At 35.0% G+C, this 576,716-nt stretch overlaps 3 protein-coding genes, 1 long non-coding RNA gene and 3 other non-coding genes across 23 annotated transcripts; 2 read left to right on the top strand and 5 right to left on the bottom strand.

Moving 5' to 3' along the window:
* Window positions 1–19,315: 19,315 nt before the first annotated feature.
* Window positions 19,316–21,626, bottom strand: LOC106673762. The gene is made up of 2 exons (XM_014405991.2): window positions 21,486–21,626; window positions 19,316–20,941 (listed from the first exon to the last, which is right to left on the bottom strand). The coding sequence occupies exon 2, from the start codon at window positions 20,888–20,890 to the stop codon at window positions 19,937–19,939; it is 954 nt and encodes a 317-aa protein (XP_014261477.1). The 5' UTR covers window positions 20,891–20,941; window positions 21,486–21,626; the 3' UTR covers window positions 19,316–19,936.
* Window positions 21,627–91,934: 70,308 nt separating this feature from the next.
* On the bottom strand, window positions 91,935–98,974 carry LOC106673763. The gene is made up of 3 exons (XM_014405992.2): window positions 98,657–98,974; window positions 96,638–96,788; window positions 91,935–93,470 (listed from the first exon to the last, which is right to left on the bottom strand). Exons 1-3 carry the CDS (start codon window positions 98,943–98,945, stop codon window positions 93,011–93,013), a joined length of 900 nt encoding a protein of 299 aa, XP_014261478.1. The 5' UTR covers window positions 98,946–98,974; the 3' UTR covers window positions 91,935–93,010.
* Window positions 98,975–114,343: 15,369 nt separating this feature from the next.
* LOC106673761 (potassium channel subfamily T member 2) lies at window positions 114,344–569,304 on the top strand. Of its 17 annotated transcripts, none has more exons than XM_024225474.1 (32): window positions 114,344–114,491; window positions 142,489–142,841; window positions 474,598–474,677; window positions 475,861–475,960; window positions 489,423–489,621; window positions 508,872–508,946; window positions 521,776–521,859; window positions 525,352–525,446; window positions 528,711–528,894; window positions 544,273–544,437; window positions 544,495–544,695; window positions 549,178–549,395; window positions 549,458–549,607; window positions 549,660–549,871; window positions 552,669–552,999; window positions 553,141–553,158; window positions 558,033–558,107; window positions 558,939–559,044; window positions 559,107–559,351; window positions 559,415–559,549; window positions 559,608–559,719; window positions 559,878–559,916; window positions 560,090–560,125; window positions 560,834–561,019; window positions 561,364–561,495; window positions 561,918–562,001; window positions 563,077–563,106; window positions 564,322–564,527; window positions 564,584–564,820; window positions 564,893–565,007; window positions 565,212–565,482; window positions 569,120–569,304. In XM_024225474.1, exons 2-31 carry the CDS (start codon window positions 142,594–142,596, stop codon window positions 565,383–565,385), a joined length of 4,272 nt encoding a protein of 1,423 aa, XP_024081242.1. In that variant the 5' UTR covers window positions 114,344–114,491; window positions 142,489–142,593; the 3' UTR covers window positions 565,386–565,482; window positions 569,120–569,304. The 17 variants fall into 17 exon arrangements, with proteins under 17 accessions (XP_024081242.1, XP_024081243.1, XP_024081244.1 ...); XM_014405985.2 differs by lacking the exons at window positions 114,344–114,491; window positions 142,489–142,841 and adding exons at window positions 276,023–276,340; window positions 381,902–382,129; XM_024225475.1 differs by lacking the exon at window positions 114,344–114,491 and having other exon boundaries at window positions 508,887–508,946.
* Window positions 151,779–151,852, bottom strand: Trnan-auu. Its single transcript has one exon. It is a non-coding gene; the product is annotated as a tRNA-Asn (tRNA).
* Window positions 334,096–338,892, bottom strand: LOC106673764. Its single transcript, XR_001341429.2, has 3 exons — window positions 338,161–338,892; window positions 334,397–334,470; window positions 334,096–334,317 (listed from the first exon to the last, which is right to left on the bottom strand). It is a non-coding gene; the product is annotated as an uncharacterized LOC106673764 (long non-coding RNA).
* Trnak-uuu lies at window positions 480,327–480,399 on the bottom strand. The gene has a single exon. It is a non-coding gene; the product is annotated as a tRNA-Lys (tRNA).
* Trnai-aau lies at window positions 540,772–540,843 on the top strand. Its single transcript has one exon. It is a non-coding gene; the product is annotated as a tRNA-Ile (tRNA).
* Window positions 569,305–576,716: the final 7,412 nt, after the last annotated feature.

Genomic DNA, 576,716 nt, shown 5'->3' with positions numbered 1-576,716 from the left:
ACGTGATAAAGACAATTTTCTAGTCAAACGCCTGTGATATTTATATACCTAAAGAATACTAATTGTTGAGTAATTGTTACTGTTTTAAAAAAATGCATATATATGTAAGAGGCTATTAAGAAGAGGTTTGTATTTATTTATTATATATGTATATAGTTTGTGTATATACTTATCGTGAAATGTGTAATGTGTTTAAGTTCTGACTTTGTATCTGTAAGTACAATTATTGTAATTTACAGTAATTTATAATTATTTAAATGATTATGTACCTATATCTCTGTAGATCCCCTGAAGAAGGCAATAAAACTTGTCGAAAGCTTGGGCGTTGATATAAAAACATTGTATGTTTGAAGACCACAACCCGAATCCCAATCAACATCGTATTAAAGTCTGGTTGATCGCATAACAAGTATTAAATTTAATACTTTTTTATCAACCAAATATTCATTGATAAATACGTTCACTAATTTTCTTGTTAAATTGTTATTATATAATTATATATTTTTCACTTTTTTAAAATCTGAACTTGTTGATTGTAAACAAGGACAGTATGACCTAAACCTGCGACTATTATAAATAAAGCGTTTCAGTTAAATTCAATTCTCTCCAACTCTCTTTTTCTCACTTTCTCCTCTCTCTCTCTCTCTCTCTCTCTCTCTCTCTCTCTCTCTCTCTCTCTCTCTCTCTCTCTTTCTTTCTCTCTTTCTCTCTTTCGTATTTTCAAATATTATTATTTTGGTTCAGTACTATAAACACATGGCTCTAATTTAATAACAACCCTCTGAATTTAATTTAAAGTTCGTGTGTTGTCCTGTGGCAGTCGTGTGAATGCCCCTAACGAATTGCGCACTCTTCCAGCCGACATTTCCTTCTATGTGGTCTGAATTTAATCGGTCCTGTCTGAACAAATCGAACTAGGGCGGATAATTGTGCGGGTGGAAGACTGGGAACTGATTGCCTCACTCTGCTGATTTCTGCTAAACAAAGGGGTTTTACAAGCGTAGTTACTTTAAATTGCTAAGGGAATCTTGGTTCAAGAGTTTTAAGGTGATTTAAGCACATATCGTGTACAATATTTCAGAATTTAATTATGTGTGTGTGCTTATTTCTTAGTGACCGGTTCTTTCATAAACTGTTGAAGTCGGGAGGAGCGGTCATTGATGAGGTAGTTTAGAAAAACACTTTTTTCATTTTTTTGCCAACGTTTCGACCTTTATTCCCTCAGGGCCTGGTTAAATTACAAAACATTTGCTGATTGGAAAAAACACAATACAGATGCAAATATAAATTTTGAACCAAAAATGGATTATTTTGCTTCACAATGTACAAAAGAAAATGATATTTTCGGGCATTCTTACTATCTAATTGACAGCATTAAACCTCATTTCATGCGTAATAAACGTGATACAATTTTACTTGTTTTACTAGACAACCGGCGGAATCAGAAAATCATAATTTATGCCTCTAGAAATTTCTCCTTCTAACGGCATGAATTCCCTACAGAAGCATATTATCTAATGTGTCGTTTATTATATTATAGTATAATCAATACAATGTATTCCTACATCCCAGAATACGTAAATGATATCTGTATCATAAGAAACTTATATTACAGACAGTAAGGTGCGGAAGTGCGGACGGACAAATGTCTGAGGAAGTTGGGAACAAGCCAGAGATAATATTTTCCCATTTCGGCAACTAAAGCATTCATTTCCTAAAAACCAACCTATTTACTCTCTGATCACTCTTAGTACGTTCTTTTTTCTCTACATACTTTTCACTCAGTTAGGGTGGTGGAGTACTCGATATTCCTCCATCACCCTTTCACATATCATATATAACTAACCTAATTGAGGGTCGATGGGTAGTCAATATTCCGCCATAGGCCATCTAACAGTACATATTTACGCCAAATAATAAATTCACTCTTAACACGGACATAATACAAGAAGAAGAAGAAGATAAATAACTTTATTCTGGGACTGGTATTCCTTAAGAATAATATACATGAAATAAATAAAGGATGTTCCTTCTATGAAATTAAAAATAGAAAGAAATAGAAATCTTGGCACATTGTGTACCAGTAAGGTAGGCCAGAAGAAAAAAATAACAAGAATATTAAACAAAAATAGCAAATATTAACGTAAAGTCTCTGCTTGAAGGGAGAGGAGGTGATTGATTATACAGGTGGGATTTAAAGGAGGAAAAGGAGGCAGCGTGACGAATAGAAAAGGGAAGGGAATTCTAGTGTTTAGGGGCTCGGGTCAGAAAGGATCTTTTGAAGGTATGGGCTGTATGTTGTATGTTGCGGAAGGATAAGGTCAATTGAGGATAGCGTGTGTGACGTGAGGAGATGAATTGGAGGGTAACGAAAGAAAGGACGACGAGTAGGAGGGACTGGAAAAGAAAGCAACCAAGGAAATACTGTGCACGGAAGGAGGGGTAGAGCCTAGGAAAGTTGGGAATACAACCCCGACACCTGGAACCTCCGTGTGCCGAACACGAATTTTACGCAACAATTCATAATCCGCTTCAATGGCGCGTTCCCCACTCCGACAAACCACCGTATGCCACCCAGCTATAATCGAAGAAGTATAAGGGAAGATTCAAGGAGTTTGCGGGTGGAGAGAGATAAGAGAAGCCAGGACCGACGAAATAGGCTGAGGGATGGCGGGAAATTTGGGAAATGTGAGGATGCCAGGAAAGGTTTTGGTCAAAGACCACTACTAGGTTTTTAACCGAGGAGCAGAAGGGAATGGGCTGGTTTTTTAGCATGAGAGGTGGGATGCTGGGGAGGGAATTGAGGAGTTGCCTGGACCCGATAATTATGGCGGTGGATTTGGACGGATTGAAGACTAGGGAATTTTTATGGACCCATTCGTTGATGGAGTTTAGGTCTTTTCGGATCTTGAGAATGGCCGAGTGAAGATCGGAAGGGTGGAAAGGTATGTTGGGAGTCATCAGCATATAGGTGACAGGATTGGATGGAGTCGGGCAGGTCATTGATATATTGATATAAATGGAAAAAAGGATAGGAGAGATTCTAGAGCTTTGGGGCACCCCAGATTTTAATGGGAGGAAGGAGGAGGTAAGGCCATTGGGAAAGGAGACAGCTTGGTGGTGATTGGTAAGGGAGGAGTGGAACCCTTCCGTTATTATATATCATATATATCGTTAGTATATACAATAGAAAAACTTATTTCCTCCGAAGATCGGAATACAGGCTCCAGATATTAGTTGTCGTGCTCAAGCACGATTCTCATATCAGGTGACATTCCTACATGCTCGCTATATGGAGACAAAAAATTGTCTTCTTCATCTAGGAGCATCGAGCCCAATTTTTCTACATGCCGGACATATACGCGGGTTTTGGGCCAAAAGTAAGGGTTCGTGTGTCAATTCGCATGGCTTATTCTTAACCGGGTTTTGATGATCCCTCTTACCGAGTTAAATCCTCCGAGTGCCACTCACCGTCAGTGTTCTTGATACGTGAGAGCTTCTCTGCCAATCCGGCCTACCGACACCGCCACCCTCTTTCAATCATGTTGTATAATGCATTTTTGTTTAGTGTCCCGGCCTTTGCCGCCTTGTCTGCTTTTGACAACGACCACCGTTTTTCCCAGTTGTTCCAGTTCTTGGTATCTCTCCAACAAGAGCACAACGCGAGGGTCGACGAAGAACCTGTCACGGACGAAGAACACTATACAATACAGCCATTCTTAAGTTCAGAAGTTGCATCTAAGTAACAAGTCTTGATCAATTTGAGGAAAGATATTTCATTCATTATTTAGTTATTTATGATGGCATTTCAATACTTTGATAATATAAGAAATTAAGAATATCTTTAAAAAATATGTTAGCATGAATATATAAAGTTTGAGTTAAACGATAATGTTGGAATGATAATTATGTCTAATAATCAATTATGAATCGTGTTCTATATTTAAATGGCATGGGGAGGGTAATAAGAATATTTTTAAACACAAACTTCCAACCTGATATGTATTTTCTCCTGATACAAAGTCGTCGCTTTGTGCCAACGTTTCTTCATAAGTGTCGAGAGCGAAATTCAATAAATTACTGGCAAGAAATAAACGGATTAGTTTTTCCAGTGTGACATTTGTGTGAATGGTGTTGTAAATTATCGAAAAAATACGAACAGATCGACACTGAACGCGTTTAGCTGCATGCCATCTTCAGCGAAACGTAACCCGTAATACAGACTCAGTTGAGCGATCAAGTGTCGATATGTTTTAAAACCACATGTATATTAGTTTGATAAACCTTCAAGCTAGCCTCTTTAAACTAAGTTAGTAATCCGACGCTTTCTTATATTGAACTGGAAGTCAAGCAAGTACTGTATTATTTTCATCCTTTTACAAAGCGTATTAATAAATATTTTTATAAAATATTCTTTTTACAGTAAAAATAAAAAAGTTTCAATCGTAGTGGGAATTACATTATGTTACTCTTACTTTATTCCCTTAGGTTTTCAACAAGGTTAGATATTTGCATCTCTTAGTTTAGAATAAATGTACTAGGCGTGTTTTTAGATGGCCGGACTGAAATATCCATTTTTGTTGCTAAAAACGTACAGCAGGGTAACTATAAAAGTAATTTTTTTTCTACGCAACATAAAATTAAACTAACCACAAAAGTTTACATGATAAGTTTTATAAATAATGACAAACCATATGATGTCAAGATTGCTTCTATCGAAAGGCTGTAATTTCTTGCGGGATGTGTTTTGAAATGGAATCCTTTACCTAGCCCTAGACTCGTGTTTCAGGAACCTGCATCGATTGACCCCTTCTTAAACCAAACTGGCTGTGAGGTAGGCATTCCAAAGCACATACAAATTTAATTTTATCCCCCATTTCTTAACAAATTTCTTTAACATTTTCTTCCGGATTGATTAAAAAAATAGCTATAGGTCGGTTTTTTTATATAGATATATAAATTTTCCCGGTTTAAGGCAACTAAATTGCAAATAATAAATTAATGAAAGTCTACATATCTCATTGCTGCATTTTGCACGAAGGTTTTTAAATTTGAGTCTAATTAATTTTGAAAAGAAGGGTGAGATTGCAGATGAAAAAATAAAATGGGCTAATCCAATTTAGATGCTTTGAGAAATAAATCTGTATATTTTTTTACGCTTGAATAATTGTTTCTTTGAGTGAAAGAGGCGATAAAACCCTTTTAACTCGAAGCAAAGAGCACCAAATCCAAGATTCCTCCATCAAGACGTTTTATGAAGGATAGGATTATTTTCCGTTCATTTGATTTGTCATTGCCTGGAGGTGACAGCTTTCAATTTCGGCGTAAATTCCTAATCGTCTTTTCATTTTTCTACTAGATATTTGCATCTCTTAGTTTAGAATAAATATACAGGGCGTTTTTTAGTTAGCTGGACTGAAATTTTTGTTTTTGAAAATGTACAGAGGGTACAAGAACTATTACAGCAGGGCAAATAGAACCAAAACACTACTAACATTACAAATAAATATGACTATTCGGAGAACGTGAAATGCGGTCCGGTGTGACGCAGGTTTTAGAAAAACATTTTCTTTATCGTGCCAACGTTTCGATCTTTACTGAGATCATCTTCAGGGCTCAAAGTGTTTGTTTTCCGTGTAGATGTGCCATTCTTGTGTGTCGTGTTGAGAGTCACTAAACACCACCCATTCCAAATAAACCTACACGCAAATACATTATTTGATTAGCATTTTAATTCAATGATGAAACGAGTGTTTAATAGAGAAAATAAGAAAGACATAATAAATTGATTTCAAAATTAATTTTTTTTATTATGGAAAATTAAACAAATAGAAGTGTCCGGTTTTTGTTTTTGATATATAATTATCATCGAGAAAATGGAAAAGTCTAAAAAGCAACGGTCTTAATAATAAATGTGTAACAGTGTAATTCTAATTCCCGTAGGTTGGATAAAATCGTTTAATGTAAAAATTACAAGTTTTTACAATTTGACAAGCATATTCCTTGGCCGCGGGAGAACATAACGGCCGATATTAGATTATGAGTAAACAACCTAACTTGGCACCATCTGTGATTTATTTTACCGAACAAGAGCTTTCCCGGGTCGTAAATTTTAGGTTGTGTACATCCGTTCAAGATGTTGCCTACAAATGAGAATATGGTTTGTTGCGGCTACTTTATAAAACACTTGTTGTGAAAAATATTCGATCGATGGGTTAACATATTCCATCTGAAAGTCTGATACACACTTGAACATATGTTAAAATAAGCTTATATGACAATTAATCACATCTGACAAAGTTGGGATGTATTGTACGTTAAATGTTTGTAAACTACGTAGTCTGTGATACATCAGGTAGATATTTTACTCTTTGCTTGTCAGAATTTATTTATCAATCTAGTTTAAGGAAATCAAACAGCAGAATCTTTCAAAATTTCGTTCACATTAGTTGCAAACCTATATTTGACTCTAACGTAGTTTCTACATGATGTCAGAATATGCCTGACGATGATTACTTCACCGCATGTTGTGCATTCATTCTGGGGGGGGGGAGACGGCTGTCTGGCCATGAAGTCAATCTTGTGTGATCTATCCTAAGCCTGGCCAGTACCCTTCCGTGATCCTTGCATTGCCGTACCCCATTGTTTGACAACTCCCTTAATTTCTCTGTGTTTGTGTTCGTCGCTGTTCCAAATGCCAGAGGTCCCAAGTTTTTCCTCTCAGAAAAAGTGCAAAATCTTTGTTTGGTACCTCCAGCTAGGAAATACCATTCGGTGCGGCACATTTTGGCAAAATTATACAGTATTAAATTGTATAGTAAATTACTGAACCCATTTAATCAAAGCGTAAAATGTAGAAATCGTTCATACAAACGTAGTTATTTTGAAAAGTGGTTATTTCAAAAAATAAAATATTGGACTGAAAAAAGCCTTCTTAAACAATTGATTTAGAACGCAAAATTACAATGTTCCTCTACTACTTTAACGGCTTTTCTTATCTACAGTTGAGTCACATGTGCAAATTGGATGCCAGGTGAATTCTTAATTTTTGATTCTTCCCAAAACTAGGAAAAAGAAAAATCAGGAAAAAGGAGAACAAGATTTTAATTGTTCGACAATGCACATATCGCCTTTTTATTAAAGAAAATAATCAATACTAATGCTGCAAGCAAAATACTTTAAAAAATCTTCATTTTTCATACCGACCAAAGTTGTTCGTGGTATAAAATGTAACCAAGTAAACCTAACAAACAGATTTTGTCCAATTCATTTTAAAATATTCCACGACAATAATTGTTGATGTGATATACTTTCTATTAGCAGAAAATATTGTTTGTCTCACATTTAAGTTATGACAATTAAATTATAGCTACTAAATAATACCATTACGACATGGAAAATTCCCTCTGCCGGAGGTGAATGAAAACAAACAGGATAACAAAAGTGCAGAATAGCACGAAATGTGAATTAACAAAAAGACTTTCAAAAAACTTAAATTACAAAAAATAAGAAAAACTATAAACTACAAATGTGAATAAGTAAAATAACAACATTACTAAAGAAAGCAAATTGAAATGAAATTATGCATACACTAAATATTCATTTCATTGACATAAAAATATCTCTATTACCATGCATGTATACAAAATCCTACAAGCGACGTTGGCTCATAGATAAACTTGTTAATTAATGGGCCTCGGGAAAGCCTCCATCTAGGAGGAGCATGCAGATTTTATTTAAGATTGTACATTGTGTAATGCAGGCTTCTCTACCCAGGGGGTGTAATTCAGCCAAAGCATTCACATCTCATTGCAAACACCCACCGTAGAGATTTGCGTAATGATTACATTCAGACAGGAGGTCGCCGTGAGAAAAGAATGTTCAAGATCCGTGTATAACAAAAATTTACTCGATGACGAGTGCACATTATTGTAAGGAGGGACTCAAAACTATTAGTATTCCATTTGGGTGTGTTATTAACAATTAAGTTATGAGAAATAGAATATTTGGAAAATAGTGACCTAGAAAGTGTAATGTGTTATTACCTCTAGAACAGTGATTTTATGAAGTCGAGAGTCAGGTAGTTGAACTATTTTCAGGATACAATGTAAGTGAAGCTTCAACGTAGTTAAGATTAGTAGGCCATGGATTTTTCTAAGTACAACATATAGTTAGGGTTTGAAGAGGGTAGGCCAAAACATTTTTGATAAAAAAACCTCAGCAACTAGGCCGTACTTGTGTTATCCCTAATATGGGCAAGCTTATAACAACACACATCTAGATACATAATTAAATATGTTGAGTTTATTATTATCACTTCTGAGGAAAAAAAAATTTAGAGATAGAGGGCTGATTCTCTTTACGATAACGCCAGGCCATGTACCAATGCCAACCCTGCGGGAATTTAAGAACTTAGGATCTGAAACGTTCCATATTCACCCCAACTCTCGCTTACAGTCTTCCACTTTTTTAGGTATTTATACCATTTCTTGAGGGATCAAATTTTTAGAGAACGCGGTGAAGCTAAAAACGCCTTTCGAGACTTTATTGTGAGTTGAAATAAAAATTTATAAGTAAGCGGAATAATAGCGATTATTAACCGTTGGCAAAGATGTACAGCTTGTGATGAAAAATATTTCGAATAAATTGTCATTATATTATAACTTCGAGGGTCCCCTTCCCGAAAAAAGACGCCCTCTCTTTGAATTCGATTATTAGAAGCCGAACCCGCGCTTATTGTTTTCAGTTGGTAAGACTGCATGGCCGCCCCGGCTAGTCAAACAGTTTTCGTGCCTCGCCGCGTTTGTACTCACTTTTCCTTGTTTTCCTTACCCTTGTCTTTTCGCCTCTTTCTCTTTGATTTTATTTTATCTCACCTGCTTCACCCTCCGTTCTGCCGACAACCACGCGAGTGCCAGACCTGGAACCCGCATCAGAGAGGAGGAATCTCTGTGCGAATCTCCGAACGGTGAGTAACCTCATTTCCGTTGATTCTTTAAACCCTTTTTTTCACCGCTTATAATTCTCCCCTTTCTTTTTAATTTAATATTTACACAATCCGCTTTATGTATTTAATGGTTCTTCTGTCACCAATTTCGTTTCATTTATTGTCGGCATAATTAATATTTGAACCTCTTCGGTATTGTTAGGGCTTCGCAATGTCCGAAAGCCCGAGAGCCGCGACTTGCCATATCGTGTCGTCTCGTTATATATTTTTGCTTTGCTCAATTTCAAGTTAGATTAGTTGATAAAATTTTCAAGTCTCATTCAGTTTGGGAACTTCCTATCTTAAAGGTTATTCGAATTTGTTTGCGTTGTACGTCCCTTAAGTAATAATCAAAATAACATCAATTTAATTTAATATTTACACAGTCCGCTACACTCTCTCAAGTAGTTCACTTAAGACGAAGAGTTAAGGGACTCTGCTTAAGAACAGAAGCGAACAAAAACAAAAAAACCTTAACTCATGGTATATAAATAATTACTTTAATATTGTTGACCGCAACAAACATTTTTATTGTAATTTGTATCGTGTGAAAATGTCCGCAAGTGCTGAATCGGTGTGAAAGTATTCGTTATTTTAATTATACAAAATTACCCGTGATTTATTAGTACTACGCAGAGCATAAGCCAACTATGGATTTATAACCTTTGTACATGGTAGGGACATTTTTATATCTAATGAATGAGCTTCATAACTAATGATGATTTTGAAATTGTGAGATGGCGTCTTGTGTGATGTAGATTTACAAAATTTATTTTATTGTGCCAACGTTTCGATCTTTATTTAGATCATCTTCAGGGCCTGAGATTTACAAGCATTGTTCGGATTAGCCATGTAAGATGTGAAAATGAATTTATACAATGATGTACGCAATATAGAAATTTGAGGTTTATTCAAAGTATTGTACTCACTCAAAGTGTGTTTTCTGTGTAGATGTGTCACGGTTGTGTGTCGTGTTGCAAGTGATAGTAAGATATAAATGTTTTTTTTAAATGTGTGGTGATTAGTGACCGTTAGTTTTTTTAAATATATGTACGATTTTGAAGCATGGGGAAGGAAGTAAAGAGAGAAATTCATTTTTCTTCAGAAGATCCTTTTAAGATAAAAGAGACCGACAATAGATAAAAGGGTAATAGTTCATCGTTCGGGCTTAGTTAACTTTTCAGGATTATTATAGACGGGATTATTAGAGAAAGGAGAGTTAAATTATTGGGGATTTAGACTGGAAATTGTTTGATGTGTGAAGTATAATGATTGTTTTATATGTTGTATTATATATTTTGGGTGTTATTGATATCGAATTTGATTTATGATGCGGCTTTTACATGTGTCTGTTCTGTAATTGATGATGCGTTTATGTCTGTTGATGTAAACCATTTCTAAAAAGTTACGTTGTTTGTTTTATTCTGAGTTTAATATTTTTGGGTTGTTGAAGTCGAAATTGTGTTGGTGTTCAAAATGGTGGGTAGGTACAGTGCCGTACGATATTGTTTAGGTTATTGCAATCATTCCTCAACTTTACAATCACACCATCCAATAATAAACACGGCCAAAGGACTACTTCACAGAATTATTGCCCTGAGCCATGAATCTTTTCACCACAAGAACAAAAAAATATACAAACATCCTACATAACAATCATTACCCTAAACACATTCACACCCTTTTTCCAAAATTAAAGATCCCAAACCAATAACAAATAAGTCTGATGTAATTTATAAACTCAATTGCATAAATTGTCTGCACTAAATTGCAACATACATCCCAATATGTGGATAAGAAGGTAAAACAACATAACTTTGCACATACACAGGAAACACATTGAGTGAGTACAAATACAACTTTGAACAAACCTAAAATTTCTATATTGCGTACATCATTGTATAAATTCATTTCACATCTTACATGTTTTACTACAGACCAAACAATGTTTCTAAACCCCAGGCCCTGAATATGATCTAAATAAAGACCGTAACGTTGGCACAATAAAGAAAATGTTTTTCTAAACCTACATCACACAAGACCGCAATCAAATCTAAATAATCATTAATTAACAGTCATTAAATACTACATACACACACCTTCATAACTAAATTTGAGATGACATGGTAGTTGTAGTAATCAACTTGTCACTACTCAACCATATTGTTATATGGTTTGCTGTAAATCTGGATCACGCTGGTGATTTGTCCCTATTGAATAAAGGGATCTTCCTCTGTCACTACCTTAGATATACCATTAAAGCAAGCATGCTATAATTTATGTCCAGGCGTGTAAAATAACTGATTGTAAATGCATTTTCTATACCTCTATATAATACAGCGCACAAAACAAATCCAACTTTCCCTCCAGTGAAGAAATAATATGAAATAAAAAAGTGGGTATTATCTTGCCAGTTGTAAAATAGAATAGATTTTATTTGAACACAATTTACATACGTGTGCATATAATTACATATGCTACTTACAGAGCAAGTGGCGGGACACTACTACATCCCATTTCATATTTATTTCTATTTACACACCATAAACAATTTCGTTGAAATTTAATTTAGACACGTGGAAAAATTAAGTAAACCTCAACAAAAAGAATGAAGATAATATAAATGAGGTAAAATAGAAGTTCCAGTCATATTGGAGTGTAACAGGAATTGTAAAAACATATATACCAATATGACAATAATTAACAACTTAAATAATCAAGCCAGATTTAGTTAATCAAAGTTTAAAAATCAATATACATATAACCAATAAACAGATCAAATAAATAGCCTAAGTAAAAAAATTAAATAATTTAAACAAATAAATAAATAATTTAAATAAATAAGACATCTATGTACAAATCGATCTAAATATAGTGATATAAATAGGCCTGATTTTGGAGATTAAAGATTTAGTGTAATATATGCTTTACTCTCCTGTGTTTCCAAATAGTATTTGTAGGGTACCTTCCAATTTGTTGGTATGTGGGATTTCTGTATTCGGTCATTTTATTAAAAAAGTTTAGCAATAAGACTGCCGTGTTGTGAATTTTTATGAATTCATGGGTAAAATTGTTGTTTTCGCATTCTGTAATATCATTAAAATTACCTCGATTTAAACATTTTCCTGGGGTGAGTTTAATAGATCCGTGAGCTGATTTTAGGTTAAAAATAAATCAATCAAACATACTAAATAAACGGCAGGGAAAAGATCCTTATAGATCCACAGGGCTGTAGAATATTAAACAGGTCTGAAAGGTAGAGCGTCAATAAACTACAAGATTCTGTGAGTTTTGAATGGGTAACAAATTGTTGAGAGGCCAATAGTTAAGGATGAAACGGATCAATTTGTTTTGCATTGCAAATTATATCGGATTCTCTCAAATGTTGTTTAGCATTTGTGGAAATGCAGTCAATACACTAGAATTAGGCAACATTTCGGATGATTCTTTACCATGTTTTAGATTTTTTTAAAATTTATTCTCTTAGATATTGATCCAACAAAATGTGTATGTGAAGTGTATGTGAGGGGGAAATCACTTCCGTTTGTGTATTTTTAGGAGTTATGTGGGTTTTTAGATGAAAGATATGAATTAAGCTGTAATCGGTACACATAAACAACAAAAACAAAGGAAAGTCCAAACCATCACTTATCTCAGATCATGCTGTGTGCGGCAGGTAATCAACAAATGCGTTTACCCAGATAAAACTATAAACGTTTTCACATAAAATTACCATACAGAAACAGTATACAAGATAAACCAACATGCAACTTGTAATTATTTCATTGGATTTGTATAATTTAATTGTCTATTTATTCACTCATCTGTCTGTAAGGCTGGGCTCACAATAAAGCGATAAGATAATTATCTTTAGTCGCAAACAGTGCACAACAATTGTTTTGAAGATTCGCATTACTCGGGCTTATTAAAAATGTTGGCCTAAAATCTATTTTAAGAAGTGTGTTTCAAGAAACCTGGACAGCTGGCATCTTCCATCTGAGCAGTAAGACATTAAGAAGGCTGTAAATGGCAAATCCAAAGGGTGACGACATTGGCTTTTAATAAATGTTAAAATTACAAAACGTTTTCATGTTTCGTTGTACAATCCTGCAAATATTTTCCATATTCAGGTTTTACCCCTTGCGGTTACAAAAAGTAATTCTGTAGTCAGTCTCGCATATAACTTGTGATATGGAAGTGTTCTTAGATTCATGATCGAAGTCATACTGATACATGTCTCACTCTTAGGCTCTCTCCTTCTTGAATTTGCATGGAGTAGGACGTAAGCAGCATCGTGATTGTAATTTGGACAACACACACACAAGCGCGCGCGAGATTTAAATGTGTTGATGACAATTTCCACATTTTCCTCCCTCTAATAAGACATAGGGAGAACTATGGTTTTTAAAGTTCCCAACATCAATTAGACAGATGCTGAGATAGGTCTCTTTTACCTATGGCTAAACTAAGTTTAACATTCATTAAATTATATAAATTTACCCTCTGCCATCTCCTCTTTCGATTTCTCCAATACCACAATAACTACATACTTACGAAACGAAGAAGTCATAATTGCGCGACACTCCTCCTGCTATGACTTATAGCTCCAGTATGTACTTAACTTGTCTTAAGATAAAAATCTCGTATCTTATTGCTTCTGCGATAAATGACTTACTCTCTGGTGTGTAAACTACTTGACAGTTATATTCCAATTGCCAAACATTAGAGCTACTGTTTTTCGAAATTTAGAACTGTTGCGATTGTCTAACATGAACTACATCAAAATGCCTTTTAAAATAATTATGGCAGTAATAAGCAATGCTGGAAAACAAGTTTCCAAAACTAATTAAAAAGAAAATGAACTGTGTTATAGCTTAGAAAGGAAATGAGCTCACAAGTCTTTCAAAGAAAAAACATCAAAATAATCGGATTTAATTTTAAGTATTTAGAATTATTTATTTATTACCAAAGATGAAAAACATTACAACTGTATTTTTCATATTAATTTGTTCACGTTTTGATATTTGATACTTTTACTGATAGGTTACATGTAATTGACCAATAGATTTTTCTATGAAAATATGTGACATTTTTAAAATTAAATCCGGGTCAAGAACGATAATAATCATTACAAATTCCTGCAGGTTAAGACGGGGAGGGTTTTATTCAACATTTTTGAATGTTGAACATTTCCGGAGTATACCCCAGTCTCGTCAGTGCAAAGGGGTTTCGATCGAAAGGATCGAATTTTATTGATTGACGGAAAACAATTTATATGAGACGCGAATCAAAAGCCGTCAATTTCCGTAGTAGTACAGTGATACGCCACCCACCCACTCTTTGAAATTTATCGTTTACGTCTCTCGATCTACAACTTCGGAAATACCCTATCATTTGTTCTGTGAGGAGGCTCGATGGGATTTTAGCTAATTCCCCAGGCCACCCGACAAGCGTTAATCCCTGTGGTGTTTAAATCAATAAATACACGTAAATGGTTAATATATTATATTAGTGCATAATCTTGAAAAAGAAACTGTGGCTTTTCAATGTTTTCAAAGTAAATATTACAATAATATGGTATACATATTAGATAGATATCTATCAGAAATCAGATTTGTTAGAAAATTAAAGTTGATAGAAATCGTGAAGAATTGATTCATGGCATAATTATTAACATTAAAGTATAATAAAAATATTAAGTAACTTCAGTTAACAATTTTTCTGTAATAATAAATAAAATTATTATTCAAAAGATCGCTGATTTTGATCCTCTCTCATCGGCCATCTTTCAGCAAATTACCTGATCCCACGCTGCAGACACGTTTAAGATGATGCCCTGAAATCTCGTTTCTCTTTGAATTATAGAAAAGTTTTTCCCTTTAATAAGACCTCTTTCCCATAGTGGCCCAGACATCGAAATAAGTTAACTAAATCAAATCGAACTAACAATTTTTGTTTAGAGGCACAAATATTTTCCATTTTCCATAAAAACGTCATATTACTAATTAGTTCAAATACATACATATATACAGTAGATTCAAAATTTTGAGAACTTGTTAACTTTTTACTTACTCTAATGATGAAACTAGGAAAACATTTCAAAAAGCCATCTTGTTTAGCGTAAAACTTTCTAAACATGAGACCTAGCGCAGGTCAGTAACTTAAAAGGCCGAGAAAATATACATTTCGAAAGTTTGGCCAAAAGCAGGTCGTCGCTTTTTTTGATGTGCAGTGTATAATAATAATAAACTACTAATTTATATTATAATTCATAAATGATGCGCATCTCAGAGCTCCAGTTTAAGAAGCAAGTTTTTGCATTTTTTTTAAAGTTCCTGCTTGCTTTTAAATTCAGTTTGTTCGCATATTTAATTGTAACTTTTTTCCTTTGAATATTGGCTTGAATGCTTAAAGAATCGAGTGTAGTATTTGAGTAGAGCGAATTTATCGTTGGTCCTGTAGTCATGACATGGGATAAGAATTTTAAAATCGTTTGGGTGGTCGCAGACAGTATTGATATTTTATGGGTTTTATCATCCAGGAACTGCAATTATATTGAGATATTTAAATTTAATAGAGACAGCTGACTCTATATCTCAGTCGAAGAAAAATCCCAAAGCACTTTTTTGAAGTAGGAAACCCGTATGACGTAGGTCCATGTCACTGCCCAAGAAAGCCATGTTACATGTGACATAAGAAGAGTTGTAGGCTGTTAGCAGTTGAGGCTGGTGTACAACTGGTTTCGTTCTCTTGATTCCATCCACCGTAATTTTATGATGTAAAGATAGTAAAGTTCAATTTGTACAGAAAAACCTCGTGATTTCCACAATTTCCAATTGCCCACCCTTAAACATTAAGGGAGTTTCAAAGCTATGGGTTTTGTCCTGCTGAATTACACATGATGATTTATAAAGATTCAAGTCCAGCTTGTTAATAGCAAACCCACTGGTTTGCCCTAACTAATATTTCAGCAGTTTGACAGCATAAAGAGAATGACCTTGTACCACAAGGTTGGAATCACCAGCGTAATTAGTTATGAAACAGTCAGGGACACTAAGTTAGCTGGGCTGGTGGTTAACGTGACGTACTCCCATTTGATAATTTTTTATGCGAGCCGACCACACGGATTCATTGCTACTTTTAATATTCATTGTCGACACCCTGAAGACCTGGAGATAACCTCATGTCACAAAAGTAGACCCGTGGGAGTGATGTCACAGGAATTCGATGACCACTTTTCGTGGTTAAGCTTGGAGGTGTGCTCGAGGTGCTTTCTCGATGGAAAAGACTTTCTTGAAGTCTGTTAACCAAAACTGTGACAATCAGGAGATTCATTTTAATGTTAACTTCAAACTCTTTCGTAGTTCGCACCGGTTTTATTCACTACAATTCAGTTTGACCGGACTTTAGACGTATCTTAGGGATTCAGAGTAAACCACCAACGACCAATGAACCCACTATTTATCACTCATCATTCATTTCATAAAACATCACGTGTGTATTTCAAACGTTTTTGTAGGTTTTTCCTCTCTCAGCGTATTGCTGAAGCGTAAGTTGATGCGGGGCCAGATGGTGATGAGGATAATACGAAGTGGGGTTTGCGCTCCCCAGGCTCTGCACCCTTCTGGCTTATTGTACCTTCCTAGTTCCCTAGTTCAGTGCAATAGACTCAAACCTTCTTCTCATGTGTGTAGGTCATTGACTGTCTCTGCTACAATTTCATTCCCTAGTTTTTTTGTGTGTGTTAGGTTAAATCTCCATTGAGCCGTTTCGTCGCTTTCGAAGTTGATATGGGTGGCTGTTTTTTCCTCCTCATTGCATAATTTGCAGATCGGACATCGTTATGTATGACCATGCTATGTAGATGTTGCCTTAGATGCCAGTGACCGGTTAATAGTCCTATCACTCCTCTGAGTCTGGCTCTCTCCAACTGCAGCAGACAATTTGGCAATCATAGCTTATTGTGTCTAGCGCCGACAGAGTTTATCCACTTCTCCTTTTGTTTTATTTTAATCCATTCTGCGATGGAGGATTCTGTATTTATTTTTATCCTACGAACAGGTCGGGATTTATGGATGGTCTTATCATACTTCTTTTTCACTTTCCCCATGTCGTATAGATGATAATTAGCAATGTATTTCGAATGATGCTCGACTCACACTCATAAGTACGAGACATGAGTCTGGATTTTGTTCTAAACCTCGTCAATATATTCATAGTTAGTCGCCCTGAGCCCTTCTTCCTTTCTGAGGACGTATCACCACTGTTGCATTTTTCATACCGACGACAGGCGGTGTGCTGGGAAAAGATTTTCTCCCTTTCAATTTAAAAAATCTAGCGGTATTAACGACTGTAATTATCCATCCAGTTGTGTTCTAAAATTAATGATTTGTTATGAGACACTTTTTATCTGTATGAGGTTTTAATATTTTGTGCAATAATTATTCTAGTAAGAGTTCTGAATTTACTGGAAGTAGCGATATTGGTCATGGGGAATAGATGATACGGAATCGTAAGCCCCCCCCCCACCAAAAAACTCTCATTACCTTATTGCCTCATCAAATAAATCGTAGGTTGACGTTTCCTTTTTTGTGTAATTTTTTGTTCGAAATTTCATCTGTTATGCGCTCAAATCTGGCTGTTCTTGTGTTTATAGATTATTCTCTTCATGAGCCAGTTTTTTGGAATAACAAACTTAAATACTTACTTCAGCATTATGAGTGAGGTTTAATTTGGCATAAATATTTGTTCTATGTAATTTGAAATACATCAACTTTGTCGAACAAATTTTAACAATATAAACATGTGAGCCTGCAATTTCACTATAATTACACTAATTATCATTACCGTTTCCATAGTTTTTTAATCTTTATATTTGGTAAGAATAAATTTTCATTGTATTTAACGTTTTAAAATGTGTGTTAGTGTTACATTACTGTTGCAAAGTGTTTAAAAGCCTGGACAATGTTAGCACGATTAAGCTGAGTAAGTAGATGGCTTTTCTCGTAGTTAAAAAGTGTTACTCTGGATCTCGGTATGGTCTGCATAAAAAAAAACATATTTAGTTGTTATCCCAAGATTTCGACCTATTTTATGGCATCGAAGCAGAACAATCTTATAGGTGTCTAAAAATTGACATAATTTAATTTTTAATAAATGGTTTTTAATAACGTTACAGTTCTTGTCAATGTTTGGACTGAGTCTGTCTTCAAAGAAATTTGAAACCATTTATTAAAAACCTAATTATGTCAATTACAGACATCTTTAAGATTGTTTTGTCCTGTTAATGACATAAAATAAGCCGAAAGCTTGGCAGTTACCAATTGAATTTTTTAAAATTTTTTCCAGAGTATTCCAGAATAAAAAAGTGGTAACAACTTTGACAGATTAAAAGTTATATATGACCAATTTTCGTTTATTTTTTTAAACGCAAAAATGAGGAAAAACGAAATTTATTTAAAAAAATTAAAGAATCAAATTGAATTAAAATTAAAGAAATTTTTCTGAAGTAGAGAGCCTAAGCAATATACATANTATATATAAGCATAAAAAACTTGTTGGTTTTTATGATGACATCGCGATTACTGCGTACACTTTTCATGGTGTTCAATTTAAATTAAAAATGCTTATGGAGTACTGTAAAATCAATGACCTCTAGGGAAATACACTGAAAACTACAATAAATTGTGCCATTTCAAAAAACCGGAAAGAAGCAGAATACCAAACTCTTTACATAGAATAATGTCGACTCCCATCCAATTCAATGATTTATTTAGGCGTGCCCTTTTTCTCCTCTGGGAAATTTTTTCAGGCTTCTTATTTTGTTACGAAAGTATGCGCTTCAATTCCCAGAGTTTTGAACAAGTTGGAATACCTCAGATACGATTGTTGAAAACATAAAAAGACTTATATTTTCTTATTTCGTCCGTACTATTATATTGGTCAGAGATTTGGGCACTCGTCCATAGTACTGAATTGGAAAGAGTACATATAAAATTCTTAAAGTTCATTATATTGGACGGGGAGTCGAAATGGGAAGATTGTGGCATGGGCGATCGAAGTCACCACGATAGCCAAAGTGGTAGAGCAGCGGCGTATTTAACCGAAATTCGTGGGTTCGAATCCCGCCTGTGACACAAATTTTTCATTTCGAAAAAATTGTGTATACTTAATTGAGTAAAAGAATATTACTTTAGAAAATCTATTGTATTTAAAAGAGTTTATCTTTCCAGTTAGAAAATTTTATCCTATTGATTTTTAGAAATATCATAGACATTACTGATGTTCAAATAGTTTATTGCTTTCTCGAGTTACAGCAAAAGTTAATTCCAACTTTAAACATGGGTCCACTTAGAAATATTAAAAATGTATGAGATTATAAACAAGGAAAGGAACGACTTTATGCTGAGATTCAACCTTAAAGATCTCGGGTTATCCATCGCCCAAGAACCTTCGTTAAAGCTTTGTTCATATTCCGCTTTACAAATTTTACAAATTTCCGACGGAAATTCCCTACATTGCCAGGTAAATAAATTTCCACTTTCGTGGAGAAACAAAATCGAGTTGTAATAGTTATTTTAATTTTCCATTCAAGAGGCCTCTTAAATCATTAATCCAGAGCGGATGCCAATGGTTAGCTTCCTCTATATTAATGTCACATATCAAAATTAAATCCATTCTGCTGGTTGTGTATAATTCATATAAAGTTATAGAGATAAATAAATGATGCAATTTTTTCCATTCTATTTATTTCCATCTGGGCGTAAAGGGAAAAAGTAGTACTCGATGACCCTCCTGCGCAGTTATTTGGTCTACCCCGTCGCTGACCTCTTATCTTCTCTATTGATGATATGGCTACCGCTCTAGGCCAGAACAAAAAAACAAAAAAGAAAACAAACCCTAAATTTTAAAGTTCAACATTTAACGTCAGAGTTCAAAATAATTTACAATTTAAAAAAACTGATATACTATATTTATTAAAGAAACAGCATGACAGGTGTTAATACAATACGAGTAATAATGTAATACGAGTATTGTCGAAAAAATTGCGTTCAATATTTTTGTGACGCCTAAAATCCTTTTGTCACAAGTCCCACTTGTTATACCTAATCCATGCGAAAGAATGAAATGAAAATGGTTATCAAAAGAAGAATATCCCAATATTTCGTCCATGCACAAATTTCCCATTCCTAAGTTGGTGAAATTTAGAGTTACGTAAAACGTGAATTGAGAACACGCACCTTTGAGAAGTTTAAGACATCGATATCTGTCTACACTTATTTCGCTAATAGTTTTCAACGTAGTACACATTTCGCTCTTACTTGATTTGTCACATATTTCTTTCATACATTCATTAAATGGCAATAAATTTCCTTCTAAAGAAAAAGGTACGGGTTTGACTTGTTTCGTAGGCAGATTAACAACAGTAACTAATTGACGTTTTTCTTCCATGTCATCGAGCACCTCTTCCAAGTCTGAATCGATAATCTGAATGGGCCAGTCCTTTCGCCGATCCATTAAAAAGTAAGAAGCCAAGTACTCCATCGGTTTGAAAATCCTATTTACTTTAATAATGCAGTAATTTGCAGTGGGGACGAAACTGAGTACAAAAACACCTTTTTTATAGTGTTTATTGAATTCTGGGTGTGGGATCAGTTCTTGAATTTCGTACTCTACATTAGGATCTATTCCAAGCCAAACTCTGGTCTTTGTGTTGACAAAGTGAAAACTTAATCCAAAAAAATAAGTGTATCTTGTAACCAACCTGTCACTAGACAGCCATATTCCAATGTAATGATTCCCGTTAAAGTTGATCACTGCTGAGTTTTGTCCCCACTGAATAAAGAGGTCTTCTTCTGTCCGTACTACTGTATAAATCAAAGTGCACAACATTATAGCAATCATGTTTTATGTCATGTGATTTTAAACGCATTTTCAAAACCGAGAAATTCGAACCTACAAACAAGTAAAACAGATAATTAAGGTGGCATGTAAGGTAGATGTATTTATAATAGAATTAAATGTTTACTAATTAATACTGCTAAGTAATACTGATCATACAGCTGAACAAACGTGTGCAACCTTCCTGACCGACAACCTTGGTGTATTATGAGTTACAGAACCCGACAATTATAATCGTGATCTTTTGATTGCAAAGAGAAAAAGAATGCTATTAAATTTTAGAACTAGAGAAGGTACCGTTGTGACGATTTGTTTAAACGCTACAGTGAATATTTAATACAAAGATTGATCGCATTATCCAAATCGACATTATAGCCTACTTAAAAAAATGGAAACACAGTCTGTGTTTATCAGTGGAAGTGTTAAAATCTTCTGTTATCTCCAGCACATCGGATTTTTCTAGTTACCTTGCAGGGAGTACTGTTTTTTCTCTCTCTCTCTCTTCTTTTTAAAAAAAGTATTATTATTGTTTTTGTTTTTTAATTTAAATTACGTTTATAGTTTTATTTTATTTCACTATAAGGATAATGTCTTTTACTTTGTTATTTTCCTTTCCCCGCAGAATCTGATGGAAGTCCCGCGGTCAAATGGTGTAAGAAATATGTCTTGATGTCTCTCATCCCTGCCTTAGGAAAACCTTCAATGATTATAGTCCTTTTCGGGTCTGTAAATTTATAAAAGGTTACTGTCCGCAAATTTCTCAAAAATGGTTCAATCCTATTAGACGTAAAACACGAAAAAGATTTCCAAAATCTGAAGTATGCTTCCACTTTCGAAAACATGTATATTAAATATGAATTGCATAAGTCACTAAACTACTCAAAGGGGGTAATAATTGGAGAACTTTTACGGTGTGGCAAAAGCGAAATTGAAGATGAATTTAAGTCGCAGGGAATATCTGGAGTGAAACGTATTTTAAAAATGGTAAACGGTCTCAAAACTCCAACTCCCACCTTAATACTCACATTTGAAACATCCGAATGCCTGAAAAGGTATCGTTTGATTTTTTTGAACGTAAGAGTCCGACCCTTTGATCCTAATCCGATACTATGTTTTGCGTGCTATTGTTATTGGCACACACAAATCTCATCCCAAAACAGGATCCGCGGCGAATGTGGAGCACACAATTACGGAATGTACTAACGAGCCGAGGTGATGCACACCCATCTTTAAGTCGACAGTGCCCGGTATTCATCAAGGAGAAAGAAATTGAAAAAATAAGAAGCAGAGAAAAATTTCCCTTATTACACTTAATCTAATGAAAAAACTACAGTGGAATTTAAACGGTCTGAACCGTCACCGAGACGAAATTAACTATTTAATTTCAACCTTACAATTAGATATTCATTTAACACCAAACGTATAATTAAAATGTATAAATTTATCCGCAATTCGAAGACTTTTTGCATTTGGTGGTGTTTGCATTTTAGTGAAGGATGATGTTCCTTATCAGTTATCAATGTGTAACTTGCAATTAGTTGCAATAAATATATTAACCCCTCCACGGTTTACGATTGTCTCCTTGTATCTGACACCTGGTGCACCTTTCTCCCAAAATGATCTTACCTCTATATAAGATCAATCACACACCTCATTATTATTCTAGGTGATTTCAACGCTCATAATCCAATATGGGGTGGGGGTAGATGGGATAACTCAGGGAAAATAGTTGAATTTGTTATGGATCTTTGCAATCTTAACATCTTAAACGATGGCTCTGCCACCTATGTTTGCCCTCGATACGGAAAACTCTCTACTATAGATCTAACACTAATTAGCCCCTCGCTACAACCTGAGTTCCTCTGGCACACTCTAGATGATTTACACGGAAGTGGTCATTTTCTATATTGATTACCTGCATTTCTCACAACTACCTAGTCAACAAACCTTCAAGGTGGCAAATCCAGGAGGCTGACTGGTTGATGTTCCAGGAAGAAGTGAACCTCGGGCTGCTAAATCTCACCGATAATGACTTAGGTTGCTTTCACCTCTTAATGAACTTCTTTTAGAAGCAGCTTCTAATGCAATTCTACGGTCTTATTCTACACATGTAAAACGTAAGAAGTTCTTTGGTGGAATAAAGAATGCGAACAGGCAATTAAAAGTAGGAAAAAGTGTCTACGACAATTTATGCGTCGCCCTTCAACACAAATCCTTGACAAATACAATGCGGCCAAAAAGCCTGCCAGATATATTATCAAAAAAGTAAGAAAAATTCCTAGTGACAATTTCTTAAGAATACCACTTACAGCACTTCCATAGCTGTATTCTGGGATACAGTCAGAAAAATAAGAAACAAGGGATACACACCGTCCATAGCATACCTCAAAACAGAAAATAGGGAAATTGCTACAACCACTGCTACCCTTGCCAACATTCTTGCCATGCATTATCACGATGTATGCGCTACAGCAAACTATATCAATTCCTTCATATCCATTAAACAAACCCGGGAAAAAACTCCTGTAGTTCTAACAGATTCATCTGTTCCGCTAAACTTTCCATTTACCGAAACTGAATTTATGGTTGCCCAAAGACATTTCTCCTGGCCCTGATGACATGTGTATTTCATTAATCAAAAATTTAAAAACTTCGTATAAAGCAATCGTACTTAAAATTATTAACAGAATGTAAGGATATGGGGAGTTTGCAAACATCTGAAAAAACCGCGTTCACAATAATGATCCTTAAAAAATAAGCATCCGTAGGAGGCAAAAACTATCGACCCATATCCCTAACCTGTTCCATGTGCAATCTAGCTGAAAAGATGATTACACTGTTATCTAGAAACCCGAGGGTTGCTTCCTGAATGGCAAAGCGGCTTTAGGAGAAACAGGAGTGCAAGGGATAATCTTCTAAATCTAGAACAAGCTATATGTGACCACTCCAAAACAAAAATAAATTATTTGCGGTAATTTTAGACATACAAAACGTGTATGACCGAACAGGGATACGTCTGATTATAGACACGCTACAGAGTTTAGGGATTTCAGGAAGTATGCTACTATTTATTATGAACTTTCTAGACAGAAGAGGTTTTCGTGTGAGATGTGGCTCCGCTTACTCAGGGAGCTTTGCTCAAGAAAAATGGAGCCCACAGGACAGTGTGCTTAGTGCTACACTTTTATGTTTAACCTTTAATAAGGTACTTAAGCATATTCAATCGCCGTGTAGAGCAATGGTGTATGCAGATGATCTTTCATTGTACTGTCAGGGGAAAAAACGCCACAAGAAGACCTGCAAACTAGTCTAAATGAAGTTCATGAGTGGCTATGTAATAATGGCTTTACTGTCTCCATTGAAAAGTCAGCAGGAATTCTGTTCTCTAAAAGACGACCTAGTAGCAGTCTTGTTTTGTATATTTCAAATAACTCAATCAAACTCGTAGATCGAGTTCCCTGTTTTGGAGCTATCTTGATAAGAATCTAAATTGGACTGCTTACTTCAAAACTTTGAAATCCAAGTGTTCCCAAGCACTGAATGTCATGAAGACCGGAAGCTCATGTTCATGGGGTGCTTATCGCAAGGGGCTTGCGTGTCTATACAGAACTCTTGTGCGATCGCGTCTTGACAATGGGGCTATGGGGCAGATGCTTATGGCTCAGCCTCAGCGAGTAAATTTGTATGCTTGACCCTTTACAAAACACCGGACTTAGAATAATTACGGAAGTCTTCCGGTCCAGTCCCATTGAAAGCCTCCATGGCGAGCTTTCTTTAAAATTCCGACAAAACTTGTTAGATCTAAAATATTTTTCCAAAATTATTTCCTGTGCTGCACACCCACTTAATTATTTTTTCCTGGTGGTATCCATCCACATAATAGTCAATATTCTATCAAGCTGACACCTTTCTCTGCTAGGATGTCGCTAATGTTACTGGATATACCGTTCACGCTACCACCATTGCAGAAAGAAACTTATTCAGTCATACTCCCTGGCTATTACCACAACCAAAAGTAATATTGTCACTGTATATACAGAATAAAAATGACACTCGTAGCTATATATATATAAGAGTAAGCTACCCTCAGCAACGTATGTATATTCGGATGGCTCTAAAAGCCCTTATGTGGTGGGAGCAGCTTATGTTGTTGGAGACAGAAAATATTTATTCTCCTTAAATTCAATACAGCCGAAATGACGGCAATAATTAAATCATTGAATATTGATTGCTCGAACACTGGTCGTATTCACTGACTCGATTTCCGCCCTACAGGCCTTGAACCACCGTTCTCAAATAACCCCATGGTTCAGGATGCCCTTTATTCATTGAGGTGTCTTTCACATGGGGGGGAGTGTCATTTTTGTTTGGATCCCTGGGCATGAGAATATTTTGGGCAACGAACTGGTGGACAGAGCTGCCAAAGAGGATGCAGTAAATGACACCAAAATCAGGGAGACCACAAGGAATGATTTAAGTTCCGCTTTAGAATTTAAAGTATGGACACAGTGGCAAAAGGTTTGGTCAGATGTCACAGACAATAAACTCCGGGAAATAAAATCTACTGTTCGAGTGTGGCCTTCTTCATTTAGAGTTAAAAGAAAAGAAGTGATCCCAACTAGGCTGAGAATAGGGCACTGCAGAGCCACCAAGGGTTACTTGATGGCTCGTCAGCCACCACCGATCTGTCATTTATGCAACGAGACTGTATATACAAAACATATGCTTACATCATGTCGCCTTTATGACAGTATCAGAAATAAGTACGTTTTACCAAACACACTATAAGAACCTTTAGGGGATGATTAGGACACACATACAAAGCTGTTTCACTTTTCAAATGAAGCTGATCTACTTAGCACAATTTAAATTAGCAATGTATAACATGGGACTACGTGTGGCCGGGGACGGGTCTTGGGGCTGGGCATGCTGGGGGTTGTGGATTTGGTCGGTGGTCGAGCGGGGTACAAGAGGTTTTGCGTTTTTAAACCCCAGGTGCGCGAGACTTGGGTGGCGGCACATACACTCACGTCCCCTTAAACCTGTGTCAGAAAAATAGTGGCCGCGACAACGGCCGCCTCCCGCACGACTCTGGCCTGGTTCGGTGCGGCTGCGCCCTTCATGTGTGTACTGGTTCCTCAATCCTACTTCCGCAGGGGGATTCTTAACCTTGGTGGTTTGCGTCCCTAAAACAAACAAAAATCGTGACTTTCTGGATAAATTCCATAAAGTCAAAAGTTCTCTCATTATAACAGAATAAGACAGGACTCATTAAGCCGCTCTTGTCCAGCCTCTCTTAAAAAACCTCTTTATCGTCGGGAAACTCAGTTAACTTTTCTTAAGATAACTTTTTTCGGATTTAAGTTTTAAATAACAGAAAACAACACATTTTTGCAACTTCCATTTTTTCTATTATTGATACGCTAGTTGCCAGTTGATACAATGCAAATTTGTTGAATAATGAAAATAAATGTTTTTCCATTCCGAAAGGTTTTTTCAGATGTTTTTCAAGATTTTTCTCACGGAAACATTTAAACTGTTACTAAATTATTTAATATATTAAAAATTTTATTAAGTGCGAATTTTTCTAAAGACACTTTTTATATTTATAAACGTATATATAGATAGATAGATAGAAATATTTTATTTTACAATTTTGAGCACATCAGGAAACATATAAATAAAAGTATATAATGGTGGGACGCTAGCTGATTTTTGATATTGATCAGTTGATGTTGTCTTTCAAATTTACTTCACTAAGGTGAACAGAGAGTTCAATGTGCTGCCTGTTGGTGGAAGTGCAAAAGAATCGAGAAATGTTGGGTGGCTACAAAACGTTGTTTCATTCTGCAAAATCTTTTACTAATCCCGAATTGTTGACGAAATTGATCTTCACATTAAGTCACATAGGAAACGAGGTTGCAAAACTGTCAACATAGCTCTCTGTTCTATTGACTTTAGAGTTGATTTTTGGAAGTGATTTTATTTCTTTTGTTCACTAAACTATGAAATTAAACAAACCCGGAACTACGAATTTTAGTGGTATAAAATATTTATTTTTTTCTAAAAGAGGCTCACAACTGGGTGATTTCTCCTCACATATATTTTTCGTTTCGATTTTATTCTTATACCATTTTTATGGTTGAAATTGTTTTACAGATGTAAAAAAATAAACATTAAGTGTAAATTATTTTTTCTGTATAAAGTCTTGGTTGAGATAAAAAAGTCAATGTCCGAGAGGATCGAATTCACGATAGCTCAAGTGGTAGAGTAGCGGCGTATTTAGCCGAAGGTCTTGGGTTCGAATCCCGCTCGTGAAACTGATTTTTTTATCTCAACCAAGACCTTACACAAAAAGAATAATCAAGTGAAGGAAGTAACTTGGTCAATTGACCACTATGTAAATGGATTAGGTATAAAGCGTTCTTGTTCAGCTGTTATTAGCTGTGCCTATCTAGATCTGTGGAAAACAAGCTTTTGTTTTTAAATCATATTTTTCCTTCTATTTTAACTCTAAATAAGAGTTTTAATACAATTTTATTGTCATTATTTAATTATGAAATGATGTTAAACAATCATTAAAAAAATTATAATTCTTTTAATTGTTTTAAAACAATAGAACAAGATTACAACCTGATACAGTAATTTTTATAGGAATAATAAAAAAAGCTGGTATAGGCAAATTATTATAGATGTACAATTTCAGGTGCTAGAAAATAGTTTAATACGATTAAAATCGGAAAAAAAGCATTTAATGTTTTTGTGGCAAAGGAAACTCTTTTTTCAATACTTCCATTTGATTCAGTTGTTTGTAAGCCGTGTTTTAGAATGAAATGAAAATGGAAATCAAACGAACTGTATAACAATATGTTGTTATGGCATACAGCTCCCATTCCCAATGTTAGGAAATTCAGGGTTACGTAAAACGTGAAAGCACCGCATCCATCATGAAGAAGTTTGACGCATCGAAATCTGTCTAAATTTATAGTATTATTCAGTTTCAACGAAACGCATATATCATTCCTTGTTGTTGTGGAGCAGGATAGACCGTAACATTGCCAATAAGTCAACATTCTTCCGGAAAAGTTACCAACTTGGGAATTTGTCAAATTTACATGGACAATTTTTACTTCTGAACCTTTCGTTTCCAACTCGTTAAACACCTGTTCCATGTCCCTGTCAATAATATCAATAGGCCAGTCTTTTCTATTATTAAATAAAAAGTAAGATCCCAAATATTCCATCGGTTTGAAGATCGTCTTTATCTTAACTATGCAGTAATTTGCCATCCATAAAGGTTTATTTACGAAATCATCTTCATAATAATTTACGAGGTATTGCGGGTGTGGAATTAGTGATTGTACATTGTAGATCACGTCGGGCTCTATGCCGAGCCAGATTTTAACTTTTGCCAAGTCGTGAAGTCGATTACCAAATATTACAAAATTGTTATAATTTGTAAGCAGCTTGTCTTTACACAACCATATTCCTATGAAATAGTTTTCCTCAATCTGTACCACTGTTGAATATTGTCCCCACTGAATAAAGGTAGTATTCTCTGTCACTACTTCACATATCAAAATGTAAACTATTATTGCAAGCATGTTCATTCTTTATAATCAGAACAACTAGGAAATAATGTCTGTTTTAAACGTACTATGTTTGCATCACAAATTTCAATGATAAAAAGTAATATCTAAAATTAAAGTTTTAATATTTTACATGTGGTTTTATGTTTTTTTCACCTGTAAATTAATTCGAATAGCAAAACTGCTAAGTGGTAAGAACAAACATAAATGACAAAAAAAATAAATAAGACAAAGTACATGTGGTCATCAGTCTTTCAAGAATGTTAGGATCCTAACCACCCCTGGATGGTTGAGATGTGAGCTGACGTCCCAGGGCAACGGGAGAAAGTGATTGATGGAATTGTTTCTAATTGGCTTTCACTACTTCTGAACAAAAAGGAATTTAAGGTCTCGGTGTAGGGTGAGTTATTCTATATAGAAAGGAGGGTTAACAACTTGTTTTATGACTCTGATAAGACCTTAGGATGCGTTGGTAATAATAATTTATGGTTGATAGCAAAATAAGTTACCACAGGTTTTTTTCAAAATCATCAATCATATACACCTAAGTTTTTTGGTATAGAGGAAGTTCAGTTCATCTGTCGAGTAGTGATGATAATTGTTCTTAAAGTCTTTTTAGTTCATTCCGTTTAATGTTGTGTCAGATTCCAAGTAAGTAACGATCTCTGAACTTATTTTTATTTTTAACAGAATTCCACGATACCACAACTCTTTTCATTCAACTTGTCTAACATATCCTTGAACCAATCCTTAAAAAAGAAGAAAAAAGTTAAGCAAAATCGGACCCCTCACCTTTTACAGCTTTCAAGACATGATTATCATTACTAAAATAATATCGGAAAACATGCTTAAAAATTTTTTGTTTAAAGTTTTAAGGTCGGAAAAACTACCATGGTACATTGGTCATCGCAAGCCCTATCTTTCTTTGCTTTTCTTTTCTTGTCTTTTTCGTGTATTAATCATTCTAATTTTTTTCCTGTTTCTCTAACCCTGTTATGATGAGACCAATTATGACAACCGACTCTCAATGTCCAGTTTATGGCGATAAATAATCTGATAAATGTTTTGTAAAGAAAATATATAAGAAAACATCCTTTTTATAAATATTTTCCGAAAAGGCTACCGGACGTTATCTGTCCGTTTTAAATTTATCAAAAAATAAATTATTGTAGAATATGTTTTTAAAATTTTGAAGATTAACTAAAAATTTAAAATTTAAACTTCATTGGTATAAATAAATGTTTATTTAGCAGTGGTCATATTAAATAATTGCCGATATATTTTTGTTAGCTAAAGTATACAAAAAGAATAAATGTCCACACCAATAGGTTGTCTCATAAAGGCTAATAATGATAATGAAAATAATTGTAATAATGATAATAATTTTTATAATTATCAGGAATCCCGCCTGATAAACCTAATTTTAGAGTCCGACTAAAACTTCATAATATTTTGGCATGTAAATTTTGTTTCGAAAACGACAAATGATGATAAGACAAAAATTTCCAAAATTACATGAGATAAAATGCTTCGAATAGAGACTATATTTTCTGTAAAAAGCAATAATTAAAACACATTGAAGAATTGTCAAATATATTTTAATTGTAAAAATGCGATCAAACATATGTAGAATATTTTCGGTATGATTAAAGTGCTCGACATACTTTCATCGTTCAGTGCAAACTGCAGTACGAAATGAAAATATACATCAAATGAGTTATATATCACTACACGATTGTGGCAATGTTTACCCATTCCCAAAATGGTGTAATTGATAGATATGTAAAAAGTGAACTCCTTGCAATGACCGGAATCAAGTTTAGCACAACGCGTTTTGTCGTCTCGTTCGTTTTGCGAAATTCTGAGAAATTGGCATGCCTCTGTTTCGCTTGGACACACTGTTTTCAAACATTCTTCTTGCGACAATAATCTTGCGGTAAAGTTGTAAATATTCTTGTTTTCGTTATCAACACCAACAACTATTGCTTCATCGTCGTTTTGTTCTATGACGTCGAACACCTCTTCCAAATCCGAATCGAGTATGCTAAGGGGCCAATCCTGTCTATTATGGAATAAAAAGTAAGAAGCCAAGTACTCCATCGGTTCAAAAACATTTTGTATTTTAATTATACAGTAATTGGCAGTTATGTGTTTTATTAATTTGTTGCCCATCTTTGTATCTTTCTGCTGATAATCCGGATGTCTGATCAACTCTTCCACTTGGTATACAACAGATGGGTCTATACCGAGCCAGATAGACACTTCTGTCAGTGGGTAAGTCTCGCCCAACGGTGTCAAAAAAAAAGTAAACCTTGTGATCAACTTGTTACGAGTTAGCCATATTCCAATTTGATACGCTTCAGGCAAGTAAACGACGGTCGAATGTTGTCCCCACAACAGAAATGGACACACCTGTGACGCCAAATCAGATATAAAAATGAAGACAACAAAAGTTAGCATAGTTGACTGTTTACATTAATACGAAACACATATGTTTGCAAGAGTTTATTTTACTGTTGACGTCAAAATCCTAATTAAGTTAACTGGTAAAGAAAAAGTATGGGATTGTTTTTGTGTCGCTCTTTTAAATTTTAGATCATTTTCTTTTCGTCATCTATATACTTAATAATGTGTAGAGATTAGTGACCGTTAATCGATAGTTATTCAGATATCGTGAGATGCGGTCGTGTGTGATGTAGGTTTCAGAAAAACATATTCCTTATCGTGCCAACGTTTCGATCTTTTATTGAGATCATCTTCAGGGCCTGGGATTTACNGAGATTTAAAGTTGAGGTAGCGATCTGTGTTTCTTGGTTTTGGTACCAATCTGTGATTAATGTATCAACTGGTTGTTTTATTACAAGTGTATCTAAAAATGGTATTGTTTTGTTGTTTTCAATTTCATGTGTAAATTGTAGGCGTGGGTGAAAGCTATTGAATGTATCTAATGTAGTTTGAATTTGATCTGTGGGAACTGCTGTCAATATATCATCTACGTATTTAGTGAGGAAGGGTAATGTGAAAGGAAGTTGTGATATGATTGTATTTAGTAGATGTGTCATGATTATGTCTGCCAGTATCGGGCGTAGGTATTACATACAGAACAAAACAAATATAAACGTAATTTCTTAGAAATGGTTTATATCAACAGAGATAAGCACAGCATCAATTACAGAACAGATACATGTAAACTCAGTCGCAGCTACGCCAATATAATCAATCAAATACAATATAGATAACATATATATATTACGCAGGGCGGGCGACCAGGACCCGAGAGGTTAAAAGCCTGGGTAGGCCCGTACCCCATCCCTAAAAGGTCCGGGACCTGGTCTGCTCACGAGTCCTGCATAGACCTTTTGGACCTATTCACAAACCCCAGGATTGTGGACCATTTTATCCTGGGGAGTGGTTTGGTTATGTCCTCTCCTTCGAAAGTATCAAATCTTTCCCTAGCATACCTATCGCATTCTGCAAGGTAGTGTCGAGCCGTTTCTTCTTTTGTTTCGCAGAAGCGGCAGAATTATGAAGAGGTGTCTTCTCAAGGGGGAATGGTCCGTTAGGATACCTATCAGCCTTCTTATTCCCCTCCTAGAGTTAGAGAGTAACCATTTCGCTTCTTTAGGTTTGATTTCCTTCAGAAACTCCTTCGATTGCCTGCATCCGGGGGACATATTCCATTCCTTAAGGAATTGTTTCATGCCCAAATAGCTTTCAAAAATTATAAAACAATCCAAACACTTTTTTCCAAAGTTAAAGATCCTACACCAATAACAAATAAATCTGACGTAATCTACAAGATCAACTGTCTAAACTGTCCGGCAACTTACATCGGTCTTTTTTTAAATATATTTATTTATTTGTAGCCTATACATACTTGTACGTAATACAAATGTGATCACAATGTATATTGTTCACCGCTCGGTCACAGCACTAACACTGATGCCAGCGCTGCACCCGGAGGACGCATGCCATGAGAAGCCAGCCAGTGCTGTCACTCATTTTAATAGATTAAGGGGCAAGGAGGTCTCGGGGCCATCGTCGTTTTAGGCGACGTGGTGGATTCTNTAGTAGGGGTCGGGGTATTTGCTTTTTTGGCGATTAGTGCCTGTGCCTGTCTTCTGATAGGAAGTCCTGGGAAGTCGTTCGGTGTCATCGCTGGTTTCGGTTGTGCAGTTGTTACGTTGGATGCTCCTTGAAGGTGTCTTTGCTTCCGTACTTCCTGTAGTTCCTTGTGGGTAGCACATCCCTTGTAGTTCGCAGGATGAGACCCTCCGCAGAGAGCACAGGTCGCCGGCATGCTTATTGGCCTTGGGCACTGGGCGGATTGATGTGGACCCCCGCACCTCACGCATCTGGGCGGATGATTGCAGTATGTCCGTGTGTGACCGTAGTCTTGACATCTAGTGCACTGTACAATATTGGTGCGTCTTCGAGGTTTCTCGACGTTTATCTTCGTGTACAGCAAATATTGTTCCTTGAATATGTTTTCGAAATTTTTATTTTTCTCAAGATCAACAAAAAATAAGGGAAGTGGTGTTTTCGTCACGGGATGAAGAACTTGGTGCACTCTTACGACTTGATAGTGTCTATTCTGTAATTCTTTTTTTATCTCGTCGTTTGACGTGGTTTGATGAAGACTTCTTATCACCACGCGAAAACATTTATCCTCTTTGAGCTGGTAGCAGTGGTAGTCATAATCGTTTGCCGCCAGGTATTTGACCGCTTTCCGGTACGTAACTTGTTTCTTCTTTCGTTTTTTTCTTCTTCTTTCTTTCGTTCGTATTCAATAAAAGGTTATTTACACGTGAGCGACAATAAAAGGTTTCGCTGCCTAATAGGCTTTGCAAATGTTTACAGAATGTTGAAAAATTCGTAATGTTTTTCACCATTATTGGTGGAGGTTTAGGTTGGCTAGTCTTATCTATAGGTTTGACTAGCGTTGATGTTGAACCGGTGCAAACGTATTGTTATTGTTTCCTCCCTCGGGCAGTTTACTTTTTGGGGAAGATGGGGCACTCGTGCTTTTTTTATGCTGCCTTTTCCTCCTGCCTCTCGTGATGCTGATTGAGGATGAATCGGATTCCAGCACGGTGAATTGCGCCTTGTCCATTACGGGCGGAAGATCTTGCGAGTGAATGGTATCGCTTTTTCATTCATGTTATCGGCCTCAGCCAACAACACGACGAAGTATTTCTCTTCCTGCTGAATGAATTAGTATTACCTGTGTTTACTTACATGCAGATAATCCGATGTCCCCACCTCTGTTGTCGCAGGCGACTCGGCTCGTTCTTGCACCTTCCCGTCCGGAAATTATGAGAATTATTTCTCGTATTTGCCGTTACGAAAATGTTCTAAACGAAACACAAAGCACGTCAAAATTGAGCAGGTAGCTCCTAGTTTGCACTTTACGCAAAGCAGCGCAAAACTGGCAGCGGTACTCGAAAGAAAATTCGATTTTATAAAGAGCACAATTCTATGATCTTTCCACTACAGCGACATCCATAGAACTCACATCGGTCTTACATCCCAATATCTGGACAAGAGAGTAAAGCAACATATCTATGATTGCAAAAAACTCAAGCAAAATCCTACAGCACTCGCTACCCACCTTGAACTCGCTTTGAACACCAACACAATTTTGACTTCAAAAATCCAAAAATATTACATACAGAACAAAACAAATACAAACCTAATTTCTTAGAAATGGTTTATATCAACAGAGATAAACGCAGCATCGATTACAGAAAAGATACATGTAAACTCAGTCGCAGCTACGCCAATATCATTAACCAAATACAATATAGATAACATACATATATCATTACATTACATTCCACACATCAAATACTTTTCACATAGTCTAATTTTCCAACAATTTTGCTTTCCTTTTCCTATTTATCCCCTTTCTATATAATCCTGAAAGGATAATCTGGCCGAACTATTACCAACACATTGTTCCCCTTTGACGGCTTTTTTCACTTCAAAGAAGCCGACGCCTTACACAAAATTGTCTTTTATATACCGACTTCCTTCCCCACCCCTTCAAAACCAAACATATATAAACATAAAACAGCAAAATCTCACTGGCATCCTCAACACGACACGCAAGGATGGCACAATTACACAGAAGACAAACACTTTGAGTGAGTAGAAATACTTTGTTTGAATATAAAATATATTTTGCAATGTATAAATTCACTTATCCACATCCTAAATGTATGTGTTAAATGTAAACGTTGTTTGTAAATCCCAGGCCCTGAAGACGATCTCAATAAAAGATCGAAACGTTGGCACGATAAAGAATATGTTTTTCTGAAACCTACATCACACACGACCGCATCTCACGATATCTGAATAACTATACTTAAAAATTTTCCTTTTTACTGTTTGATACTTTATAAATTACATATATTTGTCAAAATTATCATTCAAAGCGGAAAGAGTTTGTGAGTTAAAGAAATTCAGAGTTACGTAAAACGAGAAATCACTGCATCCAACATCAAAATGTCTGACGCATCGAAATTTGTATAAATTTACAGTAGCATTCATTCTCAAGATAGTATTCAATTTTGACTCGGTGCATACTAATTCGTAACAGTAATATCAATAGGTCAGTCTTTTCTATTATTAAATGAAACGTGACTTGTCAAGAATTCCAGCGGTTTGAACGTCGCGTTTATTTTAACTAAGCAATAATTGGCTATCGAAATAGGTTTATTTACCAAATCATCTTCATAATAATTTACGAGGAATTGCGGGCATAGAATTAGTAACAGTACATCGTAGATCACGTCGGGCTCTATGCCGAGCCAGATTTCAACTTTGGCCAAATCGTGAAGATTTTGACCAATTATCAAAATTTACTGTATCTTGTAACCAATTGTCAGCTAACCATATTCAAATGTAATACCTGTCATTGAAATGGACCACTGTTGCAAATTGTCCCCACAGAATTCAGTAATATTCTCAGTCACTACCTCATATCAAAATGTATACTATTGTTGCTAACATATTGATTATTTACAATCATTTTAAATAAAAATAACATGTGTTTTTGAACGTATGATGTGATTTTTGTATCACGGTTTTGATAGAGTACTATCTAAAATTAAACATTTTTTATTGTACATGTGGTCTTTTTATTGTTTTACATGCAGTAGTATTACAATACAAATTAATTACAATACAATAATACACTTACTAAATGGTAAGAAGAAAAATAAAAACAAAGTCAAATCACCTTCGGACGTCGGGTAGGATAAGATGTGTTGTTATTAAATATTTACAAAAAATGAGAGAAAAAATAAAATTACTTCACAAAAAAATTAATTTATTGTTAACATTAAAATTTGATTGCAATCTTACAGGGAATAATTAATAATCATATAAAATAAAAATAAACGACTTACAATTTGATGTCGTAAGGTACAATCTCAAAGAAACCCTGCGAGGCCTTTTAATTTAATAGTCAAAATAAAATTTATATTAATGGTTAATCAAAACACCTTTCAAAAACCTTTTGTCTCGAAATTTACATATTTTCTACTCTTTATAATCAATACATTTAAACAAACGATCCACACAAAGGGCGAGCAAAATGTCGACTGACTATATTTTCGTTAATCTTTCCCCTCCTTTTGAAATTGTCCATCCACGACGTATCAGTTTTGTGGGTTTTCTTATTCATTTCAAAATTTGAAACTTTTAATTGTGGCGGGCCACCATCACAAAGAGATGTTTCAATAACCGACCGGTCGCCCCAGCGCATCGGGATACGCAGAAAGACTTAGATGGAATTTTTTGATACAATTGTGTGCAGACATGTTTTTAGGTTTTAGGACCGGGAAAATACATTTGTCATCTCCAGCCCTCTTTCTTTGCTTTTCTTATCTCTCGCATTTTAAACTTACTCATCTATTTTCCTGTTTCTCCAGCCTAGTTTTGATCTGAACAACCAGAAAGGTAATCACTATATTCTCTTCATCCTATTGCTAGTCTCTAATTCAGTAGATCAATTTGTGTCAATTTTGGATAAAATAAAACAATTAACAAACAGAAATGCTAATATGAACAGAATAAAAGATAAAACATGATAGACTGGTTATTTATTAAGTTTGTTTCGAAAACGAATTATTTAGATAGAAATTTCAAAAATTATATTCATACGAGACAATGCCTAGAATAGAGACTGTATTTTCTATAAAAAGCAATAATTAAAACACATGAAAGAAATGTCAAATATATTTCCATTGTAAAAATGCGAACAAACATATTTTTCGGTATGATTAAAGTGCTCGAAATACTTTCATTGATCAGTGCAAACTTCAGTACTGTCACGGCCTTTGGTCGCTGCAACCAAAAAACGGTGCCCTGAGAGGTGAGGAAGGCGTGGGCTCTCATTGGCTCACCCCCCCTCCCTTCCGGCTTCCGGTTCCGAAGATTTAATTAGGTGTTGTGCGACGCGCAGATAGAGAATAACTTAATAGAGAATTTGAATTAGAGGTGATTAATATATTTTATTTATGGAGAGTCTTTATGATACTTGGCTAATTTGATTATAATAACAATTTCATTTTATTTTGTTTTGGGTTCAATAAAGGTTTAGTTACATTTTTATTGTATACATTTTTTGAGTTTGCATGCTCGTAGACGGTTTTGGGTATTTTAAGGTTATTATTTTGTTTAAGAAGTTTGTTTTATGTTTATTTCTTGAGTTTTAATAGTGTTTGTACGACTTCGTTATTCGGTTGTTGGTACGTCACAGTACGAAATGAAAATGTACATGAGTTATATATCAGTACACGCTTGTCGCAATGTTTACCTATTCCCAAAATGGTGTGATTGATAAATACGTAAAACGTGAACTACTCGCAATCACCGGAATCAAATTTAGGAACGCGTTTTGTCATATTGTTCGTTTTGCGAAATTCTGAGAAATTGGCATGCCTCTGTTTCGCTTGGGCACTCTGTTTTAATCATTATACTCATTTTGCACGGGTCCATTTATTTTCATATGGTCGCTTGTGGTAACTATTAAATGGGTTAAATAAAAAAATAAATAAATAAAATTAATAAAAAATATATATATATCTCCTATCTTTTGACTGTCTCCCCCCGGGCGACTCCCTGAATCTTCACGCTCAACAATTAAGCCCCATACACACCCATCAATTGCAACTTATCAGGTTCAGCGTCGAATTAGTAGCATAGAAGAACCCCACAAATGGAACCACGACAATGACCTTTCTACAAGTGTAGGAATACCCCGCAAACTCCAAGGGGCGTTTCCGGCTTTTGGGAGGGAGGTAGTGTCACCCTCACATTTTGGGGATGACACTTTCAGTCACTTTTGGAAAGCGAATGGGGCACATTAGAATGGTGAGTGGGGGAAGGTCGAAGGAGGGGAGATGTTGGAGTTGAACTGGAAAAAAGAGATCAGGTGTGTTCCAGACTCGATAACGGTTGCTCGAACCTAAAATATCATAATTTAGTTACCACCAGGGTGAGTTGAGCGATTGTGCTGTAACGTTGTGTGGTTGCAGGTTGGAATTGGGGAGAAGAGTTAAACGTCTTAGTGACTCTATGTTATAATTTTGGTTTAGCTTGTATATATATGTCTTGTAAATATATTTTGCTTTCAGTCAGTTTATTTTCAGCAAGTGTGCTTTCATTTGTTTTATTTAACTTTTCCTCTACCCTTTACTATCCCAAGTTTTAGAAGTGTTGGACCCTTATTTGTCGTGCCGTCGAATGATCGACGTCACACAACTATTCTTCTTGCGACAATAATGTTGCGGTAAAGTTTTGTTTTCGTTATCAACAACTATTGCTTCATTGTCGTTTTGTTCTACGACGTCGAACGCCTTTTTCAAATCCGAATCGATTATCCTAATAGGCCAATCCTGTCTTTTATGGAATAAAAAGTAAGAAGCCACGTACTCCATCGGTTCAAAAGCATTTTTTATTCTAATTATACAGTAATCGGCCTTTAAGTGTTTTACTAATTGGTCGTCTATCATTTCATCACGCTGTTCATAGCACGGATGCTTGATCAACTCTTCCGCTTCATATACAACAGATGGATATGCCAAGCCAGATAGACACTTCTATCAGTGGGTAGGTCTCGCCCAACGGTATCAAAAAAAAAAAAAAGTAAACGTTGTTATCTACTTGTTACGAGTTAGCCATATTCCGATTTGATATGCGTCGTGCAAGTAAACGATGGTGGAATGTTATCCCGACAACAGAAATGGATACACCCTTGACACTACATCAGATATGAAAATGAACACAACAAAAGATAGCATAACTGAAAATTAACATTCATATGAAATACATGTGATTGCAAGTAGTTTTTTGAGATATAAATCCGAATTAATTAAAAAGTCTTCATTTAACATCACATTAAAAAAAAAATTAGTCACTATTCAAGTCTAAATACACCAGCAAAGAAAAATTATGGGGTTTGTTTGTTTCAATCTTATAGGCGCGTTCATGTGTTTTTCGTTTTTAAATGAAGTTAAATATTTATATATGATAATTAAAAAACATCCATGGGAACCGCGAATGCCAAGTGGTTAGGGCGTCCTATTCTTATTTCTTACGCTAGAGGTTAGGTACGCTATGTATTGGGTTGTCCGGAAAATAATGCAGGATTTTGGTATTAAACAAAAAAAAAGAAACTAGTTACTTTAAAGCAATGTTCTTTAATCAAAATAATTTCCCNTTGACATTCATACAAATGAGTAATCCTGTAAACGTAAACAGAATATTTTATATAGATTTTTTTTAATGAAAACTTAAAATCCTGCATTATTTTCCGGACAACCCGATAATAGGTATTATAAGGTGGTTTAACTTCACCGTGACACCCAACGTTTATCATTTGATCACCTTACGAAAGGAATTATTTTCCTTCATATAATGACTAAACATTAACTCTTAACCGTCAATTCTTTGGAATCATTTAAGAAAAAATATACGGAAAAAAATTTCCGCCCGTGCGTGCAGATTCTGGACTAGAGTTTACAGCGATCTTAAACTTACCACACTCTTGTATCGCCAATGGAAAAGCAAAACTATCAAGATGCACGAGTTCATTCCATCTAGTATTAAATACAATTACCCAAGTGTGATTTGTTTGGATATGCGATTGCTGGGTAAAAAAGTAATTTTATAATTATGCGGAGGTCGTCTTTTTCTTTAACGTGCCAAAGTTTCGATCTTTATTGAGATCATCTTCAGGGCCTGGGGTTGATAAACATTGTTTGAATTTTACAAATACATGTAGGATGTAGAATAAAATGAATTTATACAATGCTAGAAATTTTAGATAGAACAATGTTTATAAATCCCAGGCCCTGAAGATGATCTCAATAAAGAAAGAAACATTGGCACGATAAAGAAAATGTTTTTCTAAAACCTACGCCATACCAGACCACATTTTACGATCTCCGAATAATCATTGACTAACGGTCACTAAACACCACACATTTACACACAGTTATTTTATAGCTGCTTTAAACATAATATTTCTGTTAATTTACATTGTGTTGTTTCTTGCAACAATGTCGAGTTCTACGATGTTTTTCCCCGATTCATTTTTGTTCTTTGAGAACATTCAGCGATTTAGAGGAGTTTGAAAAGAATATTTTCCTCGGTGATATGGATCAACTCAACAAGAATATGCTATCCGAAAACTGTGTCATGCAACACTATCTATTTCTATGCTTGCTATTGCCCTTTGGTTATGATTTATTTTTTCTTCAAAAACGTAGACTTCTCCACTTTTTATGGACTGAAAAAGGAATTTGTTTAAGCGAGAAAAACATACCACAGGCATATTGGGTGATTTTAATTATTAACTTTATATAATATATAAGTAATTCGTAAAAAGCCTTACAATTCTATAAATAATCGTTTAGTGTTGAATAAAATATATTTTGCAGAATTACCATTAAAAGCTAAAAGATTATAGATTACTAATTTATATAAGCTCAATTCCTTTCATGCACGTTTACACATACGCACAGTTACAGATTGGAGTCTATTACTTATCGCAATTCCAGCTTTTATGATTTACGACAATTTATCGGCATGCTTCGAAAATCACATAAGACATCTTATGACAAACATCTTATGCAGTAACTGGGTTGGGCTCTAGGGGCTTACAATAGCGAGGTCAGTTCAGCACCCAACATAACCAATCTACCATTCTCCCCTCACTAACTCTTGAATGCATTCGTTGCTATTTACTTGCCATTTAATCAACTAGGGGTATTTGATATTCCTCCATCAACTACATGGTTAACTTATATGGTAACTTATCCTCGCGTGCCGAGTCTGTGAAATTAAATGACATCGACATTCGGTAACTTATATACATAATTTGTTCCACCTGGAGTGAATGTCAGAAAGAGTCTACCCTCATCAATTATCTATCGACAAGCTCATACGTGCATCATATATCGCTTCGATATTGATTTTTCATAGTTCACTTCTCCGCCTAACAAGGTGAAGTTCATGCTTTGCCAAAGAATAGTTGATAGCGATTTTAATTGAAATATCCAGGACATCACAACTTCGAAGCTTGCCCGAACGTGTACACAATTAAATATGCATTTACTGCTTTGTAATTTTATTTTTATTAACTGGAGTTTTAATAATTTTCAACACTTGGTGTTATGAGGAAATAGGTTAGTTTTTTTAAAGTTTAGACGAACTTCAATTATAAAATAGCCAAAACACCATGCTAAAAAAGATGGAAATACGGTGGAAGGTTAACAGACCCGTTTATGAAACGAAACTGGTGTTCCTGTAAAAACCAACATTCATTTTTTTAAATATGCTAACGGAAGAGTGTTTGATTAATTTAGTAAAGTGTTGGAATTTTTTTCACACGAAGGGAAAACTCTTTTCTTTAGATTTATAGTTAATTGAAAAATACCGCAAAATAAACAAAGACATAAAATAATAAAATATTTTTATTACCTGAAGTTTTAATAACTTTCATGTCTTGAAAGTTTTTGTACACAAGAGAAAGTTCATTTATTTAGATTTTTAGTTCATTAAACAATACCGTAAAAAACAAAGGTCTGACAAAAAATAATACAAATAAAATAATAATAAAACGGTATGTATTGTATATTGAGATTTTTGACACAGCACTGCATGAAATATTACAAAGAAATATTTCTTTCTAGATATTATGCAGGGTGGTTCACCATAAACCCGAAACAAAAAAATTGGGTTATAGTACATATTAATTAGAGTAAGTCAACCAACCGAACTGTGTTCTATCTCAATCCGGTCAGAAGTTATGAATTTTAACGTGTTTTTTTTTGTCGAAAAATTCCGACCTTAAGCCATAAGTTGGCATTTTTTCAAGATCTAGAGAATCTGTTCCAATTTTTAAATCTTATCAAACGCCGATATATATTTATTAATTCAACCCAAAATAAAGATTAAAAATAAAAAACTTTTGATAAATTTCCAAAAATAACTGTTTTTGAACAATCATATTTTAGGGATGCCTAATATCATAAAAAGTTCTACATTTAATTATCTTTTTCTGGTGTATTCGATGTTCCAAAAACGACAACCTTTCAATGGTAAAATCAACCTTTCCATAATAAAGAGGTTGACTTAATAATCTTACAAAATCCATTCTTTTTTAAAATCCTGCCTCATCAGGAATGGTGTTTAAAATTTTGGAAATCGCGTAGTTAAATCCTATTCTGTATCCGTTAAATTTACACATTTGAACCACGTTTTTTTTAACATTCCAGGTTGATTTTACTTTTTGTATGATGTTTAGCATCCTTATAAATATGTTCGCTGAAAAACATATATTTTTTCGAATTTATCAAAAGTTTTCTTTTTTTTAAATTTTTCATTTTGAGTTGAATTAATAAACATAGATCGGCGTTTCATAAGATTAAAAATAAATACTTCTTATAGGAAATATAAGGCATAATTCAAAAATTTGGTTAAAAATTGGAACAGATGCTCTAGATGTTCTGTAGTTTTCGAAAAACACGTAAAACATTCGACCGGGTTGAGGTGGAATAATTCGGTTGTTTTCATTTTCATCTACTTAAGATGTACTATGGCCCAGTTTTTTTTTATCGGGTTTATACTGCACCACCCTGTATTTTATTTATACAAAATTTGGATATGTTTTCTCTGGAAAGTGTTAGAAGTATCGACCACTCTTCTACTCACGAATACTTTGGAACACTGTATAATCTTGAAAATCAAGACCGAATCCAGCGTATTCGTGGGTTACTCAGCAAAGGTTGAAAAATAAAATAAAAAAACATTGAGCTAAATCACATTATCAGAGCAATATTCGGCGACGTAATTATCTACATTATCATTAGCATAAATGGATTTGAAATAGTTTTTGTCATGTTCTTTCTGCCCATTAAATACTGTTGTCGTCATCGATTACATTTACACTGACAGGCAAAAAATCCACCCTATTGATTGTTTCACTTTCTAGATAAAAGAAAATTCTGCCCTTAATTAATTGTTTTTACCAATAAACCTTTGTTTATACTATGTTTTAAATTGGGAATATCGATGAGAGGTAAACACACTTAATCCTTCATCAAAATCAGGGATAAAAGATTGTTCAATGTTCATTTTTTACTTTAATTTAAAATGTTTATTCAGTCTCATTTGTATTTTGAAGCAATAACTTTTTACGGTTTATCTTTGGTTTCTTAATTACAATTTTTAAATTTAAAAATGCCACTTAGTGCTGAGGATGTTGCGCATGGTGTGGAACATATTTATGATGGACGTTCCATGACGTATACGGCTATGGCCATCGCAGTTCCCTACAAAACTGATAAGTCTATGTTTTTGAAGAAAAGATTAATCATAACCAAACGGTAATAGCAAATATAGAAATAGAAGATGAAGTGTTGCATGACACTTTAGACGGATAGCATGTTCTTGTACTCCTCTAAATCGCTGAATCTTTTCAAAGAACAAAAATGAATTGGGGAAAAACATCGTCGAATTCGAAATTGTTGCAAGAAACACCATATGTAAATTAACAGAAATATTATGTTTAAAGAAGCTATAAAATAACTGTGTGTAATTGTGTCATCTTTTTATACAATGATCCTTGCATATCCCTATCCAGAAATGTTAGTTATTATCTTTCAATGTTCAAATTTTACACACACGGACACACTTTTGGGCCAAAGGCCACGATTGTGCCTAGCTTGCAGAGAAAGTTTGCTTGATGTGTCCCACCTAATAGAAGGGTGCAACCCTTGGCTCTATTTAGAGAGGGAGCGTAGGATTGCCACTCATACGAGAACTGTGTTATAACGCGGCAGAGGAAACAGGGTTGTTTTACTGCTATAGTATCGTTAGTTTTGTGTCCATAGTGTGTGGAAAATGGTGGCATTTCTGCACGCTCTCTGTGTGGAGAATTCTACCTTCAATTAGGTGCGACACATCGAGCTTTTTCTACCTGCCGGACACATAAGCGAGATTTGGCCAAAAATTGAGTGTCCATGTATTAATCTCGCATGGCCTATACTTAATCAGGTAAGAATGACCTTTCCTCTACGAGTCAAATCCTCCGAAGGACACTTATTCTCAGTTTATATATTAAAGAAGTGTTATTTATAAGTTTTAACTTGTGTTCCTATTTACACTAGTATATATAAGTTATAATTTGACTTAGAGATACTTCCTTTAAAAAAAAATTATTATTATTTTTTATTTTTTTAACTAAGAATTTGTTAGAAAGATAATTTCGTTTTCAGGGAATTAAGATAGTACAGCAGGGGTACTCGGGTCGTAACTAAGACTTTTCTTTTTCCGAAGATTACAGATGTTCTGCTGACTTCTTTGCGAGAAAATGGTTTGGGAAGAAAAGGAAGGGAAGGATGTGGAAGTTTGTTAAGTTCATGCCCAGCTGGTGCAAAACCATCTTAATCCCCAGAGACAACTTAATTATTCTCAATTAATATTAATAAAACGTCAGTTGTCCAGTATGTTTTCAGTCGCAAGTCGAAATGTATTCAGTGGCTACGTGGAATATTGATCGTTCAAATACTTATTAATTTTTTTTAGTCAGTTTTCTAGTCTAATTTTCATGTTGTCAGTTGTCTTAAATATAGAGGTTGTTGTCAGGTAATGTTGGTCTCTGAGCCTTGAGTGTTGTTGAATGCCTGATGCTTTGTGGATGGAGTTAGTTGTTGTGCAGTGACTGAGATGTCTTTAGGGCACGTTCAATTTTTGTTGAAATGTGTTACGATATAGAGCCCTGTTAACTGGTCCGTTTAATAAAGCGGCTCGAGATGGGTATATTTTTGACTGGATATCAAGAGATAGAATAACTGGGCTATGGTTGAACAAAACATCATCTGAAGTATAGTATATCCGCATTGACGGATGTTATAGTGGAGCAAATAAAGAAATCAAGGTCAGGTTATATTCTTAACGCTACCTTTACGTCAACACACACACACACACACACACACACACACACACACACACACACACACACNACACACACACACACACACACACACACACACACACACACACACACACACACACACACACACACACACACACACACACACACACACACACACACACACACACACACACACACACACACACACACACACACACACACACACACACACACACACACACACACACACACACACACACACACACACACACACACACACACACACACACACACACACACACACACACACACACACACACACACACACACACACACACACACACACACACACACACACACACACACACACACACACACACACACACACACACACACACACACACACACACACACACACACACACACACACACACACACACACACACACACACACACACACACACACACACACACACACACACACACACACACACACACACACACACACACACACACACACACACACACACACACACACACACACACACACACACACACACACACACACACACACACACACACACACACACACACACACACACACACACACACACACACACACACACACACACACACACACACACACACACACACACACACACACACACACACACACACACACACACACACACACACACACACACACACACACACACACACACACACACACACACACACACACACACACACACACACACACACACACACACACACACACACACACACACACACACACACACACACACACACACACACACACACACACACACACACACACACACACACACACACACACACACACACACACACACACACACACACACACACACACACACACACACACACACACACACACACACACACACACACACACACACACACACACACACACACACACACACACACACACACACACACACACACACACACACACACACACACACACACACACACACACACACACACACACACACACACACACACACACACACACACACACACACACACACACACACACACACACACACACACACACACACACACACACACACACACACACACACACACACACACACACAAATGATTCATATAGATCTTAAAACTCCATTCGTGGAGGATTTTTCAGATTTGTAAATAATTATCATACCATTTGCTCAGTGTATATTTATTTTGTACAAATACAAATAAATTTAAAGAAATAAAAATTTAGAATCTTATAATTTGGATATCTGATGACTATGGTTGCAAGTGTTAGCATATCTAGGCTCTAGTTATAATCTCCCACTACTATTTGCCACAGAGAACTTTGTCTTCGAAGGACCTGTTAATTTCTAATCCATGAGTCTATAAAGGAGCAATTATTGTTACTTCTATTTGAGGTTGGATTCAATCGCGTCTGTTTATACATTCTATCCGGCTTTTGGTTATTTCGAGTCCATGTACAATCTTAAATAGCACATGTGCTTTTTAGCTATTGCTGCGGTAGTCTGGTAGAAGGATTTTTCTGTTTAAAGCCTTCTCAGATTTTTTTTTCATTAACCTTGATTCTCTTTGTACATTTTTTTGTAGATTCATATGTGTATAAACACATTCCCCTTGGAATAATTGGAATATGTGAGATACCAAGCATGCTGACGATTTATTGAATTGCAGGGTTTCGTTGGAGGTAATTACGGCATTGAATAGAGGGGAAGTTTAATAAACGGAGGGGTTTGAAGACAATTTAATTTGAGCTTTCCGAGTTGCGGGTTAATAAATCAGATTTGTTTTAGCTTTGCAAAGAGCCAGAACCACCTTCATACTGATCCACCTTTCTTTGTGATCAATATGATTACGTTTTATACGTTATTTTTTCGTGCAATATGTGAACGCAAAATAATGGATGAAACTTGATAGCAACCTGGCTTAAAAATGACGTTAAAGGCTTTTGAAAAGTAGTATTACGTAACTTTGAACATAAAACGTGCCAGTTCTAATCAACTTCTCACTTTGTTCTCTGCTTAATTTGAATATATAATTTACGACTTGGTAATATATGCCCGCATGTAGCCAAACTGTCTAACGGTGAAAAACGTTTAAGTTAAATTCACTAGCTTCGTGGTCTGCTTAACCAATTAATATCTTACAATTAATTAAGGTTTTCAGTTGAGATAAAAAAGTCAATGGCACGAGCGGGATTCGAACCCACGATCTTCGGCTTGATACGCCGCTGCTCTACCACTTGAGCTATCGTGACCTCGATCCACTCGGACACGAACTTCCCATCTCGACCCCACCTTTTGAATTTTCCCTCCTTTTAGCCATTTTTCAAATGTCGTGTAATCAATTTGATTCTCGGCGACAAATGAAATGGCCACGGAGAGCTTTAGTGAAGCATACTTCATTTTAAACTTATTAAATTCACTAGTTTCGTTGGTGTCCGAGTCGATCGAGGCCACGATAGCTCAAGTGGTAGAGCAGTGGCTTATCAAACCGAAGATCGTGTGTTCGAATCCCGCTCGTGCCATTGACTTTTTTATTTCAACTGAAAACCTTAAGTAGTTTAAGTTAAAGTTGATTGGAAATTCAACTGATACACTAGAGTTCATACATTACGCCATCAGGAATTTTCAACAAATTTATATTAAACGAAATACTTAAAAAATTATATTACATACACTGTCAGCCAAAAAATTCCACCCAAATTACCTTAATTTGCATACATTTTTATATATTAATCAAAGTTTCACGTCTTTTAATGTTTAATACTTGAGTCTTTGTCTAAAAAAGTTGAAAAATGTAAATTATGTAAATTGCTAAGGAAATGAAAAAAAATAAAAATATTTAAAAAAAGATGGACAGATAAAATTTGTTTTATATTCTTAATTAGCATTTCAATATCGCGTATTTCCTTCTCTTGCCTTAATTATATCTCGAAGTCCCCTCGGCATACTTTCGACCAGACAGGAAATGTCTTTTGCTCTTTTCTCTCATGAAGTGATAGACGTGCTCTTATTCGTCTTTTGAGGTTATCCCATAAATGTTTGATGGGATTCAAGTCTGAAGAATGGGCTGGCCAGGGTAAGACTCTGATGTTATTCTGTTGAACGTGTTTCTACTATGCGAGCGAAATGTGGACGGGCATCATCGTGCATTAGAATCCGATTGTCGCTGATCTCATCGACGAAAGGCAACACAAGATATTCCAAAATTTCATCCACATCTTTTTCTTCCTTTTTATCCCAAACCATTTTCTCGCAAAGAAGTCAAACAGAACGTATGTAATCTTCGGAAAAAGAAAAGTCTTAGTTACGGCCCAAGTACCCCTGCTATATTAACTCAATTCCCTGAAAACGCAATTATCTTTCTAACAAATTCTTAGTTAAAGAAATATAAACAAATTAATAAATTATTTTTTTAAAGGAAGTATCTTTGAGTCAAATTATAACTTATAAATAGTAGTGTAAATAGAAACACAAGTTAAAACTTACAAATGAAACTTCTTTAATATATAAACTCTTTCGATTTTTAATAACATGAGTTAGGCTGGATTAGCGGAGAAGCTTTTATTTATGAAGCACTGTCATTAAGTGGCCTTCGGAGGATTTGACTCGTAGAGGAAAGGTCATCCTTACCTGATTAATTATAGGCTATGCGAGGTTAATACACGGGCACTCAATTTTTGGCCAAATCTCGCATATGTGTCCGGCAGGTAGAAAAAGCTCGATGTGTCGCACCTAATTGAAGGTAGAATTCTCCACACAGAGAGCGCGCAGAAATGCCACCATTTTCCACACGCTATGGAGACAAAACTAACGATACTATAGCAGTAAACAACCCTGTTTCCTCTGCCGCGTTATAACACAGTTCTCGTATGAGTGGCAATCCTACGCTCTCTCTATATAGAGCCAAGGATTGCACCCTTCTATTAGGTGGGACACATCAAGCAAACTTTCTCCGCAAGCTGGACACATACGTATCCTTTGGCCAAAAAGTGTGTCCGGGTGTGTAAAATTTGAACATTGAAAGATGATAACTAACATTTCTGGATAGGGATATGTAAGGACCATTGAAAGATCACAACCATTTTTTTAATTAATATACATGACGTAATATCGATTGTTTAAGCGGAGCATCAATGTGTACAATTGTCTGGTGAAATCCGAGTATTTCATAAGAAGTTGGTCATTGTGGAACATAAGATCTATGCTGAGGAAGATTTTAGTATTATGCATGAACATTATTACCAATTGAAAAATAAATTTTTAATAAAATTGCAGCTAATCAATCTTATCCGAATAATATCGACTGAATAATGGAAATTTACATTAACCCATTGTATAAAGCTATACTTGTCAATGCCTTCATTATCAAAATGTGTACCTGTAAAGCAAATGGCAAAAGCAATTAATGATGACATTGTTACAGTCAAGTTCAGTGTTGTACGTAATGGCAAAACATTAATTCATATTAAATTCACTAGTTTCGTGGTCCGCTTGACCAATTTATATCTTACAATTAATTAAGGTTTTCAGTTGAGATTAATTCATTTATCCACAAAAACAGCACTGTTGGCCATAGGATGATTAATAGGCCAATAAAGATCGTAATTTATTTTTTTGTGTCATGTTGTGAGCATGGTGGTGGAATGTTGTATAGATGTCAGTTTATGTTTATAGGCTTTCTCTTTCACAGCATCACAACGATGAATAAACATTATGCCCTTTAATAAATTTAGTACTTGAGATAAAATGAATAGAATAACTGCCGGTCGGATTTTCTCGTTGCATCCGTAATTCTTCCTGCAAGGAATAGGCAGATTTTTCCAGAACTCCTGGATAAATGATAAAAAAGAAATTCAATTCACTGATTTCGTGGTCCGCTTGACCAATTAATATATTACAATTAATTAAGGTTTTTAGTTGAGATAAAAAAAGTCAATGGCACGAGCGGGATTCGAACCCACGATCTCCGGCTAGATACGCCTCTGTTCTACCACTTGAGCTATCGTGACCTCGATCCACTCGGACACAAACTTCCCATCTCAACCACACCTTTTGAATTTTCCCTCCTTTTTGCCATTTTTTAAATGTCGTGTAATCGTATTGGATTCTCGACGACAAATGAAATAGCCACGGAGAGCTTTAGTGAAGTATACTTCATTTTAAATCATTAAATTCACTAATTTCGTGGTCCGCTTGACCAATAATATATTACAATTAATTAAGGTCTTTAGTTGAGATATAAAAAAGTCAATGGCACAAGATAGAGGTAGAGCAGCGGCATATCTAGCCGAAGATCGTGGGTTCGAATACCGCTCGTGCCAATGTCTTTTTTATCTCAACTAAAAACCTTAAGTAATTGTAATATAAAAAAGAAAATTGTTGCTGTACCAATCTGCATTTAATTAAATGCAATTTAGCCATTTAATTTAGGTACTGAAACCGTGAAAATGATTCTGCAGTGATTGAAAGCCAACATTTATCATTGGTTGTGTTGGATTTGTTTCAATGCTTATTGATTTTGGTATAATTTACCAAACTGAAACATAAAATTAGTAGAATAAATACAATATTTTTGTTTAAACTTAAATGTTATTTTTTAATTGGTAAATTTTCTTATTAAGATCATCATCGGACTTCGGTGTTATCCGTTACCACTCCCGAAGCGGTTCTAGACTTCTAGGGGCTATCTACAACGTTATTTCAGGCTTCAGCCAGTAGTTGTAGTTTTACCTAAATATATCACGCTCACTCACTCATTTTTCAATGAAAACTTGGAAGAATGTATTTATTCTTTAACATTTACATACCCTTCACTCAAGTGCTCGATATTATTCCACCACTCCATCACCCTTTGCACATAGACCATTAGTGCAACTAGTGTAATTGAGGGCCGATGGGTACTTGATATTCCGCCATAGACGTTTTTTTTCTATTTAGGTGAAATATGATAATAATAATATTTATTAAGTAAAAAATAAAAGTATACAAAACAAAATAAAACAAACTTTGGCATTTTTTGCCTAAATCTCTAAAAGGCTGTGAGCGACCAGTTGATTTTAGACAAAGGTTCCTCTTTTTTATCATATTGAAAATTTTTACTTGTCGGAAATTTTGATTTGTTCGTATAAAAAAGGAAACTAATTTGAACTAAATTTGTTTGATAATAAAATAATTTTTTTATTTATTACAATTCTATTTTTGTGTTTTATTGTTTGTTGGAAACTTTTATAGTGTTTTATTGCTGGTTGGTGACCTAAATTTTATTTTTCCGTCTCAATAAGAAAGAGTTTTTCTTTCAGGAATTTTGGAAACTGTGTTCAGTTCTCCTTCGGGGAAATTACCGTGGGAGCCGTACCACATGGGCAAATAAAGGCTTTTACGATTAAAGCGTTTAGTACGTTTTAAGTATTGTTCTCTTTGAGACGGTGACTCATTAAGAAACCTGGGAGGGTAAGGACTTACATGTTAGGGAACAAAAACCTTATGCGTGTAAATGTATGCTTAGATTGTCCTATCTTCCAAAAATGAGGTCACCTGGGGTCGATGGCCCGTGCCTTGAGGGCGGTTGTTTGGCACATTTGCATTCACCTTAAACCCTTAATCCTAATTTGTCCCCGTGAGCTAGAGCTTGAATCGGACCGGCCGGGAAAAATAAAATGGATTAAGGTTAGGAATGTATAGCACTGGGCATGCTACTCAAGTTAATTAGAAAATAATTACTTTAGAAAATAAGAAACCATCCAATAAAGGTAGCAGATCAGCGTTACGCCGAAAAACCCTAAATCGCTATTTATAAATAATTAAGTTATGAGTACGCAGAACACTTGTTGTTGTATATTTCAAACTATACGTATTTTTAACGTTATATTAATTACAACATACTTATTTTAATATAAACCCAATTAATAAGGATCAGAAATTCATGACTTATGATAAAAAAATTATTTAATTATAATGGCTTGAAAGAAAATTCACCAAAACACCGGAAAATCTTGAAAATCTTTGAGTGGTAGATTAAAATTTAACTAAAAATTTACTAACTAGTTTTGCCCTTAATTACGCGTATTACCTGCCTCCTTTGGTCTCGAGGAGGGCCTTTATTCTCAATTCCTTAAATATGGCACCGGATTTCGTCTTGCGAAACCGAATATTTCTCTTCTGGAGTGTCTTTTTTGCATTAGATTGTTAACCATAGCCACTAAAGTTTTCTATTCTTGAAAATTATTTTAAACTTCCTTTTTCATTTCTTTTAACAATTTTTGGAGCGCCTTGTACACATTTGTTTTTTGATGCTAGAATTGTTTTACAATTAAAATGATATCTATCATTTTTTCTATCTCATTGACAAGAGATTTTGTGCTATATATTTTTTTAGATTCCATTATTGCGTGTTCCACAGTTTCCGCGACGCCGCAAAATTGGCAGAATGGTGAGGCCATAGCGATTATTTTATTTAATGGTGGTTACAGTTGGTTGGATCGGAGTTGATGTAAAGTTTAGTCAATGCTTTGCTTGTTTGTTCTATTTCAAACCACTCTACTACCTGCACATGCTGTTGCAGATTCTTATAAAATCATCCTTCTTCATCTTTCTTATAGAGATGATTCCATACTTTACAACCTTTTGCCCTCAGACTGCTTATAAATTCAGCATAAGGAGACATAAACAGCGCGTTGGACCCCAAAGTTATTGCTTTTTTCGCCAATATCGATTTTTTATTTTCTTTTATTCCGAGGTGTGCCTGCGCCCATACTACTTTCACTTTTTGTTGTTACATTTAACTAATGTATTTTGGATCTAATATCATATATTTAATATCGGGTTGTCCGGAAAATAATGCAGGATTTTAAGTTTTCATTAAAAAAAATCTATATAAAATATTCTGTTTACGTTTACAGGATTACTCATTTGTATGAATGTCAACACTTATTATTCCTCTTCCAAATGATATTGTTTGTTTACCTCTGTAGCATTCCGCTACTTGGAAATAATTCAGTCATCCTTATAATGTCAAAGCGAGAATTTCGTACGATTTTCTTTTACGAGTTTAAACTCGGCCGAAGCGGAGCCCAAACGGCTAGAAACATTAACCAAGTCTGGGGCGAGGGTTGTGTTAATGAGTGCACAGTGCAAAGGTGGTTTAAAAAATTTCGGGAGGGAGATTTCAGCCTTGAAGATGAAGAAGGTCGTGGAAGGCCTTCCTCTCTTAATGATGATGTTCTGCGATCAGTGGTGGAAGAAAACCCCAAAACAACTGTTCGAGAACTTGCAGAGCAACTCAAAGTCAGTAAAACGACCGTCGCTGACCACCTCAAGGCGATTGGAAAAGTGAAAAAACTCGAAAATTGGGTTCCACACTCATTAAACGATCGCCAAAAAATCAGCGCTTTGATGTTTGTGCATCACTTCTTTGTCGAAACAAAAATGACCCATTTCTGGCCAGAATTGTTACATGTGACGAAAAGTGGATTCTCTACGATAACACTAGACGTTCTGGACAGTGGCTCGACAAAGGAGAAGCTCCAATACATTTTCCAAAGCCCCCAACTCATCAAAAAAAGGTAATGGTTACGGTATGGTGGGCTTCATTTGGTTTAATACACTACAGCTTCTTAAATCCTGGCGAAACCATCAATGCTGAATCATACTGTAACCAAATTAATACCATGCATCAGAAATTGGCAGTAATGAAGCCCTCTTTGGTCAATCGGAAAGGGCCCATTTTGTTGCATGACAACGCTCGACCACATGTGTCACGTGTAACGTCACAAAAATTATTGGAGCTTGGCTATGAAACTTTGCCTCACCCACCCTACTCTCCGGACCTCTCGCCTACTGACTACCATTTTTTTAGACACCTGGACCACTACTTACAACACATAATATTCAAAAATCAAACGGAACTGGAAAATGCATTTATTGACTTTATCAATTCTAAAAATTCTGAATTCTACTCAGACGGAATTAATAAGTTACCAACACGTTGGGAGAAATGTATTGAGAGTATGGGAAATTATTTTGATTAAAGAACATTGCTTTAAAGTAACTAGTTTCTTTTTTTTTGTTTAAAACCAAAATCCTGCATTATTTTCCGGACAACCCAATAGTTATCCAAAGCGTATTTGCTGTGTTTCAACTTTGTCAGCGAGCTTAGTGAGTCCGATATAATCAAAATTTGTTTTTATTTTAAGGATTCTGGATAGCTAAGTGCATTTGAGATCGAGAACAGTTCTGCTTTCTTTTGGCAATTTTATGAGATATTCGTTTTATATTTGGCATCGTAGAAAGCGCAACTTACTCCATCCTTCATTTTAGAGCCGTCTGTATATATCGTGTGATTCCCAAGCCATTATTGGCATTAACTGAATTCATATGATGGTAATCTGGTAGGAATTGAACCTCGATTTCAATACATAGTGCCTGGAACTCAGTTGTTGCAACGTTTCATATCGTTTAATCTTATTTGATAAATGTTTATCTTTCAGGAAGCTTTCGGTAATTAACGTAGGATTCTTTTTATCTTTTTTTCTTTTTATATGAGCGCATAAATGACATATTTTCGTTTACAGCTCCTAGCTAGATGTAGCTTTTAGGGTAAACTTGTCGCAGAAAAGTTGTCCCCTAAGTTCTAAAGGAAGTTCGCATGTTTCGGTTAAGAGAACACCTAACTAGGGTGGAGTTGCCATGCATCTCCTCAGGCACTTATTTTGAATTACATCTAGAGTTTTTAGGTTTTATGTTGCGGCATTTCAGTAAACGAATCCTCCGCAATCAAATATAGCTCTTTATTTTATTCAGAAATCGTGAGATGCGGTCTGGTGTGATGTAGGTTTCAGAAAAACATTTTTTATCGTGCCAACGTTTCGATCTTTATTGAGATTATCTTCAGAGCTCAAAGTGTTTGTTTTCTGTGTAATTGTGCCATTCTGTGTTGAGAGTGCCCCATACGTCACCCAAGAATGGCACAATTACTCAGAAAACAAACACTGAGCTCTGAAGATGATCTCAATAAAGATCGAAACGTTGGCACGATAAAGAAAATTTTTTTCTGAAACCTACATCACACCAGACAGCATCTCACGATTTTTGAATATTCTTCGACTAACGGTCACTAATCACCACAAAAAAAGAAGAAAAAACACTCTTATTGTTGCTCTGAAGAACAATATGGTCACCTTAGGATTCACACCTCATGTATTGTTGGACTGCATTTTCAGGGCGTTAAATTATTTTTCTATTATTCTATTATATGCCTAAATACTTGAATTCGTTTTCAACCTTTCCCCTTGTTTTATTTTCTCGGCAATTGGAAGTCTTCTTTTTCTCGAAAAAGGGCAGATTTGGATTTTTCAAGAGATAGAATAATCCCCTTTTCTCTCAGCCATATCTTGGTCGAGAGCTTTCTTCGAGTTTCTGTTGAGCTGTTAACTTGTTTATGACTAGTATACAAACATATATCATCGGCGTACAGTAATCTTTTGATTTCTCCTTTGATTGTTTTCATTACACGTGTAGTTAAAATTATTTCCCTAAATGATGAGGCCACGTTTCTGGGCTTTGAAGGCTGGAAGGCACCTGTCGATGTCAAGAACAAAAATCGCAAAAAGGATAGGGTTTATTATCCCTCCTTCAGGCAAACCCACATGTGCCCAACGTGGACTGATTTTATCTTTCCCTACTTTCAGGAACAATATTTCATATTAATTCAATTATATTTCTTGTAAACATTAAAGGACGGCCGATTGCATTCACCCCCCCCCGTAATAGTATGATTCTCTCCTCATATGCCCCAACTAAATATAGAAAAACTGCTAAAAACTTTCATTACCTGTTAGGTTCAGTTGAAGGTGTGTTGCTAGGTTTGTAGTATTCTGTACAGTAGATTTGTGAAAACCATATTGATACTTTGAAATTATTTGCTGAGCATCTAGGTACCATTCAGTTCGCTTTTTAATCATCCTCTTAAATTTTTTCATTACACATGAGATTAAGTTATTTCTCTAAATGATGAAGCCATGTTTCTGAGTTTTGTAGGCTTTGAAATAGATATGACAAAGCATTCTTTCAACGATGACAACTCGAGCTACTTGCAGTCGAGCATTAACACGAATTTGTCCCCAATAAATGGAGGGAATGGGACATCTTCCATAAGAACTTCCTCAATATACCTTAGTGCAGTCATAGATCCATGCTGATAATTAATTCGCACAGACATGTACGTTGATTCCACCCATAATTGACGGTCTTTGCAAAGGCTGTGACGCACGTGTGGCACATGAGCAAAGCGTCTCTGCTTTACGGTCGACCAATACCTTCTCTTCGATCTAGAGTAGTGGCCCATAACCGATCTTGAACATCGTGGTGGCGGAACACCTAGGACTTGAGCTGTGTAGCAAATTGTTATTTTCGTTTTTGTTTTCTTTTCCTTTCCTTCCAAATATAAGTGAAAAAATTAATTTAAAACCATGATTTAAAGAAAAAATTAATAATTAATTGTTTACTCAAATTTATTGTGCCATCGAACCAGTTAAATGAACTAATTTTCTATATTTTTATTCTAAAGAGTGTACAAGGAATAGTAACACTCTACAAAAGTAAACAACAAGTTATTAATGTTCTGTTTTCTTTGAACTATTATTCTTTATACGTAGTATAAACACAAAGGGCCGGTTTTTATGTCTGTGTATTTTGTGTGTATTTATTAAAAATTTTTTTATTGTTTTAAACGAAAAGTCACCGTGATTTGATAGTTCTCTTTTTTAAGCTTAGCGGTAATTAAAAATTATTATTTTAATGTTGTTAAATTAACATAGATAATTTTGTTTTTCTTTGGCATATTTCACTCATTTTTTGTAATGTGATTTCGCCGAATTCTCCATTGGGCCAAGAGATGTATTGCGACCTGACCTTTCTTGAATTTACAAAATCATTCGGCTGAATGAACGGGCTTTCCGTGAGTTTCGATTATTTGTTCCCCGGAACCACATAACCTGTGGTAACATGAGTGAGTCGAGACGGTTCCCTTTAGGTATTCAAATCACCACAAACGCCCCAAAGGAAACCGAATAATAGCTATTGCTTCACTTACTGCTTTTGTGATAAAAACCACTAAAGGCGCATTACCTTCACAATCTTTTGAAGTAATTTCCAATTAAAATTTTCTTTTAAATAATTAACCGAGTTACTTAATGACACCTCAATATATACAAAAAAAAGATCCAACATCAGCATATGGAAGAATGAATAATAATAATATCGTTGAGAATCTCTTAAAAGAAAATTGTATTAGGAAAAAAGAATCGATATCTCTTAAGACTCATAACTCAGTGTCACCAAAGTTGTATGGGATTCTTAAAATACACAAAGAAGGTACACCACTGAGATCTATCATTTCAAGCATTCAAGCCCCCGTTTATAAGCTGTCAAAATGGATTCAACCGAAACTAGAATTATTTCTGAACAATACTCAGTTTGATGTAAAAAAACTCGCTCGATTTTGAAAAGAAAATTGCATACCTAACATTAGAACAAGATGAAATCTTAGTGTCTTTCGACGTAAAATCACTATTTACGTCTATACCTATCAACGTAATAATGTGTATAATTTGTAGCTGGTGGAATGAAGTATCTAATAGCATTAATATTTGTTCATTGATGTGTTGTAATTTGCGGGTCTGAAGGGATATTTCAGAGCAAACGATTCCTTTTTTAAACAAGTCGATGGAGTGGCAATGGGTGGAGTGTTGTCACCCCTATTGGCCAAACTAATCATGAACGATCTCATTGAATGGGTCATAAACCAACTCCCATTCCCTATAAAGTTCATAGCCAAGTATGTAGATGATTTATTTCTTATAATTCCAGCTTCAAAAATGTTAGAAATTCATCTATTCAGTTCATACATGAAGTGGAAGTAGGGGGAGAAATTCCCTTCCTAGATGTATTGATTATAAGAAATAGTGATGGCACAATTTTGACAGACTGCTATAAGAAAAGCATAAATACCGACAGATATTTTAATTTCAACTCTTCACATAAAATTAACTGTGCTAAAAACCTAATTTATAGAGTGTTAAGCAGCACTCAGTTTAAAATTGAAAACCAAAAGCATATTCGAACCATTCTAACATGAAACAACTTTCCTAAGGAATTAGTTAACAAATTCATAGTTATTCAGATATCGTGAGATGCGGTCGGGTGTGATGTAGGTTTCAGAAAAACATTTTCTTTATTGTGCCAACGTTTCGACTTTTATTGAAATCCTCTTCAGGGCCTGGGATTTACAAACGTTGTTTAGATTTAACAAAAACATGTAGGATGTGGAAAAAAGTGAATTTATACAATGCAAACAAATATTTTTTTATATTCATTCAAAGTATTTCTACTCACTCAAAGTGATTGTGAACCCTGAAGATGATCTTAATAAAGATCGAAACGTTGGCACGATAAAGAAAATGTTTTTCTGAAACCTACATCACACCCGACGACATCTCACGATATCTGAATAACTATCGATTAACGGTCACTAATCTCTAATAAATTAATGTCACAAATGTTAATTACACTTTCAACTAATAACCCCAGCAACAAAACGGAAAAATTAACAGTTATAACGTCTATCAGATCTGTTACATATGTGTCTCACATATCTAATAAATTAAATTTGTGTTTAAAAATTCTTACCAAACCATCTAGTTACATATAAATATAAAAATAAGACTTCAGGTGTTACAAACAAAACTAAAAATCAAAGAAAAAGAGGAAATAAATCAAATAAAAAAGAACAAATTTAAAAAGTATCACAAGATTGGTTTGAATTGTGTAATTTACCCCATTAAGGGTGAAGATAAATGCTTTATAAATATTTTGTGATATAGCGTGTCTCTTCTTCTTTTTTTTGTTGGGCCAAACCCTGATTTCGGAAAACCGAAATCAAGGTCCCAGAGGTTTTTTACGATCGGACCTGACTACGATTATTTCATTTATCGATCAGGCACCTTTTATATTTCATTTAAACCAAAGTAAATACGACACCAAATGTTTCTTAAATTTGAATCTTTAATTACAATTTATTTTCACATAAAATGACAATATATTTTATTAATTATTATTTTTAATTTAAAGAATCCTTTTATACAATAACAAACCAATCTCAAATCTACAAACCTTAATTTTAAAATGGAATTTGATTCTCGGTTGAAAGATTATTATTATTATTATTATTATTATTAAAATTTTGACCTCCAAATTAGAAAATACAATTAAAATATTAACAACTTTTAAAATGAAATATTATTTCATTTACTCTTCTTTATAAAAATATATACCCTTTTAAAATTAAATTACAATTATTGTTTTTTATTTTGACGTCAAAGTAATAAAATTAACTTACTTGAATAGTGTGCACACCAAATTTTTATTTTATGTCTTTTTATTCTAATGGTTTTCGATTGGTTGTGTATACAACCATTGTGCAAATATACTTTGTGTTTTCTATGTATTCAATCTACTTATTGATTTATATAAGCTCGGGTCACACACGCATGTACAGAGGTACATACAGAGGTGTACCCAGCCGAACCTATTATTTCTTCCAGTCTGCCGACAATAACTCACCAGCAGATCGCTCGAGTCCCCGGGATTTGGCAGTACTCAGTAGTACAGTCAAACCTCGGTATCATCAGTCCCGCACCGAAGTTGACCTCCAAGGGCTTGTCCATTTCAGTTCCCAACAAAATAAAATCTAAATTCGCTAGTACTCAGTCATCGTGGTGGAGTACTCGATATTCCTCCATCACCCTTTCACATTTTATACACCTAATTTAATTGAGGGTCGATGGGGTAGTCAATATTCTCTTAATAATAGTAATAAAGACCGCATCTCACGATCTACAAATAATCATTTGCCTTAAATATTTAATAAATCTTTATTTGGAAGAATATACATTACACATAAATTTACAAAAAAATATTTTGGTACATTCCTCCTTCCTGTCCAAAAAGAAAGGTTGTATTAGACAATAGAAGATTTTGGAGATCCTCAGAGAAATAAACAGAATATATCTTTACAAAAGCTTAATGAAAAACAAATAAATAAACAAACATAATACACAATAAACGTGTAGTATGAAAAAATCGACCCAATTAAATCTTGGATTTAAAATATTTTAACTACAATTTCAAATTTTTAAAATTATACATTTTTTTGCCTTCTTTGTATGTTTTGAAATTGTGAATAATGTCCTCTCGTTTTAAAAAATGAAGTGCCATATTTAATGAAAAATTGTAATATTGCGTTGTCTTTACATTGTAAAAATGTGAGCCAATGAATTGTGTATTTTACTAATGTAACTAGTTACAAGGTTATTGTTATATATATGAAAACATGAACATTGAATACAGTTTTGGTTTAGATTCATTACTTTAAATTCACTTTCTAATATTTTCGTACGTGAAATAATTTTAAGAAGTGCGTTTATAGTTACATTCAGGGTCTTAGTGTAGCATTTATTAGTAGCTCCCCAGTAAACAATACCGTAGGCTCTTACGGATTGTGCAAGAGAAAAATATATTACCCTTAAGAGTTCAATTTTCATAAAGTTGCGTAAAATTCTAAATTTATAAAAGGGCTTTCTCAGACGAGAAACCAAAGAATCAATATGTAAATTAAAGATTATTTTGAGATCGTGAGATGCGGTCTAGTGTGACGTAGATTTTAGAAAAACATTTTCTTTATCTTACCAACGTTTCGATCTTTGTTCAGATCATCTTCAGGGCTCAAAGTGATTGTTTTCCGTGTAGATGTGTCATTCTCCCCGGCACACTAGAATGACACAATTACGTAGAAAGCAAACACTTTGAGCTCTGAAGATGATCTCAAGAAAGATTGAAACGTTGGCACGATAGAAAATATTTTTCTAAAACCTACCTAACACCAGACTGCATCTCACGATCTCCAAGTAATCATTAACTAACGGTCACTAAACACCACACATTTAAATTAAATCTCAAATTTGAATCGAATGTCACACCAAGATATCTTACATCGTAAGCAAAGGGATGGGCAAGCAGGAACACACATCAATATCATCACAAGTATGAAAAGCAAATTTTAAATTTAGTAGTTATTTTCTTTTTCAATGAAAAGTGTAATACATTAAACAGTTGTGTGTTTAAAAGTAGAAAGTTCGAGTTTAACTAAAAATTAATAATTTTCATAACTAAATATTTTTCTAGAGAATTTAATTTTTTTTAAATCATTAATATAAAAAGAAACAAAATTGGGCCTACAACTGTACCTTGAGGTACCCTCGACTCAACGCGTAAAGAAGAACTATAAGCTGTTCCAACCTTTGTGTCTAGAACTCTTACACTATGCATTCACGCCAATAAATACTCAACACGCTCAATACACACTAGGAGACACATTGCAATACATGTATTAGTAACTGTAGTAACTGTAGTAAAATACTTCCTGCCCTGCTGAAGCACAATTCCTTATCGGGCGGCATTCCTACGCGTTCCTTATATGGATCCAATCCTCCTGCAATTAAGTAGGGCACATCGAACTACGTTTCTCTTTAAGTCGGACACACACGGCCTTTGGCCTGAAAATAGGTTCTGAGATTTCTCTTGTGGTCAGCGGGGTGATAAAACTAAACTAAGGTAATCTCAAAGTGTCCGTGTGTAAATGTAGTATGGCTTATTCTTAATCGGTGAAGTTGATCCCTCTACGACGGCTCAGATCGTCCGTGGTCCGCCAGTCGGTAGTGCTCTTGATATGTGAGATCTTCTTTGCCAATCCAGCCCATCGACGTTGTCACTTTATTTTTTTAATCATGTTCTTTCTTGCATTCTAGCGTCAGAGGTCCGGATCGCGGTGGTCATGTAGTCCGCCTTTTTGTTACTCCGTACGTATAGTTATAGTAACGTATATATGTTAGTCAGGGGACCTATACAATAACCATCGTTTTGCCGTGACTTATTTAGTCTCTCATAGGTTGTTCGAAGCGTTGATGTATCGAACACTTTTTCTCTAACAAATAATCTGAATCTCTGGTCTGGATGAAAAAAAATCTATTGTTGCTGCTCAGCTTTCGACCTATTTTCAGGTCATCATCAGGCCTCAGTGTTACAATCCTTGGCAACGTTGGGAATGAATCGGTCTTTAATGAAATTTAAAACCATCTATTAAAAACTTAATTTTGTCAATTTTAAGACATCTTTAAGATTGTTTTGTAAATTTTTTGGTGAAGTTCCTCTTAATTGTGTTTGGGGGTGTTAGAAGATTCTACCCCCTATCTGTTGGAACAATGTTGGACGTTAGAGAACAGCATGTAACATAGTAAAACAAAAAAATGGCTTAATTGGAGTGAAATTTCAAAGCAAAAAACACGGAAATTATAGTTAAACAAGAGAGCAAAAGATAAGATAAGTGAAAAAAATTGCTCAGCGCTATTGAAATGTGACCTCCTGGGCATGTTGTGCCCTAACAAGCAACCGGAACGAGTTTCGAGCCCTTGCATCAGTTTTCTGAAGTGAATTAAAGATAATTTTATATTTTTTATCAGTTTATTTTGTTTCTACAGCTTGTTTTCTAGTTTGATGGATAAAGACTTTAAACGTTTAGGCATAACGAAAACGAGCAATACTCTGGTTTTAGTCTCTTTGTTCAAATGAGTAGTTTCATCACAGAAAAACTTCTGTGTTCGCGTGAGATTTTATTGTACAGAATTATGCGGCCTTCCGACATTGAAAGAATGTACAAACTATCGATTTGTCGACGTACTAAAATAAAGTCAAGCGGGGCTCTCGTGCGGCTAATTTCGTTTATCAGTTTGGATCTCGGTTAAAATTAGCATAGCTCAAGATCTACTAAACCGGTTGTAAAATGGTGGTAGTAATTCAGTTGTAAAGCGATTCATCTTTGATGTTCCAATCTCTGCTAAGAAACAGCCCCATAACATAAAATTATTTACACACGATTCAAGATAAATATTCAAAGAAGAAATGAAACTCTGAAAGATTTCCTGTAATTTTGGTTTTACACTCATAGATGTTAGGATGAATGAACAGCGTTTTACATACGTACGTACGAGAGAGAGAGAGAGAGAGAGAGAGAGAGAGAGAGAGAGAGAGAGNGTGAGTGAGAGAGTGAGAGAGAGAGAGTGAGCGAGTGAATGAGAGAGAGAGAGAGAGAGAAGGAGTGAGAGGGAGAGAGAGAGAGGAAGAGAGAGAGAAAGAGAGTGAGAGAGAGGGAGTGAAAGGGAGAAGGGAGGGAGTGAGAGAGAGGAGGGAGGGGTTCATATAGCGGAGGGAGGGAGGGAGTGAGAGAGAGGAGGGAGGGAGGGAGGGAGGGAGGGGGAGAGAGACTGAGAGAGTGAGAGAGAGAGAGTGAGAGGGAGAGAGAGTGGGAGTGGGAGGGAGAGAGAGAGGGTGAGAAAGAGAGAGAGTGAGTGGGAGGGAGAGAGAGAGAGAGGGAGAGAGAGAGAGGGAGAGAAAGAGAGAGAGAGGGAAGGGAGGGAGCGAGAGAGAGAATGGTGGGAATGAGAGAGAGGAGGGAGGGGGTCATATAGCGGAGGGAGTGAGTGAGTGAGAGGAGAGGGGAGTGAGCGAGAGGAGGGGAGAGAGAGAGAGACGTTTCTTCCACTTAACTTGAGTAGTAACAATTTACATTATACAAACCTGTTATACATACATTTTTACATTACATTTTCATTATATATACATTCTTTTGTTTAGAGAATGCAAAAATACATAATATAAAACATAATAATTATTAATTTATGATCCCATGATGTTATAATGGTTTTAGTTATTATTTACGAAGTTATATACTTACTTTTGAGTAAGTAGGAAAACTGCTCTCAGAGGAAATACTATTTGGAACATTATTAAACAGCTTTATGCTGGTGGTTAAAAAAGAGTTGGAGTATGTTTTAGTTCGATGAATTGGAATTTGGAATATATTATTTTCTCTTAAGTTTAATGTTTTAATTTTTCTCTTATATTTAACAAATATACAGTTCGGTTGCTTAGAGTGGATAATTTTAAACATAGTTGATATCATGGTCATTTTTGTAAATTAACACATGTAGTACTATCGTATTTTAGTTTTAATTATAAACATGGGGGCGTCGGTGGCCGCAACGGTTTTGGCTTGACACGGCGCTCAATCCAGCGGCCCTGCTTTCGAACCCGACATACAAATGGGATTTTTTTTCAAAAACACCGACAGCCTGAGGGTTGATATGACCTCTGATGTGGCGAACCCTCGTAAAAAAAATACGCATGCATTTTGTGCTGTTTGTATATCACGTTTGTTTGTACCAGACAAATAAGATGTTATAGGTGGAGAGGTTATGGAGGGAATTAACTATTTTCTTTCTAACAGACACATGACTAGTTGATATGATTTTATTAAAACAGTACAAAAGTGAACAGATTTTGCTAACAAAAAGTCTAGTTTGTTTTGCCCTAGAGTTTATGGTCTATTGTGACTGCTAGTATCTTTAATGCATTTTCATATATAATTAGGTCATTATCTAGTATTATTGGAGCAATAGTGATATATTCCAATTTACAGATAAGTTGCGGGTGCCCAACCATCATTCTCTACCTAGGATTAATCATTAAACCATGATTTTGTGCCCATTCATTTAGTGGTAGGAGATCCTGGTTAACTTTAATAATTGCTTCATTTATATCTTCCAACTTTGAGTTTATGTGAATGTTAAGATCTTCGGCGAACATTCCATGGTAACATTTAGATATGGCATGAGAGAGAGGGTGAGAGAAAGAGAGAGAGAGAGAGTTAGGGGGTGAGAGAGAGAGGGGGAGAGGGAGAGAGAGATAGGGAGAGAGAGAGAGTGAGAGAGAGAAAGAGCGAGAGAGAGAGAAAGAGCGAGAGTGAGTGTCGCCAACCTGGCTGAGACCAATACGTGTATCTGTTAAAAAGTTGTGTTAACATTTGAATGAATAAGTGAATATACAATATTTATAAACTAACTTACATTTCTGCAAGACATCTGGAAAAAGGTATGTTGGAATTCATGACAGGTCTCTTTGAACTCAATTGCCACGTCGAAAAGACAAGAGATCAAAGTAGCAGGTACATTATTCTTACTCGGCAAATAAGTTAAAAGGAAACCTCTAAACTTGCAAACGGACTGCAGAGGAACACTTCAACGAAAGTGAAAGTATTTTATGACTTTTCAAACGCCTGTGTAGTAAATAATGCCTAAAAATTAGGGGATCCGGGAAAAACGCTGGTACTGTACTGTAAACTGGAAATTCAGATCAAAAAAGCAGGTGTGGCTAAACTTTTCCCAACTGTGCCGTGACCGCTGTGCGTGCAGCTCGTCCAATTTATATAGCCTCAACTGGAGGTGAAAAATAAAGGGAAACTTCGCTAGCATTATTCGCATTAATTAAATTTTGGACTTGACACTGACATCATTTAAATTTTAAAAAAGCATATTGAAGAGTGATTTACACTCAAAAGGGGACGACCAGGTTGGGTGCCACGGATTTGAACCAAACTTTTTTTTCGGTGATTCTTCATTTACGCCATTTCTTGTGAATAGGGCCTGGTTTCGCCCAATTTTTTTTAAATTTTAATGTGTGGTGTTTAGTGACCGTTACTTAATAATCATTCGGAGATCGTGAGATGCGGTCTGGTGTGACGTAGGTTTTAGAAAAACGTTTTCTTTATCGTGCCAACGTTTCGATCTTTATTGAGATCATCATTAGAGCTCAATAAAGATCGAAATGTTTGCACGATAAAGAAAAAAAAATTTTTTAAATTTATTTTTTAAGTTGGAATTTTTCGTTTTTTAATATTTTTATTTTGCCGTTCTACTTGCCCAAATCAACTATGTGAATATATCATTTTACAGCATTTCTTATGTAATAACAGTTACAATAATTCCGATTTTTCAAAAAATTATTTAATAGAGTATACATGCTCACCAGTGTATATTAATAGCAAATAATACCACGATCGTACCAAATCCGCTACCTTGGGCTTTTTTTTACGAGGGAATTTCAGTTACAAGGTTATATGAAACCTCGGGATGCCGGGGTTTTGAAATAAGCCCATATGTAAGCATGTCTGGTTTCGAACCCTGGCCCTTTACCTAATGATGAGCGCTGTGTCAACACCTGCGGCCACCGAAGCCCCAAACAATCTTTTCTGCCTATTCCGCTGATTTTTTCTGTCAGAATTTATGCGTTTCACCATCTTCAGTGTGTAGCCTGTTTGCTATTCCATCAAAGAAATCGTTTTGTAAAATGTGAATTGGTGAATCGGGTGTTTGGCCAGTAGGGTTTATTTTAAGTCTTATTGTATGCGTTCGATTTCTTTTGATCTTATATAACAAGGAGTAAATGATTAATGTGCATTGCTATTGATTTGTGTGTTTATAATTTTACCCATATCGAATGGATAAGAACGTTTTCGAATATACAAAAAACACTTCTGAATATTCTGATAAAGATCTTATACAACGTAAAAACTGATAAGCAAGTGCTGCGTATTGAAACTTGCCAATTTCATAGTTTTTCATTATATTTTAAAATTTTGGCAAAATATTTTGCTATGTTAAGCGTGATTAGCAATCATACGGACATTTTAAAATTAAATGGTAAATATTTAGAGAATAAGTGTATTAAAACTTTGCTGTTTTGTCTTGTGTTGTTTTGTTTGCCTCATTTGTATATTTAGACAAAACCTATTTTATATTTATATATATATTTATATTATCAGAAAAAGAACTTAAGTCCAGTGTTGTATAAAATTTTTAATTTCTCATTAGTTAGTCAATCGCCTTCAGTGTTTGCACTCAAAAATGAATCTTCTCATTGTATTGTTGTCATTTTTCTTTGCCTATTCGATTTTGGCTCTATTCAATGACACACCTGACGGAAGTCAATAGAAGTTTAGTACATACATGTCCTGCCGTCTGTTTTTCCAATTTCTGCCTTTCTATCGGACGCAACAGGTCGCAGCACTTTTGAAAAGTTCATAGCAATCAATACCTGCTTGTTTCGTTGTGTGTTCCGCCGATCGCGCTGCCTGCATTATTTTGTCGTCTACTGAATCCGGTTGGAGAAATTATTAATTGAATATTTTTAATATTCCCTTGATATTTTATGATATGGAAGTATTTCCATAATATATTCAGCAAAACATGAATAAAATATGAACGAACATGTTTCATCTTCCGTTCTCAGTACAACACCATCAATGCATCGCCTTAGGATGTCATCTCTTCCATCCTTAAAATATATCAGGCGCAATCTTTCGATCAAGTACGGCATCTTTTCAAGAATAGACTTTCACCTCCCGTCCTAATACCTAATCCTTAACACTTCCTGACTTGTATGTATTAAAGCTGTCAGACAAGGAGCAAATCTCAGAAGATTCTCATCTTGCTTGCCTAGGCTGGAGTTCCAATTTCTTTGACTCGATCCTATAACCTATCAAAGACAGGTATATTACATGTTCACTTCGTTTTTTCATAGTTCGCCCTGGAGATCTTTTTATCCTCGCGATCTACGTTTATTTAAAAGAAATCTTTCAAATGGCAAGGATTGTCGTTGAAAAAATATACGGCTTAAAAATAAACATGAGTTAATGCTTGCCCTATGCCAATTGACATATCAATCGCTTTACTTTTATATAATAATATATAATCCATTTACGTTTTATTGGTCAATTGACCAAGTTACTTCTTTCGATTAATTATTCTTTCTATGTAAGGTCTTGGTTGTGATAAAATAGTCAGTGTCACGAGGGGGATTCGAACCCACTACGTTCGACTAAATATGCCGCTACTCTCCCTCTCGGACACCAACTCTCAGTGAGTCTGTGCCCACTTTATAAGTCGCTGAGAACCCAATCCTGACATTTGAATATGGCAAAAAGAGGGAAAATCCGAACGGTTGCACGTTGAGATGGAGAGTTGGTGTCCGAGAGGATCGAAGTCACGATAGCCTAAGTGGTAGAGAAGCGTGTTTAGCCGAAGGTCGTGGGTTCGAATCCCGCTGGTGACACTGACTTTTTTATCTCAACCAAGATCTTACATAGAAAGAATAATTAATTGAAATAATATATAATAATATGTATAATATAAATAGAAATATAAATATTTCTACACCTACCGAAAACTTTAACAAGACATGTTCATAGTTAAAGGACTAACCTGGACAATAAAATGAAATATTAAAAGAACATTACGTACAATTACTAGGACCTGTTTAGATATGTGAAAGAATAGTGGCTCAATTGAATATCGATTTCATTCCGAAATCAGTCCTAGTAGAAAACTTTTACTTAAAGAGCCATGGTTTCCTTATGTACCTCATTGTTCAAACTTATCCGAAATATTTTTGCTAAAAGAACTGTTTGTTTTTTAATGCAATGAATTCCGTTATACGATAAGCACCGAATTCATTCTATTTGTATAATCTTTGAACTAATCAATCTTTTGGCCGGAAAAACCTAACATTAAAAATGCCTGTGGGGTATGTAGTTAGTTGATAAGCTGCCAAGTTAGTTAGGACGAAGTTGGACGCACTAATTCACAAGGAAAATTGAAGGTACAATCCCCAAATACTGATGTTTTCAACGAAGTAAAGAAATGGAAGGAGAAAAACAAACAAATTGTCGTTAACCGAAACTTTATTCTTTATGTCTATTAAACCACAATAACAAAAAATCCGCAATAAATACTGCTTACTGATTTATTGAACTCAACTCGGTTCATTATTAATTCACTACTTTCGTGGTCCGCTTGACCAATTAATACATGACAATTAATTAAGATTTTTAGTTGAGATGAAAAAAAGTTAATGGCACTAGAGGGATTCGAACCCACGACCTTCGGCTAGATACGCCGCTGCTCTACCACCTGAGCTATCGTGACCTCGATCCACTCGGACATTCCTTTTGCCATTTTTCAAATGTCGTGTAATCGGTTTGAATGGGTTGAGATGGGGAGTTGATGTCCGAGTGGATCGAGTACAGAGTTCAAAAATATACATAAGAAAATAAATATATGACAAAAAATGTCTGTACACAAAAATTACGGTGAATGAAAACGATATAATACTAAAACTGAGGGGAGTTGGCGTACAAGAGGCCAAAACTCAGAAAAGCAGTAGGGTAGACAGTAGGGAACGGTGGATGGTTGGTAAGGGCAGTGGCGAGAGGTGGACGAAAGTAGGATACTCCCAATAAAGGCAGTTAGTGTACGTATTGATAGACGCATTCAATAGGAATAATATGTAGGAAATCAGTACCATGTGAACTGTTCTGTAGAATTTGTATCATCCCTTTGTCGTCCCATCTACTCATCAGCCTGTACCAATTGTTTCGCACGTCTTCCTATTGCTAAATACGATTGCTGTTCATAACGGTTATCGGATATTCGTGTACAATTTGTTGAAAATATAAGGGTAAATGTTTTACCCTAAATTAATATGTAGGTCTATGTAAATATATGCTGAAAACAAATAATTTTGAACATACCTCGATTAAAAATGTAAACATAATGATTAATGCCAACATATTTTGCAGTACGTATAAAAACAACGGAGGCATAAGTATTTCACTATAGACAGTTGGACCCAAGAAAAATTATCAGCCTTCTTTCAGATTTATATTTATAATAAATTTGATATAATATTGTTAAATTTTAGGTAGAGGTTTCACCTTTTCAATTGCAAAAGTGAAGTCTGAAAAAATTGTTATTGGGTTTCTACTGTTGTCAATAGGCATAAAATGTATGATCTTTCTTGGAGTGACTTTAATGGTGATTTGAAAAATTTATGTGAAAATGATAATGTAATTTTTATTTATGCACAGGGAATTATTAAGATTAGTGTAGTGTTTAGTGACCGTTAGTTTATAATCAGACCAGATATGGAGAAGTAATTCTGTTGTAAGTTACCGGACAGTTTAAACAATTGATTTTGTAAATTATGTCAGACTTATTTGTTACTGACGTAGAATTTTTAATTTTGGAAAAAAGTGTGTGAATCGTTTTATAGATTGAATAGAATGCTATTTTAAAGTTATCAGAAGAGAGAAATGTTTTATTTGTGTGATAGGCCGTGAATGATTGGCAAGGATATGTACATTGGGTTGTCTGTATTTGATAGGTTTGATGTAGTATTATTTGTAATAGCAGATGGTGTTAGGGTTGAGTTGTAGTTGTTGATTACTCTGTTGGTTATGGGTTTAGGGTAGTGATTGTTATGTAGGATATGTTTGTATATCTTTATGTTCTTGTGGTGAAAAGATAAGCGTTTTTATAAATTCATTTTTTCACATCCTGCATGTATTTGTATAATTTCAACAATGTTTATAAATCCAAGGCCCTGAAGATGATCTCAATAAAGATCGAAACGTTGGCACGATAAAGAAAATGTTTTTCTAAACCTACGTCACACCACACGGCATCTCACAATCTCCAAATAATCATTATTAAGATTGTTATTCAGATATCGTGAGATGCGGTCGGGTGTGATATAGGTTTCAAAAAAACATTTTCTTTATCGTGCCAACGTTTCGATCTTTTATTGAGATCATCTTCAGGGCTCAAAGTGTTTGTCTTCTGTATAATTGTGCCATCCTTGCGTGTCGTGTTGAGAGTGCCAATTACACGACACGCAAGGATGGCACAATTACACAGAAGACAAACACTTTGAGCCCTGAAGATGATCTCAATAAAAGATCGAAACGTTGGAACGATAAAGAAAATGTTTTTCTGAAACCTACATCACACCCGACCGCATCTCACGATATCTGAATAACTATCGATTAACGGTCACTGATCTCTACACATTATTAAGATTGTGCGGTGATTAGTGACCATTAGTCGATCTTTATTGAGATCATCTTCATGACCTGGGATTTACAAACATTCTTTAAATTTATGCAATGTAAAAAAAAATGTTTTTTATATTCAATCAAACAAACACTTTGAGTGAGTAGAAATACTTTGATTGAATATAAAAAACATTTTTTTGCATTGTATAAATTCACTTTTTTCCACATCCTACATGTATTTGTTAAATTTAAAGAATGCTTGTAAATCCCAGGCCCTGAAGATGATCTCAATAAAGATCGAAACGTTGGCACACCAAAGAAAATGTTTTTCTCAAACCTTCATCACACCAGACCGCATCTCACGATTTCCGAATAATTATTAACATTGCTGACTCCATTAAATCACTATTAATAAATAATATGAATTTGGATAACCAATTTTATTAATAATAGAGGCTAATAATAGTTTAAAAGTGTTTAAAAGTTGAAAGAGAGAAAATCTAAAAAATTTAGTCTCTGTGGATTATGACTATACTTTACCGAAAGGAGAGATCGTTTGAAGTTTGTGGATTGGCTTTTGGTGGCGGTGTTTTGAATGATGTTAAGATACTCATCTTTCATAATCTCTGCCTATCCCTCCCCCGTAAATTCTTTGTGTTGTTTATAGTTTCTCTTGGGCCATGTTATGAGTTTTACAAGAACTTTATTTTGGTAATTTTGATCACTTGATTATTCAAAATAATAATTATTATTATATTTTTGCAGCCAATACATATTGTAAACGCGAACAGTACGATTTTTTCATACGGTCTCTGCACTAGCAAAGCTGGCTCCTTAGTGTGAGAGATAAAGGATCAAGAGGGTCGATTGAAGCGAAGTGGCGGTTTCTCGGGATGGGAATATGTTGAGAGGGCTCAGGCGCTAGTATGGATCGAGAGGCTAGTGCGAAACTTTGGGAATAGGGAAGCGATTAATTTGTTAACAGGAATGTTGAGGTTGAGGATAGTGAGGAGCTTTGACAATTTGTCTGAGGACTTTTGATTGGAAGGATTGGATGTGCTGGATGTTAGATGACTTGGATTCTACATCCGTCTGCTATCCAGGTCTAGTTCTAAGTATTTGACTTGAATGAAGTATGTCTTTGTGTTTTGTACAGAAGAGGGAAAGTTTTTTCAACGTGAACATACACCGAGTACATTTTTCTTCAATCACCTCCACTTTCTACACCCGTCATCGAAAACTCAAGGTGGTATTGAATGTCGGACCTGGATAGGATTCGAATTAGAGTACAAAACTGCGGTATCGTCCGCGTAGGTGATGATTATGCTATTAGGGTGTATAGGTAGGTGAGAAGTATGAATAAAGGATGAAGTTGTTTGACTTTCGAGACGTCGTTGCCGCACTACAGTCTGAAGCAGCGGTAGCAGATAGGATTTCAGAATAAATCTAAAGCAAGCCATTTCGATGTATCGAAATAATCCTGTTAAATTTTGTTCTTTAGCGCCTCTTACTTCCCCTTGGCACGACACGGAGATTAATCTAATCTCTAATGAAGTGAATTACGAGAGCGTTCAGTACTGAAACTATATTCTGATTACGTACATAATACATGTACACTTAGGTTGTGTTGACAGCATAAAATAATTTTGACCGTACTAACAGGTAATTCCAAATAATTTCTTGCTGTTATTCACCGTAATTATGCATTATCCTTGAAGTACTAAACAGTTGTTCGCCAGCAGGTTCAAGGAAATTGTTCTGGTTCTTATACTATCCATTATTCTTTGCTGTATGGACATTGGCAGTAGTTATTTTAATGCTTTTGAAGGTTAAATAACAGCCTTGAAATGTGATGATGCCTGATAGCATTTCGGAAATGTTTCTTAAGGATTGTTGTCATTCCCTGAGATTGATCTTTGCTCATTTATTTAACTAATCAACGGGCAGTGGGTTATTTTTTGATAAAAGCGGTCTTTTGTAACTTCTGCTAAAAACAAGGGAAAAAGAACATATTAAATAACATAAACAGGCTGTAAATAAATGTCCCATAAACACATGATGAGAATGATGGCGTGGGCCTCGTTGACAAACGAATTTGTAGAAATCTGATAGAAATACATTCAGTAGCCCTACGCCATCAAATTTTGACAAATTCGAATGTTCTTCGATAATTATTCACAAATCGTGAGATCCGGTCTGGAGTGATGTAGGTTTCAGAAAAACATTTTCTTCGATATGGGTTCCATATTATTTGATTTATTTTCCACACCTTTTAAAAATATTAAAAACCTATTAGTTGGCAGCTTTTTTAAATTACTATTTACAACAACAAATGATTGTTCACGGATTTCATTTTTGCGTGAAAAGTGATCTTTATATATTTTAAATGCAGATTACAAAGATACCTCCACAGCTTTCAATAGGACCGGTAGGTTGAGTGTTCATAATAAGCTACACTCCTCGGTGTGTGTTTTCGTTTGGCAGGTTTGCGACCGGTTACCAGAATAGGTACTTGTATCTCAAAGATCACCTGTTGGCCCAATACTTGTACTTAAAATTACATTAATGTCAATTGAGTAATAAAAATTAAACAAGTGTCTCTTCTAGCAGATAATGTGAAGCTTTTAGGAGGGTTGATTGTAATGTTGAATGGAACGTGTGGTGATTAGTGACCGTTAAACGATAATTATTCAGAAATCGTGAGATCCGGTCTGGTGTGATGTAGGTTTCAGAAAAACATTTTCTTTATCGTGCCAACGTTTCGATCTTTATTGAGATCATCTTCAGGGCTCAAAGTGTATGTCTTCTCAACACGACACATAAGAATGGCACAATTACACAGAAGATGATCTCAATAAAGATCGAAACGTTGGCACGACAAAGAAAATGTTTTGCTGAACCCTACATCACACCAGACCGCATCTCACGGTTTCTGAATAATCGTTGAATGTAACGTTATCATCTTCTCCAAAAAGACACTCCATTGAAAATTGGTGCCCTTGAAGGACTTAGCTATTAATAGGAAGAAATGCAATGTATATAATTTGTTTTATTGGACCACCATTTGGATTAATTGTCACAGTTTACTTATTTGGTCTTAAAAACATTAAATAAATAAACTGTTTTTTTTTAAGTTCATTTTTTCGACATGACTTTTTTTTGTTTGTTGGTATCTGTTATTCAAAACTCCTATGCTAGTATTAGTGACTAAAATTTAGTAAATAATTATTTTAACATCAAATAATTCTGTTAGGTCGTGTAAGATCGAGAAAAACGATAACTTGTAAGAATCGGCTAGTTAACGTTTCTCGATCTAACAGGGTAGTTATAGCATTTTGAACGAAAGAGTTGATTAGTTTTCCTTTGTTATTAACTTCTGACATCTTACAGTTTAACACGAAAGAAAACCAAATCAAACAACAACAAGCCTTCAAGGACTGTTATAGCTTTATTTTTTGTTCTACCCGTCTCCACGCGTAGCATTGTGGAAAAATTAACAATACCATGGTAAGAAAAAAAAAGGGGCCTTCAAGATCATACTGTATATTTCTCGATTCGAGTTAATACGAGTAACATCTAAAAATTAATCGTGAATACCCCTTATTTCTTTTCAGTTTAATAACTAAAATTCCAAGTTGTTGAAATGGGATTTATTGGAATTTCTCCGAAGAAGTTTCTATGAACATTGGAGTTTGTGGAGCTTTCTAGGTGGTGATGGGATTTGGCTATTGTGCCTGATAAGCTGTTGAACGACTTGAGACCATAAACGCTGATGCAAAATTCTGGATCAAGCCAATCTTTTATATACAAATTTTTTTTATTAATGTGTTAGTAAATTTGTTTAATTTTTTGATGAATGATGTAGTGTCAACTAAATATTTCCCAATAATTGTTCAATTTTAATAAATCGTTAATATAAATAAGGAAAAAGAAAAGATGTAAAATTGTACCGTAATAGTGTACTACATCAAGATCCAATTCTAGTTGGTGGTTGTGCACAACCAAAATGAGTAAAATGATGTTTATGGGCGAGTGGCAATAAACATAATTTTATTCAAACATTCCATTTATCTTCAACTGCATTAAACGTTTAACTTTATAATAATCTCACCCGATTGAGGATTGGCCATACGCGGTAGACACACGGCCCGCAACACGTGCCCTTTATGCAGAGAAAGGTTGATCGATTTATCCCGCATAAAAGAGAGGTGTCATGCCTCATACAGAGAGCGTGTAGGTATGACGCCGGATTTAACAATGGTTCGCGGACACGGTAGCGAGTTTCAGGGTCCCCTGTTCCGCTTTTTAGGGGAATTGGGATTTTTTTATTGCATATAGCCGTCAAAGTGAAGGGGAGGGGCTATTGGTGAAATAGCTCTCTAGCTGTGTACGTGACTTTGGGCGATGGCGAAGTATTTATAAAAGTAGTTTGTTATTGTATGCAGGTTGATGGAAGAATATTGCTAGAATGAATGGATTTTATATAGCTGTGAATATATTTATTTGTGTGAATGCGTATTGAACGAGTGTTATTGTATTTATATTATTTGTATAGGTCAATCTTATTCTGATCGCGTTGGTCTGACTATAAGTGCTCTCCCGTTAAAAATTAAGAACAAACCCCGATTTTTTTTCCCAATCACATTTTTGCCAGAAAAAACAAAAAGGGAAATAAGAGAATTAGGGAGAAAATGGAAACTGCGATTAATTGTTCAACGCAGAGATCAATGAAAACGTTTACAATCCTCCAATAGCTAACAAACTTGTGTCAACTTTGATTAAAAAAAGGATAAAAGTAAACATCCATCGAAGGTGGGACACAGGGAAAGATTTATTTCCTCATTTGTTTGATTGAACAAGTAGTATATATATATATATATACATCCCTAACCATATTCAGCTGGCCAAAGCAAATACCAATCAATTCTATTTCGTGATCCGATTGACCAAATAACTTCTTTCTATTAATTAATCTTTTTATGTAAGGTATTGGTTGAAATGAAAAATTTAGTGTCACGATCTGGATTCGAACCCTTGACCTTCGAATCCCGCTCGTGAATTTTTCATTTCAACCATGTCACGCCTCTAATCGCCAGTACCGATGGGCAGGGGCGGGGGCGGATTATCTTTTCCGTCTCTTATGATCAGAGCGGGGGAACTCACTCCTGCCCTGTCTTTGGTGCTGTCCAGACGATTTTAATTAGAAATTTTCTTTCAAGGTGAGTCAAGGCTCCCCCCTTAGTTATTCAAGGTTTTTTTATTTGTCCCAGAAAACGTATTTTGTTTCTTTAAAATTTGAAGTTGAATTTTTATTTGTAAATACATTTTGAGTTGAGATTTTGTTTTGTTATTTTTTTTTAAATTTAAAACTGGCGAAAGAGCCGGACCATAAATTTTTGGTACACCTTTTGAGGTCAAGCAAATACCCAAGGGGTTACAACCAATACCTTACATAAAAAGATTAATTAATTGAAAGCAGTTATTTGGTCAATCGGACCATGAAATATAATGTATGTCACAATTAAAACGAAGTAGCCACTTCATATATCGCCGAGAATCGAATAGATTAGGTTGGTGTCCAAGTGGATCGAAGGATAGGTTAGAGCAGCGGCGTATTCAGCCGAAGGTCATGGGTTCGAATCCCGCTCTTGTCACTAACTTTTTCATTTCAACCAATACATAACATAAAAGGATTAAGCAAATACCAACCTTAATTACATATTTACTTAAAATCATAATTCATATTAACGCAATAAGATATTTATTCTATGTTTATTTTGTTTCAGGTAATGGCTGTTTTTACATTCTTAACAGGTATGTAAGTTATTTTAGAGCGTTAAAATGATTTATACGTTTTTTGCACCCACTACAACCCTTAATCAATAGGAAAATGATTTAATTACAACGGTCCAAATCGTCCAGGAAATTAATTAGACAATGGCATCCTTGTCAAATGACCCAAACGCCAATAAATCGAAACTTCCATTATACTTTTTTAAATTTCTTATTGCTAATATAATTCTCTTGGTAGCATTCTCTATTAACATTATTATTTTAAATCCAGATCCCGAAAACAAAAAACAAAAAACGTAAAACATATACAAAAATATATATAGATCTCAACTTTGTTTTAGTGAATTTTCTTTCAAACCATCACAATTAAATAATTTTGATTAAAAGTATGAATTTCTTTTTTCCTTTAATTTGGTGTATATTAAAATAAGTATGAATGTTGTAATTAATATAACGATAAAAGTTCATATAGTTTGAAATAAACCAAAAAATACGAGTGTCCGTTTTTATGAATTTGAGTGTAGATAGCCGAATTTTCTGGTGTTAATAATTGGAACTGTCCAACGGTTTGAGTTCTGCAAAACCCAATATTTTCCTCAGCTTGCTCACTTTACGCGTTTTCAGCTTCTTATAAATATGTTTTTAATAATGATGTATTTTGAATCGTTAAAGCTCATGTTACCTCGTTAAAAGTTATGGATTGTAATATGAAACAATATTGTATTCTTTTAACTAAAAAATATCAAAGGATTCAGTGAATAAATTATTATTCCCCTGTTAGTGCCCTCCTCTTAACATCGACCGGCGAATTTAGACCGATCTGCAGATAAAACCGGTTTTTTTCCCACCGATCATCTGTAATCTCACTCTTAACATGTTTGAAAAGTTATTTATTATATAAATTGCTTCTTTTTAATAAGTGTGATATAAAGATGAAATTATTCATATAGTGCAGAATGGAAATTTATTCATTTGGTACCGGATGAAATTATGCGTTGTCGCCCGATCACATTTGTAAGGGTAAGCGATCCTTGGTGACCTTTTAGGTCGGTAGGACTGTTTCCCTACTTCATTGTAACTTTTTAAAACTACTATATTTTAATATAAATATATAAGACAAGTTATTATAAAAAATTAAGGTTTTTAGTTGAGATAAAAAAGTCAGTGTCACGAGCGGGATTCGAACCCACGATCATCGGCTAGATACGCCGCTGCTCTACCACATGAGCTATCGAGACTTCGATCCCCTCGGTCACTAACTTCCCATCTCAACCGCACCTTTTTTGAATTTTCCCTCCTTTTCAATACTCGAGGGGATCGAAGTCATGATAGCTCAAGTGGTAGAGTAGCGGCGTATCAAGCCGAACGTCGTGGGTTCGAATCCCGCTCGTGACATTGACTATTTTATCTCAACTTAAAACCTTAATTAATTAAGCTAATCATTGTGTTGGCAAAAAATAGGAACAATTTTTTCTTTCAAATCTTTTTGTTAAGAAAGCTCGAAAAGGATTCCATCCAATACAATGTTTGGTGAGTTTGATGCGGGAAGTTCCCAATTTAGCCAAGTTAATTTCTGTTTGCCATTGAATGCCATGTGACGCCTGACATCTTGGAAAAAGCTTAATGTCTTTTAATCTCTTGCTCAAGAAAGATGCTTTGCCAAATTACTAGACCAAGGATTATTGTTGTGCCCAGTGTTCAACCAAAGATCAAAATAAAGCAAACTTTAGATTAGAAACCTTTTATTTAAAATAACCCTATCAATTATAATATAAAATTGACAAACATCGATTAGAATAATTAATTATATGTGGCATATTTTGAAACCAATCCAAATGGCTTTGTACAATTTGTAATAGAAGTGTATTGAAACATTAAACATTTTTCCTTATTCCTAGATGCAGGAAAGTCTAGGCTATGAGTAGGAAAATAGAAAATATCCAGCTTGGAGAGTTAAAAAATTTGTATCCCTGATAATTTTCATTACTAAAAAACTATTTCAATTGCGCATAGCTATTATTTTATTTGAACATTTATATTCACAAGTTTATTTTTTAGTTTATCACTTAATGCAGATTTAGTTAATATTTTTCTCGATCTATATTTTTTCATTCACCTGGTAACAAAAATGAAATTTTTATCTTATGATGAGTTTTGTAATAATATGGTTATCTTAAAACAGTATAGAAACTTTTATCCGTAATCGTATTTTGTAGTTTCTCAAAAAAAGTTCCTTTGGCTTCTTCTTCGACACTTGGGGACATTGTTAGTCCTAGTTACTTGTAGTACTCTAGTCCAGATATATTCTTGAGTTTTCAAAATGGAATATCCTTTCAAATTATTCGTTAAATAATTATTTTCCAAGTGTTCGTCGCAGCCCTGAAATGTAATTTTCCTTGAAAATGTTCTCTCCTACCGTTGATTCTATCTATATTCGTGCAATTCGTACTCGATGTCATACATTTTTTTATTTCTTTGGAGAAAGATTATAATAATTGTTGGATTCTTGCGGTAAGAATGAGGTAGTGTAGAAAAACCCGTTTTCTTTTGTCGCCGACGTTCCGACCTTTATTCGGGTCCTCTTCAGGGCCTGGGCGAATTACAAAACACGTTGCCTGGAAAAATACAATATAGATGTAAATATAAACTTTGAAACCAGGATTTCACACTCACTTAAAGTGTTCCTGTGAGTATGAAATACTTGGTTTCAAACTCTTTTCTTGCAAGGGACATCGGTGCCCACAACGGTTTGGGCGTTGACACGGCGCTCATCACCGTAAGGTAAAGGTCCCGGGACCTTGGATTCGAACCCAACTACAAATGGGCTTTTTTTCCAAAAAAACCCAGCCATTTGAGCGTCTCGATTTGTTACTGACTGTCTTTTATATGAAAACTAAGTCGATATCCTAAAATGGTAGCTTATCATTTGTACCTCAGGTTGTCAACTACAGAATAAAACATAAAGTACTCAGTACTCGGTTGATAGTATTCGATATTCCTCGAGGGTTTTATTTTTGTTGTGGTTTTATGATATATTACCCATGCACTAATTTGGTCTTCGAAAAAACCAACTAGCGAGGTAGGAAACAAGCGACTCGATCCGAGGAACAGGCGATCCTACAGCTCTATTAAACTAACGATGGTAATATACATGTACCTTTCAATCACACTGTTATGCCACAAACCTTTATGAGACAATACATTAGATTAGCACATGTAATTTCTACCAACTGTAATAAACGTTTCTAAAGAAAAAAGACTGACCACTCCTACCAAAGGTTATACCACTAAAAAGATTTTGCCTCATTCCCCGTTCGCTAAAAACTTAGTTTTTGCAGACTTCTCACACTCACCCCCAGAGCCGACAATATTCCTCGGTATATTGTATACACATGTATAAATATCTACTTAAACTTTATTATTTTCTTTTGTTGAACCCAATGTCGATTTTCAAATTGAATTATTATATTATAATTACATTAATTTATACATTACAATTAATTAAGGTTTTTAGTTGAGATAAAAAAGTCAATGGCCCGAGCGGGTTTCGAACCCACGATCTTCGGCTAGATACCCCGCTGCTCTACCACTTGAGCTATCGTGACCTGGATCCACTCGGACATCAACTCCCCATCTCAACCCCACCTTTTGAATTTTCCTTCCTTTTTGCCATTTTTCAAGTGTCCGAGTGGATCGAAGTCACGATAGCTCAAGTGGTAGAGCAGCGGCGTATCAAGCCGAAGATCGTGGGTTCGAATCCCGCTCGTGTCAATGATTTTTTATCTCAACTAAAAACCTTAATTAATTGTAATATATTAATTGGTCAAGCGGACCACGAAATTAGTGAAATTAATTTATACTTTTCATTATTAAGGGTGAATTTTCAACTTATTCGTAATTTAAATGTTGTAAACGTTGTAACTTGATTTTATAGCTTATAGTTAAACATGAATTTATAACCTTTTTAAATTCTTAATTTTACTAATTTTTCTCTCTAGAAATTGACTTAATGAAGCTATATTTGCTTTTTTGGTCAATGATATAAAAATTATTGCAGTTTAATAAGATGATATAGACCATTGGTATGGTATGGTGAATAAGGATACTAGGAGGCGAGGTTTGCACACTGCAGCCTTCTAGCTTATTGTACCTTCCTAGTTCCTAAGTTAAGTGCAGTAGACTCAATCCTTCTCCTTAGAAGTATCACGTTATTGCCTGTCGCTGCTGCTATTTGATTCCCTAAGTTTTTTTCCGTACGTTAGGTTAAATCTCCATTGAGCTGTTGCTTCGCATTCGAAGATGATATGAGTGGCTATTTCTTCCTCCTCATTACATAATCTGCAAATGATGTTTTCTCAGATGCCAGTGATCGGTTAGTAGTCCATACACTCCTCTGAGTTTGACCTTCTCCAATTGCAGCAGTGCTTTTGCCATTCTTGGTAAGGGTTGTTTCTTCATAAGTTTACTATGTCTAGTTCCGCTAGAGTTTATCCACTTCTCCTTTTGTTTTGTTTGGATCCATTCTGCGATGGAGAATTCTATATTTGTTTTTGATATCCCAAGAATAGGTTCGGGGCCTATGTATGGTCTTGCAGATCATCCTCTGGCCAGTCAGTCTGCTTTCTCGTTACCCAAAATTCCCCTGTGCCCTGGCACCCAAGATATCATCAGGTTGTTGTGTTTTCCCCAGGTTTTGGAGATTTTGGATGCATTCTTTGAATAATTTTGATGTGATCCTTTTACATGCTAGTTTTTGGGTTTTTCTCATTGCCCCTGTGATACATAGGTTTGCTAGTCTTTGTATGCTGCCTAGTGTTTGGGTAGCTACAGTTTATTGAGCTTTGATTAGTGATCCATAGGTTATTCTGGGTCTTATTACTGCCGTGTATAGCCAATAGGCCATTTTCGGTTTTAATCCCCAAGATTTGCCTAAGGTCCTTCTTGTGTTCATTAGCGAGTCATTAGTGATATGGACCATTGCAATAAGCTAATTTTTGTTTAATAAGAAGGTGATAAATCTTACTTTTCGTTTCTCTTTAAAAGTTTCAAATCATATTATTTGTTACGACATGAGTATAAATTTGTTGGACACTAATTGTTTAGCGATGGAATATCAAAATGAAGTTACAAAACATCTTTTTTTTCACTAATCACTAAGCCAACTATAATCAGAGTAAATTAAATAAACTATCGTAATGTTATTCTACAATCCAATTTAAAAAAATCCTGCACAATATAACAATATTACAGACAAACATAAAAATGAAAATGTAAAATATAATAAAAAATTATTGAGTTCATAATTGATAAAATTGATACTTTTGATAGATGAATGAATATATGGTTTCTCATTGTTAGGAAGTCCATTGGTATGTCCAGTTAATTTTACTAATAAAATATATTTTAATACTAGAAAACAATGTTCAAAAAAACATTTTAAATGAACACTGAAGAGGACTCATTTCTGCGTTTTGTTAATTAATAAAATTCCATGCTGTATTGTTGTTGTTGCTGTTCAACAACCTACAGTCCAAGTGATAAAATACACATTCATATTATTAAGACATTAACCTAATGTAAGTTTGTCGGCACACAATATTTCTTGAAATAGTGCCGAGATCCCACCCTTAAAACTAAAATTAAACTTAAATCAAACTTAAAGCTAAAATTTTGTACACTTGAACCTAGGGAGACCGGTAAGTTTTTTGTCACCTTGACGCTCTCCTTTTATTCACGCTAATAAATATTTTCACAACGCGTAAAACTCGTATTCACTATGCTAAGTTAACCTAATTGGTTTGACACTTTTTTGAGTACTAGTTATTTTTTGAGTAGAGTTATTACACCAGTGGCTACATATGATTTTTTTATTCGTTTATTTTATACATATATTTGATACATATATCAACTTTCCGTGGAAAATTAAGTGTTCTTATTCGTGCTGTGGCCCTACAAGTAAAATATTACTTACCCCAGACGTTTTATAGAAACAATTTTATACTTATTCGTATAGTATGTTTTAAAATGAAAATATTGATTGATATAATTGTTATAAAGCCTCGAAATAATAATATATGATAGAAATAAGAATTAATAGTATTTTTAATTAATTATTTATTTGTTATGGAAAAAATCAAAATAATTTAATTTTGATAATTTTTTTATTTAAATGTTTTTATTTCAACGCAATTATTGGAACTTAAAAACAATTTCACTTATATAAAAATCAAAATATAATTCACAAGAAAATAAAATGGTTTAATTAATCGCCAACCATAAACGGAAAATGTAAAATAAAAGGAAAACAGATCTAAAACCAGAGAGTCCGTGTTATCTAGCTTTCTAAACCTCTGTCCAATCACGTTCAATCTAGGTTGTTTTTGTTTTAATTTTTCATTAAATTTCTCTATCGGTTACTTAAATTTAATTACATTTGTTATAATTTTATTTTTACAGCTTTTTACTTATTTATTATTTAATTAATCAATATTACATTATTACTAATTTATTATTATTTTAATGTATTCTATTTTTTTGGAGCATCTCTTCTTAAGTGATGTTACAAAATTTGTACGACTTAAGGGGACGACAACATTTTAGGTGAAAATGGGTGAACTAGGTGTTCATAGGTGCTTAGGTTAGTGATTTATATTGTATTACATTATATGTTAATTATTGGATTGCATTAGATGTTAATTATTTGATGGAATAAACTTTTGAATAGAAGAAAGAGATGCTATTGATTATTTAATCTTGAAGACTTGATTAGATTTATTGAGTTGATTTTCCATTGTTTCCATTGTTGTTGATGTTCCATTAGGATTGCGGTATGAAGTATTGAAATCCACGTTTCCTCTGGGTTGTAGAAGATCCAGTTTAGGATGTTAATCATGTATCTTTTCATCTGTCATCTCTTTCTAAGGGATGTTTCACGAACATACATTAAATATAATTTCGTTGATGCTGCATGGGTAAAAAACAACTTTCTCTGAATTATTTAATCTCTAGTATAGTCTTAATCGACTATAGTGGAGTAATTATCAATTACTGTTAAATTATAAATAAATTGAGATTATCACAGTAAAATATAACACAAAAATACGCAACAGGATATGCCTATATTGATAAACAATGCAGACTTGTGACATTTCATGCCACATGGGTGCAATCGTGTTTATGAATGGTTAAAATATTAGCTTCAATTACAACAAGGACAATAAACAAAATTTCCCTATAAACTTTAGATTGATTTGCAGAGTGGTCCGTAACGATCATTCTGCCTTGCATATCTTCTTCGTTTAAGGAGAAACTTCAAGAGAAGTTTAAAAAGCGCAAGTAGACTTTTGGGGGGAAAAGTCGAATGCTGGATGTGAAGTCGCTTTTGGGCACCGTTCCTGTTCGTAGTGAGGGGCGGGATTGGCTGAAGGGGCTGCACCCGAGGGATCAATATCTCTCGTAGTGTGGGGTGCCCCAGAATCCGTGGCCACAATGCTCACGGCTAGACCCGGTCTTTGTTATTGTTGGCTTCTCGGACAAAACAAGTCTGTTGTCATGTTTGTACTCGTCCTGAAAAATCTTTCTTATAAATCCCTGCTTCTCACCTTTCATAAACGAACTGTATTACGTTTAGTCGTTTAAAGCTAAAGCCGTGTTTTATTTTCACAACAATATAAGTAAATTAAAATGTAACAAATAATCAACACACAGTTTTTGATAATTTAAGAATTTAAAATGTCTAAGTTGTAGAAAAGCTGTCATCGATCAGAAAGAAAAGCACCATGTGTAAAAGTGTACAAGTAAATATTGTAGCCATGAAATACCTCCTATTTTTATTATTCATATAATTATGTCAGCCAAATTGAACATTTAACATTGTATATACAACATGGAATTAGGCTGCATTCGAGGGTTATATAAATTTGCCATAAATTTTGTTCAACTTCCTATCTCAACCCCACCTTATGAGTTTTCCCTCCTTTTTGCCATTTTTCAAATGTCGTGTAATCAAAGTTGATGTCCGAGTGGATCTAGGTCACGATAGCTCAAGTGGTAGAGCAGCAGCGTATCTAGCCGAAGATCGTGGGTTCGAATCCCGCTCGTGCCATTAACTTTTTTTCATCTCAACTAAAAACCTTAATTAATTGTAATGTTTTTCTAATAGTTCGTTTAGTCATAGCATTTCATAATTCATCGAAGGCCATGAAATTTTAATTTACAATGCTATTCTTTGTCCCATTCACTCTTCTCTTTTTTTGAAAGTATTTCTAAGTCAATCTCATTCCTAACTTCCTAACTACGTACACAAACCTCAATCGCAAATCCCCCACAAAATCATCAGTTTTCTTCCAGTTCATCATCAGAAAGAAAAGAAGCTAGGAAGTTGTTTCAAGTCGAATTGAAAAAATACTATGATATTATTTGCCCATTTACTTCTCACCTTCTCAAAACGTCCCCCCTTTCTGACAAGTACTACAAGTCCCTATTGTCCTGATCTAATTACTTCCAATGTACTTAGTAACATTTCTCAGAAGGCCATAATATTTAATAATAATAATAATGATGATACGTGCATTTTACTAATATTCACAGTATAAAACATCTTTTTCTGTTTAAAATATTACAAACACGAACATGAACCTATTTCTATCTGTAGGCGTGTAGACTCAGATGTGTTGAAAATTTCTAATTTTTTTTAATTTTTAAAAATTTTAAATTAACAATAGAAATAAAAGTTCCTAATTAGAAGTTGAATTCTTCGATTAAATTTGTTCTGTAACTATATGATTGCAGATGATAACTAAATTTTCCTTTCCAAATAATTAATAAATTCTTCACACTCCAGTTGAAAAAACTTTTTACGGTAGTATTTAAAGTTTTGGCATATCGGTATGAAGGGGTACATATTTTCAATAGCTCCCACATTCCACAGGGCCAACTTCTGCCGATCCCTGAGGTCTACGCACAGAGTAATTAAGTCGCAATGAATTCCCCTTAATCTTAAATAATGTAGCCCTAAAATATCTCGTATTTTTATACTTCCTACAATTATTTCTGCCAAGTTGTACATTAAACATTTTATATACAAAATGGAATTTGTCTGCACTTCTAGAAATATATAAATTTGCTATAAATCTTTGTTTAACTTTTTCTAGCAGTTCATTTACATAATTACTATGGAAGGTCATAACATTTCAATTTACAATGCCATCCTATGTTCCGTTCACCCTAATTTTTTATGAAAGTATTTCAATGTCCCAATGGCACATTCCCCACAGAATCAACAGTGTTTTTCCTGTGCGAAATCAATCGTCTTGGAGACATTTTAGCAGGGTTGGAAATGATTCCTAATACCGTACTAATTCTTTACTAAGCTAATAATTTTGAATGTCCTTTCCATTCTTTTAGAAAAAAATCCAAAAATGCTTAAATTCAATTGATCGTTTAGACGTAAAGTTTTAAAGTAGCTTTTGCAAGGTAAGTATTATGAATAAAATAATTATCAAAATATATTTAAAAACAAGATAATAAAAAATTACATAATTACAACAAAGTTTTGCGCAAATAAAATAAATGCCTTGAAAATGGCAGAGGAGATACTTTTTTATTTAAATAATTTAAAAAATGTTTTTGTGATATTAAGGTAAATATTATGATTTAAATAATCATCAAAATGTATTAAATATTTGGAAAAGACTAATTTAAATTATAACTTTTTACAGGCATAAAATTTATGACTTGAAAATGATACAGGACACCCTTGTTAAAAATAATTTTTAAAAAGTATTTTTGCAATTGATTTATTTTGGAGATATTAAATTATTTTTTATAGCATTAATTTGTTATTTATCAAATTATATTACGCATTTTCTATTCATGCCGATTGTGTAGTTTTAGTCTATTTTAGAAGATTATTCAGAAATCGTGAGGTGCGGTCTGGTGTGATGTAGGTTTGATAAAAACATTTTCTTTATCGTGCCAACGTTTCGAGTTTTATTGAGATCATCTTCAGTACTGAAAGTGCTTGTTTTTTGCGTAAGTGTGCCATTTTGCGTGTCGTGTTGAGAGTGCCCTCACGTGATACGTGTCGAACTAGTAGGTTATTGTGGATCCTTAGTGATGTGACAAACGGAATGTGAAAGTTGCTATGAAAAATGATTTGAAACATAAAATGAAGCATTTATAATTTGACCGAGAATTTTCTACTGAACTGATTGAAGACGTTGAAATTGGAATTCTTGGTTGACTCCCATACTTTAAAAACATAGGCCCAGAAAGGCCTTACTATTGTATTATAATTATTCAGAAATCGAGAGATCCAGACCGCATCTTTCTTCATTTTTGGTTATCATATTTTTGACAGTTCTTGTTGTTTGTAACAATAAAGCATCTGGTTTTTTCTTTGAACTTTTTATTTATTTCATTTTTTAATTAGTATTACTGATTATTTTAATTCGTAGACTAAAGGAGGAAGACTGAAAAGCCTCCCTTCAAAAAAAAAATCTGTTATCTAATAGGAATTTTAAAAAATAAGGAAAAATGGGTTGTCTTATTGTTCTAACCACCAAAAAACTGTAATAAAAAGTGTGTGGTGATTAGTCACCGTTAGTCGATGGTTATTCGAAGATCGTGAGATGCGGTCTGGGGTGATGTAGGTTTCAGAAAAACATTTTCTTTATCGTGTCAACGTTTCGATCTTTATTGAGATCATCTTCAGGGCCTGGGATTAACAAACATTGTTTACATTTAACAAATACATTTAGCATGTGGAAAAGTGAATTTATACAATGCAAAATATATTTTTTATATTCAATCAAAGTATTTCTACTCACGCAAAGTGTTTGTCTTCTGTGTAATTGTGCCATTCTTTGCGTGTTAAAACAGCAAAATCTTCCTGTGTACGACACGCAAGAATGGCACAATTACACTGAAGACAAACAATTTGAGTGGGTAGAAATACTTTGATTGAATATAAAAAATATATTTTGCATTGTATAAATTCACTTTTCCACATGCTAAATGTATTTGTTAAATGTAAACAATGTTTGTTAATCCCAGGCCCTGAAGACGATCTCAATAAAGATCGAAACGTTGACACGATAAAGAAAATGTTTTTCTGAAACCTACATCACGCCAGACCGCATCTCACGATTTCTGAATAATTATCGATTAACGGTCACTAATCACCACACATTGCATTTTAAAATAAGCCTTCAGAGTTGAGATATGATTATTAGTTGATCGTAAGTCAAGTAGTCTTTTTAGAAATTTATAACGTCGGTTTGTTTTTTGTATTTTCAATCTTGTGTTGAGATTCCACGTCAATCGTTTATCCATGAAAAGTACATGATAACGCACAAGGTCAGTGGTAGGAAATGGGTTTCCTTTAATGCTTACTGAAAGACAGATACTTTTACGCAAGGTGAAATTTATCTGTTCGTGTTTAATAATGTTTATTTTCATTTTACATTTTGTTGCCCCCATGCTTACCATTTATATAGGTGTTATAATAGTTCAGTTTTTATGAAGGACTCCAAAGTACGTAAAAAGTGTTTCCTTGTAAGATTTAAAAAAAAAAAAAAAAAAAATTCTATCATCTGTTATACAATTTATTCAGGCCTTGAAGATGACCCGAATAAAGGTCAAAACGTTGGCAATAAAATGAAAATGTTTTTCTCAAACACATCTAACCTGACCACGCCTTACTACTTCAACTGCTCACAAGAACAATTGATTGATTCTTCGTTTTTCTCAATCATTCAGTACGTTCTTTGCCGTTGGATCTATTTAAGATTCAATTTAGCGGTATTTCGAACATCTAATAATTAATATCTTAAGTGTAGTTAAAAGAGAAACTAGGTCGACACAGCGTTTGAATTAATTCAACGAGTTTCCATGGAAACTGGGTTTGAAGTCGAGATAAACTAAATAAACTTAAACCTCAACTTAGCGCTAACGGTAAACTATAACGCTAATTATTTTAAAATAATCAAAAATTCTAAACAAAATAAATAGTAATATTGAATCATAATGGATTTAGTTATAATTGATTATTATTATTCAGAAATCGTGAGATGGGGTCTGGTGTGATGTAGGTTTCAGAAAAACATTTTCTTTATCGTGCCAACGTTTCGATCTTTATTAAGATCATCTTCAGGGTTCACAATCACTTTGAGTGAGTAGAAATACTTTGATTGAATATAAAAAAATATTTGTTTGCATTGTATAAATTCACTTTTTTACACATCCTACATGTTTTTGTTAAATTTAAACAATGTTTGTAAATCCCAGGCCCTGAAGAGGATCTCAATAAAAGTCGAAACGTTGGCACAATAAAGAAAATGTTTTTCTGAAACCTACATCACCCCAGACCGCATCTCACGCTTTCTGAATAATCATCGACTAACGGTCACAAATCACCACACTTTATTATCATTTGTTTAAGACAAACAGTTTTGATAAAAGCAACAGTATGGCAACAAATTTATGAATTATTTTATCCAAGTGACATTATTATTCATTTGTTTTTAAGTTTTTTATATAGGAACATGTTGGTGTTGAGAAATTCTTTTTGCAACGCTTTCAATTTACTACAGAATGTAGTTTAAGCGTACATTTAAAATGTTTTATCGAGACAGGTATATCAATTAGACGTCTTGGTAATCGATGATGTCAACATGTTTTTAGTTACATCAATAAATTTTAAAAATACAATTAGCTCAACATCTTAAATGGCCTCAAATTCGGAGTTTGTTTTTTCCGCCCATTCAAAAAATATTTTCGGATACGGTACCGAAATTGATAACAAGTAATCTCAAAGAAGAATTTTAATTCTAAATAAAATATAATTTGATCTTTCAATTCCATTATTACCTGCTTTCCACCTCAAATATAAAAATTAAATTATGAATTTTTAATAATTGCAGTATAAAAAATAGCTATTTATTGTAATTTAATCGTTTTTCCAACTATAACGCTCACTAAAGAAATAATTCTGAAATGAGGATATATTTTTGATATTAAGAAACTCTTGCATGGTCTAAAGTAAAAATAAACATGAATTAGTTTAATCAAATTACAAATATGTAAATATATTGTAAAATTAGAACACTATAACGAAAAATGGACAATACCATTTATTGTTTTTACAAAAATGTGCAAATATTTCACGGCGCAAAGTTTGCTAGAATTGCACGAGCTGCCAGTCATGAGGGTTTAGCATAACGGCGACGCCGTGAAACCAATGAATTTTATATATTCAAGAATAAAAGTGTTATGAGGTGTTTAGCATTATGGATGGCGATAGCTTGTGGTATAAATGCCAATTAAGTTCATAAGCCGATTTTTTATACCGAATTGATCTCTTTCTAAAAACTACTCTCTTTCTCTTACATTGAAAATTTTCATTTGTAAAAATGATCACAAAGCCCCGTAATGAATGATGTTAGCTCATCAAATGTCTGTAATACAATTTTATTTTGATATATGTTTTTCATTTCATATTATATAAATGTAATGTTTTCTTCTTTTCTTTGTATTTAGTTGTTTGTCCTTTTTATTTTCTGGAAGGGGTCGGGTAATGAACTCAACACTTTTACATCAGGAGGATGGAACCTCAGAAAAGTTCATTATTAAATATTATCAGTATGTCCAAAGTACGATATTTGTAATAATTATTAGATGTCATATTTAATAATAGAGATATTGTTTTTTATTGCACTAGACAACAGTGTATTTTATGTATAATAACTTGTCTCATTCTACAGTTTATTTGTGCCGTGCCACGATTCCTCATCAGGTTTAAACTATTTTATGAAAGATTTTATTTTGCCAATAATCTATTAAATCTACATTGTTGTTTGTTTCATCTCCATGTTGAGATAACACAAACACTGTCAGTGGATTATGATTTATATATCTCACCAGTTTGCCTTTCATAAACACCACAATCCATTATCTATTCCTCTTTTGTGCTGAAACAATACTGCTCGGTGTTTTCCATGATAAGGCTGAAACCTAGGGTGCCCTGAAGGGTTTAACATCCGGGTAAGCTGTGCTCAAGAGCAATCTTACTTTTACCTATTTCTTCTTCATATCATGCCTGACTGACCGCTTAAGGGAACGACCATCTCTGACTACAGTCCTGTTAACACTGGAGTCCCACAGGGTAGTATCCTGGTTCCATCCTTATTCAATAACCTGCTGACTTCCTACTCGTAGAAAAATGTAAACTTACATGTGCACTTACTTATAAACTTATATGCAGGAACTTGTAAAAAAAAATAATTAAAAACTGCTATATAAGAACATGTATGGTTATGTGATTTATTTAATTTTACAATTAAAAATTAAAAACATGGTCAAATACAGTTTAATTCTAGACCTAATTTATCCCAAGGTTAGGAGCGCAAACCATGAGGGAAACATTGAACTTGTTTATTGCAAAAAATAAAAACGCAATATTTTAACAAGTTATATTTTAACAATTAAAATATAAACAGATATTTTATGGTCCAAGATATACGAAGAAAAGTAATTAAAGCATAAACAACTATATTATCATACATTGATAATATTGTTTAGTTGTTTTATTCTGTAGGTTGTTGTTAAAATTTGTTTTATCTTAATCCACTCTGTTCCACAGACGTAGAACACAAATACACACTTTCATAAAAAGTCGTCTTTGTTTTTATATACAAGTATCGTATTTTTGTTTATTTTATAATTAATTATTTTAACACTGAATTTTATATTTTTATTTGTCATATATGTATACAGCGTGTCTTTTTTAGATATCCCGGGTGAATTTTTCTTGACCCAATGAAGTTATCAAAACAACAGAAAATCAGTGTTTAATATTTTTTTAATCTTGTTTCAAAAGTGTACCTCTTTTTGGAGAAAAATTATCAGGGTACCTCAGGACCAGTTCAACTTCAAAATTTCAAATACGATCCCATACATCCTCACATCATTTTAAAGGATTTTTTACTTTGCAAACAAGGGTGCATTCGGATTTTAAATTGGTCAAGAAATAACAGAGTTACGGCCAAAAGAACCCGGCAGCGTAATTTCGACGAAAAGTTGAATTGGTGACCGAGTGGATCGAAGTCACGATAGCTCAAGTGGTTAGAGGAGCGGCGTATTGAGCCGAAGGTCGTGGGTTCGAATCCCGCTTGTGAAACTGGCTTTTTTAATCTCAACCAATACCTTACTTAAAAAGAATAATTAATTGAGACAAGTAATTCGGTTAATCAGACCACTAAACATATTGGATTTTATTGTATGTTCTCGAAAATCCGAATTCCTCTCTCTGAAATGTTGGAAGGGTTTCAAGTTTAAAAAAAAATAAAATAAAATTAGAGATGTACTCTGGTCTTACAATTTTAAGCCGTATCGCTCTCATCTCGTCCAGGGATTTCAGGACGAGGAGCTGATATTTTACTGTACGTTCGCGAAACTCCAAATTCCTCTCTCCCAAATGTTGGAAAGGTTTTAGATTTTTTAAAAATAAAGTTAGAGGTGTACTCCGGACTTACAATTTTAAGCCGTATCGATTTCATATGGTCCAAGACATTGGGACTCTGATTACGACAGGCGTCTGACGTTCTTTGCACAAGTTTTGATTTGAGAGGCTGAAGAAAACGTTCTTCCATACATCCTATGAACTGATGAATCCGAGTTCGCTTTTAATGGCATTCTAAACCGTTAGAATTTTTGAACGTGGGCAGAGGAAAATCCGAGAATTTTGTATTCTTACTATCATCAGGTGGTTCTCAGTACCAAAGTTTTGTGTGGACTTCTCGAAAATAAATCAATTGTCCTTATTTCTAGGAAAATAATTTAAATGGTACAGTCCCTCAATTTTTGTGAGGGAGGTTTTACCAACACTGATGATGTCTTTCTGCATCCACGACAAAGAATGATTCTCCAGCTTAATGGATAAATAAACGATTAAAAATGAACATAATGTATTAGTTAACTTGTTGATGACGCGTAACGCCAGAAGAAAGATCATTTAAAACAATGGCCTATTGTGTAAATTATAACCTTAAGAGTTTCATTTTTGCTAGTCACGTAAGTTACTTTTATTAATTGGGAACATGTTGTTTTTGAATATTTGATGGTTTTGTTTTGTATTCTGTAAGTAAAAACGGCAGATGAAGGGGAGCGGGAAGCATCCGAAATAGATACTTGTTGAAAAAAATAAAAAGTACTTTTTATGAGTGTGTTTTTGGATGTCTACATTTATAGAAGAGATTGGAACAAGATAAAATGTAATTAGAGAAAATACTCACAGATTGAACCTTATAATTCCAGATAATCATCATGGACCATTAATAGTTTCCATGTTTAAAAATTGCCTCATCAAATAACATTGAAAAAAGACAGCTGAAATGAAATCAGTGATGAGCAAGTCTAAGAATCGTCCAGACGCGTGGGACTGTGTCCTTCTTTGCTCGAAGCCTCCGATGGCGCGTATCGATCGTTTTTTACGTGGGCCCGGTATTCGAGGCTGGTTATGATGCGACAAACGCGCTCCTTTGCCTCCGCAGCAAGGGTGGGCGGAAATGTCATCACCGTCTGTGCCATGCTGGCGAAAAACAGAGAAATCGGGTCCCGGTCGATGTACGGCGGCTCGTAGTAGTCGTAACTAGGCGAGGATCGTAGCTGCCCGTTAATCCTCCTCCTCTTCGGCTTGACAATCTTAATTTCAGGTTCAATCGGGTTGTGTCTGAATTCGTCTCCTTCTCCAGACAACATGTCCGGGCACTCCTCCAGGCAAATATCTTCCTCGAAATCCCTCTCTGCTTCTTCTTTCGCGTCTTCCTGGTAGCTATCTCCTTCTTGTGATTCTCCTTCAAATTTGGAAATGGATCTAAAACATGAAAACAGAACTCGGTTTCATTCTCTAATTCTTTTAGAAAAGCAATCGTATTTTTTTTACAACTATTTCAAATAATGACATCCGTTAATGTAATGACTATTTAGAGATCGTGAGATGCGGTCTGGTGTGATGTAGATTTAAAAAAAATTTCTTTATCGTGCCAACGTTTCGATCCTTATTGAGATCATCTTCAGGGCATTTTTTTGCCGGCATTTCAACAAAAAGGTTCTCTGATTGATTGTATATGCCAGTTTTTGCATTGATAGCGATGTCCTTCAAAATCCTCTTTGCTTGTTGTCCATGTGTAATCCAGTTTTCTTCTTCGTTCTTCTCGTGTAGAAATGTGTAGTACTTACTGACCTTTAATTAATGACTGTTTGGAGATCGTAAGGTGCGGTGTGGTGTGATGAAGGTTTAGTGTCATTTCTACATGAAAATAACGAGGAACAACATGGGATTCTATGAACAGATATCAATTACACATTATTACGACACTAAGTATGTTATTGATATAAACAAACAAAATTAAAACTTAATTGTTGAGAATCTTTCCCCGTCCAAAGAACAGTGGCAAAAGAACGAAAAATTAAGGCTTTTGATTACAATTATAAAAAAAGCACTAATTAAAAAAAAAAAAAAACTACAACAAAAGGAACCGAGGCTCTGCCATGCTTTAGCACATTTTTTAACAATAAATTAAATAACCGAACACATCCATTAATAAAACAACAAAAATCCTCATTGACGTTAAAAAAAATGATGAGAAGTCGACAAAACTGAAGATTAAGAAAGTGATGAATCCAAGTTGTTAGCTTAAGTCCTCATATCTCTTTCGACCAAAAAAACTTTCGATTTCAGAAAAAATCCCCTAGAGACAGAGTGTAGTTGTACCAATCCCCGACGTGTTCGACGCTTCAACCAATCAGCAAAATATATCCATTGTTGATGCCCTGGCATTATTCCTTGGACAATAAGCAAAGAGTATTCTGAGGGACATCGCTATCAATGGAATGGATCTAGCATCTGCAATCAATCAGAGAACCTTTTTATTGAAATGCAGGCAAAACATGGCCCTGAAGATGATCTTAATAAGGATCGAAACGTTGGCACGATAAAGAAAATATTTTTCTAAACCTACGTCACATCAGACCCCATCTCATGATCTTTAAATAGTCATTAATTAGCGGTTACTAAACATTACGCATGTAAATATAATTACTGAATACTGATTGATTACAGATTAATAGATAAACCTGTATTAAGCAATAAATAAATTTCATTAGATGTTTGCGATTCCGGCTGTGCCTGGTCGGTCGGCACGATCAAAACAGAGTAAAACACTTAAAATGCAAATTAGTTCACGCAATAAAACGTGGTCGGTGTAGATTTATTACTTCGTTTTTGCCGTTTTTTGGTAATTTATCTATCTCGTAAACCTGCAATGGATTTATTTTTTCAACAAAGTGGTTGATGCCAAATGTTCTAACTTCGTTTCAACTGTGTATAAAAGATTTGATATCACGATTTGATGTATATATATGTCCATACAAATATGGACAAATACATATTGAAGACATGCATACCGACCACTCAAAGATTGGTTTTATCTATTAATTATCAGTAGTAGGGTCAGAACATAAAAACAAAATTCCAAATTTGCCAAGTTTTCGACCCGGCCTTCTAGGTCATCACTAGGTCTTATATTTTTCAAAAAAATTATCCACATTTAACAGTTGTTAAGTTATTATAAATATAAATATTATATAAGACAAGTTATTGTAAATAAATTAAGGTTTTTAGTTGAGATAAAAAAGTCAGTGTCACGAGCGAGATTCGAACCCACGATCATCGGCTAGATACGCCGTTGCTCTACCACCTGAGCTATCGTGACCTCGATCCACTCGGACACCACCTTCCCATCTCAACCCCACCTTTTGAATTTTCCTTCCTTTTTGCCATTTTTCAAGTGTCCGAGTGGATCGAAGTCACCTTAATGAATTGAAAGATATTAATTGATCAAGCGGACACGAAACCTAGTGACTTAAATTGTAAACTTGTTTTTTGGGTTCAGGCCCATTGAGATCCGAACCCGAGATCCCTTCATTGAAGTATCTTAAGCCTTAACTGATGTGCCACCCCATTTAATAAACCGTGTCGTTGAACGAGGGTCCGCTTTATATCGCTTTGTTTTTATCAGACACTTTGGTTAGCGATTTTTTTCTCGCACGTATGATTTGTTTGTGGATTGTTTGGAAATTGTGTCGGAAGAAAGTTGTTAGTAATCAATGCCATAAAAGAAAGTGCAAACAAGTGCTTAACAACTTATTAAACGTATTATTGTTTTCTTGTTTATAAGGAACAACCCAAATTACATAATTTAGTAGAATTGTTAAAGGATTTTCAGTATCCATAAAATAATATTGCCTATATTCTTTATTTAATGTAATATTTTATATTGCGTTTTATTATTTTTATTTTACGTTTTGCTACTAGTGTTTGTTTATCAATGCCAGCTATCATTAGCAAGACGTTTTCTATCTAGATTCAATTTAACAATCGCACCCTTATCAAACTCCCTTACGACTTAAAAAATAAATAATATGTTAATGATATTGTCGCTAGTTAAGATTTTATTGCCACTTAATACAAAGAAGGATGGAGTAGCTTTTAAATAAAAACACTTTTTTTTATTAGGCATAACTCGCAAATCACAAGACTTCGTAAATGGGCAACTAAATAAAGCGTGCTTCGGTTGGGTTTATTTCTTGTCCCACAGCAATAAAAATGTCAAGCCAAACAAAAACCTTGTTCAAAGATCCTTTCCTCGATTGGAGTTTACGCACTTTTATCTGAACGTCTATTCCAATTGTACAAACAACAGTGTTACATGCTTTAAGTTAAATATAACTTTTAAGTATAGCTTTTCGCCTTCAGCATAAATAAAACTTGATAATATATTCACTAATTTTCGTGGTCCGTTTGACCAATTGATAATGTATTTTAAAAATGAATGTGTTTTCATGACTAAATTGACCTCTGGTTGTAAGGTCCAACTAACAGGACAGACAAAATTGGAAGTCCGGCATTGTTGACAGCGCTGGCAGACTTTGTTACGGTCTGAACAAAGGAATAGTTCTTAGAATCGATTTGTCACTTACTGTTTTATATGGCCCGCCCTGTCGAGAAAGCTAAGCTGGTCCATGTACTCCCATTTTATCGCTCTAGCAGATCCGGGGTTTTTCAGTACTTCCTTTTTCTTCCTGTTGTAAAGATCTCTGATTGACCGCCATCTCACTTTGCATTCCTCAACTGAAATACAATTAGGAACGTTAAACAAAATTGGACGGAGCCTGCGACGAGATCTACCATATACCAATGAATACTGCTTAAAAATAAAATTTCGCAAAGATCACGTCAAGTTAAAAAATCTGGTATTTAAGACCCTTAGAAAAAAAAAACTCTTAGATAACACAGTTTTGAAAAAGAAAGTTATTTTCTGAAGCATTATTTTCATCTTTTTGAAAACTTTGGTTAAAAAAACTTCCAACGAAGCGACTAAAACGACACCTGAAGGTGTGAAACACCCGTCACAGAGAGCATGTAGTCATGTCAAAAGGCTTTTACAATGACAGTGTGATTCTGCACGAATAATCAGAATCTCGATATGATCTGGATGAAAACGCTATTTCAGTTGTTACTGCTATACTTTCGACCTTTGTTAAAATCATTATTAAAGTCCAAAAATGCTAAAGCTATGTACAAATTGACTTAATTCGGTGTCAATAGATAGATTTAAAATTTCTTCGAAGACCGATGCAATCCAACTCCGTCAAGGACGGTAAGGCTATAATGACATATTGCTTGGTTTTCATCCAGACACGAGATCCAGATTGTTCGTGAATAAAAAAGTGGTCATCACACTTTAAAGTCATAAGTCACCACTCAACAAGTGATCCAGATCGGTCCGTTTGTGATTACATCTGATGACGCAATGGGCAGAAGGATAGATTCGTAGTGACGTTCTCTACCAGGACATGTTTTTCTTAAGAACATTCATTATATCATTCACCGACTAGTGCAATCTGTGGCGGATCAGGTTAAACGAACAAAAAGGCCAACAAGTTACGTTTATGCACAAACGTCAAACCTGCCCACCAGTGCACAGTAACAACTAGATAGTACACCATCGAACCAAGTCCGCAACCTTGAGCTTTACTTAGTAGGCCTTCATGGAACCCACATCCACAAGTAGAACGGCAAGAACTTAACAATAGATATAGACTACTCAGAACATATTGGAACCAAAATCAACCCTATGTATACATAACAAACTAACCGCAAATAAAAGACTCATAGACCTATTTGGACCCACGTTGTCGAACTGTGGGCCAAATCATCCGCAACAAATTCAATATTTTCAATCTAAAGTTCTCCGCCGTATCCTCAATGCTTCTTTCTATGCCATCAATCAACGATCCATCTTAAAAGATCTTAAAATCTCTTTCGTGAACGATCTTATGGGAACACCTTCTTCAATTTCCACTTTAAACTATACCTTCACCCTAACCCACTAGCCCAAACCGTTTCCTCAAAGTGCCTTACTATCTTCCACGCCGTTTTAAAATGGCGATGGCTTCATGGCTTATTTTAACCCACACAATTAAATGAAAAAGAGTTCCAACATTGGTTCAGCACACCAAGTCACTAACAGGTCGCCGTGGCCATTTTCATAAGTCGCTGAGGATGGGACACGACATATGAAAAATGGCAAAAAGAGTTAAAATGCGAAAGGTTGTAGGTTGAGATGGGGAGTTGGAGTCTGAGTAAATACAAGTCACGTTAGTTCAATTTGTTAGAGCACCGAATTCAGCCAAAGGTCGTGGGTTCGAAACACACTCGTGACAATGACTTTTTCATCTCAAAAAAGAACTTAGGTAAAAAAGAATAATAATTAAAAAAAGTACATTCATAAGATAAGAATGTTCAATGTTGATTTCCAGCACGTGTCATGTACCATAAATGATCGTAATTATCAGTTTATTTTGCATTGCATAATATGTGTAGATTGTTTCTTATAAACAGAATCAAAATATGTGCGTATTCCATGTCTAAATAACTCAACTCACGATAAGAACGTTTATAAAATGTAATAAGGTAAATAAAACTAAGACAAGTACCGGTTTTCATAATGGATAGAGATATCTCCTTCCAGACATTATCTTTGACCGAAAGGTCTTTGTAGTACTGGTGGCTGGGGTCGTAGATGAGCGGCTGTGCAGACACGAGCTGGATGAGGTAGTCGTCCTGAAGCCGGGTGAAGCGGCAGAAGTTCTTTTTCGCCGACATCCGGGCTTGGACTGAGAAAAGGGCGGAGGCAGGTGCGGAGCCCGAGCGCGGCCCGTGCGCATCCGGAGGACGCCTCGCCTCCGACGATTGACCGCCCAGCCGGCTCCGCAATGCGCACATTCGCCAGCCCGCTCCTCGCTCCCCCCTAAATCTCGCGTCAATTACAATCCTTTAAATCTGTTCTTTTTTTTAACGACAGGACAGGGTAAAAGAAATACTTTGTAGTGTAACGAAGGCGGAAAAAAGGGTCACGGGGTATAATAGTTAACGATCAATATTCATTCAACACACAACAGTTGAGTATATCAAATTTGCAATTATTTCTGATCTGAATTTTATTTGAACATTTATTTCCCATATTTTGTTATATATTCTAATTGCATTTTTTCAAATTTCAATTCACAGTCTTAATCAATAATGTTTGTTCAGTATTCATTCCATACAACAGTTGCATATATTAAATTTTTAATTATTTCTGACATGAATCAAGTACGTCAGTTTTATTTGATCATTTATTTCCCATATTTTGTTATACATTCTAGTTACATTTTTTTTCAATTTTCAACTCATAATAGTAGTTACTAATGTTTATTGAATATTCATTCAACACACTACAGTTGAATATATCAAATTTTCAATTATTTCTGATTTGAATTTTATTTGATCATTTATTTCTGATATTTTGTTTTATATTCTAATTATATATTTTTTTTTTCAATTTTCAACTCAGGGTCCTAGTCAGTAATGTTTATTCAATATTAATTCAACACACAACAGTTCAATATATCAAATTTTCAATTGTTTCTGAAATGAATCAAATACGTCAGTTTTATTAGATCATTTATTTCCTATATTTTGTTATATATTTTAATTACATTTTTTCCAATTTTCAACTCATGCCACTAATGTTTATTCAATATTTTTCATTATTTTTTTCTTGTATTGTTTTCAATTCAATTAAGTGTTATTATTACATATTACTAATTCAATAAAGTATAATTGATCATATCAAAATATGAATCATTATTGACTAAAATGTCAATATGACCCTTTTAACTGCAAATCGTGACCGAATATTTATTGGAATATTTTTATTTTATTTTTATTTTTATTTTTTGCCAGGAAAGACTTATTACGAAAGTCATATTTTATTACATTAGGTGTTAATTATTATTGTTATTATTATTTTACAATTAATTAAGGTTTTCAGTTGAGATAAAACAGTCAGTGGCACGAGCGGGATTTGAACCCACGATCTTCGGCTTGATACACCGCTGCTCTACCACTTGAGCTATCGTGACTTCGATCCACTCGGACACCAACTTCCCACCTCAACCGCACCTTTTGAATTTTCCGAAGTTTGGAAGTTGGTGTCCGAGTGGATCGAGGTCTCGATAGCTAAGTGGTAGAGCAGCGGCGTATCAAGCCGAAGATCGTGGGTTCGAGTCTCGCTCGTGCCATTGAGTTTTTTAACTCAACTGAAAACCTTAATTAATTGTAAGATATTAACTGGTCAAGCGGACCACGAAATTAGTGAATTGAATTATTATTATTATTATTATTAATTTTTATGGCGTTTTAACGGTTCAGTGAAAGTCATATCACGCCCTGACATGTAAACTTTTATCTTAGATTATGTGGAGAGAGTGATATGTGGTCTTGTGTGATGTAGGTTTTGAAAATAAAAATTCTTTAAAGTAGTGTGTGTGTATGTGAGAGAGTTTGTGAGTGAGAGGGGAGAGGGAGAGATGAGAGAGGGTGAGAGAGAATGAGCGAGAGAGAGACAGTGAGAGAGAGAGCGTGAGAGAGAGTGAGTGAGAGAGAAAGAGAGAGAGAGTGAGAGAGAGAGGGTGTGAGAGAGTGAGTGAGAGAGAGAGTGACACAGAGAGTGAGAGGGAGTGAGAGAGAGGGGGAGAGGGAGAGAGTGAGAGAGAGAATGAGAAATATGTGTTAGGTGTCCAGTCATGATGAAAATTTATGCTACATTATAATTAACTGAATAATACTTGTCCAGCCCAATGTAATAGTTTTGTAAAAACGTAAACAGCTATAGCAGCTAATTTTTCACATTTATTAATTTTTATTATTCATGTACTAACTTTAGCATGTTAACCCTGGGTTAACTTTCTTAACAACGTTGTCTCGTAATAAATTAAATGATATAATAAAAAACGCAAATAATGTGAAAGATAATTTAACTTGAGCGTAAACAATTTTTGAATAAATTTTTATAAAGTACAAGTTTAATCATTATTTAGGAGCTAGGGTATAAGGTCTCTTGTCTTTGGAACTGACGAGGAGCTCAGTAGAGTTTGAATAGGCCTTTGGTGCAAAAAAAATTTCATTAGCACCTGAAAAACTATGATCAGATGTAAATGTAGATGTATTAGTATTCGGTTGTGTAATATGCTGCACCATTTAAGAGCTATTGTATTACCCGTTCTATACCTGTAGCACAATAGTGAGTCGCAGTTCATCAAGAAATGTAATTATTTGGGCCAGTTTCGAAGGTACGTCCCAAAGCAATTCCTCCTGCGGACAAGCGTAGCGCACAGTTTGGCGATGTATTGGCATCTCTTCTGCTTTCTAAGATGCGCAGTTTTTTATGCTTTATTTGATGCATTTTTTTGATTATTTCCTATTGACACTCGCTAGAATGTTCTTGGATTTTATGTTTTCAATAAGCGAACGCCATGATCAAAATAAAACCCTAATAAAAACTAAATATAAATTACAATATTCAATTACAATCTCAATCAATTTTATTATTTTTACCGACAAAATACAGAATATAGGCTATTTTTTACTACTGTACAATAACAGTTAAACATAACAAGTTTCGATCATTTTTAGCTAAAACGTTGTTGCTTCCATGTCAATAATTAAAATTTATTTTTCATGTTTTGTGCAAAGAGTTTACCATATTTGCTAATAATTATTATTAACTACCGTTGGGTTTTCTTATTTTCAAAACAATGTGTATTCAATATTCATTTAAAAGACATTAGAGGAACAGATTAAGTGTTCTGTTATTTAATGCTAGATTGACTCTTTATTCAATTCTTACTTCATACTATTGTTAGAACATATATATTGTATGTGTATATATGTATATAACAATGTTACTGACATTGTTGGGGAGTCAACCAGATAAATTGTAACTACATTGAATAAGGGCTGATGCGAAGGGGGTCAAAAACATTGGGAAACACATTGTTGCGGTGTCTACCCGATATATTTTAACTACACTGAAGAGGACTCCTGTCCAGAGGTTAAACATTATGCGTAAAATAGAATTTTCTCAAACACCATGCTGTACACTGTTGAAGAGCCTACATTTCAAATTATATAATTTAAAAAAGAAACAGTAGAAAATAGTTATTAGAAAAAATATGGTTTTTTTTATTACTGGCAAAAGAAATATTGAAAACCATTCGTAATAGTTTGTAAACCAACCTTTTATGAAAAAGAGCAGCCATTGTTTAGGTTTCACATCAATTTCCTAATTATTCAGAAATCGTGAGATGCGGTCTGGTGTGATATAGGTTTCAGAAAAACATTTTCTTTATCGTGCCAACGTTTCGATCTTTAGTGAGATCATCTTCAGAGCCTGGGATTTACAAACATTGTTTACATTTAACAGTTACATTTTGGATGTGGAAAAGTGAATTTATAGAATGCAAAATATATTTTTTATATTCAATCAATATAAAACGGATTTTATATAACAAACTTGATAACTAACAAGCAGCAGTATTCAGTAAAAAGCATCAGGCGTGCATGTTAGTTTAAGTATCAAGTAAACTGTTTTTAACAACAAAAACATTGTTCCTAATATAACAGTTTTGAATAAAAGAAAGGATAGTTTAGTTTTCACATCAACGACTAACTTTCAAACTAAATTTTACTATGATTAGTATAAAAAAGAGAATAAACTATTAATATACTATATATCTCAACTTTTTTTGTATTTAATTAATTTTATATCAGTTTTCTTTAAAAAAAACAAACTTTTATTTTTATTACGTTTTTACCCTATAGAAAAATTATTTATCAAAAAATTATTATTCTATTATTATTTAGTTATGGTAAGTGCATTAATTATTATAATTATTCTATTATCTTATTAATGTAATTGTATGGTAAGTGCAAATAGTAATAAGCGCACTACTCTTGCGAACTTTTTCACATTACAGATTACAACAAAATCGTAATTTAGATGCAGAAGAGATTCGCCCTTGTTGTGGCTTACAAAACTTTCTCTTCCACACTCACACCTCCTCATCTTCTCTCTTGATTTCTATCACGTTCTACCTTTCCGTATTCTAGTAGATGATGGGGTTTGATCTGCGAGTTGGCGAACTCATGTGGAACCGTCACACGGGCACTACTGGGTCTGTCTTCACTCGCGGGTTTTTTTGTTTGAGTTATTCAAACGCGTTTCGGCATTACTCCATCTTCAGTGAAAAACTATCTGTCATTTAGTCTGAGTGGGGTTTATACAGTATTGCGACCGTCGCTTGTCGCTGGGGTTGTTGCGTTAGGGGGCGTGGTCGGTCTTGGTGGCGGTTATTTCTATTGTCGGTTATTATTTGTGCGTTGTTGGTTTTTTGTTTTTTCCTGGTGTTGGTTGCGATGTTTTATTCTTCTGAACGTTTTTGTGTTTTGTTATGGAGTGTTTTTAGTGGTGTGAAGGTGGTGTGTGATTGTGAGTTTGTTTGTGCGTTTATAAGTTTTCCGACTTTAAGTGTTATTTGTATATCTCGAGGCTCTCCAGTATGTTTAGTTTTCGTCCTTTCTGTGCGTTGTGTATTAATGTCATACTTGTTTCTATTGTGTTTGGTTCGTGGTTGTAGTGTATTAAGTGTGTGGCGTAATTTATTTTCCGTCATTGTCTCTGAAGGATCTAAGATGTTCTTTGAATCGATCTCTTAGTTTCCTTCCAGTCTGTCCGATGTAAGTGTATCCGCATTGACATGTGATGCTATAAACACCGTTGTTGTCAAGCGGGTTAGTTGTGTCTATGTTTCTTTGTAGTAGTTTACCTGTGTTATTGTTGGCCCTTAGTGCTGTTTTCAGTCCGAGTTTGTTGAACAGATTTGTTAGTTTGTAGGTTTGTTTTCCTGTGTATGTGAATGTTTTCCATTTGTTGTTGATTTGGGTTTCGTTGTTTTGTTTTGTTTTTTAGAAGTTTCTGTATGGTGTTTGTTTTGTAACCGTTTTTTATTGCAATGTTTGTTATTGTTTGCAGTTCTTTGTTGTACTTTTCGGTGTTGAGTGTGATTGTTTTTAGTCTGTGTATCATGTGTCGTTTGTGTTGGTGTGGGTGGTTGGATTGTGCATTTATTATATTGTCTGTAGCAGTGGGTTTTCTGTGTATTTTGAAGTCGATTTTGTTATTGGTTCTGGTGAGTGTTAAGTCCAAGAAGTTGATGCTGTTGTTGTTTTCGGTTTCTATAGTGAACGTAATGTTTTTGTGTATTGTGTTGAGGTCTCTGAGTCTGTTTTCTAGGGAAGAGTTGTTTGTGATGGCTAGTATGTCGTCGACGTATCTAAATAGATGGAGTATTCCGTTTTTCGTCATTATTTCTGGGAAGTGATTTTCTTCGAGGTTTTGGAGAAATACTTCTGAGAGAATGGCTGATGTTGTGTTCCCCATCCCTAGACCGTCTTTTGGGTGTATATGTCATTGTTGAATTTGAAGTAGTTTTGTTCCGTGGTTAGTCTAGTGAGTTGTGTAAGTTGTGTCGCGTATTCTTTGCCGCAGTTTTTGTGTAGAGTGCTTGTTATTTTCTTATTCTGTTTATTTCACTTTTTCTTGTACGTTTTATCCTTTAGTCATAATCATCATCATACGAAAAACTAAACCTAATATAACTTCGTCATTCATAATTCAATTGTAATTTTTTGGTCTATAAATTATTGTAATCGTTTTCATGAAAATCATCCTTCAACTGCCGTAAAAGAAAATAGCGATTTAATAACAAAAAAATTAAATTCACTAATTTCGTGGGCCGCTTGACCAAATAATATATTACAATTAATTAAGGTTTTTAGTTGAGATAAAAAAGTCAATGGCACGAGCGGGATTCGAACCCACGATCTTCAGCTAGATACGCCGCTGCTTTACCACTTGAGCTATCGTGACCTCGATCCACTCGGACACTAACTTCCCATCTCAACCCCACCTTTTGAATTTTCCCTCCTGTTTACAAGACATTTGAAAAATGGCAAAAAAATATCTATTTGATAAGTTCTTTATCGTATAATGAGGGCAGAAATTCTAGATATCGCTTGTAAATTATGTATTATAAAGAAATAATTGGAAATATTCATTATCTTCAAGTGACCACAAAAGACAGTAATCAAATTTCTCGAAATGTCACAAATTGGTCTCACTTTCCACTATGAAACGAAGAACCTGTAGAGCTCTTCTCAGCGATATGTTATCTGTTTTATTATATATGCTTAATATATGCTTATATGTTTAAAAGAGTAAATGCCGTCAGTTCCTTAATTATATAATTCTAGCCGTTTAACGTAAAGCTGGATATTGTTTATAGAGATATTCCTGAACCTAAACTTAATCTATCCAACGGCGAGATGAAGTGCTTTGTCATGTTTATTGATGACAGTATAATATATTGTGTATTATACTTTTTGAAAAGGAAATATACAATTAATTCGTAGAATAAAAGAAAATGGTTGAAAAGCAAACTAACAGAAAAACTAAGTCTCTCCTATGAGACAATGGGTCTGAAAAATTGTAACAAGAATTACGATAAATGCCTTTTTGAAGGATCACAGATAATAAAGCAATAACCAGGGAATTCCAAAAAGAAGAACATTAAAATATACATGTGTACAGAGTTGAGACTATGTGACTATCGCAGTCCAACGACAAGTCGTGCTGGAGACTCACCTACAACGGCTCTTGTCAGACCTCGGTCTTATGCAGCCACTGGGGTTGGGCTCGAGGGGCTATCACAGCTAGGTCAATTCAGCCTTCAAAGCAATCAGTTCCTAAATACAAACCCAATCACAGACTCACTCTGAAATAGATACTTTCTTATTTACATATCACTCAGTGAGGTGGAGTACTTGATATTCCTTATGTCATATTCTAATTATCACAACACATATGACATTAATCATATCTTTCATCATTCTTTACCTTGATAAATACATCCTCCATTACTCTTGACCCCTATTTAAGAAAATTCAGTATATTTTACTTACAACGACTTGTCACACTTGTGTCTATTGAATCTATTGTTTGTTTGATTGCCAAGTTGAGATAACAACATGGATTCTGATTTATATATCTCACCAGTTTGAACTTCCGAAAAACCCCAAAATCCAGCAATACACCGTGTTGGAGATATCTATTCCTCTTTTGAACTGAAACAATACTGCTCGGTGGTTTCCATGACATGGCTCAGTCCGTCTTTGACTACAGTCCTGGTAACATTGGAGTCTGACGAGGCAACATCCTGGTTCCATACTTTATTCAATATGTACTACTGACATCTTTGCCGTAGGAAATTGTAAACTTAGATGAATTTGTATGAAGTAACTTGAAAAAAAATTTCAAAAATTAATTAAAAACTGCTTAAAAACTGCGGTTACGTGATATATCTAATTTTACCATTAAAAATTAAAAACATAGTCAAATATAGTTTAATTTAAGACCTAATTTAGCCCAAGATTAGGAGCGCAAACCATGGGGGAAATATTGAACTTGTTCATTGCAAAAAATAAAAAGGTTGTTGAGTTCATTATACAAACATTATCAGTATAATTAATTAAGGTTTTTAGTTGAGATGAAAAAAGTTAATGGCACGAGAGTGATTCGAACCCACGACCTTCGGCTAGATACGCCGCTGCTCTACCACCTGAGCTATCGTGACCTCGATCCACTCGGACATCAACTCCCCATCTCAACCTCACCTTTTGAGTTTTCCCTCCTTTTGCCATTTTTCAACTCATAAGGTGGGGTTGAGAAAGGGAGTTGATGTCCGAGTGGATCGAGGTCACGATAGCTCAGGTGGTCGAGCAGCGGCGTATCAAGCCGAAGGTCGTGGGTTCGAATCCCTCTCATGCCATTAACTTTTTTTCATCTCAACTAAAAACCTTAATTAATTGTCTTGTATTAATTGGTCAAGCGGACCAGGAAAATAGTGAATTATTATCAGTATGTACAAATATAAACTATATTTGTAATAATGATTAGTTGTCATATTTAATAATAGAGATATTGTTAATTATTGCATTAGACAACAGTATACTTTATTTATAATTCAATAGTTTTCGTAGTCCGCTTGACCAATTAATATCTTTCAATTAATTAAGGTTTTTAGTTGAGATAAAAAAGTTAGTGTCAAGAGCGGGATTCGAACCCACGATCTTCGGCGAAATAATAAACCGATTCAGTTTTAATACAATAATTCACAAAGAAAAGGGCAAAGTGCTTTTTTTTCTTTTAGAACTCTCCGGTTTGGAGTTGCTACAGTGTTTACCCTTTGGCAAATCCATTAAAAGCAGCCCGAATAAAGTTTGTTACTTAATTAATCTCTTCCAGAGGTGCAAATAAGTGTATTGTAATTTCAATCCATCCATTAAATTTAGAGTTGTAACCAATAGAAGTATCTGTAACAATATAATAACCAGATTTTATTCATTACGTTCGAGTCCACATAGCGTAATATTTTACCATACCTTTCAGAATATTCAACTTATGCAATTATAAGTTTACGTTAGCTATGAATATATCTACCTACATCAATTTAAACCTTTGAGTCCTATTTGAGTGCAAACGTAAATGTATTTTGAACTTTTGTTTTACATATTCACAATATATTTTTTTTATTTTAGAACATCATGGTAATTAAACATTTATCGTAAATTTTAATTGAATTAAAATATTTTAGACGGCGCAAAGGATATGTAAAGAGAAAAAATCAGAAACTTTGTATACTTTCGTTAATTATTTATTTCATTCGAAAACAATTTCAGGAACTTTGCAAACTGTCGTTTATTATTTATTTCTCAGTTCCTAACATTATTGCAAATAGATGTCCGTTTCTCTCTCAAGTTTATTTTTTCCTTCGTCTAAAGAATTTTACACGTATGTCATCACTTTTTGATGGACATAGAAAATCAGAAATTCTTGTTCGACTGTACATTTCTTAAAGTATAGTTTTCAATTTCTTTTATTTTATTGTTTTAAATGAAAATAAATCACAAATTGTTGCTCGTCTGTTAATGTCCTGAAGATCAGTTGTAAATTTATTTTAATAAAAAAAATAAAAAATTCTTGGTCGTCTGTTAATTTCTTGAAGGCGTTTTTAATTTTTTAATTTTTATTTTTTAAATTAAACAAATTAATTTTTTTGCTCGTCTGTTAATTTCATGAATACTAGTTTTCAATTTCTTCTTTTATTTTTTTAAATTAAAATAAATCAAAAATTCTTGCTCTGTTAATTTCTTGAAAACTAGTTATCAAATTGTATTGTTTTTTTTAAATTAAAATTATTTTATTTTATTTTTTGTAGCATAAAAATCAAAAATCTATGCTCGTCTGTTATTTTCTTGAAGGCTTGTTACAAATTCTTTTCTTTTAGTTTTTGTAATTAATAAATCACAAATTTATGCACGTCTGTTAATTTCTTGAAGGCTAGTTTTCGAATTCTTTTATTTTTGTAAATACAAAATCAAAAATTCTTACTCGTTTGTTAACTTCTTGCAGGCTAGTTTTCAAATTTTTTTATTTTGTTTTATTTTTTGTAATTAAAAAATCAAAAATTTATGCACGTCTGTTAATTTCTTGAAGGCTAGTTTTCAATTTCTTTTATTTTTGTAATTACAAAATCAAAAATTCTTAATTCTTGGTCGTTTGTTAACTTGTTTCAGGCGTTTTCAAATTATTTTATTTTATTTTTGTAATTAAAAAATCAAAAATTTATGCACGTCTGTTAATTTCTTGAAGGCTAGTTTTCAAATTCTTTTATTTTTGTAATTACAAAATCAAAAATTCTTAATTCTTGGTCGTTTGTTAACTTGTTTCAGGCTAGTTTTCAAATTATTTTATTTTATTTTTTGTAATTAAAAAATCAAAAATTCTTGCTCGTCTATTAATTTCTTGAAGGCTAGTTTTCAAATTCTTTTCTTTTGATTTTTTCCTATATTTTTCGGCAAAAAAGTTTAATAACCTTAATAGTTTAATAGTCCATTGGAGTGTTTTTTGTCAACTTTCGCATACTGTCCGGTCTACGTGCTCTGGCAGGTTTCATGTCCTTCTCTTAATTGCTTTTTCGGAGTCTTTCAACATCCAGTTTTCTGGCGAGTCCCGTAGCTTTTACTGCAATCTGCAGAGTGTACAATCATTTATTGTTATTTACTATTTTCAGAATGGAACGTAATAATAAAGATTTCAATGTAGGAATTGAATATGTAAATTCTGTTAAATTTTTTTAAGTTCAAATTTACATATTTTTCAAACATCTGTCAATCGATGAAATGGCTGGTAAATGACCTGACAGTGCGTACAGAGAATGTAATTACATTTAACATTCATATTTAGTTACAGTAATCTGAAATAACTTGGCAAAATATAGCAAGCAATATAATGAACTTCTATTTTCCAATGACCTACTAGATTTTAATTTGTAAAGATGTATCAAAAGTGCGATTTGTTACAGGTTTTTATCTAAACTTATACAAATGTTTATTTAAAAATAAGTACTCGTCTTAACTTATGACATTAATTTATTCAGATGATATGATTAAACGAGACGATCTTTATACAATTAAGGTTAAGTTTTTCGGTTTTAAAAGATAAAAAAAAGAACAAGAAATAGGTGAAAAGTCAAAAGAGCGAGATAATGACTGTTTTGGATAATACATAACTTTTCATTCCGGTTTATTGATTTTGTAGGCAATCTGACATGAAATACGTAACTTAACTTTTTTTTGCAGAATATTATTTCAGAAGCAGATGGTTTTATGTATAATTAATATTTTATATATAATTAAGTTTTAAATAAATAACTGCAATAATCAGTTCTTTATTCCAAAAAACTATAACCGTTGCTTTTAAAATTTCAACTGTTTGACCTGCGGGGGAAGCGCCCAGAAATACTTCCCACTGCGGAGATTCCTGTCTCTGAATGAATGTGTGAGTGTAATTTAGTAGCGTGAAAGGTAGTTTACTCAATTACCCCGAGGAATATCGAGTACTTTGGGGTATTGAGAATGTAGTCTGGTGTGTAAATGTAATTTATAAGCGTGAATGGAGAGACTCATCCTCAATTATGGAATATCGAGTACTCTAGTGTTGAGTGAATGAATGTGCGAATGTAATTTATTAGCGTGAATGAAGGGGTTTATCCCCAATTACACCGAGCAATATCGAATAATCTGAGGTAGTGTGCATGTAGTCTTGAGTGGAAGTGTGATTTATAAGCGTGAATGGAGAGACTCATCTTCAATTACCGAGTAAATCGAGTACTCTGGAGTTGAGTGAATGAATGTGAGAATGTAATTTATTAGCGTGAATGAAGAGGTTTGTTCCCAGTTATCCCGAGGAATGTCGAGTTCTCTGGGGTAGTGTGAATGTAGTCTGGTGTGTGAATGTAATTTATTAGCTTGAATGGAAGGATTTATTCCAAATTAGGAAAATCGAGTACTGTTGGGAATTCTAACCAGACTATCATGTTTCTGTGTTTGTATATATTTGTGTTTGTTATTTATCCTATTTTATCCACAATCGACGAGGTCCTGAAGTATAAAGAGGCTTGTAATAGGACAAAGAAACGAGAAAGTTGGCTATCGTTTAATCTCAAAATATCCAACTCAGCTGGAGAAGCAAAAAAATGAAATTAGTATGATTAATACACGAGAAAGATAAGAAAAGAAATGTAAAGCTATGTAATCTAGGGCTGGCGATGTCAAATGTTTGCCGGCCCTAAAACTTAAACTGTTGTAGTCGTTGTGGAGACGGGTTTAATGTCAAAATAATGGCGGTAAAGATTTCTTTCTTTTTTCCTGTCCCGTTTTAAGAGAATTCCTTATGAAACGATTTCTGCCGGCCAGACTGAAGGATTTTCATTTACGTTAAACAACAAACCGGATAAATTTTGAATATTTTATTATTAGACTTTCACTGTAATAAAACAGTAATTACTTTCTAAAAAAATAATTTTCTGCTTTCATTTAATATTGCTTTAACCATTCATGTCAGTTCATTCATGTGGGCAAATTGTTTGGCAAGTTGAACTCCTTCAAAGTAAGATAGGACTTTTAATAAATTATAACAAAAATATTATGGGTTTTTATTCCTTATTGTTCGTAGATCATAGTTTTTATACGCCGGCTTAATTTTTTAAATTAAAGTTGAAAAAAAAGTTTAGCTTGCTCATTTCAATTTCATGCCTATTGAATGTTTTATGTTATGTATGTACGTTTTAGGTATTCATTATTAAAGGATTAAACAAATAAATGCATAACTTACTATGAATTTCTAATAACTTAATTTGAATTTCTTCGCTTAATTTGATATTTTTATTACATTTGAACAAAATTAAGCCTAAACGTCCGTTTTTAAGTGCAGCATTTGGATTTCAGTGTCAGAAGTATTGACTATTTTTTTCACTCAAGAGCACTCTGGATCTGTATGATCTTGAAGAAAAAAGCAATTCAGTTGTTACTGACAAGCTCTCGCCTTTTCTAAAGTCATCATCAGGCCAAAACAATCGTAAACATATTGAAATATCTAGATTTTATACAGGCGATCTCAAATTTTTCTTAAGACCGACTCAGTCCTAATATTGGCAAGGAACATGCTTTTAGTATTTAAGTCAATTATTAACCTTTCTTCCTAGTTATTATGGAAAATAAACAACCAATCCAAGTGTCCGGTTTGTGTCTTTGCGGGCATTTTCGTAGTAGATCAGTTAATAGTCGAGCAGGAAAAACTATACAAAATACGAAATTTATGGGATTTGGCTGGAAATTTAGTAAGCTTTCCGACTTTTCTCTCTATTTTGGCTGATTTTCCATTCCTCTTCAAAATTTTTGAAGTATAAGACAAAATAAAGTGGTTGCGACCTAATGCATTAGAACAGCATTCCGGCTATTTTCAAAAAATCATATCTCCGGTTTTGTAGGACCGAATTTTAATAACTCAGTGGTCATTTTTCTCGTCTAAAAATCCAGCTTAAAAAATAAGTGAAAATGGAGGGGGTCTTATTTAAAATTAAGGATTTCAATTCGATTTATGACGAATCGAGGTCGGCAAAAATAAATCGACCTTACATGAACAAACTACATGAAAAAAGTAGGGGAGTCTCAATTCATACTCTTTTCCTATCTAGAACCACAAAGAAAAAAATGGGGTGGGCGCATTAGCTTGGACACCCTGTATAAAATCAAAATCATTTTATTGAAATATTTACCTTCATTTTCTACACATTTTTTTCAACGCGTGACCAACTTTTTTACGACTAAACTGAAGAATTCTGCGCTTTGAAATGAAACAAAATCTGAAAACGCTTTTTGGACTTGAACATTTTCAAAAAAAATTTTTTTTGACGAAGTTGTCTAAATTTCTTAACAGGTGAACATCGTATTCAAGCTCTTACAGTTTGTTTACTGTATGTTTTTTCGTGGAGGAGTACAGGATCATTCCGATTTACCAGTGCAGGTTGTTTTTTGAGTAATTTTTTTATGCATTTCGTCAATTTCCTTACAGTACGATGTAGAGGTATGGTATCATTTCTAGGCAAAACGGAGTTGTGAATATTTCCGGCCATGTACCACCGTACGGTCACTATCAATTTTTTTTGGGTGTAACTTTGGTTTTGGCATTTCAAAGTTTAACTACTGCCCTGACCGACGCCGATTGTCATATGCAATCCATTTTTCATCGCAAGTGATTATTCTCTCAAGAAAAGACTCGGTTTTTTTGCCTGGCGGGCAAACTCATGTCTGAAGGCGCTTTAACTGCTGTCGCTCAGTGAGCTCATGAGTGACCCATAGATCAAACTTTTCGACTTTTCCTATGTTCTTTAATGGTCTTGACATGGTAGTTTTCTTCCACATGAAGCTTAAAGTCATCGTTGTCGATTCAAGTCGGAGGTCTTCCGCGGGGCTCGTTTTCCAATCGGTATTCTCTTCCGAAAAGTTAGCAAACCAACGGCGAATGGTCCAAACGCCTTACTGATGTTTCTTGATACCACAGCTTCCGAATGAACCGAGTTTAAACTCATAAAGAAATATTACAAAAATCGCCTGTTTCCATGTTCAGATTTGGAAGTATACTAAAAAGATTACAATAGATTGGGGAGTTTATCATTATAAACAGCCGATTAATAACTGCTTAATTATAATATAAAAATGATTGGAAGTAATCAATAGAAATCCGCTATATCCTTTCTGAATTTATAACACTATAAAATCGGACATTTTATGTGATACAACCCAATAGATGACGTTCTGAACCAACCGAACGTCAAAAGCAACTTTGATTTGTCTGTCTATTGAAAATTTTCATATAATATAAGCCTAGTAAAAAATTATTCTTTCTAAGGTCTTGTTTGAGATAAAAAGTCAGTGTCACCAGCGGGAATCGAACCCACGACCTTCTGCTAAATACACCGCTGCTCTATAACTTGAGCTATCGTGACTTCGATCCTCTCGGACAACAAATCTCCATCTCAACCTACAACCGTCCCCTCTTTTTCAACCAAGACCTTAGAAAGAATAATTGATTGAAAGAAGTAACTTGGTCAATTTACTACGAAAACGTAAATGGACTAGTAAAAAATGTCGAATCCAAAGAATTTTTGATAATTATATTTGCTTAAGTGTTCAACTATCATCATTTTTTTCAACCTGAAACACGTTTTATCCTTATTTTGCATTTTTATTGACGCGTTTCTATTCTATTTTATTTAGGAATGGATTTATTAAATAAAAATAATATTTAAACAAAATTAGAATTTTTTGTGATTATTAAAAAAAGTGATTGTTTGGAGATCACAGTGTGATACACAAGGTTTAGAAAGACATTTTCTTTATTGTGCCAACGTTTCGATCTTTATTTAGATCATCATCAGGCCCTGGGATTTACAAACATTGATTACAGTATACAAATACATGTGAGATGTGAAAATGAATTTATACATTGATTTATACAACAAAATTTTAGGTTTAATCAAAGTATTTGTCATCCAAATAATCATTAATTACCGGTCGCTAAATAGTACACATTAGAAAAGTGAAAAATGGTTATTGTTTTTCCACCCAGTGCGATAATTTCATACTTCATCGTTATTAGTATTAATCATTTTATTGTACATTGCAGTATACTTAAATTTTTCTCAACACCTTTTCATCCGGGGTACTTTTTATTCAGGGAAAATCGTACGAAGTATTCTTGCTTCTTTCATGCATGTACAATGAGGATGGCTTAAGTTGTGAAAGGGGGCGCTAGGTGGGGTTGGACCAGGGTAGAGAGAGCCCTGCTTCTCGTGCCAACCCCCAGCAGACAGCAGTATTCGCCGGCTGCTCAAACTGTCCAGTGTTCCTCCCGCCCATGTGTTGTGTTTACTACCTGTGCTTGCCTCTGCTCTACACTATCACAGTACTTACTCGTCTACTTCTCACGTATTTTCTTCTTTCCTTTATTTCCAACCTTTTTCGCTCTCTAGGATCCTGCATGGCTTGCCCCTAGACTTTTCCTGGATCAGGATACAGTTTTGCATCCTTTTGACTTCTCTTTTTCAACAACAGAATCTTATTTCTTAAAAAAGAATCGCACAATTTTGTTTCAATTTATCGCACTCTAAAATCTCTGCAAAAAAATGTATCCTGGACTATGGATTTTTATTTTTTCCCGTTTTACTTACATTAATAAAAAACAATCTTTTGCAAAGGGCAAAAATCTGCTGTGATTTTGAAATTTTGTCAACATCCTACTTTGCACACAGAAAATCTTCAGAAAAAACAATAGAAAAGTTCAAAATGTATGCGAATGTTTAAAAACAGCTTCGCCTGCCAATACACCCTATGGGGGTGGAGCATCGAATAAGCTTCGTTTTATACAGATGCTCACTAGCCAACAGTTTCAAAAATTGAAGATGAACAGAAAAAGCTAAGACATAACGCTCCGAAGAATGATCACAATATCGTGCAGCAATAATAAAAAAACCGCAATCTAGCAAATCCTTGAATTAACAATTGGTCTCCCTTTTCTAATCAATCAAGAGTTGCACAATTTTAAAAAATTGTCTTTCGTACTTGTTTTAATAAGGGAATTTTCAAGATATTCGGTTTTGTTCGAATGTCATTAAACCAGGCTTATAAAGGAAAAACGCTTTCGTACAGCTTTCCCTGTAAATTTTCTCTTGTATGTTCTATTTACAAACTCTGTTTATGTTTAAAAAAATTATAGTGTTGTTTGCAATTCTGAACGTAGAAGATAATATTCTAAACCTTTTCGATTACATGCAAAACTACATTGCTTAAAATAAACACTTAAATTGGTTTTACCTTGATAGGGGCTGTCAATAAAGCTTTGGAAAGGGGTGATTAATGGAGTTATTTCTCATTAACTAACAAGAACTTAGCTGATGCTATAATAGCTCGGGCTGCTTGGAGGGGTGGAACACCTGGATATTCAAAATATTACCATTTCTATCGATCGTCCATTATTGTCGAAATGAAAAATTGTGTTTTTACAATCAATATTTGGTTTTTGTTCTGATCCTTTGGGGGGAAAAAAGTTAAAAAGAGTGAGACATTTTATATTATTTAAACTAAAGTTCAGGGGTCAAGCCACCAGGGGAACTCTTGGAATCGAAACCGATGAGTGGGCAATACGAGTATTGAGACAACATTGTCCTATTCGTTCATATCTGCTATATTGGTAACATTTATTGCGGTAGCTTACAGAAAAACAAAAAAGAGAAAAATTGACCAACATTTCGATTCAGAATAAAACAAATCTTTAGAACTTCATACGCCATGAGAACGAAATAGGCATAGAAACACATTGACTTTTGAAAAATTAAATTTCGAATTAGATCTAACTAAACCTAGTCATAATCAGGTATAGTTATTATTTTTAATAAATTATAAAAAGTAAATCCTTAAAAATACTTTCAATGTCCCAAAGGAATTATTTTTCTTTCTTCCAAATTCGCATTATCACTGATTTTTACATATAATTATATTTCAGCTGCTATTGATATTTTCGTTCTTTCGCAACATTCATCTTTTTGTAATAAAACTACAAATATAGACATTCACATCATTCTACATTGTATTATAGAAAAAATATTTATATAAATCAACATCGTAATAAGTTGTTTGTTTATACGAGACATTTCTTTATATCATATCATTCGTTACGTTCAAATTTGAAAAAAAAATTACGGTTCATAAAAAAAAGCATATTATAATGCAGATTGACCAAGTGGTAGATTTCGCCCACTCTAATTTGTTAATAGTGTAAATTATTAAATATTGGGTTGTCCGGAAAATAATGCAGGATTTTGGTATTAAACAAAAAAAAGAAACTAGTTACTTTAAAGCAATGTTCTTTAATCAAAATAATTTCCCATACTCTCAATACATTTCTCCCAACGTGTTGGTAACTTATTAATNATGAGTAATCCTGTAAACGTAAACAGAATATTTTATATAGATTTTTTTTAATGAAAACTTAAAATCCTGCATTATTTTCCGGACAACCCAATAGTTACACACTCTTTACGAAGAAACTGAGTGTATTTATATGCTTATTAATCGCCTTATCCCTGACTTTTCAATATTCAAATATATTGTATCGATATGGTGTTAGTAATTAGATCTTGTTTTCCCTCATTGTAAACCTAAAAAGTTAAAGCCTGAATGTTCAAGGACGAAATTCTATGAAAAACATTAGTTTATATAAGACAGAAATTGACAAAAGAATCGAGTCAGGCAAAAATAATCAGACCATTTTTATTGAATTATGTTAAGATGATAATTAAACTTAACTAGCTAGTCTTAATTGCAATGGATTCAAGAAGTATTACTTTACATTTTTTATTTGTGAAAGCAAGAAGGCGTTACAAAAAAAATTTCTGTTCAAAGCGGAGAGGTGTCCGATGACCACTTGAAGTTTATCGACTCATAAAATTACATAGTTCTGTAGCAACAATTAAAAATTTTTGGACTAATAGTTTTATAATAAAACAGGTTTCCACACAATTTACAGAAACTGCGAGAAGATCGTGTTGAAGAGAGTGTTTAAAAAATGTTTAATTTTTGTTCATTTATTATTACTAACGTGAAATAAGCACAATGCGTAGTTACCCATGTACGATCGATAGATAAAATTGAACCAGGTCAAAACATTTTTTTTAATGTTTTAAAATAAACTGAATTGTAATTTAACAACGTTAACGTTGAAATTTAGCTCTCTGGACGCTTTATGTGTTTAATTATTAACATGACAATGTTGGCTAGTTTAATAATTAAACGTAGTATGGTAGCGGAGTGGTTGGCTCTTAACATTAAAAATAATTAAATCTCCTCACCTCAGAGCACTACCGATGGAGAGGATCTAAGCCTAAAAGAAGGATTATCCTCACCTGATTAAGAAGGCCATGCAAGATTAACACATGGACACTTCGTTTAAGCCTAAGCCCGCGTTTGTAGAAAAAGGTTGCACCGATGTGTCTCACCTAAATGAACGGTTCAATTCTTTGGCTCCATACACAGGGCGTCTTGGAATGCCAGGCGAAATAAGAATCTTGCTTGAATCTGGGTCCCGTGTTGATTTTTGGAGGAAAAGGTTTTTTTTTTTTTTTTTTNTTGACGTTATGAACTATGCATATTAGCCATGTGACAATTCGTATTTGTGTGTTCAAATTTGGGGGGGGGGTTATTGTGAAAAAAGGGCCAGAGGCGACGGTGGGAATCGAACCCACGACCGCGGCGTGAGAGTCTCTCATGCTAACCACTCGGCTACCGCGGTCTGAAAAGGGGTTGTTCTAACGCAAACATTACTTCAGTTTTGTGTCCCTAGTGTGTGTTGAGCGTGAATGTGTAGTGTGAGATATGGTGTTAGTAATTAGATCTTGTTTTCCCTCATTCAGGGTAAAATATTATGCCATCGACCTTAGATCTATAATAGTTGTAGAGAGTGATGAAGGAATATCGAGTTCGCTACCATCCTACCTGAATGAGTGGAAGAGTGTGTGTCTGAAAGGGTTTGGATTTAGTAACTGATTGCGTATGGGGCTGAAAAGATTGAGTTGTTGATAGCCCCCGGTGAAATTGTACGAGCCGAGACCAGCAGAAAATTAAATAAAAAAAGAGGAAAATCAGTTCAGAATTTCAGTTCCCATAAATAGAAACATCTTCTGCAAGTGTACGATGTTATTAAATTATACAAACTATTGAGATCTACTAACATAAAATAAATAATGTTTAGTAAACCTGACCAAATATTTGTCTTTCAATAGAAACATTTCCATAACAAATCACACTGTATCGATATGAGCCAGTTTACGGTTATCATGAACCAATTGCACAGAACAAAAAAGAAATGTTATAAATTTTGTTCGGATTTTGTTTTATGGAATAGCAGGTTTCATAATATTTGATGGAAAAAATATGATGTTTTTCTAATACTATCTTGTAATTTTCTGCATAACTCTTGACTTGTATTTGCTTTAAAACCATAAACGAAGAAAAATTTACTAAGCCTGAATGTCACTATGTTTGACAGATATGATATCAAATTTACAACACACAAAAAAACGGATATACAATATAAAAAACGTACTCAGTCATACTTTTTTCCAAAGTACATAAAACTAAGCTCAAACGGGGGAAAAGGAAGAGAATGAGAAAAAGAGAGAAAGAAAGAGAGAGAAAGAGAGAGAGAGAGAGAGAGATTTCGAATGGTTGATCTAGTTTCTAATAAAAGAAAGTATAAGTAAAAAATACGGCGCTTGAGGCCACAGTTCAGTAAGGCCGCGACGCCATGATGGTTAGTATGACATGAATGCACTTTTGTTCGCAGTACTTTCAGAAGATGAAAAATAAATTATTATTAACAGATGTTTTTGTTAATTACAATTTATTTGTGAAAATAAATAGAAAGAGAGAAAGTTTCTATTGTACGTCAAACTTTACACGTATGAGGGCTTGAAGTGATTTGAGACGGTGGTGGCTTTGCCACCTAGTTTACACTGACTCCCTCAGCGTGACACTTCAATCGTGCTAGGTTTTGCGTTACTTTCACGTTGCGCTCTCATTGGAGCGATACCATCAACTGGAGCGTATCGGCAAAACGGTGGTTGTTGTGGCGTACCTGAACACACAGGTCTGGACGGTGACGAAAAGGTGGACGAAGCAGATGAGGCTGGGACGTCCGAACAATTGAAATTTACCATCGCGATCCGGACATTTGTCGGAACTGCGTCGTTTCTCACTGACACTTAGTTTTAGACCCCCGCTTACCCGGCTGTAGAGAAAGGTCGCCTTATATTTCTTTGTGCGGTACAATTCCTTGGTTCCATTCAGAGAATGTGCAGAAATGCCACTCGACATGAGTCGTGGTCCAGCACGGTAGCAAAAACCTGGGTGCCGTCGAACTTTGGGAGAAAACAGTGTAGTTTTATTGTAGATAGTACTGATAGTATTTCAAGCGTGTGTTGAGAGGGAATGTATTTATTAGCGTAAATGTGTAGTGTGACAATGTCGATGGCCGAATACTGAATACCCGTTCGACCATCAGTTATGTTATTAATCTAATACATGCAAGAATATCGAGTAATCCACTACCCAAATGAGTGAATGGTATGGAGATAAGTAATAATGTAGTATTTAAGAGCGAGTGACATTGTGAATAGGGATGGTTTTGGAAACTAAATACGTAGGGGTCTTAAAAGACTTAGCTGTTGGTTGTCCACGGTGCCCAACCTCCTCGGATGGATGGTTAAGACAGGGGTCTGACCCCAGACTGCCAACACCCGAGGTAGGTGATTCTTGAGGCCTGCCGGTAATTTATTGTAAAACAAAAGCTGGAATTGCCGATGGAATGCGAGAAGTGATAAGTTCCACTCTGTACACGAATACGAAATTTTGAGCTTGTATAAATCATTAATCAGTAACGTTTTCACCTTAATGTTTTCATTAAATCCTTGGTATTTCTCTCCTATCGCTATTATAGAAAAATACGTGATTATAAAGAAGGAAGGGCAGAGCTCCTGCGACGTTTTGGTACAAGTTTGGGAACGTGGAAAGCTTTCTGTGTTATGTGGCATGCTTCTTGGATTATTGTTAATAATTTAACAACTGGACATTCTGAGGTAATAAAAAAAGGTTAGCTCGTTAAAAACAAAAGAAAGTGACAATAAGGAAAAACGATGCGTGAAAGGAAACAAAACATTCATTGAAACATACAAAATAGTAAATAGAATTGTTTGAATGATAGAAGAAGGAATACATGGTAGAATAAGAACTAAAATTTGTCAAAAGTAATGAAAATGAAACATTAAAAACTAAAAGTTTTATCTTCATATGTTGGCATGACTCCGGAAAAAGATGTACCACAACTCCAAGATGAAACAACAATAAGGTTTATTTAATATGCATTCAATTATTATTGCAGTTTTGACATTTTTTCTTCTTTAATTTGACCAGTCTTCTTGTCACTAGCCGATAGTATAGAGATATTTGTCCAATAATCACTTATGTCAGCTGGAAAACGACGTCCTCCAAGTTTTGATGAAGGGTTTTGTGAACGTTTATCAACACCTGCCAGTTCGCTTATCAGTTCGTTTGTCGCGGGATTGAAAAGCGGTCGTTTGAACATCGGCACAACCCAACCCCGGTTAATGAGCGAGAAATGACAAAAGTTAGACGTCATAAAATTATAACAACCATTCAAGTGTTATACGTAACAAGCTGGCGGTTGCACGTCTGTAATACGTAACGTCAATGAAAGGCGGTTTAAGGCCACGCCTATCCCCATACACGCTCCCTCTGCACCCTCATTCAGTTCGTCTAACTTCTATTTCTCCTATCTAACCCCAACCAAAGTCCTCGAGGCCATAACCAAATCCCACTCCAAGGCCATTGGAGTTGATGGCATCCCTATCCATTTTCTTAAACTCTGCCTCCCAATATTACTACCTGTTATACTTCACAATTCACATCTATAACTACTCACTCCAAAACTCTGTTTTTTCGACAGCCTGGCAAAAAGCCCTTGTCCACCTGTCAATAAACCCCCCAACCCATCCTCCCTTGCAGACTACCGTCCGATTTCCATCCTCTCAAACCTGTCCAAGCGCCTAGAAAGATTAGTCCAAGCAAATGTCTCCAGGCACCTTGAACAGTCCCATCTTCTCAACCTCCTCCAATCTGGCTTCCGCCAAGGTTATTCCACCCAATCAAAGCTAACCAAACTTACCAGTGACCTCCACTTAGCAATGGACCAACGGAGAGTTATTATACTTGCTCTTCTTGATTTTTCAAAAGCCTTCGATTCTGTCCCTCACTCTTCTCTCGTCTCTAAAGTCGAATCTTCTTCCTTCTCCGCCAGCACCATCCGTTGGTTCCACTCCTACCTTACCAATCGCCACTAAGCTGATTCCCTTCCCAATGGCCTTACCTCCTCACTTTTTCCCTCTAAAATGTGGGGTGACCCAAGGCTCTAGCATCTCTCCTATCCTTTTTTCCATTTATATCAATGACCTGCCCGACTCCATCATCCAGTCGATGACTTCCAAATATACATATCCGTCCACCCTTCCGATCTTCACTCGGCCATTCTCAAGACCCAAAAAGACCTGAACTCCATCAACGAATGGGCACATAAAAATTCCCTAGGCCTCAATCCGTCCAAATCCACCGCCATGATTATCGGGTTCTGGCAACTCCTCAATTCGCTCCCCAGCTTTCCACCGCTCATGCTAAATAACCATCCCATTCCATTCTGCTCCTCGGTTAATAACCTAGGAGTAGTCTTTCACCAAAACCTTTCCTGGCGTTCTCACATTTCCCAAATGTCCCGCCATTGCATTGCCTCCCTCAGCCTGTTTCGTCTGACCTGGCTTTTCTTACCTTTCTCCACCAGCAAACTCCTTGTATCTCCCCTTATACTTCCCTTCTTCGATTATAGCTGTGTGGCATACGGTGGTCTCTCGGAGGGGGGGGGACGCGCGATTGAAGCGTATAACGAATTGTTGTGTAAGATTTGTGTACGGCACCCCACGGGGATCCCTGGTGTCGGGGTTGTATTCCCAACTTTCCTGGCTTTTCCCTTCCTTCCGTGCACAGTATTTCCTGGGTTGCTTTCTTTTCCAGTCCATCCACACTCGTTACACACGCTCATCCCCAATCGACTTTATCCTTCCGCAACATACAACCCATACCTTCGAAAGATCCTTTCTGATCCGAGCCCCTAAACTCTGGAACTCCCTTCCCCTTTCTATTCGTCACGCTGCCTCCTTTTCTTCCTTTAAATCCGACCTATATAATCACTTCCTCTCCATCCAAGCAGAGACCTCACGTTAACATTTGATATTTTTGTTTAATATTCTTGTAATTTTCTCTTCTGGCCTGCTTTACTGGTATACATTGTGGCAAGATTTCTATCACTTTTTACTTTTAATTTCATAGAAGGAACTCCCTTTATTTATTTCATGTAAATTATTCTTAGGGGACACCAGTAATTATTTTTCTTCTTCTTCTTAAAACTCATTAAAGCATGTCTACCTTTTATCCTTTCAGTCCTTCTACATATCTACGATTTACCTTTACAAAACTCATTTTTCCAATATCAGGGAAACAGGCGGTTTGCAACCTGTAAAAAAATTACTAATCCCACCTCGCCTAATGATTTCAGTCCAATATCTGTCCGCTCTAACCTAGCTAAACCGCTTGAGAAATTAGTCCATTTACAAATTCTTCTTATTTATAAAACTCAAATTTCCTTATCCCCTCCAATCTGGTTTACGTCCTAGCTGACACAACCCGCTGACGTAAAAATGTCGACTGAAATATAGAAGGCGATTGACCAACGTAACAATACAATTCTGGTTCTCCTGGACTTTTTTAAAGCCTTTGATACATTGAGATCGTAAGAGCCCATCACTTCTGGAGTGCCTCATGGGTCAAGTGCTGCTTCTCTTTTCTGTCGTTACACTAACGACTTTCCCAATTCCCGACAATATTGCTTCCACTTTCTGTATGCAGACGACGCCCAAATTTACTTTTCTTTTCCACTTGCTGACTTACATTCTGCAAGTGTAAAAATTCTGGATGACAAATTCAATTAGCTTCTTGACCACTAGAAATGGTCTTAAACTTAGATAGTTGACTTACACGTAGAAAGTGTAAGGCCTTCGTGTTTGGGTCTCGTTCTCTCGTCCAATCCTTACCTTTTACCTTCCGTTTATCATTAACGATCACCCTATTTCTTTTAGAACTTATAAATCTTGGAATAATTGAGCAGACTTTATCGTGGAAATCTTATATTTCCCAGATCTCCCGCCGTTGCTTTTCCAATCTCCGTAAGTTTCCTCGTGCCAGTCACGTTCTTCCCGTTTGTACCCAAAAACTCCTGGATGTCAGACTTAAGCGCATAATGAATTGTTTTGTACGCTTTATTTTCGGCCCTCGAAGGAGGTCCGAGGTGATTGGTATGTACTTTAGCTTGAAGTACCCTTCTCTCCGCAGGCTATACTTTCTTGGCTCCTTTCTTTACCAAACAATATCTTCCCATTTCACTTCTTATATGTATGTATATGCTATACATAACTTATATATATGTTCGTATATGTATATGATATTTTTACGTTTAGGTCTAGCTTTTCTGATCTCTACCCTCCTAACCACAGAACTACTGCTTTCATACGTACCTCCCTCATCCGTTCATCTGAAATTCCCTTCTTCACTCTAGAAGTTTCGTAAAATTAAATTTTATCTAGTATTAAAAATGTATTAAAAAAATATATTTTTTTTCAAATGATATTTTACTACAATCCATGATTTTGGTTGCTTTGAACAAAGAACATCGTATTTATATATGATAATCTCGTGTGAATCAAGATTTTTTGTTTTTCTTATACTTAGTAAACAACCCATGACCGAAAAACATCATATATGACACAAGATTGATCAGTGCGGATAAAGAATTTTGCTTTAAAATTCCGTGTATCAAGCGGTTGAGTACAATCCCTTCCATCTGGAACCCGTTATTATACTTTCAGCAATCGTATATCATGCCTACAGCTGCACGTAATGTTTACAAGGAACAATGGGAGGATTTTTCCAAAATCTTTCTGTCGCTTGTAATGATTTATTGTAAAAATCGGCCAATGGGCAAATGTACTCTGAAACTTATTTGTGAATAAGTCGACTTGCTTTAGCGATGAACCTTTGACAGATTCTGAAAACCGAATGTTACCCGGATATGCCAGACACTAAGCCTTTAGAGATTTTTCGACGGATAATCTGAAAGTAGGGACATACAAATCCTCTTGCTATTACGGGCAAGTACATAATCGAAGCTTATCTCACATCGTTTATTCCAAGCTTAAATATAAACTCCCGAACCAAAATCCACGTTTCGATCCAATTCTTCATTAACTTTTAGCAACACGTGTTTTTTGCTTTTTTTCCAATTTATAATAGCAAACAGAGTTTTAGAAGTTTTTTGGGGTTCGAAGTAAGAATAACGATGAAATTGTATAGAGTAAAATAACACATAAAATTTATTATTAATTATTGTTTTCAAAATAACATAATCTCAACCAAAAGCTCTTGTGAAGTAGATATAGAAATTTGTAACAAGTAATTTCGTAAACACTCATATGCAATAATCTGCAAAAGGTCTCTTAGATCACAGAGAGATAGCCAGACAATAAATCGAGTTCTATTCAGTGATTGCACTCATAAATCATCGATTATTTATAATCACTCTAACAGTCCGCATTCTCTGAAATGACGTCAAGGAGCCACTGTCTCTGACCGTCGAGTAGGGAAGGAAAGTTTTTGTACTAGCGGATTAGAGTGGGATTGGAGGTTAGTGTAGGACTGTTGATGCCGGATTTTGTAATAACGATTTGAAGAGAACATTTTGGTCGTCACTATCGTTCTTGATAGTGTGGCTGGATACATAGAGCCGGTGTCGACAGTGGATCCAAGGATTAATGGTTAAACATAAAGTGATTTGAAGGGTAGGTTGAATCCATATAGGTATATCCTATATTGGTTTCACTATTGCGTTGTTTATGACTGTATAAAAACAGAGGTTAGATCTGTTGACTTGTCTTTTTAAGTAATTGGTTTTGCACGGGTCAGTACTGTCATTAGAAGTCAGGTATAGGGATTCCAGGTCAGTCGCTTGTCTAAATACAGGACAAAAATGGATAACGTTTTCAGTAAGAATGGGGTGAGGTTATATTAGGAAGAAGACACACTAAACTGTGGTACAAACCGTATAAGTTTGGAATTACCCGAAAATACTGCATTAGGGTTTTGTATGATAATGCTGTTATGTTCGTAGACGGAGATTCCCATCATTCCTAAAGAGGTGTTACAGGGAGAAGTTTTAACTCCTTTATTACTTTCTCTATTTTTGTCCGATTTGCTCAACCTTTCACTAAACCTATTGGATTACCATAATATTCTTAAATTCTGCTTATTTGACAATCAAACTAAATTACACTTTTATGTTCTGAATAGACTACTATATTTTTTCTTTTGCTACTTTATTATATAGATGTACACATTTAATATAATTAGAATGTAATGTTACTCTTATTTGTGCGTCTTATTTTGTATTTGCTTTATTTACGTATTATGTTGTAATAAACCATCTTCCTCTGTATACCTTAATTGGCTATGTCAGAGAATTTATAAATAAGTGAAATAAATATTAGGAAGGAGAGTGGTGGAATGGAGGGTGAATGTTATATTTTAGTATATAACGACAACCAATGTTGAGATAAAAAAATCAGTGTCACGAGCGGGATTCGAACCCACGACCCTCTCGATTTTTATCTCAACCAATACCTTATATAAAGATTAATTAATTGAAAAACGTTATTCGGTCAATTGGACCACGATCACTGATGAATTTAATAAGTAAAATGAAGTATATCTTCGCGAAAGCTCTCCGAGGCCATTTCATTTCTCGCCGAGAATCGAATAGATAACACGACATTTTAAAAATGGCAAAAAGGAGGGAAAATTTGCAAGGTGAGGTTGAGATGGGAAGTTAGTGCCCGTGTGGATCGAATTCACTTGGGTTCGAATCCCGTTTTTCACACTGATTTTTTTATCTCAGCCAATACCTTACATAAAGATTAATTAATTGAAAAACGTTATTCGGTCAATCGGACCACGAACTCTGATGAAGTTGTATTTTAGGATTGCCATTTTTGAACCATTGTTTAAGAAAATATCGGTTTGACTGGTTTAGCTATAACTGGGTCCGTAGATCTTTACAGAAATCCTTTAAACATTAAAACAAAGTTAAATTTTACTTGAAGTTTTATTGTCCAATTAAATAAGATATTTAAAAAACAGTTAAGACTAAATAAACGCAAAATAGAAGAACGTGCGAAGTTTTATTTTTTGACAAATCAATATTCAGAAGTTTCAACTTAGCCAGCAGTAAATGCATGACAAATTATTCGATAACGCCCTGCCAACTTTCAGGTAATTAATCCATTCCTGGGAAAACGCCTGCAATGCAGTAATCAATTTTTAAATGTGTTGATATAAAATTGAACACGTACAAAAAGAGTTTTTTATAATTTAAGCACAGAATTAAAAAATTGATGTGTAACCATATAAAACATAATAAAAGGTTAATTCCACTTTTATTTAAAAAAAGGCGTCGGTGATCGCAACTGTTAAAAAGAAGCTTTATTTAAAACGGAACGTTTTGTCAGTTATTTATTATTATAGATTTTTTTAATAACATGCAATATCAGCATTTTCCAATTCGTTGGTTTCCCGTTGTTAAGTTTTTAATTCCCTTAATGGTTTCACAGATTTTTTATCCGTTTACCCTTAATGGAATTTTGGTCGGATTTACCAGCAGTATTTTTGAAAGACCAAAAAACTGGAAATAGGACCATCCAGGGGTTTGAATTCGTACGTTGGTGACAATTGTATTAGGCCCGGATAGAGGGTCTCCAAATAGATTCAGAGGGAATATATTCATCCCTTTATTTCCTTTGTACCGACGCCAAAATTTATCTTTGAAGTATTACAAGAAACAGCACAAAACTTCGTTTTCTTTTAAATAAATTACAATTTGATATGTATTGCCTCTGTAATTTTTTTATGTTAAATACATTTTATTTAATTTTTTAAAATAATATTAATTTAATGTGGAGGTAAAAATATTTTAAATCTTCAATGTTGGTTATTCTTTTTAACTAATACCCCAATTTATTTTTATGCAATGTATTTCAGTTCGTAATGCAATTCGTGCCCTCATTGACTTATGTCGGAAAAACAATGCAATTTCTTAAAAACCTAGTAAAACAACAGGACAAAAACAGCCATAAGTCAGCAACAAACCACAGGATGTTTTTGAGACAGAAAATATGAAATTCAAAATGCTAAAATTCTTAGAAAAGAAAAAATGAAAACCTATTAAATTTATTAGAAATGTACACATCACCTTAACTGAAAAAGATTTTAATATAAAAACTGACCCACAGAAAATGCATTACCAATATAAAAATATTTGAATATTATTTATAAAACTAACTTAGAAAGTAGGTGGAATACATAATAATTGTTATATTAATTTAACTTTTTTTTTACTTATTTGTACAAAGACTTTTTATTATTATGTTTCCAATAATTGATTTTATTTTTGTTATTTATTCAATGTTTTTGCATTTTATAATATTGTTGAGTATTTATTGTTTTTATTTACAGTAACTCGGGGGTGTCCTTTCTAGATGGCCCGGTTGAATTTCTCTTGAACCAATGACGCTTTCAAAAGAACAAAAAATACGTGTTCAATATTTTTTATTCTAGTTTCAAATTTTTACCACACAGCAATAGAGTCTGGGGAGATAGGTTAACAAAAATTTTCTATCTTTTGCCGCAGATTTTCAACTCAGGTTGCTGGGTTATGATTATGATGCACATTGTTTTTTAAAAGGCCCCCAATGATAGTCAAGTTGTGTTAAATTGGGTCACAACAAAGGTTGATACTGTGAACCACCTGCTGACGACAAGAGTACGAAATTCTCGGCTTTTCCTCTGCCCACGTACGAGAATTCCAACGGTTTAGTATGCCATTAGAGGTAAACGTGGATTCATCAGTCCATACGATGTGTGGAAGAACGTTTTCTTCAACCTCCCAAATCGACATTTCTGCAAGGAACGTTACACGCCCGACATAATCAGAGTCACAAAGACCCTGGACAAGATGAGAGCGAGACGGCTTAGAATTTTAAGTCCGGAGTACATTTCTAACTTTATTTTTGGAAAATCTAAAATCTTTCAACTTAGAATTTTAAGTCCGGAGTATATTTCTAACTTTATTTTTGAAAAATCTAAAATCTTTCAAAATTTCGGAAAGAGGAATTTGGATTTTAGCGAACTTACAGTAAAATATTCCGCTCCTCGTCGAAATTACGCTGCTGGGTTCTTTTTGCCATAATATTGTCAATATTTTGGCCAATTTAAAAGCAGATTATTCCATTGTTTTCTGCTTAAAAAATCTTTAAAATGCTGTGACAGGATGTATAGGGTTAGATTTGAAATTTTAAAGTTGAACTGGGCCTGAGGCACCCTTTATAATTTTTCTCCAAAAGAAGGTAAAAAATTTGAAACGAGAATAAGAAATGTTTAAGTCTTATTTTTTGTTTTTTTCATAGCGTCGTTCAACATAAATTTAGCCGGGCAATATAAAAAGGACACAATATTGATAGAATTTACTTTATATATATAACTGTGGTAAAAAGTATTCATGGCAGTTAATGCTTAACATGTTAAAATTTATTTTTCACCAAAGATTTGTATAGTTCATTGATATCTAATGATAAGTAATTCAGACTTCTTGTTTTTGTTACTATTTCATTTTTGCTAATCGGTGGCTTCAATTTAGCTAAATAGCGAGGTATCTACATAAAAAAGATTTCTTACCGTTTTTGATAAAAAGAGGTGATTATTTATGATAATATTGTAACTCTGAAGAAGAACCACAGACATGGTCTGAAATGGATTATGATCTGAAATATATTGCATAAAATAATTTGGTGTGTTTAGTTAAAAAAATAAACATTCTAGATTTAATCAATTTTATTTACAATTGTTTACGCGGAAGCGACAGGCGAAAAGCAATTTATAAAATTGAAATATAAATGCTTTGGTATAAAATATATAAAAAGCTATATTATCATATCTTGAAAATATTTGTGTTCTTATTGTTGTAGGTTGTTGTTAAAGATCATGATAAAAAATATATAAATATTACAATTATTATCAATTTTACTGACGATCTAGATTTTTTAAATGTTCCATGTTTGTTAATAAGGTGTCCCAACGCCGGGTCAGGTCAAACGCAGGAAATTGTCAGCCCCTTTCCGATCACCTTTCCACAGATTTTCCTCCCTATCCTCACTTCACCCACAGATCATATCGCTGAATTCCTTGAATTTCCTCTCCTTCTACCTCCTAAGCCCATCCACCCCACGGACGATTTTCTACCTTTCCGAAAGGAAATCTCCGGACACGTTCTTATACCCTAAAATCCTCCAAAATCTATCCAAAAAAGCAATTGTGTGCTTTACAACTATTTTCATTGTAATATTTCGCACAACCTATTTTCCCATACACTGAAAATATCATTAATAACACCAATATCAATATCACACAAATCACCCTGCGCACTACCCCCTCATAAACCAATAAGCATCCCTCCGATTTTATCCAATTTTTGAACGTCTCACCAATTTCTATATTTGGCTCTGAAAACATAATCTCTATCCATCGATTTGGATTCATATTTCTTTATTCTGCGCTGAGCCGTGCTTTTGGACGTTCAGGAAGCATTCGCCCGAATGTGGCACTCCTGGCTTCCTTTGCAAGTTAAAACGTATAACCTCACACATAGTATCTCATTCTGCAGTCCTTCCTCTCGGATCCTAGGTTAAATGAAGATTCGGCACCGATACCCACCACGCCAATCAAGATGAAGTTCCACGTGAAAGTATCCTAAGTCCAATCATCACTTCTACACCGCTGTACTTACACATCCAAGCACACAACTCTTACCCTACACCCGTATAACCTAACACATATTATCTCATTCTGCAGTCCTTCCTCTCGAATCGTAGGTTAAATGAAGATTCGGCACCGATACCCACCACGCCAATCAAGATGAAGTTCCACGTGAAAGTATCCTAAGCCCAATCATCACTTCTACACCGCTGTACTTACACATCCAAGCACACAACTTTTACCCTACACCCGTATAACCTCACACATATTATCTCATTCTGCAGTCCTTCCTCTCGAATCATAGGTTAAATGAAGATTCGGCACCGTATACCCACCACGCCAATGAAGATGAAGTTCCACGTGAAAGTATCCTAAGTCCAATCATCACTTCTACACCGCTGGTCTTACACATCCAAGCACACAACTCTTACCCTACTTGTGTAAGCCTTTACGCTCAAACGTCAAACCTGCCCACTAGTGCAAATAAAGAACAATGAAATACGACCGCCCTACCTTGCGCTTTACTTAGATAGAATACTTACATGGAACACTCATTAGATTAAAACGACAGGAAACATAACAAAAAATATAGACTGCTCAGACACCTAATGGGATGGGCCCAGAAACCTTATTCAACGTCAAGCGTACATAACAAACTAACCTCTTACAAACTCATATAACATATTTGGATTTACGGAGTTGAACGGTGGTGTTGAGCCAAATCCTCTAACATCCAATGAATTCAATTTCAAAGCACAGTTATTCTCATTGTTCCCTTCTACGTCACTCATTCCTGAAAGATCTAATCGGAACACGCTTCCTCAATTTCCACTCTCAACTATCCCTTCACCCTACCCAACTACCCCAAACTCTTTCTTTAACTTCCCTTATTGCCCTCCACGCCGATAGCCATGTTACCTCCCCCCATTGGCTGGATCTTTTCCCGATTGCCTCCTGTCCTGACAGATCTGTCAGATTGGTGTATAACTAAAGTATTTGCTCAATATATATTTGTTTTAAACAAAAGGTTCAAAATATTTTTATATAGGGTGTTCAATTTTTTGTGAGCTTTTTTTTATGTTGCCCTTTGTTAAGTTTACGTACGTTATATAAGTCCTAAAAAATTTAACTTTTGCCAAACCTGTCAATTTTTACGGATTTTTTCTCTCTTTTATAATGTGGTTTCAATGTGTTTTTCATAAATTGTAATGTTTTTCTAACAAATCGTATCATATGTACACTTTAATTTACTTCACTTTGTTTCATTTTATATATTTTATCTTTTAATGTTGGGAATATTTATTTTATTTTTTAATTAGTCATAAAAACATAAATCTTTTCGTTTTATATTTTTAATACGGTAAATACTTTTCACGCTACATTGATATCAAAAGGTAAATAACGACCCCCCATATTTATAACCTTTGAAACCAGGGGATTCTATTTAGCTCAAATAACAGGTTTGAACGTAAATAACGATTTTTAACTGTTTTAATAAAAAGAAGTACTTATGAATTTATAAAAAATTGTAGCTTTGACGAGGGGCCTGGCTCGAAATGCATAGCGACTGGCATAAAAAATCAAACATTATTATGTTTCAGATTAATTAAGTAAAATTAATCGAATTATATTAAAATACAAATCCTTAAATTTTGTTGAAAAATTAATACAATTTATATTCCTGTCATACCATTTTTTTTGTTCTGTGCTTTTTATTCCTTTCTCGCCGTTTGTTGTTCGTCTTAACCCTATGTTTTTTCATAAAATTACATTAATGATTATATATATATATAAAGTGGAAGGTTTATGGGCCGACAAACAGCTGAGGTCATCGCCGGCCCTTCGCGTGTATTCCTTCTCTTTCTTGTCTTTCTCGCGTATTTTGTAATGAACTGCAGCCATTTGGGCATCTCGATCTGGTTACTGACTCTCTGCTTTCGCTTGTATATAACGTCGTTATTTTAAAAAGCTAGCCTCTTGTTAGTACCTCAGGTTGTCAATATAAGAATAGATAAACAATATTCAATACATAACATATATATCGCCACAAACATAGAAGTCTGGTCACATTCACTCCCCCGGAGTACTCGATATTCCTTGGGGCGGGGTTGAACCCACTCCATTCTTGCTAATAACTTACTTTTGCTCCCGACACATCACACACTCACCCCAGAGTACTCGATATTCCTCAGGGCGGAGTAATTAACCCCTTCCTTTCACGCTAATAAATTACATTCATCCTAATATATTAACATAAACACCACACAAACACGACACACATAAACTATATACATTTGAAAATCCCTATAGCCCTGAGGTACTGGTACAGCGATTTGTGCCCGCTGCGTGCCCCAAGACTACGCACAGGTCCGATGATATTCCAAAATATTGCCTATAAACGTCGAGCCTTCTACAATTGAAAAGGTGCTCGACTGTTACTCTATCTTTGCATAATGGGCACTTTTGCGGTCGCTTTCCTGCTAGAAGGTGCCCGTGTGTAATTCTTGTGTGACCTATGCGTAGTCTTGTCAGTATGACCTTTTCCCTTTTTGACCCATTTTATCTTTCTTAACCTGCCACAGTTTGTCAGGGTTATTTCTATTTTTCCGAGCCCAGCGGTTTTTCCGTTCTTCTTTTATCGTATTTGAAATTAATAACTTGAGGTCCGCTGGGTGTATTGGTTGGGAAGCCTCGTGAGGTCCTCTGGCTGCTTCTTTGGCCGCCCTGTCTGCTGCTTCGTTCCCGGCTATCCCTATGTGGTCGGGAACCCATATTAATACGACCTTCTTCCCAACTGTGTCGATCCCTTTTAATTGTTGTTTTATTTTGTTTACTAATGGGTCCACGGAGCTTCTTCTCCTGAGCTTCTGGACCGCACTGAGCGAGTCGGTATATACTGCAAATGATTCGTGACGCTGACTTTTTATTATGCTCAGTGCGAGGGATATGGCATTTAGTTCCACCGTGTACACGCTCGCGGTGGGAGGAAGTGACAATTTTTTTGTTTCTCCCTCCGTGTACGCGGCACACCCCACGCCCTCTGCCATTTTTGACCCATCTGTGAAGACGGATCTGGCATCTCTATATTCGTTTTTCAGGGCTTCAAAAATTCCTTTATATACATAGTGGGGTGTCTCGTTCTTTTTTAATTTTGCCAAATCCCACCGTACGATGAAGGCAGGGAGTAACCAGGGGGGTGTTTGAGGTAGTTTTACTGCCTCCACTTGGTTCAAGTCTACTCCCCGCGCCTGTAATGTTTCCTTGGCTCTTAATGCCAGCGGCCTCGTACGGGTCCTCCAGAGAGAGTATCTTTCGCTGGAGTTAGGGTCAAAAAGGGTCTTATGTAAGAAATGGTTCGACTTTGCCCATTTGCTCGCATAATATTTCAACGTTAATTCTTCTCTTTCTTGGGAAGAAGGGGGGAGAACCCCTGCCTCTACACATATGCTATCGAGCGGGCTTGTCCTGAACGCGCCTTTCACTAGTCTTAGGCCTTGCATATATCCTGTCTTATTTTTTGAGGCGCGTTCTTCTTGCCGAACCGTAGGCCATACAACCGTAAAATAATTTCTGGCACAGCAGGTTTTAAAAAGGGTCATCAATACCTCTCTTTCTGCTTCCCACTTAAAGTTCGAGAGGTATCTCAGGAGGTTGATGACCCGCTTGGACTGGACTTCGATGTTCACGATATGTGGTTGCCATCTTTGCTTCTCGTCGAAGATCTTACCGAGAAACCTTGAGCGGTCCGCATACCCGAGCGCTTCGTTCCCCATCCGGAGCTGAGGGGGATTATGTTCCCTCCTCAGTCTACAGAAGTGGACCGCCCTCGTCTTTTCTGCCGAAAAGGAGAAACCTATATTCACGGCATTGGCAACCATTAATGATTATAAATATGAATTATTATTTAATATTTTCGAATTTCGTCTAATTCTTTTATCAATTTTCTTGGATAGTTATTGATATATTGTACCTCATTAACATATATTAATTATGTGAATTTTTTATTTAACACTTAGAAGTTTGTCAATTTCTATCCCTTTAACCATTCCACCAGAAAATAATATATTTAACGATTCTTAGAGGCCTGTTATTTCATAATTTGTTGAAAAATAATTATTACGCATTTAAAAATTGAAGCTGTGCCAAACATTTCATTTCAAATCAGCTTAGTTGTTATGTTCGTATATCGTTTTATTATTATTTGTTTTATATTATTATTTATCATTCGTGTCTGTATGAATTTATCTTTTTTCCCTTTTGTTCTACGGTCCCAGGTCATTCGTATTTGGTACACGTCAGTCCCCATTTAATGTAAATGCGACCAATTTGTCTTATTCTTTCTAAAATAGGCTATTCTTACGTCTCCTAATCCAACCTTGTTCTCGGCTCAGGTTTATCATATTTTTGCCCAATTTAAGCATGTTTCCTTCAAATGCTGATTTTTTGTAAAGCGTCACACTGTCAAGACGTACGCTTGTATCGATTTGTTACTTAATAAAAGCACCCCAACGGTGACGTACTCTCTGGCAGATGTCTTCTTTCGGCCCCTTTTTTTGCATAAATGATGGCATAGACAGAATTGTTTTCACATTTTTTCCTGCGTAAAAGTAAAGTGCTACAATATTTACCTAATATATAGCCCAAGCAATTTTTCAACATTTTTTTCTAGATAAATATAAATTTTGAAAATTTAGCATCAAAACGTCTTTTATGGTTGAAAAGATATACAGTAGTGAAAAAAATCATGAAAATATTGCACTATATGTTAAATGTATTTTTTTAATATAAACCCATGTACCTTTTCTAAGACGTTCGTTTGTAAAATAAGAATTTATTTAAAAAAAAGAGTTTGTTTAAAAACTAGAAAATTTGCCTCTGATATCTCGTCCTGATGTGTGTCATTCTTAAAAAATTCTACCATCTCAGTCAAAAAAATTCCAAACTAATTGATTTTCAAAATTTGTTGCAAATGTTTGTTTTAATTTTTTAATAGATTTATTTCCAAGATCAATATACTAAAAGTTTATTCTTGTAAAAATAATTTTTTTCTTCAAATCTATTTAGGCTATAGAATTTTCTTTACAAATGTCTTTGAAACGTTTTAATCTCATTTTAGTTCAGTTAGTCTTTACTACTTGATAGTCAGTAGTTTTTCTATAGTCTCAAAACAAATATACTTTCCTAGAATGACCCTTTCTTGCCCAACGTTGCCTCAGAGCAACACCAAGGGTAGCAAATTGGCTAATGGTTAATCCCATGAATTTAGAGCGGGTAGAATATTTTTCTTTCGATGTTTCATCCTGTATTTTTTGGCGCCAATATAAAATCATCATCATGGAATGTTCTACTTCAACATGTTTTTTCACCCCACCATTGTAACTTGTACCGATAGTTATATTTGCGAAAAATAAAATTCTTAACATTCACATAAATGCTTTCAGATCAATGCAAATTTTAGTAATTTTCTCTTGGTTTTTATCAGTGATGTGGTCAAAGAAAAGTATTTTTTTAATTCACTAGTTTTCGTGGTCCGCTTGACCAATTAATATCTTTCAATTAGTTAAGGTTTTTAGTTGAGATAAAAAAGCCAGTGTCACGGGCAGGATTCGAACCCAGGATCTTCGGCCAAATACGCCGCTGCTCTACCACTTGAGCTATCGTGACCTCGATCCACTCGGACACTATCTTCCCATCTCAAAACCCACTTTTTTTTTTAAATTTTCATTTAACAAATGAAATGGACGCGGAGAGCTTTAGTGAAGGTATACTTCATTTTTACTCATTAAATTCACTAGTTTTCGTGGTCCGCTTGACCAATTAATATCTTTTAATTAATTAAGGTTTATAGTTGAGATAATCGGTGAGAATCAAATAGATTACATGACATTTGAAAAATGGCAAAAAGGAGGGAAAATTAAAAAACAAAGGATCGAGGTCACGATAGCTCAAGTGGTAGAGCAGCGGCGTATTTGGCCGAAGATCCTGGGTTCGAATCCCGCTCGTGACACTGATTTTTTTATCTCAACTAAAAACCTTAATTAATTGAAAGTATTTCTAATTTTAAATCTTCGCCTAGCTTTCCGAACTTTATTGTACTTTCTTCAGAGCTCCACAAAAGGATACATTACACATTTTAATTTTGGCCAATTTAACATCAAATATATATGCAATATTTATACAATACACATTTTTGTACGTACTGATTTTTACTCAGAAGTATATAAACTTAAATTCTTTTATTTTCATGTTAACACTGAAAACCATTTCACTTTTTTCTTCACCTTTTCAACTATGAAATGTCTAGACTGGGTTTATATAATATCGCAGATAATAAAAATAAAAACAACCATAACTAGTGTGAGGTTTTTCTCAGGTACTGTTTATAATATTATCTTGTACATGGAGAGAGTTTTTTTACAAATTTTTCCTCTCCTTTGCATTCATAGATCATTCTAAATTATTAGTTCTCTCTTTTTAACGTACTAATTTAACTATCTTTTTAGATAACATAAATTACAATCCAAATAAATAGTTAATAAATAAATTGTACTAAAAACAATTAAGTCGTCATGTAAATTTAATAAATTAAATAATCATATGTATTTATATACATTTTACTAAAACAATTATGTCATCATGTAAATAAAATAAAGTAAAAAACATATATTTATATACATTTTAATAAAAAATATTAAGTCATCATGTATGGCCATCGTTTAAAACCGTAACTTAGTTCATGGTAAGCAGCCAGCTCTCTATCTTTAAACTCACAGGATTTCTTACAAACCTTTGAGCAGAATTGCTAAATTTGTCTTGCATACAACATTAGGTCTTAAAGGGTTAACGGTCAACTCCATCTATACTATCGTAAAAAAAATTAAACCCAAAACTAAAGTTTCTTTCACAATTGTGTAAAAAAAAATACAGAAAAAATAATAGAGCCAATGAGGAATTTCGACAAGATTTCACAAATATGGCTTATCAATTTTAATTTCATAATTAAAAAAATAATAATAAAATTTAAACATCGGAAAATTTGCACAATACCCGAATCTCACTGTATTATATAAATCACTTCAGGTTGCAAGTAAAACACTGTTCCGACAAATGTATGCCTTTTCCATATGTTGATAGGCACAACATGCACCAAAATATGAATACTCTTTTTTGTAGACATTTTCACCACACTCTGATATGTACCAATGTTGCTAATGTGTGGTGATTAGTGACCGTTAATTGATATTTATTTAAAACTCGTGAGATGAAGATGATCTCAATAAAGATCGAAACGTTGGCACGATAAAGAAAATGTTTTTCTGAAAACTACATCACACCAGACCGCATCATCTCACGATTTCTAAATTAAAAAACAAAAACCAAAAAAACGTTGCTAATGTTTAAGAGCATAACTGCCGTTTTTAATGTGATGTATATTATCAATTCATTCTTCTAGAAATTCTACCAGGTTGGACCTCCTACCAATCTTTTTCGGAGAATTTTGTTAACAACACAATTTATTTTCAAGCGCGGTTCGATTTCTGATAACAAAACCCATACTCTTTCGCTTAGCATCGTTCAGTCATTTTTTTCTCGTTAATATTTGATCCAATCCATTTCGACCAAATCCGCTTCTCTGGGCTACTCAAAAGCCACCACTCAATAGGTTATTCAAACCCATCAATTCCGAAGTTCTAATCCAAACACAGTATCCTCACAGTGCTTGTTAAATAAATATTATATTACTTTTTCAAAGTTCTTTATTGCTAAACTGATTCCCAATTCCCATCAACAGAATTCAACAGTTTGGCAACAGCTTTGGCCCACATCACAGAGTTAATATATACTTTTAAAAAAATCTATAAAATCAATAAGTATGTTTATTCTACACAATATACTTGTTCAAACTATGTTAAAGATTTCTTTTTATTTTAAAGTACACAAGATATTAAGGGGAAAATATTTCTATCCTTAATTTGTAAGGCTATTGAGACTTATAGATCATACTACTAATGTGTAGAGATTAGTGACCGTTAATCAATAGTTATTCAGATATCGTGAGATGCGGTCGGGTGTGATGTAGGTTTCAGAAAAACATTTTCTTTATCTTGCCAACGTTTCGATCTTTTATTGAGATCATCTTCAGGGCTCAAAGTGTTTGTCTTCTGTGTAATTGTGCCATCCTTGCGTGTCGTGGGCACTCTCGATCGAAACGTTGGCAAGATGAAGAAAATGTTTTTCTGAAACTACATCACACCCGACCGCATCTCACGATATCTGAATAACCATACTACTAACGTTGCACTACACCTTAATATTGTTGTATGCTTGTTTAAATTAAATATTACCAACAGAAGGACAACATTGTTGTTTTATCGTTGTGTTTCATTCACAATAAACTACTTGAAAACTCCATTGTAAACAAATAAACGTCATCCTAGAACCATCTAATATAATTCCCGACAATCACATGCGTTGGAGGCGCCACCATTCCACTGTTCAACAGTGACATCGCGTTATCGACATAATTCCGTCCTCCCTTAGAAGAAAGAATGCTGCTCTGGAGTCTTTCTCCATGTCAGACAAGCTTTCGATCGAGTCTGGCACCTGGGCCTGCTTTGCAAACTCGAGGTCATCCTTCCCTCTAAACACTATTTCATCCTTAATCATACCTGGCCGGCGTACGTTCCCAAATTATCGGTCGTCCTTAAAAGGACAATGATGACCTTTAGCATCCGTACCTGGCACGTGGCCTTACCGGACGTTTTGATTCTCAAGATGCGAGATGACGCACCTCTGGTCGCGACTGGATGGGTGTTGTGTTCCCGAGTACTCATCGTCAACAAGACAAGAGGATCTTTAGCGTCCGCACCTGGCCTTTTGGCCTTATCGGACGTTTTGATTCTGAAGATGAGAGCTGACTCATCTCCGCATTCGACGGAATAATGTTACCGCCGAAGCATTGGTGTAGAGGCGCCCCAGCGCCTTAGGGCCGAGACAACCTCGCTCTCCGCTTGTCCACTCCGAATGGTCGGGCCCGCATTGTACATCGGGCCGTATGCCGCACGCGAAGGGCTAACTGGCCGAAATACATCACCCTGTCCCCCCCTCGCGTACTCTCTAGATAGAGAAGACCACTCTATCTCACTGGGTGTTACCGCCGAAAGCGTTGGTGTAGAAACCCTCACTCCTCGCTTGCCCATTCCGAGTGGTAGTTCGTATCCCGCGAGGCCAGGGATGATAACGAAGGTCATACGCACAGGCTTAGGTGGATGGCCATTACCTGGCCGACAGGTACTTTGGAATATGGGTCGGACCATCACACTCTCTTTAGTACAGAATGGTCGTCAATCAGGATAGTGCCCACGGCCAGCCGTACAAAAAGCTGTCCCATCTCGACACACTATCCTAATATACGCTGATACTGCCATTGTATCGTCTAACTCTAACCCCCCCATAGCTCACCGAACCCTCAAAAAACCCCTATATTCCATCGAACAACGTTCAAAACAAAGCGAATCAAATTGAACACCGCAAAGTACCAAACATAATCTCACCCCATTCCCGCCGCAAACATCATCTGCTATCTAAGGCAGTATCTAGACAAACAACTCAACTGGAATCCCCAAATACGTCTCAAAAGGACTGAACCAAGAGACCGATTACTTAAAACACTTCTAGACAAAAACTCTCCCTTGACAACAAAATACTGATGTACACTATGTCACTGAATCTCAAATCATTAGATCCATCGTCAACGCCCACGTTCTACTTTTCTAACCACACCATCCATAACCTCAATGTTTCTTTTTTAAATGAATTTGTAAAATTCAGCTACAAAAAATTCTCCCGATCTCTTCCCAGCATTATCCTCGACGTCAAAAACGGCAGTGAAACCTTGACCTGCTCTCAGAGAGTGCATTAAGTGGTGATATCTAATTTTGTAGTGCTATGACTTGATAGCTTCTCCTCTCGATGTCTTTTGCTAAATATCGGTTAAATTTATTGAGCTTCGCTAACTAAAGAAAATGTTGTTTAGTAAAATCATGTTCTAAAATAATTAATTTAAATTAGGCTAATTTATATACCAGTTTGTGCTACGTTTCAATATAAATTGTAAATTGCTCGATTGTTCCAAATAGAGATTCCGTTCCATCGTAAAACGCGAACATTAATTAAATTTTACTGCTGTTCGGCGCGACAATTACGGAAAAAGTCGAACATAATACTGACAAACTATGAATTATCCTTAGTCAATATGGAAAACAACGGTCCCACGTTATAGGTCAATTGGTTCGGATTAGATCGCCTTGTGGAAAAAACGCATCCAGCCAGGTGGCTTTTGCCTTTGGAGTTCAATCGAGGGAAGATTGATCAGATCGTAGGGAAAAAAAAACAATTATAAAGTTTGAAATAAAAGCAATGTGATAATATCAGCATATAAAAAACATCGGATAAAGATTTATTAAACGTATGAAAGTTTTTTAAAATTGTCAAATTCGGTAAAAAATAGAAATGATTTATTATTTCAATTTTCCAATGACAGAAGATATCGTAAACAACCGTCATGTATAAAATATAATCGGGGGAAGAATATAAATCAAAAATGTTTTCATAACATGAAGATGTCGATATCCGATCCTTATGATTTGATATGATCTTCTAACGCGCGTGGACTTGATTCAATATAAAGAAAATACAGTATAAAGAAAATGTCAAGGAAACATTAGATGGAAATAATGACTTGGCAAATTCACTGGAACATCATTATTCCATGCATTATTAAATTTATGCCGGTTAAATGTGAATTGCATAGCGGTATAAAGGGATAAATTATTCTAACTTTCGCCAGATATTAATTTTAGCCATGAATGGCTAACTGAATTTCTACTCACCACATAAGCACAAATTAATATGTTGTGAATATTTCAAATATGTATCCATGTAAGTATGTTTAAACCAAATGTGTGCGATAACTGTGACTTTAGAGGAGTAACCACTTCCTTTCCTCACAACGCCATTCTAATTAATTATTTCGAAGTTTTAAAACATTTAATTGCTTTTGTACCCTCATAACTTTTGAAATCACTCTCAATTATAATGAGATTTTGCCTTTTCTGCTAGAAGTAGATTTGATTATTGCTGAAGAAGTAATTTTGCCTTCGCACACATTGACATCAAGATTTTCATTAAATCTGTCACTTTCATTATTACATTCCGCCAAAGAGGTCAGGACATAACATAAAGAAGGTAGTAACGAAATATGGGAGAAAGTGAAAGCAGCGCCATGTTGTGTAGCAAACAATAGCCATGCTGTGATATTAAAAGACAGATCAATGATCGTTTTAAGTTTGAGAATAATTCTTAATTAGGGTACCGAACGTGCGGACGAGGCGGCGAAAGCCGGGAAGTCCCACCCACCGGATCGGACCATTGCGATCAGGCCCCCTGACACTAAACGCAGTAAAAAATATGATAAAAGAAAGATGGCAGCGTCAGTGGGCGGGGTCGTCGAGAGGCTCTTGCAAATCAAGAGCACGACCGGTAGATGGCCCTCAGAGAACCTCAGCAGGAGACGAGGGATCGTCCTCACCCGACTGAGGATTAGCCAAATGCGGTTGACACACGGGAACCTGCTTTTGGGCCAAAGCCCGCGCAGGTGCCCCTTATGCAGAGAAAGGTTGCTCGATGTGTACCGCATAATAGAGGCGTGTCATGCCTTGGCTCCATACAGAGAGCGTGTAGGCATGCCGCCGGATCTAAGAAGAGTCCTGGAACAAGGTAGCGAGATTCAGGGACCCCTGTTCCGCTTATTAGGGCAATTTTTTTATTGTATATAGCCTTCAAAATATATGTTTTGTGTTTCTTTGTTTTGTATGAGTGAATGTATTTATTAGAGTGAATGGGGAGTGGCTGATAGTGGACTAGCGTCCCCATCGCTCCTCTGCCTACGTGACTTGGGTCAATATTTATAAAAGTACCCCATCGACCACAATTACATAATTTTCTTATTGTATGCAGGTCGATGGAGGAATATTCATTATATAAATAGAATGAATGAAATGTATATAGGTGGGAATGAGTATTGAATGTGTGTTGCAATATTCCGCATGCGCTCGGGGCTGAAATGACCAAGCTAAGCTGTCGGATGCTCATATTTTAAAAAAATCTTGTAATTAAGCTATACTTCTAACATTTTCTTTTTGAATATTTAGTTTTTTCAAACTAGTTTTATTATTCATCTTTCTATCTCGCTCAAGTATATTCGGAACGACGATATGTTCTGTTATGTTGAGTAAAACGTACGATAAATCACAGCAGATTTTTGAGCCTTTTCGCAAAAAGAAAACCCCATTTTTTGTTACAAGCACTAACTCAGTCTTTGTTTATATGTGGATAGTGGAATGAGGAAGATTGGCCCGGGCTCGGATGAGACGCGACTCGCCTGGTTTGTGCCGTTTGGTGATATTGTTGCTATTGTGTCAAGTGAGATACAGTGCCGGAAATGAGCGACCTGCGGGATTATAAACATCCCTGGTGCGTCATGTACGACCTGGTGGAAAGCGAGGCCGCTTCCGGAGAACTGCTCCTGGCCAGCCCGGACTCACAGCCAACTCCGAAATGCCCCAGGGTCAACTTTCCACCGGGGATGGAATCCAGAAGGCCTTCGAGGGTCTTCACCCTATCCAGAAGATGCCGCTCTCTCAGCGCATGGTCAGATATCAGCCGTTCTTCCTGCAGACTAGATGACAGGTAAGGGATTTTATTATCGTAATTCATAAAACATTATTAGTTGAAGTCGTGAGGAGCGGTCAAGAAGGAGGTAGTTTAGAAAATCACCTTTTTTATTTTTTTGCCGACTTTTCGATCTTTATTCGGGTCATCTTCACGGCCTGGGTAAATTACGAAACATATGTTGATTGAAAAATATACAATTTTAGATGTGTACCAGGAATTTCATACTCCCATAAAGTGTGGTGCTATTCTAGTGGTGTCATATTGGATTTGTGTGAAAGTGTTGTGAAATGTGAGTTTGTATTCTGATGTTTTAAATCTGGGAAATTTTCTTTGATCATAGGCGGTGTTATTTAGCTCAAAGGAAGTCGAGAATGGCAATTTTCTGTCCTTTTGACCAATTAATTAAGGTTTTTAGTTGAGATAAAAAGTCAGTGTCACGAGCGAGATTCGAACCCACGACCTTCGGCAAGATACGCCGCTGTTCTACCACTTGAGATAGTGTGACTTCGATCCACTCGGATACGAACTTCCCATCTCAACCGCACCTTTTTTGAATTTTTCCCTCCTTTTTGCTATTTTTCAATAGCTCGTGACACTGACTTTTTTATCTCAACTTAAAACCTTAATTAATTAAGCTAATCATTGTTTTGGCAAAAAAATAGGAAAAAAAATTTCCTTCAAATCTTTTCGTTAAGAAAGCTCGAAAAGGATTCCATCCAATGCAATGTGTGGTGAGTTTGATTCGGGAAGTTCCCAATTTAGCAAGTTAATTTCTTCTAATGTCGTGTAATCTATTTGATTCTCGGCGGCAAATGAAATGGCCATGGAGAGCTTTAGAGAAGATATACTTCATTTAACTTATTAAATTCTCTAGTTTTCGTGGTCCGCTTGACCAATTAATAGCTTTCAATTAATTAAGGGTTTGAGTTGAGATAACAAATTGATTACACGACATTTCAAAAATGGCAAAAAGGAGGAAAAATTCAAAAGGTGGGGTTGAGATGGGAAGTTAGTGTCCGAGAGGATCGAAGTCACGATAGCCTAAGTGGTAGAGCAGCGGCGTATCTAGCCGAAGATCGTGGGTTCGAATCCCGCTCGTGACATTGACTTTTTTTATCTCAACTAAAACCCCTAATCAATTGTTGTTAAATGTGTTTCATGTTTTGGTATTTGATCTGAGGGTACTGCTGTTAGAACATAATCAATGTATTTGGCGAGAAGGTAGTTAAATGATAACAGTAATTGTGTCATCACTAGTATAGAGCTGCTACTATAGGTCCTAGATTGCTGCCCATAGCTATGCCGAATAGAAATGGTTGTAGTATGTGAAATATCTGTTTGTGCAGCAGTGTCGTAACATTGCTATGAAGAATGTATGTGAGAAATTTGTGCGCGGTGTTATGTCGTGCCATTGGTCTTTGATAATGTCAAATCAAAGACAAATTGCACAACTTGTGTTTTTAATTTACCCAGGCCCTGATGATGACCCGAATAAAAGTCGACATGTCGGCAAAAAATAAAAAAGGTAGTTTTCTAAACTACCTCATTCTTGACCGCTCATCACAACTTCAACCAATTATGAAACTGCAGGTCATTAAGAAACACACATAAAAATTATGTCCGGAAAATAACGTTTAATACCCTTTGCATGTTGTTTTTCTATAAAGTGACGTTGACTAAAAACTGTATAACTTATAAAATGTAATTAGCTCTTATATAATTGTTATTTTTCAATTATAAGGTAATAAATTTTTCTGTTTTATATTGTTAATAAAACAATAAGGTATTGGAAAAATTTCGGAGAAAGCTTAAAAAACCTGAAGTATTATCTAATGCGTGAAAAGTGTTAAATTACTCGTGTCATTGAAAATCGAGAATAATTTAATATATGACTCAAACCAAAAAGGAAAACCTGAAAATAGTGAATATGAATTTCTGTTTTTCGACTGAGGCAGCCAGGGGTGAAGGATCAGCCCTCTCCCAGTTCCATCGGTATGGAGGTACCAAAGATCGAAGCGTCAGACGTCGCTAGGAAATTGATGCGGCGCTTTGGCGTCATCTGAAGCAGCGCAGCTTACTCCGACAAATACTTAGGGCAAAAAGCGACACAGGATTGACTTCGACGGTGAAAGAAATATAGACAGCATTAGGGCACAACCAGTATACAAGCCTCGATGCGACGGTATTCTATGTTTTGAAAAGTTGTTAAAATTCTGCAACAACAAAAGGGATATGTGTTCTTATCCTCCTAGTAGGCGTGAGGGGAATGTTACTTTCGTCCTTAACCCTTGGATCCGAATCTGTCCACAAGGTTGTCAAGGTTCAAATAGGACCTAGAGTAACCGTCGGTTATCTAGGATATAGATGGTAAAACTGAAGAATAAGTACCGCATTAAATTAAACTCATTTAATTTATTTTATGTCTGGTATTGTTATTGATTTATTATTTTGATTTTATTTTTATACTTAGTCTTTATTAATTTATAATATTTACTATACATAAAACAGCAATATCTCACTGGCCTCTCAATACTACATGCAAGAACGGCACAATTACAGAGAAGAAAAACACTTTGAGTGAGTAGAAATACTTTGATTAAATATAAAAAATATATTTTGCATTGTATAAATTCAATTTTTCATATCCTACATGTATTTGTTAAATGTAAACAATGTTTGTAAATCCCAGGCCCTGAAGATGATCTCAATAAAGATCGAAACGTTGGCACGATAAAGAAAATGTTTATTAATATAATATTAATATAATAATAATAATACATAAATATGTTTTTAAAATGAAAGAAATGCTCTTTGGTTATCTTAACTGTCTAGAGGAGTCCACCAATTAATTAAAATTGAAATGTACGATTATTCAGAAATCATGAGATGCGGTCTGGTGTGATTTAGGTTTCAGAAAAACATTTTCTTTATCGTGCCAACGTTTCGATCTTTATTGAGATCATCTTCAGGGCTCAAAGTGATTGTCTTCTGTGTAATTGTGCCATTCTTGCATGTCGTGTTGAGAGTGCCCAATCGACACACATTGAAGTGTACATTTATTTCATTTCAATTATCACACATGCACTAAATAATATTCATTTTACTAATAACTTTAAAAAATTATGACGATGTTAACTGCATGTACTCATATATTATACAACGGAACCTAATCCTAAACTAGAAACGAAACAACTTATAACTAAAAATTATAAAATAAAATTGGTGTGTAACATTTAGTGACCGTTAATTTATGATTTTTTGGGAGATCGTGGGATGCGGTCTGGTGTGATGTAAGTTCAAACGTTTTCTTTATCGTGCGAACGGTTCGATCTTTATTGAGTTCATCTTCAGGGCCTAGGATTTATAAACATAGTTTAAATTATTATTTAGTGATCGTGATATTCGGTCTGGTGTGATTAGGTTTAAAAAAAGTTTTCTTTATCGTGCGAACGTTCCGTTCTTTATTCAGATCATCTTCAGTGCCTGGGATTTATAAACACCTTTTAAATTATACCAATATAAGATATGAATATGAGTTTATACAATGATGTACACAATATATAATTTTTAGGTTTAATCTAGATACTTGGACTCACTTTTTTATTTATTTTTTATTTTTTACGAGGATTCGCAATTCGCAACAGCAGAAGACAACCTCAGGGTGCCGGTGGTTTTGAAAAAAAAGCTTATTTGTATTAAGTATGTCGAGTTCGAATGCAGATCCGCTGGATTCGAACCCGGGACCTTTACCTTACGGTGATGAGCCCTGTCAACGCCTAAAAGGTTATGGCCACTGATGCCTCTTCTACTCACTGTTGTGTATCGTGTCGAGACTTACTTGTTACTAGTGTGAATAAGTCTGATGTAATTTAAAAAATCAATTATAATAATTTTCCGGCAACCTACGTCAAATTACATCCCAATATCTGGATAAGAGGATTAAACAACATATCTATGATTGCAAAACAACCAAACAAAATCCGACAGCACTGGAGACCCAACGTTTTCAACACGAACCCAATTTCGATTTCAACAATCCAAAAATATTAAACACAAAACAAAACAAACATAAACGTAATTTGTTAAAAAGTTTTACATCAACAGAGATAAACGCAGCATCATTTGCAGAAAAAACACATGTAAACTCAGCCGCATCTACTACTATCATGAATCAAATTCAATATCATACATGTAACGTACAAAACATATAAAAAACACATAAAACGATCATTATACTTCATATATCAAACAATTAGGCTAAATCTTCAAAAATTTATCTCTCCTTTTCCTAATAATCCTGAAAAGCTAACTAGGCCCGAACGACAAACCATTACCTTTTTTCCATTGTCGGTCCCTTTCACCTCAAAGAAGCCGATTCCTCGTAGAAAAATGAATTTCTATCCCTACTTACTTTCTCACTCCTTCAAAATTATATAGGAACCAAAAAAAAACAGTAATATCTCAATAACCTCGACATGACACACAACTATAACAATCTACATAGAAAACCTTTGAGTGAGAAAAATGTGTATTTTGATTAAACCTAAAGTTTCTATATTGTGTTCATCATTGTATCAATTCATTTTCATATCTTATATGTATTTGTATAATTTAAACAATGTTTATAAATCCAGGCCCTGAAGATGATCTCAATAAAGGTCGAAACGTTGGCACGATTAATAAAACGTTTTTCTAAACCTACGTCACACCAGACCGCATCTCACGATCTCTAAATAATCATCGAAATTAGGTCTATATTTATGCTACCCTTTGCAATAGTTTAACAATTACCTCCAGCTCCCTGACATTTAAATACAATATCATTTCCTCCTAAGCTAACACCTCTGCATCCATCCTCTTCAATCTGGCAAAATGGTGCTTGTCTCCGTTTACACGGTTATAACAATGAGGACATGTTTCTGGGGACTCGCCGTATGGAATTATGCTCAATTTGAGCATTTCTCCTTTAATTTTCATTATCAGTCGCTTACTGTCTAGTCTTATTATCCTCTAAATCAATTCTTATCTCTGTACACACTATGTACCGATCACTAATTCGACTTTTTTTCAGAAAACAATTTTTGTTATATGACTTTAAATAATCTAGAATTTAGTTTGAAGAGGCAAAATTTACCTGGTCTATACATTTTTTGACCAGTACAAGTTTTTGTTCATAATTTGTTTAACCAGTATTTTGCGGTATCTTTTTTCCGCCATGTCCATTACTTTTAGTATGTAGTTATTTTATTTTTAAACGATCTAAACAGTTTATTTGTTATTGAATAAGATTTGTTTGTTTAATATAAATCCGGGTAGTGATATTTACTTTATTTTCTTCATCGTTTATTCTTACGCCTGATAATTTAGTTACTTGTGTCTAGTGTTAGAATGGACTCAGTGTAAAAACCAATTTCCCTGAAAACCTGCCTGAGCAGACTCCGGGAGACCATGTGGAACGACCGTTTTACCTTGTGTCTCTAATGTTATGGGTGTATACTATCAAATAATTAATTTCTGAAATAGAGAATTCAGCATTTTCTTTCTATTTTGTGGATAAAGTAACTTCATCTGTTGATGACCTATCAAGACTTGTTATTTACTTACTACGTTTGGTTTTGCAACTGCAGAGATTACATTAACCTCCTGGGTTCAGGTAGTTTCTGAAAAAAGCCCGTTTGGAATTATTTGGGAAAGATTTGAACCCGGGTTTTTTCTAGGGGCCGCCTTTTAATCGCTCTAAACATCTATTAGGTATACGACATTTTTGGGCTGGATTAGCGAGGGGAAATTTTTTATCCGATTCGAAAACAAGTTCCCTGGTTAATTGGATTAGAATGGATTTATAAAGCTCAAATTTGCTCATGTGGAGCCCATCACTTCTCGCGGTCCACTGGCAATTCCAGCTTTTGTAATTTGCAATAAATTACCGGCAGGCCTAGAGAATCACCCAATCCGGGGTGTTAGCAGTCCTGGGCTTTAACCGTCTCGCCATAGAGGTTGGGGTGCTGTCAGCAGCTAGGTCAATTCAACTCCTAACAGCAGCTCCTAAATCGATATTCATTAATAATCATTTTTAAATATATTCTTTCATGTTTACATACGATTCGCCAATTTGGGTGGTGAAGTTTTCGATATTCCTCCATCATCTTCCATTCCTCCATGTGTGCATATTATATCAATAACCATACTGATGGTCGATGGGTACTCATATTCCCCATCGACATTCTATTTAGCCGTATGCCATGAAGTGAATTAATAAAGAATCAATGTCACAAAGTTAAAACGTACAGGTTAAGTGTTCAAAAACAACGGTACGTTGAGACGTAGACTGATTAATGTTCTATGTATTTCAACAATTTTGATGGCGTAGTACTTGCACGCGCTTGGCACTCATTTCGGAACTACTTTAATTCGTCGGCTTAAAGGGCTTAGAACTGTTGAAAAGGTAGGCAGGAGGTGGTTTTCACCGGCATCGGATTGTAGTTTCATTAAGGGAGGACAGGAAAACCCTACGCCAAACCTACCATTTGTCACTGGCCATGTTACAAGTGATTAATAGTTAGGTTTTTCATGAGATCCCTCCCACATCGTACCGGTTGAAGATCTTGCATCAAAGTCGATTCCTTAAAATATTTCGTTGACGTCAGTTTATAAAACTAGAGTAATAATGTGAAAAAATAATAAAGATAAAAAATTGTTTTCAATTAACAGACGAAATATAAATAAATAATATAACATTTCATTGTAATCTACTATCGTGACGATAAGTGTATATTTAAAATTAGAGTGTGATCACTATTTGCACGCATTTTTTACGAAAATTTTATCAGCACAATATTTATATTTTATTTAACTTTTAGATATCAGATAAACTGATTACTGATTTTTATGAGCTCAAATCCACCATGTACATTACCGACGTGCACACTACCGATCACCCACTCCGCGTGTTGGAAGTTCATGGTCAGACTTTGGTCTTAGCTGTCCAGCAGCCGACTTGGGCTCCAGAGGGTACCAACAGATACCCAGTATTATATACCCCCCAACACAGTCAGAACCTAAAACCTAACTCTCACTCACTCTCAAATATATTATTTCTTATTCACATACCATTCACTCAGGTTTAGTAGTAGGAGGGCACCAAGGTTCTAGCTGCCACGATTGGTAATCAAGCACGATTCTCATGTGGAGTGGCGGTCTTGAACGTTCTCTATATGGAGCCAAAGAATTGGACCATAAAAATAGGCGGGAGGCATCTAATAGCCTTTTTCAACAAGACGGATATGCGGAATTTGGTCCGAAAGAAAGTGTCCGTAAGTCATTCTCGCCTATGCTTAATCTGGTTAGGAAGACAGCTGTTTTACGACTCAGATAGGACGGATCGCAAATCTTGTCTTGAATCACCTCAAGCGTGTATACCTGTAAAATGTGACGTACAGTATAAATGTGTCATATTTAGTGACCGTTAGTTAATGATTATTTGGAGATAGTGAGATGCGGTCTGGTGTGATGTAGGTTTCAGAAAATAATTTTCTTTATCGTGCCAATGTTTCGATCTTTATTGGGATCAATTTCGGGCCTGGGATTTATAAACATTGTTTAAATTTTACAAATACATGTAGGATGTGAGGAAAGTGAATTTCCAGCACTGTATAAATTCACTTTTCTAAAGAATTAATCTAAAAAACAACATTAATCTTATAAAAGAAATTGTTTTTCTAAAACCTACGATCTCCAAATAATGAAGTACAGTATAAACATTCTCTCTTTGTATTTATTTATTTCATTTCATAAATAAATTTTGATTAACAAAAAATCTGGTCATAGCTTGTTTATTTTTCATCTTCTGATGATAGCGAACAAAAGCGAATTCGTGCGATACTTACTGTCAAGGCGTTGCGGCCTTGCAGAACTGTCGTCTTAAGCGCCGTATTTTTTATTTGTACGTTCACTTATTAGAAATTGCTTTTCTGCCAACCTTCCTCCCTCTCTCTCGCTCTCTCTCTCTCTCTCTCTCTCTCTCTCTCTCTCTCTCTCTCTCCTTCTTATTTTTTTATTTTTTGTAAAAAATTATGATTGAGTTGTATATTCGTTTTTACGTTTCGTAAATTTTACAAAATTACAAGATAGAATTTGAAAAAACAATATTTTTGCCCTCAAATATTATAAAACCGGCTATTCTATTACACAAAATCCGAGCAAAATTTATAACATTTCCTTTTTATTCTGGGCCAGTAACCGTAAACTGGTTCTTATCCATATGGTTTTCGGTATCTGTTGTGATAAAAAGATTTGTTCGGGATGTCTAAAACAGTTTATTTTCCGTTTATAGATCTCACTTGTAAGTATAATTTAATAACATCATATACTTGCATAAAATCCTTATGTTTCTATTTATTCTAAATGAAATTCCGCCACAAAAAGAAAATTGACTGCTTTTTCTCTTTTTTTTAAATAATTATCCGCTTGTCTCGGCTCGTACAATTGAGCAGTTCATTTCGCAGCAAAATCCTCGGTGTCGTCTGTAACATGGGCGCGGACCAAAAAATCCTCGAAGAGGGAAAAACGGCAAACCGGCATAACTCGACGAGAAATGGCATGGCTAGATATTTGCTAGATGTATTGAACTGAATCTATCAGAATTTCATTACGCTGTCACCCAGCTTGAAAACCGATGTAAAGGAATTAAATTACTTGCCCATCTGGGATGAATGATTTACGACTGTAGGTGTCGATGAATCGAACACGGTTCTCAAAGTGTGCCCGTTAACATCATGAACCGCATAAAAGTCAATAAAAACATATTCGAAAAAATAAAGTCTCTTTTGTATCACTGTTAAAAGATTATTATTAAGTATTATCTATTTATGTTTCTTGGTTCAATTGACCAAATTTCTTATTTCAATTAATTATTCTTTTCATGTAAAGTCTGGGTTGAGAAGAAAAAGTTTGTGTCACGAGCGGGATTCGAACCCACGACCTTCGGCTCAATACGCCGCTGCTCTAACCACTTGAGCTATCGTGACGTCGATCAACTCGGACACCAACTCAACATCTCAAACTACACAAACTACAACCTTTCGTATTTTAACGAGAGAGAGAGAGAGAGAGAGAGAGAGAGAGAGAGAGAGAGAGAGAGAGAGACGAGACTGAGAGATCGAAGTCGAAGGGAAAATTCGAAAGGTTGTAGGTTGAGATGAGGAGCTGGTTTTTTGAGTGGATCGAAGTGACGATAGCTCAGGTGGTTAGACCAGCAGCGTATTGAGCCGAAGATACTGGGTTCGAATCCCGCTCGTGACACTAACTTTTTCATCTCAAGTAAGACCTTGCATAAAACGAATAATTAATTGAAATTACTATTAAATTAGAAAGATTAAATTTCGCTAAAAAAATGACGTGAAATGTTTGCTTGTATCAGAAAACTTCTGCTATTCAATGAACGTAATATCAGTTTTGGTTTTTATTTAAGCCTCTTACACTGGGTATTTACGAAAAACATCAGACAATAAACAACGAGGCTGTCAGGAACTATCGGCATCTGACATGAGCGTGCCCCAGTTTACGATTGTGTATTCAATTTTCCACGAGTCACATGTGGTTTATCGATAATATAACTCTCACACCTTCAAAGTGTTCGAAATTTTAACTGTTTTACGTTCATTTGTGGATCATAATAAAATCAAATAAACTTCTTACTTGGCGTGAAGGAGCGATTGTCCGTAGAGTCAATTCATTCTACGAAGTTCGAGTGAGAGCGACTTTAGAAAGCTCGGCTTCGAACTTTTTCAAAAGTTCATCTTTTTTGAAAGAATGCCCAGAGAAAGTAAAGCGTTCTTTAGGAGCTTTCTCATTCCGTTCTCTTACATTCTTGTCTTTTGCGTCAGGCCGAACCTCTCGTTAACGGCTTACATAATTTATTTGATTCCGCGTCTGATTCACTTAGGAATTCCACCTGAAATTGAGAGGATTTTCCGCCTGCGCTAAGCTAATTGTTACATCTCAAACTTAATAATAAACGAATAGTTTAAGCAGCTTTAAATGAAAGGTGGTTTCTTCTGGTTACATTAAAATTTCTCTATCTGACACACAATGTTTATATTACTGCTCATTTTTGTTTTCGTGAAGAAGTATTTTAAAATCCTTTTATTAGGAAAGATGAAGGACGTGTTTTTATTTCAAAAGAGTTATTCACCGGTTCGTTGCGTCGGGCTGTGATTAGGACAAAAAGACTGTTTCCATTTTATTTCTTTTATCCCGAATGTTTTTATTCGGCTGACTTTCGTATTGAGGGGAAAGAGGAAATCGTAAAAGAGTAATTTTTTGCGTCAGTCATAATAACAGGAAGAAAGACAAAGTTAATCAAATTACTTTTCGCAGTCTCCAAAGTATGTAAACAATTTAAAATGGAAAACAAACAACTGTTAAATTGATATCTGAAAACAATAAACGCAGTAAGATTAATGATTCTCCGAGCCTGCCGGACATTTATTGTAAATTACAAAAGCTGAAGTTGCCGGTGGACTGTTTAAAGCCCTAGGCTTAATTCTGTACATGCGTTTGCAGATTTGAGCATATATAAAACATATATAAACCAGAAACATTAATAAGGTGAACAAACAATTTTTTCACAACAACGATAAAATTAACATATCAAAAGTTTTTAATTGAAATTGAACAGTTCGATTTTTGAGCTAAACTTGTTACATAAAAGCGTTAATGTAGGCTCTATAAATAACTAATTCTGACTATTTATTAAAGTGAATAGAAAAATACCCTTCAAAGTATTGTTTTATGAAAATACATGGATTTTTTATTAATTCATATTATACGTTGTCAATTAAACTTTCATTAGCTACAAATTGATTCTTATATATATATAAAGTGGAAGGTTTATGGGCCGACAAACAGCTGAGGTCATCGCCGGCCCTCCGCATGTATTCCTTCTCTTTCCTGTCTTTCTCGCGTATTTTGTATTGAACTGCAGCCATTTGAGCATCTCGATCTGGTTACTGACTCTCTGCTTTTACTTGTACATAACGTCGTTATTGTAAAAAGCTAGCGTCTTGTTAGTACCTCAGGTTGTCAATATAAGAATAGATAAACAACATACAATACATAACATATATATCGCCTCAAACATGAAGTCTGGTCACATTCACTCCCCCGGAGTACTCGATATTCCTTGGGGCGGGGTTGAACCCACTCCATTCTTGCTAATAACTTACTTTTACTCTCCAGACGTCACACACTCACCCCAGAGTACTCGATATTCCTCGGGGTGGGGTAAATAACCCCTTCCTTTCATGATTAAATTACATTCATTCCAACAGAGTAAAATATAAACAACATACAATACTAACATAAAAGTCTGGTCACATTCACTCCCCCAGAGTACTCGATATTCCTCGGGGTAGGGTTGAACCCACTCCATTCGTGCTAACAACTTACTTTTACTCTCCAGACGTCACACACTCACCCCAGAGTACTCGATATTCCTCGGGGCGGGGCAAATAACCCCTTCTTTTCACGCAAATAAATTACGTTCATCCCAATGTATTAACTTAAACACCACACAAACACGACACAAACACGACACAAACACTTCAGACACAACAGAAGCACAGCACAAACACACATAAACTATATACATTTGAAGATCCCTATAGCCCTGAGGTACCGGTACTGCGATTTGTGCCCGCTGCCTTTCCCTAAGACTACGCACAGGTCCGATGATATTCCAAAATATTGCCTATAAACGTCGAGCCTTCTACAATTGAAAGGGTGCTCGACTGTTACTCTATCTTTGCATAATGGGCACCTTTGCGGTCGCTTTCCTGCTAGAAGGTGCCCGTGCGTAATTCTTGTATGACCTATGCGTAGTTTTGTCAGTATGACCTTTTCCCTTTTTGACCCATTTTCAGCGAACCAGGGACCGACGTCTTTCTTAACCTGTCACAGTTTGGCAGGGTTATTCCTATTTTGCCGAGCCCAGCGGTTTTTCCATTCTTCTTTTAATGTATTTGAAATTAATAACTTGAGATCCGCGGGGCGTATTTGTTGGGAAGCGTCGTGGGGTCCTCTGGTTGCTTCTTTGGCCGCCCTGTCTGCTGCTTCGTTCCCGGCTATCCCTATGTGGACGCGAACCCATACCAATACGACCTTCTTCCCAACTGTGTCGATCCCTTTTAATTGTTGTTTTATTTTGTTCACTAATGGGTCCACGGAGCTTCTTCTCCTGAGCTTCTGGACCGCACTGAGCGAGTCGGTATATACTGCAAATGATTCGTGAGGCTGACTTTTTATTATGCTCAGTGCGAGGGATATGGCATTTAGTTCCACCGTGTACACGCTCGCGGCGGGAGGGAGTGACAATTTTTTTGGTTCTCCCTCCGTATACACGGCACACCCCATGCCCTCTGCCGTTTTTGACCCGTATGTGAAGACGGGTCTGGCATCTCTATATTCGTTTTTCAGCGCTTTAAAAATTCCTTTATATACATAGTAGGGTGACTCGTTCTTTTTTAATTTTGCCAAATCCCACCGTACGATGAAGGCAGGGAGTAACAAAGGGGGTGTTTCTTAAATAATCTTATATCTTATATGCTTATATGATAAATAATCAATAATATTTAAAGTAATTTTTTTCGAGTTGAAAGGTTAGATAAGAGAAGTCTTAATGTGCTTACAACTTAGAGATTAGGCAAAAGGGACGATAAGCTTCTTTAAAATATCATTCCCAAATGTTCAATACAGGTTAAAAGTGTTAAGATCCATTTGGTGGTAATCCCAATTTAAAAACAGAATTCTTATTAAAAGTTGAGCTTTTATACTATTGTGTTATCAAAAAACAATTAGTTACTAATAAATTGCACAGTTAAACATAAATTAATGCAATTCTGTTTTAGGTTAATTTTTTCTTGCATTTTAAACTTTATTGACGTTTTATGGACTTCGAAAAAGTTTACAATCGGAACGGATATGCATAGTTTGTACACTAAAATAAATAAATGAGCGTTAATAAAAAATAAAAATAAATAATGAAAATAAGTGAATGTAAATTTCATTAGATTTCGTGGTTCGATTGACCAAATAACATCTTTCAATTAATTAATCTTCATGTGAGAGGTTGAGATAAAAATGTCAGTGTCACGAGCGGGATTCGAACCCATGGCCTTCGGCTAAAAACGCCTACCACTTGAGCTATCGTGACTTCAATCCACTCGGACACTAACTTCCCATCTCAACCCATCCTTTCGAAATTTCCCTCCTTTTTGCCATTTTTCAAATGTCGTGTAATCTATTTGATTCTCGGCGACAAATGAAATGACCACGGAGAGCTGTAGTGAAGATATACTTCATTTTACTTCCTAAATTCATTAGAGTTCGTATTCCGATTGATCAAATAACATCTTTCAATTAATTAATCTTTATGTAAGGTATTGGTTGAGAAAAAGTTAAGTTAGCCGGTGGCCGCAACTGAAAGCGTTGACTCTGCGCTCATCAATGTAAGGTAAAGGTCCCGGGTTCGAATCCAGCGGCCCTGCATTCGAGCCCGACATAATTATAAATGGGTTTTTTTCAAAAACACCGTCACCCTGAGGGTTGATATGACCTCTGATGTTGCGAACCGTCTTAGCCTATAGTGTTTAGATTTAGGAACATCACCTTCTCCAACCTTTACCTTCTATTCCTTCGCTTTGCATCAATAACAAACCGATCTTCTTTTATTGATACGTCAGAAACCAAGGGAACTTAAACAAATCTATTCTGAAAACTCCACATTTTCCAAATTCCCAACGCCTTCCGCGCCAACTCTATCCAATCAGCAACCGCCATCTGGTTTTCATTGTGCATCTCCCAATTTCGAATATGACTTTGATAGACGGTAGACTCACAAAAGAATTTGTCAACAGACTGAAGAGAATCAAGAACTGCTTGTTTCTGTTTATATTTATCTCCCCAAAGAGATCTCATGATTCTAATATGTATCGTGGTTTGAAATGGCTGAACATTTCCTATGTCTATTCCTCTTAATGAACCCGAATTTACGCACAAACAATATGACCTCCTTGTTTTTATCGTTTAGAAGAGGAAAAAAATAAATTTTAATCTAGAGCATTAGTACCCCTTTATTAACAAAAAGGTAAAAAAAATTACGATTCGTCTCAATAGAGTAAATAAATAAAAATGAAATATGATTGAAATGGATAAAAAATAAATGAAACGTATTCAATTAAATAAGAAAGGAAAAAAATTAACAGAAAATTAACCATCCTCGGTGTAAAATTGTAGGATAGGAGTTAGTCAAAAAGACGGGACATGGTAGAGAAAAGAAGGGCGGAAATGATTGTGTATAGAAGACTTAAATGTCAAAAAATTGTAAATATAGGATGGGGAATTGGAAGAAATTGATTGATTGACCAAGTTTCTTGATAAATTTTTACTGAAAACTGTGCACAGAAATATCAAAAGTTGAACACGAAAACACGACTTTAATATACAGGTTATATTGTTATGAAATGGACATCCGATCTCCGTTTAAACAACGCACGGTGGTCGTTCAAATTTGATCCTGGATCATCGTTTGAACCTGGTCGAACCAAATTTTGAGCTGAACTCGGTCCAGTACTGAGTAGAATTTAAGCCAATTTGGTGCAAACTGACCCTGAGAAGTCCGAAAATATACATTAGCAATATTTGCCACTCATTTATGTAACGGTGAACCTACTATATATATATATTTTTTTTTTAAATTTCAAGATTTAGTACGTGATTGATTGAAATTTACATTAATGTCAGAAATACGACGTAGGTATGAAATATTGCAGTACTCGTTTAACATAAGTTGCTGATTATGCAATATAGACCTCCAGCATACAAAATACCAATTTAATATATGACGTTACGCAGTAGGATCATTACGTTAATATAATTTATTGATCCCTTGTTGGGAGCTCCCTTGTAAGCTACCCACATAACGTAATAATAATCATAAGTACTATGGTCCGATGCAAATCAAAACGTTAGCCAAGTTGAAATTTAAGGTGTACGGGGACTATGATGGTTTTTTTTCCATCGGGTCAAGGGGTTGCATGACATGCCTTGGTTTTCTACAAAAACTAATAAATCACCGCTCAGGGTTCTCTTGACAGGAAGTCTGCAATTTTTTCGCTACATCGGTTTATCGGTTTATAACAAAAAGAAAGTTACTCTATAACATCGTTCATTAGGATTTAAACCGTTGTTCATTCTTGGTTCTTGGTTGACATCGTGCTAATCGTTTTAGTTTTGTGGTTCCATTCGGGAATAGTAAGCCCGCCAATTTATATTTCTTTTGCGATAGAACGCATTTTAACTCGCATAAGCATTTACACTCATCAAATCGCATTATCATTAGGCCGAGAAGTTTATATAATGATAAATGTGTGGTATTATGTGTGGTATATGGTCACTCACAGTAGTGACACATGTACACAGAACACAAACACTTTGAGCCCTGAAGATGATCTCAATAAAGATCGAAACGTTGGCACGATAAAGAAAATGTTTTTCTAAACTTTCAATTAATTAAGGTTTTTAGTTGAGATAAAAAAAGTCAGTGTCACGAGCGGGATTCGAACCCACGATCTTCGGCCAAATACGCCACTTATGTATTTGATTCTCGGCGACAAATGAAATGGCCACGGAGAGCTTTATTGAAGCTAAATTATAACATTATAAATTAGAAAATATTAAATTCACTAGTTTTAGTGGTCCGCTTGACCAATTAATATATTCCAATTAGTTAAGGTTTTTAGTTGAGATAAAAAAAAGTTAATGGCACGAGCGGGATTCGAACCCACGACCTTCGGCAAGATACACAGCTGCTCTACAACTTGAGCTATCGTGACCTCGATCCACTCGGACATCAACTTCCTATCTCAACCCCACCTTATGAGTTTTCCCTCCTTTTTGTCATTTTTCAAATGTCGTTGTTTTTCTAAACCTTGACGTAGACCCCATCTCACGATCTCCAACTAATCATAATCATAATTTTTGTGCCGATACCTTAATTTTGCAATAGTGGATCGAGTAATTTTCATTTTTTTTTTGACAGTTGAAATAAACCATTTTCCTTCATATGTCTATTTGTATTTATATATTGTATGTATAAATACAAATACAATATCTGTATTTTGTATGTATTACATAAGTCGTTGATTCTAAAAACGTAATGCTTTTGATAATATGCTATAAGCTTTACCTAACTTTTTCATCACTGTTATCATAAATGTGGATGGACGTAGCCTGGTAATCCGAGACAAAAGGCAAACGTCTTGATATTGCAATAATAAATCCGGCAATTTTTTGTGAGCATTTTATAAAAATTTTAACACCACACTTTCAGTCAACTAGAGGGCCATTTTTGTTGCATAACTATTTTACAAAGTTGAACTTGATATGAAGAAATCAGGAGCAAAGTAGTTTAATTTGGAGATAAAATAATTTTGTCGCTTCATTTTACAACTTCATTTAAAAAGGGAACATATAGTTCGTTACGTATGGACTGTTTGGAAAAATGTAATGGACCGTTGACGATAGATCTAAAGATTCGTGATTGTAAGGTCGGGATTCTGCGAAAATTGGAAGGTTCGGTCGAACCTCATAATTGTATGCCGTTTGTCCATATTGGTTTCAGCATTGAGTTTTACATGATTATTTTATTACACGCAGAGTTTAGATCTGTTGCCTATAAGTCTTTCAAGTAATTGTTATCGTCGTTTCAGTTCTATCATTCTGTATCGTGTTTTGGGATTCCAGGTCATGCATTTGTATAGATAGTACCCTAGAAAGCGGATGTTGTTTTCGGTGATAAAGGGGTGAGGTTATATAGATTAGAGGTAGAGTGGTATAGGTTATGTTTTGGGACTTTGTTTTTAAAGGAGGGAGGGGTTTGATTGAATACAATTCTTCCTCCACTGTGACCTAAACAGGTCTATTGTGGAACCACTCTGGCCTATCTCTTCGTGGATTTCTTTGGTATGGGAAATGACCTACCAAAGTGGCCCATGGCAGACGGGCTTACGCTTTGCGTTCGCAAAGTATATGTGCCGGCATGTTTCCGTCTAAGCCTGCCCATCTTCTTATAGTTAAGAAGGCAGTGGCCAGTTAAGAGGCCCATAACTTTTTTAAAATTCTGCTTGCTGAGAGAGAGGGATTCTTTCGCCTTCCGTTTTGAGATGCTTGTAAGCTCTTAGCATGCCACATTCCTGGAGTATTTGTCCTGTGTTTGCGTTTTTTTTTCTCACTCCATTTTTCCAGTTGGAGCTTAAGCACACACTCGGAAATACACTTAGTTGTGGTTCAGGTCCGATGGATGAGAGGGTTGCCACTTTTTTGGGTAGTGATCAGGCAGTACATTTCCTTATATGCCTTCATGTCCGGGCACCACAGAGTTTGAGGTGTTTATTTGATTCGCTGTTTTTTAAACCATTGTTCAATGGAATCAATACTTCTGGAGGGTTCAGTGAGCTAAGACAGTGCCGAATTAGACGTTAGCACATTAGCGGGCCGAGGACGGTACCCTGAGGAACTTTTGCGTCCATCCTGTACAAAGGAGAATGTGAGGATCCGACCCATTCTCTAACCCCCCCGTACGCCGTACTCCTATAGGGGGTGGTTAGCAATTCCACTTTAAACAAAACCGCGGCCGGAGCGGATCCGATAGTTTCTACGCTAAAGAATTCCAATACTCTGGGAGATAAGAGTGGTCTTCTCTATCTAGGGAGTGCGCGGGAGACCGGGCTGATGTATTTCGGCTTAGGTAGCCCATTGCGCGCGGCATACGGTTGCTTAATGCAGACCCGACCACTCGGAATGGGCAAGCGGGGAGCGAGGTTGTCTTGGCCCTTCGGGGCTGAGCTGCTTCTACACCAATGCTGCGGCAGTAACACCATTCTGTCGTATGTGGAGGTGCGTCAGCTCTCATCTTGAGAATCAAAACGTCCGCTAAGACCGAATAGGCTAGGTGCGGACGTTAAAGATCCTCATTGTCCTTTTTAGGACGACCGAGTATACAGGAAAGACTGTCCAGCTAGGATTTAAGGTTCAGTGTGTAGAGGGTAGGATTCTCTTGAGTTTCCATATCTAACCCAGGTGGCCGACTTGATCGAAAGAGTCCCGAGCAGCATGCTTTCTTATCAAGGTGGAAGACAGTAATTATGATCAGATTGGTGGTATAAGCCTTCTAGGCAAACGAATTTGAGGAAATCTGATGGTGACCACCAGATTTCTGCAAATTCGTTTTTCAAAGGAGGATGATGATATGCACAACGGGATGACACTAAAAATATTAAACCCTAAAAGTCTATGGAAAGTGGTACATCAATCAATGTCAACAATGAATTAATACGACCACTAGCCGTATAAAGAGTTAAAATCAATTATACCATCTTGTGGTTGAACTAGGATCAGTTGAACCATTAGAGTGCTAACTTCTCTCAACTTAGTCCAAATTATGAACGACTTTACCAGTGTAATGGGCAGTTATGATTTTTCATGCCGTTCGTTCAATTCAACATTCAGTCTGCGCCTAGTGCACTTAATGTTATTAACGACAAAGAGCATACATACCACTATATAAGTCGAAAAGCGATGCGTTGGACTGAATGGTGTTTAATTTCAATGCTCAATTATACAAACCAATGCTCCTAAAAAGTGAACCTGAAGGTTTCTGAAGGTTTTATTGAAGTATGTAAATCGGAATGTAATGCTAATAAGGCGGAATTATATTGATTAGCATAAAACCATATAAAAGTATAATGTTAGTACTTCAGGTAGAGAAATTTTCTTAATTTATTTTTCAAGAAGATTTGTCCAATCGTGCAGAAGGGTTAGAATTAGATTTCTCAAGAGATTCATCATAAGTGACAATCGTCACCCAATTTAATATATAGGCTAAGGACGGATGGGCCACTCATCCCTCGAATACCAATGAATATTGGGGTAGTCTCTAGATTGAATTGTGTACCCTACTGTTCGTCTTGAATTTGTTATATTTTATATAACACATCTCATATTACGTGCATGTCTTATGTCGGTATACAATTAAACAGTGGATTGAATGCACTTGATTTAGTTTTAATTGACTCATTATATAAGTTATGATTATTACATGGATAATACGTTGCGTTACATTGCAATCCTTTTATGTTTAAAACAGACAATCCAGGGCAGCTCGTTTTATCTAATCTTTCTCAGCTCATATTTTTAGCTGTAAAAACCAATTTGTTACATTACAAATAGACAAAATAAAACCCTACATTCTTTTCATTGACATAGGTTTCTGATGCTTAAGTGTATTTTTATTTTTTAAATCTTCAGCGATAAAAAATAAATTCGTTGAGAATCCTCTGGAATGTAAGAAATCTATCCAAATGACCGCAATGTACAATAGACATCGGTCCTTGACGTGAAAAGGCTGGGTTTAAGAGGGAAAAGATTATATCGTATTTCCAAGGTTACGCATAGATCATACCAAGATTACACAAGGGCACCTTCTAATGAGGATGAGACCAAGTAGGAGCCCGTTGTGTAGAGAACTTATCCCAGTAGAGCACCTCGGACTGTACATCGACAAACGCCTGACGATCCTCGCACACGACTGAAACGTCAGGAGGATATGACACCATGTAAAACTCTTGCACGACTTCTTGACAAACGTTCTAATTTAATTATCAAAAATAAAAGGCTGCTTTACATCACTTAAGACGGTATGGACTGAAGGACTGGAAGAGTTTTGGAGTTCAGAACATTCCAACATACGCCGCATTCAAACTGCCTACTCCTTAGCTCTAAGAAAAATACTAGATGCTCCATTTTATGTCGAACCTAACTACACGTGCATACTTACATATCTCTTTCGTACAAGATGAAATCCATTTCCTTTACCGCAAATTTCTCAACACCCTCTCAACTACCGTAAATCAGCACTTCAGAAATCTTGCATCTCGACGAATCCTCTCAACACCTTCCAACTGACTGGAGAGACAATGATCGTGAGATCTCCTAGGAAGTGATGGTGATATAGTGATAATGACACAAGTATCAATTAAACAGAAAATATTTTTGTAACATTGAAGTAATGCCAATGAGTATTTTCTCCACTCTTGTTTGTCATTTTGTACATATTACCTTGCCCATTGTTACTTGTTACCTACTTGAAGATAGTTTTAATGTACTACAAGTTAAATTTAAAAAAAGACATCTCAAATAATCTATGCTTGGCGGCAAGCACAGATAGCTAATCAAATGGCTCAGCTTGCATTTTTAATTGTATATATCTATGTACCTTCATGTATGTGAAAAGTTATTTTTTGTAACGAATGTATTTATTTTCGTGAATGGAGCGACGTCCCCAATTACCCCGAGGAATATCGAGTACTCTGGAGTAATGTAAATGAATTGTGGTGTGTGCATGTTATTTATTAGCGTGAATGGCAGGGCTTATCACCAATTATTCCAAGAAATAGGGAGTGTTCTGGAGTAGCCCTCTAGTTTTTCATCTCAGCCGAGAGCTTAGATAAAAAGATCATTAATTTCAAATTAAAATCATTGATATATTTTGTAAGTTTAATTTGTTCGGTTAAAAAACGTCAGTAGGGATTGTATCAGATAATAAAAATAAACATTTGCAAATATAATCATGTGAATAAAATATATTTATTGGACTGTTTTCTTTCTTATGTAGATTTGATAGTTTAGATGTCTTTAAAATCTTGAAATCTTGTAAATTTGTCGTGTCCCGCTCGGCTAGAAATGGGCGATAATACAAATGTGCCCTTGAAATGTAGCGGGATACAGATTATGCCGACGCCGAGAGACGTGAGTGCCGTGAACCCGTACTGCTGTAGAATGATCCGGGACCACAAGGTGAAGGTGTGCACGACCGAAAGGGACTTCTTCATGCCGCCGATGGACCCTTGGAGGATGAAGTACTTTCCCTGCTACCGGTCGCACCCTTTGGAAATTAATCTTTACATCATCCCGCAGCAGTTTCCAGCATCAGTGACGACATATGTTGAGCAGCCGCACAGCTACAGACCTTTATCGATGCAGACAATAAATCTCGCGCTCTGTAACAAAGAGGATAAGGATGAAAGAGGTGCAATGTCTGCTAAAGAAAGATACTATATCGGAAACTTGAGCAAAGGACAATCCTCAGGGGATTTTAAACAAAATCAAAGTAAAAGGAAACCATTTGAAGAAACAGGAGCTGAAAATGGTGTACGAAAAGTGGATATTGTAAATGATAATGGAGAAAGTCCTGTATCAAAAAAACGAAATATGTCTGACAGTCATATAAATTACATTACTCAAAGAAAACGTAGCCAATTGTCAAACAAATTTTCCAACGAAACGTTTGCTGAAACCGAGGGCCAAACGGGAGGAAAAAGGTCGAGTGTCAAAAGTACGGAGAAGGAGCTGAAATATCCACGGAGCGATGGCAGTGTTATTTTTGCAAACGACACACTCGCCAGGACAAAGCGAAAATCTAAAACAAGTAATATTGACAAAACTGAAGACAAAGGGTATGGTAAGTGGAAGAAGATGTCCGACAACGAATCCTACACTATTGCATTTCAAAATGTCGTGAAGCCCGTGCCCAGTGTCACTTATTCGGAAAAAGCTAACCGTTCGTTTATCCAAGAGACCGAAGCCAACTCGCGAATTTTTTCAGAGTCGTCCTACAGAGACGAAGACTGGGAAACTCCATACAAGACCTGCTACGACATGTCCGAATGGGACGCCCTCCAGAAGGGTAAGCCGATCTCCAGCGACTACAAACCATCTCAGAGATCGCTAAAATATCACGACTATCACGTTAAAATAAATTATAATTCAACCGAGAGAATTTCAAAAGGCAAAGGTGTTTACCAAGGAAAATCCACGAATAAATTAGGCCAATAAGAGGATAATTTTGAAATAAATTTTTCTTAAAACCTAAATTTTCTCACATTAAATCATCTGTTATTTATCATAAAGCTTATTGCTCATTAATAACATTCCAAATGAATGGTAAATGTTGACTCTGTAGAATAAAAATATCTGGCAAATTATAAAAGCGGAATGTGTTTATCATGCTCTGGGGTTTTTAATGTCATATTTCATTGAAAAACTACCTCTGTAAAAAAATTAATGATTGAATCTTTCAATTATTTTTATTTTATATTCGTAACTAGTCTGTGGATTAATCACTTATTGTTTCCACTACCCTTCAGTTGCTTGAAGTCGTGAGGAGCGGTCAAGAATGTGGTAGTTTAAAAAACACCTTTATCATTTTTTGTCGCTGTTTCGACCTTTATTAGGGGTCATCTTCAGGACCTGGGTACTACGAAACACATTTTGATGGAAAAATACAATTTAAGATGTAATTATAAATCTTGAACCAAGTATTTCGTACGAAGTGTGGTGCTATTTTTGTGGTGTCATGTTGGTTTTTGTGAAAGTTTTTTGAAACGTGAATTTGTATATTGCCCACAAAGACCCAACAGCCTACAAATCCGATGGAATTTATAAAATTAATTGTATGAACTGTACCGCTACATACATTGGAATTAATCGCAGTATCTAGAAAAACGGAAAAACCAACCCTTCTATAATTAATTCACTATTTTCGTGGTCCGCTTGACCAATTAATGCAAGACAATTAATTAAGGTTTTTAGTTGAGATGAAAAAAATGGCAAAAGGAGGGAAAACTCATATGGTGGGGTTGAGATGGGGAGTTGATGTCCGAGTGGATCGAGGTCACGATAGCTCACGTGGTAGAGCAGCGGCGTATCTAGCCGAAGGTCGTGGGTTCGAATCCCTCTCGTGTCATTAGCTTTTTTTCATCTCAACTAAAAACCTTAATTAACCTTCTATGATTGTAAAACACCAAAAACCAATTTCACCATTGGCCCCACACCTCTTAGAAAAACAACATAACTTTGATTTCGAAAAAATACAAATACTAAACACGGGAAAAATACAAACATAACTTTCTAGAAATTATCTACAATAACAGAGATAGACGCAGCATTAATTACAGAACAGATACATACAAACTCAGCCGTAACTACGCCAACATCATAAAGCCAATAAACTATTAATCCTTAATTTTATTTTTCCGTTTTCTTCGTTATCATCCTAAACTTCCTTTCCAATATTCAATGCCGAATGATCACATTGGATTTTGGATACAATCCAATCCAGAAAATCCCCATTCTGGACTTCCTTTCAGTTAAAACAAACCCGCATATGATCAAATAAATTTTCCCAGATTTACCGCATCCTCCACCCTGTCAAAATCAGCATACAAATTCACGTTTCACAACACTTTCACACAAAACCAATATGACACCACAAGAATAGCACCACACTTTATGTGAGTATGAAATACTCGGTTCAAAATTTATATTTACATCTTGAATTGTATTTTTTCAAACCAACATATTTTTCGTATTTTATCCAGGCCCTGAAGATGACCCGAATAAAGGTCGAAACGTCTGCAAAAAAATGAAAAAGGTGTTTTTCTAAACTACCTCATTCTTGACCACTCCTTACGACATCACAAATTATGAAACAACAGGTCACTAAGAAACACACTATCATATTTACACACTTAATTTACACCCTTAATTATCACATTTTACCACAGTATATAGGATTTCGATTAGGTTTTCCAGGCCTATAAGGTCCTTATAAAGGTTTTTTTCTCTTGTCAGAGAAACCTTTTACTTTTGATGAAGTCAGACGACTGTCATCTCAAAACGGTTCTGTATTAACACTAAACCGAGACGAAATGGCAAGAGAGTGATGAAAAAGAAGTCGGAATAATATTTGTAAAATCGTAATAGACAAATGGATGTTTTGCGTTGGTTTTCTTGGGTTTCCTTGCTTTCTGTGAATTATTAGCTAATCCCCTTCCTTCATCTTCTTGTTCGTCAACTTTAATCCCCGCAACTCATTTAATGCCGATCGAAATATTAAAAAATGTCCTAGTGCACTTTTCTTGATAATCTGTAATGCTTTTTTATTCTTCTCTCATGGGCTTTATAAGTGAAATTGAGTCCGCTCGAAAGCATAATCCCGTATTTCAAGTCATGGGGATAATGGCGCTCGTCTTCATAACAACATGTCGTGTATAATAGGGTCTATCATTTATCGTGTAGGGGCGATCCGTGGCCAATTTGTGAACAAAAAAAACAGTCTTGGATTTCAACAAATTCTACATAATTCAGTGAATATTACAATGTAATATTAATAAAGCAGAAAATGGTTGGAATGCTCTGTTACTATAATTCATTCTGGCAAGCGATCCTCCTTACCATTCGAGTTTCATTCTACGACTAGATTACATTTTACATTTCTACATTTAAAAACAAAAAGACCGAAAAATCGTATTTTATTGTTTATTTAAAACTATGTATTTTTTGCTACATTAAGGTATAGCATTATAATTTGTTGTAATTATAATATACCTGATATATTAGCAATGAAATTTTCCGTTTTATTTAATTCTGGACAAAATTTATTTATATAATTAATATTATAAAAACTTTGTGGCTGTCGGAGCGGAAAAATGAATATAATACAAATAGCGGGGTAATAAACTGCAATGCCCAAAATCGCAATTTAAATAAGAATGATAGCTCCATACAAAAAAAGATGATAAAGAAAAAGAAGTGTTGCGTATTTGTTTCTTATTATTGTCAAGTAGCATTAGTTTATTTATCTTATTTGAATGGAATAATAAAAGAATAACGATGAGACTATACTCATGCTGAGACTGTTTGCCTAATGACTAATGCCTCATTGAAGCTCTCGATGCCATTATCCCTCCTAGCAGACCCACTGACAATCCTCTTAGGCTTCCACTGCAGGAAGGTATACAGGAGGTATTGGAACAGTCCCTGTTGCCAGAGTGGAAACCGGTGTTTTGAAACCTGGTATGGTTGGCACCAGTGAATCTAACCACTGAAGTTAAGTCTATGGAGATGTACCACAAGGCTTTTCAAGAAGCCCTTCCCGGTGATAATGTAGGCTTCAACGTTAAAAACGTCTCAATTAAGGAATTGCGTAGAGGTTATGTTGCTGGAGGATCCAACTAAAGCCGCTGCTGACTTCACTGCACAGGTTATTGTTCTTAACAATCCAGGTCAAATACCTAATGGTTATACTCCAGTTTTGGATTGCCACACAGCTCATATTCCTTGCAAATTCGCAGAAATCAAGGAAAAATGTGACCGTCGTACTGGAAAAACTACTGACCAGGCCCCTAAGTCTATTAAAAATCTGGTGATGCTGCTATCATCAATTTAGTTCCAACTAAGCCAATGTGAGTAGAATCTTTCCAGGAGTTCCCTCCGTTACGACGTTTTGCAGTCTGACTCCATTTTTATTATTATTGGCCATACAAGCCTATGGGAAATGTTTAAATTATTGAACAAAAATTCGAAATTATAATTAATTTTATAATATAAAATGCGATTTTTGCATACATTTGGCCTTCCAAATTAAGAATTTTAAAAGGATAAATTTATAATTGCTTAGGATGAATATTTGCTATGCGATCAACCAGCCTACAATACGGTGTTGATTAAGGATTCGGCTGTCTCTGTAGGTCTCCTGAAGAAGGCAATAAAACTTGCCGAAAGCTTGGGCGTTGATATTATAACATTGTATGTTTGAATAATCCTAATCAACATAGCTTTGGATGGCAATAGGATAGATTAGTTTATGGTCAGAGCTTTATAGCACTCAGAAGGGATATAACTAACATAAGATAGAAGTTCATTAGTTTTCGTGGTCCGCTTGACCAATTGATATCTTTCAATTAATTAAGGATTTTAGTTGAGATAAAAAAGTCAGTGTCATGAATGGTATTCGAACCCACGACCTTCGGCTAGATACGCCGCTACTCTACCGCTTGAGCTATCGTGACTTCGATCCACTCGGACACTAACTTCCTATCTCAAGCCCACCTTTTGAATTTTCCCTCCTTTTGCCATTTTTAAAATGTCGTGTAATCCATTTGATTCTCGGCGACAATGAAATGGCCACGGAGTGCTTTAGTGAAGATATACTTCATTTGACCAATTAATATCTTTCAATTAATTAAGGTTTTTAGTTGAGATCGAAGTCACGATAGCTCAAGTGGTAGAGTAGCGGTTTATCTAGCCGAAGGTCTTGAGTTCGAATTCCGCTCGTGACACTGACTTTTTTATCTCAACTAAAAACCTTAATTAATTCTAGATAGAAGGTTTAAATGTTAGGGCGTAAAAACCATGCTTCACGTGCGAACTTCAAGAGCACAAATTAATTAATTCCGCAAGTAGAGCTGCGCTTTATTCTACAAACATTTCCTTTAAGATTGTGAACACATTTTCAACTTTTGTCTCATTTATTTCCAACAGTTTTTTTTTACTTTATGGCAGTGCGTTTATGTTTTTTGCCCATTTGCTACAATGAGTTTGCCCAAGCCTGCTATCACTATTTATAGCGTTCATTATCTCTCGTGGATCCTCAATGTAGAAATAGGTCTCAAAATTTAATTAAAATTAAAATTAAAGGGGATTTTAAAAGAAAAAAAAGAACTGGTGGTGAAATGATATTAACGGCCTTTTAGAAAAAGTTATCAATTTATTAAAGTAGAAAATGAAAACCTTGCCCACAACCCAAATTGGAAAAACTTAACAAAAATAAAAATGACCTTTTAAAAATGAAATTGAGCTAACTCAGCGTCTATTCTGATTTACAACAAAAATCACGAAATAATCTGTCTCTAGTACAATATATACACACACATAAACAAACTACAAAAACCTTTTTTACGGGAGGCAAATATTGATGGCTCTTCTTTTTTGCCTTTTCCGATTCTTATTTTTTTCATTTTTTATCTTCGGTTTGAGTCCAATTTTTCTCTTCGAAAGGTCGATCCGATCTGTCGGTTCTCCAGTTTTTCATCTGCCTTCCCTCTTTTGTTACGCCTCCTACCGGCTGGCGGGCATTTTCCAATTTTATCGACATAAATGAAAACATACTTATTTTAATATAAACCGGCTTAAACGAGTACAAAAATTCACGTGTTTTAATCAAAATTATGTAATTATGGTGGTTGGAAAAAATCCACGAAAACATCGGAAATAATTTAGTTAGTGATAAATTAAACTTTAATTAACAATTTATTACCTGGATTTGCTCTTAATAACGCGTGTTCTGCCTCGTGGAAGGCCTAAGTCTCCTTGGCGTCGAGTAAACAAGCGACCGGATTTCATCTTCTGAAACATAATCCCATTCTTCATCAAAAGCGATTTGAAGCTGTTTAACGTTTGTTGGATACGGTGAGCGTTGTCTAACCAGTCTCGTTATCACGTCCTGTAAATGTTTCACGGAATTCATGTCAGGAGAATACTGTAGAATCACTGTAGTAATCTCTACATCCCCGAAGTCATGGTTAACAACTCGAGCTACATGCAGTCGAGCAGTACCATGACAAAGTTGTCCCTAATAAATGGAACGAATGAGACGATGCTTCTAGACGAACTTCCGCAATGTATCTTAGTACAGTCAAAGATCCGATAATCGGTTGGGTACGGGCATGTACGTTGATTCCACCCCATATCATAACTGTCCTTTAAAACGCTATTAGTAATGCATGGCACATGAAGCAGTTCTCCACACATATTCCCGGTTGCACACAAACCAAACCGGCACTCACCTGAGGAGAGAACAACCTCCCAGTGTTCAACTGTCCAAGCAAAATGCTGATTTGCGAATAGTTACTTTTCTACTTGATGCCTCACAACCTGATGCGGCCCGTGTACCTGGAGGTTCCCGCGAAGCCTTAGTGTTAGATAATGGTGCTTAGATAATTACGTTTTAGAGCTCAACCCTTGCATTAAGGATCTTTTGGAGTTGACAACCTATCAAGGATGATGTTAATAGACGGTTCCGTAGTGCGTACAGAGCTTATACGATTGTCTCTAGCCGTCGTAAATCGCGGTCTATCCCTAAATCGCTGTAGATCATCGTGGATGGTAGTGTGGCACACCCAAGACTTGGTATACGAAGCGGACGATGTTTTCTTCGTTGATTATCATGCTTTTTTGAATAAAATTAATAATCAATTTTTTCTCAAAAATATTGTTTCAAAGAAGAAAACAATTTAAAAAACCAATTAACTCAACCGACTGGCTCTGGAAAGGATGAAATAGAACTGATTTTCTTTATTTTTAATCTAAAGGAATTAAAACGATTAGTCACACTCTATGAAGATAAACAACAAGTTATTAAGGTTGTCAACTATTAATCTTTATCCTTAGATATCACGATAAATATATAAATATAAGTATCCAGTTTTTTGTCTTTGAATGTATATAGAGAGACTAAACAACATGAACTAATTAAAAAAGTTAATACGATATTTGTTAGTCGCATGAGGAAGCAATTATTATGTTATGTACAAATTATATTAAAATAAAAATATTTTGTTAGCAATGATTGCTGGCAAAATATCGGATTTTTTAAAACTTGGAACCAGACTTACAAAATGATAAAAGTCATACTTCTAAGCAATTACCTGTCTATGTTAAGATTGCATTTTCAAAAACTGCAGGATTATGATAAATGGAACTGGATTAGAGCGAGAGAGGGTGAGAGAGATTGAGGAAGAGAGAGAGAAAGATTGAGAGAGAGTGAGAGGGAGGGAGAGAGGGAGGGAGAGAGAGAAAGAGAGAGAGTGAGAGAGAGAGAGACAGAGTGAGAGATAGAGTGAGGGGGAGTGAGAAAGAGAGAGAGAGAGAGAGGGGGGAGAGAGAGAACGAGATAGAGAGAGAGGATGTGAGAGAGGGTGGGAGAGAGAGAAAGAAAGACAGGGGAGAGAGATAGAGAGAGAAAGAGTGAGAGGGAGGGGGAGGGAGAGAGAGAAAGAAAGAGAGGGGAGAGAGATAGAGAGAGAAAGAGTGAGAGAGAGATAGAGTGAGGGGGGGAGAGAGAAAGAGAGAGAGAGAGAAAAAGAAGAGAGAGAAAGAGTGAGAGGGAGGGGGAGGGAGAGAGAGAAAGAAAGAGAGTGGAGAGAGATAGAGAGAGAAAGAATGAGAGAGAGATAGAGTGAGGGGGGGAGAGAGAAAGAGAGAGAGAGAGAAAAAGAGAGAGAGAGAGAGAAAGAGAGAGAGAGGGAGGGAAAGAGAAAGAGTGAGAGAGAGGGGGGATGGAGAGAGAGGGGGAGGGAGAGAGAGAAAGAGAGAGAGAGAGGGATAAAGTGAGGGGAGAGAGATAGAGAGAGAAAGAAAGAGAGAGACTGAGTGAGAGATAGAGTGAGGGGGTAGAGAGAAAGAGAGAGAGAGTGAATGAGAGTGAGAGGGAGAGGGAGAGAGCGAGAGAACATGAAAACAAAAATATGTACATATACAAGCTGACAGTGAAATTAAAAATTCGTCATAATGAAGGTGTACTTAGATGGAGAGAAAGCCAAAGAAAGAGGATGAGAGGAAAGAATGCCATTTAACGCTTTGATAGTACTGGTCTGTAATAGGGTATAAGATATTATACATATAATATATAGAACGATAGATAAAGAGATAGAGGGAAAGAGAGTGAGAAGAAAGCAGCAAAGAAACTTATAATCTTTTCGGTGAGGAAAATGTGTTATATCGTTTTTCCCTCCATGCGAATTTTGAGCAACACTGATATTGACTGTGATTTCTTTTGCATTTGAGGTTGATTAAGTTTTGAATTTGAGAGTTGAAGCTTGTGCGTTGAAGCAGAATGTAAAACGAGTAAAACTAACACGTGAATAATTCATATATTGATAAAGAAAACAATAAAAGGAGAGAGAGTGTGTAAGAGATTTGTTTGTGTTTTATTTATATTTTAGCATCAATGAATTTTTTTTTTTAATCGATAACGTTTCGGCATATATATATATATATATATATATATATATATATATATATATGTTACGTTATGTTACGTTCCATGTAATGGATAGCGGAAAACTTATTCTAGAGTACTAATCAGTAATAGTGGTCCCAGAGACATCTGTTTTAGCTTATGTTAAATACTGAATCGTCATTAACCTTAAATTCAATAGGGTCCTCCCAATAACTTAGTAACCAAACTTTCCTCAGCCACACTTCCTGATAGTCTACAACGCCGACTGTAACGCCGATGACCTCATGAACCCATCATGTGTGATAGCAAGTGACATGAGGCTTAGGTTTACACATGCTGAGCCACTTCTCTGCTCAAGTCAATACAAGTCAATTACATTTTCCACCATTGAATTTGCTTCCTGTAGTTAATTTTACAGTTGTTAATTTCAAATAAAACGAAAAAGAAAAATTATTTTTTTCAAAGTGAAAATTACCCTTACCTGTAAAAAATACGAGTTTTCACTATTTTTCAAGTACTACAGAAGATTTATTTGCCATTAAAGTTTTTCGGGTTCTCGTGGTAATTCGTTTTAGAAAGAAAGAACTTTTTTCTAAACTTGACAAATAAGCTTGTAGCATTTCACAACATGCAAAATATTATCCATTTTCTCCAGTTCTCGGTCAGTTCCTTATTTTTGATAAAATCAATTTTATTTTGTCGATAATAATGCATTTAAACTAACCTACACCAGTCAATTTATTTAAAAGCGATCATAATGAATTATGATTTGACGTACTATGGAGATTTATTTAGAAATCGTGAGATGAGGTCTGGTGTGATGTCGGTTTCAGAAAAACATTTTCTTTATCGTGCCAACGTTTCGATCTTTATTGAGATCATCTTCATGGCCTGGGATTTACAAACATTGTTTACATATAACAATTACATTTTGGATGTGGAAAAGTAAATGTATACAATGCAAAATATATTTTTTTATATATTCAATCAAAGTGTTTCTATTCAAAGCATTCTGAAGATGATCTCCATAAAGATCGAAAGTTGGCACGATAAAGAAAATGTTTTTCTGAAACCTACATCACACCAGACCGCATCTCACGATTTCTAATTAAATATCGATTAACGGCCACTAATCACCACACAGTATCATGGAGACTTGAGAAATTTATTTTGTCCAGAATAGAAAACTTATTGTTTTTAAATAATATCATATAAGTAAAAAATGTATTTATCTTTTGCTTTTAATTAACACAAAATATGATAATTGTTGTCTTACAAACCATTTATGTAATATATCCATTGTCTTTGCCCAAATGGGTTTGAATTTTTTTCTAACATGCATTTTTTATTTTTATATATTTTTTTAAATTGTATTTATTTACTGTCCAAATAGATCAGGTTCCCAAGTGCAGTACAGTCAAGCAACACAGCAAATCAATCATTACAGTATAAACTATTAATAAAAGATATACAAATAAAAATAAAAACTAAGAAGGGCCAACACTGTTGACGAACAAATCAACAAATTGAGATGCACAAAGTTCATCATCATAAGGTTAATCATAGAATGTTCAGTATTTAATATTGTCTAAATCTAATGACTTCGTAACCACTAATATTAATTAGTACCCTAGAATAGGTTTTCCGCTATCCATTACAGTTTACATTAGATTATGCTTCACGTAGTATTGTGGCAGAAACAGATCTGACCTATATAACTTTGTTCTACCAAAAGGGAACTTAATACTTCAATCACAGCCTTTATAGAACAAAGCTCTGATTGCTCTTTTCTGTATCGTTAAACACTCTTTCCATTTTGTTTTAATGGGTTATTTCTTAAAATAAACGTCCTGAACAAAAGTCCCAAGGATATAAAGGTAATGAAAGCATTGAAATTTGTTACAATAACAATATCTTGTTGTATTTCAAAGCACGTAACTTATTTGCAACAAAATTGTGAAACGTTTTGCCAAAATGCGCTTTAGATAATTGTACGTATAAATCAAATTACTATTTAATGGGAAGTTTGTAATAATTCAAATATTAAAACGATACGTACACAATACAACAATTCAAAATTTGTATTGGTATTAACGTTCGCTTTATTCTAATGCATAAAATTATTTATATGAATTTGATTGGTCGAAGACTTTCAGGTTAAACTATTATAACTTTTTAATCTTTTAAACTCTTGTTTACCATCGTAATTAAAAGTACAAGAGAGGGGTTAAATAAATACCTTGGTGCTCTCCTCGCCCCAGATTGCAGTGGGCGTTTAAATTAAAGCAACAAGTATCATTAACATTGTTTGCAATCAACAAGAAGAAGTCCTTTTTAATCACTCAAGAGGTCATCCTATTAAAATTAAATTATCAAGTATTCAACTCAGTGTGCTTTCAATCCTATGTTATGGTTGCCAGGCTATGAATTAGATGCGATAGAAAAAAATAAAATAAAATGAAAAACCTGTTGACATGATGACAAGTAACTAAACTTTTTTGCATTGGAAATCTGAATGTTCACTGCTACTTTACTTACTAACATTGTTTGTTTTTATAATTTTGAAATCGATTTAAGTTTATGCATGGCCCTTAATTAAAACTGCATTTTTTATTTATTTTTTGAGTACATCGTTTTTCGAACCCGATTGTGTGGAAGGTCAGGTTAAGCAAACCAGTTATAACTATTGTTTACTCACTCAATATTTACGTAGACTGCGCGTATATTATTTAAAAAATTATTTAAAAAAATTGTCTTATAGTGGATTTCTACTTTCTTACTCATAATAAATTTTAAAAAATATTATGAGGAGGTAGTATAAGAATGGGGAAAAATGGTATTTACGTTATATTTACTTGAAATTTATTACTTACGAATCTGAAGTCTTATTAGAAATGATAAATGATGGAGTGAGTGTGGTGTTCAATACTTTTTAAAAGGATAGTTCCTACTCACAGTAAGTTGTTTTGCAACGATCCGGATTTCGAGCCTTTTAGCTCATCATCAGGTTGAAGGACTTCTACAACCACGTCTCTCGACATGAATAAGGTAGAAGTCCTTCAACCTGATGATGAGCTAAAAGGCTCGAAATCCGGATCGTTGCAAAACAACTTACTGTGAGTAGGAACTATCTGAAGTCTTATTGTTAAATCTGTTGCGTCGTCTTATATTTAATTCACGAGGGGCTGATGACACTATTTTAAGCTAGCATGTCTCCAGACCGTAACCATATAGACATGTTAGATTTGCTTTGAATAATTCCTCCCCATAGAAAGGACATGTAGAAACATCAAGAACCCTAACTGAGGTTACTCCTTACAAGGGCTAAACCGCGATTTAAAGATAGAGAGAGCCTAGAAATATGTGCAGGTGACCAGTGTCATAATGAACTCCTAACACCGAAACTACGAAAAAACAGAAGGAAAAAAGAGAGGGGGTGCAAAACACCCTGTTTCGTGTAATGACTCTGTTGAACCGTGCTAGCGCCCACTCAAATATATATATATATATATATGTACACACACACACACACACACACACACACACACACACACACACACACACACACACACACACACACACACACACGCAGGATGTTTGGTACTCGTGTTACCAACTTTGCCATTAGAGTCTACATTCAAAATAGAACCAAAAAATACTTATTAACTAGCGTCCCAATTTCAACAGTTTCGGCGTTATTCGGCTACAGAGTTATTTTGGTAAATGAATCTTGGGTAGGATCAGATATTGTCGAGGAGAAAAACGCTAAAAGAAAAACAAAATTTATGGGATTTGGCGGGAAATTTAGTAAGTTTTCAGATTTTTCTGTCTTCTTTGGCTGATTTTCAACTCTTCAAAATATTTGCAGTAGAAGGCAAAATAAAGCGGTAGCGACCTAACGCACTAGAACAGCATTCCGGCTATTTTCAAAAAATCATATCTCCGGTTCTATTGGACCGATTTTAATAACTCAGTGCTCAGTTTTCTCACCAAGAAACCTAGTTTCAAGGAAAAATATGAAAATGGGGTTCTTATATAAAATTAAGAATTTCAATTTGACTTATGACGAATCTAAAAAAATAAATCGACCTTACATGAACAAACTACATAAAAAATGGAGGGGAATCTCAATTCATACTCTTTTCCTATCTAGAACCGCAAAAAATTGGGGTTGGGTACAATAGTTTGGGCACCCTGTGTATTCTTGTACATAAAAATGTAACCAGTTATTATTATTTTGTTTTTAACTCTTAGTTTTTACGTTTGGTTTTCTTGAAGGTGAAAACTAAAAAAACGTGCGAAGGAAGAATGGAAGGAGATGGCAAACCCAGTAGAACCAAAAGTGATGGTTAGTGATGGTGGCTACTTGAAAATTAAGGTCCGTATACGGAGCCATGAGCGGACGGAACGTCCCCACTGCCACTACCTAAAAGTCAAGAAATATTGCTTGATGTGCGATCAACCAGCCTTCATACGACGTTGATTGGGATTCGGGTTGTGGTCTTCAAACATACAATGTTATTATAACAACGCCCAAGCTTTCGACAAGTTTTATTGCCTTCTTCAGGGGATCTACAGAGACATAGGAACATAATCATTTAGATAGTTATAAATTGTATAAATAGTTATAAAATATCAGTTTTTTGTTACTTATCACGGTTATCAACCAGTTACATATGTAGCTGGAACATCAAGTAAGTTACAAAAACTGTTGAAAGAAAAAATAGATAATGTAAACATTGTTTACAAATTTAGCAATAAAGTGGGTAAGAATTTTTACACAAAACTTAAAAGTAAAGAACCTCTACTACAGAAATCTAATGTAGTGTATGGCATCAAATGTGCACAATGTCCCTCTGTGTATTACGGCCAAACGAAACAATATTTATCCGAACGTGTGCGGCAACATAAGTATGATTGCAGTGATGAAGAAAGGCTGGGAACAGCACTATCCAAACATACACACGCTACGAAACATAATTTTGACTTCCATGGAGTCAAAATTGTGGTTTCAGAACAAAATAAAGGTCGTAGACTTTTGAGAGAAATGATATCTATTCATCAGGATAACATGGCTTGTAATTTAAAAACAGATTTGAATAATTTGAGTGTGATATACAGTGGGATTCTAGAAAAAGATAAGGTCTCTCTCAAAAGATCGTAACAATACTTGCGTACATATTTATATATTATAACAGGCTGTGATAACATAGAATTACAAATGTGTTAGAAATTAAGATCTTGTTTTTAAAAATTGTGGGAAATGATTGTTATCAGTAGGTGATAGTGTGGGGAACCTCCCACCTGATAACGTGATAAACACAATTTTCTGGTCAAACGCCTGTGATATTTATGTACCAAAAGAATATTAATTGTTAAGTAATTGTTACTGTTTTAAAAAATGCCTATATATGTAAGAGGCTGTTAAGAAGAAGTTTTTATTTATTTATTATATATGTATATAGTTTGTATATATGCATATCGTGTAATGTGCAATGTGTTTAAGTTTTGACTTTGTATCTGTAAGTAACAGAAAACTATAACTATAACTATTTATACAATTTATAACTATCTAAATGATTATGTCCCTATGTCTCTGTAGATCCCCTGAAGAAGGCAATAAAACTTGTCGAAAGCTTGGGCGTTGATATAATAACATTGTATGTTTGAAGACCACAACCCATTCAACATCAAGAAATCTTCATCAACGTAGTGAGATTATTAAGAGCATGCTTAGCGTCGATCCCTAAGTATTGGTGAAAGATACGAACGGTGTATATACCAAAAGTAGGACTCCCGTCGACAACAAGCCTAACTCGTACAAACCTATCAACCTTACATAATGTTAAACCATTTTCAAAGACTGGTGGTGAACACATCAGACAGGAATTGAAGAACCCCTGATTCGCATATCAACCAGGCCTGGACGACCTGTTTAACACATAACTAATCCATGAATGATAAACAGATAGCAGTGACACTTTTCCTGGATATAGAAAGAGCATTAAACAACCCAACTGCTGCCTCCCTTTGTTAAATAATTGAAAACAAGGGAGTTTTGGAAAACGTCTGCCTATTGGTGGGATAGTGTCTAACGAAAATATAATTACAACCCTTTGGGCTGCACAACCACCCATTATATCCATTTATTACTACTTTGAAATCCCAACAGATTATATTTATTAATTAGATGCAAGTTTTAAAGTAATAATTGGAAAACACGTTTCAGTATCAATATTATATTTGATTTTTTTTTTAAATTGGCCTTATGATCTTTGCATATTAGCCATGACGAATCTCTTATATATGTTGTTCAAATTGGGGGTTATCGGGAAAAAGGGCCAGAGGCGACGGTGGGGAATCGAACCCACGTCCGCGGCGTGAGAGTCTCTCATGCTAACCACTCGGCTACCGCGGTCTAAATATTAGATGGCATGGAATGTAGTTAAATAGGCTTTTTTGTTTTTCCACGATTTTGATATAAAATAAAGAAAACAAAAAAGGACTATCAATATTAAACCTTTATGCGAAAAATTTATAAAAAACATATTGAGACAATAATCACGTGTATAAAATTTAAAATCATTTATTTTTTTGGCGTTTCTTGTGAAAATAAGTAGTTTTTAGTAGCTTTTAAAATCTTTATGTATTGAACTTCGTATAGTCCCGCCTGACCGGAAATGGGCGATTATTTGTATCTGCCATTCAAAGAAGACGGTATACCGATCTTGCCGACTCCGCGGGACATGAGTGCCGTGAACCCGTACTGCTGCAAACTGAAACGGGACCACAAGGTGAAGGTGTGCACGACCGAAAGGGACTTCTTCATGCCGCCGATGGACCCTTGGAGGATGAAGTACTTTCCCTGTTATCAGTCGCACCCAGTGGACATGAATCTGAACTTCGTCCCGCAGCAGCTCCCGACGTCAAAGACTCCATTTTTCGACCCGCCGCTCACTTACAGACCAGTATCGGTGAGACGAGTTAGGACGATCTGTCCTGAATTGTTCACTAAGAATCCAACGCTCTGGAAAAAAAAGGAGACAGGTGTAAAAAGTTCAACGCCTCCTGTGAAAAAAGCGGACAAAGAAGTAAATATCGTAACGCCTGTGAACAAAGGGGATAAGGACACAAAGAGTGCAACGCCTGTGAGAAAAAAAGATAAAGATACAAAGGTTGCCACGCCTGTGAAAGAAAAGAGTGCCACGCCTGTGAAAGAAAAAAGTGACCAGTCCGTAAAAAGAAAATCGGCCTCCATGGGAGATTTAAGCCGAAGCCAAAGCAAATTCAAATCTGAAGACAAAAGTGATGCAAGAGTACCTTATCAACAAAGTATCGTGCACCCGATGATAATAGGTGATGTGGAAATGGGCAAATTCGAAAAATCGAGTCAAATGTCTGTTGGCAAAAGAACTGAAAAGGACGACTCGAGGAAAAGTAAAAACTTGCGTTCACTACCGAAAGAGAAACCAACCGAATTATCTGGCAAGCAAACTCAACCAATAGGTCCGATTATCGGACCAGATATCAGAAGGAAGCCTCGGGAAAATGTAAAGAATGTCGCCTTTGAAGTTGAAAAAATCCAGAAAAGCCCTTCCGTTATTCACCGCGGTAAAGACAGTTTTTCAAGTCATGGGAGTGAGGGATTCTCAAAAAAAGAATTAAAACAAAAAGAAAAAGAAAAAACAAAGTCAATTTCTATTAATGTTGCCAGCACAAAATCAAGCTATGGTCCAATGGTTGAAAAAAAGGCGCAATATGATATTGCTGGAGCGCAGCCCGGTTACGAAGCAGAATCCAAAAATATGAAAAAGAAAAAGGATAAAGACCTTAAAGATAATAATACTGTCAGTACTGAAGAGGACAAATCAAAGAAAAAACGCAAAAAGGGCGATAAAAAACAAAGTTTAACCGTTGACGACAAATCATTTTCAGCGATGGATGATAACGGACTTAAAGGAATCAAGCCTGGATTTTATTCCGAAGAAGAATCAAAGGCTGTAAAGAAGAAAAAGGATAAAGACCTTAAAGATAATAGTACTATGAGTACTGAAGACGATAAATCAAAGAAAAAACGCAAAAAGGGCGATAAAAAACAGAGTTTAACCGTTGACGACAAATCAGTTGCAACGATTGATGATACGGGACTTAAAACAATCCAGCCTGGATTTTATTCTGAAGAAGAATCAAAGCCTATAAAAAAGAAAAATGATAAAGACCTTAAAGATAACAGTACTCTTAGTACTGAAGAAGAGAAATCAAAGAAAAAAACAAAAAAAGGCGATAAAAAACAGAGTTTAACTGTCGATGACAAATCTACTGGCGAAGTAGATGGTATGGAAGTTGATAAAAGCCAACCAGGATTATATTCTGAGGGGAAACCAACGTCTACGAAAACAAAGAATAAAACGGATAAAGACGTTGCTGTTGATAGTGAAACTATTGACGGGGACAAACCAAAGAAAAAATCTAAAAAGAGTTTACCACCGGATGATAAATCGATTGCAACTGGTGATTTTGGTGTTGATGGAAGCCACCCAGCACCAGGTTCCAAAGACAAAGTCAAGTCCAACGAGAAGAAGAAAAAGGATAAAACTCTCAAAGAACCTAATGCAGAGGATAGTAAAAATCAACATGAAAAAGACAAAAAACTTGAAAAAAGTCGTAAGAAGAACAAAAATGCTGTACCTGATGGAAAAGGAGGTTTCAATTGCGGAGATCCAAACTGTCCTATGGTGAAAAAAGGAAAAAACAAAAAAGAAAGTTTATTAAAAGATCAATCAGTAGAACCTTATAACGAAGATGTCGATGGAAATGAATTTGCGGCCGGACCAAAGGAAGTTTATCCTACACAAACTTATTCTACAACATCCAAATCTGCAGTTTCGTCAGCTACAGCCGATTGGGACTCGGCTCCGCTCTCCACGACGAACGAGCAAGATAGTATTGCCATTCCAGATGATATTACTCAATTGTCACCATCTGAACAACCGACTGAGGAAACGAAATATAAAACAAAGAACATAACCGATACAAATGTAAATTATTTAGTCGAAACACAAACGAACAAAGACACTCCTGATGAAAATAAAGGAAAGAAATCCAAAAGTGATAAAACTAATAAAAGTAAAGATTCGAAGGATGGCAAAAGGAAGTCCGTCACAATTAACAAGTCCAAATCTAAGAAAGAGTCCGGGGAGACAAGTATTCCGGATGATAACGAATGGAACGCCGAAAGTAATCCTGTTGACACATCGGCTATAACTGAAAGTCCAAATGATACGCAAACAAACACGAAACCAACAGAAGAGAACATCGGTCAAAGTAAAAAATCTAAAAAAGACAAGAGAAAGTCAATGGACAATACTGACAGTGCCAAAAAATCGAAGAACAAAAAAGATTCAAAATCTAAGAAAGACAAACGAGCGTCTGTTGCTTCAAGCACACATGATATAGATGCTTCGTCAATCGAACCTGTATCTGTACCTGGAAGCGCTGGTGGCATAGAAACGAATACGGACCTTGAAGAAAAGAAAACACCTAGAAGTAAAAAGTCTAAAAACGAAAGGAGAAAGTCTACTGGAAGTATTGGTAGTTTTAACAAATCGAAGAAAAGAAAAAAATCGATATCTAAAACAGGAAAAAGGCGTTCAGTTGTGTCTGGGGTTTTTGAGGTGGATGCCGAAAATAATCTTGTACCCGTTGAACTTGAACCTGATGGTACTCAAACAAAAACGGACCTTGACGAAAAGATTACAGCTAAAAGTAGAAAGTCTAAAAAAGACAGGAAAGCATCTTCTGTAAGCTTTGATAGTACAAAAAAATCGCAGAACAGAAGAAGATCGAAATCTAAAATAGGAAAAAGGCGTTCAGTTGTGTCTGGGGTTTTTGAGGTGGATGCCGAAAATAATCTTGTACCCGTTGAACTTGAACCTGATGGTACTCAAACAAAAACAGACCTTAACGAAAAGAATACAGCTAAAAGTAGAAAGTCTAAAAAAGACAGGAAAGCATCTGTTGTAAGCATTGATAGTACAAAAAAATCGCAGAACAGAAGAAGATCGAAATCTAAAATAGGAAAAAGGCGTTCAGTTGTGTCTGGGGTTTTTGAGCCGGATGCCGAAAATAATCTTGTACCCGTTGAACTTGAACCTGATGGTACTCAAACAAAAACAGACTTTGACGAAAAGAATACATCTAAAAGTAGAAAGTCTAAAAAAGACAGGAAAGCATCTGTTGTAAGCATTGATAGTACAAAAAAATCGCAGAACAGAAGAAGATCGAAATCTAAAATAGGAAAAAGGCGTTCTGTTGTGTCTGGGGTTTTTGAAGTGGATGCCGAAAATAATCTTGTACCCGTTAAACTTGAACCTGAAAAAGATAAATCTGGCAAAGATAAAATCTCTAAAAAAGACAAAAGAAAGTCGATAGAAAATATTGATAGCACAAAAACATCGATGAAAAAACAGGAAAAAGCGTCAAAATCTAAGAAAGGAAAAAAAGAATCAGTGGTGAGTGAAAATAATGCACCAACCGAACTTACAACAATCCCAGACGGCTTGGCACCAAATAAAAAATTCATGTCAAAACTTAAAGCAGCTAGGAAGAAGAGTAAAAAATCTGATTCATTTATACAAACAGATGTGCAAAGCAAGGATGCAGACACGTCGGCTGATGGTCTTCGGACTTCCATTCAAGTCGGACCACCAGATGATATCCAAACTCTTGAACAAGAAGGCACATTACCTTCATGTACCTCTGCACTTAAAGTACATTTCTCAAATGTATCACTTCAATCTAACCGTCCCAGTATAAACCAAAACGACGGAGCTTCCGAACTTAGGCTCGCTTTAAAAAAATCCAGTTCGGGAGGCGGGAGGTACAATGAAGAATTAATGACACAATTTGACATAGAGACCGATGATCGGGTTGCTTTTCGTTTAGAGAAGAGAATATGCAGCAATTATAAAATCCTCCACCGATCTTTGAGATATCAAGACTACCATGTCGAAATTACCGGTACTAATGAAGTCGAAGAATTTCGGCTCGGGAGGCTTTTAAAACATGAAAAAACGAGCAGATCCTTCGGAGACTTCGGCTCTAAAAGACAAAACGGCAAAGGAGAGGGATAATTTTGCTTAAATAAATGATCCAATAATTAAAAAAAATATGTACATATTAACGCTGAAACTAAAAATCCGACATAATGACGAAGGTGTACATGGATGGAGAGAAAGCGAAAGAGAGTGATAGAATGCCATTTAAGGCTCTGATAGTACAGGTGGGTATAAGATATACATACAAGACAAAAGATTATATTACATAGATAGTAAGAACGATAGAGAGATACAGATAGATAGAGATACAGATATTTAGAGATAGAAAGAGAGAGAGAGAGAGAGAGAGAGAGAGAGAGAGAGAGAGAGAGAGAGAGAGAGAGAGAGTGAAGGAATGCCATTTAAGGTTTTGATAGTACAGGTGGGTATAAGATAGATAAATACAAGATATAAGATATAAAGCTAGAAAGAACGAAAAATAAATAGATAGATAGGTAGATAAATAAATAGAGATAGAGATTAAGCAAGATTGGCGGAATGCCATTTAAGGCTTTGTTAAATAGGTGAATACATATATACAGAGAGATAGGTAGATATATAAAAAGAGATAGAGATAGAGAAATAGATAGATAGATAGAGAGAGAGAGTGAGAGAGGGGGAGGGAGGGAATGAGAGGGAAAGAGAGAGAAGGAGTGAGAGGGAAAGAGAGAGAAGGAGTGAGAGAGAGAGAGACAGAGAGATAGAGACTGACAGACAGAGACAGAAAGAAAGAAAAAACAGGTACCCTTAAGGACAACAAAACACAAAATACAAATATATAAAATAGTTCTCTGAGCGAGAGAACAATAATTCAAAATGGGATGGTAAAACAATGTAATAATAAGAATGTAATAATATAATATACATATAATTGTAATAACAGGGGCGTCGGTGGCCGCAAGGGTTAGGCGTTGTCACGACGCTCATCACTGTACGGTAAAGGTCCCGGGTTCGATTCCAGTGGACCCGCATTCGTACCCGACATACTTACAAATGTTTTTTTTTTTTAAAGTAATAATAATATATATATATATATAACACATACTTATTCACACATACAAATATATATATCCCATTTACGACATAAAATATATACCTAGTACAAATAATAATATATAATGTAATATAATAATAACAATCTAATGCCAGATAAAGCAAGATTTAAAAATTTTTGTTTGTTTGTTTATTTATTTGTTTATATATTTTTTAATTCATTAATTTTTACTCTATTTTAAATTTATTTATTTATTTCATTTTATTTATTTATTTTAAACTTTTTATTTGTTTTTGTTTTTTTACAACTGTATTCTTCGACGCAACAAGTAAAACATAATATTTACATATAAACATATTAACGGTAGCATGAAAGCTTGAACAGCTACCATCCAGTGGTAGCCGTTAGTAAATCAATACGATGAGCTAGATGTACTCCATCCTTCAAATGTTAAGGTTGTCGCGGGGCCACGACGCTTCAGTCTTCTGTTTGGATTATAGAAAATGAAGTGGATGACAGGTTTTTGACGAAATAGTTCGGTTGATGGGGCAGTTTGGAATGGAACGTTTTGTAGCGGGATTGGGCTAGCTTGGTAACAAGAGGGACATTTAGGTCGGTATGGATGGTGTGAATGGATACATACAAAGGGGCGTTGACTATTGTTCTGAGGTTTTTAGATTGAAGGGATTGGATTCGATTGAGGTTGGAACGCTTTGTAGTCCCGTAAAGTTCAAGTCCGTATCCCAACTGCGGGCCAGGAGGGCAATGTAAAGTTTTCTTTTGTTTGTTAGTGAGAGTTTTGATCGTCTGACGAGAAGTCGTTTAAGCATGAAAAATCGTATGTTACAGTCTGTACGCTTAAGTCATGTATGGGGGTTCGACGTCAGTCGTTTGTCCAGGTAGAGTCCGAGGTATCGTCCACGGTTCGCAATTGGGATGGGAACGTTGTTGAGGTATACCGGTGGGAGCATTTTCTTTTTTAGCGTAAATATTATGTTTTTTCATTTATTATTTATTTTTAATTTTAACTTTAAATTTTTTTATACAAATGCCAATGTTTTACTCAACAGATAATTTTGTAAGAGGTAACTGTACATTCCGTTTTTAATGGAAAACTGAGTCGTGAGCTTTTTTAAATAACACTGGGAAGGGAAGGTGTGTGAGAGGAGGAAGAGGAGGGATTCCGTTATTGCTATTTTGTTAGATTTGGTTTTATTGTAGTGAAAAGATTTTGGTTTGTTGATTAAATAAATATGTATTTTCACTGACGGTCTAGAGAAATTCCTTTCATTGCTACGAATATTCAACCTTGATTATTGCGGTCGGACTATATCGAATTCGTAATTTTTAAATATCAAAGCTAAATAAAATTTGAAAGTTTAAATATTTCTTTGAAAATCCTCCCTTCGAGTCCTTCGAAGGCCTGTTTCGTTAAAAAAGGTCCACGTTACCCCTTGTTTTGAACGAAACAGGTGTGGACCGTGGAAGTAGAGGCGGGGTTGTCCACGGGGGTGGTTTTGACGAGGGGGTGCAGCGTACTATGAATGAATCCATTGAGCAACAGGAGAATGCGGGACGGCGCAGGGCTTTCTCGCCATGGAGTTCTGCATGGGATCGATTTCACGACCCTATCTCTATCGGCATGTTTTCCCGCTTTTTTCACTAAATAATGCTATCACTTTGAAGTGATCATACGTCGGTTAAAAGTTAACAAAAGAAAAGCAATGTAAAAAAACACATAAAAACATTAGATCAAAAATTAGCTTTATTGCTCAAGAAAATGAAATAAATAAAATGAGCATTAAATATTAATATATGTTGTTATTTAAAAATAAAATAACAAAAACATATCTTTAATCTAACCTTTCGAAAATTTTGAGAGGGAGACTTTAGCCTTGATTAGAAAGAAGGAAGGATATCGTTCCTAGATGATGAGAGATTTGGTCGAAGAAAATCCCAGAACAACTGCTCGAGATCTTGCAGAGAATCTTTCAGTTAGCGAATCGACGTGCACTGACCACCTTAAAGCAATTGGAAAGGTGAAAAAGCTCGACAGTTCCTCGTGCATTAAACAACCGCCAAAATAGTAATCGTTATGATGTTTGCGCAACACTTATTTGTCGAAACAAAACCAACCTTTTCTGGATAGAATTGTTACTTGTGGTGAAAAATACCCAACGATAACAGCAGATATTCTAAACAGTGGCTCGTCAAAGGAAAAACAACAACATCTTTTTCAAAGTCTTCAACTTATCAAAAAATGTGTGGTGTTTAGTGACCGTTATCCAATGACTTTTTGGAGATCGTGAGATGCGTTCTGGTGTGATATTGGTTTTAGAAAAACATTTTCTTTATCATGCCAACGTTTCGATCTTTATTGAGATAATCTTCAAGGCTCAGAGTGTTTGTTTTCCGTGTAGATGTGTCATTCTTGTGTGTCGTGTTGAGAGTGCCAAACAACACAAACATAACGGCCCAAAGAATGACACATCTACACGGAAAACATACACTTTGTGCCCTGAAGATGATCTCAATAATGATCGAAACGTTGGCATGATAAAAAAAATGTTTTTCTAAAATCTACGTCTCACCAGACCGCACCTCACGATCTGCACATAATTACAAAAAAAAGGTGATGGTGACTTTTTGGTGGGCTTCATTGGGCTGATTTGCCACAACTTCTTGAACCCTGATCAAACAATCAAGGCCAAAATGTATTGCCATCAAATTGAACCAATGCACCAGAAATTGGCATTAGTGAAGCCATCAATCGGAAAGGATACTAGTTATGCTGATTTACAATTATACATAATAAAAAAATTTCAATATATTAAATTCAAATTAGGAATGTAAGTGTCATAAAAAAGTAATGCTTCAATGGCTTAAAAGCTTGTTAGGTATCATAGTGCTCAATTTAATTTACATAACTCAATATTCCCAACCGATTTGAATAAATCTACATGATTCGATTTCGTCGTTTTTTTCCAGTCTGGTTAATTTTTCTTGTGGCACCTGAAAATAGGAACGGCTGAATTCTATTTCATTTGTATATTTTGTTCTGTGCATTTAGTTCCACCAGCTTCAACATCGATAGGTTGAAAAACGATTTTCTTTTAAATAAGGATAACCCGTAACAAGAATAATTACGAATTTTTTGTCGACCTTTGAAGGCAATGGAATTAAATAGATTGTTTGTTTGGTATGGTATGGTGGAAGGGATGCCGGGAAGCGGGGCTTGTTCCCCAGGCACTGCAGCCTTCTGGCTTATTGTACCTTCCCAGTTCCCTAGTTTAGTCAATAGACTCAATCCTTCTTCTCAGAAGTATCAGGTCATTGACTGTTATTGCTGCAATTTGGTTCCCTGAGTCTTTTTCGTACGTTAGGTTAAACCTCCATTGAGCTGTTGCTTCGCATTCGAAGATGATATGAGTGGCTGTTTCCTCCACCTCATTACATAATCTGCAAATGGGATCATTATTGTATATACCCATGTTGTGTAGATGTTTTCTCAGATACCAGTGACCGGTTAGTAGTCCCACCACTCCTCTGAGTTTTGCCCTCTCCAATTGCAGCAGTGTTTTTGCCAATTTTGGTGAGGGTTGTTTCAGCATAAGTTTACTATGTCTAGCACCGCTAGAGTTTATCCACTTCTCTCTTTGTTTTGTTTGGATCCATTCCGCGATGGAGGATTCTATGTTTGTTTTTGTTATCCCAAGGATAGGTTCGGGGCCTATGTATGGTCTTGCAGATCCTCTTCTGGCCAGTTTGTCCGCCTCTTCGTTACCCAGAATTCCCCTGTGCCCTGGCACCCAAGATATCATCAGGTTGTTGTGTTTTCCCAGGTTTTGGAGATTTTGGATACATTCACTGACTAGTTTTGATGTAATTCTTTTACATGCCAATGCTTTAATAGCTGCTTGACTGTCTGATCTTATGAGGATTATTTTGTCAGTGTAACCTCTTTTAAGATTTTCCAGGACACAAGCGTTGATGGCATGTATTTCTGCTTGAAAGACCGAAGTATACTTCCCTAATGAGTTTGATTCCAGGTTAGTTTCTTGTCAAAGATTATTCTTAGATATTTGACCTCATTTTTTAAAAGCAGCATTTCATTATAGAAGCGTAATCCTCGTATTTCTATATTTCTTTTCTTGGTGAAAGCAATTAAGGTGGTTTTTGAAGGGTTTACTTTAAGTCCCCGCTTTAAGCACCATTGTTCCACCAGGTTTAGTGCTCTTTGGGTGAGCTCTTTTAATGTTGAGTTGAATTTTCCCCTGACTAGTATGACAATGTCATCTGCATAGCCTTGGGTGTAAATTCCACTTTCATTTAATTCGCATATGTGGCTGTCCACTACCACATTCCACAGCAGAGGCGAGAGTATTCCTCCCTGTGGACACCCCCTCGCCACCACTGCTTCTACTTTTTCGTGGAACATGGAGACCTGCACTTTCCTGCTTTTTAGCATTGATTCTATCCATCTACAGCAGGTTTCGTCTGTTCCTCGCTGTTTGAGTGATGTAACCATTGCTTCGAAAGGAGTGTTGTCAAATGCTCCTTCGATGTCCAAGAAGGTTCCTAATGCTGTTTCTTGGTTGTGCAGTGAATCCTCTATCTGTTAGTTGATGTAGGATTGTTTGTTTACTGATTAGTTATTTATTTTTGGGTATCTTTGCTTCATTTTCAACGTTTTTCTTTCTGTCGTTTTCTTTAAGTTTTTCAATTTTCCTTTTATTGAAAAAGAAATCTGATATTACAGTTAAGATAGTTGAGTAAGATAATTCCGTGGCGGAATGTTGTTCGCGAAAGGAAGTCAAACGTAGTGAACTTTTAATGAAAAATACCACATGTTAGTGTGCTAGATAGAGCATAGTAGATTGCTTTGGGAAGTGTCTCTCGTTTGTTGAAACTTGTAAATGTTCCTTCGGCACTTGTGCGCCACGGCACGCGTATTACAATTGAACAGATGTATATTAAGTTTGTGACTTCCTTTCAAACCGCCAAAGTAAGGAACAATACACATTGTTCAGATGTAGAACCACATTTCGCGATGTAAAAGTAAATAGAAACGGAAAATGTTGTCTTTACCGTTTATTTAAAACGTATTTGTATTACTAGTTTATATATTTGACATCTTTAGTAAAATTATGGGTTATTTGTTCCTAATATACACAGTAAGAAACATCTAAGAAAAAAAAAAGATATTAGATTATGAAACACTTTTGTGAGTGAGGTCTCGGCAATCATGGAGAGTCCATTAAATCTAGCAACTATTACTGTTCGCCTGTTGCGGCCAAGTTGAGCTGTAATTTATGTAAATAGCTTTTCCGTGCTCTATTACACCAAGACCTCGTTTGCAGGTAAAATGGCTTCCTTAGCCTTACTAGAACAATGACTTAAACATTACTGTTAATGGGGCTTCGGACAATGGGGTCATACGAGCTCCCAATGCACTGTGATGGCCGATGGTGGACCTTCAAGTACACGTAGACAACATAGACATTCTCACAGACACACAAATATGTAATACTTATTCACGTTAATAAAAAACAATATTTATTCAAATTTCCTTCACCTCTGTTGGTTGTTACAACTCTATAGAAAGGATTTGTTAAAAACAGGATAACGGACAAGTCATATACCAACTCTTGACCGTGGGAAAATAAACCACCATATTTCTCGCAAAGTTCAAACTGCCACACCCTTATTGATAAAAAAGGGGAAAACCGCTCTGTTAAGTTGCGAGAATCGGGAAGTGACAATAACATGATAAAACGAAACAAACGTCAACAAGTTTAAAGTTATAACTTACTTCTTTCCTACTTTGGTAACAATTGAATGTGTTCTGTCTACGATAGCTTTCTTATCACTTTTATTTCTGGACGGATTTTGTACAGTTCATTAACTAGTACCAACGTGCTTACTAAATTAAATTTTTTTAAATTAATTTAATTTTTCAATTGTACAGTAAATTCCTATTTCTTTAACCTGTAATTTATTTTCAGCATATTTACGCTGGTCTTGTTTTTCTATAATTGCTTTTTTTATTTAAATAACTTTTCCGTGTTCTATTACCTCGAGACCTCATTTATATGTAAAATGGCCCCCTTAGCCTTACGAGACCAATGTATTATGATGCAGCCATAAATGGTTGGTCTGTTTAGTGCACCATTAATAAAACAGTTTTATGTCATTACGATAAATGCATTGGCTTGTTCTGACTATAATTTTAATCACACTAATCACATCATGCTCCTGAGAGAGTTTTTTTTAAATGGTAGTACATTACAACTACCCTCAAGTAACAATGAGCAAGGTAGAATATACACAATGAAAACAAGTTTGGAGAAAATACCCATTGGAATAATCTGATGGGACTAAAATATTGTCTGTTTAATTGATACTTGTGTCATTATAAATTTCACTATCATCATCATCACTTCCTAGGGTATCTCGCGCCCATTGTCTCTTCTTCGAGGAGGGTTCGAATAAATTCCTCGGGATGTGAGGTTTCTGATGTGCTGATAGTTGCTGGTAGTTGGTTAGGGATGGTTAGGGAGAGGGTAGTTGAGAGGGTTTTGAGAAATTTGCAGATTTAATCTCGAATGGAATATTTAAGTCGGTATATGCAGAGTTAGGTTCCATACATAAAATGGAGCATGTAGTATTTTTGTAGGATTAAGGATGGGCAGTTTGAATACGGCTTCCAGTCCGGAGGTCCATATCGGCTTAACTATGTCCCGCAGTCGTGCGTTCTATAGCCTGTCATAATATCCTGACGTTTCAGTCGCGCGTGAGGATTCCACGTCAGGCGTTTGTCGACGTGCAAACATAGCAGACCATCGACAGACATATCATAAAATGTATTACCTCTAAGTCCTCAAAACAGCTACACTTCAAATTTTAACTTATACTCTACCCTACAATAGTGAATTTTTAACCAACATTTATCATCTATGCATATTCACGTTCGTACAACATCTCAAAGAATCTACAAATAGAAACTTTATATCGTAAATTTATATAGTTTACGGATTTAAACATTTTCCGTTGTTTGAAGAATTTAGATAGGGATTTGTTGGAGTTTCGTTGTGAACGAACCAGCATTGGACTATTCAAAATGTATTGGTTTTTTGATAACTTTGGTAAACATATGTTGCAATGTCCGACATGCTTTTATTACAACACGAGTTTGAAAATTATTACTACTCACTCCATGCATAATTATAAAAAAGGTTATTACAGTATTACATCGAGTGTAGTCGTTTTCGCATTATAAATCATCACCATGCTACATGAGTAAAGAAAGGGATTTATATCCGGACAAGTAAACATATTACATCGTTTAACAAAACTGAACAAAACCAAACATGAGTTAGGTTCAAAATCAATGGGTTTATTATTTTGGTACAACGACCGAACTATTTTCCAAAATGCCTTAAATAATTTCGGACCCGGGGTAGGATTGGTATATATTTAATTTATTTAAATAAGAACAAAAATAAATCGGATTCAACATTAGTTGTTTCTTTATAAAGAATAGTAATATATGCCGACAGTCCTTATACTACATTCTTTGTAACTAAATATTATTTACTTGTGAACTTATAATTATTAGAAGAAGTTAAGTCCCAAAATATTTAAGTTGACTTGAATGCTATGTACAGGAAATATAATACGTTGCAAGTATATTGGTCGGAATCAGCACGAGATTTTTATAAACAGGAATTGGAAGAAATGTGACGACCTCTTGTTTATCCCTTGTCCATATTTTGATATATCGTGTTGATGCAAAATTAATGCACATGTTAAAAATTTGTTTTATTTTCTGTCCTAAACTCTCAAATCTAATTTATAGATTATAAATAAATACTTTTTACTGTTATCATTTATACAAAATATTTTAGTTTATATTTAATTTTAAGTTCGTACTCAAAGTTAGTTGTTTTCAACGATTCGGATTTTAAACTTATGAAATTTTTCAACCATGTCGAGAGCCTCGGTTGTAAACTCCTTCAAATCCGGATCATTGAAAACAACTAACTATGAGTAGGAACTATCTTTTTAAAAAGATTGATCAACACACTCACTCCACCGCTTATAATATAAATAATATAGCGAAATAAAAGCGCTTGTTACACGTTGACAAACTATAGATTGTGATGGAAAATATTTATAGTAAATTTTCTTTATTTTATAAACAATAAAAATGGTTTGGACTGCTTTTTCAAAACCTGCAATACTTTTGCACAACCCGATAATTTCGAGGGGCCCCTTCCGGCAAAAACGCCCTCTGTTTGAATTCGATTAATAGAAACCGACCACTCGCTTATTTTTTTTCAGTTGGTAAGACTGCATGGCCGCCCGGGCAGTCCCAACGGTTTTCGTGCCGCGCCGCGTTTGTGCTTTTCTCACTTTTCCTTCTATTTTCCTCGCCCTTCTCTTTTCGACTCTTCCTCTTTTATTTTACTTTATCACCCCCGCTTCACCCTCCGTTCTTCCGACAACCACGCGAGTGCCAGACCTGGAACCCGAATCATAGAGGAATCTCTACGAATCTCTGAACGGTGAGTAACCTCATTCCCCTTGATACTTTACCCACTTTTTTCCTCTACTTATAATTCTACCCGTTCTGTTTGATTAAATATTTACACTTTAATAATTTACACAGTCAAGTTACTATAAACTAAAATGATTTGATTGTGTTATATCAATTAATATGTAACAATTAGGAATTGTGGCAGCTATGAAGTTTACTTACTGACCCAATGTATATTTCTGAATCAATTTACCAAAAAGTTCTCATAACATTACGTCGTATAAAATACTCAATAAGCGTTAAAATAATAATAATATGTTTTGTAATAAAGCTATTAAAAGGCTATTAATATATGGAGCAATTTTAACATTGTCAGTCCTGGCTTGAATTAGAACAATTTCCACCAGGTTCACCACCAACCGGAGGAAAATTGACTTCCTTCGGCCGCCGCTAGAAAGCAGCGGCACCAGCTTTACTTTTCCAAAGGAGTCGGTAGAAAGTGCCTCTAGCTAATAAATAAGAATGAAAATTCGTAGGGATAGTTATTCAACAGGGATTTTTTGTTTCAGCTATATAATTTCATTCAAACGATGTTATCACTGCTCATGTAGAAATGTGTGGTTTACTAACAACCAGATGGAACATTAATCACAGATTGGTATCAAAAACCAAAAAACACAGAACGTTACCTCAACTTTACATCACACCATACACTTTTCACAATAATAAACACGTGGCTACTTCACAGAATTATTACCAGCCATGAATCTTTTCTTCACAAATACGTAAAAAAAAATACACACATATCCCATATATACAACAATCACTACCCTAAACACATAATCAACAGAATAATCTGCAACTACAACTCAACACTAACACCATGTACTATTCCTAAATAGCCTTCAAAAACTATAAAACTATTCACACTCTTTTTTCGAAAATTAAAAATCCCACACAAGTACCAAATAAGTCTGATGTAATTTACAAAAGAAATTGTATAAATTGTCCGGCAATTTACATTGGAATTATATCCCAGTATCTGAATAAGAGGGTAAAACAACATATCTATGATTGCAAGAAACCCAAACTAAATTCTACAGCACTGGCGACTGACCATTTTGAACGCCAACACAACTTCGATTTTAATAATCCAAAAATATTACACAGCACAAAACAAATATAAACATATCTTTTTATAAATGGTTTACATCAAACGAGATAAACACAGCATCAATTACAGAACAGACACATGTAAACTCAGTCGCAGCTACGCTAATATCATTAATCAAATTCAATATCTATAACATACATATATCATCATTAAATCAAACAAAACATATAATATAACATATAAAACAATCATCACATTCCACATGTCAAACATTTCTACATAATCTAATTCTTCAATAATTTGTCTCCTTTCCCTAATTATCCCCGTCTATAATAATTTTGGAAATCTAACCAGGCTCGTACGACAAACCATTACTCATTTTTTCACATTATACGTCCTTTTCACCTAAATGAAGCCGACCCCTCATAAAAAAATTGATTTCTATCCCTACTTCCTTCCCCACTCCTTCAAAATCCAACATATATAAACAAAAAATATTAATACCTCACTGTCAATCTCAACACGGCACAGAAGAATGACACATTTACACAGAAAACATTCACTTTGAGTGAGTGAAAATACTTCGATTGAATGTAATATTTCTATCATTGTCAAACCATTATCCCTTTTTGCCATTTTCGATCGATTTCACTTCAAAAAAGCCAATTCCTCATAGAAAAATAATATTCTATCCCTACCACCTTCCCTTCTCCAGAAAAACGAAACATGTATAAACAGAAAACAATAATATCTCACTAACCCTCTCGATATGACACACAAAAGTTACACATACACAAAAAACACAGCTTGAGTGAGTACAAATACTTTGATTAAATCTAAACTTTCTAAATTGAATAAATTTATTTTCCCAGTTTACATGTATTTCTATATATTGTGGCCACCTGCAGTCACCACGTTTAAGAAAATGTTTTTCTAAACCTGTCACTCCAGACCGCATCTCACGATTTCCAAATAATACTTAATAATTATCAGTGCTTATCTAATTTATGTAAAAATAATATTTAATTTTTTATTTTCAGGTAATTATACAACTTCAATACTGGCAAACATATGCTTTAATTTCAGGCAAGTTTAGTTTTTAATTTAGAGATTAACAACACAAATAAGTGAAAAAATGTTTATAATTATAATTACAAGGTAAATTATATAAAAAGCATTATAGGGCTATAAATATATCAAAAAAATTGAAGCTCTTATTCTCGGACTGTAAAAAATTCTTATCTCGAAACGGACCGGGAAAACAAAGTTATACCTGCTGGAGATTTTCACATCAAAAATGCATTTCAAGTGGTGCCTCAAAGTTCTAAATCTATCATTTCGACTTCCGAGAAGTTCAGTTTATATATTGTTTAATTCTACAATACCTTAAATCTTAGAATTTTTTTAAATAACAAAAAAAATTGTTTTTTGAAAATTAATTTACGCAGTTTAACGTATATTTGTGCCAACAACAGTTTAAAAAATTATGGTTCTTTCTCGGTGAATTCTGTTACTCCAACTTTTCCCATTTTGCAGTACGAAAAATTTGTTTTAATGGGAACAATTTGGCTAAAAATAAAATACGTAATAATTGAGTCGTAAAAAGTTACTACATATGCTGTGCAAAAGGTTTTAACCCAGATGATGGTTTAAAATCCCAATTTATTTTAATTGGAAAAGGTTCAGATTAACTGGAAATGCTCTATTAAATACTAATTGCTATATTAAATAAATAAAAAACTTTCCAGTAATAAAATATACCAGGTAGCCAGAAAAGTTCATATAGTGTTTTCTTAGTTTTGTTTTAATACCGTTATACAACATTTCTATTTAGATAAGAGGATTAGGTGTTTATATCATTTATTGCGAAGAGAATCTGACGCATTATCTTCTTAGTATTAAGTGATATAAATAATGCATCAGTTCATAAAGAAAAAGTGCCTCGAACATTCACTATAGAATATTTTCTTTCTCATGGCTTCAAAACCCATGAGTAGACAGCTCCTAAAAATTTGCGCAATGCCCAAAAGTGGTTGAAAAATTTTAAAAACCTACTCTGTCCAACAAGGAAAGGATCACCATTTGTTTGGAATATTCGGTTTTGCATCAATATAAGGTGGTAGCTTGTCGACCTAGGTGATACCTGTGCAAGATCCATTTTTCGTCATATGTGACAATCCGGTCAAAAAACGTCTTTACTTTTTGCCGTAATGAAAGGCAAATATTTAGGCGCTGCGGCTTGTCGGTCTGTTTATGAAGAATCCATTTTCCAAGCGACTTACATCGACTTTGGAAGACGGGGAAGCTAGAGTCAATGGTTTCATCCCTCGTTGAACATTCCGTCCACCTCCTAACAAGTCTGACTCGAATTAAGTTCGATAGTTTTACTCAACTTGTAACCATTCAAGAAAGAAGGTGTACCAATTGATCTTCAATCACCCCATTCCCAGAAACAAATTTTTTGAACCACTTTCAGGAAGTTGTTTCATCACCGAACGCAGTGCACATTTTACAGGCTGTCTAAGCCACCTTAGTATAGAGTTAAAATACTTGCAATAAGCACGTACGATTTATAGGATTTGAATCCTGAGAATGAAAACATTTTTTGATGCAGAGACCTATAAAATGTTCAAGACACTTCTTAATGAACTATTATTATTCTCTTGGTACTAAGTGATGTAACCACGTATGTAAATAGAAATGTTCATTAACAGAATTACCCCACTACCAAATAAAAAACCGCACAAACTTATCAAACCTGGTGATTCTTGAAAATGATACAAGAAAGAAAATTTTCATAAAAATTATATATAATTTTTAATTAAAACGCACACACACACATATATATATATATGAAAATGCATGATAATTAGCTGTTATAAAATCAACCTATAAATCTTGTTTCAATAATTTACATACAGTTACAAATAAAAACAATATTTTTTTTCAAATTACCTAAATTAAAAAATTCGGTTTTATCTGCAATTACCTAATCTAAAATTATTTTATTTCAATATATCTCTTTCATAAATTATTGTTAAAATTTACAAATTATCACTGACGAATAGTAAGACGCCTTTTAAGTCTTTAATTGTACGGTTTGACAATTGAGCATAAAATATGTATTTAAACAGTAAGTTTATTTAGCAAAACAAGGGAAATGTCAAAAATGTTTTTGAAATTCTCAAGCAATACGAATCCTTTTTGGATGTTTTATGTGTTGAAATAATTTATATGATTGTTTACGCTTATCGCTCATTTATCTATTTACGTCAACCGTCATTGAAATAGATTTTACAAACAGCAACAAACAAACTCAAAGAAAGTTAATCTGAGATTGCTATAAAAAAGAATTAAATGCGAAGGTAGCAGTTGATTTTTGCAGCGATAAAAAAATGTCACTGCATAATACTGCTGCAGTTTTTTGGTGCAGACATTGTCGAGGTCGGTAAGAATAGTTTTGATCTAACAAGTAATTTGATTCTTCGATCTCCATTTCGATACTCACTTTAAATTGGAGGTTTATCAGCCATGAAAGACAACTTTGTGTCAGAAACTGTAACTGTGCCTACTCAATTGGCTTCGAAATCATGTTTAACAGAAAGTTTATGAAAAGTTGTTTTGAAGAAGTACTATGAGCTATGATCAGCGATTACCCATAAATCATGTTTTACAAAAATTTGTCAAGAAATATCTTGTATTGAATTAGTTCCAGAGGACATGGATAATGATTATAATAATTAAAGTACAGCATTGAACATGTTTTAAAGGCAAAATATCACTTGTTTTTTTAGTGTATAATACAAGTCAAAATTCATTCAAGTAAAAACATGAATTTTGCGTCGCCCTTCTTATAACCCTTACATACGTCATTTGTGTACTTTTTTGGCAAGTTATTGCAAATTCAATACGTTCAGTCGACAAAGAAATGGAATTCAGATACGTTCAGTTTTTTTTTTAAACCAAAACATCTCTTCACATTGAAATAAAATTTGTAAGACGAAAGGTGGAAAATTGTTTTTTATTTATTCTACAATTTTGAATCAATAAACTAATTTTTATTGCGCATATTTTTCCTTTTCGAAGGTGGGATAATAGGTTATCTTAAAAAAAAAAAAAAAAAAAAATTTAGATAATGTAAACACTTCATGTCCTTTGAAATCCAATTGAAAGTAATAGTGTAATTTAAACAATCCAAGTGTCAAGAACTAATGGCGATCAATGTTAGTCGGTTCGTATTTAAATCGATATTCAACGTATCTTATTTTCAAACTAATTCGGGTTCATTTGCGAAAATGATATCCCTGGTTAAAAATATAACGAAAAAAGTTTACAAAATATAAACGAATATAATTATATTAAACGAAGTACATGTCCTCTAAAGCTCGGTTGTACAGAAATGCTAATTTTAATGTCGTTTTATCTAGCCTCGGGGATCATGAACGTTTATATTTTTTTTTAAATTTTAAAAGCTAGAGGAGATTTTAAAGCGCGAAGAAAATCTGAAGAAAAAGCTAATCCACAAGAATTCTTAATCCTTTAGATAAGTTTTAATTTGTTAACATTTAAGTAAATCCATTTTATTTATTTGTCTATTGATCAAATTAATTCTTTCAATTAATTAATCTTTTTATGTAACGTTTTGGTTTAAGTGAAAAAGACTAATTTATTTTAGTAAATATTTATAACTTAAAAAGCCAAAGTCATATCATTCCAAGAGTTCCGGTGTTTTTCCATTGACAAAGATTACTTTAGATTCGAATTCAACGTTGGATCAAACTGTAACAGCCGTAAGAAAACTAGACTCAATTAAAAAGTAATTTGAATTATTGTAATCACTAGAAACATGATGAATATGATTTCCAACGGTGGAATGTGGAATAATTCAATCTCACTTTGTCCGAGGGATGAAGAAGATGGGGCCAACAGGCAGCCGGTGGCCTAGTAAGCTCATTTAAAGGTTCCATTGAAATAAGACGTCATAATTAAAACAATGAAATATGTTCACCCTTTTTTCAATAGAAAAATCGTGTTATTCAATTGTATAAAATCTCGAATTTTCCCAAATTTTCTCGGAACATTCCAACTTTTCGACAAAATTAAAACAATATACCTGCCCCAAATATAAAAGACCTGCACGATAAATTGACCTACTTTGGAATATTTTCTCAACCTTGTAAGTCACAGACCTGCGCTAGATCTCATTTTTTAGAAAATTTTACGCTGTACGAGATGGCTTTTTAAATGTTTTCCTACCTTCAGTCGTTCATCAGTAAATTCAAAAATTCGGGAACATGTTAATTTTTGCACTTTCGAGCGGTAATAAGCGGTAATAATAAGTAATAAGCGATTATAATAAGCTTTTATTTATGGCAACATCGGGAGAGAGAGTGATCGGTTTTTTTCCATGTGCACGTAAAAAACCACGTTTCTTGCCCAAAAATTGCGAATAACTCGAAAATGGTTGAGAAATCGGGTAAAGTGGAAGATGATCAATTGAAAGCTTATTAAAATTTCTCATCGATTGAAAGTTTCGTAAAAAGTAGAAATATTAACATGTTACCGAATTTTTGAATTTCCTGATGAATGACTGAAGCCAGGAAAACATTTCTAAAGCCATCTTATTCAGCGTAAAATTTTCTAAAAAATGACAGTAAAGGAGGTCTGTGACGTAAAAGCGTTAGAAAATATGCATTTTCAAAGTCGGTCATTTTTCGTTCAAAAAACCGGGTGATCGATTTTTTATTCTTTTTTCGTTTTTTAAGGGGCAGTGTATCTGCAATAACTTACATTTGTAATGAATACACTTTGATTTTAAATCTCATTTTTTTATCTCAACCAATGCCTTACGTAAAGATTAATTAATTGAAAGAAGTTATTTGGTCAAACGGACCACGAACTCTAATGGATTTGATTTTAAAGAGGGTATTTTTAAATTTGAAAAAAAAAATTCTCAAAATTATAAAGATAACCCATTTTTCTTTATTATCTATCTTTATCGGCATTATTGTCTTTGGATTTAGATTGATACTTTTCAACAAGGACGTTCTTCCGTCCCAAATGAGAAATGATGATAATATCTTCGATTTTAGTACTCCATCATACTTCGTTTCCATCTAGTTTCAAACTTGTGACCTTATTGAAATAAGTAAAAATTTGTTTGAACATTGACAGAATTGGGTTTGCGTAGTAAATTTGATCTGTATTCTATAAGAATTAAGGTTGCTTACAAAATATTCAGCAGCTTCACAAGCTTATTCACACACTAAAGTTGGTTCACAGGTTTTCATGTTATGGTATATAATTTCAATTATCACAAATTAATATTTCACATTATAATAATTGCTATTGCACATGAAAAGTAGTAAAGTATGCCACACATAAATATTATTAAGCGCCTTTACATAAATATTATTAACCGTACGAGCAGTACATAATTTATAACAATAATGATTACGTTATGTGAAAGCTGACTATCCAATCACCCGCTAATTATTAGAACTACCCAGGGATTATATCCGCCCGCCTCAACCGTTAAACCGTTTATCGCCGTTGCCGCATTAAGATAATATGTCGTCACCGCCAATACCACTATTTTTGATCCTGGTCCTTTGATGCCTCTTACGCGAACGATACAGAAATTTTGTCCTTTAACTCAAATCCTATCCAAGCTACTTCCAACATTCACGAATACCCTGTGCTTATCGAAGGTCAAAACTGAATGAAGAAAATGTTCTCACTGACGTTGAAATTGCAAGTACTGTCTTGCCCCCTTTTGTACATCAACAACAAGAGATAACGACTTCTATTCAAGTCAAACACTTACGAATATTACTAGACAGCAGACTTAATGACTTCAACCACAAGATTTAAGAGAGAACAACTTAACAGAAGAGTTAGACTACTAAGAAGACTATTAGGGCCGCAATCCACACTAAACTAACCTTATACAAGACTTTATTAATGGGTTCTGCCAAGCAATACAATAGCCAGTTCATCCAATCCTACTCAGACAAATCGTCAAAGCTCCTTACTCTATCTCATTAATCTCACTATCCAAAAGGACATCAACGTTCCTTTTTTCAACGAATTGATGTGTTCTCGATTCTTAAATTCCACAATAACCTCTCCATCCTAAGTCTACTGCTCGAGCCTCTCTAGTCGTCTTCCCATCCCGAGAACCCTCCACGTCGTGTTAATTTACGATGGCCTCTAGACCTCCTTGGCCTTTAATACCTCACACTGGGTGACAGCTGAAACCATTAGTTTCTCATGTTATGTGTCCTCCGAGTGCAGCGATGGTATAAGTGTTAGTGATGTGACCGCGTGAAAAAATGTTTTGTTATCACATTTGTAATATGTTCTAATTTGTATACGGTACAAATAAAATAATATAAAAAAAAGATATTGTACATAGTTCAGTGGCTAAGTTATATTTACGGTTTTATATCGCGATCAATAAAGTTGAATGGATAATCTAGAATCATTTTTAAGATTATGACAAAAAAACCAAAGCTAATCTTAAATAATTTTCAATGCTTACCTAAAACGTCTTTTTCTTAAAACGACTTTTTGACGTACAGTTCTACTTATTTTATTATTTGTGAGACAATGTTCAATTGCTTATTTATAAATATATATATATTTATAAATAAGCAATTGAACATTGTCTCACAAATAATGAAATAAGTAGAACTGTACGTCAAAAAGTCGTTTTAAGAAAAAGACTTTTTAGGTAAGCATTAAAATGAATTTCTTACGTATGATTGTTTGAGGGAATTTTTGTGAGATCATTTGATCTTTCATCACTTAAATACCACGTAATAAATGTATTTTTATTTCGAACAGTAAACTAAATTAGTATTGTATTAATGTCTATTACTCATAAAAGTAATTAAACTAAAAAAAAGTTGATTATGTTCTTTGGAATTGTTGAAGACACCTTATTCTATCAATAATCATGGATTTGAACATTAAATGTATTACATAATTTGTTTAGGTTTGTCAATTATCATTCATCAATAATGAAATAATTTATCATTTTGATTGAGAATTTTTTTTAACTCTTGCGTTTATCTTTTTAACTGATTTTTTGTATTAGTAATTAAACTATAAGCAAGTAAAGTTCGACATAACTGAAAGAATCCAATGAATAATCAATTCACAGGCAAAAATGTTTGTGCAAAATTAATACAACTGAGAAATACCAAGTGCGTATAAATGAAAAAGTTCAAAGATTTCTGTTTTGTTTCTAATGTTTCGTAGTTTCAATTGTTTCTGGTGTGTTGAAGGTAATATATCGATGATGATGAGACAGCTTCGGAATTAATAAGGAGTTAATTAATATCGCAGTTAATATTATTGACAAACGGTTTTGTTATTGTATAGGTATTGAATTTTAACTAACTGAAAGGAAAATACTCACACTTTCATGAATTTGTATTTCCTGGCAAGTCTATACTCCCTGGTAGGCCGTATTTCCTAATAACCTGATATTTTTAACAATTACATCCTTTTATAAATAAAATTTTAATTTTATTGGTTTTCTTCTTCCTTTTTTACCGGTATACCAACTGACACTATCTTCGCACGATTGAAAGATCAAAAGAACAACCATGCTTTGATAGATAATTTGTGGTCTGTGGAGATCAACGTGTAATTTTATAACAATGATGTTGCAAACCAATATAGTAGTATTAATCTAAAGTCAATAATCATCGTCATTCCATAGATCCGATATGACAATTTTGTCTGTATGATACATTTGGCTCATTTTCTAACGACGTACCCTTGATTTAAAAAAACAAACAAAATGAATATTTCAATTACAGTTCACATTTTTAACCGTCATGAAAGTCGCGCTAAATTTAAACTAAAATTCAACGACTACTTTTTAAAAATTTATGTCGTCGAATAATGAGTTATACATTTACGAAAAAAAGACCTTTAATATTTTTCCCTGGACTCAAACCTTGTACACTTGCATTAAATTGCCCAACTTGTCGAACTAGGTCAGCAAAATACTTTTATCTTCTCACATCTCATATACTTTGTTAATGTTGATTATACATTAAAGTAATTGTACAGTGGTAAACATTCACGTGCATAGCATGTCACTGCTAGCATGTTTACATTTGTTTGCCGTTACTTTTATTGGTACTGAGGAATTTTTCCTGGTAACATTATTTAACATTTATGGTCAAACCAGAATGAAATGATCGAATAAAAGTATTGGGTTGTCCGGAAAATAATGCAGGATTTTGGTATTAAACAAAAAAAAAGAAACTAGTTACTTTAAAGCAATGTTCTTTAATCAAAATTCCCATACTCTCAATACATTTCTCCCAACGTGTTGGTAACTTATTAATTCCGTCTGAGTAGAATTCAGAATTTTTAGAATTCATAAAGTCAATAAATGCATTTTCCAGTTCCGTTTGATTTTTGAATATTATGTGTTGTAAGTAGTGGTCCAGGTGTCTAAAAAAATGGTAGTCAGTAGGCGAGAGGTCCGGAGAGTAGGGTGGGTGAGGCAAAGTTTCATAGCCAAGCTCCAATAATTTTTGTGACGTTACACGTGACACATGTGGTCGAGCGTTGTCATGCAACAAAATGGGCCCTTTCCGATTGACCAAAGAGGGCTTCATTACTGCCAATTTCTGATGCATGGTATTAATTTGGTTACAGTATGATTCAGCATTGATGGTTTCGCCAGGATTTAAGAAGCTGTAGTGTATTAAACCAAATGAAGCCCACCATACCGTAACCATTACCTTTTTTTGATGAGTTGGGGGCTTTGGAAAATGTATTGGAGCTTCTCCTTTGTCGAGCCACTGTCCAGAACGTCTAGTGTTATCGTAGAGAATCCACTTTTCGTCACATGTAACAATTCTGGCCAGAAATGGGTCATTTTTGTTTCGACAAAGAAGTGATGCACAAACATCAAAGCGCTGATTTTTTTGGCGATCGTTTAATGAGTGTGGAACCCAATTTTCGAGTTTTTTCACTTTTCCAATCGCCTTGAGGTGGTCAGCGACGGTCGTTTTACTGACTTTGAGTTGCTCTGCAAGTTCTCGAACAGTTGTTTTGGGGTTTTCTTCCACCACTGATCGCAGAACATCATCATTAAGAGAGGAAGGCCTTCCACGACCTTCTTCATCTTCAAGGCTGAAATCTCCCTCCCGAAATTTTTTAAACCACCTTTGCACAGTGCACTCATTAACACAACCCTCGCCCCAGTCTTGGTTAATGTTTCTAGCCGTTTGGGCTCCGCTTCGGCCGAGTTTAAACTCGTAAAAGAAAATCGTACGAAATTCTCGCTTTGACATTATAAGGATGACTGAATTATTTCCAAGTAGCGGAATGCTACAGAGGTAAACAAACAATATCATTTGGAAGAGGATTAATAAGTGTTGACATTCATACAAATGAGTAATCCTGTAAACGTAAACAGAATATTTTATATAGATTTTTTTTAATGAAAACTTAAAATCCTGCATTATTTTCCGGACAACCCAATATTAACAACTGAAAATAATTATAAATTTTTATCTTGCATATTTGCACCAATATTTTTCTTTAAATAAATCGAATTATTTTTATATAGAAAATATTGTTGTACATGCTACAATTTAGTGGAATGAGTTGAATATTTTACGTTTTAATGAATTATAGTAAAACGTTAAATGCTGTGACAATATTATTTAATTATATAAAATTTAATTGAAGAGACACAAAACATATGACAATGTAAAGGCGAAAATTTATAGATTTATTTATTTTAAAAATACACTTGCTCATATACAACTGGTATTGAGCGACACCGAATTTCAAATAAACAACTTTAATAATGTACATCGTTTGGCGATAAAGAATATTTTCTCTAGGCATTTTTATAATAAAAGTAATATTGATTATGTTAACAACGATATTCAATTTTTAAGCATTTATAATTTAAAATTTAAATATACCGCCGGTATTACAATTGATTAAATTTGCTTTAACGTTAATTTTAAAGTGGGGTCCTTTTGATGTTTTTTATCGACAGAGGAGCTCGTAGAAGAAGGGTCATCCTTACCCGGTTAAGAATAGGCCATGTGAAGTTGACACATGGACACCTACTTTTAGGCCAAAGCCCAAGTTTGCTTGATGTTTTCCATCTAATTGCAATCCATTGGCTCCATAGAAATTCCATGAGCACGGAAGCGAGTATTTAGGTCCCCTGTTCCGATTTTTTGAGAAAACAGTGTTGGTTTTTAATAAATACTGGTGTATATCTAGCTTCCGTTGAGAGTTTCATTAGCGTGACTGTTTGATGTGAGAGGGTTGTTGGCGGAATATCGAGCATCATAGCATCAACCCTCAATTAGGTTAGTTCTAAAACATGTGTAAGATTATTGAGAGTGAATGTATATATTAGTGAGAATGTGTGATGTGAGAAGTCGATGGCGCAAAATGAGTACCCCATCAGCTTAATTGAATTAATCGCTTGTAAATAGAGGTGAATGTATTGCTGAATTGACTTAACTGTTAGAAGCACCTGGAGCCCTACCGCGGTGGCTGAAGACTAATGTCTGCCTCGGACTGCCAGTAACCGGGGTGGGTGCTTCCCAAGTCTGCCGGCAGTATACTTAAATAGTAAAAGCTGGAATTCGTGGTGGACTACAAGTAGCGAATAGGCTTCACTCGGCACATGCTTGTATGTACGTACTTGTACGGATTTGAGCCTATATAATCCAAATCCTTTTGATATTTTTGTGTGCTACCCTGTTTTTTATCCAGTTTTTCCTAAGTTAATGAATTTCATTTTATTCGAAATAGTTCGCTTTGTGTTCCTTTTTTAAAACTAAACTTGGGTTCCTAGGAATGATAATCTTTCTGATTACAATATTTATTTTTACTTCTCGACTTGGAATTAGACGGTTTCAGCGATTATGCTTTTTCTTAATACTTTTGTAATATTGTTCCTAACGCCAGAAAGCTTAATATCTCTACATGGTCTTAAGCATTGTAATATTTCAACACGAAGAAAAATGTTTATTTTTAAATAGAACGAAAAACCCTGTCTTTTAATGTTGATACGTTGTGTAAAACAAGACGTGTTCGCTATTATGATCAAAAATAGTTAGAGTTGTGACAATGTTGTGTTTTATTGTAGAAGTCGGAAGTTGTGTGTATATTCATCTTTAATAACAGCAATGCTATTGTGTGCTGACTTAAATAATACACGAAAGCGTAGGGGCTTTAATATATAATTTCTTCACCTCCACAGAGGTCCGTGAATTATTCAACGACATTGATCTCCCTAAAACTCTAAGGTATAAATTATAAACAAGCATTTGACGGCCTGATGTGGATTGACATTGATAAACAAAGAAAATGTAGGTCCGACTTAAAATATAAATATTCAACTAAACTTATGAAAACTATAAAGTGAAAGTAATTTTTTACGGTAGATCTAAGTGAATAACTAAACTGATGTATTGGATCTTCTTGAGGTCATTTTACAGGTGAATAAAGAACATCATTATTGGGTTTCACCAAGCTTTCCGCGAATGTTCCGCCATCTTCAGGGCCTAATTTATTGAAAACAAAATTTACATTAACAGAGTTACATAAACCATCATAACCATACATTATGTAAACCATACATTATAAGAATAAAATTACGTACTTTACCCAGTTTTTTAAGACAATTAAATTTATTGCACATGTTTGTTGTTTTTTTAAACATGAAGGTGGAAATGAATCTACATACTGAAATAAAAATAAAAAATAAAATAGTCTTGCTTAAAATCTAGTGACACTCATCGGTCCATCCTTTGGTCTCACCTCTTTCATAATGATAAAGAAATACAGTACCTGAGATTGAGTATTAACTTATGAAAGAGGTGAGACCAAAGGATGGACCGATGAGTGTCACTAGATTTTAAGCAAGACTATTTTATTTTTTATTTTTATTTCAGTATATAGATTCATTTCCACCTTCATTTTTAAAAAAAACAATAAACATGTGCAATAAATTTAATTGTCTTAAAAAACTGGGCAAAGTACGTAATTTTATTCTTATAATGTATGTGTATATGATGGTTTATGTAACTCTGTTAATGTAAATTTTGTTTTCAATAAATTAGGCCCTGAAGATGGCAGACCATTCGCCGAAAGCTTGGTGAAACCCAATAGTGATATTCTTTATTCACCTGTAAAATGACCTCAAGAAGATCCAACACATCAGTTTAAACTACGGAGGTCGATCAATGTCAACTAGGATCTAAGTGAATATTAAGAAAATTACAGACCTAGTTAACCCTCTATATTTTTATTTGTAAGATGTAGTTACATAGAATAGAATAGAAAAATAGCTGTTTTTGTTTACAATATACAGGTCTGGTTCGCAATTACGTTAGGGGTATTAAGGACCGTCATGTTAACCTTGTTAATTCTGTCAAATCATGGTAGATCGTGAAAAATGATGACGTAGACCTATTTGAATCGGCTACTTAACATTGCTCGATCTAACAGTGTTGGATCTGTATTAGCTGTTAATTAGAATCGCATATCAGTTTAGTCAGACTTCGCCGTTACGGGACTTAGGTAACAATATTAGGTCGGCATGAATTTGGTTATTTGTTGCTATGTATTTGTATTTTTAAATACACTTTAATAGAATTCGATCAATATATATTTTTTTAAATTTCTAATCTATCTTAATACCCTCATTCATAGGGGAAATAGGGACTAGTTGTTTACTAACTTCTACCGATGACTAAGATCTCCTGGACTCGGCAATGTGTTCTCTTAGACAAGACCGATCCAGGCCGGCGTCCCACAAGAGTCCTATCCAAGCCACCTTTAATATCCAGGGGTATGTTTATTCAAAGCTTGAGGAGGACAAATGCATCGAAATTGCATTCACGTTAAACAAACAGAGTTACCCCGTCCATACGTTACCAGTAAAGAAATACAGACAACAACAGACGTAATACTTAGAGCTATACTTAGACAGTAGACTGACGTGGAATTCTCATAGAAGACCCAAGAAGTAAATAGACAATTTGGACAACTAAGAAGATTTATCCGACCAAAGTCAGAAATGCCGGTAAAAAACGAACTGACCCTGTACAAAACATTACATCGAACTATTTGGACATATGCAGCGGAACTTTCGGGTACCACCAAGCGATCTAATATCCAACGAATTCAAAAATTCCAATCAAAATTTCTTAGAAGAATTCGCCAAACTCCTTACTATCTCCAACCTCACTATTCACAATGACCATAACATATTCGTTGTCAAAGAATTGATCCATTCCGCTTTCTGAAGTTTCACTCTAATTTTTCAACCCATCCTAGCACTACTGCTCAAGCCCTCTCCATTTCTTCACTACCCAAGAACCCTCCAATTCGCCTTAATCCGATAACAAACTGGGTGCCGCTGGATATAACGAGTCCTCAGGGTGCAGTACCGTCCAGACCAATTTGTAATGAGTGTAATACCTTTACAGTACACAAACAAATATTCTTAAAAAAATCGAAATAACAGTAAGTCATTCATTCAATAGAGTGAATAAAACATTATAACAAATAAAAATAAAAATATAAATGAAATGCAATATCTGTGTTAGAGTTAGAATTAAACTCCAAGATGATTGGATCAAGTATACTGAGTAATACATATTAAAGAAAACGTTACTGCAGTTTATACAATAAAACCCCTATAGAAACACCCAAAAGTAGATAAATAAATATACAAGAGACATTTTTCACTCATTTATAAGGAAAAATTTTTACTTGAGTTCCAATAAGCATTAATACTAAATGATTTTTTTGGAGATCTTGAGGTGCGGTCTGGTGCGACGTAGGCTTTAGAAAAACATTTTCTTTATCGTGCCAACGTTTTGATCTTTATTGAGATCGTCTTCAGGGCTCAAGGTGTTTATTTTCTGTGTAGATATGTCATTCTTGTGTGTCGTGTTGAGAGTGCCCAGCCACATGACACACAGGAATGACACATCTACACAGAAAACAAATATTTTGAGCTCTGAAGACGACCTCAATAAAGACCGAAACGTTGGCACGATAAAGAAAATGTTTTTCTAAAACCTACATCATACCAGACCCCATCTGACGATCTCCAAATAATCATTAACTAACGGTCACTAAACACCACACATTAATAATAAATATATACATTTTTATCTCAACCAATTCCTTACATAAACATTAACTAATTGAAAGAAGTTATTTGGTCAATCGGACCACGAACTCTAATGGATTAATAATAAATATTATTCAAACCCTACGGTTTTGGATTTCGTGTCTTTCTAAAGAGAAAACAAAATTAAATTCAGTAACTGGTGAACAGCCAGAAAGATATACCTTTAAACATTGGACATCTGAAAGTAAAGAGTATTAGACCTCATTCCTGGTAATTGCATATCATGCAATTAGCATCAGTGTTAGTGATATACTTTCTGTCACCCTTATCTTAATTACACGTTTATTTGATAGTCTCGCCTTCATTAACAGTCTCTGTTTGACTATGGGATTACTTTCATGAAGATAGAATTCACTAAGGCCTAGATTGCTCCAAATTCTGATCGTAGGTGGTTCTCCGACCTCTCCATAATAGCTACATTGTTTACATTTAAGTTATGATAATTTTAAGAATTTAAACCATTAAACCCCATTATCAAGAGAACGTTATTCTGGGGAAAATTATTAGCCTCAAGGAAATACGAAAATCTAATCACCGAACTAAAAGATGTATAAAGGCTGCTATCAGGTGGAGGATCCAAGCACTCTAAGCTTACCAGTAAAGATCATTTTGCAATATCATTCTGTAATATCTCTGCAAGTCGGTTAATTTCGAACGAAGTGGTCAGGGGTATTTATTTACAGGTAATAAGAATAGCTTTTTAAAAAAGTCAAGTTTGAACTTTATCCATAGCTTTCATATTGAATATGGCCTAGATTTGTCAAACATAGAGCACCGATTCGAAAAGCATGAGCTTTGATTCCCAGGAATCTGTACGCCCTCTTTCCAGAATGTCTCGAATGTTTTTTTTTCTGCGTGTTACAAAGTTTTCTTCGCCAGGTTTTTCTTTCCTGTCATCCACAAAGAGCTGAAATATTTCTATGGTCAAGTTTAAAATATATTTTTTTATGGCCATGCATCTTCGGAGTATGCTATTGATATTTTTTCGTGAATTTTATTATGCAAACGTCGGTACCTTTTGATCAAATTAAAGTCAATCAAATCTCTTGCTCCAGTACTAAAATAAATTCAAATCAGCACATTTTTTTCACCCTCTTATTACTGATAATAATTATTGAAATAAATATTTGTAAAAAAATCATGAAAAAAAACCACATTGCACTAAATATCATTATGTTAGGGCCTTAAAACATTAATACCATAAATAACTTTTAATTTTGTAAGTAGATGTTTATATTTTGATAACAGAAATTATTAGAAATAGTACAACGTCGAGAAAAAATGATGTATTTCTCTATAGCTTGATGAAGGCTTTTCTATCTTTCAAATTAGTCATATCGCTGATTTTTTATATACAAAAATGTCAAGGATGATACGATCACATCAAGATAAATTACTACAGATAGTTTTTAGGACTTTTCATGCCTACAACATCATTCTTTGTACATAAAAGAAAGAAATTTATTTTAAATTATCTTCTTTTTTCCTATATATTTTACTACATTGCGAAAGGTCTTGGGCAATTTTAAGCAAATCCCCATCCTCAAGAAATTAACTTGTGAATGGTATCCAAAATCCTAGTTCTTTGAGTTAAGCAGTACCGATGTTGAAAGATTCCTTCATGCTCAAAAGACCTGAAGATGGCTGAAATATATTTTCCTTAATTGCCGAAACCCTATTGCGATTTCCTCTTGGCGGTATTCTTGAAGGACCACCTTTATATTGCATTATGTAACTACTGAGGTAACGTTGTTTTATTTTAATTTTATAAGGTTCGATTAGAAAACAAAGTTACATTACAAGGATTTGTCATGTTTAATTGCAAAATATGAACTTTAAATATCGTCATTGAATCACTATAAGAAAATATCTTCATATTAAAGTTTTGTTACATTTCAATTTACAACAATTGTTTAAAGAATGAAAACACTAAATTAGATGTGTTACTCTCAGAGTCTTTATATTAGAACTAGATAGAAATAAAGTAATGAGAATAAATAATGATATATCCGTGGATTGAATAGATTTAGTAATGATAAATAAATAAATTGGTGATTTGGTGAAGAAGTGGGAGAAAATTTCGTTTATCCAATAAAAAATGTTCGGGAAAAGATTTTTTGCAAATAACTTGAGAATGGTTGCTAGAAATTGAAACCGTTGAATTAAGCGTCAAAACCCTTTCAAAAAGGTTCATTGATGAATATATTGCCTTTTGAAATAATTAAGTTCCGACCCGTATCTCGTTATTTTGGGGAGTTAGATCAAAACTTTTTGGTTACTAAGAAACTAGGCAAATAATAAAAAAATTTGTATCTCGGTTTTTTCTACAATGGCCCATATAAAAAAAAATAGAGAGAAGAGGGGAATAATAGTAATTAAATTTACCCTGTGAACAAGGAGAAGTTAAGAAGTACGTAGACTGAGCATTTCGGGCGTACAACGATAGCAAATAAAAAATCTTGAAATTGGAACTTTTTATGTGATCGTAACATGACATCCCTAATAGTAGGAGAAAGCAATGAAAATCTCTAAATCGTGGGGAAACATAACAACCTGCCAATAGGCGTGTTTATGAAAATTCTGAGTAACGAACAAGCAGAAAAGCTGGCCAGAGGAGGATTTGCATGGCCTACAAGCTATAATTGGGTTAAAAAACCAAACAAAAATTACTTCATCTGAATTGGTTAAAATTAGTAGAATGGAATAGAACAGGAAGAACGAACGAATTCTAAACGTGCCAGGCACATTAAGCCCATGATTAAAGAAATCTCACCAAACACTGGCAAACACAGTGCTACATTTAATGTAAATTTCAGGCAATTTATACGATTATATACTGGTTACTAGGATCTGAGAAAACCCACGATTTAACGATGGCCCCATTTGTAGGTAATGCAATGGGGTGAATAAATGCCACCAATATCATGTTAGAATGTAAATCAACCGCTCAATATAGACGTCATTTAAAACACCAAGATAGCATGGGAAAAAGAACTGCAGTGACAATCAGAAATCTGACTACCTTTTAAGGAGTAAAGGGCCTTGTGAATTGAGAAACTAGGAAACGTACAGTTACTGTCTTGTTTTGAGAATACAAATGCCCGCATCCTAGAATCCTGTTTGTACTTCTCTCACACCAATAAAAATTCGACCCTACTAATCAGTAAATTCTATAGAGTTACTAATTTTGGGTCAATCGATTTACTATAATTTAAAAAAATCATGAGTATAAAAAAGCGAATGCTCCAACTTCCAAGCGAAATTATGCCATGGCTCTCATTTGGATTCGAAACTCGTCCAGGCCTTTTTGAAGCTGCCAGCGTTCTAATGGCCCACGGGCTCCTCCTGGCATGCCGTATTTTTTAACGTGCTCTTTCACAAAAATAACTCAATTAATTAAGTCTGTAATAAATTTATTCCGGGAAAAGGTGAAGTGCGAAAGGTGAAAACAAAAGTGGATCTTGTTTCAAATTGGAATTGACCATTTGGTTCATTATGACATTGGTATTTTCGACGGCCAATTTCTTTATGTGAGCGTTCCTGGCCCAGGTTTTTCAGATGAGAGATTGAACGTATTTCTACATACTTTTGTCATGTGAATATCGTGTTGCTGAGTTAATTCAATTTTTTAAAATTATTACTGAGACATCGAGAGATGTGGTATGGTGTGTTGTAGGTTTAGAAAACGTTTCGATCTTTATTGAGATCATCTTCAGGGCCTAAGATTTATAAAAGTTTTTTAAATTAATTATTAATTAATTTACACAATATAAAATGTTTAGGTTTAATCAAAGTATTTGTACTCACTCAAAATGTTTTTTTTTGTGTATATGTGTCACTTTTCTGTGGTCGTATTGAGAGTGTTAGTGAGATATTAATGCTTTTCGTTTATATATGTTTAATTTTGATGGAGGGGGAAGGAGGTAAGGATAGAAATTGATTTGTCTATGAGGAGTTGGTTTCTTTGATGTAACAGGCACCGAAATGGCAAAAAGGGATGATCGTTTGTCCTTCGAGCCTAGTTAGCTAGGATTATTACCGACGGAATTATTGGGGAAAGAAGAGATAAATTGTTGGATATTTAGACTATGTGTAATTGTTTGATTACACATATGATGTGTGGAGTGTAATGATTGTTTCATATGTTGTATTATATGTTTTATGTGTTATATTTTATTGACATTGAATTTGATTTATGACATTAGCGTAGCTGTGGCTGGGTTTACCTGTGCCTGTTCTGTAATTTATGCTGCGTTCTCTGCTGATGTAAATCATTGCTAAAATGTTACATTTATGTTTGTTTTGTTCTGTGTTTATTTTTTTTGGATTGTTGAAATCGAAATTGCGGTGTTAAAAATGGTGGGCAGCCAGTGCTAAAGGATTTTATTTTCGCCATCGTAGATATGTTGTTTTACCCTCTTATCCATATATTGGGATGTAATTCAGATGTAAGTTGCCGGACAATTTATAAAATTGATTTTGTGCATTACATCCGTCTTAATTGTTTCTGGTGTGGGATCTTCAATTTAGGGAAAAAAGGTGTGAATAGTTTTATAGTTTTTGAAGGCATGGATTTTTTGCCTTGGATAGACAAAGAAATAGCAGTAAAACAGGACTTAGTACTAGTATTCATAAGTTTCAAAACTCCCAGAAATAAACAAAACTTCACAATTACTTGCATACATACATATATCATTAAAACCATAAATATTGTCTTGATTGAACGTTTGCATGTTTTTACGTTATCTTTTCACCTCACAAGGCCAAATTGTTTATAAAAATATAGGTAATTTTAATCTTTTGTTATTCATCAATATATAATTAAATGTTCTTTGCGGATTTTTTTAAAGTCACGTAAAATTGATGTTACTTCATAGCTCTTAAAGCACTTTAAAAAGAATCAAAACAATAATTATGTTCACAATTTTTGAACTTTTCATTAAGATTTAAACCATCGAAATTCCGAAGCCGAGAAGCCTCTGCAAGTACTCTGCGCTGGAGCGTAGGGTGAATTAGAGGGGTGTCGGAAGTGTAAAAGCTTGTCGTCGAAAATGGACAACTGACGTATCAATCAATGACGACGGTGGGGTGTCTCGTCGGAATAACACAGGCCCAAGCAGCCGATTTTGAAACAGGTACTACTGTTAAATGAAGACTTTCTTCTATAAAAACCTTTGCAACTTTCAAGAAAAAAACATCGTTTTAACAATTAAGAACTTATCCCTTGGTGGGCTTCTGTTAATAATGCTATCCTGAAGGGTTTCCAGTGGGTGAGAGGCACGTTGATTGAATGTTATTAAAAGAAAAAGGAATCATTTTGTTTTGAAAGTCCTTGCTACAATCCATAAGTAAAGAAGTAATTAAAATATTATTTATAAAGTTTAACATATTTAAAGTTTAAAAAGTTACGGAATTCAATTTTATGTCCTTTTTGTTTACCATATAGTTTTGTTACATTAATATTTTTTGGCTACTTTTTGAAGACATAAATATATTGTACTCTTATACCTCCTCCACATCATCTAGAGTTTCGCTGAACAGGTTTGTGGAGTAAATGTTAAATAGTAATGTCCACGGGATACACCCCTGTCTAAGACCTCTCTTGATTTCGATGTCATCCGACGAGCAGCCTTATTTCCTAAGAATTGCTTTTTTGGTTCCCGTAAAAGTTTGCAATAATAATAAATATACTCATGACTCTTTAAAGGCAAATTTTACAAATTTTACTTACATTATAATTTATGTAACACATGGTCGGTACAACAATCAAAGAATGACTGTCGCAACAAAAACTTCATTATTTATTAAGCTCTTAAATAAAATGATCGTAACATTTTAACTGTTAGTTTTTAAATGGTTTGCGTGGTGTTGTACTTGTTTTTTGTCACATTTACATTAGTGACACCCACCAAACTATGAGTATTGACAGAAGAAAAATGATCGGTAATGAATTACCTATATGTTGTTTGTTTTATTAATTAGTTTATTCATATAAAAAATACACGATTCACCTTTAATTATTTTCTGCACCGACTCCATCATCGCGGTTACTTTCATGCGTGACAGGTTCTCCGTCGGCCCACTCGTTGTGCTCTTGTTGCATTGGGATCAAACACACGATTAAAAGAAGGTGGCCCGGTAGGCAAAGTGGTTCTCATGTATCAAGAGCGATGGAACTGCATGTGTTGGGTGTTGAATTGACTTAACTGTTCTAAGCACTTCGAGCCCTACTTCGGTGGCAGGACGGATAAGACCGACGTCTGCCAACATCCGAGTGGGTGATTCTTGAGGCATGCCGGTAATTTATTGTACATTATAATTTTTGTAATTGTATATTGCAAATAGGTTCCACTTTGAATATGTTTGTATGTATATACGTACATGGGCGGACTTGATCATAACAAATCCAAATCGAAATACAAAATATAATTCTGAACTCTATGTGATGTGGTTCAAATAAATATAGTTATTAGAAATTCGACGTTCTTGGTAAGGAAAACATGATCTTTTTACACCTTTTTTTTAAATGGAAATATTATGGGAAAAATGAGATATTTGTCAATAGTATAAGCGTTTTAGTGTTCGTTTACGGAACGGGGCCTGTTTTTTCCAGCGGGCAAACAATTGATCCGCCAGGCTTGATGTAGAGCTTGTTGTTCCAAGCAATTCATCTTTCGATGAGTAAATATTTGTTCTCCCCCTTCGTCTGCCTCCTTCCAGAACCCTTCCTCTTTGCGTAGCATCTCCCATCGGGAATAGACCGAGTCGTATTTAGCCAGACGGGATCTCGATTTATCCCGGCCGAGGTCGGACAACGGAGCTCTGTCTGGAAACGTTTCGCAATCCGCTCTTTTGTTTTACGAGGTGCCAATATTTAATTGTCGGACGATACCGTTCTGCAAAATAGAAAGTAGGAACGTGCAGAATGTTCTAACGTCCTTCACGAGACGGCTATCTGACAGACGCGATCGGAGAAAGTAGTGGCCCTGAATGTTCTAATTGCCCGATTGTCAAGTTTGCCGTATTACATTTAAATGCTGAAGTGACAGTTTATGCATCATAACATCTTTGTTGCAAATTTATCAAAAGTTGCATTAAACTATAAGAGCAACTTTTCTTCCATCCAAGATAAAAATATTCTTGTTTAACTTTATAAGTTTTTACTTTATTTACTTGTCATTACCATAAATCAGTGAAATGTACAATACTTCGAATCAGTAGGAGTGGATGAATAAAATCTAAGAGAAATGCTGGGGCTTTAGCCCATTACGACGTTTTGACAAACCAAAAACCAACTTCTAAACAAAAAATCAAGTCTTAAAAAAACGATATAAAAAGTGAAATCCTTATTGAAAATAAAACACCTACATGTATTGTTATAAATCTGGGGAGTATAAATTCTCAAATGTAAAGTTTACACATAACTGTTGGAAATTGTGTATTAATGTTGATGAAAGAAACTTCCATTTTAACGACAGAGGAGACGAAGTTGGATACTCTCTTGTTAGTTGACAAAGTAAATGCGTAACGTTCAGTAGATCTCAATTCAAGAAACGAGTTAACGAAAATGGGTCGTCTTAATTATAAATGCGTGCGATTTATCTAGGATAATTTTTTTAAACACCATCAGCAGCCAAGCCGCAAACATTTAGCTGCTGTCGAATCATGTAGGAATCATTTTCGTAGCACGTCTTTAAACTCGAGACACTGCTTCAATATTGTCATTACCAAAATGTAATTCAACGTTTAGAATCTATTTGCATTAATTTTACTAGTATTATTGTTATATGTCCAACGGTGATTCCAGCATTCGTAATGTATAATACATTACTGGGAAGCGTCGAGAATCACCCATCTCAGTCTAGGGTCAGGCCTCGATCTTTTCCATCTCGCCCGAGGTTGGGCTCCGTTGCTGTCAGCAGCTAAAAAAATTCAGCCCCAACACATTCAGTTCCTGCATCCAAACCCATTCACACTCATTTCCTATTTAAATACCATTCACTCAATAAGGGTGGTGGAGTAATCGAAATTCCTCCATCACCCTTTCGTATTGGATAACTGACCTAATTGGAGGTCGATGGGAGTTACTCAATATTCCACCAACAGCTCATTCACGCCAATAAATACAGCTTCAACACACCCTACGGACACAAAACAATCTATGCTGTATACAATAAAACAGCTGTTTCCTCCAAAAATCGGAACAGAGGACATACTAGATAAACGCTGCCGCGCTCAAGCTCGATTCTGATATCAGTTGGCATTCCTACATGCTCTCTATATAGAGCCAAGTAGTCGCACCCTTCAATTGGGACACATCGAGCAACCTTTCTTTACTTATCAGACATATACGCGGGCTTTGGCCCAAAAGCAAGTCTGCATGAGTCCACCTCGTAGGCTATATCCATATCGAGTGAAAATTCCATTTCTTCTACAAGTCAGATCCTCCTGTCCTATCGACAGTGCTCTTGATAAGCGAGAGCTTCTCTACATCCAGTACACCGACGCTGCCACCTCCTATTAATCATGTTTTTATTACATTTTTATCGTCAGAGGGTGGTTGTTTAGTCCAGAAGTTGGAAGTTTACCGACTCATCCGCCTTTGCGGTACTCTCCAGGCTGATGTGTCAGAGTTCCCAGACAACAACCATTGCTTTATAAACACGTCACAGTTCATGATATTCCTCCAACAAGAACAAAACGAGAGGGTCGACGGAGAACCTGGACAGAAGTAACCGCTCTTAGGGAGTCAGTGTAGACGAAGTACGCCATCATCATGGTGTTATATTTTGATGAACTCGGTGACAAAAATCTCGGCAATGAGGAGTGAAAGATAAGGGAAGTTTTATAGTAATTCCCAAATTTTTCTATCTGCTCAGAACACAACGAAAACCAAACTTCCCGATTAGGCATTCTTTGACCTCACCAATTTTATTGTCAAGGTGCTGGATCAGGGAGATGAGGTGGTTGGTACTTTAGACAATAATATTCTTCTGATTAATCTTGAAAAATGTGGTATTCGTGTCTCTGTCCCGGCTTGGTTCTCTTCATATCTCTATGGACGGCAGTCAATAACATTAATAACATTGTCACTGTCAAATCCTCTCCAGATAGAGCAGCGGCGTATCTAGCCGAAGGTCGTGGGTTCGAATCCCTCTCGTGCCATTGACTTTTTTTCATCTCAACTAAAAACCTTAATTAATTGTAAATATTACCAATCATGCTGATGACTCCAACTTTGTTGTGCGTGCGGGCTCTCGAGAATGCTCTTGCTCGTACAGTAGAGCTGTCATTAAATCAGTTGGAGTTCAATTGCTCTAAATCAAATTTCAAAATATTCAGCAAGACAATTTTACCAAAAAACTCAGTCAACTGTCACTACTACAAAGTATTTTCCACTTGCAAAATCCGTATTAACCATCCTCAGCGAATGAGAACCTTTCATATGAAAAGAAATAACAAACTAAATTTCAAACTGACAAAATAATTAAGGTAGAATAAGTATGTTAAGTATGCAAGTATCCCGAGAAATATCGACAGCTGCGCTCGCGGGCGAAATTTTGTCATAGTGAAAGCTCATCAATTCAAGAAACGTTGGAGAAGACAATGGATTCGAGTGGTGCGATGCATACACGATCCTGGCGTTGTCTACGTCCCACGGAAACAACAATGCGCCCTGGTTGAATCAGGATGATCTGATATTAAATCGCCGTGAATTAAACATCTCCGGCCATGTCGAGATAATCATCCGTCCGCATTGTGACGTACCCACCCGGGGACAACGACCTGTCGATACTGCGAAGAGTGTTTGTGACTGTCGACGACTTCACTGCGAGAATCCCGAATTTATTTGTGTTTCCACGATTTGGGTGCATTCCACATCATCTAATACTTCAAAGATCGAAGATAATAATATATTCATGATAAAAGTCATGAATATTAGGAACAGATATTGTCAGCAATATAAATTAAAACGAATCAAATACATATTTGAACATTTCCGTTCAAAGTTGCTAAATCGAATGGTGTTTAGGGCCTTAGGTTTTCTGTATCATTTCTTAAAATGTTTCTCATATCAAAGGAGGTCAAAAGGTTCGCAAAAATTGCAAATATGTTGGGTTGTCGATAACTTTACCTTTGTAGTTTCGTATTCCAATGGGCCTGATGATCAGTCAGAATTTTCTTGCAGAATAACAGTTTGTTTTTTAGGCTTGTTTTTCATCCATGTTTCATGCATTTTCTCACTCGCTTGTATGCGTATGCATCGAATTTATCCCTACCTAATGCAATAAAGAGAGAACGATAAAAAATAACTTTTTAATTTAATATATATTAATTTAATTCTTTATATAATTTTTCTTATATTCATTAGCCATATTAGAGTATTTTTTAGAAATGTATGAATAAATCAACCATAATAGAAAAACAATGTGGCAATAATCATGTGCAAAACATCTTACATTATGATGATAGTAGTTTATATTGGTCATTAATAGTCTTTCAAATCCTTGATAACTTATAGAAATTATATATTAAAAAAGGATTGATAACTTATTGTTATACAATATGTTTATTACTCATAGAAGCAGTAAAACAGGGGACATTCATAATATTTATAGTAGTTTGATGATTCTATCTACTTTCAACCGACATAAATTTAACTCGATTATACTCGGCGAAGGGAAATTGCTTTAACTCTAAGGATTAATCTTCAGGGTAACAAAGTGTTGAAGTACTTGCAACACAAAATGAGAGAGACAGAGAGAGAGAGCGAGAGNAGAGAGAGAGAGAGAGAGAGAGAGAGAGAGAGAGAGAGAGAGAGAGAGAGAGAGAGAGAGAGATAACGTGAGGGAAAAGTTTTTAGTGTTTATCCTTATGTATTATTCGAAGATCGTGAGATGCGGTGGGTGCCAACACGACACACAAGAATGATACAATTACGCAGAAAACAAACACTGAGCTCTGAAGATGATCTCAATAAAGATCAAAACGTTGGCACGATAAAGAAAATGTTTTTCTAAAACCTACGTCACACCAGACCGCATCTCACGATATCCGAATAATCATTAACTAACGGACACTAAACACAACACATTCTTATGTATGATCAATTCATCAGCAATCATATTTTTTTGTTTAATATACTTAGTACGTAGATGTCTAATGAACCTTTGCTGTCTGTTCACGGCTTACATTACATAAAAATTATAATTATAAAGAAGAGACGTCATCACATGTTTAGGTTTTTTTTCAATTTTTTGCAGTAGGAGTAAATGATGACGATTTATTATTTGGGGGAAAAACACCCTTTGTGGTAGTCCGACCCTCCCTGGAACAAAGGGAGCTTTTAAAAAGCGGTTTCATACTCGTTTGTGATTTGTTGTTGTCGTTTTTTGGAGACGAAGCCGGACTTGATTGATGGCGTAAATTCAACGTTGTTTAGCGGAAGCTTGAAGCAAATAACACCCCCGCCCCCACTTGTCTCTTTACTTGCGGAGGAAAATGAGCTTTTACAAAGGTCAGACCGCAACTCTTTGGATAAACCGTTTAACCCTAAGGTCGGGTTAACGCATAACCATATTTTACACGCTGACGGATTGTTTCGTTTGGATATAATTATTACAAAATAATAATATTTTAAACAATAATCATTATCTCTTGCACATTAGGCTGATGTATTTATTTTTGTATAGTTTAGAAGTTTCAAATCAGATAATTTAATTTGATTTAAATTTGATCTTAAAAAAATTACAGAAAATCTGTTGGGCTTGAAAGTACAAAGTGATATCAGTCAAATTATTTACTTCAAATTTCTCGTAGTGTGATAGTGAAGTGATAATGAATAAAGAGTTATAAAGTGAAAAAAAACTGACGTGAAAGTAAAGAACCCTTAGGAATTTCGAGTACTTTGGGACAGTTGAATGAAATTTGTTGTTTTATTGTAATTTATTAACGTGAATGGCAATGCTTCTTCTCCAATAACTGAGTACTCTGGGCCAGTATGAATGCTAGCCAAACTAACTTTTTTTAAAGTATGTACTTTATTATCTGTATCTGAAAAGCTTGGGGTTTTTTATGTGTATATCCTTGACTGGCACGACCCTGAGGTAGTCAGAGGCCTGCTACTGGATAGAGAAACGAGAGATTCGGTTACCCAAACCCTCAAAGCCTAATTGACAGGAATTTTGTTTTGATGTACCGTCATTAAAATGAATCAGAAGGAATAAAATATGAAAAGAAGAGGAGTAGCGATGACCAATGTAGTTGCCCGTTCTCAAATTATCCGAAATTTATCTACTGCGAAATATAATTCTCACCAGAACATAGTTACAATACATAACGAGTTAATTGTCGCATCTCAAGAATTACATACATGTACGAATTTCTATTGGCAAAAAAACATTACATTTTATATAATAACAATACAATAACACATTTGGTAAAACATCCATATAAGTAGAGTAAAAATATGTTAAGCACTGTATTTTTTAGCCACCATAAAATAATAGTGTTTATATTTATTTATTTAATAATTCTAACGAATATTTTTATTTTCATGAGTTTTGAGTACTCTGAGAGAACGATGTCATGTGTGTGAATGTAATTTATTAGCGCGAATGTTGAAGCTTATCTGCAAATAGGGATATCGACAACTCTGGGGTAATGTGAATGAATTTTGGTGTAAGTATGTAACTTACACGTATGAATGGAGGGACTCACCCCCAATTACCTCGAGAAATATCGAGTTCTCTGAGGTAGTGTGAACGTAGTCTGATGGGTGGATGTAGTTCACTGGATCCCGCTCGTGTCACTGACTTTTATATCTCAACCAAGACCTTGTATAGAAAGAATAATTAATTGAAAGAAGTAATTTACGAGGGCGAATGTGGGAGCTTGTCCCAATTAAGCCGAGGAATATCGAGTACTCTGAGGTTGTGTAAACGAAGTATGGTATGTGAATGTAATTTAGTAGCGCGAATGTGGGGCTTGTCCCCAGTTATCCCAAGGAATATCGACTACTCTAGGATAGCGCGAATGCTAACCAAACTATTATGTTTTATTTATTGTTTTTGTGTATATGTTCGTTATTTGTGTTATTTTCCCTCAAATGAGTAGGCGCTGAGGTACAGAGAGGCTAGCGATAAGATATTGCACCATGAGTCGATTACCATTACATAAAGCATTTGAATTAGAGAAAGACAGGAAAACAGAACATCATGGCACGTGATGTCCAATATAGTTTTTCGGCCTTAAAAAATGCGTACTTTACTTCATTTCTATAATTATTTACCATTTGAGGGGAATTATTGGTATATATCAATAATAATTATTTTATTATTTGTATAAACCTGATATCATTTGAGTCAAAATATATGTAAGTTTAGAAAATAATGATTGTCAAGAAACGATGTTCGACAAGTTTGTAGGAAAGTATCTGTAAAAGTTCGTTATCTCAACAATTCAATGATTGTTCGGGTAATTAGTAGCGTCATGAAATATAGCCCTTTTCAGTCGGGTTCGTAGAATTAAAAGTGAAAGTTCAATCAGAAGTTCGGCAGCGGATGTCTCATGTTTTAAAAGATTTTTCCAACCTGAAGTGACTATTCTTTTGATAAAATTACAAGCGTACTGAAACCAACTGAATGACGAATTTTTTAGGGCTAACATTAAAGGCCTACGTTTTTTAAAACTTTTTTCTTGAGAATGCAATTTTATCATTAATGAAAGTTGCAACATCAGCGTTATTGTTTTTCAAACACTCTCGCTTGTACTGTTAAGTGTCTGCTTCAGCATCGTCAGCCAATTAGTGTGAGGGTAGTATATAAAAAAATACTAATGAATTTTAATTTGTTTGATATACAACAATTCTACTCCTAGTTAAGCTAGAAATTCAATCTTAAAGTAAAAAATATATATTTAAAGGTTTTGAAAACAATCATTGCAAAAATAATTTATACGTTTATTAGACTAATTAGATGGAATGACCAAATATTAATTAATAGATTTAGCGGAAAACCTATTTTTAAAAGATATGAAGGTATTAAAAAAATGATCATATAAAGCTGGGGGCTTTAGGTCAATCAATGCAGGAATGATATTGAAGATTGAATTTTTTTCTTTTTCAACAGTAATAAATCCAATCACACTGCTTATATCCTAAACCGATTTAGCAAATTGAAAAATGAACTATTCAATTTACTTGTAAATGGCGAGCTGTAAAATAAGTCTAACTGGTAAAAAATAAAATCTTACAGTGGGATCCAGGTTTGTGGGTCACGAATTCTAAACTCAAAAATATCGGAGGTCCCACTTCTTGTGAATTGCACCTTGTCTCCCAAAAAAAATTTAAGTTGAAATATTTCATTGTTTAATTTCGGCGTTCCCCATGCTCAAATCAATTAGGTGAATATATCATTTCACATCATTTTTTATGTAGATTAAAATGAAATTATAACAAAAGCTATCAAAATTTATAACCAAATATTTTTCAAGTAAACTAGCTTATAATTTATTTTCTCTTGAACCTAATATTAAATTTCGTTTTTCCACCTCTAGAGACCCCATAAATATAAATTTTTGTTTGAATTTAAATTTTTCGATTTTTTGATTCCTAAAATTTTGACGATTTTAAAAAAAGTTTTATCGGAATGTCTAATTAAAACGTCTATAATTCAAAAACGTCTAAAAGGATTTTCATGTCAAACTTAACATTTGAAAGAAGAGGAACTTAGCATAGCTTTTTAACGACCTATCTACCATTAGAATACATCAAATATTTCTATAAGAAAATGCACAAAATAAAAAAATTATTTGTTAGAAAGTAACTTGTTTTTTAAATGGAAATAATAGTCCGATTTTAATGTTTGATAATGTTATAAATTGCACTTCACAATTTCGTTAAAATTAGTTAATAAAAAGCCCCTTTTGAGCCCTGAAGATGATTTCAAAAAAAGATCGAAACGTTGGCTCGATAAAGAAAATGTTTTTCTGAAACCTACATCACACCCGACCGCATCTCACGATATCTGAATAACTATTGATTAACGGTCACTAATCTCTACACATAACGATTTAAGTTCATTTGGTTAAATCAACAATTTTTTAAAATAAATTTGAGGTTAGGTAAATACCTGAAATAAGTAACTCCTGCTTATGATTTATTACTTAGATTGAGTTAATTGCAATCAATATTTTTGTATTTGAGGTTAGGTAAATACTTTAAATAAGTATCTTCTGGTTATGATTTATTAATTTCGTAATGTTAATTGTAATCAACAAATTTCTTTTCTTTTTCTAAAATTTGAGGTTATGAAAATGCGTTAAATAAGTTTCTTCCGTTTATGATTTATTACTTTGATTGAGTTAATTGCAATCAATTTTTTTTTCTTTTCTAAAATTTAAAGTGAAGTAAATTTCTTATTATTATGATTTATTACTTTGGTTAGTTAGTTGCAATTAATTTTTTTTTTTATTTGAAGTTAGGTAAATACTTTAAGTAAGTTTCTTCTACTATGTCAGAACTTCTTTATGTCAGAAAAATTGAGCTCAAAGTGGACCAATTTATTATTTGAACACCAAATGGTTATTAATGCGTCGGGTGAGTTTATCATAAATTTTGTCACGCTTCAAACTTGATATAGGGTCAGGCGTTGTCGTGTAAGGAAACGTGACCATTTCTATTCATTTATGCAGACATCCTTTCTTATAGAGTTGATAAGTTGTTCGTCCTCGCCTGCGCGACCTTTGTCTTTCACAGTTGCAAATTTTTTAACTTGGTAAGTTACTTTTTGGTGGTTACCAGAATTAACATCATATTTCTAGTGAAAAACGCATCAATTATTAATTCGAACTGAACGGTTCTGGCATCGAAGCAAAACTCGCCTCCTGCTAATCCACCTTAAAAATAAATATTTTTCTAAGGCTTTATCGAAGGGGCGTCGCCTCGGTGGTGGGAACGGTGAAGGCGTTGACTCGGTGACATATCACATAAAGGTCCCGAGTTCGAATCTCAGCGGCCCTGAATTCGAGTCCCACGAAAAATGAATATATAAAAACTTCATTTTATTCATTACATTCCATAAAGAATCATTCTTATGTTGCTGAGATTTGGTAACCAATAACAATTAACAAAAATTTAACAAATACCTCATTATTAAATGGGATTTTTATGTTTAAGCCAAAATGTTAATAAATTGTACATATACACCAACTTGTAACTATTTGGTAGTTGAATTGCAAACAAGCATAACTTTTTTTGCACGAAGTAATACGCTTGCAAAGCAGGTTTTTTAACAAACATATACTGCTCGGCATCTTGTTTACACATCATCGATTTCAGCAGTGTTTGGAATAATTTGACCGAATTCGTATATCTCTCTCTCTGAGCTGCTCTTTTCAAAAAGGTTTCCCATGCCGCACCGTAAATAGCAATTTCCTTTTAACTCGAATTTTTGTTGGAGCGGAACGGTTGTGCCTTTTTTTACTGTTCAGCACCGTAAAATTCAGGCATAACCAAACTGTAACATATTCGTACCTTCCATTGTTTAGCACATTTTTTGGTTATAGGCTAGCCATTGACTTTTTTCTATTATTTTTTTTTAATAGCAAAAGATTATATACAAGACACTAATAGCGTACTATAATACTAATGAAGTAAGTGCAAAATAATTTTTACAAAACATTTAAGCTATATAAAGTATTTTCATCATTATTTGATACTGGTCAATTTTGATCTGATTCTAGAACTTTCGGTTTTCTAATCCAAATTATTATGCTTTTTGGAATCTATTATAGACCTTGAAAATCTTAGTTGTTGTGAAATAAAAACAGCGTTTAACATTAAAGTAACGTAAGTACATTTAAGTAAATTTTTTTGTTTATGTCGTGAGGAGCGGTCAAGAATGCAGTAGTTAGAAAAACATCTTTTTCATTTTTTTGTGCTTCGTTTCGACCTTTATTCGGGTCATCTTCAGGGTATAAAATATGGTGCTATTCTTGTGGTGTCATATTGGTGTTGCATAACACTTTCCTACAACACCCGTATGACACCACAAGAATAGCATCACATTTTATGCCCTGAAGATGACCCGAATAAAGGTCGATACGTCGGCAAAAAAATGAAAAAAGTGTTTTTCTAAACTACCTCATTCTTGACCGTTTCTCACTACTTCAACAAATTATGAAACAACAGATCACTAAGAAAAACACATTGTAAATTTTGTTTTTGTAGGAACTTACTGTTCGCTTACCAACCTTCAAATATCTATTTATTTTACTTCACTTACTTTTTACATTTAAATCCTGTCGCTCACACTGGGGCATAGGGCGACCACAAAATTCTTCCATCCTTCTCTGTGTGCTGTATAACTCTTGGCCTTTCTCCACGACATCCTTAAGTCCTTTTCTCAGTGATCTCTACGTTTGTCTCGCTCGATCTATCTTGCGTTGTCCTTGCGGGTTGCATTCCAGGGCACTTTACTCAAAGCCGCCGTCTTTTTTCTCATTGTATGTTCTATCTAGTTCCATTTTCTTTTGCATATTTCATCATGTATGGGAAGCAGGCCGGTTCTTTCCTAGAGCTCTACATTGCTTATTCATTCAGACCGCCATATTCCGAAAATCTTCCGCAGGCAGCGGTTCACAAAAACCTCGAGGGCAATCGACACGATTTTGGTGCCTTTCCAAGCCTTAGAGCCATGTAATAATAGGACATAATTAACATTCGTGTTAAAGCGCCTAAGTTTGGTTTCCCGGGAGATGGTTTTGCCACTCCACATCGGGCGTAATCGTATAAATACACCATTGGTTTTCCTAATACTACTTTTTGCATCGTCCTCATTATCTTCAAATTTTGACCCTTCTATTTTACAAGTGCTTTCAATTTTAACCCTCAGGAAAATCCTTCAAGACGATGAAAGCAAAAGTGGGTCCTAGACCTCCTCATTGAGAATTATTTACAAGTTTACAGTGTGAAGGAGTGTTGTTAAACGGGGTCATTATAAGAAAATATTTACTTAATACAATCTTTGCAATTGCAAATAACAGATAAATTTAAAAAAAAGGAATCATGGCAAATTCCGTTGTATGAATAAATTTCTCAATATTTAAATGAGAGAAAGTTCAATGTAGACTATTCTCATTTAGGAAATTTCTTGGTCGTTGAAGTTAAATCAGCCGAGTCGGTGAAGTTTCAAGCATAAAGCGGTTCTTTTTAAAGCACAATTTTGGAAAACCTCCATCACGTATGTGATTTAACGAGAACTTACATAGATTCCGAATTGTCTTATTGCTCCCTCTGTCCCTCCCAAAAAGGGGTTTTTTACTCTAAAAGTTTCGTCAAGATGCGCTCCGCATCCAAAGTAGCCATTTTGAATATATTTACTGATCGAAATCAATGATTGATCGTTAGGACCCGTTACATTTTGGCCTGGTTTGCAACGTTATTTTATATTCCCTTTAAAACCTCAAACGATGCAGGTGACCCGTTTTTTTAATGTTTTTATTTATAATTTATATAAAATATCTATTTAAATTTTAATATCATTTTAAAGTTTAAATCTATAACAAAATGGTCAACAATTTGAATAGTTGAAGCCCTCATGCTGGATAAAATAACTGTAATTCTGTTTCTAACTTATTTAAATTTGTCTTTTTTCGATTATATTAATAATTCACTTTTATTCAAAACTTTTTCCGGCTAAAAATAGATCATGAAAATAGTTTATTGTTTATATTGAAGGGGTATTTTAATATTATAGAATAATAAAAATATATTGCGTATGTGTTGTTACACGCATTATAAATTCCTATATGAATACTCGTGCGAACACATTGCCACGTGGTTTTTTAAATAAAATAATTTATTTACGTACAAGACCTGGGATTTACAAATATTGTTTACAGTTTACAAATACATTTAGGATGTGGAAAAATGAATTTATACAATGTAAATCCCAGGCCCTGAAGATGATCTCAATAAAGATCGAAACGTTGGCACGATAAAGAAAATGTTTTTCTGAAACCTACATCACACCAGACCGCATCTCACGATTTCTGAATAATTATCGATTAACGGTCACTAATCACCGCACAGTTAAAAAACTTACAGTAGTAATCATTAATTCACTACCAATAACGGAGCTAATTAGATCCCGTTACATGTTCTGATGATGGAAAAAATCCCTTTTACCAAAGGAAATAATTTCCTTATTGAAGTCAATTCAGCTTTAAAATAAGAAAAAAACTATATGTTTGAAGATGATTTGTTTGATACGTCTTCGAGCTGAGAGTTTTACCCACGAACCACTGGTTTCCATCCAATAGAATCTTTTTAAAATATGTATTTACTTACGTTTATTGCTATGTGAGCAGAAAAAAGCCGGGAACACACTTACCCGATGCTGAGCCATGCGACGCTTCCCGATGCAAATCCAAACTCCGATTTTCCATAAAGTTGCATTATCCCCGTGCACATCTACCCGATGCTATGCCATGCTAACCTACCCTGTACCCGACGCTCTACGATCCCCACTGTCCAGATTTTCGTCGGGTCGCATCGAGTACAGTCGAAGAAAAAAGAACAGGACACTCATATTTTTATTCAAACTACATGTATTATTGTCGTTGTATTAATTACAACGTACTTATTTTAATATAAACCAAATTAACTGTGATTAAAAATTAATTAGTTTTTATTTTAAAAATTAATTTTAACAGTTTGGTAGAAAATTAATCAAAACACCGGAATACGATTTTTTGATATAATGAATTTACCTAACAATTTATGCTTCGGCGGTACATCACTAAAATTGGAACAATTTATTACACGGTTTTGCTCATAACATTTAATTAACAATTTATTTCATAGTTTTGCTCGTAAAATTACACCATTTTCGTCGTGTAGCATCAGAACAGGACACTCATATATTTTGTAGTTTATTTCAAAATAAGTACATGTAATTTTGTCGTTATATTAATTATGACATGTTATTTTAATGTAAACCAAATTAAACGAGATCAAAAATTCATAAGTTTTTATAAACATTGTTTAATTATGATGGTTAGGAGTAACTTTATAAATCAATTAAGTTTAACAAACAATTCATTAGGTGGTTGTGCTCATAAAATTTAACTAACAATTTATTACAAGGTTTTGCTCAAAATAGTGCATTAAGAACAAAAGATGAGTTACGATTGTGATAGTGATTATTGTGACAAACGCTGTGGACTGTACGCGATGTGTGCTTCCGTCGGATAGATGTGCACACACCACCAAAACGTGGCAAGGCGTGGGGTAGCAACGGGTAGCGTCGCATTGGGTAAGTGTGTACCCGGCTTTATGTTTGGCAAAAGCTTTTTTACGTTTTCCTGGAGCACTTATGTTGTCCGTTTTGATTGCTCTTTCCAACTCTTCCATAATAGATTTTCAATTTTTTTTTTTCATTTCAATATCAAATTGGATATGTTCCGGCGTAATGTAAGAAGTTCTCTGGCACAGTTAGTTCCTGCCAAATTTTGTAACTCATAGCTGTTTAAGCGGCCCAACAATCACTTTATATTAATTGCTTTTCTTTAAGTGATAAAAGAGTAGTCGGCGTAAGTTCTTCGCTACTTATTTTTGTGTAGGGGAAGGAAAGGTTCGAAATTTAATAAACCAGAGATTATATTATTCAACGTTTATTTTAACTGTTCCGCCTGTTAAAAATACACAAAACAACAAAATCTTAATTAATGTAATAAGTCAGCCACAACTCTAAAGCTGGGATGAGTCCATTAACAGAGGGATTTACCCCCAAACGAGCAGCATCCCCAGCGCCTTTCCGGTATCTTGCTTTCTCGACTGTCAACTTAATCAGATGGATCGCTGGCTCTGGCTGGTTGAGTAGCCTTGTGGTGTGTCTTCGGTCTTGACTAAGGACAGTCTTCTGAGGTTTCCTCCGTCTTGACTGACCGGTGTGAGCCTTTGGTCTTGATTTTTTTTCTGTCCATAGTAACCCTACGAGATAGGGAGTTTATTTACACCTGCTCCCATTACTGATTGCAGGTGACAAACATTTTGCATTGATTTCATTTTTCCCCCTTATTCTAGTAGTAAATAGATTGAAGTCCATTTTATTAATAAAGTTTTCAAATAGTTACACTGTTGATGGTTTCATGATATCGCCTATGTGCACTGGCCAACTGGTGCCCACTTAAAGATTGATATCTTCTATGTTGTCGAAAACAGGACAATTATATATTAGGATGTTCCAGTCTTGTATGGTTGCGCCGCGGAAACGATGGAGCTATTGTGTGCTTCCCATCCCCACTGAGCACCTCTGTCAGTTTAGCTGTTATTTTGAAGTCGGAGTCGACCCTTGATTGGATATTAGAGAAAAATGCCTTCGTGCATCTATCGTTTTCCGTCTCGTCCCAGAGGGCTTCCCATGATTGAAACATGACTGATTCGTGTGAGCCCTTGGTCTTGACTGACTTTTGATTTCCAAATCATCTCTTTTTATACCAGTTTATCTAACGGAGTAGCGTGGAAACGATTGTGTTCTTCGTAAATTGGGTCTATTATTATTTAGAAAATAAATGCAATCAAAGGCTATGCCAAAGTCTTAGGTCTTAGAACTTTCATAAAGCCACCCGCTTAATCAAATACATTTGACAATACGCATTTCTAAAAATTTTTAATTTCTTTTTAATGAAACACAAGTAGAATAAGTTGTCAAATTCCCAATTGAAGGTTGGTCTCACCCTTACCACTGGACGTTGTGAAGTTGACAGAAAGGGGTCGCTGAGTTTATTATAGACTTTGGTCTGAAGTTTGAACATTAATGATTCTCGCTGTTTGCCCAAAGCCAGTTTCCGACATAATCAATATATATGATGAATTACATTTAAATTTGTGAAACGGAAAGATTTTATGTTGTTAAGTTTGTTTTTACTATTTCCAGAAAATACTAACAAGTAAAAACATTATTACTTTATGGTTACTAAAATTACTAAAATAATGAAAGGTCAAAAGGTCAAATGACGTAAAAATTACTCACAGGCAAACAAAGATACTCGTATTTTGTAGTTTATTTAAAATATGTTTTTTTTTATCGTTATAATTACTATAACATACTTTTTTTAATGTAAACCAAATTAAACGACATTAGAAATTCATGAGTTTTGACAAAAAATAATTAATTATTTCAATTAATTAATCTTTATGTAAGGTATTGGTTGAAATGAAAAAGTTAGTGTCACGAGCGGGATTCGAACCCACGACCGAAACCACTTGAGCTATCGGGACCTCGATCCACTCTGACACCAACTTCCCATCTCAGCTTACCTTTCGAATTTTCCCTCCTTTTTACATTTTTCAAATGCAGTGGGAAGTGGTTTTCCAAGTGGATCGAAATCACTATAGCTCAAACGGTAAAGCAGCGTTGTATTGGGTTGTCCGGAAAATAATGCAGGATTTTAAGTTTTCATTAAAAAAAATCTATATAAAATATTCTGTTTACGTTTACAGGATTACTCATTTGTATGAATGTCAACACTTATTAATCCTCTTCCAAATGATATTGTTTGTTTACCTCTGTAGCATTCCGCTACTTGGAAATAATTCAGTCATCCTTATAATGTCAAAGCGAGAATTTCGTACGATTTTCTTTTACGAGTTTAAACTCGGCCGAAGCGGAGCCCAAACGGCTAGAAACATTAACCAAGTCTGGGGCGAGGGTTGTGTTAATGAGTGCACTGTGCAAAGGTGGTTTAAAAAATTTCGGGAGGGAGATTTCAGCCTTGAAGATGAAGAAGGTCGTGGAAGGCCTTCCTCTCTTAATGATGATGTTCTGCGATCAGTGGTGGAAGAAAACCCCAAAACAACTGTTCGAGAACTTGCAGAGCAACTCAAAGTCAGTAAAACGACCGTCGCTGACCACCTCAAGGCGATTGGAAAAGTGAAAAAACTCGAAAATTGGGTTCCACACTCATTAAACGATCGCCAAAAAATCAGCGCTTTGAAGTTTGTGCATCACTTCTTTGTCGAAACAAAAATGACCCATTTCTGGCCAGAATTGTTACATGTGACGAAAAGTGGATTCTCTACGATAACACTAGACGTTCTGGACAGTGGCTCGACAAAGGAGAAGCTCCAAAGCCCCCAACTCATCAAAAAAAGGTAATGGTTACGGTATGGTGGGCTTCATTTGGTTTAATACACTACAGCTTCTTAAATCCTGGCGAAACCATCAATGCTGAATCATACTGTAACCAAATTAATACCATGCATCAGAAATTGGCAGTAATGAAGCCCTCTTTGGTCAATCGGAAAGGGCCCATTTTGTTGCATGACAACGCTCGACCACATGTGTCACGTGTAACGTCACAAAAATTATTGGAGCTTGGCTATGAAACTTTGCCTCACCCACCCTACTCTCCGGACCTCTCGCCTACTGACTACCATTTTTTTAGACACCTGGTCCACTACTTACAACACATAATATTCAAAAATCAAACGGAACTGGAAAATGCATTTATTGACTTTATCAATTCTAAAAATTCTGAATTCTACTCAGACGGAATTAATAAGTTACCAACACGTTGGGAGAAATGTATTGAGAGTATGGGAAATTATTTTGATTAAAGAACATTGCTTTAAAGTAACTAGTTTCTTTTTTTTTGTTTAATACCAAAATCCTGCATTATTTTCCGGACAACCCAATATTTAGCCGAAGGTTTGGGTTCGAATCCCGCTCGAGACACTAACGTTTTCATTTCAACCAATACCTTACAAGAAGATTACTTAATTGAAAGAAATTATTTGGTCAATCGGACCACGAAATGTAATAATTAATTAATGATGGTTTGAAAGAAAATGCACCAAACCATGGGAAAATCATTTAATGATAGATAACAATTAACGATTTATTACCTACTTTTACTCTTAATAACGTATTAAAATCCCCTAGGCAGTATTAAATTATTATTATAATTAATTTATTAAATTATTTTGTAAATAAGCGACTAGACTTTTCTCCTACTAATCTTTCCACCTCTCATAAATGGGTTCATGGAGGTGTTGCCCAATCCATTGGGATATCCCTAGATCCTACATGGGATAATCACTGAAAAAAGATCAAATTACCCAGATATTATTCCGTTTTAGAAAGAATTTATCAGAATTTGTACGAAATAAAATGACAATACTACTTTACGCCTTCACTAGTCGACTATTGGCCAAAAGTAAATGTTTATTTCCAGTGAAAACTTTCATTCAACGTTATTTGCAGAACAATTACAGAAATCGATATATAACGACTTCAAGAATGACCATCTATTAAAACAAAATCTATCAGGCGTTGCACCTTACAATTGTTCTAAACAGAAACAATTCTGAGGATCTAAATTACACATTTGTTTTAAAATAATGATGGAAATTCGCAAAATTGGGAAGTCGAAAGTTCTGTCGGTTGCTGAAATATGCAAGGAAGGAAAAGGTTCTGCACTTAGTGATCCTAAAATAAAAGCTATCATTTTTGAACGGTGTCTGCCAACGTCTAAAGAAAAACAGATAGTGAAAAGTATATTTATTCGTTATGTTTCGATTTCTCGGTTCGAATATACTGTGGGACGGGTTAGTTATTTCCTCACCTTCGATTTTCAATCATTAACGATTTTCATGCTCGAAAGGGTGCTGTTGGGAGGGAAACCGTAGGCAAACGTTTGAATGAAGAGATTATTGTTCTGGTTAAGAAAAAGTATGGTAATTACGGCACGTGTGAAGATTTAATCAAATAGCAATAAAGAATCATTTTCCCCAGCTTATATCCTCGATATCCTAAATCTACTCAAGGATAGTAAATACTTCTCTCTGTTAAATTTAACAAATGGTTTTTGTCATGTTGAAGTTGTGAAAGTTAAGATAATATACTTCTTTTTAAACTCCTTTTACAGTTCGGACATAAAAAGTTGAACATTTCACTTATTTTGAGGTCATCACTATATTAATTACAAATTATGTATACGTATTAGTACAGTCAATTGAACTATCGTGTAATTATGTATATAGAACTTACAAAACAATCTGAAACGTGTGTGATTGGATTTTGTTGTTATTTAAAAATCATTATAATTAATAATTTTTTATTATTATTAAGGTCTTGGTTAAGATAAAAGAGTCAGTGTCACGAGCGGGATTCGAACCCACGACCTTCGACTAAAGACGCCGCTGCTCTACCACTGGAGCTATAGGTAGAGCAGCGGCGTGTTTAGCCGAAGGCCGTGGGTTCGAATCTCGCTCGTGACACTGACTTTTTCATCTCAACCAACACCTTTATATAAAAAATAATTGAAAGAAGTAGGTTGGTCAATTGACCACTAAAACGTAAATGGAATAATAATTTATAAACTTGTGATTTTAGTCTTTAATAATTTGTAAGCTTATGGGTCTTAAGATCTTTACACGTAATTGCAATTATTAATAGTTAAATATTTTTCACATAACTCACTTATAGACTTCATTGAATCTGCATGGTAATTCAAAAAAGTAGATAAGAGTTTCTAAGCTCTGAGGAAGGGGCAAATATATCCCCAGAAGCTCGGCAAAAGTGAATATTGTCTCATATAATTGGCCAGCACCTGATTTTCCCCCAACCTTTGCTCTTTGGTCGGTCCTACACTCAAGATGTCTACTTAATTGTCATTATTAAGTATATAACTGGTTTCAAATTTCTTCCAAAATAGACTCAGTCCCAACATTGCCAACGACTGTAACACTATTGCTGCATTATCCCGGAGGTCCTACTCTCATCATCAAAGACCTCTTTTTAAAATTAATAAGACCTTCATAAATTGAACTTAAGCACATAATATCTGTCTGGATGTTACAATTATTATTTTCCATTTTATTCTGTAGTACCTCTTTTATTCTTCTTCTGAGTAATCGCGACTCTTACCGCACTCACTCCATTCATCATTTCTATCGAGACTCTTTGTCAATTCTTTCAGCATTAGAAATTTCAAACTAATGGCCAATTATGGGATTGGATGTTTCCAAGATTGTTGTTCCATTGTTGTTGGATGCTTCCAGAATCAAATACGATTTCTAAAATTTGTTACTAGAATCAAAATCATGACCATAAATTCTGTATTTTATTCTCTGATTTCTTTGACTAATGTATTTGATTGGACATTCACTTCACGAAATTCTACATACAACGTTCCAAAAATTCAATTTTTTTTATTATCCTTGATTTTAGTTTGTTAAGAACTCATTTTATTCTTATATCTGCCACAACAAATGATGTCGGGTATTTAGTTCTTTATCAAATATTTTACCTTGTGCAAAATCAATGATGATGCCCATAAAATAGGTCGAAAGCTATTCAGATAACGATTGAATTTGTTATTTCAACAAGCCTATTCTTGAGTAAAAAAAAGGTCGACAAATCTAACACTTTAATCGTATAAAACGTGTTATTATATAATTACTTTATAAACTCTTACATTGATAATAGAAATACGTCTACTCGGAGAACAAGGTTTAGTTTTTGTTAAAATAACACTACTTAGATTAATATTTAGTTCACATGTGACACATAAATGCATTAACCATCAATGATTTCATGTTATCATTTATGCTAATAGCATTGCCACTCAGTAAAATTAATTTTGGTCTTTTGACTACCGTCCGAGCCACATTTTACCGAACCTGATCGTCGATTGTTTTATGAGATCTAATCTTATATTTTTAGTCCTATTTCAGCTGAAGTATAAGAAATGGAGTTTAACTTTAAACAACCTAAAGTAAATTTAAAGGCCAACTAGGCCACGCCCTTATCGACATGACATGCATTCAATTATTCCGTAACTGGCATTTGGGAAAAAAGCCTCTTAGTATATTTCCCTGGTGAAAAAAAGGTTCAGTCATGATAAACAGTCGAATGTATAAAGTCTACATAAAGCCAAAAAAACGTAAAAGAATACATGGAAATAAATATTCCTTTGTTTTTCATAAACATATTTTTTCATGCATATATTGAGTAAGCCATAAATCATTTCAATTATTTAACTGAATTACTTCAAAAGTTTGAAATGGCTTGCTTTAGCATATATCCTGAAATCCCATCTAATCTACCGCCCCTTCAGAATGAGGTGCAGCAATGGGTTCTCGGAAGTCAGACGGATACCAGCCGGCGTCGCACAAGGAAGAGTTCTTGGTCTCATGCTTTATTTAATTGATATTATGTTGATTGGGATTCGGATTGTTGTCTTCAAACATACAATGTTTTTATATCAACGCCCAAGCTTTCGACAAGTTTTATTGCCTTCTTCAGGGGATCTACAGAGACATAGGGACTTAACCATTTAAATAGGTATAAATTATTTTTTTAGTTCGTTGTTACTTACAGATACAAAGTCATAGCTTAAACACATTACACATTTCACAATATGTACATATACAAACTATATACATATATAATAAAAAACAAATAAAAACTTCTTCTTAATAGTCTCTTACATGTATATGCATTTTTTTAAATAAAAGAAAATTTAAATAAAAAAATAAATAAAAACCTCTTCTTAATAGCCTCTTACATATATATGCATTAAAAAAAATTAAATAAAAAAATGCATATATATGTAAGAGGCTATTAAGAAGAGGTTGTTATTTATTTATTTATTATATAGGTTGTATTATATAGTTTGTACATATACATATCGTGAAATGTGTAATGTGTTTCAGTTATGACTTTGTATCTGTAAGTAACAACAAACTGACAAAATAATTTATAACTATTTAAATGATTAAGTCCCTATATCTCTGAAGATCCCCTGAAGAAGGCAATAAAACTTGTCGAAAGCTTGGGCGTTGATATAACAACATTGTATGTTTGAAGACCACAACTCGAATCCCAATCAACATCGTATTAAAGGCTGGTTGATCGCATAATAAGTATAATTGATATTGCTGGCATAGCTATACACCCTAATACCATCATCATCAACATATTGCAATTTTGTTCTCTAACTTGAGTCCGATCCAAGTTACGTCCAACGTCCAAAAACAGCTTAAGCTCGAAGACTGGGAAAGTGGAGAACAAGATTGAAGTGTATGTTCACATTAAAAAAAAAGTCTTGCCCTTCACTGTACTTCAACGACAAAGAGATACTATTTCCCATTTTCCATTCAAGGATAATACTTAGGTCTATATCTAAATAGCAGACTGACATGGAATCCCCACATAAGGTTAACAACGTGACAGAAAACTTGGACAACTACGAAGATTTCTAGAACCAATTAAATTACGTTATATAGGAACCGGCCTTTTTACGACCTGCGCACCACGACTAGTGTCTACTGTGCTTCTCCATATTTTTAAGCTAGAAATCCTCGCTAAGGTTGAGGCTTTTACCAAACCTCAAACCTGTTTCAAGGGCTCCCGTTTGTATCATCCAGGCACTGGCTTTTCCTCTCCCAGGATTTGGAATTTGAATCTATATAGGCCTTCGCACCAACAGAGGACATGTTCCGCTGTTTCTGTTCTCCTCTATTATCTGCATAGACTTGGTTCTACCACTCCGAGTCTATAGACTACATGCCTCCTTAGTCTGCAGCGTCCAGTCAGTAGTCCAACTATTATTCTAGTCCTAGCATGGTTTAGTAGTTCTGCCGTTAGTTTCTGCGATGGTCCTTTGATATATTTTCGCATTACTCTGACCAGGCTACATTCCCATTGAACGGAGGACTTATTTTTAATCCATTGTCTAATCATTGATTTTGGGCAGTATGGTAGGCCTCAAAAGGTTCAGGGTCAATAGGTGTCCTCATCGAACATTTCTTGCGTAATTTATGGGCCTCTTCGTTGCCCCTCTCCGCTGTGTGCTCTCGTTTCCAGACAAGGGTGATTTCTAGTACAGAAAACTGACTTGATCATAAGTAAACTAACCATATACAAGACTTTTCTGCGACCACTTTGGACATACGGAGTTGGACCAAAATACGTATTTCTTAATGGACATTTTATTAAACTTCAACCAGAAGCAACCTTCGATTAATGCTTCTGCCCAGCCATCCAGCATCCAGCGCATCCAATCCTTCTAATCAAAAGTCCTTAAACAAATCGTCAAAGCTCCTTACTTCCTCACTAATCTCACTGTCCACAACGACCTCAACATCCCTTTTGTCAAAGAAATGATTCGTCCAGGATTCATTCCACAACAACGTCTCAATCCATCCTAATCCTACTACTCGAGTCCTCTCTACTCGTCCCACATTCCCATACCGAAATTCGCCTTAATCGACCTTGGAGACTTCCTTGCCCCTTGATCACACTGAGTGCCAGCATTGGCTGGTCTCTCATGACATGCCTTCTCTGCAGTGCTGGCCTTAGTGTTAGTGCTGTGACCGTGTGAAAAATTTTTTAGTAATCACATTTGTAATGTGTACAAATATGAATAGGGTTCAAATAAAATTATTAATAATTAAGCATTTCTTGTTTTAAATTTAATTTGATTTGATTAATTAGGAATAACGTTGTTTTTAAAAATCGTAAGTGGTTTGTTTTTCAAACTGTCAATTCGAATAATGAATTATTTGCATTTACTTTATTTTTAATAAGTTTAATAATGTTAACGCTAAGATTTGCGACTGAAGCTGTTCAATGAGCTCAAAAGTTTGAATATATTGGGTTGTCCGGAAAATAATGCAGGATTTTGGTATTAAACAAAAAAAAAGAAACTAGTTACTTTAAAGCAATGTTCTTTAATCAAAATAATTTCCCTCCCAACGTGTTGGTAACTTATTAATTCCGTCTGAGTAGAATTCAGAATTTTTAGAATTGATAAAGTCAATAAATGCATTTTCCAGTTCCGTTTGATTTTTGAATATTATGTGTTCTAAGTAGTGGTCCAGGTGTCTAAAAAAATGGTAGTCAGTAGGCGAGAGGTCCGGAGAGTAGGGTGGGTGAGGCAAAGTTTCATAGCCAAGCTCCAATAATTTTTGTGACGTTACACGTGACACATGTGGTCGAGCGTTGTCATGCAACAAAATGGGCCCTTTCCGATTGACCAAAGAGGGCTTCATTACTGCCAATTTCTGATGCATGGTATTAATTTGGTTACAGTATGATTCAGCATTGATGGTTTCGCCAGGATTTAAGAAGCTGTAGTGTATTAAACCAAATGAAGCCCACCATACCGTAACCATTACCTTTTTTTGATGAGTTGGGGGCTTTGGAAAATGTATTGGAGCTTCTCCTTTGTCGAGCCACTGTCCAGAACGTCTAGTGTTATCGTAGAGAATCCACTTTTCGTCACATGTAACAATTCTGGCCAGAAATGGGTCATTTTTGTTTCGACAAAGAAGTGATGCACAAACATCAAAGCGCTGATTTTTTTGGCGATCGTTTAATGAGTGTGGAACCCAATTTTCGAGTTTTTTCACTTTTCCAATCGCCTTGAGGTGGTCAGCGACGGTCGTTTTACTGACTTTGAGTTGCTCTGCACCCACCACTGATCGCAGAACATCATCATTAAGAGAGGAAGGCCTTCCACGACCTTCTTCATCTTCAAGGCTGAAATCTCCCTCCCGAAATTTTTTAAACCACCTTTGCACAGTGCACTCATTAACACAACCCTCGCCCCAGACTTGGTTAATGTTTCTAGCCGTTTGGGCTCCGCTTCGGCCGAGTTTAAACTCGTAAAAGAAAATCGTACGAAATTCTCGCTTTGACATTATAAGGATGACTGAATTATTTCCAAGTAGCGGAATGCTACAGAGGTAAACAAACAATATCATTTGGAAGAGGATTAATAAGTGTTGACATTCATACAAATGAGTAATCCTGTAAACGTAAACAGAATATTTTATATAGATTTTTTTTAATGAAAACTTAAAATCCTGCATTATTTTCCGGACAACCCAATAATTTCGATGCGACAAATCAATTTGATTACCATATTAATTTCTCTAATTTATAACCGTCAATTAATTTTTCTCTTATTACTTTCTCAATTTACCGAATTAATCGTTTGATTTGTGACGACACAGGTAGCGGATTGAATGTTTATTGTAATTAGTCGCTGTATTTATCATTTGTTTTAATGGCATTCAAACTGGGGTAAATTAGAATTTGCTTGAGATCGAACTGTGAACCTCCATAATGGCCTTCATTAATATTTTTAATAAAGACCTGTTTTGGACGAAACCGGGGGCTTCCGGTTTGTAATAAGAGGTGTAATTATAAAGGATAAAAGATTGATTGGCCTGTCCCAGATTTTTAAGTTCCACTCCAAAAACAAACCAATATTTCGCGAAAGATGTTCCTGAAGGGAAAGTTTAGCGAAATTTACCAACTTTCCCAAAGGAAGACTTGTGGTTAACTAATTACACGCGCTTACTTCAATCTCTCTTTACGGCTGTAAGATGTTATAGTTCAGACAGTTTTGTAAAGTTGAAAGTGGTTTAAATTGAGATTTTAATCAAATTATAAAAAGTTGGACAAATCATATAACCCAACATTTAGAACTATGCAGTGGCGAATTGTTTTTACTACTCTCAAGACAGTAAATAATAAGACATGCTGGTAAGAGCCCTTTAATCAGAAAGGATAGATTAATCAGTACCGGTCGATCAGGGGATTGCTTGGGCAGGAAAGGGCCATCTGAGAAAATAAATATTGCCAACTGGCAAATCAGTCCTGGAATCGATTTGGACCCTTCGTTATCCTTTTGTAGGTATAAGGATCGGATTGATTGCCTTCTAGAACTCGTGTTATTGTCGACAATGGACGAGGCTAATGAGCTCGACCAGTTGTTCCCCCACAGCCCGACATAAACTCAAAAAAGAATGGTATATGATGTTTCATCCCCAGTCCTTTCAAGAAATAAACGTAACATCTTTTTTTTATGATACATCGCGTAATTTTATTGTATATTATGCTAAACAAATTAAGGTGTTGTGAACCCCTATAACTTCATGTTTTAGCATGCATTGTTTTTCTTTTTTTACATACTACTTTTTTGCTAAATTACTTAAAACATGATCGAAGATAAGCAGGACAAGAACATTACTAAATTTAGAACTTCTGGAAAATATTCCACTAAGCAGTTGAAAGGAATGTATATCGAAATTTATCGTTATTTTTAAAATCGTACGCGATCAACCCTGTCAATCTATTTTCGCTGTTTTGGTCTGTCGGACGGATTTCGGCATTTTGCCATCTTCATTGATGAGTATATGCAGAGTCTCTTTTATACGTTTCTGCAGGTGAAAGGAATAAATCACTATAATCTTGTTCCTTCAGTGTGTCTGTAAGATTTTTTTTAATGGCTTTATTTTTCAATATTAGAGAATCGAGAATTCGATTAATTAATTTGTAATAATTGTATGCTCGGGAGAAAGGTAGTATGAAAAAGGTCAAAGGCGACGGTGAAAATTGAACCCCGATCCTTTGACTACTCACTCCAGATTTTTTTCGTGCTATCTGCTCAGTTATCATGAGTGTATGATAGTTTTCTTTGCACATTGTGTTTTATTTTGAATTGCATAAATGATTATTTAAATAGTCGGTAAGTGTAAGGTGTAAGTTACTCCTGTTGAACTTTTTGTATTACTATACGTAAAATTACTATTTCTAAAAAACTATCAAAGTACATTAATTAATTCTAATAGATTATTTTAGCAATTAAGGTATAGGGTGATACGCAAGAATCACTTTCTCTAGAGTATATATTTGTGTGCTTCGAGAAATGATGTTTGCTATTCTTGTAAATAATTAAATTAATTCGTTCATATGTCATGGAAAGTAGGTGATATTATCCATTAATTTGTAGATGTGAATGTCTAGATGTGTAAAAAGAAAGCTGTCTGTCTTTAGTAAATGTTATCTGAGTAGGCTGGAGATTGTTTAGACTGATTTATACTCCCTTTAAGATTTATAGTATTGTATTTTTGGTGAGGGATTTTCTTACTCCGAACGCAAAGAACCTAAGTTTAGCTATGTTCGCCAATTGTTAAAAAGTGGATTCATGTGGGATTAGGGACAAGTCCGTTTTAATAAATACCTTACAAAAAATCAATCGTCTCTGAGTCATTTATTCTATTTGGTGCATTCTCAAGGTTTATGAGTGAGATTTCCCTTTTAAAGCTATTGGGTAGTAGATTGTGATTACACTACACCAGGTTATGGCGCTTAGCTCGGTAAAGAAGAACGGATTGAATAAAATTCGAAATAATTAATTACCATTATTAAAAAAGAAATTAATTTGTTTAAAGTAGAATTCATGAAAGTCTTTCGGGCTAGTTTGTAAAAGTGACGAATGACAGCAAAAACCTACGAAGATACAGGCATAAACATTGTTGATCTTTTTCCTTATTGCACAATTTCCATGTGATTTTGGAGTTTAATATATTAAATGTTTCATAAATAAAAGAGTCACTTGTACACCATCTCGGCGTTGGCAGATAGGATTCTGAGAGGAGGAGGAAAGTCAGTCGAGTTTTGCTCCTGGAGAAGGAAGTTGTGTTTGAAGTTCACATCCATTTGACAGATAATTTGTTTTATTTTAATTTTTTCCTTCCTTTCAAATTGTTTTGCTTATTAGCGGAGATGAGTTTTGTTTATTGATCTAAAAAAATTAAATGATGTTAGTAAAGTTTACATAATTTATTACTTATGTTGTTATTTTGAAGTATCCCTCCGCTGTGGAAGATTAGCTGTGTTGTTTTAAATTTCTTTCATAGATATTTCATTTAAAATTTTGACGTTTTTACTATATGTGTGGTGTTTAATGACCGTTAGCCAGTAATTATTTGGAAATCGTGAAATGCGGTCTGGTGTGACGTGCGTTTTAGAAAAACATTTTCTTTATCGTGCCAACGTTTCGATCTTTATTGAGATCATCTTCAGGGCACAAAGTGTTTGTTTTCCGTATAGATGTGCCATTCTTGTGTGTCGTGTTTTTACTATACTTACTTAACTATAAATCCACTATAACAAACAATATTCAATGACTTTATACTTTTTCTCTGTAGAAATCTCTTCGCTAAAGCCAAGTTAACCATTTCATTTCTGAAAATCATTGAACAGGAAAACTGTTGAACCGGTCGATTAAGACGAGGATCAATTTCGATGTGAAACGATGATAAAAGGTGCCCAATAAGCTTATTGAAGTTAGAAAGAAGGTTATACCAAGATCCTTCCTGGCGGTGCAATATAATAAAAGACGGAAGGAAAGGGATTTTCAGAAGGATTTTAAATTGAATTATTCGTTCAATTTGACTAGGGTAATTGAATTGTACATGTTAAATATTTTTTCGATTAATTCCATTGCAAAGCCGGTTTAAGCTTTTTTTCATTTCAGAATTGATGTTCCATCTAGGAAAATTGTCCATGTATGTTCGAGATGTCGCGAGATAGGTGAAAATTAGTTTTCTCTATTCAGACTTAAGGGACGAGTAAATTTACAAAATTAACAATGATTTCGTTTTATGCTGCAATTTTTTTTTGGGGGGGGGGCATCCGACAGCTTGGTCATTTTAGCCCCGAGCGCATGCGAAATATTGCAACACACATTCAATACGCATTCACACAAATAAATACATTCCCACCTATATACATTGCATTCATTCTATTTGGTGGATGGAATACTGAATAGTCCTCCATCAACCTGCACGCAATAATAAACCAATCCAATTGGAGGTCGATGGGGTCCTTTTATAATATTCCACCATCAGCCCCTCCACATTCACTCTACTAAATACACTCACTCATACAAAACACAGAAACACAAAAAACATATTTTGGAGGCTATATCCAATAAAAAATTTCCCAATTCCCTTAAAAAGCGGAACAGGGGACTCTGAACCTCGCTCCGTGTCCGAGAACTCTTCTTAAATCCGGAGGCATGCCTTCAAGCTCTCTGTATGGAGCCAAGGCATGACATGCCTCTATTATGTGGGACACAACGAGCAACCTTTCTCTGCATAACGGGCACCTTCGCGCGCTTCGGCCCAAAACCTGCAAAAATATTATCAGCTGATATTATGGCCGAATCGCGAACGAAAGTATAAATTATTTGAAACATTAATTGCGGTGACGAGATATTACGAACAAACTATTAGCAATGAAATTTCACGATAAGCTCCATCGACTTTTTTATCTCAACTAAAAACCTTAATTAATTATAATATATTAATTGGTCAAGCGGACCACGAAATTAGTGAATTTAATGATTTAAATGAAGTATACGTCACNGGCGAATTTAGCCGAAGATCGTAGGTTCGAATCCCGCTGGTGCCATTGACTTTTTATCTCAACTAAAACCCTTAATTAATTGTAATATATTAATTGGTCAAGCGGACCACGAAATTAGTGAATTAAATTTTTTTTGTTAAATGCGTGGTTTTAAGTGGAAAAGATCTCGCCCTGGCAGATACTTTGGCAAATGACGGATCTTGTTTAATTTGTTTTACATTAAAATAAGAATGTTGTAATTGGTAACGATAAAAATACATATAGTTTGAGATAAAACAACAAAATACGAGTAATCGTTTTCTGTGTCTCTGAGTGTATAAGTCAATATTATAAAAAAGATTTATAGTTAAACAACACAAGTTCAAATGGTTTCTTTTGATCTATACATGTTTATTAAAGTACACATTCAAAAAAATTATAGATAGAATGAAACTTGCTTGTCTAAAAATTTATTTATTGTTGTTAGAAGTAGTAGTCTGAACTTTAAAGTATTGTGATAAAATCAAATTCTCAGAACCCATGGGTATGTTGAAGGCTGGATTTAGTGTCTGATTACGGTAATCTCCTTCACCGCATCCAGTCCTTGTGATAATAAAGCATAATTCCTCTCGCAAGCGGGATAATGGAATGTCTTAATTCGAAAGGCATTTCAACGGATTTCGAGGATGCTAATCACATTACGATAACAATAGGAATAGCAACAGAATCTGTATAATTGTTTTCTGATTTGTTTTTTCTTTTACATTGAAATATCATGTGAAATACCCCCTGACACCAGTTTGATCCGCTTCGTATATAACACGACGATTTAAAGAGTGTTCAATTTTATGCCCCATTTCTTTTAGAAATTATATTCCCGTTTTATTGAAATGTTACTTTAGCCTAAAATAACATAAAATTCTATGATATAAAGAAATACTAAGGAAAATGGACGGAATCGCTTTCAAAGTAATTTATGAAATATCACGTTTAAATCTAATCCACATTTGCTTTTTCTTTATAAGTTATTTGTTATGTCTTCCAGTATATCCTCAAACCATCAGTCACATTAACAGATGATACAGCAATTCTCTCTATTAACATCCGATCCTGGCTTTTCTACTCCGAATCACCATCAACATCTTTCACGTCTTCGTTAGAAAAGAAAATGTAACACAGAAAAATCTACCCAAATTATCTTCATTCTGAAACAAGTTTCTCTCGAGCCTTGCCTAAATAATATTCCCAACAGCCTGTATGGTGCGGTGTACTCCGGACTTTACACCGTCAAACGCTTGGCGTGGAATCCTCACACTGTTTGCGCCTCGTACTTTGAACTATCGGCTTCTCAGTTCAGCCGTATCTTGTGTTAGTCCCAGTTGTTGTCGAACCGTCCTAATGAACGTTTCTAATATTTTAAATTGATTATCCGGTGACTAAAAATTCGTTGATATTCCCGTACATAGTGGCGTTCACGTTATTGAAAGTGGTTTGTCGTCTCACCCGTACTTTCGTCGATCAAACTGTTCTGCGGCGTGATCGTTGTCTCCACCATGAGGTAAGAGTTTGGAGAATAAAAATTAAACTATCGAAAAGCCTTCAGATAAATTTTTGCTCTATAATGCCACTGGAGTCTGTCCTCAAGTGAGTATAAATGAAACCACATTGCCTACTTCTTGTGCCTTATCTTCCTCGGCACTTTCATACATAAACGACTGAGATCGCATCCCCTCACAAGACTGACAATAACAAGAAACAAACTGACGTTATAAACTATTTTATTTTCATTTTATTTGAAATTTACAACTGTAGACAGCAAGAAAATGTAATGTTGATAAAAAATAATTAACTTATATTGTCCTGAATGGAGTTACTCAGTAGTGATACTCCTCTGTAGATAAACCAAAGGTAAGCCCTTGTCACTCGCTAGCAGACGAGATAGGATCACGAGGCCACGGCGTTTCAGTCAGCGGTTTTCAGTATCGGGAAGTTCGTTAGAGGAAAGTACGTTTACTAAGAGATTGGGATGACCTGTTGGTGGAGTGGAATTTGATGTATCTTGATTTGGTGGGTAAGAAACAGAAGGGATGTTAAGATTATGTGACGAGTATTATTGGACACAGAAGAATTTGTAATAAAACGTAGGTTTTTGGATTGGAAGGATTAGATTCGATTGGATGTTTTGACTGAGCCCCCTATTTCTATACAGTAAGTTCATGTCGGTTTGAGTATTGAGAATTCTCTTTTTATGATAAATGATAGTTTGGATTGTCTGTCTATCAATTGTTACAAATACTAGTTGATTTCACGATCAAAATTAGACATTGAAAACGAACTTTTAATTTACAAGAAAGACAAGACCTCTCTGGGCGTACAGTTGTTAAGCGTGGGAGGCACCAAAGATTCTATATAGCCAAAGTCTCCCATCATTTCAGTCTACAATTCTCCATCGAAATATATGCTTCTTTTTATGTTACAAATTACACTTTTCATAACGACTTACATATCCTGTTTGTAAATGAGCACATCACAACCTAATATAAAAAAAAATTCTCACTGAACCTCATCAATAAGGACTCGTCCGAAAATGGCAACGAGTCTTTCTCCGTGAGTGACTAATGACAAGGTTCCAGTGTGAGTGTTGCCACTGGGCAACTTGTCCTACAGGAAACAGAAATGACAACGCATTACGTGCGTTATTGAGAAAACTACCCATTGGCAGCCGCTCTGGATTAATAAAATCACATTAATCATTTATGCGGTCTCTTATCAGTATTCTTTTCAAACGTTTACGTGGAAAATGTGGAAAATGGAGAAATCATAGTATTTGTGTGTTAGTGTGATTTTGTAATTTACTATGAAAACGTCTGAAATAAGTTTTGATGGATGAAAAAACTGTTGGCATGTGAAGGTCTCTGTGAAGTGTGTGATGTTTATGCACAATTAGACTTAAAAATTTTTCATTTAAAACTTTATAATCTTTTAATTTTGAAATATTTAGCCGATTTATAAATTTTGCACCTCTACATCCGAATAGGTTTGAGTGGGTATGTGTATGTTTGAAGTTTTCATTTTAAATGGTCATTTTGATTGTCGGTTAACTAGGTAATCAAGGATTTTAAATCGTTTGTCGGTTGTCTCTATTTTTAATCTTGTCTGTGGGTTCCAAGTTCTTCTATCAAATGCAAGTCCAAAAAGTTCACTTTGTCGGATTTAAAAACAGGTTAATTGAATGAGTTTATGCTAGGATAAGTCTCAGTGATATGATGTAACTTTGAGGAGTTAAATTTTATTTTCCAAAGATTGCTCCATTTTTCAATTTTACATTCAATGGTATGTAGTTTTATAAGTGATGTTTGTGTAAAAGAGGGATAACTTGTTAATAAAGCGGTGTCATCTGCATATGTGACGGTAAGTGCCTTCTTATTTGTGGGAATATCGTAAGTCAAAATTGTTTACAACAGCGGAGCGAGTATTCACCCTTGTGGCACACCTGCAACTACTTCTTCCATCTCAGATGTCTCCAATCCCTGGTTCTCTGCGAAAAATCTCCCCTTAAGGTATGATTGTATAATCAGATAATTGGCCTGGGTTAAAAATAATTTTAATTTGTATAATAATCCCTCATACCATACTTTGTTGAATGCCTGATAAACATCTACAAACACTCCAGTCGCGTAAAGTTTCTGCTCGAGACATGAAGTAATGAAATCTGTAACTGTTAAGTTGGTATTTGAACATAATAAAATAAAAAAAATAAAAATGTTGTTAAAAAAGTTATGTATATGGATTATAAAATACAAATCAATTCAATGTCAGATGGCCTCTGAAGGAACAATATGATAAGAAAATGTCTTTAAAAATCTCTTTTCGTTATTTCGAGGCGTTTCGACTTTACATTTCCGGGCCGACCTACTAACGGAAATAAGCTTCGTATAGATTCGCGGCATTGCGCTAAATGCGGCAAAACTTCCCTCCACGCAGTCCGTGTGCCCTTTAAACGAAAGCAGGTGCTAAGCCGGCCAGAAAGCACTCGCTGGATCTCTCGGCCGGAACCGTGAGACAAGAGAGACGCATCTTGTTTAAAAAGAGAGAAGTTCCAGATCTTCCTTTCACAACTTGCCCACCTGGGAATGCAATTTGTCCGAGTTGGACGAAGAGTTACTCACAGTTATTACCCTGTCACTCCTCATACCCGAATTGCTCAAGTCAAGCATGTTACAGGCTCACAACTTTTTATTTATAGACGACCGACGGCCCGTTTTCAAAGTGATACATCGACGAGTTTAAGTCATGACAAAATTCAATTTCAATTTGATATAAAATATGTTCTCTTGGGAGTAAATTCTAACATGACTCATAATTTGTAAACTAATAAAAAAGTACAGTAAATGTTCTATAAGATATAACATGAACGAATATTTAACATATTAAAAAACATATTTGCATATTAACAATGTACTTTTCAAAGCTTAAGTCCCTATTTGCCTTTTATATGTTCATTGAGCTGGACAACAATTTAGGCAATATTAAATTGTATTGAAGGAATAAACAAAATAAGATCAATTTTACATCATGTATTTATAAAAATATTAACACTAATCTAAAATATTTTTCAAAATAATTGATGTAATAAAATATATATGACATTTTTAAGGCTCAGTTGGTCTCCGAAATTGTTTAATTGTATAAACTTCCTTGATTAATAAAATACTATTGTTTTAGAAATCGGCCAACGTCATTTTACTACAGAGTTGGAAATGGAATAACAGTCAATATTTCAGAGTTAGTTCAGTGTTTTCTGTCTTCTTACATTCTCTGATCCATCATATGTTGCAAACTTCAATTCATTAATTTAGGATGCCTTATAAATTACATATATATTGCTTACTACTGCTATAATAAATTCAAATATACAAACGCAAGTACTACACTCAAGAGTTGAGCCTACCACTTCTTGCAATCCACCGGCAATTCCAACTTTTGTAATTTACAATAAATTGCCGACAGGTCTCGAAAATCACCCACTCTAGTGTTTCACGAGTCATTTCATCACCCATCGCGATCATTTGCTAAATCTAAAACTAATCACACACTCACTTACCTTTTAATACATTTTTTCTTATTTACATTAATGTTATTCGATGTTCCTCCAACACCCTTAGCACGTATACATTGACAGGCAAAAATTTCCACCCAACGGATTTTTTTTTCATTTTCTTGATTAAAAAAAAAATCTGCCCTTAATTTGTCTCGTTGTTTTTATCAATAAATATTTATTTATGCTATGTTTTAAATTGGGAATATCAATCAGAAGTAAAGACACTTAATATTTAATCCAAAACTAGGATAAAGGATATTTCAATGTTTAATTTTGATTGGATTTAAATCGTTTATTCAGTCTGATTTGAATTCTGAAGCAATAAACTGTTTAGTTTTCATCTTTGTTTTCTCAATTTCAATTTTCAAACTTAAAAATGCCACTTAGTGCTGCGGATGTTACGCTTGGTGTGGCACTTATTGATGATGGACGTTCCATCAGGTATGCGGCTATTGGCATCGAAACTCTGCAAGACGTCGTTAGACGTTTTCGAGAAACTGAGTCCTACCATCGAAGGCCCGGTTCTGGACTCTCTAGGGTAACATAACCGCAGGATAACCGTTTTTGACTTTGAGAATTTTGCGAAACCGGCATCTTACTGTTGTTCAAGCAATTCATCGGCTCCTGGAAGTTCGAGGTGTCCAAATTTCTGAACGCACTGCTCGAAGAAGATTAAATCGGTATGGACCGATGGCTTTTCGCCCCGTATGGGCACCTGAATTGACCAGAACACAGAGTTGCACGGATCGCATTTGCTCCAGAACACAGCCATTGGTCTTTGGACGATTGGTCTGCTGTACTGTTTACAGATGAGTTGATTTGCTCTACGACCTCCAGATGGGCGTGAAAGAGTGTGGAGAGGCAGAGGTACAAAGCCTGTAATTTTCCCCAGAGCCGATCATTTTCAACGTAGCTCTGTGATTGTGTGGGCGGGAATTTCAATGGAAAGTCGCACAGAGTTGGTCGTTGTTCGTGGAGGACCTTAATGGCAACTGGCTATGGGGATGAAATTTTGGAACATCATGTGTTACCTATCCTCGATGAAATGAGCGACAATCCTATTGTAATTCACGATAATGCCCGTCCATTGTCGCTCGCATAGTACCTTCGTTATGTGTCATAACATCAGGGTCTTATCTTGGCCAGCCCGTTCTCCAGACTTAAACCCCATTGAATATTTATGGGGTAATCTCAAAATACGAATAAGAGCACGGCCATCACTACCTGATACACTCCACGATCTTGAAAGGACTTTTCGTGAAGAATGGGCTAACCTCCATCAAACAGACATTTCCAGACTGGTTGAAAGTATGCCGAGGCGTCTTGGAGATGCAATTAAGGGAAGAGACTTAAATGCTAATTAAAATCTAATCTAAATCTAAAACAAATTTAATCAGTCCGTCTTTTTTTAATTTTTTTAATTTTTAATTATCCATTTTCCTTAGTAACTTATTTTTTTAACCATTTTAGACAAAGACTCAACAAGATGAAAGAAAACATGATTTATACAAACTATCGTCATTTCTATTCCTACAGAACTGATTAAAGACACATGCAGCATATTATAGTTTGGCAAAGACTCAATTATTAAACGTTAACAAACCTCAAACTTTGATTAATATATAAAAATATATACAAATCAAATTATATTACCAATGGGCGGAAATTTTTGCCAGTCAGTGTATATCTTCCTTAATTAAGGGAAACTTCCAATGTTCCAACATCCTTAGGAATCACTACATATACTTATTGCTCCGATTATTTATTGAAGAATATATTTAATAATGATATTTAATTTCTAATTCCGGATAATGTTAACAATAAGGTGAGATTAATCTATCTATAGATTATGGATTTAACTTAGACCTGTGAAACTCGGAATTATAGTACTTTGTCTACTAACAGACTTTTCGAACTTAACCTCTACAATTCTGAATCATAAATCTTGTACAGAACGTTCGAACTTTGGGACTTAGGCCAACTTTAAATGCTTAGGTCACGATTGTGCGGATAAAAGAGTCTCCATTTGTCCAGTTTCGAAATATACAGAAAAAGTCTAAACACATATGCTATATGCGGTACACGACATGGACTTCAGCCAATTTGCATAATGGGGTAGTGTTTTTAAAAATATTTATTTGTGCAAGTACGTGATACCGCCGATAAATTTCTTTTACTTTTAGTGTTGTTTGAAATTTTTTGGTCTTTAGAATCAATGATTTTGTTAAGTAATTGATATCTAGGTTTAATATTTGATTTGTTTAAATAATATATATTATGGCAAAAAACAGTCGTTCAGGTGCTTTCCAGCTATAACAGCTTTTGAGATAAAATAAAGATCTTTAGTTTACATTGGAAAATATTTTATCCAACTTCGAATTGCAAACATATTCGGTCTATTTGAAATGAAAAATTGGCCGTTTTTTATTTATTATTTTAAAAAAACAGTCTGCATAGGGAGCATCACAAAAAAGTTACTGTTGTTTAAAATGAAATAATTCATACCGGCACTTCGTCGTCGCTCGCGTGTGAACTGCTCAATTGCGTTTCGGCATTGCCCATCATCAGAGAAACTCCTTCTTTGAAGTGTGAAGACGGACCCTATTAGTGACTCAATGGCTCTCAGCCTATATCCAGCATCAACTCTAATTAATTTTTTTAAATCTACAAATGAGAACTAAACGTCCTCCCTGATTTCTCGAGTAGCAAACTACTACATATATATTTTTGGAGCAAACCATTAAACAATTTGCATTACAAATTGACGCGAATATTTTATCATCCTTCAAAGGCAAATAGTGTAGTGTTTATAGTCCTGAAAAATTATTTTCTTCAGTTACTTTTATATTACGTTTTGTACAATGCGCTTCAAAGGTTGGGATTCAATACATTTTTCTGAAATATTAAAATGTTGCAGTTTTAATGGGTGGCCGAGGATAGGCTTGTGAAATATTAATCTGGCTTGTCTACGATCTGGAGAAAACAAGAATGGAAGCTGGATTTTAATTAATGAATATTATTGTTCCAAGGATCCTTGACGACCCAGTTTACATTAGCATAGCAGGAAATACTAACTATTTAAGACATTGCAAGAGCCCAATTTTTTTTTATGCGTTTTAAACCTCTTTAATATTGTTGTATTTAATATTGTTTCGGTATAATAATCACTCTCTCAACTTGATTTATTTGAGAAAATAATTACAAATAATAACGATTTTTTTAAGATTCGGAGTACATTTTTAGTTGAACTCCATCATCACAGGCTCATTACTACTCAAACTTTATACAAATAATTATTCAGAAATCGTGAGATGCGGTCTGGTGTGATGTAGGTTTCAGAAAAACATTTTCTTTATCGTGCCAACGTTTCGATCTTTATTAAGATCATCTTCAGGGCCTGGGATTTACAAACATTGTTTACATTTAACAAATACATTTATGATGTGGAAAAGTGAATTTATACAATGCAAAATATATGTTTTATATTCAGTCAAAGTATTTCTATTCACTCAAAGTGTTTGTCTTCTGTGTAATTGTGCCATTCTTACTTGTCGTGTTGAGAGTGCCAGTGAGATTTTGCTGTTTTATGTTTATATGTGTTAGATTTTGAACGGGTGGGGAAGGAAGTCGCTATAGAAAAGAGATCAATTTTTCCACATCCAAAATATAATTGTTATATGTAAACAATGTTTGTAAATCCCTGGCCCTGAAGATGAGCTCAATAAAGATCGAAACGTTGGCACGAAAAAAGATGTTTTTCTGAAACCTACATCACACCAGACCACATCTCACGATTTCTGAATAATTATCGTTTAACGGTCACTAATCACCACACACACCTTTATACAAATAATAAGTAAACATACAAAATAATTCCTTCATACAGAATGGCTTAACTTCCAACTGCTCGAAGGGTATCGCGAATGAAGGATCTTACAACTTACAAGGGAACTTTACAATACATTTTTCAACAAATTGTTCACAATTAAAAAGCCATGTGCTATGCGCGATTTGAACTCACAACCGTTAACGTGCCAAACGCGAATTAGTCGCCCTAGCAATTCGACCACTGCTCAAATAATTTGTCATAATCAGTTTGAACAGAATTATGTTTCCTAGCAATGTTTTTCAAATTTATATGTTATAAATTTAACCCACCCACAATGTCCACGAAGGGATGAACGCCCGTCGTCTTTCACCGGATGAAAAGTCTGTGAAAAATATAAAACGGTTTGGACGCTGAAATAGCTTAAACCTAGAGCAAAAACGTTCGAAATTGAGCGTAGTTTTTGAAATTCTTATAAAATTAAACAAAAGTTTAGCAAAAAAAAGTAAGTGGAAAAAAGACATTCCTTCTCGTAACAAGTTGCGATATGAGCATTTCATCTTTTCGCTCCGACATAATTAAATGTTACTTAAAACTCTGTTCACGCACGTTACTCTGAAAACTAAGTACGACGGACTTTGAGTAACTCTGGGATGTGGAAACTTTGCCCGACTAGTTGGAAAAAAAGACGTTGACGACGAAACGATGTTCTCCTTTGATTAACATCAACAGCGGAATCATTTTGGCACTGTTGTGTTTTTTAATCGTCTTTTGATATATCAAGAGCCCTACGTCAACTTTCTAAATAAGTTAAGGTTTATTTTCTATCGGTTTCAGTCCCATTCATTATATTACATATAAGTTAATTTTTAAACAAGAAAATTTAGAATAAAAAGTCAATGTCACGGATGGGATTCGAACACATACTTGAAGAAAGTAGGTTCCAGTCACATCCGTGACATTGGCTTTTTTATCACAAATTTCGTTACCCGTTTAGGGAGTAATTTGCATTTCTGGGGCCAAATTTTCTGGCTGGAGGGGATTAAATCGCTAAACTTATCCAGTGGGCATCCCATCGTTGCGAGTAGAGGTCGAGCTTTTCGACGCGAAATGATAAACTTACGTTTACTAAACATCACACCAAACACTCCCACATATCTACCAACATCAACCAAAATATCTCCGGATCTACTGGATTTTTTGTTTGTAAGGGAATAAATAATATTCCTTTTCAAACCAACAGTTCCACCGACTTTTCATCTGTCCATCTACCTGTCTTTTCATCACTTCAATTAAAACAGTCGTCCTACTCTAACTCTTGGACCAATGAATTGGAAAACATTTCGCTTCTTGCTCGATGAAAAACTTTCCATCCCAATTAGCTTAATACCACCAGTAAACCTAAAAAACGCTGTTGATCTATTTACGGAAATAGTACAGCATACATACATAGGCTTGGAAATTATCCTTTTTACACAAGGCAATTAATATCCGAAAAAAGATGGGCTAGAAACCTCTGGCAACGTACTAGATCAGTCATTGGCAAACAAAATTACAATAAATTTTTGAATACATTAAAAAAAGAAATAATACTATTTAAACAACAATCATACGAAACACATTTAAAAAGCTTGTCATCAGAGGATAGGAATCTCTGGTATAGTACTAAACGAATCCTGCGTCATAGCGTTGTCTCAGCTCTTCTCAGGTATGATGATGGTACCTGGATCGTTTCCGATAAAAAAAAGTCCAAAACATTTGTGAAACATCTCTCCAAGTTATTCAAATCTCATAACTTAATCGATATTGAACACGATAAATTATTCTAGTTATTCAACCTAAACCAATAACTCCAAAACCAGTATCAAAGAAATACTTCAGGTTCTAGAAAAACATCACTTGGATATGATTTGATAACAGCTGAAGTTGTTCAAGAACTTACCAAAAAAACCGTCGTCTTTCTGACTTCTTTATTTAACGCAATTTTGAGAAGTAAATACTTTCCCATACTATGGAAAATTTCTTACGTTAAAGTGATCCCAAAGCCCCATAAAAATGCTTCTCATCGTCTTATCGTTTTATTAGTTTGTTACCCGTTCCTTCTAACTTGTTCTAAATTGCTACTTCTAACATCTTACCAGACCATCAATTTGACTTTCGAACCCATTGTTTCACTACTCACCAACTTCACAGGGTTACAGATTTCATGTCTAGAGCAGAAACTTTAGGCGACTAGAGTGGTTATAGGTGTTTCTCAGGCCTTCGACAATGTATGGCATGAGGGATTATTATACAAATTAAAATTATTTTTAACCCAGGCCTATTATCTGATTATACAATCATACCTTAAGGAAAGATTTTTTGCAGTGAACAATTTGAGACGGAAGAAGTGCTTGCAGGTGTGCAACAAGGGTGGGCACTCACTCCGCCGTTGTACACAATGACAATTAATTAAGGTTGAAGATGAAAAAAAGTTAATGGCACGAGAGGGATTCGAACCCACGACCTTCGGCTAGATACGCCGCTGCTCTTACCTCTTGAGCTATCGTGACCTCGATCCACTCGGACATCAACACCCCATCTCAACCCCACCTTATAAGTTTTCCCTCCTTTTGCCATTTTTCAAATGTCGTGTAATCGGTTTGGATTCTCGACGACAATTGAAATGGCGACGGAGAGCTTTAGTGAAGTGTACTTCATTTTTAAATCATTAATTCATTACTTTCGTGGTCCGCTTGACCAATTAATTGTCATGTATTAATTGGTCAAGCGGACCACGAAAGTAGAGAATTAGTTGTACACAATTTTTACTTCTGATATGTCCACAAATGAGAATGCACATACCGCCATATTAACAAGTCATCCGTATTCTACGCAAGCTTTTATTTTACAAAACCACATATCAACAGTTGAAAAATAGAGCAATCTTTGGAAAATAAAGTTTAATCGCTCAAAGTTAGAACATATCACCTTTATATTTCGTCGTGAGGTTTAGCCTATCATGAATATTACGTAAATACATACATTGAACCTGTTCCTCAACCCAACAAAGTTAACTATTTAGGACTTACATTTGATAAAATACTAACTTGGAATCGACACCCACGATTTAAAAAAATAGACAATCAACGAACGATTTAAAATGCTTTATTACCTAGTTAACCGACAATCAAACAACATTTAAAATGAAAACTTCAGACATACGCATACCTTCTCAAACGTATTTAGATGTACGGGTGCCAAGTTTATGGATCGGCCAAATATTCCAATATTCAAAGTTTACAAAGTTTTCAATTCAAAGTTTTAAGACTAATTGTTTCTGCTCCTTTTTACGTAAAAAATAACACACTTCACAGAGATCTTCACATGCCTACTGTTTTTTCCCCAAATAAATTACAAAATCACACTACGCATCCAACTCCTATCGAATCTAATCCTTCCAATCCTAAAACCTCCGTTATATTACAGATGCTTCTCTAAGTCCAATCGGTCCCGTCACCATGATCTCAACACCCCTTATGTTTCTTACACCATCATATTCTATTCCAGAGCAATTGCCAATGGATAGCTTTCTATATAACGCTCATAATTCCAAACACATAATTTGAAATCCAATCTACTGTTTGTATATAATACATGTACAGTTGGAGATAAAAATGAATGAAATAAAAAAAAATCGTATTTAAAAATTAATTTCTAAATCAGGTCAACAAGGCTCAGTTTGGGTTGAAAGTAACTAACATCGCAAAACGTCGAAATTAATTTTGTGTGCTTTTGCGTCTGTCTTCATTTAATTTTGCGTGTTTTTCAAAAATTAAGACAAATTTTTACACTGGGTTAAATTAAGACTTTTCATGGAAATTTCTCCTCTTTAATTATTCAACAATAACAAGGCGAATTTAGACTAAGTAAACTAATTAAGTGCTTAATTAAATTAAATCTTTTTAAAACAATAATAATATATGTAAATTATGCTTTGTACGGAATATGCATTTTTTTAATAATTTATTTGAATTTACAACTATAAATATTCACACTTCACAACCGTACGCCCATAGAAGTCTAATCATTGTTTTGTTTAAGAAAAAAAAACGCACAAGATCAGTCAACAGGACTCCATTTTACTCACTGCAGGACAGATATTGTTACGTAAAAAAATTATCTGTACACTTTTCTGTAGGTTTATTTTCATTCTCCACTTTGCGAACCATACTGTTAATTCATTATAAGTATTGAGTGTTAATTGAGGGGTCCGAATGACGTGTAAGAATCGTTTTATCATCAGTGAATGCATGTGTTGAAATGTTAACATGCTTAGGAAAGCTGCAGTGTATATTGAAAATAGAAGTGAGGCAATTATGCTTCCCTGAGGAACACTCCTCCTAATGCGCAATTTAAAATTATGTAAAACTTTCGCACCGTGAATGAATTAAAAATTTTTTTGCAGTGATTTTAACGATTACAACTTAAGTCAAATGACGAATATTTGAGGAAAACGTGTACGACTGTTGCGTTGTTCTGTTAGTTGTTATAATATTGTTACACATTGTTTAGATGATAACTTCTCTGCAAAGCTTATTTATCGTCTGTAGAAATGTAAAGCTCACTTTCTGACATATTTTGTGTTTTTTAATTTTGTATAAAATACAAACATTGCTAAAATTCTTTAATTAATTAGTAACAATTTAATAGCTTAGGGTAAAGACATTTGCTACTCTTATGTTAAAAGATTTCTTTATTTTGGTCTTAAATAAATTTTGACTTATAACACATTTCTCTTTTGAAATTTTATAATTAACGACAACTTAAATTTATTTTTAAAAACATGTAAATAGTGAACAGTTGAGATTGATAAATATTGTGTACCTGTAAAATGAAAGTATTTTAAAACGTTTCCTGTTTTCTATTTTGCATCGTGCCCGAGGGCTGAAATTAAAATATAAGGGAATGGTAAAAACCAAACGTTTCACATAACACCTTTATTGGTTCCCACGCAGAAAATTTACATTTATTGTTAATGCTGAATGCTGGTTTCTGTAGCTGCATAACTGTCAATGACTGAATCGTCAATATGATGAATTTTTTCTTATGCCAATTTTATTTTAAAAGTTTATCGTCGTTTGCCAGTCGTTGAATACATGTTGAATCCGCACAATCAGTGTAGCCGGAACAAGTGTACACGAAACGAGTATGTGACCCAGAGCCGGTTCATCATTATATTACCATTCTGATGAATTTTTAATACTACGTTTTTGCCTTTCCGCCTAGGCAGTTATTTATTTATTTATTTCTACAAAAATATGTATTTATGTAATCATTTATTTATTACTCGGTCTTTGTTTCATTCCTTCTCTCTCTCTCTCTCTCTCTCTCTCTCTCTCTCACTCTCTCTCTCTTTCTCTTTCTCTTTCTCTTTCTCTTTCTCTCCCATTCTCCTCACTCTCTCTCCTTTCTCGTTTGGATCAAATACGTTGATGCTCAAAAGATATAGTAAAATTTGTTGTTAGATAAATGATATGAAAAGAATGTGTTATGTTTTCGGAAGCAAATAACAACATTTCTAGGTGAACCACTCCCTTTTTAATGAGGCACTTTATTTGAGAGTTTTCCGCCGAGTCTGCACAATTAAAAACTCGGCCGGTGGGAAGCTTCTTTAATCCAACGTTTCCAATGTAAATCGTTCCCAGCTAAAGAAGGTTAATTTTCAGGTTTAATCCAAGGTAAACTTTCGTCTTATGGTAATTGTAATGCTTCCCGACTGGATTATCAAATAGAAATAATTGAGGTGGGGTGAGTATGGTTTCCATGAAATTTGATGATTTTAAAAGTGACTTATTTGACGAATTTAGATTTATTGATAAAATGATAACAAGCAACAACAACGTTTCACTAAAAGGCAACAAAAGACATAGCACAGTTATCATTGAACAAAAATATATTTCTAAAGTTGAAGAATTCCTAAACAATAGCGACTGTAAAGAAATAAAAAAGGCCCAACCTCAAAACTAAAAGCAAGAGTTAAAAAGTGCTAGTTTTTTATTTTCAAATGATAAATATACAGTTAAAAAACTAGTAGCAATGAACTCGAAACAACAATGTTATACCGACCGTCAAAATCCAGTAAGAAAATAAACCTATAAGACAAATTCTGCCTTTTTAAAACTCTCCATACTACAAATTCGCGATAGAGAATAATAATAGATAAAATAATTAAAACCACACTAACTTGAACCCTGAATTCGATATTAACAATTCTTTGGAACTGAATGTAAATAATAAACAAAAATATATCTAATTATTGTGTTTTGGTGTCATTTGACCTTACTAATTTATTTACAAATATAAGTGTTAAAGAATTTACAATAGAACAAAAACTTATAGATAATTCTATTAATGAATTTGTGGAAAACGTTATAGTAATCCTCTTAAACATACGCCTGGAATCTAAATATTTTAAATTTAATAATACATTTTTTGAAATTGAAGAGTTACCAATGGAGTTTCCATTATCCCCAATCTGTGCCGAAATATTCATGGCTCACTGAAAAAATTCTGTTCAAATTATTCCAAATAATTAAATCTGTGCTCTTCTGGAAACGCATTTTATGTATACGAGGGGAATCCTAGGACATATAAAAGAATTCTTCCATCTAATTAATTCTTCACATCCTAATGTAAATTGTACATTATAAATAAATAATACGGTGTTTCAAAGTTGATAGACCTAAAACTGTTTATATAAATAACCTAATTGGAATAAACTTATACCCGCAACAGACACCATGATGTCACACACCATAGACCCATCTAAATGTAACAAAACACAATTTCAATGCAACAACAAAATTGTTACAAAGTTTCAACAAAGGGAGGGAACTAGTTTGGTTTGAGAAATTTTTATATATATTAAACAGCGAGATAAATGCATAAATAATATAACAGATTTTGTATTTTCTTTGGTGTTTGATCAGCCTTCTCAGTTTAAATATACTTTCCTAAAGGTATGGCCTCATGGCCTCATCCCCAATCTACCTTTAGGAAAGTATTTAACAGATTTTGATTTACATCAAATTTTAAACATGTACTTAGAAAATAATTCGACATAGAAATGATAACCACAAGCTGCAGCAATTTTGAGCGTCTCGATCTGGTTACTGACTCTCTGCTTTGATGTGTACTCTACGTCAATATTTTAAAATATATAGGGCCTCTTGTTTGTAAATCATGTTGTCAACTACTCAATAGACACAAACCATACCGTACATATGTATACATCACCACCCGATGTAAACATGAACTCTGGTCACATTGACTCAGTATTCTTCGGAGAGGGGTTGGACCCTCTCCATTCTTGCTAATAAATTACTTTTATTCTCCAGACTTCACAGTACACGATATTCCTCGGGGTCGGATTGAACAACCCCTTTACGCTACTAAATTACATTCATTCAAGTTGTGATGTAATTCGCACGTTCAAAATAGAGAGGCGTGAAAAACCAGCTTTTCTCAACACCACTCCTTCAATTCACGACATGAGACGTGTTTGTTGTTCATCAACCTGATCATGAACGTTTAATGCTTGAAATCCGGGTAGGTTCTAATAAAAATTTTGTGAGTAGAACCATCCCTTACAAAATGTAGGTTCTCAAATGTTTGATTAAAGCATCTATTATAATTTAATTTTTTAATACATATTTACTATGTTAATCTGACAATCGTTAAAAAATGTAAGTGTTATAGTACGTAGTGTGTACTATAAGTGTTATAGTATGTTAAACAATTGCGTATTGGCACCATAGAAATGTAAAAATGTATTAACACCACAACGAAAAAATTATTAATGTTATCATCACTTGCATTACTTGTTTTAACAAAGATGGTATTAAACAGTAGATGAATGAAATATATTGAAAATAGTTACCACGTTAAATTTTAAAGTCTAGTGCTGTAATACTGAGCCCCAAAACTATTTTTTTACAAAACGATACAATTACCAATGGGATGATATATAATAGAAGTCCAAAAGTCCAAAGAAAATTGTTTGGAAATAAAACCAACTTACGCTCAATAAAAAATGTTTCATATGGAGTTGGGCTTTCGGAAACTCAAGTCAATCAGAATAGAATTATCCTTTTTGCCAGGAACGCCCAACTCTATATAAATGTTGATGTAGCACTTATTGAGGGTTGTTCAATACCCACCCTAACGATACGTCCATTCTTATCAAGAGTGTCAGAAATACACCAAGAAAAAATATCGGACACCGGACGTATTTTGTTGTTTATTTCAAACTACATGCATTTTTATCATCATATTAATTGCAAAATACTTATTATAATGTAAACCAATTTGAACGAGATCAGAATTCCATGGGTTTTAATAAAAAAATATTAAATTAAGATAGTTTGAAAGAAAATCCACCAAAATACCAGAACATCATTTAGTGATATATTAAAACTTAACTAACATTTTACCTAGTTTTGCTCCTAATGAGTTACGTGCAACACCGAGCAATAAAGTGTTTAATTAAATTCATTCTATTCCAGTGATTTTTTTTTCATACCAACATAATCAAATAATTTTTAATAAAACTCATTAATTTTTTTATCTTGTTTAATTAATATTAAAATCAGTACGTTTTAATTAACATAACGATAACATAAAACTTACAGGTAGAAATAAACAACAAAATATGAGAGCCCGATTCTTTTTTTATCCTCGAGTATATTTATTAGACAGCTTTTAAACATCTGCATAAATCTGTGTTCATCGTTAGGAATTATGTTATCGAAAATATTTGTTCGATAATTTGTAATTGTCATTTTACATCCCTGTGGTTTGAAAAATGCCACAGATCTTTGAAAAAATTGTGACACTTCAAAAAAGAGACTGTATTGACGTGGGGGTGAAAGTAGGGAGAGACGAGATGCTGAATAATTCTGCTAACGACGCATTGCTTTCTGGTTTAGCTCCGAGTCATTTTGCCTTTAAAACTCCACATATTCTATCGTCCTAATTTTCTAAACCTCTGAGTTAATTGTTCTGTCGTCTAGTCAATTGCCAAAGTGCGAAACGATATAAAGTTGAGTTATAATTAATGCATAAAGAAATCTTGTTGTTAAATATTGTAAAATTTTGATCAACATTCGTTCAGGGGCTTACTATTTGGGTAGGTAACTGATTCTGGTTGCCAGAGGAAAGAAGATAAAATAAGTTTTACGTAGACATATCATCAGCGGAGTGTTGGTTGGTTATAAACTTATAATTTACATAAAACTTAAATAATTGAATTTTCTTATTTGACATAGTAATTTATCGAGAGATCAATCAAATCATCAGTCATTTTTCTTCTATAAATAAATATATTTTTCGATTATTACCCTTTTTCACTTCCTGTAGAAAAAGATTCACATACATACATAATTCAAAATAATACAAGGAGCGTTGAGAAGGAAAAAAATGTTAAGAAATGATAATAGTAACAATAATAAGAATTACATGATTATGTAATACAATAAAGCAAATTACAATGTAAGATTAAACAGATGAATATCAACTACAGCCAAGAGAGGGTTGTATATAACTATTAATGCCAAAAAGGAGGGAAGATTCGTAATGTAGGTTCAGATGCAGAGTTGGTGTCCGAGTGGATCGAAGTCAGGATAGCTCAAGTGTTTAGAGCAACGGCGTATTGATCCAAAAGTCGTGGGTTCGAATCCCGCTCCTGACATTTGCTTTTTCATTTTAACCAATACCTTATACAAAAAGATTATTTAATTGAAAGAAGTCAATCGGACCGCGAAATATAATGGATAACTATTAAAACTGAGACAAAGATTAGAGTAGAAAATAAATCATACGGTCTTACAATAATTAATTAAAGTAACCGCTTTCCTATGCCATTAATGTATGTTATAAGTTACTCTCGGGGCAGAGTACTCCTATGAAAAAAAATCTTACCTTGAAGTCCTTAAGGCAGGGACGATCTCTATAAAATTATATATATTTTCAATTTCTGACATATTGCAAAGGGAACATAAACGCCTTGACGTATCATAAAATATACTACATTTTATGATCAGGGACAGCAACTCACGTCTCGCTTTGATTTTATATAATTGAATCGGATATTGTCATTCACCTAACTTATATCGTTTAAGTTAAAATTCAATCCTTTATAAATCATGCCAGAGGAAAAATTGAAGAAATACAGTTTGTCTAAAGGATTTTCTTATTTTACATTGTATTACTACTGTACTTAAACCCATGTTATAATCTAGATCTAATTTCTTTTGTTTACGCCAGAGTAACTAATTTAGTTTATCTATATTCGGGTATCAAAAAACATTTAAGTTAAGACTCGTTTCCAAATATGTTAAATCTGCAAGATAATTAAATGACAAATTAAATAGTTTTTTAGTAATAAATACTGGGGTGTGCTTAATTCCTCTTTATTGTTTGTATCCCAAATCAAAGTATAGATCGAAACGCACATTTTTGATATGTATGGAATTTTAAATGTTAATAAAATTATCCCTGACAAAGCACGATCCGGCTTTAGCTTTCGATATTTTTTCCGGCAATGTATCATTGGTGAGAGGTTTGGCTTAATTAATACATCCAGATATTTATATTTATTAACAGTGTGTGGTGTTTAGTGACCGTTAGTTAACGATTATTTAGAAAAACATTTTCTTTGCCGTACCTACGTTTCGACCTTCATTGAGATCATCATCAGGGCCTGGGAATTAGAAACATTGTTTTAATTATACAAATACATGTAGGATGTGAAAAAAAAGAAATTTTGCAATGCTAGAAATTTAGACTCGATCAAAGTTGAGTGAGCACAAATATTTTGATTGTTTATAAATCCCAGTCCCTCAAGATGATCTTAATTAAGATCGAAACGTTGGCACGATAAAGAAAATGTTTTTCTAAACCTACGTCACACCAGATCTCCAAATAATCATTTATGAACAGTTTCAATCCTCTGACCGTCAAGATTTTTCGGCCTCCGCTTCTGAATACTATTATGTTTGATTTATTAAAATTTATCTTGAAATTCCAATCCAGAAAATATTGAGAAACATAAATCTATAATTTTTTGCATATCAAAAGGATCAAAAAGAACCAAATCATCCGTGTGTGCAAGAAGCATTATCTTTTCATTGTTACTCCGATTCCACCGTTTTCCATATTCTCTTACAGATCTTTGATGAACAAAGTGAACAATAGCGGACTTAACAAGCTTCTTTGTTTCACTCCCATTTTAATTTCAAATGAATCGGATAAACCCTGCTTACACCATAGTGTACTATGAATACTGTCTAGTAATCTTTAATCAGTTTTACATATTTCGTTGACAATCCTAATCGATGCAGTTTAAAAATAAGAGATCTACTCAGTTCAAAGTCTTAATATTAATATGATTTTCACAAGCATTATTGGAATAATTTTGGCCATAAAATGAACTGTTTTAGTGAAGAAAACTCCGTCATTGTTTAAAACCATATTAATTCAACTGGCTTTTTGTACAAATAACAGGCAGAAGGGGGCGTCGGTGGCCGCAACGGTTTAGGCGTTGAAACGGCGCTCATCACTGTATGGTAAAGGTCCAGGGTTCGAATCCAGGGGCCCCGCATTCGACCCGACATACTTACAGATGGGCTCAAAAACACCGGCATCCCGAGGGTTGATATAACCTCTGCTGTTTCGAACCCTCGTTTAAAAAAAATCCATATTTTTCCATCCCAAGGATCCATAATCGACTGAGGATGATCCTTCTTCTACGAGTCCGATCCTTGGAAGGCAACATATACAGAGTGTCCTTTTTAGATGGCCCGGCTGAATTTCTCTTGAACCAATGACTCCCAAAAAAAAGTGTTTCATATTTTTTAGTTTAGTTTCAAATTTTTTCTCTTTTTTCGAGAAAAATTAGACAGGGTAACTCAGGCCCAGTTCAATTTTAAAATTTCATATGACCCTACAAATCCTGATATGCAGTTTTAAAGGATTTTTTACGCTGAAAACAATGGTGCAATCCGATTTTAAATTGGTCAAAAACTGCCAAAATTATGGCAATAAGTTTGAAAAAAAAAAAACAGGCAGAAGGTTTTTTTTCCAATTGATCGTCATATATTGACGTGAGAGGGCGGGCTGACATTCAATACGGGTTTCTGGTAGTATTAAAAATATTACTCACGTCTCGAAATATCCCAGGGGGTGATAAAGCGCGTATTGGAAAAAAATGAGAAAGAATGGGCTGAGAGAGTGAAGTAAGATGTATAAAATATATCCTTATACCAATTTGATCATAGGTGTTATCAAATTTAAATATTTTTTATTTCATGTAAGATCTGATAACAGTGAACTCATTGAAAAGAATCAGCTCTTTTTAGTGCGTCACTGGCGCTAAACAAATTTATCTGTTCCATAATTCCATGGGTAAACCTTTGTGGGTTTTTCGAATTTCGGTGTGCCAGCGTCAGAGCCAGTCATAAAAGTTCAGGCCCAAATTACAAGTTTTAAATAGAAACAAATCTCAAACTGTTAAACGTTTCACGTTTTATATTATTCCAAATAATAAATCAATTTAAAAAATGAAGATCTGGATACTGATCCAGAGGCCGTGGGTTCGTGTCTCACTCGTGACACTAATTTTGCAACTACCGAACTTAATAACGTAATTATAGAAATTACTTAGATTAATAGGGACAACTAAAAGCAAGTAATATACTAGCAGTGCGTCTTGGCTTCTCTAGGGTAGTATAAAAATTTGAAAAATTAATTTGAAATTCGTAATTTTTACAATGTTTCTGAATATAACCACATGTTTATTTATCTCTGATTGATATCAAAATAAGTGGATTATCCTTACTTCCGGATCTTGATAAACCGACGTATAATTGTCCGTGTGGGAAATATATATTTTTTAAGAGGGTTCGCAACAGCAGAGGCCATATAAACCCTCAGGGTGCCGGTGTTTTTGGAAAAAAAAAACAGTTGTAAGTATGTCGGGTACGAATACAGGGCTGGATTCGAACCCGCGACTTTTACCTTACAGTATGACGCTTTACACTTTGTCTTTTTGATTTATTTATCGTTTGGCGAAAGATAATTTAGTTGGGAATTGTAATCTCATATGTAAACGGCAAAAGCATTACTTGGTATAGCACTGTCAAGGTGCAGGTCCCGCTGGTATAATGTATAATGGTTACGCCTTCAACCGAATGTAAAACCAATTGATTGGCAACTCGCCCTTGGGTTTTAAAAGTTGGTATTAAATTACCATCAAATATTTCTTTTGCACCAAACGTTCTAACTTGAAAAACAGTGATTATTCAGAGATCGTGAGATGCGGTCTGGTGGGACGTAGGTTTTAGAAAAACATTTTCTTTAAGGTGCCAACGTTTCGATCTTTATTGAGATCATCTTCAGGGCCTTGTGTTGTTTGCATTTCATCAAAAAAGTTGTGTGGATGATAGCCGATGCAAGTTTCTTCTCATTGTTGGCGATGTCCTTCAGAATACTCTTTGCTTGCTTGGTGTCCTTACGTAGTTGAAATCTGTTCGTAGAATCCCATGTTCTTCTTTAAAAAACAGTGTTGTGCAGTCTAATATTTGATATAACAAAAAACGTGCAGACAATGGACGTATATCTATAAACAATTGTTGATTGGCCCTGGAGGAACAGGAATCAATGAAAGGGTAACTTTACACCTTGTGCAACATAATTATTCGGTTCATCAGCCCACTTTTTTCCATTGCACCTATTGCACATTTTGTCCATTTTACCTATTGGATCCAATCAGGAGAGAGAAGAGCGCCTGGAGCGGAGAAAACCAGGAGAGGCAAACGGGGTAGTCATTTCTCAAATTACTGGGTGATGGTAAATAAAATTTTCAAAATTGCTCGGCAAGCACTGAAGAGTTCTTTGTGTGAGAGTGGACTCTTGTCCAGAGGGGTTCATCGTTCGCTCAGTTAAGTGAGTTAACTCTTTTGAGCTCGTAAGCGGGGGCTCCATCTCTATTCCACTCTTTCCATACCTCTTTTACCATGACCGCAGTGTTTCGTAGTTCTTTGATATTAAATATTTTCTGCGGTAATTATATATATTTAAAAAATAGGGCAAACTATCGCTTAAACTCCGTAATAAAGCATAGCTCAAATAAACTTGTGAGTTTTAAGAAGTTTTTTTTTAAATTTATATATTATTTTGTGACGCTAAACAAATTTCTGACTGTTTACTAACCTCTCACCTTAAATTAATACGCAATTAACCTTACTGCATTATTAAGAGAAAAGCAATTAGACCACATTACACGCTCAACATAAACTTGAAGATGTATTTGTAAGATGTTATGCGTTGCGAAGCTACGCAGAGTTTAATTGATACCACGGCAGCCACATTTAGGTTAGGAAGGTGATAAATAACAAATAACTCTCACTTGCTATTTCATTACAATACACTTCAAGAAAATTACAGAAACTTTCCTATTTTGTCGAGAGTAGAAGGAAACAATCGGTATGTTATGTGTGACAAAGAATTATCCCAGTAGTGTTACATTGCACTCAAAACCTGTTATGTGCAATAAAATACCTCATGAAATATATAAGCATAAATTAGCCTAGTACTATGAAAGAAAGAAATGTATTCTAATTTTAAAAATTTGAGGGCATTTTCGTTGGTTTGGACCTAAGAATAAGTTCGATTTAATGATAGTTCTGATAAGCAACAACAACAAACGAAATCATAGCGCTAATGTTTAGCTTTCAAACTGCGATTAGTGTCATTAGCAGTCCTGAATTCCAACCTAATATAATTCCTAACTTGTTTTAATAAATTGTCAAATATGCTATAAATATAAATAAATCGCCAAACTAGTTAAAAACTCAATTACAGAGCCTAATCATAATCATAGAATTTTAATAAATTCACTTTCGCTCAACCCTGACTCTTGTGGCGGCAGGGTTCTTTGAAAGTCAAATTTTCCTCAGTCTTTCAAGATGAGACCTCGTAGGAGCGGGGGATTACAATTTAATCACTTAGCTGGGATAAGGGATTGAATTTGCTTTGCAGATTTCAAAGTGGGATTTTCGGTTCATCTGTGTTGGTTCTGAACGTCTCAATTGGTAAATGGCGACCATTATATACCGCATCCCAGTACAAACTAACATGTCATTTTCAAGAAGGGAAAGTTTAAGTTTTTTAATTAATATTCTTGTGTTTATTTTCAGGTAAGAATTTTGCTGAATACTACGCAGCTGCAGGAAATACAGCCATTGATTTGTTTATAGACTACATTGATCCGGTAAGTGAATTTGAGTTATCAAGCAAACAAATAGAAATAGGTTTTAAATAGGTAAACCGTCTCTGACAGTCGTTTTGTGAACGTGATGCCCAAAGATACTACTTCAAAAACTACCCTCAGCGACCCCATCCTTATACCGACCTATAAACCATCGTCGTATCAGCCCAGAAAATTTCATTAGTCGCGAAAGCTGGAATCTCATTTTAATCTCTAAAATAAAATGAAAAGCGTTTTTATTACAGTACACACCTTAGTCCAATGAGTATTTATGCTTAGAGAGTTGTTTTATTGTTTCCTAAGGAATCAACCATCTAAAAATATGTATCAAAGAGAGAGGGATTTTTTTTTATTAACACAATAATTTGTTATCAAACCTTTATACCCAAAAACGTTAACTTTTTGTAATTTTTGCTTACGGCAAATGTACTTTTTTTTTTTAAAGATATTTATTTTATTTATTGCTATCTGTACATATACATTGAGCAAATAGTTATGAACTAATCTGACAGACCTGTCAGACCAGGAGGCAGTGGGGAGGGAAACCAACTTTTATTTAATTGGGGGGGGGGGAGTAAAAGTTAATTTGGTGGGTTAGATAGAAGGTCACGAGGCCATCGTCGTTTTAAACGGCGTGGAGGATTGTAAGGGTGAGATGTTGAGGAAAGAGTTAGGGCTAGTGAGTTAGGATGGAGGGAGAGTTTAGAGTGAAAAGTGAAGAAGCGTGTATGGATAAGATCTTTCACGAAAGGGATTTTAAGATCTTTATGAATCGTTTGATTTGTGTCGTAGAAGGGAGCATTGAGGATACGGTGGAGAACTTTAGATTGAAAAGACTGAATTCGTTGGATATTGGATGATTTGGCCGAGCCCCACAGCTCGACTCCGCAGGTCCAAATAGGTCTGATGAGTGTTTTGTAAGCGGTTAGTTTGTTATGTATGCTTAGTTTTAATTTTGGTCCAAGAAGGTGTCTGAGTAGTCCATATCTTTTGTTAAGTTCTTGCCGTTTTAATCGTGTATGTGGGTTCCAAGTAAGTCTACTATCTAAGTAAAGCCCAACGTAGCGGACTTGGTTCGATGGTGGTATTATTTTGTTGTAAATGTGCACTGGTGGACAGGTTTGTCGTTTGAGCGTAAATGTGACGTGTTGGCTTTTTTGATCGTTTAACAGGATCCGCCACAGATTGCACCAGTTGGTAATAAGGTTCAGGTGTTGTTGGAGTGCTTCTGTTGCTAGGATAGGATTGGAGTGTGTTGATAAGATTGCGGTGTTGTCCGCGTAGGCTGTGATTTGTGTGTTTGGATGTGTGGGTATGTCAGCAGTGTAGATGGTGTAGAGGATTGGGCGTAGGACACTTCCTTGTGGAACGCCAGCTTTGATTGGTGTGATAGGTGAAAACTCGGTGCCGATTCTTACTTTAAACCATCGATCTGAGAGGAAGGATTTCACGATAAGGTAGTAGGCCTGAGGGAGGATACATTTTAACTTATAGAGGAGGCCGGGGTGCCATACTCGATCAAATGCTTCCGTGACGTCCAGAAATACAGCTGAGCAGTATTGTTTGTTTTCTAGAGCTGAAGATATCGTGTCGACTACTCTGAAGCACTGCTGAACAGTAGAATGGAGAGGTCGATGAGAGCCTTGGTTTGAAGGATGTATTCCTCTATAATTTCTTGGACATAACGGACTGTGGGGTTGCTTTCAACAATATGGAGTCCAGTTCATACTCCAGTGTAAATCCCAGCCCTGACCATTACACCGCCTTCTCCAAACTGCATTGAAGGGAGCACGAACTGGGGCATTGTATGCAGTATTCCCTGTTCTTGCCACTCGGTAGGCTCTTCAGCGCCTCCTATACAGACAGAAACACGACTCATCAGTAAGCATAACAGAATTCCAATTGGTGTTCTCTTCTAGGCACTCGCTGAACCATACTCCTCCTGAGTTTCTGGTGGCTGGCTTTCCTCCAGGTTGTCTCACAGAGGCATACGATATGAGGCCAACTTCCCACAATATGTTGATACAAGCCTTGGCAAAACATCTTTTACTTCATTTAGGATCATGCGTGCATTACGAAAACGGTTCCGTCTTACAGCAATGACAATATCTCTGTCCATCCTTAGCATCGTAATGCGTTATGATCCACTTCCAGTCTCCTATTGGCACTTTCTAAAGCCCGGAAGGCCACGCTCTGAGAAACACCAACTGCATGTGCGATATCCATTTGCCGGTGATCTCGATGACACATTCTCACAATAATATTGCGAACTTCTGGTTCAAGATTATGTCTTTCCATGATTAAAGAGAATACAGCTGGAATAAAACAGAGAAAACACAAGAAAAGGTGTTATAAAATGAATAATCTTCATGTTTGCCATCCTTAAGAAATCGTTTATTAAAAATGAGGAGTAACATTTGATTGTTTTTGGTTTCTATTTTCAGTTTTGTTTTATCCAACTAACAAGAATATATCAGTCAATTTAATTAAAATTATTAGAGTTAGAACATATTACAAATATCCCTATTTATTATTGAGCAGTTTATAATTTACATTGTTTTATCAAAATTTTTCTTAATTTTAAGTAAAACCCAATTAAACATATTCTATAAATTACAATTATTTAATTTTTTTAATGTAACTCCAGGAAGATCGGAAAACTTTTTTTCTGTGTTGATTTGTACAAATACATGTAATATATTTTTTTCTTTACGTTGAAATATGATATTTGACGAGTTATTGTCTTTTAAGATTTCCGTATAATAACGACCGATCAATTGACCATTTTTTACTTTATCCATTTTCTAGTTTTAGAAAGTCAATGTTGAAAAACTGATATATTTTGATTGTTCGCCAACGTCAACCTGAATAGATTTAAACAAAAGCAGCATCCATTCCTATCCGGTTCCCTTCCTCAGGGTTCGGTGTAAAGGATCACCTCGAATTTCTCTGCCAATTAACGTGAAGAACTTTGAAATCTCCCTGCACAGGTCGGACAGCACTTTTAAAGAGGGAGGGCATTCGCAGTTAAGTCCGTAGGCGTTGATAAAACGAAATTGGGTTTAAACTTGTAGCCAGGTCTTGCAAGTCTAATCCGAGCGATCTGGCTCCTCATGATTTATGATTCTCGCCTTTTGTGATTGCAGAGCTGTAAGGGTGCAAATTGGAATAAGCCCTTAGAAACTCCCACGTCCAGCTTTTTAATTGACATAAATACTTCCACAAGTAAAACTCCTTGAACAAAATCAGCCTTGACAGTGCCAATTTTTATTCAAATTCATTTATTTCTCTTGTCAGATAAATTATATATAAACAATATATAATTTATATATACATACGCATATATAACGTTTGTAATATAATTTGACTTGTGAATTTTGCCTAGTTTTACAGAAAAAAGGTTGGTAAAACATTGAAATGTTGAAAGTATTAACGCATCTAGTATTAATAGATATTAAAATTATTAACCCATCAAAGCATTAATTTCTGTGATCTGGTAGGCATGTTTTGATTGAGCGTGGTACTCAGCGTTACCAATGTTGGTTCTATTCTAATCTTTTGTGTAGAATTGGAAATCGGTTCATCCTGTATCACTTCCACACGCTCTAAATCACTAAATTTAATTTAATTTACCTCGTTTCCATCAAACGAGTTCATCGCTCGAATTCGTGCATAGAAACGGGCTAAATATAAGCACCGGTGTACAATTTATTCAAAAGCAAGGCTAACTGTACCGGTTCATATTGGATGCCATATGCTATCAACGATCATCTCCGTTTGCACCAACAAAAAATATTTACGGTCCGCCGTTAAGCATCTCTATAATAATTTTATGCTTGTTCGTATTAATTATATTGTGTTTCGCTCCTACAGTCCGTTCTATAGCTCAGCCTTGCCAATATTCAAACAGCATTCCTTTGCTATTTAAAAATCATCGGGTGAGAACTTGAGTGACCCCACACTACAATTGCATAACCAATGTTACTTTGAAAGCTGGCACGTACGCAGCAATCATCATTATCAAAGAAACATATTTTGCCAAGCTGCGGAACTATTATAATCTATAGCTTATCAGTCATCTTGAGTATGCTTGTATGGTCTCAGATCGATTTCTTAAAATTGAGATTATTCTGGTTGAATCTGCTCAGCGTAAGGCTACTAGATACTTGCTTTTCTACCTAGTCTAAGTTCATAGGCTTCTTTTTACTGGGCTTCACACTTTGTCAGACAGACGGCGTGTCGCCTGTTACCCACATATGGAAAGTGATCAATTCTCACATTTTTTCCAGAAATTCTTGCTACGCTTTCCAGTTCCTCGTCGTCTTTTAGGAGAGGTTCAAACTTTTTTATGATCGCCATCGCACCGAGTACGCTTAGCTGACTCGCCTCCCTGGTAAACTTAATCCCTGTGGAAAGTGATTTTTTCTCAGTCTCTCTATAGTCTTAAAAAGAAGACCTCTAATACTTAACATTTTATTTGTTGTTTCTGTAGATCTCTTAACGTTCTAGAATTTTGTTTTATCATTTTGTTTTCATTATACAGGGTATCATTTTTAGATGCCCCGGCGGAAATTCTCTTGAACCAATGATGCTATCAAAAAAACAAAAAATAATCGTATAATATTTATCAGTCTAGTTTCAAATTTTTACCTTTTTTCGGATAAAAATTATACTGGGTACCTCACACCTAGTTCAACTTTAGAATTTCATACACTACCCTATACTTCCTGGCACATGATTTTAAAGAATTTTTTGCGCTGAAAACAATGGTTCAATCGGATTTTAAATTGGTCAAATATAGGGTCGTATCTGAAATTTTGAAGTAGAAGTGGGCCTAAGTTACCCTGTATAATTTTTCTCCAAAAAAAGATAAAAATTTGAAACTAGACTAACAAATATTAAACACGTCCTTTTTTTTGGTAGCATCATTGGCTCAACAGATATTCAGCCTGGCAATCTAAATAGGACACGCGGTCACGTGTTAATAATTTGCATCCAAAACCCTTTTTTGCTGAATGACAAAATCATGTTTGTTTTTATTTCCTTATTTAAATTTAATGCTCGCTTGATTGAGTGTAAATGAAAAAGAGTCAAAATTTATTAAAATATGATATAAAAAGGTAATTTTTATTAGAAAAACGTTCAATTTGTATGCGTTTCTTTTCGGAATTGTTTCGAAAAACATTACTAAATCCAAGAACGCTTTTTCACTAAAACTTTTTGCCATATCTTTGACATTTTTTGATCAATCTAAAACGCGATTGCACCATCGTTTTCAGCGCGAAAAATTCTTTGAAATGATGTGTCAGGAATTTGAAATTTGAAGTAGAACTGGGCCTAAGTTACCCTGTATAATTTTTCTCAAAAAAAGGTTAAAATTTGATAATAGACAAAAAAAATCTTAAAGACTTTTTTTGGTAGCGTCATTGGTTCAAGAGAAATTCAGCCTGACCATCTAAAGGAGACGCGGTCATAGCTTTTTTTGATTGACAGTTGGCTTAATAATTTGCATCCAAAACCCTTTTTGCTAAATGAAAAAACCATGTTTGTTTCTATTTTCTTATTTCAATTTAATACTCGTTCACTTGAGTATAAATGAAAAAGAGCCAAAATTGTGTAAATATGATATAAAACTACTAATAATTTTTTTTGCTGATAGTTTCTTTTCGAAATTGTTTGGAAAAACATTAACGAAGCAAGAACGCTTTTCCCCCAAAACCTTTTGCCATAACTTTGTCATTTTTTGACCAATTTAAAATCCTATTGCACCATTGTTTTCTTTTACACACACCTTTAAAACCACGTGTCAGGATTTATAGGGCCATATTTGAAATTTTAATGTTGAACTGGGCCTGATGTACCCTGTATAATTTTTCTCCAACAAAAAGGTAAAAATTTGATACTAGACTAAAAAATAGTAGAGATGTATTTTTTGTTTGTTTAATACATTGGTTCAAAGAGAAATTCAGCCGAGCCATCTAAAAAAGACACCCTGTAGACGGTGTTCTCTAACTTTTTGCGATAACTTTGTCATTAGTTGATCAATTTTAAAATAAAATTGCACCATGGTTTAGGATGTGTAGAGTCATTGAAATTTTGATGTTGAATTGGGCCTGAGGTACCCGGTATAATTTTTCTCCAAAAAACGTAAAAATTTGAAACTAGACTAAAATATATTAAACACGGATTTTTTCTTTTTTTGATTGCGCCATTGGATCAAGAGAAATTCAGCTGGATCATAAAAAAAAGACACTGTATTGTTTATTTATTTAAGCATCTATCGCTTAAAAAAAATATTTAAGAAAAACATATCAAATTACCGTTATTCATCTAAATAGTCCCCTGTTGTACATTCGGGTACATTCTGGTTAAGAAAACTTTCGTTTAATATGGAAAATGGTACTCATTTTCTAGAATGTTTTACTGATACATCTGAATAAGGGGCATAGATATGGAAAATTTATTGGAATTGAATAAAGCGTCTAAATCTATATTTTGTTTCTGTTTGCCCTTTTTTTTTTGTAATATTTGAATATCAATTATTTCTTTTCTTCTTCCATTTGCCAACTCTATATGTTCATAATAGTTGTTCAGTTTTTTGTATGTTCGTTTCTTCTTCTACATCGCTGTCATCCCCTTACTTTAACACTATCTCGTGTACTTTCAGTTTGATGCAATTCAAGAAAAAAATTTACATTCAATTGATATCCTGATAGAATTTCTGAAAGCTTTTATCCCCGTACGCATTTAGTAACGAGATGGGTTGCAAAAGGATAAAGTGTAACAAGAAGAAGTGTAAGTGATTAACAACAAGATTTATAGATGTCGCTCGGGGAAAATGTCGTTTTTCTTCATGAAAATCGATCAAATTTGTTTTTTTGTTTCCAATGATAGGATAGGAAATAGAATTGAAAAGGGTTTTCACTGGGTGGGGGCGAAATTCTCCCCTCTGGTGGGGGTTGCCGCGAAGTGGGGCTGCCTTGGACGCCGCGCCGTGAGGCGGCACCTACTCTCAGTCTTAACCGGCCTCCGGTGCGGGTAGAAAGCGATTGCCGAATTTTTAAGTTAAAAAGCCGCTTTCTCACATTTAAACACGGTTCGTACTCGAATGGACGGAGTCCCAATTCATTTCTAATTTTAGATTTTCCCCCCATAAATATTCCCATATAAAACAATCTCGCTCTCGGCCGAAGGTAAATCTGACCAAAAGAGAATTTTGCCCGCAAGGAACGTGTGTGGAATTATTTTTTATTGGAATATCTTCAGAGAAAACGAGCCTGTCTGTGTTGTAAAATTTTATTTTATTATTTTATTCTATAATTTCCTACATTGTTACTTGACTTCTTTTTCTCTATTACCCTTATATTATACTCTTCAGTTTACTTTTGTTTTTCAAAATACCCACAGAGAAATTACCGTATAATTGAAAAAAATATAATTTTTCCAAGGCATGGTTAGTATCCCCTCAGTATTATTTCTATTTTTTTTCTTTGATTTATTTCCAAACTATTGCCACTTAGTGTAGCCAGAGCATTGCATTCTGTGTTTGTGTGTTCATGCCTGTTATTTACGACATTCGAAAATAAGTTTAGCGGATACAAAAAGGCTGGTAATTATTTTAATTTTTCACTTTAAAAACGCAACATCTGGTCGCCATGGTTAAAATGGTCGCCATAACTATTGAAGAAGGTTATTGGTTAGGTAGAAAACAAAATGACAAAGTTGTTAATTAATACTAAACTAATATCCAATCACGTTGATTCTGCATCGACAATCCAATTGATATTAACCCCTATTTGATAATTGGAATCCTACTGGAAAATTTTTCAATCCTGTGTGCACTATTATTTATAATATCCTCGTATGGTACGTGGTGATTTTTTAGGCCTTACGAAAGAAATTAGAGAGAAATGTCCTTATATTTACCCTGTAATTTATTTCAGTCTGTCGAATGAGCAAATCTAATGAAAACGACAAACATACATGAGATGATTATAAAGTATCAGCTCAGACGAAAATAACAAACGAGGATTTGGTCTTTTAATCTTAAGCTTTTTCCCAAACTTTTTGGTTTAAGAATCTTTCCTGATTTTTTTTTTTTTTTTTTTTTAAATCGAGAATAATTGTTTGTAAACACTATTTAAATGAAAAATATCTCATACGATTGAAACTAGGATTCGTTCTGTTCACTGTATTCTTGCCCTTCGTTAAATGCGTATTAATCACAATAAATAAACCTTTAAAATATATCTAGAATATTGTATTAGTAGAGTTTGTCTTAATACAAACCTGGTCATACAAAATAATTTAAAATAGGATAAAATATACTTAGAACAATCGAATTTACGAAAGACAACAACTAAACACAAACACTTTTTAAAAAATAACTTTTTTTAAAATATTTAAATTAATGTTTTGGGCCTTAAATAAATATAATATTGCTTACTTGTATAAATCTAAAGTATATGTTCAAAACAACATAAATTACTTCGAAAACTTTTTTCTCGTTAATTTGTGTGCACATTTTTGTTGCTCTCTACTAATAGTAAATAATAATTAAAATTTCATGAGTATGTGCATTATGTAATTAATTACTTATTACACGATATTATATTACTTATAGCGATAAATTTACTTTTACAAACAAATTTGAAAAATTAGCATTGTTGGCGTAGTACAACATTCCATAGTTTAAGGTTCTGTGAGATTTTATCGTGTTGTCAGATTCGTGATAGACGCACTGAAGATGGCGAAATGCCGAGACGCGTCTGACAGATCAACAAAACGAGGATAACCAGACCAAAGTGATCGGTGACGCCCAATCAAAAGTTCACCTCAAAACTAACCAAAAGAAATATTTACGAGAAAATCAATTTTAGAATTGTTGGCATGGGTAAAAATAATCTGAAGCTTGAAATTCCATCCGACATTGATAATACTGATCAACGAAGTGATCATTATCGCGTGATCAAAAGATAATCATTTAAATTTTTAATAAATTTCTTTGGACCAAACAATGCTCAGTGTTTATTTTTGTCGATACAATTCGTACAACGTAATATTTGTCATTTAAACATTCAACAATAATTAACGGAAAATCTTAAGAAAAATTTAACACTTACACACCTACCGTACATGATAGACTGCATGTTTTTCATTTTTGAACGCCAAAGTTTCTAGTTTTAGCATAAATAATTAATAGCAATATAAATTTTCTCGTTCAGTTTTACTTACACAATCCTTGTGCATCGTACCTATTATTATTTTTTTAAAGATAGGCATCAGCATATTTTGTTCGGTTAAACAATAATATATTATTTTTTCTATTTTTATTACAACCATTTTATGACTTCATTTTAATATTTAAAAGGTTGCAAATCAAATACCAGTCCATAGATATTACAATCGGACAAAAATTCCTTAAAAAGGGTACTAAATAAAAATAGTAATTTTTATGTTTTATGAGTAGTAAACATTATTACTGTTCGTAATAAAACTAACGTCACGGGCTATATAGTTTGACTTTTTAAAGAAGCACACGTTAGTAAATAAATTTAATGATAAGTAATAATATATTAATCATTTTCTTCTTTCTTTTTATTTGGTTATTTTTTTCTTTTTATTTTCTGCAAGTGGTGAGAATGATGAACTTCTACTACTGTCTTTCTTTTCCTTTAGTTTATGTAAATTTCCTTTACAGTTATGCATTTTTCCGGCTCCACTTTTCATGGCTACTTTCAGGGAGTTTATATAAGGCTCGCACCACGAGAAAAACAAGTTGTAGAAGTTCATAATTCACACCACTTCCGGAAAATAATACTTTAATATTTATATCGACCACAAAGTCCAAATTTTGTGTAACGTTGGGACATACCCAAATAGAAGAATAATCCGGGATCAGTTGCGTTTTGCCCAAGGGGGAGGAATAAAAAAAGTATCGAAAATAAACAAACACGAGCGAATTCAAGATTTATTCCCGATACCAATAGCTTGAATGAGATGGCAAACTTTTCAGGGCACAAATGTACGCCAAGAAACGTAAATATCGTAAATTGATCATACGTTAGAAAAGGTCTTCTTGTAGAGTACTTTAAAATACGAGCTCATAAATGGATTGGATAATTTCAGGGCCTGTTGCACCAAGCTGGTTTGAACTGAGTCCAGCGCAGAACCCAGTTCAAGTCAAAATATGTGGTTTTTCAATTTGTCTTGAACATAGTTCAAACGATGATCCTGGTTCACCTTTGAACGGCCGTCGAGCGTGGGTTAATCGAAGTTCAGAGTGAATTTCATAAAGCTGAGTTTCCACTGCGCGAAACTGACTCGCACAACCGTTTCGTAAAACTCGCGTTTTGTAGACCTAGCCGGAACTGCGAAGCTTTTGACGCGAGGATGTTTTAGGATGAACCGACCGGCTGTCAGTTTTTTAGTGCGCATTGTTTCGCGTTATTTCTCCTCTCTCCGTGTAAAAACACTTGTATCAAATATTCGAATATGAGAATGAACCAGGAGGAATGCTTTCGACCTATCCTACTGTATCACAGACACCGATTTTTGTGGGATCTTAAAGATAAAACTCATGATATAAAATAATTATTCTTTTTGTGTAAGGTTTAGGTTGAAATGAAAAAGTAAGATAACGAGCGGGATTCGAACCCATGACCTTCCGATCAATGCGCCGCTTCTCTAACCACTTGAGCTATCGTGACTTCCATCCACTCTGGAACCACTCTCCATCTCAACCTACAACTTTTCGAATTCCCCTCTTGGCCACTTTTGAAATGTAGTGTAATCAGGATTCGATTCTCGGCGATATATGAAATGGCCACGGAGAGCTGTTAGTGAATATACACTTTGTTTTTCTCATTAAATCCATTATTTTTAGTGGTCTTTTGGTCAACTAAACTTTTTAAAATTTTTCAGTAAGGTTTTGGTTGAATTGGAAAAGTTAGTGTCACGAGCGGGATTCGAACCCACGACCTTCGGCTAAATACGCTGATGCTCTAACCACTTGAGCTATCGTGACTTCGATCCACTCGGACACTAACTCGATCCCCACCGAATCCCGCACTAACTTTTTCATTTCAACCAAAACCTTATATAATAATATTAATCAATAGAAAGTATTAATTTGGTCAATAGACCATTTAATATAATGGATTTAATAAAAAATTATACATAAATTAAAATAATAACTCAACTTAGTTCTTTTTATCTGAAAATATCGCCATGATAGCAAACACTGATGTAGCAGTTCGTGTAGTTTATAAACGGCTTGCTTGGCCTCGCTCGACTGATGGCTCGCCTTGTTTCGCCTCGTGGAAATGGATAACCCGAGACAGCGTTTCGCGAGTAATTCTCGTGTTTAGTTGCGCCAGTGATTTTTTCGCGCAATGGCAGCCCAGCTTAATTATATAACTTGTATGAGGCTCTGACAGATATAGTGGTTTTGACCGAAGCGTTTACCGAGAGTAAAGAGGGTCGTTTCTTTGTTGAGAGTGAGTGATGACAGAGGTTGGGTACCACCTGGCGGTTTTTACACCGAGACGGTGGATCGACGAGACGATCCCCGAGTCGATTTGAAAGAGTTTTTTGTGAAATTGTTGTATAGTCCATGAACCTGTTTTCTAAACGTCCAACATCGCGTTCATCGTCTTAGTTTTCGAGTTTTTTTTTGTTATTGTTTTTTCTTCACAAAATGAAAAAAATTGACTTCGAGTAATTAATTAATGAAATAGACAAATGCCCAGCTAAATGGAACATGAAGATGCACACCGCAGCGATCGCGTACTCAGGAACCGTAGCTGGGATTTGCATCCTGTTTCGAAAGGAAGGAATGACAACAGAGAAGAATTGGGTAAGTTTATATTGCGCAGTACATTTATTCCTTTTGTTTTAATTATATATATCACGTTAAACAGTGTGTATTTACTTATTAATTACACACATAGAAGTGTTTATCGCAGCGGATTTGTTTGCAGCTGACAGACGCTGCGGTGTCGTGTCGGTATCTTCAAAGGGGCATACCACTCTCGTTCGTGTAGTTTTCTTATATTGTCAATTGTTATAGTATTATTGTTGAAAGAACAAAAAACAATTACTTCTGTGTCCCTGCTGTATTCCTGATGGAAAAGAAGAACTAAAAACAGGAGAATATCGGTTCACCCGATTATGGGAAAAAAGGCTTTGTACTTGAAATTGAGGAGTCATCAAGATCAATTTTTCAATTTCACTCGAATATCTACAAACACTATGATGAATTACATGGCATAATCAGACCACATAACTGTTGCCTGAAAACTTGCTTAAGAATTATGGAGCCCAAATTTATCTCCAATTTAACACAACTTTAACAAATGATTACACACAGCCAGAAGATAGGGGTATTCACGATCTTAAACCTGTTAACTATGAAATTCACTAATTTCGTGTTCCGCTTGACCATTTAATATATTATAATTAATTAAGGGTTTTTTTTAGTTGAGATAAAAAAGTCAATGGCACGAGCGGGATTCGAACCCACGATCTTCGGCTTGATACGCCGCTGCTCTAACACTTGAGCTATCGTGACCTCGATCCACTCGGACACCAAATTCCCATCTCAACCGCACCTTTTTAATTTTCCCTCCTTTTTGCCATTTTTCAAATGTCGTGTAATCGGATTGGATTTTGTCGTCGAGAAAACCTTAATTAATTGTAACCTGTTAACTATATTAGGTCGCGTTAGATCGAGAAAAAAGATAACGTTGGCTTGCAAGAATCGGCTAGTTAACAGGCCAGAGCCAATGTTAGCTGTTAGGTCGAAAATGTAGTCACATTGCTATCCGTTAGGGCATAGCTAACCAACATGGCAGCCTTGAATTTAACAGCTGTTTTTTACACGTATTTTTATACTTAAATACGCATTAATTAAATCAGACCAATACATTTATTTTGTTAATTTCTGAACAGTTCTTACACTTTCATTCATAATAGATACATCCTCTATCCTATAAAGTTGTAAGCTGTTAGACGTTAGTATACAAGTCAGGTATGTCTGCATGAATTGAAGCGTGTCATTTTGAGTGCATAGTGCATTTTGAATGAAAGAGTTGATTAATTTTCCTTTTGTATTAACGTCTGGTATCTTAGAAATTAACGCAAAAGAAAACCAAAACAAACAACAACAAGCCATCAAGGACTGTTATAACTTTATTTTTAGTTCTACCAATCGGCACGCGCAGCATTGCCGAAAATTAACGTTTAACATGCTAAGAAAAGAAGAGGGCGTTCACGATCTTACTGGGCATTTCTCTATTCGAGTTAACACGAATTTACATCTTACAAACATCGTGAATACATTGAAAGTACATTTGGGATTCTAGAAAACAAGTGGCGCATCTTTCATCGGCACGTCGATGTTTATAGATTTGGCTGAAAATAATGTATATGAATAATTTTGTTAGAACAAGATATGGAATCTAATTGCATCGAATACGACTACCAATCGCAACCAATTTCCCTCGACAGCACCATCGAGGAATCCCTCGAGCACTATCTGCTAAAGATACATTCGCCAATTTTTTTGTAATAGAATGCTTAATTTTTTCTAACTTTTGTAAGGCCTCCTAGTGTGTAAGTAATAAGTAAATAGTAAGTAAATACACTCTGCTTAACATGATAGATATTATTAATTTAAACAAAAATAATAAACTGTACTGCCTAATTCATTTTTCTGTGTTGTCATTCCTTCCTTTCCAAACAGGATGCAAATTTCTTCTCAGCTCTGCATCCTGAGTACGCGATCGCTGTATTGTATTCTTCATGTCTCACGTAGCTGGACGTCTCGTCGTCCTGCCGACTCGGTTTCAAAACCGCCAGGTGGTACCGGTGTGTCATTCATTCTCAACAAAGAAACGACCAACTTTATTCTCGGTAAACGCTTCGTTCAAACCGCTACGTGTGTAAAGGCGCGATTCTAGTGTTGAGGTTTTTGTTCACAAATTTAAATAAAAATTTATTATTAAAAGGTTGAAAAAACTAAAAAAAGTTCTTCGTGGTTGAAATATTTGATTTAATTTTGTCTATGAAATGGGCGTTTCGGGCTTACGGCCCATCATCAGCATCTAAACATGGAAAACCTCATGGTACAATTGCCATCCGAAGATACCCGCATAAGTAATTTACGTTTTTTTACTCATTGTACCATGATGTTTTCCATGTTTAGGTGCTGATGATGGGCCGTAAGCCCGAATCTTCGCTGTAATGGACAAAATTAAATAAAATATTACAACCACGGAGAACTAGGGATTTTTCAACCTTTTGATAATAATTGCTACGAACCGTGGATTTGAAGAAAAAGATAAAAAATTATTACTTTTGATTTGAAAACTATTTTTCTTCCCCATATTACACTGCATGGTTCTAATTGTGTTAATTTTGTTTTTCTAATAAGTAATAGTAAGTCCGGCAATTTGTATTTTGTGATAGATCTCGGCGCATTTTATCTCGCATATGCATTTGTACTCGTCAAGTTAATACTTTATGCCAAGAGGATCATAAAACATAACTTTTGTGTGAACGGCCTTAATTTTGCAACAGTGGATCCTTTAATTTCCTTTCCCTTTGATAATAGAACTGAAGTATTTTCTTTCTAATCTGTATAATTATGGTCATGTAGCTATCACCGTACAAACACCCTGCAGTCTGTTCTGCCAATTCGTTAGTGAACTAGGATCAGCTGAACGGTGATCCCTCGCAGAAGTTTCAATACTTTGTCGATTTAGTTCAAATTATGAAGTACGTTTCAGTGGCAGTACAACGTTACCTAGTACCAACATTTGATACATGGCAAAAAGGAGGGAAAATTCGAAAGGTTGGGTTGGGATGGGAAGTTGGTGTCCGAATGGATCAAAGTCAAGTTACATAGCTCAAGTAGTAGAGCAGCGGCGAATTTACCCGAAGGTCGTCGTTCGAATCCTTCTCGTGGCACTAGCTTTTTCATATCAACCAAAAACCCTACATAAAAATTAATTATAATTAATTTTTAAACGGTCATGGCCGTTTTGATCTTTCATACGACGTGATCATCCCATAAGTGAAGATTGCGAAATGCGTCTGACAAACCAAAACAGTGGGAATACGTCATGGTGATTGTGAACAATCCAAGTACAACTTAATCGCCCCTTTACCATAACAATAAATCTTAATTGATAGCTTTAGTGCTAAGATTTTACAACACATTATTCACCAAATATATCAATTAAAAAACCAGGCATTTTTTTCATATATTGCCTTTATTTTTAACGTATTTTTAATTAACTCGACATAACATCTTAATTAGTTTGTAATTTGCTTTAAAATAAATCAGTGCTGGCCTCTTGTTGATTTGCCACGGTGTAAACATTTATTATGCAATTTGAATAATTTAGTAATAAATTTGTGATTATCATATTCATAAATTTAAATCTTATTTTTCAAGTATAATTAATTTTGGTCAGCGAATAACAATAATAAATTACCGTTTTTAACACCTTTTCAATTTTCCGTTTTGAGATGTAAAAATCATGTAGCTTAAAAGGCAAAAGATTTCACTTTAGTTGGATCTCACACACTAAATGTGTGTTTCAAGGTGGAATTGGCACGTGTTCGAGTGTGTATTGTTTTCTCACGTCTTCTATTTCGTTATGACGGAAAGCAAATATTTTATGACCGTTGAAACGGACGTGACAGCTGGGACGCGACGGTCACGCCCTGGATTTATAAAGGGACGCCGTGTTTGAACAAGTTATCGCCCGGTTTATTTGCCATAAACCATATTGGCCGGAGGGGAAAACGTGGCGAATTTTGACCGGGCATTCCTAGAAAACATTGATGAATGCCGTTTGATGGTGATACGGGATCGGAAAAGTGAAGTAGAAATTTATTCATTCTATGATGATTATCGCATTATTCTGTCCATTTATTGAAGGTTTTTACTCGTCCCTAATCTGGCATACAGATGTCCAAAACAATCAACAGAGTAGAAATATATTAAGACTTTCAAAACCTCTTTGAAAAAGCTGTGGTGAATATGTCTAACATAAAACGATCTTCTAACAATGTCCTGTTTTGTAACAGATAGTTAGCCCTAAAGTCTTTACTTTAAACTATTAACTTCATAGAACTGCCTAACCTAAACTCTCCCAACCGGTGGAAAACACAATGAAGTTACTTTAATATGGTTTCTTGGAAATTATGGCTTTGAAGGAAATAGGGAACTCGATCGTCTAGATAAAGAAAAGTGGATTTATCTCTAATACGAACGAAACCATTTGCGGAAAAGGTATTAGGAAAGCGTTATCTGCGAATAAAAAACATAATTTCCAATTCAATAATTAAGGTTTCAAGTTGAGATAAAAATGTCAATGTCACGAGCGGAATTCGAACCCATGACCTTCGGCTAGATATAGGGGGTTCGAATCCCGCTCGTGACATTGACTTTTTATTTCAACTAAAAACCTTAATTAATTGAAAGATATTAATTGGTCAACGAAAACTAGTGCATTTAATAAGTTAAAATAAAGCATACTTCACTTTGACATTTGAAAAATGGCAAAAAGGAGGGAAAATTCAAAAGGTGGGGTTGAGATGGGAAATTAGTTTCTGAATGGATCGACGTCACGATAGCTCAAGTGGGAGAGCAACGGCGTATTTAGCCGAAGGTCGTGGGTTCGAATCTCGCTCGTGACATTGACTTTTTTATCTCAACTAAAAACCTTAATTAATTGAAAGATATAATTTGGTCAAGCTGACCACGAAAACTAGTGAATTTAATAATTTCCAATGTTGAAAAATACCCATTACATCTTCCAAGGTAAAATCAAACCGAACGCTTTTGTATTGTTAAGCAGGATTTACGTTCATGTGCTAACAGGTCTCGCCGCAGGACATTGCCCACTAAATTACCATTTGAAAAACATAGCCAAAGTTAATGAAGATAAAATACTGATTCTGTAATGGAGTAAGGTAGTAAACTAACGACGGAATCTTGTGTGCACGTGGTTCTTTGGCGTACTAACAACAGAAAAGCGCGAAAAATATACCTTGCACAAATAAACACAAGATGTGGTAGATTTTTTTAACTAATTAATCACCAAATTGCTCTATAACACCTAAATTAAACAGAAAAAAACATATTGTTTTCTTCCCTCCGGGAACCCTGGAGGATGGGCGTTTATTTGTTGTCCGTCCCTTAATAAGCCGTTAATTAGACGTATACATATTTAGTACAATGATATTTGGCTGTTGTTAATCAATTTGCATTATATTGTGTTTTTAAGAGCGCCCGTCTTTTACTTACTTTTTCACAATGAAAACTGGCTAAATTCCCATTTTTTAATTAGTAAGTTACATGCAGCACAGATTTTAACTATGCAAGTAAATAAACGAATAATTTAATTATCATTGAAAGTCCAATATTACAGTAACCTTCCAATAAAACAAAAGCACTCCTATCAATCATTATTTAATGTTGTCAACATTCATTCGGACACGGATTCCACAAATGTCAGAAAATTTTGCGGGAACCTGTGGATCAGTATTATGTATTTCCAAGTATGCTGTTCACCAGAGTTGCAAATATGGTTTTTAATTATTCTGAATCTTTTGTGATATGCTTTATGTTCTCGGTACTCAGTTAGAGCCATTGTTAATCGGAATCTTTGCCTAATGCTTATCTGCATTTTGGAGGATATTGTTGGAAAAAACCATTTTCATGGTGTGCCTTTTTCTGTATTCGTCCATTCATGTTCCCATTGGGCGATTGTCCTCTTCCTTACCTCTTTTTTACGTTTTAAATTGGCAATTGGGTGAATGAAGCTAGCAATTTTTCATGAAGGGCTGATTTTTTTTATAGCTATCTACTAGCTCGTTCCCGTGGATACTATTATGTGTTTTACCAACCCATCTTGATCTTTGTGTTTAAGTTCTTTTCAAAATTCCATAATATTTTTCTAATTATTTATTGGCTATTGACTTGAGACCTACGGTCGTTTCTGAGTTGGATCTTTCCGTTGGCTTCCGAGTCGCTCTTTTTTGCTTCAATTTTCTAGAGAAAAGATCTTGTCACACAATAATTTGGATTTATGTAAGCTGAAATCTGTACATATATGCATAAACTATAATAAATTCATTTATTATATTTTGAGGTTAAAGTTTAATTTTAGTTAAATATGTCCGGAAAAATGTGTTTATTTATATACTTTTATTTTTGTTGTGCACGTGAAAACAAAACCTCCAAGTAGTGGAATGTAATATAGGCGGGGTGATGATCGTGTAGTTTAACCAAACGAACCGACAATAACAAAAACGGGAACAATAAAATAAATGGTCTTCAACAACGTTCCCCATTTCGCGAACACGTAAAAGGTAACCGACTAAACAAGAACATCACTGAAGATGGGTAGAAGCCGAAATACATCTCTTCAAAATGGCGAGGATCAGATGCAGACCAAAGCGATCGGAAACGACCGAATTGCACCCTATTTGAGATTTGATATACTTTATTTGCAATATACGTTGTTTTTCATGGTAGCAAGAACACATTCTAAAAGTGATAATCTGAGCCATTTTCTCTTGAGTGCCTTTATACCTAAGTCAAGGTGTTTCCTGAAGGAAGTATTAATTTCATAAACAACATTAATAATAAGTAGACTCTGGTTGAAGTGATATCATTCCATACCGTAATTTCTCTACCGCATTTCACCTGTTGAGAATATTGTTTTTGCTCACTGCAAACTAAATCACTGTTAATAGACAATATTCTACCGGTAACGACAACCCTTACCAGATATTATTTTTTGAATGTAGATTTTCATATAATTGCGTATACTTATGGTTTAAAAGTGACGTATACGATTCTTTTATTTTTAAATTTAATAATATTCAGAAATCGTGAGATGCGGTCTGGTGTGATGTAGGTTTCAGAAAAAACATTTTCTTTATCGTGGTAACGTTTCGATCTTTATTGAGAGCATCTTCAGGGCCTGGGGTCTACAAACGTTGTTTACATTTAACAAATACATGTAGGATGTGGAAAAAAAGTGAATTTATACAAAGCAAAATATAGTTTTTATATTCAATCAAAGTATTTTTACTCACTCAAAGTGTTCGTCTTCTGTGTAATTGTGCCATTCTTGCGTGTCGTGTTGAGAGTGCCAGTGAGATATTGCTGTTTTATGTTTAAATATGTTGGATTTTAAATAGGTGGGGAAGGAAGTCGGTATAGAAAAGACATTTTTGTATAAGGCGTCGGCTTCATTGAGGTGAAAAGATCCGACGAGGGGAAAAAAGATGATCTCAATAAAGATCGAAACGTTGGCACTATAAAGAAAATGTTTTTCTGAAACCTACATCACACCAGACCGCACCTCACGATTTCCGAATAATTATCGATTAACGGTCAGTAATCACCACACATTTAAATTTAATATAAACTATATCGAGTTTTTCTAGGTTTTTTGTTTTGTAGATTTATCAACTTATGCAGATAATGTTCTCTTGGTTGTTATCAGGGATGTGTTGAAACAAAATTTGGCTTTTGCAAAGCCCTGAAGAAAGAATAATAAAGTTCCCAAAGCTGGGCGAAGATTTAAAATTTAAAATATTTTCTATGAACACATCCCTGTGTTCCCCACACAATCTTTTTAATTGCATGTACTGCAAACGTTACGGAAAATCTATTTTCGTTGGTAGAAACGATTTTCTTTATAAAATGTTCTTTATACAATTTTCCCACTTATTTTCTTGACTATTGTTTTTAATTTTTTAATACATCATCATAGCTAAAATCTAACTGTTCATCACTTTTAAGTAATATATTTACTGTTACTGATTTACATATACTCAAAATACATACACGCGTGTACAGAGTTGAGCCTATCACTTATCGTACTACACCGGAAATTCCTCTGTTCCTGTTCGGGTGTTGGCAGTCCGGGGTGGGACCTCTACCCCAATCCGGCCACCGAGGTCATTTCAGCCCCTAACCCAATCAATTCTTAAATCCAAACCCATTCACACTCTCGTTCGATCTTAAAAGATTGCTTTTTTATTTACATATCATTCACTCAAATGGGTTAGTGGAGTACTCAATATTTTCCATCCCAAGGATCCATATTCGGCTGAGGATGAGCTTTCTTCTACGAGTCCGATCCTCTGAGGGCAAACTATATAGGGTGTCCTTTTTAGGTGGCCGGCTGAATTTCTCTTGTAACATTGACGCTAAAAAAACAAATGTGTTTAATATTTGTTAGTCTAGTTTCAAATTTATCCCTTTTTTGGAGAAAAATTCACAGGGTACCCACTAATTCCCAGACCATTTTGAAAATTACAATTACGACCCTGTACATCCTCACAAATCATTTCAAAGGATTCTTTACGCTTAAAACAATGGTGCACTCGGATTTTAAATTGGTCAAAAGATGGCCAAGTTATGGCAATAAGTTTGAACAAAAAACTGTCATGCGGTTTGCTATTTAATAATCACATTTCATGCCCAAACTGCCTGCCTTGCGTAAAGACGCAAAGACTTACTTTTTTAACCACTCTTCACCGATGCTCATATCGATAGAGCTAGGGTAGATGAATTGACAATTATTTCCTATCTTTTGCAGCCGTTCTTCAACTGAGGTTGCTGGGTTATGATTGGCGCAGTCAATGTTTTTTAAATGGCCCCACAGAAAATAGTTAAATGGAGTTAAATCACCGAAGAGACCAACAGATCGGGGTCTATCCACCTATCCCGGAAGTGACGATTCAAATAACGTCTCACCTGCTAAAAATTGTGTGCGGGGCACCCATCAAGCTGGAGAATCATTCTCTGTTTAGAAGAACATCATCTAATAGTGTTGATAAAACTTCTTTCAAAAAAATTGAGGAACTTAGCACCATTTAAATTATTTTCGCAAAAATAAAGCCCAGTTAATTTATTTCCGAGAAGTCCACACCAAACGGTGATACTGTGAACCAGCTGATGATGACAAGAGTGCGAAATTGTCGGAATTTCCTGTGCCTTCGTTGGAGAAATCGGGTTTAGTAGCCATGAGATGTGAACTTGGATTCATTAGTCCATAGGATGTATGGAGGAACCTTTTCTTCAGCCTCCCAAGACAAAATGAGAGATACGGCTTAAACTTGCATGTCCGGAGTACAACTATAATTTTATTTTTTGAAAAACCTGAATCCCTTCCAAAATTTCGGAGAGAGGAATTCGGAATTTTGCGAACATTAAGTAAAATTAATCTTTATGTTAGGTATTGGCTGAAATGAAAAAGTTAGTGTCACGAACAGGATTGGAACCCACGACCTTCGGCTCAATACGCCGCTGCTTTAACCACTTAAGCTATCGTGACTCAAGTTATGTCGGATCGAAGTCCACCTTACAGAAGAAGTTTGAATTGTACTTGCGTAAAGATTAATTAATTGAAAGATGTTATTTGGTCAATCGGACTACGAAATATAACGGATTTATTAAGTAATAATTACGAAATTACGCTGACGATTTCTTTTCGCCATAACTTTGTCATTTTTACAATTTAAAATCCAATTGCACCATTTTTTTTTTCAAAGTAAAAAATTCTTTAAAACCACATTCCAGGATTTATAGAGTCATATTTGAAATTTTAAAGTTGAAAATTTTTCTCGAGAAAAGATAAAAATTTGAAACTAGTCTAAAAATAGTTCTTATTTGTTTTTTGTTTGTTTGAAAGCGACATTGGTTCAAGAGAAATTAAGCCGGTCCATCTAAAAAGGACACCCTGCAGACAATGTTCTTGATTTGTGTCAGCTTGTCTCCGACGTCACCAGCTTCTTCAATCATGTTTTTAATGCATTTTTAACGTCAGATGGGTTAAGTCCGGAGGTTGGGAAGTCCTGGCCGAAGCTGCCTCGTCTAGATTTCGTTACCCTCCAGACCCATGTATCCGGGAGCCGGACAAAAATTGTCGTATTTTATATATTTAATTGTATTTTTAAATTTAAAAAATAAAACAAGTCAATGAAAAAACTAATGAAACCAACTAAAACAATATCGAGAATTGAATTCAATATTGTAGTTCTGTACTTCACCTCTTCTATAATTAGAAATATTTTTATTGTAAATTAAACTTGTCAATTTATAATTAATTAAGGTTTTTTTAGTTGAGATGAAAAAAAGTTAATGGTACGAGAGGGATTCGAACTCACGACCTTCGGCTAGATACGCCGCTGCTCTACCACCTGAGCTATCGTGACCTCGATCCACTCGGACATCAACTCCCCATCTCAACCCCACCTTATGAGTTTTCCCGCCTTTTTGCCATTTTTCAAATGTCGAGTAATCGATTTGGATTCTCGACGACAATTGAAATGGCGACGGAGAACTTTAGTGAAGAGTACTTCAGTTAATTCATTAAATTCACTAATTTCGTGGTCCGCTTGACCAATTAATTGTAATGTTTAATTGGTCAAGCGGACCACGAAATTAGTGAATTTTCAATTTATGCTGAACACTTTCATTTTTCGTGACATTGTTAAGTGAGTGACATTTGGAAACTTTTCTTACGGTTGCATGAATCAATGTATGATATGAATATAACAACTTTTGTTTAATTAGCAAGCAATTTCAATTGAAAGAACAAATTTTAGCGCATTGGGCAACATCATTTTCTCCATTAGTCCTAAAATAATTTTTATTATATATATGGATTCCCTTCATTCAAACAATAAAAAACTCGATAAAATCTTGTGCCATGCATGTTATTTCCAGTATACGTCCTGGGCCATGTTTTTCCAAATGTAAATTGAACGTGCTCATCAAAAAATCAAAATAATCAGGGTTTCGAAGAGACCGTTGTAAATCTCATAAAATGTTGAAGTTTTTACTTTGTTTGATATTTTCTAAATGCAGTTTAAGGAAGCTACGGTACAAAGAAGTTGATCCAAAATTACCATTTCGCAAATTTTATGATGTTTGTGCAGTTATTTTGGAAGTAGAATGGCAATTTTTAGAACAAAAGTGTACTAATCCGAAAGGAAATTCGGTGCCAAATCTCAAAATGGGGTCAAAAGTCGGGAAAAGCTATTTTAGGTTGGAGGAAATTCAGGTTTTAAGTAAAGAAACGTGTTTTTCTTAAATAAACGCTAAAAAAAATAGTAACATTTGAACGGATCGAGATAAAACCAAGAGGTTTACGGCATTCTACTCCGCTTTAAATGTACTGGCACAGGAATTTGTCTTAACACTACGAACTGACCACCCTGTATAACACATTCCCTAAAAGGTAGTAGAAAGAAACTGGCGAATACCAAATATTAATTTTTGAAACAAAAATGATGTAAATGAATAAATTTAACTATCCAATATTATCGAACAACCGGATACAAAACAGTCAGAGTATATAAATATACAGGGTGTGTTTAACTTGTGTTTCCCTTCCCACGGTTTTTTTTTTTTGGGGGGGGTGTTTTTAGAAAAACCCCGAGACACGTAAACATTTATTTTTACTACACTTTCTCATGAACCAAAAAGGTTTTTCACCCTCCAAGAGAGCTGGATAATATTAGAAGATAACTATTTTAAAAAGCATTCAACAAGATACATTTTTGGTAGGTATTTTATTTTTAGCAACCGATCTAATAGTTATTTGCGAAAAACTATTTCAGACAATTTTTACAGAATAATGAAATCTTGTCCAACTTCATTAACCAATGACCAATTTACTTATCGCTTCCATTGATAGTAAATTAATTGTTCATGGTACCAAAGGAAAAACTTCGTTTCCCCAAATAACATCGATTAACAGGACTCTCAGCATGCTTGAAAAGTACGATTAAGCTTGGTGCATATTTCAGTCCCATTTTCCCAACAGCAGAATCATCTTTACACTTTTCTTGTAATATACGCGACAGTTTTATGATATGGACAAAAGTCGAACGACGTAAAAACAAAATTTTATCTCAACCAAAACCTTAATTAAAGATTAATTAATTGTAAAGTATTTATTTGGTCAATGGGACCACGAAACCCAATAGATGTAATAAGCAAAATGAAGTATACTTCACTAAAGCTCCCCGCGGCCATTTCGTTTGTAGCCGAGAATCAAACAGATTACACGACATTTGAAAACTGGCAAAAAGGAGGGACAAATTCGAAAGGTTGGGTTGAAATGGGAAGTTGGTGCCCGAGTGGATCGAAGTCACGATAGCTCAAGTGGTAGAGCAGCGGCGAAGATCGTGGGTTCGAATCCCGCTCGTTACGCTGACTTTTTTATCTCAACCAAAACGTAATTGAAGATTAATGAATGTAAAAACTAAACTTGTAGCCACACCGACCCGGTTACACATCAACAAAATTTAATACTATTTAACGTTTAAGTAATTCCGGCCTCTGTATTAATTCTTGCAAAACGGAACTTCGTAGTGCATCGCATTGATTTCCTTGGCTATGAAATCAGTCTATTTGGCTCTAAAAAATACGCAGGACCTCGCTCAGCAATCAGTTCACGCAGTTTCGTGGGAATGGTGAAAGGTGAACAATTACAACAACCTCTAATAAAAATCATGTCATAAAAAGCAGCGCTGAGCCATGGCAATGGACTCAAGAGATAAGAGACTCATTTCGTAAAAGACGTAGTGCAGACATAAGCATTAGGCTCTTGGTTTTTAAGATAAGGGTTAACTATATATTCCAATATTTTCCAAAAGTCTCAAAGGTAATCAAAACTTTTTTTTGTGATGTTGCCAATTATTAATTCCTTTTAATTTTACTTTATGGACTGAAATTTGCACCAGGCTGAATCGCGCTTTAATGAGCTATACGCAGAGTGCCATCTCAGTCGAAGTTAATTGAGATATTTTTTGCAAAATATAAAAACTCGTAAAACAATTCACTAACAATTAAAATATTGAATAAATTGTTTTTTGGTTGGAAAACTTGGAGAAGTACGTTAGTTTTGCCGAAAAAACGTTAAGGAAGCGTATTGGTTAATAACTTGAGAACGGTTAATACAAATTGAAAACTGTTTGCGCCAGTAAATTCAACGTCAAATTCAAACAATTTCAAAGATTATGTATCCTAAGATAGGCGGGTTTCAAAAGTTGTTTTTTTTTACTGCAAAGCTCCCATCACTACAACGACGCCAAGATTAAGTACAAAGTTTGCACCATTGAATCCAGGGTAATAATCCAGAAAAAATGTCCATTGATAAGTATTTTACATTTGAAATATGTTGGGTATTCAGCGACCTCGTTCGATTGTGGGAGGTAATCTTTTTCCCAAATGTGTTGCCAGATCTATTTTACGAACTATGCCACTCAAATCACTCAACTGATTAGATCTAGAGCGTCTGTATATTAAAAATCCTTAAGATAGTGTTAATAGGCAATAACATGCAAAATAAAATGTTATCTAATAGAAATAACAAATATATTATAAGAAAAAGTTACAGCAAAGGTAAACAAAGTTAGTTCCTTATTGTAATAATAATAATACTATCAAATAAAATTATAGTATTATTTTTAAATTAAAAAATTAATTAAACAGAGAAATAACGGAAGAGCTCTTCAATGAATTTAGAAAAGAAAGAAACAACTAAGAATGAAGATACAAAAAAGCTATATATATTTAAATTAAACTAAAAGTTCACTTGAGAGTACTCTTGATGTATAGATGTGATGTGGCGTTGCGGTTGTGCGGGAAAGACTGAAGTCGGGCCCACTTATGCGGCGGTGCGGGAAGATGTCAGGCGTGCGGTCGTTGTGAATCAAGACATAGAACACAGCTGATTGTAGTGCGGCGGACGAATAATAATAACGCCCGTATTGTTGAACAGAACAGAACGTTGAACTATCGATTCACAATACAAAATAACTTATACAAAATTATTGCCTGAAATATCTAAATTTAAGAAACAGAGCGTATGCTGTCTTCTTGGCGGTTGAGGCGCGACTCGTCCAGTTGACTGGACTTGACAAAAAAGGCAGGGGCGTTTCCATGGTAATGAGAAATACAAAACAAATCACGGTAGCAACGGCGACGTGTAAACACTGGTGGTTATGGCAACCGAAAGCGTAACATTTGATTCCCATAGAAACGAGAGGCGTAAACATTCGTTCCCCGTGGCAACGAAACCAAACAAACTTAAATTAAAACAAAAATACAATTTAAATTTAGGCGTAAACAAAATAATTCAATTTATTCATATCCTAGATCAAACTATTTGCTTCATGATATATTACATAAATGTTACATGTATAGGGGATTGTTCCAAAAATTAACATAAGTTCAATTCACCCAGTATATGTTCAACATAACATTTATTTCAATTAATTAATTCTTATGTAAGGTATTGGTTGATATAAAAAAGTCAGTGTCACGAGCGGGATTCGAACCCACGACCTTCGGCTTGATACGCCGCTGCTCTACCACTTGAGCTATCGTGACTTCGATCCACTCGGACACCAACTTCCCATCTCATCGAAGAAACACACATTGATAAATAATTTAAATTCAGAACTTTCATTTTTTTAATGGTTTTATCATCATTTATGATCATGTGTTATTAAGATATATCAGTTGTTTACTATTAATTAATATTTGCAAACAATTGTTAAAGTTCATTTCAAAGTTAGTTTATTATTGGCATGCTGGTGATATGTGTTCTGTGGGAAATTTCAACTTTCAAATTCTGCGAAAACATACGGTACATATTTTATGACAACGAAGACCAATAACGTGATTAAAATTAAGTGGACAAAAGCCACGGATCTAATAGCAGCCGTGCCACATATGGGGATTATATGGGTGGGATTTCTGCCGAAAACGAAGTGAAATTTAATAAGCAATAGAAAATGAAAAAATACTATGAGAATTGTTCGAAAGGAAGGAGGACACTGGTATAAGAGAAATCTTTCCAAATAAAAGATCTCAACGGTCGTTCCTATTGCGAAGAGAAAAAGTGACGGTAATATCCATTCCGCTCTAAGTATCCTCGGACCCATGAGAGTGAAAATCCTGACGCTTTCTTTCCCAAAGTGACTAAAGAAAAAAATCATGTACGTACAGTCCGTAGCGAAATGCCAAGATTCATACATCAGCTGGAGTGATCCATTTTTCTTCATTGATATGCTATATATGCCGTCCGGAAAAGTGATAGGAACCAGTGTTATATTCGTTGTATTAACTGCGATCACGGTTTTATGGGATTTCAGCACGGTTTCAATGGTACTTATCAGCGATAAAAAGTAAACAATCGGCCGTTTCCCTCTCGTCCGTTCACTCTTGTTCACCGGCAGGTTTTCAACACCGATTAATCTGATACCTCTTCGATCGACGAGATAACTCACAGACTGTTTGCTGAACCCGACAATACTGGCTTTTTCGTGAATATTATATTCTTCGTTATTAACCGCCAAAGATGAATCCACTTGGGTGTATGTTAACCTGGAATACGTCGAGAAAGAGTAAGGCTGAATTGATGTTTCCCCGTATTCTGTTTCCATGGACAATTCAGTCCCGAGCATGTTAAATATTCGGATCTGTGCGTAACCTTTAGTCGGAATCTGCGTGGTTGCACTCGTTATAAAGGCGTGTACAACAAGACAGACCAATATGGAAATGAACGCCATTAGTTCTCCGGCGATAACGTGTTGTAAATCAGTCGATAAACACCTCGAATTCTTTAATCGTGGTGCTATCAAGAAATAATAAATGGGAAAAATAATGGCTGATATATAAACAAAATAAACGGATGAACTTCTCACTATGTACAACGAATCCGTGGTCATGTCGTTGACAGTACAATTTATTGTGGCTATCATTAACAAATGGGTGAGGCCAAGAGGTACAAAGAAAATGAATAAAATCATTACTTTCCAAAATCTAGTGACGTTTAATTTTACCTCTATTGAAAAGGTGCGTTTAGCAATATGATGTCTTACTACTCTTTTTAACATCATCATAAAATTATTCGTTGTGTAATCACAAGCAGAAAAAGCTAAGTTGTACTTAAGATCCGGTGTGAAGATTCTTTTTGAAGAAACTGACAATATTATCACGCATCTAATAACGCATAAAATTAACGTCGATGTCGAAATGGTGAAATTGACTGCGCGGATACCTTTGTACGTTTGTACCAGTAATAAAATCGTAGTCTGTATGGCCAATGCGAAACCAGAGAGACACATTTCTGTAAATAAGTATTTCCCTCGATCCGTGTCCTCCATTTGAAATTGAATATGATCCATGAAAAGAGAAACAGTTATAATTCGTAAAGGGAAATTTGTGATCAAAGTACATTTCCCCACAATGTCGACCCACGAGGATTCGACGGGTTCCAGCCACATAAAAACGTTAAATGCGCAACAAGTTAGAAGGAGAAGGCCGCTGCCTGTTCGCACAAATAACAACTTGTTGTTAAACGAATCAACGTACCAGGCAAGAGGGAAAGAGAATACAGCTGAACCGAGGACATGCAATATACCAATAATGATCTTGTCCTTTAAGTTGAAGTACATAGCGATCGCCATGGAAAGCAAATCGCCTAGGACTATGAACAAAATCAAAGAAGCTATTAGTACTTCACTACTTTTCACGATTGGGCGAGGAACGGTAGTGGGCGTCCTTTGGAAATTGAAACGCTTCGACTTCATGATCTTGTTCCTTTTCTTCTATCACCAATATGAAAATTAGGATTTTCGACAATAACCACACATGCCTATTTTTATACTTTTTGGTTTCAATAATTGAAAATTGTGACATCTGGTCAAAAATAAACACATGCATATTAAAAAAACTAACATGTTTTCGTTTATGTTAACATTAAGAAGAAAAATCTAAGAATCACCTGCACAAATTAATTCGAATCATTTTGATTTTACGGGCGAGTAATTCGTAGAAAGTCTAATTTTTTCATTTGCCATTTACCTTGTGTTTAAGCTTTTTGCAGTAAATCGATTTTTAAAAAAATCAAGCTTAGAAATTTGTTTATTTTAGAATTATTTTGGCAATAATTTGATTTCCTGTTTATTCTGTTGACCGCCAATGCCCCAGGAACAGAAATGGGAAATCTTGGCAAGTGGTTTGTAACAGAATTTGTGATAGTGCGAGCAAATATAACAGTTTACAGCCCATAAAATATTTTTGAGGTAGACCTAAACTAAGACCAAATAAAATTGACCACATTCGTTTTTCTATATATACAATTTTTATTATTTATTAACTGCAATCGTTATAGTTTTTATTTTTCTGCTGTTTACTGGATATTTTAAAGGAAAAATATTTTATTATAAATTAATATAAAATTAAACTGAGTAAAACTATTTTACCAAAATGGTTGCTATCGAAACAACGAAGAAAATATTCAATTCAATATTTCCTTTTGCGTTGATCACGCGCGCATTCGACGTGGCATCGATTTTGTGCGTTTTGAATGAAGTGCTGTGGAATATTTTCATACTTCCCTATTATTAATTCCTGCAATTTTTTGGCATCACTGGGCGACTTTTTAGCCTCTTTGATAACTCATCCTAATGGTGTTGGGGTTTAAGACGGAACCACTCCAAAACATTAACTTGAATTAACTTGAAGCCCGTTTCAAGTAGACACACAGTCTCCGTGTAATTTTACCAATTTTTAAGATTTCTTTAAATTCATCGTAATTTATTGTAACGTTACTTTTTCGGCAACATTTTGCCCGGGCAGATGTTCCCCTTTACTCATGGATGTTGAGACACATGAGGATCTTTAACGTACGGACTTGTCCCCGAGAGGATTCTCAGACGCTCACTGTTCTCGAAGAGAACACCAGGAAGATTTTATATGCATGGACTTGTCACACCCCTTGGCTAGCGAAGTGGTGCAATGCTAACCAAGTACAGAAGTACCCTAAAAGCGGCATCCATACATGTGCCTTGAAAAAGGCGTTTTGTAGTTTCTGGCACAGCCTTTCAGCCATGCCTTTCACCACCCCCGGAGAGATAGAGAAGGCACTCCATCTCCGGCTCCGGTTGGCCGGTACCCTCCAGCTAAGGTACAATTTGTTTACAAACCACGACCACCACAGTCCAACCTCAATTAGTAGAGTCGCTTGGATACTCTACTCCCGTGGTTGTTTTATTTCTTGGGTGACTGATCGCCCAATCGGGAGTTCATATGCACCCCCTACTATGCACCCATTGCCTGAGGGGTGTGGGTTCCGTAACCCAGGAAGCCTCTGTTAAAGCAGGGTGGGAAAGGAAGGCAAAGGAAAATAAGGAGAGGATAGGATATAGAAAGGTAAGGGGGGGAATAGCCCCCATCATTGGTTACCCCCGGGCACCAAAGTTGATGGTCAGACTTTGCCTGGCTCACAAGGAAGGTGTCCCCGTGGGTAAATTTTGCCCGAGCAAAGACCACGAATTTCATAGGATCATCTTTGAGGGGGGGGGGGTTTGTGGTAATAACATCGTTGAGGTGGTTAAAGTTACCCGAGTCACGCCATGCACCATCGGGTCACGGCACTTAATGTGTCCAGTCTATTAATTAAATCTACCCGCCGCTAGGCCTGTATCACCTGTTTATTTCTAACTGGACAAAAAGACTGAAAATGTGATTTGAGTATACAGTTAGAGTTAGTTTTCTTATTAAAACTACTAGTCTTGTTATTGCAACTTTCTATTTTAAAAACGTTTTTAAACTCGCAAGTTAAATTTAGAGTGACACTTCAAATTTATAAACATGATAATAGCAACTGTGTAATTTCTAGTAAATTTAGCAAGATGACATAAATATTTTATATAATCAATACAAATAAATCTTATATTAATGGTTTTCCTTTAAATGAATATCATTGTATTTTTTTTTCTTTTCAAAATGAACACGTCCTCTGTTGTAATGTCATATTGAAAAGCCCACTGAATCTGCAGCAGTGACTAGCTGATGTATATGTTGAATTATTATTTAGAGATCGTGAGATGCGGTCTGGTGTGACGTAGGTTCTAGAAAACATTTTCTCTATCGTGCCAACGTTTCGATCTTTATTGAGATCATCTTCAGGGCCTGGGATTTATAAGCATTGTTTAAATTATACAAATACATATAAGATATGAAAGTAATTTATACAACGATTACACAATATAGAAATTTTAGGATTAATCAAAGTATTTGTATTCACTCAAAGTGCGTCTTTTCTTTGTAGATGTGTCAGTGTTGTGTGACGTGTTGAAGGTACCAGTGTTTTTTTGTTTATATATGTGTTATGACAGACCCAATAAGTGACCCTATGCCGGTTCAGCATGGGTTCACTGACTTCCAGACCAACACCCCTGAACAACTGTCATTTAGTTTTTATTTTTATTTTTAACATTTAAGAGTAATGATTGTTGACACCGACAACCTATACTAAGGGCCAATGTATCGAGCAGCAAAACTTTTTTTTATGAATTGAAATTTCAGGTGCTTGTAATCTATGTAACGTTTTTCGAAGAATTTCTTACCAGGACCTGTTAACACATTCCACGCGTCTGCAGGCTGGAAAATCATCCTATGCTAGTCGTTTTCAGGCAAGTTGATGTAAATCGTTCCGAATGTGTATAGCACTAGAATTAAAAGTTTGATTGGGCGGAAAAAGCTTATTAGAAATCAGCCTTTAAAATTCCACCAAATACCCAACATTATCTTCCTGGGTTGTAATCCAGATTTGTGAAGTTGACTGTGAGACACTGCATTTTCTCAAGGATTATCTTGTGTGAACATTTTTCAAAACGACCCACTTTTTCTCCATAGTTATCAGTCTTTTTATGATGGGACGCTTACTGTGCATTTTTGGTGGGAATCGCAGATGGTGATTCCATAAAATCATTTTCAGTCAACCGATCGTTCCGACAAACCCATTGCTGCTCTAAGAGGCTCGAAATGCTTTTACATGCGATGTCTGATATCGTTGAGTGCGGGGTGTGTGGGAAAAGTTTGATTTGGTCAATTTCCACTTTTGAACCGAGTAAATCTCTTACGAACCACACTTTCTTTTAAAGTTTCATCCAAAACACATCAGAAACTTTCCTAGCATTCTATACTTCGATGTTTCCTTTGTGGTAATGAAAAACCATTAAATTACGAAAAATACTCTATTTTTACTACATGTTAAATTAACACAACATTAAAGTACAAGATATCGAACAAAACTGACGAATAAAAAATAGTACAATATAATTTTGCTTGGCGATTACGTATCTAAAAAACGTTTCCATTGGTCAGTTAAAACTAAAAGTTTAAAAATTCCTGTATACTATAGAACTCTCATGACATCAAAATTATTTTAAACTTTATTTATTAAATTCTTTAAAATTTTATTTTTTGTAATATATTATAAAATAATATTCAGAAGAATTTACAAAATGATACTAAATCTAACTTTTTCTATTCTCCTTTAAGGAACACCTAATTTGTCACAGTTGCTTATCTCATATCATTGACCTACTTCAATGTATTCAATTTATTTCGCAGTGACAGATTTGTGATTTTCACTTCATGATTACTCCTACAGTGCTTAAGAAAATAGGATTCTATAATCAACAGGATAGATAGAGAAGAGCTATTGGGTTCTCTAATGACTGAGCAAAAATTCCTAGTTCCCAGTGGATTTCAATGAGTACCTGTCCACTCTTGTTTTCCTTATGGTCTGACAAATAGTCTTACATAATTTTTTTCAATTAATTAATCTTTATGTGAAGTGAAAAAGTTAGTGTCAGGAGGGGGATTCGAACCCACGACCTTCGGCTCAATGCGCCGTTGCTCTAACCACTTGAGCTATCGAGACTTCGATCCGCTCGGACACCAACTCTCCATCTCAACCTCACCTCTCGAATTGTCCCACCTTTTTGCCATTTTTCAAATGTTATGTAATCTATTTGATTCTCGGCGACAAATGAAATGGCCACGGAGAGCTTTTGTGAATATATACTTCATTTTACGTTATTAAATCCTCTAGATTTTGTGGTCCGATTGGCCAAATAACTTCTTTCAATTAATTAATCTTTATGTAAGGTATTGGTTGAAATAAAAAAGCCATTGTCACGAGCGAGATTCGAACTCACGACTTTCGGCTCAATACGCCGCTGCTCTAACAACTTGTGCTATCTTGAGTTTCAATCCGCTCGGATACCAACTCTCCATCTCAACCTCACCTCTCGAATTTTCCCTCCTTTTTGCCATTTTTCAAATGTCGTGTAATCTATTTGATTCTCGGCGACAATGAAATGGCCACGGAGAGCTTTAGTGAAGATATACTTCGGTTTAATTATTAAATCCATTACAGTTCGTGGTCCGATTGACCAATTAACTTTTTTCAATTAATTAATATTTATGAAAGGTATTGGTTGAGATAAAAAAGTCAGCGTCACGAGCGGGATTCGGAAAATTTTGAAAAATGGCAAAAAAGAGGGAAAATTGGGTGAGGTTGAGATGGGAAGTTAGAGTCCGAGTGGATCGAAATGACGATCGCTCAAGTGACAGCGGCTTATTTAGCCGAAGGTCGTGGGTTCGAATCCCGCTCGTGACACTGACTTTTTTATTTCAACCCAATAAGTTCATAAATTAATACATAATTTTTAAAACGATAAAAGTCCTATTTTCTTTAAGAAAAAAAATTGTCATTCTTTGTATTCAGGTCCGAACAAAACCTCTGGGGCTCTGTTTTCTGTTAATTAGGATTCAGGGCTGGCCCCGTCTTGGTCGGGTCGAGAAACATGCATACCATAATGATAACTCTTTGAATTTAGTAAAATTACATTCTAATATATAAATCGGAATTGTCAAAATACCAAGTTCTGTAAATTTGTAATTACAATCCTGTTCGTAACTGACAGATTACTCCATACCTCATTTATTTGTAAACTTGTCTTGTTCGCGTATGATAAGTCACCCCCACACCTAAATAGCGGCGTTATTTTACTCTCATAAATTGTATAGACAGCCACAATATTTTTGTGTTATATTATTGCTGAAAACGCAAGCACGGCGGCATGGTTGGATGAACATGTATTGACGCTAATCGAAAGTTATCGGTCATATTCTGTCTTATGGGACCCGTAAAATGAGTACTACTGAAAAAAATCTAAACGAGGATGCTTGACACGATGTTGATACCGCAATCGGGCGGCCCCCTGATGAATATAAAAAAATGAGTGCTTTGTTGGCCACGAAAATATGTCTCCTGTTTTGAAATTTTGGGAGCTACTGTTGTCAGTAAATTTTCAAAATCAGTCGTGACATTCTTGTAAATTATTATACTGTCGGCTAATACTTTGGATGTCCAACATTAATTCTGATCTGTTCCGTTTTTATATATCTCACTATGCCAAAACCGACGACGTTTCTTTTTTTTAATATAAATTGGCAATTAACATATCACCAACTAAAATCATTGCAGTAAACGAACTTTTTTAAGCTAAGCATAAAAGCAACCCCCCTCACGTGTCTTCCGTCGGGCATAACTCAATAATGGTCGATCCTAACCAAATATTCTTTTCAGTAAAAGTGGATAACATTAGCTCTAGAATCGAACTGTACAATAAAAATATGGGCTTCTCATTTCAACTAACAAAGTTAGTGTCATTTCCCAGCTAGATGAGAAAGTTATGTTAAATCTGAGTACCACCACGCGGTTCCTTTCCAAGATTAACTTGGAATTTGTATAAGACGATTTTTTGCTAAATTTTATTGTTTCCGAATTAAATGGGTGGAGTATAGATGTTGATATACCCTGTATATATAATGTTATAATGTGTAAAACAAAACTACAAACTACGGCCACTCGTGTTACAAACTTTGATTTTACATTCAAAATGAACCAAAAAGTCCTTATTAACTATGGTCCGAATGTCTACAGTTTACAAAAAACCCATTTGAAAGTATGTCGGGTTTCTAATGCAGAGACGCTGGATTCGAACCTGGGACCTTTACCTTACAGTGATGAGCGCCGTGTCAACGCCTAAACCAATGCGGCCACCGGCGCCCCCTGTTTTTTCAAAGTCGAAAAACTAGGGTGATTTTAGACCACTATTTCCAAACTTAGGGACCAGCAAATTTCAGAAAACTTTGTCCATTTAATATCCTTTTTAGTGGTGCAATTGCTTTTTATTTACTTTTTCCAAAGATGAAGGAAAGGAAAATTGTGGTTGAAGGATTGGTAAGGTGGAAAGATTAATAATAATAAAAATAAAAAACTTAAGAAAATTTTGAATAAATTTATTAAATGTTTTTTAATTTTGATTCGAAATGCTCACCACCCACCGCAATGTATTTTCGTTGCACTGTCGCCACATTTAACTCGAAAAACCCGTACATAAGATGTATATCACCGTTTTCTTCATTAGAAAAAGTAGCTATAGAGTTAACAAGATATCAGATATATATACCTAAGAACTTTCAATTAATTAAGGTTTTAAGTTGAGATAAAAAGTCAGTGTCACGAGCGCGATTCGAACCCACGACCTTCGGCTTGATACGCCGCTACTCTACCACTTGAGCTATCGTGACTTCGGTCCTCTCAGGCACTAACTTCCCATCTCAACCCTACCTTTTGAATTTTCCCTCCTTTTTGCCATTTTTCAATTCAACTCCTTTTTTTATCTCAACTTAAAACCTTAATTAATTGAATGTTATTAATTGGTCAAGCGGACCACGAAAAACAGTGAATAACTAAGAACGTTTTGAATTTTACAACTTTTTTATTCCGGAGAATAATTATGCAGTAATCCTTTAATCAAAGTTGCAGTCGGGTTGGTAAATAAACAAACCCTTGCACTATTTCGGTTTCGAACCCAAATTTAAAAAGTTTTGTTTTTGTTTAATTTTCCACCTTACTAATCCGTCAGCCATGGTTTTTTCCTTTCCTCCATCAATTTCTTCATCTTTGAAAAAAGTAATTAAAAAAGAAATTACACCACCAAAAAGGATATTAAATGGAGTACGTTTTCAGAATTTTGCTGGTCTCTAGGTTTGGAAATGATAGTTTAGAATCACCATAGTAAGTTTTTTAACTTAGAATTTTTTTTTCAAAGTTCTCACTACTAAAACACTTATGTTATGAACGTTTAGTATTGATCACGTCTTATTGGAAATTTAACGTCGTTTTCAATGGTATTGACGGATTTTTCCAAAACCTTTTAGTTTTGTAGTTATCATTGTTTATTTGTACCAAGGTCGTGAAATCTTAAAAAATCAGAAAAAATGGAATAACTCCGAATCTTTAGACATTCGGACTGTAGTTAATTAGACTTTTTGGTTCCATTTTGAATGTAGGATCTACTGGTAAAGTTTGTAACAATAGTAGCCGAACACCATGCATTATTACCTCCATCCTACGCCGCGCAATACGATTAGTATTACAATAAACTCACCCAATGGCATTCGTACTTTATCTAACCAAAAATAACTAGAAAACACAGGTGATTTATTGTCTTCGATTATCCGTACATTAAATAAGATAAAATAAGCAAAAGCAATTCCAGTACTGTACTCGGAAATTAGATTCCCTTTGATATTTGTATTACGGATTGCAACTTTACCAAGGTAAAAACGGACATTTTCAATAATCGATCGATATTTGATGACGTAATATTAAGCCATTGCCCGATAAAAATCCTGATTTTAACAAATTATTGCTTAGCAGGAATAAAACCATAGAAAGAAAACATTATATACTTCAAAGTTATATACTGGATAATAATGATTTTTTACTGTTGTTTTTTTATTATTTGCTATCTAGTGTATTAGCTGTTTTAAATTACCATAGAAAGAAAGATACTAAGTTAATATTGCGGTTGGTTTAAGGGCAAGGACCCTTCCGAATCTTTTCTTCTCAAAGATTGTCCGGGCTCATAAATCTGTGTCAGCCTGTTTGCTTCTTGATGGTCGGCCGACAATAACGTGCCCAACATTGGGGTGTTGGAGAAAAAGTCTAATACCAAGCTTCCTTTTTTTTGTCTTATGTAAAATCGAATCGTTTAACAAAGTTTCGTATTTATTTTTAAATGAATTTAAAATGTAATCTACCTACTATAAACTATATATTATTATATATTACTGTTGAATTGCAGCTATTCACTTAAAAACTATCTTTTGCATGACTGGAATGAAAATGAGCCGGATATAAATTATCGCACGTTATTTGTTTGACTCACACAAGCTGTTGTCACACAAGCCACAGTAAACGACATCAAATATCGCAGAAAAACTGGTATTCAAACGAAATGGTTTATATATTGATAAATTGTTTGAAATTTTCATAGAATTTACCATGAAAAAACGATACCTTGACCCGCGGTGCAAGTAGTCGCTGTCAACTATCATCACTCTTAAATATTACAAATCAAAAACAGGGCGTCGGTGGCCGCAACGGTTTAGGCGTTGACATGGCGCTCATCATTGTAAGTTAAAGGTCCGGGGTTCGAATCCAGCGGTCCTGCATTCGAGCCCAACATACTTACAAATGGGCTTTTTGTTGTACCAGCACACCTAGGGTTGATATAACCTCTGCTATTGCGAACCTTCGTAAAAAGACTAAAGTGGAATTTTACCAATGAATAGCTAAAGAAGGATGCATACAAGTCTATTATTTTTATTTTTTAAATTGCCAATCAGTTCTTTTCTGTAACCTCTGCTATGGTTTATTTATTTTTTATTTTGTGTTTGCAGTGAGGCTGAGTTGTTTCATAACAATATAGTTACCAAAAGGGTTCATAAGAATAAGTATGGAAGTTCAGGGTCGATGGGTTGGATATTACAGAGGTTTACAGAAGGCTATGACAAGCCAAAAGGCCTTACTTTATTTCTTAGGTGCGTATCGCACTTATGCGACGCAACTCAACGCCCGACGGTTCTCGCCGCTTTGTCCCGTTTCAGTAAGGCGTGCCCATCCGTTCCCAGACGTCAAGTGTACGCCACGTGCAGTCACACAGCGTGTATCACAAATCTGTATCGCAATCGCAACGTCTCTTTTGCACTTAATGCATTGTTATGAGCAAAACTGTGTAATAAATTTTTATTTAAATTTTATGAGCACAACTACGTAATAAATTGTTATGTTGTGATGAACTTATGAATATGAATTCACCAACTCGCAGACCAAACCCCATCATCTACAATAAATGGTTAGTTAAATTTAATTGTTTTAAATAAAGGTCGTTTCATTTATCGCCAAGAATCGAATATATTACACGACATTTGAAAAATGCCAAAAAGGTGGGAAAATTCGGAAGGTTGGGTTGAGATGAAAATTTGATGTCCGAGTGGATCGAAGTCACGATAGCTCAAGCAGTAGGGCAGCGGCGGCCGAAGGTCTTTGGTTCGAATCCCGCTCGTTAAACTGACTTTTTTTATCTCAATCAATACCTTATGTAAAGATTAATTAATTGAAAGGTGTTATTTTGTCAATCGGACCACGAAATCTAATGGTTTTAAATAAATTCACCAGTTTCGTGGGTCCGCTTGACCAATTAATATCATAAAATTAATTAAGGTTTTTAGTTGAGATAAAAAAGCCAATGGCACGAGCGGGATTCGAACTCATGATCTTCGGCTTGATACGCCGCTGCTCTACGACTTAAGTTATCGTGACCTCGATCCACTCGGACACCAACCTCCCATCTCAACCACACCTTTTGAATATTCCCTCCTTTTTACCATTTTGAATCCCGCTCGTGCCATTGACTTTTTTTTTCTCAACTAAAAGCCTTAATTAATTGTATGATATTAATTGGTCAAGCGGACCACGAAACTGGTGAATTTTATAAGTTTTAAAGGTTTAAAATGAAGTATCCTTCACTAAGCTCTCCATCGCCGAGAATCAAATTGATTACACGACATTTGAAAAATGGCAAAAAGGAGGGAAAATTCAAAAGGTAGAGTTGAGATGGGAAGTTCGTGTCCGAGTAGATCGAAGTCACACCAGCTCAAGTGGTAGAGCAGCGGCGTATGAAGCCGAAGATCGTAGGTACGAATCCCGCTCGTGCCATTGACTTTTTTATCTCAACTAAAAACCTTAATTAATTGTATGGTTTTAAATAAAGTTATTCCGGGGTTTGATAAAATTTCTGCCGAGCCATCATAATTAAATAATTTTTATAAAACCTTATGAATTTGTATATCATTTAATTTAATTTAGATTAATATAATAAATAAATACTTAAATATCTCTAAAAGATTCCCTCCATACTAGTTTTTAATTTGATTGTCGGTTTATATTATTTTATTGGTAATTTTCATCTGTTAGCAAATTAAATATTATGGATTTAGATACATATATATCTCAATACCTTATAGATATCTCAATATGTTTTGACACAATATAATCTATCAAACAAGGAAATTTTTAAACATTTAGATAAACAAACGTGAACGAAAATAATTTACAAAATGGAACGACACAATTATATTCTGTGATTTAGAAAGAGAGTTTATAAACTCGGCCCAATAGGCCGAATCTCACTGAACACGGGCACAATATTTCATTTACGTTGTTGTATGATAAAACGTTCATCAGGTATGGTGCATCGCAGGGTTATTTAGAAAACAAATTGTTCAGCATCCCGTTGGGTATTATGTTTCAGGACGTACGACTCGATCAAACTCACTTTTGCGGATGAAATGCGTCGCTTGCCGCATCGACCACATAAAGCGCTGAGTTATGCGGTTATGCCTGATATTCAACCCCTGTTAACACATACATTAAGCCTGTAACTAATCACCGGCAATAAAAATATTACGAGAACAGAATAGCTTCTGTTTATGCAACAAAATTATGATAATCTTTTTATTTATAGGCGCAAACCAGTTTCTAAAAGGTGAAACCGTTTCCAACGAATCAATTCAATCGAAAAGATTACGTCCAACCTCAGAATAATTGTTTCTTAAGCGGTTTTTCATTCCTTACTAAGGAATAATTTTTTTATTGCGTTTCCATAAGAAATATTGCTTTATAAATTGAATATCAATCGAGAGAAACTTTCTTCTTTCGCTTGCGTATAAGCTCACTAGTTTTCCAGTGATTCAAAATAACTCGTTATTTATTTATATATTTTTACAACGATAATGGCCAAATTACAGGCTAATGCAAACCACCGATGAAATGTCATAGTTGATTGGTTGTAAAATAAGTCCGTAGCTTTTGTCAATATTTCGATTTTATCTCTCTTTTGCTTCGAAGCGATGCTTATTTACTCATTAATGTTTTCACACTTTCAAATAGGATTAGTGCACGTGTTTTGTCGCAAGCAGTAAAATGCAAATATCAATTGTCAATTTTAGTAATGAAAATATTAGGGTGCCAGAAGAATCCATTGTTAGACCGAGTTTTCCGGTGGTATATTTCAATCCTTTTTCGGATGATACCAACACGATAAAAGGTAAAGATTATTAGGCCAAGTAGGCAATAACAAACTATTAAGTAGGACTAAAATCTTAGTCGGCTCGTGAGGCGCTCACAATAGGCTCACAAAAAAATGGAGCCAAAATTAACTTGGTGTTTGTATAAGACGACTTTTTGCTAAAATTGATCTTTTTCGAAATAAAGGGGAGGGCCATCTTGTTCAAAAAGTATATCCCCTCACGCGTTTATCGTTTGGCATAACCCAGAAATGGTCGATCCTGACAAAATTTTCCTTTCAGTAAATGTGGCATAAAATAAGCTCTAGAATCGAATTTTATAATCAAAATATGGAATTTCATTTAAAATAACAACGTTAGTGTACTTTCCCAGCTAGATGAGAAAGTTGTGTTAAGTCTGTTACCACCACGGCGATTCCTAGCCAAAATTAACTTGGGGTTGTATATGACCATTTTCTGCTAAAGTTAGTAGTTTCCGAATTAAATGGGTGGACTGTAAAAGTTGATAACCCCTGTATATTGTGATTAATGTGGTATTAAACTTTAAGTTCATTTTTGTGTGGTGATTAGTGACCGTTAATCGATAATTATTCAGAAATCGTGAGATGTGGTATGGTGTGATGTAGGTTTCAGAAAAACATCTTTTTTCGTGCCAACGTTTCGATCTTTATAGAGATCATCTTCAGGGCCTGAGATTTATAAGCATTGTTTAAATTTTACAAATACATGTTGATGTGCAAAAAATGAATTTATACAATGCTAGACAATTTTTTGATTAAAAAAATGAATTTATACAACGATAAAAAATTTTAGATTAAAAAAAGATAATGAATTTATACAATGTTGGAAAAAAAATTATATTAAAAAAAGGTGAATTTATACAATGATAGAAAATTTTAGAATTAAAAGAATGAATTTATAAAATGCTAGAAAATTTTAGATTCAATCAAAATATTTATGTACTCACTCAAAGTGTTTGTTTTCTGCACGTATTTAAATTCATTGCGCTGCTCTTCGAAACACAATGCTTTCGGTGATTCCAATCCAGGAGAAAAACATGGATTTTTCAAATTCAGTCCATACGATTGCAATGCATGACATCCTGATTTGTTTATCATTATTGCAAAAGTCAGTTTAATTGAAAAATTGGAATCGTTCAAATTCAATTGAAATGTCTGTTGGTATCATCGATTACGTTTTATCATCTCATCTCTCCATTGAATTTGCCAATCAAAATTGTTTTTTAATTGACATAATTTAATAATCGGTGGGTCAATGTTGCTAAGAAAAATTATAGGAACCTTGAGATTATTTATGTGGTGGCAGTTCAGATAAATAATGTTAATTTGAGAATTGAGTATAGATTGATCATTAATAGTACTTACTGATTTGTAAGTAGCTTTTTCTCCTGTTAACATATGTTGAATGCTGATATTAACCAAATTTACAACCACATTTTTTGCGCCTAATATTGCACGTTCACTTCACAATTGAAGAATGGTTGGTTTCTTCAATTATAATGTTCCCATTTCCAATATCACCTAATAATTGTATTGCAAAATGTACTGCGGAAGGAAAAACAAAACTGTCGAAAATCACTTTCTAATAATATTAGCGCACCATCGATTTTTCGATTTTTCAAGAGCCATTGTACATGAAACCCATATAAATTATCTTGCATTGTTGGAGTTATTTACTCAATTTTTGATGTTTTTAAAAGTTGGAGTTTCACTGTGGTATTCAATGGTAATTTAAGTACTGAACGTGCTATTCGTTAATCGTAAAATAGAGTCGCCGCAATAGATGATGCGATTACCATATTTTTATCCACGTGGTTGCCACTACCAATGAAATAAGTTTTCCCTGTACCTATATACCTTGCTCTTCCACGAAATACATTCCATTAATTTCATGATTTGTTACTAGCGTTATCTCATCATAAACGTGTTTTTTTCTTTGAATATTTGCTTCTACAAATATATTCAATTCATTGATGCTGAAGTTTTTTTCGCGTTGTACTTCAGTGCAAAAATGTCAGTAATAATTAGCTAGTCGATTAGGTGATGTCATTCCCTGTTGTGACAAAGCTATATTAACTAATGTAATAATCCATTAGATTTCGTTGTCCGATTGACCAAATAACATATTTCGATTAATTAATCTTTATGTAAGGTAACGATTGAGATAAAAAAAAGTCAGTGTCATGAGCAGGATTCGAACCCACATATGCCGCTGTTCTAACCACTTGAGCTATCCGATCCCCTCGGTCACCAATTCAACTTCTCCTCGAAATTAGGCTGCCAGGTTCTTTTTGCCGCAACTCTGTCATTTCTTGACCAATTTAAAATCCGAATGAACCATTGTTTGCAAAAAATCCTTTAAAATGATGTGATTATTTATGGGATCTTATTTGAAATTTTGAAGTTCAACTGGTCCTGAGGTACCCTGTATAATTTTTCTCCAAAAAGACGTAAACTTTTGAAACAAGACTAAAAAATCCTAAATACGGATTTTCTGTTGTTTTAATAGCTTCATTGGATATCTAAAAAGGACACGCTGTACAAATATACAAATAAAAATAAAAATTCAGAAATTATAAATGATGGGGTGAGTGTGGAGTTCAATCCTTTTTAAAAAAGATGGTTCCTACTCACATTAAGTTGTTTCGCAACAGTTTGACAACAAGTTGCGAAACAACTTAATGTGAGTAGGAACCATCTTTTTTAAAAAGCATAAAAAATCAGAGTTAAAAAAATTAATTGTAGAGTAAACAAAAATTAATTGTTAGTATTACGAGCGGGATTCGAACCCACGACCTTCGGCTAAATACGCCGCTTATTGAGCACTACATCTATCGTGACTTCGATCCATTCGGACAACAATTTATTAACAGTTACTAAACATTTCAAAACTAACGCTCCAGTATACTTTTTCTAGTGTGAATTACATGTCATGTTTAAAACCGCTTATACCACAGTCGATATTCAATCATATTCATATTTTTCCCATAATGCATTCGGATATGAGGTAAATATGTTAATAATATGATTGCAAATAAAGTGATTTGATTTGGATGAGAATTGTCGCATCAGATAGTGAACTATCTCATTCAAAGAGCTAACCTTTCATGTAAATTATATTTCTGACATGATTCTCTATATGTTCCACACAAACTACTAAATGACACGATTAAAATTGAGAATGTTGTTAGTCCAGGAACCTTAACGAATTAAGACTCGGGACGGTCAGACGGTCGGTTATCCGTTTTCCCACTTTCACCACTACCGGCTCAACCGATTCAGTAGTTTTTGTGATTATAGATTTTAAGCGTATGTTTTGCTTATATTGAGTGTTAATGCTACCGATTCGGAATTAGAAGACGTGGAATTATACTGGGAGCCGAAGAGGTCGCTGCTGGTCTGAAATGTAAATAGTTGGAAAATGGATGCCGAGACTTCCTGGCATATATTTGTTGAAATCCTGAGGTCTTTTATTTTGATTGAATATGCCTTTTCTATCGTCTCTAAACACTCCTGGTACTGATATGATCAAACTGTGAAGTTTTCAGGGAAACTGGTTCAGTAGTTTTTACTTCTGTAGCGTTCACACATAAGCTTTTGGTTTTTAGATTACATAACATAAATATACTCGAATTTCAGTTTTCTTTACAAGTAAGCTAATATTGAATTATTGTTTATAAACAACATGAAAAAAATATGATTTTCCTGCAGGGGTCGGTTCTACAGAATCTTGAGAAATCGGCAGAGTGGCCACATTTCCCTTGTGGTCTTGGATAAAAACAACGACTTTGAAGCTCTTTGAACGCTTTATATTTTATTTAGCCACTTAACACAAGAGTCTTGCATAATTTAACTGTATTGTTCGCTGAAATTTTTCATCTTTCAAAGAAATTCTCTTGGGGATAAATGATGGGTTGTTTATGGAGGGTAATGCGTTATATATCCGTAAACAGAATTTAATTTTGATTATATCTTTAGTTGTTTGCGTTCTTGGCTTGTTAATATTTATCGATTATTCGAAACAGTTCCGAAAAGAAGCGGATAAAAATAGAACGTTTTTCTAATAAAAATTATCAACTGTTTTATATATTTTAATAAATTTTTACTCTTTTTCATTTATACTCAAGGGAACCAGCATTAAATTAAAATTGGAAAATAAAAACAAACATGATTTTTTCATTTAGCAAAAAGGGTTTTGGATGCAAATTACTGTGCCACCTGTCTAACTAAAAAGGACGTGACAGGGTGTCCTTTTTAGGTGGCCTAATTTCTCTTGAACTAACGACGCTATTAAAAGAAAAGAGTTTAACATTTTTTAGTCTACTTTCAAATTTTTACATTTTTTGAAGAAAAATTATACAGGGTATCTCAGGCCCAGTTGAACTACAAATTTTTTAAATACGACACTATACATCCTGATGTCGATAAAGGATTTTTTACGCTGAAAACAATGGTGCAATTGGATTTTAAATTGGTCAATAAATGGCAAAGACACGGCAAAAAGAAACCGGTATAAAGGCAAAAAATTCTGAGGTACTTCGTATAATTTTTTTTTACAAAAAAGGTAAAAATTTGAAAGTAGTTTATAAAAAATAAAAATATTAAACTCATATTTTTTATAGCGTCATTGGTTCCAAAGAGGCAATCTAAAAAGTTAACCCTTTATAGTGAATATGGGGTAGAACGATGTTCGGAGCTAGTTTAAAATTCTAAAACAGATTTATGTGGATTAAAAAAATCACGATTTTTACTGAATTTGACATGTTTTAAAATTTTGCGAAGCGTTGTTTTGAATTTTAATCTGGTTTCGTAATAATAATAGCATTATTTAATCAAGTTTTTTTGAATAATTTTTATGTTTATTTTGAACAACAATGTCTACGCAAAAGGTTGTTTCATACGAAAAGTAATATTAATGGTTTTACTATAAAGACGAAAAAATAGCACAATTATCAGCAAAATATTGAAATAATAAAAAACTAAATACATTATAATTTTCGACAGGTACGTCCTATGTTAAGCCATTTGCCCGAAAGTAAAACGAAAGAGATTTTTTTGTTATTGAAAGCCGTATTTTTCCTGGCGAGTATATTTAACTTTTGTGGAAAAGAGAACTTTTCTAAAAAATTTCACCTATATTTTTTTAAAGCAAATTTGTCTTGTTTTCTTGTCCTTGACCGGCTCAAAAGACAATCGATTTATTACAAAATTTATTTCCCAATCGTTCATCTCTAATAGAAATTGATCGCTTTTCGAAACATGTCTCATTATCATTTTTTTTTTGTTATAAGTTACATTTAGTACGAGTTTCGCAAAATGTTTTTTGTGTTTTCTCTATACTTCTTCTTAATAACAAATCAAGTAATTATAAGATGATTATTTGGAGGTCGTGTGTTGCAGTCTGGTGTGACGTAGATTTAAAAAAAAATTTTATCATGCCAACGTTTCGATCTTTATTGAGATCATCTTCAGGGCTAAAAGTGTTTGTTTTCTGCGTAGTTGTGTCATTCTTGTCTGTCGTGTTGAGAGTGCCCACCCTTCACTTGAGCCCTGAAGATGATCTCAATAAAGATCGAAACGTTGGCACGATAAAGAAAATGTTTTACTAAAACCTACGTCACACCAGACCGCATCTCACGACCTCCAAATAATCATTAACTAACGGTCACTAAACGCCACACAGCATTATAAAATTTCATTGCAGGATCAAAGTGAGTTTGATGTAAATAATATTAATTATATTATAATAGATATAGAGCATATAGTTAAATAATTAAAACTCAATGAGGTGAGCCGTAATTCGAACCCAAACCGCTAGCTGACCAATATGATTCGCACGTCCTAACTACTCCGCGGTCTCTTTTTCTCTATAACCATCCGTGAAAGATTTATTTGAAGTTACTTCTTTCATTTCGGCCAATCCAGCTTTATACATAAAACATTACCGGCAGGTCTCGAGACTCACCAACACCGGATTTTGGCCTTTGTCACTCCGGGGTTAAACCTAGGTCTTATCAGTCCAGTCGACGAGGTTGACTAGTCTAACAACCACCAGATTATTTCAGCCCGCAAACGTAATCAGTTCCTAAAACCTAATCCATTCATTCTCCCACTCAATCTCAAATATATACTTTCTTATTTACATACCATTTACTTACAATTAGATAGCGTGGTGGAGTCCGTATTCGATTTTCCTTCACCACCCTTTACATCTAATTTATAACTAACCTAATTGAGTGTCGGTGAGGAACTCAGTATTCCGCCATCGGCCTTCACATTCCCTCTAATAAATACAATCACTCAACACACGTGATAGAACACTCTAGTAACACATTACTATAAACAATGAAATAATCTGCTTCTTAGTACTGGCAAAGGGGTCTAAAAACGCGTTTCCCTAGTCAAGCAAAATTGTCATGTTAGCTTACGAATTATGTGTGACACACCGAACACTCTTTCTGTTCATGCCGGACACATACCAAAAAGAAAGTTTCCGTGTGTCAAACTAGGCTGTCCTATTCTCAATCGAGTGAGGATGGCCCTTCTTCTACGACTCAAATCTTCCGAGGGCAACCTGCCGGGTACAAATTGATAGTGCACTTGATACGCAAATTTAGTTTAAATAAAATCTGACTTTGAAAAATGTCTTTCTTTTACTCTTACAATATTACTTATCAGAAAATTAATATTGTTTATCCGGAAAAGTGCTGACTTACAAAAAAAAAAAAAAAAAAATGTTCCTCATAAACTTTTACGGGAAATATGTTAACAACAAAACACATATAATTTTTTTTAATAAACCTGTCTGGCTTTATATCTTACCAATATTATATTGCTAATTAATATTTTCCTCAATGATTGGCATGAGTTGTTACTTGAATTTTAGAAATACGTATTTTTTCGAATGTGTAAAATGATATGTGACATACATCGCATTAACAATTAATTGTTTATTATTTTTAACATGACTTGCCTGTGATTATACGATAAGAATTAAATATCAATGAATTTTGAATTCAAGATAAAAACAAAAACAAACATGTACAAAATTATACTTAAAAATACATAAATAAACCCGTGACATTTTGACATGATGTTAGATTACGCAATTTAGCAATTTTTCCTGCGAAGATAAATTTTTATCGTATTTTAACAACAAAAATTCATTTTTTGCTATAACAAAGAAAAAGAAAAAAAGGAATTAATTTTACGATTTTTTTTCATGCCACTACATCCAAACAACAAAAACTCATTTTTTGTTGTTTAGATGTAGTGGCACGATAGGTCTTCGTAAAATTAATTCCTGTTTTTTTATATACACAATATCTATAGCAAATCAAGAAACAGACTGTAACACACTATAAATATAATATTAACATAGTAAAAGAAGTTCCTTTTTTTTATTTAATCATGTATAAGTTGGAGACTTTTCTTTATACGAAAAGTATGCTTAACGTAAAAATAGAAATTTGATTTTTTTAAACATTTATGATAATAAGTTAACTCCGGTCGTCTGTTAGTCCTTGACCGTTTCAGTTAGCACAAATCGATCTAATGCATTATTGACGAATGACCCTTTTATCCAAATGGTGACGCGTGTTGTTAAACGTTGAAGTATGATTACTTGTAAATAAACGCATGACGTGTCACAGACGAATGAAACATCAAGAAATTATTAGACGATAGTTTGGTCGACTTCCCGACAAAAATTCTGATATTTTCAAAAATAAACGCTACCTTACAACACCAGTTAACCCAATATGAATGTACTGGAACTGTGGAATTAAGCGTTCCAAGAAACTGACCAATACTTAATCTTAGAAAAAAAATCCTTGATGATCCACTTTATATACAGAACGTAATCACATTTACAGACTTAAATAATCCTTTCAGTCAAATTCCCCCTATGGGAAATTTCACAATACCCTCGCAACCACCGTAAATCAGCACATCCAAAATCTCGACCAATTTCCTCGAGATGAAATTAAAATGGCCGCCAGATCTCCTACGAGGTGGTAGTGAAAGAGATATTTTCACAACCATTAATAAACGTACAACATTCTGGCATCATTGGAGCGTTATGTCCCCCACACTATACCAGGTGTTCACATCTGACATACCATCATATCCCAAAACAATCACATTCACATTTGCAGCCGATGCAGAAATTCTCTCCAGCAACTCCGACCTTGTCATTTCCACTCTAAACCTCCTTGGTGAAAAGAAAAGGATAAAATTTACCACAGACAAATCCACCCACATTACCTTTACTCTCCGTAAAAAGATCTCCACCCGGCTTTCTTAAATAATATTCTCCTCCCAACTGCGGACAAGGTACGTGCCTCGGACTGTACTGATGTGAAATCCTAACAAACGACTGTAACGTCAGGAGGTTATGACACGATATAGAACTGTTGCACGACTTCTTGACAAACGTGCTAATTTACCTTAAAAAAATAAAAGGCTGTTTTACAACACCTTAATTAAGCCGGGATGGACTTACGGATTGGAGGTGTGGATTCAGCCAAACATTCCAACATCCGCCAAATTCAAACCACCAGACCTTAATCCTAGGATTTTATGTACCGAACCTAACTTCACATACAGACTTATGTATCCCTTTCGTACAAGATGAAAACCGTTCCCGTACCGCAAATTTCACAAAACCCTCCCAACTACCATAAATCAGCTCATCAGAAACTACGCACAAGACGAATCCCCGCGGACCCTCCTCGCCGTCTAAAGAAACAATGGCCGGTTCCTAGATCCGCCGCAACCAAACTGACCAATACTTACTCTTAGAATAAAAATCCTTGATGATCCATTTTATATATCGAACCTAATCACACTTACAGACTTAAATAGTCCTTTCGTTCTAGTTCCCGTTTTGGCAAATTTGACAAAACCCTCGCAACCACCTCAGCTCATCCAAAATCTCGACCAATTCCCGCAAATTGAAGAGACCATGGCTGCCAGATCTCTTACGAAGTGATAGTGAAAATGACACAACTATTAATCAAACATACAATATTTTGGTCTAGTTGGGTATTTTCTTCATCCTTGTCTTTAATTTTGTATATATTTCGTATCTAATTGTTACCGACGTTAGTAATGCACTGGAAGTTTAAAAAAAAATTCTATTAGAAGAGACTGTAAGAACATGAACGGTATTAATACAAACAAACGTACGTTATAGCGTCTGCTGGAGTAAAATATACATCACATTCATCATTTTTGTTTGATTCAAAACGACCAATGGATGCTATAGGGTAGTTAGTATAATTGTTCGTCCTGGAGTACAGGAACGTCACGAAGGTTTAGCATATTCATGGCGCCCTATTCACGCCTGTTAAAGATTCATTAATTCCAAAATAGTTTTTAGCCATTCTCCCATGCCGTTTAAAGTCTATTTATCTGTATAAGGAACATTACCCATTGTTTATTTGATTGGTTTGTTTAATAGTTCAACGTATGCTTGGAAAAAAAATCATTGCGCTCAAGTTGTTTACTGTTATGGATCCCGTTATTTCTGATTCATGAACTCTGAATATTTATCGGCTTCAATTTGCACATAAACAATGCAGCATTATACCTTTCTCCGCTATACATACACACCACCATTTACAAAAATTAATTAATCAAAGCATATTTACAATAATAATAAACCAATATGTCCAGCTCGTCACACTAACTTTTTCATCTCAGCCAAGACCTTAGATAAAACGAATAATTAATTGAAATAATAATAAAATTAGCCAAACGAATTTTGCGATAAGAAGGGTAACTCGCCTTCGTGTTTCATAAAGTATGTACAATTTACAAATTAAAGTATTGTAATTAGACCAAAATTGTCATATTGCACGTGTCAAAAAAAGTCACTTCATTAGCCAGATTTTTTCTTCTTACGTTGCTATTTCTTGCGTGATTTTAATTTTATCGACTTGATACGTTTTAATTATATTATAAACTTACTCGAAATTGTCAAGCATTTCATTTTAGGTGACCCAGAAAAAGTGTTGGTGGAAAATACCTAAAAGGGACTTTTTCTCAGTAACTACCATTTTTGATTAAATTTGGTACACGTTTCGCTATTATTACTCTCACGTTTAGCACGTGCTTTTTTGAAACTTTTTGCCTGAAAAAAAATTATAGGAAGAAAACTTTGGAACACTGATTTCTAATATTTAAGAATTTTTTTCTCTAAATGTAATTGTTATTTTCCGAAAAGCTCTCACAGAAGTGTTTCAAGACCTTTTATGTTACCGCATAAAAAAATTGAAACGTACATTTTAAACGGGTTTGCAGATTTTGTCCCTCACTTTTCAGTGCCGCTGTTTAGTTTTTCTGACGTAGTTCACCAAAAGTGACGTTTTTTTCGTTATTTCGCATTTCCTATCGATTCTACTACGGTGAACCTTTTGGAAAGACAACTCTGCCTAATTGTCAACCTGTTTGCATTGTTTGAGTCATGTCTTGGTATTTTCCCCAGTCTGGTATTGTGAATGGTGGAAAGAGGTAGTGGCCGGCATTTATAGGACATGGCACTCACTCCTGGAATAGAAATTCTTAATTCAGTATTTTTTTTTAAATAACTTCTAATGATCCAATTTTAAACATTCTTGGACCATATTAGCCAGGAAAGATAATAGTTTTCTTTAATAAACAAAAAATATTTGTTTAGATTGACACTTTGTAACTATAATTTTAGTTAATATTCATTTCAATAGGGGTCAATATTTGTTTTTAAAACCTAGCATTGCTTCATGCTATTTATGATGGAAACGTTCGTTTAAATGTAATTCCTTTGTATTGGTTGTAAAATACAGTGTAAGGAAGGCTGTATTTTTTTATGGCTGTCTTGCGGTTGACGGTCAGAATTTAAATTTTTTCGCGTTCTTTATTTGGTGACACATAAACATTTTGAACCGTCACTGGGTCGCTTATTGGGTTTTTAACTTCACTCGTGGGTTTGTCGACCTACTAAAACGCTTTTCGAGATTTGAGCCATGAGTTCCACACTTAAGAGATCGCAAATTACGCGTTTAAGTAGTTCAAGAAAATCGCGAGTGAAGACGGACCCAATAAGTGACCCCACTGACGTTTCAGCGACTCGCAGGCCAACGCAAACTTGTATTGATGTAAATCGAATCGACGGGGTTTTTGGCGATCTAGTTTTCAAAATCGATAAACAAAATCATTTGTAAAGAACACAAGTGAATTTTTTTATTTCGAGTTAGCTTTAAAATAGCAAAATGAAAGTAGAAGAGAGATCACTTTTGACCTAACACAGTTAGAGTTGATAGAGTTTGAAGGAGGCGCAACCCCAGGACAGGCTGGAGAACATCTATAAATATATTATCGCTGAACAAGGGCAAAACTCCGATGGGGGAACAAAACAAAAACACGGTTTTTAAATCTAGAAGATTTAGAAAAATAATTTTCTTTTGGTATTAATAAAGAAAATTGTGTATTCCGGAAAATGATGGAGGTTTATGGTTATAAAATAAAACACTTAAATGAATTATTGTAAACATTTTAAATTAAGATACCCTGTATCACTCTCAATACACTTCTCGCAACGAGATAGCAACATATGTATACACTCTAAATATAATTTTGAGCATTTTTTATTAGCAAATTCTGTAAACGCATTTTCTAAAGGCTTTTGAACAATACATTTTTTATGCATTAAAATGTGTCTGCAAAATGGTCGTCGAAAGGCGAGAGGCCTGGAGAATAGGATGGGGTGTGAAGCACTACCTCATAACAAAGATCCGACTGTTTTCGTGTAGTCGCATGTGAAAATGGTCCCGAGCGTTGTCGTGTAACAGAATCGGCCTATTCCGATTAACCAAAGATGAGATCAAAAATGACAATTTTGGGTGCATTGCTTCAATTTGAGAGCAATTCATTTCTGCATTGATTTTTCTGCCAGGATGCTAGAAGCTACAGTAATGAAAATTAAGCCTACCGAAAGGTCGCCATCTGTGGTCTTTGAAAAATCTGGTCGTGCTTCTCCTTGTCTAGTCACTGTCTAGAATGTCTGCTGTTATCGTTGATACTCCACTTTTCATCACCAAAGGTTCGTTTTTTTTCCTTGGTTGGACGTGGTCAGCGACGGTCGATTTGCTGAAATTTTTTTTGAAAATTCTCGAACAGTTGTTCTGAGATTTCTTTCGTCTAAAGTTCGCATAACATCATCTAGGGAAGAAATCCTTCCACGATATTTTCTTTCTTTATTTTTTAATTGTAATAATTGCTTATTATATGTATACCATGATACCATTAATATTTTTCCTTAGTGAATAGTTCATTCTTTTTTAATTGTAAATTCTGTTAGACGGAATTAGCCGGCCATTATAATTTGTGTAGCGTTCAGAAGTATTTTCTTTGATTTAAATAAAAAAGTATATCAATCAATCCTTCTACGACCTTCTTTGTCTTGAAGACTTAAGTCGCCCTCTTCAAATGTTTTAAACTCCCTCTGAACGGTTTTCTGTTCACGCTGCCATCGCCCCAGACTTCATATTTCTGGCTGTTTGGGCACCGTGCTGACTGATTTTAAACTCGTAAACGAAATTACACGAAAATTACGCGTTGACGTCTTAGTAAAGAATGAATTATTCTCAAGTAACGAAATGATCCTGATGAAAACAAAGATTTTTGTTTGGAATAAGATTAAAAAGTGCTGATATTCGTACAATTGAACAAACGTAAATAGTAGTAAATAGAAGGGTAATCGAAAGAACGCGTGAAAACCTTGCAATATTTTCGGGACAACTCACGTAATTAATAGTAAGTGTAGATACAATAATAACGTTCACGAATCAAATGGATGGGTGAATTTTTGATAACGATAAAAAATATGTTTCCCAAATAAGCGTAATCGTTACACTGATTACATTTTAAACTTGTAGTTATTATTGTGTAGCATAAAGTGACAATTATTGATTATTTGAAGATCACGAGATGTGGACTTGGGTTATGTAGGTGAAAAAAAGCATTTTCTCTATTGTGCTAACGTTTCGATATTTATTTGGATCATCTTCAGGGCTCAAAATGTATCTTTTCGGTGTAGATGTGTCACGGTTGTGTGTTGTTACCTGTTAGAAGTACTTCTGTTAGATACTGTAATAATAATGTTAGTACTAACCTTTATATAAGGTGATAGTTGAGATAAATGAAAGTCAGTGTCACGAGCGGGGTTCGAACCCACGACCCTCGGCTAAATACGCCGCTGCTCTAACCACGTCAGCTATCGTGCCTTCGATCTATTCGGACACAGACTTCCCACCTTTTCGAATGTTCCTTCCTTTTTGCCATTTTTCAATTTCAACTTTTTTATCTCAACAAATACCTTACATAAAGATTAATTAATTGAAAAACGGTATTTTTATCGTTATCAGTCAATCGGACCCCGAACTCTAATGGAATTAGTACTAACGTGTGATGATTAGTGACCGTTAATCGATATTTATTTAGAAATCGTGAAATCATGACACCAGACCGCATCTCACGATTTCTAAATAAATCTTAGTACTAACGTTTAGTTTAAATTAAATTTCAATTCTTTATAAATCCTGCCGGAGGAAAAATTGAAAAATACATTTTCTCTAAAGCATTCTCTTATTTTACATCGTATAATTTTTAAATAAGTTTGTCAGCTATACAGGTTACTTAAACCCATATTACAATCTAGACCTAATTTGTTTTGTTTACACCAGAGTAACTAATTTAGTTTATCTAAGTTCGCGTATCAAAAAACATTGCTTTAAATATGTAATTCAAATGTAGCTGAAGAGTGGAAACAATGGTAAGTTAAGGCTCGTTTCCAAATAAGTTAAATCTGCAGGAGTATTAAATGACAAATTAAATCGTTTTTACATAATAAATACTGGGGTGTGTTTAATTCCTTTTATTGTTTGTATCCCCAAATCTGAGCATCTTAGTAAGGTGTAGATCGAAATACCGAAAAGTAAACGCACATTTGTGATTTAAATGGAATTTTTTTAATGTTAATAAAATTATCCCAGACAATCCGGCTTTAGCTTTCGTTATTTGTTCCGGCAATGTTTTATTGAGGGTCGGCTTAAGTAATACATCCAGATATTTATATTTATTAACAGTGTGTGGTGTTTAGTGACCGTTAATTAATGATTATTTGGAGATCGTGAGATGCGGTCTGGTATGACGTAGGTTTTAGAAAAACATTTTCATTATCGTGCCAACGTTTCGACCTTCATTGAGATCATCTTCAGGGCCTCGGATTTATAAACATTGTTTAAGGATGGTTAGGGATGGTTAGGGATTGTTAGGGTTTTAGGTTATGGTTTTAAATTTTATAAATACATATAAGAAATGACTATGAACTTAAAATCAAAATATTTGTACTCACTCAACTTTGATTGAGTCTAAAATTTCTAGCATTGTATAAATGCATTTTTTCCACATCCTACATGTATTTGTATAATTTAAACAATGTTTATAAATCCCAGGCCCTGAAGATGATCTAAATAAAGGTCGAATCGTTGAAACAATAAAGAAAATGTTTTTCTAAACTTACATAATACAAGACCGCATCTCACAATATCCAAATAATCATGTATTTAACGAGTTTATTATTCCGCCATATTTATTTATAATTATAAATAATTTTTGTATAAATAATTGTTATGATGTTGAGATGAGGAGCCAGTTAGTGGTAGCTGATTCCGAAGGCCCCCTACAGGAAACCCATTAAGACCCTAGCCACATCTCCAGAATTTTCATCTGGCTTAGCTGGTAAATGGTAGGAGAGAGCTTTATAACACGTTTTTTTTCCGTATTAAAATCTGCCCGATTGTACTGAAGTTACTTGAACCTTTGCGGCCGAGTCAACGAAGGCCGGGCTGAAAACGCATGCGGTTTAATTAAACCCGTGGTGACAGTAAATCCTTTGAAACATTTTGTTATGCCTATGGGGCCCGTCAAACGTAAAAGAATGCAGATCAGGGATGATTAAACTCTGTGTTTATAATCTTAGGCGGCGAGTAACTGCGCCATAAACATCTGGGAGTTTGTAACGGGAAATCATGTTTAATAACCCTGTTTAGCAGAGAACGTAAACGTTTTGATGTGATTTAGAACGCCGGCTCTTGATATCATTATGGACTATCAACCGCCGGTTGGCACAGGCTTTATTTTGTTTCAAGGCGGAAATTACCCATCCGAGCCCTTGGGGACAATCTCGGCACAAGCGGTTTCCATCCTATTTTGTCTAGAGTGACTTTCAAGATACTTTGAACGAACACTAATCGAGTAGAAAAAACATCGATAAATGTCTTGTGAAATTAAATAACTTTTTAACGTTCAAGAAAGCTGACGGTTTATTAATGGAATGAACGAATAATCGAAGCATGCTAAGTAGAAAAAGGCCATTTTTTGATGTCTCGAATTTCACACGGCCTCATATCGAATGAAAAGACCTATCAATAACGAATGAATGAACCCGCCTGACTCATATCGGATTAGCTTCTTACTCTCTTTCTATTTGGCGTCTTCTCGGAAAGAGCTTTGAAAGAGTAAAGCAAAAATGTTATTGTTCAAACTGATGCCTCTTGGCATGGGATTTTGTTTAAAAATTCTTATAATTTTAATTATAGTAGAAATTTTAAAAGGACTCGGACATTTATGATCGCCGTATGTAGAAATTTATGCCAGAAAGCAGTTAGGCAAGACTAAGATCACATTTTCTGAATTTATGATCAGAGAAGTTGTGTTTATTTTATAAAATTAAATGGGCTCAACGCCTAGATATCCTGAAACGTGGGAGTAGTATATATATATATATATATATACATATATATATATATATACACATTTCACTGCTGTTTGAAATACTATGTAATCTCAGAGTACAGTTTTGCCGCGTCGTATAAAGCTGTATACATAATACCCAAGCAGCGTTTTATTTTTGTAATAATATTTTCCATAAACTATTTTATTATTGATATGATATTTATATATACATATAATTATTCATATAAACAATAAATAAAAACGTATGTACATTTTTAAACGTCTTCACACAATTATAGATAATATTAACATTAATATTTTTTTATTGGTACATCTAAAAGATATGTAAAAGAAAATACCACCTTTTCAAAAATATCCCTGTACAAATAACAAAAGAATGATTAAATATCAATTACATTAAATCTTTTATATTTCGTGGTCCGAGTGACCAAATAACTTATTTCAATTAATTAATCTTTTTGTGAGGGATTGTTTGAAATGAAAAAGTTAGTGTCACGAAGGGGATTCGAACCCACGACCTTCGGCTCAATGCGCCGCTTCTCTAACCACTTGAGCTATCGTCTTCCATCCACTCTGGAACCACTCCCCATCTCAACCTACCTTTCGAATTTTCCCTCCTTTTGGCCACTTTTGAAATGTAATGTAATCAGGATTCGATTCTCGGCGATATATGAAGTGGCCACCGAGAGCTGTTAGTGAATATACACTTCGTTTTTCTTATTAAATCCATTATATGTACTTGTCTTTTGGCCAACTAAACTTTTTAAACTTTTTCAGTAAGGTTTTGGTTGAATTGGAAAAGTTAGTGTCATGAGCGGGATTCGAACCCACGACCTTCGGCTCAATACGCCGTTGCTTTAACCACTTGAGCTATCGAGACTTCAATCCGCTCGGATGCCAACCTTTCCTTCTCAACCTTGCCTCTCGAATTTTCCCTCTTTTTAGCCAGTTTTCAAATGTCGTGTAATCAGGATTCGATTCTCGGCGACAAATGAAATAGCGACGGAGACTTTAGTGAAATACTTCGTTTACTTATTTAATCGATTATATTTCGTGGTCCGATTGACCAAATAACTTCTTTCAATTAATTAATGTTTATGTGAGTTATTGGTTGAAATGAAAAAGTTAGTGTCACGAGCGGGATTCGAACTCACAACGTTCGGCTAAATACTCCGCTGCGGGGAGTTGATATGAAATATATAGTTTCAAGTACATTGGATTTAAATATTGTCATCGACGATGACCAGTGCATTTTACGAATGCATGATATTTTTTACGTGGCTTTTATAGTACGGATAGTAAAACGGAAAAAACGCGTGCATAAAAAAAATATTGAGCTTTTCCTTCTTTACAACGCACGGTTGCATAATTTGTTTGTGAAGCGGCAAAAATTGTCTCTCTTGAACAGGGACGTGCTCTGTCAGCAACGCATCTGCCTGTATTCAAAACAAACATCTTAACCACTATTTCCTGACGTAATTTATTATTTCTATTCAAACTAATAATCAGTGTTGCATATTCAAGTTAAAAATATGTATAAAGTAGAAGCAGTTTATAATAAATAATTAGGCTCGGATATCAACAGAAATTATAAATGTGATGAAGATACATTATTAATTGAAATTACAGGGAGATTAATTTGGAAAATCCACATCTCCCAGGTCGCAGGGGCTAACCTGCAGATTCCCCCTGTGCCACCCGAACCAACCCCCAACAGAGTACAGGCCCTAGGCACCCACAGCGACAGTAGCGTTCTTCATTACTCCTTTTTTGAATTTTAGTTAATTTTCGTTTTCATTAATTATTGTAATTATTAAACCGTAACATTGCTCATGCTATTTATGTTGGAAATATTCGTTTAAAAGTTGCTGCTAGGTCTTGGTTTTTAAAATAAAGTGGAAGAAGTGCTATAATTTTTATGGCTGTTTTGTGGTAGATGGGCGTAATTTAAGATTTTTCCTCTTTTTGTGATAAATAAATATTTTGAACTTTCATTGGGTCATTTATTGGGACCGAAGCAGAATTTCTTAATATATTTTATTATAATCACTTTAAAGTAATACAATTTACAAGAATGTTTAGAACTTAAAACAACGACGTTCAGGTTATTATTATATAATTATAATATATGAATATTTGCTATAATTGTGTTTTGCTTAGCGACTGGAGGTTCAATAAATGGTTGAAGTAGTGAGGAACGGTCAGGTTTGCCCGGTTAAAGTATAGCAAATAGAAGAATATTTTTTAAACAAAATCGGTTAAAATTTAAACCAAATAAAATTTTGCAACTAAAATTATGATGGATTTTAAAATTATTCTGATACGTTACTTTTTGATATTTTTCGAGTCGGGATTTTGAGAAAGAAGGGAAATTGGATTGGATACTTTTACTCGTTCCAACCACAATCGATAATTGCGAATCGAATTCAGTAAAATATCGCTGCATTAGAATATATGTGCAGGGTAAGGGAAAAGTCATACTTACCAAGTTGCAAATAGGGCATACCAAGATTACACACAGACATCTTCTAATAGGGGCGAGGCCACGTTGTGTGAGGAACTTATCACAGTGGAGCATGTAACAACAGACTGCAAAGAACTAATTGTAAGTCTGCAAAGAAAGGCACACCCCGAATGACCTATGCGCGGCCTTGAGGCACGGCAGCAGCTACAGATTACTGATCCAATATCTCAGCACTATTGGATCTTTCTACCTTCATGTGATATAATTAATAGCAACGTATTTATTTGCGAGAATAGCTGGGTTTTTCTCCAATTAACCCGAGGAATGTGGAGTACTCTGGGGTAGTGTGAACCAAGTCTGGTGTGTGAATGTAATTTATTAGCGTGAATGGAGGTCATTGTCCCCATTTACCCCAAATAGTGAACTCTGAAGAGGGACTTGGAACTTGGCCCGAAATGCATTAACAATTAAAAAATATAGGCATAAAAATAAATTGTGTTTTTTGTTAACCAAACTTTTTAAATAAAAATAAAAATAAAATGTAAGTGTACATGTAGAATTCAAAATTTGTATGGATGAGACAGTCAGACCATTACTTTAAAGAGAACTGGGATTTAATTATTGTTAAGGTATACTATCCTCAGACAAGTATTGTAATTTTGTATTTACACCGTTGATGACCCCTATTTTTGTGCCACATTGAAAAGTAAATTTTCTAAACGAAGTTTGTAAAGGGTAACGCGAAATGGGTTATTAATTAATTCACTGCCCAAACACAAATAGCCTCGGAATCTGGCTAATGAAAAGCCGGAATGAAGAGGCCTGACAGCATCCAACCGGGTCGATATCGGGATTCAAGTTCACCGTTTCACACGGTAGTGAAAGAGACGAGAAAGCCATTCGGGGCGAATTACATAACGAATAAACCCGACGTGAAAGTCTTTTTACCAGATTGGGAGAGATATGAGATGAGCGCGAAATTCCGAAAGGGTTGTCCCCGGGGAGAGACGATCTGAATGACTACGACATGCGGCTGTATTGGTTCCGTGTCATTTGACTTGCCGATGAGATCTAAGAACGTCTGTCACCCCGAAGAGCATGTTCGACCTCACATCGGTTAAACACTTCCAATTTCCTATTACCTACCTTCACAATCTCCGGTTCCGAGAACTACTCTCATATTTGATCATGAAGATTACAAGGACTTCTTGGCAAAGTGCTCTATCAACATTTATTTAATGATGAGGACCGAAGAGACAAAGATAACTAAAGGAGGATCATGAAATTGTAATAAAAGAATATTATTCGTAGTATAATCCAAAGTGAATAAAAAACAACTTTTTCAAATTTTAATATTGATACTTGAGGCTTCCCGAGTGACAAAAGCTGCATACGGACATAGATCGATCACTGATTATGGCGAGAAGGCGAAACGCCTCGACGAAACAATGAGAGTAAGCAGACCGAAAATGACCAAAAACGACCAACCTATAATTTTTTATTTAATTATGTTAATTGTTTATTATTATTATTAAACCTATTATATTTGGTGGTCTGATTGACCGAATAATTTCTTTCAATTAATTAATCTTTTTATGAGTTATCTTATGAGTTTTCCCTCCTTTTTGCCATTTTTCAAATGTCGAGTAATCGATTTGGATTCTCGATGACAATTGAAATGGCGACGGAGAGCTTTAGTGAAGTGTACTTCAGTTAATTCATTAAATTCACTAATTTCGTGGTCCGCTTGACCAATTAATATTTTTTTTTTCATTTATTTGTTACCTATACATGATAGTATACTATACAAATATGTACTCATGATTAATATATCACACATCACAACACTAGCACTAATGCCAGCACTGCACCCGTAAAACACATGCTTTGAGGAGCCATTGCTGGCACTCAGTGTGCATGATTACGGGTCAAGGAGGTCCCGAGGCTATCGTCGGGTGAGGCGATGTGGTGGGTTGTCAGGCTGGGAATGAGTGGAGAGGACTGGAACAGTATGGTTAGGATGATTCGAAAAGTTAGTGTGGAAGGTTTGCAATCTAGACCGGATTAGTTCGTTGACAAAAGGAATGTTGAGGTCTTTGTGGATAGTGAGGTCAATGATATAATAAGATGCTTTGACAATTTGTCTAAGGACTTTCCATTGGAAGGACTGGATGCGCTGGGTATGGGAAGACTTGGAAGTAGCCCACAGTTCACTCCGTATGTCCGTATAGGTCTTAGTAAAATCTTGTACGGTGTTAGCTTTGTCTTAATTGTCGAAGTCGATTTCGGTCTTAGAAGTCTTCCTAGTAGTCCACGCCTTGTATTAAGTTGTTGTTCCTTAAGTCTTGTAGTGGGGATTCACCTCAGTCTGCTGTCGAGATAGTCCCAGGTATTTTCCAATAGAGTGGAAACTGGTATCTCTTTTTTTATTGATGTACAATGGAGGGCAAGACTGTTTTTTTTTTTTTTTTTTTTTTTTTTTTTTTTTTTTTTTTTTTTTTTTAACGTTAAAGTACACTGAGTGCATTTTTCTTCGTTCAGTCTTGTCCTCCATTGCATCAGTCTTCGATAAACTAAAGGTGTTCCTGGATGTTGGAGGTAGATAGAGGATTCGAGTTGGACAATAGGATTGCGTTGTGAACGGTAAAAGTAAATTATTGGCGAGAATGGACGGGGTTCAACCCAGCCACAAAATGTCTCGAGTACTTTTTTTAAAGATAGTACCTACTCATAGTTAAAGTGTTTTTTTTTTCTATCGAGTACTGTGTGTGAATGCGAATGTGTATATATACGTTGAATGTCTATTCTGTATTTGACAAATTGACGTATTTAGAATCGGGCCATTCAAATGACTGAAAAATTGAAAATTACGCTTGAAAGACCAGATAACAAATTCAAAATACGCAGCGGGCCGGCGATGTCCTCCTCTATTCTCTGAACCTCCCCCATTATGATATACTATCTCTAAGAGCTTAATCCGTTTTGGTGTTAAGAACGATTTTTTAAATCGTAGTTGTTTGCGCTAAAATAGCAGAATTATTTTCAAAGTGTTGACTCCTTTACGTCATACCAAGATAGCCCGTTTCATTTTATATAAGCACTATATTTGAAGAAATAAGAGGTACATTATCGGTAATTATTTCTTTCAGGTCGATATGTTTCTTCCGAATTGATACATGGCGTAATGAAAGTTATATTTCTATAGCGAACTAAGTATCATGCCTTACTTGACTAAGTTCTACTGGTTAAATTGGTGGATTAAATTGCTAAGTGGTCGAGTGTTACTTTTACAAGGCGAACCCCTTAGGGAAACAGGTAAATTGGTTACTGACGAGAAAGGTAAAATTGATTGGGAACGCTGGATCTCCACTGCTTCGATTTACTAACCAAGCCTTGGAAGTGGCTCTGATCTAATTACAGAAACTTCAAAAGACCCGGGCATAGCTGGTGAAAACACCCCAGTTCCTCTTTCAAAGTGCCGGCACTGACAAATTATTCATCCCTCATTTGGCACTCGTATACCCTCAAAGATTCAACTGTCAATTAAGTTACTTTTTAATACTTCCGAGTTTATACTTACTCTGCTTATACCGGCGAGTTGTTTCTCAAGATGTTCTTTCGATTAGACGACGGCGAAGTTGTTTTAAAGTTCGGTCCAGAAATTATAAGACTTTACAAATTTAAGGGGAATCAGGAAATTTCAACTTGGTAAAAGTACTTCAGTGTAAAATCCATATTAATTCTGCTTTATTATAATTATATTATTATATAACAATCTTTGTTGACTTTGTTAATTTAAAGTAGACTGTATTTATGCGGGTGTTAAACAGTTAAATGTCAATACTGCCATGGTGGATTCACTAAATAAAACTTAGTTTAGTGCCACCAAGATGTGGTTTCTATCTTGACTCTTTCCTGAGATATTAACGTTTTTGTGACTATAGTTTAAAATCATTTAACATAAAATCGTAATTTCTCGACTTTAGCATCATTAAAATAAAAATCTGATACTTTATTTGATAAACTATATTAAATTTTTTACAAGATAACGGTTCCGTTGAAAGATTTGCGCTTCCTAATACACCGTAGTCGTCCAAAGAATAACAAATGGCAAAAGCCGATTTTTTTTTTTTTTTTTTTTTAAATACTCAATTGTGGCTTGTGCAAATGACTTTTCCATCAAAATTTTCGGGGATCTGTCTAATATTGCCTTATTTTATACGTATTCTAAGAATATACTCATTTTTACATGTTTTATTACTTTTCTTAGAGAAATCTTTTTTTGGAAGGTTGAAAAACGTGATATCGAACCCAAATAGAGCAGTAAAACAAGAAAATAGCACATGCCATTTTTTTATTTAAAACATTTATTAGTTGGTAACAAAAACCAGATATATTCTTCTCATAAAGTGTACATAATTAAAGAAAAATTACAATAAAAATGAAACTTCATTAAATTATGCATTTCTTGCAAATTAACTGACATATTGCTTGAAATGCTTTTCTTTGTATTGGATCGCGAATGTAGAACAACCGACGTGACTGCATGGAGGACTTCTTCCCTTCTTTTCCTCATGTCATTGCACGTGATTTCAATTATCTCTATGAGCTGTCCCCTCGTTTCCATGGGTGTGCTGTACAATGCACTTTTCAGAATTCCCCTTATTTAAAATCTAGTGGGGATATCATGGCTCCTCTGTGGCCATAATACCATGCAATGAGAAGAATTTTAATTTTAAAATCAGATTTTTTACATAAAATCGTAATTTCTCGACTTTAGCGTCATTAAAATACAAAGTCATTTATTTGATAAACTATATTAATTTTTTTACAAGATAACGGTTCCGTTGAAAGATTTGCGCTTCCTAATACACCGTTGTCGTCCAAAGAATAACAAATGGCAAAACCCACGTTTATTTGGAAATAATCAGTTGTGGCTCGTGTAATGACGTTCCATCAAAATTTTCTGGAATTTCACCAAAGTTGCCTTCCTTTATAAGTATTCAAAGAACATACTAACTTTTACATTTTTTCGAACTTTTCTTACCGAAGTCATCCTGTGCAACCCAAGAACATCGTATATGTCATATTTATTAGTTGGTTACAGATACATTTTTAACCAAATTTATACTAAACTCGATGAAATAAAACGTTACTAAAAACATTCCATTCGGTGATTTTGTAAGTACCGATTTAAATAGTGCCTATTTAGTTACTAATTTCTTGGAAAATAATTTAATATTTTTTTACATTTCGCTAAATCAACCCGGCCAGATCATAGTTGAAATAAAGAATTTGTGGATCAATCTTTTTAGTAACTACTGTTTAATATGTTGATTAAAAGTAGCATGAGTTAAAAATTATAGCACAGAAAATCATTGTTGATCAAATATTATCAACTTATTATTATTATATTATTTTAAGTAATTTTTATGTAAGGTATTAGTTGAGATAAAAAAGTCAGTGTTACGAGTGAGATTCGAACCCACGACCTTCGGCTATATACCCAACTGCTCTACCACTTGAGCTATCGTGACTTCGATCCACTCGGACAGCAATTTCCCATACCAACCCAACCTTTCGAATTTTGCCTCCTTTTTGCCATTTTCCAAATGTCGTTTAATCAGGATTCGATTCTCGGGGAAATATGAAGTGGCCACCGAGAGCTTTAGTGAAGATATACTTCAGTTTAATTATTAAATCCATTATTTTTCATAGTCCGATTGACCAAATAACCTCTTTCAATTACTTAATTTTTATGTAAGGTATTGGTTGAGATAAAAAAGTTTAAAAAAGTAAAAAAGAGATAAAAAAACCCGCTCGCGTCACTCACTTTTTATGTCAGCCAATACCGTACATAAAAATTAATTAATTGAAAAAGGTTATTTGGTCAATCGGACCACAAAATATAATGGTTTATTTTAAGGTTATAATTGATGTACCGTATCAGTCGTGATATTTTCTACATAAGGGCGCATGGGGATACCGAATTTATCTTTTACGTAAACTTGAATTTCAAAAGTAAAAGCAATAGTCTAAAAGTATTGCGTTTAGATGACTTTTAAATAGAGAAGAGCGGATGAAGAAAAGGTGTCAGTTAAACGCGTTTCGACCTTCCACATTTTCATTGTAGATCTTCCCGCTGTTTTCTTTAAGAAATTCTTCACATAAGATGGCACAAAGCAGAAACGAAGTTGATGAAATGGGGTTACTAAATTTACGTAAAATTGAATAACCAAGTAAAAATAATTTACATTGAAATACAAAGATGTACATATTTAAACAAAATGATAAAATAATATAAAAGAGGAAGGAATTGTTTGATTTAATATGGAAACTAAAAAGGAGGCGTCTATCAAAAAACTTAATTATCCTTTTCCTCTGTATGCTAGTATTAAATTTTCATGTTACTCTTTCCGCAATTGATAGTTGGAAAACCCAGGAGGCGAGTTTTTTCCTACCTCTTTCAAAAATTTTTTTCTCTGGCTTAGATCATGTTCCTTGGTTTTTATCTGAGAGGTGTTAACTCTGAAAAAATGATTATGAATAATCCATATTGGAAATAAAATTACTGACCGTTTGATAGAAAGAGCAGGGAATTTACTACCTGTTGAGATCAACATAATGCTTGTTGATATTGGAAGACACCGCCGCGCCGACAGGACATTCATCATAGTCCATCTAAAAATAAGATAAAACAAGTGAATTAGGCACAAAAATCGATCCTCCACCTAGCCTAAGAATACTTCAAGAACTCTCGCAAATTACGGTATACCGTCAAGCCGAACCAATTCTGTTCGTTAAAATATTATATTTTCGACAGCTCCTAAGGGGCTTTTTGGGTTGTATTGGCATCGAAATATACAAACCTATGCCATTTTTACAAACGCTAAAAACAGATCGGATCTGCACATGCATGTAGATTTATATTCACTTATATAAAGAATTCAGCCTGTCACTTCTCGCAGACCACCAGTGATTCCAGCTTTTGTAATTACCGGCGTCCTCGAGAAGCACCTACCCCGGTGATAGGAGTCCGGAATCGGGCCTCGGTCTTATAAGTAATTTTAGCAATGATAGTCAATGACCTAGTAATTTTTAGAAGAAAGCTAGAGTCATTGGCACTACACGAAGATACTAGGAAAGAACAATAAGCCAGAAGGACGCAGTACATCATCATCTATTTCTACCAAAACCATGAAGGAAATACATTTTTTTAGCCTTGTAGTTAGAAGAAAAACGTAAAAACTCAATTAGTTTAGCACTATCATCACAAGCTATTACAACGAAACTCTGTAACATAGTATTAAATAATTTTATCAAAATATTGATTAAAAAATGGTATTTGTTGGTAAATTAGGGAGAAAATTGGGATCAAATATAATTTGTACGAAGTTTTGATAAAATGATTATTTAGAGATCGTGAGATGCGGTCTGGTGTGACGTAGGTTTAGAAAAACATTTTCTTTATCATGCCAACGTTTCGATCTTTATCGGGATCATCTTCAGTGCCGGGGATTTGTAAACATTTTGAAATTATATAAATACATACGAGATATGACTACGAATTTATAAAATGATATACACAATATAGAAATTTTAGTTTTAACCAAACTATTTGAACTTGCTCAAAGTATGTTTTTTTGTGTAGATGTATCGTTACTGGTGTGAATAAGACTGATGTAATTTACAAAATCAATTGTATAAATTGTCCGGCAACATACATGTAATACATCCAAATATCTGAATAAGAGGGTTAAACAACATGTCTATGATTGCAAAACAACCAAACAGAATCCTACAGCAGTGGCTATCCATCATTTTTAATACTAACGCAATTTCGATTTCAAAATCCAAAAATGGTAAACATAGAGCAAAAGAAACATAAACGTAACTTTTTAGAAAGGATTTACATCAACAGAGATGAACACCGCATCAATTACCGAATATACACATTTAAACTCAGTCGTAGTTATGCCGATATCATAAATCAAATTCAATATCAATAACATATAACCCATACAAAACAGTCATTACGCTCCAAACATCGAACAATTCAACATAGTCTAAATCTTAAATAATTTATCTCTCCTTTCCCTAATAATCCCTTATAATAATCCTAATAGGATCCGGACGACAAACCATTACTCCTTTTTTCCATTGTAGGTCCCTTTCACCTCAAACAAGCCGACTCTTCAGAGAAAAATGCATTTGTATCCCTACTACCTTCCCTATTCCTTCAAAATCAAACGTATGTAAACAAAAACATTGACACACTCTCATCACGGCAGAAAACATTGACACATCTGCACAGAAAACACACACTTTGAGTGAGTACAAATTCATTGATTAAATGTAAAAATTTTATGTTGTTTACATCGTTGTATAAATTCATAGTTATATCGTATATGTATTTGTATAATTTAAACAATTTTTATAAATCCCAGGCCCTGAAGATGATTTCAATAAAAATCGAAACTTTGGCAACATTAAAGGTAATGTTTTTCTAAACCTACATCACACCAGACCACATCTCACGATCTATAAATAACCATTCGTTAACGGTCACTAAATACTACACACTTTCATAAAAATTAATAAAATGAATACCTATTAAAAAATTAATATGTTTAAAGCCATAAACCAAGAAAAATTTACTATATCAAAAAGTATGTTAAAAAAATCAAATGATTATTTATGTCAATTGTGATATCAAATTTACAAACAAAACCGGATATTCTTAAGAAACGAGCTCAATTATCATTTTTGACAAAACATATAAAACTCAATCGAGAGGTGAGATAGATAGATAGATTGATAGATGGAGAGGGAGAAAGAGAGAGAGAGAGAGAGAGAGAGAGAGAGAGAGAGTGAGATGGAGAGAATGGCAGTTTCTAATAAGTGAAAAATAATTTAGTACGAGTAAAAATAGGGCGCTTGAGACGACAGTTTTGCAAGAGCGCCACGTCGTGATGGTTAGTATCACAAGAATCCGCTCTTGTTCCCAGTATTATCAGAAGATGAAGCATAAACAAGTTAACATATGTTTTTGCTAATTACAATTTATTTATGCAAAGAAAAACAAATAAATAGATAGATAGATAGAAATTTTACATTTTACGGCACAATTTACATGTATACGCGCTTGAGGTGATTACTTAAAAAGGCAGCTTTTATTATCTACTCTACAGTGTCTCCCTCAGCGCGGGTACTGCGGTCCGTGACAAGTTTTCCCTCGACCCTCTCGTAGTGCTTTTTTTTTTGAGATATACAAAGAATTGGTGAAATAATAAGGGTGCTTGTTGTCTGAATACGGGGCACATGTCTGGAGGGTAATGAAAAGGCGTATGGACGACACAGGACATCCCCACCACCCGACTTGACAACCGCGATCCATCACTCTGAGGCTAAGAATGCAACAAAAAACACGATTAAAAGAAGGAGGAAGCGTCGATGGATTGGGTCGACAGAAAAACTCTTACGTATCAACAACACTGTTGATGGGTGGCCCTTGTAGAAGGGTCATCCTCACCCGGTTAAGAATAGGCCATGCGGGTTTGACACACGGACACTTACTACACCGTGTATGTGTCCGTCTTGCAGAGAAATGTTGCTTGGTGTGTTACACATAATTGATGGTTGCAATTCCTCAGCTCCATACAGGAATGCCACCCGGTTTGCGAATTATGCTTGATCACGGCAGTGAGTATTTGGATCCCCTGTTCCGAATCTTAGAGGAAACGAAATTGTTCTATTGTATATTGTAATAATAGTTGTGTATAGTTTGTGTGCGAATGTATTTATTAGCGTGAATGCGTGATGTGAAAGTGTCGATGGTGGAATATCGAGTACCCCGTCGACCCTCATTTAACGAGTGGTAGATAAAATAGGAGAGAATGTGTGAATCAATGTGTTTGGAACTGTATGCGTTTGGTGGTGAGTTGACCGAGCTGTTCACAGCATCACCCCGTAGCCCAACTTGAGTCTGTCCCCGGAATGCCAAACCCGGAGTGGGTGCTACTCCAGTCTGCCGGCAATTTACTGTAAATAGCAAAAGCTGGAATTGGTCTAGGGAAAGCGAATAGACTCAACACGGCGTTTTTTTGATTGTATGTACATGTGCGGATTTTAGCCTATATAAAGAAACAAATGTTTTGCATTTACAGTATGATACAAAAAACAAAAATTTTCTATAAAATCCTATTCTCCCATCCATAATGTAAAAGTAAAAATATTTGTCTGTTATATCAATATGATATTTGTGGTTTAATCCCAGTTTTCAATGAAACGCTTCTATTTTCCCTGTATAATGCTCAGTGAATGGGGATTAACGCTATGTGCCCTTTCGAGACGTTCATTATCTTAGCTTACCTGCCTGATTTCAAAGCGGACTGAACCTACTCCTGAGCGATTAAGCCTGTTGTGATCTACATAATCCTACTAAGCGAGGGGGTTCGCACTATCTTATCATCTTTAGTCTTCCGAACAGGTTCTGTTATCACATTCTCGAACATACAAGTGTCTGACAACAATATTAGTACCTTTTCTCTTTAAGTATTCTGTATGTTCCTAAAATTGCAATTCCTAAAATACGTCGTGTATTGTTATATATGATGTTTGTAATATACGTCCGCTATGAGTTTCATGTCGTATTTTGTTCGCAATTTGTGTAAGGGCTTTAGAAAATAAATTGATATAACCATTGAGAAAATATGAAAGAATATTAGAAACTAAACAATATTTTCATAGTATGGCTTGATTTAGATTTTATTACATGAAATCTAAAGCAGGACACACTGATATTATTTTCTCTCCGCCCCATCAAAACGAGATAAATATTACCGTTCGTTTGTTCTCGTTTATTAATGTGCAAAATAGAAAGGGAGAGGGTGGGCTGATATCAAAGTAAATTCCTTACAATTTCATAAATCAGAAATGTGTACAATTCGTTTTGTACCCCCTTAATAATACCGTATCCTTTGCCCCCTGGTACGAACAATTCCCTTATAAGAAAGGAACAATTTAAGAAGCCAGACAAAATCTTATATCGCTTGGGTTACAAGTCCTTTTTCGTTAGAAATTTTAGATGATCGAATAATTCAACCTGACCTGGAAACATAATATAGATGAATCCAGAACGATCAGAATGTTGATGTATCAGAAACTCGTCTATAAGAGATTAACCGGGCAGTAACTAACTAAACGAAACGCGAACAACTAAACACAATTTATTATGTTTTCATGCTACTTTCTCATAAGGGGTTGTTGGACCTCTAGCTTAGATGTTATGTTTTTAAGAAAAAGAATAATTCAGGAGGAAATCAGATACAATTTATGATGTACAGATGGCTACAAAACAAATAAAGAAACCAGATGCGTTTCTGTTCGAGCTCTGCAAGAGCGACCAAACTCATTATGGAAGTATAGCTCGGTCTTTCAAGCTAAAATAATGCCATCATAGTCTGTGCCTTCGAAATTAGGCTTTGTGGTCCGATTGTCAAAACAAATTCTTTTCAATTAATTAATCATTAAGTAAGGTATTGGTTGAGATGAAAAAGTCAGTGTCACGAGCGGGATTCGAACCCACGACCTTCCACAAAATACGCCCTCTACCACTTGAGCTATCGTGACTTCGATCCACTTGGACACCAACTTCCCATCTTTCGAATTTTCCCTCTTTTTTGAGATTTTTAAAATGTCGTGTAATCTATTCGATTCTCGGCGACAAATGAAATGGTCACGGAGAGCTTTAGTGAAGTATACTTCATTTGAATAATGACATTTGAAAAATGGCAAAAAAGAGGAAAAATTCAAAAGGTGGGTTGAGGTGGGATGTTGCTGACCGAGTAGATCCAAGTCACGATAGCTCAAGTGGAAGAGCAGCGGCGTATTTTTTCGAAGGTCGTGGGATCGAATCCCGCTCATGACACTGACTTTTTTATCTCAACCAATAACTTACTTTGTTGGTAATTGAAAAAATCTTAAATAAGGTTACACTAAAAAAAATCATAATTTTGGATAGCCAAGTAGCTAGCTATTAAACCATTATCATGTAAAACATCCAAAAAAAATTAGTCAGTGATTGCTTCATGTCGCTTCCAAAATCATAAAAACTTGGTAATAACAACCAGACGAGTACCAGAACACATGGGAATTTTGAGGAGCGAAAAGGCAGACATACCTGGTCAATGGAGGGTCTGCAAGATCGCAATGCCGTATGTGAGTCCTGAACTATTGGCCTTATGATAACAAAATCAAACATAGAATAAAAAATGCAAAATCATAAATGATTATACTCTGCTAGACACAGTACGACAATGCTAAAACAAACCACACCAATACTGACAAACTGACAAGCCGTCATAATGCGGAAGTTTAATATTGTTTTAATTCCTGTCTTAACTACGTTTTACGCAGTCGAAACAATCAAAAATAACAAATCTAAAAATCAAAAGACAATATTTCAGTTTTTACTGGATTCGGAGAACGTTTTTATTTTGCCTGATTGCATAATCATTAAATATTATTTGCCAAAATGTACAGGGTGTTACAGGGAAAAATGTCAATACTGCTATGGTGAATTCACTAAATAAAACTTAGTTCAGTGCCACCAGGACGAGGTTACTATCTTTGACTCATTCCTGAGATTTTTGTGCTTTTTGTCTAAAATCAGATTTTTTAACATAAAATTGTAATTTCTCATAATTAAAATACAAATTTGACCTTTATTTCGCAAAGTACAATTAATTTTCCCCAAGATAATAACATTTCCGATGAAAAGTTCCCGCTACCTAATACACCGGTTTTTTTTTATCCAACAAAATTTTTGAGGATTATTCCAAGAACATACTCAGTTTTACATTCTTGGTGAAATCGTTTTTGCAAGGTTGAGTAACGTGAATCGAACTCAAATAGAGCAGCAACACAAAAAATAGTACATGTCATTCTTTTAAATTAAACATTTATTAGTTGGTACCAAAAACCTGATATATTCTTCTTCTTTCTTTTTATTGGAAATAAATGTGGCTGGTGCAATGACTTTGTATCAAAATCTTCGGGGGATTGAACCAAATTTGCATTATTTTATACGTATTCCGAGATTTCACGTCATTTTTTTAACTGAAACATTTATTAGTTGGTAACAAAAACCAGATATATCCTTCTCATAGTGTACATAATTTAAAAAAATTACAATAAAAATGAAATTATGTCTTTCTTGCAAATTAACTGACGTATTGTTTAAAATGCGAGAGAACAACAACCCAAAAACATCGTGTAAGATTTATTTTTAATGAATAAAAACATTTATTAGTTGGTAACAAATACATATTTATACTAAACTGTATGGGAAAGAAAACATTTCTGAAGGTCACGTTGCGTTCAGTGATTTTGTAAGTACCGGTCTAAATTTTGACTATTTAGTTCATAATTTCTTCGAAAATATTTTAATATATTTTTTTAAATTTACGCTAAATAAACGAGATCAGTTCATAGTTAAAAATAAGAAATTGGTATATATATCGTTTTATTTCTTTTATCTATTGATCTTGACTCTTTCCTAAGATGTTAACGTTTTTGTGATTTTAGTCTGAAATCAGATTTTTTTTTACATAAGATCGTGTACATAAAACATAAATGTGGTTCTTTATTTCGCAAACTACGTTAACGTTAACCTAACGCAGTTGCCGCTCAAAGAATAACAAATGGCTAAACTCATGTTTTTTTGGAATACTAAATGCCTCATGGAATGGCGTTTCCATCAAAATTTTCCAGGATTTAACCTACATTGCCTTCCTTTATAACTATTCCAAGGACATACTTATTTTACATTTTTTAGAACTTGTCTTAGTGGAATCTCTTTTGCAAGGTTGAAAAACGTGATATGTACCTTAATTTTGAAAATGGCAAAAGGAGGGAAAACTCATAAGGTGGGGTTGGGTTGGGGAGTTGATGTCCGAGTGGATCGAGGTCACGATAGCTCAGGTGGTAGAGCAGCATCGTATCAAGCCGAAGGTCGTGGGTTCGAATCCCTCTCGTGCCATTAACTTTTTTTCATCTCAACTAAAAACCTTAACTAATTGAAATGATTTAATTGGCCAAGCGGACCACGATATTAGTGTATGTAAAAATAAGTATGTCCTTGGAATACTTATAAAGAAAGGCAACTTTGGTGCAACACTAGAAAATGTTGATGGAAAACGTCATCATGTGGAAAATTTAATATAATTTACGAAATAAAGGTCAGATTTGTATTTTAAAACCGCTAAAGTTGAGTAATTAGCTTGTATGTCAATTTCTCAGACTGAACATCTCACTGGACATATTACGTATGCAGGTCTACAGGGAAATAACACAGGTGCTTAAGTTCGTCGTATCATGCATCTTCCCCCTCGGGCTTACAAACCTGCCCAACTAACGTCGGTGCTATCAAACGTTTCTCTTAATAGTTTACATCGAATAAATAATTTATTTGCATTAGTTTAAAATTGAAATAAATTCGGCTGTAATTAAGCAGTTTTTTGTACATTAACTGGTAACAGCCAGAGCAAAATTGAAAATTTAATCCATGGTCATGATATTCAGACAATATAACGTTCAAATATAAAACTGCCACATTCATGAGATTTTAGTGTAGTATTAAAAATACTGGATGTTAGTTAATTTTATACGTCAGGTATTCAAAATATTTATTATTAAGAAACATAAAATAGAAATACCAGAATGAATACTAGAAAAGGGATCAAGGAAGCTGATCGTTCCAGGCTGGAGGCTGAACTAAAACTCGACTTGACGGGACCAGAAATGTCGGCTTCTCTACTTTTTAAAAGGATAGTTCCTACTCACAGTAAGTTGTTTTGCAACGATCCGGATTTCGAGCCTTTTAGCTCATCATCAGGTTGAAGGACTTCCACAACCACGTCTCTCGACATGAATTGCCAAAGTGAACCGCTGATACCTCCGTCAACGCGACGTTCCAATTAGCAGCTGATTTTTTTAATGACGCTCAATTTGAATCATTGGCGGAGGTATCAGCGGTTCACTTTGGCAATTCATGTCGAGAGACGTGGTTGTGGAAGTCCTTCAACCTGATGATGAGCTAAAAGGCTCGAAATCCGGATCGTTGCAAAACAACTTACTGTCAATAGGAACTATCCTTTTAAAAAGTATTGAACACCACACTCACTCCATCATTTATCATTTCTATATGTCGGCTTCTCTGTTCTAACCGCATTATTTTAGTTCACATGGTTTGCTTTCGTTTCATCTGTCATCTGTTCAGAAAAGCAGTTAGCCATGGTTGTAACAATTGCAAGCAAATAATTACTGCATCGCAGCAATAAGTTTAATTAGCAACCAAAGCTTGCTGATCGCATCAGGAGTATAACTTACAGAGTTACAAAATTGTACTGAATCTGAAGAAAATACTTCCATTTATTAAGCATATTCTACAAATACCTTGGGCTTTTCGAACCTTCCATTATAATACAGGCACAGCCGGATGACAGAATCTTTCCACTGGACAAGTGTGAATGGGCCGTTTTTCGGACCGTAAAGGCTCCAGATAAACCGGTAAAAAGTGAAATTCAAAGTTAAATGGGCTGGAAGAGATTTGCCAATAGAAGAAGAAAAAGGTGTCCGGGCACTCCCACTTTCATTCAATAAAAAAAAATCAGGTTACAGGAACGAACGATGTATTTGATTTTGCCACGTGAACGAACACACTCCATAGAACGGAAACTCCTTTTATCACGGAATGAATTAATTTACGTTAAAAAAAATCTCTAATGGCTGACAATGGAGGTTCCGTCAAGACTTATCGAAAACGCGCTTGGCTGCCCTCTTCGTTTTAAAGAAATGACATTGATTTCATTCAGAACGAATATCCTTTCTTCTAAATATTGTATAAATTCAACTTCGTAAATGTTATTTATGTCTCTTTTATTTTACTAAATTTAGTTATTTTCTTCTTGTTAAGATTGCCGAGCATCTTTCATTAGTCGTTATCATTATTTACGCAGTGAATTTTTTCATCCAAATTTTTCTTCTTTTTTAAATTCAAATCAACCGTTTTCTCTACAAATAAGAAATAAGTTTTACTCGAGAATATATCAAGTTGCCGAGATAGATGATATCCCCAATAGAAAAAGAACAGCTGGATCGGGCTCTATACAGACTTCCTAACAGGATTCGTTCTAGTCGACCGGATACAGCAAATCTCGAATTTTAGACGGAAATTGCGAAATGATTGAAAGTTTGTGGGACGAACAGATCGTAACTCGGCCCAAGACAGCATGTTACTGTCGGGATCATCTCAGTTCAAGAAATAGTAAGTCATCCGAAAATGATCAATAATTTCAATAAGGAAAAGAAGAAATATGAAATAAAAATTATTAAAAGGAGCGTGTTACGTGTAGGATAGACTTTACTATTAAAATCCTTAATGATCATGATCGATCCTTTTCGAGTCTTTGTTCTTATGGAATACCATTAAAATAAATCGACGATTCTGATTATTTACGAGTTTTCTTATATCGCTTATAAATCAAACAGTAAGGAAAACCGATCAAAAGACAGTATTAATTAAATAAATATCCACGATATTCATTGATCTTAATGGCGTTGCGTAATGATGTCAGACTTTTTCCTGTACGGCTCCCGGTTGCCCGTTTTCCACTTTGGAACCTCTCCAAAGGTCAAGACGTGTGTAAACTAGAACAAATGTAAATTCCGCAAAAACAAACAGTTGTAATGCCGCCCTGCAGTACTTCAAACTCTTTTAAACATTCATCAGGCAACAACCGTCAGGGAAAAATATCGGAAATTTTTGTACTTTTGAATATTAGTTAACTTTACTAAAACATTTATGTGTAGGTGTAGGTGTGTGTGTGTGTGTGTGTGTGTGTGTGTGTGTGTGTGTGTGTGTGTGTGTTTATATGATCCGTAGTGGACGGACGTTAACAAATGTGGTTTTACACCCCGAAGAGTTGTCAACATCCGATGTGCTTCTAGACCCTGGGGTGTATATCGTTATGCGACTGGGTCGCTAGTATCAACTTTGAATCACATGCTTAGGAGATCGTCGCTTCTTAACGGACGGGTTCGGCTAGGGGCTTCCAACAACTAGGTCATTTTAGCCCCCTCTCCATAATCTTGCTTAAAACTGACATTATAGTACAATCGCGCAAATAAGTGCATTCACTTCTATGAACATTGCGCGCATTCTGGTTAATTAGTAGATTACCACTACAGACAATAGTAATAAACTAGTGTAAATTAATGGAGTTCTTTCAAAATATTACGCTCAAACACACACTTCCGGAGGGGCGATCGTGGCGCTATATGTCACCATCAGTCCCTCATCACCCACACTATTAAATACACGCACACCAACTAAACACTGAACCACAAAACATATAAAACAGTTCTTTATACAATAAAAGAAAATCTTGTCCTCTAAAAAGCAAAACAGAAGACCCAGAAATTTGTAACTCTGCTCGAAAACCATTCTTAAATCCTGCGGCAGGCATTACACGCTTTCTGAAATGACCCAAATCATGCTAGCTTCTCTTATATGGGACTCTCTGCATAAGGGGCACATGCGCGGGCTTGGGCTCAGGAGCATGTGCTTGCGTATTAGCCGTGTATGACCTATTCTTAGTCGCGTAAGGTGTTTCCTTATCAGTTTTCCGGAGAGCCATTTACGCCATCGGCGGTACAAATATTAAAATTAATGCTTATGATTGGCTTTTGTATCTTTTTGTCGTTTTTCTTTCGGTGTCGTTCAGTTTTTCTTCAGTTTACGATTGTAATTCGTGAATTTATACGATATATAAACTTTTTTTGTGCTTTCGAAGCTGTTATCAGCTTTCTATTCAGTATCCTGTTAGTATGCAATTATTGTTAGTTTAAAATAATTAACATTAAGATTTAGTGTTTATGAACTACGTATATATAATTACACATCATCAAAACCGACACCTGGTCTTTGCAGGAAAAAATGGCCAACTTTGAAAATACATATTTTCTCAGCGTTTTAAATCAGAGAGCTGCGGTAGATCTCATTTTTCGAAAATCGTATGCTGTACAAGATGGCTTTTTTTAAATGGTCTGCCAGCTTCAGTCAATCATCAGGAAATTCAGAAATTCGGGAACATGTTAATTTTGGCAGTTTTTACTAAAAACTTCAAATTGAACTGTGGAGCCAGCACTTTGCCTCCTCCCCCATCGGGCTTTTGTAATTAATTTTTTCAAAGAGCCAGAAATATGCCTTACAATCTGCCAGCCACGGTTTGTTCTTGTCATCCATCAATTTATTCACCATTGAAAAAGTAATTAAAATAAATTGATAGAAATTGCAGCCTAAAAAGGGTATTAAATGGAATACGTTTTCTGAAATTTGCTGGTCTCAAAGTTGTGGGAAATAGTAGTTTAAAATCATCCTAGTAAGTTTTTCAACTTTGAAAAAACAGGGGGCGCCGGTTGCTGCAATGGTTTAGGCGTTGACAAGGTGCTCATACTGTAAGGTAAAGGTCCCGGGTTCGAATGCAGAGCTGCTAGACATACTTACAAATGGGCTTTTTTTTTCAAAAACACCGGCAGGTTTATATGACCTCTACTGTTGCGAACCCTCGTAACAATAAATAAATAAAAACTTTGATTTTTTTAAAATCTCGCTATTAAAACGCTTATTTCATGATCGTTTAAAAGTCTAGTATTGATAACATCTTACTGGAAATTTAACATAGTTCTCAATGGCATCAACGGATTTGTCCAAAACCTTTTACTTTTCAAGTTATCGTTGTTTATTTGAAGCAAGGTGGTGAAATCTTAAAAATCAGGAAAAGTGTTATAACTCCTAAACTGTAGATATTCGGAAATAGTAGTTCAGAATCACCATAGTAAGTTTTTCACCTTTGAACAAAAATTTGTTTTTAATGTTCTCGCTACTAAAACACTTATTTCACGAACGTTTCAAGTTTAATATTGATCACATCTTATTGTAAATTTAACTTAGTTTTCAATGGTTTCAACAGAATTAAATTCACTAATTTCGTGGTCCGCTTGACCAATTAATAAAAGGAGGGAAAATTCAAAAGGTGGGGTTGAGATGGGAAGTTACTGTCCGAGTGGATCGAGGTTACGATAGCTAAAGTGGTAGAGCAGCGGCGTATCAAGCCGAAGATCGTGGGTTCGAATCCCGCTCGTGCCATTGACTTTTTTTCTCTTAACTGAAAACCTTAATTAATTGTAACGAATCAACAGATTTGTCCAAAACCTTTTAGTTTTAGAGTTATCGTATTCGGAATTTTCATTGTTATTTTAACACGGCCGACCTTTGGCAGATAAATTTTTCGAGCCATTAATTACCGTGGAAATTCAGAGTTTTTTTCTTTTGGTGATAAAATGAAAAGCTTAAAAAAAAATTTATGACAATTGTCTCCGTATATTTTCATTTCTTCCAGTGTCTTGAAGCGTAAAGTAAATAGCTAACTTCTTAAATCTTATTACAAGCACAGTTTCTAGATGACCACGTGATTTAATTTTCCTTAGTGTCAGAAACGGCTACTATCAATTACTCACTCCTTTATCGTCCTTGGCTTTTCGTTATCGCGAGGATCCCGGCCCAATTTCATAAAGACCCCCCTCCGAGGATAGCCGACGGGGAAATAAGTCTCCTTTAATTGTCTTTTAATCAACGGGGGGATGATAAAAGTCGTCAATTGCCGTCGCCGCCCAGGCCCCGAATTAAGATGAGATAACAACCCATTAGTAACATAATCAGAAGCGATTTATCTCCGAGAAATTAAGCATGGACAAATCGTCGTTTCTATTAAGAAGGGTACTTAACAGTAATTATAAGAAGGATGGAAAGGATGTAACTCTATTAAGGAAATAAATGTTGTATTAAATTTTTTTAAGTATATATTTTTTATTGTTTTAAAGCAAAAAAAAAATATATATATAAAATTATATATAATATAACGTAAAATATAAATAAATATAAGAGTATAAATAAATAGTATAAATAGTATAAATATAACATTTATTTCCTTAACAGAGTTACATCCTGTCCNTATATATATACCGTTCAAAAGAAGCTTTCACATAATTAAATGATTATGATGAACCTATTGAGGTACTATTTATGTTAACTTGAATTGTTTACTCTCCATTGGAGTTATAACTAATCCTTCGAAATTATAAGGACCTTTTTTATCAGATGGAAATGAGTAATCGTAACAAATGTAAAGTAAAAGATGTAACTTTTTATCGGCTAATAAAAACGTTCTTAAATTTAACATTTGAATTTCCAGGAATTTATGATCCTGTGATTCTATTTTAATTTTATCCTGTTACTAATATCACGAAAAGAAAAGACAAAAAAGAAATTATATATTTTGTTTAAAATAATTATATAGTATCATTATGATAATAACGTACCCCCTTACCAATCCTAATTTGAAAAGGCAATTACTAAGCAATTGAACTATTTAATATAGTAGGATATTTACTATGTTCATATATTTCTCTACTTTTTGAGGTAGATATATATAAGAAGAAATGCAGGCTTCATAAGCATGAAAACAAAATGATTTTTTTTTACATAGTTAGGCATGGAGAAATTTACATACACCTACATGTCCATCAGGTTCTGCTAATGAGGAATAATAAGAAAAAAATTAAATTACATAAGCACATAATTGCAAGTATAATTTTGTATTAATAGAAATTAATTATTATAGTTTCAAATCATTAACTATTTTTTAAAGGAGAGTCAATTATTGCTGTTTAAATAATTCAAACCGCAGATTTATAGAACACATCGTACGTAACAATCCATTATATTTCGTGGTCCGATTTACCAGATCCTCTCCTTTCTCCTTTCAATTAATTAATTTTTATGTAAGGTATTGGTTGAGATAAAAAAGTCAGTGTCATGAGCAGTATTCGAACCCAGGACCTATTCAGCTAAATACGCCGCTGCTCTACCACTTGAGTTATCGCGACTTCGATCCTCTCGGACACCAACTATCTATCTCGACCTACCTTTCGAATTTTTCCGCCTTTTTGCCATTTTTCATACATAATAATATTTTTTAAATTTTGCCGTTACCGTGTATAGACACAGTGAACAAACCCCCTTAAAATAAATAAACAGTAAAATAAAAAATAATTAAAGACAATCATCAGTTGCCTTAGGAACAATATTAAACCTTCTTCTATACCAAACATTGTACAGAAGAAAATGTAGGAAAAGCTCAGACAACTCCTGAAACAAAATATAAAATTTGATGGATATAAGCAGATAAATTGCTAAAAATTTAGACTGATTATAAGATCCAGGAAACAAACCATAAAGTTTTAACATATAACAAAGAAACATAATAGGGAATAACTACGGAGACAATTAAACACAATTACATATATAATAATACATACAAAAAAACATTGACAACCAAAGCAGACATAGATAGAATCAATGCTTCTGTCATAATGGCAAAAAATCCTTATCAGATCAGGGTAGGAAAGCTGCCATAAAAATATTAGCGTGTAAAGTGATTACATATATTATAGACTGTGACATCATCTGTTTTGCCAAATAAAAAATTCGTGTACTGCAACAAGGAGACAAACTGATTATCCAAAGGCTTAGAACCTATAATTGGGGTAACAAGACCAACCTCCTCAATCTCGGAACAGACCGGAAAAAGAGAAATGGACCTACTCCCAAAATTTCATAGCACGGCAAAATCATTGCAGATTAATGAATCCTCCCCAAAAGTTGTAATTGCCACGAATTACTAGAAAGGGGAAAACAAAGATGAATGATAGAGCTATAAAGGCAGAGTGACTGGCGATAAGTGTCGAAAATTTCAGGTAGTGTTTCTACTCACCATATGCAACCAAAACCTTCCTATCAACCCCTGTCCAAATCTCAACGGTAAAGAAGTAATTTAAGGTTGTTTTTTGTAACTTCGATCCACTAAATTGCTTATAAACTTCAAAATTACTGACTGTAGAGAAATCTGGTTTGTGCCACCTGAAAGAACGATACATTTGCGGTAAGAAAACCTATTTACATTGCAAAATTGATGGAAAAGTTCTGCATGAAAAATTTAAAAAACAAAAACGTTGAAATTTGGAATTTTTTTTCAAAATGTTGGATTGGTTAATGTTAACTACAAACTCCTGGAGCTTCGCAAATTCCTTTAAACGTTCCCCATTCCATTAGCTTGCAGCGGTATACCCAACATTTCCGATTGCGATTCGGGAATGCCCAAAAATTTTGCATTTTGTTTGAAAAACTTGCATCGATGAAGGGGAGCACGTTCAATTTTCCAGGAAATTGACAGGAAAAAGAACGGATTTTGGGGAAAAATTGAACGTGGCCCCCTTCAACGACACCAGTTTTTTCAACAAAATACAAAATTTTTGGGCCTGTCAGAAGCGCAATCCAAAAAGTCAGTATACCGTTGGAAGTTAATTGAATAGAGAAATTTTGCAGTTATTAGCAGTAACCAATCCTACATTTTAAAAAAATTCCAAATTTTAACATTTCTGTTTTTTTTCCGAATTTTTCGTGCAGATTTTTTCATAAATTCTGCTATGTAAATAGATTGCTTTAAAGTAAATTTAACATTCTTTCAAGGGGCACAAGCCAGATTTTTCTACGGTCAGGATTTCTGAAGTTTATAAGCAATTTACTGGACCTAAGTCGAAAAATTTAAAAAACTCAAAACCTGAAATTAATTCTTTACCATTTGGACAAGGGTTTATAGGAAGTTTTTTGTTGCATATAGTGAGTAGAAAGACATCCTGAAATTTTCTACACTTTTTTTTTGTATTGGTCACTGATAAAATAACTAACACAACGTGGGTATGCCATAAACCCTATTTATACGTTATGTAATGAGCAGCATGAAACAGCCATAATATGTTTGAATGCGAAGCAAGCGCTCAGTGGAGCATACAAATCTAAGAAAACCAAAGAATTGCAGCAATTGACCTATTACTTGTAACAAAAGACTCGAGCCAATTGAACTTAACTAATTAACTAGGAAATGTACAATAACCCAAAAAGATGTTTGGCAATATCAAACCCCTCTTCGTAGTATCCTCTATCATGAACGTCATCATCAGAATAAGACGACAGTATTTCATATTTAAAGTCGTTATCAATATGTTCACATAGCCTGATGGATAAATTCTTCCCGTTTTGTTCTCTTTCTAACTCACAATTATAATAAGCACATATTTTCCAAAATATTAATTTCTTTATAATTTTAATCGCTGAAATTTGTATAGTACGTTCTTCGGATTATTTCATGCTTCTGGTTTAGACATTTTAATGGGCAACAATTTTAAAAATTACATTCTGAAATCTAGAACAACTATTATCAACTTATTTCAAAAGTTCTTGCATCTTTTCTTATTTCTTCTAACTCAAACTTTTAATTATTCCAATTAAATACTACTATGTAATAAAGCAATCTTAATTTCATTATAACACAATTCTTTCTGTGTATACTTTTCGAATACCATCCGCTCTCTGACTGTAGTGAGAATTGAATCACTTTGACAATATACGCCGAAAATAGCTTGTTCATCTCGTTAGTTTTTGTGTAAAAGCTTTCGCGTTAAAGCGAGTGAGTGACAAAGATATCACTTAGCTTCGGAATGACGCTATTAGATGGGCGTATGTTTCAGGGTGACGCTTTAATCTGGCCCGATATCGAACTACAAATATTTTCCTTTACATCGATTGTAAACTGTTACTCCCCCAACTTCGTGATTGCTTTATCTACCATGGCCGGACTGTGAGTATATCAGAGGACAATAATAACATATATGACACTTTTTTATATTATACTTTACATTACAGTCATTAAAACCAAATTAATTATAATTATTCTACAAAAATGTTTTCTTGGCTGTAAATTTTACAATCAACAAAGCTTTTTTTGCGTGTGTTTATGTTAATTTATTGGAAGTAATGTAGTTCATTATCGTGAAAGAAAGGGATTGTTTAATCCCATCCTTAGATGAATGTGACCAGAATTCCATGTCTATATAGGATAGTAATGTACACTGGGTACACCAACTTCTATAGTCCACCCATTTAATTCAGAAACGATTAACATTAGCACAAAATATTCATATTCAAACCCCAAATTAATTTTGCCTAAGAATCGCGAGGTGGTAACAGATTTAACAAAACCTTCTCATCTAGCTGGGAAATGAACTTTTTTTTTTAAATGAGAATACCATATTTTTATTATACAACTCGATTCTAAACCTGATTTTATTCCACTTTTACTGAAATGAAAATTTTGTTAGGAGGGGGCATAATTTTTGTAACAACAAGATATCCCCCCGCTTATAAAGATTAGATTTAAAATGCATGAAATTAATTTTTTTCTACTCTGTCGTTTTGCGCAGGGAGCGTATTTGAGCATTTATGATAAGCATAAACGATGTTTTCTTATATTTTGACCTCAACAGTTAATCTTATGATTCTTCCTTCTTGAAGGTGGGATAATAGGTCATCTCAAAAAACCACAACCAGTTTTTATACACAACGTTTCGGATTTATTTGACTCCTTCCTCAGGTGAGTTAACGCACGGTGAGTTTGTGGTTTTTTTTCCGAATTTTTCGTGCAGATTTTTTCATAAATTCTGCTATGTAAATAGGTTGCTTTAAAGTAAATTTAACGTTCTTTCAAGGGGCACAAGCCAGATTTTTCTACGGTCAGGATTTCTGAAGTTTATAAGCAATTTACTGGACCTAAGTCGAAAAATTTAAAAAACTCAAAACCTGAAATTAATTCTTTACCATTAAAAAAGTGGTCGTCAGTCATTAATATTTTATCTATTATAAAAATTCTAGCCTGAATAAGTACCACAATGGCTCTTTTTTAAAATAAATTGTTATAAAATATTAATGACTGACGATCACTTTTTTAACCATTGCGTTAACTCACCTGAGGAAGGATTCAAATAAATCCGAAACGTGTGGATAAAAACTGGTTGTGGTTTTTTGAGATGACCTATTATCCCACCTTCAAGAACGAAGAATCATAAGATAAGCATAAATATTAATAAACGGACTAATCTGCAACAATACATACTAACAGCTAAAAGTCATTTTTAAAATAAAATGGACTCGCTGATGATAAAAAATCTTTTTTGAAAAAAGAGTTGTTTTTTTTTAAATTAATATAAGCTACGCGTAAAGCGACTCCATGATCCCTACCTTATTCTAACACGATTCCTATCCTAAATTAACTTGCTAATGCTAATCTTTTCGAAATAAACGGGGACGGCCATCTTGTTACAAGCATACCACCCACACGCCTTCCAACAGGCATAACTCAGAAACTCTCAATCCTATCAAAATTTCCCTCTCTGTAAAAGTGGCATAAAATAATCTCTAGAATCGAATTATATTATAAAAATATAGGATTCTCATTTAAAATAAGAAATTTAGCGTCGTTTCCCAGCGAGATGAGAAAGTTATTTTAAATCTGTTACCACCACGCGATTCCTAGCCACAATTAAATTTGGGTTTGATATAAGACCATTTTTTTGCTAATGTTGATCGTTTTTAAAATAAAGTGGGTGGTTCGTATTGTTAAAAAAGCATACCACCCCCACGCGTCGTCCGCCGGGCGTAACTCAGAAATGGTCGATCCTATCAGTAGTTTCCTATCAGTAAAAGTGGCATAAAATAAGCTTATGAATCTTATTGCACGATTAAAAAAAAGCTTCTTATTAGAACTAACAAAGTTAGTGACGTCATTTCACAGCTAGATGAGAAAGTTATGTTAAATCTGTTATCACCACGCGATTCCTAGCCAAAATTAACATGGGATTAGATGTAACACCATTTTTTGTTCAAGTTGATCGTAATCGAATTCTACAATCAAAATATGGGATTCTCATTTGAAATTACAAATTTAGTGTCATTTCCCAGCTAGATAAGAACGTTATGTTAAATCATTTCTGTATTATTTTTTTTTTTTTTTGCTGGGGCTTCCGACATCTAGGTCATTTCAGCCCCCCACTAAGTCTATATTAAATATTCCATACCTGTTCAAACAACATTCATACAAATAAATACATCTATACACTTAAATACATCCATACAGTTCACTCATTCCGTTCGGTCGGTGGAGTACTTGATATTCGTCCACCGACCTACACTTAAACTAAACTAGATTGGGGTCGATAGGGTACTTTTATAAATATTCCGCCATCGACCCCGAACACACACTCACTCGCTTTCATCGTTGGAGGGGCGATGATGACGTTTTATTCACCCTCACCCCTCGCCATTCACGCTAATAAATACATGCACACAGACAAAACATATAGACACATAACACATAAGACATACTATATACAATAAAAAAAACCCAATTTCCCCTAAAAAGCGGAACAGGGGACTCTGAAACTCGCTACCGTGCTCAAGGACTCAACTTAAATCCGGCGGCATGCCTACGCGCTCTCTGTATGGAGCCAAGGCATGACACGCCTCTATTATGTGGGACACATCGAGCAACCTTTCTCTGCATAAGGGGCACCTGCGCGGGCTTTGGTGGTGTAAAAGCAGGTGCCCATGTGTCAACCGAGTATGGCCAATCCTCAGTCGGGTGAGGACGATCCCTCGTCTCCTGCTCAGATTCTCTGAGGGCCATCTACCGGTCGTGCTCTTGACTCGACGACCCCGCCCACTGACGCTGCCATCTTTCTTTTATCATATTTTTAACTGCGTGTTTAGCGTCGGGGGCCTGATCGCGATGGTCCGATCTGGAGGGTGGGACGTACCGGCTTTCGCCGCTTCGTCCGCGCGTTCGTTACCCTCCAGGCCGACGTGTCCGGGAATCCAGACAACAACCACCGTTTTTCCGAGAGGCTCCAGTTCCGCGTATTTCTCTAAGAAGAGCACTGTATTAAATGGACTATAGAAGTTGATACAACCTGTATGTATATATTTTATGTTTTGTGTCTATTCTATAGTTGAAAACTTGAGGTACAAAAAAGCGGCTTTTAGAATATCGACTTAGTTTTCATATAAAAGCAGAGAGCTAGTTACCAGATGAAGATGCTAAAATGGCTGCAGTTTAAAACAAAATAAGCGCGAAAGACCGCTCAGCTGTTTGTCGGCCTATAAGCCTACATGAGAGATACAATCTTTTTTGTGATTATTTTTACTTGTTATTGAAAATTACAATAATTGTATCAAGTAAGTAAGTATTTTACAATGATGGTTCTGTTGTTTGAGCCACTTGTAGAAATGGCTTAGGGAGAACACTTCTTCACACTGAAACCTCGTTGTTCTTCACTCACTGTGAAGGGGAAGATTTTTTATTAGGGTTGCAATTGTTAAATTTTGTAATAGAAGAGTATTGCGAATGCTCAGTGGTTGGTGAAATTTGTATAGCGTTTTTTGGTGAGCTCATGTACAAACGAGGTTTGTAGGCCATTATGAATAGTATAATTTAATACATAAAAAGGAATAACGACGAAGAATTATCTGAAAAGATTGAAAAGACGTTGGAAATTGAAATTCTTGATTGAGCCCCCTACTTCACAAACTCACGCCCCTATAATTTGTTTAGTTTTTAATATTTAATTTTGATTTTTAAAACATTATAAAATCGTGAAATTAAAATTAAACATTTCGCACGCAAAATGCTTGTATATAACTGAATTTTATTCCTGAAAACGGTCCAACTTAAGTATATTAAAAAAATTAATTAATTAATACGCTTAGCAACCGTATCACACGTCAAGAGATGTAATTCTACCATGTTACAGCCTTGCTTGACGTGAGCCGTTATAGGAAACATTCCATCGTAACTCGTAGTTAAATATTAACGCCAACGGTTGAAGACAATAGATATAATATCTAGTATGCCAGACATGTAACACAATTATTGGTGCACAGGTACAGAATTCGAAACAGAAAATGAATACTTAATTTTACAGCCATTAAAGTTTACTTAGACTTTGTCGACTACAGCACATTGATCGAAGTAAAAGGACCCTACTTGGTTTTAAATTACTTTAAAGTCATAGCTGAAACTTTTGGAAATTAAGAGAAAACCGGGTATTTCCCTTACAACCCAACCTCTTCTTAAGAATTTACCAGAAATATAATGCTTTCTACATTAATCTAGTACTCAATGCTTCGCTTTTTTAATTTTCCACCCACCTGTAAACATGCTGTTATTTTCCTAATGAAACACGTACTAAACTTGCCTATGATTTTAAAAGCTTCTGTCCCTGTCTATTACCTTTGTTTTACAAAATTTGCAATATACTTATGCTTCCAAAATTTCCATATTATTTATCAGGCGAAATATTTATTCTTTATGAAAGGAGACGAGATTTATTTTTTTATGATCAGTTTTCCCCCGTAACTGCAGTAACAGGCAAAACAAGACAAATTGATTACATTGTTAAGGTTGCAGAAGGTTATAAAGCCCAGTGTCTTCTAACATAAATTTAAAAAAGTCAGGTTGCTATCTGTATATATGAAAATATTAAGTAAAATATACTAGTATTCTAGTTTTCCAGTTAATGATTATCTGACAAATTGGTCAAATCTGATTTCCAAACTGGTTTCCGTCCGCACATTTATGCCAAAACAGCTGAATAGTAGTTGACAGAATTTAAAAAATTACGAAAGAGTTCTGTCAAACTTAACCATTGGGCCTCGTGACACTAAAAGGAAATAAACGTGATTAAAAGAAACCGTCAGCGTCCGTGAGCCGGATCGGGTCAGCAAACTCTGACGTATCAAAAGCACTGTCGGTAGATGGACCACGGAGGAATCTGACTCGTAGCAGCAGGATCACACTCACTCCCTCAATCGATTCTGGAAAGGTCATGCTAGGTAAAAGCCCAAAGACCTCGAGAAGGAATCACAAAATCATAAATGAGTTATTAACCTATGCCTTACAAGAGTTATGCAATGAAAGGAAGATCAAAAGAAAATGTCAGTCGTGGGCTTGTTCAGCAGAGAAGCTCTAACGACCGAAGAGCCATGTCGATAGGTGGAGCTTGGAGGATCTGACTCGTACAAAAAGAGCCATCCTACCGGACACGCGGACAATTACTTTAGTGCCAAACCCAGTTTATAATGTCCGGTATGCACAGAAAGGTAACTCAATGTGTCCCACATAGCAGAAAGGTGCAATACCTTGGTTCCATTTGTAGAACGCGTAGGAAAGCCACCCGATATGAGAATTGTGCTCGAGCTCTGCAGCGAGTCACTTGTTTCGAGTCTTAGCGGAAACTTTTGTTTTATATAGTAATGATAGTTCTCTATCTGTAGCGTGTGTGGAGAGTGAATGTATTTATTAGCGTGAATTTGTAATGTGTTGCAATTCTGTTGCATAGCTGTTGCAACTCTGCACTCAGATCTGATCTAACCGTATCCCAATTGTGCTCAATTGGATCGAGGTCGATCGAATGGCTACAATGAGGGCAAGGGCGAGGCGAAATTTTCTGGTTTTCTAACTCATTGATGAACAGTTCCGCGCTTATCAGGTCTGGCATTGTCATCCAGAAATCGAAAATATTTCTTAATGAGATCCCTGGTTTCATGTAGGTATCCCTCGATAATTTTTTGAACTGGTGAGATTGCCTTCAACGGTATGGAGTCCAGTTTGTCTTCCTGTGTAAATCCCAGCCCAGACCATTACACCGCCTCATCGAAACTACAATGCAGGGAGGACGAACTGGGGCATTGTACGTATCCCCTGTTTTCGGTAGCCTCATCAGCACCTGCTATCGCGACTCTTCAGTAAACAATCTTCTAGGCGCTCGCTGCACCATATTCTCCTGAGGTGCTGGTGGCAGGCTGTAGTTGTAGGGCGTCTCAAAGGGATGATGCCACCTTCCCACAAACGATGCCCAAACATCTTGTACTTTCGGTGGGGGCCGTCTGAGCTGCTTTACCGTAGGCCTGGTCTCGTCTAGGGGTTGGTTAGAGATTCCACTAAAATCAAAACCGCGGCCGGAGCGTATCCGGAGCGTATCCGGAGGTTTGGATGCCCTACACCCAGGGAGATAAAGCTGTCGTCTCTATCTAGGGAGTGCGTGCGACACTTGGCCGATGCATTTCGACCACTTTTGTGGTATCCCTTTATGCGCGGCACTGGTTAAGTGCTCAATGTTAACCCACCTCCTCGGAAGGGGCAACTGGGAGAAGTCAGCATGTATATCGATTAGTTTGAGGATTTGTGGGCTTCTATACCGAGCCTCAAAGAAGCAGCAGATTTTGCGTGCGAGGAGGTGAGTCGCTTCTAACTTGAGAATCTAAAACGTGTGATAACGCCTGACGGCTAGGTGCGCACGCTAAAGAATCTCAATGTTACATGACATTGCGACTCCAGTGGGAAGCGAATGTACTACATTTAGCCTATGGCGGGCATATGGAAAGAGTTCCATCTTGCACCAAAGACAATATTTCTGTCCTCACTTAGGGAGGTAAAGTGGCCTTCTCTGGCTAGGAACTGCGCGGGAGACCAGGCTAATGTATTTCGGCTTAGGTTGCCCTATGCGCGCGGCATACGGTCTGATGCTTAATGCAGACCCGACCACTCGGAATGGGCAAGCGAGGAACGAGGTTGTCTTGGGCCTTCGGGGCTGAGGTGCCTCTACACCAATGCTGCGGCAGTAACACCATTCTGTCGTATGGTACGTCAGCTCTCATCTTGAGAATCAAAACGTCCGATAAGGCCGAATAGGAATAGGAAGGTTAAAGATCCTAATTGTCCTTTTAAGGACGACCGAGTGTACGGGAAAGCATGTTCTCACCTTCAAGTTTACCATTCTTAAGTCAACCCGTTAATAAAACTGAGGTTTAACATTTGCTTATTTTTAGCTTGTTTCTCCAACTAACATGAACATATCGGTTAATTAAATTCAAATTAATAGAATAAGAATAAATTACAAATATCCATATTCATTTTTGAGCAGTTGACATGCGTGTGCAGATTTGGGCTTATATAAATCAGTAATTTTGAAGAAGTTTTGATACACATACAAAACATCCAACATCAAAGCTTAAAGTTAAAGGAAAAAAGACATAATTTCTTTTTATATACATTAGTTACTATTACAGTATTAAATCCGATTGACATGTACTATATCTTCAAGATAAATGAACATGTTACATAATAGAAGTAGAGGATGGAATTTAAATTTTTGTCACGTCTGCACGTTTCCATTTTTCCTTTTGAAGAGGTGTTGATTGCTTCCAATCAGCCGTACATTTAATATTCCCAGTGATTCAACATGGCCCGATTCCATCAGGTGTTGAAATTAAACTTTAATTTTCCTTGACCGAAATTAATTACATCGCGGACGGCGTTATTAGCAGTAAACCCTCCAGGCCGAAATTACATCTGACTCTGCTCTTTGATGATCCTATAACCGTGTTATTTCCCCACCTTTAGTACCGTTAATATTTATAGACTTCCTCATCCGATGCTTGAAACATTTTACCAAGAATTATTTGGAAAGTAACGAAGGAAATATCTTTTGGGAGGTAAAAGTTTCTCAAGGGCTACTTTCCGTCAAAGCCGGGATTATATGAGCCATTTGGGCATATACTCCAAGGAATAAAGTCCAATACATTTATTAATAATAATTTTTATGTACAAAATATTCTTGCCATTACAACTCTTATTGATATGTAAAAACTACTTTTATTATCTAAATAAAAGTTTCAAAGCCTTATAAAGCTTATATCTCTGTATAATTGCCGTAATTATCATGATTCAATTGAATTATTAATGCTTTTAAGTTTTTTTGTATTCTGTGAAGGTTTATACTTTTCATAGCAAAAATGAAGTCGTCCTCGGCTAAGCTAATTGTTAAAATCGATTTATTGACCAAGTGGTCTTGCATTTGCTAAATATGCATTTATTGCATTAAAAAACACCAGGTTTTTCTCACCCTCATATTTCCTCTTCCTCTTAAGTTGGGTTTTTGAAATTTGAAACATAAATTAAGCTTGCGACACTGTAAAAGTTTGAGCACTTAATATTCAGCCTTTTCGAAATGGGAGAATTTCAAAATTGGCATTTTTGTTACTGATTGACTCACTGGTTATCAAAATTATAAGGTACTTCCCGAATAGTTAGAAACGTGAAATTTTTTATAGCAATATAGCAATTCAATATAGCAGGTAAAAGAAAAAATCTAAAAATCCCAATTTATTTCTAAATTATTGCCACTTTAGAGGAGGAGAGTGTAATCTCACCGTCAAAATTATAAGGCACTTTCCGAAAAGCTAGAAACGTAAAATTCGGTAAAATGGTAGGGTTTATATAACAGGTAAAAGAAAAAATCTGAAAATTCCGATATTCTAAATTTATTGCCACTTTAGTGGGGGAGAGTGTAGTCTCACCATCAAATTTATAAGGACTTTCCGAAAAACTAGAAACGTAAAATTCGGTAAAATGGTAGGGTTTATACAACAAGAATATGTAAAAATTTAAAAATTACAATTTACTAAAAATTAGTGCCACTGTAGTGAGGGAGAGTGTAGTCTCACCGTCAAAATTATAAAGCACTTTCCGAAAAGCTAGAAACGTAAAATTCGGTAAAATGGTAGGGTTTATACAGCAAGAATATGTAAAAATTTAAAAATTACAATTTACTAAAAATTAGTGCCACTGTAGTGAGGGAGAGTGTAGTCTCACCGTCGAAATTATAAAGCACTTTCCGAAAAGCTAGAAATGTAAAATTCGGTAAAATGGTAGGGTTTATATAGCACGTAAAAGAAAAAATCTGCAAATTCCGATATTCTAAATTTATTGCCACTTTAGTGTGGGAGAGTGTAGTCTCACCATCAAATTTATAAGGACTTTCCGAAAAACTAGAAACGTAAAATTCGGTAAAATGGTAGGGTTTATACAGCAAGAATATGTAAAAATTTAAAAATTACAATTTTCTAAAAATTAGTGCCACTTTAGTGAGGGAGAGTGTAGTCTCACCATCAAAATTTTAAGGCACTTCCCGTATAAGTGGAAACATGAAAATTAGTACAAAGGTAGGTCTTATATGGTAAAAAGGTAAGAAGGAGAAAATTGCACTTTCCCAAAAGTAGTGTTGCTTTAGGAGAAGAGGCAGTAGTCTCGCCATCAAAATAATAAGACATTTCCCGTACAAGTAAAAATGTGATATTTGGTACAAATTTAGGTTTTATAAGTAAAGGTGAGAATCTGAAAATTGCAATTTCCCAAAATTAGTGCAACCATCGAAAGGAGACTTTAGTCCTACCATTAAAATTGTCGTATAAGGCACTACCGGTACCGAGACTACACTCTCCCTCACTAAAATGGCACTAATTTTTGTAACATTGAAACGGTTTAACATTGAAATTGGGTAGAAAAGTAGGACAGGGGTATGGCATTGAACTAAAGGGAAAAGTCTGAAAATTGCTAGTTGCTTAAAACCTGCGATTTAGGCAGGGGAGAGTAGTTCTAAATGCGTGAAGTCATGGCATCTGTGATCGCATTTAAAAAAAAATTAACTTTCGTTACTTGTTTTACGTTCAAATTATTAGGCGTTTAATTGCTTAATTAGAACGGGTGATTAGTGGCCCAAACGGTCCCGGGAGTGAGTTTTTTCCATAAACCGTTTAATGAAAATGAAAAATATAAAATAATAAATTTTAGACACGTCTATAATCTCTGCCAGCTGATTAATTCAAAATACTTACTAATTAAGAAAATACATAAATTACATGTGACCCAAGGCCCAATCTCTTAGCTCTTCAACAGAGGCCCAAAGATCTTATAAGAGAAAATCTACGACATGCATAATCTCTTCTGTGTCTTGAAAAAATCAAGACGACGTCCATATGCTGTGGCAAACAAAAAGTATGATATCCCAACATCGTGAAAAAAGGACCAAGTTCCAGACCTCCTCCAAAAAATTAGCTTATCAATGTAATATCTACACTGTAGGCAAGTCTATTCTTTCTTTAGTCCATTACCTGAGAGAACTGAAAAAAAATATATAACAGTTGAAGACTCCCTCCTAAAAAGTAAAAAAAGACAGCCTAAAGAAACAGCACAGTATTTTTATTTTTATGGTTAACATTTAGCCAGTTTCTGAAGCCTGGATTTTTTTCTTTTCTGATGAGTTCTCTACCTTCCCTTCACCTACCCCTCCTGTGAGTGCAAATATGGTCTTGACGTTTTAATCCTCATTCAAAACTGACCAAGAGTTAACCAATAAAAATAAAAGAACTGTGTTGCCCATAAAAGTAGGAGTGAAGTGAGGTTGGCCACAATGTAGATATCACTACTACTTTGATAGGCTTTTTTACTTTTTGAAAGGGAGTCTGCAACTTTTTTCTTTTCTTTTGAGTTCTCTCAGGTCATGGACTAAAAAAATAACGGACTTGGCTACAGTGAAGATGTAATTACATTGATAGGTTATTTTTTTAGGGGGTCTGAACTTGGCCCTTTTTTCACGGATTTTGTTGGGTTTTAATTTATAATAATGTAACAATAAAATTGCTCAATCTGTGTTATTCCTTTATATTAGTACGGTGTTGCAACAATTTTTTAACCGTTCTTCTATTAACATTGTGAAAATGGGTAAAACTAAAAATAAATCAAAAAATAAGTACCAAAAAAGTGTTTTTTTTCCCTATCATTTACTATTTTACCCGGTTTAATTCATAGATTAATACATTCTTTATCTAAGTGCGTATATCATACTTTTTCTTTCGAGATATCATGGAAATATAAGCTCATAAGAAACCGGTAATCTCCGTCGTGATTTCTAACCATTTTCCTTGGAAATATTTTCCATTAAAAAATATAGATATAATTAAAAACAAAAACTTTGAAAAATTATTTTTTAAACAGTAAATTCACTAATTTCGTGGTCCGCTTGACCAATTACTTACAATTAATTAAGGTTTTAGTGGAGATAAAAAAAGTCAATGGCACGATCGGGATTCGAACCCACGATCTTCGGCTAGGTACGCCGCTGCTCTTCCACTTGAGCTATCGTGACCTCGATCCACTCGGACACTAACTTCCCATCACAACCCCACCTTTTGAATTTTCCCTCCTTTTTGCCATTTTTCAACAGTGTTCAAGACAGTACCTAATGTTTTTATGCCTAAATGTAAATATTAATCTATTGGGAACGTAAGAATTTTTCTCTTTGGTCTCATAAATATAACTTCACGTGAGCAAGAGGAAAACAATTTTTCCCTGTCCTCCATGGTGGGTCAGTAAGATTGTCCGCAGGAAAGATCCAAACTGATTTGGATCCATTGGATGATTTCAACTTTACGCAACGTCGAACAAGTCGTGCCCAATGGACGAGGGTCGACTCATTGGCATAAGTTCGCTCGTTTTCATGACTATTCGGACGATCCAGCGGACGCGAGGCTAAATTTGTGAGGCTTCTTAAAATCTAGTCTAACACTACCTGAAATTATTTTAAGTAAATCTGCCTCTGAATAATGGAAGACAATCCAATAATTTATTATCTATAAATGTTTACAAAAGATGTTATTTACTTTTCTTTAACCTGGTAAAGTATTGAGATTCATCGGAATCCATTGTCAAGCTATATGTTATTTCAAATTCTTCCATTCTAAATGAAATAATGAAATAACAAGTTTTAATCGAATGTCATCAACCTTGCTTTTTTGTTCAATGCATAATTTTGTACATCTATATCTATAAATATAATTTTATATATATATANTATATATATATATTAACGATTGCCATTGGGTCGTCGGTGGCTTCAACGGTTTAGGAGTTGAAACATGTACAATTTTTTTTTAAACACATATGACCTCTGATGTTCCAAACTCTCGTTACAAAAATTGTGTGAATCTTGTAAAATTAGCGATGACCGCTACAAGGTAATCAATAGTCATCACATATCAGCCTAGCAATGATCCATATACACGCAATCCTTTTTTTCTGTCAGATTCTCCTCTAAAGGAAGTTTAAAATACTTGAAGGTTGTAAAAGTAAATCCGATCTTACTTAGAAGAGACAAAAGTCAATAGGTAAAAAGTCAAGAATAGCCACGCCATCTTGAGCCTAACGGCCGATCCCAAGAGATCGTATAAGTTACGCGGTTCTCAATACTTCTTCTCACATTGTGGGAAAGTTTACCGACATAAATGGATTTTGGGTTCGAATCCGCTGAGTTACAAGACTGACATTTACCCTCTAATGGCTTACGTCTGGATAATAATTTAGGCCGAGAACCGCTGTCAACGTTAATTTACCGTAAACGAGAATTGAAAAGGCCATTACACATCACTTTCAGCTGATAATATTACGTCGTCAAAACACATGTTTGCGTTGTAATACTAGCACCCTCTAGACATTTACATAAGAAATCAATGTACACATACTACTGCAGGTTGTAAACAAAACTCAAAAGTCTAATCGCAATGATTAAATATAAATAATATAACAACTAATTACTTAGTCAATGATTATTTTGGGATAGTGAGATGCGGTCTGGGGTTACGTATGTTTTAGAAAAACATTTTCTCTATCGTGCCAATGTATGTATCGATAACATACATATATCATTATCACATCACACAATACATATAATATAACATATAAAACAATCATCATAAACATTTTTACATGGTCTAATTCTTCAACAATTCGGCTTTCCCTAATTATCCCCGTCTAATCCTGAAAGGCTAATCAGGCCTGACCATTTCTCATTTTTTCCCATGGTCGGCTCCTTTCACATCAAAGAATCCGACTCTTCTTATAAAAATGTCTTTCTAACCCTACTTCCTTCCCCACCCCTTCAAAATCCAAAGTGTATAAACATAAAACATCAATATCTCACTGGCATTCTCAACACGATAGAGAAGAATGATACATCTACACGGAAAGCAAAAACTTTGAGTGAATCTAAAATTTCTGGCGTTGTATAAATTCATATTTTTTCACATCCTACATATATTTGTAAAATTTAAGCAATGTTTATAAATCCCAGGCCCTGAAGATGATATCAATAAAGATTGAAACGTTGGCACGATAAAGAAAATGTTTTTCTAAAACCTACGTCACACCAGACCTCATGTCAGCATCTCCAAATAAGCATTTATTATATTTATTGGGTTGTCCGGAAAATAATGCAGGATTTTGGTATTAAACAAAAAAAAAGAAACTAGTTACTTTAAAGCAATGTTCTTTAATCAAAATNAATGAGTAATCCTGTAAACGTAAACAGAATATTTTATATAGATTTTTTTTAATGAAAACTTAAAATCCTGCATTATTTTCCGGACAACCCGATATTAATTATTTGATAATAGTCAGTATTTTTAAAATATTAATTGATACCTAAACTGCAATGTTTATATATAAATATATATATATATATATATTATATTGCTACCCGCTTTATTTCAATTTTAACCGCTTTGATTTCAATTATTACGCTCGAAAAAAATCAAACAATTAACATACAGTGGAATGGGTGAAGTTGGAACAGTAGAATTCGCCCGAAGAAATTATCGCACCATTTTGTTGGTGAATATTTTCATGGGTAAAAATTAAAATATAAACGGTTTCGTTGAAATAAAACGGGTAATAATATAATTGAGTTGTAAAGTATGTATGTTTTGGAAAGGATTTCACATCATATAGAAAGGGTTACATTTGGCTTGGAAAGAGTTGCTTGCGACTTGGAAAGGTCTAAATTTGATTTGTAAAATGTTTCTATACTTGACTTGAGAAAGGTTCAAATAAATTTGGAAATGCTGTATATGATTTTCGTTGTACATTGACGAACATTATAGATTCTATGACTATACGGCTGCACCCCTACGATTCGTGCAACGTCGTAATTTTCTTTCGGTTTAAAAATAAATAAATAAATCTAATTTTTCGTTTATTAAACTTAAACAGAATATTTGACATTATTGATGCCTCCTCTAACGCTGTAAAAACCGCGAGACCAAGCGGATCGCAAAAATTTGGTATTGCTCAATTGTCGATTTTCATCCATCGACAAACAGGACTCAAAATTGAAATAGGCCATTTTCTTTTCCAAAATGCAGATGATGGAATATATCATAAGGTGGATTAAATGAAAAATTACCAGTCTTTTTGTATAAATATTTATTGGAAATAGACTGCACCTTCTTAAAGTGCATGCGCATGAAATGTTGTGTTTTTCATAGTTGTATGTTATTATTATATAAGCTACAGTTCCAAATTTAAATCATTTATTAATAAAACAGTCAACAATTCCACTTTTTCACAACGTCTATAAATAAATGGCAATTTGTTTTTAAGAAACGAGTTAATAACTATTTTCTCGGATAACATTAAAACAGAAAATGCCCAGGTAAAAATTGGGAATAAAAAAAAAGTTTTAATGAAAATTTACTTTGTCTTTCCGGAAAACCACTTGTTTGACATGCTGGGATTACATTATAATTATTCAAGTTAAATATCAAAGGGAGAAAAAGGGGATTTTCACTTATTCCGATTTGTACTTCACATCTTTCTATAAACGAGGTAAAATGTAATGGGAGAAGGTACATTTAATTACTTTTTAAAGGTATCTAATTAAGTTCAGCGAAGTATCGAATACGGCTCAATCCTTCTTCTAATCCGCAATGAATGAACCCCCTTAGATATTTTTCCACTCGGTTGTATTTTTTTTATAATTTTATTATCATTGAATGTAATTCATTTTTTTTTAAATTATATTTTCATCATTAATTTTTCCCATTATCTTTGTAAAAACAGGTTTTTCTCTCACTTCATTTAATTTCTTTCTGTGGTTGCTTTATTATTTTTTTTTTTAATGCTCGACTACTTTTTTTTTTTTTTTTTTTTTTAACGAGGGTTCGCAACAGTAGAGGTCATATAAACCTGCCGGTGTTTTTGAAAAAAAGCCCATTTGTACGTATGTCGGGTTCGAATGCAGGGCCGCTGGATTCGAACCAGGGACCTTTACCTTACAGTGATGAGCGCCGTGTCAACGCCTAAACCGTTGCGGCCACCGACGCCCCCCTCGTCTACTATTATATAATAATATAGTGACTTCCCAATGTTTTTATTTAAAAAGGGGCAATGTGATTCGTTTTTTTAAAAGTATGCCTGTGTTGTGTGCGTTGTATGCTTTGTATGCTGAGCACGTTACTTGTATATGTTTGTAGTTATATATGTAATCTTTCGAAATATACTTAGACTTTTTACGAAAAAGGATATAAATCGAAAACGACTTTTTCATTTATATTTATTAAAAAAAGCATTTGTGTTTAGTAAAAATATTGTTTAGTCGTAAAATATAATTGCAAATTGTCTCATTATTATATTTTTTAAATTAAATCCTCAATTTAAATAGCATTTATCACATTAGTGATAAATGTTATTTCTCGTTAAAAAGAAGTTTAATTTATGCTTAATAAAACCATTGAATATAAAAACACAGTTCCAACAACATATTTAGTGTTTACTTTTCGTGAATGATGGTCCTGCTCACAAATTCGTGGTTGACAATAATCCGCATTTCGGTAGTGTCTGTAGTTGTGGATTTTCTGTGTATGTCTATTTGAATTAGGTTTTTTGGTTCTGGATAGTTTTAAGTATAGAAAGTTTAAACTTTTCTTTTTATCTTTTCAATGTAAAATTTATACCGTGGTGTAAAGAATTAATTAGTTGGAGGGATTCTTTTGGATCTACAAGTGCTCCCGACCAAACCAATAAAATATCATCCACATAGGATTTCCAAAAATAGACAGATTTAATTAATTTTTTATTTGATTTGAAAATATTTTTGTCAAAGTTATCTATGAAAGTTTTAGCACAAAATGGGGATAATGGATTGGTAACCCTTTCATTTCATAAATTTTATTATTGTGTTTATTATTGAGGTTGCGATGGCGGCGTATCGCCGGGTTCACACAATTCATAAGGGGAGACGTGTTTGTATCTCATTCAAACTGATGATGAGCGTTTAATGCTTGAATCTAACGTATTAATCAATTAAATTAGAGTTTTTGATTGATGATTGATTATCAAGCGATTAGCGTTATTAAACAAACGACGATTAATGACCATCTGAACGTTCCCTGATAATTTAACACTAAATTGCCTTGCATTTATGTTACAATATGTATTGTTGCAGTTAGATGTTATCTTTTAAAGCAGTGAGGTAAAGGATTTCATTCCAGTCATATTGTTGTATTTTTGAAGTCTGAAATGGAGCGGTTGTCCATACGGCATTGGCTGATTTGCCGTCTAAATATTCACATTTTACCTTAGAGAAAATAAATAAATTAATTAATTCAATTAAATTAAAAAGAGATCAAATAAAACCGTACTGAAATACTTTTTTCTGTCGATCAAAGAACCTTATACCTCAAAACGAAGCAGCTAAAGAGCTCAAGGTTCAATAATTTGCCACGATTTCTTTTCTTCCTCGTTAGAAAGAGTATTTGCTTTCCTCTGATCGCTTTCTATACAATTTTTTGTTTTATCGTAGACGTCATTTTTCATTTATATAAAAAAAATCCTCACTCATAATATTATATCACAGTAATATTAAAAACAATAATGTGCTCTTTCTGTTCTCAGAATTCTTTTAGTTCCATTTCCATGTCATGCTTTCATTTATCCCTGCTGTTATGCTGTTTACACTTTAACTGAGTTTTCAATGATTGCTAGTATATTTGTACAGTATTTTGTTGCAATATTTCAACAATTTATTTTAAAAAATTATTTAGCTATTTTGAAACAAAATGTACTTTTGATTTTTATGTAGTAATGATGGCAATCAACCAATTACGAACAGATGATGTTTTAATGGAGAACAGGAATGTGTTGTCTTTAACAATGAATTACTATTATAACATTGTCGAGCTTTCGATCATTTATTTGATATTTATACAATGACAGGCAAAAATTCCACCCAACCGATTTTTTTTTCATTTTATCGATAAAAGAAAATTCTGCCCTTAATTTGTCTCATTATTTTTATCAATAAATATTTGTTTATGCTAGGTTTTAAATTGGGAATATCAATTTTCGTAAACATACTTAAGCCTTAATCCAAAACAAGGATAAAGGATTTTTCAATGTTTAATTTTTACGGAATTTAAGATGTTTATTCAGTCTCATTTGAATTCTGCAGCAATAAACTGTTTAGTTTTCATCTTTCTTTTCTTAATTTCAATTTTTAAACTTAAAAATGACAGTGCTGAGGATGTTGTGCTTGTGACACTTATTGATGGTGGAAGTTCCATTAAAAGCGGCCATTCCATCGGAGTTGCCTACGAAACTCCGCGTGATGCCATTAGAGGTTTTCGAGAAATAGGATCCTACCATAGAAAACCTGGTTCGGGCTGTCCTGCGGTAACAGAACCACAGGATGGCCGTTTTTTGACTTCGACAATTTTGCGAAACACTTTCTTCAGCGATTCATCAGCCCCAGGAAATTCAAGGTGTCCAAAATTCTGAAGATGAAATCAGTATTGAGTTCTGACTTTTCGCCCACACAGAGCTCGCATTTGTTAGAGAACACAGCCATCGGTCTTTGGACGATTGGTCTGCTGTACTTTTACACATGAGTAAAGATTTGCTCTACGATCTTCAGATGGGCGTGAGAGAGTGAGGAGAAGGCGAAATGAAAGGTACGAAGCTTGTCATTTTTCCCAGAACCGACCTTTTCCACGTAGCTGAGTGATGGTGTACGTAGAGTCTTGGATTGTGTAGTGGAGGGTCTTTGACGGCCACTCGCTATGGGGGTGAAATTTTGGAGCATCATGCGTTTCCTATCCTCGATGAAATCAGGGACAATCCTATTCAAATACTCGATAATGCCCGTCCACATGTTGTTCCCATAGTACAAACATACCTTCAACAGCATTACAACAGTGTCTTAACTTGGCCAGCCCATTCTTCTGACTTCAACCCCATCGACCATTTACGGATAACCTCAAAAGACGATTAAGAGCATTTCAGCAGTTTATTAACTTGAAACAAAATTATTATCCTTTGTCGCTTAACTTGCGCATTTCCCACTTGATTTTATTTTGAATTTATTTTTAATCGATTTAGATATGATAATAGCTGTGTGCGAATCTTTCCGATTAGTAGTTAATAATTCACAATTTTCTTTTATTGTTAAAACGTAATTAAATTATTATAGCAATAATACTTTAATACGGCATGCTTTTATACATAATCTGATTTTCTTTTCCTTGTTTTCTTTTTTGGTTTATCTCGATTTTTTCCAAACTTGGTTATAAAGTTTGATAAAGAGTCATCACTTTCTGATACAATCAACGATCTTGAAAGAATTGGCTAACCTCCAGCAAAGACTGGGAGAAAGTATACCGAGGTGTCTTCAGGGTGTAATTAAGGCATGAGGAGGAAATACGCAATATTGAAATGTTAATTAAAACTATAAAACAAATTTAAAATAAATTTTATCTCTCCGTCTTTTTAATTTTTTTTATCAATATATTTATTTTATTTATTGCTATCTGTACATAATATACATTGAGCAAATAGTTAGTTATAAACTAATCTGACAGACTTGTCAGACCAGGAGGCAGTGGGGAGAGAAACCAACTTTTATTTAATTGGGGGGGGGAGTAAAAGTTAATTTGGTGGGTTAGATAGAAGGTCACGAGACCATCGTCGTTTTAAACGGCGTGGAGGATTGTAAGGGTGAGATGTTGAGGAAAGAGTTAGGGCTAGTGAGTTAGGATGGACGGAGAGTTTAGAGTGAAAAGTGAAGAAGCGTGTATGGATAAGATCTTACACGAAAGGGATTTTAAGATCTTTATGGATCGTTTGATTTGTGACGTAGAAGGGAGCATTGAGGATACGGCGGAGAACTTTAGATTGAAAAGACTGAATTCGTTGGATATTGGATGATTTGGCCGAGCCCCACAGCTCGACTCCGCAGGTCCAAATAGGTCTGATGAGTGTTTTGTAAGCGGTTAGTTTGTTATGTATGCTTAGTTTTGATTTTGGTCCAAGAAGGTGTCTGAGTAGTCCATATCTTTTGTTAAGTTCTTGCCGTTTTAATCGTGTATGTGGGTTCCAAGTAAGTCTACTATCTAAGTAAAGCCCAAGGTAGCGGACTTGGTTCGATGGTGGTATTATTTTGTTGTAAATGTGCACTGGTGGACAGGTTTGTCGTTTGAGCGTAAATGTAACGTGTTGGCTTTTTTGTTCGTTTAACCTGATCCGCCACAGATTGCACCAGTTGGTAATAAGGTTCAGGTGTTGTTGGAGTGCTTCTGTTGCTAGGATAGGATTGGAGTGTGTTGATAAGATTGCGGTGTCGTCCGCGTAGGCTGTGATTTGTGTGTTTGGATGTGTGGGTATGTCAGCAGTGTAGATGGTGTAGAGGATTGGGCCTAGGATACTTCCTTGTGGAACGCCAGCTTTGATTGGTGTGATAGGTGAAAACTCGGTGCCGATTCTTACTTTAAACCATCGATCTGAGAGGAAGGATTTCACGATAAGGTAGTAGGCCTGAGGGAGGATACATTTTAACTTATAGAGGAGGCCGGGGTGCCATACTCGGTCTAACGCTTCCGTGACGTCCAGAAATACGGTTGAGCAGTATTGTTTGTTTTCTAGAGCCGAAGATATCGTGTCGACTACTCTGAAGCACTGCTGAACAGTAGAATGGTGAGGTCGAAACCCAAATTGATGGTTAGGAATTACGTTTTCAGAGTCAAATATAGGAATTAATCTTTTAAGGAGGATACGTTCAAAGATTTTGGTTAAAATAGGAAGGAGTCTTATTGGTCTATAAGAGGATGGGGCACTGGGGGATTTGTGTGGTTTTGGTATTGGAGTTATTAAAGATAGTTTCCACTGGATAGGGAAATAGGTTGTGCGAAATATTGCATTGTAAATAGAGGTAATGTACACTATTGCTTTTATGGGTAGATTTCGGAGGATTTTAGGGGTAATTAGATCATGGCCTGGGGATTTTCTTTCGGAAAGGCGGAGAATCTAGTACATTACATCTGCGGTGTGGATGGAATAAAAAAAAATTATTTTTTATTTTTCATTTTCCTTAGCAATCTACATTTTTTTAAACCTTTTTAGACTAAGACTCAATTATTAAACGTTAAACTTTGATTAATATATAAAAGTATATACAGATCAAGTTATATTACAAGTGGGCGGAAATTTTTGCCTGTCAGTGTATATTGTTCTTTGATAATATAACAAAATGGCAGAAATTACTTATTGCTAGAGATTTTTGCTCTCCATTAAAACCTCATTTCAGGGTAGCACTGCGGTTTGTGGGAAGATTTCCCACAAAGAAGGTTCATTCTGGTCTTTATATTTTGCAATTATTCTACTCACTATATTTTACCCTAATGTGAATACTTTTCCTATGATAATATATTGTTTAGCTTTTCTTTACGGTTTATTCAATTTTGACCTGATCTAGTATGTATTAGTTTTACTGTCATAAAAGGCTCATTGTCAATTGGAATTTTTCTTCGCCAAAATTTCATTCTTCAAAGTCGTCAGGAATCTACTTTTTGTTAGAAAACCGTGGATCTTTATCAACTGCTTTGAAACAAAATTATTATGTTTTGTCGCTTAACTTGCGCATTTCTCAATTAGTTTACTTTTCAATTTATTTTTAATCGATTTGGATATGATAATATCTGTGTGTGAATCTTTCCGATTAGTAGTTAATTTTTCACAATTTTCTTTTATCTTTAAAACCTAATTAAATTATTATAGTAATAATACTTTAATACGTCATGCTTTTATACATAATCTGATTTTCTTTTCCTTATTGTCCTTTTTGGTTTACCTCGATTTTTGCCAAACTTGGTTATAAAGTTTGATAAAGTTTTCAATGCTCATTTCTGAGAAAGTTATGCGTGACAAAATATTGATACGCCTGGGAGGTTCTGTAAATGGAAAGCCACACTAGTGTCACATGGTATGGATGTTCTTTGTTTTTCGTCATCGAAGTTTTGATCGGCTTCTTAAAACTTCTCTGTTTTCCAAAGAAAATCATCTTTCCTTAAACTTGGCAAACTATCTGAGTAAAAACCGTGCGCAGACTACACTTAGGGAACAGAATTCTTTCTATCTTTACTTTCACAAAATGAAAAAGGTTAAACTGGAACTTATTTGATCACGGCAAATAGATTTAAATGGACATAAGAACAAAAAATTAAAATTTATTTTACATAAACCAAATCACGTTTTTACTAAGTTGATATCCTTAAATCTAAAAAATATAATATTTTCATCATTTTTTCTTAAAAACAAAATGCGTGGGAAAATTCATTGATGCTGACAAAATATACGTTTTTGATAGACGATTAATAATTCAAAATAATTTGTAAATTAAAGAAACTAACTAATGCTCTCATTTTTTCAATTTTCAATTCATTCAATTTTCATTAGACAATTTGCAATTGTATGACACATTTTTATATTTTAACTTTGTGACGGATATGGTATGTTATTTTTTCATGTAAATGACTAATTTATTTATTTTTAAATAACACACTTAGGCAAGGCTTTTGTTGCGGTTCAGATTGTAGTCCCCTTTAACCAAAATGTCAAATTTAAACCGGCTCCAGTTAGTTTTCTATATTTTGAAAGCAACGAACAAAGCTCGAAATAAACCAGGAATTTATTCTTTGAAAACGTTAAAATTTATCAATAGATCTGTTGAAACGCGTAGATAAAAATTGATTCATCCGATGCATTACAAACTTTTTATTATTTATTCAAGGCGGATTTTATCCTTATTTATTTTTGTCTTCAATTTGATTACTCGAGTAAAATCTTTACCCAAATTACTTCAATGGCTATTATAATTTTACATTAGTGTTTATAGCTATAGATTTATTTCAAATATTGCTAGTAAAACATTTACTGGAATGTAGATGGATGATTTTTCGTGGTAGATAGCCTAGAATGAATGTAGGAATTAATAGTTTCCTAAGGAATTTGCATTAGATTTAATAATAATAACGATCCCCTTGGTGAGTTGAATTTTCGGCAGTGGTCAGAGCTAAAATCCAACATTGTTTGATTTCCAGACCATCGGATTGCTAATTCGATTAATGCCCATACCACTGGAAATAACCGAGACCTTCGTTTTCTTTACTTACTATACTTTTTATTTGTACATTTTTAATTAAATTGTACGACCGGATATATTGAAAATTGTTCTTCTTTTTAATATTTGTATCCATTATTTGTTCAATTAACAAAAAGTCTCTAGACCAAATGGATTTCTAACCAATAAACTTTTATTTTATTCTATGTAAGAATCGCATTTTTAACATAACTCTTTTTTTATGATTTGTTAATATATGAAATGAATACATTTTGAAAAAAAATATTCTCATATATTTAATTGATTGAAATTAATGACTCATGAAATCTAATAATTTTTAAAGATAAATTTCTAAATAAATAAAAAATAGAGTTTGTATCATTTTATAATTGATTTCAAAAGATCGTTTGCGTATTGATAATAGAAGACAATAAGTAATAGAATTATCTTTGATATTGTTATATATAATAGCTTACAGCTATAATATAATAAGTTAGTATGTATATAAGCTATAGCTATATAATAGTATTATATAGCTTAAATAAAAGATATAAGCGGGGAACACACTTACCAAATGCAACGCTATGCGACGCTACCCGATACTATCCGACGCAAATCCAAAGTCCATTTTTCCATAAGATTACCCCAAGCACATCTGCCCAATGCCACGCAACGCTACCCTCCTCTACGCCATTCGATCCCCACTTTCCAGATTTTCGTCGGGTAGCATCATGTACAGTCGAAGACAGAAGAACCGGACACATATTTTTATTTCAAACTACATGTATTATTGTCGTTATATCCATTACCATAGTTATTTTAATATAAACCAAATTAACCGAGATTAAAAATTAATTAGTTTTTGTTTAAAAAAAAATAGTTATTGCACTCTCAACACGACATGCAAGGATGACACAATTACACAGAAGACAAACACTTTGAGTCCTGAAGATGATCTCAATTAAGATCGAAACGTTGGCACGATAAAGAAAATGTTTTTCTGAAACCTACATCACACCCGACCGCATCTGAATAACTATCGATTAACGGTCACTAATCTCTACACATTTAAAAAAAATAGTGTAATAATTTTTATGGTTTCGTAGAAAACACCGAAATACCACTTTTTAATATAATGAATTTAACTATCAATTTATTACCCGATTTTGCTCATAAAATTGAACTAACAATTTATTTCATGGTTTTGCTCATAAAATTACGCAGTTTTCGCGAGTAGCGTCAGAACAGGACTGTCATATAATTGTTAGTTTATTTCAAACTATTTATATGTAATTTCGTCGTTATATCAATTACACCATTCTTATTTTAATGTAAACCAAATTAAACAAGAACAAAAATTCTTGAGTTTTTATGCAAATTATTTAATTACGATAGTTACGAAGAAAATTTATGAAAACACCGGAACAACATTATTTAAAACAAGTTTAACAAACAATTTATTACTTGGTTGTGGTCATAAAATTTACCTAACAATTTATTTCAAGGTTTTGTCCAAAATATTGCCATAAGAACAAAAGAGGCGTTGCGACTGTGATACTGATTATTGTGATACACGCTGTGTGACTGTAGGACTGGCGTGCGCTTGACGTCGCAGAGACGTGCAGACCCTACCAAAACGAGGCAAGTTATCGGGTAGCGACGCATAGCATTGCATCGGGTTGTTCCCTGCTATATGCAGTCGAGTGCGAAATAACCGTAACCAAATACGAAATAACCAAGGGCACCAAAATGTCCTAAGAGAAAAATTGTACCAAGAACAGTCAATAGTCTTCTATTTCTTAAAATAGGTATCAACTAAAATATAAAGTACAATTAGCCCAAAAGGCTGGAGTGCTTGTGTAATACTTAACTCTTGCTTCCTAGTATCCTCATCATCATCCTTCAACGATATATCATTATCAAAGCAGTTATAGCAATAATAGATTTCAATTAGTGTAATTTTATTAGATACAATTTTTTAAAGTTGTGTTGTATTGACTAAATGAAATTATCGTGAGGCATCAGGTTATTGGTCCAAAATTTAGCACCGTATTGAATTGTGCCAAGTTCCTCAGGACACTAACAATGATGATGGATTTTTGGTTGGTCATCGAAACACACAATATATACATAATATAATAATTCACACTTATAAATGATCAAAGAACGAACATAAAAATGAAGAGTTACAATTTGCCTTTTTTAAATAAAATATTTCCTGGCTTGTTCAATGCAATAAAACTCAGTTTGTTTATCTAATAATAACCTCTCATTGAAGTAGGCATGTAGCCGCAAAAATTTCCTTATTCTTGGGGTGAATCAGTAACCCTCTCAGCATTAACTATAACAGTATTCACTAGAATGGATTTTTCTTTTATACATATTTTCGATTAATTAATTACAACAATTACAATAACGTATGTATTTATATATAAAATGAAGTTGTACAACATTGGGAAGTGGCCTTCAACAATTTACAAGCGTAAAGATTTACACCTTTTCTTTAATTACATGCTATGTCACATTTGAAAATGTGCATCACCTTGTTTAATGACATTTCTGTTAAATCCAAAATAAGCTACGACCCAAAATAGTGTAATGGGATAGTTATGATAGTGAAGTATAGGGTCTATTTTCTTCATTGCATTCGCATTGGTGCAGACTGGTTCTCTTGGGCAGATATTGTTTAGTTTGTCTTTGGTATACTGTGGGACACTTATTACATTTAATGCAATAAATTAAGTTTGACCTATTGGAGGCATGCTCAAACTCTTTAAATTTGAAAGAACACATTTCCGTTTTTATATTTAAATTATAATTAATTAAGGTTTTTAGTTGAGATAAAAAAGTCAATGTCACGAGCGGGATTCGAACCCACGATCTTCGGCTTAATACGCCGCTGCTCTACCTCTTGAGCTATCGTGACCTCGATCCACTGGACACCAACTTCCCATCTCAACCGCACCTTTTTGAATTTTCCCTCCTTTTTGCCATTTTTCAAATGTCGTGTAATCGGATTGGATTCTCGACGACAAATGAAATGGCCACGGAGAGCTTTAGTGAAGTATACTTCATTTTAAATCATTAAATTCACTAATTTCGTGGTCCGCTTGACCAATTAATATATTATAATTAATTAAGGTTTTTAGTTGAGATAAAAAAGTCAATGTCACGAGCTGACGGGAAGTTGGTGTCCAAATGGATCGAGGTCACGATAGCTCAAGTGGTAGAGCAGCGGCGTATCAAGCCGAAGATCGTGGGTTCGAATCCCGCTCGTGACATTGACTTTTTTATCTCAACTAAAAACCTTAATTAATTATAATATATTAATTGGTCACGCGGACCACGAAATTAGTGAATTTATTTTTAAAATTATATAAATGAATGCCATTGTTGATTTATATTTGAGGAAAATATCGCAGATCCTTCCTGTTATTTGTACCTATTAAATCGAATATTCTCAGTCGACGTTGTGTGGATGTCCAGAGTAAAACTAACCTCCCAAGCTATTTGATCTTCGAAATCCTACATAACGCAGCTTTTCGACATTATTTTAAATAGGACGAAGTGTTTTATCAAGCGGAGGGTGGAGCCATAGGCACAACATTATCGCCGATTGTCGCAGACATTGTTATTTATGGTTATGTTAATTTACAGATATAAATGTGTAAATATTTTACGCATATAAATTGTTGAAGGCCCTCTCCCAAATATTGTATAACTTTATACTGTTCTTCACTCGGACCAGTACCCTCATCCCTCATCTACGACACGTTTTAACTTCATAAATATGACATTTATGAAAAATTCCATCAATAGACACCAGTAAATTTTATCAAAATGCGTCATATATTTTCGGGATTATGTGCATATTTCTTTTCGGCTACCTCCAACGTACTCTGGAACTCATAGGATACTCGATATTAAGCCACCGGACCCCGCACATACTTCATTCACACAAACCCACGGCTAATACACAAATAAACAGCCTTATACACGAACAAACAAATACGTACATACACATTGTACGGCTACTTATGTATGAGGATGCCAAGAACTATCATAATGTAGGGTGTTATGCCTACTCGCTCCCTGTAAGGGGGCAAGGCGCGGCCCTCCTCGACCAATTGTAACACACTGAGCGACCTTTCTCTACAAGCTGGACACCTGCGCAGGTTTTCCCCCAAAAGCAGGTGTCCGTGTCAATCGAGTATGGCCTATCCTCAAACTGGCAAGCACGATCCCTTCGTTACGTCAGATCCCCGGCGGGCCATTTCTCAGTCGTGCTCTTCACAAGCAAGAGCTTCTGGGACAATCCGGCCCATCGACGCTGCGAAGAACCGACTAAAAGAGCTTCTTCCTCTCATTTGCATAAACTAATTAAATAATATTATCCGAAGCGTTAAGCCATGTTGTATGACAGGAATTACTTTGTTATATATATTTCATTATTTATGTACACTCTATAAAAGCAGTGAATACTCTTGCAAAATAACGTCGGGTCGGGGTTGTCAAGCAGTCACAACGTTAAGGTTTCAAGACGTTGTCTTTATTATTTCGATAAACAACACATTTTATAACTTTCTGTTATCACGATATTCCTGTTACAAAGTTAATTTTGTCTTGAATTTCTAATAAAACATTATTAGTGCTTCACGTGAAGTTGGGTCTAGAAACGAGGAAAAATCGTTGTAAATTTGGTCTTTCCAATAACACAGGAGACGCGAACAACGCTATGAATTAAGCTTACATTGCAAAAACTACAAATTAGACATTACTATGTAATAAACAAAATATAACCTTTACATTATCGCTTTCATTACCAAACTTGTCCTAGAAATATTATTATTTTCTATTTTATGCTTAAAAAAATTGAATCCAGTCCAAATAACGTTGATTATATAATTAATTTTTTAAATATTGCGAAAAAACAATTGTGATAGATTTTTAGTTGATTATATGAATATTACCCTTTGCACTACATGAGAGATAACACTTATTGTTGTTTCTTACTTAAAAACTTTTTTTTAAATTAATTTGTTACTTATACATGACTAAGCATGCACCAGTGGAACTCATTCTTTGAAAGGCCAGCCACTTTAAAAACAAAAGAGTCTCTCACTTATAAGGCCAAAAAATTGCACGAGCACAAAGTTTTCTTTACTTTTATTCTGGAATCAGTTGTAAAGTTCTTAATGTTGGCACACTTAAGAAAAAAAATTTCTAATATTAGACCCTTAATTTCATCAAATATTATTACCAATTTTACCAAAAAATGAAAATAAAAAGAAAGAATTGAAAAGGAAATCTCGCTTCCTTATTCCATTTGGGAACATTAGATTATTATTATTGGTATTAAAAAACAAAGCCATTCGTCTTAATTAGTATGATTTAGATGGGTCAGACAGCGTAAATGGCCTGTTGTGTGACAAGATAAAATCACAAAAAATGACAATCGTGCTTTAATCGAGTTCCTGTAAACATACACACAAAAAAATGTAATTTTATGCATTATTATATTCCTAACTAAATTACAAATTTTTAAATAATGTGTAGAATAATTTCAATTAAAAATCAATTAACACGTTAATTATATTATTGCTTCATTATATATAGTATCGCGATTCTCTGGTTTTAATAAAACAGAGCAGCAACCTTGAATTATGAGTCAATTTTAATTTTGAATATTATCAAAACTCAAAAAAAAAAAAGATAAGCCCACTATTACAAACTTAGAAGTTGTTGGTTTTGGGGTAAATATTAAAAATCACAGTTTTTTCATTTGAATCTTTAATTACTTAACTAATGACAATGTCTAAATAATAGAGAAATTTCATACAAATTACTCTTTACTATAAGCCAGTTAAATATATTTTCTTAATAATGAAAGTACTGACTGGGGTTTCATTTTAATTAAAAATTGTCGTCGAGAATCCAATCCGATTACACGACATTTGAAAAATGGCAAAAAGGAGGGAAAATTCAAAACGTGGGGTTGAGATAGGAAGTTAGTGTCCGAGTGGATCCAGGTCGCGATAGCTCAAGTGGTAGAGCAGCGGCGTATCAAGCCGAAGATCGTGGGTTCGAATACCATTCATGACACTGACTTTTTTATCTCAACTAAAAACCTTAATTAATTGTAATATATTAATTGGTCAAGCGGACCACGAAATTATGAATTTTAATTAAAATTAAAGTAAAGTAATTCCTAGCATACAGGAGGGTTTAACCTTCATCAACCTAACCTATTCTGGTATCGTTCACGTGGAGGCAGTGCACTTTACAACATATTTATTGTTTTCCCCAACAACTTTCATACAAAATTTGTGAGATTACTTCCAGGAATCTGGAAACCAGATCTAAGTAAAAATTTCTTATTATTGCGATATTATCATATCCATGTGTACAGGAAAATTCAAAAGCGCGAGGAGAGAGAAAAGAACAGCCTTCCTACTTTCCAAGGGGATCAGGTGCAGCGGGAGTAGCCGTGCCTGGATAGTCTCCTGATTTTTTGAGACCCTTGGTGTCCTCCATTTCTTCTCTGTAGCATTGCTTTCTTGGGAGCTATGTGCAGCAGGAGTGGCTGTGCTGAGTTGACCTCCTGATTTTTCGAGGCCCTCGGTGTCCTCCTTTTCTTCCCAGTAGTATTCCTGTCTGAGGCGATAGGAGCAGCGGGATTGGCTGTGCTGGGTTGGTCTCCTGATTTTTCGAGGCCCTCAGTGTCTTCCGTTTCTTTCCAGTAGTATTCCTGTCTGAGGCGATATGAGCAGCGAGATGGGCCGTGTTGGGTTTGTCTCCTGATTTCTCGAGTCCTAGATGTTCCTCCAATCACAAAAGCTAAATAGAATTTCGTTCGGTTCAGCGTTTCAACGATCAAAATCAAGAGGCCTCCCACCCTTGATTTTCGGCCTGTCCCTTTCTCCCATTACCGAGGTCTTGGCTAGCGATTCGCCAAACCGACCAGAAAGGGCCATGGAAAAGGGATCGCCGGAGACAAGGTCGATAGTGTGACCCTTCGCTGGGTCATCACAAGTACAAAAGGAACTGCGACTGGAAACCAAAACCACTAGTATAGATTTTATTTTACAATATTAAACAATTTTTTCCTAATTATTCTACGAGTTCTAAACATAAAACCACGTAATTTTACGTAATTTGTTATTTAGTTTAGTTCACGTTCCTTTCCATCATGTTATACTCGTCACATACCTCCCTTTTCTTCATTTCTAGTTAATTACATTTTCTGAGGGAAACCCTGGAAATATAATTCACGAACATGCCTTTGAAAAAATTGTTCCGCCTTCGAAAAAAGAAATTATAAGACACACTCTCAAATAATATTAATAAAATTATTATATTATATAATAATTATAAAATTATTATTAAAATTATTGAAATATTATTGGAATGTTGGTGACTGAGTTGTTACAAGGACCGATTCTCTATTATTAACGTTAGGGGATTGTCTTTGCTCTGGGAAATCGCTGGAAAATAATGGATTTTAAATTAGCCTAATTCTCTTTAATTAGACAAAGTTTTATTTACAATTGTACAATTATAACACAACACGGGAGTGAATCTGAAATTTCACGGCTAACATTGCGGTTCTAGCTTCGGTATTTTGCCATCTTCAATCGTACAAACAAACCACAAATGGAACCATGCGAAATGTTTAAACGCATCTAACAAATCAAAGCAGTCAGGATGAAAGTAAACCACCAACACAAAACAACATTGCTGTAAACAGTATAAATTGACAACATCGGATAAATGATAAAAGCACTAAAACAGATTGAAACTAAAAACCCAATATCGTACAGTATTTCGTATATAATTTTTACTTGCCAGCCATTGGAGAAAATAGGAACTACCGGTCTCGACAGATCTATTCTTAAATCAAAAAATAAACTAAAATAAAAAATTCGTCCGGCGGAGTGAGGTCGATTGGAAATTGTTCTTTTTTTTCTTTTTTTTCGGGGATTAGCATGTCGCTGTTTTTCTTCCGTCTGCATACGGTGCGCGCCTGGAGGCGGGAAGCGAGGGTTGGTCAGCGTAAGAAGCGCAACACAGGTGGCTCCGGGCTGGTGGTCGGTTGCGCTGGGACCCTGCCCATGCGGCGGCCCAACCTGAATCTCCACTCGTCCTCGATGTTCGAAAGGCCGCCGGTAACCCCCAGCGACAGCCTCGACGAAGTCGCCTTCAAAATACCGAGGTGAGTAAGTAAATTTTCAGGACTGAAATAAAATTAAATAAAATACAAATGGATTTATATGTACTGTTTGCAGCATTAGCCAGGAAACATTGAAAACAAACCTAATCATCCTATAATATCTACATATATAAAACAGTTCAGTGACAACCCACAAACCAAACCGCTGGATCGAAAGTGCTGACATTTCGATAGTGCGTTCCTATAATTACATAGATAGCGCTAAGAAAGTTAATATTTAAATTCCATCCCTACCTTTATACAGGGTGTAACAGTGTTAAATGTCAATACAGCCATGTTGAATTCGCTGAACCAAACGTAATTCAGTGCCACCATGATTAGGTTTCTATCTTGACTCTTCCCTGAGATATTAACCAAGACTGGCAAACAGACAAGACGTTGTAATGTGGAATTTTAATAGTGTTATAATTAAGAAACTAAAAAGCAAAAACGGAAAAAAGTGAAAAATGCGAAAGGTGGTAATTTTCAAACGGAATTGTTGTTACGTTAGGAAAATTTAATGTAGTTTGCAAAATTACGGTCAGATTTGTATTTTAATGAAGCTAGGATCTAAAAATTACGATTTTATGTAAAAAAATCTGATTTTACACTAAAATCACAAAAACGTTAATATCTCAGGAAAGAGTCATGATAGAAACCTCGTTCTGGAGGCACTAAACTAAATTTTATTTACTTAATCCACCTTGGCAGTATTGACATTTAACCCTGTAACGCCGTGAATATAAATCAGTTCCTTGATTGACATACAACGCACAGATCAAACCGCTGGATCTGAAGGGCTGAAATTTCGACAGTGCATTCCTATAATTACATGGATAATCGCTAGGAGAAAATTTTTTGAAATTCCACCCCTAAGGGATCATCGACAATTTTTTTACGATGTATGAAGAATTTGATAAACGAGATATTATATTAGAAAGCCAACCTACCAGACTGCATCGAATTAAAAAGGTAAATTAAAAAAGTCCGGCGTGAACGATGTTGCGAGTAAAACTAGTCTGACATAACTAACTGAATAATAATTGTTTAATGAATAGCTACCTACAAATATAAAATACAGTTTCATTATAAACAAATAATTTATTTCTTTATAGCAGTAGTTTTTAGAGAACGTACAGTATTTTTTAAAATATATTATATTAAAAAGGCTTACGTTGGGTCATTGAGTTAGCGAGTAAAGCTGAGACAAAAACTAAATTTTCTGAAAAATTTCTTATCATTTTATTCTGGTCAGAGAAGTTTTTTAACAGACTTATGTATGAGATAAAGTTACTTAATCGATGGTAACATCGTTAAAATAAATCAGCTATTTATTAATTACAAAGTATATAATGAAAACATTTCAAAAGTATTTTGCATATTGTGTACATATTTTGTAATTCTTCATTTTCGCATTTTACTTCAATGAATTTTCTTGCGTCGCATTACCCCACTGTAGTACAAGAGGCCTTTTTTCCTGCTTGATTTTTCTCTCTTCCGACAACCCTCCTTTGATCAACGGGAATAAAGTAAAGTTGGCACAGTACAACCCTCATGCACATTATTTGCATTTGACAAACGAGTCATTCTCAGAAATTAATATAGGAAGCTTCTTTCCTCAACCTTTTTCTATCTGGCACAGTCAATAACAGAATCTTTTTAAAGGAAAGAGTTAACGCCAACAAGAATGTAAAATTCGGATGTTATTTTTTATTATTATTTTTTGGTTCTGAGCATGATTGAAAATGTGTGGTGTTTAGTAACCGTTAATTAATGATTATTTGGAGATAGTGAGATGGGGTCTGGTGTGACGTAGGTTTAGAAAAACTAAATTCATTAATTTCGTGGTCCGCTTGACCAATTAATATATTACAATTAATTAAGGTTTTTAGTTGGGATAAAAAAGTCAATGGGACGAGCGGGATTCGAACCCACGATCTTCGGCTTGATACGCCGCTGCTCTACCACTTGAGCTATCTTGACCTCGATCCACGCGGACACCAACTTCCCATCATCTGACAACATTTTCTGTTCATGTTTTTCGTAAAATCCACGGTTCCTAGTAATTCTTATCTATTCTTATTTACAATTTTTTTTTAAATCAAAAAATTGTAAATTACTTATGTTTGAATCTTTGGATGACAACTGTGCCATGAGGATTTCCATGTTTAGGTGCTGAGGCCCGAAACGTTCATGTAATAGGCAAAATTGAATAAAATATTTCAACCACGGAGAACTTGGGATTTTTCAACCTTTGTATAAGAATTTTCTTTATCGTGCGAACGTTTCGCTCTTTATTGAGATCATGATCAGGACTCAATGTGTTTGTTGTACTTTGAGCCTGAAGATGATCTGAATAAAGATCGAAACGTTTGCACGATAAAGAAAACGTTTTTCTAAACCTACGTCACACCAGACCGCATCGATCTCTAAATAATCAACAATTCGCAATTTTGAAGTAAGAATATTTGTCATCTCAGATCATCCTGATTTTCTCATTCTCGGTTGTTTTTTCAGTAAGAAGCGTTCCTGCATTTCGCCAACTTCAGTTGGTCTAAGTGTTGTTTGGTCAGTACTGTCTATTTTAAACGAATGCAATGATCACTTCTAACCAATGTTTTCTTGTTGTGTCTTCTTAATATCATGTTTTATATTAAAAATACTACTTTAAATTAATACGGACCATGGTTAATTCTTCAAAGGTTTTAAGTTGGAGCAAAAGAAGTACCTGTCTTACCGTTTCTTCAGAAGCAAACTTGGCGATGTAAATCTATCTATCCTATCCAAGCTGGCTTCCCACAAGGGTGCATTCTTGGTCCTCTCACGCTATTTACTACTTACATGTATATTAGTTTAGAAACAATTCTTGCCGTTTTTGCTGACGGTACAGCCACTCTTTCACGTCATAAAGATCCAATCTCTGAATGCAGGACCCTTCAAAACAACGTACATTGCCTTAACTATCGGTGCAACAAGTGGAGAATCAAAATAAATGCAGAGAAGCACTAAAATATTATCTTTAATCTCATACATATTAGACTGCCACTAGTTTACCTTAACGGGACTTCACCTGAACAAATGACTTACTTGGAATTCGCACACAAAACTAAAAGAAACGAACTGAACTGACATTACAAGCAATCCATTAGATTTCGTGGTCCAATTGACCAAATAACTTTTTTCCATTAATTAATCTTTATGTAAGGTATTGGTTGAAAAAACAAAAACAAAAAAAACTGTCTGACGAACGGGATTCGAACGCCCGGTAGAGCAGCGGCGTATTTAGCCGAAGATCATGGGTTCGAATCCCGCTCGTGTCACTGGCTTTTCTATTTCAACCCATACCTTACATAATGATTAATTAATTCAAAGAAGTTATTTGCTCAATCGGACTACGAAATCTAATGGATTTAATAAGTAAAATAAAGTATATTTCACGAAAGCGCTCTCCGCGGCCATTTCATTTGTCGCCGAGAATCAAATAGATTACACGACATTTGAAAAATGGCAAAAAGGAGGGAAAATTCGAAAGGTGAGGTTAAGGTGGGAAGTTGGTGTCCGAGTGGATCGAAGTCACGATACTCAAGTGGTAGAGCAGCGGCGTATCGAGCCGAAGATCGTGGGTTCGAATCCCGCTCGTGACATTGACTTTTTTATTTGAACCAATACCTTACATAAAGATTATTAACTATTATCATGATATCAGAAGATCACTTACATACAAAATATTGATATATACCATAATTCTCAAACAAATGTGGACTTACGATATCGTACTCTGGAGATGAACTACGCATTCTATCTCCCAACATGTTGGGTCGTATTCAACTCATTTTTTATGTATCAATCCTCACCCTAAACCGAGACCTTAAGTCCTCCCTTTCTTCCAGAAGTAGAGAAAGCTAATGCAAAAAATTTCCTTCAATTCTTTTCAAACATCCCAATGCTTCGTGCTTCAGCTCAGTTCGACTACCATCTCTGATAATCTTCACCGTTGACTGAAACCCCGCGAGCTACGTCATGTCCTTTTTAGCGTCGAAAAAAATTGAAAACGTGAAGTTTTAATAGTCATTATTTATATCATCTACTTGGTGAATTCACCTCTTATGTATTTCATGTCAGTCATTTCCGTCTTACAGCATTTTTCTTGTTGTGATTGTTTTCCAGATATGAAAATCTATAAAAAGAAAAAAAAGTGCAAATGATATTGATAGGTTTCTGCTTTTGGCAGTGGTTCTCAAATGTCCATTGACATGAACGCGTTTCATTTTTTCGGTGTAAAATTTTCCGGGGCGGGTTTTGAAATTAAAGTGTCACGACTGTTTGCCAACGTTGGAAAACGTTTTTCTCAATTTGGGAAGCGGGTGAATCTGTTTAAAAGGGTCGAAGCTAGTTAGCAGCGCGAGTCAAAGCGGCTTATTTGCATGTCAATTGATTTCCGACGGCTTGCTAATTCGGCAAACTAAACTGCGTTAGGCCTTTCTAGATGATATTCAGGAATTGTTATTAAACAAAATTTGCCGGCGGATGAGTAACTTTCCATCAAAAATTGCTCTTTTAAATACATTTTTTTTATTAAACAGTTTAAATACAAAAACTTTTAGCAATTGTTTCACTTACACGTGTTTTGTTTTAAATGACATGAATAATTGAGGTAGTGTAATGGTTTATTTGACATTAGTTAAAGTAAATATAAAAAGCTTTGTTGAATTAAATTGAACCGCAGCAAAAGAGCTATCTTTTATATATTCTAGGTTATAAATTAATTTTTGACATAGTTCGTGACATTATTGTAGCCTGGGTTATATGCTTTTTCTTTGCTAATTTTTTCTTCATTTTGTGAATATTTGTTCCAACCTTTTACTGATTTATCATTCGCATAATCTAAATTCGTTACTGTGTACACGAATGTTCCAATTTTTTAAACCACATTCGACCTACAGTGGGGGCCAAAAAGGCGAAAAGCGGATATAATGTAATTTTTGGCGATTTTTCTATAATTGAACGACCTGTATCCACCATTAGTTACGAATCCTAGGCCTCTGATACCTATTTTCAGGTATCTAAGAAAATTTGTTGGGCCCCGACTTTGCCATTTTTTAGAGAATTGATATCTAAGGCGATTTAATGGTGAAATATTTTTTTTTATCTCTTGCAAAATAGCGGAATTTCAAAGGAAGTTGGCACTTGATGAACTGCAATCTTTCGGATCAATTCGAGTCTGAATAAATCGGTCAGGAACGTTCAAGTGTGATGTTTCTACATCAGTATAAACAGTAGCTCCCTCCAACTTCCTATATACAGATAGCAATAAAAAAAAAAAAAAAACTTTTTCATTATTTTTACTGCAGCATAATAACAATCCGAAAACTTTATAAATACTTTTTGATTTTATTTAAAATTTTAAAACTTGTTTTTACGATTTTTACTCGTTCTATGTCTTCTGCTAACCGTAAAATTATTTTTGGCCTTTGGACGCACTTAAATCACTCAAAACAATTAGAAATAAAATAAAATATTATTTATAACGGGTTGTGGTAGTTAATCCATCTACTTGTGTTGACGTAACGATTTTTTTATCGCTCGTGGGCGCATGCATCATGTGTTAGGAGATTTTTCATTGTTGATTTATTTCTCGGAGTTCGAAAAATCGTGCGCTCATACCCTCAGGCCTGGTACACACCTTATGACAAAGGACGTCGTTGGGTAGAGACGTTGTTATAAATTTTCCCTAATCTCGCTGTTCAATGACGCCTAGGAGGCACTTGATTACCTAAGTCAGAACTCGATATGCCAAAGGGGTGCTCTAAGACCCCGATGTCCCAAAGGATTGATCGATGTGCGTTTAAAGGAAAACCCGTAAACCAGAACTGTACATAAGTAGATCTTATAAGAAAGAAAGAAAGAAAGAGAGAGAGAGAGAGAGAGAAAGAGAGAAAGATAAAAGAAATGATTGGATAGATAGAAGAGAGTGAGAGAGAGTGTGAGAAAGAAAAAGAGAGTGAGAAAAATAGAGAAAGATAGAAGAAAGAGAGTAATTAGGTAAAAGAGAGAGAGAGAGAGAGAGAGAGAGAGAGAGAGAGTGCGAGATAGATAAAGAGAGAGAAAGAGATTAGAAAGATAGAAAAAAGAGAGTGGAAAGATAGAAGAGAGAAAGAGTGTGAGATAGATAGATAGAGAGAGAGAAAAAAAAACACTGACAAATATAGAAGAAAGAGAGTGGATATAGCGAAGAGAGAGAGAGTAAGAGAGAGATAGAGTGCGAGATCGATAAAGAGAGAGATAAACAGAGAAATATAGAAGAAAGAGAGTTGATAGATAGAAAAGACAGAGAGAGTGGCAGAGAGAGTACGAGATCAATAAAGAGAGAGATAAGCAGAGAAAAATAGAAGAAAGAGAATTGATAGATAGAAAAGAGAGAGAGAGAGAGAGAAAAACTGATAAATATAGACGAAAGAGAGTGGATATAGAGAAGAGAGAGCGAGTGAGAGAGAGAGATAGAGTGCGAGATTGATAAAGAGAGAGAGTAACAGAGAAAGATAGAAGAAAGATAGTCGATAGATATGAGAGAGAGAGAGAGAGAGAGAGAGAGAGAGAGAGAGAGAGAGAGAGAGAGAATAAGAGAGAAATGATTGACTGGATAAAATCACACAACCATTCTCTTTTGAAAATGGAGAAAAAGTTATAATATTTCAATACTTTAACATGAATAAATAAAAACTTCGAATGTAATGAGTTCTAAAGTAAAATTTACGCAAAAGATTTCTGTAGCCTTTGAACATCCGACGGAATTTGACCGATTCCACCGCTCTCCAGATACCACCGGATTTTGACTGATCAGGATTAAAATCTAATGAACAATCCATAACTGAATTTTTTACTATTTTGCAATCGCTGCCAAAGTGGATTTGCTTGGATTTTTTTGAGTATTCTGTGCTCCAATAAATAAACAATTTTTTGACTAAGTGATATAGGGTGTTAAAGGTATATAAATAGGTTCTAAGCGTTTTTGAGTGGGAAAATTCAGTGAACATTTTAGGTAAATATTGTATAAAACAATTTCATGCAAAATATATAAACCATTCTGTTCCAGTGACTGTTGCCACCTTTGATGTAATTTTGTAATTTCACCCTCGCATAAATTTATTTTTTTATTTTTTATTTATGTAGTCCGAAATAACTAAAAATCTTAAGGAGGATCAATGTCAGGGCAATACTCTGGGTGGCTTAACACAACCGAACCAAGCTCCAATATTTTTTGGCCTGTCTGCAAAGACACGTGGGAACTTTATCCTGGGGACTTGGCAATTCCGGTCGTCTTTGGTCAATTGCTTGCTATTTGATTCGGTCCAATTGTGGACAGTCTATATTAGAATGAAAGTTTTGGTCGGGCAGAAGAAGTTTTTTTACATATGTCAATCTCTACCACGAATTTTTTAAAGGATTTTGCACATTTAAACTTTTTTGTACCAATTATAAATTTACCAATTTTGTTTGATTTAGTGTTTTTTTTATAACAAAATATAAATTGAAAGTTGTGGAAAGGTTCCTTCTTAAAATAAATTTAGCGCGCTTTTCAATGCTTTCCTTGGATTTACCCAAAAATGAGTAGTTAAATATCTACGATAAGATTTATGACGAAAATCCGTGTATAGTTGAAAAATACATAACATGTGGAAAATCTACGAATGGGTTGAGAATGGAACCGTGGTTCATACGAACTTTTTCGTTCCATTTGAGGTGCAGAAGCACCTGACGAACTTTCGTACGAGTAGCGAATCACCCGCATATAAAATTTTGATGGTGGATTTTATATATATATATATATATATATATATATATACATGACTGCTCTATTTTAGTACATATCCTTTTTGGGTTATAATGTTAAAAAAGTGTCATACAAAATCCCATACTTCTGCCACTCTCATGCCTCAAGACTTTGAGTCAAGAAAAAAAAAGCCACATTCGCTTGTTCTGTTAAAATGTCTGTTCTTCTTGTGCCTGTCATGTTCATAACCCATTTGGCCTTATTCGGTCAGCCGCCTCTCATAATTTCTCATCAGTTTGTTTATGGTTCTTCTTGGTGCCTTTAGTACGTTCTACGTTTCGACAGATAGCAGGCCGGGAACGGTTTTGGGAGTTGGTGACATGGCGCCCCAAGCGCTCCTGACGTGAATCATTTACCGGAAGTCGCGAACCACCCCCAACACCTTCCCCCACGACATCTTTGTTCTCTTTCCACCCCTAATAATTTCCGACGCCAACCAGACGATTTCCACGTTTTTCCTTTTGTTAAAACAGTTACTTTTATTCGACATCCCCTCATTTAATGACCGAAAATTTATCGCCACTTGATACACGATTCCATTGATTTTCTTTATCTGGCTGTTCTATTTTCGTTACTTCCCTTCTAGAATACTGATAGTCCGAACCAATAGAATTAATGTTGAATACACCTCTTAGACTACTGCGTTCCATTAATAAATTATTAAAATAACCCACTATCTTATTTCTTTCGTTTTGTTCAAATGGGCGTATTAAATTAAAATAAAACACGTACAAGAATAACAATTCGTTAAAAACGTGCTAACTTACATAAATAATAACCTCGTTTGTATGTTTGTCAATTGTAATTACCAGCATTTTACATAACTGTGTTATTATTTACACGTGCACAGATTTATTAACCATCTATCTACACTGCTTATAAAAAAACCCGACCAATTTGTTTTTGCACGAAAATATGTCTAAATTTGGAAATACATATCACAGACCTGCGCTAGGTCTCATTTTTTATAAAATTTTACTCTGAACAAGATGGTTTTTTAAAATGTTTTCCTAGCTTCAGTCATTCTTCAGTTAATTCAAAAATTAACATGTTAATTTTTCCACTTTTTTTTGGAAAAATACTAATTAAGCTGTGGAGCTAGAAAATCGACCTGGAGCGGCGCCCTATAGCAGTCGATAGGAAATTTTAATAAGCTTTCAATAGGTTCCACTTTGCCCGATTTTTCAACCGTTTTTGAATTATTCACGATTATTAAATACGTGATATTTTATGTACTCATGGAAAAACCCGATCACTCACTCACTCACTCTCTCTCTCTCTCTCTCTCTCTCTCTCTCTCTCTCTCTCTCTCCCTCTCTCTCTAAAAAAATAAACTCTATGTAAAAATATCATAGATTTCCAGAATCGTCTTAAAAATCATCTGTTATCTAGTTATGATTTGTAGATTTATGTTGGTCATTTACAATTCATTGTTTGTACTGCATTGTACTGAAAATTATGTTTGTTCACTTATTTTATTTTATTAGTAATTTGCCTTTTGATTCCTCAATTATTATGTAAATTGGTATATCTATTTCAATGAGCAAATCTAAGTTAAGTACAATGTAAAACAAATTGCTGGAACATAATATTGACCACTAAAATAAAGTTATTCGATGTAATTAATGTTTAATAAATTAGAAGTAAGTTAAACTTAGAAACTATTGTATTTCATCATCATCATCATCATCTCTCTCTCTCTCTCTCTCTCTCTCTCTCTCTCTCTATCTATCTATCTATCTATCTATCTATCTATCTATCTATCTACCATATATATATATATATATATATATATATATATATATATATATATATATATATAGATGATAAATAAAATGATAAAATAAAATTAAAAAGCTATTTTTTTAATATGTTATTGTAGCCAAACTGTTGCACAACATCTGTGAAATGAGAAAGAAAAGTTGAATTTCCGTGATGAGATAAACAAGTGGTTATCGACAGCAGAAGAATTTCGCATCCCAAAAGGTCAAAGTAAGAATTGTCGCTTCCATGTTCACTTTCTGAAAAAGTCCTCTGAATAAATATTGTAGAGCTTAAAATTCCCGAAAAGAATTTTATTTCTTGTTTAGCGTAAAAATTTCTAAAAAATGAGTTCTAGTGAAGATCTGTACCTTCAAAGGCAGAGCAAATGTGCATTTTCAAAGTTGACCATTTCACCGAGATTGATCAGTTTTGTCCATGAGCACGTAAACAACCACTTTTGGCCAAAAATAACGAATAATTAGAAAATGGTTGAGAAATCGGGCTAATGGCCATTGGAAAGCTTATTAAATTTTCATATTGATTGCTTTAGTGGCCGCTCCAAAGAAGATTTCTGGCTTCAGAACTCAATTTGAAGTGTCCGTAAAAAATTCAAAAATTAAAGTTTCCGAATTTTTAAATTAACTAACGAACGACTGAAACCAAAAAAACATTTTAATAAAACCATCTTGCTTAGCGTAAACATTTCTAAAAAATGAGCTCTAGTGAAGATCTGTAACTTAAAAGGCAGAGAAAATATGCATTTTCAAAGTTGACCATTTTCCCGTGCAAAAACCACGTGGTCAGTATATATATNTACTTATTTATTTATATATATATTCTGTGTTCTTGTAATAAAACTAATTAGTAATTTCATTGATATGAACCATTTTGAATACAAATGTAGCCCGAAACTATAATTATATGAGTTTGCATTAAAAAATCCTTTTATGTTTTACGTTTTAAATGTTCTAACAGACTTTAATGGAGCGGAATTTGTGCAAAGACGAAAAGCCACATGCAACATGAGAAACAAGTTCAATTCCAGCTCATTAATTTTTGATTTGGTCTTAGACTAAGTCTGTCCTCGCATTGTTACACCACTTAAAAAATAAAACATTTTTGTTGGTTACCAAAGCTGGGCTTTTTCATAGCGTGTCATTCCTCAAGTTCTGAATAGAGATTTCCGTCTATCGGTCGACTATTAAGAATCGATTTGAACTCCAATCGGCCAAATATCCTTGAATAATTTGCTCATTTGCCATGTTCGTTAAACCGTCGATCGACTACTCCTGATTTCTTATTAAAAACTGAAATCATTAAAAAGACAAGTACAACCGAATAATATATCAGTATGTTTTATTGTTCTATAATATAAACCGTCATAGTTTCAGATTTTATACCTACGATATTATCTATTTTTCTAGTAAATCTTAAACAATATGATAATTGCTCATTGCTGATTTAAACGATCTGCATATAAACGTATGAATACACTTGTACAGAGTTGAGCCTATCACTTCCCGCAGTACACGGGCAATTCCAGCGTTTACACATTACAATAACTTACCGGTCGGCCACAATTTTTTACTGCATTGTTAGTGCCAGAGGGTCCATTGCGGTGGTTAAGTCCGGAGGTTGTGATTCCCGGGCTTAGCCACTCGTTCGCATTTTCATAACACTCCATTCTTATTTGTCCAGTGCCCACACAACCATCGTTATGCCGAGACGCTCCTGTTCTTGGGATCTATCCAACAAAAGCACGACGAGAAGGTCAACAGACCTTTAAAACCACGCTGAGGGAGTCAGTGTAGACTAGATTAGCTAAGCCAACACTTCTTACCTCAAACCCGTATACACGTAAAGAGTGGCAAACAATATAAACTTTCTCACCTTCTATTTATTTATTTGCTTCTCGTGAGATAAATAAATTCTAATTAGCAAAAACATATTTATAACTTCTTTATTTTTCATCTTCTGATAATACTGCGAACACGAGCGTCTTGTGATACTAACCATCACGACGTAGCGCTCTTGCAGAACTGTCGCCTCAAGCGCCGTTTCTTCAGTTGTACTAAATTACCTTTCACTTATTAGAGACTTCTTCTGTGTTAAACTCTCCCTCCCTCACCCTCTCATTCTCTCTCTCTCCCTCTCCCCTCTCCCGTCTCTCACCCCTCCCACTCTCAATCCCTCACCGTCTTTCTCCCTCATCCTCTCACTCTCCTTCTCCTTCTCTCTCTCTCTCTCTCTCTCTCCCTCATCCTCTCTCTCTCCTTCACCTTCTCTCTCACTCTCTCTCTCCCTCCCTCTCCCTCTCCCTCTCCGCTCTCTCACCCCTCCCCCTCTCAATCCCTCACCGTCTTTCTCCCTCATCCTCTCTCTCTCCTTCACCTTCTCTCTCACTCTCTCTCCCTCACTCCATCCCCTCTCTCACTCTCTCTCCATCCCTCTCCCTTTCCCTCTCCCTTTCTCTCTTCTTCTCTCTCTCTCTCTCTCTCTCTCTCTCTCTCTCTCTCTCTCTCTCTCTTACTCTCTTCCTCTCTTCCTCCCTCACCCCTCTCCCCATCTTTTCTCTCTCACCCTCTCTTTCTCCCTCTCCATCTCTCTCTCTCTCCCTTTCCCTCTCCCTTTCTCTCTAGTGCATGGCTGTACCTTAAAAGGCAGAGAAAATATGCATTTTTGCACACTCTCTCTCCCTCGCTCACTCTCCTCTCTCACACTACCTCTCCCTCTCTTTCTCTCTCTACCTCTCCCATCTCTTCCTAGAGAGGGGGGGTCTTCTCTTTTCTTCCTTTCTCGTCCCGTTTCTTTTCTCTCGTTTGAGCTCAGTTGAGTAAGAGATGTAAAAAATGACGATTGAGTTCTAACTTTTAAGTATATCTTTTTTGATGAATTTGACATCTTAACTGTGATATATAATAATTTAAATTTCTTAACTTAGGACCACATTAAGTACTCTTTCTTTGCATGCTGGACAAAGAAGGGCTTAGGGTTAAAATGAAGTACGAGTCAGATTCTCGGAAGGTCATCATTCGGCAGTGCCCTCCATACCCGAGAACTTTTCTCCTGACCGTCCTACCGACGATCCCACATCCTTTTCAGCTCAGTAACGAAGCAATTTCAAACTTTTCATTTAATTATTTTAATTTCATTTCGGTATTTGAACAGCTTATTATATTAGACAAAAGATATTGCCTATTTATTAAAATTAAAAATTCATGTTCTATGGAATTAAATACTGGTTTGGTAGAAACAAACTCTGTCTATTTTTAAAACAGAATAAATTTTTGAACACATGTGAAAACATCTAATTGTCCATTCTTTCGTGACATCCTGCATGTAAAAGCATTTATCCTTCAGTATTCATCTCAATTTTTTTTAAGTTTAGTTCAGCAAACTCTTTTACTATTAAATGAGAAAATTATGTATAAAAATCTTATCTAAATTCAATCGTTTTGTAAAAACTATAATTGTAGGCTACGCATAATGCCTAGTCATTTTCAAAAGTGACAATGGATAGCCTGAAGAAGTTGTGATCAACAGATTTAGGACATTGGAGCTGTTTGAACGGCTTTCCAGATAATTCAAATAATACGATGAGATCGCTAGTTCTTTGCCGGATGCCATACACCGTAATATTGCGGAGATTGTGTTTTTTCTTCCCGAAGAAAAAATTATTATCGAGAAATTTCTTCCCATATTCCCGAAGCGTTTAAATAACGGATATGTGGCAGTAAAACGCTATCAAATCCTACCTTTACCTTTAGATATATTCCGAAACGACTTCCAGGGATGTTTTCATTTTACCGAGCGTATTAAAGCTAAAAGAAGGAGCTTGAACTTAATATAAGAATTATGCAGCTCGGGAAAACAGGGTTTTTTTAACGTCTAATTTTTCAAAATGTTTCAACAAATCATGATTATGCGTGTACAAATCGCTACTGACTTCATGGGACGAAACGTTTGGATGCTGACGATTCTAAATTTTTTTAAGATTCTTAGATTATTCGAGCGATTTCTTAGTTTTGACACATATCCAACCGAACTTTTTTAATAGGTCTTGTGTTTAAATATATAATCTTCACTGATCTTTATTTTTAATTAAATTTTGAAAAAAAAACTTTTAAATAAATAAATTTTTACATAATTTTTTGAAGTCGTGAGGAGCGGTCAAGAATGAATTAGATTAGAAAAACTCCTTTTTTAATTTTTTGCTGACGTTTCGAACTTTATTCGCGTCATCTTCAGGGTATAAACTGTGGTGCTATTGTAATGGTGTCATATTGGTTTTGTGTGAGAGTGTTGTATCGGCAAATGAAAAAGTTTTTTTTTAAACTACCTCAATTGGGACCGCTTCTCACAACAACCAAAAATTATGAAACAACAGGTCTCTAAGAAACACGCGTATTTTTACATGTGAACTACGAAAGAACTTTATGTAAACTTAACGAAGATACAACTTCGAAATGGTTAAACTTATTTATTGTTCTATCATTTTCTTTAATTTCCTGTTTTTCTCAGCGCGTTAAAAATAAAAAAAACAGCCACTGCGTATTGTAAATATTAAGCTAATTTAGTTTGGTGCCGATTTTAAAATATTCCCCAGTTGAGGTGCAAGAATTGTAAAATCATAATAAGATGGCTGTTGCATTAATAATTCAACCTTTTTTTCTGGTTTGCTTGAAAAATACCACCTGAAAAATGGCAGCTTGTTTTACTTATTCCTTAAAATTGTATATATTATAACATCACATGAACATTTAACAAATGAATATTTTTAACAACAGCAAGTATGAAAATAAAGATGGACAATTTAAATTAATACAAAAGTAAAAGCAGATGAGGTCATTAATTTAAAACCAAATTTGGTTTTTCTAGCCAACCATTTGGTTCATATTATTCCATCACCATCGCCTAATTTCCTGATGATGGAAATATTTATTTCGAAAGCTCGGGGATAAAAAACCGACTTTGCCGTGAATTGATGGGTCTTCATCTCCGTTTACTTTCATCGTAAAGCTGGGTTCATTTGTTGTTAATATTATATAATTTAAATTTTACGTTTTAGAAAATATAGTTCTATTTCAGTAAGCTGCTTGAAACAATCTGTGGGTAGAACATTCTTTTCCGGAAATTAAAAAAAATGCTCACCACACCACAAATATTTCTATTAATTTAAATTTCTGTGTGTACATGTTTTCGTAAGTGTAATTTATAATTTTTTGTGACGGTTTACAGTTTTTGTTTCATATAGAATGAGTACAGAAGCAAATATTTCGTCTGTATGTATAAAATTTTATCGAAGTTTCTCGAAAACGTGAAAATATATGTACAGGGTGGTTCACTGTGAAAATTTAAAAAATGGTTAGATGATAGCAGTAAGTGTAAGAAAGTTTTGTAACTCATTCCATCGAAAAGATTTGATTTTTTAAACTTTTTTCGGTAAAAACAAACTTTTCTTTTTTAATTTTTTTTTTCATTACATTGTCTAAATATGAGTAATGTTATTAATAAGAACAAAATATTTCCTCTAGCTTGAAACGTCAATTTTCTCTTGATACACTTTTTCTCTTGAGTTTGTCCTGCCAAACTTTTCGAAGAAATTAAGCACTTATAATTTTTAAATGTACCATTCTTTAGGAAGCATCGTCACAGAGTAGTAATTATTTGGAATTCTTCAAGTGTAAATTTTTCAATTTTTTGCCGGCGCAATGTAACGGAGAAAATTTCTCACGAAGGACACGCAAGATCCAGACCATTTTAGCATATACGATTAAAATTAAAATTTAAATTGAAGAAACCCCTCCCTTGGGGTGGGTGCGCCTGCGCCGCGGTCATCACCCCTAAGCGTGATACTTCGCCGCCCCCAAACAAACTCGCCCCCAGTCTGTGAAGTCCCTCCAGCCTTGGAAGATGCATCTCTCATGGCAGCCTCATCGAGCCGTTACTCATCATACAACTGTCTCACGTCATGGGACTCTTACGACAAAATTCCGAGGTACTGAAAATAGTGGACACAAGTTTTAATACAAGTTTTGTAAAGAGATTTTTTTAAACTTTTTTAACTGTTGATTTGATATGTTATAAGTATATATCTGTTAGTTTTATTCTCGGTTCTTTATGTGTGAAGGAAAAAGTTAAATTATGTCATTATTTCTCACCCTGATGAATAGAATATATGAATATTACAACGTGTTATATTAAAATTTAACATTTACAACTCAATTAATATTGATTATGCGTTAAAGTGGCAAAAAGTGTCCAAGTATATTAAACGAGTTTGAACAAGTTTTATCATAGCCTATATCAAGTCCCAACCAGTTTCGTTCCAAAATTAATTAATTAAGTTATGTCACAAGGGAAGCCAAATGAACACCGGTGGTTTTGTGACTAATGATGTACGCTTAAATTATTCCAATCTTGCACCCTTGACCTGTCAAAAACAATTCCTGAAGTCGACAGATGAGATGATTTCATTCCGCTATCCTCCCATACAGGGGCTTTTAAAGTTTCTGTGGGGGAGTGGATAAGTGAAAGCACATTTTTATTTATAAGAGAAACGAGGTAAAATATTATTATATATAGAGGAAAAAGTAGAAGGGGGTAAAAAAAGAAAATATTTACGATGTAACATATGATGGATGTAAATCCGGTTTGCTCAGATACACAAATCACTATCGATTTCTGTGTTAGAAGGTAGTGTAAAAACAATACAAAGAAATGTATTCAAATGCAATAAATTTACTGATTTAAATTTTTTTCTTAACTTAACTACACTGTAATTTAAGCGATTTTCCTTTTTAAATATCCCTGAAAACGGAAACGAAGTCTTTTCACGTTGAATTTTGCCATTCATTTCCGGCTTAGTTTCTAATTAATCGAAATCCTAAAACAGTTAATCCTACTGTGACTTAATTGTTTGACATTAAAAGTAATTAAAGCGGACATTTTATTTGGATTGATATTTCATTTAGCCCTATTGCACCAAACCAGGAAAAACGTAATTTTCTCTTTCTAACTTACATTCTATTCATCTTTAATTTATAAATGGGCCTCAACATTTTATGATCTTCAAATGATCATTAATTAAAGATCACTAAACCAACATCAATATACTACTGGGTGAAGTAATTTTTTTTTCTTTTGGTTCTGGGAGAAAAATTCTCAAATGTCATTGTGCAATTTATATTTAATATAAAGTCAAGATCAGATAATCATGCTGAAATAACAATGGGTTAAGACATATCTCATACGTCATCGACGTAAACATGACGTAAATGCTCATAAAAGTAATTTATAGAGGTTTTGAAAAATGAACAACATTAGTAACAGATTTTTTATGAAAAAAAAAACCCATGCAGGTTTGAGTACTGGTGCAGTCGGTCAGTGTATAAGTAAGTCGTGTTTGGAATAGACTAGACTGCTTGAAATTGACATACACTTAATTTGATGTTGTACAAAACGAAATCCGATAGGGCGCGTATTTTTTATATTTTTTTATAGAGTTTACTTTGAGGTATAAATCAATGCACGTCCAATTTCGAGAGGGGGCTGCGGAAATACAACACTTCCGATTAAATCGTTCAAATAGTCTTCTATTCAGGTCAACTACTGTTAGTCTCTGTTATTTCGTTTCTAAACGCTTCCTTTAATAAACGTAGGTTTATTTTTAAAACAGGTTTGTCATGAAAGTCGAAAGAAAATAAACAACAAAAATAGATTTGAACAAAATGAGAGAATTCGAGCTCACCCGAGAATCAGTTATCCGTTTTCATTGCAATAAAATACGAAAATAGTGATTTTTTTGACGTTGGAAAATATTTCAATGTGGTCAACATAACCATACTCACAACAAACAGTCTCTTGCCTACAAAAATATTCCTGGGATTAATATGGGTTAATTACCAAAAATATATTATTCCCCATAATTCGTTTTTTATATTTTATGTTTTATAATTGTACAAATAAAATCACCACTTCTTTTTGTGTGTATTGTAATATTTTTATGTGATTGGATCATTTAATGATTATTCAGAAAACGTGAGATGCGGTCTGGTGTGATGCAGGTTTCAGAAAAAACATTTCCTTTATCGTGGCAACGTTTCGATCTTTATTGAGATCATCTTCAGGGCCTGGGATTTACAAACATTGTTGATTTAACAAATACATGTAGGATGTGGAAATTTGTGTCTTTTTTCCACATCGTACATGTATTTGTTAAATTTAAAAAATGTTTGTAAATTCCAGGCCCTGAAGATCAATAAAGATCGAAACGTTGACACGATAAAGAAAATATTTTTCTGAAACCTACATCACACCAGATCGCATCTCACGTTTTCTGAATAACCATCGACTAACGGTCACTAATCACCACACATTACCATTTAATTCATAAATTGTTTTAACGGTTTATATTCAAATTTTCTGAAATAATAACTGGTTAAATGAGCGTTTTTTTAAAAGCATGAAATCTTCTAGCATTTAAAGAATGACAGAAAAGAAAATATTCGTTGATTCCTAATGTTGATCTGAGGGAATTCAAACTTAAAAGTTTTTAGTGGTTACGGACAGATAAAATTTGTCTTAAATTTTGTTAATTCACATTTCAATATCGCGAATTTTGTCCTCTTGCCTTAATTACACCTCGAAGACGCCTCAGCATACATTCTACCAGTCTGGAAATGTCTATTTGTTGGAGGTTAGCCCATTCTTCACAAAAAGTCCTTTCAAGATCGTGGAATGTAGGCTTTTGAGGTTATTGGTAAACCTTCGATGGGGTACAAATCTGGAGAACGGGCTGGCGAGGCTAAGACCCTGAAGTTATGCTGTGGAATGTACGTTTATCGTTCGTTACAATAGAATTATCGCTGATTTCATCGAGGATAGGCAACGGATGATGTTCCAAAATTTCATTCATATACCGAGTGGCCGTCAAAGACACTCCACGTATATTGGATTCCATTGAAATTTCCGTCAACACCATCACTGAGCTAGGTTGAAATGGTTGTTTCTGGGAAAAATTACGAACTTAGTACCTTTCATTTCACATTCTTTCACTCCCATCTATATCGTAGAGGAAATCTACACTCATCTGTAAAAAGGACAACAGGCCAATCGTCCAGAGACCAATGTCTGTGTTTCAGTGCAACTCTGTGTTTTCTGGTCAATTCTGGTCCTCTTTTGGGGCCAAAAGCCATCACTCCTTATGATTTAATCTTCTTCGAGCAGTGCGTTCGGAAATTTAGAACCTTGAACTTCCTGGAGCAGATGAATTGCTTGAACAACAGTAAAGTGCCGGTATTGGAAAATTCTCAAAGTCAAAAAACGGTTATCCAAGGGCATCCAGAATTGTGCCTTCTATGGTAGGACCCAGTGGCTAAAAAACGCCTAACGGCGTCTTGCAGTGTTTCATAGGGAACTCCTATGGCAATAGCTGCATAGCTGATAGAACTTCCATCATCAATAATTGCCAAGGTTTATGATGTTCATTAATAAATACTGTTAAGGACATTTAAACAAATAATAACCAAAAGAAAGTGTAACTGTCGTGTTTCTACCTGGAGGCCTGGTCCGATTAATTATAAAATGAAAAACGTCTGTTTTGTGTAAATATTTCATATAGATATACATATTATATATAAGACCCCAACCCATAATGAAGCCAGTAAAAAAATGGTCTTCATTTATAATTAGGGTCTCCTAGGTGTCAAATAAAAAGGACAAAAATAAAAGAAACTGATGAAAAAATGACAAAGGGTGAAAAAGAACAAAGTGAAAGAGTGAGAGAGAAAGGAGGGAGGAGAGGGATAAGAGACAAAAAGAACGATAAAAAAGCAACGTTGGCGATAACGAATTATAATGAGGGTTATAGTTATATTGTTCATAGCTCCAAGTGTTTGTTAACTTCGCATATTTTTATTTTCAGAATTACAAACAAAACTAGGGCACCGCATTGGCGTAGTATTTAGGGGACTCCGATAATACATATCTCGTGGAATTTTAATTGAATATAAAAAAAGTATTGTGAACCAATGGGTAGATTTGGACGTTTGGCTCTCCTGTGCCACATAAATTACTAATATTACCACTACTTTTCATCTTCTTGATTTATTCTTAATGTGATATAAGAAAATGTACAGATTTGTAAAAAAATAAATAAAAAGTGGTCAACAAATAGTACATTTGAATATTATGTAAGTTGAAATATATTATATGTTTGGATGTTTATTTCAAACTATATTTTCTATTTATGTTAATTACGCTTATATTAATGTAAACCAAATTGAATTAGTTCAGAGATCGAAGAGTTTTCAATAAAGCTTATTTCATTATATTGGTTCGAAAGAAAATTCACTAAAACATTGGAAAATCATTTAATGACAGAAAGAAATGTTACTTAATTTTATCACTAAATGATTTTCTCTGGTGTTTAGGTAATTTTTTTCATACCATCATAATTTTTTTTTAAAACACATTAACCTCATTTAATTTGGTTTAGATTAAAATAAGTATTTTTGAATTAATACATCGGTAAAAATACATATATGTAGTTTGTAATAAACAAGAAATTATCAGTGTGTGTTTTTCGCCTTTGAATTAATGTATAATAACAAGTTTTTTGTTTTATTATCAAAATTTTGAAGTTAAATGAGACAAATGAGCGCGTAATCGTTTTAGTATTTCGCCGTCAATTAATATTTAGGTTTTGTAACGTGTTAATTAAAAACAAGGAATTTTTGTCCTTAACGAGCAAATTGCATCAGCTTCGTGTCGATAGTATCTGTTATCGACCAATAACTGTCAACCTTTCGGTAATTCGTGGCTAAATTAGGATATAATTACGTGGATTGATTGTTTTCGGTGTTGTTTGTCCAATTTTCGCATCTTGAATTTTTAACTCACTGGGCTCAAGTTGGCTCCGGAAAGGAGGAAATTGAAATGATTTTGTTTAGTTTTTATCTAAAGAGTGTAAAAAGTTATCAATGGTAACTATTAACCTTTTAACCTTTCTACCCGGTTATTAAAGAAAAAAACTTATACTTATACTTCATCTTATAGCACTTAATAGCTCAATCCATCTAAAAATAGACTTCTTAGCTCTTTTCGACTTGTTAGCTCCGGGGAAAAAAAATCGTAATTTATATATANTATATATATATATACACCTTGAATGAAAAATTAATCCATTAAAAAAAGGTCAACTTTTTTTTTTTTTCGTTATGAACTATGCATATTAGCCATGTGACAATTCATATATGTGTGTTCAAATTTGGGGGGGGGTTATTGTGAAAAAATGGCCAGAGGCGACGGTGGGAATCGAACCCACGACCGCGGTGTGAGAAAGGTCAACTTTAGAATTGCATATTTTCTCATCCTTTTAAGTCACAGGGCTGCCCTAGGTCTTATTTTTCACTAAAGACACTGAACTCCAATATGTCCTATATTCACTAAACTGCATATAGAAATTTTTTAGTAATTCTATATCCTCTCGCATATTTTCCCAGCCTTTTCATTCAGAGACCTGTCCGAGATCTCATTTTTCACAAAATTATCTCCTTAATAAAACAGCTTTTATACATATTTTCCTAGATTCAGTTATTGATCAGTAAATTCAAAAATTCGGGAACATGTTAATTTTTGCCGTTTTGCGAAAACTTTAAATTGCTTTATGGAGCCAAAAAATCGTCCTGCAGCGACGCTGTTTAGCTATCGATAGAAAATTTTAATCAGCTTTTAATTTGTCACTTTTCACTTTATCCGATTTATCAACAGTTTTAGAGCTAATCGCGATTTTTGGAAAGAAAACGTGGTTTTTCTAAATGGTCATGGACAAAATCTCTCTCTCTCTCTCTCTCTCTCTCTCTCTCTCTTCCGATTTTTGAGAATGCATAAATTTTAAATTGTCATGTTTTTGCAAATTTTGAGTTCTACAACTTTTGCTACCAGGGCAATTTCAAAAAATTGAACAGGGAAGCGATAATTCTTACTTTTTCTTACTTTGACCTGTTGGGATGCGGAATGCTTCTGCTGTCGATATCCACTTGTTTACCTCATAACGGAAATTCAAATTTTCCTTCCCATTTCACAGGTGTTGTGAAGGTTTGGCTTCGAATAACGTATTAAAACAATCACTTTCTGTACGCTAAAATAGATAGTGAGAGTGATCGGTTTTTTTCCCTTCACGTAAAAAACCTCGTTTTTGCCCAAAATTCGGGAACACGGTTGAGAAATCGGGTAAAGTGAATGTTGACAAATTGAAAGCTTATTAGCTTGCTAAAGGGCGTCTCTCCAGGACGATTTCCTGGCTTAACAGCTTAATTAGTAGTTTTCCTAAAAAGTGCAAAAATTAACATGTTCCCGAATTGTTCAATTTACTGATGAATGACATAAGAAAGAAAACATTTCACCAAAGACACCTTGTCCATTGTAAAATTTTCTAAAAAATGAGACTTAGAATGAAGTCTGTGATTTAAAAGGCTGATAAAATATGCATTTTCATATTTTCTGCAAAAAAAATATGCAGTTGGCCATTTTTTCGTGCATAAACCAGGTGGTCCGTTTTTTATTCTTTCTTCGCATCTTTTTAAGTTATCTGTTACATATTGCAACACTGCTCTCCTTTCACAATTTTTTTTAAACTTGTGAAATAGTGTGTGAAGTCTGTTGGGGTGTTGGTTGTACTGAAAAAAAAAACGCTTAAATTAAATCTGCACGAGACATACAATATTAAAAAATCTAAGCAAACATGTCCTAATTGTTGTTGAAACTGCAATTTCTTTGATTATTTCTTACTTTTTATAATTACAAACGGACCAAGCACAAAAATGCACAATTTTTTTGCAGTCAAACTTTGTTCGACCAGAAAAAAATCCTCGTCGATAAATTAACGAAATCTACCACAATAATTTCTTTGTATAATACATCTAGTAATACGAGTAATATAAACGAAAATACAAAATGCAAATTTGCTTTACCACAAAGCACAGTTCCGCCTTTTGTTCGCGAAGCGGAAAAATTTGTGCACTTGGGCTGGAACGTTTCCGGTCAATGCAAAATTATCTAAATATAGAAACCTTTGGAACAATTAAGTACTACATTGCATGAACGTCAATGAAAAATTACGATATTTATACCATAAATCTAATCTCATATATTCTATAAATAACTAAACAATTTTATAAAAACCGATATCGTTGTCTGGCAAACTTTATTCTTTGTTCTGCAGATAAAAATCGTCGTGTAAAAAAGTTATATAATTTTTGCCATTGTTAATATTTCAAAACAGATTTCAACGGACGGGGGGATAATCAATAAAACGATTTTTTTCACCAATGTTTCATTTTAATGCAAATTATGAAATGCATTTATTTCTTCAAAAGAAAGCATTTTTCACGTAATTTGTTTAAATTTTTGTAAATTTTTAAAATTTGCTATTATTTTGGGCTGTTTTTGCAGGCACTTGAAAATCTAAAAGAAATTTTGGATTTTTATTTGAATAATCGATGATTATCGATGGTCATTTGTTAGATAAATTAAAAGGAAATTCATTTTGTAAAATGATTCAATAATTCAATGGCGATTCTTCAACAGCCGAACGTCACAGGATCTGAACCACAATCATGATTCGAGCCGGATATTAGCCTTGTCATCTCTTATGATCGAACGGAAGGGAGGAGAAACTCCTCTGACACTACTTACTTGTTACGATCAAAACAATTCGGTTATTTATTCAGTGAGATTACCTTTTACTTGGTTATTTATAAAAGCCCGTTACCGTTTTGTTTAACGTTACATTTTTAACAAGTTGGTGTAAAAAATTCATTGAAAAATGTAACAGACAGTTCACGTTGTTTTTGTTTTTGTTACAGGTGAGCACTTCCTACGAAAATGTACATTTTTCCAGAATGGTATGTATGTAATTTCTAATATGTTTTCTTACGATTTATTTTTTATGGAAAATCATTTTTGAATTGGTTGATTGAAATATTTGCCAAATTAAATTTGGCACATCGGCTACGGTTTTACTCATTTTATTTTTAAGTAGTACATAGATAGTACAATATCCTCTGCTCTAGAAGACAAAGATTACTGCTTGATGCATTCCTAGATGTACCAAAGGTATTTGATACAGTCTGGTTAGGTAAACTTAAACACTTCTTACCCACTACTTTAGAGGGGAGCCAACATTAACTCTCTTGGCCCAGAACCCTACTGCGGCCTAGCAGCCTGCCAGAAAAGAAATCTTATAATGGATCCTTATTGAGTCCAAAACCTGGTGGAACAATACTTCGAGGGGCACGGGAAGAGATTCATAGAAGGACTTTCCGCAAAATTTACAAAAGCATTACTGGAAGGCAAGCGCAATCGAACCACGATTCTGGTTGGTCTCCTGGCAGGGCCATTAAGAAAGCACTGGGTAGGAGTACAGACAGAAGAAACACTGTGCAGATACTGTCAGGAAGAGGAGGAGACTGCAGGACACACATTTTATGTTTTTGTAAAGGTCCATGTAGGTGCAGGTTCTTGCAACTAGGACAAGTAAAACCACAAGATCCTATAGTAAGGAGCCGATGGTAAAGTTATGGAGGCTGACTAATAACCTGAAACTGGCCAGTGAATTATAAATAACAGGGAAGCACAATAGATCTCAGGTCGAGGTGCAGTACGCCTTGTGGCCGCCTCTTTTATCCCTATCCCTAGATATTGGGCGCGACTCGGGACTACATATTAATAATAGACTAATGTGGTATCCCCATACATATGTACGTGCAGGTTCTTGCAACTAGGACAAGAAAAACCGCAAGCAAGGTCCTCCAGCCGCTGGCAAAGTTATGGAGGCTGACTAATAACCTGAAACTGGCCAGTGAGTTATAAATAACAGGGGAGCACAATAGATCTCAGGTCGAGGTGCAGTACGCCTTGTGGCCGCGTCTTTTATCCCTATCCCTAGATATTGGGCGCGACTCGGGACTACATATTAATAATAGACTAATGTGGTATCCCCATACATATGTAGGTGCAGGTTCTTGCAACTAGGACAAGAAAAACCGCAAGCAAGATCCTACACTAAGGAGCCGCTGGCAAAGTTATGGAAGCTGACTAATAACCTGAAACTGGCCAGTGAGTTATAAATAACAGGGGAGCACAATAGGTCAATTCAGGTCGAGGTGCCGTAGGCCTTGTGGCCGCCTCTTTTATCTCTATCCCCATCCCTATCTCTTATCCCTACCAACTCCATATTATCTCGTCCTGAAATCCTATTTAACCGACCGCTACTTCAGAGTGTGGTGCGGCAACGAGTTCTCGGAAATCAGACCGAACAAGCCGGCGTCTCACAAGAAACATTCTTGCCCATCCTTTTTTTAGTAGTGCTTCGTTATTTCAAAAATATCGTTGTTACCATACAAGTAGAAAAAATACAAACAAACTTTTTATTTTTCATGGCTTGGTGTTTTAATTACAATTGCCTATATATTATTTTTTGAATAAACTTGTGGCAAAACGTTGTACTATATATATAAGAAATTTGATTTGTTTTAATTGATAGAAAGAATAATTTTGCAGATATGCGTGATTTTCAGTATCGTCATTTAACACCCGAATGCTAGATGGTTTACGATTCGCCCCCAATTACTTTGATCAAAGTAGCGAATTGGTTGCTTATCGTTTAGAACATATGAATTAATTAGCCAGTTCGCATGACTGTTTTTAATTTTGGTTTTATATCCTTTTTGATATTAGCGGTTGAAGTGAATACAAATAGATCTGACAGATTATTCCATCCTGGATTAGCCAACTTGGTTAAATTACATCTCAAATTTCGCTGGACCGTTCGGTCTTACTTATATTAAAATTCACCGCGCGTTTTTTTGACAATTTGAACGGTGAATAACGTTCGTGCTTGACCCCAATTTTCCGATGAGTCTGAAAGATAAAATAATTCTATCGATGAGAATCTACTGTCCGACGGTAAAATGTCGAACAAATCGAAACCGATAAACAATGTTTTCCCAGCCTAACTCTGAGCAAATAGAGCGAGGCCCTTTTAGCAACGTGGAAAGTAGTTACGTACATTCTTCTCCCATTTCCAATATTTAACTTACTACTGTAATTCTTACCATTTTCTAAATTTACGGGGATCTCCAACTACAGTTTTCCACACTAAATTATTTGTGTTATTATTTTTATTGGTGCAAATTACTTACAAAAATAGTGAATTGAATTGTCTTCTTACTTTATAAAACCTTTTAAAGCTATTAATATCCATTCTAAATACTCATAAAATAATTCCCTCTCCAATTCGGCTTTCGACCATATCGTGCAAACATTCAACAATGTTTCAGAGCTCTTGACACCACCTCCTCTTCTCTAGAAGACAAAGATTATTGCTTGGATGCATTCCTAGTTGAAGCATAGGCATTTGATAGGGTCTGGCTTCATAAACAACAACACTTCCTACCCACTCCTTATTATTTTATCCTGAAATCTTACGCAACCTATTAGATACTTCATACTGAAGTGCAACAATGAGTTCTCGGAAATGAAACTGAAAAATTGTCGACTCACAAGGGGCATTCTTGGGCCCATCCTTTTTTTCAACATCTGTACTACAACAATTCCGCACCCCAGTAGGATCATCATCATGAGCTTATTCTAAGACTTGTACAAAATCTGTAGGCCGAGTGATGAAAAACGTACTCAGTGAAGGTTTACATTGAAAAAACAATCTTGCGCTCCAATGTATATCAACGACAAAGAGATACGACTTCCATTCAAGTCAAATATTTATAACTACAACGAGACAGTAGACCGACGTTGAATCAAAAGTTTCACGAGACAACACTTAACAGAACGCTTTGATAACTGCGAAGACTTCCAGGACCGAAATCCGGGTTGACCGTCTTTCTAGAAGACTTGGATCTATGGTGTTGGACCGTAGGGTTCTGCCGATCCATCTACCANTTTTTGGCGTTATGAACTATGCATATTAGCCATGTGACAAATTCGTATATGTGTGTTCAAATTTGGGGGGTTATTGGGAAAAAAGGGCCAGGGGCAACGGTGGGAATCGAACCCACGACCGCGGCGTGAGAGTCTCTCATGCTAACCACTCGGCTACCGCGGTCCTTCTACAAGACTTGGATCTATGGTGTCGGACTGTAGGGTTCTGCCGATCCATCTAACATCCTGCGCATCCAATCCGTCCGAATCAGACATCACTCCTTACTGACTCACTAAAAGCACTATACAAACCGACCAGAACTTTCCTTTTGTCAAGGATTCGCGTTTCAGATTCCAAAATTGTCCTACTAATCTCTCTGTAGTGGCCGCTTGTAGCTACCACACGATACCGCTAGATGCCACTACGACTTATGGAATGTTTTCGCCCTCCACTCTGCAGCCAATCAGAGTAGGGCTCTTTCCTATATAAGCAAGGGCTCTGCCCCTCTGGACCAGACTCGTCAACCCGACGAGATCTTGGACCTCAGCCAACGGTAGACTCATGGACACAGACCACCAACTAACGGCGCCACGCACACGGCCTCGATTCATCGGCACGCCGACTCTACACAACACCGGCCCTTTTCAGGGCCACAAAACTCCCAGTCACTAAACTCTCGATATATTTAACCCTACAACTCGAGTCTTCTCAAATTTTTTCATATTCCGTCTCGAGAAACCACCACGATGGCTTGGAGACCTCCTTGCCTCTTAATCCCTCACTCAGTGCCAGCATCTCCTGGCATGTGTCCATGGGTGCAGCACTGGCATTAACGTTACTGCTGTTTCCTCGCGAAAAAACTGAAATGACATTTGTTATACGTACTTATATGTTTATGCTACAAATAAAATAAAAGAATAAATAAATAAACTTTATAAAACAATTAGATTTAGGATGTAACCAAACGATCTCATTGAACTGAAGTTGAGTAAATTAACTTGCAAAATTTAGGCGCAATGCGGTATAAGTGAAATTAAAAACAAACGCATTTTCAAGGCCAATTAATGTAAAATAAAAAACGTCATGATTTGAATAGAAAACAAAGGGATTAAACAAGCTCAGATTACAAAGTGTTCAAATATATTTTTTTCTAAAAGGTGGAACAAAGGATTTTGTAAATATACTAAAATGAATGAAAGACCTTCAATGTTCTTGTAACGATTGGTACAAAATGTTGAAACTGTTAAGTTTGTTTAACGAATTCATTCATAATATTTTGAAAAGGAAAAGACACGACGGAATTAACTAATAAATCTTTATTGTAACATTAGACATACACGGCAAAGAATGCTCAAGGGGTAAATAAAGGTTCGTGGTTCTCGCTGGCTAGCGAAACTCGATCTAATATGTTACATTTATTTCTACTATACATCCCGGAATAATAAAGTTCTCTCTAGGGAGAATAAACGTTATTATGTTGTTAACTGTTCAAAAAAATTATTCGTAATAATAATAAGAATCTTGATTATTTGACTCTAGATTTCATTCAGTGTTTTCTAACAAGAACTAGTTGCACATTGTGATTAGCAAACCTGTTCGAGCCCTTGATCGACTCTAATGCCCTGCTATTATTGTAAGATAACTAAGCGCATTTCTATCGTTTTATTGGAATGACGTATTACGGCCAAGAGGGCGAGGCCAGCAGACTTTTACTTTTTTCCATTTGACAATACAATCTATTCCGATCGATTCTGTCCTGCTAACTGTGTCGTCTGTTTTAAACCTTTTCAAACTCTGAATTTAAAAATGAGATTTTAACGCTAATCTGTAATAAAACGGGAACTTTCAAATAAAGTTTGAACGGAAACATGTTTAAGAAAAATCAAAACCCACTCCACTTTTTAAATGCCGAGATAAAAGTGAAAATAATGAATTATAGACCAAATTTTACTGATCTTAACTTAAACAAAATGTTTGTATAAATTAATTCACCATCGCCTAACCATGTTTGTTTTAAAAAATATCATATCATCAGGTTTAGGTCAAAACGTTGTTTAACGTAACCGAACTGATATCAGAAAAATTAGACATTGACAGCAATGTAATTTGTTTATTTTTAGATATTTCTAAAACTTTGATTTGTGTGGTGTTTAATGACCGTTAGTGAATGATTATTTTATATCGTGAGATGCTATCTTTAGTGATATAGGTTTAGAAAAACATATTCTTTATCTTGTCAACGTTTCGAACATTGTTAAGATCATCTTCAGGGACTAGGATTTATAAACATTGTTTAAATTATACACATACCTGTAGGATGTGAAAAAATGAATGTATACATTGCTAGAAATTTTTGACTCAAAGTGTTTTGAGTAAGTACAAATATTTTGATTCAGTTTAAAGTTTCTAGCATTGTATAAATTCATTTTTTCATATCCTACATGTATTTGTATGATATGAACAATGTTTATAAATCCCAAGCCCTGAAGATGATCTCAATAAAGATAGAAACGTTGGTAAGATAAAGAAAATGTTTTTCTAAACCTACGGCACACCAGACCGCATCTGACGATCTCCAAATAATTATTTTATTTGTGTAGATCTTACCATTTCCTAAAAAATAAGGCAATTTGGGAATAGGTATAAAGCTCTTGAATCGTATTTAACTAACCGAAATCAGTTCTTGATTAAATAGTTCTTTATTAATTATTAAAATAGAAATTTCTCAAGGTGCACTTTTGGGACCTATTCTTTTATTACTATATATAAATGGCTTATTTAAAATCCCTTTTAGTTCAAAAGCTTTTTGTTATGCAGTTATCACTTGAATTCTTATAGGATAATTTTTAACATGATTATAATTTAATAAAAAATTGGTTCTTATTATTTAATTAATATAACCAAAAATTTTTTAATTCATGTTTCTATCAAAACTCTTCTCAAATATTAAATAACCTATTAAATCACTTTGCCTATCATTCAGAATTTTGTAACAAAAATCTTCAAACTATAAATGAGATGGTTACAGAAATAAATTTTGTGAAACGTTGTGAATAACTTGGCATTACTTTGGATAAAAATTTAAACTTTCAAAACACATCAACCAACTTAACAGTAAATTTATAACAATTTGTTTCAGATTTCACTTTCTTAGAAATAATTTTTCATACCATAAGAATGGCATATTTTGCACTTTGCCAGTCTCTTCTAACATGCAATATCGGTACATAGGGTGCTACTAAGAAAACTCAGATTTCTCCGTTACCCCCAGACACAGACAATCGAAGGAGTTTGTTAAGGTGATCAAACCAGCAGCATCGAAATGGTTATTCTCTATCTCAAGGAAGGAAATTAGGCGTCTGATAGGTATTCTGACGGGACACTGCCCACTGAGAAGAAACCTCTCCGTAATGGGTATCCTACCAGGTCCCTTTTGCCGTTTTTGCGAAATACAAGAAGAAACGGCAAGGCACTACCTCGCAGAGTGTGATAGGTATGCAANTATATATATATTTCTCCGGTCCAAGTCACAAGACCTATAACAAAAACTTTTTAAAAATCTTTTCACATTTATCATAAAACACATTTTTATTCACTTCTGTAATGTCCGTTTATTTGAAACTACTACTCCTTACGTAAATATATACTGTATTGTACTAGATTTGATAAAATTGAAAATTTGCCGGGGCGACGGTGGCCGCAACGGTTTAGGCGTTGACACGGCGCTCATCACTGTAAGGTAAAGGTCCCGGGTTCGAAACCCGCGGCCCTGCATTCGAACCCGGTTTTTTCAAAAACAACTGCACCATGAGGGCTTATATCTCTGCTGTTACGAACCCTCGTAAAAAAAATGTTAATTTGATATTACAAATATTTAGGACTGATTTTTATTACAATCATTCATGGAGCCTAACAACACGATTCGCTCAAAAAAATTAAGTTCTCTGATTTTAAGTCCAGTAACAAAATTTAAAAAAATTATCTTAAAATTATAAAAAATGAAGTCATTAGCTAATTTTTAAAGTTTCATAATGTTTTCTTTTTTTGTTTACTAAACACAAGAAAATGGTGATTATTTTTAAATTATTACTTATATTGCAAAATGTATAGCTAATAATTTTATTATATTTATTAAATTATTAGATGACAATAGCATATAATTTTATACTTAAAAAAAATTTTCTCCTTATATAAATTGTTTATGAATTTCAATGAAATTACACCTATGGGTCTGTATACAATTCCAGCCTTCTAAACAAGGGATATCCTTTTAGAGGACTTCTGCGAAAATTAAATTAATAACAGGAAGAAAATATCGAAATATGAATTGCAAGGGGGGTAAACAAACGGCGCTGAATGCCAACATTAAGGCACGACTTGTAAGCATTGCGGGTTTAACGAGCCCACAAACTGAAATCCGTTCATTATTGTTAACGGGATGCTTTGGAACACATCTCCCTTTGATTTTCCTTTATTTGTAGAACGTTTCGACATTGTCTTTCCATTTAGAAAGATCTTCAAACAGATTAAAGATTCAAATAGATAAAATTAGTGAGGTGTTTAGTGACCGTTAGTTAATGATTATTTGGAGATCGTGAGATGCGGTCTGGTGTGACGTAGGTTTTACAAAATCATTTTCTTTATCGTGGCAACGTTTCAATCATTATTGAGATCATCTTCAGAGCGTGGGTTTATAAACGTTGTTTAAATTTTACAAATACATGTAGGATGTGATAAAAGAAAAATGAATTTATACAATGATAGACATTTTAGTTTAAATCAAAGTAGTTGTACTATATTTCTCTCGTCTGATATCTTTCAAATAGCTTTCAAAAACTATAAAACAATCCACAGACTTTTGTCCAAAATTAAAGACCCCACACCAGTTACAAATAAATCTGACGAAATTTATAAAATTAACTGTTTAAATTGTCCGGCAACATATATCGGTATTACATCCCGATATCTGGATAAGAGAGTAAGCAACATATCTATGATTGCAAAAAACCCAAGCAAAATCCTTCAGCACTGGCTAACCACCATTTTGAACACCAAACAATTTCGACTTCAAAAATCCAAAAGTATTACATACAGAACAAAACAAATATAAACCTAACTTCTTAGAAACGGTTTACATCAACAGGGATAAACACAGCATCAATTACAGAACAGACACATGTAAACTCTGTCGGAGCTACGCTAATATCATTAATCAAATTCGATATCGATAACATACATATATCATCACATCACACAAAACATAAAATATAACATCATCTCATTACACACATTCTAATTCTTCAAAAATTTTGCTTTCCTTTCCCTAATTATCCTCGTCTAATCCTGAATGGTTAAACGTGCCGAACCATTACCCATTTTTTCCCATTGTCGTCTCCTTTCACCTCAAAGAAGCCGACTCCTCATATAAAAACGTCTTTCTATCCCGACTTCCTTCACCACCCCGTCAAAATCCAACGTATATAAGCATAAAACATCAATATCTCACTGGCACTCTCAACAGGACACACAATAATGACATCTACACGGAAAACAAACACTTTGAATGAGTACAAATACTTCGATTGAATCTAAAATTTCTAGCTTTGTATAAATTCATCTTTTTCACACCCTACATTTATTTGTAAAATTTAAACAATGTTTATAAATCCCAGGCCCTGAAGATGATCTTAATAAAGATCGAAACATAATTATTCAGAAATCGTGAAATGCGGTCTGGTGTGATGTAGGTTTCAGAAAAATATTTTCTTTATCGTGCCAACGTTTCGATCTTTATTGCGATCATCTTCAGGGCCTGGGATTTACGAACATTGTTTAAATTTAACAAATACTTGTAGGATATGGAAGAAAGTGAATTTATACAATGCAAAAAAAATCTTTTTTATATTCAATCAAAGTATTTCTACTCACTCAAAGTGTTTGTCTTCTGTGTAATTGTGCCATTCTTGCGTCGTGTTGAGAGTGCCAGTGAGATTTTGCTATTTTAACACGCAATAATGGCACAATTACACAGAAGACAAACACTTTGAGTGAGTAGAAATACTTTGTTTGAATATAAAATATATTTTGCATTGTATAAATTCACTTTTCCACATCCTAAATGTATTGTTAAATGTAAAAATTGTTTGTAAATCCCTGGCCCTGAAGATGATCTCAATAAAAGATCGAAACGTTGGCACGATAAAGAATGTTTTTCTGAAACCTACGTCACACTAGACCGCATTTCAAGGTCTCCAAATAATCATTAAAAGAATTTTTTTAATTAATTAAGGTTTTTAGATGAGATAAAATCGCGGGATTCGAACCCAAGACATTCGGCTCAATGAAGTCACGATAGCTCAAGTGGTAGAGCAGAGGCGTATTGCGCCGAAGGTCGTGGGTTCGAATCCCGCTCGTGACACTAACTTTTTTATTTCAACCATAAACCTTAATTAATTAAAAGATATTAATTGGTCAACCGGACCACTAAAACTAGTAAATTAAAAGGAATGTTACACGTTTGAAAGCAGCTGGTGTCTGAAGAGCACACTTGCTGCCAATGTCGAAACGTTGATAAATAAAATAATGCAGACTGACGTATATTTCAAAATAATTTAAACATTCCACTAACATTGACAAGACTCAGCAATAAAAAAAAGAAAAATTCATTCCTTAATATATTGTCATGAGTAATGTTTTTCTTTAAATATTCAAATCTCAAATAATTAAAACAGTTATTATGAATTTCGTTTATAATACATACATTAAATAAATACATACGGTTCAAACTGAAATACCTGTCATAAATGCTTCTCTATTAGAAAATCTTTGTCGGACGTTACACTGGTAAAAAAGATCTTCATACTATCGGATAGCTAAGCAACGAATAAAGCGTTAGAATGTCAAAAATTACATTAAAAGTCAGTGATTGCATCCAAATTCTCCAAAACCTTAGGGAAAAAATAACCTGATAATATCGTGGGCACCAGGATACAAAAAGATTTCGGCTAACGAAAAAGCAGAACAGACTGGCCAGAGGAGGATCTGCAAGACCATATGTAACAGCCCGGAACATATTCTTCTCATAACAAAACCAAACACAGAATTCACCATCACAGAATGGCTTCAAAAGAAAAATTGAAAAACTGTAGGGTTGCTAGACTAATTAATTTAATGCTGAAACCACCCTCACCTTGATTGGCAAATTCACTGCTACACTTAGAAAGGACTAAACTCAGAGGTGTTGTAGGACGATTATACCGATAACTAGCAACTGAGAAAACATCTGCCCAGCATGGGTATTAATGATGATCCCATTTGTAACTTATGCAATGAGGAGGAAGATCCAGTCACATATGCAAAGCAACCGTTCAATGGAAATATAATCTGGGATGCAAAGAAAACCCAGAGAATGGAATTGTACCAACGAAAATCAGTGACTTGAACTTCTTGGGAGAAGGATCGAGCCAATTGAACAGAACAAAGTAGAAAGTACCTAGAAAAGTACAATAAGCCAGAATGCTGCAGTGCATGGAGAAAAAACCCCATTACCTAGTATAATCATCATCATCAAATACACATTCATTACTCCTTGTAATGCAAATGGCAATAAAGGGGAGTCGCTCATCATTGTAAGGTAAAGGTACAGGGTTCGAACCAGTCATACTTACAAATGGGCTTGTTTTCAAAAACACCGGCACCCTGAGGGTTGATAAGACCTCTGCTTTTGCGAACCTTCGTCCTTCGTAAAAAAATATTTAAAAAAGAGAGAGAGAGAGAGAGAGAGAGAGAGAGTGAATTAAGTGATGATGATTTACATTTATTTCTTTTAAATTTATTTCTAATGGATCAGATTAACTTAGCTAATCACAAATATTTACACACAATTGTAAAATGATTATTTAATAATTTAATTTAAACGTGTTTTTAAAACATATTATTAAATCCATTACAGTTCATATCTCATCCAATACCTTTCATAAATATTAATTAATTGAAAAAACTTATTAAAATAAATATATACTGAATTTGTCGTAAAAAATTAAAATTATTTATAAATTCAGAAATTATTTCCATATTTTCTACTTGATAATAATTATTTACAAAATATATACGTATTTACTAACCATGTACGATTAATAAAAAATATACGAAACACAAAATTGCAAGGGGTTAAAACACGAAAAAGATTAACAAAACCTTCCTTTGACGGGCTGTCCTCGATTATCAAAGTGAAAATATTTTTTGAGAAAGAAAAATACTCACAACCAAGAGGAATGTATTCCACAACGATTTGATAAAAACTTACATTTACTTCACGTCAATAAATATCAAAAAGATCATATTGAAAGTCCTGTAAGACCGACTCGACTCGAAAGAACGAAGTACCCCACAACTAGCTTAAAAAGCCGGGGTTTCCCACAAGAAGTGCTGGAAAAAAGCCCACCTTCTGGACTCTTTTATCGTATTACTTTCCATGAAAACTGTACTTATGGTCAAACCTGCTTGACAATATAACTAACGCAGGTATATGTACATCATTTGGAATCAAGCAGATGCTAATAATATCCAAAGTCCACCGAACCGTGTAAATGGGTGTAACCTAATCATGCAAGACGATATAGTGCAACATTATATTGTAATCAAGCTCAAACACATCATGGAACTTTGATTGCATAAGTTTGGCGTAAAATGTTACATCTCCGATATGAAAATAATACATTTAAACAATTTTCTTAAAATAAGTTAAAATCAAAAAATTGTTACAACATTGTTACTGAAATGTGTGGTGATTAGTGACCGTTAATCGATAATTATTCAGAAATCGTGAGATGCCGTCCGGTGTGATGTAGGTGCCGGTTGGGGTCATGAATAATCGGGTAAGAAGATAAGATTGTTAATATTTAGTTTATACACCAAGCTATCCTTATGCTGTTAAAGTCCAATTTTTCATTAAAAATCTTTAAGGTGCATTTTTTACACGAATCAGTTTTTTTTTCTAATTTATACACTTCACCTATCAATTATTTTCTAATTGCTGTTCGTTGCTTAACATATTCTCTCATATATCAATGAGGATATTTAAAAGATTGTGATAATTATTATTGTGGTCGTTTTGACGAAGAAATTTAACCAATTTTTAAATGATTACCCATTAGCTGGGATTCCTTTCACATTGCATTTTATAATAAATCTTGTACAGAATAATTAGCACGATTTATGTTCACGCTGATGAACTTTACAATTATTTTATTTCGTTGAAAACTCTTTCCGTGATGAAAATGTAATTGTAATATGTAAACAATGTTTGTAAATCCCAGGCCCTGAAGATGATCTCAATAAAGATCGAAACGTTGACACGATAAAGAAAATGTTTTTCTGGAACCTACATCACACCAGACCGCATCTCACGATTTCTAAATAATAATTGTTACTGAAATTCTTGCTTTTACGTGTTGTTCAACAACGTTACATTTTAAAAATAGTCAAAGCTTGTAAGAAAAGGCACTATCTCTGACAAAACTTAGTGGACAGAAGCATAATGACCTGATTGCATTTTTTCACCGTGTTTGGTTTTAAAGCCTTGTTTTGTCAATAATCGCGGTATTCATCATTACCCTGAAACTTCTGAAATACCAAATACTTTGAAGAAGTATGTGTTTTTACTAATTTTTAGATTTTCACCTTCCGTTTGAGGGGGTTGCGAGTTGTGGAATGGACGCATTCGATCAACGTGATTTCAAGTACATATCGGTTCAAAAATTGTACCCAATATGTAAAACTACATTCTAAAATTAATGAAATAATGGGATTAATTAACTGGGGAAAAAGGATCTTTGGTGAGGTCACAACAGAACGACAATTCTTTAAGTTTTTCCCGAGCTTTAGACGATTAGAGAGACGATAGGTCGACAAAAACTTAAAGAATTGTCGTTCTGTTGTGACCTCACTCAAGTTCCTTTTTTCTAAGTTTTTCAATAGCAGGTCGATACATCATTTCATCTTTAATGGGATAAATTAACTTCCTTTCTGTTACGATTAAGTTTAGAATACTAAGCTATACATAAATCAAAAGGTTTATTCGAAAAAATTCTACCTTTCTAATAGTTATTTATTTAAATTCATTTGAGTAAAAAAATTTATTTTTTATCTTTATCAAACTTAACAAGAAAACATGTAAAATAAGAGCGTTGCTGTGCAAAGAAAGATCATCCTGGAAATTAATGTGGTAACTCATTTGCCCTCAGTGGGAAAGCGAAAGGGAAAGGACGATTGATGGTAGGAAGCGGCCGGAGGTCAAAGGATCTCTGCTGTAAGAGTAAACACGAACCCTTGTATTACTTGCGACCACCATAACGAGCAACAAAGAAAAAAAACAGACCAGGCTAAAATAACATTTGTCTTCAAACAATTACAGCTGGTTTTTGTTTATCATTGTATACAAATAATCAGGTTATGCTAGAATTATCTATTTTGCAATCTCAACATTGGAAATATTTTTTTTTTATCTTCATTTGCGCCTAATGTGGAAACCAATTGAAATTTATACCAAACATGTGACATACGAATACCTAAGATTTCTTGGAATTAATTAATCTTTTTATGTAAGGTTTTGGTCGAAATGAAAAAGTTAGTGCCACGAGCGGGATTCGAACCAACGACCTCCGACTAAATACACCGCAGCTCAACCTAGCTCAAGTGGTAGAGGAGCGGTGTATTTACCGGGACGTCGTGGGTTCGAATCCTCCTCGTGGCACTAACTTTTTTATTTCGACTAAAATCTTACATAAAGACCCATTATATTTCGTGGTCCGATTGACCAAATAACTTCTTTCAATTAATTAAACTTTGTATAAGGTATTGGTTGAAATTAAAACTGCCAGTGTCACGAACGGGATTCGAACCCACGACCTTCGGCTAAATACGCCGCTACTCTACCACTTGAGCCAGCGTGACTTTGATCCACTCGGAAACTAACTTCTCATCTCGACCCTACCTTTGTGAATTTTCTTTCCTTTTTGCCATTTTTGAAATGTCTTGTAATCTATTTGATTCTCGGCGACAAATGAAATGGCCACGGAGCTTTAGTGAAGATATAATTCGTTTTACTTATTAAATCCATCATATTTCGTAGCCCATTTGACCAAATAACTTCTTTCAATTAATTAATCTTTATGTATGGGTTGATTGAAATACATAAAACATAAAAAGATCAATTAATTGATCGAAGTAATTGGTAATTGGTCAATAGATACTAAATACAGTGGATTACTTGGAATATTGCAAAGAAACTCAAAAATCGATTTAGTCTCTATCAAAGAGGACAAAGTAAAATATTGCCATCCCATTAGGTGTGAAAAGTTAAATATCGGGTTATTTTGCTAAAACAAAGAATTTAGTGATTTCAATTTGTCGTAAATGAAATTCTAACAGTTGCGGATGTAGGATGACCGATTTTAATAAAACCTTACTAGGTCGAAAAATATTATCGTATTTATTATATAACTAACAATAAAGAGCATAGATCTTATAAAACTAACTTTCATGTTTCATATGTGTATTTTCATTAAATATAATCCATTTATGTTTTAGTGGTTAATGACCAAGTTACTTCTTTCAATTAATTATTATTTTTTATTTATGTAAGGTCTTCGCTGTGATAAAAAACTGTCACGAGCGGGATTCGAACCCACGACTTTCGGTTAAATACGCCGCTGCTATGACCACTTGAGCTCGAACATGAGACTTCTGCCCCCTCGGACACCAAGTCTCATGAAAATGGTAAAAAAGGGGGAAAATTCGAACGGTTGTAGGTTGAAATGGATAGTTGGTGTCCGAGAGGATTGAAGTCACGATAGCTCAAGTGGTAGACATCAATTTCACCCACAGGCATTAAAAACATGCTGTTTTTACATATATCTATACATTTTCCCCCTTTATGTTGCAATTAATAATATTTAAAAATTTTAATATTATTTTGCGGACTTCAATGAAATAATTATGTATTGAAATCATTTCCATCCAAAATTAGAATCTACCTTTACCTTGGATTTTTAAGTTTTAACAATAATTCTCCAGCACTGTTTTGAATAATTATCATCCTTTAAGAGTCTACATTTTATTTGTTTTTTTTTCTTCGTTAATCAATATTACGATTCTGTCTTGCTTACATTAATAACTTATTACTATTTAAATTTTAGTCAGCTTTCTTTAATTCAAACAAGAGTTTATGTAATTTACATTTTTACATTAAAGTTTTAGATATTTTGTTTTTTAAATAAATATATTTTAAAAATTTTAAGATAATTGAAAAGTACTGGTTAAATTTATGGTAAAACATTCCCCATAAATTGTCAAAACTAAGTCTCGCTTCATTTTTATGATAAAGAGTGTTCAAATCAATGACATCGCTTCGTTCAATATCTCAAATGTTTTGGTAATTGACAAACTTTACTTGATTTTCAATTTAAACAGTAAACATAATTTTTGAATAACCCTATTGTCGGAGCTAGCAAGCAACAACAAAACAATTTTATTACAAACCTTTTTCATTTTTTTCATCCAAATATAATAAAAGTCTTTGGGTTTTTTCAGAAATATTTTAACACATTTGACCCGTTACGGACATAAAAATAAGTTTTGTTTATCAAAAAGAAACGAATCCGATTCTATTCGTTATTTTCAACACATTTTCCACAGACAGCGTTTATTGTGAATCGATTCGTAAACGGTAATTGATCATATCGATTGCACGGCTTCGTGCAATCTTTGAAAGCTGAGCGTAATGAAGGATCGATACCGTTAAATCCATTATATGGTTTAAGAGCATTGTCGGATTTCAGAAGGTCATTTGGCTCCACTTGATCGCAGATAAATTGTAATTTTGATATAAAATCGAATTTTCATCAGAACTAATGAGAAATAAAGCTTACTGTATTGAAGGAAAATACATACGTGATAATAGGAAAAGTACACAATGCCCGGTAAAAAGTACCTTTTTCCAATAGCATAACATAATAACTTGAATCGTCTTACTTCTTTTTTTTTCTTTTTTTTCAAAATGATGGAAATGTTTTCTAATATCTGTATTTAATACTAAAACCGCCATGAACATTTGTTATCCAGATATGTTTGCACGTGATTTCTAATTTTTAGTTTAAAATAATGAAAAAGTGTAGCGAGTACTTTTGAAGCACAGATTCATTTTTTTATAACCTCATTATACTTATAAATTACAGTTTTGGGGTTTACTTTATGAAAACCTTTAACTAGGAACGCGAAACATGGAGAAAACTCAGTGATACGCAGGGAAAAATCTGGCATTAAATCGTTCGTGCATTATTATGTTTACTTAAGGTTTTTAGTTGAGATTAAAAAATCAGTGTCACGAGCGGGATTCGAACCCACGCTCTTCGTCTAAATAAACCGTTGCTCCACCACTTAAGCTATCGTGTCCTCGATCCACTCGGACATCAACTTCCCATCTCAACCCACCTTTTGAATTTTCCCTCCTTTTTGCCATTTTTCAAATGTGTAATCTATTTGATTTTCGGCGACATATGAAATGGCCACGGATAGTGAAGATATACTTCATTTTAACTTATTAAATTCACTAGTTTTCGTGGTCCGCTTGACCAATTAATATCTTTCAATTAATTAAGGTTTTTAGTTGAGATAAAAAAGACAATGGCACGAGCGGGATTAGAACCCACGATCTTCGGCTAGATACGCCGCTGCTCTACCACTTGAGCTATCGTGACCTCGATCCACTCGGACAATAACTTTCCATCTCCACCCCATCTTCCCGCTTGTGACACTGACTTTTTTATCTCAACTAAAAACCTCAATTAATTGAAAGATATTAATTGGTCAAGTGGACCATGAAAACTAGTGAATTATGTTGACTACTCAGCACTTCTTAACATTAAATATTGTTCAATTAATTAATCTTTTTATGTGAGGTCTTGGTTGAGATAAAAAAGTCAGGTCACGGGCGGGATTCGAACTCACGACCTTCGGCTAAATACGCCGCTGCTCTAACCACTTGAGCTATCGTGACACTGACTGTTTTCTATCAACCAAGACCTCACATAAAAAGAATAATTAATTGAACGAAGTAACTCGGTGACCACTAAAACGTAAATAGATTAAATATTGTGAAGATTAACGTTTTTTTCTCCACCCCACCAATGGACCTTTCGGATGTCGTGAGACAAATTACTCATACAAACTGTTCAAAACGCAATAGGGTTATTGCTAATTTTATGTCGTCCAGGTCGTATTCCAGTGTAAATCCCGCCCTGACCATTACACCACAAGGGAGCAAGAACTGAAGCATTTTACGCCTGTCTGTTCTCGGTAGACTTCATCATAAAATCATTTTTTTCTGTTTAAAGTGTTATATCTATTCACTACTTTTTATTCACCAATAATCTGATCTGGGTATGGTCCGATTTAAAAAACAAAAAATCAATTGTTACCGGCAAAATTCCGACCTAAACTGCTCAATGAATAGGAATACTGCCAAATTTGTAATATCGCTTTCCCTTTTTTGTTATATATCGCATTAAAATGTACTAGAAAATATTGTTTTTTACTGATTGAAAACTTAATTGTGGAATTTTGAAAAATAATAAAATAAAATGTGATCCCCTCACCAATTTTATTTGTGATGAAAATAAAATTTTAAATGTGCTTAAAAATACACCCCCTGAAAGAGACCAAACAAATTTAAAAACACTAAAGACCGATTTTTTGAAAATCAAGACATATTTTTCCCTCAAAATGCTCGACCTCCACATATGTACCATCCACCGATCCAACGGAAACTTTTCTGGGTTTGGCATGGGGGGGGGATCGCACACGCATTGGCACAAAAGTTACCATAGTAATAAAATAAAAACTATAGAAATAAAATAAAACCTTTGAGCAGTTTTTAATTTTTTTTTTAATTTTCATTTCTTTTATTATAATGTCATACTAGGTTAACGTTATTTTATACAGGGTGTTCGGCTACTCGTGATACAAATTTTGCCAGTAGATTATACATTCAAAACTACCTGGAACCAAAAAGTACTAATTAACTATGGCCCGAATGTCTACAGTTTCAGAGTTATTCCACTTTTTCTGATTTTTTAACATTTCACTACCTTGGCTCAAATAAACGATGATAAATCCAAAACTAAAAGGTTCTGGACAAATCTGTTGATACTACTGAAAACTATGTTAAATTTCCAGTAGGATGTGATAAATACTAAACTTGCGTTTTAGTTAAACTTACTAAAAAAACTTACTAAGTGATTTCAATATACTATTTCTAAACATAGAAACGAGAAAATTTCTTTTTTACTTTCCCTTTTTTCCCTTTTCTCCATCAATTTCTTCGCCTTTGAACAAAGTAATTAAAAAAGACATTACACCACTAAAAATGATACGTTTTCAGAAATTTGCTGGTTTCTAGGTTTGGAAATAGTAGTTTAGAATCACCATAGTAACTTTGAAAAAAAAATGTGTGGTGATTAATGACCGTTAATCGATATTTATTTAAAAATCGTGAGATGCGGTCTGGTGTGATGTAGGTTTCAGAAGTACTCTCTACGGGCACTCTCGACACGACACGCAAGAATGGCGCAATTACACAGAAGACAAACACTTTGAGCTCTGAAGATGATCTCAATAAAGATCGAAACGTTGGCACGATAAAGTAAATGTTTTTCTGAAACCTACATCACAGCAGACCGCATCTCACGATTTCTATATAAATTTGAAAACAAAAATTTTCAGTCTCAATATTAAAACGCTTATTTCACAAACGTTTACAAACTTACTATTCATCACATTCTATTGGAAATGTAACGTAGTTTTTAAAGGCATCGATGGATTTATCCAAAACCTTTTGGTTTTGGAGTTATAATTGTTTGTTTGAAGCGAAGTCTTGAAATCTTAACAAATCAGAAAAAGGGAATAACTCTGAAACTGCTGATATTCGGACCATAGTTAATAATGACATTTTGGTTCCATTTTCAATGTCGAATCTACTGGCAAAGTTTGTAACACGATTAGCCTTACACCCTGGACATCTCCCCTGAAAGAAGAAATATTCGTATTTTCTACGGTTGTGTAAACTTTCCATTTGGATTTAAACCACAGAAGTGATGAAATGTTTAATGTCAATGAGTCTGCCTATTACATTATTAGACTTGGCGCAATATAATTCGAACCCACGACCTTCGGCGCAATACGCCGCTGTTCTGCCGCTTGAACTATCGTGAATCCGATCCACTCGGTCACCAACTTCCCATCTCAACCCCACCGTTTGAATTTTTCCCTCCATTTTACCATTTTTCAAATGTCGTGTAATCGGATTGGATTCTCGACGACAAATAAAATGGCCACGGAGAGCTTTAGCGAAGATATACTATATATACTTCATTTAACTAAGCAGGGAAAACTTCGAAAGGTTGGCTTGAGATGGGAAGTTGGTGTCCGAGTGGAACGAAGCCACGATAGCTCAAGTGGTAGAGTAGTGGCGTATTGAGCCGAAGGTCGAGGGTTCGAATCCCGCTCGTGCCATTGATTTTTTTATCTCATCTAAAAACTTTAATTAATTGTAATATATTAATTGGTCAAGCGGACCACGAAATTAGTTAATTTAATGATTTGAAATGAAATATACTTCACTAAAGCTCTCCGTGGCCATTTCATTTGTCGTCGAGAATCCAGTCCGATTACACGACATTTGAAAAATGGCAAAAAGGCGGGAAAATTCAAAAGGTGCGGTTGAGATGGGAAGTTGGTGTCCGAGTGGAACGAAGCCACGATAGCTCAAGTGGTAGAGCAGTGGCGTATCTAGCCGAAGGTCGTGGGTTCGAATCCCGCTCTTGACATTGACTTTTTTATCAACAACCAATACCTTACATAAAGATTAATTAATTGAAAGATGTTATTTGGTCAATCGGACCACGAAATCTAATCAATTGAGATAATTAACCTTGAAATGCACACACTTCTAGGTAGGAAAACCTATTTTATCCAGTCCTACTGCCCATTGGTACGAACAATCGGACACATAGTAAAAATAGTATTGAAATCTGTGATCCAATGTCTGTCGCCTTCCCTTGTGTGTAAAAATAAATTTGTTTTTACACGCATGAAATTAAATTATTTATTTCTCAGTGACTTTGTTCATCATATTCAGTTTATATAACTTAGAATGTGAAAATGTTTATTGCTAACAATATGTAAACGAGGAGTAAAATTTAAGAAAGGTAAATAATTGCATTATATTATTTAAAGGTTTTCTTGAAATTAACTAATTCAGTTTAATTAACAAGTATAAAGTTGAAATAGTAAAGGTGGGATGAGCATGAAAATTCACTTTTTGTACATGAGGGTTGGAGTAGAACCATCATTTATAAATAGTGAATATAAAACTGTGTAATTAATTAAGTTAAAGTAAATAAGAGTTTATTAATTGAAACGTCTAGAAAAGGCGGTGGGATTTTAGGTTTTTAATGTTGAACCAAACTTGTTTCATCAACTTAAACGAGAAATATTTTCAAGAGATTGGGGATAATAAGTGCTGAATAAGCTCGACGGAGATGGCCTATTATGACCTCCGTTTACGATTTATTCCTTCTCTCTACTTGCTCTCCCTTCACAGTTACGTCTCATTTCTTCTTGCGGTTAGATTGTGCAAATATCCGGCCGAGAAGTTTGTAAGTTTGAACTTTAACAAATTCAACTATATGGGTAGTTCTTGAATACTGGCAGAGATTATAATCACGTTTCGTAATTGTTAATTAACTTTAACTTTCAGTTAATTAAGGTTTTTAGTTGAGATAAAAAGTCAGTGACACGAGCGGGATTCGAACCCACGATCTTCGGCTAGATACGCCGCTGCTCTACCACTTGAGCTATCGTGACCTCGATCCACTCGGACACTAACTACCCATCTCAACCCCCTTCTTCCCGCTTGTGACTCTGATCCTTCACAATTCTTTTTAAAAAGATGGTTCCTACTCACATTAAGTTGTTTCACGACAATCCGAATTTCGAGCCCTTCAGCTTATCGTCAGGTTGAAGGGTTTCTACAAACACGTCTCTCGACATTAATTGCAAAAGTGAACCCGCTGACACCCCCGCCCACGCGACGTTCCAATTAGCAGCTGGTTTTTTAATGGCGCTAAATTTGAACGTGCGAAAAGCGGAAATTATAACACAAATAAATTTTATAATAGAAAATACTGTAAGAAATTAATTATAAATTAGTGATTAAAGATGAAAGATAGAAAATTAGAATGGTACCTTAATATTATTAAATTACTATAAAAATAATAATTAAAATAATTAATTTAATTATTTGGACATTTAATATTATTTATGTACATATTTAAAATGGGAGGTAGATCAAAATCTGTTATATTATTAATGCATTTAACTCCACGTTTAATTTTACATTTTTTAATTTCAAATTTCTCAAACCAATCTAGTTCTCTCCCTTTGTTGAAACTATGTAACACTCTTGTATTTAAAATTGAATTGAAAGTATGTTTTGTTTCTTTTAGATGATTCTTAAATTCCGAAAATTTGCTCGTTTTTATATCTCTACCGCTTTGACCTATATATTTAATATTATAATCATTACAATTAATTAAGGTTTTTAGTTGAGATGAAAAAAAGCTAAAGGTACAAGACGGATTCGAACCCACGACCTTCGGCTAGATACGCCGCTGCTCTACCACCTGAGCTATCGTGACCTCGATCCACTCGGACATCAACTCCCCATCTCAACCCCACCTTATGAGTTTTCCCTCCTTTTGCCATTTTTCAAGTCAAGCGGACCACGAAATTAGTGAATTTAAAGAATTAATATGAAGTACACATCTCTCCGTGGCCATTTCAATTGTCGTCGAGAATCCAAACCGATTACACGACATTTGAAAAGTATCGGGCCCCCAGTATCGGGCCTAGGTTGCTCCCCATGGCTATACCAAACAATTGTTTGTAAAAGTGATTGTCGTATGTAAAATATCCGTTAACACAGCAGTGTCGGATCATTGTTATGAACGTGTTCTTTGATAGTGTTGTGTGTGGTGTTATGTTGGGCCATTTATCTTTAATAATGTTCAGTGTTGTGTCTATTGGGATGTTAGTAAACAATGATGAAACATCTAGGGATTTGAGAGAGTAGTGTGAGGGGATGTGGATATTATTAATTTTGTTAATGAAATGAAATGAATCATTTACATTATAAGTGTTATCTGTGATGTTGTTGAGTATGTTGGTTAGGTATTTATTAGGTTAGGTAGGTAAATATTATCGTTTTTTTATTTTTTATTTTTTTTATTTCTTTACAAATACAAACTAGTCCAATTCAAAATAATTTCACAAAATGAAAAATATCCCAAATACGACGACCATGATCGGAAAGATGGTGGCGTCTAACTTTTCTTGCACAAATGTCCCTGTATATGTTGGATTTTTCTGAGGTAGTTTTATATGTATTATATGTTGAATATCACCTGTATAAAATGTAAATGTCACAATAACGTTAATACCTGTTGTGATAATAATTTGTTTCATTACTATTGATGTGGTCTAACAGGGCTTGAATTGAATGGAAACAAACCGTTGCTTGTCGCAATGATTTATCTCCAAAAGATAATTTTTCCAATAAAGAAGTCTTTACTATTAAAAATAAAGCCAGTCTCCTTCAATATTTAGTTTCGGTAAAGACCATCCCCGTCATTATTCAAAATTTATTACAGAGATAGAGACCCAGAGCCTGAAATAGATCGGGCAGAATCGATTCCCTACGTCGGTAGGTGTGGTCGTAAATGAGGATTTATACAAACAAAGTTACCCATGATTATATTCAAAATAATTCTTAAAGCTATAATTTTCGGTAATTAGTGTTTGTTTTACAGTTTGATGACATTTGGCTGGTTGATCAGAAACAACATTCACATTTGTGAATTTTATAGATTTGTTTTCTGTGAATTTCATTATAATTATTACATATATGGCATTATGTGATGTATTTGGTACGTAGGTTATACTTTTACGTTATTGCTTATATATAAATAGAAGAATTTCTGCAAAATAAAAATGTGACAACCCAAAGATTGTGGCGACACAAATTGCTGCAGTCAGTTGTAACGCCCTACATCATCTACAGATTACTTTTCATAATTTCGCAATAAATACGTTGAATTATTTTATTATCCCTTCAATTTTTGATATTAACAAAAGAGAAGGATTAAATTTTGGCCTTATTCTATCAGAAGTAATAGAAATTAAAGGTAATGGTAAATGTTGGTCTGCTAGTCTGTGAGCACATGTATAACCAGCACTTGGTCACTTAAGGAATAGTTTCTCACTGAAGATAGCGCAAAGCCGAAACGTGTCTGAGAGACATTGAATCCCAAGTGTGTGCATGGACCTGGTAAATGATAATTCACAATAGACGCGGTACACAGGTCGTAAAAAGGCCAGCTTCTATATAATCTAGTAAAATATAGCTTTTTAAGTAAACAAAACAATAATGAAGGAACATTCCATACTCATGGCTTCAAGAGATTACTTGTTCAGAGAAAATTTCCTAGAGAGAGGAAAAACCGCCCGTTCAGAACGGCACTACATGCTGGATGGCTGATAAATCTAAAACGCGGGAATGTATGGCGGTCCTGGAACCAAATACTCAGAACACATGGGACATACACCAGTGCAACTTGAACAAAGGGGCCACAAAACAATAATATCATGTCAGATAGCCAAGCAGTAATCAAAGCAGTTCAAACATCATTAGCTCAAGGATGATGCTGAACTGCAAAACTAAATTAAATAGATTTGGTATGCAGAACTAAGCCATCTTCTTCCTGGGAGTATAGGGAAACGAAAAGGAAAGTGTAGAGAATAAAATTGTAACAGCGACAGTCAGTGGCCTGATACTTCGAAGAAGAAGGATTTAGTCTATTGCAATGAAGTAGGAAGGTACTATAAGCCAGAAGGCTGCAGTGCCTGGGGAGCATAAACCCCGCTTCCCAGTATCCTCATCGCCATCACCATCACTATCATGACTACCAGACCTCTTATCGACACTTCCAGGGTCTCGGAATCGGGCTAAGGCCGGGGAGACCACGCACTGTCAAAAGCCAACTGCTTCTATCTGCTTGCCGGAGACCTCGATGAGGCATCCATACAATAATATTGCGAACTTCTGTTTCGAGATTCCAAAATGAGTAATCTTCACGTTTCGTATTCTTAAGTAAATCCATTACAGTTCGTGGTCCGATTGACCAATTAACTTTTAATTAATTAATATTTATGAAAGGTATATGTTGAGATAAAAAGTCAGTCTCACGAGCGGGATTCGAACCCACGACCTTCGTCTAAATAAGCGGCCATTTCATTTGTCGCCTAGAATCAAATAGATTACACGACATTTGAAAAATGGCAAAAAGGAGGGAAAATTCGATAGGTGAGGTTGAGATGGAAAGTTGGTGTCCGAGCGGATCGAAGTCACGGTAGCTCTAGTGGTAGAGCAGTGGAGTTAACCGAAGGTCATGGGTTCGAATCCCGCTTGTGACACTGACTTTTTTATCTCAACATATACCTTTCATAAATATTAATTAATTCTCAATTAAATTCTTTATTAAAAATGAGGATTAACAGTTCTTTGTCTTTGGTTTCCATACCATACCATAGGGAAACGAGAAAGCCGACGCTCTTGCTTCGAAAGGGGCTGGTATACCTCTGATAAGTCCTGAGCCTTTCTTTAGTATCTTAGACAAAATGAAAATAAGAAAACAGTGGAATTTTCTCATTGGATATAAATATTCCAAGAAGTTTCTTGCAAATTTTGGAAGTAAAAAAACAACAGAAGGCATGAAAGAAAGAAGGAAAAAATTCGAAACCTGACAGCAATTTTAATAAGTCTCTGCAGCCTGAATCTGAAGAAGCCCAACATGCTACATGCAGGAAGTGTTCTGGAATATAACTATAGCCGCAGAAGAAATTCAACCGCTGAAACCAGTCCTACAAATCAAATTTTGATTGATGATTCACCGGTGTGCAATAAATACAATCGGGGGATACAATAGCTCTCAAAGGGCGCAAAATATTGACACACCGAACATTACATCTACATCTATATGGAAATGAAAATCGGAAAATTTATTCACTACCAAATGAGTAGTACAAATCTTTCAATATACTTTGTTTATAAGCAGTGGGTCTATGTCAGATAGATATATCTAAATCAACGTTAATTACGTTTTTAAATAGGCTTTAAGTAAAGTATTGGCTGAGATAAAAAAGTCAATGTCACGAGCGGGATTCGAACCCACGACCTTCGGCTCAATGAAGTCTCTATAGCTCAAGGTGGAGAGCAGCGGCGTATTTAGTCGTGGGTTCGAATCCCGCTCGTGACACTACTTTTTATCTCAGCCAATACCTTACTTAAAAATTAATTAATTGAAAAGAATTTATTTGGCCATTCAGACCACGAAACCTAATCGATTTTTAAATAGGTTCAAAATCAGTGGTTTAAAATCGGTTTTCGCTAACTCAAAATTGATAATTCGAATTTCTCAGCTGGTCATTTTTGTAAAACCAAAAATTATGTCTATTATAAACCCGGTAACACAAAATGTTTTTCGTATCAAAGGAAGAGGGAACATTCTATAAATGAAAATGGAGCCACTTCCCTTGTTTATAATTTGAACTTTTTCCTTAAGATTTCTCGTTTAGTTTACTTCCTCTGAGGTTTTTTCGAATTTTCTCTAGTTTCTTATATTCGGCGGTCAATATTTTACTGTTTTATGAATGTGTTTTAAGCACTGGTCACATTAGAAAATTCACGCTAATACCACAGTGAAAGTTGCACTCTTGGCTCCTAATTCCCTGATTGTTCGCCTGGTACCCAGTTCCTAGATGTTACTGGTCACACCAAAGCAACACAGCATGTTGCCATAGTTCACAACAGCAGAGATCATATAAACCCTCAGTGTGCCGGTGTTTTTGAAAAAAGGCCATTTGTAAGTATGTCGGGTTTGAATGCAGGGCCGCTGGACTCGAACCCGGGACCTTTACCTTACAGTGATGAGCGCCAGGTCAACTCCCAAACCGTTGCAGCCACCGACGCCCCGCATTGTTGATCGTTCACATTGTTGAAATATCTCTCTCAAAATTGACCAGCTTTTGGCAGAAAAAATTCTTTGAAATATTAAAAATTGCAAAAAGTCCGTTCACGCTGTGAGCATAACATTGATTGTGAAAGATGGGAAAATAGTGAATTTATCGTTGTCAATGTCGAAAGTATGAGAATAAGTTTTTTGAATACTTATGACGATAACACATAAATTACAAAAACAAGATATTAATTACAGAAAAATAAAATAAAAAGTTTGAAAACTGCAGCTATTAATGCGTCGTCATCCATGTATTATACAAATCGACTGTATTTTACAAATTTCCACCGGGTCTCCTTTTCGTGTGCCATATTGCAAGTCAGAAATTAAATTTTTCGAACTTTGGGAAACTGGTGAGCCAGTTTTCTCACGCGATAATCACGCGATTTCACCCAGTTCAGAAAGTCTATTGACGAAATTATCATGCTTATGGATAACCCACTAATTATCGTTGCCATTGCAATCGACGTAAAATTTCCTGGTATTCATTTAAAACCCGATTTAAATAAATATCTTCTTTTAATCAAATTTAGTAATCAATCTGTGCCGTTTATATGAAAAGAACTTCTCTTCTTAAATAAAACTTATTTAAAAAGAATCTTCTTATTCTAATAAATGTAATACGGTACAGAAAGTTTTTCCCAAAGAAATAAAACGGGGAAATAAACTCAAAGCAAATTGATTATATTAAAATTGTAATGCATCATCTATTTAATGATCAACGCGATAACATTTTAACCAATATTACTTTAAAAATGCATATCTGGCCTTTGATCAATATGGGTCATGTTTGACAACTTTATTTGCTTGGCTACTTTAAATATATATTGTTTGTTGTTGTTTTTTCGTGCCGAGCTTTCACGGTAAACTGTTGCTCGTTTCCAAGGCGATAATAAAAATAATGAACTCGCGTCACTATTCAGCCCGAGACAATTACCGCAATGGTCACAGTCTTTGGCCGAAACAGTTAAAGAAATAATAATCTGCATCGTGAAACAAAAGATCCTAAGTTGAACCATTTTATCACGGTTAATAAATGACAAAAATAATTGTTCACGGATTATTTCAACTCATTTATTCAAACCCCCAAATAGAAAATCATATTGGCTTTATCTAATTACCTCTACCATACTGAGAAACCTCCAACAAAAGTTTAGTTTTATTCGCCACAACATATAATACCGTCTTGTGAACCATTCACTATCCTCTCTTACGGAAATATTCTGCCCCCGGGTCCCATCATCGTTCATCCTTCTATGTACAAATTCTTGAAAAACTCCTTTTCAAGCGCTTACTACTCATCATAGATAAACATAAAATCATTCCTTCTCAACAATTCGGCTTTTCATCATTCTACGATACAACGAGATTTCAGAGATGTCCACAGCATCTCCGCTACTCTAGAGAATAAATAGTATTGCTTGACTGCATTCATCAATGCATCACACACCTCAAAATAAGGTTTGCCAACCGGTCATGCTTTATAAACTTTAACACTTCCTACCTACTCCTTATTACCTTATTCTGAAATCTTATTTAAGTGACCGCTGCTTCAGAGTGGGGTGCGACAAAGAGTTCTCGGAAGTTAGGCAAGCCGGTGTCCCACAAGGGAGCATTCTTGGTCCTATCCTTTATATAATTTACACTGTGCACCTACTTATACACACTAATGTCATCATCACCACGCGAATACTATCCAAGCTACCTCCAACAAGCAATGAGCCTATCTAGTACAAAAAGCAGAGGACAAGACTGATATGAAGAAAAATGTACTCAGGGTACGTTAACATTGGGGGAAAAAACAGTCTCCCCTTCTATTTAACATCAACAACAAAGATCCCGAATTCTATTCAAGTCAAATACTTAGGAGATACCGAGGCAGCAGATGACGTGGAATCCCCACACAAGACTTAAGAGACAACAACTTAGCAGAAGACTTCTGGGATCGAAATCCGTCTTGTCCCTAAACAGTAAACCAACTTTGGTTCTGCCAAGTTATCCAGCATCCAGCACATCCGCTCAAAAGTCAGCAGATAAATTTTCAAAGCTCTTTACACCATCACTCACCTCAGGTTATGGGTAATCAGCCAATGGCACTCACTGTGAGGGATTTAAAGGGCAAGTAGGTCTCGAAGCCATCGTCAAGGTGACGTGGTGGGTTCTCGGATTGGTACTGTGTTGAGAGGGTTTGAGCTGTTCTGTTAGGATGGATAAGTTAGTGTGACACTTTTGGAATCGAGAACGAATCAATTTAATGACAAAAGGGATGTTGAGATCGTCAAAACGAGATCATCCAAAAATAGTCAACCCATCGCGTCATCCGACGATGGCCTCGAAACCTCCTTGCTCCTTAAATCCCTCACACTGAGTGTCATTGGCTGGTTTCTCGTAACATGAGTCTTTGGGGGTGGCTAGTATTAGTGCTAGTGCTGTGCCCCTGTGAAACAAGTTTTTGTTCACATTTGTAATATGTACTAATATGTAAAATAAATTTTAAAAAATCTTTCTCATTCTTTCTTGGCAAATATGTATCGGTTGGTATTCTTCAAACACGAGTACTGATAAATCGTATATATTAGAAGAAAGTTTTGTGCAAGGTATATTTGACCATTAACATGAAATCACTGTTCAACCCATATCTAAATTTGAAAAGCCATATTAAATAGTATAGGGCAGCTCTACCGACATCTCACTGGTATTTCGTTTAACCCCCAACGGGGATTAACAGGAACGAATAGGGCCTGTTTCATAATTTACAAGTTGGGCTCAATTACAAATTACGAGCCTTACGACTACCCCCTGTGAACGCCGATGACATAAATTCAACCGTCCGCAATTTCAACGCATGATCCTTATCGTGCGGTCTAGTTGGAGATATTGTTTCTTTGTTGTAACAAACGTAATTGAAATGATAATGGCGATATAATTTATAAAATATTTATATTTTTTTTAACTTGACAACTTAGAGGGTCGAAGCTAAAAGGTTTAAGGCCTAATTCGTTAAAGTCGGGGAGAAACGTTCCACTTTCAGTAATGCAACTGGGAGTTTAAGGGCTAGATTTTGGCACTTAAGCCCACCCTTTTTGCAATTCGTCGGCCAAGAGAGGGATTATAAGATTACAGTTTAGTATAAATCAAATCTCCTGACTTGAAAAGAACTATATGATTTAGGACAAATAAAATTCAGTAGTGCTTTTAATCTGACGTTACCTCCTATGATTGATTCATTTTTTGTTTTATAATTGTCTATACTTCCCATATAAAACAACGAGGGTAAAGAATTATTCTGGTAAATGACGTACTTTTTGTACGGAATTAACTCGAATTTTTTCCTAAAAAGAAACATGCGCGTTTAAGACACGACCCAACATCCCTCTTGGTTAAATCCTGGCGTGATCATTTAGTCAAGAGGTTTACCGATCTAAACGTTGCACTGATTGGACGAAGCAATCAGTTATTAGCGTGCCATTAATGTCATCTGCACTTTGCTACCGTTTTGTGATGCGAGGTGAATTGCTGAATATTAAGCTCGTTACTCGTTTTATACACACAATCAGCAATACTTCTAAAAGACTTTTCATTTTCACCTTTCTATATTTATATTTACCAGTAATATTAGCGTGACTGAATAACATAGAATTGTATATGGATTGTATACGTATAAACCTTTATTAATATTTATTTAGAAATCGTGATATGCGGTCTGGTGTGATGTAGGTTTCAGAAAAACATTTTCTTTATCGTGCCAACGTTTCGATCTTTTATTGAGATCATCTTCAGGGCCTGGGATTAACAAACATTGTTTACTTATAGCAATTACATTTTGGATGTGGCACTCTCGACACGACACGCATGAATGGCACAATTACACAGTGTGGGGGGAAGGGCTTTCGTTAATTTGAAATACCGATTTCCTTACCCAATATCTCACTGGTTCAATGTGGGGATTAATTTTCCAGATCTCAATTAATTTCAGAGAAGATGAATAAATTAAATATATATTGTTATTAAATTGAATATAGTTATGCCGAATATTTAACTCTCCTTTCCCCTTTTATCTTTTGAATAAATGAAAAATACCTAAAATTTGAATATATGGCATGCACACATGTATACGGGTAAAACTCTAAATTATACAGTTTTATACATATATAAGGAATATATTGTTATAATAAAATATAAAATAAATGGATTCTTACTTGATTTAAACATAAACAAGATCAGATAAAATAAAATAAACCTTTTTCTATTGATTTGAATTGAATTTTCTATCTATATATATAAATTGAAATTAAACAACTTTCTGAATTACGATTCTTTGACCAGATCGTGGTATTCGATTGACCAGATTGAAACAAAATGAAAATTAGTAAATTTTAATGAAAAGAAAATGAATGAAAATTGACCTTAATAATATTACTCATGTAAAGACGTGCACGTTAACTATGAGTTAAATGAACTTAACAAATAAACTTGCATGCAATAAAATAAAGTAAACTTAAGTATGAAGTGAAATGGCGAAGCAGGTATGAAAATTGAAGATGTGAAGTCGCAAATGATGAAGAAGCCACAGATAATGAAGAAGCGGAGATGATGAAGAAGTCAAGGTGATGAAGAAACCAAACGAGACGACGATGAAGAAAAATAATGAAGATGAGATGAAGAAGATCAAAGAAAATACAGCCTGGTGACGTCACGGTATANAAAAAAGATCGAAACGTTGGCACGATAAAGAAAATGTTTTTCTGAGACCTACATCACACCAGACCGCATCTCACGATTTCTAAATAAATATCGATTAACGGTCACCAATCACCACACACATTTATTAATGTTTTCTTAACTCTAAGTCCAAAAGGTTTCATTGTGCATATTGTAGAAAAAAATTTGTCATTGATATTTTTCATTATAAGCTCATTATGGTAATGATAAGTAATTTCTATCATTCTGGATGGTTTTACATCATTAAAACGTTGGGAGAACAAAAGAAGAGTCAACCATGTTACAACGTATTCGTATAAAAAATCGTATTCGAATAAAATTTCTAAGGCAATACCAGAAGTCGAACACAATATCAGTCCATACGTGATTGAGTTCTAACTTACTCAACCACGAGATGGAAACATGGCGAGTAAAGGAACGAAAAAGGAGGCGAGGGAATTTTGTAGGGTTTTTTTGGGGGTTGATGCAGAATACAATTCTTTCCTTCACTGCCACCTAAAAACCTCTACTGTGGCTTTACGTATAGCTTAAGCCATACGTTGGAAAATGCGCTATTCCTTATAAAGCCTTACCTTAGTGCCTTTTCATGGATCTCCATAGGAAAAATGCCTTACCGTAAACGGGCTTATGCTTTACATTCGCAAAGTATATGTGCCCTGTCTCTAGTCATGTTTGGCATGTTTCCGGCTCAGCCTTGCCCATGTTCTTATAAGTTGATTGTTAAGAAAGCAGTAGCCGGTGAAGAGGCCTGTATTTTTTTTTCAAATCCTGGCTGCTCAGAGAGAGGAATTCTTTCGCCTTCCGTTTACAGATGTTTATAATCTCTTAGCTTGCCACATACCTGGAGTATTTGTCCAGAATTGAGATTTTCTTTATCAATCCATTTTTCCAATTGCAGCTTAGGCACACTCTCTGGAGTACTTAGTTGTGGTAAGAACTAAGTGAACCACATCTAAGTTATCGATAACTTAATACTGATAACTTAGTAACAAATAACTAAGTTATTTAATATTTTTTAGTCTTGTAGCAAATTTTTACCTTGTTTTGGAAAAAAGTTATAAAAGGTACCTCAGGCCCAGTTCGAGTTCAAAATTTCAAATACGATCTTATACATAACAAAACAAGGAAATAAATTGTAATTAAATTTTAATATACACTGACTGGCAAAAAATTCCACCCATTAACCTAATTTGTATATATTTTTATATATTAATCAAAGTTTCACGTTTTTTAACGTTTAATAATTTAGTCTTTGCCAAAGTACAATATACTGCATGTGCCTTTAATCAGTTCTGTAGGAATAGAAATGACGATAGTTTGTATAAATCATGTTTTCTTTCATCATTGTTGAGTCTTTGTCTAAAATAGTAAAAAAAATAAGTTACTAAGGAAAATGGATAATGAAAAATACAAAAAATTAAAAAAAGACAAACTGATAAAATTTGTTTTAGATTTAGATTAGATTTTAATTAGCATTTACTCCTCTTCTCTTAATTGCATCTCGAAGACGCCTCGGCATACTTTCTACCAGTCTGTAAACGTATCTTTGCTGGAGGTTAGCCCATTCTTCATGAAGAGTCCTTTCAAGATCGTTGAGTGTATCAGAAAGTGATGGTCGTGCTTTTCGTCTTTTGAGGTTTTCTCATAAATGTCGGATGGGGTTCAAGTCCGGAGAACGGCTGGCCAGGCTACGTTTGTACTTTGCGAGCGACATGTGGATGGGCATTATCGTGCATTAAAATAGGATTCTCCCTGATTTCATCCAGGATAGGCAATGCACGATTTTCCAAAATTTCACCCACATAGCGTGTGGCCGTCAAAGACCTTCCAAGAACTACAACCAGCTCTATGCGACTCTACAATCATCTGTAAAAAGTACAGCAGACCAATCGTCCAAAGACCAAGGCTGTCTTCTCGAGCATATGCGAGCCGTGCAACTCTGTTCTGGTCAATTCTGGTCTTCTTACGGGGCGAAAAGCCATCAGTCCATATTGATTTACACTGAGTACTGCTTTCAGAAATTTGGACACCTCGAACTTCCTGGAGCTGATGAATTGCTTGAACAAGTGTAAGGTGCCGGTTTCGCTAAATTCTCAAGGTCAAAATCGGCCGTCCTGTGGTTCTGTCCCCAACCGGGTTTTCTGCTGTAGGACATAGGATCCAGTTTCTCAAAAACGTCTAATGGCGTCCCGCAGAGTTTGTAGGGAACTCCGATGGCAATAGCCGCACACATGATGGAACGTCCATCGCCAACAAGTTCCACAGCACAACATCTTCAGCACTAAGTTACATTTTTAAATTTAAAATTGAAATTAAGAAATCAAAGATGAAAACTAAACAGTTTATTGGTTCAGAATTCAAATGAGACTGAATAAACATTTTAAATTCCGTAAAAATTAAACTTGATCCTTGTTTTGGATTAAGGATTAACTGTGTTTACCTCCAATTGATATTTCCAATTCAAAACATAGCACAAACAAATATTTATTGGTAAAAACAATGAGACAAATTAAGGGCAGAATTTTCTTTTGTCGAGATAATGAAAAAATCAATTGGGTGGAATTTTTTGTTTGTCAGTGCCACTAAATGATTTTCCAGTGTTTTGTTCAATTTCCTTTCAAACCAAGAAAATTAATTTTTTATATTAAAATTCATGAATTTTTGATCTCGTTTATTAATAATTATGTTGTAATTATATAACCAAAAAAGTACTTTTCTTTCCAAAAGGTAGATTGGGGATGAGGTCAGGAAGACCATCTTCCTGGCCTCAACCCCAATCGACCTTTTGGAAAGAAAAATATTTAAACTGAGAAGGCTGATCAATCACCAAAGAAAATATCAAAAAAAGTACATATACATGAAATAAACAGCAAAATACGAGTGTATATTATGTATATTTTTAATGCCTTAATTTTATTATCCTAAACCTTAATTATTTAACTTAATTCAGGATTATTTTTAAATTGTTTAGTCTTAATTGTGCCAATTTTCAACCAAAAATTAAGAAAACTATCGACCAATTAGCAAAAAAAATTTAAATTTTCTCAATTTTACAAGCAATTAAATATATTCTAAACAACCTTTCATTCCATAACTGAAAAAGGATGTACATTCGATAGTAATCGTTTAGTTAAAACAATGACCTGCTGAAACTGGAAAACCTATTGACCAGAATTGAGCCTTAAAGCTTGAGATATAATTATACAACAATATAAGTTATTATCAGTATTAGTCTAATATTTATTAACTGTAAATATTATAAGGGTGAATATCGACGTGTGCCTTGATCGTAATGGACATGGGCTCAAAATAAGAAGTTGAAAATGCTATAAATAGTCATAAATAATATAATGGCAGATCGATTGTTTCCGCAGTACAAAAATACTATTTGGGGTGTTTGGATCGAAAATGTGTAGTATGTCTCATCGGTCTGTTTCATAATCAACGTATTAGCTTGAATCCCGATGGAATCAGATTGTCGAGTATTTTACCAGACACGAAATATCAAGCGAAGCTCTAAGCTCAGTTGCGCATTGCGTGTAGTTTACGTCATCGCAATGATTCCAGTTGTCCAGATATCGCTTTCTCTATGGCGACAATTGTTCCGATAGCGTCATCGATGAGCCTTATCGATGGTTCACACTACGCTTCCCGAAGCTCGTCATCGCGTGCATAATGCGAATTACAGCTTCCTTCAAACGAGAATCCGGGAAAGCGAAACAAACATTGTCCTAAAAAATGCGTGATTCATAAATAATGGCTTAAAATTGCCTTGTTTAAATATTTCTGCCCCTTATTTTAACGATGGAGTGGTTTTAGAAAAATGTTTTTCTTATGTTTCTTAACATGATGATTTGGTGTAATTAATATCTGGGTCATTACAGAACCTAACCCTAACGCAACGTCACCTAACCTAATCCTCATCCTAACTCGACCTAATTTCACCCAAGCTGTCTTTAGTTTGAACTATACATAACTATTAAATAATAATATCTACGTTTACTCTTCTCATTTGCTCATATATCTTTCATAATAATGTAAAATGTCATAATCATAATAGGCATACGTATAAAGAGAAATTGGCCAGCAATAAACCTTCATTTTTGAGGCTATATTTAAAAAAATAAAAATAAAAATAAAAGCCGTGAATGATTTAACCTACAATATATCTGAATTTTTCGCGGTAAAAATTTTTTTTCAGGTTAAATTATATAGGTTCTAATGTAATGATAAAGCATGTTCCCATAAGCGCATTATCACATTTAACATATTATGCTAACAGTGGTTTATTTGTAAAGGTCGTAAAATACGTGAATTCTACAGTTGGAGTCCAATTTATTTGCAAAAAAATCTAAGATTAACTTACGGACTGGTAGGAAAGACTAAATGAAGTTGAAGTACGCAATATTCCACCATCAGCCTTCTCACATTTCACATTCACGCTAATAAGTACAATCACTCTCAACAAAAGCTAAGGCCACAAAGTATTAGCGTATTATCCGATAACCTGTTTCATCCAAACATCGGAACAGGGACCCAGATAATGGCTGCCAGGCGTGATTCCCGTATTGGTTGACATTCATGCACGCTCTCTATATGGAGCCAAGAAATTCCACTAATGTGTGGTGTTTGGCCGTTAGCCAATGATTATTTGGAGAAATACGACACACAAGAATGACGACGGAAAACTAACACTTTGAGCCCTGAAGATGATCTCAGTAAAGATCGAAACGTTAGCATGATAAAGAAATTTTTTTTCTAAAACGTACTCACACCAGACGGCACGAGATCTCCAAATAATAAAAATTCCACTAGGTTGCTACCCATGGCTGTGCCAAATAGTTGTTTGTAAAAATGATTGTTATATTTAAAATATCCATTAATACTGCAGAGTCTAACCATTGTAAAGAACGTGTTATTTGATAAACTTATGTGTAGTGTTATGTTGGGTCATTTATCTTTAACAATGTTCAATGCTGTGTCTATTGGAATGTTGGTAAACAGTGATGAAACATCTAGGGATATGAGAGAGTAGTGTGAAGGGAGGTGAATATTATTAATTTTATTCCATTATATTCCGTGGTCCGATTGACCAAATAACTTCTTTCAATTAATTAATCTTTTTATGCGTGGCATTGGTTGAAATGAAAAAGCTAGTGTCACGGGCGGGATTCGAACCCACGACCAGCGGCTCAATACGCCGCCGCTCTAACCACGTGAGCTAATGTGACTTCGATCCACTCGGACACCAACTCCCAATCTCAACCTACCTTTCGAATTTTCCCTCCTTTTTGCCATTTTTCAAATGTGTTGTAATCAGGATTCGATTCTCGGGGACATTTGAAGTGGCCAAGGAGAGTTGTTAGTTATATAATTCGTTTTACTTATTAAATCCATTATCTTTCGTCGTCCGATTGACCAATTACGTTTTTTCAATTAATTAATCTTTTTATAAAAAAGTATTGGTTGAAATTAAAAAGCTAGTGTCACTAGCGGGAGTCGCGATAGCTCAACTGGTTAGAGCAGAGGCGTATTAAGCCGAAGGTCGTGGCTTATCGAAAACACATTATCGAAAAACCAAAAATTACATATATAATATTTTTTAGTCTAATTGCAAATTTAATCGATTTTTTTGTATTATTGGTTGTCAGAAATGTTTGGGGCCAGTTCAACATTGACATTTTAAATGAAAACCTGTACGTTTTTACCCTTTGTTCCATTAGATTTTAAATTGGTCAAAGAATAACGTGAAAAGAAATATCTTAATTTCCTTTTCAAAAAGTCATTTGTTTTTTAACTTTAATGAAAGTTCTGTGCTTTGTTTTTTAAAGTGTCATTGTTAATAAGTATCACTGGAGTGGAATCTAACACGAGTTTCCTACACTTCATGCTCGGATTGCCCGGCCATGTTGAGAATGCAAAGATTGACTCTTTTCAACCGCCCTTACCAGGTGCTCAATGCAATGGACCCGGAGAGTCGGATTGACAAGCAACTTTCTACTCTTTGTTAAACTTTTTCAATTGGCTTTGCAGGGACGTGGGCGGCATAAACAGTGTTTTTTAAATGCTCCAGCAGTGTTAGGGCTGCAAGGCTGCAATATATGGCCCCTTTGCCTCATCCCTGTACCGCCGATTTAAACAATTTCTTATATGCCAGATAAAATACTTTATCGTGCAACCAGAGTCCCCTAAGAATAACAAAACCATCACAAAATTTTTTACAAATCTGTCATTTGAATTAATATGGTTTGTCGTTAACATCAAGTAAAAAAGTTGAACTCAATCACATAATAGATAATATAAAAAATAAAAATAATATTAGCAGTAGTAAGAATGTATGGAAAAGTAGTAATAATAAAAATTTTCTGTATTGTGCGACCATAAACACAACCTGGAAACTTAATAGTTGAGAAAAGGAAGGTAACAAGCTTTCTCATGTAGAAAAAGCACCTATTAATATTGCGAACTATTACAATTAATTAAGGTTTTTAGTTGAGATAAAAAAGTCAATGGCACGAGCGGGATTCGAACCCACGATCTTCGACTTGATACACCGCTGCTCTACCACTTGAGCTATCGTGACCTCGATCCACTCGGACACTAACTTCCCATCTCAACCCCACCTTTTGAACTATCTCAACTAAAAACCTTAATTAATTGTAATATATTAATTGGTCAAGCGGACCACGAAATTAGTGAATTTAATGATTAAAAATGAAGTATACTTCACTAAAGCTCTCCGTGGCCATTTCATTTGTCGTCGAGAATCCAACCCGATTACACGACATTTGAAAAATGGCAAAAAGGAGGGAAAATTGAAAAGGTGCGGTTGAGATGGGATGTTGGTGTCCGAGTGGATCGAGGTCACGATAGCTCAAGTGGTAGAGCAGCGGCGTATCTAGCCAAAGATCATGGGTTCGAATCCCGCTCGTGCCATTGACTTTTTTATCTCAACTAAAAACCTTAATTAATTGTAATATATTAATTGGTCAGGCGGATCGCGAAATTAGTGAATTAAAAATTGCGTACTATGTTGTCTCTGTTTGGAGGAAGAGGTGTTGGTACAGGCGGGATTTAAGCGAAATAAGGGTGGCAGATTTGCGGATTGACAATCGATTCCAGAGATTTGTGGCTGCAGCTGGGAAGCACCTCTCAAATGTGGAGGTTTTATGACGAGGAAGATTAGGTCATACTGGCTGGTGTTAAGAGAGTGGTGAGAAGTATATGCAACTAACTGTATCCGGGGTAGCCGTCGCGGTTGTAATTTTTAACAAAGCCGAAGGTCCTGGGATCGAATCCCGCTCGTGACTCTAACTTTTTCATCTCACCAAGACCTTATATAAAAGAAATAATTAATTGAAATTTTTTAACAAAGTTGCCACAATGTGTTTCGAACATTTCTGTGTTCCTGTTGTTCTTGATGTTCGAAACATGTAAAGACCGTTTATTAACTAAAAACGTGCGTACCAACTGTTAGCAAAATATCAGTCATCGTAAGAAATGCATAAAACCGACTATTACCAAAACAGCGAATGATAATAATTAATAAAAAAAATGAAATTTAAGATATTTCTTTTTAAATGATGTATCATAACTCTTTTATACTTTGACAAATTTTTAATTTAATTGCGCCCTCGTAAAAAGAAGTAAAAAGTGCCAATCTTCGATTTTAATGATTATTCGGAGATCGTGAGGTGCGGTCTGGTGTGACGTAGGTTTATAAAAACATTTTCTTTGTCGTGCGAACGTTTCGATCTTTATTGAGATCATCGTCAGGGCTCAAAGTGTTTGTTTTCCGTGTAGATATGTCGTTCTGGTCTATCGTGTATCTTCAAATAATCATTGGCTAACTGTCACTAAACACCACACATTAGTGCAACTTCTTGGCTCAATATAGAGAGCCAACCAATACGGGAATTAAGCCTGGTAGCCATTATCTGGGTCCATGTTCCGATTCCTGGAAGAAACAGGGTTGTTTTATCGTATAATACGCTAATACTTAGTGTCCTTAGCTTTTGTTGAGAGTGATTGTATTTATTGGCGTGAATGTGCAGTGTGAGAATGTTGATGGCGGAATGTAGCGCACTTCATCTTCATTTAGTCTTTTCCTACAAGTTCGTCAGTTACTTTTAAATTTTTTTTGCAAATACCTAGGACTGAACCAACTGAAGATTTTGTTTTTATTTCACCGAATTTACGACCTTTACAAACAAACAACTGTTCGAATAATATGTGCCTGGGGCAATCTCAACACGACAGACATAATGACACATCTACACGGAAAACAAACACTTTGAGCCCTGAAGAAGATCTCAATAAAGATCGAAACGTTGGTACGATAAAGAAAATATTTTTCTAAAACCTACGTCACACCAGACCGCACCTCACGATCTCCGAATAATCATTAATTAACGGTCAGTAAACACCACACATAAAATTTTAATATTGTTCTCTGAAGTATCCTGACAATAAATATTTGAAAAAAAAGTAAACATTTAAAAGAAAAAATAATAAATACGTATTTTTTGGTTTTTCGATAACGTTATCTCTTTATGAGAAATTCGGCCGGGTCATCTAAAAAGGACGCCCTATATAATGGTAAATTATTGGAAAAATTTCACTTCACTTCAAATCATTCAAATGCAGTGGAAGTAATTGGCCTGTCTCCGAGGCCCAACTTATTTCAAAACGATACATAAGACGGCTTTCGGTTTTAAATTGGAATTTTTTTCTAAACAGCTTATTTTTTAATGCTTTTTATTTCCATGAATCTAGATGTATGATTATTTGCAAAGCATAGTACGGCATGGAGTACACAATCGGTCTGCCGGAGGTTGTTGTTGAGAGAAAAAAAAGAGAAAATAACAATAAAGAGAAAAGGAGTACAGCGAGATTTTAACATTATTCGCTATTAATTAAGGTTTTTAGTTGAGATAAAAAAGTCTGTGACACGAGCGGGATTCGAACCCACGACCTTCGGCTAGGTACGCCGCTACTCTACACTTGAGCTATCGTGACTTCGATCCTCTCGGACACTAACTTCCCATCTCAACCCCACCTTTGAATTGAGAATTGCAAATGGTACATAACGCCTTCCTGCTCCTCGACCAAAGTGCAGAGTTCAAGTTAAGGATCTGCCAACTTTAAATAGCCATCATAAAATTTGATGAACTAAGTGGATTTAGATTCTCTCTTTGAAGATTAAATAAGGTGTGGGAGTCAGTCAAGTCTTTCAATAAGGAAAAGTTAAGCGAGGACTGAACTTGGAGTAAACAATCGTCCCGATGGCGTTCCTTGATTCTAGACGACATAATTGAAAAAAGAACTGGCCAATCAGCATGGTTTTCGTAGGTTGGACAGGTTACTCCAAGCCTAGGATAGAGCATAAGCTATTGAGCATTCCAGGAGGTCTTAACCCGTTATTTTAGCCATTTTTTATACGGGGAATTCAAAATTTTGAAAACAAATGAGAAGTGAAGTTTTATGTTATATTAGTGGACGTTTCTAATAAATCATGTAGTTTTGGGTAGGGTTGGGATGAGCAAATAACTTACGAATAAAAAAATCATTGCAATTTCTCGACTTCTTCAACTTGTTGGTAGCCCCATATCTGGGAACCGATGATTGAATGACATACCGAGTTGAATACATTAAATTTCAAGTGGATCGGAACCACTTCCTGTTTCATCATCGGATTCGTGATGAGCGGTCAAGAATGAGGTAGTTTAGAAAAATGCCCTTTTCATTTTTTGCCGACGTTTCGACCTGTATTCGTGTCATCTTCAGGTCGTCTACAATCTACTCATACAAAACAGATTTAAATATGAACTTTGAACCAACTATTTCATACGCATGTACAATGGAGTGCTGTTCTTGTGGGAAATTAATGTACAACATTTGTATTGTATTTGAATATGTTTTTGGTGAAAGGATTCATGGTTTCGGTATGATTCTGTTTAATAATAACACTGAAAAAAACAAATACAAACCAACTTTCTAGAGAACAGAGACACACAAACAGCATTAATTAAAGAACAGATATTTGCAAACTCAGCCGTAGCTACACCAATATCACAATTATTATTTATTAATTATTTTTATATCCATTTCTGTTTTCGTAGTCAATTGACCTAGTTACTTCTTTCAATCAATTAATTATTTTTTCTAAGGTCTTGGTCGAGATAAAAAAGCCAGTGTCACGAGTGGGAATCAGAACCCAAGACCTTCGGCTAAGACCATAGAAAGAATAATTCATTTATTGGAAGAACTAACTTGGTCAATTGACTAAGAAAACGTAAATGAATTAAAAAGTAATAGAAATGTCACTTCATGAAACAGCTCCCCGTGGCCACTTCATAACTCGCTGAGAATCCAGTCCAATTACACGACATTTGAAATTGGCAAAAAGAGGGAAAATTCGAAAGGTTGCCGGTTGAAATGGCGAGTTGGGGTCCGAGTGGATCGAATAGCTCAAGTCGTAGAGTAGCAGCGTATTTAGCCGAAGGTCGTGGGTTCGAATCCCTCTCGGGACACTGACTTTTTATGTCGAGCAAGAACTTAGAAAGAATTTATTTTTTTATTTCCCTTTACTATTTTTATCGTCTTTAACAATTACTTTCCTTTCCAATATTGAATGCCGAATCATAAATCTTATCCAGAATATCGCCATTCTCGACTTCCTCTGAGTTAAATAAAACGGTCTAGGATCAAAGAAAATTTCCCAGATTTACTGCATTCCTTGCACAATCACCAATGTGACACCAAATTTTATGTGAGTTCAAAGTTTATACTTCTGTATTATATTTTTTTCCAATTGGCATGTTTTGTAATTCAGCCAAGCTCTGAAGATGGCCGAATGGGGGTCGAAACGTCGGCAAAAAAATGAAAAAAGTGTTTTTCTAAACTACCTCATTCTTGACCGCTCATCACGAATCCAACAAATGATTAAACAACCGGTCAATAAAAAACACACAGTGTCTATTTTTGATGCAACCGATTACCGGTTTGTAGAACCATAGAATGTATTGTTTGTGCGTGATTTTTCATTTCTTAAAGAAGAACATTTCCCGCTGTTTGTTTTCCCCAGAGAAGAACAGGCAGCTGTCTGAGATGAACAAGGGTCTGTACAAAAGCGGCCTTCGTTGTGAATATTCTGAAACGGTGTCTGATTCCACAAGTGAGATAGAGTTCCCGCTAGGACGAAACCGTGGAAATTATTTAAACGCAGCCCTTCTCTCCCCCTATCCTACGGCAAAATCGAATGAAGCAATGGCGGAAATTAATTGCTTACTTTACCGTATTGAATTTCCGTTGACGTCGTTCCGAAAAGGCGAAAAAGAATCGAAGAACTGAAAACCTAGTAACATAGGAAAAAAGTGGAAAAGTAGAATAAATGACGCCGTAGTAACAAGAAGTCCGAAATAACTTTGGATTCGTGCAATCAAATGACTTTGCCATGCCTACTTTACGATTTAATAATAGATTTACAAAGTCTAAACAACCATTCATTTGACACAGTAACCTACACGAAGCTGAAACTTTTATTATTATCTGGAAAATTGTTTCTTATCAATTTCAGCTGTACAGTTTTGGTGTAAAAAACATAACACTTAATTAGTACATTTATTAACAAGTTATACAAAAATTCCCCATTAAATGTTTACTTAACCTTCCTTAATCCATAATTAACCTTCCTAAAAATGAAAGTCTTGCCTATGTTCTCGTGAACGTCAATATCTTTCATCAACGTGTGTGTAGAGATTATAAAAAGTTCTTTTTCATTTTTGAGGGATCGAGTCAGGGGTAATTTCTACAATTTAAATACGACAGAAAGTAAATATTATCGTGTGTAGAGATTAGTGACCGTTAATCGATAGTTATTCAGATATCGTGAGATGCGGTCGGGTGTGATGTAGGTTTCAGAAAAACATTTTCTTTATCGTGCCAACGTTTCGATCTTTTATTGAGATCATCTTCAGGGCGCAAAGTGTTTGTCTTCTGTGTAATTGTGCCATCCTTGCGTGTCGTGTTGAGAGTGCCCAACTTTCATCAACTTTAAAAAATAGTATTTCTTACAACCCTCTACACAAGCTGTGCTTAGAACCATGTCAACCAAAAATATCCCTAAACAAGCACTAGTCTTTTTGGAATATCTTTTTAATGCTTTGTTTTTCCTTGGTTATTTCCCGGAGAGTTGGAAAGTTTCCAGGTAAATATATATCAAAAAGCCAGGCAAGCTTCGTGGTATCCCTCATAGCTATAGACCAATAAGCCTTTTAAGCTCTTTGAGTAAGATTTTTGAGAAAAGTTTTCTTATCCGACTGGAAAAACACATCTGAACAAACAGAATCATGAAGGAAGTTCAGTTTGGATTCAGGCCGGGACAGAACACGGTGCGGCAACTTTCAAGGATGGCGGATCATATGACAGCAAATTTTAATGCAAAAAAGTCCACTGGCATGCTCTTGCTCGACCTGGAAAAGGCCTTCGACACGGTGTGGCTGGATGGAATTGTGTACAGACTTATTCAAAACAATTTCCCCCTCTAGCTGGTCAAATGTATCCATTCATATCTTAACTGATTCTTCCGGGTTTCAATGAACAACTCACTTTCAACTAAATTCAAAATAGCTGCAGGTGTTCAACAGGGTGCGATCCTTGACCTACCTTGTTTACACTCTTCTTAAAAAACTCTCATCGTATATTATACGCAGATGACATGGAGACTTTGCACCATCGTAAACAGATAAAATCTTAAGCTTGCAAAAATTAGTCGGTTTTGTGTTTGATGGAAGCTCAAGAGAAATATATTTAAGACCGAAGCAATTCTCTTTAGTAGGCGTAGACCGTTGCTCACACACAGGACCTCTTTGGGAGGAGTTTTAGTAAATTGGGTGGACAAACTTGTTTATCTGGGACTGACACTAGACAGCAAACTTCATTTTGGTAAACACATCCAAGGACTAGTCGTTAAGGGACGTTGTGCCATTAAGACATTATTTCTGCTTTTATCTAGAGAATCGCTTCTCAGTATGGGGAAACAGCTATAATTTGTAAAGACATCGTCAAACCCATGTCATACCCATAATTCTGCTTAGTGCAATGAGTGCTCATTGTACTTCATTATGCTGATACGCAACCAACGGTCGACATAACACTCAAGACTGTTTTCTGTGCCTACGCCTTTGGTTTAATAGCATCATTTGGCTAACACAATTCCGTGAGGGAAAGTTGTAGCCGGTACTTTTTAAAGTCAGCCCTAGATACACAAGGCTTACTCACTTCCATATGGAAACTGGCATAAAATGACAAAGATTCGCGACGTCACAGTCGTGTGCACGAAACAATTGTTTGCACGTCTCTCATGAGCCAAAATGCAATCTGCAGATCGGTAGGCAGATATACTACAGTTTCGTGGAAACATGGAAGAATAAAGCATAGTATGATGTAAAGACAATGATAAAGCATGTAACTTCTATCTATGAAAAATATCTGACTCCTTAGTGATATAAGCGCTCGGGTGTTATATCTGTGATATTTATATTTTGCCATTGTTTTAGAACTATGCCATATTCATAAGTCTTCTTGGTCCGTCTTGTTCTTTCAGTATGAAATAACGGTAACACGTTTTAATTCTTGCAAGCTTAGAACCAATATTTAGCATAAAAATAAGGTTTTCTATTAGCGGAACGCGAAGTTTATGCCTTCTAAAACAACTTCAATTGTAAATACCTTACACCACTATTAAAAGTTGTAATTCAGGTTGGTATGAATAGATCAAAACTCATAATATATTCCGGTTAAAGCATTTTGTGTGGACTTTGTAGACAGCAGGTGAATTTCGGAAAGTTAATTACCGACATCATATTTCTCAATTGTTTGGCGGTGATAATTTTTAACTTTTTATTTAGAAACAAGGCAAGAAACCTTTAGCAACGTACTAAAATTCCAACATAATTTTGAATAAATTGAAGAAAAAATTTAACAATTAAACGAAACACATTTAGAAAGCTTGTCAACATAGGGATGGGTGCTCGGGTGTAGTAATAAACATATCCTACGTCATAGTATTGTCTCAGCTCCTCTCAGGAATGATGATGGAAGTTGGTTGTTTCTGATGAAAATCCAGTTGGTCGAATGGAGGTTAGAACTATGTTCATTGTGTAATTCAAAGGCAAAGGATAATGTTCATTTTTTGGCTTTATGTCCAGTATTAGCAGAACTCCGAATGCGCCAGCCTGGCGTCCTTCTTTCACAGACACAAAGTTAAAAGAAATTACTTATCTAAATTAATTAGTCTTTTTATGTTAGGTCTTGGTTGAGATGAAAAAGTCAGCCCCGTCACGAGCGGGATTCAAACCCACGACCTTCGGCTGGATTGCGCCGAGAGGATGGAAGTCTCACGATAGTTCAAGTAGTTAGAGGAGCGGCGTATTAGCCGAAGGTCGTGGGGTCGAATCCCGCTCGTGACACTAACTTTTCATCTCGACCAAGTCCTTATATGAAAAGAATAATTTATTGAAATAAGTAATTTGTCAATTAGACCACTAAACATATTTTAATAGTTCATTAATTAATAATTAATAGCTAATTATTTATTAAGTAATTAATAGTTAAAGAAATTAATTATTCTTTATGTAAGGTATTGGTTGAAATAAAAAAGCCAGTGTGACGAGCGGGATTCGAACCCACGATCTTCGGCTAAATACGCCGCTGCTCTACCACTTGAGCTATCGTGCCTCGATCCACTCGGACATCAACTTCCCGTCTCAACCCACCTTTCGAATTTTCCTTCCTTTTTGCCATTTTTCAAATGTCGTCTAATCAGATAGGAAGTTAGTGTCCTAGTGGATCGAAGTCACGATTGTAGAGCATCGGATTGTTTAGCCGAAGGTCGTGGGTTCGAATCCCGCTCATGACACTGGAATTTTTATTTCAACACCTTAAATAAAGATTAATTAATTGAAAGAAGTTATTTGGTCAATCACACCACGAAATATAATGGATTGAATAATTCAAAAGGAACGCTAAACATTTTAGACATTTTGAATCTTCTAAATTATTACCCACTCCTCTTGGCAATACAGATACTATTTAGTTGATCATTTTAAATATTAATTTTTATCTTATGTTATATTATTATTCATCATATTAAACATTCTTTTGTATTATATATGTTTTTGTTTAATTGTTTTTTTCATGACTATTATTTTTAATTAAATGTAATATTATAACGTATTTTTGGTACATAATATTGGTTTTGTTGTGTCCTTTATTTTAGTTTTATTTTGTATTATTTTTATTAATTATTAATGTATTATAGTGAAACTATGTTTCATTCTCCGGCTGATGAATATCCCAGCCATATATGCTTTTAATAGCTTTTTTGTACTAGGTAAATTTGTAATTATTCTTAAATAAAGCATCCTATTACTATAAATAAATTAAGTAAAAGAATTAAATAATACTTCAATGCCTTCTCTAGCTTTTTTTTAAGTTCATTTAAAAAATCGAACCATTAGAAATATTTCGTAGAACGCGTTTCAAATGATTGGTTCTATTTTTAAAAGATGTTTGGTTTATTTTTATTGTTTAATTTCATGTTAATACCTAAAAAAACACAAGAGGGCTTAAGCAATACGGTTTAGACTTTATGACATGGCCTATTGCGTGGGGAATGTCGGGTTTGAATAAAATTGTCTTATTGAACTCTCCAGTTGATCATAATGGAAAATTTGAAACTCCAATGGGGGGTCCAAATGTCAAAACCGTGTATTCTGCATTTACAATGACATTGCGTTGAAATTGATCTCGACAGCTGTCTCATTAAAACTGATCTACTCATATGTGTACCCGTCTATCCGTATGTCTATCCTTTTGGTACTAGTCTAATTGGTTTAATTCTTTACCTGGACCGTTTTTTTTATGTTTTTTTTTTTAGTTTTTTCCATTTTTAATTTAATTTGTGCGTTGATATTTGGGCTAATTACAGAATAAACAACTTTCTCTTTCTTATTTTAGTTTATATACTGTTCCGGGACTATGTGGGAATTTACTGTGCCATTGCCATTAAAATTTAAATAATTAGATTGTACTAATAAAATGGAGTGTTAAAACAATTTTGGACATTCAACAAACATTACTCTATAATAAATATTCCAGCCTCCTTTCTGCATAATTCAGATAGAAAATTTCGTTCAATTATTAAATTTAACAAATGGTCAAATTTCCTTGTAAACTAGTTCCAATATCTTGGGCCAAATTGTATAGGATTAATTGTATATAGGAGCTTTGTGTCTTTATCTGTGTGATATATGTTATTTATTGTTATGAATGTATTTATTTGCGTGAATGGTAGGGTTTATCCCCAACTACCGTCTGAGCTTTTTTTTAAACACAACTAAGTCATATCTGGCTCCTTGCAGCCTCTTGGCTTGCGCTGTTATGTAGCTTATTAGATTATAGGCGGAAGCCCTCTTATGTCTATTAGACGGTCGCATCTCTACTTCACCTGGCGAGCTCTTAGGCACTGTTTAATTTAACTGAGTCCAGGATGGGCCTCGCGGAGGCGGCTCGCTGGGGATGTTCAGGTGGAGGAGGTGTTGGCTTGTCAGATTTTTCATTATTGTTAGTTAGTTATGTCTGCCATCCTTTTTGTCGCTGTTCTGAAGGCCTCCATGGACGCCGTTTGCTCATTGATCTCGAAGAACCAGCATACACGGGGAACGATGTGGTCTTCGCAACTTCGTAACACGTGTTACGCCGTTTCTTCCTCACCGCACTCGCACATCGGGCTGGGTTTGAATCCGAAGGCATGGAGTTTTGCGGCAAAATCTCCATGTCCTGTCAGTAGCTGAGACATGTAGTGGTCAATGACTAGATGTTTCATATTTAGTCGATCTTCAATGTTAGTGAGGAGCTGATATGTGTGACGTCCTTTGGATGAATTATACCATCTTAGCTGCCACTCCCTCACCATCCATTCATCTGCTTCTTCGGTGCTCATAGCTGGGATACACGGTGGGCGTACATTCTTTATTTACATTTAGGCGCACAGAGCTTTCGATTTTAGGTTATTAGGCGGCCGGCTAAAAATGGCTTGTAGGGCTACCGTGGATGCCGTCTTATGTGCCTGGGTGACGGCGAGCAGGGCTGCACGCTGGGCACGCTCAAGGACCGCCCATTCATTCATCCGCAATTCACGAGTCCACGCCAGTGCCGTGTAGTAGATATGTCTCGTTTTGTACGAGACCCCCCACGTGGCGCCACCTAATGAGCGGATAGCTGCAATCCTTGTAGGTACCCTGGCTTTTGCGCTCCGGGCATTAGGCCAGGTGTCATTCTTACTCCCAGATACGACAGAGCCGCGGGTCTCTTTTGATCTCGCCACCTATAATGATTACTGGCGGTGACCGAACCAATGTTTTCCCTTCAATAACACGAGCACGTTTTTTTTGGGCCAGTTGCAATTTAGTTCTATGGCACCAATTTTCCAGCATGGTCACGGCGAGTGCACCCTTTTGCTCTATTTGTGTCTTCGTACTCTGGGGTAATGTGAATGAATGTAGCGAATGTAATTTATTAGCGTGAATGGAAGGCTTTATCCCCAATTGCCCCCAGAAATATCGAGTACTCTGGGTTAGTGTGAATGCTAACCAGACTATCATGTTTTTATCTTGTTTCTGTGTATTTGTCTTATTTATCCACAATTGACGAGGATCTGAGGTACAAAGAGTCGAGCAATTCGACAAAGAAAAGAGAGAGTTGTTACCGTTGTACCATAAAATATTGAAACTCAGTAAGAGAAATGTAAAAAAGAAATTAGTAGTATTGATACGCGAGAAAAAAAAACTAGTTCAAAGATAAATTAAATAAAAAGATGACACCTAAACGCTTTTTCTTACTGGCTATATTAATTAGTTATTATTTATTATTTTCAGTTCATTCTTTTCATATTTTTAAATATGTTAATTTTAAATACGAAATTTGAGATAAAATAGTAATGTCAGGAAATAATTTGAACCTACTTTTGAGGAATTATATTATTATCTCTATTTATCAAAATTTCGTGTTTAAATAAACGTATATTTGTATGTTTATGTGCTGAAATCGTTATTAAAGAAATTTATGGTTAGGGATGGTTACTTATTGATTATTGATGGTTATTTACCATCAATGCAATGCGAAATCAGTGCAACCGAACGATGAGGAGCTTGCGTGCACTGTGAACAAAGATTTATCAAAGCCTGACGAGACATGGATGGCACAAGCAAACATGGAACGTTTTAACAGATTATTTGCCGACAGTGTATGACAATACAAAAGGACCGCACTCTTGGATACGCGCAATTCTCTTTGATGTGAAAAGGGCTCTGTTCCAGCTTATGTTGGTGTATATCGGTGAAAGGAGGACGCTTTTCTGATTTTACATCCTGTGAATTTTCCAAAACTAAACACGAACTCAATATTACCAAATAATTTATCGATATAAATAATTTATTAATAATAAATTGTAGTTGAATCGTAAAAGGTACCTGAACCCAACTGCGGTAGAGTGAATGAATGTGCGAATGTAATTTATTAGCGTGAATGGTGGAGTTTATCCTCAATTACCACGCGGAATTATCGAGTACTCTGTGGTACTGTGAATGAATGCGCGAATGTAATTTATTAGATTCCCTATTGTTCCGTGGTCCGCTTGACCAATTAATAACATTCAATTAATTAACTTTTTTTTTTAAGTCGAGATAAAAAAGTCAGTGTCTCGAGCGGGATTGAACATTTGAAGCATGGCAAATAGGAGGGAAAATTCAAAAGGTGGGGTTGAGATGGGAAGTTAATGTCCGAGTGGATCGAGGTCACGATAGCTCAAGTGGTAGAGTAGCGGCGTATCAAGCCGAAGGTCGTGGGTTCGAATCCCGCTCGTGACACTGACTTTTTTATCTCAACTTAAAAAAAACCTTAATTAATTGAATGTAATTTATTAGTGTGCAAAGTAGATTATCCCAAATTACCTCGAGGAATATCGCGTACTCTGGGGTAGAGTAAATGTATGTGCGAATGTAATTTATTAGCGTGAATGGTTGGGTTTATCCCCAATTACCCCGAGGAATATCGAGTACCCTGGTGTAGTGTGAAATTAGTGTGGTGTGTGAATGTAGTTTATTAGATTGAATGGTAGGGTTTATCCCAAACTACCTCATTCTTACATGTTACCTATTTGAAAGTACTTATGTGTTCACTAATTTCGTGGTCCGCTTGACCAATTAATATATTACAATTAATCCAACCCGATTACACGACATTTGATAAATGGCAAAAAGGAGGGAAAATTCAAAAGGTGGGGTTGAGATGGGAAGTTAGTGTCCGAGAGGATCGAGGTCATGATAGCTCCAGTGGTAGAGCAGCGGCGTATCTAGCCGAAGATCGTGGGTTCGAATCCCGCTCGTGCCATTGACTTTTTTATCTCAACTAAAAACCTTAATTAATTGTAATTATTACATACATTTGTTTGATTTAACTCGATGGAAAATAAAGTCATTTATGATATATACATCGAAAGTACATTTCTTTTTGAAATGTGGTCTTAACTGGGTATTTTGTTCTGCCTATCTTCGCTATGTTCGTCCAGACGCGTTTTCGGCATATTTAGTGTGTTTAAGGTAATTAAATGGATGACGAGACTTAAGATAATTAAAAACTATAGCTACGCTAAAATATTTTTATTGTAATTTAATATAAATATATTTGAATAAGGATGAACCAAATACACTATAATAGTATCGACCTAAATGAAATAATCTAGAACAAAATAAGCTTAAAGATCACCTTAAAAAAATGAAATACTTTACAAAAAATTATCGTACGTTTTAGTGCCTATCGAACCCTTAAACCCTGCGCTATTCTCGGCCGTTCTGACGCAAACTCGCGTCCATGGGGACGTTTCGCCGAATTAACTCAATTGCGTGAGTGCATTTTTTAATAATTGAGCCGGTTATTATTAAAAGTAATTATCGCTAATTGGATTGTTGCTCTCAAGGGTGTCCCTTGCCCGCCGAATATTTCAACTTTCCATTTGGTGAATGTCAAAAGTTTTGAATAATGTAAACAACTCTAATGGAATGCTCTGCTCGGATTTGAGCTTGTTTTCTACTTTTTTCTGTTCTACCATTCTATCCTGATTTTATTTTATTGTTGGTCTTTTTTTTAAGGGCAATTTTATATAAGACACAGTTGTTTACACATGTTGTTTCATAATTTGTTGAAGTTGTGAAGAACGGTCAAGAATGAGGTAGTTTAGAAAAACACATTTTTCATTTGTTGCCGACGTTTCGACCATTATTCGGGTCATCTTCAGGGCCTGGATAAATTACAAAACATATTTTAGAAAAAATACAATTTAAGGTGTAAATATAAATTCTGAACGGAGTATTTCATAGAAACATAAAGTGTCGTGCTATTCTTGTGGTGCCGTATTGGTTTTGTGCAAAAGTGTTGTAAAAAGTGAATTTGTATTTCTGCTGTTTTTTTATGATTGTGATAGGTTGGGGGCGCGGTAAATCTAGAAAAATTTCTTCGATCATACTTTTTTCCAAAGTCAAAGACCCAACAGCAACAGCCTGCAAATTCGATGTAATTTATAAAATTATTTGTATGAACTGTCTACCTACATAGATTGCAATTACATCGATGTTAATCAACAAAAAGCGGAAGCATTAGTTGTATCTATCAATGATATTAATGCATTATCCATTTTTTTTAGTGGTATATTGACCAAATTACTGGTTTCATCATTCTTTTTATGTAAGGTCTCGGTTGAGTTTTGTAAGTTGAATTTTCCTTTGAAATCGTGCAGTAGCTATCTTCTGAAAAAAATTTAATGTTCTAACAGTGGTTATTTAATTGAATAGTCAAATACAATTATATTTTATGGTATGGAAGTCCAATAATATATTATTAACGTGACGTTTCAATAAAAATTTAATATCTTAAAGCAAATATCATTACCTTCCCAATGTTGAAATCTAAATAGACCTAATGTTAGTAATAACTAGGGCTGTGAAATATATGCATTTGCATATTTTTCCTGGTTAACGAAAACATCCAGTTTTAACAAACTGTATATGTTTGAAGCCTTTGAAATCAATTTAAGCTCTATTCATTTTGCATATTTGTGCATATATTGCCATAAATGCATATTTTTGCATAAGTGGGTTATAATTGCATATTGTTTTACATATCCGGCATATCGGTACTTGGTCAAATTTGAATGTTTCTGAGCAGGAAAAAACAAAAATTCTCCGACAAAGAGCTACAGGCTTCCGTTCTTTCGTTTCCACATAATGAACGAGTTTGTGTTTGTTCAGTTGCTGCTTCACCGCTTTCCGCGATCTTTCGGATAAATAGAAAAAGGATGTTTGTACCACCGTAAATGTTCTCTTGGAATAGTTTAATTGGATTCATAGAAATATTACCTCAGTTCTCTTATTTCCCTATCATCATACTTCTCAGTTTTACCCAGTCTCTCATGCGTTTTCCATCATGAAACATTATTTGTGCGTTGTGAACTGTCTACTCCTAAAATGCCGAAAGTCCCGGCAAAGACGAAAGATCTTGCTCAATAAAGTATGTGCGTGAGTTTTCAAGAAAGACTTTTAAGAGCTTTGTAGACGCTTTGTACTGTGTTTGTTGTGAGAAACCTGTATCAACAGCTACTTGTTTTTTGGTAACACAGCACATAAAGACAGCAAAACACGATGAAAACAAAGGTAAGAATTCTAAGTTTCAACAAACGTATGGTGATTAGTGACCGTTAATCGATAATTATTCAGAAATCGTGACGTAGGTTTCAGAGAAACATTTTCTTTATCTCGCCATCTTTATTGAAATCATCTTCAGGGCTCAAGGTGTTTCCCTTCTGTGTAATTGTGCCATTCTTGCGTGTCGTGTTGAGAGTTTCAACAAAACTTTGTGACACAAGCTGCCACAACTGCTGGATCTGGAAAGTCCGGTTTCGATACCGATTTATGTCGTGCTTTAAGTAGAGGTGACATACCCATCCATAAACTAAGCCACCTTGTATTCAAGGTTTTTTTATTTTTATTTTTTTATTTGAGAAATACACAGGGAAAAACGATTCCCCACGAACGTACCCTCAGGAAATCTCTCCCTGATCTTATATACAGTGAAACACTCCATAAAATCAGAGACTTCATCGAAAATGGACCGATCTGGATCTCATTGGATGAGATTTAAATTGAACTTTTTTTTAATGTGTTTTTCTTTTTAAATATTAGCAATGTGATGTTCCTCTTGCCACTGTTTCTCTTCTCAATACAATTATGTGCTTTAATTTGAAGTTTCCTTATTTTTTCTCATGGTAGTTTCCTCATATTTTCAGTTTTAAATTGCATTTTTTACCAAATATATTTACATATATATGTGCATACTTGTCGGTTTTTATTGAAAATAAATCACAGCCCTAGCAATAACATTTTACACTCATATATATTTTTTGGAAAAATGATAAAAAATATAAAATGATGTCATTATTTCTGAAATGGTTCAGAATCAGATGGCATATAATATTAATAGTAATTTCACTAATTTCGTGGTCCGCTTGACCAATTAATACATTACAATTAATTAAGGTTTTTAGTTGAGATGAAAAAAAGTTAATGGCACGAGCGGGATTCGAACCCACGATCTTCGGCTAGATACGCCGCTGCTCTACCACTTGAGCTATCGAGACCTCGATCCACTCGGACATCAACTTCCCAACTCAACCCCACCTTATGAGTTTTCCCTCCTTTTTGCCATTTTTGCCTCGAGTGGATCGAAATCACGATAGCGCAAGTGGTAGAGCAGAGGCGTATCTAGCCGAAGATCGTGGGTTCGAATCCCGCTCGTGCCATTAACTTTTTTTCATCTCAACTAAAAACCTTAATTAATAGTAATAGTAAAATTGTAAAATAATAAATAATTATAATTACATTATTTGTATGTCATTTATTTTCGTTTTACTGGCAGACAAAAAGAAAGTAAAGCTAGCAAAGAAAATCTATGAAAATCTATATTATTAAAGATTGACTAATCTTTTCCCTCTTTCTTCGACAAAAACTGTTAAGTTGTGGTACATTTTCTAATTCTACTGTATTATTAACATAAAGTTATGTTTTAATTTAAAAATGTCACAATAATTCTATGTCAATCCTTGCTCTTTTTCGTCTTTGTATTGCTGCCGCACATCTTTTTTCTCTTTTTATGTCGTTCCAGATAGTAAAAGTTGGAAAGTGCCTACCAACTCCCATTGTTTTTCGTCTAAGTCGTAAAACGCTAATAAATCTACAGTCGAAAACCACTCGACTTTTACAGAAGGTTCCTTGCTATAAAGGAAAGTAAAAGGACCGGAGTTCAATTGTTTGATCAAACATCTGGGAAACCGACGCTGCCAGTGTGAAATTTTTTAACTGTACAACGCTTACATTAAAATCATCCCGAATTTATTGTACACCGGGTTGAAAATGTTTCTCGAAGATTAAGAACTCCCTGTACTAATTGTTGGTACTCTGACGTCCATATTTCCCAGCGGAGCGCAGACTTCATGAATATTCAAGGGCGTTTCCCGATCCGCAATATTTTTAAAATTAAAATTATATTGTAATTGGAAAGTCGGGTTAAACGTCGATCAAAAGAGCTGACGACCCCGATTTTCGCCCCTTGACATTTCATAGGCGATGCTTGGCTTCCAAATAAATTAAATAAGATAAAAAGAACATCCACTCCTGACGCGATAAAGGCCATTGACTCCTTTGAACTCAACTTTTCACCGGAACTAATTTAACTTAAAAGTTGACCCCTCAAACGATTTTATTACGTGTTTCAAAAAACTGGGTATAAATACTGTTACCAATTAATTGACATATCAATAAATCATATCTCTAATACTCCATTCTATTCAAAAATGCTTTATTTACAATAAATGATTTTATATATCTTTTTCATTCAAATATTGTATACAGATGTTTACTGGGAAAACTTCCAACCCTATCCATATTTCCTCAATTCACATAATCTTTGGCATCTAGAGGCAATAAAATGGTACAGATCTTCCTCTTCATTTAAATGATAAATTTTACATTCAGTTTCAGAAGTATTAAAATGTGTTTCATTACGTTTGATCACATTACTGATAATTTTTAAAATTAATCTTATGTCACCCAATGCTAAATCACCCCTAAAACGGGGAACACACTTACCCGATGCAAAGCTATGCGACGCTACCCGATGCTACCCGACGCCGATCCGAAGTCAAATTTTCCATAAAGGTGGCCATTCACGATCGCTCCAAGCAGTTCAAACGGTGCGATGCCGTTCCAAAAACCACGTCAATGGCAAAATTGAACTGGCGTGCCGGCTGTGCCGAATATTCCACCGGTCCAAACTCCATCGCGCCACTCCAAATATCTACGGCGCGACGACGGCATGGCGCGTTCGTGAATGGGAAAATCTGGCGTGGAGGGTAGGGATTTTGGCGCGGTGGCCTGGTCGTGAATGGGAAAACCCTCGTCTTTTTTGGCGCAGTCTCCGTCTTTCTGTCACTGAGCAAACATCTCCGTCGTAGATTCTCAAAAAGTCTAAAACGTTTATTCTTTATTTGTAATGACATCCAATTGAGATTTTATTGTTGAGGTGATTGAATTGTATGAAAGTTTACCATGTTTATGAAAGTGGTGGACAATGATTATATTACCACGATAGAAATAAAAGAAATTCGATCCTCAACCAGTTGGTCGACGTTTTCAAAACAAAGGATACAAATGCAATGAGAGATGCGGTATTGATAACCCCTAACAATGATCAGAAATCGTAGTAGAGAACTTAAGTTCTTTGTAGTTCATCCCTGTAGCGAGAAATCGTAATGTGGTTGCCAACCTTTCATGTAGTGATGATTTCTCTCATGACTGTCTTTTGTTTTCTAATCAAGGGGGTAACAAGCTGGAGTAAATATAAATAAGACGTTAATCTTTTTTTTGTAAGGTTTTGGTTGAAATGAAAAAATAGTGTCACGAGGGGATTCGAATCCACGACATTCGGCTAAATACGCCGCTGCGCTAACCACTTGAGCTATCCTGACTTCGATAGTTCGATCCACTCGGGCACCAACTCCCCATCTCAACCTACAACCTTTCGAATTTTCTCTCTTTTTGCCATTTTTTGGTGTCGGAGAGGATCGAAGTCACGATAGCTCAAGTGGTAGAGCAGCGGCGTATTTAGCCGAAGGCCATGGATTCAGATCCCGCTCGTGGCACTAGCTTTTTCATTTCAACCAAAACCTTACAAAAAAGATTAAATAATTGAAAGAAGTAATTTGGTCAATAGAACACTAAATATAATGAATAAATAAGACGTTTCATCCATCCTTAAATAGTTCCTCCAATCAGCGGGTTCAAGGGAAAGATCTTTCATCAAATTGATGTGGGTATTACGGCTTCTGTTCAGGAGCCACTTCTTACACCATTTTCTCTTCGATTTTTTGCTTTTAATATGTAAATAAACAGAAGAGTAGCACAAGAGATCGTCATCCATTTTGAGAAGGTAATTCACTGGTTGACGTTCGGAGCGACTGGCTGTGGAGCGGTCGTGAATGCCCCCTCAAATTTCAGGCACTCCAAATGGAGCTGTACGGCTTGGCGCGGTTCCATTTGGAGTGATCGTGAATGGCCACCTTAAGACTGTATTATCCCGATGCCATGCAACGCTACCCTACTCCACGCCCTGCGATCTCCACTGTCCAGATATTCGTCGCGTAGCATCGAGTACAGTCGAAGACAAAAGAACCGGACAATCATATTTTTATTTCAAACTACATGTATATTATCGTTATATTAATTACAACATTCTTATCTTAATATAAACCAAATTAACCGAGTTTAAAAATTCAATAGTTTTTATTTGAAAAAAAAAATTTATGGTTTGGTAGAAAACACCGAAATACCATTTTTTGATATAATGAATTTAACTATCAATTTATTACCCGGTTTTGCTCATAAAATTTAACTAACAATTTATTTCATGGTTTTGCTCCTAAAATTGTACCGTTTTCGCGAGTAGCGTCAGAACAGGGGACTCATATGTTTTGTAGTTTATTTCAAACTATGTATATGTAATTTTGTCGTTACAGTAATGCTCATTTTAATATAAACCTAATTAACTGAGATCAAAACTTCATGAGTTTTTATAAAAATTATTAATTATGAAGGTTAGGAAGAAAATTTATCAAAACACCGGGAAAAATTTTATTTAAAACAATTAGGTTCAACAAACAATTTATTATATGGTTGTGCCCATAAAATTTAACTAACAATTTATTACAAGGTTTGGCTCAAAATAGTGCATTAAGAACAAAAGAGGCGTTGCGATTGTGATACTGATTATTGTGATAGACGCTGTGTGACTACGTGACGTGCGCTTGACTTCGCATAGATGTGCACATCCTACCAAAACGTGACAAGGCGTCGGGTAGCTATTCTAATTTCCCTGAATAACTTTATAAAACTTTCTATGCATTTGAAGTTCGCATTATTTAAATTGATCACATAGCAAGAGGCCGTGACATTTACTTCTTTATACCATCCCATTTCCTGTTTCATAACTTCCAGCGTTGTGAATATGAAGTACATTCTTACAACTTTTATCAAATATTTGTAGGGTAGTATTAATGTTTGAGAAAAAATAAGTTCAAGCCAAAGTTCAGTAAACAGGAAAGCAGATAGTGTCCAAACTGGGGTCCTGTTTTTTTTTGTTTTTTTTTTTTTGTAATAAAAAAATCTAAGTAGCAATTCTACCTTATCATGTTTGATTTCTACGCATACTTGAGAATCACAGCAAATGAACGCTTTTGTAACAGTTTCAAAAACTGTGGACTTCAAAACCAAATATTTTTTTTCATCTTCCAAAATGGACCATAACGTATACCTAGCTTCGCCTTAGCTGTTACTTCTTTGAAGTGTTCCTCCATGGAAAAACTTGAACTGGGCAGTGTACATATCAGTTTTTGTCATTTTCCTCTTTCCATGAAAATTATTATCTTAGAGTTCTCTGTGTTCAGCCGAAGATTCCACGACCATATTTTTCGATCGAAAATATTATCCTTTGTGGGATTGGTGCCAATATGACTAACCTGCACAGCCAAACCCTTAATTTTTGTTCCACCCACCCAAGATCCAAAAGAGGAAAAATAAAATAGGCATATTTGTTTTATTATTGATTATTTACCCAATTTCCCAGTTCAGAATGAAATATTAATTTTATTTTTGCAATGAAACAGTTCATAAAAGATAAAAGAGATAAAGAAAAAGATAGGTCTAAAACTGTACCCTGCAGTACCGCACATTTAAATAGCAATAGTGTACTACATAAAGATCCAATTCTAGTTTTCCGAGTATATCTGAAATAAATGTTTTTAAAAAAATTATGAGCAGTTCCATTGATGGGAGTTTTACATAATGATTGAATATTAGTAATTGCATGGTCAACAGAGCCAAATGCTCTCTTATTGTACAAAAAATGCCTACAATATTTTTTTTAGCATACAATTCTTGATTCGTAATTTCAGATTGGTCTGTTCTGCTGATTTAGGATGAAAACCAAACCTATTATAAGAAATTGCATTAATTTTGCAAAGAAATTTAATTAATCGGCTTATGTGAGTCACTGGCCGCACGGTTAAGGTGTTGACATCATCAGGTGATCAGTGTAATCTACAAGTCAAACCCGGTGGCCCCGTCATATTTACAAAGGACTTGAGTTACAAATAAAATGATGCTTAATAGTTATCTCATTTTGACCCACTTTTAAACAATGGTATAATTAATTAATATCAATCTGTTTTTAATCTATTTTATTATTTTCCAAACGTTTATTTTTCGGTATGAATTTTCTTTATAATAATTAGTTTTTTTGTTAACCCTAATTAGATTTTTTATAATGTGATAATATGTTGAGATTTTTTCTAGCTTTTTTTGTAAATGATCCCTATTTTTAAATTAAGTTATTTAGCCCCTTTTATATCCAATCATTAAGCTAGGTTTATTCCAGAATCATAACATTCAGTAATTCAATTAATTTAGGTGTTTAAGTTGAGATAAAAAGTCAGTGTCACGAGCGGGATTCGAACTCACGACCTTCGCTTAAATACGCCGCTGCTCTACCACTTGAGCTATCGTGACTTCCATCCCCTCGGGCACTAACATCCCATCTCAACCCCACCTTTTGAATTTTCCCTCCTTTCTGCCATTTTTCCCGCTCGTGACACTGACTTTTTATCTCAACTTAAAAACCTTAATTAATTGAATGTTATTAATTGGTCAACCGGACCACGAAAAATAGTGAATTTAATTGATTAAAATGAAGTACACTTCACTAAAGCCCTCCGTGGCCATCTCATATGTCGCCGAGAATCCAATCCGATTACGCGACATTTGAAAAATGACAAAAAGGAGGGAAAATTCAAAACGTGCGGTTGAGATGGGAAGTTGGTGTCCGAGTGGATCGAGGTCACGATAGCTCAAGTGGTAGAGCAGCGGCGTATCAAGCCGAAGATCGTGGGTTCGAATCCCGCTCGTGACACTGACTTTTTATCTCAATTTAAAAACCTTAATTAATTTAATGTTATTAATTGGTCAAGCGGACCACGAAAAATAGTGAATTTTCCAGTCAGTAATGTTAGAAGTAATTAATAAAAGATGAAGCCATAACTACCTAATTATAAACGATTTAAAATGAAATATGTTGTATGTACGATTATCTAAATATAAAATGTATGTATATTTTCTGTATGTATAATAGTCACGTCTTACGTCGAAGTAAAACTAAATCACAAAATTTCCTCGCGAGTTCACGCTAAAACGTGTCTAGGCAGACAACCGGTTACCATGATAAGTTTTACTTAGGAGAAAAATTCAACCGAACTTATTTTACTTAGAAAAGGGAAAACTTCGGTAAGCTGGAAGTTGAGCCGCTTTCCTGTTTTTCGCCGTTTCTAAATTTCCGAAGTTGCTAGTACATTATAAGTGGATAAAACGTACTTATATGATAAAAAAATATTTAGATTTAATTATTGACCAAAAAATCAATAGTGAAAATTTTATTAAAAATCGACAATTTATGCACATTATTCACTCCACGCAAGAAAAGGTGACTTTTTAAAATAAAGTCTTATAGCACAAAATATAAAAGAAAACATATTATACAATGTTGAAATGGACGGAAAATAAATCACGGGAGGAGAGCAAACTCATTAACTAACAATTAAATCCTCGTTCATACATGGATATCTTTTGTAAGATGATAGAACAAAACCCAATCAAAATGACAAACACGATAAGAAAGCGGTGAACAATTCCGTCTTCATCAAAATATTTCTTTTTCTTAGAGAAGTAAACACTTGTAAGGAGACGTTCAGTAATAAATTTTGAAGTGTGATGTGGAATGCTATCAATAGTCCACAATTTGTGGAAAGGGCTTTTTTCTTATTATGTGAAATTTTCAAATATAGAATTAAATAAAAGAAGCAAATACAAAGAAGTTAGACAAATATAATTCAATTGTACTGAGAAGTTACTCAGTAGAGTTATCATTCCAGATGAGATTACGAGTCCATCGGCGTTTCAGTCGGCGTTGTGGATTAGCGGCAATAGTGGATGAGGAAAGTTGGTTAAGGGATTAGGATAATCAGTGAGTGAAGAGTGGAATTTGATACACCTCGATATGATGGTGTAGGAAAAGTAAGGTGATGTTTCACGGTAGTTCACGGTAAAGGTGAATGGAAGAGATGAGATGGCCGTTCAAGGGCCGAACTAGTCGACACCGTCCCGACCAGTCATCTCGAGGGGCGAATCCAAGGCTGTGTGGCCTCGCGGCCCATAGGTCGGATTGGAGCTGTTCATTCTCAGGTATCCGTTCTCCACATTGGTCCCTCAGGAGGAGAGGTGGGCAATCTCTTCCCAGTGGGTAACGGGTGTCCCCAGAAATTCACAGGCTTCTCCCTCTCGGGTGCCTGTTGCCCCAGAGATCTTCCCGCCCCAAATAGTATTTGCTACTGTTGGTCGGGCAACGGCCGTGCTCGGGGGCTTTGCAGGCGAACCTTTTCATGTCGCACGCGCTCTACCACCAAAGATCAGCTTCCCCAGTCAGTATTTTGATACTGAATGAAAAGTTGCGATCTTCTTTTTGTTAAGCCTCCGAAGAGATCCTTACAGTGGTGCCGCAAGTAGGGAAGAGGTCTCGGGAACGGGATAGGTTATTTATTGCACTTCACCGCATCCAAATCCCGTACGTATTCGAGGGACTTCGTAGGCGTAGTCTCAGCTCCTCGACGTTATACGCTTCGATGGTCCGATCCTTCGTATCCCGCAATGCCGGGGGTGATAACGAATGTCATACGCACTGGCGTAGGTGGATGGCCACTACTATAGGGTAGGCAGAGACAGGATCATTGTGACTGGCCATAACTGGAGTGTCATCTGTAAATATTAACAGGATAGTATTGCGTGGATTAGCGGTGTCAGCATATATTAACTAAATGATTGGACCAACAACAGTATCTCGGTGAAATTCTGCCCGGATAGGATCGGTGGGTGAATGGGGAGCCATACGCTACCCAGAAATTATAATCGGCTAGGTAGGACTTTAGAATAAGGTAATAGTAGGAGCTCGTGCCTTTGAATTTTCATACTCTATACAGCTAGACCAGCTGGAATGCATGCATAACGTCGAAAATGACAGCCAGGTCTTACTTCTTCTCAAAGGATGAGGTGACTACGCTTACAACTAGGTGGCATTATTGAACTGGAAAGAGCTGATGTCGGAAACCAAACTGATGATCGGGGATTAAGTGAAATCGGAATTAAGTATTGGATAAAGACGTTCTATGAGTAATATTTCAAGGCAATTTCCCATCAAGAGAAAGAGATTTACAGGACGAGACGTTGTGCAATGGTTTGTTGGGTTTCGGGATCACGATAATTCAAGCAATTCCATAGGTTGGGATGTGGTTCCTAGTTCGGAGTTATATAGATGTATAAGGAAGATGAGAGAAAGCATTGAAATTCGGCAGATGATATCTGTTGTTATTAAGTCATCACAATTGTGAGCTTTTTTACCAGGTAGTTTGGGGAGTCACGTAGAAGGGTCTTTCTATTGGGTTGTCCGGAAAATAATGCAGGATTTTAAGTTTTCATTAAAAAAAATCTATATAAAATATTCTGTTTACGTTTACAGGATTACTCATTTGTATGAATGTCAACACTTATTAATCCTCTTCCAAATGATATTGTTTGTTTACCTCTGTAGCATTCCGCTACTTGGAAATAATTCAGTCATCCTTATAATGTCAAAGCGAGAATTTCGTACGATTTTCTTTTACGAGTTTAAACTCGGCCGAAGCGGAGCCCAAACGGCTAGAAACATTAACCAAGTCTGGGGCGAGGGTTGTGTTAATGAGTGCACTGTGCAAAGGTGGTTTAAAAAATTTCGGGAGGGAGATTTCAGCCTTGAAGATGAAGAAGGTCGTGGAAGGCCTTCCTCTCTTAATGATGATGTTCTGCGATCAGTGGTGGAAGAAAACCCCAAAACAACTGTTCGAGAACTTGCAGAGCAACTCAAAGTCAGTAAAACGACCGTCGCTGACCACCTCAAGGCGATTGGAAAAGTGAAAAAACTCGAAAATTGGGTTCCACACTCATTAAACGATCGCCAAAAAAATCAGCGCTTTGATGTTTGTGCATCACTTCTTTGTCGAAACAAAAATGACCCATTTCTGGCCAGAATTGTTACATGTGACGAAAAGTGGATTCTGGACAGTGGCTCGACAAAGGAGAAGCTCCAATACATTTTCCAAAGCCCCCAACTCATCAAAAAAAGGTAATGGTTACGGTATGGTGGGCTTCATTTGGTTTAATACACTACAGCTTCTTAAATCCTGGCGAAACCATCAATGCTGAATCATACTGTAACCAAATTAATACCATGCATCAGAAATTGGCAGTAATGAAGCCCTCTTTGGTCAATCGGAAAGGGCCCATTTTGTTGCATGACAACGCTCGACCACATGTGTCACGTGTAACGTCACAAAAATTATTGGAGCTTGGCTATGAAACTTTGCCTCACCCACCCTACTCTCCGGACCTCTCGCCTACTGACTACCATTTTTTTAGACACCTGGACCACTACTTACAACACATAATATTCAAAAATCAAACGGAACTGGAAAATGCATTTATTGACTTTATCAATTCTAAAAATTCTGAATTCTACTCAGACGGAATTAATAAGTTACCAACACGTTGGGAGAAATGTATTGAGGGAAATTATTTTGATTAAAGAACATTGCTTTAAAGTAACTAGTTTCTTTTTTTTTGTTTAATACCAAAATCCTGCATTATTTTCCGGACAACCCAATAGTTCGGCTCTAACTTCATTGGTATGTTGAAATGTGGAGTGTATGTATTGTACCGGTACTTTGAGTAGAGTGATTTCTCGTCGTCTGGTTATGCCCAAGATTAGACTGCTCGTCTGAGGGGATGTGAGGTGTCATTATATTTTAGTACTATAGATTAGTATCCCATAGTATATGTGGGTAAATATGGCTGTATGTTTGTAAGTTTTGTCCTTATAGTTATACAGTGTGGCTTGTACAGTTCGTCTAAACGATTGAGTTTTGACATGTTTTGCTTACGCGACCTTGCCCTTTTCTTTTCAGTAAGTTGTATAAAGAGCGTGACGAGGTAATAGTCGTTACATCTAGGGTTGAATAGTCTAGTCTCCGCTGCCGTCCATAAACCGTCTTGTATAGTAGAGTTTAAATGTTCGACGACATTCTGCCAAAATTAGTTCATGCACTGTTAACTAATTGAGAAAAACTACTAACTACATTTTTTAAAGAGCACAGCACAAATTGATGGAATAAACTAAACTTTATGTTGTATATGACATTAAATTGACAGTGGAATACTTTTGGACATTTCATCATACGCTGTATAGCTAAAATTTGGTATATTGCATTTTTTTTTACCTTAGCTTTTGCTGTTAAGCAACTTCTGTTTTGCATCTTCCATACCCTTCCTGACCCCAACCCCACCACCCCAGTTGCCTAGGCTGCTCTCGTTGTTACTACATCTATACTTTTATTATAAACAATCTTTTACCGATCCTAAAGTGGGATGTGCGTTTGTCGGTTCCACCAACGATATTGCATTTAAAATTTATCAATCTCTACAAATCTTTTAATACGGCAAGATGTATGAAACTTTAAATTGACGTCCGTCCAGAAGCTGTCACAAAAATTGAGGACTTATCAACCGACTTCATTCCAACTGAATTATTCATTCGTCATTCATAAATCAGCAAATATCAAAGATAAATACAAAAAAAGGGCAAGACGAAAAGTTTATCAGAGATATAACTCGTTCATATTTTTAGGTTTATTCTTTTATTTTTAATTTGTTATCTGATTGAATAACAGGCCGATCATTTTGAACGGAGGTAATAAGGTTGTGGCGTATTAAATCGTAATCGGATTGTGTCTGGTTGGAGGTAGGACAAAGTTTCTCTGTCCTACGAGCCCTCAATCAATTTCAACTCCGCCTATCGCCAGATCCACGCGCCGGGGGCGGCGAAATTAGCCGGCTTTCCCTTAGATAAATCTCAATTCAAGGAAAATGCCAACGAACGTAAAACGTTTGTCAACCTTCACGAGAAATGCTTTCGATTTGAGTAAGGTGAAATCGTGTCAAAAACCACATGGATTACTCCGAGAAGTACCATCGAAACGACTACTGCTTTTAGTGTTGTTTTAAGCTTGAGAATAGAAATAAACGGATCGTTTAAAGAACCATCCGGCGATTAAATTTCTAACGAGACAAAACATAAATAATCATAGATTATACGCTTAATAAATCACCCCATTGGTCATGAGTTCGACTTCACAGTCGTCCCGTCCCTTTTTTCGCGCTGCCCTTCCCCCTACTGTCATGAAACAATCAACGGGCTCGTACTCTGGCTAATACGCGAGTTCATAAGACCATTAAAATAGTCGTAAATTTTCATTGTTCTAAAAGAGCAATCTAGTTATTAGCTACGTGAATAGATAAGATAGTGTTTTACACGGCTAGGTAAAAGTCTGGAAATTTTCGAGTGATACCATGAGTGCCAAGTGTGAATACATCTTCATTATGTTTCTATTTGTGTTTACAGGATAAGAACATTTATTTTCTCTTCATTAGAATGCCGACGTCCAGACAAATGTAATAATTTATTATTAGTATTTAATTCAAACGTTTTACAATTTAAGACACTATTAAGCTTCTCATTTTTGTTTTTGTTTTGCTTAAATTATTTTTTGATTTTGTTTTATAAAATGCATTGGTGAAAATTTGTTTCGTTTGTGTAGTGTCTAGTCGTTAAAATATTTTTAATTATAAAAAAGGTTTTTTATTCAAGTAGGACTTTAGTAAGTATTTCTTGAGGTTTTTATTTGCGAAAGTTAACACATAAGTTCACTAGTTTTCGTGGTCCGCTTGACCAATTAATATTTTTCAAATAATTAAGGTTTTTAGTCGAGATAAAAAAGTCAGTGTCACGAGCGGGATTCGAACCCACGACCCTCGGGGTTGAGATGGGAAGTTAGTGTCCGAGTGGATCGAAGTCACGATAGCTCAAGTGGTAGAGTAGCGGCGTATCTAGCTGCAGGTCGTGAGTTCGAATCCCGCTCATGACACTGCCTTTTTTATCTCAACTGAAAACCTTAATTAATTGAAAAATATTAATTGGTCAAGTGGACCACGAAAACTAGTGAATTTAATGAGTTAAATGAAGTATATCTTCACTAAAGCTTTTCGTGGCGAAATAACAAGATATTCAACAATATATAACAGACTCTATATCTGTTCAATTTAATTATTTACAAATTACACTCGAAAAGTACTAACAAATGACACGCTTTAATTCCTACCAACATACTTAACTTGCATCCTAACGGCTACTGGCTAGTACTTCATAGGATAGGTGGATGTATACCACTATGAGTGAGAGTATACAGGTTAGAAAAACAAATATATTGGTGTGATTTAATTATTGCGTATTTGAGAATAAAAATACTTATAAACAAAAAACAGCTGTTAAATTCATGGCTGCCATGTTGGTTACATACGCCCTAACGGATGGCAATGAGACATCATTTTCGACCTGACAGCTAACATTGGCCCTGGCCTGTTAGATCGAGCAATGTTAACCAGCCGATTCTTACAAGTCTACGTCATCATTTTTCTCAATCTAACACGACCTAACAGAGTTAACAGGTTACCACAAAGATCGTGAATACCCCTATTATATATATAATTACTCGCTCCCTCTAAGGGGCCAGGTCACGGCACTGTTCGATCAGATGTGACACTATAAAGGCGCTCTCTAGAAACGGAAAATCTGCGTTGGTTTTGACCCAAAAAGCAGGTGTCAGTGTGTCAGACGGGTGTGGCCAATCCTCAATCGGGTTAGCACTATCCTTACCTTTCGGAGGGATATAGGTTTTAAAGCGGGAATCACACTTACCAGACTCAATGCGACGCGACGTGACTCGACTCGATGCCTTCTCTCGTATTGGTAGCATGAAGTCACACACAGTAGTCACAGTGAGCATTTCGAATCAAAATTAAAAAAAAAAGAAGTTTAATAAATTCATTCAAAATTTTCTTAAGTTTCTTTATTTATTATTATTATTATTAATCTTTAAGGCGGAAAACCTTACCAATCCTTCAACCGCGGTTTTTCTTTTCTTTCTTTAATTTCTTCATCTTTGAAAAAGTAATTAATTAAAAAAGCAATTGCACCATTGAAAAGAATATTAAATGGAGTACGTTTTCTGAAATTTGCTGGTCTATAGGTTTGGAAATAGTAATTTAGAATTACCATAGTAAATTTTTCAACTTTGAAAGAAAAAGTTATTTTTCAAAGTTCTCACTACTAAAACGCTTATTTCACGAAGGATTACAAGTTTTGTACTGACCACATCTTATTGGAAATTTAACGTACTTTTCAATGGTAAAAACGGAATTGTCCAAAACGTTTTAGTTTTGAAGTTATCATTGTTTATTTGAAGAAAGGTCGTGAAATCTTAATATAAATAAGAAAAAATAGAATAAAGCCGGGAACACACTTACGCGATGCTACGCCATGCGACGCTACCCGATGCTACCGTTTTGGTTGGGTGTGCACATCTATCCGACGCAAGTACACGTCGCGTACAGTCCACAGCGTTTATCACAATAATCACTATCACAATCGCAACGCATCTTTTGTTCTTAATGCACTATTTTGAGCAAAACCTTGTAATAAATTGTTAGTTAAATTTTATGAGCACAACCATCTAATAAATTGTTTGTTAAACTTAATTGTTTTAAATAATTTAATTAAATAATTTTTATAAAAACTCATGAAGTTTTGATCTCGTTTAATATGGTTTACATTAAAATAACATGTTGTAATTAATATAACGACAAAATTGCATGTATTTAGTTTGAAATAAACTACAAAAAATATGAGTGTCTTGTTCTGATGCTACCCGACATTACAAAATGGTGTAATTTTACGAGCAAAACTATGAAATAATTTGTTAATTAAATTTTATGAGCAAAACCGTGTAATAAATTGTTCCAATTTTAGTATATTACGCCAATATATTGTTAGTTAAATTCATTATATCAAAAAATCGTATTCCGGTGTTTTGATTAATTGTCTACCAAACCATTAAAATTAATTTTTTAAATAAAAAGTAATTAATTTTTAATCACAGTTAATTGGGTCTATATTAAAATAAGTATGTTGTAATTAATATAACGACAATAATACATGTAGTTGGAATAAAAATGTAAGTGTCCGGTTCTTTTGTCTTCGACTGTACTCGATGCGACCCGACGAAAATCTGGACAGTGGGGATCGCAGAGTGTCCGGTAGGTTACGTGGCATAGCATCGGGTAGATGTGCACGGGGGTAATGCAACTTTATGAAAAATCGGAGTTTGGATTTGCGTCGGGTAGCATCGGGTAGATGTGCACGGGGGTAATGCAACCTTATGGAAAATCGGAGTTTGGATTTGCGTCGGGTAGCATCGGGTAGCGTCGCATGGCGTAGCATCGGGTAAGTGTGTTTCTGGTTTAACTCCGAGACTGCTGAGATTCGGACCATATTTAATTAGTACTTTTTGAATGTAGAATCTACTGGCAAAGTTTGTAACACGAGTAGCCGAACACCCTGCATACAGCGCACGGCACACAGGTCTTACACCGGTAAAGGTGAGGCGAAAAACGGCGAATTCCGATCTAAATTCTAACAACACAACTAAAGCTGCTGCAGTGTACACGACCTGGCTAATAATGAAACATCGTCTCGGAAGAGCGTGGCCGGAAGGTGGTGTCGATCTATTTCCCTACCCCAGCGTCAACCTGCCCTCTGTGTTTGGACTGTATTATAAAATAATAATAAATATGAAATCGCCAATGATTTGTTTTTTGCAGTATGTTTGTTTTCTAAACAAATTTTTCAAACAAGTTTTACGATTAAATTCATGACGCTAATCGGATGTCTGATCTGGTTGTTTACTGACCTATCCACTGTTGATCAATTGGTCAATAATGACCTCCATAGGAATAATTACTGACAGCAGACTCGTGAAACAACATGTAGTCTACTGGAATTATACCAACTAAGGGAACTTTTTTAAATTACAAATGATCTTGAATAAAGCCTCATCCGAACTTTCTATAACTAATGTAGTTTTAACATTCCATAATTGTTTTAATGACTAAATCGAATTTTTCTTATTGTAACTCTAAAATGTTCGGTACTCAGGAAAATTGAGGGCGTTGTTTTGAAAGCGATTTGTTAGATTGACCCGAGTTTTGATGATTTCCCATTAACAACCATAAGTTTCCCATTATATTAACGAGAGTTTTCCACTTTTCTGTTTCAGAGTGAGAGTTGAGTACTATGTTAACGAGAACACGTTCAAAGAGAGGCTGCAATTGTACTTTATAAAGAACCAAAGATCAAGTGAGTATAATTTCTCCTAATAACATCATTAAATTATTGATTGAATTGGTTAATTTTATATGTTCTACAATGTGTGTGACAATGAGTGATAATATGTATGCATTATCTAACAGGTGTGTAGCTGTGTCTGTGTAAGATTGAGAAAACATTTGAATCAAATTTTTAAAAAATCTACACTTTATAGAAATAAAGTTTACGCAGGGGGCGTCGGAGGCCGCAACGGTTTAGGCGTTAACAGGCGCTCATCACTGTAAGGTAAAGGTCCCGGGTTCGAATCCAACGGCCCTGCATTCGAACTCGACATACTTACAAATGGGCGTTTTTTCAAAAACACCAGCACCCTGAGGGTTGATATGACCTCTGCTGTTGCGAACCTTCGTAAACAAATAAAAATAAAGTTTACGCAAAACCTACTTAAATTCATTAAAAGCGCCTAAAGCATTAGACAAAAGACTGAAATGGACATTGCAATCATCCAAGAAGTACTTTTTTAATTTTTCGATTGTTGGCAAAGAGAAGTAAAGTGCATGGGGCAAATAATTCTACTATAAATATAAACAAAACATGAATTTAGATCAAAAACCAATTTGGCTACCTACTTTCAAGGGGTTAGCAATATAAGAAAACAGGAGACAAAATAAGAGACTCGGTGACAAAAAAACGCGAAAGCAACGATGAATTTTCGCTTTTTCCGGCCGAATATTTGTCGGCCCATAAATAATACATATATAGATCAAAAACTAAAAAATATCGAGATTTATAAAGTATATAAAAGTAGAAACCGAACAACTTGCCGTCCGCTGTTTAATTTTAGACAATACCGTTCAAGTATCTAGGGGACAGGTTGACCGTGCGTGACCTATTCTGAGTCCTGTGATGACCCCTTTTATCTGAGTCAATAGCCCATCTTCTGACCGTGCACTTGACGTACAAGTGCCTCTCATTCACAGGGGGAGGAAAAGCCGGTACCGATCCCAACTTCTGTGGTCCCGGCTAGTAATTTTCATTGTTCTCTCTAGCTTACGGTTGATATTGAATTCATAATAATAATAATCTTGATTTAAATTATAACGACTTTGCCTTTAAGAAACAACAGACCTCGCACGCACACCCACACACCTGCGTAGTAAAATAAATAATTATTATTGCGGTAAATGTAAGTAACATTGTTCTTTTTTTTCAGGTTTACGAATTCGCATAGCAAATCTATTTTTTAAACTTCTGTCATGCCTACTTTACATTATAAGGGTCATAACCGACGACGATCCCATACGCGCAACATGGTAAGTACAAAATCAATAAACTTTATTCTCTGTAATTATGTTTTTTTTCTTATTTATAATCCATTTTTATCATATTACTATTTGTACCTCTATCAATAAATCTTTCAAAATTTGGAAAATAAAAAATAGTACAACTGTATATACTTCAACTATAGTTCAATTAATAGTAAAAATTCATTTTTAATGTAGATTTTTGACAGGATTGTTCTTAATGAAAAGAACCAATCAAAATAAAACATCAATAAAAACAATGGCAAACAAAAATGAATTGAGTCACGAGTGCCATGCATTTAAAGGGAGCGCGTAGGCATGGGATCCGATGTAAAGCCCAAACAGTGTGGGGCCGCGGAGGGTGCGATGTAGCGGCCCATACTGACGAAGGTCGAAAATGGTGTTGGGGCATTGGCTTTGGGAGCGATCTCACTAAATATATCAAAGGAGGCCTATGAGCACAGTACATAAGTGTTGCGAAGGATCATGGGTTCGAATCCTCATCCTGATTCGATTCTAAAGTACTTTACAAATGGACTTTTTTCTTTAGAAAAAAAAATCTTGAATCAGAGGGTTGATAGGACATCACCTATTGCGAAAATAGGCAAACCAGGATGATTAGTAAGGATCAAATTAAATTTGTATATATTGGTGACGATTTCATTTCGTTGGAATGTATGTTTTAATTTTTTACATATTGATTTACTTTTCAGTGATACAAAAATTTTATTTCATTTTGTTTATATTCGAATGCATAGACAATCAAAAATTATATGAAACTTCCTTTTGAATTTGATGAAGTCTGAAATGAATGATGAAATCTTGAATTTCTCAAAAACTCGTGCGAAAAGTAGAAGACAAAAATGAATGCGGAAAAATGTACCCTTCCTTCATTTATATTGAAAAAAAAAAGAAAAAAAATAGTTTTCCACTCACTACACGTCAGGAAAAAGGAGCTTCCAACTTCCAGTAAAGTTACTTAAGACTTAGGATTATATCTAGACAATTTGACATGTAGTCCCAAAATTAATAGAAGACTTCTACGGTGATTTAGGTTCTTTTTTCATCGTTCAAACTCAACTTTACACAATATTTCACTGTGACCATTCTGGACATAAAGTTTAGAATTGTGACTTACTTCCAAGTCAAACAATATCCAGTGCATCCAATCCTTTCAATCAAAAGTCATCAGAAAAATTGTCAAAGCTCCTCGCTATGTCCTTAACTTCATTATCCCCTCGAACTCGACATTTTTGTAAAGGATCCGCATCTCGGAAAAGTTCGAGACCAAGCTTCAAAAACGCCCTAATAAAAATTAAATTTACACTGTATCTTTTGAAAATATGAAAAAAAGGGTTCTTCTAGAATATGAATAATTTTGGTTGCAATGCATTTGTTTTGGAACTTACGTAGCTTTTTTGCGGATTGGATTAAAAAAAGAAGCGCGCAACTCGGATTCGTTAACAATGGTCGAACTTTCTCCTGAAAGCTTTCCTGTGTACACCTCGGGTCCTGTCACATTTCAATAATTCGGCTTTAGCACTGGTAAAAAGTCAGATAGCACGTAGTCCGCAGGCTATAAAAGGAAGTCAAATTTTGGCGCTCAGTCTTGTTTACTTCGCGTAGTGTATAAATCGCACAGCGAAATTCAACAGAAAATTCCTTCTTTTTACCCATGTTTTTAAGTGAAAACATAAAAAACTAATCAGACAATTAAAATCTTCATACTTTGTGGTCTGAAACACACTGGAAAGAAACTAGCGACAGAAACGTATTGTGAGATAGACCGGAATGTAAACAAAATTCCAGACACAACAAACACATTTCTTAATTCTTAAGGAATATTAGGACGTTGTCATTGACAGTGTAAGTGAAATTCATCTTAATTACAATCTTTATTTTTCTCATAGTTTTTCTTACATCTGATTAACAGACCTTAAATGCAAGTATCCAGGTTATTCTATATATCCATGTATTTAAAATTAAACGAAATCGCTGTTTTAAGTGATTTTGATTTAAATATACAGGTGATCCTAAACTTTTGACCGCCAGTGCACATTTAATTTCAGGCTTATTATTATCTTAAATGTGCGGTGTCCCAGGCTCTGAAGATGATCTCAATAAACATCGAAACGTTGGCACGATAAAGAAAATGTTTTTCTGAAACCTACATCACACCAGACCGCATCTCACGATTTCTAAATAAATACCGATTAACGGTCACTAATCACCACACACGTTTTTCTGAAACCTACATTACACCAGACCGCATCTCACGATTTCTAAATAAATANCACTTGAGCTATCGCGACTCCTGCTCGTGATACTAGCTTTTTCATTTCAACCAATACCTAACATAAAAATATTAATTAATTGAAATAATCTTTTTATGTAAGGTTTTGGTTGAAATGAAAAAAGTTAGGTTCACAAGCAGGATTTGACCCCACGACCTTCGACTCAAAACGCCGCTGCTCTGACCACTTGAGCTATCGCGACTCCTGCACGTGATACTAGCTTTTTCATTTCAACCAATACCTAACATAAAAATATTAATTAATTGAAATAATCTTTTTATGTAAGGTTTTGGTTGAAATGAAAAAAGTTAGGTTCACAAGCAGGATTTGACCCCACGACCTTCGACTCAAAACGCCGCTGCTCTGACCACTTGAGCTATCGCGACTCCTGCACGTGATACTAGCTTTTTCATTTCAACCAATACCTAACATAAAAATATTAATTAATTGAAATAATCTTTTTATGTAAGGTTTTGGTTGAAATGAAAAAAGTTAGGTTCACAAGCAGGATTTGACCCCACGACCTTCGACTCAAAACGCCGCTGCTCTGACCACTTGAGCTATCGCGACTCCTGCACGTGATACTAGCTTTTTCATTTCAACCAATACCTAACATAAAAATATTAATTAATTGAAAGAATCTTTTTATGTAAGGTTTTGGTTGAAATAAAAAAGCTAGTATCACGAGCAGGAGTCGCGATAGAGTTCAGAGCAGCGGCGTATTGAGCCGAAGGTCGTGGGTTCGAATCCCGCTCGTGACACTGACTTTTTCATTTCAACCAAAACTTACATAAAAAAGATTAATTAAATTGGTGAATAGACCACTAAATATAATCGATTATAAATAAAAATATTTAAAGTGTTAGTAGCATAGTTAGTAGTTTGGCCTAAGCAAGTTCACCATTATCAGAATTTAACAAAATAATTATATACTATCATTTATAATTGTTACTTATCATTTATAATTTTTTTTTGATAGTTTGAGGAAGAAATATTTTGTTATGACGTTAGATACCATCAAATGATAGTCATTATCATGACTAAAAGGCCACATAAACAAACAAACAACGTATATAAATTGATCAAAAATGAATAGGGATATTGCCAATTTTGTAGTGTTTACTTTCCCTAGTATTTTATTATAATTTTCATTAAAATTTATTATAAGATATTATGTTTTTTTCTTAAGGAAGATTTAATTAAGGGATTTTGAAAAATAACAAAATAAAAGGTTTTAATGCCATAGTTTTGTTTATTAGACACAATAATTTTTTTCATGTCTTAAAAACGAATTATTTCTATCATATTTTGGTTTTTATAGTCCCAACAATTGCGGAATCACACAAAACTTGATTTATTCCCTTGCGTTAACATGACGTAAAATTTAGGAAGGTGATCTTGAAAAAATAAACTATTTCTTATTCAGTTTCGCTGCGGTAACGGGAAAAATTCTTTCTACCTTCGACCGGGAATCATGTTGTGCACCTGGGGGAGGGGCATGAATAAAACATACAGACTTCCTCTCAACCAAAACCGCAAACTCCCTTGACCGAGTCTTTAAGGGAATGGGGTTCATCATTTTTTTAAGGCCGCAGTTCCTTTATTCAGCTCGTTTTTTAATGAAAAGGGGTTGGATTTTGTTTATAATAAATTCAACTCTCACCGAGACATAATTAATCTAATAAACATCACTTTCATCTTCTCTTAAGAATTTTTTGTCCTAAAATTGAATGAATTTTTTAATAAGATTTTATACACTTAACCTAAAACATAAGTAACTCTCTTGCACATTACCTTTTTGCATATAAAAATAAACTGCTTCAAAATGAATACGTATGTTTGTAATTCATTCTTATTTTATTAATTTTAATTAAACTAACCCTCTTCTTACATAAAACAAAATAGAAAAGACAAACCGTAAGCAAACAAATTTTAATCCTAATTTTTAATGACGGATTTATTTAATAATAGTAAACATGAAGATTTCTCATTTTCTAAACAGAGTAAAGTCCAGTTGGTCGAGCGTAGGGTAGAACTATGTTCATTTTTTATTCAAGGTATTGGTTGACATAAAAAGTCAGTGTCACGAGCGGGATTCGAACCCGCGACCTTCGGCTAAAAACGCCGCTGCTCTACCCCTTGAGCTATCTTGACTTCGATCCAGTCGGACACCAGCTTCCCATATCAACCTACCTAACGAATTTTCCCTCCTTTTTGCCATTTTTTAAATGCCGTGTAATCAATTTCGTGGTCCGATTGATCAAATAACTTCTTTCAATTAATTAATCTTTGTGCAAGGTGTTGGTTGAGATAAAAAAATCAGTGTCAAGAGCGGGATTCGAACCCACGATCTTCGGCTTGATACGCCGCTGCTCTACCACGTGATCTATCATGACTCCGATCCACTCGGACACTAACTTCCCATCTGATTACACGACATTTGAAATATGGCAAAAAGGAGGAAAAATTTGAAAGGTGGGTTGAGAACGTTGAATAAAATCGTACAACGTTGTCTGGAGCTAACAAAACACACAATTTCCAACCGTATTGCGTTATTATTACTGCAAACAGACAAGGCGTGATGTTTGGATCGATTTTGCCCTTCCATGCATTAACTTTGATGTAATATAGTGGTTTCACCCCGTGTCACCCCCATCCTGTTGGAAATGTTCGAACCTTTGAAAAGATCCAAACGTGAAAGCAACCTCTTAAATTTCCGAGGCTTAACGAAGAAGACACACAATTTTCTGTAAATGAAGAAACTAAACTTGTCTGTAAATTTTCCCATTCCTAAGTGGATTATTTCTGACCGAAGCTTAAGTTTGCCTCCGTCGGCCTTTCAGACCATTAACTACCTACTTCTACCGTTTTATTATTGCTGGTATTATACTTATTCTTTTATTTCAGAAATGAAACAATACTATTTTTAATGTTTTATCTTGACCCACTCTATCCCACACACGGAGAACCAAAAACACACTTTTTATACAAAGTAATTATTATTTTTTACAACAATATCGATTTTGTGGGCTAGTCACAACCTCTCTTCAGCTGTAATGACTTAAAACCCCTTCAAATATTAAAAAAAAGTTAACAATTAATAAATCTAACTTACATGCTTATTTTCATTATATTCGTGCAACACATGTGCCGAAATGAAACATGTTTTTCAGTTGGCTTGAAGTTTATTGAGCAAAAAATAAATATAAACAAATAAAACATTTTACTTTTCAAAATATATTCTTCCGTTTTAACAATTTTTCAGTTAACCATTTGCATTTGGTGATCAAATAACTAAATGAATTTTGATGGAAAAAACTTGCACGAAACTAATTTTCATCCTCGTGATTTTCCAAGTGTTGTGTTTATTTCAGAAAAAAAAGAAACAGCTTTATTTTTATGATGTAGGTTTCTCTTTGGTGGTATATCTAACAACCTGTTTTGTTTTTCTTAGTGTATACATTTCAGGACAACCTGTTCAACACAATTGACAACATTTATTTAAAAATCGCGAGATGCGGTCTGGTGTGATGTAGGTTTCAGAAAAACATTTTTTTTATCGTGCCAACGTTTCGATCTTTAAAGATCTATAAGGGAAGATAAAGAAAATGTTTTTCTGAAACCTACATCACACCAGACCTCATCTCACGATTTCTGAATAATTATCGATTAACTGTCACTAATCACCACACAATTGACAACTCTCACGTATCTGGTAGAATGTGGACACACATCCGTTACAAACGCCACAACGAAAAAGATAGAAACCACCTAATAACTTTATTTTATTCCAAATTTTAGCAAATTACAATTGTTAACACAAAATTTCAAGAGTAAAACTGGAACCTTTTGAACATAATCCAGATGGTCAATCATTTCATAATTAGGTTCGGCTGTCTTTAATTTATGCAAATCTTCTCTACAAGGCGAAGGTTTTCTTGCTGTATTTTCCCTTTCTAAAACTACATTTGTATTCTCTGAAGAACTGTTTATAGTCAAACTCGATAGCTCTTTCAACAAAGTATGAAAGTTAAATATTGTTAATAGGAGAAGATTAAGTTTTAACGTGGTGTTTCTTCAGGGAGGTAAGTTATCCTTCTTCTGTTCCCTCTTTTTATCTGCGAAATCGTTACCTTCTTTTGGTGTCATAGTGCCTAGAGGATATCAATTACTAGACCAACTAACCTCTTAAATTTTGTACATGGACGACGTGGCAATAATAGTTAATAATAATAAATAATAGTAGAGTGTGTGTGGTGATTAGTGACCGTTTATAGATATTTATTTAGAAACCGTGAGATGCGGTCTGGTGTGATGTAGGTTTCAGAAAAACAAGAAGTTGGATTCAAAATTTTTGTCTTTTGTGTAAGTGTACCATTCTTGCGTGTCGTGGCACTCTCGACACTACACGCAAGAATGGTACAATTACACAGAAGACAAACACTTTGGCCCTGAAGATGATGGCAATAAAGATCGAAACGTTGGCACGATAAAGAAAATGTTTTTCTGAAACCTACATCACACCAGACCGCATCTCACGATTTCTAAAAAAATATCGATTAACGGTCACTAATCACCACACACGTTTTTCTGAAACCTACATCACACCAGACTGCATCTCACGATTTCTGAATAATTATCTTAAATAATGAACTCAAGTCGTCTCATTTTTGAGAAAGCGCTTCTGGTTATAGCTTTCTGCAATTAAAATTTCAATAACGTGTTCAAAGACGAGAGTGGCAGTCGCCATTTATCACTGCAGTGCTCGCCAGTGTTGAGAACCCATTAATTTTTAACAACGATGGGACCGCTCTGGCCGTTTGTGTGTGTGTGTGTGCCTTTTGAATTGCACGTTTGTCGCTGTAGATGTTGGACGGCAGTTGCGCTAAAAGGTCGACACAATCCGTGTCATTCTCTTCTTGTCGTGCAGTTTTACAGCTCTAAGGCCGGCAAAAGCCATCGTCGACTTCCTAAATGGGATGGATATCTCGAATCGCTCCCTCTTCTTTCTTGGTCACTTTTCTCCCTTTCCGAAACACTAGTTGTTCCTCCCTTTCTTCTAGACCCGTCCTAAATAACTTCGACTTATGAAATATGTTGTTCCATTAATCACCTTACGAATGGGTAAGCGTTGAAACGAGCAAAATGGAAAGTGTATTAAACTCATAACTTCACTAATTGCGTGGTCCGCTTGACCAATTAATATATTACAATTAATTAAGGTTTATAGTTGAGATAAAAAAGTCAATGGCACGAGCGGGATTCGAACCCACGATCTTCGGCTTGATACGCCGCTGCTCTACCACTTGAACTATCGTGACCTCGATCCACTCGGACACCAACTTCCCATCCCAACCCTACCTTTTGAATTTTCCCTCCTTTTTGCCATTTTTCAAATGTCGTGTAATCGGATTGGATTCTCGATGACAAATGAAATGGCCACGGAGAGCTTTAGTGAAGTATACTTCATTTTAAATCATTAAATTCATAAAGCCGAAGATCGTGGGTTCGAATCCCGCTCGTGCCATTGACTTTTGTGTGTCAACTAAAAACCTTAATTAATTGTAAACTCATAACGTTTAATTTGCTTCAAATCATTCACATTCCGATTCAAATTAGATTTAGTCTATTGCTGTAATTCTCATAATAACAAGACCGGATTAATTATGGTAGGCATATCATTAACATGGTTTACAACTTAAAGGGATCGATGTCAGTGGGAAAAAACGTACTCCTGGCATGGGTTCCCGGGCACGTTGGTATAACCGGGAAAATACGTTGGCACGAAGGAAACACTTCTAAATTATATAAATGTAAAAAAGACATCGGTCCCTGCCCTGCGGAAGAAGAATTATACCAGGTTGCGCATAGGTCATACCAAGATTACACAAAACGCCCTCTAATGGGGGTGAGATCACGTAGGTGTCCGTTGTGTGGAGGGTTTGTCACGTTGTAGCATCTAATAAATAACACACTGCAAAGAACTAACTCAGAAAAGAAATAAATACGACATCCCGAATCTTGAGGCACGGTAGCAGGCACAGATCACTATTCCAATATCTCAGGGTCATAAATATTTTTAAGAGTAGGATCTTAGGGAGCGTCGGTGGCCGCAACGGTTTAGACGTTGACAAGGCGCTCATCACTGTTAGGTAAAGGTTTGACGGCCCTAAAACTAAAAACAATAAAATAAAATACAAAATAGGTTTACCAACTTACAAGACATAACATTGAAGAAATTTGCTATTTTTAATATTTTATTTTTGAAACCTCTTTAATATTTTCGTTCAGTTAATAGTCAATTTAGTTATTTTGTGAGAATGGCCGGTAAAGAATTCGTCGAGGATCCCGTTTTGTCGCCGACCTGCAAAAAACAATAATTTGGATCATCTATGTTAATAAAATAGTGACATAAATATTTTACATATAATGTATTAGCCTACAGTTTGATAGAATTAGGGAAATTGTAGGTAATTTATGCAGCAAAGTGAAAAAATCGGAATAAACAGGCAAAAAACAAAAGACAATCAAGAAAAAACCACAACCAACTTTATTTCAGCCTAGTGCCATTTTTTTCCGGAAACAATTTAATTCAAGAATGTGAATAGGGTTTAGAAAGAGTGGATCGTTATTTTTCATTCAATATTATTCAATATTCTTTCCATGTAAGGTCTTGGTTGAGATAAAAAGTCAGTGTCAACAGCGGGATTCGAACCCACGACCTTCGGCTAAATACGCCGCTACTCTATCACTTGAGCTATCGTGACTTCGATCCTCTCGGACACCAACTCTCCAGCTCAACCTACAACCGTTCGAACCTCTTCTCTTTTTGCCGTTTTCAAGGTATCAAAAGGGAAAGTTCGAACTGTTATAGGTTGAGATGGAGAGTTAGTGCCCGCGGATAGAAGTCACGATAGCTCAAGTGGTAGAGTAGCGGCGTATTCAGCCGAAGGTCTTGGGTTCGAATCCCGCTCGTGACACGGACTGTTTTATCTCAACCAATACCTTTCATGAATATTAATTAATTGAAAAATTATTATTATATCAATTCATAGATCAATATAATAAACAAAAAAATGGAAAGTCTACTTTTTTGTAGATAAATTGTGAATCGAATTGCTCTTTCTTTTTTTAAGTTATCTATATGCATATTTATTTAAGTTAAGTTGGTTAGGTTTAGTTACCTCGGTGTATCGGATCTCCGAAATTTTTTCTATTATTTTTTTTCTTTCTTTTGCTTTGGTAATTGGCTGTATCTCAGAAGTTCGTAGCTACCAATGCACTGGAATACTTATCATTGGGTTTGGTGTGTTTAAGTGGAAAGCCAAACTTGTTGGAAGTGCAAATAAGTGTACGGCAAGGTTGCATTTTATGTGCCTTGTTATTTTCACCCCCGATCTTGTTGATATGCTAGAATAAGGTATTTCGATCATGTAAATACATGTAAAAAACCGTAGTGAAGCAAACGACTTTTTTCTGTTTGCAGAAACTAGTGAATATCAACAAACTGGAAAACTCCTGAACAAAAAGGGACTTGTCGTTCCATTTGACTAAATCATGGATTATAATTTTTCGGTTTTGGTGTGGCTATAGTGCGTATATCTGGGAGTGTATTGACGATTACAATGTTTTCCTGCGCGCATTTAAAATATCGTATAAAGCCAAGTTGGCAAAGCAATTCTTGAATTGAATATGCCATGGCACATAGCGAACCCTTCGCCCCTTTTGCAAAGTAAACTTCAGATCTTTAATTCATTCAGTAGATCAGTTAGTTATGCAAGTCAGGTCTGGAGATTTGAATATTATGTTAAAATCAAGAGTTTTTGTTCGAAAATTGTTTTTGCTTCCTTTTGTTATCTTACAGAAACATATTAGAGACTGTTTTACCCCCACTTTGTGTGTTCCATTTTTTCTGGACTTCGTGGAAGAATGCTGGCTATTAAGGTTCCTAAAAGTAACCTTAAAAAGCCGATCTATCAAATCATTTTCATAAATGTATAAGTTTTAAACGTGAATCGGCCAGCCTGGCTGTTCCGGTACTCTGTCACTAGTCTCAGTTATTTAAACTGGGAACACACTTATCCGATGCAACGCTATGCGACGCTACACAATTCTACCCGACGCTTTGTTACGTTTTGGTAGGGTGTGCACATCTTTACGACATCAAGCATAGTAATTTATACAACAACAATAATACATGCAGTTTGAATAAAAATATGAGTGTCCGGTTCTTTTGTCTTCGTCTGCACTCGATGCTACCCGACGAAAATCTGGATAGTGGGGATCGCAGGGCGTAGAGTAGGGTAGCGTCGCATAGCGTGGCATCGGGTGTGTTCCTCGATTAAAACTTTCACTACATGGCGTATGATACCCTAACATCCACGAGTGCTCTACACAATCAAGGAGTGAGAGAACATACATTTCTCTTCATCTCACACTGCCCCGTTTTAATTATTTCATAAAATAGTTTTTGGAGTAGATTATATCATGGGTTATATTGATGATGTTATTCTATGATCTGAATCGAATTAGCTGGCCGGATTCTGTTTCATGGCTTAGTGTTAGAGGAAGATTCTAATGACAAAGTTTAACTTCTGAAGATTGCGTAAGTGGCCTTACCAAAAACCCTACCGTAGAACATTATAATGTATTTAAGTCCATATCCCTTCTTTGAATTATATTTATTATATTATACAATACTAAGGATTATATTTATAATTTACTGACTGTTTATCTCAATAGTCGATATGTAAAATATTTTAAACCAAAATTTGCCATGTTATTTTGTTTGATTAACCTCTGGACGCTTAAAACTTTTGTTAACTATTTACATGAGATCTTGTCTGACGGATCGATTTTGTCGTCAGGGAACTGAATTCTCACCTTATGTACGCATAAGGGCGGGTGTTCCTCAGAGAAGCATACTTGGCCCTTTTCTATTTTCCATATACACTGCAGATATTCCTACACACTTTAACATTTCGACACAGACATTCGCTGATGATACAGCGATTCTTACACGCAATTCGGACCCCTCAATTAACACTCAACACTTACAACAACACGTGAATTAATTAGCAATATGGTTCACAAAGTGGAGAATAAAGAATAAACCTAACAAAAAGCACACATATCAATTTTACTATACGTAAAAATGTCTGTCCTGTACCAAATAAATGTAATAAAAAAAACTATTTACGAGTTTAATCACCTGTAAATAAACGTAATAAAGTGACCCTTTATTAATAAATACACTATCGACCTGTCGTAGCTTAAAAATTAAATATCATTTCAAATAAAAGTACTCGCCTCTACCTTAGATACATAGATCAGTTGTATGAGATATTATCTAAATATATGAGACCTATAAATACTTTATCATTAGGAAAACTGCACACACGTACGCTGTTAGGGAGAGATGTAATACATAAATTATTTTTATCATCACTGATAATTTACCGTATTAATCTTTCTTTACGGATTCTATGTATTAAAAACCTTAGGAAATCAATTTTTTCGCTTTATGTCAAGTTGGTGATTTCATTTGATTTTTATTGAGACTTAAATTTTAAGTTTTTTGTATGTATCCTGAGTCCTACTATATTGAATTACAAATATGTCAAAATACACAGTTACATTATAAATAAATCTTTTTGTGTAAGGTTTTGGTTGAAATGAAAAAGTTACTGTCACGAGCAGGATTCGAACCCACGACCTTCGACTCAAACGCCGCTGCTCTGACCACTTGAGCTATCGCGACTCCTGCTCGTGATACTAGCCTTTTCATTTCAACCAATGCCTTACATAAAAAGATTAATTAATTGAAAGAATCTTTTTATGTAAGGTTTTGGTTGAAATGAAAAAAGTTAGGTTCACAAGCAGGATTTGACCCCACGACCTTCGACTCAAAACGCCGCTGCTCTGACNCAATTAAGTTAATTAATTAGTTGAGACAAAAAAGTCAATGGCACGAGCGGGATTCGAACCCACGATCTTCGGCTTGATACGCCGCTGCTCTACCACTTGTGCTATCGTGGCAAAAAGGAGGGAAAATTCAAAATGTACGGTTGAGATGAGAAGTTGGTGTCCGAGTGGATCGAGGTCACGATAGCTCAAGTGGTAGAGCAGTGGCGTATCAAGCCGAAGATCGTGGGTTCGAATCCCGCTCGTGCCATTGACTTTTTTTATCTCAACTAAAAACCTTAATGAATTGTAGTAAATAGTATTTAATCATTATATTTCGTGGTCCAATTGACTAAATAACTTCTTTCAATTAATTAATCTTTATGAAAGGTATTGGTTTAAATGAAAAAGTTAGTGTCACGAACGAGATTCGAACCCACGACCTTCGGCTAAATACGCCGCTGCTCTACCACTTGAGCTCACGTGATTTCGATCCGTTCGGACGCCAACTTCCCATCTCAACCTACCTTTCGAATTTTCCCTCTATTTTGCCACTTTTCAAATGAACAACGAACCTCTTAAATTTTGTGCACGGACGACCTGGCAATAACAGTTGATAATAATAAATATTAGTAGTAAATAGTATTTAATCATTATATTTCGTGGTACAATTGTCAAAATAACTTCTTTCAATTAATTAATCTTTTTGTAAGGATTTTGTTGAAATGAAAAAGCTAGTGTCACGACCGGGATGCGAACCCATGATCTTCGGCTAAATACGCCGCTACTCTACCACTTGAGCTACCACTCGGACACCAACTTCCCATCTCAACCCAACCTTTCGAATTTCCCCCCTTTTTTTTGCCATTTTTCAAATGTCGTGTAATCAGGACAAATGGTGTCCGAGAGGATCGAAGTCAAGATAGCTCAAGTGGTAGAGCAGCTGCGTGAACCGAAGGTGGTGGGTTCGAATCCCGCTCGTGACACTAGCTTTTTCATTTCAACCATTACCTTACATAAAGATTAATTAATTGATAGTATTTAATGTTTTCAAACGCAATGAAACCTTTTCATTTATTTGAAGTACAAAAGACTGAGATTTAATGTACAAAATACCTTCCAATGTTGTACGCAATACAAATCTTGAGTTCAGTACTCTTGATTAATGTTTCAAAAGTCGCAACCTTTAAACACTAATTTGCTCAACTATCTTTTGTGTTTTTTTAGACAAATCTGTGGGATGTTGTTTTTGATCTGAAATTTTTATGTTTCAGCTACGAATGCAGCGTTTCGAACAAGTCAGAATTCTACGTCTCCTACAACCTGACGGAGGAGGCATTCCAAGAGAACCCGATAATAAACTGGGACGCCATAGTATGGGTAAAGCGGCCGATGATGCTCTGGGTGGTCCAGGTGATCCTGGCGGCCATCAGCCTCACGGAGGCAATGCTCCTGGCCTACCTGGGATACAAGGTTCGTTACCAATCCACCCTCGTAAAATGCATGATAACTGATACTAATCCTTGACACATGGCAGACGCGAATTATCAATTCTGATGAGTGAGTTTAAACCCCGAATGTAATTCAGTTGGAAATTACTACCTGATAGGCTTGTTAATTGGGTCCTATTTAAAGATGCTATTTCAATTTAGATGTCCGTGATTAGTAATTCCCTAGTTTATTTAAATCATATATATATATCCTAACCAAGCTATTTCCAATATAATTAAATTTATATATCGAACATTATTATTCTACTCCAATGATGCACTTGTTAATGAATGTATTGATAAAGAGTTGACTCAATTGCCAATTATTTTCACTGGCGATTTCAACATTAATGTTGCTTCTGAGGAAGAGCAACATTTAATCGGGTTTTTAGACCTGAAATTCAATTTAAAAATAAACCCATTTACGTTTTGTGGTCGATTGACCAAGTTACTTCTTTAGATCAATTAATTAATCTTTTTATGTAAGGTCTTGGTTGAAATAAAAAAGTTAGTGAGACGAGCGGGATTCGAACCCACGACGATCGGCTAAATACGCCCAACGTTGAAGAAGAACGGTTGAAGGTTGAGATGGGTGTTGTTGTCCGAGAAGATCGAAGTCATGATAGCTCAAGTGGTAGAGCAGCGGCCGAAGGTTAGCCGAAGGTCGTGGGTTTGAATCCCGCTCGTGACACTGACTTTTTTATTTCAACCAATACCTTACATAGAAAGAATAATTAATTGATTTAAAAATAAACGTCTTAATTACTAAATCAAGAAGCAATGTTGATGCCAAATTTCGTAAATACCTTGAGAAATTAGAATCAAAAATATTCATATCATATTGTCATAAACCAACAGTTTTTTTTCAAAATTTGTGGAATCATTAACTGATTGTAAATTAAATTTTAAATTTTGATTCAAAACCGAGTATATTCTTAAAAGTGGACTTTTCATCAGGAAGTTTCTCTTCTGCAGTGTGTAATGTGAGATACACGGTGTTTTATTTTTTTTTAATCCAATTCCCGCCATTGATTAATTCTAAGGAGTCGGAAAACGTTTCAATTTTTGGCGGGTTGGGGGTAATAAATGTTAAATATTGTATCGGAGGAGCAATTTCTCTGTGACAAAGAAAAACTGAGGATAAAACGAAAATAAGGAAGGAAAAGCGAGGTTGAACTTCCGCCAGTGCCTGCTTCGAGATAAGAAAGAAAAAGAGAAAAAAGGAAAAGTAAAGCGTGATAAGAGTTAATGAAAATAAATTAAATGAAAATTACTCTGATGAAAAATTACCAGACTGGGCGTTTCTCCTTTTTTCCCTTTTTGGAAGAGATAGTTCTCCTCACGATTCACCTCAAACAATTTCTACACAGCGCGTTTTTCCTTCTTTTTTCCTCGTATCCAGCCTTGTAGGACGTGATAGCTAGTGAATTATCGTTCTTTCCTTAGTTCTGAATCCTCGCGAAGCATAAATGCTGCACAACTAATAAAGCGAATAAAAAGAATTTTGTCCGGACTGGTGATTTTATTTTCTTTTGTTTTCGTGAGCGGCCGTCTCGTACTTTTCAAACGCGCGTATCCGCCCCATGTGCGTCAGTGTACTCGCGACACCTTTCGACTACCGGAAATTTTGAATTTCATCGAAAACCAAACATTCCCCTTAATTTTTAAATCCATTTAAATTCTTTTTTCTATATATTTTCCAGAGCTTTTTAATAGTTTTACATATAATAATATAATATACACAGCACGGTTCTAACAGGATACATAAATTCTTTTCAGAAAACAACATATTTGGAATTTCATTCCCTTGTTTTGCACCCACAATGGTACAAAAGTTGCATGCATTAATGAGATGTAGACAATTAGGTCGAAACTCCCAGGGCTAAGCTGCCGCCGGTGCGCTGTAGAATGCTGCTATTTAATGAGACTCTTATAAAGGACGAGGGCACTCCATGCGGTCGCACTCATTAGCGAATTCTTCTACTGAAGAGGAAAGTTGTGGTTGTCAACATCCATGCAAAGATTGTTGCGTTATGTAGCTCATTAACCGTGCTTGTTGACTTCCAGAGAAGGATTGTACATAACCTTAATAGGCAAAACCAATGTTTCCTGTCTCTAAATTTCTCATTTAACTAGAAATAGATCAATCCAGGAGCATAACAGTAGTGCCCATATTACGTTAATAAGAATATAAAAGTATTATTTTAGCTTCACATGGGATGAAATAGTCAAGAAATTCATTCGTTACTGAAGAGAAGGTATCGACCGCTTGAAGTTTAATTTGACGTATGATCAGTATTACGGACAAGGGGTAGAACAAAAAACAAAATTCCAACATTGCCAAGCTTTCCACCGTGGCTTCAAGCTCATCAACAGTTAAAGAAATCAGCACTGATTTTTTGAAAATCATTCTGCACAACTGGGTTGTCACAATACTACCACACACTGGGCACAATTTGATGTTGATAACATTGATATGCTGCATAAAGAATCTTCAGACGTCAGAAGAAAAGTAAAGGACATTATGTACATTTGAAAAAAAAAACGTCATAAGTGTGATTATGTTATCACGTGTCCTTCTCAATCTTATAGCTGAGGTTATTGTTTGGTTAGACTTTTCAAATGTGTATGTATAAATTATTAAGAGTTACCATTCCCGTTTTGGTAATGTATTTTTACTACAAATTTGATTTTTTTAAAACCACCAATATAGTAAGTATTCACCTGTGCCAAAAATTGATAAATGTTTGTTTTTATAAAATAACATAATAAGTTAATTTATTGCTGCTAATTTGTTGGGAAATATAGGCTCTGATGATGGCCTTGAAGCCCGGGTTGAAGGCTTAGTAAAGTTGGAACTTTGTTTTTGATTCTACCCCTTGAACATAATACTAGTCATTGATTAACATATTTATCGAAATTTTTAAACAAAATAAATACGTAAAATGGATTTTTATTGTTTCCTTTACATACGTTTTACTAATAATAACATCTTACAGCCAACTGACAAATGCTCAAAACTACTCTGAGTACGTCGTAATCATATGAAACAGTAACCAGTTATTTGGAATCCATAATCGTTGAAGTAGAATTCTGACTTGTCAAAAATTATACAGAAAAAAACGACATTTAAATTATTTCACGATTTAATGGGTAAAAACTGTGTAAGCACCATGAAATCCCTTTAAACTATATGAAGTTTACTTAGCTCCTAACGTATAGCAATGTGAGAACATTTTGGACATCTAACTTAATTATTCAAAAATTGTGAGATGCGATCTGGTGTGATGTAGGTTTCAGAAAAACATTTTCTTTATCGTGGCAACGTTTCGATCTTTATTGAGATCATCTTCAGGGCTCAAAGTGTTTGTCTTCTGTGTAGAGGGCACTCTCAACACGACACGCAAGAATGGCACAATTACACAGAAGACAAACACTTTGAGCCCTGAAGATGATCTCAATAAAGATCGGAACGTTGGCAAGATAAAGAAAATGTTTTTCTGAAACATACATCACACCAGACCGCATCTCACGATTTCTGAATAATTATCGATTAACGGTCACTAATCACTAACATCTAACATTGGCCCTGGCCTGTTAGATCGAGCAATGTTAACCAGTCGATTCTCACAAGTCTACGTCGTGATTTTTCTAGATCTAACACACCTAACAGAGTTGACAGGGTTAACACAAAGATCGTGAATACCCCCTTATATACAACTTACGGTAGTCTTAGTTGTCAGAATCAGGTTTAGGAGTATTACTGAGGATTATTGTATAAAAGGTTTTATTTCAGATGCTAAAAGTACTTGTGCATTTCCTTTTTCTACTTAATGACAACTGTAAATTAATATACTACTCTTGTGACTGCCCTAGTAATAAAAATGATGTGACTATCCAAAATTACTTTTGGTTTCAAGTAGAAATTATTTGGAAAATACGCAATTAATGTTTATCTTGGGAAAAACACTGCTTGAATTTACAAAAAACAAACCCTAAGAACATGTAGTACAAAGATTTATCATTTGAGTTTATTGATTATTATGGTATATAAAGCTATTTATGAATCGTTAATTCGATACGGAACAGAAAGCTATCGTGTAGCGGCCAATTGGCATTTAAATAAAATAAATACTTTACTAAAAGATACACTGAGGAATATATAACTTCCGAAATATGACAAACTCTTACTCCCAAACTATTTCATGTCTTCAAAATTATGAAAATGTTCAAGGGGAACCTAGATTATAGGAAATGTAAGAAAAAAATTAAATCAACGAGGAATGCACAATTATTTTACTTGTGTACTCCAAGTAACAAATATGATGAGTGATGCTTAAATTACAGAACAACTTATTAATAAACAAACTAAACAAAATCCCTCTATCTGTAGATGAATGAATGAATGAAAAAGTACTTTATTAGATAAACAAAAGAGAGTAAAAAAAATTATACATAATCAAAAAGCACATTTCGGCAATGGTTATCAACCGTCTGCCGGAGTCGGACTATACATTTTTAATAAACAAGGAACATATTTCTTCTTAAGGAATAAACAAAAGAGAGAGAAAAAGCTATATAAATAAACTAAAATAACAACATATCTATTTATGCACATATAAATAACCAGGGAGTCTCTGATATATACAGTAAACATTTAATAGTTGAAATAAAAAACAAGCGTTTTCCTGTAGTTCCAGGCTTCCATCGCAAACTCTACCAGATTTAAAGACTCGGGGTTATTTAGTAAAGAGATTAGGTGCTCTCTCGTCAACGTGGCCAAGCCTATATGCCGTGCTCGGAACTCAGCTAAAACTGGGCATTCTGCTAGAAAATGAAAACAGTCTTCTCGAGCCTGCCTGTTGCAGAGTGAGCACCTATCGGAACTATTGACTCTTGTGGGGTTATAATTGAGCCCACCTAATTTTGGGCACCTACAGTAACTCGCACCTAATTTTGAAAAACCAGCGAGCTAGCGGAATGGACGGAATTTTAGAATCTTGCGCTATGTTCAGGAAAGGTTGACTGATATTAAGGTCCTTATAGAGCAAAAATCTAGAGGAATTCTTAGCATGGATCTGTAGATCTGTAGATGAATGGATACGAAATATAAAAAAATTAAATCTAACCTAAAAGGCTCGCTAACTGAGAAAATTAATCATTTTTAAACATAAATGGCTCTGTTAAAAAATAAAACAAATAAATAAACAAAATTTAAAGAAAACTCACTTTCTATTATGACTCAACGTCCTCATCAATAGTTATTCAGATATCGTCCTCATCAATTGGGAATTTATTACTTTAATTATACACGTTACAAAAGCTCTGTTTCAAATAGGAACCTGGGACGAACAATTTTTTTTTTATAATTTTTTGTTTCGAATTAATATTGTATTATCTAATAAAGTACATTTAATACATTCTGCATAAGATATGAGCAAAACTACTGTAAAAATTTCAAAATGTGAAGGAACCAGCCGATAGACTTTTAAATCTGGCTGGAAATGTTTCACTTATATGTATGTACTGTTTAATAACAATAATAATAATATTAATATAATTTATTTTAAGTCACCAGAGCTTAGTCCATACCATGATTCGCCGATCAGATTGACACAGGTTAAAAATTATGGAATAATAATGGTGGTAAGAGTTTTTTGGTACTATAATTCACTGTACTTTGTTCAACTTGTTCTTAGATAAAATTCCACTGGCGGGGGATTCGAACGCAGAACGGCGAGTGTGGCAAAAGTTTAGACTCCTAAACGGCAGAGAAAATCATTAAGACAATTTCGAACGTACCTTTTTTTTTTACTAGAAACATTGAAATCTGAATCACTTCTTTTTTTCAGATATGTAAGCGTTGTATATGTATATATATATNAAAATCATTTTAATGTTTTTATTAATTTTTATTGTCTTTTTCGATGTAAATCGACCTGCTGAGTCGATAGGAAAAGGAATTAGGCTCGTAAAACACGTAGTTTTCGAGAAAAACCTAAAAAACCGAGTTTTTTGGTACTAGAAATAAATCCTCCAAAAGAATTCCTAGAGCGTATAATTAAAATGAGTTGTAATGTTTGTTCGCGTCAATGCACGGCTTTCTAAATTAAATAAGTCGCATACAAATATATGCATTTATAATATAATAATTCGTTTGTCCTTCTGAACCCATAACTGCAAATAACTTGACGATATAAATGTACCATGTATCGTAGTTTGGCTTTGTGAAGGGCAAATAACATTATCAATAAGTTATTATTTCTTACCATGTATTAATCAAAAATAAATTAAATTAAATAAACTACAAAGGTTGTAAAAAATATCGATTGATCTAGGACGATTTCTCTTTAGCCGTTTTTCCCATGAGAGCCGACCCAAAGTTGAACCTATAGCTCGGTAGGTGAAACAAAACGCCCAGATGGCTTATCCCCCGGATTATCCCTGTCCGACAACAGTGTCCCACAGGGCCGTACATTCCGGCTATTTGGACTTGTGTTTAGTTACTGTAAAACAAAAAAATTCAACCGCTATAGAAACACCGAGTCTTGTTTCACATCTGTGTTCTGACCTTTACCTGAGTTATATGTTGTCTAACAAACAATTTATAACGCCAGTTAAAAGATAAATTGCCTCACGTCTTGGAGCCCATTTTTCCCTCAAAGACAAAAACCGAACACTTGTATTTATTTGTTTACTTTCCATAACAACAATTTAGAAAGATTAATAGTTGACTTAAAACGACACCACAACATTAATAACTTGTTGTTTACCTTTATAGAGTGTTACTAATACTTTTACAATGTTCAGATTAAAAATTTTAAAAAAAATAAGTTCAATTTCATTTTTTCCAGAGCTAACACGTCGAATGAATTAGAATTGATTGGTTTTTTAACAGTTTTGTGTTATGAAACGGTATTTTTTTACTTCAAGTATTTCTACATACAACGGCATATGTATTATATATACAGCAGATTGGATTTCAATGTACAAATAAAATAAAAAATAACAATAAAACCGGGAACACACATACCCGATGCAACGCTCTGCGACGCTACCCGATGCAACGCTATGCGACGCTACCCGATGCTACCATTACTTGGAGTACAAAATGAATTGGCCGGCACGTTCTTTTGACGTGAATCTCACAGAAAACTTTTGGGACAAGATAAACATATGGGTTAGACAACTTTCGCCGCCTCCGACGAGCGGCAACCCTCTCTAGTTGAAGATTGGGATTCTGTTTTACAATAGAAAATCCAGTCCGTTATTTATAATCCCAAGCGACTTAAGACCTCCGCGAAAGGAGGTTATTAACGGCAAAACCAGGTAATAAATTGATAATGAATTTTGCTGAAGTCGTGAACAGGTAAAGAATAAGGCAGTTTAGAAAAACACCTTTTTCTTATTTTTGCGGACGTTTCGACCTTTATTCGGATCATCTTCAGGGCATAAAGTGTGTTGCAATTTTTTTGGTGTCGTATTGGTTCTGTGTGAATTTTCTCTCCTCACTACTTCAACAAATTATAAAATAACAGGTCACTAAGAAACACACATAGTGAATTTTCTTTCAAAACAGTCGTAATTAAATATTTTTCGTTATAGCTAATGGATTAATGATATCGTTTAACTTGTTTTACATTAAAATAAGTATTTAATATAACGATAAAAATACATATAATTTGCAATAAACAAAAAAAATCCGAATGTCCGGTTATTTCGTTGAATGATGAGAACAGGGTTTTCAATACTTTTTAAAAGGATAGTTCCTACTCACAGTAAGTTGTTTTGCAACGATCCGGATTTCGAGCCTTTTAGCTCATCATCAGGTTGAAGGACTTCNACTGTGAGTAGGAACTATCCTTTTAAAAAGTATTGAACACCACACTCACTCAATCATTTATCATTTCTATACAGGGTTTTCATGTTTTCTCCAATTTATTCCAAAAAATTGAATATTCCTTCGAAATAGCTAAAAAAAACCTTTCGTAGCGAATGACACTTAAAACATAATCAATTTTTTAATAATAATTTAACAGTAAAACTATTTTACTTTCATTACAAAGCGAGAGTATATTCATATATATTTTTTTTTAACTTTAGACCGGCCGATGATTTATAACGATCAAGCTAATAATAAATATTCGACAAATTACTGAAGATAAATATATATATAATTTTTCAAAATTGGTTTTACAAAATTATGATCTAGTAAATATTGTAGATTCACCAAATGTCTAGGTCACTTTGGTAAAAAGTTGCAATATTCACAGTTTTAACGTCTAAGTATGTGTAAAAAAAGAAGTAGTGTTTTCAACTTTGTTTTATCAACTTTTAATTTTTTATGTAAATAAAGAATTTTTTTAAAGTAGTAGAAACAGCAAAACTGAAAGAATATTCCACACTTTAGCTGGTAAAAACGAGACATAAGATATAGCATGAATTTCTTTAAAAAAATTAGGATCGTATTTATAAAATAACAATAATTAAGATAAACAAGTCAAATAATATGATCTAAAACAAATTATGCATGCAACATGAAAACAAAGAGAGAAAAAAATGGTACAATAGCCGAATGTACAATAGGGCTGAAGTTATTGTAGCGGGATGAAGGTGTTCATCGCCGGTTAAAAAAGCAATTATATCAATTCTCTGGAGAGGGTTTTCATTAAAACGAACATCCTCTAAAAAAGGCAAAACTCCGAGGAAATAAAATTCTCTGGGGTGTTACAGGACACAGAAGGCGCTTTTTAAAGGGGACCAGTCAAGTCAGGATTAAAACATGAAAATGTTACAACCTCTCCTCAAATAGCGTGTTACGGAAAAATACGGCATTATTTAAAATATTAATTTTCATGTTACGTATGCCAAATAACTGCGTGTGTCTAATAAAACCTTGTTTGATAAAGGAAACGTGTGAAAAATTAACTTGGTCTTAAGCAATATTTTTTAGGAATGACTTTCTAACCTATTCTCTCTCTCTCTCTCTCTCTCTCTCTCTCTCTCTCTCTCTCTCTCTCACACACACACACACACACACACACTCGAGAAGAAAACTTGCATATAATGGTTGAAAAGATGAATAATGATTTGAAAGAACTAAACAGATGGTGTGAATAACATAGGATAGCAATAAACTGCGATAAATGTCAAGCAATTGCTGATAGGACATAGAAGAAATTTGAACTGGATAAATGTTAAAAATGTAAATATCCCAATATCCCAGAAAATACTACTGTCCAAATCATTAAAGAATCTTGGTGGCACAGTCGATGAAACTTCTTCTTGGTCAGACATGGACATTTGTAAAACAACTTTCCAAATCCTTTGTCAGCTGTGAAAAATCCAAATTGATCTTCCATCTGAGATAGAATTACAAATTATAAATTCTATTTTCTTCCCAATCTTTGATTATACTTGCCTATGCTTTTCTAATATAAGTAAAAACAATTAGAAAAACTACAAATAGCACAAAATGCTTGTATAAGATATGTTTATAACATCGAATAATTTGATCATGTCACACCATATTTTGCAAAAGAAAAAATTTTAAGCACTAAAATTTTTTAGCACTAATACTCTCGATGTTCTTAGTAAAATTATTAAAAAGACAAAAACTATCATATTTGATCAATAACTTTAAATTGAATAAGTCTATGAATGACGAAAATACTAGATTCGATAAACATAAATTTATATTGCCTAAAATTAAAACTGCTATCTACAATGCATCTTTTCTAGTAAAAGCAATCAATAATTATAATGAATGTAGAGTTTACTACTTCTACCATACGTAAAAGCGAAATCTATATTAAAATATTAATCTTTAAATTCACTAATTTCGTGGTACGCTTGACCAATTAATACATTAAAATTAATTAAGGTTTTTAGTTGAGATAAAAAAGTCAATGGCACGAGCGGGATTCGAACCCACGATCTTCGGTTTGATACGCTGCTGCTCTACCACTTGAGCTATCGTGACCTCGATCCACTCGGACACCAACTTCCCATCTCAGCCGCACCTTTTGAAAAATGTAATAAGCAAACTGAAGTATACTTCACTAAAGCTCTTCGTGACCATTTCATTTGTCGCCGAGAATCAAATAGATTACACGACATTTGAAAAATGGCAAAAAAGGTGAGAGAATTCAGAAAGGTGGGGTTGAGATGGGATGTTAGTGTCCGAATGGATTGATGTCACGATAGCTCAAGCGGTAGAGCAGCGGCGTATTTAGCCGAAGGTCGTGGGTTCGAATCCCGCTCGTGACGTTGATTTTTTTATCTCAACCTTACATAAATGTTTTGCTAATGTTTTAATTGCATTATTTTTAATAATCTATAAAGAATTTATTTCTATAATTGTTTTTGTATTTTAAATAACTAATTGGGGGCTCCAGGAGGAAAGCACATTTGCGTTAAAAATAATCTTAGTAAATGTTACTACATGGATATTTATGCTCTTTTGTTATGTTTATGTTGTCTGTTACTATCACAAAAAATTATTACCCTTGCAAACTTTCATTGGCAACCATTATCGTTTGAACAAATCAATTAACTTAAATTACAGGGAGCCAGTGTGTGCAAGAAAAGTGTCACAACTCAAAAAGGGGTGGTTTTTTTAGGGGTAGTACAGCTGGATTTTTAAAGTTTTATGTTTTCGTTTAAGCCTTGGAGAAACGAAAGACAATGTGACAATGGATTATGACAGTTTGGCCAACAACAGTAATGGCGTGTACTTAATACATAAGTCAAAAAAGTGAACATCCATTTGTCTCTCCTGTAAAATTTTCTTTTGTTAAGTTGTGTAATTTTCTTTTGGGTGTGCGATATCTCTATAAACATTTTTTTTGTGTGTTGTGACATTATTACATATATATTGTTAAAGATTTGAGAACTTGAATAGATTTGCACAGAAAGGTTACTTCTTACATAGTAATGAAAATTTTAATATATATTATTTCATCGTTTCACTGCCACATTCAACGATAAAATTTCTACATTATTTCCATATTGTTGAATGTAATTCTTAAATAATCAGATAATTAAAGATTAGGAAATATTTCTAGAATACATCGTGTATATGTTAAGTCGTAACCTTATGGTATCAAAAGAAAAGTTCAATAGCACATAAAATAAAAATATTATTTCTGTCAGGGCAAAAAACAGATGGCGTAAATTAACACCGAGTATAAAAATCCACCGCGTAAATAAGAGGGATAAGTTACCACGTAAAAAGAAACCTTAGCAAAGAAGGAATGGATATTGTATTTCTAAGTCCATAATTAATAACCCAAGCTACAATATTACGTAGCGAAAACCGGTGAACTGTGATCTTGGAAGCAAAGAAAAGTTAAAGTAACTCTATCTAATTTTTTTTTCCTCAGTCATATTGCCCATAAATGTCTCCATGCCCCAAAGGTTTTTCTCCATGCTTCAAGGGAATTTTTTATAACATAAATTTAAGCTAATATATCCTCAATTTATTTTACCTTTTACACATGAAAATGTATGTTATCAATTTTGTTTAATAAAACGTTTAATCAAGCAACAAAAATCTGTTTTTAATTAAAATATAAACACGATTTAAAATTATGCATGTAAATGACAAGTAATTAATATGGAACTGATATTGTAAAGCAAAGTAATTAAAGTTATGCAGAACATCTAACTACCCGTTGGTTATCATGGTTGATGGGTCAGACAGCTTCACTGTACTTTGTTTAACTTGTTCTGAGATAAAATTCCAAGGGCTGGGATTCGAACGCAGAACGGCTAGCGTGGCAAAAGTTTAGACATCTAAACGGTTGAAAAGAAAATCATTAAGTAAATTTCGGACGGAACTTTATTTATTTATTTAATTATTTTTTTACAAGGGACATTGAAATCTAACTCACTTCTATTTTCACATATGTAAGGGATGCACAGGTGTGTCCATTTTGAACGCAACTAATTTTTCCCCCCTGTAGTGAGTAGAAAACTGATTCGGTTTGTTAGGACTCAATATATACTGGACAATATACATTTAAATATAATTATTTTATGTATGTGTGAGAGATAAAAGGAAAGAAGAGAGAGTCGATTGGAAAAGGAATTAGACTCGTAAAACACGTATTTTTCGAGAAAACCCCAAAAAACCTAAAAATATAGAAAATAATTATTGCCTTTTTCGATGTCAATCGGCTTGCTGAGTCGAATGGAAAAGGAATTAAAATCGTAATACACGTAGTTTTTGAGATAAACCCCAAAAAATTGAAAACAATTTTATTGTCTTTTTCGATGTCAATCGACCTGATGAGTCGACTGGAAAAGGAATTAGACTCATAAAACACGTATTTTTCAAGAAAAACCGAAAAAACCTAAAAATATAGAAAAAAATTAATGCCTTTTTCGATGTCAATCGACCTGCTGAGTCGATTGGAAAAGGATTTAGGCTTGCAAAACCCGCAGTTTTCTAGAAAAACATACAAAAATCGAAAAAAATGTTTTGTTTTTGATGGAAATCGATCTGCTGAGTCGATTGGGAAAAGGAATTAGACTCGTAAAACACGTATTTTTCGAGAAAACCCCCAAAAACCTAAAAATATAGAAAAAAATTATTGATTTTTCGATGTCAATCGACCTGCTGAGTCGAATGGTAAAAAATTAACATCGTAAAACACGTAGTTTTCGAAAAAAAAAAAATTGAAAACTATTTTATTGTCTTTTTCGATTGGAGAAAAAACAAAAAAATCGAAAAAGTTTTTTTTAATGTAAATCGACCTGCTGAGTCGATTGGAGAAGGAATTGAGCTCGTAAAACTCGTAGTTTTCGAAAAAAACGAAAAATATAGATTTTAAAAAAAAATGTAAATCGACCTGCTGAGTCGATTGAAAAAGGATTTAGGCTCGTAAAACACGGAGTTTTTGAGAGAAAAACCAACAAAAACACAAAAACCGAGAGTGGGTGATATAAAGCAGAGCATATAAAAAAAAATAGAGTCATTACAAGACAGAAGGCCCAGAAGCAATTATACAGATAAAATAACCATACATTAAGTAACAATTACTGTTCTTGCACCATGTGACTGGAGGTTCCATTTGTTTTACATAGGTCATTTTGCTAATGTAAACACCCAAACACTAAATTTTTAACTTCTAATAACTATCGAAATATAAAAAAAAATATATTGGAGAGAAAAATAGACAATGGAAAATCGTGTGAATTTTGCGAATGTGAAGGGTATTAGATTTAGCGGGTTTTTTCCTCAAGATCTATCCATTTCTCGACTGGACGGTTCCTTCAAGTCGACTGCACTAAACTAAGGAACTAGAAAATACGATAAGCCGTCTGCCGTGCTTAGTGGAAGAAAAACGCCCGACTTCCTTCATTCATATTCATCATCTTCATCGTAGAAACATCTGCGGACAGCGGCACTTTGATCTCACGAAAATATTTATCTTCCTGCTGTGGTTAAAGAGTCAAACAATGGAGAGTCCAATTGCTTGTTGGAAAGGGTCAAAATGAAGGGTTTTTTTTTAGTAGAACGATGTCGGAAAGAGGTCATAAATTGGATTCGAAGTAAATAGGTCCTGCCTTTGTTGGCCCGAGGAATCTCGTCTAATTGGATAAACCGGCGTGATTGCCTCCGCTCAGGAACTCCCGCGGTTGTCATGCCTCCTCCACCGATATCAAATCCGTTATGCGAAAGCATTATGAATCCGAAGGCAAGGGCGTTGCCCCTTTCACGATTTAAGTGATGGTAAACATCGGGGATATCAATCGAACACCATTTGCCTATAGGAAACACAATCCGTCATAGCATTATTTTCATCACTTTTACACCCTTTTTACATCAGTTTAAAAATTATCAAAAAAGAAAAGCGTAAATGAGAAAAAGCTCATAAAATAAACTGCTATATGTTAACTACACTGACAGGCAAAAAATCCCACGCAATTGATTTTTTTTTTCATCTTCTCAATAAAAGAAAATTCCGCCCTTAATTTGTCTCAATGTTTTTACCAATAAATATTTGTTTATGCTATGTTTTAAATTGGCAATAGCAATTAGAGGTAAACCCACATAATCGTTAATCCAAAACAAGGATAAAGGATTTTTCAGTGTTTTCTTTTTATGGAATTTAAAATGTTTATTCAGTCTCATTTGAATTCTGAAGCAATAAACTGTTTAGTTTTCATCTTTGTTTTCTTAATTTCAATTTTAATTTTAAAAATGCAACTTAATGCTAAGGATGTTGCGCGTGGTGTGGCACTTATTGATGATGGACGTTCTGTCAGGTATGCGTCTATTGCCATCGGAGTTCCGTCTGAAACTCAGCGAGACGCCTTTAGACGTTTGCGAGAAACTGGGTACTACCATAGAAAGCCCGGTTCTGGACGCGCTGGGGTAACAGAACCACAAGATGACTGTTTTTTGACTTCGAGAATTTTGCGAAAACGGTACCTCAGACGATTCATCAGCTACAGGAATTTCGAGGTGTTCAAATTTCTGAACGCGTTGCTCAAAGAAGATTAAATCAATTTGGACTGATGGCTTTTCGCCCAGTAAGAGGACCAGAATTGACCAGTACACACGGATTTGCACGGCTCGCATTTGCTCGAGAACACAGCCATTGGTCTTTGGACGATGGGTCTGCTTTACCTTTTACAGAGGAGTGTAGATTTGCTCTACGATCTTCAGATGGGGTGAAAGAGTATGGAGAAGGCGAAATGAAAAGGTACGAATGCTGTAATTTTTCCCAGAGCCGATCTTTTTCAACGTAGCTCTGTGATGGTGTAGGCGGGAATTACAATGGAGAGTTGCACAGTTGGTTGTTGTTCGTGGGGGTCTTTGACGCCCATTCTTTATGTGGATGAAATTTTCGAACATCATGCTTTGCCTACCCTCGAAGAATCAAGAATCAGCGGCAATCCTATTCTAATACACGATAATGCCCGTCCAAATATCGCATAGTATAAACATACCTTCAACAGCATTACGTCAGGGAGGTCTTAGCCTGGCCAGCCCATTCTTCAGACTTGATCCCTTCGAACATTTATCCGATAACTTCAAAAGACGAATTAATAATTTTATATAAAAATACTATCTGTTTTACTTGTTGCGTCGAAGAATGCAGTTGTAAAAAACAAAGAAAAAGTTTTAAAAAAAATACATAAAAAAATATACAAATGATATTACAAGCGGGCTGAATTTTTTGCCTGTCAGTGTACTTTTAACTAAATCCATTAATTTCATGGTCCTCTTGATCAATTAATATATTATAATTAATTAGGGTTTTTAGTTGAGATAAAAAAGTCAATGGCACGAGCGGGATTCGAACCCACGATCTTTGACTTGATACGCCGCTGCTCTACCACTTGAGCTATCGTGACCTCGATCCACTCGGACACCAACTTCCCATCTCAACCGCACCTTTTGAATTTTCCCTCCTTTCTGCCATTTTTCAATTGGTCTTATTAATTGGTCAAGCGGACCACGAAATTAATGAATTTAATGATTAAAAATGAAGTATACTTCACTAAAGCTCTCCGTGGCCATTTCATTTGTTGTCGAGAATCCACTCCGATTACACGACATTTGAAAAATAGCAAAAAGGAGGGAAAATTGAAAAGGTGCGGTTGAGATGGGAAGTTGGTGTCCGAGTGGATCGAGGTCACGATAGGTCAAGTGGTAGAGCAGCGCCGTATCAAGCCGAAGATCTTGGGTTCGAATCCCGCTCGTGCCATTGACTTTTTTATCTCAACTAAAAACCTTAATTAATTATAGTACTTTTAACTGTTATCTTTTATACAAAACCTTTTCGTTTTTATTGAATTTTATAAAAGTGAGGACCTGCGAAATTAAATATATCCAAACTAGATTTTCGTTAAATTTATTTCTAAGAATTTAAACCTGGGGGAAGTGCGGCCCAAACTGCGCGTAACATCAACATAGTTAGAACGGGAAGAACCATTGGCGAATGGTCGATTTCTAAGATTTCTTGTTGGAGATTTCGATCTCGAAAACAGGGAAGGTATATGAAAATTCATGTAAGACAACATGAAAAACTGGGGAAGAGCTTACTGTTGACCACTCAACCGTTGTTGGCCATCCGGAGCAAATTTGTAAAGTAAAGAAGCCCAAAGAAATCGACTCTTTGAAATTTCTGAATTCTGGTTAACATTTTTTTAACAACTTCATATGTAGGTAAGTTAAATAAACTTTCCTCATATGTAATATCAAATTAATGTAACTGTATATTATAATGGTTTATGATTAATTACAAATTTAATTAAACTAGGTAGGCAAACGAAATTAGAGTTACCAAGAAATAGATGTAAATTACATAAACAAGATAATTATATTTATGTCAGTCCAGTCGAGATGATCGGCCAATGCGCCAGGTTACTCAGCAAAGCGAAAAAAATTATTTTGATTTATTTTTACATTGGGTTTTCTGTCTTTATTGTGCACGGTTCATATTATATATATTTTTTCTTGGCTCCTGATTCCCATATGCAAGAAGGATGTGACATATATACAATAATTTTTGTCTTAGTACACGTAACCAAACTAACCAAAAAGAAACGGTTACCTACATCCGTAGCCACCCCATGTTGGAGCATGTTGTTAACCAGTTAAATATTAATGAAATAAAAGAAACCTATTTTCATTCAAGAGATCAGTTTATCTGTATGAGTGAATTTTTGAAATTCTTCTAGATCTTTTAACGTTTATCTTCCAAATGTTATAGGTTTTTGCAAACGAAACGACTGAAGGGGTTTAGTTAGAACATTCATTCTTTAGAAGTTTAACGTATATTTAAAAACAGACCTCAACTTTGATAACGGAGAATACTGTTTGGTTGTATGAATCCGTTTTGACCGAGAAAAAAATTAAAAATTTGTACCTTTTCGATGGAGTGAGTAAGAAATCCCAATTTTGCAGCATTCAAATCCAGTTTACTACCCAATTGGTTTTGCATCTCATATCGAACCAGGTTTTTAGAAAGAAGTTTTATGCGGCAGGTTACTCAACAATCGAGGAAAATATTATTTTGATTTTTAGTATAGTTTGGTTTTCTGCCTTTATTTGCATGGTTCATGTTATATATATTTATTCTTTGGCCTTTTTGGCAAAAGCTATCGGTAACATGTATAATATTTTTTGAAGCATATCGATAATCAATTTGCTATCAACTCGATAAAAGAAACAGAGCTTTACTTCAGAGATCCATTAAAACTATTTGAAACAATTTATCAGAATGAGTGAATTTTTGAAATTCTTCTAATATTTTCTATTGTATATTCCAAATTCTGTAGGTCTGTGTCAGCGAAAGGAGTGAATTTAACAAATATGTTTTAAACGTATTGGGTTCGAATTCGTAGTCGCTACATTCGAATGCTGGACTTTTACGATACAGTGATAAGCACTTGGATAAGGTGCTGGATGGTGACCGCCTGGGAACCCCGCGTTGGCATTTTTTTAGTCGCTAGATTGGAACCCGGGACTTTTACGATACAGTGATAAGCACTTGGATAAGGTGCTGGATAAGCAGTGATAAGTACGTGGATGGGTGACCGCCTGGGAACACCGCGTGATGTTGGCATTTTTTTAGTCGCTAGGTTCGAACCCGGGACTTTTACGATACAATGATAAGCACCGCGCCAACGCCTCAACCGTTCCGGCTACCGACCCCCTGATATATAATTATTAAATTATATACAGGTTTTTAATGTATTTCATAAAAAAATTTATGATATTGTTTTGTGAATTAAGATATTCTTGCTTATTCTACATTTACAGTTTACAATACTATTTTTCGTTCACAGTCAGTCAGTCCAATTGGAAACAAAAAATTCATATTTCACATTTGTAAAATGTTTGCATGTTCGACAGTACGTTTTACACTTACAATACTACCAACTGATATGAAAAATGTTTAATTAAGCCCCAAAGTTTGTGACCTGGCAAAGTTGTGTAAAAAGAAAATTAAAAATAGGAAAAACAAAATTAAAAGTAAATAATTTAATATGAATTTAACCTTATAAGACATAAACAAGGGGAAAAGTCAAGTTTTTAATAATAACAAACAAAGATATGGGCGTCGATGGCCGCAACGGTTTAGGCATTGATACGGAGCTCATCATTGTAAGGTGAAGGACCCGGGTTCGAATCCAGCGGTCCTGCGTTCGAATCCGATATACTTACAAACGGGCTTTTATTCAAAAACACCGGCACCCTGAGGGTTGATATGCCGTCTGCTGTTGCGAACCCTTGTAAAAAAAAGTAAAAAATAAAAAAACGAAGACCAAGGCATATGCCGCTTCTTATACAGAAAAAGATTACTCGATTTGTCTCGCATAATAGAAGCGTGTCATGCCTTGGCTATATACAAAGAGCGTGTAGGCATGCCGCCAGATTTAACAATGGTTGTCGAGCACAGCAGTAGGTTTCTGGGTCCCCTGTTCCGTTTTTACAAGACGTGGGGGTATTTTACCGTATATAGTTATATTCTAGGTGTTTAATCACCATGTGTTTTGTTTGAATGCATGTATTTATTAGTGTGAGTGGTGAGGGATCATAGGTAGGTATCACGTCCCCATCGCCCTTCAGGCAGTGTGTGTTTTTAGAGTCGATGGGGGAATATTTATAGAAGTTCCTTATCAATCCTAATTTAGTTTAGATTATTAATTCTGAGTTTAGGTCGATGGAGGAATTATTAGTCATCCACCGACTAATCAGAATGAGTGCATGCATTTATGAATGTATTTATTTGTGTGACTGATTTATCCAATTTAAGTAGTATTAGTCTAGATTATAGTTTGCATGCGTTTCGGACTGAAATGATCTTGCTGTCAATAGCTCTCTTTGGTAGGATAAGTCAATATAGGCAAATAGAATTAAAAATAACCTTCAAAAACCGGCCTTTACATAATCCTTACAGAAGCGAAGTCTAAAAACCTGACTTTTTCATATGGATTTCACTTAACACCCATTAACTTCAAAACAGTTTGCATATCGCTTTTCACGCTTTTCGTTTACGAAACAATTCTCAAATGAAACACGCAAACAAAATTTAGAACCGCTTACGAATAGATACGCTGACAGCTTTTCTGCATGTAGAACTTTTCAAACTAATTTTTACTTAAACAAATATCATTTGATTTTAATAGACGCCGCATAGTCATAGTTGCAATAGCAAAAAACAATGGCACATGTTCATTTTGATAGGGACTTGTTTTTCTATGTTCCAGGGAAACATTTGGCAGCAACTCCTCTCCTTTCATTTCGTTCTTGAGCTTGTCAACACGATACCTTTCGCAGCGACGGTAAGTAAACTGATCCAAAATATTATATTTAAGAATAACAATTATGCGATTTTTTACCGTTATTTTTATCTCTTTACCGTTTATTTTATTTATTTAGTTAAAATAAAAATTCAAATACTAAAATATTTTTTCCCTAAGTATAAGTAAGTGACATGCTATGCCAGAAAATATTCGATAATACTCAAGTATCGACAGAAATTATTCGATACAAACGAGTCATATGAGTTAGAGATAAGCATCGATTAAAAAAAACAATGGTCACCATCGATTAAACATCGGATCCTAACCATCGATGGTGGTACGATCATCGACTCTATAGTTTACACATCGATGGTTTTTTGAGTACTTATTACTCAAACCACAAATTATTTTCATATGCGCATTATTTTTATGCGCCACTTTAGAATCATAACCGGCCGGTCCCGAGTGTCTTAACCTTACCAGGCTTCCCTTCTCGCAGTGCCCTGTGCCGGACCACTTCGCCCTGGGAACGAACATTTTCCACCAGGGATGAGCACGGGGAACGTTTTCGGCTTGGAGGCCCACTTGCCCAAGGTGAGGATCACGGACAAGGGACCCGCGTCTACAATGACGAATGGTCTTTTCCTTCGACACGCCAGACACGCCGAAGTTTTTACGTCTGCCTCAACACATTCGAGAAAGACCACGTACTCAGGCATTACCAGAAGACCGTGAATAGAATCTTTCTACGCATCAAACGTGGCAGGATTGAGAAAGAAACTGTGCAGGGGATGGTCTCGAGAGGAAGGTGACCAAGTTGGCCATCGAAGTTGATGGTGGTTATGACAAGAAGAACGTCGAAACAAATGAGGTCTACAAGTCGTCTTAAGCCAGAATCACACTTACTCGATGCTACGCCATGCGACGCTAACCGATGCTACCCGACGCAAATCCAAACTCCGATTTTCCATAAGGTTGCATTACCCCCGTGCACATCTACCCGATGCTACCCGACGCAAATCCAAACTCCGATTTTCCATAAGGTTGCATAAGGTTCGAGTACAGTCGAAGACAAAAGAACGGACACTCATATTTTTATTCAAACTACATGTATTTTTGTTGTTATATTAATTACAACATACTTATTTTCATATAAACCAAATTAACTGTGATTAAAAATTAATTAGTTTTTATTTAAAAAATTAATTTTAATGGTTTGGTAGAAAATTAATCAAAACAGCGAAATACAATTTTTTGATATAATGAATTTTACTAACAATTTATTGTACTCGCTTCGGCGGTACGTATACTAAAATTGGAACAATTTATTACACGGTTTTGCTAATAAAATTTAATTAACTATTTATTTCATAGTTTCGCTCGTAAAATTACCATTTTATGATGTCGGGTAGCATCAGAACAGGACACTCAAATTTTTTGTAGTTTATTTCAAACTAAGTACATGTAATTTTGTCGTTATATTAATTACATATTATTTTAATGTAAACNACTGCAGCACTTCAAAGAAACAGGGTATCCACCAGCAGTCAAACTCGGCACCATTAGTGAGGGCAAAGGAGATGTATTCAGTTATATCGATGACGACCTTGTTGAAGACCCTTACCTAATTCAGCACCTCGCGTATTTTTGGGATCAATATCCAAAACATGAAAAAGACAAAAGTGTAGCTGAGTTTGAACTGGACCTGAATCAGAAGTATAACAAATGGTTTGCTCTACAAGAAGCCGTTGCTCAACTCAAACCAGCTTATGGACCTGACTACACTGGACTCTAGAATCTTGTTATTTAAATTCTGTAATGCAAATCATTTTCAAATTCCAGATTTTATAAACAAATACTACAAAAAGCAGATAAATTATTTAGAAATTCAGCCGAGCCAGCGGTCTATTTTAATGTTCAGATGGTAAAGTTTGAAATTGGTCTTTTATCAGGATGATATTCACATAAGCTAATTTTTCAAACTTCGCCATTTCTGAACCTTTATTAGGAACTTGATTAATAAAAATTATGTTTATTTTTTGAATAACATTTATTAGAAATTATTTTTGCCTTTGGTATCATTTATAGTTGTATATAGATCTCTCGGTCCCTTTTAAATAAAAGACGTCTATTGTTAAAGTATTTTGTGCCCATGAATTTTATTCAAAATACCTCCCTGTTTTTCTTCTATAGTTTGGGAAACATCCATAATCCACCCAAGCCCAATTTCTGTCCCTTGCTCAAAAAAAAAAAAAAAAGTAAAGGTTTAACATGTACGCAACTAAAATCAACCATATCCTTAATTTATTAGAATTAATATATCCAAATTTTACAATGGGGGACCGCGGTAGCCGAGTGGTTAGCATGAGAGACTCTCACGCCGCGGTCGTGGGTTCGATTCCCACCGTCGCCTCTGGCCCTTTTTTCCCGATAACCCCCAATTTGAACACACAAGAATTCCTACTATGGCAAATAGGCAAGATCATAAGGCCAATTAAAAAAATAAAAAAATTACAATGAAACAAAAAACGTAGCTTTAAAGCCAATTTATCCTCTAAAGTTTAGAGTCTAAACTATTTATGGTTTTTTAAATAATCTGTCCAGCTTTGGAAAATAATCGTTCAGAGGGAACAGATGTGCCACTAAGGCAACAAATTGCACTGGCAGGTTCTGATAGGTCAATTTCATGGGTCTTTCCCCTATTCACAAAAGTGGAAATTAGGAAAAACTGAAAAAGTTTATAAAACATCGACAGCCCACCATTGATGGTCACACAGTAACATCGAACATCGGTCGCCTTCCTTCGATGTTTTCTAAACCATCGAAGCTCATCCCTAACATGAGTACTTTGTCGTTCATTCATAAATGATCAATTTGGATCAACCACCATCGAATTGTGGGTAAAATACGCTCATGCGTTAGAATAAACGAAAATTTGCAGTTTTTTTTTTCATATTTTTAAGTATTTTTTAATCAGTGGATACGTAGGTAAGAACAAGGAAAAGCTGTCAACGATAAGGCGAAAAATTACCTTCCTTTTACTCTTTTCTTTTACACCATTGTAAATTATATTTACAACAATTTTCAAAATTTAATTTATTTTTTTATGTGTCACTTTTCGTTTAACATGAAGCAGCATGTAAAGGATTTCCCCGATTCTGCAAAGTGCATAGCACGGTCTTTTGTAGTAGACCTCTTTAGTAGTGGTTAATGGACGTTCATTACCCTGTCCCTATTGTTGCACAGAAACCATTCTTCATCCACCCCCGACGTTAATGTTTCGAGAAATGGATCGTTGTGCAATTAAGCGTAATGGGAACATAATGCACATAAACTTCATGTAAGCATAATGTAGAAAACAATTTATTAAGTGGTTTTTTAAATCAGTTAACGAATGGTTTATTATCTGGGATTTACTAAATAAAATCTCAGGAATGTGTTATTTTTATTTCAGATTTCAAAGAGACCCATTCATTATATATCTAACTTTAGTGGTATTCAAACTACTAAATGTTCCACTGAGGCCCCACCCTCATTCGAGCTAATAAATACATTCTTACAAAACTTATAAGTAAAAATAAAATATATTATTTATAAATTAATTCCTATTTCCTTGGTGGTTATAATTGACCAGATTAATTAGTCTTTTTATCTTTTTTCTAGATAGATAGATGAAAAATTAGTGCCACCAGTGGATTTCGGACCCACCTTCGACTGAATACGCCACTGCTCTAACTAAGAGCTATCGTGACACGAGCTGAAGGTTGCGGATTCGAATCCCGCTCATGACACTAATTTTTCATCTTATCCAAAAACATTTGTTAAAAAGAATATTATTTATATATATTTTTAAAAAATTCCTTTTCTTAACGGCGTGTTTACAAGTAAATACATTTTGATCATAAATATTTTCTTAGAGATATCCGAAAGTCGTGGGTTCGAATCCCGCTCGTGACATTAATTTTTCATCTTTACCAAAAACATTAGTTAAAATAATATTACTTACATATATTTAAAAAAATCCTTTTGTTATTGGCGTGTTTAGAAGTTAATACATTTTGATCATAAATATTTTTTTTAGAGATATCCGAAAGTCGTGGGTTCGAGTCCCACTCGTGACATTAATTTTTAATCTCTACCAAAAACATTAGTTAAAATAATATTACTTACATATATTTAAAAAAATCCTTTTCTTATTGGCGTGTTTACAAGTTGATACATTTTGATCTTAAATATTTTATTAGTGATATTTTTAATATCCTTATGACCTGACCCGAGCCGAACGTCGTGGGTTCGAACCCCGCTCGTGACACTAATTTTTAACTCAATGAAGATCATAAATATTTTCTTAGGGATATTTTTAATATCCTTGTAAAATAAATAAAAATGCATCGTGTTTGTATTTATAAGTATTTTAGAAATGGCCAAGACCTATCCACCATATTCACGCCGCACCGCAACATCTATAAACCTCTTCAGACAAATGAAATCGAACAAATCTCTTTATTTTCCTGCTAAAACCTTTTCAACTTCGTACATTGAACACGTAATCAGTCATCTCCCCCCTCACAAAGAGTCCTGGATTTGATTTGATTACGTGTCAAATTCTTTCTTATCTACCAAAAGGCCTTGTTTTCTTTAGGTCTACAATTCCTTCATTTTCCTACCATTTTCAAATTGTCTGATATAATTCTTTCCCAGAGACCAACCAAACCTGTCACTTTTCCATTATCCTACCTATTATCTTCCCTCTAATGAATAAAAGTCTCGAGAAACACTTAAACGCCTTTACCACACCATAGACTACATTCTGTAATTCAGCAATATTAGAGACGGGCAAAGTTGTCCTTTGTGGACGTTCCTTTTGGGACAGTTCTTTTTATTGATCTAGTTCAGTGAAGCACTATCTAAAATGAACTGAAGTACTGAACTGTAGAGCTCCGACAGGTTATTTAGGTCCCGTCTTTCCATGATGTTATATTTCCCCACGTCCGAAATGGTTGCTAGTTGAACTAACTCACGAAATACAACAATGAACTAAAAGACAAAATTGAACTGCGAACTGGATGAACTATATCCTACTCCATACATTCAGATCCCATGTCGTGGAGAGGAATGTCCGAAACCCCAAGGTTGTGAATTCGCTTTCGCTCATAATTCGAGTGAGCCCTTGTGGCGAGGGATTGAAAAGAACGACAGTTCATTTGAACTAGGTCGTTCATAACTACACTTCCCTAATCAATATGATCTCTTTTTGGAGCAGGAGTGTTGTCCAGGTGTGTTCCTTGAAATAGCTCAAGTGTTGACTGGGTTTGGCACCCGGCTTCCTGTGGAAGTTGAAGGGCATTTTTCCCAGTACCTACTATCTATTCTTAAAATCGTACCTGTCTGACCGTTGCTTCAGAGTTAGTCAGGACACGGCGATATCCTTTATCTATCCTCTCCAACCTGGGATTCCACAAGGGATATATATATATATATATATATACTGTTCATAATCCTATTCTTCCTACGTCCATAAAAAATTCTGGCCACTTTTGCTGACAATACAGTAATATTTTACTCGCATAACAGTCACCGCATGTGACCTTCAAAACCATTTGCAATGATTCCACATTTGGTCCAAAATTGGACTTACCAAGTCGTACTACATACACTGCTTCCCGTTTACGTTAACGGGATTTCACGATTTCCCTACCCCCTGTCGAACACGTTATTTTGTAATTCACCTGTACAATTGATTTTCTTGGAATGCGCACACGAAACTAGAACAAGACGAACCAAACGTTACAAACTGTTATCCATTTACAATTAATTACAAAAGATTGATACACATCATGGTTCTCAAACCGATGTGGGCATAAAGTAACAAAGTCTTGGGGGTCAACCAAGCATTCCACTGAATAATCCAATTAAAAGTACGAAGAAATATGGTTAACCCTCCTTTATTAAGTATCAAACCTCACCCTACACCGAGGCCTTACTCCTCTCCTTGTTCCAGACGTGCTGAAAGCCAATTACAGAAAATTCCATCACCCCTTTTCACACATCCCAATTCCCAATGCCGTGGTGCGTCAGCTCAGTTCCACTATCATCCCAGATAATCCAATCAGCCGACTGAAACACCGGTGGCCACGTGAAGCCTAAGTAGAAAAAGATTGAAAATGTGAAGTTGTAATAGTCATTATTTATTTCATCTACACTGTATATATACAATATATACAATATTTAATAAATTTTATTAGGTTTCGTGGTCCGCTTGACCAAATAAATTCTTTTCAATTAATTAATAATTAAGGTTTTGGTTGAGATAAAAAGTCGGTGTCACAAGCGGGATTCGAACCCACGACCTTCGGCTAAATACACCGCTGCTCTACAACTTGAGCTACCATGACTTCGATCCACTCGGACACCAACTTCCCATCTCAAACCAACCTTTCAAATTTTCCCTTCTTTTTGCCATTTTTTAAATGTCGTGTAATCTATTTGAATCTCGAACAACTGAAATGGCCACGGAGAGCTTTAGAGAAGTATACTTCATTTTGCTTATTACATTTATTAGGTTTCGTGGTCCGTTTGAGCGAATAAGTTCTTTTCAATTAATTAATCTTTAATTAAGGTTTTGGTTGAGATAAAAAAGTCAGTGTCACAAGATGGGAAGTTGGTGTCCGAATGGATCGAAGTCGCGATAGCTCAAGTAGTTGAGCAGCGGCTTATTTAGCCGAAGGTCGTGGGTTCGAATCCCGCTAGTGACACTGACTTTTTCTATGGTTTATTATTCAATTACTTTTGCTAAATAAGAATGATTATTTTTATCATATTCATGCTTAATATAATTGCCGATTCCTGTGATTATAAATCTGCGTGAGGATAACACGATTCTATTGTGTACACAACGGTCTAAAAAAAGGGGGGAAATTCACCAGAGGAACCGTGCAGGCAACTTATCTCGGTTAAAATCAAATTAACCCCAATGGCCTGTCCAAGATAATAAGAACAACTTTAATATATATTATAGCCACTTTGCTAATTGGTCTAATTCAAGCATGTTTGGAATTAATTTGTGTGTGTGTGTGTGTGAATTGAAGCAAGAACAACCCCGCAATTATTTAAAAAGGTAGATTTATCGTTACGTGCCCTCTGGTAAACCAATTGCATCCTGAAAGAGCCGTTGGCGTGATATCGTTGATTTCCTCGTCTCGTTATATCAACTGCTCTTGTGATAAAATGATTTGGAAGGAAATGGTATCAACCTATTTAAAATCTCAGATGAATGTCTCGTCCTTTCGTTCTTTTAACAAATTGAATTAAATTCGGCGCTCTTGATAAACACAAATTAGAATTTCCATTAACTCTTCTCCGTTGTAAATATGGGAATAAGCTTTTAAAAATTAAAATATATAATTTGGCCGTATACAGAACGTAAAAAAACTCTTGTGATTTTATTTGCTAAACGTTTGAAAGCTAAGGTCCTTCCCCTTTAATGCTTTAAAAATCATGATTAAAATAAATTGTCATCAATAAATTAAAAGGTATGCTACCAAAGCAGTATGTCGATATTATCAGTTCCTACCTAACTGACAGACTGTTTAGAAGATCAATATTCAAAATTAAAAACAATAAATGCAGGAGTGTCACAAGGTAGCATGTTAGGTCCACTGCTGTACTTGTTATACACCAATGATTTTCCGAAAATAGATGGAGTAAAAATTGCAACGTTTGCAGATGACACAGCGGCGATATCACTAGGGCCGACTATCACCCATTCAACCAAAATCCCCCAAAATGCATGTTATAAGATAAACGAATGGAAAAAAAGGAAAATTAAGCTAAATCAGCATAAATCAGTTCATCTAATCTTTACAAATACAAAAGTGGACCATGTTCCGTCGCTCACAATCGATGGAACTACTATACCATAAAATACAGCTAAATATCTGGGAATGACCTTAGATGCCAAGCTGAGATGGAAAGAACACGTGAAGAAAAAAAAGGACAGAAATAGGTTTAAGGTATAGACAACTATACTGGTTGATAGGACGTGGCTCCAACCTTGCTGTACAAAATAAACTATTATTATATAAACATGTTTATGTGCACATATGGTATTCAACTATGGGGTTGTACCAAACACAGCAATATCAAAATCATACAAACACTCAAAAATAAAATCTTACGTAACTTGGTCAATGCACCTTGGTACATAAGGAATAAGGACTTATATAGGGATCTTAAGAAATACAAAGATTTGCCGCCAAACACCAGGCTCGCCTCAGCCAGCACGAGAATGTAGACGCGACCAAACTCTTACATAACCAAAACATGGTCAGAAGATTTTTTTTTTTTTTTAATAATTTAAAGGCTGAAACCTTATTGGTCATTAAGCCTTGAGTCTGTGCAAGTTAACGGCGCAGCCCGGCCCCCTCAGAGCGAGGCCCCCGCAGACCCCGGCGCAGTGGCAGCCCCAGGCCTAGAAAGAACGGAACCCCACGGATCTCTCGCAACTGATGCTTTTAGTCTTAATATTGCGCGCAGGACTTTATCGAGGAGGGGTCGGTGTCTAGTCACCATCGACACCTCCTCTAAGCTCGCTGGAGATTCCTTGACCTCAGAGTCCGGGGAGGCACCCCTCAATCCAGCCCAAGACCGACCAGCACCCGAGGCCCCGCATGGGCGTCGCCAGAAGTCAGCCGCACCACACCGCCAACATGGGGAACCAGCAAAGGAAACAAGAGTTGAGGGGATGGGATGGGGGTCAGAAGATTAAAAAGAACAAAGCAATATGAACTTGTGTAGTTAAAAATGAATAGTTAAAAGTGAAATGTAAATCTTATTGTACCAATGGCTTTATAAGAATGTAAACATTTATTTATTCTATAATATTATTGGAAAATTAATGATTAGTATAATAAGACCAGTTTTAATAAATAAATTTAATTTTTAAAAAAACAGCACTGTAATTAGATTGCCGTTGACGTAAACTACTTTAAAGACCTATAAGCCATATGCAAGAAATTTTAAACATCTCATACATTAAGGATGATATCAAATGGTTAGCTCCTTTTTTGAACTTAGCGCTGAGAGTACAAATACGACCGTAAAAATTATAGAAAACTAAAACCTCAACAAAAATTATCAGAAGGCAGATCAAACTTATTTTAGTATGACTATGAAATATATTTATTCTCTGTGTTATTATTAGGGCTGTAATTTATTTACAATAAAAACCGACAAGTATGCACTTATATATGTAAATATATTTGGTAAAAAATGCAATTTAAAACTTAAAATATGCGGAAACTACCATGAGAAAAAATAAGGAAACTTCAAATTAAAGCACATAATTGTATTGAGAAGAGAAACAGTAGTAAGAGGAACATCACATTGCTAATATTTAAAAAGGAAAACACATTAAAAAAAAAGTTCAATTTAAATCTTATCCAATGAGATCCAGATCGGTCCATTTTCGATGAAGTCTCTGATTTTATGGAGTGTTTCACTGTATATAAGATCAGGGAGAGATTTCCTGAGGGTACGTTCGTGGGGAATGGTTTTTCCCTGTGCATTTCTAAAAAAAAAAAAACCTTGAATACAGGGTGGCTTAGTTTATGGATGGGTATGTCACCTCTACCTAAAGCACGACATAAATCGGTATCGAAACCGGACTTTCCAGATCCAGCAATTGTGGCAGCTTGTGTCACAAAGGTTTGTTGAAACTCTCAACACGACACGCAAGAATGGCACAATTACACAGAAGGCAAACACCTTGAGCCCTGAAGATGATCTCAATAAAGATCGAAACGTTGGCGAGATAAAGAAAATATTTTTCTGAAACCTACATCACACCAGACCGCATCTCACGATTTCTGAATAATTATCGATTAACGGTCACTAATCACCACACGTTTGTTGAAACTTAGAATTCTTACCTTTGTTTTCATCGTGTTTTGCTGTCTTTATGTGCTGTTACCAAAAAACAAGTAGCTGTTGATACAGGTTTCTCACAACAAACACAGTACAAAACGTCTGCATAGCCCTTAAAAGACTTTCTTGAAAACTGACGCACATACTTTATTACGCAAGATCTTTCGTCTTTGCCGGGACTTTCGGCATTTTAGGAGTAGACAGTTCACAACGCACAAATAATGTTTCATGATGGAAAACGCATGAGAGACTGGGTAAAACTGAGAAGTATGATGATAGGGAAATAAGAGATCTGAGGTAATATTTCTATGAATCCAATTAAACTATTCCAAGAGAACATTTACGGTGGTACAAACATCCTTTTTCTATTTATACGAAAGATCGCGCAAAGCGGTGGAGCAGCAACTGAACAAACACAAACTCGTTCATTATGTGGAAACGGAAGAACGGGAGCCTGTAGCTCTTTGTCGGAGAATTTTTGTTTTTTCCTGCTCAGACACATTCAAATTTGACCAAGTACCGATAAGCCGGATATGTAAAACAATATGCAATTATAACCCACTTATGCAAAAATATGCATTTATGGCAATATATGCACAAATATGCAAAAAGAAATAGAGCTTAAATTGATTCCAAAGGCTTCAAAACATATAGTCTGTTAAAACTGGATGTTTTCGTTAACCAGGAAAAATATGCAAATGCATCTATTTCACAGCCCTAGTTATTTTTTACTAAATTATTTATTTATTAAAGAATTTAATTTACATATTGGCCAAAAAAATGAGTTAATTATATTGTACAAGTCTAGTCAATGATTTTAATTTATAATATTTATTAATTATTTTTTATTAACTTCTTTATTTATTAATTTATTTATGATATTAGTTTTTATTAAAGTAAATGTGTTCTTATTAAATAATCTATTGTACTTGTCAATCAATGATTTATGATTTATAATATATTAGTAAATTGCTTATTTATTAATTTATTATTGTAAATGATTATCTCTTGATGTAACTGTGTAATTATTTATCTTAGATAATATACAATTCTAGTCAAACAAAGGCGCAGTTTCCTAAGCCTATTTGACTTATAATTTATTTAATTTTGCTCGAAGTGGTTTTTATAATAATTTTTCACCATTGATTTTTATTTCTTTAGGGCAAATTAGCAAAAATTGTAAATATATTTAAGTCCTCTGCCACAAGGATGTTATAATGTCCTAGACATTTCCCCTTTTATTTCACTTTTTTTACACAATGTATGTAAAATTATCTATTAAATAAATAAACAATACAATACAACAATGTATTTCAATTGATTTTTTTTTGTGCAATGTCTTGGTTGAGATGAAAAAGCTAGTGTCACGAGCGGGATGCGAACCCACGGACCTTCGGCTAAATAGGCCGCTGCTCTACCACTTGTATCATAATAGAAGACATGAACGGTATTAATTGTATAAAAAAACGATTGTGTCCAATAACAAAATTATGTAATTAAAACCTTTTATTTTGTTATTTTCAAAACCCCTTAACTAAATTTTCCTTCAGTGTAGAAATGTGTGGTGATTAGTGACCGTTAATCGATATTTATTTAGAAATCGCGAGATGCGGTCTGGTGTGATGTAGGTATCAGAAAAACATTTTCTTTATCGTGCCAACGTTTCGATCTTTATTGAGATCATCTTCAGTGCCTGGGATTTAAAAACATTGTTTACATATTACAATTACATTTTGGATATCCAAAATGTAATTGTAGTATGTAAAAAATGTTTTTAAATCCCAGGCCCTGAAGATGATCTCAATAAAGATCGAAACGTTGGCACGATAAAGAAAATGTTTTTCTAATACCTACATCACACCAGACCGCATCTCACGATTTCTAAATAAATATTTTCCTTCAGTAAAAACAATATCTAATACATTTTAATGCAGTTTGTAATAAAAATTAAATGAAAACGCTAGGAAAAATACTAAAAATTTGGCAATATTCCTATTCATTTTTGAGCAGTTTAGGTCGGAATTTTGGCAGGTAACAAGGGAAATTTTTTATCAATCAGACTATACCCGGATCAAATTATTCGTGAATAAAAAAGTGGTCGATACATATAAACTTTAAACAGAAAAAAATTATTTTATTGTTAGACGTGAAAGATGTAGCTATTGTATTATTCAATTATTTTACGAAATCTTTTTATATATCAAGCTTAATTAATTTGTAACCGAAACATCTTTTCATGACGATGTTTGTAACATGAATATCATGTAAACAAAAGTTAATTTTATCTCAACTTTTGGCAACAAAGTACTTCCAAAGAAGTCAATGAAATTTGGCTTTAAATGTTTTTTTTTGTAACTATTTTAATGTATCTGTATGGTAATGATTATTAGTTTATCGTTAACAGTTATCACTACTAAAAGAAAATAAATTTTTTAATACGTTTACCATTGTTTCTGCATGAAATATGAATGAAATTGAAAGTCTGCATTAAATGAATTTTACAAAACAAAAACAATTATATTTGTATAGAAACATAATTAACGTATTTTGCAGTTTATTGTTAAATTATTCCTTTTTTTCTAAATAAGGACGATTATTTTTGAACAGTGCCGATTGACGATATTCGTGGTTAATATGACTGCTGATATATTATAATATTAAATAAATATATGGTAATTGCATTATATGTAAAATATCATAAAAATTTATTAGATATCAACGTAGATATAACATATTCACTCTATATTCCCTGAATGAAGGAGGATACGGATACCTGACCGGAATTAGAATCAGATGTTAATGCTAGCATTCATTACGTCTATCCCAAACATGCTGATGTTGATTTTCCAAATAAACTTGCAAAGCTGCACCCTCAAATGCTCCATGTTTAAACATTGAATGAATAATTACATGTAAAATGATATTTCCTATTTTCTTGTTACAGATCGCTTATCCACCTTATCGTAATTTGTTCATACCGGTATTTCTGAACTGTTGGCTGGCGAAGAAATCCCTGGAGAACATGTTTGTAAGTAGAAAAGCACGCAGCGCATTTTATATAGTTTGTATTATATATGGGCTGACAAACATCAAGCGGCTTTCTCTGTGCTTTAAGCGAAAATTCTTCGTAACTGGTTCTTTCATATTTTGTCTCCTGTTTTCTTAGCTTGCTAACCTCTCGAATGTACCTAGGTTGTCAAAAGATCAAGAAAAACCATAAATCTATACACATGAAGTTTTACCCGCTTCCCTCCTTCCCCGGAAACGCCGCTAGCGACGAGAGCCTTCTCCGCAGAAGGTCTGAAACACGCGGACAGTGCGTAGAAGAACCACCGTAATCCCAGGGCGAACAGTCAGCAGACAATGCCTCCGAAAACGCCACGGCACTCCTGGTACTGCATATCCCGACGACGCCGATATCAAGTCATCTCCCAAAAACAAGACGTCTGGTCACATCATTCCCCTGTGTACTGGGTATTCCTTGGAGAGGGTTTGAACCCTCCATTCTTGCTAATCAATTACTTTCATTCTCACTCTAGAGTACTCCATATTCCTCGAGCTGGGGGATAATCTCCCATTTCACGCTAAAAATTTACATCTGTCAACACATAACACATAAAACGAAACACATAGACACATATACATTTAAAAAACTCTTACCATGTCATAAAGCCACGCATAGGTCAGCAGGGACTCCGTAGTTCATCCTTGATGGCTTTTAGTTTCCTGCAATGTAAAAGATGCTCAACGCTTAATCTTTCGGTACATAATGGGCATCGACGCGTTCTCTTTCCCGTCAGCAGGTGCCATGTGTAACCCTCGTATGCCCTATGCGTAACCTAGTAACCATGGCCCTTTCCGAACCTGCCTCCCTGGACCAGGGACCCACGCTACTCTTTATCTGGCGTAATTTGACACAAGTTTGTCGATTTTTCCTTTTTTTGTTTACAATATTTTCTGTTAATCTTACCATATCAGCATGGCGGACATAATAAGGTGGTGTTTGGCCTCTTTAGCCGCTTTGTCTGCTTCTCCCATACCCGGCTATCTCTACATGGCTTCTTCCCATCAGCATCGATTTTTTTTAAATTGTTCCTATATTTGATTTATTAGTGGCTCCACGGACGCTGCATTTTATATTGTTTTACTATTATAATATAATTTTTTTAAATTTTGTATATAGACGGTGTGTTTGTTGTGCGATCAACCAGCTTTCATACGATGTTGATTGGGATTCGGGTTGTGGTTTTCAAACATACAATGTTATTATATCAACGCCCAAGCTTTCGACAAGTTTTATTGCCTTCTTCAGGGGATCTACAGAGACATAGGGACATAATCGTTTAGACAGTTATAAATTGTATAAATAGTTATAAAATATCAGTTTTTTGTTACTTACAGATAGATACAAAGTCAAATCGTAAACACATTGCACATTCCACGATATGTATACAAACAAACTATATACATATATAATAAATAAATAAATAAAAACCTCTTCTTAACAGCCTCTTACATATATAGGCATTTTTTAAAACCAGTAACAATTATTAATAAATAATATTCTTTTGGTACATAATTATCACAGGCGTTTGACTAGAAAATTGTGTTTATCACGTTATCAGGTGGGAGGTTCCCCACACTATCACCTACTGATAACAATCATTTCCCACAATTTTTAAAAACAAGATCTTAATTTCTAATACATTGGTAATTCTATGTTATCACAGCCTGTTATAATATATAAATAAATAAATAGATAAATAAATAAATATGTACGCAAGTATTGTTACGATCTTTTGGGAGACACCTTATCTTTTTCTAGGATCCCACTGTACATCACACGTACATCTTCCGTCGGGCATAACTCAGAAATGATCGATCCTATCAAAATTTTCCTTTCAGTAAAGGTGGCATGAAAGTATTTATACAATTTATAACTGTCTAAATGATTATGTCCCTATGTCTCTGTTGATCCCCTGAAGAAGGCAATAAAACTTGTCGAAAGCTTGGGCGTTGATATAATAACATTGTATGTTTATAGACGGTGTATCAACTTCTATAGAGTACCCATTTAATACTGAAACGATTAACTTTAGTAAAAAATTGTCTTATACAAACCCATATGGTTCTTACAAAAAGCATTCCCATTTTCACGCGTCTTCCGTCGGGCATAACTCAGAAATGATCGATCCTATCAAAATTTTCCTTTCAGTAAAGGTGGCATGAAATAAGTTCTAGAACCGAATTCTACAATAAAAATATGAGATTCCCTGCTAAATGAGAAAGCTATGTTAAATCTATTACCACCACGCAATTCCTAGCCAAATTAATATGGGGTTTATATAAGACAATTTTTCGCTAAAGTTGATAGTTTTCGAAATAAAGGTGGAGGCCCATCTTGTTGTTAGAAAAAGCAAACCTCACGCTTCTTCCGTCGGGCATAACTCAGAAATGATGGATTCTATAAAAATTTTCCCTTCAGTAAACATGGCATGAAATAAGCTCTAGAATCGAATTCTAAAATAAAATTTGAGATTCTTATTTAAAATAACAAAGTTACTATCATTTCCTTGCTAGATGAGAAAGTTACGTTGAATCTGTTACCACCACACGATTTCCAGCCAAAATTAACTTGTATTATATAAGACCATTTTTTCTTCAGTTAATCCTTTCTGAATTGAATGGACTACAGAAGTCCGCCCATCCACCCCAGGGAGACCCCATACGGGCACACCTCGGCCTCTAAACTGACCTAACTATTTTCTTGAATGGGGGAAAAATGGAAGCTTAACGCCTTCCTTTTGCCTCGCCCTTCGAGGGGCACGAGGAAGGTTAGGGATATNTAATGTATATATATATTCTCTGTATTAATTACACTGACCTAATCTGATAGGTCTCCCCCTTGCTGGTTATTCCTTTTCAGGGGCCGCGGTAGCCGAGTGGTTAAGTCGTCAGACTCTCGACTAGTAGATCCACGGTCGTGAGTTCGATCCCCATTTTTTTTAAGCAGCAAGGAGCCAGATGTGGCTTAGGAGCGGCACTGAAGGCACAGACGGTTATTCCTTTTCGTAAAATAATAAAAATTGAAGCATTTAAAAAAATCACAGTCTTAAGTACTGTATAACAATGTTAACCTAATTTTAAAGAAGTTACCAGTCCTATTCTGTAGTAGAAAACCAGAGGTACAAAAAAGAGGCTTTTAGGATATCGACTTAGTTTTCGTATAAAAGCAGAGAGTTAATTACCAAATCAAGACGCTCAAATGGCTCCAGTTTAAAACAAAATATGCGTGAAGGACAAGAAAAAGTTCAGCTGTTTGTCTGCCTATAAACCTTTATGAGTGAAAGTTATGTTAAATCTTCACGCGATTCCTAGCCAAAATTTACTTAGGGTTTGTAAAAGACGATTTGTTCCTTAAGTTAATCGTTTCTAAATAAAATGGGCGAATTATAGAAGTTGATATATATACGAATATACTAATTAATCATTATTAATTAAATGATTTTTTCAATTACAGAACGACCTACACAGGGCAATGCAAAAATCACAGTCCGCTCTTTCTCAACAGCTAATGATACTTTCTGCTACGCTACTGTGCCTTGTATTCACCAGGTGAGGCTACATGCTTGTAACTTACATGATATTATAACAAATAGTACGTTAGAGATAAATTGTGCAATAACATTATCAAGTCAAACGGAGGATGTGCGGATATTCAACTTCTTAAGAACTTGAAAGACTTCAGACGATGATGATACACCGGCTGCGAGTTTCGATAGCACACTTGTCACACCCTAATTAGTGACGTACGATACCAGAAAATATAAAGTACTCGATACTGGTATCGAAAGAAATATTCGATACTACTCAATTATCGACAGAAATTATTCGATACTAACGAGTACTTAACTCATATGAGTAGTTTTTCGTTTATTCATAAATGATCAACTTATTATTATGGACTTTGGCTAACTCATGCTCATGGTTAAGCTCATGCTTTAAAATAATCAAAAAATTGCAATTTTTAAGTATTTTTTCATACAGTGAGTACGTAGGTAAGAACAAGGAAAAGCTGCCAACACATTTCAATGTAATTGACATTTCAATTTTATCGTTATCGAGTTTTGAGAAAATTGACCTATGGGTGTTTGGTTTTGAAATGTTGAAAAGACGTATTCCCCAGAGTTTACAAGATGCCGACGAGTCAGTTTTCTTAGTAAAATAACCTCATGCCTTACTTTCGGGAGGAGACATGATTAGGTATCTACCTACGAAAAAGAAGGCGAGCACATTTTAGGGACTTGAAGACAAAAACATTTTATAATTAATTACTGAAATTGAAAGAGCGAGGTGCGACGCGGGAAAGAATTATGAGTTACCAACCGCCAATTAAAAATCTCGATTAACTTTGTTGACACATGCCGCTAGTATGCGCTCTTAACGGTAACTAGTCAATTCCCAGTTTGATGAAAGGTAAGTTTTGAACGGTTTAACAATTCAATATGACTTGAACACTCGACGAAAAATCTATTTGAGTATAATTTCCGATACTACAAAAATTATTCGATACAGATCTTGTATCGAATGACTAAAATCGACACCAGACGTACACGGTATCGAAAGAAAATACTCGATACTTTACTCATATCGATTGGTATCGCACGTCACTACCCCTAATATATTTGAAAAAATGTATTTTTCCGACAAACAGCAACGTCATAGTCAGCCCGTCGTGTTTTTTCTCTTGTTTCTCATCTGCATTATTCTCCTCTGCTTTTATATTTTCTATCTTCTCAGACCTGGGACACTTCCCTTGCACCGTTCACATATTATCACTCAATAAATCAATTAAGCATACTATATGACGGGCTCCCATTGTACTTTATATTCTGTAACTGATCATCATTCACACGAAAACCTACAGCTTAAAACACCATGTATACCATACATCAATCATCATTCTTCCAGATAACTACAGTTTGGATTTTTAAAACACCAGTTCACTAGTAGGTGGGAATATCACTGGTTCTCTAAGTTGGGGGCTACGTTGTTGATCGATTACCAGAAGATGTCCAGGTGTGAGACGAGTATGGCCTATCCTAAGCTATGTTAAGATAATTCTTTCTGATTAATTGGAGATCGTTAGATGCGCTCTGGTGTGACCTAGGTTTTAGAAAAACATTTTATTTATCGTGCCAACGTTTCGATCTTTATTGAGATCATCTTCAGGGCTCAAAGTGTTTGTTTTCCGTTTAAATGTGTCTTTCTTGTCTGTCGTGTTGAGAGTGTCCTCTTTTACGTTATATGTGTTATCTGTATTGTTGTTGAGTCCGTTGGCTAGGTATTTTGTTTTGTTGTATGTAGGGGAATTTACAACTGAAATTATTGGTCTTAGAGGGTGTTCAGGTTTATGTGTTTTTTCACAGATCCGTATAGTTTCAGAGGCGTTGGAGAGTTGTTTTGAAGTGATTTATTGATGTATATGTCAATGTCTTTTTGTTTAAGAGTTTCTTGAAGGATTTTGTTTGTCTGTTTGATGAGAGAAGGGTTAGGGTCTGATCTGATTGTACCGTATGTGTTTGTGTCGTGGATAATTTTGTTAATTTTTTCCTTGTACTCTTTTTTTGCTCCCTGCTACTGTTTGTTTTGTTTTATCAGTAGAAAGAATGAGAATGTCAGGATTATTTTTGATAAATTTTTTTGTTTTGGTGTTTTTTGAGATGTGTTCTGTTGATTTGTAGTGAGATGTTGTACGTGATTTGTTATTGTTAATTATTCAGATATCGTGAGATGCGGTCTGGTGTGATGTAGGTTTCAGAAAAACATTTTCTTTATCGTGCCAACGTTTCGATCTTTATTGAGATCATCTTCAGGGCCTGGGATTTACAAACATTGTTTACATTTAACAAATACATTTAGGATGTGGAAAATTGAATTATTTGTTAAATGTAAACAATGTTTGTGAATCCCAGGCCCTGAAGATGATCTCAAAGAAGATCGAAACGTAGGCACGATAAATAAAATGTTTTTCTGAAACCTCCATCACACCAGATCGCATCTCACGATTTCTGAATAATTATCGATTAATGGTCACTAATCACCACACATTTGTTATTGTGTTAATGCATTTTGATCGCGTTATGTCTTTTCCTTCTTCTGTTTTTGTGTACGTTTGAATTGAACAGTCTACATCAGTAATTAATTTAGCTGTTGGGAAATCTGTTTTGTTGTAAGGAAGGAAATGTTTGGGACAAAGTGATAGGAAATTTTGGATTTCTGAACGAATGTTAGTTTTTGTTAGGTTTAGAAACCAATTGTTTGTGTTATCAGGTGTTTGTTTGTTGATTAAGTTGTTATGTTTTATGGTGTGTTTGTTTTTAATTTTGTCAAGTGAAAATTGTTTGCATTTTTTGATGTTTGTAAAAATTTGTCTGTAGGTATTATGTTGGCGGCACTGAGTCTTAATTGGTGTATTTTTTGTGTTAGTGTCGTAATGTTTTTAATACATTAGTGATTTTTATATTTTAAAATGTTGGGCACTCATAACACGACAGACAAGAATGACTCATATATACGGAAAACAAACACTTTGAGCACTGAAGATGATCTCAACAAACATCGAAACGTTGGCGCGATAAAAAAAACGTTTTTCTAAAGCCTACGTCACACCAGACCGTATATCACGATCTCCAAATAATCATTAACTAACGGTCACTAAACACCACAGATAATTCTTTCTCTTTTTTCATTTTCTCTACAGGTTTGCTATAACCTTATGTATTTTTTAATTTTTTAGTCAATTGAGTCCTTTTCATCTTTGTCTACGTTGATATAAATGTAATCCACAGTAATTATCGCAAATAATTTTCTTTCTAGCGTTTGTGGAATACAGCATTTCCAGAGAGCGGGCCACAGACGACTCAACCTTTTCCAGTCGACGTACTACGTCGTCGTGACGTTTTCGACGGTCGGATATGGTGATTTCGTTCCCGACATCTGGCCTTCTCAGCTTTACATGGTCATCATGATCTGCGTCGCCCTCATCGTCCTCCCGACACAGGTAATATCGTGATAACATACCAAAGACTCGGTTATTCGGTTATTTTATAAAAAAGCATCGGATACTTAACTGTTCAAACTCGTTTTAAAGGTGGTAACATAAGAATTTGAATTCTATAGTGTTTCAGTTAGAAAAAGGATGACTTTAAAAAAATCCAGAATTAATATTGATAATAATTAACTTTAAAAATGCCATCATTTTATCTAATCCTGAAAAAGGTTTACAAAACTGCACCTGATTTACAAAATTATAACAAAAAGAGAAGTTCATCCGTTGTTATTTTTCAAGAAAAGTTCCCTCTCAAATAGAAATTGGACGACTTAACAAGAATATCAGATTTCCCTCCTAGACAATTCCTTCTTATTACCAAACAAAACACCTTTTTTAATACCGAACGATCGTGTAACATTATTATTGCTTTCTTATCCATATTCGTTTATTTCATTCAATTTTTACCGAAACATCGCGTAATTCGCCTTCATTGCGATAAAATTTTGGAAGGGCTGATAAGAAGTAGTGAAAAAATATGTTTTTCCTTCTGCAGACTTTCTAGGCACGGAATGATTCTTGACATATATGGTGGGATTAATGTGAAAAGCTATAGAAGGAAAGCGAAAAGGAAAAAGGGGAGGGAATTGATTGGCTTGTAAACGCGGAGTCGTCGGACAGATTTGACCCCAAAACCCTTTGACCCTCACTGAACCAAAGCGCAAATATTTTTTCCGACAAATGGACCGACTCACCATAATATAAGACGAAATTTCCCCTGAAAATTTGGAACAACCCCCGAAGCCATTTTTCTTGGAAATGTATATATTTAGTCGGAGTGGGTCCGCTTTCGCAGGTTTTCAATTTCTTACATTAATATATTCAATCACACATTTTAAACCATTTCTAAAAAAATCCATAGATTATTCCGTATTAACATTATTTTTTTTATATTTTTTTTTAAACCAGCAGAGGTCTTACAAACCCTCAGGGTGCCGGTGTTTTTGAAAAAAAAGCCCATTTGTATGTCGGGTTCGAATGCAGGGCCGTTAGATTCGAACCCGGCACCTTTACCTTGCAGTGATGAGCGCCGTATCAACGCCTAAACCGTTGCGGCCACCGACGCCCCTTTTTTAGTTATTTTTTATGCAAAGTACTGATCCGGAGGTCGTGGGTTTGAGTCCCGCTGGAAAGGCTAATTTTTCAACTCAAACATACTTTGCACAAAAAATAAAAATCCATGAAATTAATTACTGTAGTTAACAGGACCAAATAAAAACTTAATGTATTAATTAATTATATTAAACGACCTGATCAATTTTTTTTTCAAATTCTCAAACCCAATTCTTGACAATGTTTACTTACCTACGCAGACAACAAGGGGAAAATTAAGTTACCTTGTCAACGAAAACTAGTTTGACAAATTTTTCTTAAATTTAAGATTAAGTTTAGGTTTAAGAGGAATTGTCAAACTAGTTTTCCTTGACAAGGTAACTTAATTTTGGTAAGTTAACTGGATAAGAAAAGAAAGGATGTGCATGGATCGTCAATAAAAGAAAGTAAACCGTAATCTTTGCAAAAAATATATTGGATTAGTTTATTTAGTGTAACGAAACGGACCAAAATTGCATTTTAGAAATCGTAAATTAAGATCACTTAATACAATGTTTTCTGACAGATGACAAACCTATCGCCGTCTCATACGATTTAAACCTAAAGAATACATGTGCAAGAGGCGGTTTCGATCTACTTAAGTATGTCCAAGAACCATACTTAATTCATACATCGAAAAACCCGTCCAACCTATATTCCAGAAAAAACGTGAATTATTCCTTGGTCAAATGACTACCGGGCTTAAAAGAGGAAAATTTAAGATTCACTTTTATGATTATTGAATAAATAGCTCAGTAATCCAGAATTGACTGTCACATTATAATTAACGTCTTCATATCACTGAGATAAAAATTTATCTTTATCAATCAAGTTAGAGGTCTAGGAAATTGTGGTCCGTTAATGCCCATTTCACTTATGTAACGAATCTGAAAATACAAATTTTTCACTCTAAAACTCTTTAGATATTTATTTAGAAATCGTAAGATGCGGTCTGGTGTGATGTAGGTTTCAGAAAAACATTTTCTTTATCGTGCCAACGTTTCGATCTTTATTGAGATCATCTTCAGGGCCTGGGATTTACAAACATTGTTTACATATAACAATTACATTTTGGATGTGGAAAAGTGAATTTATACAATGCAAAATATTTTTTTTTATATATTCAATCAAAGTATCTACTCACTCAAAGTGTTTGTCTTCTGTGTAATTGTGCCATTCTTGTGTGTCGTGTCGAGAGTGCCAGTGAGATTTTGCTATTTTGTGTTTATATACGTTGGATTTTGAAGGGGTGGAGAAGGATGTCGGTATAGAAAAGACATTTTTGTATAAGGCGTCGGCTTCTTTGAGGTGAAAAGAGCCGACGAAGGGAAAAAATGTGTTGGAAATGGTTCGGCCAGATTATCCTTTCAGGATTATATAGAAAGGGATAAATAGGAAAAGAAATATGTTATATGTAAACAATGTTTGTAAATTTCAGTCCCTGAAGATGATCTCAATAAAGATCGAAACGTTGGCACGATAAAGAAAATGTTTTTCTGAAACCTACATCACACCAGACCGCATCTTACGATTTCTAAATAAATATCGATTAACGGTAACTAATCACCACACATTTCTTTAGATATTCCTTTCTTTAGATATTATGCTTCCTTAGGTTATCCTTAATCAAACTATACTGCCTTTTGGTCCTAAACACTAAATATTTGAACCTACTTTTTTATCCATTATATTTCGTGGTCAGATTGGCCAAATAACTTTTTTTAATTAATTAATCTTTTTATTTAAGGTATTGGTTGAAATGAAAAAGTTAGTGACACGAACGGGATTCGAACCCACGACTTTCGGCTCAATACGCCGCTGCTTTAACCAGTTGAGATCATCGTCACGATAGCTCAAGTGGTTAGAGGTGCGGCGTATTGAGCCGAAGGTCGTGGGTTCGAATCCCGTTCGTGTCACTAACTTTTTTCATTTCAACCAATACTTTACATAAAAAGACTGCTTTGTTATGTCGCTCATTGGTACCACTTTAAAATATTTTTCTTACACCGGGATTCGAACCCAGAACCAACGTGGCAAATACTATATCACAAATTACTTATATCAATAATGAGATTATTGTTTTTCTGTCGAGATTGGTACCTAAATAAATTCAAATTAAGTCCGAAATATAGGTAGATATCGTGAAGCAATTAGGTGGGTCCTACCTAGTACAATAAAGCCATCCCTATCATAAAGAAGGGCTTAACGTCCCACCCGTTGGTGTTTGGATGATGGGTTCAACCACCTTACAATTTCTTTTATTAATCTCAATTAAATAGCCATGGATATTGACGGAATTCGATCTCAGAACCGCTAGCGAGGCAAAAACTTAAAAGAATTATGATAATTTAGAGATCGTGAGATGCGATGTGATGTAGGTTTAGAAAAACATTTTCTTTAACGTGCCAACGTTTCGATCTTTATTGAAATCATCTTCAGGGCCAATGTTGTATTCAATATAGGAATTTTAGGTCTAATCCAAATATTTGTACTCACTCAAAGTGAGTGTTTTCTGTGTAGATGTGTCATTGTTGTGTGTCGTGTTGAGATTGTAAGTGAGATATTAATGTTTTTTGTGTGTGTGTATATATATATATATATATATATATATGTTGGAATTCGAAGAGGTAGGGATGGAAGTAGGGATAGAAATCCATTGCTCTATCGAGATTCGAGGCGAAAAAAACATTAATGTCTCACTAACACACAACAATAAAGAAAAGGTTTTTCTAAACCCACATCACACCAGACTCACGATCTCTAAATAATCATTAACTAACGGTCACTAAACACCACAGGCAAAAAGTAATTATTTATGATTTATTATTGTAATTAACGTTGGTACCTATCTCACTATATATAACTTTTTTTTCAAATAGTAGAGCTGATAGGCTAAAATTCTCGGGTAATTACGGATAACAGTTTTCAATCTAGTATCACCTAAAAAAGGTTAATTAAAATTCGTTTTATGTAAGGTCTTGGTTGAAATTAAAAAGATAGTGTTATGAGCGGGATTCGAACCCACGACCTTCGGCTCAATCCGCCGCTGCTCTTACCTCTTGAGCTATCGTGACGTATTGAGCCGAAGGTCGTGGGTTCGAATCCCGCTCGTGACACTAACTTTTTCATTTCAACCAAGACCTTACATAAAAAGAATAATTAATTGAAAGACGTAGACCACTAACCATAATGGAGTTAATTAAAATCGTTGATCCCACGTCCGTAGAGCTCAGTGAGTTCAAAAATATCATACAATCCTTTTGGTTTTTTTTATTTAACGAGTTGTTTTCTCATTTCTAAGTGACAAGTCACAGTAATTTTCTAAAATTTCCGAAATTTGAATTTTTACTCGGGCTATGTAGGGTTTTGGGTTTATCTAGCTTCTACGCGTATCTCACATTCGGACATTTTCGTTTATTCGGTCATCGGTTCTCATTGAATATTTTCGTCTTATCGATTCCAAGACTGCGAGGACAGGGTAAACGGTTAAATATTGAACGGGGCCGCCTCTTTCCGTCTTACGCATTATCTTTGCACACAGTCAGGTTTAGAAAAGGATCCTTCGTCCGTACCCATGGAATCGAGAAGTGAATTTCATAATACAGGTTTTTTTTCGAGTCCGATGACGTAGAAAATTGTAAAGGGATTGTGTTAGTCAAGACGGCCTACGGCCCGGCGGTTATCATTTAAATAACCTCAATCCGGACAGTCAAGAGTTGTCAAAAAGTTTCGGTTAAGTCGTTAATAATATCAACTCGCTAAGTTGGTTATTAGTATACAGCCGCTTCCCGGATTCGACGTCTGCGATCCCAAATATTATTCTGTTTATAAACGGAACTGATTGTGCCGAGGGGAATACTCTAATCCCACTTTCTTGCTTATCCCGTCCGCGAGAGAGATGAAAGAACCGCAATTTCAGATTGTGGATTTTTCTAATCAGATGTACCACAATCTTACAAGTTTTCATTGGTTTTGCAAAAAAAAGAAAGAAAAAAAGAAGGGAAAATACCAAAAGAGCTATTTCTGATAGTTATTGATAAAACCAACAGTGCAATTCTAACAAACTAAAATTTTTAGATTTATATACTCAACTCTGTGTACAGAATCGAACTTACCTAAAAGTACCTTTTCAGTAAAAAATATTTAAGAAACACAAGATAAATTTTATTCTGTGGATTTGGGCTTCCTTGAATAACGAAAAAGTACAAAATTATGCCCAGTCAAAACGAATATATAAATAAAAATTTAAACGTAACAGTAAAAAAATGAAACGTACTAAGTAACAAACGGGAAAAAATTAACAGAAAATTTTAGGACACCTCAGAACTATTTATTTTAAAAAATCAACCTTAACACAGAAAGATTTTTTGGATTACCTATGGGGAACAAGATTGGTTTAGTTTATTCAGTTTTGACAAACATGGTGGAGATACTGGTTTATGCCGGTTAAAGATGTAAATTATTACCCCGAAAAATAACTAAAGGACTTATTATTTTATCGTGATAATATTGCTGTTGTTAATCTAGTCTGCAGGTTGTTATCATAAATAAAAGTAAAACTAAATAAGTCATTAAAAATGAACATAATATATTGGTTATTTTCTTGACGAAGCATAACATCATAAGAAAGAACATTTGAAATATCCCAATTGACCAAATTACTTATTTCAATTAATTATTCTTTTTATGTAATGTCTAAGTTGAGAAGAAAAAGCTTGAAAAAAAAACATGAGCGGGATTCGAACCCACGAACTTCGGCTCTTCTCTAACGATCCCAACCTACGACCTTTCGAATTTTCCTTCTTTTTGCCACACAAGTCGCGATAGCTCAAGTGGTTAGAGCAGCGGCGTATTGAGCCGAAGGTCGTGAGTTCGAATCCCGCTCGTGACACTTGCTTTTTCATCTCAACCAAGTCATTACATAAAAGAATAATTAATTGAAGTAAATCTTTATCACCCCCCGATTTAGGGGGTTTATTTATTTAATTAATTAATTAATTAATTATTCTTTTTTTTATGAAAAGTGTAATTTTTGTTGGAATAGAGTGGTCAAAGTACTTATTATTTTACAATTAATTAAGGTTTTTAGTTGAGATGAAAAAAGTTAATGGCACGAGCGGGATTCGAACCCACGATCTTCGGCTAGATACGCGATTTAGATAGATTTTAGATAGATTTAAGATTTTATCATAGATTTTAGTCCATTTATGTTTAGTTGTGTAATTGATCAAATTACTTGAAAAATGGAAAAAGGAGGGAAAACTCATAAGGTGGGGTTGAGATGGGAAGTTGATGTCCGAGTGGATCGAGGTCACGATAGCTCAAGTGGTAGAGCAGCGGCGTATCTAGCCGAAGATCGTGGGTTCGAATCCCGCTCGTGCCATTAACTTTTTTCATCTCAACTAAAAACCTTAATTAATTGGTCAAGCGGACCACGAAATTAGTGAATTTAGTACTTATTATTATTTATATTTTAGTCGGATTAGAAAGATATTAACACTACTTCTTCTTTTCTTTCCTCTGTAATTTATCATTTAAAAAAATACCAAAAGAGCAATTTATGATTGTTATTAGTAAAACCGTCACTAAACTAGAAATTTTAGATTTATATACTCAACTCTGCGCACGTGTACAAAATCGAACTTACCTAAAATGGCTTTTTCCTCTTCAGTAAAAAAATATTTAAGAAAAACAAAATACATTTTATTCTATGGCTTTGGGCCCCCTTGAGTAACAAAAAATTAAAAAATTATGTACAGTCCAAATGAATATATAAATAAAAATTTAAACGTAACAGCAAAAAATAAATGAAACGTACTAAATTAAGTAAAAAGAGGAAAAAATTAACAGAAAATTTTAGGACAATTTAGAATTATTTATTTTAAAAAATCAACCTTAATACAGTAAGATTTTTTGGATTAGCTAAGCGGAAAAAGATTGGTTTTATTTTAATTAATTTTGACAAACATGAAGGACATACAAGATTACATCTTATAGACAAAAACTTTATTACCTTATCGTGATAATATTGTTGTTGTTAATCTATTCTATATGTTGTTATGAAAATTTATTTATATATTTTTAAGATTTTTTTTATGGCTTTATGTTCTGAGCATATTAGCCAATGACAATAAATTGTTTAAAATCTATTATAAACATAAAGCCAAATAAGTCATTAAAAATTAGCATAATGTAGTGGTAAATTTGTTGACGAACAAACATCATAAGAAAGAACATTTGAAATATCATGGTCTATTATGTAAATTATAATCCATTAATTAATTATTCCTTTTATGTAAGGTCTTGGTTGAGATGAAAAAGCTAGTGTTATGAGCGGGATTCGAACCCACGACCTTCGGTTCTACTCTAACGATCCCAACCTATCTTTCGAATTTTCCCTCTTTTTGCCCTAGAAGTCACTCTTATCCCACTTTATTTTGCTTATTCCGCCCGCGAGAGAGACGAAAGAACCGCAGTTTCAGTTTGTGGATTTTTCTAATTAGATGTATCGCAAACTTGCAAGTTTTCATTGGTTTTGCACAAAAAAAAGGCAAATACCAAAAGAGCAATTTATGACTGTTATTAGTAAAACCATCACTAAACTGTAAATTTTAAATTTGTATACTCAATTCTGCGAACGTGTACAGAATCGAACGTACCAAAAATGGCTTTTTCCTCTTCAGTAAAAAAATATTCAAGGAAAACAAAATAAATTTTATTCCATGGCTTTCAGCCCACGCTTGAGTAACAAAAAAGTACAAATTTATGCACAGTCATAATGAATATATAAATAAAAATTTAAACGGAACAGCAAAAAAATATTTGAAACGTACTAAATTAACTAAAAAGAGGAAAAAATTAACAGAAAATTTTAGGACAATTTAGAACTATTTATTTTAAACAGTAAACCTTAACACATTGAGATTTTTTGGACTACTTAAGCGGAAAAAGATTGGTTCAGTTTAATTAATTTTGACAAACATGATGGAGATACAAGTTTATGCTGGTTGAAGGGGCCAACTATTATCCTGAAAAATATTATATATTTAAAATGTTTAAAATATATTATAAACGTCAAACTAAATAAGTGATTAAAAATCAACATAATGTATTGGTTAATATGTTGACGAAGCATAACTTTATAAGAAAGAACATTTGAAATATCGTCTATTGTGTAAATTCAGTGTTTTATGAGCGGGCAGCATTTCGAAATCGACATTGCTTTGAAAAATAAAGACTACTTTTTATGAAAAGTGTATTTTTGGTTGTTTCCTTCTGTGGAATAGAGTGGGTCAAAGTACTTATTATTATTTATTTTTTAGTCATAGATTAGAAAGATATCATCAAGGCTACTTCTTCTTCTCTTTCCTCTGTAATTTATAATCCTCTATAATCTTATCTCAATTTATTTCAGTGATTTATTTTTATTGTAGTATTATATTATCACTTGTATTTCTATTTTCTCTGTTCGTTGTAAATATCTGATCAATACATGTAATTGAAAACCCTCAGACGGTCTGTCGACCATGAGTAAATCTTAGGATCAATTGTGTTATTGTTGTTTTGAAACAATACACATTCTTATTAATATTTAACATTACGTGCCACTATGTCAACACATGCATTGACTTCAAAATGACCCGACTAAGTCCGTTGCTTTTGGTATTATGAGAAAGCTCTTGTTGAAATGTTAAATTGGTACACCTCAAGCTTCCAAAGGACCATGTATTATGTATTTACTGCCGGCATCATTAAGTTTCCATAAGAAACTGCCACGTCGTATTTATGTTCAGATTGAATAATTGGTTTAAATTTAAAATTTTACCTGTATTATAGTTATTTATATGGCCTATGTGTTAAATAGTAAAACCGTTTAAATTTTAAATAAATGTAAGTTCGCACGTAACTCCCATAGTACAGTTTTTGCAGAATTTAAAAACGTAAACTTTGTTTCTTAAAAATAATTTTGTAATTTGCGTGTTCTGTAGGGGCTATCAACAATGAGGTCATTTCAGTGCCCTATGATGCAGTTATAACCTAAACACACTCATTCTTAAAGACGTTCTTTCTCATTTACATTTATCACAAAAAGAATGCTCGTAATTCCTAAAATCTTTACATTTATAAATAATTACACATATACTTTGTACGATTGATAGACTTTGGGGTACTGCCCCCACCATCACACACATTCACGCTTATAAATACGACCAGGGTCGTTAGATCGTCTCTGACGAGTACAGCCGGATATGTATATGTGTAGGGATAAAAGAGGCGGCCACAAGACGTACTGCACCTCGCCCTGAATAGATCTATTGTGCTCGCCTGTTTTTTATAACTCACTGGCCAGTTTCAGGTTATTAATCACCCTCCATAACTTTGCCAACGGCTCCTTAGTGCAGGATCTTGCTTTTGGTTTTACTTGTTCTAGTTGCAAGAACTTGCACCTATACGGACCTTTACAAAAACATAAAATGTGTGTTCAGCGGTCTCCTCCTCTTCCTGGCAATATCTGCGTAGTGTTTCTTCTGTCTGTACTCCCATCCATGTGCTTTCTTAAGTGGCAACCAGAATCCTAGTTCGGTTGCGGTTGCCTTCTAGTAATTCCTTTGTAGTTGTTCGAATGGATTGCATCGCTTCGTGTGCTTCATGCCTGTGGTATTCTTCCACCAGGTTTTGGACTCAAAGGATCCATTTTGAGATGTATCCTCTTTTGTGGTAAGATGCTAGGCCACAGTATGGTTCAGGACCTCGAGAGTCCAGTGGCTCCCTCTTTGGTCAACATCTATCCTCTTTTGTAGCAAGAAGCTGGGCCACAGGACCCAGAGAGACGACCCTTTTTTTGGTCAACATGTCAATCTTTTGCCTTTGTCCCCCGAGTATCCAGAAACCATGCCAGGGTCAGGTCGTGAGTGTCGCTGACCTCCATCAAGGCCTTCAGAGTCCAGTGGATCCCTCTTTGGTCAACATGTCAACTTTATCATTTCCTCTACTCCCCGAATGCACAGGGTCCCATGTCAGGGTCAGTCGTTGAGTACGGCCAGAAGGAGTTCGAGAACCGTGACCAGTATCAGTCCACTCGAACAATTATTGAATTAAACAAAATTTTCCCGCGTTTTACTGTACTAACGAATTAAGATATTTTTAGGCCCTTTAATATCACAAGTTTAGTATGGCGCGGCCGCACTTATAACCCTGAGGTCACGGGAGAAAGCGGACGGCAAAAGAGTTCGTAAATTAGAAAATATGAAATAAAATTCATTTAGCGAAACAGGATCACATTTATCGTGTCGGAGAAAATTCAACATGCGACATGCTGAAGAAAAATTAAAATCAATTTCTCATCACGGCCCACGTAAACCGTACCGTGTTAAATTTGGTCAAAAATGAAAAATAATCCAGCAGTAAAATGCGTAATGAAAGTGGCGCAGAACAAAATAATAATTTAACGAAAGCACGGAGAGAAATATTGCTCACCGCTGGAAGCGGACAGGGCGAAAATAACACAGATATACCGAGATACATTTTTAAAACTTATTTCCTACTCAACGGCCAACGACTCGACGACTCGAGCGTTGGATTTGGAATTGTCTTCACAATCCGCGATTTACGACTGCTTTCTTTCTTTAACTTTTATTTTATTTCTCGTATAAATATAAAACCGCGCAAGTTGATTCAGAGGTCTAGCGAATTTACTATGTGATATTTTTATTTACTTTTTTGCTCTAGAAGAGAATTGTACGACTTATATTATATTGTTCATAAAAATGCCCACTTTCTATAAATTAGCTTTGGGAGCAATAACCTGTAACTTCCTACTTGTTTTTCCCAACAATTGCGTTTACTTAGAAACTTTCTTAGTTTGTTGTTTGGCTGGTGGAATTAATTGTTGGCTGGATGGAATAACCCGGAAGTGACCTGAGAAGATAGATATATCGCCGCTGTATTTTCCAATTTAAGAAAGAAATAAACCGGTCTTCGTCGCAGTTTGGCCGCGTTATCGTTGATCATCAGAGATATAAAAAGAAGCAATTCCGTGATTATCATTCAAAAAGTTGGACGATCCAATTCCTTCAAGTTGAAGGGTAGCAGCTTAAAGATCGAGCTAGGTATCAATGCAAACACATTTCATGGAGTTCGAGTAATCAATTTTACTCGAAATAAAGTAAATTATATTAAATTTCCTTTACTTTTGGGCAGGACAAAGCTTCACTTGCCTGTATAGTTGAGATGGATTTGATAAACCTTAGTAGAAGTTCAATTAATTAATCCCTTATGTAAGGTGTTGGTTGAGATAAAAAAGTCAGTATCACGAGCGGGATTCGAACCCACGACCTTCGGCTCATTACGCCGCTGCTCTAACCACTAGAGCTTCGATCCTCTCTCTCACATCTCAAAATTCAAACGGTTGTAGGTTGAGATGAAGAGTTAGTGTCCGAGAGGATCCAAGTCAGGATAGCTCAAGTGGTAGAGCAGCGGCGTATTAAGTAAGCCTAAGGTTGTGGGTTCGAATCCCGCTCGTGAGACTGAATTCCCATTTCAACATAGCCTTTCGAATTTTTTCCTCCTTTTTGCAACTTTTCAAATGTCGTGTAATCTATTTGATTGTTGGCGACAAATGAAATGGCCACGTAGAGCTTTAGTGAAGATATACTTCATTTAACTTATTAAATTCACTAGATTTCGTGGTCCGATTGACCAAATAACTTATTTCAATAAGCTGTTGGTTGAGATAAAGTCACGATAGCTCTGTGGTAGAGCAGCGGCGTAATTAGCCGAAGGTCGTGGGTTCGAAACCCGCTCGTGACATTATCTTTTTATGTCAACCAACACCTTACATAAAAGGTTAATTGAAAGATGTTATATTAATCGGACCACGAAATCTAGTGTACTTAATAGAAGTACTAATTCAAATTCTTCTTAAATTATATATGACATTATAAATTTAAATAATTTATAAGTTAATTTCTGCAACGTAAGAGAAAAATATTGTGGGGCTTAGAAGTCTTGGCTAATACGATTTTTTTCCGTGAAAGCGATAAAATACTTTTTTCATATGAACGGAAGCCTTAAGATGATGGGTAGAAAATATTTTTTTCTCCACAATATGCAAAATTGTCCGATCCGAAGTTTTGAAAGATTAAATCTTGTATTTTTAATAATTGATCATAACGGATTTTTTTTATTAACATTTATGAATTTCGATCAAGTTTGATAATCGTAGCTTAGATTGTGAAAACATTGAACTTACACTAAAAACAGTGTTTACTCTGCATATTTTTGTTCTGACAAAGTAACGATCACTTTTTGTGTTAATGATTTGTTAAGGTAAAATATCACGCTATCGGATTTTCCAATCAATTTTTCCGTAATCGTCTGAGCTTTTGCCTGTCATAACCTTTCAGCCCCGAACGTCACAAACTTCTGCTTTTAATTCCTTTATGTCAAAAAAGTCCACATCAAACTAGCGGCCGTCAATTTTCAAAGACCCCCAGTTTTCAACAAGGTGGGCCGTTTACGCCGAGGACTTTGTACGCTTGTTGGCTCGCTTAAGTGGCCGGTGATGTATTGGCTCCTTCGAACTTTAACCCTACAATAAATAAATACCCACGAGGGGTAAATTGATCGGAGGATGTCACCCTTGGAATCTCATGTCTCACGCATCCACCCAATAAGCTGTCGGGCTACACATTGGCGGCTCCTTAATCCGATGAACAAACTTAATTTTCTACGGAGTCACCCTTTGACTTAGACCTACAGTGTTATTTTGCCAAACCAACAATTGTGCTACATTAGCAGTGGTTTATAACCTGATCTTCAGAATATTCTCATGGAAATCCAGTCAAGTAATCTGAACGAATCACCCACTATGTTTGTCAGATGAGATGAGTGTCTCTGCGATGTCTCGAGTCGTTCAGTGGAATGGAAAACTCATTCCTCAGAAATTGGCCAAAATTAAGTTTTTAATAAATTCTTCAAATTTCTTTGAAAACAGACAGTCACTAATCATTAATAACTTAATTTTGCCAATCTGAACTCATATTTCAAATTGTTTTACACGGATGATAACCTTAAAATAGATCGAAAGCTTGGCCGGTAACACTTGATTTTTTTCATCCAGACATTACCGAGATTTAGAATAGTAGAGTTTATTTTTGGAAATAAACAGGTTCTAATGAAATAAAAACCATAACGTAATAGAATCTAAACAATGCCCAGTTAGTACAAAAAATGTGTACTGACGGCTCCAAAACCGACAAGGGTACGGGAACTGGACTCTTTAGGATGAACCCAAAAACCGAACTGACGGTAAACCTACGTAAATGTGCTACAGTTTTTCAGTCTGAAATCATAGCGATTGAACAATGCGCCAGAGAAATAAAAAGGCTAGGAAAGCATTCCCAGAAGAGAGCCTTTTTCTCTGACAGTCAGGCAGCACTAAGGGCCCTAGACTCATGCGAGACAAAGGCAAAGAGTGTTTGGAACTGCTTGAAGGCCTTGATGGAAGTCAGCGACACTAACGACCTGACCCCTGGCATGGTTCCTGGACACTCGGGGGACAGAGGCAAAAGGTTGACATGTTGACCAAAAATAGGGTCGTCTCTCTGGGCCCTGTGGCCCAGCTTTTTGCTACAAAAGAGGATACATCTCAAAATGCATCCTTAATGAGTCCAAAACCTGGTGGAACAATACCACAGGAATGAGGCACGCGAAGAGATTCATAGAAGGTCCATCAGCAAAACTATAAAAGAATTACTGGAAAGCAACCGCGACCGAACTAGGATTCTGGTTAGACTCCTGACAGGGCACTGCCACTTAAGAACGCCGGATGGGAGTACAGACAGAAAAAACACTGTGCAGATACTGCCAGGAAAAGGAGGAGACCGCAGGACACACATTTTATGTTTTTGTAAAGGACCATGTAGCTGCAGGTTCTTGCAACTAGGACAAGTAAAACCACAAGATCCTACACTAAGGAGCCGCAGGCAAAGTTATGGAGGCTGATTAGTAACCTGAAACTGGCCAGTGAGTTATAAATAACAGGGAAGCACAACAGATCTATTCAGGGCGAGGTGCAGTACGCCTTGTGGCCGCCTCTTTTATCCCTATCCCTAGATATCGGGCGCTACTTGGACTACATATTAATAATGGACTAATGTGGTATCCCCAGACACGTCTTAAATGTCAAGAAACTAAGGACCTTACAAACTAATATCATAGATTGAACTTACCAAACTAATTCCTTTAACAACAATCTATTGGAATGGAAGTCTGGTGCCAGCAGCCGCGGTAATTCCAGCTTTGAAGCTAAAGCGTATATTAAAGTTTTTGCGGTTAAAAAGCTCGTAGTTTGTTCTGCGTCCCTCACTGTCGGTGCACAGTTCGTCGGTGACACTGGCATGACATGGGATGTCCTATCGGTGGCGGCGGAGACCATATCGCCGTCGGATAACACCGCGGTGTGATGGCCTTCTGGTCAAGGTAGGCTGAAACGTTTACTTTGAACAAATTAGTGTGCTTAAAGAAGGCAAAAATCTATGCCAGAATAGTGGCGCATGGAATAATGGAACAGGACCTTGGTTATATTCTTTTGATCTCCGGTACACAAGGTAATGATCAATGTGGACAGGCGGGGGCATTCGTATTGCGGAGTTAGAGGTGAAAATCTTGGATCGTCGCAAGACCCACTATCGCGAAAGCAATTGCCAAGTATGTCTTAATTGATCAAGAACGAAAGTTAGAGGTTCGAAGGCGACCAGATTCCTTTGATGACTCGGCGGGGTGCTTTCCCCGGGAAACCAAAGCTTTTGGTAGGTTTCCCACCTTACTGACAAATCACCATTTACAAGACCCTCCTGAAACTGATATGAACATACGGAATTGATGTTTGGGTGTCAACGTAAAAATTCCGACAAAATCCAATCCATCCAATGAAAAATACTAAAAACTATCCCTTCTATATTTCAAACGTAACAATCCAGAATGACCTCCTAAACCCTTTTGTAATGACATTATTAAATCTTGACACAACAATTTACACTAAAGTTTAAACCTTCACTCCAATACACTTGTCCAGCAGTTTTCTTTTTTCGACATAACTGGTAACCCACGCGTGTACAGAGATCTTTTGACAGATTGATTGACTCAGTGTGAGGGAATGTCACTGTTGGGTGACTTCTATCATGTGTCATATAGTGATGCTAGGTTATCTCTAAATTTTCTTTGTATATTTTTCAGTTCGAACAACTCGCCTTCACCTGGATGGAAAGGCAGAAGCTCGGTGGGTCGTATTCCTCGCATCGAGCCCAGTCAGAAAAGCACGTAGTCGTCTGCAGCACGACTCTTCACGCGGATACGATAATGGATTTTCTCAATGAATTCTACGCTCATCCTTTACTTCAGGTAATTTTAAGGATTTCTCGCCAATGTGCATTTTCCCACGACGATTTCCATTTTCAGGACTATTACGTAGTTTTGTTATCGCCGATGGAATTGGACACGACTATGAGGATGATCCTGCAGGTGCCGATCTGGGCACAGCGGGTCATTTACATCCAAGGATCTTGCCTGAAGGACGTCGACCTGGCAAGGGCGAGAATGAACGAGGCAGAAGCGTGTTTTGTCCTCGCGGCGAGAAACTACGCCGACAAGACTGCAGCAGTACGTATTTTTCAATTTGCTGCTACGAACGCTTTGATTATTTCCCAATTTGCTTGAATCGAACGTCACCCGGCTCGGGGAAACTTGGGACGTCGGTGGCTAAAATTATGCATGAACCACAGGGCACTTGGGTTTATCTTCAGCGATCAATTTCAGACTCAGACTCTCAAAAGGTCATAGATTATTTAGTACGAACTTTATCAAGTCAGTATTGCAAGCTGAAACCCTATTTTTTTTAAATCGATATCGATATGCAGTAAAATCGAGTTTTATTTTAATAATATAAAAAAACAACACAGATTAATATTTTCTAATGGAAATAATACAATGTTAAATTGTTTCATGTTGTAAGTAAGGTGATGTACCTAAAATGTGTTCGTTACAGATCATCTTAGTGTGCCTAACCTGCCTGGGTTATCTGTCAGACGCGATTCAGTATTTCGCAATTTCCAGTCATTTTGTGGCGATCCCTTCTATTTTCATACATTTTCCGCGACCGGGTCGTGAAAATCATTATGGATCATTTGATTGGTGAAAAAGAAGGGTGCGTTGAGTATATAATGGAGATGTTGAAGGATCTGGTCCACAGTTCGGCTCCCTATGGCTACGGTTACTATGAACGCGAATTCTGAGGAAATTTTGTTCTGACGAGTTCTGACGACTTCGTCTGAACAAACAAATACTCGATTTTCCAGGGTTTACTTTGTCAGCGAAGGGTATGTCAGAACACGACATCGTCAGAACCATTCGAGCATTCCAACCAGTTTGATTTTTCGTGCGTTCTGACGTTCAATTTAGACAATTTTTATATTTCACCATGGATGTAGATAAACTGATTAGTCTTCCTTTTGAGAATCGGTGTTTGTGGGGCATGAACGACAAAAAATACAAAGTGGGACAAAATTTCTCAAAAAATCAACACTAGCAATAAGCCATATTTGGTTAGTGGTCATAATTAACCGCATTAATTAATCTAATGAATAATTCTTTTTATTTAATGTGCTTGGTTGAGACAAAAATTAGTGTCACTAGGGGGATTCGAGCCCACGACCTTCGGCTCAATACGCCACACTAACCACTTTAGGCTATCGTGACTACGATCCCCTCGGACACCAACTCACCTCAACCTACAATCGCTCGAATTTTCCCTCTTTTTGCCATTTTTCAAATTTCATTTTAATTAATATGTTAAATAATGACATTAATCAACTTAGTCAGCTTAATCAACGGACTTTCAAGAAAATAAAATTTATTTCGCCCATTTTACTGGGAGGCAGAAACATACATACTATCAGAAACGTGCACAATGTAACACCTTGTTCTGACGAAGATTTCGGACGTATTGACCGTAATTCATTCATGATGTAATTCGCATCCATAGTGACCGTAGCCATAGCTTCAATCGGTCTGATGAGTGTGTGTAAGCGGTTAGTTATGTATGCTTAGTGTTGATTATGGTACCGCAGGCATCTGAGTAGTCCATATGTTTTCTTGTGGGTTCTTGTCTTCATCTTATATGTGGGTTCCATGTAAGATCTGTGAAAAGCCCAAGGCGGGGGACTTGGTTGGATGAAGGTATTACCTTCTTGCTATGTGTACAGGTGGGCAGGTCTTTGAGCATAAATGCTACTTGTTGGTTTTTTTGTACGTTCAACCTGATAATGAGGTTCAAAAGTTGGATTGCGTCTGCGGCTAGGACAGATTGGTATGTGTAGATAGAATTGCAATGCCATCCGCAAAGGTTGTGTCGATGTGTCAGCTGAGTAGATGGTGTCCTTGTGGGACGCCTGCTTTGATTGGAATGATGAGTTAAAAATCGGTGCCAATTGGTACTTTAAACCATCGATCCGAGAGGATAAGGAATTATAAGGATTGAATTTTCCATTTTTTTTTTTCATTACATATGAGATGTTGATGGACTGCAATCTGGGAAAATTGATATTGAGCGGATTCTAGAGAAATTTAGAGTTTGGAGAGAGAGAGATTACCCTCAATTGAGTTGGGTCGCCCTTGCTCGCACATTTAATGGTCCTCCGGGCCGGATTGTAGTTTATTGCATCTCATTTATTTTTCAATTTTAAATTTCTATAACCTCACCAATCATGCCGATCTCTATGAAGGAGCTGGAGATCCGATTTGAAGATTGTGCGAACGAAGTTGAAGGGCTGTGTGATGACATTAAAGAAACAAGAGACTTGGGTTTCAAAATCAAGACAGACCCTGAAGCTTTAGACGAAAGTTCGATTTTTACAGCCCGTATTGCCCGCCTTGATAGTACATTTGAAAAATGTATGGAAAAGATATCTGAAACCATACGTTATGGCAAATCGTTGAACCGAGACACTTCGAATTTGGAGAATATGAGGAGTGCCACAAGAAAAGTATATTATGAAGCTTTGGCCTTTTCAACCCCACATACGACTTTTCAAACAACCGCATATGACGAAAAGATTGCACAAACTACCAATCATTGCTGTGCACCAACTAGCACTCATTCCAATTATCCCCCAATAAATTTACCAATTTTCAATGGTGAATTAGCACAGTGGCCCACTTTTAAGGACACTTTTCTGGGAGTTGTACACAATAAAAAGGGACTGGACGCTATGCAAAAGTATCATTACCTCAGAACTTCACTCAAGGGTCCAGCACTTCAAACCATCGCATTTGTCCCTTTTACAGAAGACGAATATAACCAAGCATGGGATACACTGCTATCGAAATATGACAATAAACGTCTACAGGCCATGAATCACCTCACACGGGTTTTTAATTATAAACCTATAAATAAAGTCACTCTCTCATTAGAGCAACTTTCTAAAGTTGTGTTTGAAAGTATAGCAGCCTTCCGAAATTTAAAAATAGAAGAAGAATCAAGTTTTATTTTCTTACCATTTATTTTGCGACTTGTTGGCCCACATCTTAGAGAGAAATTTGAAACCAATTATATGAAGGATAATAATCGAATTCGTTCATCAGCAGACCTTGATTATTCAATCGGAATTATGTTCTTCTGGAGCAGGTCTTCCTACAGCAACAGTCAAGTCTGGTGATGTCAAACGGATTTTGTATACACATGGAAATACGTTAACACCCCATTGTTTATCATGCCAACAGGAACACCCTTTGTACAAATGTTCTGGATTTCAAAAATTGACCCCGATTGAACGCTTCAGATTTTTGAAATCTAAACGAGTGTGTTTCAACTGTCTTTCGACGCATCATGTTTCCAAGATGTGTAAATCCAAGTCATCTTGTCATCAATGTGGTAAAAACCACCATACCCTGTTACATCTTGATAATTCAAACCTTCATATAAAGTCTCAACCAACAGCGAATGTAGAAACCGATTACAAGAGAGATAACCATGACACGGAACAACAAACTAATACTAAGCGCACAGTCCTGACATCTGCTGTTTCCAACAATCAAAGTGTTGCTCGGTACCGCACTAGCTTACATCGAAAATAGGGACAGAACATTTGAGCCAGTTCGCATCGTCATCGATTGTGGAGCTCAACGCTCTTTCATCACAGAAGATTTAGTGCGACGTTTAAGGCTAAGATTACACCATCGCATGTGTGGATTCGGTGATTCGCCTATTGAAGGAGGAAGACTTCAAGTAAAATGTCATCTGACATCACTCGCTGAAAAGACAGCATCTCCTCTTGTCACAGAGGCGGTAGTCATCCCCCAGATCGCCCAAAACATGCCCGCGTATGCCGTTCCCGCAGACATGAATAAGTTTGAACACTTTACACTAGCCGATCCATCCTTTTGGAAACCTGGATCTGTATTCGAGATGAGATGCCAAAAAGCGGTCGAAAGCTTCGGTAACGTCCAGCAATACGGCTGAACAATTTTGTTTGTTTTCTAGAGCCGAGGATATCGTATGGACTGCCCTGAAGCTCTGCTGAACATTAGAATGGAAGGATCGCAATCCAAATTGATGGTTAGGAATTAAATTTTTAAAGTCGAACAAATACTTCATGTTTTATCACAGAACGCAGAGCACATTTTACGAGATGCTCCGGCCACCCTAGTAGCTCCAGCTGCTATTCAAGAGTATTTTTCTTTATGAACTGATGCATTTTCCTTTTGGTATTATGTAATGGAACCATCTAACCCTCCTGTATAAATAGAAATTTAATTAACCGTGTTAAAACAATACAAACGAAAAACCGCACGAACTTTGCTCGTTACCTGGTATTATGTTCTCACTCGATTTTACCTATTAAATTTAACAGAAATTCTACCTGGCAAAAGAAACGTTACACTTCCTGCATATATTTACTAATTAACAATTGCGAAATGAAGAGCTGTAGATCATTTTATACTTTTTTTCTTAGTCCATCCCTCGATCCTTGAGCTTTGGCATTTATCAGATAGAGTATAGCCTAATATTTCTGCGCACCAAGTTTCCCTTATCAAGTCAAGTTTACATATGCGCCAAACAGGGATTTCATTATGATTTGATGCTAGGATGAGCACACTATTCTGAGGTCTTGGGCCGTCAAGGATTTCGCACCCTCCGTCCCTCAATACGTGCAGATCTTCCGGCCCGAGAACAAACTCCATGTCAAGTTCGCGGAGCACGTCGTCTGCGAGGACGAGCTCAAGTACGCCTTACTTGCTAACAACTGCACCTGTCCCGGAGCGTCCACCCTCGTCACCCTCCTCCTTCACACATCCAGGGGACAGTGAGTAATGACAAAAACAGAAAAGAAGAAACTCCGATAAACGTTCTTTTTATATCTTTCAGAGAAGGACAGACGTCATCCGAAGAATGGCACAGGCTCTACGGTAGATGTTCGGGGAATGAGATCTACCATATAAGGCTCGAGGATAGTCGTTTCTTCGGCGAGTACGAAGGGAAAAGCTTCACATACGCTAGTTTCCATTCACATAGAAAGTACGTTTGTTCGATTTATTTCGAAAATGGATTGTTACAAGTTTTGATTCAGGTACGGAGTAGCCCTGGTTGGGGTGCGACCCGCAGAACTGCCGGAGTTCTACGAGGACACGATACTTCTTAACCCGGGGCCGAGGCATATCATGAAGAAATCAGACACATGTTACTACATGAGCATAACGAAAGAAGAAAACTCAGCTTTCGTTGTCGCCAACAACCAAGCAGCCATCCAAGCTGAAGCTTTGCCACAGACCAAGACCGAAGGTAAAATATTCAATAATTAAAATAATTAATACGGTAAATTACTATTGCTAAATGGTATATATGGGTTAATTCAATAAAGGTGGTTTCAAAAACAGCAGAATGTATATTTTGCTTTAAGCCCTGAAAAGAAAACTATAGGTTTACCCTTTTATATAGGTTTACCCTTGTCAAGAACAAAATGTACAATTCGATACATATAGCTGAATATTTATCTCTGCATTTTATTAATCTTATGGTACAATAAACTGAAGCTTTGCATTAAGTACTTTGCCCTTCAGTTGGGCTTCAAATCTTTTTCAGTGAATTTTGAATGAATTTTGAAATATATCATTTTCCGTTTTCTGAATAGCGAGAATAGTATCCGTTGTTTAATCTCTTTTGAACATTTCCGATAAGTCTTTCCCATGGAGTCCACAGTAAATAATCCGTTCCTGCAAAATCAATTAAAGCTCATTGTTTGGACTCCTGCAAGTCTTGACCTAAATCGCACATATGCCGGGTTTGTTGATTAATCATGTCCTGTTACGGTTCCTCGCCGGACCGTTGGCAATTCACCCGGTCGCCGGGTACCTGGGGCTCAGTGGAGATTTTTTTTCCCGTAGCCGCTTCGTCTTCTGGCTGGGCTTCCTTCATCTTCCAAATGCCGCCCGCGCGTCTTCGGCCTCTTCCAGACCTCGCTCAATCTTGCCGAGGGCACCCTCGCCTCTGCCCGAGTCTGGTCACCCCTGAGCAAAAAAAAATTTTTTTCTCTCGTGTTCACTTGTAACAGCCCCTTATACGTGAAACGTTCTTTCGAAAAATTATTCGAACGAAAATTTACAAAGTTTAAAGGAGTAAACCTTTACTGCCGTAATAAACTTTCGTTCCTCACACTGACATATACTTGGGGACCAAGGCGGCGCATGTGTCCCGCATGCAGAGAAAGGTTGCTCAATGTGGGTGCCATTAGTTGGCTCCATATAGGGAGTTAGTAGGAATGCCGTCCATTATAAGAATTGTGCTGGAGCACGGCAGAGAATCTTTGGTATCCCTGTTCCGATTTTTAGAGGAAACAGGGTTGTTTTATTATATTGATAGCTTTATATACCTGTTTGTTGAGAGTGAATGTATTTATTGGCGTGAATGTGTAGTATGAGAGGGCTTGTAGGGGAATATTGAGTACCCATCGACCCTCAATTAGTTTATTTATGTAGGTATTAAAAGTGATAGGAATACCGAGTGCTCCACCACCCTAATTGAGCGAAAGCGTTTGGATCTAAGAACTGCAGTTGGGTCCTGAATTGACCTTTCGGTTGACATATGTTTCCCATTGGGGGGTCGGAATGTCTTAGGCAATGAGGCTCTTTAACGTGCCCACCTGGCAGGGCTTATTACACGTTTAGTTTTTCAAGTTAGGAGCGACTCACCTCCGCTTACGGTAGATACTGTGAACACCGTGAGGTTCGGTGTAGAAGCTACCACATCCACAGACTAATCAGACATGACAGCTTCTCCCGCTTGCCCCGTCCGAAGAAATGGATCAACATTGTGCACTTAACCGTGTGCCGCGCGTAAAGGGATACCCAAAAGGGCTGAATTGCATCAGCCGGTCTGCCAATGCGCTCCCTAGATATTGACGACAACTCTATCTCAGAGTGTTGGGGCTCCGCTAGCGTAGCAGAACGGATCCGCACCGGCCGCGGTTTCGTTCAAAGTTGAATTTCTCACCACCCCGTAGAGGAACCTGCCTTCGGTAAAGGACGCCTATGCAGGCACCACCGAACAACAGATCCTTCTCTAAGTACTCGCCAGGAACCTTACCACTAAGACACTACGAGTCCTTTCCTATATAGCTGGATTTGGAACGATTTTTCGATTTCCCGTAGTTCAGATGGTTATGCACCCTTCCCCGTCCATCCCGACACGATCTGGTACCCAAACCCCCGTGTGACTGATGCAGCACCGCCGTCCGCGGCCAGCTCGCAAGGCAACAACTCCCTTAACGCATTTCAAGGGACTGGGTAGGCGTAGTCTTTGCATCCTCGCATACTATACGCTTCCTTCTCCCACAAGAAACACGAATACAGCTTGTGCGAAGATCTCAAGACTACACCATTATTTTGTGCCTGGAAACCCCCCTTGGAAACAAGCGTTAGGAAGCGTCTTTTGGAGTTTCCTAGGAGCACCCACTGCACAGTCACGGGAACTGGATTGGGAGAAATTGACACGTCCAAGCCCAAGGTCGCCTTTGCCAGGATACACCCAAACCTCTAACATGATCAACCCCGCTCATTGTTACCGTGGTTCTTAATCATTAAGGGAGCTCCTTTGAGGGATACTGACATATCTGTTGACACTACCAGGAGCATAACCTCTGCAACTGGACGGACAGATCTGACCCCTACTGCCAACACCCGAGGTGGTTGCTTTTCGAACAATGCCGGTAATTTATTGTAAATTACAAAATATGAAATGGCCGGTGGATTGCGAGAGAACCTATAGATGTGTGTGTCTATATGTAAATACTATGCAGATTTGTGCTTATATAAATCCTAATACAAATTATGTCAACCAGTGTGGCTTATACAGTTTTGGGAAATTACTACCGAAAATATAAAACTTTAATTGTTTTAATAATATCGCGCTTTTCTTCCGATGTGAATCAAGCTACGAGCTTCTCGGTGCAGTGTTGCCTCCAGACAGGCCCGTTATCTTCCTTAAGCACCCAACTATCATAATTATCCTTGTAGTTTCTTTGAAAAATTGTGTCTATTCTTGCAAAAACTAAGCCTTCCATTGACAATTTGTCTACTGTTAGAAACGATAGAGACGATGATATCGACTCCCAAGACGAAAGACACCGGGGGCAGCGGAGGGACGCCGGTGAACGTTAGCCAGGATTCTGCCAGTAGTGGCTGCCCACAGGGGAACCACTTAGGACTCCCGAAGCCGGAAAACAACCCGAATCTACTCAGCCCCGAGATTCTGAACCAAAGGCGTGGTAGCAGGAGGCCCAGCATCCTCCCCGTCCCGGACATGTTCACCTCATCAAGCCTCAATATTTCCACCACGCCTCAGGATGAAATCGACGAGTCCGAAGACGAAATGGAAGACGACGTCCCGTGGAGATCGCCCAGCGAGAAAATCGCGTAAGTCACCAATCACCCAATTTGCCGTTATTATTTTTTAAAATAAAAGTTTTTGCTTTATAAAAAAGTTCAGCAATACATAAATATTAACTTCTGGAAAAAAGATAAAACCACAAATTTTGTTTTTACTCTCTTTTACAGATATTTTGGCATTTCAAAGTGAGATATTCTTTATCATTTCTTGATCAATATTTAACATACATTACATTTTCCTTTAAATATAAAAAGCACATACAGCTTTTAATGTAAGCTTTAAATCCTTAGAGTAAGCCATTTCGAAGTTTTTAGGACTTAACAGCAAACATGTTTCTATTTCCCTGAAGATAATCATTCACTAATAGATAATCACAAACTTATTTCAAGTTCACAATTAATAATCTCAAGAATTGATGTTTTTAAAATTTGAATGCCCTTCAGAAAAATCGTAAAATTCTGACTTTTAGAAACTTTAACAACTATTTAAAATACAAATTCAAAATGTCTTAGTCACATCTCAAAAAAGAACATAATCTGCTAATGGGGCCCAAATGGACGGTCTTACAGAAGCAAATCGTTTTATGGCCTTCATTTTAGAGATTATATTCTCATCAGGGCAACTAAAACGTTGAACTATAATTTCAAAACGCATGAATTTAACCAACACTTAATTTCAACTAAACGATCCACTTTATATATTAATTAATTAACCTCATCCGAAAGATTCCAAAGCCTAAAAAATCTCATAACCTTACATCATCCAACCGTGCTATTAGTCTGGTGCCTACAATGGGCAAAATTCTATAAAAAAAGCTTCTTGCTTAACAATCTCCCCATCCTTCAGGCCTGTAACCTTTCCCCCGACTACAAGTTTGGATTCAGACGTTCCCATTCCATTGTTCAGCAGTGACATGAAGTTGTTGACATCTTGACCAAGAGTGTGCTACTATTCCTTGGTGTGAAGCAAGCCTTCGATTGGATTTGGCACTAGGGGCAGTACTGGAAGCTTAAGAGAGTACTTCCTATACCGAACCCGTACCTACCCTTCCTTTCCTTGTACTTCTTTTGATTCCATAAAGATCATCTCAACCAGAATCCTTCAAACCCATGTCACATCCCTTGCGCTTGAGATGCTGAAAAACATACAGACGTTTCCTTAAAGACCGAATCAGTCCTAACATAGCCAAGGACTGTGAACACACTGACTTCTCACAGTCCTTGACAATGTCGGAACTGAGTCGGTCTTCAAGGAATTTCAGGACGTTCCCATTTCATTGTTCAGCAGTGCCATCGAGTGGTGGACATCTTGACCAAGGGAGTGCTACTATTCTTTGATGTCAAGCAAGCCTTCGATTGGGTTTGGCACTAGGGGCAATACTGGAAGCTTAAGAGAGTCCTCCTTATACCGTACCCGTACTTTCAAGTCATCAACGGTCCTTATTTAACAGCCGGCCATCGCAAAGATGGAGGAGTACCCCCCCTTGAAATCTAAATCGAAATAGGAAAATTCCTAATATTTACAAAACATACTTAAAAAAATATGATTATGATGACGGGGAATGACACAACCACACATAAAACACTTTGAGCCCTGAAGATGATCTCAATGAAGATCGAAACGTTAGCACGATAGAGAAAAGGTTTTTCTAAAACCTACGTCTCAGACCGCATCTCACGATCTCCGTATAATCTTCTATTTTGTTCATGCAAATAATGTTTCGTATAGATCAAGCAACATTTTACTTTTTTTCGGACCTCTGGTTTTCATTTGTGTTGTACAACAATTGACCGTTTTTGCATGACAATCGGACTCGGAGATGAGTCGCCTCCTGGATAATAGTGCATGTACGATTGGCCGTCGATTCGGCTTATTCCTGTTTCATCGGGGAATACGCGAATAAAAAACGATCGAAGTGATTGGATCGAGTGAACTCATCTCTGTGAAATAGTGATGAACAGCCCGTGTTTTAAAACGCCGAAAATCCAGTTGAAATGGTCGTATTCCTTCCAAAAACGATGATACACATTTAACTCTTGACTTTTAAACAACCATCGTAACAATTAAAGCATTGCATTAAAAATAATATAATATTTAGACTTTCGTCCTGGTTTTCGTCCTGGTTTCTCATCGAATTCGGCTATTTTAAAAACACAGTGAAACTTCTGCTGAGGTCTTCATGCTCTTCTGAGGTACAAGGGAAAATGGATTCGAACCCGGGACCTTTACCTTACAGTGATGAGCGCCGTGTCAACGCCTAAACCGTTGCGGCCACCGACGCCCCTGAAAGCACTATTACGTTGGATGACGTTTAAAACAAATTTTTTTGGCAAAGTCGTCGTAGATGAGTATTTTTGTACCATCCTTTTAATGTAATCTTGCCTTATTACTCCTCGATCGAGAGGTTTTAACTCACTGGTAGTGTTTGGCAAGAAAACTAACTTAACGTTCTATAGATCAACTTTTTTTGGATGTGTGGTGTCAACCAATTCTGGAATGGTCTCGCCCCCCACAGGCACAGACTTCAGACTCGTCTACCTGAACATTTGAATTTTGAGCACACCTTAAATTTTGAGACTTTATAACTATTCCCCATCCAGTGGAAACTATCTTTCACCAATACCAAAACCTATCAAATCCCCCAGTTCCCTATCCTCTTATAGACCAATAAGCCTCGTTCCTATGTTATTCAAAATCTTTGAACGTTTCCTTAAAAGACTAATTACCATATTTGACTCTTAAAACTTAATTCCTAACCATCATTTTGGATTTCGACCTCTCCATACCACTGTTCAGCAGTGATTCAGAGTATTCGACACAATATCCTCGGCTATATAAAACAAACAATACTGCTTAGCCTTATTTCTGGACGTTATGGAAGCATTTCATCAAGTATGGCACCCCGGCCTCCTTAATAGTTATAACGTATCCTCCCTCATCCCTTCTATCTCATCCTGGAATCGATGGTTTAAACTGCAAATAAGTACGGATTTTTCACCCATCACTTCAATCAAAGCTGGCGTTTCACAAGGAACTGTCCTAAGCCCAATGCTCTTCACCATCTACACTGCCGACAAACCCATACATCCTTACACTATAATGTTGTGGGAGCGTGTATTTATAACTCTGTGGGATTAATATGTTGGTTATAAAAAATAAAATAAAATAATAAGTCTGCACCTTAAACATGAAAGATCCTTATATTAATAACAAATTAATGAATCGAATATATCTTATAAATGGTTACAACTAATTAAGTAAGGAAAAAGGAATTCTTATAATAGAATGTAATTAAGTGTAAAGTTATTTTTTGGTTTCCTTTTCTCTGGACAAGGTATATAGTATAGTGTAACAAACCTTTATGAATGTACACCACCCCACAAGATTTTTTCACTAGCAGTTTTTTTGTCTTGATAATGTCAAACACTTTTATTTTTACTTTATCTTCTTTCTAAAGTTGCAAGTGACCGAGTAACTCCAAATCCAATCCAGTGTGGCTCTCCTTAGGCCTGCCGCCGTCCTCTCGTATGCCTCCTCAATCATTGGAACTCTGCCTTATTGATTTTTATGTTGCTTTGGCGGCCTTTATGAAATGGCTTGTCATAACAACAACTCACAATTGATGACACAGCAATCTTATTAACACACTCCAATTCTATCCTAGCAACAGAATCAACCCAACAACAACTGAACCTCATTACCAGCTGGTGCAATCTGGTGCGGATTAGGTTAAACGAACAATAATGCCTACATGTTACATTTATGCTTAAACGACAAAGCTGCCCACCAGTGCACATTAACAACAAGATAGTACCAACATCGAACCAAGTCTGCTACATTGGGCTTTACTTAGTAGACTTACATGGAACCCACATACGGGATTAAAACCATCAAGAACTTACCGAAAGATGTGGACTACTCAGACACCCACTGGGACAAAATCAACACTAAGCATTCATCACAATCTAACCGCTTACAAAACACTCATCAGACCTATTTGGACCTACAGAGTTGAACCGTGGGGCTTAGCCAAATCATCCAATATCTAACGAATACAATCCACCGTATTCTCAATGCATCTGTCACCAATCAAACAATCAATAAAAATCTTAAAATCCCTTTCATGAAATATCTTATCCGAACACTCTTCTTCAATTTCCACTCAAAACTATCCCTCCACCCTAACCCACCAGCCCTAATTCTTTCCTCAACGTCTCACCCTTACTCCCTTCATGCCGTTTGGCTTTGTGACCTTCTATCTTAACCCACAATTAAATCTAACCCACCCAGTTTAATTTAACCCAGCCGATTAAATAAAAGAAATAAAGAGAGTCCAGTACTGGTTGGTTTCTCTCGCCACTGCCTCCTGGTCTGACATATCTATCAGATTTGTATAAAACTAAACTATTTCCCCAATGTATATTTTGGACATAATTTAAAAACAAAAATTATTCAATACCTTTGCAATCAAATTCACACTTGATTTATGTATTGAAAGTTTGCTGTTATGTTCTATTTGTAAATAATGTGTGACTTTTCGCATGTTCTCTTTGTTGAAAATAAGAAAGTAATAACATCTTAATATTTTAATATCAATTGGCATGTCACTTTTATGTTATGAGGATCCCCTTTTATGCTCACCTTAAGTACATGCACGCTCTTATCTGTTTTAAGAAAAATTTCACATGTTTATTATTTTATGCCTTTTATAAATTATACTTCCTTGTGATTGTTTTGGAAGAACTTTTCAATTAACACAGGTAAGGATAATCAATGAAGCAGATTAAAATGTTTTAAAATTGTCCGTCAGCTTAATTTTTGATATTTCTATATCCACTTTTTAATTGTCGTTTGATCTCTCACTCTCTCCTTGTCTCTCTCTCTCTCTCTCTCTCTTTATCTCCTTCACCTGTTTCATTTCTGTTTGTTTGTTTTTTTGTGTGTCGTTATTGATGTTTTGATGTTGAGAGATATTGTGAGACGGCTGGTGTATTGTTCATGTGACCGGTTGTCTGCCATACCAAAAACACAACCTTCATGCAAGCACGTTCTCCTTCAGATTCCATATCTCTGTCTCGGATGCGGACGAACCTGCCTTCACGACCAGTACCGATTGGAGGGCGGAGATCAAAAGGTAAGTGCGAGTTAAAAAAAAAAAAAAATGATAAAAGGCTTAGGCAGGTAAAAGTTCATTCGAGAAAAGCTAACATTGAAAAATTTTCATCTTAAAGCTAAATAACACCCATCACATAGGATAAAATGAATCAGTAGGCTATGTTTTCACATACCTCGCTTTACATCATAAATAGAGCCGTTAAATAACAAGTATTTCCTTTTGTTCAAGACACTCAATGGACTTGAATCTTTTTTGTTTTTGTTATAAATTTTAGAAAATTTGCAGCTAACAAGACAAGTGGACTTAACAATATACGCTGAAAAGGATCTTTACATATTGAAGTTAAACAATTATATACTATAAAGTTCATTCTAAATAAAATATGCTTATGCTTTTGCTCCAATCAATTTTTTTTTATTGTATACTCATATTACAGTATTTTCCTTTGTATTGCCTTCTAAATAATTTTTAAACATTTAAAGCATTTGGTTCAAATAGCTTTACAAAAATTATCATTGTTTTATTGTATCTATTTTAAGCCTGTTAAAAGCCAGATATAACAGAAAACTGTTACACTTATAACTAATCTGATGAGATTAAAATAAATGAAAATTTCATCATTTTTAGCCATCCTCTCCTGTCACAAGGGATCTCCTTAAGCATGACTTTGCTAGTTTGTTTGAAATTTTGTATGGCTTTTGGTTTGAGTGCTTCGACCAATGTAATATTTGGTGTAGTTGCTTAAGTTTGATGTACTGTTCTTTGCAAGTTTGATGTTTATCATCTTAATAAAAAATTTTTTTTAAAAGTTAGGTCATATTTTAAAATATGTATTGATTGTGTGGCCAGGATTGTGAAGGGGTTTCCACCAGTATCGCCCTACATTGGCGTCAGTCCGACGCTCTGCTATCTGCTCAAAGAGAAGAAACCGCTCTGTTGCTTACAACTAGCGCAGGTATATAAGATTTCCTTTAATCGTGATAACGTCTCATAAAATTTTCTTTCTAATTTTACAAGGTTTGTGAGCATTGTACACACAGAAATGCGAAAGAGTACAACTGGCAAAACAAGACTATAATCCTAGCAGCAGATTATGCATCAAACGGAATATACAATTTTATAATTCCACTCCGTGCGCACTTTCGCTCAAAGAATTCTCTGAACCCTATTATTTTGTTACTTGAAAGGAGACCCGACATTGCTTTTCTTGATTCTGTGTCCTACTTTCCTCTTATATATTGGATGCTAGGATCTATCGATTGGTAATTCCATTTGGATACATCATTTTTTTATTATTTTCATTTATGTATGTTTTTTATGAATAGTTTGGATGACTTATTAAGAGCAGGAATCACATTGGCAGAAAATGTCGTTGTTGTTAACAAAGAGCTGTCAAATTCGGCTGAAGAGGACACACTTGCAGACTGTAACACAATTGTTGCAGTGCAGACAATGTTTAAGTAAATATCAATTTTATTTTTTCTTGAAAAGACGAATTAATTTTAAATGACGTTTTAGGTTTTTTCCGAGTATAAAAAGTATAACTGAGCTTTCCCAGAGTTCAAATATGAGGTTCATGCAGTTTAGAGCACATGACCGATATGCTCTCCACCTCAGTAAAATGGAAAAGGTAAATCTGGACAAAAAAATTTGAGTTAATGTATGTGATTTTGTCCTTTATTTTGCTATCCTTGACTACTATATTTATCATTTTGTTTTGTTCTTTTTTTTTTATATCACCTTTTTGTTTTTGTTTTGACTTTTTTTTTCTTTAAATTTTTTGTTCAGGGTGGCAAAACTTGTAAGAACTGGTTCCACTACCCGCAAGTAAGCTTTATGTGTTTTTTTCATTATTTACCCTTTTTTTACGTGATTTTTTTGTTTTGTTTTTCATTTGTGAGTGTCAAATATGCTTTAAACAATTTCAGGCCTGAATGAAATAAAACACATTTGAAAGAGAAAAATTGAGAATTTGATCTTACACAGTTTTATTGTTTCAGGATCAATTTGATTTATCTGAATTTTATTCGACAAAAGTAAGTCTCATCTGTTGATAGATTTTTTTTTAAAACCAAACAAGCACATAAAACGTCTGTCCTACACTGATTGAGAAAATGTATTTTTTAAACTAATTTATACAGATGTGCCCCTTTTACCAAAACCTTGAATATTCAAAATTTGATCGATTGAATAAAAACTTTAAATTTAAAATAATTTTCAGAAGGTCCTGTATTGTTTTGGGCATGACACTTTTAGGCCCATTATTTTTTTTTTTTTTTTCACTCAAATGTTCAAGCATTTATATATCCTTTCCTTTTTTTCTCCAAGTGTACTCTCCTTGTGTGAAAGTGGAAGAATTGTTCAAGCCCTAATGTCGCAATGTTTTGCAGAATGGTAGCTTGCATAGTTCTGGCTTAATATCCGTAAGTGACAAAATCCAAAAAATTGCAAAAATTAAATTATCGTAGAATTGCTCATGCTTTCATTTCTGTCCTTATTGTTTTTATCCGAATTGTTTGTCATATTTTAGTTAGTTTCAATTCTATTTCAACCTTCATTGTACTTGCAAAAAAAAACCTTTTTTTTCTTCCTACGCTTTTTATTGTCAATTATGGTAATGATATACAAAAGGAATTATAGTACGATTGTTTTGTAGTAAAACTAGACATACTCTCCGAGAAATTTTCACCCGGGTGTTTTTTTTTTTTTAAATCGGTTTCTTCATTAATTTACTTACATTGCAGAGAGAGAAGGAAAGAGGATCACATATATCGTACATGTTCAGGCTACCTTTCGCTGCAGGCAGTGTCTTCAGCGCAAGCATGCTCGACACACTTCTATACCAGGCGTTTGTCAAAGATTATGTCATAACATTCGTGAGACTCCTACTTGGTGTTGACCAAGCCCCTGGATCAGGATTTCTCACTTCTGTAAGCAAAGCTATTTCTGTTCTTAATGCTTTATAATTTTATAATTATTCAGAAATCGTAAGATGCGGTCTGGTGTGATGTAAGATTGAATATAAAAAATATATTTTGCATTGTATAAATTCACTTTTCTACATCCTAAATATATTTGTTAAATGTAAACAATGTTTGTAAATCCCAGGCCCTGAAGATGATCTCAATAAAGATCGAAACGTTGGATAAAGAAAATGTTTTTCTGAAACCTACATCACACCAGACCGCATCTCACGATTTCTGAATAATTATCGATTAACGGTCACTAATCACCACACATATCATTTTATAAATTTTTTTCTGTTTGATTTTAGATGAAAATAACAAAAGAAGACATGTGGATCAGGACATATGGCCGGTTATACCAGAAACTTTGCTCAACCACTTGTGAGATACCGATTGGTATTTATAGGACACAAGACACCTCTACAACTGGATCACCACAGGTAACATAAATAAAAATAAAAAATGTGACAAAAAAATTATACAAAACCAAATGAAAATGACAGTATTACAATAAATACAAATTTAAACTTCTTGTAAATATATAATATTTTTTTAGATAAAAAACTGGTTGAAGGTAGATTTAATTTGTGATTTTGAAGCAATTACAAATTTTATTAATATGCATGTTCATAATTTGTAAGATAAAGTTCTGTTTGTTAAATTACTAACTGCACCTCTTTCCCTTGGCGGAATCCTTCCTTTTTACTTAACCTTTTAACTGAAAAAAAATCATTTTAAAAAAATGGCATGCCCTCTTTAATATGTATCCTCTTTTCTCTGAAAGTCGATTGGTACTTCTCTTTTCTATTTAGTTTGGAACTCGGTATTTGTTTTTCTTTTGTTTGTGCCTTGCGCATGGAAGGAACCTTGTTCAGCGGAAGGAAGCATGGCATACCAGCCTCTGCCGACCAACTGTGGGGCGAACAGCGCTTCTCAGCATTCTATGGTATGTATGGTAATTCGATAACTCACCGATACCGACTTAAATCCTACATTGAACACCTTTTTGTTTATTTGATAAAAGTATTTCAAAAATTTCAATCTTTTACAATTTTACAAATAATTGATTAATACATAATTTACATTTTTTATATTGTAAATCATTATTTCTCATTGTTCGCGCCAAAAATCGCGAATTATAATTGTTTGTTTTATTTCTGAAGTGTATGGTGTGGGTACTTTAATGAAACTACGTTTCACGCAAAATATGAAAAAATTTACTAACTAATTAGTTAAAATTGCTATCGGAGAATATTGTTCGTTAAAAAAGGTAACTTTATTTAAAACTAAACGAAAAGGGTTTGGGAGCAGAACGGTTTGTACCAGAGGTGTAGGCATAAATAAACAATTGTTAATCCTTGTGCTAGATGATAAATTCTTTAAATAGACAATTAGTTTTCAGAAAAAAAATTTAATCCGGCCCGGAGGACCAAATTTTCTGCACGCGCTGTTCGGTCGCAATAAAAATAAAATTAAATTAAATAAAAATACAAAATAAAATACTAACTTGTTAACTGTGGCTTGATTTTCTCGACAACCAGGGAGGAGAGCCGTTTAATAGCTAGAACCTGCAATAACTCTGGCCAAAGGTAAAACAGAATCCTAGTCTATTAATTACCTTCGGGGCTCCGTCCGAACCCTGTATGATGTGTCGGATTAAGGATGTTGGAGGTGACACTCGCGTTATTTTGAACGCGATAATTAACAAAACGAATAAAAATGTTTCTTGAAAATAAGAGAAAAACTGAAAAAACTAAAAGAAAATCACTCTTGGAGGCTAATTAATAGTGGACTGTTTGGAAGCAAGACGGAAGCGAACAGGACTAGAGCAGGACTAGGCAGCAACAGGACAGGATTGTGGCGAGGGAACAGAGCTAGGATAAATTCTAGATTAGCGGCATTTCGGAAACAAAATAAACAATTATAATTCGCGATTTTTGGCACTAACACTCATTTTAATACATTTCATTTTGATTTGTATACATATTTTATTATATTATAGAAGATAATTCTCTATATAGCCCACAAAGGCCAGAGGTCGTTGGAAAAAGGTTTACCAAAATCTTTCTTTCAAAAAAACAATTTCATATATCACATTTTTATTATTTTTGTCATGCATCTTTCTTTTCTTTTATTTACTTATATTTTTTTTACCTTATGAAATAGCTGACTGGCATGAATGCAGCATTTTGTGAAAATTTGATATCACAGTAGAATACAATGTTACCAAAGCGAAAAGAGAGTCTATAAATTGCTTGGTAGATATGTACTTATCTACAAAAATAGGTTTGTAGGGTTGTAAGTCTTTAGTATATTTTAATTTTGAAAACAGTAGAGCAGTTGATGAGGTAAAGCTATCATCATTTAGGGTTTATTAAATTTTTAAATATTTTTGGAACAATTCTCTATCAAAAAAAAAAAAAAATTCAGCATGCCCCCTCATAACCCTAAAAATATCTATGTAAAACCTTTAGATCCTGTCTTGGCTCTAAGGCATGATTACATTCTTCATTAAAAAAATAAAATATTATTTTTATCTATGGATTTATTGGAGGAAAAAATCCTAAAAATGTAAAGTTTTATGCACGGTAAAAATTTATATTTTTTCACTATAAATGATATTAATTGATCATTTTATTAATTATAATTTAAATAATTATTGAACATGCTGAATAGCACATCAAACAAAAAAAAATTTTTTTCCTGGAGTGATGGACAATGGATGATAGGGGGTTGCTCACGTAGCCAAATCTGCCCAGAACAGCTTTTTAGTCCAAGCTTATTTTCAGTTAGATTTATAGCTTTAACTTTTGAATTGTCTCAATTAAATTTCACAGCGAAAATTATATTTTCGTTCCCACTTTGAACTTTTTTTTCAAGCCCAAACAGTATAGTTTTAATTGCAATTATTTGGTCTTCAGAAATTTGTTTTTATTCCTTGAAGATTATCGCTGACGCACGAGGCAGTCTGAGACAGTAAGTGTTCTGCAACTTAAAACCATGTCTTCTCACAAAAATTCTGCTATTTTTTATGTCATAGAAATACACTAAACAAAATTAATTATTTACGCATCATAAAATAATTATAATGATGGGATAATAGTGTCACTAATGCATATTCTCTAAGCTTAAAAAGCACTATTTTTCGACTAATTTATTGTGCTTTATGTAAACGTTAATCCTTTGCTTTACTCACTTTTTTAAAAATAATTTACACCAAAATTCCTATAAAGGTACTTTATAGCTTTTTTTAAATCTTTTTTTAGTATTCAATAAACATTGGTGATGAGGCAAAGGATAACCACAATGAGATGATTGAAAGAGCTGAAATTGCAAATTTAGTCAGGTCAAGGATGGAGAGCTTGAATTTGCCTTCGATCGACTACGATGATGTGAGTGAGAAAAGGTCTTCACTGAGCTATGTCATCATCAACCCGAGTTGTGATCTGAAGCTGGAAGAAGGGGACATTATGCAAGTATCACACTCTTCTGGGCATTCAGTTGGAAAATAATAATAATCTTTTTCAGATATTTGATAAGGCCAAGCCCTTTTTCGGCACAGAAGACTTTCGAAAGGCACAACTCGAGGCGTAAGTCTAATATTAGCTTCTGCTCGACGCAAATGCTAGGAGCTGCGGCCGGCTCAAGGAGAGGATCTGGGCAATATTTTCCACCGCCACCTCGTGCGCCTCCATTGGCCACAACTAAAGCGAACTCCCTCAGCCTACCGGATTCTCCAACTGTCGCCGGGACCTTCCGGGGCAGGTCAGGTTTTACGCTTATTTAAATTTTTTCTTCCTGTCGGGCCATCATAATGTTTTTATTTTATGCTTTTAGGTCCAACTCTTTGAGAGTTGTAGATGATATTCTTATGAGACGAAGTAACTCTCTGAGGCAGGGTCTGGCAATGAGAAAGAGCAGTCTTGAAGAAATCGGCATCGGACATTATCCAGTATGAAAATATTTGTTTAAACAAAAATTTTAATTGTGAGATATCGTGTTGGTCGGTGATTAATGTGCAACTTGATTAAATCCCGTGTTAATTCTTCTGCCGAGAACTTGCAGACCAGGATGACAGAATTTTCAATACGTCAATTCTTTCAGAACATTGAAGGCAAAGAAAATTTTTTAATTCAGTCTTGATCGGTTGTTTTAGACGATGACTCCTCTGCCGGTGGAGACATCAGGGATCAAAATAGCTCTAAACGGCAGCATAGGCTTGGAGGTGACTCCTCCAGAGGAAAATTCTTCGCCTAGCATATCTAGCAACACTGGCTTGCTTGTCGGTCCGACAGGCACCCAGGAGTCTCTTCAGGGGACGATCGTATGATATAACCTGATGTGGGGCAGACGGCTTCCCCAAGGAGGACCTCCGACGAGGAACAAATGGCTCTGATCTCAGTCCAATGTGCAGCACAATCCTCTGGGTAGGTCTCTTGCAAATAATTTACCTCTACTCCAAGGAAAAATTTTTTTTAAACTATTAATGACACAGGAGAAAATATTAAATGGGCCATTGGTGCATCTCTCAAACAACTCAATCAATATTCAATGTTTACTAATTTGCCAACGTTCAAAAGGGTAATTGTATTTAAATAATGTTAACGGCTTACGTTAGATGATATGTGTACTATATTTACAAAAAAAAAGTGGTTGTTTATTTATTTTTCTTACATGGACAACAGTTAATTCACATCATATTCTCTATTTTCGTTTAGTTATTAGTTCAGATGATTTTTTTTCTTCAACTGAAACAGTAAAATCATTCAGCAACACTACTCCCCCCATGAAATAAATAAATTTATAATATCAGAATAAATCAACATGCCATGTACATCGACTGAACAAACAAGAGTCTTTCGTAAGCGAAAACGTGACCTAGCAGCTCTTGTTAAACACCCTCCAAAAACAGTCGTTGAACATACTCGCGAGTACAGAGCAAGGCAAAGGAAAATTACGAACAGTCAGTATTAAAATACGGTCTTGAAGAAGAAGTAAGCAAGCCGAGCTATTTTAAGGTCATCACCAAGGCAAAACAATCGTAAATATGTCTACAGATTGACATATTTGAGAACGCCTGTAAAAAAACTTAAATATGTCAATCTGTAGACAATCAGCCCTCTTACACTACACTTTCACACCAATAAATACATTCACTCTCAAACGCTAAATATGTACAATAAAATGACCCCGTTTCCTCCAAAAATAGGAACAAGGGACCCAGACGATCAATCATGATTTTCATATCAAGTGGCATTCCTACATGCTCTCTGTATGGAGCCAATGAATCGCATCCTTCAACTAGGTGGGAATGTCGAGCAACGGACACATATGCAAGTTTTAGCTCAAAAGTAAATGTCTGTGTTCTAACCTCACAAGGCATATTCTTAAACAGGTGAGGATGACCCTTCTTCGATTCAGATCCTCAGGGCAACTATTGATCAAGCTCTTTGCTTTTTGCCAATCTGGCCCACCAACGCTTCCATTTTGTTTCAATCATATTTTTAGCATCAGACAGTTGGGTCACAATGTTTATGTATAGAGGTTAAGACATACTATTTTTATTATTTAATTTATTAATATGTTATTAATTTAAACTAGTATTGAAATGGATAAAAAATAAATGTTACACAGGAAAGCAATTGAATGTTGATCCTCGCCTATGTGATATGAATTGTTTTCAATTAAAGCGTGAAGTTGAGTGTCACTCAGTCATCCGGAGCTTTCGTTTTCATACAAAGAAAAATAATTTTTTATAAACCTTTCAAACCACATCGTTCAATAAACATCATCTGTTTTATTTGGATATTTTCCTCAAGACATCAGCAATTTGATTTTTTAGTCGTCATGAACACTCTGGCTCAAGGTATCGTTTTGAAGAAGGAAGCAAATTCAGTCGTTACTGCCAAGCTTTCGACCTATTTTAAGATCATTATCAGGGTTATGGTTGCAATGCTGTTCCAAACCTTGGCAATGTTGGGATTGAGTCACTCTTCAAGTAAATTAAGGTTATTAAAACCTGCCCATTCTTCTTAAGCATTAGTGTATACGTACTAAAGTCTCGAGGCCATCGTCATTTGAGTTGACGTGAGCGTCTTTGAGATGGGACGTAGTGGAGTGAGCTTGGGAACTAGGTTTAAGGTGGGTTGAAAGATTAGAGTGAAACTTGATGGATAAGTTCTTGTAAGAAGGGAATCTTAAGGTCATTGTGATTGAAGATGTTAGGAATTTGAAGGATTTTTCTGAGGACGTTTGATTTGATGCTTCGATTGGTTCGATGCCTTGGTGGTACTTCGTCCATATTGGTCGAAATAACGTTTTGTACAGAGTTATTTGTTCTTTACCATTGTCTGATTTCGGTCCTGAAAGTCTTCCTAGTCCAAATTCTGTTTAGTACTTAGTGTCAATCAGTCATCTGGAGGTTTGTTTTTCATACAAAGAAAAATAATATTTTACGAATTTTCAAACGACATCATTCAATAAACATCATCTGTTTTACTTGGATATTTTCCTCAAGACATCAGCAATTTGATTTTTTAGTCGTCATGAACACGGCTCAAGGTATCATTTTGAAAAAGAAAGCAAATTCATTTGTTACTGCCAAGCTTTGGACCTACTTTAAGGTCATCGTCATGACAAACTAGTCTTAAATATGTCTATAGCAATCAACGTTATTATTGATTGAATCTTGAGACTGAGTCTTCAAGGAAATTGGGGATTGCCTGTTAAAAACCATGTCGTATGTCAAACTGTAGACATTTTTAAGATTGTTTTGCCTCGAAGACCTTAAAATAGGTCCAAAGCGTGGCAGTAACAACTGAAGTTACTTTTTTCTTCAAAACCATACCTTGATCCAGAGTGTTCATGAGTGAAAAGTAGTCGATATTTTTAATATTATAAACAGAAATTTTTTAGTTGTCTTAACAACCATTGTTGAGAAAGTGTTTATTTTATAAATCGCCATAATTAAAGAAAACAACTGATCAATTTTGATGTCATTTTCTTAAAAACTGATATATAAGTGGGAAGTTTATGGGCCGACAAACAGCTGAGGTCATCGCTGGCCCTCTGCGTGTTTTCCATCTTTTTCTTTTCTTTCGCGCATATTTTGTTTTAAACTGCAGCCATTTCAGCGTCTCGATCTGGTTACTGACTCTCTGATTTCAGATATATACTACGTTGATATTGTAGAATGCTAGTCTCTCGTTTGTACTTCAGGTTATCAAATACAGAATAAAAACAAAACATACAATACATATGTATACATCACCACAAACATAGATGTCTGGTCACATTCATTCCCCCAGATTACTCGATATTCCTCGGGGCGGGGTTATAAGCAACCCCTTCCTTTCACGTTAATAAATTACTTTTACTCTCCAGACGTCATACACTCACCCCAGAGTACTTGATATTCCTCGGGGTGGGGTTATAAGCAACCCTTTCCTTTCACGCTAATAAATTACATTCATTCCAATAAATTAACATAAAGTCAAACACAGACACAACACAAACACATAAAACTATATACATTTAAAAATACCTATAGCCCTGAGGTACCGGAACAGTGACCTGTGCCCGCTGCCATGCCTCAAGACTACGCAGAGGTCCGATGATATGCCAAAATATTAACTATATATACATCATGCCTTCTGCAATTGAAGAGGTGCTCGACCATTATTCTATTCTTACATAACGGGCACCTGTGCGGTCGCTTTCCGGCCAGAAGGTGCCCGTGCATTATTCTTGTATGACCTATGCGTAGTCTTGTCAGTATGGCCTTTTCCCTTTTCAAATTATCTGTGGACCTTAAAAACTGATAAAAATTAACTTTATAAGCTTGACTTGTAAAGGCTCGGCAATATGACTAATCTCTATTTTAATGACCATTGAATTGTATCAATTATTCCTTTTTAACAAAATAATTTACCTATTAGTTAATCACTTGAATAAATATTTTTTTATTATTTTGATTAGTAACAATGTTTTGAGCCAATAAGCAGAAATTTCTGAATCATTAGGAAAAACAAAAACGCCGTTGTTATAATATAAGTTATGTTTCAGGAGTGCGGCACATGTAAGAATTCGCAAATTTTTAAAAATGCTTCATTTATTGGATTGGGCACCAGTTAGTAATGAAGATCTGGACACTAAATACTTGTCTCTGACCAAAGAAAAACTGAAAAACGTGTGTGCTGTTGCCTGCTTCGACTACCTTCTACGCTCGTCTAGTGTATACAGTCATATTTAAAAAAAAAATAATGTATTTTTTCTTTGTTGTTGAGGTGGTTATGTTGTTTTCTTATTGGTTTTACATTGCTAGAAAAGACGAGCTCGTGATTCCTTTGATGCCGAGTGAGCTTTTCGATTTGGGTAGAGCTTTAAAACAATTAAATTAAAAATTAAAAAAAAAAAATACGAGCCACGGGTGTGTGGTCCGGGAAACAATTTAGTTCTTTCTTTGCTGTAATATTTTAACATATCAGAGTTAATATATTATAGATTCTTTCCGTTTCTAAAACACCCATATCAGAATTAATTTTTCGATTCTTTGGCTATCCTGCCTATAAAATCTATTTTTCATATTTTAAATTTAGTCTTTTGGTTTTTGAAAATTTCATAATTTTAGCGTCAAACAAACGGGTCCATTTTTTCGAAGGATGAATCTGAAGGAATGATGTTTAAAACTATTCTACTTAAATAAATATATAAAATTTGTACAAATTATAAAGTTAGTAAAAGAATACATATATATTTATATAAACTCATATGTTATATAAAATATTATTTGGGAAAGAAAATTGAGTATATATATTAACAATAGTATAAAAATAGGTTTATATTAATTTTAAAGTTTTATACAGATTAAAGAATTTTGACTAAATTTTGAGAAAAAATAACTAAAAAAATACAAAAAAAAAATTTAACCCAGATTTATAAATCAAATGCGTATAATTTAGCTGACATTTAACTCAAATAAAGACCAATTATTACAATGAGACCTTTTTATTACTAGATATATGTTACAGTATGTAATTTATCATTTTATACAAAATTTTGAGGAAAACGTCACGAATTGACAAAAAAATTTTTTTGATAATAAAAAAAAAATTGAAAATAAAAATAAAATATTTTAGAACTACCTTCACATCTATAGCTTTCCTTAAACTTGGTGGCCTTTTTAAATGATTGAAATTTGATAGAATACAGATTTTTGTTGCATGGTAAATATATTTCTATTGTACAAAATACATAAATATGAACCTTAGTTTATAATATGCAAAAGATTAAATTGTATGAAAGAAAAACAAGTTTGTAAATTATTTATAACCAAAAATAAATTATATGATAAATACTAGTAATACACAGCTTGGCTCAGGTTAATGTAAAAAAATATTGTAACGACATGAATGGTCTGATAAAATTAAAATGGATCCTTTTTCATTAGATGATAGTTTTTAATCTTTCTATTGGCCAAAAGTTTCAAAATAGTTGAGTAGATGAATCTAGCTTAAGAAAATGAACCAAAATTACTTATTTCGGTTGTAAAACTAGTTCGTTAAGAATTAACGACTGGAAAGTTTATAAAAACGTTGGTGAAAGTCGATTCATTCATAATTTCAACAAGATTGAAAATATTTGTTTCTAAATCTTTTTTGTTCTGGTTTTTGTTTTCTGTGAAAATAAATCTTAACATTACACAGTGATTCTTAAAAACAAAATATTCAACATGAGCCAACAAAAATGAACTTTCAGCATTCATCAATCGAATTTTTTAGTGTGGATGAACCTGCCTGAAGATTGAAAAGTTGACGAGTTGAAATAAATTGCCTTTCACCAACGACTCTGTTATGCCATGGATGTTGATCATGCAAGAAGAAAATGCATTAATACAATATTATATTATTAATAAATATATGTGTATGGCTGTGACTACATTCAAGGTATAGAGTATTTTAGTACTATAACAATAAAAATGTATTTAAATACATAAATATACTCTGTTAAATATTAAAAAAAAATTATAAAAGTTATCTTTCTGATGTTTTTCGCTTGAGAACTGCAAACCATAATAAAGATAAGCACATATTGTCTTAAATGAAAATATACCCTAGAATATAAAAAAAAAGCTTACGTAGTATCATTTTCTGCACAAATCACTTTTATTGATAATGCCATTAAATTATCTGATAATGGGCATAATGGGTTTGAAATTGTAAACATAAAATAATCTAAAATAAATTTATTATAATTATTATTACGAAGGGTTTGTATAACAAGGTTGAACATTTCTTAATTAAAAAAGTATATTTTTCAGAACACTTTGTATATGGTGCTAGCTAGGTACTGATTATTATGAGTTCAAAATACTGTTGATTTATAATTCTCATCTCTGTAAATTTGTAACTTGGAGCTGTGCTTCTCAATGTGAATTCAATGTGTCTTGCATGAAATTATTCGTAGTTTGTGAAATGATTTCATGAACCCTGAGCAAATTACTGTATGATATGTTTTAAAGACAAATTGACTAATTATAAAATAATCAAGAATTTAACAATAATAGGCGTAATATAATGATAATTAACAAACAAAAACATTAGGCACTGATTTTTCCAAAATATAATAACATTTAACTTATTACACCAATTGTATAATATTTTAAAATGAATAACTATAATAACTAGTGGAAAAAGTCTCGTAGTTAAAACGGAAAACCCTGTTTTTCCATCTAACTGATTAAAAAAAAAAAAAAATTGTACAACGTTATCAGAGGCTATTTTTCAATTATATTTAAAAGATGGTATAAAATAGATTGGTGCCTCATTCTAAATGGTAGGTGACGGCTCAGAATATGTTTACTAGACTTTGGATTGTCCAAAATATAATAATGAAAAATAAGTTTAGGTTAATAACTATTATAAACGAATATATTTTGTTGGTCTCTTCTTCTATTTTATTATTTATTTAATTATTTCCCGTTCCATTATATTTTAGCGTGGTGAAACAATAAAAAGAACATGGATATCAGCGTTTTCATTAAGTCCAATAGTTTTTGTGATCCAATTGACCAAATAATCTCTTTCAATTAATTAATCTTTATGTAAGGTATTGGTTGAGATAAAAAAGTCAGTGTCACGAGCGGGATTCGAACCCACGACCTTCGGCTCGGCTAAATATGCCGCAGCTCTACCACTTGAGCTATTGTGACTTCAATCCACTCGCATACTAACTTCCCATCTCAACTCACCTTTTGAATTTTCCCTCCTTTTTGCTAGATGGGAAGTTAGTGTCCGAGTGGATCAAAGTATCGATAGCTCAAGTGGTAGCGCAGCGGCGTATTTAGCCAAGGGTCGTGGGTTCGAATCCCGCTCGTGACACTGACTTTTTATCTCAACCAATACCTTACATAAAGGTTTTCATAATTCAGCCGACACTATGATTTTTTCATACAAATCGTCATAATGGTGCTAGGGGGGTAATTATGCTTGTATCTGTACATTTAGTACATATCCTTTCCATTTAAAATTCTGTTGGGTTGCAAGGCACCGAATAATAATAAATTGACAAAAAAAATCTTTATAGACTTGATGCTGCTCATTTAATTATTTAGAGTTTATCAGCCTTTTTCTACCATCCAATGTTCCTATCCTTCTTTCTTACAACAGTATATACTATAACATTTTTATTTCCAAGCCATTAATCGATAGAGGTAACGTGTTTTATTTCAACTATTTCTGCAGGATGAGTTGCATTGAACTGGCCGACATATTCAACCTCGATCAATCAAGCATCTGGTTCCTGTGGATTATTGCATAATTTTTGCTGAGCTCAATCTTAAGGCCAATGGGAATGATGTTTGCCACCAAGCATGCTGCTTCATATGATTTCAATCCCTTAAACTTTTTAGCTCTTTTTAGAACCATCAAATTAATTTTGTTTCTTAGCTTCCTTCCCCTTATTGTGGACGTGTAGGTGATAAAGGTGTTTTTCGTTCCAATATGTCTGAGTACATCTGGACAGAGCGTTTACCATTTTGAAAGAGGATTGAGCAACTTGTCTAATATAGGATTTCCAATTAATTTTCCGGTGTAATAACACACGCATTCTCCATTTCCTGTATGCATTCCAATTTCCTTTTCTAAGAACATTCTAATTTCCCTTGTTTTGGGCTCTGTCAGACGAGGCGGTTTGGTCGATTCAACTAAGTTGCCTGGTTGACTCTCGACTAGTTTACTACCGTTGAAGACTTTTGCTGGTTTCACACCAGGCAACTTGTGGAATCCACCTTTCTTCCCAATGGGTTCTACGATGTTAGAACCTGAGCAAGGAGGAATACTTCTTGTGCTTGCTTTTCTGCAAAAAAAGGAGCAAAAATGGAGGGAAACCAGTAGAGAAAAGTGTGGGTTTATCTGTTGTTATAAAATTGGGAAATGGCGCTTTCTCTCAAATACTGTTGCGCTACTTCCCTCCAAGCTTCGCTTCTTTTAATTTTGTTCCTATAGTCCTCACACCTCATGTCATATCATGGGACTACTTATCTTCAATGAACTACTCCATATTGAAACTTACAATTGCAACACTTTCCATTGTGGGCTCGGTTGATTCAACTAGGCGACTGGTGTGAAGGACCAATGCCGAGCTGTGTCTTTTGAGTTGTCAACCAGTGGGACTGAGAACGTAAGTGGCACTTGTGCCTGCTGGCCACCCGCCTGGGGAGATGAGTTGACTGCGTATGAAAGGGTGGGGTGATTCCCAAACATTTAGCTACCAAGTTACACTCCTTGACACCCATCCGTTCAACTAGTTGAATCAACTAATCGTCATGTCTGAAAGAGGCCTAAAGTATTAGATGTATCAAGCACTTTTCTATTCACGAATATTCTGGATCATGGTATGGTATTGATGAAAAAGAAAATTTAGTTGTTACTGTGTGGTGATGAGTGACCGTTAATCGATAATTATTCAGAAATCGTGAGATGCGGTCTGGCGTGATGTAGGTTTCAGAAAAACATTTTCTTTATCGTGCCAACGTTTCGATCTTTATTGAGACTCTCAACACGACACGCAAGAATGGCACAATTACACAGAAGACAAAGCCCTGAAGAGGATCTCAATAAAGATCGAAACGCTGGCACGATAAAGAAAATGTTTTTCTGAAACCTACATTACACCAGACCGCATTTCACGATTTCTGAATAATTAGTTGTTACTGCCAAGTTTTCGACCTATTTTTAAGGTCATCTCATTTCTTGGGCAATCCAGTGTGGATCATGCACCATAAACATCTCGTAAGATCCTAGAAGATTCTCCAATACCCTGGAGCACATGCTGACCTTGTGGACACTCCTTTTTAACGTTTAAAGTTTTTAGTTTATAGTTTATCGCTGTGTATTGTTGTCTATGAAAAACCAATTTTCAAAAAGAAACTTTCATCTGCATATGAAGCTTATTTTTGTGTTAAACATATATAGAATTGTACAAATATAATTGGGATGTGAAAAATTGTTAAGGATTGTTTGAATTTTGTCACTTTTATTTTTTAACACGTTTTCAACGATTAAAATCTCGCTTCATTTTAATTGATGTTTACGTTTTTTAACCATAAGCAATTTTTCAACTCGACCGAGATATCCCGGAGCGCCGCTAATAACACAGACCGCATTCATAATTCATTACAAATGACCGAAGGGGAAAAAATGCTAATCTAAGTCAAACAGAACGAAATTAAATCGTTTTCCTCCTATCTGTGAAGATAAAATGATTGAGCCGGACTTTATCACATTAACAGGTGCAACAAGGCAAACATTATCGCACTATGACGAGGACACGAAATCTCAATTTGCCCAGGGTTTACATTTAAGAGATAAATCAATTTTAGACCATTTACAACTGATTGTCCTCGCCATCTGGAATCCACATGATTTCTCGAGGCTGATTCGATCTCTGCCTTTCTAAAAGAGGCAATTTTTCGATTATTCAACGATCAGATATCATCTTAGGCGATGATCATCTAGATCTCTCTCTCTCACGTTTCGGCTTAAGCCATCTTCAGTGAGGAACAAAGATCCCTAAACCCTGGGATAATTATATGACACATCGCTATAGAATTAATATTTCGATGGATCGAAGACCACAACAAAACAGGCTACGGTTTATAAGGTTATAATTCCTCACTGAAGATGGCGTAAGCCGAAACGCGATCGAGTCTAAACCGAGATAGTAAAGCGAACTATTAGAGAGAAGTTCCGATCAGCTTAACAAATATTTTTATATTTTATCAGCTATAACTGACAAGTTCTGTTCTCGGCTATGCAATCTTCAGTGAAGAACTGTAACCGTATGTACACTGGTCTTTTAACGAACTTCCAATGCTAGTAAAGTTATTTTCTCTTGACTTAGCATGTCCCCACAATGTAACAAATTTGGAGGAAAGTAGTCATAATATGCTAATATCCTAAGAAAAATATAATTTTTTATTAGATCTTCACAGTGGACAGTCCAGTTAAGTTTTGGCCTATTGTATTATACACTGCTGATATAGTCTGACTAGATCAGAATTTGATGGAAGCTCCGAAATGTCCCGTAGGCTTAGTATAAGGATTTTCCTCAAACCATTTTTTTTTTTTTTTGTAAATTCAAACTATTTTGATTTGCTGTATGTGCATTTTCTAGAGATTTAACCAAGTGAGTGCTTGCAAACTTTAAGAGATCATTTGTGAAAATTAAATAGATTTCAATTAATTAAGGTTTTTAGTTGAGATAAAAAATTCAGTGTCACGAGCGGGACTCGAACCCACGATCTTCGGCTAGATACGCCGTTGCTCTACCACTTGAGCTATCGTGGCCTCGTTCCACTCGGACACTAACTTCCCATCTCAAAACCCACTTCTTTTTTTAAATTTTCATTAAGCAAATGAAATGGCCGCGAAGAGCTTTAGTACTTATACTTCATTTTTACTTATTAAATTCACTAGTTTTCGTGGTCCGCTTGATTAGTTGGTTTTTAGTTGAGATAATCGGCGAGAATCTAATAGATTACATGACATTTGAAAAATGGCAAAAAAGAGGGAAAAGTGAAAAACAAAGGATCGAGGTCACGATAGCTCAAGTGGTAGAGCAGCGGCGTATTTGGCCGAAGATCGTGGGTTCGAATCCCGCTCGTGCCATTGACTTTTTTATCTCAACTAAAAACCTTAATTAATTGAAAGATATTGAAAGTCAAGCGGACCACGAAAACTAGTGAATTAAATAGATTGTAGGACCCAATACGGATCCTTGTTGAACTTCCAAGTAGACGCGTACAAAAGAGAACTTATATCCGAACGAAGACGGATCCAATAAGTGACCCGGTTCAGCATGAACGCTCAAATCAACGTCCAGCATTAATTGCTAATTTGGTTATGAACATCTTATGCGAAACTCAAACGCTTCGTTCAGATCTAAAAAGCTCCATCCTGTACTTGCCTTTTCGAAACAGTTCAAGGTGTACGTGACAAAATTTAATACGGCTTCTACTGTACTTCGACCTGATCTGAATCCCAATTGGAAGTCACATAAAATTTGTGCTTGTGCTTTAGATTACCAAACAAAGAAAATCATGAAATAATGTGTCAAAAATGTATAATACTAGCTTGAAAAATTGATGTACATTATGTTTGAT

This window comes from Cimex lectularius, unplaced genomic scaffold, assembly GCF_000648675.2.
Source record: "Cimex lectularius strain Harlan isolate CLEC.00 unplaced genomic scaffold, Clec_2.1 scaffold6, whole genome shotgun sequence".
Taxonomy (NCBI): domain Eukaryota; kingdom Metazoa; phylum Arthropoda; class Insecta; order Hemiptera; family Cimicidae; genus Cimex; species Cimex lectularius.
The sequence above is the reverse complement of the archived record's forward strand: the minus strand, read 5'-3'. Positions and strand labels throughout refer to the sequence as shown.

What these genes read in the sequence shown, in the direction of transcription:
- LOC106673762 (XM_014405991.2), bottom strand. Translation starts at nt 20,890, where the DNA reads ATGATTGCTATAATGTTGTGCACTTTGATTTATACAGTAGTACGGACA.
- LOC106673763 (XM_014405992.2), bottom strand. Translation starts at nt 98,945, where the DNA reads ATGTGCGCATTGCGGAGCCGGCTGGGCGGTCAATCGTCGGAGGCGAGG. An exon ending in TCTATCCATTATGAAAACCG is followed by an intron (nt 96,789 to 98,656) that starts GTACTTGTCTTA and finishes ATTGTATTTCAG; the next exon opens with TTGAGGAATGCAAAGTGAGA. An exon ending in AGGGCGGGCCATATAAAACA is followed by an intron (nt 93,471 to 96,637) that starts GTAAGTGACAAA and finishes TTCATGTTTTAG; the next exon opens with ATCCATTTCCAAATTTGAAG.
- LOC106673761 (XM_024225474.1), top strand. Translation starts at nt 142,594, where the DNA reads ATGAGCGACCTGCGGGATTATAAACATCCCTGGTGCGTCATGTACGAC. An exon ending in CTACAACTGGATCACCACAG is followed by an intron (nt 561,496 to 561,917) that starts GTAACATAAATA and finishes TGCGCATGGAAG; the next exon opens with GAACCTTGTTCAGCGGAAGG. An exon ending in GCCGGGACCTTCCGGGGCAG is followed by an intron (nt 564,821 to 564,892) that starts GTCAGGTTTTAC and finishes TTATGCTTTTAG; the next exon opens with GTCCAACTCTTTGAGAGTTG.